This window comes from Anguilla rostrata, chromosome 8 (assembly GCF_018555375.3).
Source record: "Anguilla rostrata isolate EN2019 chromosome 8, ASM1855537v3, whole genome shotgun sequence".
NCBI classification, from domain to species: Eukaryota; Metazoa; Chordata; class Actinopteri; order Anguilliformes; family Anguillidae; genus Anguilla; species Anguilla rostrata.
Genome location: NC_057940.1, coordinates 41,480,583 through 42,030,585, shown reverse-complemented (window position 1 = coordinate 42,030,585; position 550,003 = coordinate 41,480,583). Strand labels below are relative to the sequence as shown.

The 550,003-nt window shown below is 43.1% G+C and overlaps 8 protein-coding genes and 3 long non-coding RNA genes across 25 annotated transcripts; 5 read left to right on the top strand and 6 right to left on the bottom strand.

The window, feature by feature from the left end:
- Positions 1–51,718: 51,718 nt before the first annotated feature.
- Positions 51,719–71,039, bottom strand: LOC135261741 (PHD finger protein 20-like protein 1). 9 transcript variants are annotated; one of them, XM_064348320.1, is made up of 22 exons: positions 70,880–71,039; positions 69,865–69,984; positions 69,293–69,388; positions 68,212–68,296; positions 68,004–68,092; positions 65,624–65,795; positions 64,989–65,123; positions 64,799–64,872; positions 64,218–64,419; positions 62,615–62,791; positions 62,343–62,396; positions 61,715–61,993; positions 61,157–61,375; positions 59,844–59,897; positions 59,624–59,770; positions 58,849–59,016; positions 57,833–58,011; positions 56,138–56,237; positions 55,495–55,690; positions 54,798–55,074; positions 53,843–54,020; positions 51,719–53,346 (listed from the first exon to the last, which is right to left on the bottom strand). In XM_064348320.1, the coding sequence occupies exons 2-22, from the start codon at positions 69,865–69,867 to the stop codon at positions 53,204–53,206; spliced, it is 3,027 nt and encodes a 1,008-aa protein (XP_064204390.1). In that variant the 5' UTR covers positions 69,868–69,984; positions 70,880–71,039; the 3' UTR covers positions 51,719–53,203. The 9 variants fall into 9 exon arrangements, with proteins under 9 accessions (XP_064204390.1, XP_064204386.1, XP_064204392.1 ...); XM_064348316.1 differs by having other exon boundaries at positions 62,343–62,400; positions 62,616–62,791; XM_064348322.1 differs by having other exon boundaries at positions 59,624–59,743; positions 62,343–62,400; positions 62,616–62,791.
- Positions 71,040–71,532: 493 nt separating this feature from the next.
- abitram (actin binding transcription modulator) lies at positions 71,533–75,549 on the top strand. Its single transcript, XM_064348329.1, has 6 exons — positions 71,533–71,789; positions 72,135–72,186; positions 72,616–72,745; positions 74,020–74,096; positions 74,396–74,465; positions 74,901–75,549. Exons 1-6 carry the CDS (start codon positions 71,720–71,722, stop codon positions 75,036–75,038), a joined length of 537 nt encoding a protein of 178 aa, XP_064204399.1. The 5' UTR covers positions 71,533–71,719; the 3' UTR covers positions 75,039–75,549.
- Positions 75,550–75,765: 216 nt separating this feature from the next.
- On the bottom strand, positions 75,766–149,130 carry ctnnal1 (catenin (cadherin-associated protein), alpha-like 1). Of its 2 annotated transcripts, none has more exons than XM_064348328.1 (19): positions 148,989–149,130; positions 112,787–112,976; positions 103,895–104,082; positions 102,157–102,276; positions 100,527–100,616; positions 99,764–99,934; positions 97,445–97,645; positions 91,293–91,379; positions 90,882–91,040; positions 89,975–90,067; positions 85,728–85,878; positions 84,218–84,255; positions 84,051–84,101; positions 82,332–82,486; positions 81,408–81,456; positions 80,345–80,401; positions 79,610–79,729; positions 77,964–78,047; positions 75,766–76,994 (listed from the first exon to the last, which is right to left on the bottom strand). In XM_064348328.1, exons 2-19 carry the CDS (start codon positions 112,818–112,820, stop codon positions 76,830–76,832), a joined length of 2,013 nt encoding a protein of 670 aa, XP_064204398.1. In that variant the 5' UTR covers positions 112,821–112,976; positions 148,989–149,130; the 3' UTR covers positions 75,766–76,829. The 2 variants fall into 2 exon arrangements, with proteins under 2 accessions (XP_064204398.1, XP_064204397.1); XM_064348327.1 differs by lacking the exon at positions 148,989–149,130 and adding an exon at positions 148,291–148,432.
- LOC135261744 (uncharacterized) lies at positions 148,286–153,324 on the top strand. The gene is made up of 3 exons (XR_010332018.1): positions 148,286–148,424; positions 150,430–150,482; positions 150,587–153,324. It is a non-coding gene; the product is annotated as an uncharacterized LOC135261744 (long non-coding RNA).
- A 10,850-nt stretch (positions 153,325–164,174) lies between these two features.
- elp2 (elongator acetyltransferase complex subunit 2) lies at positions 164,175–194,184 on the top strand. 2 transcript variants are annotated; one of them, XM_064348314.1, is made up of 22 exons: positions 164,175–164,348; positions 164,577–164,655; positions 165,138–165,208; positions 165,443–165,593; positions 168,077–168,154; positions 169,460–169,524; positions 169,636–169,702; positions 170,441–170,584; positions 171,188–171,286; positions 171,982–172,073; positions 177,875–178,006; positions 178,503–178,652; positions 179,286–179,477; positions 180,047–180,116; positions 181,244–181,339; positions 183,408–183,465; positions 184,594–184,666; positions 188,044–188,236; positions 189,331–189,455; positions 190,067–190,209; positions 191,624–191,737; positions 193,603–194,184. In XM_064348314.1, the coding sequence occupies exons 1-22, from the start codon at positions 164,217–164,219 to the stop codon at positions 193,766–193,768; spliced, it is 2,490 nt and encodes an 829-aa protein (XP_064204384.1). In that variant the 5' UTR covers positions 164,175–164,216; the 3' UTR covers positions 193,769–194,184. The 2 variants fall into 2 exon arrangements, with proteins under 2 accessions (XP_064204384.1, XP_064204385.1); XM_064348315.1 differs by having other exon boundaries at positions 164,176–164,348; positions 189,334–189,455.
- A 6,017-nt stretch (positions 194,185–200,201) lies between these two features.
- gabbr2 (gamma-aminobutyric acid (GABA) B receptor, 2) lies at positions 200,202–412,448 on the bottom strand. Its single transcript, XM_064348313.1, has 19 exons — positions 411,246–412,448; positions 349,633–349,770; positions 289,853–290,023; positions 276,813–276,914; positions 274,792–274,857; positions 272,529–272,717; positions 271,587–271,829; positions 264,921–264,981; positions 258,596–258,676; positions 256,480–256,630; positions 255,599–255,731; positions 253,314–253,421; positions 248,959–249,081; positions 217,936–218,046; positions 213,932–214,156; positions 212,637–212,819; positions 209,641–209,770; positions 205,061–205,178; positions 200,202–201,964 (listed from the first exon to the last, which is right to left on the bottom strand). The coding sequence occupies exons 1-19, from the start codon at positions 411,555–411,557 to the stop codon at positions 201,799–201,801; spliced, it is 2,811 nt and encodes a 936-aa protein (XP_064204383.1). The 5' UTR covers positions 411,558–412,448; the 3' UTR covers positions 200,202–201,798.
- A 27,932-nt stretch (positions 412,449–440,380) lies between these two features.
- Positions 440,381–467,608, bottom strand: galnt12 (UDP-N-acetyl-alpha-D-galactosamine:polypeptide N-acetylgalactosaminyltransferase 12). Its single transcript, XM_064348311.1, has 10 exons — positions 466,336–467,608; positions 463,875–464,044; positions 462,101–462,290; positions 460,381–460,566; positions 458,874–458,991; positions 457,737–457,913; positions 449,160–449,291; positions 448,914–449,027; positions 446,464–446,619; positions 440,381–443,649 (listed from the first exon to the last, which is right to left on the bottom strand). The coding sequence occupies exons 1-10, from the start codon at positions 466,689–466,691 to the stop codon at positions 443,512–443,514; spliced, it is 1,737 nt and encodes a 578-aa protein (XP_064204381.1). The 5' UTR covers positions 466,692–467,608; the 3' UTR covers positions 440,381–443,511.
- Positions 467,609–471,831: 4,223 nt separating this feature from the next.
- Positions 471,832–494,360, bottom strand: poc1bl (POC1 centriolar protein homolog B (Chlamydomonas), like). Its single transcript, XM_064348310.1, has 11 exons — positions 493,935–494,360; positions 485,370–485,775; positions 481,893–482,062; positions 480,792–480,981; positions 480,448–480,633; positions 479,853–479,970; positions 478,457–478,633; positions 477,495–477,626; positions 477,066–477,176; positions 475,131–475,283; positions 471,832–474,428 (listed from the first exon to the last, which is right to left on the bottom strand). The coding sequence occupies exons 2-11, from the start codon at positions 485,747–485,749 to the stop codon at positions 474,300–474,302; spliced, it is 1,746 nt and encodes a 581-aa protein (XP_064204380.1). The 5' UTR covers positions 485,750–485,775; positions 493,935–494,360; the 3' UTR covers positions 471,832–474,299.
- A 5,640-nt stretch (positions 494,361–500,000) lies between these two features.
- LOC135260369 (uncharacterized) lies at positions 500,001–502,733 on the top strand. The gene is made up of 2 exons (XR_010331554.1): positions 500,001–500,406; positions 502,144–502,733. It is a non-coding gene; the product is annotated as an uncharacterized LOC135260369 (long non-coding RNA).
- A 9,076-nt stretch (positions 502,734–511,809) lies between these two features.
- LOC135261736 (uncharacterized) lies at positions 511,810–514,917 on the bottom strand. Its single transcript, XR_010332017.1, has 2 exons — positions 514,214–514,917; positions 511,810–514,003 (listed from the first exon to the last, which is right to left on the bottom strand). It is a non-coding gene; the product is annotated as an uncharacterized LOC135261736 (long non-coding RNA).
- A 13,987-nt stretch (positions 514,918–528,904) lies between these two features.
- c8h18orf21 (chromosome 8 C18orf21 homolog) lies at positions 528,905–549,695 on the top strand. 5 transcript variants are annotated; one of them, XM_064348307.1, is made up of 6 exons: positions 528,905–529,147; positions 529,327–529,419; positions 534,685–534,707; positions 537,643–537,842; positions 547,826–548,019; positions 548,459–549,695. In XM_064348307.1, the coding sequence occupies exons 1-6, from the start codon at positions 529,095–529,097 to the stop codon at positions 548,607–548,609; spliced, it is 714 nt and encodes a 237-aa protein (XP_064204377.1). In that variant the 5' UTR covers positions 528,905–529,094; the 3' UTR covers positions 548,610–549,695. The 5 variants fall into 5 exon arrangements, with proteins under 5 accessions (XP_064204377.1, XP_064204375.1, XP_064204378.1 ...); XM_064348305.1 differs by having other exon boundaries at positions 529,300–529,419; XM_064348308.1 differs by having other exon boundaries at positions 528,905–529,152.
- The last annotated feature ends 308 nt before the right edge of the window (positions 549,696–550,003 follow it).

The window sequence follows — 550,003 nt, the reverse complement described above, 5'->3', positions numbered from 1 at the left end:
CAATGCATGCCATTTTCCTGACTAAAGAAGTGTTCTGATTACCCACAGATTAGATAATATCTAACACTGTATCAAGCCTAGTCTTGAAAATCCCAAAAGTTTCTGCCTCTACTACCAGACCTGGCAGGCTATTCCACTCACTGACTACTCCCTGCGTGCAAAAGGTTTTCCTAATGTCTATATGGCATTTACCTTTTGCTAATTTTCATTTATGTCCCCTCGTTTTACTAACAGAACTCAACCTGAAGAATCTCTTGTAGTTCACTTTATTTATCACCTTTAGGAATTTTAAAGCCTCAATCAAATCACCCTGAGTCTCATTTTACTAAACTTGAAGAGGTTAAGCATCTTAAGTCTTTCCTCATAGCTTTTATCTTTCATACCAGGTCATAGTGGTCAGACTGTGAAATTTAACAAGTCAGATAATTTTGAGCACAGTCTCCAGGCTAATGTCATCCATGTTAGTTTCACTTAGGATGTAGGGGAAAGTCAGTATAAATGTAACACATCATAAATGTTACACGGTCAATAACTTTTTGTACACTGCTGCTACAGTGGCCATTTGAGGATTGAATATGCTATATGCAATTCAGTCGTATACCAAGTGCTTAATGGAAAAGAAACAGCCACATGCTTACGTGTGTGTATTATAACCACAGCCAGGTTGGTCTGTATAAATGGAAATAATTCAGAAGTGACAATATATTGCATGTAACTTGCTGATAGACTTGTTTGTGTAAGGGGGACCCACAGAACTCAGGGGTTTGTAATCAGGCAAAACACATCTAAATGACAACTGTTCATGAAGTTATATAAACACTTGCAAACCAAACTGCTCTTATTGTTTCAGCAAATGGCACATTTTCCCAAAGCCAATATGAGCTGAATCAGTGAAAAGCGAAAAGATAAAGACTTGGAATAATGGCTAGCTGTCCAATGGCAATATTGCTATTGCAGACGATACACATCCCAGATCGGTGGTTACCTTATATTTAAAAATATGCACGTGAAACGGTTCGAGCCATTTCCAGCCTGCATGACAGTCATGCTTGATGTCAGGTGACTTTTTGCCCTAGATGCTCTATGGCAGGGGTGCTCACACTTTTTCAGCATGCGAGCTACTTATAAAATGACCAAGTCAAAATGATCTACCCACTACAAAAATGCGAAACATATATTTATTTACAAATATATTGAGGATTCTTTATATGTACAATGTATGTTGATGTACCTTGCATAACCGCATGAGCCAATATTACACAACACAACATAATTAACTATGTACATTTTTTTGTCATTACCTGAGTTTACTGTTTAATGTTCATCAGTCATGGTGGAACGGTACTTGGACTTAATGATCTTCATGTGGGAAAAGGCTGACTCACATAAATAAGTGGAGCCGAATAATGCAGTCAAGGAGGTAGCACATTTCCTCATGTTGGGGTACTTTACCTCTGTGAGTAAGTTCCAGAACTGTCCATGAGCTCTGGACTTCAGCTCAATGTCGGCTTGTAGTGTCAAAATCTCATCTTCCACTCCAGAAGAGTTCAGGTGAAACAGTGTTGCAATTTTTGATGCCAGTGAATCAACATCAGCATCTTCCCGAAAAGGATAGCACATGAATGTAGCGACTGGCTCGAGCAAAGAAAAGTCTTGAAAGCGTTTGTCAAACTCTGACAGACAATTGTCAATCTGCTCTGTGTAGCGTGCACTGTCAAGTTGCACACAGGCCTTCCCTTGCATCTCCAGCTCTGACACCAGGTTCTGGAAGTTTGCCAAATCATGGCGCTGCAGCTTTGAGGAGAGATGTTGCATCTTTCGTTTGAAAGCATTAACTGAGCTGATCATATTGACCACTGTTTTGTCTTTTCCTTGCAGCTCTAGATTAAGGTCATTCAACATGTTTGTCAGATCGGTTAAAAATGACAAGTCTAACAGCCACTGACCGTCATTTAGTTGCTTGTATTCTGCATGTCCAGCTACACGGAAAAACTCCTTAATCTCCGGACAGAGCTCTCGAAATCTTTGCAGGAATTTCCCTCGACTAAGCCATCTCACGTCAGTGTGTAGCAACAACTCAGAATGGTCGCAGTCAGCCTTCTCCAGATGTGCACGAAATAACCGTCTTTGAAGAGATCTGGCTCGAATAGAACAGGCGATCTTCGTTGCCACATCCATGATCTCTTTCATGTTGAGCATTTTAGCGCATAACGCTTGTTGGTGGATTATGCAATGGTAATTCAGGAAGTCTGGGAAAGCATCGTCCTGCTTGCACTTGGCAATGAATCCATTCACGCGGCCAACCATCGCGGGTGCTCCATCCGTAGTGATAGACACCAATTTGTACACCGGGAGCTGGGTTTTCTCGATAAAGTTTTTGAACGACTGAAATATGTCCTCTCCTCGCGTCTGTTCTTTCATGGGCAGTACTGTTAATAGCTCCTCTTTTGCAGTGATATCACTAAACACCATACAAATGAAAATGCACATCTGGGCCGTGTCACTCACGTCCGTAGATTCGTCCAACTGCAGTGAGAAACACTCGCAATCTCCGATGTCCTTCCACATTTGCTGGGTTAAATCCTCATCTATGGCTTCACAGCGCCGTGTAACTGTACTTCTTGACAGCTGGAGAGCTTTGATCGAAGATAATATTTCTGCCTTATTTTTAAAGTCCCGGAACAATGAGTCAGCTGCTTCAACGAATGCCTCTTTTACCATCTCTCCGTCTTGGAAGGACTTCTTGTTATTAACGATGATGTGACTCACCCGGAACGATGCTTCGGTGGCGGCTTTCGCTTTTGAAGTATGTTGTGCGAAAAATGACTGCTGTCCGGACAACTGGGATTTTAGTTCCTTCACCTTTCTCTTTCTCAGCTCGCTTTTCGGTGGGAAGTCGGTGTCGTATTTTCCATGAACAGTCCGAAAATGCCGCTCCACATTTCCCTTCTTTGGTATTGCGATGGTAGACTGGCAGATGAGGCAAACGCACTTCGAAAATGTCATCGTGAAAAAAAAGTCCTCCTCCCATTCCGTATGAAAGTGATAAGTTTTTGTCTTCTTACTTGGTCCAGCTCCCCCACTCATTTTTATATGCTTTCTTAAGTGTAAGAGAAAAACCCGAGGGCTAAAAATTGGAGGTAACTTGCTGACTAGCTTGTTAGTTTTGCTGCACTTGGCGCCGTTGTTTGCGCATGCGCAGTGACCTAAGTGTCAGAAAAATTCAGATGTCATCTAACTGGCTGCCCTATATCAATCAAGTGACGGGATATTCATTTAGCTAGCTAGCTAACGTTAGCTAGCTAGGAGGTTTGCTTTCATAAGGCAATGTTATCGATAACGTTAGCTTGCTAGTTTGCTTTTATGAGGACGTTATAGTTGTGCTTTTATCTTAACTTGGCTAGCTAGATAGCAAAAATTATAATCGGATATAAGTCAACGTCCTTACCTTAGCTATCTATCGATACTTGATATACTACTAAGCTAGCTAGCTTGTGAAAATTCAGTCTCCCAAAGAGAGCGCGTAGCATGGGGGTAGCTATGGTAACGGGGCACGGTCTGTCAATCATAGCTAACTGACAGTTCTCATTACCAGACGGTTCGGGTGAATTTTTATAGTGGGAAATTTAGGCTTAGAAAAATATGTTTTAAAGTACATTGAAATGACTGAAGAATAAAAAAATTGCGCACATTTCTTTTGTTGTTGCCTAAAGACAACTGGGAAGAGTCACGTTCAACCACCATGGTACTCCTTTAATGTCATGCGATCTACCAATACTACCTTTGCGATCGACTGGTAGATCGCGATCGACGTATTGAGCACCCCTGCTCTATGGTATTTTAGTTGTCGAACCCCAAAAATCATTTTTAGAGAAGTCCATTGTAAGCTCTTCTACCGGCATCACAGTTTACCTACAAACACAATGTTCAAGAAAGTGGATCTTGTACAAGTAACAAAAAGCAACTGCAGGATCACTTACTGTGGTTTGAATGATTAAAGGACATTGGTAGGCAATATGTCATAGGCCTGACCAGAGAATGTTTTTTCATAATTCAGCAGCTGAAACTACATTTATCCAAGATAATAGGGGGGGAAAAATACTCAGACACTATTTGGATTAGACCAACCAAATTTTAGTATATACAACCTGCATATGGGGGGCGACATAGCTCAGGAGTTAAGACCGATTGTCTGGCAGTCGGAGGGTTGCCGGTTCAAACCCCGCCCTGGGCGTGTTGAAGTGTCCTTGAGCAAGACACCTAACCCCCAACTGCTCTGGTGAATGAGAGGCATCAATTGTAAAGCGCTTTGGATAAACACGCTATATAAATGCAGTCCATTTACATTTACCTGTCTACTAATTACCCATACCATTTAAAGATGATCACATATGACATAGTTCACAATATTTATTTCAATGGAAGAAGTCAGAAGTTGAAACTGACCCTGGGGACAGTTGCAACACGATCCAGGGATAGTTGCAGCATGTTAAAAACACACTCACTTATAACGTTTCCTTTCAGTCTCAATGGGTATTCTGAAACTATGTATTGTTTTACAAAAATATGATAGTATTTCCATGAAAATAACAGTTATTGAGTTTTGTTTGTTTTATGTGTGGAACGTAGGCCAACCTTATGTCAATGTGCAGATGCATGCTAGGTATGCCATTCATTATCTTTCCATATTCCAATGTTAGACAGGAAGAATGGAACATTTTCTAATGTAACAAACATGTTCAAACCGTTACTGAATATTTAATCCAGTACAAAACTACAAGGCTGACCAACAAACCTCATCTAAAATCATCAGATAACTCTTAAAATAATTTAAATTTCATTATAATTTCATTTATAACTTTAGAACTAATTTCTTCTTATTTTGGGAGCTTGTCTGATCCCTCGCCTGCCAGTTTCTCTCATTCTTGCAAAATCTTTACACAGTTGTGTGACAAATGGCAACATCCTTTGCCACCGTCCTGACTGTCTTGCCTTCACCACATTTAATGCCCTTTCCAAAATATTTAGGGGGACCCTTCTGTCAGTTATCCTTTCCCTCACTTGTGGCATACTGAAAACAAACAGAATGCAATTTTTACTTTTAGATGTGTGTTTATTCAGTGTATAATACGGACCATTACACCACTTTCAGTAAAAGAAAACAAAAAACATTGGCTTACACGAGAAGAGAAATTTTAATATTTGAGTGAGCTGTACTTTTTTTTTTTTAAAACTGTGTATTAAGACACTTATACTATTGATTTCTTCATTAGAAAAAGCATGACCTAATGTCCTTTTTGTTGTTGTTGTGCGGTCTGTTTTGATATGGCTGCTTAGCTTGGGGACAGTTGCAACAACATGTTGCAACTGTCCCAAACCCCAACAGCCATGACAAAACCTCATGTGCTAACTAGACATCAAAACCTTGACACACTCCAAAACAAGGTTTTGTCGATAAATAGAGAAGTAGAGTTCTAGCTTGGCTTCTTCCTTTCTGTTGGGGGGAATGACCTCACTCTAGCATGTTTCTGATTGGAGGAATAAGACTTGTTACAACTGTCTCTTGTTTCCCCTATCCCCACTCTCCCATACCAATAAAATATTGTCAGGTTGGAAAGCCATGGAGGAGCAGTGTGTACATTTAAAGAAATACCTTGTTTGTAAATACAGAGGAACCCCATTATGATGTGCCCAGTTATAACATGAATTCTGATATAACATGATCACAGCATGCACCACACAGTTGCCAAATTCTAAGCCTCATAATCCACAGATCTGCTTCTGTGGGACGTGTACTATGATGAGATAATCTCTGGGCTTCAGTTAAAAGAGGGAAATTTGGCTTGTGACTACAGGCACAGCGCTATACCAGTGGTTTATGCCAATGCAATCCAAAGGAATAACGATATGAAGTTGTGCGGCGGTTTTAGTATTGGACACAGTGATTTTTAATGACCCAGATATTCCACATGATGGCAATCCAGGGAACCCAACTATCATGTTAAATCCATACATTTGTCAAAGCGTAAAGTATTTTGCAAAAGAATATATCATTGTGTATGGATCAGTGCAGACACTGGATAGATTTCAATACTTTAAAAGCACGTTAAAACACACATTAAAAGTTATTACATGATGTTAGCCACATACTGTTTTGCAACAATGGAAACACAGTTTCTGCTGTGGGCCTGCCTGTCCTGGTGTTAAACGTGCTCCTAATTTTGATGTCTTTGCAGATGGCCAGCTGAACAGGCAGACCGGAAATGAGTTAGCACACACTGACCTTGCTGTTAGTTTGACCTCATTATGTAGAAGAACAGTTTACTCTGACATATGCTGGCAACCACCTCCGTCACATTTCTCTGCAAAAGCATCTTTGCTCTGGCATTCCCAAATGTGTAACATTGTTCTGGTTAGCTGTGTTTGGCTGCAAAGGGCTGTGTAGTTGATTTTGTTCTCACACAGGGCAGTCACAGTGTCACACACGGTTGTGGCGCAATCCTTATTGACTGTGACGATGATAAAAAAGCAGAACAAGCTGAAGCAGTAGCAAGACTGAGAGGGCCTGAGATATGTTTTTTTGATAAACACTGGACATGAAGTGCACATGTGGCAGTTGTTGCACCCAGACCTCCTGCAGTCTTAGGCCCTGTCCACACGTATACGTTTTTCTGAAAACATTTTGGCCTCCCGTCCACACGAAAACGGCATTTTAGGTCACTGAAAACAAAGCTTTTTGAAAACGCCTTCCAAGGTGGAGATTTTTCAAAACTCCGGTTTCCCTGTCTTCGTGTGGACAAGAAAACCGGAGCTTTGTGAAAACGATGACGTCATGACGTCAACTCGCACATGAGTTACCATGGCAATTGGTATATTGCGCATGCGGCAATCGTTTTAGCGTTTGCCTGTGGACGGAGATATTTTTTTAACACATGTGTGGATAGGATTTTTTTTTTTAACAGAGGGGGAAAAACTACGTTTTCAGAAAAATCCGTATACGCGTGGACAGGGCCTTAGCCACACACCAGTCAGTGATGTTGCACATGTGCGTGCACACAAACACACACACACACACACACACACACACACACATTACATTTATTTGGCAGACGCTTTTATCCAAAATGACATAAAATAAGTGCATACTGAGGGTCATTGGGACAACTACAAAACCCAGGTCCGATAAGGAACAATACTTATTTTGTAACAGTTATTCATAGCCATGAACACATTAACTCTGGTTAACACAGTAAGCATTGGCTAGGTCAGAGAGTAATGTTAAGTCAAACTAGGAGGCATGACAAAAGGCTGCACACGCTCTGTCCCTTCAGCTAAGGGTTCTCGTGTTCTGCTGTTTTGTTTTTCCTGAAACACGTGTTTAGTCTGGAGCTGATGCAGGAGGCACAGGACAGCATATCTCACTCACTGTGCTCATGTCACCATGCTGTTCTGAGAAGCAGAATGGGTCATTAGAGCCTCTCTATACCCGTTTAAGTAATCACACTCTGTCTAGGCTACAGCTGTTCCATTCAGCCGCAGAGTTTTGTTTAAGAGTAGTAAAAGGATGCATATCATATTGCCATAATTTTTTGCCAAACTCCACTGGCTTTGTCAGGGGTTGTAGTGGTAAGACCCAAGCGCAGAGTAAGAACACAGGAGACACAAAAGGTAATTATCAAACAAAGAAAACAAAACAGGGAACCAAAATGACGCAACGGGCAAAACCAAAAAACTCAAAAATCCTTGTAACAGGTAACACGCAGAAGCACTCAAAACACTTCAAAAACACTTGAACAAGGAAACACGCAGAGGACTCGAAATACTCGAAACGTAGGGAACTAGAAAAAATCATGGATACACAAAGAGGGAAGACAACAATAAGATCCAGTACCCGAGTCAGGCAAACAAAGAACTTAAATCCACAGGGGGCTAACAAGAGTCAGGAGAACACAATGCACAATCAACAGAATAACGAGACACAGGTGAAAACAATAAAACAATCAAACACGGGAGAAAGCAATCAGACCAATGAACACGAGAAGTGGTGAAATGCCCCAGAAAGGGCATAACCGTGACAGGCTTCCTGTTATATTGATTTTAAAAAATTATTGAATACTTTTAAAGCTTTGCATGGCCTAGCACCTATCTATATTTCGAGGCATTTAGTGCCATACAGTTGAGGGAGATTGCTCAGATCCTCACAGAGTGATCTTTTTTACTGTCCTGTGCTCCAGACAGTTGAGGCAGCGACTGTTCAAGGCGCCGGAGTGATTTTCAGAGGGTTGAACAGGCGCTGGCCAACTGGAGCCGGCACCGCCATCATGCTTTGTACCATGCAATGGATTATGGGTTATCAGAATGTTGTTCTGAAAGGAAACACTGGCCTGATGCTAGGACCTGTTGATGTGATCTAACAGGAAAAGGCAGTCCCTCACCCCCCTCAATTACAAACAGGGTGACCTCTGAGCCTGGCTTCTATTTAATCACCATGGTAAAGGCTGCGAAGATCTGAAAGACAGGCAGGAAGTGCATTGTTTACCATTTAGAGCACACTTTCCCCTCTTAAATCAAATATGTCCTACAGAGGCATTCCATCAGTTCTTGGGAAAAAAAACCCCAGATTGAGCCAGAACTGATTATGAAAAGGGATGGAAAATACTGTATTTCAAATACATGTATTTCAATTATGTATTTTATATACTTATTTTGTATGTAACATTGATTGATAACCTCCCATTTCTATGGTTTATACATCTGTGCTATCAGCAAACTATACGTCCACCATTTTGATTGTAGTTTATAGAGATGCATGTTTTTTGAGAGGCATTCAAAAAATGTTTATTTTGTTGCGCAACACCTATTCAGTAACATTGTGCAAGAAAGTAACAATGCACCAGTAAATGAGCAGATGTCTTGTGCATAGATAACAGGGTCAAGTCTCATTTGTGAAGGGCCAATCAACATTGGCATGGGCCGATGACACAATTCAATTGTCAATTAAATTTTGTAGTTTGTCCTTTAACTCAACAAGTCATGCTTTATTTCAGCACTTTTCAGTGCATAATATTTAGAGGAAACAGACCATAATCAAAATGTTGTGCTCAACAATGCAAGACAATTTCCAAAGAACTATAGAAATTTTGAAGAAGTACATTTATAGGAACTAACAGAACTAGAAAGTAAGGGAGACAGTGGTGGGAAAGAAATAGATTTTAACTTCCTGTCCAATCTTGCTGGGGAGACAGGTCAATACAGCCATGCATGGCAATAGCCCTCTTCGAGCAGGAGGGGACTGTCCCTGTTGTAGGAGGGGGAACAGTAAAATTCTGGATGCACCTGTGGAGAATGGTCATCAAGGCCAGAGAAAAGACTACCAGATATGGCCCAGAACTGAGCCCTGCATTTTGGTGGGGTGGAGCTAGAGGAGAAGAGAGGGGAGGGGCTAGGGTATGCAAAAGCTGGTGTAACAGGATGAGGAAAGTTTATGTACTTCATTCGCTGGTTAGGACTGGTTGACAGCATGGATAGGAAAATATTTTGTATGCCCAAACATAAGTTATTCAACTTTCATTAAAGAACAAAACAAAAAAAACAAAAAAACACATTTTCCAGCCAAGAGCAAAGGCAAACAAAAACCAAGTGTCAGATAGAATCGTCCAAATTATCCATGGAAAACAATGAGCTGGAGCCGACGTCCACACAGACAGCAGAGGGGAACTTGACACATTGGACAAACATCCAAAAAACCACATAGAAACCCTTGGCAGCTGTTTTACCATTGACATAATCCCTCTGTTATGCACTGTTATGGTTAATGTATCAGTGCCTTTGAGTGCCAGCCATCATGGTTGCCATGTGGAGCACAGTGGTATAGCTTAGTTTGTTCATTTCTAGGTAGTTATTGTGTTTATTAGTGGGGACCGATGCAACAGATGTGCCATGTAATATGGCTTCAGTTTCAAGCAAGCATCCAAATACAACAAACAGCTCCCTGCCGTTTTATATATTTTCTTTTAAGAGTACCAAGAATGGCTCTTTGAGCAAATAAATTGCAGGGAACAGCATTGTAAAAGCTGTTCAAGGAAACAGTTCCCGGGGGGACTTATTTCCCTGAAATATGTAATAAGTTTCAATAGATGCATATTAAATGCTGAACTACCGATCAACCTTAAAATCAGCTTTAGCCCCTTTTTGACACACGGTATAGTTCTGTTACTGCTAAGAGGGGGACATTCAGAGAAGTGACGGTGCTGTTTTGCCTTTGTTTCTGAGTGATGACTAACCATCATGAATCATGGTCTGAGTCCAGATGGAAAGAACCTTGACTGGGGGAGGCTGTTCGGGGGAATATGTTGCAGCAGTCCTTGTTTTAATCCGGTCTGGTCCTGTCATCTACGCAGCCATATCTTTGCTGACGTGGACACAATATGATCTCTTATAGCAATGTGATCACTATTAAAACAATGTTGATGCTGCGTCCCAGAATACCGGTGTGCTTTGGTTGAGACTTTGCCCAGATAAGATGTGGCATACTTCAGTAGAAAGTAGTTTTCAGTGAAAACATGCACAATAAGATCGGTGGATGTCCATGAGTGACTGTGTCATATTTGGAAAGAGCTGTTGCTGTTGAGTTTTTCGAATGTAAATTTTGTGGTTTCAGACCACAAAACACTGGTCCCATTGAGGCCTGTAGTATCAGGGTGAGTTACAGCAGATATTTAGAAAACTTGTTGAAACGCAATTAAACTATCTGGATGGATAAATAGCACTCCAGGTAAGGGTTTGATGACAGCATCTCATTCTGCATGAATGACCCCTGTTGGCTGATTTGGTGCCTGAAATTAAGCCTCCTTCAAAAAACTTCTTCTTAGTGCCGTAAACACATCCTAATAGCGATTTCGACCCATTGTATCTGTTTAGGAATACAACATAGATAGTGCGACCTTGCAGCAGCTGATTTTGCATTGGAAAAGTAGTGGCAATCCTTTAATAAATCTGGCCCTAAGTGTCTGTCTCATGTCCATGCAAGCCTGGCTTGTGAGCTGCGGTGAGATAAAACATCACAGGCTTTCGAGGAGAGAACAGGAGAGTCTGTGCTCTCCTGAACCAATAATGGACCTTGTGGCCATAAGTGCTGATGCATTACTACTGGGCATTCCTAAATTGTGGAAAGCTATACCAGGCATTACAGTTTACAATCTCACATGTATATTACTGGTTAAAAGGGCCTTGGATTCTCATCATTAAAAAATGTGACTGCTTCATGTTAATATTCGGCACATTAACTTCATATCAGCAGGGGGCTTAATGGTTTTAAAGGGAGAAGATTCAGGATTCACAGACTCTTGGGGTTGTAAATTATGTGCTTGAGGGGGGAAATAGTGAGTTTTCAGATCGCGGAAGCTGGCAGGTTTTAGTTGTGCTAACACAGGAAGTGCAGCTGTCCGTTCTGACGCAGAACCCCACTGAACATAATCAGTGATAGGCCAGTAGTCCAGGACATGTCTAAAACAAGATTAATCACTCTCATTTTTACTTTTCAAGCCTTGTTTCATTTCCCACAGAAACTACTATACTGTTTGTTCTGCCAAACACATGTATGGAAGAATTACATGTGTGCGCATAGCACCAATTATATACCAAGAAATGCAAAAAGGGACCTATTATCTCTCCTAATTGTCTAAATTTTCCCATTTTCACTTCTGGGAACCTGTGTCAATGTTGTACTTACACTTAAAATAATGCATTTAATGTTTCTATTTTCAGAATAAACCTTTTGAAATTTGTTTTGGTAACTAAATTAAGACATGCCAAGGAGTAATGGTCTCACACTTGTTCCTCCAAAAAGAAATATTTTATTGGGTAATGTTTCAATCCAAGTGGATATCTAGATCTGTGAAAGAAAAATTGTATACTAAATTGTATACTAATATACAATTGTAGAAATAGAATAGAATTGTAGAGGTTTGTTGTGTAAAGTAAGAAAATCACACGCACAGATTGCATGTGCTATGGGAAATAATTCCAACCAAAAAGAATTCTGAAGAATGATCTGGCAATGTACACACAGAAGGGTTGTTTGTTTCTAGGGCACATTTTCTTTCAAGTGGGCACTTTTCTTGTTTTTTTGTTTTGTTTTTTTGCATAATGAATAGACCAAAAATAGATAACAGCAAATTGCTCATAAATAATATAGTCTTGTAGACAATATCATGACAAAGTTGTCTGAGAATTCAAACCACCGTACAGGATAGAATGACTACATGGTAGGTCAGTAAGACAAAGTTCTGTTTTCTTACATCACCATTTGACAAATACTGGTGTTTTTTGTTTTTTACTCCTGGTTGAAAATAGCTAGAAGGATACTTATGAACCCAACCCAATGTGCTTTCAGTTCTCTCAGCTATGTGAATAAACCTACATACTTTGGCCCTCCATAATAAAAACCCCTTGAATGATTCCAATCCAATGATGCCTTATCTAATAAAAAACACGTTTTCAACGTACAAAAATGCCAAGTTACTCACACATACAAGACATACACCATCTATAACTCATTCATTCAGACTGCCAAAATCCAGGCCTGCCATTAAAAGTATTGATATCAAAATGATGCCAAGTTACGGTACTACAAACAATATAGGCTATCTTGCCTCGCCGAAATTAAATAAAATGTATTCCAAATCAATGCTACCCAATATTTCCTCAATACTTTCAAGTCACTTGGCCCTTGAAGAAGAAGGAGAAAATGCAAAATCCCCTTAGTTTGGGGCTTTATTGTGTGGACATGTGAAGTTGTTTATGAAATCTGTCTGTTGAAATGAGGTCAGAATGTACAGAATTTAATGTTTTTAAAGGCTGAGTGTCTGTGGCTGTTGTGGTTATTTCTGTGGGGAACCCTGAAAAGTGCCAAACTCTTGGTGCTGTATAGGTATGGGGCATGCCCCCGCCAAGGCGTAACTTGGCGGGATGGCATACCTGCCATCCCAATTCCATTTTATTTGTAATAACAAGAAAAATAACAAATAATGCTTCAAAATACTTTTCTTTATGTGAAATCTATTGAGAATATTCACCTAAAAGTTTGTGATTACGCTAACATTTGCCAGTTTTCATCGAGCTATGCAGTGAAAAAAATGTGAATACAGTTTAATTGTAGTATTGAACAGATAAGTGCCACTGGTACACTTAACTAATTATGTTTAGACAAAATGACCTGAAACACGCTTGCAATCACTGGCATACATTTAGCTCTCTTATCAAGTTAGAATACTCACTTCATAAATATTCTGTCATAAAACAAAAATTTTTGAAGAGTGTACCACTAGACAATGGAATCCATCATTCATCACCCTGTCCAGCAGCCATGATCACTGCAGAACTAAATGTTCAGTTACGCAGGAAAGAGTTGAAAAATACCTTTGACATTGCAGATTCAAGCCTAGAGTAAGTTCGCGAATCGAAAGTCATGCTGTAGCTGCTTGGAACAACTAGCTCAGTTGCCACTACATTAACTCCTCTTAATGATGCACTAGTTGCTCAGGGGCTAGAGTTAAGATGGCAGTGAAAGAGAGGCCTGTAGCAGGGCTTGTTATTTCCTGTAGTGCTATGTGGCCTGTGGTGTGTAAAATGTTCTTGGCTGATGGGCGATTTCAGTGATGGACTATACACACCGCAGCTGTGTGAACTGTGAGTGAAAGCAGACACTGGAAGAGCAAATTTGAGGATCTCAAACTGAAAGACCAAAGGAAAAAACCTTTAAAAAAAGAATGATTCTTGGCAGTAAAATACTCATTTCAGAATGATGGCCCTCATGTTACATTGCAGCTTTCTGAACCATCTTAGCAGTTAGAACTTCAATGTCAGTTTGTCTTGGCTTTGCCCTGAAGATATCACAATGGCTTGAACAACCTATGGACAAAAAGGAACAAAAAACACGGACAGTCAGAACAAACATAAATAAATCAATTGAAAGGAGAGTTTATATATAGCAGAGAGGATAGTGTGTGCTAAGGATGTCTCTGGATATGAGTTACCTGTCAACCATCACAGGAGATCAAAAATTTGTCTCTTATCAACAAGTCTGGGCCTGTGGAAATTTACTTGTGGGAAGTTACCCTGAATGACCCCTGGAAGTAATGGATAGCCAGCTGCTTTCTATAACCGATAGCTTGTTTCAGACAGCTCATTCACAACCTACAACTTATGCCTTTTGTGTTACGTTGCTGCTTTACACAGCAGTAAATCTATGTATGTGAACCATGCATTGATACAAACCATATGCTTTCCCAAAAGGATCACCGTTGGTTTCAGGCGGTCCAGCATATGCTGATATACCATAAAGGTCCTTACAATTTTATTCAGTGGCCCTGCTTGAAGCATGCTCACAAGATAACCCTTCCCTGGAAGGCTCAAGGAAGGGACTCCTCCTAATGTGTTAATATTCTTCTATGGCAGTGGTTTCTAACCCTGGTACTGGAGAGCTACAGGGTCTGCTGGTTTTTGTTTTCACCTTAAAATCAGCACCCAATTGAGACCCAAGGCACCAGGTGAGTTGAGTTTACTTTGTAAACAACTGCTCTAATTGATTCATGAAGTGCAGAGTCACTATGAAAACCAGCAGACCCTGTAGCTCTCCAGGACCAGGGTTTGAGACCACTGTTTTAAGGATTCTGAACTTGAATAGATTGTGCACCGCAAAAGGTTCAGTGAAAACAGATTTTGTAAACTATCCGATCAAGTGTTCAATCCAGCAAATTGCAAAACGCCCTTCAAGGTTGAGGACCTTGTTACATGCCGAGTCTGCCAGGTAGGTACCGCTACAGGGATGCACAGTGAGGGTAGAGACTCAATTTATTTTGGCTTCCAACGTTTCCTCCTTCAGCAGCAGATGTCCTGCATGTAAGGCATTATCATTTATTTATTCATATATATTTTGGCTTTATTTTATTGTTTAACTGGCTTACAAAATATATTTACTTTGGCTTTCAAGAACTGAATGTGCACCAAAGTACTGGCAGCTCCTTTAAGAACTCTTTAAAATGTAATGTCTCCAAAATAATTCCAATATTAAATGAGACATGTTCCTGTCCCCTTGAGAAACACTCAACATTTTCACTTTGAATCTGGAGTCAGCCCTGCAGCACAGAGACAGCTGTAAAATATCTCACCCTGGAGCAAGACAGATTTACTTAGGCCTTCTTCCCTAGGCCCAGTTTATTTAAGCTAAGCAAGAGGGCAGTCCGTTCAGATTTTTCATGAACCTTGCAGAACAATGCAAATAAGAGATTATTTTCCTGTTGTTTCAGACCATATAAGTGCTTAAGGCCAGATTATAGTCAAGTGACAGAGTGTCGTTGGCTGTCGCTGGTCGCAACTATAGTTTGTACTCTGGGTGACTGTCATCCTGTGGTGGCTCCGACAGTCACTGAAGGTGTTGCTGGGAGGTAAAATAAATTGAACTTGGACCCTGTTGCTGCCTCTGTTGTTATGGTTAAGTTTGTTTCAGGCAGCAGAGCCTTTGGCTCGAGCTGTCAACCTGATCACTAGCTAGCACATTAGCTACCTGTCAAATGATTCTGCAGAGTATTGTGGAAAAATGTAAGTTCATTCATAGGGTAGCCTACCCATGTCCTATATATGCCCATGGCCACACTGTCTGCAAAGATTCTCTTAAAGAAGAGAATGCCTGGTCACAGATTGCCAATTTAAACACTTCTCAAAAGTACACATATTTATACAGTACAGTATCTGATCAAATAAGCTTGCTGGCATGGTGACATAACAAGAGAAATAGCCTACACCACATCCTTGAACCTCATTTCTCTAACGGTCCAGCCCCACTTTCGTCATTGCCTCCACTCTGCCCACATCTGTCGCTACCTGCTGCTCCCCATCACTGCCACCCGGCCCCACCCATCATCTGAGCCACATCATAAACTCTATAAAACTGACTGACATGTTCGTCACCAGTCAGCACCCTGAGCCGACCAGAGGAGGATGGGTTTCCCCCTTGAGCCTGGTTCCTTCCGAGGTTTCTTCCCATATGCCACAGGGTGTTTTTCCTTGCCACTGTTGCCTTAGGCTTGCTCCTGTGAGGGTATAGGCCAGGGTTGTCTGTAAAGCGTATTGTGACAACTGCTGTAAAATACGCTATACAAATAAAATTTGATTGATAACTGGAGAATTGACCTGCCCCAACGAGTGCCGCCTTGTATTTACATCTCTGACATTCTATCATGAACGTTCTGCGACTGTAGTCGAGTAACACTCTGTCGGCTGACTATAAAATGGGTTTACACTGTTAGAATCAACAGTTATTAGGTTATTTCAGGTTCCCATGTACTCCATTTCATAGCTGCATGAGACCATTAATTTATCTTGAATAGGTTTCAAGACTTTTTCATTACTATGCTTTGCTGCCAGATACTGTTGTTGTTAGTAATTTATTTGCTGAATGTTGTAAATGACAAAAAAATAGTTGAATGGGCTTGTTCAAAATGGATACACCTAACAGCTCCACTTCCAATTACAGGCATTTAGCAGACGCTCTTATCCAGCGCGACTTACACAACTTTTTACATAGCATTGCATCCATTTACACAGCTGGATATATACTGAAGCAACTCAGGCTAAGTACCTTACTCAAGGGTGCAACGGAAGTATCCTATCCAGGAATCAAACCTTGTGGTGAATGAGACCACAATGTGAACTGAATAAAGAGGAAATTACAAAATGAATAAATGGAATCCTTTGGATTAGTTACTGTGTACTTTGTCAGCATGATTCTCTCCTGTTCAGTAGTGTTTGTGCTTTTGCTTACTGTATGTTTAAAAACCTGTTTGCTTGGCTGTTAGCCACTGTCCTATAATGAAATCATTTTTAAAAATATGTTGTAAGCGTGAAGAACAGATGTGGAAATTAAAGCTTTATTGAAGGTTCTCTAAGCATAGATACGTATGTCCATTAACTGGGGACCAGTAGCACTTAAGGAAGGTTTTCGTCTTTGGCCAGAATTATAAGTGGGGTAGTTTGTGAAATAATACCAACAATGTCTGATTTCCTTGGTATTAAATTCATTAATGTCAGTATATTTTGGGCATCAGTGGACAATGATAATTTCAACTGAACAATACAAACATACCAATAAAGAAAGGCAGTAAAAACAGCGACTATAAGGCCTAGCTAAAGTAATTAGCTAGACTCTATATTGTTCATTCTGGATTTCTGACACAAGATTGTCCTGACTACTGTTGATCATACCGTTTTGAGAGTTTACTAGTAGCCTTCAGTACCCTCTGTTGCTGGTGTGTAGGTTATACCGATAATGGTCTGATCTGTGCAGAAATAGCATACCCGGTAATACTTTGCAATGAGATTTCAACTTGAGTGCCATTTTTCATTTTCACTCATCTTGCATGAGTTGCTGTAAAAAGAAGATGCACTGTATGGACTTATCTGTTGTTTTATACACGTGTGCAACCTTTCTTGGTGCTGTTTCAGTGTCTTTCACTATCTGTTGGTGTTGCTTTCGTTGAATGTGTATAACTGAGAATGAGAAGCTTTCAGAAGCAACTTCCTATGTGTGTATTTTTATATACTGTATGTAAATGGCAAAAACAGACTGAACTGAACTGTCATTTACAGTGCCACACTGAAATCAAAAAGTTAGATCCTGGATATGTTTTTAAAAAAAAGTTAGAAGTGCAAGAAATAACTTAAAATAAATGTAAAAGGCCTGACAAACATACGTACTGATAAAGATCAGCTGTTCAGACATTTCCAGAACCAAACATGGAGCAAATACTAACATGGACTAGCAAAGAAGTAATAGCATGTTGCCAACAAAAAGCATGTTGCCAACAAATCATTTTGGTGGCTTGTTATTGGACCTTATACCATTTATTTAGGTGTGTGATTTAGAAAGGTGTACCTAAGGAGGAAGTGAAGTACAGTACTTATTTTAGATCAGCTACATTTGTAATCCCACAAAAACAAATGAACACAGAACACTTTGGTACCAGAGTGGTGTGGAGAGGGAAAGTGTCATGGTTCTGTGCTTTCCTGTCTGTGTTTCCCTTGTTGGGCCGCCAGATGGCGGCACTTCTGTTTTGTGTCCTGCGCCCCCCCGGTTAATTGTATGATTGTTTTCAATTGTCTCGTTATTCCATCATTGTTCCCACCTGTGTCTTGTTATCCCCTCCTTCTGGTTTGATTGTTTTTTGAGTTCACCTGTGTCTTGTTACCCCCTGTCTATTTAAGTTCTTTGTGCCCTTGACTCTGGTGCTGGTTCCTTGTGTTTGTTCCCGTTTGTGCGTTTGTGTCAGACTGTATGTACCTGCCTGTGCTTTTGACCTGTTTGTGTTTGTTTGCCCTTGTACTCTGCCTGTCTGTGTTTTGCCCTGCCTGTGTTTTTGAGTTCCTGTCGTTTTCTGTTTCATTAGATTTTTTTGAGTTTGTGTTTTAGCCCATCGTAGCCTTGTCTGTTCCCTGCTTGTTTGCCTATCATAAGTAAAGTCTTTGTTAATTTTCCCTTGTTGAGTTTGTGTTTTTTTCCCTCTGCGTTTGGGTCCCCCCTACCCGTTTCATGACCGAAAGCTCAATCGTTAGGCCTGCCACTAAAGAAGAACAACAGTTTTTTTTAAACTTGATTAAACTTAAACAAGCCTTCACAAGCAAAATGTGTGGTGTAGTCCTCAGGGAAACCTACTCTCTATGATCCCCCTGTGCTGGTGAGGGTTTGATCCCCTGACACGGCACTTTCCGTGCTGCTATCCAATCTCTCCTTTACCCTCTCTGCTTCCCTCTGTCTGAACTCTGCAGAAACTACAAAAGGAAGATGGCCTGTCTGTTCTCATTTTTATAAGAGCAAATAAGTGTGAAATGAGCAGGACTTCCCTTCCAGAATATTCATGAACAATTTGTCTGCTCTGTGCTACCATATCCAGGTTACAAAAAGGCCAATCCCTGATACTAAAACATATATCCAGCCCTGCGAGTGAATTTTTTATTATTTCTGGGACTGAACGTTTCCATAAATGCTGTTGCTGTAGTTGTCTCTTTTCTGGAATTTTCTTGAAAACATATGGTGCCATAAAATCCTAATAGTGAATGAACCCGGAAATGACTCAAGCCTGGATTCAATCAACAATTGTCCTTAACATTGATGTACAATTAAATACTTTGCTAGTTTCTTTAGTTACAAAAACAGTTTGGTGTGCAAGGACCTAAAGACTTAATGAAAAAATGGATTGCCCTGGAAAAGGCTTGCATTTTCATTGTAAATCAAAATTACAGTCTACAAAAATAAAGGGCCAAGCTCAATTGAATCCAGGCCTCAGTCTTCCAGGAAGCCAGAGGAAAATGGGGGCAGAGGCTGGATGTGTGCGACAGCAAGGACACGACGAGACGAGAATATCTGAGACTCCTGCTCTGTGAGTACGCTGAGGTCATTTGTGCCTGCAGACCATGTGGAAAGCTGCCTGGCTCATTATTTCCCAGAAAGCACCTCTGAGGGGAAAGTGTACCGGCTGTCTCAGCCACTCAGGGCAGGTTTGGACTTCAAAATATACAAGCTGGATTTCTTAGCAGTCAGAAAGCATTGCATTCCATATTATGTACATTCAGTGCAAGACCATCAAAGCCCACTAGATTATGTACTTGCCAATGAACACAAAGCTTTGAGTACAGAAAAGAGGATGAAGATAAATGAGTTAGAAGTATGGAAATAAGGAAACAGATGTGTTCAAATGTAGCAGACTGGATACTCATGTAGGGCACTGTAGATTGCTCTATACAGAAACTTAGATTAGTCATTTGTAGGGGTAAGAAACAGTTACAGAGTAACGTTCCTTTTTTTGGGCTTTAAAATGTTTGAACTGTCTGCTCAGCCAAATGGTTGACCACATTTTATTTAAATACAATCTAGTTGGAAAACTTATGAGAAAGTTAAAGGGTTTTAACTATTTTGTGGAAGCAATGAATTAACATCTCTCTTACATAATTAGAGCACATTAATCTACCTACATCCTCTCTAAAGCCAGCCTTATTATTGTTACAGCCATCTCAGGATTCTGACGAGAACAAGATTGACAATTCCACACAAGGAGCACTTCAAAGAATATGAAAAACAGGACCAAAGTACTAGTGTATACGGATCCAGAGCTAAATCTCAATAAGTACAGAAAAGCTGTTAACTGCAAAGTAAAAGTTTTATAGGTAACACAGGGTATGATGCCTGTGTCAATTCATCACATTGAGCATAAGTTTAAAACATAGCCAGTAACAATTGTATTGGGTAATGGGTTGTCAGAACCAATCCAGATCTAGATTACACAGACATGCAGTTAGCCATTTTTCTTTTATACTGCTTTTAGCAAAACAAAATCCCTTTACTGTACCAAGTTCCTAAAGTGATACAGGTTATTGAGCTGTTTTAGGTTACAGGTTATTGAGCCTAGTTGAAGTAGAGGAATGAGGAGGAGAGCTGAAAATTTTAATGAATATGTTCAGAAGGGAACTGGTTTGGTTATAGTCCCATGGAATTACCCAGCCCATCTTTCACTGAACAAATTAATTAACAATATACAGGCCTCCTCACTAGTTCCATTATAGTTCATGCAGTCAGCATTCTTTGGAGACCTTGAAGAATCCATTATCATCCTTTGGCCTTTTATTTATGTGCCATGATGTAACTTTTCGTCTGAACATTGCAGCTTGATTGACATATCTTTTTATTTTCTTCTTTGATCACACGCCTGTTGGCAGAGATATGAACACTGGATGCCACAGATATTTTGTGGATGCTTTTCAGAACGCTTATCTGCAAACTGGGAAACAGTCCACTCCCAGAAAAGCCAGAAAGCTCTCTTAATTAGATGAACTGTAAGCCAATGTTATGCAACATTCTGAGATAATTCATCAATTTTATGACTAGAGAATGCTAAATTTGTCCTTGTAATTTTAACAAATCACCACATACAGTCTGGTGACTTGGGCTGCATGCAGCATAGTTTGCCTCTCCTTAGACCTTGTTTCTGCCTTCTGATAAGTTGCTAGGAGCAACAGACTCATAACAAACCAGCCATGTTATGCTGAGAAGGATAGAATTCCAAATGGATTCATCCATCATTTTAATGGCATGTGAGGTCAACTATCTGACCTAATGTTTCTGCTTGCAAGCAAATCTTAGTCTAAGCCTCCTTTAGAAATTACTGACTGATTCACAAAGCAGGAGATTGTTTGGAAGACTACTTCATGGTTCACGGATCTAATGAGTCTGATTAAAACATTTTTGTATACGTTCTGTCAAAGCATGTCCGCCATTAAATTATGGCAAAAATATTTGACTCATCTTAAAATGGCATCATGAATAATGAATCATCAGTTTCAAATATGTACAAACTTCACTCTATGACTTCTTTTTGGTCTATGCATTTTCCATTTATCAATGCTAGAATTTTGAATTTTCATTTTTGGTCATGAGGCTTCACATTAGTGATCAACATCCTGATTTCACAGTCCAGCTCACTCACTTTAGATTTTGTTTGTTTTTTAATCATTTCCTGTGCTGACCAGCGGTGGCAGCCAGGAAATGACAGAAAAGCTATAGGCAGAACTGTAGAAACTGAATTATTACATTTCTTCTGTTGGCATTGACATGAAATACAGAAAAGAAACATATGGACAAAAACGCTGAAACATATTAAACGTGAGCTGTGAAACTTGGTAACTGACGAACGCTCACAATTTGTGAATAAATGTGCAATTACTGAATAGCATCACCTGTTAAGTGTGCTGTCTGACCGCGATCAGCCACTTGAAATCACTGGAGCCCTTCCTCCCTTAAAAACAATACACTTCTCGGAACAAAAGTACTTTCAGATGTGAGACCTTCAGTAATGCACTTGTGACACACGGTGGTGCCGAATGAAAACATGGCTCTTGGCTTCTTTGATGTCAAGCTTTGCTCCACCCATTCGGTCCTTAACCTGAGAACAGATTGTTGAAAAAGGCCAAGGGAGCAGCTTATTACCTAAATGTGACTCTCTGTACATTTCAAATGGCCTAGGTTTGAACACATGTGGTGACTGTCTCAGTGTAATCGCAAAGAAGAAAAAAAAATCCCTGAGGTCAAAACTTTCTAAGGACACAGGCAAACAGGGATGGCAAAGCAGGAACTGTAAACCATCAGTTCTTTACTCTGCTGAAGTTCAATATATCTCTTTATTCTGCAGACAGGGAGTCAGTTCACGCAATAAGATTTATGTATCGAGTCCCAAAGAGGAGCATTCCCTCAGGTCATTTACAAAATTCACATCACATCACATGGTGTTTGCTTTCAGTTTAGCAAATCATCATTGGTTAAATTCACTGGCCTCCAAAGTAAGGTTAATGCGGTTAGATTTATTGCTTGAGAGAGAATTTTTGAATTTTAACTATCCTTTATTATTCGGTGCAATGGCGGGCTCAAAACACAATTTTTATGCATCAATGACAATAAATTCACTTAAGTGAACAATGCTATGGACCTATGTGTCTGAAATAAAGTTAAATTGAATTGAACAAAAGCAAAAAAAAAAAACCCTACTCAGTCATCCAATACCCTGAGCAAACAGAAGCTCTCCTTCCTCCACTGAGCATACTGCTCCCCTATAGCCCCATACACTCTGGAAAACTTCTAGTGTCCTCATGGCCTTGTGGTACCTGAACTCTACCATGACTCTGGCCTTAATCATGCCCCTAACCATAGCCACCACATCTTGTACATCCTCCCGATCAACCATGGCTTTACGACTCAGGTAAATTGCCATGTTTGCTTGAGAGAGAGAGAGAGAGAGCAGTTAATAAAATGAATGCATTGCGTGAGATGAAAAGATGAGAATGAAGAAATTCTCTCTGATTTTAGTTTTCAACCAAACACAAATATAATAAAATTAAGTAAAATTAAACTTGATCTGAAGCATTTGATGACTGCCGTGTTAATTGAGGTGATATCAGTTGAACCCCAGTGCCAGTCAATGAGAGGCTAGAGGAAATTCACTGCTGGACATGTTATTCCAATTCAATAAGTAAACTCGACAGGTCTGTCACGTGCTGCTTCATTGTTATATGAGAAGTGGTCTTAGTAATAAAATGTCTCTTCAGAGTACTTTAGCATTCATTAAATAAAATGTATATTCCGGGAATTGTGACGCGAGTTTTTGACCACTGACTGAAGTTAAATATAGTTATATATTTATATATACTTATAGCATATAGTTGCTATGGGGATTTTTTCTTACCTTTGACTCATAGCTATGGCTTGTAGTTCCATTTTCAGCATCGTACATGACTCAATAATTCAATTAACCCTTGAGTCTGCCCATCCAAGAAAACAGAGACAACAGCTTTTACTGGGCAGCAAGGCTAAGGAATATGAATATGAATCTGCCCATTGACTTTGAAATGTTCTTAATTTCTTGCAGAAAAGGCCTTGGAAGAGCATGTACTTCCGCCTTCAGTTTTAATGCCTCATGCAGCGAAACTCCTGCAGCTTTTTTATAGCCTGTGTGGTAAACCTGAGAACCTTAGAAATGTAGGGGGAGAAAGAACAGATTCTCAGACTTTAGCCAAGATACACAGTCACGTCCAAGAACACTGCGGAGGCCAAAAACAACCAGCCACTCGGCAGATTCCAGAGGAGGTCCCTTTCTGCAGAACGGGGTTTAGAGACATGGCTTAATTTTATGTGCTGAGATTGAACAATCTCCCGAGGATCTTTTCCACATTCCCCTCTGCTGTCATCAGGGAAGTGTTGAATATGTGTTTTACTTTGGAGATTATAGATTTATACTGTTTTATAACTGACTGTTTTCTTATAATGACGATGACACTCGTCATATTGGCTTACGCCAGTTCTGGTTTTGTACCATATATTTCATGTATGTTGCTTTGTACTGAATTTTAATTGAATTAATCATATGGAATTTCAGAAATTACTCTCTGAGGAGATCAATGTCTACATCCCAGTTGGTAGAGCAAAGAAAACTAGAAGAGTACACTCAGTAGAGTGCAGATCTCCGCCAGGCGTGTTAGCTTTGCTGATGCAACAATAGAGGCTACACAATCAATGCAACCAGACAAATACAATATTACAAGTTTTTACCATGTGCCACTGAAAATCCCAAAAATGCTGATTCAGTGAAGTAAGGGTAAAGGTGGGGACATGTTAGCTAATTTCATTCATATCATCCACGATGTGTTAGACAGAGCTAACGTTGACATTGTATGATTTTATTTTCGTTTCATTATAAACACACAACATGACATCTTATACATTTATCACACACAAAACATTACTAGACTTACATCAAAACATACGAATCCACATAATTGCTCAGTCCTACATATCTGCTATATTTCCAAATCATACCCCCTATTCATTTTAACAACTTAGCTATCCAATACATTTTCACACAGCCTCTTTTGCAAATCGACACATTATCTGTTTCATTTTTATCACCTCTTTCATTAACTCTTCCAAAAAAAAACCAAACAAAACCCAAACAAAAAAACAACAAAAGCAACCTCCTAAGCATTTACCTACTATAACTATGAATGCCCCTTAACTACTGCCTTCATTATCCCATCCCATACAGAATCAAATTGTGCTGTTCTGTTATTTTCTATGGCTAGTATCTTTTCTATATTTAAATTATCCAACCCCGAGGGTGTCTCACTGTAACATTGTATGTCACGTCATGAAATAAACAAATGGATCAATTAAAATTGAGTTTTACTTACACCTCTGACAACCGTTGTTGTATGTCTAACCATGTTAGACATACAATGTTACATACATACATACATACATACAGACATATGTATGTTACAGACATACATACAACCATGTTGTATGTCTCTTCTGAACTTTAGAGCACTCCCAGAAGGCATTAAGCATAAATGTTCATGAACAGTAATATCATTGGTTATATTCCAGTACTCCCTCCATTTTGAGCCAATGTTTGTTCCTGGACAGGAACAATTCCAAAAGACCAACGATGTAAAATATCAATTTCAACCTGAAAATGCCAACAAAATAATTGCCACAGATTCAAACATTAATGTACCCTGTTAGTTGGCGGATTATTCTGGGGGCATTTTAACGATGACATTGACATTTTACATCGCTGGTCTTTCATTCCGAACAGAAGCAGTTGTTGATCACTTGCGGCCAGTTAGGAGGAGTGAGGAGTTAGAACTCAATGTATTTCAATGGGCAATGATGGAAATTAATTCAAATAACATACTTGTCGTTGACCGATTTGCAAAATATTCGAGAATTTGGGTCCTTGGCCTGCTGCCAGCATGCACAAGAAGTATTAGGCTGATCGGCCCAGTAGTATGCGAGATTAGCTGCGGACAGATACACAAACACACACACACACACACACATGCGACCAAATGCATAACCCCCTCCAGGCTCTCGCCTGGCGGAGATAATGAATAGCAGTTTTATGAGGTACCTGCCCTCCAATGTAATCCCATCCAATCCCATCAGCTGAGGTTTGCTTCTGAGTAGGTGGCAGTCGTATGATGTTCCAAGCTTAATAACTGCAGGATGTGGTCATATATGCTAATACATGTTAATGTAGACCTATAGTAATTATTCGGTATTTGTTATATATTTGAGGATATTTCTTTGTTTTTTTTCATATTCATATATTATAAATTTTAAAGGCGTATGTTTTTTTCACAGAGGCATTTTAATAAAATAATTCAGCTGTTGGAATCCTTCATCACTCATGCAATTTTGTCACGTAGCCTGTGAATGTGTACAATATGTAACTTTATCACATTCAATTAAAAAATATCACTTCTGAGAAAATGTTTGGCGTTCTCAAATGAACGTGTCGGCTTTTCGGAGAAATAGAACCAGCTACTACTATTTGCGTGACAGAGGAAGCCATGTATTAAGTGCGTCAGGTCTTATATTAGGCACACCATCTGTTAAGAGATAAAACCACTGAAAAGAACTGACCGTGGAAAGTATCGGACTGCTATATCACATACATTTCCCGGGCCTAATAAGTTGTCAGATAAAAGCAGCTTCTCCTTCAGCTGTATTGTTTATGGTGCGGAAGACCTTTAACAGTGGCACGCAACATACGTGACACCAACAGAACTAATGCAAGCACATATTGACACACATTTACTTTTTGTACACAAGCTCATAAAGACACAAACACACACACACACACACATGCGTGCACACACACATGCACACACGCACACACACACACCACAGGTTTGTCAAAGGGCAGGCCACACTCATTTCCTGTGTACTTTTAAGGCCCCTGGTGTCCTCTCCAGAACAAGCAGTCACTCATCTTAATCATCCCCATCCAACAGGCCATCTGTTCAAACAGCCCATAGGCAATTCTAGATGGCCCATCAGTGTCATTGCATTAATTAAAAATGAATCTATTACATTTACTATGAAACCCTATGCTTCCAATAGGTATTAAAGATAAACTAAGGAGTCTCTAAAAAGCATTCCAAAGGCCTTGGCCCCTAGCTAAGTGAAAGCAGACTGTGACTGCACATATATGCACTATTTCCTGGTTTCATCTTGGCCCTCGAGGACCTTTGATAACATTTGCAAGACAATGCTGTTTACCACAGGGGGATGTGTACAGGGTTACTAGTGTCTCCCAACCTGGAGCTGTGCTCACACCATCTGTAATGATGAGAGCTCCCAAAGTACTTGTAGCATGAAGATCGCAAATGCACTTATTCAGCACTTTGCTGCGAGACCCACACGATGAGAACCTACAAGGTTATTGCTTATGATATTCTCACCTGCACTTCTCCCGCTTTGGACTATCACAGTTGTAGTTACATTACATTACATTTATTTGGTTTATAACGCTTTTATCCAAAGTGACATACAAAAGTGCATTTCATGGTCATGGACAACTAACACAGGTTCAGTAAGATACAATACTATACGCCCCTGGTAATTGGGATTCGTACAGCTATTTCTAGAACACAGTTTAGTTCACACAGTGAACACTATTCTGACCTAACCTCTGCTGAGCCAACTAGGAAGAAGAAGTCTCGCAGTAAAATGTCAAGTGACCATATTTAGAATCCCTGATGTTGTATGGTTTCAGAATCAGTTGGAGGATGTCCAAATATTTAGATTTCACCATACTTCTTTTGACTGCGCTTTTTTTGTTCCTATCTCCAATTTCCTCCAAATATAGGAAAGTGGTTACCTCGTTTATGCAGTTTTATAGGCAAAAATTCCAAAATATCTGCACTTAACTTTGTGTCTTGTTGATAATTTCAGTGTAAAGAAAACTGCAGAGGAATATCGTGCAAATAAAATCTAACCTGAGCAGGACACTTGGCTGGGCAACATACAATATATCAACTTTCAAAGAAATCTGGAGCGGTCCTCTTTTTTTCTGTGTGGCCAGTAAATTCAATCATCGCTGACATTAAGGTGTGGTTGGAATCATCCCAGACAGCTCGTACAACAGTATGAAAAAGACTTGCTTTAGAGACACTTTTCCTTTCCGATAAGTGAAACTGAACAGATGTTTCCCAGATGTGTTCTGAATGAATTCCATGATGAATAACCACAGAGAAAATATGCATATCTTTAATTTAATTTCTAAAATTTCATTTTCTGTGACAGTACTTTGAGTGCAAACATCCAAGACCTGTCTGACCAGAAGGAGGTTTATTTTCACTTTTCACAAATTAATTTCAATAAATATGACTTCTTAATTATTTCTAGATAGGAAATAAACTCTTCATCTTTGTGCTGAAGTATTTATGCACTTATTGCGCGTCACTTTGGATAAAAGCGTCTGCCAAATAAAGGTAATGTATTGTGTATCAGCAGTATATGTATTGTACAAACTGGGACTAAGCAGTCTTTCAAGGTAGGGGTGGGACATTTAAGGATTTTATCTAAATGATTACAGAATGATTTGTCCCGGTGTTTAGCTGAGTATTCTTTTTGATTTTCATATTTTTTTGTGTTTCATGGCAGCAGACCTGATTAAAGACGTCAGAGAGCACTTTGTCCGGTGTAGGCTAGGTTGCGTAAAAATGCTCTTTGATAAGATAGAAGTTTGTTTTGAACTGTTACTAGGCACAGCTCTAGCCTCTCTGTTGGCTGAGGTGAGATAATGGGGGGTAGAAGCAGTTGTGGACCAGGAGGGTGTTTAAGCACACTGGCTATCTGGCAATTTATTTTAAAAAAGAGAATAATTCAGATTTTCCAATTACACTTTGTTCTAAACATTTGAGACTCTGCTGCTATGTACTCCTTACCCAGTGATGCTCCACAATCTTACTCTTTAGGGGACATGAACAATGCTTAATCTGGAAATTAGCAGGTGCTGGAACAAAAAAGTGCCCTTGTGAGGGAAGTGACTGTTTTTTAAAGCTTAAGGAACACCATAAAAAAGGCAGTACTAAAGCAGAATAAGCGATGACTGGGGGAATAAAGCGATTGCCAAAGGGGGGGAGGGGGTTGTTGAGAAGTGATTGCAGATGGCCACCGACTATCACTGATGCAACCTTTGGATTTTATATATACATTTTCTTTATTTCCCTTTGCGAGGTACTATATCTGTGCAAGTAGGACACATACGCATGTTCTGGTACAAATTAAGCAGTGATCATGTGACTCTGAGAGTCCGAATTCTGGAAAAGTTGCTCTGCCAATTTACCAACTCAAGACCGAGTAACATTTCTAGACTGTTCCATTTTGATTAGGGGGTCGGACATTTTCAAATTTTTCTTAATGATAACAAGCTGACTTGAAACAATGTTGAAACAATGTTGCAAAACAATGTTGACAGTGCACTCCCGAATACTGGCATGCTTTGTTTGAGACTTTACGCAAACAAACACAGTTGGCGTTTTCAATTAAACAGGACAATAGTATAATGCTCGAGATTCTCATTATAAAAAAATGTCTGTTAAGTTCAATATTGTGCTTATCCTGAAATGCCATGAGCCAGATCGGTGAGGCAGTGATACTAGAAATGTCCATTCAGCAATCAGATAGATAGCTGCTAGTAGAATTTACATTTTTGGGAAAACGGCCACTTTAAGTTATGCAGTTTCATACGAGCTACTGAAAAAAATATTAAACGAAGCACACATTCCAAAAAATATAGCCTACCTTATTAACTAGCCACGTAATTCAGGCTATCACTGTTATACATTCATGTTACATATACAGATATAATTACATTTCCAATGTCCTCATAGGTGTTATGCGCACATTAAAATATGACGTATGTTAGCTGTTATTTTCAGGAGTGAAGGGTTTCAGCACAGGAAAGCTGGCATGGTAATTGGCAGTGGCGTCGCTAGGGGTGGGCTTCTGGGGCTGAAGCCCCGGATGTTTTTCGTCCAGCCCCGGACCTTTGAAACCAAAAAAATAAATAAATAAATAAATAAACCTTCTTTTTTTGTCACCCGAAAAAAAGAGATACAGCACCGAATATCATTCCATTTAATTTAGCCCTGACGTAAACAAATCACCCCGTCAAATCGAGCAGTAAGTAACCTAACCGACTAGCCTAGGCGCAGTAGGTTGCAATCAGACGATTTGATGGCTAGCACTGGTACCGTAAAGTTCAGTCACAGAGTTCTGAGTGACAGACTGACAGTCCCGCTTGTCTGACAAACGTACGCAGCTTACGCACTATGCAGAGTCCTGTAGACGAGTCAGAATATTTTTTGTTCAGTAACGTTAGTGTCAGTTAACTGTCTGAAACGATGGATATCCGCGGATTTATAAAGAAAATAATTCGGAGGCAGTGCTGGTTTAGGAGTAGAGATTTCCCGGAGAATAATGGTGAGTAAATTTGGATAATGTAACTAACAATTTCAGCAGTTGGAATTGTTGAGAGCCATTCAGTCAGTATGAATGATAAAAAAGTCATTACATATCATCACTCACAGCTGCATAGGATAAGCAGCTATGTAGTTGGCTAGCTATTTATGGCTAGTATTTTGTTTATTGATTTAGTTACAGTATATCTTATACATATTCTGGTAACTAAGTGTTTGTATAGCCAATTATATTCAATTATATTCTATTCATACTGCTTTGCAATGTAGCCACATACATACATATTACATCCATTCAACATTATATCCCTATACTAGCCAGATTAGTATAGCGCTGTCACTATTATTTTTTGTAATCTACAGTAATGTTTGTATGTGTAATAATATAATAAATGGGCCCCAAAAAAATTGCATGTGCCAAACTGAAGCTCCCCTTGGGGCTAAGCCCCTGATGTCTTTGAATCCTAGAAACGCCTCTGGTAATTGTTTGAGCAGAGTTACGGGGCACGCCTGCAGCCAGTTAGAGGTAATCTACACTGCAGAGGGTTTTAAAAGAAGGGTGCAGCTGCAGTAGATGGAGAGAACTCCTGGGGTGAGGAGTGAGGATGGGCCAGTTCCGAAGTTGGGAGTATGGTTTTGGGACGATATCTTATTTGGGAGGAGTTTGGAGGAAAATTGTGTGTGGCAACGATTCTATTTTACAACTATTTAGATTATGCCATTAAAGTGTGAGGTTAGTACCTTGTCGTACAAAAGCATGTCTATGGAAGAATGAATTTAATGCAAAATCTTCATTTATGGAACCAAATGGCGTATTGTAGTGGGTGTGCGCTCCTTCTTGAGTATACTGCAAAAAAAAAACATTAAAAAATAGGCATTCAGGTGGGATTAGATAACTTACATTGCAAGAGTAAAAATTTTGAGTTAACAACTTTTCAGACTCAGCGTAATTGAACTATCAAACAGAAAATCAGTTGTGGTTGTAATAGGTGACAATTTGAACAGTGCACTGTGTTGACTGAACCTGTATTTGGAATTTTGCTGAGAAGTTCAGTATCCCGGACTAACAGCTGGCTAACTGCCGGTGCCAGGGCATGCTTGAATATCTGGCTCTGCAGATCACTTGCAACTGCTACAGTGCATGCCATGGATACCGGTGCTAATGCCCAAGATTGCCTACGACAGTCTTCCTAATCATGACAGCAACGATTATTGTTAATGACGGACATGTACAATTTCTATGATGTGCTTGGTGGCAGACCTCCGCCGAAGCAGAGGCGCACTAACAGCCTCCAACCAGCTACCAAAGAAACTGTACTGACAGCAGCCTGCACACCCATACTCCACCGAGTGAAAACGACTCCCGTCCGTAGAACCTCCATCGACTGATCCATTGTCCGCCATGGCCTGTGAAGAACCATCTCTTTCAGACAGACCTAGACCAAAGTTCTTAACCTTCTTGATGTCACAACCCACCAACGTTTCAATATGCTCATTCACGCGCACCTGTCTTTAGTAAAATAACTGAGTAAATAAAGATAGCTTCAGAATGTGAACGAGGATGGTTACCTCAGCTGCGCGAGAGCTCCACGAGACCATGAGACGCTCAACCGACACGCCAGGTCTACGACCAACCTAGGTTCTTAATGTCCACTTGACTCTCAGGAACGTCAACCACCACACACTGTTTATATAAAAAAAGCGAAGAACAAAAAAAAAGCCTTTGCCTGTCACTATGTTCATGTTACCATCCTGCACTTCTTGTGTACAGTGTTGTATTTGTCCAATATGAGCTGTATTTGTGCTAGTTGCTTTGTCAATGTTAGCTAATAGTGTTTTGTGTTGATGTGTTTTCTAGCTATTGCTAGACCCAGTTGTCCTGGGCTAGAAATGCCTTACAAAATATGAGGAATTGTAAACTGCCCTTTTTTGCGTACGATGCATTTGTATAGCTCTGCCAAATGAATGAATGATAATGCTATGTAATGTATTGAGCTCTGGTAAGCGTCACCCAACACAAGCTACTGGCAGAGATGGGGCCAGACTGAAGACTCGGAGTTGGAGTAAATATGGAGTAGGAGTGGATATCGCTGGGAGCGGACTGGAGTTTTCTTTTTATTTGGGATGGAGTGTGTGAGAGTGATAATGCACAATTGTCAGCGTTACAGGCATTTAGCAGATACTCTTATCCAGAGTGACTTACACAACTTTTTACATAGCATTTACATTGCATCCATTTATACAGCTGAACCAATGCAGGTTAAGTACCTTGCTCAAGGGTACAATGGCAGTGTCCTACCTGGGAATTGAACCGTTGAATCTTTAGGATGCAAGACCAGCTCCTTACCATTATACTACATTGCCAACCAGTGTTCTTACATGAATACTGTCAAGTGGGTGAATTGTATGTGGGGTAGTGACGACTTACCTTTCTGTTGGTGATTTGGTGGATACTGGCAAAAGTAACAAAATAAATAATTAAAAAATAGGGCAATTCAAGGTGGGGGAGGGGGGGGGGGTCATTGAGCTTAACTTATTCTTTATTTGCAAGATAGTCAATGCAAACACTATCTAGCTTCTGAGTTAGACAGGCTTGTTCAGAACAGTTCAGAGCAGCCAACTGTGAATTCTATCAAACAGGAAAAATACCAGTTAGCCCTTGGTTGTGAGAATAAGCGGCCACTATATTTCCAGAACAGTGCATACAAAATGTTGTGTTCTTTGCATGAAAACGACATGTGAAAGACTTTGAAAGAATTTGATGGCTGAATTCTAGACACGTTCAGTATCTGGTTACTAACCACTGTCTGCTAAACTAGCGCGGTGAACCCACGGTGCCTGCTCTGCCCACCATATCATGGCTACTTCCATGGCAAGCACTCTCACGGTTGCAGAGCTGCTAATGTTGGCCAGCGATTGAGATAAAAAACCAGAGGGGGGTGGGGGAGGAGGGCTAATGGGTGCTACCAAAGATGGGTAGCCTATCGACAGTCTTCCTGTAATGTTTATGAACAGGCGAACAGATATATTTGTTTAATGACGGTACTACTGTTCACAAGCGTTTCATTTGGTATGAGATGTGTTTGGGTGGCGAGACGTGTCTCACGCCGAAAGCATGAGAGCTCACAACACAAGCCTGCAATACTGAGAGCTTACCAAAGAAACCTGTTACTGACCCTCAGCAGGCAGCCGTGGGCACAGCGCCTCAGATACTTCAAACCGAGTGAAAATCTGGAGCTCCTTCGTGCCAGTAGCACACCCCTGATTCGACTGCTCCATTGTCACTGTCACATCGCCTGTTGAATTTGAACACACTGTTCTTTTTCTGTTGGCTCAAAAGAAAACAGAGCAACAACAGAAACTCTTAAAAGTCTTACTACAGGACTTCCTAATGATGTCAATAAACCACAAACCAACGTACTCGCACCAAGCCCAGACTGTGCCTCGTTGAGTGCTCAGCTGCAGCATCCTGTTTGTGACGTCAGTTAACATGGTTTCCATGACCCTGAGTCAAATTCCAAAGATGAGGCTTCAGCAAATGGTTTGAACAGACAATGGTTATTCAAAGCATGCACACAGAGAAAGTGTCCCAGAGGCAGTCAGTGAGAGCTCAACCACACGCCAGTCTACATCCACCTTTGTAGGTCTCTTAATTGTGCTGCCCAGGCGTTTCTGGTGTGCTTCTACAGGTAACAGTTCTGATGTCCTAACCCTGATATGTGCATTCATCTGTTTCTATAACAGCAGTAAGCAGTAAGAACAAATATAAAAAGCCAATAGGCCATAGTAACCACTACATGTGTGTCAGATATGAGTGTGTGTTTGTGTGTACACAGGTGTGTGTGTTTGTGTCAAATGAGTGGTATGTATGAGTGAATGAGTGTGTTTGTTTAAATATGTGTATGTAATTATGTATCTGCATGTGTATGCATGTGTACTGTGAAGTACGATATGAAGGGGGATTGCCGTAGAATCCCAGCTTGTGCCATTGCTAGATTACTCGCTCTCTCCACTCCACAGGGATGGAATTTCTTTATTTGAGGACATCTGGTTTTTAGCAACCTGCCCTCTGTGTTTTGCAGACTGGACCAGATAGCATTTGTTTCCTCTGGAACCCCAATTGGTCAGAAAGACAAACTGCTGCTGAAGGTACTCTGCAGCTCCTGGACTGCGGCCACACCAGAGCAAGCAGCCAAGCCTCACAACTGGCAAGAGGCATGGGGGACATCAGTGACAGCACAGACTGACCCAGGTCACTCTGGATCAGCACAATAAATCAGAACTCTTACCTCGCATGTACCGTGTCTGGAAGCCAAGAAAACCTTTTGATGTCTTCCTTGTCATAAACAAAATAGAGGAACTAAGGCCAAGGCTGAGGGCAGCTCCACAAGCAGCGAGAGCAAAATGGACGTGATTAATGTAGATCATATTCAGGCCCCGATTCAACCTAACCACATCCTACTTTGTGTATACTCAACAATAAAAAAAGAAGTGCAACATAAAGTAATAATCTCAAAGATTTTCATTAAAATAAATGTCTGTTAAGTTACTGTCTATCACCGAATTAGGTAACACAATGGTGATTTAGCCTATTATTATATTAATTTATATTATTATTATTATAATAATTTATGATTAAAGAACTGGGTGTCTGTGGCGACATTCCCGGGAAAAAATCACAAGCGGCGCATAGTTAGTGACGCATTTTCCATCACCCATCAATGGTTGGTCCGCCAGAGAGGGTAGACAGAGCTAACGCAACAGGCTCGCTCTTGAACTCACTTGTGTGTGAGTGGCATACAGTTTCTTCTGGCATCTGCTAGCGTTACAATAACCGAGAAGGGGGGGGGGGGGTTATGGAACCCTAAAAAGTTTTTGTGTAACATGAGAGGTCATTATTTGTTGATGTAGATTTCGTATTACATTTAATGACAATGTAATGTTACTAAATTACATAGCCTAGCTATTTGCACAGCTAACGCTAGCTACCGGACCATGTCAAGAAAGGCAACATTAGTTTAGACAAAGTTGCGCACAGTATCCATCTCTCATATCAGGTAACGTTGCGTTAGCTAGCTAGCTAATGTAATTAACACAATCTAATGTCAGCTAACAATTAGAAAAAACGCTAGCTAACGCTACCGACCGGTACCGACCTCGCAAACTGTCTCTCGAATGCAATGCTACCTTGTTGCAATGTAGCTAACTAAAGGTCGGTTCAGATCAATGATTCGCAACAAGACTGGATGCAACTTGCAAAATTCCAAGACGTCTGATTGTAAACGTTCTAAAACTGCACTTGGCGATTTGACAAGGTGGGTCTTTTGAGACCCCAGGCAACGTCTTCAGACGCTCTGCAACTAACCAGTTCACACCACTGCAATTTTCTCTGCAACATTCTAAAACTGTTTTGTCTTGTTGCGAATCATTGATCTGAACTGGACTTAACTGTTATTTACATTGCCATCAAGTTCATCAATATATTATAAAGATTGGAATAAAGCCGTCTTTACACAAAGCATTAACCCAGGGTATAGGTGGAGCCAGGTCTGATTTCTGTGTAAAGATGTCAAGCCGGGGAAAACTAAATAAAAGAATTACTGCAGTATGAATTAGCGTTGCTATTATTTTATTACACTTCCTCTTATGTTCCTTCAGCCTTGATGCCCTTTTTTGATGAAATATCCTTTGTTTTTGTTTTATTATTCTTGTTCTGATGGCTAATTTAACACCCAACTCAGCTTTATTCTCGAACAGTTTAGCTAGCAAAACCAGAAACACCAGGGGTAACATTTTGCAAGGCAGTTGTTTCAAAAATATCACACAACAATCATTCACGAGGCTGTTTATGTGCACGAGCCACAGCAAATCTCGCAAATTCTTCTCTGCTGTGTAAAAATGTTCATACTGGGCAAAGGGTGGATCAAGAACGTCTGTGGAAATTGATCACTAATTCTACCCCAGGTCTGCTACGGCATTTTAACCCAGCTCGGCAGTGTAAAGACAGCTTAAGTTAGCCTAATGTTAGACAATGAATGAGTATGTACATAACGTTATAACAACCATTTTTTATTCAGTAAATAGTAAGTGTTATAGTTGGCATGGCCCAGGTGCCAACTGACTGACGTCACACAGGCGACACTGGTTGGACCCGGCTGGATCTCTGGGAAGTGAGGTCCAAAAACACACCTGCAATTACTGCTTTTCGCCATTGGTACCGCCAAAGAGAACGAAACGGAAATCTTCGAGATTGTAACTTTACGGCTCTTTTATAGTTATTTGCAAACAATGCGGTCCCATGTGTGCAGTACTGTGCTGGGTAAATTATGCTTCTGCATTGTTTCTGCACAGTGGTTGCATGTACATGTCATTACACTTCTGTAGACTAGGCAGGCAGGTATTGAATGGGGTCTGTAACTATTTTCCTGACAGCGAGGAAGTCGGACCCAGAAATAAACAATCAAGCAAACTGAAAAAAGGATGGAAACTGGATATAGGATTATGGGTAGGCAGGAAGATGAGGAAGGAAGTATGATGCAGTAGTTGATCTGTGAGAAGGGTGCAAAGAAGTGAACAGGAGAGCACCCTCTAAGAACGGGCATTTTCTTTGAACGTCTGAGCTGGGCTTTTCATGTGAAAAAATTATATTAGATTTGGTCAAATCTGTGGAAGGTAAAAGAAATGTCAGAAAAGAAAATACAATTCAATTGGATAAAGAATATACATGAAACCCCAAATAAGCCCAAAGCTAGAGAATGACAAGCACTGTTACATATATGGTGATATGATATGTAGATATGATGAGTACTTCTGACCCTGCATCCCCAGGGCAGGTGGAGGTAGCAGGAATAGGATATGTACCGGACAGGAACTGGACAGGAAAGGAAGCCTATGGAGGTGCCAGTGTTAACAAAGCCACATACTGTAAGACATCTGGGTTGTCAAAGACCAGGCTGCTTGGTGAAAACCAGGAGAACCACCACTTGGGAGTGGAAACAGCCATCTTGCTTTAACGGTCTGTGAGCTGACCCAGTGTTGCTGACATCCGTGAAGCAAAAATATTTTGAGATTTGGGTCAAAATCCTCTGTCCCTGGGTTACCAGGCTAAAAAAAACTGCATGAAAAAAGAGCAAAGGCCTCAAAACCTACAATCGTTTAGGACACACCTTCAGAAAACTATCAGATACAGATATGATCTATATGGCTGAGCCTGCAGATTTTTAATGCTATCAGTTTGTTTTCCTGGGGTAATTTATTAAACCAGAGGTGTCCAATCATATCCAAAAGGGCCAGTGTGGGTCTTTGTTTTAGCCCAGCTCTGAAATACTGTCCATCCATCCATCCATACAGCCATCTATTATCTATACTCACTTAGGGTCACTCACACTTAGGGCCAATTTAGTGTCTTTGGACTGGAGAAGGAAACCAGAGTACCTGGAGAAAATCCATGCAAACACAGAGACAACATGTGAACTCTACGCAGAGAGGATCTGGCCCAGCTGGGAACCACTTTCTTGCGAGGCAACAATGCTAACTAGGACACCGGCTTTAACTAATTTACTGTCATGGTTTTAAGTCAAGACCTTGATCATTAGAATCAGTTGTTTTAGCACTGACCTAGAGCAAAAACCTGCACCCATAACAGCCCAATTTGGAAAAGATTGGACACCCCTGTGTTAATCCTACCACAGCTCAAACATTATTAATTGTGTCTGTGGTGGAACATCCGGGCTGGTATTTTAGGAGTGGAAACTTTAGCTGCATCAGTGACTGGTATTCAAGGATAATTTTAGTGTTTTATATCTTCCAGCTTGACTTCCTGTTGTTATATACTGACTTGATGCGTGGCTAAGCATGCATGCACGTCTTTCTTCAGAGTACTCAGGGTTAGAGAGCCACAGCTGAGTTTCTTCAGTTTCTCTAAGCACCTCTCAGTGAAACATGAAGCAATATTGTGGCCTTTACTGACAACACCCAAAGTACCACACTAAACTGACCAACAGCTTAGAATCTGAGAGCTACAATTACTGATTTGTAATTTGGACAGTTTCCAGCACCTTCCCTCACCTTTCTCTCCTTTGCTGTCCATTTTTCACTGCTTGTAGCCTGTAAGATCTGTAAGTCATATATCTGGCAGGTAAAACATCTCAAAACGACATAAGGTGAGCCAGCTTCCTGGAACTTTGTTGTTTGTCCTGTCTAGCGGTTGTGCGCTCTATGGTTACGCTTGCTAGTAATATGCCACACGACCAGTGCCTATTAATATAACATGCAAAAATGAAGCATATATTATTGTGACAAGTGGTACTATTATACCTTTTAATGTGGTAAAAAGGCAGTTACCCACTTCCATAATGTTCTATTTCTGTTTCTCCTTTGTGGTTCTTTGTCCTGTGGAAGCAGTCACCATTGGAAAAAGCTTTGCTATAATGCTGACTTAATTCAATTTTGAGTCTTACCTGCTCTTACACTTTAGTTTGCTTATTTAGTTTGCGATAGTTGACATTTGAATGTTAAGTTATTGTAAATCATGCCATTGTAGCTAGGTACAGTATAAATGACTAAATAAATAAACCAGAGCTTCTTGAGTGAGAATAAAAAGTTCCTATTGTTGTTGTATTGCAGATAGTTTCACAAGCTTTTGCTTTTATACATAAAACTAAAAAGTTTATTTTTCTTTTTTCGCAAGGTTCATACATGTGTTAACCCATTATTTTATTTCTAATTGAACCATGTTACATGATGGCACCCTTAATCAAGATAAAAATGCATTAAACCACAAAAATCTAAATAAAATGCTGTAAAATTAGATATTACATTTTTAATAGTTTTTTATTATTATAGTTAAACTTGTACTGCAGACTGAAGAATGGTAGAGGAACAATAAACAAAGCTCTGATCTAGAAAATAAACGTTATGTAATGCTAGCATGGTCCAACTCCTAAACCCAGCAGGGCATCATGAAAAATCTAGATTATAAAATCCAGTAAAAACTGAATAACCACAGGGGAGAAGTATTTTCCCGTTGCATTAAAATCTGATTAATTCTTCCGTTTAACTATATGGGACAGTAGTTCGCTGGTCTCCTGATGGGAGTTCCATGGGAGTTCTTCCATATGAAATAATAGGCTGACATCTATATGCATGCCTCATGTGTGATGGACAATAAATAATTCATGAACAGAATATTTTCTCTGGGAGGAATAGCATATGGTATTTCAGGATGGTAAAACCAGAATGTGCATGACTATAAGGAAAGTGGTTCCCTCATATTTGACAAGAAAAACTCCAGAATTGTGTTCAGTCAGCAGATAATAAGCATTTTAATGCTTATCCTTTATGTCCAAATGAAGACTTTTCTTTCTTTCAGTTTCTATGTTTGCACCACTTCATTGCTTCCTGTTTCATGTTGGATGGGATCCCTCTTTTGCAGTAAGTCTGGTTCCTCTGGTTCTTGGGTCCTCAGCAGAAGGGCCTGAGTGTTTCTTTTTTCACCCTAAAAGCATGGCTTAAATTATCTGCATGTGAACATGCATTAGAACAGTGAATACAATGTCATCATGCTTATTGAATCATGAAAATATATTGACGCAACAACCCTGGTCATCACTTCTGACAACAAGGCCTGTCAGCATCAGTACATTACTCCAGTGCAGTCATGGCGTTGACATCACCAATAACCTTTACTTTTACTCAGAAAAAAGAAAAAAGTGAGGATAATTACACAGGCATGTTTGAGTCGATTCAATATAAAACAAAAAAGAGTGAGATGGTAATGAGGTGAAATATCATTTGTAGTATACTGGGAAACGAGTTGGTCTTGTAGCCTAAAAGGTTGCAGGTTCAATTCCCCAGTAGGACACTGCTGTTGTACCCTTGAGTAAAATACTTAACCTGAATTGCTTCAGTATATATCCAGCTGTATAATTGGATACAATGTAAATGCTATGTAAAAGTTGTGTAAGTCGCTCTGGATAAGAGCATCTGCTAAAGGCCTGTGATGTAATGTAAAATAATATTCCCACAATGCCTTGCGTGTAGCTGACCTTGTGATGCTAGGATTCCATTAGCATCACAGGCCTCAAATTCCCACAAGCTCAGTGTGGGCGCTCAGCCAACCTCGTTCCTCCTAGCACTACCAAACACTTGACAAACAGACACCTGATGAGACCTGCAGTGCAAGGCTCATGCTTACACAACCTCCGTCTCACATCTAACAATAACACTGGGAGAGGAAGGAATGAAAACTTGCTCACGGTTTGGGTATTTGAAAAATGTTAAAAGCTTGAGGAAAAATGACTTTCCCAAAGAGAACAGAGGGGTTACTCTAGTTTTAAACCAACAAGCGGACCAAGGACAGCTTGTATAGTTTCAGTGGGATCCACAGCCAGTTAAGAATTGAAGACATTCCAGTGACCGGCCCAGTCCTTCCTGCTTCATGATTAATGTGCTTCACCCATGATTAATGCATGTTTCCAGAGCTTCTGGCTGCTAGCTCGAGTTAAGCCCACTGGAGAGAAGCCAGTGGTAAGACTAGAGTGGGCATGCCATTGAGTCCTCTGCAGATGTTGTCAGATTCACTGAACAGTAATGTGTACAGGCAGGGGTGCCACCAGGGATTGTGGGCCCCATGAAAAGATCTCTCATCGGGTCCCACCACACCAGGCCACCCCTGTTAGACAGGGCCCTTGAAATCCTAACTGCCCCCGCCCCCCCATACAGTGCCCCTGTATACAAGCCTGTACAGAGGACACAGTCTCACTCCTGAAAACACCACAGGTTACTGTTGAGAGTAACGCTGTCTCCTGTTGGGTTGGGCTGGAATTGCTGGGGTAACCAGTGGATTGGGGCATGTGTGAGTGCTGCTGGTTGTTTGTACTGTGTGCTGTTGTTTGTAAAAGTGGACGATTAATTTTCCTGGCGGCAATCCTGCGGCAGATGGAGAGGGACGCCGGGACCTGGAATGCAGAGGGAGAGAGACGGTGAATGGCAACGTTGCCAAAACCCTGGACCAGACTAGGGGCCTGATTTACTAAGACCTTTGGTAAATGCAAAACCTGTTATTTTGTTTTGCACCAATCATTGGCTGTGCTATTAGTTCTGCTTATGCTAAAAGGTTTTGCACGCGCAAAAGGTATTCAAAAATCTGGCTCTATATGTGCTGCGGAAACCTGGTTTCCACTGACATGCAGCTGCTTTCACTCCCCGGCTTATGTTTGTCCTGGTGGCAGCACAAATGTGACTGGATTGAAGGGTGTTGTGGGAGTTAGAGTTCAGCGCTGAGTCTGTGAAGTGGCATGGCAAGGGGCAGGGCTTTGGGGCAAACTGCACGGGTTTTTCCGGAGATGGGCGTTTGTGTTTGTTTTGGTTTTTATTTTTGGGATGTAGGGAGGCCCAGCACCGTGGCCCGGGCCAAACCACATCCCACGGTTCTTTTCTATTTATTGTTGCATGTCTGTCTGGTCTGTGAGTGTGAGTGCAGGCATGGGTGGATGCCTTCCTTGACGTATTTCTCCACAGCTGGCCATGAGGGGGCTCCCCCAGAGCCAGTGTGTGACGTGCAGTGGAGTGAGTGTGCTGCACAAGTGGGTGCGTAGAGTAGAGTAGAGTAAAGCTTCAATGTCCCCGAGGGGCAATTTGTCTTGCAAACAGCAGTCAATAGTAAGTAAAAATGGAATCCATACAATATATGCATACAATATAGACATACATACACGCATAAACACAAATACACAGTACGTATCACATCCACAGATAGTAACAGCCCCATTTTGTTTAAAATGCCAATAGCTGATGGAATGCTGATGGAGTGTGGGCTTACTCTTACCTGCAAGGCATCTTGTCGATGGGCCTGAGTGTCTGTAATGGGAGGAGCAGACAATGACTGAGAAAACGTTATTCACTAGGGGTCACTGTATTATTTTTATTAATTGTACAATAAAGATAACTTTTTTCCTTTAACCTCTTTGCACAAGCCACCTAGTGGCCAGATTGGAAACCCTAGTGTGATTTCTCAACTCAGACATTCAGTGCTCCTGCATCCAAATTATGAATGAAAACAACAAACTCTGTGTTCTTGCTTTATTTGTAAACGATACACGAAAACTACACCAAACAAGTGCCACCATTGTTGTGTAATTTGTCCATTTAACAAGCACCCCCTCCATGCAATCTATACCCCCAAGCATAACACACTGGACAGTAGCATCTATCTGGGAGTTAATAAAAATATTCTTTCACTACCAAAAACTTGTCTTGTGACAAGATAAAACCAACACTAGCCCAAAGGTATGCCAATACAGTGGTCAAAAATGCCGCTCACTGAGTAACAAAATAAACAAGAGAATAATTAAGAGGAATTCTTATGCAATTAAGCAATGTCATTCTACTATCAAAATCACCAAAATAGATTTGGTGTGTGCGCAAAAGGGTTGACTTGTTTTGTTCAGCTTTGTCCCGTGATGGGTGAAATCCTGTAAGAGAAAAAGGACAGATGGGTGATGAGGGGCAAGGCTTCAGACATTCTCTTAGCTTGTTTTACCCTGAGGTAATTAATATCGTATTTATCTGGGACCAGGCCCCTGGCCTCCAATTTACATTGATCCAGCACTGAAAGAATCCAAATATAAAATCAATGGGATTCCTGGATTCCTGAATGGCTCAGTTGGGATAGGTGTTTGCCAGGAGTGCAGACTGGTCCAAACACCTGTTACATTGTATATTTGAGCTTAGACTGGTATAGCTCAGTCCATAACATAGAGAAAGAAATAGCCTGGGCATGAAGTGAGTGTATGTCATCATGGAACTCATGGAGCAAAAGACATCTTCTGCCAAGAATAACAGTGGGGTGAGGCTATACTCCAGGATAATGTCTTTGCATGCATTCAAAGTGCAAGGAAAAACAAGCAAGCTAGTACAGATCAGGGGTCTCATTTATAAAATGGACTTACAATTAAATTGTGTAGTGGCTTATATAGAAAACCATGACTAAGTAGTTATTTATAAAACCCCACTTTGACATAGATATGATTGTATCTTCATGTAAAATTTATATTAGATCAGGAGTAGATAATTCTGGTCCTGGAGGGATGCTGTGTCTGCAAGTTTTTGTTTGTTTCCACCAATTACCCTGGCTAAATGAGCTAACTGGCTATATATTCCAATGCTGGTTCACTTGTAGATTAGATTAGAGGGTAAAACGTGTTGTAGAGGAGGAACACAAGAACAGTCAGCAGCTATCATTCATGCGCTTACAAAAAAATCTAGCTAAAATGTCAGTTGGCATAAATGTCAGGGCTAATTAAGTAATTAAGGCCAGAAATTGGCATGAAAACCAGAAACAGATATGGCCCTTATTTATATCCCACCTTTGCACTAGACGTAAGTTAATTACCTGTTGGTTAAGTGAAATACTACACATTTGAGGACTGCTTTAAATCCCTGAGATGGGCTGTGGGCATGCCTTAAGAATAAAATTGAATTGATAAACTATTTTAGCCACGAAGAGTGTGAGAATCATGATCAATCCCAGGTGTGTTTTATTTAAGACATGATACGATGTTTCATGAACAGCAAGCTAAATGAGAAAACTATTATTCAATCATGGCTACACTCACATTATTCAAAGTCAAATTAAAGTTTATTTGAGATTTATATATCACAGTTGTAGGATGCTGATATGCCACTTTTAACCAGGTTTCGGTCTCATTTATTTTTATAAATTAAATGTAGGCACAGTTTGGGAAAGGATCTCAAAATTACATTTAAGTTTAAATCCCATAACATTTTTATAAATGATGCACCAGTTGTCCTCAATATTTTACTCAGGCCAGTGTGAGGGTGGATGCCCAACACCTTATAAAATGACTGGCTCAGAAACACCATAGCCTCATATGATAGAGAATAATTACACACTGCACTAGCAAAGCTTAAATTTGTGAAAGATTTAACTCCATAGAAGCTGCGATCTAAACCCCAAATGACTGACTATAGTGTTCATAACTTTACATTAAACCTTTAAATTAAAACATACTGGAAGAAAGACTGTGAGATATTAGGAGTTGTTAAATATCAATTTAAGATGTGTTCCTGTTATGCCAATTCAATATTATTTAGTTTATAATGGTCTGGTAGATTGCTTTGTGGAATGGTCACAGGGGAACACTGCAGGTACAGCAAAAGTATGGGTAGGTAATCTGACAAGAATTGTTTAAAAATATGAGCTAACTTGGACCAGTGCAGTGACGCACATTTTCCGACTACAAACTGGGAATGCTTCTGGAAAAAAGCAAATCTGAATAGAGACATAAAATCAAATGGAAATAAATGAACTAAATTTTGTATGACATTTTGACATGTACTACTGGCAGTGATGGTGTAGTCTTCAGGAAAACAAATTAAATGTTTCCCCTCTGCTTGGAATTTAAAGCTGACAACTGCCAGCTAATCAACTAATCTTTGAAAAGTTCCTTCAAAAGCATGTTTCTATGTGATATTAACATGGCTCATTTGACCAAGAAACATTTCATAAATTGTTCCAGGAAGCTTCAGCCTATTCAAGTTCATATTGAAAGATTAATCAGCCACCAACAGGCACCATTAAAAAGGAGGAGTCGTTACAGGCTGCTTATGGGCCAATCTTTTCAGATGCGATCAGTAATCAGATTGACCCGTGGCCCAGCTGGGAAGAGAGAACATTCAAAATGACTTTGGCTGCCATTCAAGTGAAACACTTCCCCTATAGTTATGAGAACATAAGCCAAGATAGAATCCCAAGTGATTTCAGACTGCTTTATGCTGCTTTGGGCGGACTGTGAATTGTAGGCTGTACTTTTGCATACAGAAAGAGAAGTTTATTTTTTTCCAAATGATCCTTTCCATACCAGAAAATAATTGGTATGGAAAGAATAATTTGGAAAAAATAAACTTCTCTTTCTGTATCCACACTTGCTAAGACCCAAGACAATGATCCTAAATCTTAACCTACACGTGCAGCAGATGACAACATGTGACAGATGTCATAATAAGTTTGCAAACCTGCATTCTTATGTTTATATCGAGTCCACAGCTCCATTTATTTAATGAATTATCCAGGCAGTACAAGTCTATTTCCAGTACTGTTGCCAAAAAAGGAGAAGCCAATTTAGACATTTTTGTGAAGAGGTATTTATTGTGACAGGGGTTTTGGTGTAATTCAGATCACGCATAGTCCAAGAGTAACTGTCATGGATTTTCTCCTCTGGCCGTCTCAGCTTGGCAAAGCGTCCGTTATTTATAATGAGTGGGAAGCCTTAAAAACAGAGTAATAGAATAAACAGAGAGAGAGAGGAGGATTCTTTATTACGTGAAACCATTTAGAACCACAGCGGTATTCTCCAAAGAGCTGGCCAGTGGCATTAAGCAATTAACACAGCCTAATGAATTCACAGAAGCAATAAGTGAGGTGTGAACTGACAACTCTCGGGGGACACTGTGTGAAAGAAGCAGTGCATTGTAAACACACTATAGTGCTGGTGGCATTGCAGGCACAGACGTCGACTATGAGTGTCTCACAGATGACTGCAAGTCTGGAAATGAGAAACTTTCCTTCACTGCTGAAATGAGGAGCAAAGGAGGGAGGCCGATCTTCAGAGGTTAAAATCTTTCCTTCCCTCAGAAATGTCACTAATTGGTCTTTGAAGTTATGACTAGACTAGATGTCACGGCTACAGCAGATTTTCATATTTATGCCTTCTTCAGACTTGTGTCTCCTCCTGAGGGTTGCTGAGGGTCAGCCTCTATGCTGAACTGATTCTCATGTTGGCTAGTTTATTCATTTCCTATATTCTCCCTATATGGATCTATAAGTACAATATGGGTTCTTAAGTGGCCATGGATTGATCAAAGGCATCCATCGATCCCACAGGCCCTTAGCTCACATTCACTGCTCTTTTGATATCTCTCTCAATTTTTTTCTCTCTTTTTCTCTTTCTCGCTCACTCACTCACTCACTCACTCACTCACTCCCACCCCACCTCTAGCACTTTAAACCCCGTCACAAGGCTGGATTCCCATTTTGTGCACAAGGCCAGAAGTGTAATAAAGATGTGAATTTCAGAAATGGCAGGTGAGGTTCTCTGAAGAGACTGCTGCAAAAGTTTGCACTGCAAGACCACACAGACAGAGGGAAGCAGAACCTTGTGTTCTCAACCAACTATTTTAAATTTAAAACAGGACCTGCTTCACTGAAATAACATTTTAAACCATAACCTGCCTCACTCTGCTGTATACACAAATAACATTACAAAATACAACCAGTTCAATAATAAGAATATTCTAAAATATAACCTTGAAGTACTTTTTTAATGACAAAATCAAGACTGTTTCTCTCTGGTTCACATCTCACAATATAAAAATATAAACAACAAATATTGTATATAATGTATATACTTTATTAATTTGATCGTTTTTCATATGCTTCATTAAAAAGCAGGTGGTCCTTTTGTAAAAGATAATGTTTACTGTTTACATTGAGCCTAGGGGCTAAATGCTAGGGATTGGGGCTTTTGGAGCACAAGTTGTAAAAGAGAAAATATGACTTCGAACAGAAGTGGCAAGAGGAAAGAGATTTACAGTCAGGATGCACAATGTGAAAGTTCTGGGCCGATATAAAAAAAATATTACTAGAAATATTGTAAATATTTTGCTATGTGCCATTGCTCCATAATGTCTTTTTCTCTGAAATCCATGCGCCAGCACTACACCGGAGCTCAACTCAAATTCTTAACACAGGAGGACACAAACACATATTCTCGTGGAGGGTCAGACACATGACTACACATGATGTGAAGGCATCTATCAAAGTAGATGAAAAATAATTATGAATATGAAAATATGCACACAAATTATATAGTTTCTGGTTACCTAAAGTTATATTTAGGTTAAAGAAGTGAATGCATGTATATTTATGTCATCATCTTTATAAGAACTTATTGATTGTAAAACAGGGCAATGAGGGATTGTGTAAGGATGGAACCCCAGCCCCTCAATCATCTGAATGTGTTGCCGTGCACCTAATCTGGCCACAGCCCCACATAGGCCAGAAAAATATTAATTTCTATGTTATTTTTGTTCAGTTACTGGTTCCATATCAGAGAACACTGAACATCAGCAAATATTTATCTATATCTTCAGAAGTAAATACATTTAATTTCAAATGAGAATTACTGTAAAACCATTGTGTCAGTCTTATAATGGTGTATGTGTCCGCTTTTGGATACAACCCTTTCCATTTAAACAGAGAAAATAGAAAAATAATACATGTATCTTCATGTTAGCAGTTCATATAGGTATACTTGCTCTCAGGAAATGCAGACACAAACAGCAAGATGTTGCACCCTGGGACGAAGGTTGGATTTCATTTCCATTCAGCTCATTTTCATCACAGAGAACTACCATGGTGGAGACTAGTGACGCACATTCATCTCGGCATATAATTTAACACTCATACTAAAGTTCATATTGTCACCCCAAAATGGAGAAATTATTTCTAGCTGAACTTCCTTTTAATTTTTGCTTACCTATCTTTATACTTGGCTTCTGAGAAAAGCCACAGTTTCCGCATTTTAGAAGTCTATAGACTGTTTTACCATCTCTGGATGGTACTCTAGACTGGCAGCAATGCCCAGGGATGGCCATATTAGAGTCACGAAATTCATTTGAGTTGAGTTTGGATTCCTTCCAGGCCAAGAAAAACGCAGAAAGTATTGCTGCAAGCTCTTCTCCTGTGACCAAAACAGTGGAGGTCAAATGTTTATGATCAAACAGACATGTATGCATTACAGTAGAGTGGATAGTTTAAATTTGTTAACACAAAACTACTCAGGAAAATGAAATGGAGCAATACATGCATTACATGACATTAATTTAGCAGACACAGGCACTAAAAGGCCACAGAAAAATGTTCCTTATCACTTTGAGCTTATACTCAAAATATAGGCAAAACCTAACCTTGATTTGAACAAAAAATTGCTCTAAGAAAATCATTTCATCAAGAAATATATATTTTTCTCAAAAAACGTGAGCTGAGAATTCTTGTGAACAAAATCAAAGAGATTTTTTATTTTATTATGATTATTATTTTTTTTTATCAGCAATAGCAAAGTAACTGATACACCATAGAAAACCACTGGAGAGGGTGACTGAAGAATGCTTTCAGTTGTGAAGAAAAACCACTTTCCAAGATGTATGAATAGATGTGTGATAAAGAGAAGACTACACCAACCTAACCTCACTGCAAGATGCAGACTACTGGTGCAAGGCTCTCAACTGTCCAAGTCAACCCCCTGACCTGAATCCAATTGAAAACGCATTTGATTTGCCGAAGACAAGACAGAAGGCAACAAGACCCCAAAACAAACAGGAACTGAACATAGCTAGAGTACTCGCCTGGCAGAGCATCAACATATTCCGTGCCTGGTGATGTCTATCAGTCACAGACTAAAGTTCATATTGTCACCCCAAAATGGAGAAATTATTTCTAGCTGAACTTCCTTTTAATTTTTGCTTACCTATCTTTATACTTGGCGTCTGAGAAAAGCCACAGTTTCCGCATTTTAGAAGTCTATAGACTGTTTTACCATCTCTGGATGGTACTCTAGACTGGCAGCAATGCCCAGGGATGGCCATATTAGAGTCACGAAATTCATTTGAGTTGAGTTTGGATTCCTTCCAGGCCAAGAAAAGCGCAGAAAGTTTTGCTGCAAGCTCTTCTCCTATGACCAAAACAGTGGAGGTCAAATGTTTATGATCAAACAGACATGTATGCATTACAGTAGAGTGGATAGTTTAAATTTGTTAACACAAAACTACTCAGGAAAATGAAATGGAGCAATACATGCATTACATGACATTAATTTAGCAGACTCAGGCACTAAAAGGCCACAGAAAAATGTTCCTTATCACTTTGAGCTTACACTCAAAATATAGGCGAAACCTAACCTTGATTTGAACAAAAAATTGCTCAAAGAAAATCATTTCATCAAGAAATAAATATTTTTCTCAAAAAATGTGAGCTGAGAATTCTTGTGAACAAAATCAAAGAGATTTTTTATTTTATTATGATTATTATTATTTTTTTTTTTTTTTACAATTTATCAGCAATAGCAAAGTAACTGATACACCATAGAAAACCACTGGAGAGGGTGACTAAAGAATGCGTTCAGTTGTGAAGAAAAATCTCTTTTCAACTGTTAAACAGATCAAAACCACTTTCCAAGATGTATGAATAGATGTGTCAAAAACTATCATAAAGAGAAGAATACACCAACCTAACCTCACTGCAAGATGCAGACTACTGGTGCAAGGCTCTCGACTGTCGAAGTCAACCCCCTGACCTGAATCCAATTGAAAACGCATTTGATTTGCTGAAGACAAGACAGAAGGCAACAAGACCCCAAAACAAACAGGAACTGAACATAGCTAGAGTACTGGCAGAGCCTGGCAGAGCATCAACATATTCCGTGTCTGGTGATGTCTATCAGTCACAGACTTAAGATTGTCATCAATTGCAAAGGCATCTATATATGACTTACGATTTATGTTCATTTTTCCATTCACTTTTGAACCCATAAAATGGGATCGTACTGGACATGGATCACTGGATACAGAGGTAAATACCCTTAAATTAAAGCTGGCAGTCTATACTTCAATCTCATTGCTTCATTTCTAATTCAATGTGCTGGAGTACAGAGCCAACACAACAAAATTGTGTCACTGTCCAAATACTTATATATAAACAGTGCCCTTCAAAAGTATGGGAAGAGCAAAGTATCTCGTTTTTTCTTCTTATTTCTTAATATCATAATGGCTTCCATGACTCACATTGACACAACTCTGGTCCTCATGGCAACAAATGCCAGTGACAAAGGCAAAGGCAACCACAAGCCTAGAATCAAGACTAGATACTGAAAGCTCTACCTGTGTCTATATCTTACCTCTTGTTAAACCATTTGTCCCAAACATTATGGCTCCTTGAAATGTGGGGGACTATATAGAAAAAGTGCTGTCGTTTCTATATGGTGAAGCTAAAAGAAGGGGTAATTTACTGTTCATCAGACATGCATACGGTCACACAAGCTATTTTTGTTTAATGTCTGTGTCCAGCTAATAGGTCATCTTATAGACCATACCTTATAGACTACAAGTTATAGTAGCCATAAACCACAATGTATACAGTAGCCGTTTGCACAAAAGTAGAAAGGTAGAAAAATGTAATGCATTAAAAACAAAAATATTCAACATTTTCTTTTAAATCTGTCATAAAGAGATTAGCGTGAATACTAGATCATATTTCTGATAAGGGCATAGTCCTCTGTTGGAAGCTAATGAAAAATTATTGCCACAAGGTGAACAGACCATAACAGTACGTAAGCTGCCACAGTAGACTTGCATAAACCAAAAGTTCATTTTAATGGCGAAAACATCTGCAAACTTAAGTTTTTGGTTGGTAGTTAAAAAAAACACATTCTTAGAATCAATGGCCAAACATATAATTCACACAAATTATTTTTTACTGACAGACATCCAGCTAACATTTTATTTCAAACATCTTTACTGGATCTAGGTTCAGTGTATCCTGCCTGAACTGAGAGTAATAAAGATAAAAATAAAGGAATTAATGAAAAAATGTGCATTGTTTCCGGATCCAAATACTTTCAGAAATGCTTTCAGATCTCTGCCAAATGAAACAGAATCACTGCCATATGAAAAGGCTCGTGACGATACAACGTGGACATAATTGCTGCCAACACAGAAGTTTGGCCGATTTAATGAATGAGACTGTGACAGAAAAGACATTGGCCAACAAAAATCATTCGCAACAGCTGGGCCACACTATCTCACCAGAGCCACCAGTTGAGCCCTGTACCCACTCCAAACTCCGGTCTATACTGCCCTCTACTGGTAGTATCCCTCAGAGCACTCCTCCGACCAGGGAAAGGGAGGCTCGCTGAAGCACAGAGACCGAACGGCACATCAGTCTTGCCGAGGCCAACCGGGGCGATTTAACGCTCTCTGCTTTTGGCGGGGGGGCCAAGCTCTTTAAGTGGGCCTCCCCTGGGCGGATCACTTCGGCGCTGGCGTCACGGCGGTTGTTTCCTGACCCCGCCAACGTGAGAGCGCTGATGATTTACAGGCCACAGAGAAGGCCTGGAATTCACACATTCCCACAGAGAGACTGAGCACCGAGGCCAGGCTGCCGATCGCTGCCCTGTCAGAGCGTGTGGATGCACATGCTGTACCGCACATACGTGTGATTCCAGGACAACACAAAGACCTATAAAACAAGCCCTGTACATACAATACGCATTCAGAACACTCCCATAAGTAATGTCAGGTCCTTTTGTGCCTCCAGGGACATTAGCATAGCCTGTATATAAAGGTAATCCAGCTCTATCGTGTCCTCAGTTTGTCTGTTCAATGCTTTGAGAAATGTTTCAGACCAAGATGTAAGCTTATATATTAATGTTAAAACCTATTTTCACTTAAACACATGACGGACTGGAAAGTTCAAACCCAAATTTATGCTGTTTGTGCAGTATAAACAATCTGGCGACATTGCCACTCATGGAGTATTTTTATATTTCCTGTGAGTTTAATAAACTGTGTTTAATAAATACAAAGTAAATGACCTTCACAATGCTTAGTATTTTCAAACCAAATACTTTCCCTTAGTATATTTAATTCATGGAAAAGCCCTTGATACCCATTGTAGAATCAGTGCTGCACGTTCATGGCCCAGGAAAAGTTCAGAAGAGGTTTATGTATGTCTAGCTGAACCATTTAAATGCCACAAAGAACTGGAGACACATGAAACTGCCTGTTAAATATCCATTTTATTTTACTGAACAATTTCACGTTTAGTAAATTACAGCCTTGTTTGAAATTAAATAAACGTAATAGAGAGCTGGCAGGTGTGAACTGAAGATAACTTCGGGTTCAAGTCCAAAAATGAAACAAATAAAGGATAAGCATCCGTGGCAAGGAATGGCATTTTCAAATACAGCCTCCCATTAGACGACTCTTACAGTCACTCCTGCAGAAACTGTACATACCTTGTGTCTGACTCCATATATCTACACCCAGCTTGCAGGAGGGAGACCAGGCCTCATTTACCATTTAAACTAAACGTGGAGAAGTGGCTCAGTGGCCTGGGATGTGAATCACGAAGGGTTCACAACGTAATGGCCAAGGAAATCTGTACGGTCGTGTGTGGCAGGAAGGGTAAGTTGAAGGGTAAGTTAAAGGGACGTATGCAACAGAAAATCGTATATAAGTTAACTGAAGATGGAAGCTCTCAAAAAACGTGTTGGGGGAGCAAAATCACAAGCATCTGGCAACACTGAAAGAAAACATTCTAGAAGCCTCCAGACCTTGCTGAACAAATGAACACTCCTTTAAGAGGGGTACACTGGGTGATAAACCCTCTCCTCCTGTTGCTGTGCCGGTTTTGTGCACACAAACTTCATTAAAATTGGATATTTTTCGTCGCTTGGCACAAAATGTGAAAAAACAATCATTGCATGAAGGCTAATGATATTATTTTGTTTCTTTGAAAATCCATAAAAAATTCTGATCCCAAATAAAAAAGGAAAAAAAAAAGGGTAATCATTAAAAAAAGACAATTTAAATAGTTTTTTTTTTTGGTCATTTTGAAGAAACAAATGCACAAAATCCCTGGGAAATACTGACCTCAAGAGGCAACCAACTGAAAATGAACTGTGAACAACAAAATCCTCTAAGCTTGAAGCACACTTGAGTGACTTACACTCACAAAAACACATTAGCGTTCGTAGCAGTTAATCTTACCTCAATATTCTCCTGCTGCACTACAGTAGCGATAACACATCTCCTCCATCAGTGCTCTACGGAGCATGCAATACGCGACCTCAGTACAATTATTTTAGCCGTCATACAGATGGACACACGTAGTGTCCTTTCGAGTGAGAGGAACACGTTAGAGTTAGAGTACGCTATAGTGACCTCCTAGAATGAGACAGTCAGAGGCCTTCCACCAGAATCAGTACGATTCTGTAAATAGTCTATACTTTTCCATGTATGGTACCGCACAGTACTCTGTGTTTCAGGAGTTTCCTGTGCCCGTCGCTCATGCCCCTAAGGGGCCCCCTGTATTGAAGTCCCATGCAGCGTCAGCGGGCGTGTCTCCAGCACACCGGAGTGTGAGGCATGTGCCGTAAGCTCCCCGCGCTGCCGGGAGCGAGCCTCAGGGCGGGGTGCCCGAGCGCAACAGGGCGTGGCTCCCGCTGCCGGGGGGGGGGGGCGGAGCCTAGCGAGCGGCGGCTCAGACGGAACAGAGCGTGCTCATCTGCTGCACCTTGGCCAGGTCCGTCAGGAGCCGCTTAATCCTGAGCTTCAGCTGGGGCAGCCGGGCCAAGGGGTCAGGAGGCTCCAGCTCTCCTGTGAAATCCAGCCAGCTCTCCAGCACTGAGGCACAAACACACACACACACACGCACGCACACGCACGCAAGCACATACACGCACACACATCCGCACACATAATCACACGTGCACATGCACAGAAACGCATACACACGCATGCACACACATACACACACATACACACACACGCAGGCACGCAAGCGCATGCGCACACACACACACACAATCACATGTGCACACACACACAAACGCATATACACGAGCATACACACACACACACAATCACATGTGCACGCACACACACGCGCATACACACACACACACAGATACACAGGAACACACACACACACATATGAGTTGGTTTCAAATGGGAAACCTGACAACACAAAACTCATGAGATTCATGACTTTGTTATTTCCATATAACTGTATGTAAGTTTGCTTTAATAGAAGGGATTGGGTTCTATAAGCAGCTGATGCGTATACTGTTAGCAGAGAGCATCCTGAAGATGTAGCACAGATACAGAATAGCCTCCTCACCGTCGAGCTCCCTCTCGATCAGGTCCATCCTCAGCGCCACCTGGTTCTGCACGTCCTCGATGTGGGCCAGCAGGTTGGTCTTCCACTGGAGGCGGTTCCTCGCCTGCTCGGACGAGTCCGAGGGGTTCGCCGCCGCCGCCGCCGCCGCACACCCGGGCACGCCCACCGCAGTCCTCTCCTGCATCAGAGCGCGCTCAGTGAGCCGCTGGCAAATACCTGCGTTCGCCTGACCGCAAACGCACACGATGCAATGCGCCTGATCGGGCTTTACCGATCACCGTGTTCATTCACAGAGAGACTCTGGGTCGCCTCGTAGTGCAGGTTTACTCAGAAAATAAACTTGGGGATCACAATGAGGAGTAGGCATTTGTGAGGGAGATTTCTGAATTACATTTGGCAACCAGTTCACACCTGACACTCCTCATAGTTTCTTCCTTTGCTGAGTTAGTAGAAACGGTAAAGAGAGAACAAAAACCAGCAGACTCCGAGGACTACAGCAAATGGAATCACTCTGCCAAGATCATGCTAAACTGCAGAACTCAAAATGTGACATTTGACCATTTGAAGAGTAGGTTTTCTGGAATGTTTTTTTTCAAAATTCAATTTTTCTGTGTTCTAGAACTCTATCACATACTACATACTAATACTACATACTACACATACTAATCACATATTGACCTTACACCTTAATGGGTTATATTCCAGAGCTCTCTCCGTAGATATTGCCTAGACATTAAAGCAGCAAAGTGTACACCTGTAAGCCCAGCTCAAATGATTTCAGAACACTATTGGGTTAATACTGGAGAAGCACTTATTCGTGGTGCAGTTGTGCACCCTCCTGCCCTGGACAGTATGTGGGCCACACCAGACATGCTGGGAGGGAGGGAGGGAGCAGAAGCTGGGCGTGTGCACAACCGTGGAATCAGCTCCTCCCCCTTTGACGCAAAAACCTCACCGCGCGGGTCGTAGGGGCGTCGGCCTCCGTGTCAGGCACCTCCTCCCCCTCCATGCCCAGCTGGTGGGGGGAGGGCCAGGGGGGCGGGCCCAGGCCGGTGGGCTTCTGGTAGCTGTGCTCGCTGGCGATGTAGGCGTCCGGGTTGGCGTGGTGGCCCGGCTCGTCGGCCAGGCGCTCCTGCCAGAAGACGCGGGCCGGGCGCCCGCCCATCGGCTGGTCCTCGTCCAGGTTCACCCACGACTGCGCCCACAGGTGCAGGTTGGGGTTGTGCTTGTTCCTTTAAATGAGCAAGGAAAACCACAGCCAATTAGCAAGCCTAGACGGCGGCAAGGAAAAACTCCGCGGGAGGAACCGGACATGAGAGAAGAATCTATTTCAATTTCAATTTTATTTGTATAGCGCTCAACGGACGCCAAGACACTTTTCGGACAAACAGAACTAAAACTGGGCTTAACCCTCAAAAAGCAAGCAAGCGAGGTAAAAAAAAGAATCCCATCCTCCTCAGCCCAGCTCGAGTTGTAGGTTCACACTAGTGCCCAGCACGGTCATGTCCGTTTTTCAAATCTGCGCACGGCTGGCTGTATACAGGCAGATAGAGGAGACAGCTCTGAGGAAGGGGGGATCAATGGCCTCTTTCAAATGACTAAAACGCGCCGCGGAGGCGGCTGTGATGTCACAGGAGGGGGGAGGGACTCACTGCAGCACGCCCATCTTGAGCTGCAGCCCGTGGAGCACCTCTTTGACGCTGAAGACGTCGGCGAGCAGCTGGTGGGCCGAGACGATCTTCTTGGCGTTCTGGTGCGAGTAGTTCTCCGGCAGGAAGGACAGGCCGTACAGGTGGCCCCGGTTCAGCCAGTCCTTGTCGTGGCGATACTTGGCGCTCCACCGCTGCCCTGCGGAGAGAGACGAACCGCGGCGGCGGCACACACTCTTCAGCGCTAGCTCTCAAAAACACACAGTCTGTGAACAGGCCTCTGTCACTCAGTAAAACCATAAAAACATCTGCCCTTTACGAAAACAAGTTCATATTCCTATTTCATAAATTACATATCTAACGCACACAATACGTAAATATATTCATATGAAACATACTTAATTATACTAAAATAGCTACTGCAGCTTTCCCTGTGTGATGGATAACGGTGTCAAATTCTCAAAAGTTAAACACTTGATTGCTTTTAGGGACTTCATATAAAAACTGTACCACGAAACACCATAGCAAGGAAATAATGCGAAACACACGCTGTGCGGTATTTAGTGTGAGGGCACTGCTGGTGGCTGTGACAGAAGGGCGTGTGTGGGGCCGTGTGTGGGCCGTGTGCGGGCCGTGTGGGGCTCACCGGGCGGGTCCCTGCAGATGTAGCAGCTGTACTGCTCAGGCAGCCGGTCCTCGGGCAGCCCCATGCAGGCGCTGTGCTGCCAGCACATGCACTCCTCGCACTGCGGACAGAGCAGGGGAGAGGGGGTTCACCACTCCACCCGCAGTCACACCGCCACGGCTTTAAGGTACGGAAAGCCAAAAGGGCCACGCTTCCTCAGGCTTTAACCCGGTGTGTCTCAATTCTTAAAATGTCAACTGCTGTCAATAACCACTGTTCTGTGGGCAAATAAACAGTGTATGGTACTCCTATACACCACCCGCCGAGTGTTTATTTATGCCCAGCAGCGCACGTTCATTCTGAATTAACATATAATGTCCACACAGCCTCTTCCCCTGTCCCATGGTCCCTTTCACTGCTAGCCAGGCCCGCTGTGTAGAAATTCTCTGATATAGCTTACGCATTGCCTGCTCAACTGGCTAACAACACGTAACAAAAATTATCAGGAAATTGGTCAGATTCACTGAAATATACAACTAGCTAGCGGGCTAGCTGTGAACAGAATAAAAGCATCTTGGTCTTCTGATCAAAGTTGCTGAGCTAATGTTAGTCCCAGCATTTGCAAACCTACTCAGCTAAGAAACTGCCAATGTTAGCTTACTCAATAGAGACACGCACATTAAAAGTAGGTAGGTACCTAGCATGAAGGTCTTAGTTAATTCGTAGGTAAATTCAGTTGTAGTAGCCAGTTGAGCAGGTGAAAGGAACCATGGGACAGAGGAGGAGGCTCTATGCGAATGATATCTTCATTCAGAATGGATTTATGCCACCAGATGTAAACAAACACCACTTGACGGGTGGCGTGTAAGAGCACCATACGCCATTTATTTACGCCAGCTGGTGGCAGCACAGCGTTTATTAAGGACAGACGATGTATTTCAAAAGTTGACACTCCGGGGGGAAACTGTGCAAACTGCAAACTGGGACCCTTTTGACTTTTTTGACTTTCAAATTAAGATACCTCTGCACCTGTATGCACTCACCTGACCCATCATTGGCTTAAGATGCTGAGAGAAATGACGTCACCACAAAAATACTGGACTATGACAATGGGCGCATGGTAACCATGGCAACCCCTCAGTGGAGCCTGATATAATGCGGTACACATACTGCAGTTACGGTGAAAGGCAGCACCGCTCACACAAAGTATGGTATGGCACTGGCACCATATGGGAAGTATTGTTTGATAAGGGTCTATTGCCATATAAAGTGTGTCCTCATCAGCACATATATGTATGGCGTTTGTGCAACGGACCATCAGACAGCAGTGCAGTGGTACAGTCAGCCAGCTTCATATGAAGGTGTCGGCAGACAGAATGTCGATAAATGCAAATGGCAGTTTTCTAAGATGTACACACACGCAAGCACGTGGAGACACCCATATGTACATAAACACGCGCATGCGCACGCACACAGACATACACACACGCACACGCACACACACACACGTGCGCGCACACGCACACACACACATGCGCGCGCACACACGCACACACACACGCACGTACGTACGTACGTACACACACGCGCGCACACGCACACACACACACGCACACGCGCACACACACACACACGCGCGCACACACACGCACGCACGCGCGCGCACGCGCACAGACGCACACACACACGCGCGCACGCACACACACACACACGCACCTGGATCATGAAGCCGTTCTCCTCCTGGGTCTGACAGATGCAGCGCACGATCTCTGCGGCGTCGGCCTCCTCCTGGAAGTCCTCCATGGTGAGGGAGTCCAGGTCCTGGCCGTACTCGTCTCCGCTCAGCAGCAGGCTCTCCGTGGACGAGTCCTCCAGGAACTCTGCGTCAGAGAGGTCTGAGACGAGAACGCGCAGCGCCATCAGAGAGAGCCAAACCTGCGCCTCTGCGCTCCAACCACATTTCTGTGGTCCAATCAGGAGCCATTCTACACACCAAAAACCCATAGTGTTAACTCAAAAGCAGCAGTAAGAGTAGCAGTAGGAGCAACAGTAAGAGCAGCAGTAGGAGCAGCAGTAGGAGTAACAGTAGGAGCAGCAGTGAGAGCAGCAGTGAAAGCAGCAGTAGGAGCAACCGTAGGAGCAGCAGTAGGAGCAGCAGTGAGAGCAGCAGTGAAAGCAGCAGTAGAAGCAGCAGTAAGAGCAGCAGTAGGAGCAACAGTAGGAGCAGCAGTAAGAGCAGCAGTAGAAGCAGCAGTAAGAGCAGCAGTAGGAGCAACAGTAGGAGCAGCAGTAGGAGCAGCAGTAAGAGTAACAGTAGGAGCAGCAGTGAGAGCAGCCGTGAAAGCAACCGAAGGAGCAGCAGAAGGAGCAGCAGTGAAAGCAGCAGTAGAAGCAGCAGTAAGAACAGCAGTAGGAGCAACAGTAGGAGCAGCATTAGGAGCAGCAGTGAAAGCAGCAGTGAGAGCAGCAGTAAGAGCAGCAGTGAGAGCAGCAGTAGGAGCAGCAGTAAGAGCAGCAGTAGGAGCAACAGTAGGAGCAACAGTAGGAGCAACAGTAGGAGCAGCAGTAGGAGCAGCAGTGAAAGCAGCAGAAGCAGCAGTGAGAGCAGCAGTAGGAGCAGCAGTGAGAGCAGCAGTAGAGCAGCAGTAGGAGCAGCAGTGAGAGCAGCAGTAGGAGCAGCAGTAAGCAGTTATTGACGGTGGCGGGTTTATCGCCTCGGCCCCTTCACTCACTCTCGCCCGTCAGGTCCACTGACAGGATGGCGCGGGGGTACTGGAAGGGCGTGCGCCTGCAGGGGGCGCCCCCGCTGCGGATGGTGAAGGTGCCGCTGGACGCGCGGCTCAGGGGGGAGGAGCCTCGCTCCAGGAAGGACAGGGGGCCGTCCTGCAAGCCTGCGTAACCTGGGTGGGGCAGAGAGAGGGCTGTCACATGACCGCTGCTGAGGAGACGCAGGAACTTTCTCAGTATTTTACCTAAATTTATTCTGTCAGCCTACAATTGCTGTTACACATTTTGTAATAAAAACAACATGTAAAAAGTTGAATATGTAGAAATGCACCGTTAGTATAGGACAACGCACATGCCAAGCAAAGGGTCATTTGCAAACACTTGATGCATTCGCTCAGTTTTAACAATCCAGATTTAATTTAGGAATTAAATTAATCAATAAAACAATCCAGACTAATTTAGGAAGGACATAAATGAAAGTTTATCAGTTGTGCTGACTGCTACTACTAATACAAGTACTATAACTAATAATCATAGCAATACTACATTTTATTTATACAGCTCCATTACCAACCTCAAAGCACCAGAACAATGAATCCGGTAAATATAGCATTAAAAGGCACTAAACAAAAGAAACATAGATTAAACGGCAGTGTCTTTAGCAGAAACCTGAAGTGGGAGTGGTTTGATGGGAGGGCGTGGCCGGGAGCAGCAGCTGACATGGCCGCTCACCAAACGAACAGCCTGAATGCCACAAGCACTGACCAGCGCTTCACTTACTGTGCTGTTTGCATTTCTTTTTCTTCTTCTTCTTTTTCTTCGGTTTCATTTTGAAGGGGTCCCGCTCTTTCTTCTCCTTCCTTTCCCGATCCTTCTCTTTCTTTTTTCCTGTAAAATAGGCTGAAACCAAAAAGGCATCGATTGGCTCTAAAAGAAGGGTTTTAGATGTGTGCCATCAGCAAGTGGGTAAAATGTAAAAGGAGGCATCTATTAAGGGTACCTGCCGTCTGGCATTTCTCCTCAAGTTTCACTTTCTTCTCTAGTCGAATCAGACCTGGAGAGGAAACCATTTTAATGAATCAAATCAAATCTATTTTATTTTAAAAAGTGCTTTTTACAGAGCATGTCACACAAAGATGCCATACAGACAAACAGGAGGAAAACTGACCAAAAACCAGGCCTGAACCCCCAACGCTGAGAAGAACGTTTTCAAATGTGCTCATCTGTTGTTTGAATTGCTTGACAATCAAGGGATGTAAATATATTTTTTTGTTTGCATAGCAGTTTTGCAACTTATTTTGATTTGTCCATAAACTCTTGTGGTAATGCGCAGCAGTATTCTGAATGCCCTTAAATGAGCTTGCAACCTGCATACAGCAAAATGGCCATAAATGCAGACACTAAACAGTTAGTTTTGGCAATTTTAAAAAGTAAAACACGTGCACTCTTCTTTTAGAAGAGCACTCATTTCTTAATTCAGAAAAGCATCTTAAAAGGTATGGATCAGTGTATTTACTTTGGACGTTATTTTTCAACATCCTATACTTGTGAGGCTCTCACACGCTGGTGCACTGTGATATTTCTCAAAGCTGTCTTAAATTTAGACCCGAGGCATCTTCATATTGATTTTTATTGTTCTGAAATAGAGTGCACATATCTATCCCCATGAGGCATTATTAACATTTCCTTTGCCTCGCTACAGTAACAAGACAACCAATTTCCTTGAATTGCACTTTTATCCACACTACTGCCAGGACAAGAGGGCACTTCAACAAGACTGCCATTTCAGCTTTAAAAAAAAAAAAAAAACAAAGATTCATTTGAGCATTGGTTGCACTCAAAAACTGCAGTTTGGAAGTCTGGATGCAATCTTATTCAGGTGGTTGTGTCAGTACTGACCTCGGACTGGGTGGTTACGTCAGTCCTGACCTCGTGCTGAGTGGTTGTGTCAGTACTGACCTGGGACTCGGTGGTTGTGTCAGCACTGACCTGGGTCTGGTTGGTTGCATCAGTACAGACCTGGGACTGGGTGGTTGCGTCAGTACTAGCCTGGGTCTGGGTGGTTGTGTAGGCCACACTGTTATAGAGTAACTCAACAGTGCGGCCAGTACTGACCTGGGACCAGGGGGTTGCGTAGGCCACACTGTTATACAGTAACTCAGCTGGGTGCTCAGTACTGACCTGGGCCTGGGTGGTTCTATAGACCACACTGTTATACAGTAACTCACCAGGGTACTCAGTACTGACCTGGGTCTGGGTGGTTCTATAGACCACATTGTTATACAATAAGTCAGCAGGGTGCTCAGTACTGACCTGAGTCGGGGAGGTGGTCCTTATCGATGACCTTCTTCAGGATCTTGTCATGGAGGCTCTCAAAGGACTTGTTCCGCGGTGGCAGCGGTGGCAGAAGCGAATCCTCTGTTCCCTCCAAGCTCATCGAGGCCGAAGACCGTTTCATCTTACCGAATTTTGGGGGTTTGAGACGAACCCCGCCACAGTCCGGCGGTAAGAGGTGCTCTGGAGGGGACACAGCTGGGGGGGGAAGAATGAGGAAAAGGCGCATCACTGCACAGGTCAACTGCATAATCCAGAACAATCCAGAACTTTCCTTTCTATCAAATAACGTCACTTCTGCACAGTGAATTCACCTGACCACTCCTACTCCACTCTCTACTTCATTAACCACATTCAAGGTACTGAAAGGTGATATGACAAGCTGCATGAACTTTGAGTAAAAAATTCTTAATCTCAAAAGTACTATTCTGGGAAAAGCTTTTAGCATATTAAATTTTTACCACATCAAAACCCCCATTTTAGCATATAACACACTGAAAAGTTTTAATGTGATGCATGTAATGCTTATTCACGCACAGGCAGAGGTGGAGGCACATCTTCGCCTCTTGTTGCCGGGAGCCTCGAGTTGAGTGGCGCAGGGTGTGGAGGCGGAGGTAGTCCTGGTGCGGGCCGCCCTGCTGGGAGACCCCGCCTCTGGCTCCGCCTCCTTGTCAGCGTTGTGGTAGTACTTGAGGTGGTAGTCCAGCAGCTTGGCTTTGCGGAAGGCCTTCGAGCAACCCAAAACCTGACACTTGAACTTGTTGTGGTCCAGGTCATGGGGAGAGGTAGGGTCCTCCAATTTAATGGTGTTCATTACTAAACATAAAAGAATGGCAATATTAATAATTGCGTTAACATTATCCTGCCAAAGTACTACAACTCCCAAAATGAAAAAGTAACATCTAACCGGTTAAGCATTTTGGACAGAGATCCGAAAGGATAGAGATACATCTACGCTTTTACAAGTCTGTGACAGACCAGACAGACAGGCACAGAGATACCGACAGAAGAATACATCGGATGTAGAAACAGGCATACATACAGACAGACAGACAGACAGACAGATATACAGTATAGCATTTATATGCTACAAAGTAACATCACAGTTTAAGCAATGAAACAACACTTAAGGCAGCAGAAGGAAATGTAAACTTAGTGCACATACTTGGCTCTCTGGAATGCTTGTTCAGCTTTGGAGTTCTAGCAGCACCTTTCAGATCTGCAGTCACAAAAGAAACAGGAGACAATTACCTCAGTGTAGCGCCTCAGGTACAGAGACAGAACACAACCAATGAACCGGCACACCGCCTTAAGAAAAAGCTTTTACACCCTTTATTGCCCTTTTATGGGATACAATGGTCGCAATGTTACTACCCTCACTTCCTTATTCATCGACACCTGTGCGGTTTATTAGCCCACCATTCACCCCTGCCTGACCTGCTGTGGGCGGAGTCACTTTCCCACCAAGTGGCGCCTGACTGGATAAAGCCCACTCAGTCTGCTTTGCTCTCCCTGTGATAGGAGGCTGAGGTGGAGGGGGAGGGAATGCGGTGGACACATGCACTCTGGGGCTCATGGGTGGCTCTGGCTTTTCCACAAAGGGCAGGGCAGAGTCTGAAAAGCAAGGGCCACCGTCAGGCTCCAGAGCTAGAGCTGTGACTGTGGGCAGTGACTGCCGCAGCAGAGGCGATTTGAGTTCCGCCCAACTTTCATGACATTGGACAGTTATTTAGCTGTATAGAAAAAAATCAAGACCAGGTCAAAACCTAGTATATGGCTGGACCTAACACACGTGATCAGGCCGACCAACTTCATAACTAACTCAGTCACTCAGTCACAGACATTCGCGTTTGTAGGGCTGGCCCCGTTGCAGTCCAGCCAAAAATCAGGAGATGACTAATGAATGCAGTGTCTTAAGAACCACAGGCCAGGAGGGAAAAGGTATATCCATCCAGTGATCTTATTAGACACAGAAATGACCTGTAAAACCATTCTTCACGGGCCGTGCGGTGCCCTGTGGAAGTGCACTCCATGGTCTGGAATCAAATCCATAATCATGTTTTTTAGAGAGCGAGCCAAGGCTTCCCTAAAGCGGCTGATTATTACCGCATTAACTCAAGTTCTTCAAGTTATGAAACGGTCTGTGGACTGTGGGACTACAGGCCTTAAGGACAAGCCACCCGTTATGCACATGAACCAATGTATTATATCTACAGAACCGTTTTTGCATAATCGTTTCATAAACAACGGACCCATGGGCACCGTAAGATGAGAACATTACTGTTACGTGCCAGATTTTACAGTGAATAGCCCCCAGCGTCTCCCTGACTGGGTTAATTGTGCACATTTTGTTTGTTTACACAATTTTTCTACTTGCTGTGTTTTATTTTTCCCAACCATTTTCTTTGTGCAATGCTACAGCACAAACAAAAAAAAGCCCCAAAAGGATGAGTTTTGTCGACTGTTTCAAATTAGAGTGAGCCAGAAAAAAAACGAAATGCTCAAGGCTCAAAGCTCTCAGTCACTAATATACAAAACACTCTTTGGCAGTAGATCACCTTGAAGACTCATCCTAAACTGTAGTAACTAAGTGGAGTCGGGCTCGGCAAGTGTTTGAATGGGAGACCTGGAGTGACCACGTAACTGTGGACCAGGACTAGGACTGTACTTCCCTTCCCTTTCCTCCCTCACTATAATAACGGGGACACTGTGCTGTGGGAGGTGCCTTCACTGGCGGAAAGGTTAATGCTAGATGCTGACTCATAGTGGTCATTTAAGTCCATGGTACTTATACAGTAGGTGTTCTGGGTGACTAATAATCACTGCTGCAGTTGACCTGCATTCCCCACCTGCTCCGTTTCCCCAGCAGCTGCTACAATAGAAAAACAAGTCTAGCTGACCTGCCTGGTAAAACACTACGTATATCATTTGATTATAAAGGTCACTGAAGAGGACGAGGACTTGCCAAGGTAACATGCCGGGGAGGGTGTATGTGGAGCAGCCCATGGGTGTAATGAGGAAAGCTCTATACTTCACTCACCAGGCCCGGCGATGGGGGGAGCCGTGTGGCCGGGGGTCGGCCGCGCTGCCTCTGTAGCGGGCGTGGCCGCGGGCTGACGGCGACCGCCGACGGCCTGTGCCCCGCCCTGCTCAGGCTGGCCGCCCGCGCCCGTCCTGGCCGTGGCAGGGGAGCGCTGCAGCACGCCTGCCTTCCTGTGCCCCTCCGTGACCACGCAAGCCCCCTGAGAGAGAGTTCAGAAACACTAGATATAGTCACGTATTCTTCTGACTTCATCTGCATTTAATAAAATGTACTCATTGAAGTGTGAAAATTTAAAGTTGCATTTACAACAGGGCTCCTGCAGTATATCTCACAGAAAATAACACTGAAACCAAGGATGGACAATTCGCAAAGCTGTCAAGGACCTGATTTATAAATAACAAATTAGTTTTAAAATACAGCAGTAAAAACATAATCACTTTTATTGATAATATCATCCTTTTATCGTAACAAATTTATAAGCAATGATTTATTCACACGCATTAACCAACAGAAAATCAATCACAGGCAGTTTCTATATGACTTGTTTATATTGTGCCTGTGGAGTAATATTTGCATACCTCTTCATGGGTCCCTGGAGCATTACCCTTCTCTTCTTTGAACACAGACTCATCTTCTTTCTTTGCTACGGAGACTAAGAACACAGGAAGCAGCGCATTATAGTCACAGTATGCTTCCGTGGCTGACCTTATGAAGGCTTTGTACAGGGAGGGCTTTGCCATGCACTTCAGTTAAGTAAGTAAATGTCACCTCTAAGCTTGGTGAGGAGGGCCCTCCTTGGCGTGAGTGAGCTCCCAAGTTTCGCTCTCTCCCTTTTTGCTTTTGTTTCATCGGGCACATCTGAGGACGACTTCACTTCTCCTTCGCCGACAGACCTCAGCGTGGCTTTGAATAAAAAGGAGTGAAATTTGGGGATTTGTGGCAAACCAAAAGATGCCAAGCTGCCATTATGTCAGGCTAAAAACTGCACACTCAATGTACGCTTAAAGTAATACATATGCGTATTGACACGTACATTTTACTTTGGATCAACGTCAGCTAATAAAGGCACGCTCAGTGTAGGCTCACAGTAATATCAACGTATGGACATTAATGCAAGAATATCACTAGTGCGCAGCTTCAACAAATGTGCCATTCTTTTTGATGCTATTGAATTAAACCTCAACGGACAGCTGTGCATGAAGAAATAATTCAACAAAGTGACATTTTCAAAGAAGTAACTCAGCAATTTTACTCATTTTCCTTTTCTTCAACACTCCTACATGTTGAAACATATTAAAGTCACTGTTAACTAGCAGGATTTAAGGGTATCAGCAAGCACTCTGACATGACATTGGGATTGGCCACGCGGAATGATCGGACGGGCCAGTGAGCTGGACTGCTACCTGATTTCCCGGCAGAGTCCGCCTCTTCGTTGCCTGAGGCCTCGTCGGACGGGGGTGTTTCGGCTTCGTCGCCCGACCTCCCGTCCCTCTTATCCTTGTTTCCCTCAGCCCCGGGGCACTGCTTTCTCTTGGCGGCGGAAGTGGCGGCTCGCACCAGGGCAATCCAATCCTGCTGACCCAGACAAAACTGCTGACTGGCACCCGGTGAGCAACTGGGAAGTACACACCGTGGATTCTCCAGACCAGTGGTAACCAACCCTACTCCTACAGATCTACCGTCCTGTAGGTTTTCACTCTAACCCTAATTTGCCACACCTGCTCTGCTAATTAGAAGCTTATGGATATCTCTCCATGAGAACCCAGTGTGCTTTATTAGGGTCTGAGTGAAAACCTACAGGATGGTAGATCTCCAAGAACAGGGTTGGTTACCCCTGGTCTAACCAGATGGCCAGCTCTGTATTCATTCGGCAGTACGTTTGGGCCCTCTACTGCTGAAGCTGACACACTCTAATTTGATGCATGAATCAAATTAAAAATATTCCTGAAGGAAATGGATGTTCTGTCTTTAGGACCGCCTCCTTATGAATATTCGTAAACGTAATACAACAAACAGTCCTGTCACCAACCAGAACCCCCTGTAGTTAAGAACTAGCGGATGGAAGTAACTCAGGAGCTGACCATCTGTCACTATGGAGTCTCTCGGACTACACCTCAACACATTCTCATTCCTAGCGCCCCAGCCCTGATGCTGTATTCACAACTGAATGCTGTGTATTACAAGTGGATGTGGTATATGTGGGCTAAAAGCTAAAATAATCTCTCTCATTCCACCACAGGAAGAGGCTGAACAGGTATCATAGCTAGGGCCACCAGTTTGTCTCCACTATGTGACCTGCAAGGATTTTGACTTGTATTTCAATGATCCTATTGGGAGTGTCGAGAAGGAAAGTGAACATGGATGGAAGTTTTTGTCTTTGAGCCAGTGTTCCTCATTCCTGGTCCTGGAGAGATGCAGAGGGTGCTGACTTTCATTGTTACTCAGCACTTGAGGAGCACAGATACAGCATTCCCCTGTACAACATTTAAAAAATACTGTAGCATGTTCATGGCAGTAAGTAAACATCGCTGTCAATCCTCGTCTGTGCGGAATAAGTTGCAATTTATCAACTTGGATTACTGAGGTGGTGCAAATGGGATAACTGTCGGAGAAGTGGCTTGAAAAAGAGGCTATCTGGACCTCTAGCTGAAGTACCATGTGAGAAAACAAGGGGAGACAAACTGGAGGTCCTACTCATAGCACAAGCAAACAAAAAAAGTCTGGTAATTAGCCTGAAATTAGCAAGTGTGAATACAACCCCAATGTGCTGACATGAGACTATAAAATTTAGATCACAGCAACTACAATCAACACAAATATTTAAGTAAGTAACATTCACTCATGGCTTATAACAGCATAAGAGAACATACTGCTAAATTATTTTTCAGTTTGATCAGTATGAATTATTTCCATAGTATTTTTAAACTTTCCACCTAGACGCTTAGATGTTTTGAAGTAAACAGAAATCGATGTGTAATGGTGCAGCATAACAATGCGAGCCATTTTCACAAGCCATTTAAATGTGAAAATAGCTTTTGATTCATAATGTTCTACAAAATATCTTGACCTCTATAATTGTCCTTAAGTATGACATGATCAAGCAATTTCATAAAACACAACACGGACAATGCAATTAAAGAAAAAAGAAGAGAGGTTTGGTCACTGTCTCCCTGAATCGCTGATGGAGTACAGAAGAGGCCAGAAATTCTATCTGCCTTGAAGTCCTTTGTCCTTCACAATAAATTCAGCAGCTCCCTGTTGAGTCTTACCTTCTAAAAAAGAGAGGGAAAGATGGCATAACTATACACTATGGAGCTCCACCAAATGAAGACAATGGAAATGGAAAATGATGGCAACAATTAACAACGTATTACCATTTTCACTTCAGAAAATTTGACCTACATTCACCACCAGCAATTTACAATGGCACCAAATGAAAAAAAGAGGATGTCAGCCATTTTAAAATCCAAATGGATGTTATTGGAATGAATTGTGAGGTTTCAAAACATCTCAGGTCCCTGAAATGATCTTTCGATGCCAAGGTGTGCAATCCAAGTTAACACTGCGAGAATTCCAACTGGCCTTTTAATGTGCGACAACGGAAATTAGAATAGTTGTCTAGATCAAAGCCTTGTATGATTTAGGCTAAAATATCTGATGGAAGAATTGCATGAGAGTCCACCATCAAAAAAAAAAAAAAAAAGAGAGAGTTTACAGTGTACGGTGAGGCATATTCAAGTATTGCTGTGAAAATTTCAACGAATTTGCCTCGCTCCAACTTACCTGCCCCTTTACGTCTTCGGGCATAGACTTGATATGCATTCTTTTCATGCACCGAACAACTCCATCATAAAACTGCACGGTGTAGGTACCTGAAAATGTGTAATTTGCAAGATCACAAAGGAGCAATCATAAGCCAAAGCAATCCACTGTTCTGTGCGCCAGGTTCTTGGCTTTAAAAATGCCAGCGATATTGCGGTAGCGTGCCCACCTTCTTTGTGGACGGACTGTATCTTAGCTGGGTAGTAACGGCAGTCCGTCCACCGGGCCAACACCTCCTCGCCTGAGCTCAAATCCTGCATGAGAAACAAAAGGAACAGGACAAACTTATGAACTCTGGAAATTCAAAACCAAAATCCATTATGCGGAACAAGAACCTTGAAAAGAGAATAGACTTACAGAAGAATAAAGACTACATTAAAATAAGAAATTTGTACAAGGATTTAAATTCCAATCATTAACTATTTTGCTATTTTTCTTTACATTATCCTGTAAGCTGCAGAAGCCACTACAAAGGATAGCTGTATCTTACACTGAAAACAGTCGCATTCACCTGATTCTGAAGACCCCTAATCCATTTCAATACTACATCATCTCAGTGACTGGCACTTTCAAAATGGCACAAAACTAATAACTGCTTATCAAGACTTAATATGGGTGGATGTGCTGCCAGTCACCAACTCATCTGAGACTGCGCTCTGAGGCACAGCACCATGATTGGTCAATATCAGCAAGATACTGAAAACACGACAGCTCCACCCCCTTTGAGTATAGTCCCGTCACAGAACTAGTTGGGACTTTGTAATAACAAATGCTAACTATCACACACTGTTTAAGTGAACAACTTGATCAAGAGATGAGAAACAAGGCAGCACAGTGAACTGGAATACAATATGTTATGTGCCTGGGGCATTCACAGGTTTAAACACTTAAAATACAGTTTGGGAATGGTCTGTTTTAAACTAATCATTTAATGTTAGAACAAAAAAAAAAAAACATTAGTATTTGGGTTTCAACATTAGAATATACCACTTTTGTTATTTGCAAAAATTAAAATTTAAAATGAATGTTAATAAATGTGACATGACCCATGGCATAATAAATACATAACTATGTGGCACTACCAATTTCCAGTTCACAGTGACAACTGTCAAGTGAAACAAACAGAAAAACCTCCCACCACCTTTTCACCAGAATTGATTTTTTGCAACTCCCTAATGACCCGTGCGAGCAGACAAATAATTTCAACATGGCTGCAAATCAAGCCAACTGGTGAAACTGGGATATATTACTTGTCTTGACTGCAGTAACTCTGTTTGGTCCTCTGTGCTCTCTGTACATGCAGGATTCTCAACAGGGCAAGATGCACTCATCTCACTCAGTCTCTCCTGGCAGAAATGTTTGTAAAAATACATAATTAATTAGTTCATTTACCACACGTGTTTACAAAAAAGTGCTAGGACAGCATTCAATTAACTCAATTTTTTAAAGGTAATTTAACCCACAAGAAGCATTTCAGTTACTCCAAAGATAGGCACACCTCATCCTTCACCCTGATGAACCCATACATTCCAGCAGAATCCCCTCCTCGTCTTTTAGCCCCACTTTGCAGAATGCGGGCCCCTCTAGAGGACGCAGTCGACTGCTGTCCCAAAAAATCCACTCATCATATCGGTGGTTCCAGCTCTCAAAGTGAACAGGCAACTTCCCCTCCTCAAAGTCAAACTTCTCAATTTGTGAGGGGTACCTAAGCATATCCCATAGACACCACAGGGAAATGGATCAGGAGGCCACTCTAGCACACATAAATACCCAGACAGCTAAGCACTGGGACCCCAATTTTTCCAAGGGAAGGTTCTTGTACCATTTCTGAAGGTAATCTTGAGCTTCAACCCTGGCTCCAATCTCAAAGATGATTCCTGGTCGGTTAGGAGGCTTCGTGCGAATATTAACCTTTCGGACTCTCTAGAGCTCCATGCCACAACTGGAGAAATTGAACAAAGCAATGGTTACATTCATAGCTAAAGGGCAATACATGCTTACATGACATTATATATATTTCAGAGGAAAGTACACACGTAGCTAGATTGACACTCAATTCCATGAATTCTGGTTTGTGTAACACGCAATAGCAACTTATTTTTTCAAATAGAATAACGTGATTGAGCTAGCGACAGCGTTATTTAAATTAGAATGCAAATAAATGTTATAATATTCTCGTAAATGAATTGCTAATGTAACTAACATTAACTGGCTACATGAACAATACTATCTACCACTGCAGGTAACTTAACGTTTAACGACACAAATATTATGCCCTTCTTGTAACATTATCGGGATAGCCAACACCCATTTAGATTTTTATAAATATAAATAGAAGTTGTAGGCGTATTGTGGTTTGCCAACAAAGCCAGTTAGCAAGCTATCTACTCAAACTCAAACAAAAGGACTGGCTCGCTAAGCTAGCTGTCTGAGGTAATATTAACATTATCTAGTTAGCTAGCCAGCTAGTATAGAAAACTAGCCAAACCTGCATTATAGCCAAACGATAACTAGCTTTCACTAAAAACTAATAGCTGGCTAGCGAACAATAAAACAAGCTGGTTTCAAGAATACAGCTCGTGAACGTTCTCATTTGGCTGATTAGCGACACAATATTACAAGATATCTACTTCTCTGTTGATAAGCTTCCAAGCCAGCTAGCTAGGCACTTGGACTAGTAAATCAGCTAGCTAGCTTCCTGGCTAAATTATCTAGCACTTCATTTGAAATATTTGTAGCATTAGCTAACATTAGCTATTTTGTCTTGCTATGTAGTTACATTCGTGCTGTACGTTTAATACTTCCATAGTGTGTAGTTTAGTCACCATGCTAATTACCTTCACATTTCGGAACATATTTTAAGAAGGTTGCTATGTTTAAAACCCAGCCTTCCTTCCATTCGTCAGCTGTGTGTGATTTTAACCCAAACACTCGACGTCACCACGTACGTAACCATTGCGACCCGTAGTCACACTGGCATTTGATAGGTGTTTTGGACCCACTGCGCAACTTTGTGCCCTAGTAGACAGGTTCCTAAATCATGGGATTGACCTACTCATTCAATGTACTAATATTGGATATAGTCGATACAAATGGTATTGGGATCAGTAAAAATGGTATCGAGATTTGCAGACATATCATGCAGTGAAAAAAAAAAAAAATGAACTGACGGAATGCCTATGCTGCTGTAATTTAAAGAACATGTAATTTATTTCAAAATTACACATACATGTTTTGGTCATACTCTCAATCTGCCTAAATTACTTAGCAAGTTTAATCCCAATTAACGTTATAACGTTCAATTAATTAATTAAATTTATGACATAACAGACATGGCAAGGAATTTATTGAATATTGATCACTAGTCTATATTGAATTATACACCTATGATTATACCACAGTCTGTGGATTATACACAATGAATACAGTTCAGTGATTATACATTTGTTGAGTAACCTACACGGAATTATATGAAGATCGGACATTTTTTAGTGTCACAGGCTTTTCCTTCCGGTCTGGGAAACGTCTTGAACACAAGAGCGCAGGATCTTCAAACGTGTGTCCTCAGTTAGTGTTTCGATTTACCATACAGTCAACTGTCTGGCTATCGAGCTAGCAATACTTATATTTCCTTAGGCAATTTAGATAGCTAGTTATCCGTATTTTCCTGTTTTGCAATGGAAAGTGCGGAGTATAGAGGGACTCCTTCTGTAATCGACCGATATTTCACACGTTGGTATAAAACAGGTATGTTTTGCCACTCTGGCTAGCTGGTGACATTGTATTGATTCTAACGGTAGCTTGATTGCAATTCCTTTTCAGGTATCTTGACAGTTGGTATATAGCTTCCTGACTTGGAAGATTTTTAGAACCAATTTTATTGTACAATTGGACAAACAACAGGTTTGGTACCTATTTAGCTAGCTAACTAACGTTGGCAATCCTTTCGTTTTAAATACGGGTGCTCAGTTAAACGCTTTGAATTAAACAGCATACGGTTTCTTAACCAGGCAACTTGCTATTATATATTTGAACTACGATCTGTGTATTAACCAAATTAAACAAGTAAACGAATTTGACATTTTCACTTAGATCTCAAGGGAAAGCCATGCGAGGATCACTGTATTCTGCAACATTCAAACAGGTAGGTACATTGGCGAAATTTTAATTGCTTCATGATTACTGACATATGTTAATTTACGAGGTTTTGTAGATATGGTTGAACGACCTCGGTGTTTATATGCATGGAATGCAGTCTTTTGTGTTGGCTGACATATAACACAGATCTAAGGCTGTAAGGCTTGCTCAATCCATAAATTACTAATGGATATCAAGGGATGCCAAACCACAAACATCCACCGACCATATCATCATGGCATACTCTGAATGTAATTCAAAACTTTAACTTGGAGCACTGAACTGAAGAAAGGCCACACATAGCTGACTGTTGAAAGATGATTGTGAGGCTTTCAACTGGCATTCTCTATTTTATCTGAATTACAGGAAATCAGAATTGTTGATTAACAGCATTGATTTTGCATAATTTAATTCCCTGTCTTTTATTTTTGTGCAGAATCTGTGTGATAACATTGGCAGAATCACACCCCATCCTACAGAAAAAGAAAAGGATTCAAAGTATCAATTACCAGATCAGTGCAGGATGTAGCCGTCTTCAGAACAAGGTGTCTGGGAAATCCAAACGAGTATGTATTCATGGGTCTATACCCATATCTAATACTAAACCCATGAAACAAGAGTATTGAATTGCAAATTATGACATTTTCATCCCCACAAAACCATGAGAAGGGATAATTAAGTTAAATGATGGGTATAGGCTATTCAGACCATCAGAGATGGTCATTTCTAATGTTGTTTGGGGTACATCTAGCACTGTGTCAAGGCTAGTCTTGAACGCTCCAGGAGTCTCTGCTTCGAATGCTAGTCATGGTAAGCGGTTCAGTGCAATAACACAGTGATAAGCAATGCTTTTTTGGTCAGTGTGTGAAATTTACCTTTCCTAGTTTCATTCAGGGCCATCTGGGTCATATAGTTTTAATGAGACAAAGTGAATTAAGTGTGTGTGTACAGGGCAGTCTGTGAGTATTTGACTGTGACACATTTTTTGTGGGATCAGTGGCTTCATAGGTGTTTCTGATTTGTCAGACATGTTCAACTGTTTCCTTAGTGCAGGTATAAGGGAGCTTTTAGTATCTAGTTTTGATTCTAGCCTTTTGACAAGAGAACCGAAGCTGTGCCAGTGAAAGTAAAGAAAGCCATTACGAGGCTGTTCTTTTATTATTTCTCAGTCACAGACATAGGCCAAACCTTAGGCTAACCAAAACCAACTGTCTGGAACAGTATTAAGAAAGAGCTCTGGTGAGCTCAGAAATCACAAAGGGACTGGTAGGCCAAAGAATGCGTCTACTGTCCATGACTGAAGAATTCTCTCCATAATGAAGAAAAACCCCTAAACAGCAGTCCCACAGATCAGAAACACTCTTCAGGAAGCAGGTGTGGATTTGTCAGTGACTACAGAAATACTTAACGATCTTAACTGTCCATGGAAGACTTAACAAACCGAAATGCTGAGGCTATACTGACTGAGATGCTGGAACCTCCACCTGGCTGTTTCACAACTTTCTTGCCTAGACAAATTGTAGAAGTCCCGAAACTCATCCGTGGTCGGCTCCAGTACCCACAGTGTGCATATATATAACGTATACAACAAGCCCGATATCAAGATAAATGTATTTATTTAGCGTCTGCTAAATAAATTTAATGTAATGTAAAGATGTCCTGTGTATCAGTTGTATATCAGTGTTGTATAGCATTTACTCTGTTGGAAATCTTATCTGGTGGTGATGGACTGAATGATGTAACTATGGGGTTGCTGTTCCTGCTGGTTTTAATTATTTTCCCCTTATGTGCTTTCTGAGACATTTATGTAAGGTAGTAAAATGTATGTTCTTATATCCAGGGTGGCCAGTTCCTGACAGAACTTGCTCCCCTGTGTCGAATCACAAGCACAGATGGAGAGGAATATACCATTTTCAGGTGAGACCATTGTGTCTGGACTCTTCCAGAGTGAATGAGCCAAGGGGCACATATAGAAACTCCTCTTGCACCAGTATCTTTTGTTTATGGCCAAATATGCAATGCAAACGAGTCTTGTTAAATTTATATGTTAATGAAGTACCTCTGGCTAGAGAATGGAAACTAATGAATCTTGTTTCCTGTAATCCTATTTCAGGGGCAAAATACCCAAGAAGCACTTTTTTTTTTTTTTTTTTAAGAGAAATGAAATGCTTTTTTTCCCCCCACTGCAAACTAAAGTTTAGTATCTTTCTCCTCAGCTGCATAAGAGGCCGTCTGTTGGAAGTCAATGAGGACATTCTCAAGACGCCAGATCTCTTACTTGAAAAGGTGACCATGTATAAAATGAATCTATATATAAGTAGTGCTGTCCTTTGTACTGCTCGACTTCACTTTCCAATGTGAACGATCTGAACTGGTATTGTACTGGAGGTCCAAAGTTTTTCAAAGTGTTTTAGAAATACAAAGACAAATAATGAGAACTTGTCTTTCTGTTTCAGGGTATCAGTTTGATATTTCTGAATGACACCTAGTCTATAGATTTTGTGAACCCTTTGGAATTATCCGGATTTATGCATTAATTACTCTTAACATAATGACAAGAACAGGCCATTCAGCCCAACAATGCTTGCAATTTTCCTGACTACTCATTGAATCCTGACGTATTTTCATGAATTTTGACTGAAAATAATGTTCCTCACTTTGGCTCCTTCGTTCTGATTGGGCAACTCCGTAAAATGAGCTTTGTACCATTTTCTCTGCCAGCCTTCCACAGAGGGCTACATTGCGGTCATCCTGCCCAAATTTGAGGAGAGCAAGAGCATCACCGAGGGCCTCTTGACCAGAGCAGAATACGAGGACGTGCTGTTAAAAAGGACAGGGGAGAGTAAGGAGCCCTGCTGATGATGAGATTGGAGACAAATGGGAACGTTGTCATGACGGCCAGCATGTGAACACTGGAGGGTGGGTGGGGGTATATCATCTTCCCCCTCCTCCCTGCCATTTCCAGGGAAGGCCAAGAACTTGACTGCACTGAAACTCTTGTGGCACAGCAGCCATAAGCCAGGAGTGTCTCCATCTGTGTGGTTTAAATGTTCTTTTGAAATCAGAGAACCAATACGGATGATCATTTTTAAAGGAACCTGGAGCCCCTTTCACAGAGGCCTTTCATTTTGAGTAGAGAATGAATGATAACGAGAATTATATTTATGTTAGAAAATGTATTTAAAAAGCTTGGGTGACTGTGTTCCTTTTTTCGCATCATCAAAATAAAACTTATTGGAGAGGGGGGGTGGGAAAATAAACAACGCCCCTACATTTTCATGTTGCATTTCCTGTACCCTTCTGTAATGTGCTAAACCATGCAAGCCAACAAGGCAGAATAAATTTATGTTTTCCTGCTCAGATAAAAGTAGCTTTTTGAACATCTATCTTTATTTTTAAGCACAGTAACACACATTAGTCATTTTTTTTCCCCCCCACAAGGCATTTGGCGCTTTTCCATGAGAACATCTTGGGACATCTGTGTGACAATATTCATTACACCCAAGTGTGTAAATTCAGAAAGAACATGATCAGAACAACATTCGTTTTGTGTGCACACAGAAGAAAAGACACATTCAGCCATATGTTCTTTAAGAAAAAATAGTGTATATTTAGCATTTTGTTGGTTTATTAATCATTCAGATGTCAAAACAATTAATGGTCCAAAACTATATTCTGCAGACTAACATCTGCAGTTCCACAGATACAACTCATGGGTCCATTCAGTCAGCTTTTCGAATTCTCTGAATGGTTAGGTCTTCACACTGTCCATTTGAATGTTAGTACCAAAATATCACTTCCATTAATTTATCAATACTTCAAGTACCATAAAATACATTGCAGAGGTCCCACTGCAGCTTATACTATAAGGTCTTTGTTGGAAAGAACATTTCTGAAGGGAATGCTTCTTACAGGAAGAGGGTGTACGGAGGTCTACTTTTGTGTCTCGCAAGTACAATTTGTGCAGGGAAAAGGGGAAATCACAATACATATTTTTGAAATAAAGTCAAATGTGTCGATCAAAGAGCAGTAAAATTCTTCAGGCATTAAAATCGGTTAAAAAGTGCTTCTTAACTCAGTTGTGATGGAGGTATTTAAGACACTGGCCCTAGGCTTTCAATCTAAGCCAGCCAAAATGTGATAAAGAAAAAAAAATTGTAATATTTTTCTTTTTTGGTATTAAAATGTATATGAGCCAAGCCAACAGATGGGTTTCATACCCATTTCCAATCATTATTATCAACAATTTTCAGAAATTGGAAAGAGTGCCAGATTAACCAGGTGCCTCTCATTTGTGGGGAAAGGTCCTTCTGTACCAGCAACATGTCTGGGGCCTATTAAAAAGCTTTCATCAGCTCACAGATTTTTTTATTTTTTTTAGAAAGTAATTTTAAAAACACCCGTGATTGCATGCTTTCTTCTTGGTTGTATTTGCTTGATGCTCAGTGCTCAGCAGCGGTGACTGAAAAACACTACAAAGGTACCACAGATAAATGGATGTGTGAACGGCACTAAATGAGGCTAGGTTGAACGCGACTAAACCTGCGAGTGAGGCTGTATGCCACCCCCTGGTGGAGAAAGGTGGGAGATGCTCTGCAGTGAAGGGTCCAAGTCCATAAAGCCAGGTAGGTCAACTGCGATGATGCTGGGCTACTTGCTCTCCAGGAAGGTGAGGTTAGCCACGTGCTGCTCCAGAGACTTGATTCCGAAGCCATTGGCGTTCTTGTTGTCCAGGGAGTCGTCATGCACTGGGATAGGCAGCTGCTTGTCTGCCCAGCCCTGGGGAGACCCCATACTGCTACGCTCAGACTTGCACTGCAAAGAACAATGAGAAAGTGTACTTAATGACCAGGTGAGGGAGCCAATACTCATTTGTTACTGGTACTGTAACACACTGTAATACAATTTAAGATGAGAATATCGATAAGCAAGAGATAATGATGTACCATTAACATCGCTGGAGGTGTGATTATGTGTACATGTTAAAAATAGAAAAAAAGTACATTTTATTAAGATTACATCATTATATGTCTACATAAATAAATACTGTATCTGTCTGAACAAATCAACTTGCCTAATAACACTATGGAACAAGCAATATTTTGGTTTTGTCCAAGAAGCTTCATTCAGATTCAAATAAACTTCATGCTATAATGTTGGGGTAAATTCTAACCGGAGATCTGCAGAGCTTGTGCCATTTTTTTTTTTTTTACCTTGAGAGCTTGTGTCATTTTAACAGGAGTATAGGAATTCAATTTTGGTAAAAGATTCCATCCAGCATTCAAGGTTAAAAAATAAGTTTTGGTGTATCTGAGTGTATTTTACATGCTGTTGTGGTACCTTCAAGAAAATATATGTATTTATACATAAGACATTAATTTCCCCTGGTGACTGCAGCTAGCTGGGCCTTGGAAAATCAAAGCAAACCATTTACTCACCCTTAGGCTCTGTTCTAGACCAAGTGAATAAAATTATCCCAAGCACTGTAAACATTTATTGCTAGGTATTTTCTAGTGTGATCTTTGCAATTGCAGCCCCCACTGTAACTAATATGATGTCAGTCAGTGTGTGCTCATTAAGGAACTCGTCTTATGATGGAAGAGAGAGGCTTCATTAGCCTCATACTGGGAGGAGCAACAATGAGCAATCAGTAGCTCTCTGTTTCACTGCGGTAAGCAAAATTGATTTGATTGGTTCAAACCAGTCATTATGATCACATGGGACCAACTGCTCATTGTGGAGTTCATAAAGCCTCTTCTCATCCCCATTGCAAGCTGCTCTTACCTTCTTGATGAGCTTGTAGCAAATGGGTAGGAGGTAGACCACAACAGCCATAATGCTTTTGACATTCTGAATGGAGGCATCAACCTGAACGAGGCAAATGACATTAAGTTTCTTAATGGGCTCAGAATTGATTAAGCATCCAGAACAAATAAGATAATTAAATATTGAAAACACTGAATATTGAAAAAACTCCTCTGTTTCAATTACCACATTATACAGACATAAAAATACATTTCATAATCTTGAATTTGACATGGACTCTTAAATTATGAAGCTGCACAATGTTTCTATAATTGAGACAGAAAGTTACATTTAGTCCTTGTAATTCATCCATTTTCCAGTTTGTTCTGTATGTACACATATCGAAAGTAGTTATACTATATTTCTTATAAGGTATACCGATGGTATTTATTTAACTTAAAGTAATTCAAACCAAGCACAGCCCAACCCACTGATTATCAACTACAGCTGAATACATTATAGGTAGAAAAAAGAAGACACAAACAAATATGTGAGCTTGTAAGTAACCCTTCTCTAGAGCATTTGTGGAAACCAAAAGCATGTTGTGAGAGAGACTGACACACTGACACCATTTGAATACGTTCCGGGAATAAATTTCGCACTCAAAAATCTCACACCAGCCAATTACCACCACGGCAACAAACAGAGCTGTGCAGGATGCAAGACAGCCTTCGGCGGAGACCTTTGCTATATCTGAGTGAGGTAATGAACTCTGACAGCCTGCCAGTGTGTCAGGACAAACAACGCTAAGTGAAAAGTCAATGACAATGAACACGGATGCACTGAGCTGGATCACTGCAAGCCAGTGCAGTTTGCCTCCGATCCCCTCCTTCTCTACAGTATTTCCACCTGTCAAATCATGGAATATTTCAGAAAATTCATGAGTCAATTGATCACAAACGGGCAAGTAAGAGCCAGATTAATAACAAAGTACTAGGTGAATCAATATTAAACAGGAATATTGAGATGTGAAGGTAAAACAATGAGTGAAGGACACCAGGAAAGGTAGGCCTTGAAAGGAGACAGTAGAAGAAACAATCTAGATTTATAAAAGTACTTGGAAGACAGACCAAATGAGTTAAGATGGCCCAGAGTTACAGGGAACAAAAAAGTATGTGCATTGGATTTTAATATTTTCCATTACAACATGTCTTTGTGAACTATATATACACAGAAAATAAAAATGAGCAATGAAAGCTGCCTTGGAGGATGTCTGCTTATATAATTTATTACACTTTGTTCAGGTGCGTGCGTGTGTGTGTGTGTGTGTGGTGGGGTATTTTATTTGGCAAGGTGTGTAATTACCATTTATGCAGGCTACATAACGTAATGTCTCACGATAATTACAAACCTGCAATGCATGATTACTCTCACTGCATTGCAATAATCTTTCATGAGTGCTATTTACGAAATGCAAGTTAAATGTTATAGAGCTATTATGTAGGCTACACAGCAGTTTACATCCCAAAAATCCATAGTTCGGGCTTCCATCTCTAGACTGCATGTGCATGGCCATTGACATTAATTATGATGATATGGCATCTAGACTCTAAAATTATGCCATGGAGTCAGCTCCACAAACACTTGTAGAGAAACAGGAGCCAAAGAGCGGGAATATTAGGAACCTTCTGGAAAGTAGAACTCTTCCCCTGCACGACCGTCCTCCCCGTTAGCTGCAGCTGCTGACACAAAGCCACAAGCTTCTCTGTCTCCGCCACGACAGCGGCCTTCTCATCGTCTCCGAGCTGAAAAAAGGAAGGATACACTGAAAAGCAAGTCATCCCAGAGTACGGAGAACGTGGTCAAGTTTGTGCTTGTCGTAAAATAATAAACACATAGTAGTTACGACGCAAGTTAGAATTTTACTCTTAAGGTATATCTCAGATAATCACAGTATTGAATGCAAAGCCCTGGGATGGGGATTACAGCTGGATTTCCAACAGTTCCCTCTGCAAACGTAAACTACTCCCGTGTTGGGGGACCAATTGGAAACCGGCAGAGCCGAACGTTGGAGCAGAGGAAGCGACTCGTCGAACGAGAGCGCCGACATGCAGCCCCGCGCTATCATCTTCCCCTTCGTGCCATCTTTATTTTTCTTCCGTGGCCCTGCAGGAGTGATTTTAGCAAACTGATACCTGCTCCTCTGCTTTCCTTCCAAAGACGGATGGAGGTCATTAGCGGTTGTCAGGGAGAGACGTTTAATTAAATCCTGGGACAACGGCTCGGAGGGGCACGGCCGGGAACACACTTGCTGTTTACCGTGTCAGACTCTCTTAAAGGAGGCATCACGAGAAGGAAGGCAGACACAGCCTGATTTTAATGATTTTAATTTCCCGGGTTACCGTGATTTATTGCCTCACCTGAGAGGAGAAGGCCTGGAGAGACGAAGACAACTGACAACCCTCTTCAGAAAACACCTGCAAAAGACGGGCGAGGCACACCACTGATTACGATGCGATGACACCAGCCACATTCAAGACCGGCTAAACTGATGCAACCAACACACCGGAGTTTTCGCTCAAGTAAATGTCCCCTTAAACTTAATAACTGGTTGCACCACCTTTATCAGCAATAACTGCGACCCAATGTTCATATCATCTAATGTCTGCCTTTCACATGCAACCAGTTATTAAGTTTAAGGGGACATTTACTTTTCCACATGGGTGTTTGACAAGCTCCATCTCTACTCATGAAACTAATTTCCAGCATGACACAGGAGACAAGCGTTCTTATATCAGCCTGGAATGGATTCATTAAGGTTCTCACCTACAATCTTCCTCAGTTAGCTTTTTAAACAGCATTAATGACGTGACAGAGCAAGGCTAGCAGACCTACAGAATAAGCAAAGCCGCAGTCTTCAATTTGCATCACTACAGAAATAAACGTGTAACCATTCACATCATAAAGGAGACTTCTCATGCGGTGTAAGATACAGAGTGGAGCATCATGCAACACATAAAAACCCCTGATGTCTCCTACTGTGCCTCAGACTGCAATCTCTCCCTTCGATTAAAGGACAGGCAGAGTTTGGGGGCTTCACAGAGCGGTCCCCAGAGAGGGTGGCAGAAGCAGGGTGTCGTCCTGTCCCTCTGTAGAGGGCGGGCTAGTCCCTGCTTCCCGATCAGCCCTGATCAGTCAAACGTGTGAAAAGCGCGCTCCGTGACTGCTGATCCCGGATCAGCGGGGCTCTAGTAGGAAGTGCTCTTCACTCTCGGGGGAAGGCGTGCGGGCGTGGCCGCGCGCTCTGTCATCAGCTAAATGACGGTTTGCGCTTCTTTAATAACCTATCGATCCCGCCAGGGACGCCTCGTATGCCATCCCTGAAAGTGGCCATTTTAACAGGGCCCCTGACAGACTGCATTAATAACCCTGATGAGCAGTGCGGCGGTGTTCCGGGGAAGCGGAAGAGGCGGTCGGCTGCACCTCTGCCTGATGGAACAGATCCAGCGTTGTCTTCAGAAGACCCTCCCCTCTAAATTGAAAAGAGAGGAAAAAACATGAATAAATATCCGACATCTAGGAATAATGGCAATCAATAGAGCATGCGGTCAAACACATTAAAGCGATTCGATCCGTTTCCTCTGTCTATTTTCTGTATGACCTCGAACAATGTAATAAATATCAGCCTTCTCTGTAAAATGGAGCGACCACTTCGCTGGTTCATAACACTTCGGATTTATTTGTTAAGGAGATCAGTAAAGCTACGTTATAGCATGCACTTTGCCTACCAAACATAAATTTGGAATCCGCTTTTGGTTCTTGCATTTCTCAAGAGAGAGAATGTGTGCATTGTGAATGTCTCTCTTGGTTAGCGTCTGGTGAACACAGGTATAGTACTATGTGCATGACAGGTGTGAGTCTTGGTCAGTAACCGGGGAAGAGTTACAGTACTACAGTATGTGAATCACAGGTGCAAGTCCTGGTCAGTAATTGCAGAACAGGCAGAGGACTATGTGAATGACAGGTGTGAGTCCTGGTCAGTAATTGCTGATTTGGCACAGTACTATGTGAATAGCAGGTGCGAGTCTTGGTCAGTAATTGGGGAAGAGTTACAGTACTATGTGAATGACAGGTACGAGTCTTGGTCAGTAATTGGGGAAGAGTTACAGTACTATGTGAATGACAGGTGCGAGTCCTGGTCAGTAATTGCGGATTTGGCACAGTACTATGTGAATGACAGGTGTGAGTCCTGGTCAGTAATTGGGGAAGAGTTACAGTACTATGTGAATGACAGGTGCGAGTCTTGGTCAGTAATTGGGGGCACAGGAACCTACTAAGTGACAAGTGACAGTAATTCGTAAAGAGGCACAGTATTGTGTTGAGTCTGACGTGAGGCTGGGTAACTACCTGGTGAAAAGGTACATGGAGTAAGCCATGCTGGACATGCTCTGTGCTTGTCGGATGATCTCGTGCTCCTGGTCCTCCCATTTCTCACTCTCGGAGTCGACATCTGAGGTCAGCAGGCGAAGCTCCAGCCCAAGCTTGGCGATTGTAGTCTGCTCCTGAAAGAGGAAGGCATTAGCTCCTTTTCCACGGCACAAAGCAGTTTGGGAACTATCTGTACCAATAACTATCTGGAACCTGGGTAGTTCCCGGAATGTGTTCTGGTTTCTACAAGAACCATGGTAATGAGAATTTGGGAGGGAATGATGAGAAAAATTGTTTTACATATTTTAACCTTCCCTTTGTAAAAGGTATTTTGATAAATTCTCACTCGAGCGTGAATCCCTTTGTAAAATAGTTACTATTTCCGAACACGAGGGTGAAATAGAAGCCAGCGAGCACAGGCAGGCTTGGCAATATTCAATGCACGTGTGTGGAGGGAGCATAAAATCTGGCTCCGATGACCAGCTAGGGATTTTGGAATAATTATGTGGTAACATTGAACTTCAAGAACTAATATCACAGATTTTACATACATTACAGCTACAGGCTCAAGTTTTATTTCCTGCACTTCTATAGCTGTGGTTATTACTAAAATACCTAATGCACCACTTAAATATGTTTCAAATGTGTTGACGTTAGCTAGCAACGAATAAATCTCCGTAAACTGTGTTCATTCTTGTACTAGCTTAACTGCCAAAACAGCATCCAGTAGTTTCTTTTCTCCGAACTATCATTTATGATTTAGTAGCTATTGGTAACAAAAGGCAACAAAAATACAGGTGTGCTCATGCTATACAGACATGCTTTAACTTCACTGGAATAATATCTTAACCAGCCATAATTTCTGAATAAATGGCATACCTCGCTTTTGAAGCAAAACGTCAACATTATGCTTTAAACTACCGAAGACAGTCTCACTATTAAGCTTTATTTCTTTGGATAAAAAGTTTGTTTTGTGGCAGCACTAACGTTATTGGCTACCATAGTCAATATATGCTGCTGCAAGTAAATGCTTACTTATTGGTGGTCAAGTAATTTTTATAGTTTTGTTTTGGTAAGGACTTCCTAAATTTATTTCTTTTAAATTTGTCAACAAATTTGTAGCTTCTAGAGTATTTAAAAATGGCACTTAGCTGCTCAGATTCATAGTATGTCTGTTAGACCAGTGGTAACCACCCCTGTTCCTACCATCCTGTAGGTTTTCACTCCAACCCTAACAAAGCACAGCTCATTCAACAGCTAGAGATCTTCGTTGAGTTGCTAATTAGTAGTCAGGTGTGCAGGGTTGAAATGAAAACCTCCACCACGGTAGATCTGCACCCCGTAGTTCCTCATACCTTTCATGTTTTGTTTGTCTGGAAGGGTAGCGAAATTTAGTTCCGAGATCGATTAATGGCACACTTCTGCTGGCAATGGAAATGCATCCAGAACACGTGATCACGGTTTCATGGTATGGTATGGTACGGTACAGTACGGTACGGCAGTGGAAAAGGACCAGCGTCTCGGCAGTCTACGAGACCAGACATTAATTTCTTTATGTTACAAATATTTGACCAGTTATGGTATAAAATGTTTTGTGACTTTGAATTACACGCCTCCTTCTCTTGAACATACTCTTTAAAAAAACTCTTTATTTTTTTGTTTTACTCTTTTTCTTTTAAGCATTTTAAAAATATTTACCTCAGCGTCAAGCTTCACCGCCTTTACTGTCTTCAAGTTAGCAGAATGTTTCTGCGGGAAAACAGCATATATCACAGCTCTTCAGGGACACTCTCCACCAAAAAGAAATGCTTGTGCCACTTAATAAAAAGCTCTGTTACAGTATCATATTTCATTCAGACACTTACTCCTGGTCTGGGTAGTGACAAGCATGCTCTCTTATCTCCTGAAATAAAATGGGAAAACGGGAGTTAGTCAGATGGAGGTAAAACATGACAGATGAAGTCATTTTACAACAACCTCGGTTCAAAACAAAAGCACATACAATATGCATCATTTACCGAAACGGTGTCATTTTAGCTAAATCCACATGCGATTAGCAAGTGAGAATGGTGAGAGCTGCTTTTCAGCAGGTCTTTTTAACATGTCTTACTGTAAAAGACTTGCTGCTCTGGTATAGTTTCAAAAGACACCCTGCTGTTTTGTATTTACATTTTTAACATAACATAAGCTTTGGTAGTAAGATTCATACATTTACGGACTTCATTGCAAAATAAACATAAAAAGTTCTGAACGAAGACTGGACATATATCCAGTCTAACAGAAATATAATTACTTCAAATCAAAACATATTTATAAAGTGCATTTTGCAAAGCATTTGTCACAACATATTTCACAGCATACCCTGGCATAAACCCAAACTAAAGCCATCCAGGCGACGTTCTTATAAAATAACATCAGAGTGGAAAGTCATGCCTCTTATCTCATCCTCCATCATGAAGGCGAAGACATTCTGACTAATTTATTAGACAAGTTTCATGGTTCCACTTGAAGCCAACATGCTTTTATGTATTGGCGAAATGAGACTAAAATCTTTCCCCATTGTAGAGAGTTTTTAATGCTCCTGCCCAAATGCAGGGAAATGAGTTTCATTTAGAGAATCACCTCAAAGGCACCGGTAAACTACATCAAAAACCTTCACCGATGAGATTTACTACTCTTCAATACAATGACTTTATAAGATCTGCCTAAGTTACGGTTTCCATCCCATAAACACCATAAAAAAGTGGCATGCTTTGAGGCTAGAAAACCACAAAATTATTTTGGTGGAGTAAAGGACCTATTGAAATCAACTTGAATCACTGCACAGTCCATCGCATACGTATGTCTCTGTAGTTAACAGCACAGTAAATGGAGATTCTGATTACTTTCATCTCACGGTTATTGCCTGCATGAATTACCTGGAAACCCATGACGTAAGGATGACAGAAAGACTGCCAAGGCTTCCATACGGTGCTTTTAATCCACTTAAAACATGCACATTGATCACAGAGAAACTTAAGCATTTGGTAGGCAATCTTAAAAATGGATTATATGCTAAAAGATTATAAAAACATAATCGATCAAAATTCCTGAAAATTACATTAGACACATTCCGCTAAAAACATTAAAATGAGAATCACTTTTTAGCATGAGGACATACCATGAGTCAATGTTAATATGAATTATGATTTTTTTTAAAAGCAGGTGTAATTAAGAAAACCTTGCCAGTGAGCAAGGTCTTGGATCACACAGAATTTATCGCTGTCGATAAATAGTTTTTCCAGTCTTGAGTGATCCGATCCAGTCACAGGACAGAGAATGTAGGGGAAAGATATGGAGATATGGAGTGGAATGGGAGGGGTGAGGGGGGGCTACCTCTTCGTCCTTCAAACACGTCATTGATTTCTCGGAGCAGGACACCCATGTCGTTGAGCTGGGACTCCCAGGCCTCACAGAACACCTCCAGGTTCTCTTTGGCGATTTTACTGGATGGGTGGAGGGCCAGCGTCTGTGCGGCTGAAATGATCTGAGAGCAAGACGGGAACATTGCAGGCCAGGGTTTGGGCAGAATGGATAAAAAAGGAAAATCATACATGTAATCATAATCATAAAATGTATAGCTAAGAACCTTATGAAAATTGTGACACTAAAAGATAGTATGAACAGAGCAAAAACAAGCCTTTTGCTAAAACTGAAAGACCTAATAAAATGCAAAAACAATGTTGACCTGTTGTTAATGAATGTCACATTACAGTAAAAGAACAGAAATTGATTTTCCAATGATACGCAGTTATGACAAAATAACCCATATATGGTTAAATTACATGAGTAACAGTTACTGGTTAATGGTTATACTTTATTGACCCCGTGGGGGAATTTGTCTTCTGCATTTGACCCATCCTAGCTACTTAGGAGCAGTGGGCAGCCACAGTGCAGCACCCCGGGACCAACTCCAATTCTGACAGAGCAGGAGTATACCTAACCTAACATACATGTCTTTTTGTGAGGGAAGAAATGGGGAGAACATGCTAACTCCACGACCTGCAGGGACTACAGGTAGAATCATGGGGTAATGGAAATCATGATAGGCTAAATAGATGATCAGATATGTACTTCTACTCATAGTGAGTCCTCAGAAAAGTATGTATACAAGTAAGAATAATAAGTAAGGAAGTCTGAAAATAAGTAAGTATACAAAAATATGGTTTTTGAAGACAATAGGCAATTGCACATACTTTGCGGTTTGCTCTGCCCACCACAGTACACCCGTTTGAAATCCTACCCTTACTTTTCAAGAGCACCATCAGTGTCTAGGCTGAAAATATGCACGCTCGGAGCAGGCATCATCTGTGTCCGTCCCTGTTCATATTTTAATCACGCTTCATTGCACTGGAAGTGGACATGACTTATACCAGAAGAGGTGCGACAACCACTAAAGAATATATAATACCAAGTTACACCTAAATCCTCTTAAAAAGCCATCTGGACGCACAACCACGGGAATCACAATGCAGTTTTACAAGCATGGGGTACCTACATGATTCACACGTTGTTGGGGATTTAGATATGTTCTTCTTTTACACAAAAAGAGGTTCAGACCACACGTTTAGTTGAGATATACAAAACGCACGATACTGCAGTTTTTGGTAACCACAATTCCGTTCAACACACTATATTATTTGCATCAATCGACTATGAGGAACTTTGAGTACTCTCACATATGTAACTGCATAGCTGGTCATAATTTATTCAGTTGCTGAATTTCCTATAATGAGCCCGTCTAATGTATAAATCATACACCTCTAAATGAATTCCTCTTCACTGCTAAGTAAGGAAAGAAGCACAGCATGTCAGAAAAACTTGTGATCACATGCCACTGCCTATTCAAGTGACACATGAATATGTTTCCCAAAGAGGGTTGACGTTGACCAGCGTAAGTCCAAGTGAAATACTGGAGACCAATATCTCTCCTTACCAAAATTACTTTAATGAGCACAGTGCCATTAGAACCGGATGATATCTTGTTATAACTTGCACACTACATGTTATCTTATCAGTCTCATGTTAGCAGCCGTTCATTTGCAACACTGTAGGGAGCCACAATGTCAAAGCCTGGCTCAGTTCATGTGAAGTGCTTGCACAAGTTATGCCAACGCAAAGTTGAAAAGATTGATCAAGCGTAACATACTCATCCTCCTAAACCTTCTCAGCTGAAGACTTCCCCTGGTAATTATATATAATTACTCGAGATTTAAGTTAACATCCTCATAAGAAGTGTCTCTCTCCCACAGTGACCTTACTGGATTAACTGGATATTTGGAGCAGTCATTTCAGGAAGGCGGAGGTGATGCTCCATGTATGCATGCCGACTACATCTTCCAAGTGATAATTAGCTACAGCGACGGCCCATAAAGTGGAACATAATTACAAATAAGGAGACAAAGGAAAACACTCTGTTCCTCTGGCAGAACACTACAGTCCGGACTGTTATTAAGACTGGGCAAATTGACCGCCTGACTCATAAAAAAAGAAAATAATCTGTCATGTTTGTGTTTTGTAAGAAAAGATTTATCTCCTAAACACAGGAGAAGCCAAGGTCCTTCTCGTGACCAAGACTTTGAGATCATCACACAAAAAGGCTTTGTTCTTGCATTCTTATGTGTCTGTCCCACATTCATGGTTTCTAAGCTCATGATGCCATGTTATATATAGTACCTGGCTGTGAAAACCTTGTTTCATCTTAAACCTTTAATCCAACACAAAATACAAATGTAGGAACACAATCACCCAGACGGAATTTAACTTGAATAAACTTCCACATGCTGTACATTTCGTTCATTTTTGCGAACAGTTTGGAAAAAATGTTCCGACCGACCAAAAGAGAAGCACAAATAAAAATGTGCAATTCCTGACATTTCGTAGGATTCTATTTTTGTATGTTATTTCACTGCCTCTGTCACTCTGCACATTTCACTTTCACTCCAGAAATTCCCCATTACAGCAGTGTCTTTACGTGACCCTTTAGTTCCATACAGGGTGGCACTGCCAAGTAAAATAAAAGTGTAAAGCAGACATGTTTATTTGAGATGTAGATGTTGTTGCAGTAGTGTAACATGGTGAATTTGTTTTTTAAGAGGTTTTGGTGTTTTAGCTATTTTCCCTGTTGAAACGGGCAAATCTGAACAAAGGGGTTTTCTACTTAGAAAACCAACTTAACTTGAGTCAACCAATCATCTTTTACTTGCTAATTTAATATTACCACCTCACTGTAAATTTAAAAACAAATCAGCTCACTTTAGATCTAGCCATCCAAATTCAATGGCCACCATTTATTTTTGTGCAGCATAGCAAAGAAGTACTTTTTCCATGAGAAATATTCTGAATGAGATGGAGCACAACACTGGGTTTGCCTCCAAGCTAGCACTAAAACTGGGCACAGTTCCATCTATTCTAGGCCTATCTGCAAACGTCCAGACGTAAAGGGTAATTACACCCTAGATCACTTAGCTGTAAACGTGTTTGCATGCTGACTTTACAATGAAACATTTTAATCCGTGACGTTGAGTTTCAAGAGCCTACGCTGTACAAATAATTTGCATATAGAATACTTTATGCAAATGAGATGGACACACATACTCCACCCACCCCAGGATGCACTTTTCAGAAGTGCGTAGTAGGCGGAGCCAAGCTGAAACAGTGAGTGCAATTACTCTTTAAGTATATGTGCTTTACCTATAAATGCACTGAATGACTAATGTCATTGATAGCTAATAATTTTTGAGCTGTAACAGTAGCAATGCATTTTATTTTGTGTACTGGGAATCAGTACATATGCAATACAAGCCAGACATAGACACGGATAGCTCGACCACTTTCCTTGGTGCTGAAGTGCTGGGTGAACTGAGCAGGAACCATAAATTATTATGGGAATGTACATTCCAGAATAATTTTCCAGTCGGTGCTGGTATCAACTAAATTCAAAATAGGGAAAAGAAAAGGATGTATTGCGCATAGTGCAACTTCATTGTTTTTGTTTCGCCTCAGGCAGTAGCCTAGACCTGGTACCGTAGTCAGTCGTCACTGCGTTCATCTGTACTCAAATGCAATAGCTTAGTGGAAAAAAAAACATGAAATATCAAGTAGAAAATAAATCAAACTGCCATTCGGACATGTCTTGAAGGGATCTGGGTACAGCCCCTATTGACCCGGGGTGTCCTCACATATCTGACTCCAGCTCGTATGTGTAAGGCATGACAACGTGCTGCTGCCATGCAGCTTTCCTGATGCCTGCTGTTCGTGGGTGGGGTGAGCCAAATCACTGAGAGCCAATCACAGTGACAACTCATTACATATTTAAATGAGTAAGGCAAAACTGTTCATGTCAGTAATAAGCCAGGTTAGGCTCGAGAAAATAATTTATTTTTTAATAAATTACAATGTGAAAAGAAATTAAACAAATGCAATGAAGAAGAGCCAGGGAATCATGCAAAATTGTTCAAAATGCGGTAAAAAATAGGACCCTTTTAATACTGGCATACTTGGTTGCCATGTTGCTTTTAGCACTGTGTGTCCAGTGTGTGGTGTCTGGCGAGGGTTGCCGTTCCCAGCGTCTCCCAGGTTACCTGCGGCCCGATGACCTGGAAGGTCTCTTCGGCGTGTATGCACGTGATCTCCAGGGGCTCCGTTCCCGAGACGTGGCGCAGGAGTCGACAGGTCTGGGCGGGAGCAGAATCAAAAGCAGACCTCTAAGTGTATGTCACCTGGTCTCCTCTATTCTGGGAGGGGAACTACTAATCCAGGAAATAACTGACAGTTTTAATAACAAATCCAAAGAGGGCCTTGGGGGGGGCGCTTCACTTAGCAACATCACAACGTCACCATAGTGACATTTTCAGGGCTCTCGCTGTATAGCTACAGCTGAAAGAACCACAAGCTCCACAGAAAAAGATGATGTAAAAACAGCCAAACATAAACACAAGGTCAATGCTACAGGCCAACTATTCTACGTCATATCCTAAAGAATCTGAGAAAAAGTACATATGTATAATAGATGCCACTAGCAAAGACAATGTTCAAAAAGTTAGCAAGTGATTGAAAGATAATAAAGAGGGAGCAAATCTGAGATTTTTATTTTTTTGCATGCTGGCAAGAGCACTACTAGAGCCAAGGACAGTGATTTTATGGAGTGATTTTACAAAAGATTTAGAGCAGTGAGCAGTAATCATGCCTGCTCAACTCTGCTAACATGATCTGGTTCTTCTGACACCATCATCCAAATTCCACTGATAAATATACTGAATTTAATCATTATTTGTCCCTAACCTAGACACAAACATAACTTTTTTTTTAATGCAAACACATTTTTTGGCTATTAAAACAACCAACATCAAAACAGCTACAGTACAATTAAGAGTCAAACTTAAGGACAAATGTTGTTTGAATCCAGTCCTAAGGGTGAGTAACCAGCATGTGATGCTTTCTGGTTTTGCAGAAGGCAGTGAGACACCTTTCCGGCTCACGTGGTCTCACCTCCACGAGCTGCTCCTTCTGCTCGGTCAGTTTTCGGGAATACTCGGCCCCCGCCTCCAGGTTGCCCTCCTCCCCGGATGCCTTCAAGGCCTTCAGCACGGTTTGATCAGCGTGGTACTTCAGCAGGTCTGCTGCTCGCCCCACCGCTGCTCTGTGGAGCTGAAGGAGGAGGGAGAGAAGCAGGGTCACCTGCATGGCTCTGTTCTCCACACAGATTTCTCTCATCTATGAGAGTCATTCAAACTCAATTTTTTTTAAAATCAGTCAAATAACAAGAACAGTTACAATAGAGGAGTATGTATTTATTTTCATTTTTTTTGTTCATATACAATGCTCAACAGCATTATACCTGGCCTGTCATACCACACCCTGCTTGCTACTGCCCTATCCTTGGTGCGGATGGAAGCTCACCTCTCTTCGGAGTTCGTTTGCACTCTGACAGGTCTTCAAAATGCACACCTCCATCTCCTCTGAGGTTTCTTTGGCTTTGAAAGACTGCTGCTCGCAAAAAAAAAAAGAAGAGAGAAAAGAAATCACCAGATGGTACACAAAGCCAACCTACAAATGTGCAAATATGAAAGGACATCTCTCATACTGAGAAGTCGCTCCATCCTAAACAATGTTTTCCTGCAGTCAGAACAGGAGAAACGGGTCTAACACGTACACACTTCAATCCAACGTCTTCAGCCCTATCATTTATTTACTTTTAAAATCTTTTTTTTCTCTTGCATTTAAAGCATTCATTAAATCACAAGAGAAGGATTTATACTTTTCCCCAAATTTATAAAAGGACAACATATAGAGTAAAATACCCTTCTGATGTGAAATATGCGATTCCTAAACACAGGCGATTTATGTTCACTTCAAGTTTCACTTCATGTTGATTGCTTAGCACACTAAATGGTCACACCATCTCATAAAGAACAATACCAAATCCTCCTATAATAGGCAGTAAAAAGAACTTTGCTGCTTTCGGGACAAAAAGCTCATTAAAAACCTCAACCGAATAAAACAGAATCAGGATCATATCATTTGTTTACTTGGGTTCACTGCGTATAGCATAACTATTAAAACACGATGATTACGGATTGCACAGTGTCTTCAATAATCACCCTGAAACTCAGACATACTGACTTAGGCATTGTTCAAGCTGTTTATGGCACGCCGGCTGGCTTGCACAGGGGACGTAACGCTATTTGTTTTTATATCGCTTTACCGTATTGTGATTGTTGTAATCGTGTAAGGGCACAAGCTGTACTTCCCTGCTGAGACAATAATGGCTTCCCGCGCTCACAAATCTGCGCACCTGCTTTCAGCTACATCTCCGAAGCTCTGCGTGAGGCGTGTAAGACATGGCACAGCCTTTGAAAGGTGCCTTAAAAGCATTAGGAAAGAAGGGGATGCTTATTTGAGAGGGGGATTATAGCATGATGTCAAACGAGGCCAGCTGCCACCGGGACTCTTACTCTGAAATACCTAATGCTGCGGTACGGCACTTTCGGCTAGCGGCTAACCTGAGGCTCAGCACCCGGGGAGAGGAGCGCACCCCAGAGAGCACAGATCACTCGGCTTCTGAGGGCAAGATGGATGAACGCGCTTATCTTTAAGAGACGGAACTGTTAAGGAGAGAAACTGGCCCCAGGTTGCAGGTGTATTAATGATACTAGTACAGACTGAGAACTAAAGCTTGAGGGCTCAGTTTTGATGAGGCAACGGTAGTCGGTAAACTTTTGGGCAAGCCCTGGAGTAGCCAAACACAAACGTGGCCGAATAAGTTTTGGTATTTTAACAACACTGTAGTTTGCTATGAGTTGGAGGCATGGCAAAGTGGAGATTGGGTAATGAGGATGCTTTCTTGCATTCCCTTTCAAGGAGCAGTGGGATGAAGCATCCTTTTCAAACAAAGACAGTAAAATCTGCACACTTCAACCCAGCTACTCAAACAAAGGAGAAAAGACAGCTACCCAAAAAAGCCAGAACTGTGAACTATTATACTCTGAGATAGAGACTGTCCCATTCCTCTATTTGAAATTTCCCTGTGCAATTACAATGCTCCAAATTAAGGAATTAAGAAGACAGTGGACAACAGAAAGTGTTGATTTAGAAGCCGTTATCATCTACAATGACAGTATGGACAACTTTTTTTAATCTCCTGCCACCATCCCCCCTCTTTGCAGGGAAACTATTTTTATTTACAAGTATAATTTACAAAACAATTTGCAGAAGCAAAAAACTAACATCAGAATAAGCAAACTGAGATTAAACAAGACATTAAACTTTACGGCTCATAAAATGACTACAGTGAGCAATGCAATTTGCAAAGTGGCCAATGGTTTTCACTAGCACATTATTTGAGAAACTACTTCTTGAAGGAGGCAGAGTGTATATAGGCTATTCTAAAATGTGCCAATATTTAAAATGTAATGATCATACATTGATTACCCAATTCTTGGAACCCGTTTAATTTAGGCTAATTTACAGTCAACATGTCTTCGCTAGGTCTATTCACAGAGTCAGGGGTTTTTTAAAGTTATGAAATCTTTCGCTCTCACGTTACCAAACTATACATTACAATTTCAGAGTTTCACCTTAACAGACCACACGTTTATGTGAAGTGATACTGCTGTTTGCCTACATACATTTGGTTTCTGCACTTGTATATTCAATCATATGGTCAACGACGACACACCTTTCCACCAACAAGTGCAAAAAGCAGGGATGAAAATACCTTGTGCAGCTGTGCGCTGTTTCCAATTATGAATTAATGTGACACGAAGTTTGAATGACCACATTGTCTTCAGACGATGAGACGAAAAAAAAAAACCACCGGGCAAAGTTATATGAAATTAATTTAGAAAACACTGCGTAGCATTTCGTTTGTTGGCCTCATGTTGATCGCAATACAAGTTTTAATTAATTACTTATACACAGTGCTTTGCATGTGACAAACTTCGTATTTTGGTACGCTGAAAATGTTTTTTCATTGAAACATTTCTTTTTGTACTGTGTTTATTATGATAAGTGACAGTGATGATAATAATGCATATAAATTTATGAATCATAAGATAATTAAATCTAGAGAGACATGCATACACACATACATTCTAGCTCAAAGAAACACATAGGTGTGGATTTAGTCATTTTCCCATTATGATGAATTACAAATGAATGATATTCATCATAATATTTTTAAACTGATTAGGTAAGTATTTTTAACGGATTGTTGGATAAACTGTTTGTATGCCGGTAGATGACCTATAGACCTAGCTAACATTAAGAACTCTATTTTCTGGCCGGTGTGTTGCAAGCTGTTGCACTGGCAAAATGGTAGCTTTGTCATGGATTTTAATGCACCAGATCCATTTGGTAATATTGTGACTCACCGTGTGCCAAAGTAAGGGGGGGAGGGGGGAGCCGCTGCTGGGGGTGTGTCAGTCAATGCTGCAAAGCGCAGTGCAATTTTGGGGCATCTCATCGGAATTCTTGAGTCAGTCAAGCCTGCCATTTGCACATTTCGCTACCCTGCTCAAACCTCAACAGCCTAAAGTGTAGGCCATCGTACAATGAGCAATGAGCATATGATCATGGCTATTCAAAAGTCAATCGATGGTTTTCGTGGATTAAATGCTGTCCAGATTGACATCACTATAAATCCAAAAGCAGGAAAAATGCATACTTCGCATTTGACGTCTTTTTTTCTTTTTATATAATTTTAATTCCCGTAATTATTTCTATTTTTAATTGTTTATAGCTGTTCGTATACTGCATTGTGGTCCCTGGGGTACAATATTTTGATTTTTTTCTTACACCCATCTGCAATGAGAAAAATGACAATAAACGCAACTTTTCATTTTAATTGACAGTAGTTAAAATGATAGCTACAGTACTGGACAAATTATGGATAGACTGCCTTTATAAACAGAGTTTGATGATTATTGCAATATTTTCTCCCTTTCTGATATAATAAATGGAATATGTAATAAACATAATAACAACATTTAAAAAAATGTAGAAATAATAAGCATTTGAGTTAAACAAAAATAATCATCTGATCTGTATTAATTCATACCAATATAATTATACGTATCTTGTTGGTGGATACTCTATGATATAGCTTTACGTGTATTGCTTTGCCCAGTATTTTATTACATAAAATAATAATATTCATGCAAAGAAAAACAAAAAGATTGCATACTTTATTTCAAATTACTGATAGCCACAGAATGTCACTACCACTCGTGGTCAAGAAGATATTTTGAATAGTGACAATTGTAATAATTACTTAGAAGTAATGTGATCAAAAATGGTTGGGCCATGAACAGTTTGTTTACAATTTCAACGAAGGTTAATGCAGCCTAATCTTATATCTGCTAAGTATGTACGGGACAGTTATAAAAAGTGGTGCAATACCATTGTAACAACAAAAACACCAATGGTTCAAAGGACCCTACTGTGCATGGATGTTTAAACCAGCAACCAATTAGAAAGGTTGTTTTGTTTTTTATTTATTGACAAAAACGGTACTTATGCAGGATTGGATAAGTTGTGGGTTTCTCATGTTTTAAATACACTTATTTTGTCTATGTAGTCATGTTAATAGGGAAGAGTAAAGAAACCTTTCTGCCAATCTTGATTTTTTCTTTTGTGTGTGCAAGAAAACTCGACCGCAGGTATTCAATAAAAAAAAACTATTATGAAGATATCAAGAGAAGGTGCTTGAAATTCCAAATTCAGAGATAACAGTAATAATGTGTTAGAGATGACAGAAGTGGTTTTAAACAATTTTTTTGTGTTAAACAGTTTTTAATTGATTCAACCTGTTGACACAGCTGTTACATTGATGTGTGCTTAAAACAGGAAAAAAGGGAAAAATGAAAAAATGTTAACCTTTACACCGAACTCAACGCGCACTGAGGACAGGAACGCAAAGGACAAATAGCAAGAGTGCGCACGCATTTGAACATTGAAGCATAATGCGGCTTGCAGAAAGACATTTCTGCAGCTCCTAGGCTACTGAAAAGAACAGGCCTGCGATGAATGGAACTGGAGTCAGGGCTCAAGGCACTGGGTGACAATGGAGGCTGAAATTCTACGTGGAGGTGGAAGCTGTACGCGTTTTCTTTCGGCTGAACGGAGCGTGTATCCCACGCCTTTGGGTATTGTTTGGAAACCTAGCAACGGCGTGAGGGGATCAGGGACGGGGGCCGCGGAAAAGAGAAGTGGTCAAATTCGGCGTCTGAATAGGAAAACGCTGGTCAAATGCCTGACTTTCTTACGTAAGAGAAGCCCGGAGAAGAGGCTGGATGTATGTAGGCCTGCATAGGTGGCCAGAGTCGCACTCACAGGGGGAAACTAATTGAGGGAGGCAGAGAAGAAGAAAGAAGGGGGAGGAAGGGAGGAAAGGATGGAAAGAGGGATATGAGGAGGGGAAAATGTGGTAGAGGGTAGGAGGCAGGGGTAAGAGAAAGAGGCTATACAGGGTGCGCGAGAGGGCTACAGAGAGTCAAAGGCAAAAGGCGCTCTCTCTCATAGCCACGGGGACAAGTGGTCACAGATCACCTGACCAAAAAGATGACGCTCGTAATGCACACCTAACTGCACACTGCCACGCCCACGTGATGCAGAATGCACAGTAAAGCTTGGACTGAGTCCAGCCTGTGTCAGTGCTGTAGGGCCTGTGCGTCTCTCAGCCACAGTCCTCTGGTTCAGAAGCTTTACGGGCAGCTCAGAAATGGAACAGAATCAGCCGGCTCACTTTAAATGTTTCAGAGGACACGTGGGCAGTCACCGCCTCCTGGAATTGATGTAGAAAAAAAGCCACCATGGGATGGGTCTACAGTTAAAAATGAGAATTTAAAACTGGAGAGAAAATTTTGAAAAATGAACAGTTAGCAGCCTGCTAACAAAATGCATGGGGTGGCACATGTTCATCATGGGGTGGACTAGTCAGGAGGCCAGTCACTGAACCATCGTATCTTATGATTTTACTATTGTTCCATGTTTTTCCAGTTCAGGCAAAACCACTTGGTTGGTTTTTTCGTGAAACACATTAGTCCTCTATATGGTTAACGAATGATGGTGGCTCTATACCAATGAACTGAAACTGTAAACTTTTAACAACCACAACAGCCCCTTTGACCAAAAGTCTCAAAAACAGCCTTGCCAGATCCCTTCCTCACAAAAGACAAATTACAATTTTCAAAGTTTTGAAGAGACCAGTTTTTTCTTGCCACTGCCACCCTTGACATACTCATGGGAGCCAGGGCCCAACACATCTGTAAAGTGGTTTGAGACATCGGTTCTTTGGGCTATACAAATAAAACTGTATTTAACTGTACGGGAAGAAATTCCCAAGGATACGTTGCCACTGTTACAAAACTGTGGCCTCATTTATAACATAATACATAAAAAAACATGCAATATGACATCTCCAATAAAACATGCATAGTGGAAGGACCTTTGAGTGGCACGGTGTGTCACAATGTGATAATTCCTGTTTGCACCAGTGAGGGCGGGTGCGCGGGACTGGTGTGTAAGCGTGAAGTGAGCGGGGACGCACTCACTGCCTGCGTCCAGGCGGCAGTCAGCTGGTCCAGCTCCTGCCTGGTCATGTGACACCGCTGCAGGATGCTCTCCCGGTTCTCGTGGCTGGTGTAGGCCGAGTCGGTGAAGTCCTCCGTCTGCTCCACCACCTCCTCCAGCTGGGCAACCAGATTCTCGGGGGGCGCAGAGTACAGCGCCTCCCGCAGGCCCTCCACTTTGCCCTGTGGGACCAAGAGCTGATCAGGAAAGTCACAGGCGCCAAGCAGGCTACAAACCCTACATCAAATATTGATGATGATGATGATGAGTCACACAAAAAAACAAAAGTTTAAAAGTATATACAACAAGTTAGAAGAAACACTGAAAGAAAAACGTATAAAAAATAAAAAAAATCTCACAACCAATTGTGAGGTCTGGACCTTACCTGACCTGGACCTCTTACTGTACATATAACTAACTTATGGTGGACATACTATACTTTGATCATATCTAAATAAGATCAACACATATATTACAACAAAAGTAAAAACAGAGAGATTAATAAAAAGTATGGAAGATGATGACATCCGGTTTGAAACTGCAGATTATTAAATAGTTTGATTACAGAAGCAGGCAATGCATGATGGGGTGCAACCTTGAAGAGAGACAGAATTTATGGGGTGCAGTGCCCAGAGCTTTCTCTTTACCTTGGCCCTTACTCGGTAAGGTCTGGGTAGAGCTGCTCATGGCCAGAGCTCAATGCAAACGACCCAACGCATAATGAATTCTACCAATCATCAAATTCAGAAGTGGAAATACGTAAGGTTAGTAGAGAGTGTAGGGTGATGTTTTCATCTGGAGAATGCTACATCGAGGAAACCACTGCACCATATTAACCTATTCACGCAGATGCCATCCCTTGGAAAACGGCTTAAATCATGAGTGCCCGATACATCGATCGCAATGTGTTTCATGGTTTGAGCTAGGCCACTTAGTTCCAGGGATATATTATTAATATAATATTATATAATATTTTTATGAACTCCCAGATAGACAATATTGTCCAATGTGGCAAGCTAGCTGCAAATGAGACTGGGCAGGTGGTGCTAAAACGGATAAATTAATAACCTATGTGACGATGGTAGCACTTAGAAACTCTGTATTTGGCATAGTTGTTGTGTACTGCAGACGAATGAAGTCAGAGTTTGTTGGTTGTAGAAGCAATGAATGTCTCAATCGAGCAATCTCAGGATGCTGGAATCCTGGCCACTAGGGGGCTTACACAAAGGGGTTACTGAACCAGGGGATCCACTGACTCTTAAAATCAAGTGGACCTACCCTGTATGCCGACTTTTTGTCCCAACCATGAATGGAACGATCTGTTAACAGCTAACTTTTTAAAAATGATCTGTAAGACAAAGCATCTCTTCACAAGAGTGGACATATTTGTAGTGCAGACCCCTGACACTACAATTTTTCTGTCCTGGACCACCAAACTGTGATGCAAAGCCCATTGGCCCACCTGGCTAAACAGAATTTACAAAATAAAAAGAAAAGATACCATTGGCTGAGGTTCCTCGTTGTTTCCGTTTGGTAGTCTTCACTTGGTTAGATAAGTAAGTGGAAGTTCCCAACAACCAGAAACACTAATTAGTATTTTGACAGGGGAAATTTCAGAAATTCCCCTTCTTAGCTCATGTGCCAGCTATATTAAATTACATTCATTTGGCAGACGCTTTTATCCAAAGCGAAGTGCAGTACAGCTAGTCCATGCTTGTAATGTGACCATCTCTCTGGTCGCTTGAAGTCTACAAAATTACTATTGTAAACAGTGAGGCTGTCTAAACTGCGTAAACTCTCGTCGGAACACCAGATTTGGCTGCTTGCATGCCCAGAGGGCTGTCATATGGATTTGTGAATTTTCATAAATGCACAAATACACTGCCTGGCCAAAAAAAGTTGCACACACACACTAACATTAAGTGCTGACAGTCTGCACTTAAAATTGATCGTTTAATTTCAAATCCAATTTGCTGGAGCAGAGAGGTAAAATAAGTAATATTAATTGCCCAGCACATTAGCTCTTAGCATTAATTTTTATTAAATATCTATTTGTTGGGCAAACACATGAATCCGTGACCACATGAAATACTTACCTTTCTTCATATCACACTTTATTTGTGGCTTTATCTGTATATAACAAAGATGGGCTCATACAGGATTAACCTTGGCCAAAGGGGCCCTTTGTAACCACTGTGCCACTCTTCTGTGTACACTGCGGCTTAAAGATGCGTCTGATTGGCTGGAAGTTCCCTCCCCTGTCAGCCCACCCAATGGGAGGGGCCCTCGGGTCGCCCTACCTTGAAGTCTTTGATCCCCGCGTAGACGCTGGCGGGCAGCAGCTGGGCGTCTCCGCCGGGCCGGGTGTCGGTCACGATCTGGATCACCTGCTCCAGGGCGCAGCGCATGCGCTGGAACACCGCGTCCTTGTTGAGGCGCGCCGACTCACAGTCGGGGTGCCTGAGGCACGTCTGCGGGGGGGACGAGCAGACGCACGCGTATGCGCAGAGCGTTACACTCGAGTGTGCAGACCCGCAGGCAGGCTGCCATGCATGTGAATGCGCCGTACACACTAACCACACGCATACATGCGTACGATAGCATGCACGAACGCACACGCATCCAGGCCTTAGCCACGCTGTTGATATTTGTTTATTTTCAACTGATATTTGTTGATAACACGTTCTGCTCTGATCTTAAGCAAATTTGGCACAAGACTCCAGCAGTGACTACATCAAAATATCGCAAGTGTAATGCACTCTGAAACGTTAGATTTAGACTTGTGGTACTGTTATCACAACGCTATTAACGGTGCCTAAACAGCATCAGCAGGCAGGATTCAGGTTAATTTGAACTTGAAAGAAGACAGGCAATAAAGTTTTGTTCTGAATTAAGTGTCGACTCAAATTCAGAACAAAAAGGGGAGCATGTTTTATATGACAGTATCTTGGTCTAAACATTTAGCTTTGAGACTTCAGAAACGAACTACTCCAGTCTAAGTGTGATAAGCAGACCCTAATTGCTCACTAATTAATTACACCTAATGATTTTGAGCAGAGTCACCTTCGAAGCAGTGAGGAGCATCATGGTACATTTCTCCAGCACGGCTCGAGCAGCTGCCATTCTGGCCTTCTTCTTCTCGTCCTTCAAGTCCTGGGGATGAGGCACAGGCGCTTCTGTGAGACCATCAGAAACTGCAAGAGAGGCTAGGGCAATGCTACCCAAATCTGGCTATCCTGCTAAAAAAAAAACAGCATAGGCCAGAATACGTTGCTGGTCCAGGCTGGGCAGTGCTGGTTTTATGATGGTCAGGGTGGTAGACCTAAAAAAAAATAGCTGTGCTGATGGTGTCTTTCTCCTGCCCAAGCTGGTCTAAGAGACTGGAATGTGTTGACCTGGTTTCACTTTGATCAGTGAGAATAATTTTGGCAACATTCTTATTCAGATGGGAAAAGGTCTCAGAAAGCAATCAGACAGAAAATGGTGTCTTAGCTTTTATGTACTACTTAAAATTTCAGCTATTCCTCTTGTGTAGGTGCTCGACAACAGCAACATTTACTATGACTGTTCACAGAGGCAAACAGGGTAGATAGAGTATGGGCACATCCAATAAAAATTACTTTTCTGAAATCATATCACTGCTAGATCCACTGCGATATCTCCCTCAATAAGAAACTTCCGGAAGGTATTTCAGGGAGCCAGAATCTCTGCAGTGGGAAATGACTGCCTCCTCTTCAGACACAGTGCTGTGGATCACAAGGGAGATGGGATTATCTATTATTATGTTATGCTGCAAGAGCCTCAACAGATATAATCTCTTGATAACCCGGGTTCAGCAGCAAATAGACGATATCACCGACATCTCATGAAGCGAAATATGTGATGTTTGTGAAACTCACTAAATCAGAACCAAAGCACAAACATACACTAGATCATTCCCCTCTGATTGTGGTTTTTTTTTGTGAAACCTCCTTCCTTTCCTAGGTTTAATGCCTTCATCCCGGGGAGGAATAAACATCCTCTTTAAATCTGCTAAGGCAGTCCAACTGCATGACAGCGAGCTCCATTTTAGTCCTAAAGCACTAAGCAGGTTGTTCTTTGAAGGACGGACAATTTTACTCATCAGTATAATACGAAGGACCTGCTATTAAAATGCCAGAGTAGGAGTTAGCATCGCAACCATCTGCTGTTAACCAGACAGGGTTACAGTCTGCATTTAGGCGGGGAGCAACGCGACGACTTCCGCTCATAAATCAGCCAGCAAAACACCAAAAGTGGTCCTGCAAGGTCGCATTACACACACATCCGTGCCCCCGGAACATTCATTAGCCTGCCGTGGTCTAGCTCTACAGCCGGCTGGGTCGCGCTAGGCTGTAAAACTTTCCCTGGCCAAAACCTGCAGAAGGGCACTCTTCATTTTTTATGTGCTTCCCCCACACACTCCTTCACTTGATGCGTTTAGACAGCAAACAAAGCAGAGACCCCTGGGTAAAAAAAAATAAATAAATAAAGGTTCACTTGCACTCCAAATGCCTCCCTTAGTCGGACAGCTTTATTTGAAGCTAAAGCCTAATGGGAGCTGACGCAGAGATGGGGGCGAGGCGGGGCCATTTCGGGAGAACCGGACGTCGTTTCTGAACGACGGGCAGGACGGGCGGAGGTTCGGCGGCGGCGGCGGCGGACGGGCGCCTACGTTTTGGCGGTCTCCGGTCAGGTGCGCGAACTCCACCATCTCGTTGCCGAACTGGCTGAAGATCTGCACAAACTCCTGGAAGCTGACCACGCGCTCCAGCTGCTCCAGGGTGGCCAGTACCTGCGGGGTGGGGGAGAGACAACAGCAGACAGTGGGAGAATATTCTTATCAGGCACCTACTGCTCAGATAAGGCTTTATACAGGAAGCCACTGAGGAGAAACTGCCCTTCTGGACTGTGTCTGCCTGGCTGTCCATCTGTACAAATGAACTCTATCCACGGTTTTGGTTATATGACTCCTAATACATCCTCCTATAAAACTGTGTTCTTCTTTCATATACCTCCATGGGCACAGGACATATCCTGCTTATCACATCATCTGATGAGAGAAGCCAGTAAAGTGAGGCTCAAGCTGTCTTCAGAGCCATTATGGATGCAGACATACTTCCACATCTGAACAAACCCTTGTGGTAGAGTTACACCATACACTCAATATTATCAAAAACAAAAGGTGAATATCACATTCATACAAAATACAAAAATGTTTTTTTTCCTCCAATCAGTTACGTTTATTTTTTCTTGAATCAAATGCTAATTTACTCAATCAGGTCCATGCATTTACAGTGCCTGCAGTAGAAGCAGACATGAACGAAATCTTAAGGCAATAGCTTGTCCAAGTATTCTTTGGGATGTCCAAGCTAACTGTGGACTGTGTTTAGATTGATGCCTTAATCTTTAAGGCGCAGCATAGCCAGAGATCGGCCTTTTGTAAGGATGTGATCTTATTGAGGAAAAGTTCATGAATTCTCCGCTACACAGCTGCTGTCATCCGCTCTCCAGCTCCAGTTGCCTTCTGCAGAGACTGTGTGGAGTGCAGAAAGGACTGTGAGGGGCGATTAATGACGGTGTCCTGCAGCGTGACAGAATTATTACAATGGCCTTGAGGTCGGCCCGCAACCGAGAAACCGATAAAAACCCCGTAACAGGCTGGTAAATTAAACATGCAGAACAAAAAACTCCTGACATATTCAATTAGACCTGAAAAGGGAGGATTTTTCTGAGGGACGTCAACAGTCAGAAAAGCCACAGAAACGGAAACACTGTAAAATGTCTTGTTCAATGGGACAGCCATGGCAGCGAAAGGTCGGGGCATGTTTCTGACAACACTGACAATGAAAATGAACAGCTGAACGGGTGAAGAAAACAAAAGAATGACCATGCCATTTTCTGGCAGTCCAGGTAGGGTGCTTCAACCGGTTAAGCCTACGGTAGTTGCTAAGGTGCTGTGTGCAGCATCATCAACCTAATCACCAGCGCGTGCAGTGGGTTCATGCTGCAACAAAAATAAATGTTGATTTAATGCAGGAAAGGCATCAGGCTGTACATGCAGGTCGCTGATAATGGCTCTGGACAGACAAGCGTGTAAATTGAATTGTGTGAGGTAAAGGTGAGGGCGAAGCAAGCGCTGCTCTCCAACTGTCAGGACGAGTGTAACGAGACTTGATGACCCAGGGCCCCGAAAGCAGATCCCCCCTCCCCCCCCACCCCCCCGACCCACACAAAAAAACCCAGAGTACGCTGCTGGCCTTTTGCATGGTAAATGCCCTGCCCACACTCATTAGTGGGAGAAAAGTGCAATAATTGCAGGAGTGTGACTGCGCTGAATGAAATGCAGAACCAAAAAGGCCTCTGGAAGCAGAAGTAAAGACGGGAAAGGAGGGGGGGGGGATGGCGCCTACCTTGTTGCGCGAGGTGATGATCTGCTTGATGACGATGCGGTCGGCCAGCACCAGCACTTTGGTGACGGAGGAGAGCAGCATCCGGGCAGCCTTCACCATGCTGGTCTTGTCGCTGAAGACGGTGATCCGCCCGTCCGACTCCGGCTGCTCTGGGCTCAGGGCGTCTGTGAGCTGCGCGATGGCGTCTCCTGGGGGAGCGCGGGGAGGGTGTGTGACGACGCTTCGCACGCACGCACACACAAACACAAACACACACACACGCACGCACAAACCCAAACACACACACACACACACACACACACACACACACACAAAACCAAACACACACACGTACACACACAAACACAAAAACCCAAACGCACACACATACACACGTACACGCACACGCACACGCACACACGCACAAACACACAAACACACAAACACACAAGAAAAGCAAGCTTCTCCTTGAAGAGGTCAACTGTAGCCAAGCACCTGTGTTTAAGAGCAGCAGATAGTTTGAGGGGAAGGCTGGGGGTGCTCAAGCTGTACTCGGCTCCAATGCCTCACATGACCGGCTCCCAGTGCCCTGAAGACGCCTCATTCTGTGCTCAGGACACCAGTCAGAGACTCTCAGGCCATGCGACAGAGCAGCACCGGGATGGCCTCAGTTACATTTTGGGATTTTCAGCAGGCACAGAAGATCTTCCCAGCCAGGCCCGGTTGGCACAGACTGTGGGAGAAGCGAGCGGCCCCCATTCTCCGGCTCAGCCGCACCCGTAACGCGCGGGCCCGGGTCCAAGACGCAAGGCTAGGTTGCAAAACTACGCGGGAAAAACAAACAACGCTAAAGAACAGCAACTAGTGAAGCCCAAACTGAAAGGCCGACGTTTTCCAGCTGGGCTCAAACGGTTCCAAAAGAAGAAGAAGAAAAAAAAAAAAAGGCGATGGCATCGGACAGCCTACTCCAAGCCAGATCTGAAAAACGACAGCGGCTGATCAGAGAGCATGACAATTAACAGCGCCCCGCTTCCAGGCAGGCTCTCCTGGCTTCGCTAAGCCCGCTCCCGCTAGTGAGGAAATTGGATTAAAACTGGAACAGATAGGACTCTGAATTATGCAACAGACAAGGAGTTCAAAGAACCTAGATGCATTTCAATCTGATTACCTGCATCTAAAAGCATGGCCATTACTTCACATTATGTTATTTACTTACTCACAGACGCCCGCATTGAAGGAGACTTAAATAGCTTACGTTTTTAATACGATCCACATGTAAGCAGGTGGATCTTGATTTGAGTCATTTGGATCAGAGAGCCAAAGGCACAACAGCAGCGTCCCACATGGGCTGTGAACCCAGAACCCTCTAGTTATGTGCCAGTCAATATTAAAACATCAACAAAGCAACCATGTGTTCTCAGTGTTCTCTATTTTTATGAGGACTCTGTTGCAGTGTTGATGTACCAAATGATCCCTTAAGTGTAACAGGCTGGTAGATTATCTCCAACCACTGTGAATTAGCCACAAACAATGAGATTTCCTCTAACAGAATGTATATATGTGCAGCACGATTACTCACGATTACTTTCCGCTTATTCAACTCGCTAATAGTTATCTTCAGATAGATAATTAGTACCACATGAGCTCTTAATATCACACAGAATTTGCAGGCCTACATCACATTACACACTGACAATTATTATGAGGTTATGTTTGTATTACTAACTGAACGATTGACTGATTGATTGACAGAGTTATTCACAGTGGAGCCCAAAAGGGTTACATCTTTCAAGCACCGGGTCAAAGGAGAGGACTGGGCTATATGCCAGTGGAAAATAAAGAAAAATGTGTAATGAGCCAAACCTGCCCACAGAGGAAATACATTTAAAGAGGCACTTGAATTAATCCTTTAATGGATACAGACTTCCTGGATTAAAAATACGACACAGAGGGGCCATTTTGGTCCGTACAATTGCAGGATTTTTCCTGCATAGAGAATTCCAAGGCTGCCTTGATCATTTTCTCTGGCGCCTCGACAAAAATGTGACTGGGGTCGGCACAAAAAGTCTACTTCAAAAGTGTTGTGCACAGTGGTTTATCATCATTTTAGATTAACATGCAATGGCGGCACTACTACAGTGTAGCAACACTAGCGCACCATGAAGACAAGGTGACGATGTCAAAGAAGAAAACTACTGAGCTGCTGTAGAGCTCCATGAAGCTACCAACGACATGCAACAAGTTCTTATTGAACCTGCAAGTTCTCATAAGTTCTTATTGTGCTGGTTTAGAGATTAGAATTCCAAGCACAGCTGAGGCCTCACAGAATTTAGAATTCTGAGCGTGTGTATTTAAAGTCTGGTGCCATTTACAAAACTGTTCGTAGAACTGTGGACTACAGCTTGTTAAATTAAACAGCTAAATACAACAACTGCAACAGCGATGAAAATGTATGAGTTATCAAAACTATTAAGGAAAAAAAACAATACATATTAGAAAAATTTATATATTATTTTCATATAATACTTGAATTTATATAACGTTTTATAATGAACTATTGAAAAAAGATATTCTGAAATCTTTACAAAATGTTGCAAAGACAGATGCAAACTGGCAGAACCTTTGGTATTAATTCTTGCTACAAGTAGGCCTACATGTGTTATAGAGCCACGGTAGAATAAAATAGGAAATGTAAATGTCAAATGATGTACTTTGAAAAAAAATTCCCAAACTAAGTAAAAAAATCAAGTAGGAATTCAAAATATGAAAAAAACAGATACTAGGCTAAATGAAAAGAAGCATGGTAAATTAGATTCTTGTTGAGTTTCTAAATCAGGTGAATTTCACATCACAATGTTATCATACAAATAGTTTCTAGGATATAATTATTTTTATTAGGCCTACATGGACAGCCAAAATTGGGGTCCTCGAAATATAAGGCATTATAAATCTCCGTGCAAATCTCTTTCCCTTGCAAAAGCAAAGGATTCTAAATCAGTGGAAGAACAGTGGAATGCACTCCTCAGAATCTCTAGAATATAAATCAGATGCGTTCCAGTCAACAAACTTGCCCTAGGATATGTGACTGGGGTTTAACCCCTGCACGTCCACCCTCATTTGCATATCAGGGACACAAATCTTTCTCTGCTGCACAGGCAAATGATTCTAGCTCAGTAAAGGTAGGAGGAAATTGGCTCCTCAGTGTGTCTACAGTAAGAATCAATTAGATTTAGAAAATGCATTCACTCCAGGAATAGTGGCTGGAGTTTAACCCCTGCACGACTTTTGCCAAGACACCACCATTGCCTGATTTTGAGCCAGGAAAAACCCAGTACTCATGAAAATGATTGTAGTTGTAGATGATAAAAAAAAAAAAACGACATGTTCTGGTCCAGTACAAATGTAGATGATGCAGTTTTTTATCTGTGACCGCAACTCTATAGCTCTGTCTGTCGATTGGTCGGTTGGTCCACAAAAATGTCCCACCCCGTAGTGGCCATGGTTTTCGCCCCAGGAGGCTGAAATTTGGCATGGACATTGGTCATGACCAAAGGTAGAGCGGAGTAACCTTCAGGCCAATTGACCAAGAGGGGGGCGTGGCGATGGGCGTGGCGTATCACATAAAGGCGCATAACTCCCAAATGGATTCACAGATTTGCACAAGATTTTGTGGAAAGGTTGGTCATGAGCCTAAGAAGAGGACACATGTTTGTGTGAGGGTGTGTGTGTGGATGCATGCACACATGGATGCATGCGCGTGTGCGGTCGCAGCTATTGCGGATTCGCGCTTGTTTAACATTACATTACATTACATTACAGGCATTTAGCAGACGCTCTTATCCAGAGCGATGTACAACAAGTGCATTGGTTCACGATGTAGAGGTGCAAAAGAAAGACTAGAGTGAAGTAAGGATCGTAGTGCCAGAAGTGACCACATCGATCAGGACTCCAACCCTGTAGAGTAAGAGTAAACATATTATTTGGGTCCAGCATGTGGAGCCTTGATACTGCTGTCGTACTACGTAAGTCTACGGTTCAAAAGTGCTCTCTTTATGAACTTCATAAATACTGTATATATCAACCCTGACTCAAGATCATCCACTTTAAGGCAGCACACAGAGTTCCATCAGGGCCAGTCCAGCTAAACACATTAAATAATTCCCACAAAACTGCTTTGCTTCACCTCCTTGTCTGGCATTGAAGATGACCAGTGGATTAGCACTAATTTAATCAGCTCCTCTATTGAATTAATTACACAAATGTTAACTCTGGCGAGTCCTACCCTATGGCAGTACATAAATGAGCAGACAAGACCCTGAATAATTATTTATTCTGAAAGCAGTTTTTTTTCCCCCCAGCTGCAGACAGGTTTGTTTTGCAGCACCTCACAACTGCAATTCACAACTACAGGCCTAATTCTGAAAATCTTACTGGAAGAGGGCAGAGCCCCGTCTCACTGTGTAGGGCGGGGATTAGATGCATCATCACTCCACCTGAAGCAGAGATCAAATGGAGTGAAGAGATAAGAGCCAATATTTGAGAAGGTAAACAGCGATTTCACAAGAAATTTTTCGTGAAAGATTACGGTCTGACGTAAATAGCCACATAATGGTTGGATGCATGTCAGCTGATTTCATTAAGGGGCCAAACCAGCAATCCTCAGGACTGCCGCCATTTTGTATGAATCTACTTCAGACTTATGCTCATATCCTGAGTCCACACAGAAGCTGCAGATGTTCGGGATAAAAGCTTTGAATCCCTGTGGTAAGTACAGCCAGCAGCAGACATCTTGATTGTATCTGTTCTGCCCTTTTAGCCTCCAGCACAAACAGCACCTTCCAGCCTCCTCTGTCAAGGCTTTGTCAGCCATGTAAGCAACACACTTGGGTCATTCCACGTCAAATTCAGGAAGTCTTGCAGACCTGTGCTGTAGAATCACAAAATTTCACTCATGCAATTCACTCATTTCCTTTCCCTTCCTACTTCCTACACTACAATCAGCTTTAACAGCAAGAGAATTGTTTCAACAGCTGTCTACAAATCCCTCATCGAATCCATGCCCACCTTTAACATAACACCCTTCCCCTCTGTGAAAACTAAAATTTCAAGGATCATAAAGCAAGCAAGCAAATTAAACTGCTTCGCCTAGACAAAGCTACCAGGACTCTGCACGCCGCCCGTCAGAAGGAAGGCCACTCCCACTTTACTGCACTCCTCACGTTCCCTCCACAACTCCTTTCAGCCACTTCCATCTGGACACCGCTTTAAGGTTCTGTGGGCCAAGACAAAACTTTCACCAAAAATGTTTTATTTCCTCTGCAATACCCATCATAAACAAATAATCTACACGGAACAGTGCGGTATTTGCCCTCCTCAGTTGTTTTTAATGATGCATTTATGCATGTGTGCCTGTGGTATATCAAGTGTTGCTTTAATGCCATGCCACGGTCCTGTGTCAAAGAAAATTGAAGTTTTCTAAATCTGAATCCGATCCTGCAAATATGGTATCACTGGCAAATGCAGTCGACTCCTGGAGTAGTGCTTTTCAGTGAATATCACCATGGGATTGATAGCGTGTAGCAATGGCTATGGGACACTTTGTAAATGAATTCCAGCTTCCAGAGTTGAATTATGGGTGTGACAGTTTGAGTTAATCTCACAGATTGACATTCACTAAACGTATAACACGAAAAACATAAGATATAAAGCCCATCCACAATAACACTTGCCCATTTAGCAAATAAATAATGTAAAAAAAGCTTTTGTGAGATACTGGAGACGCAAAGCGATTTGTGTGATTGCTGAAGGTCATTCCGAAGACCCATAAGTGAACATAAACGCAACAGAACGCACTCAGGAGAACGGGTGACCGCACAGCTTGAAGCCACAACGCGTTCCCCGCCGAGACAAAGCGAAGGTTCCTGCGTTACCATTAGCTCATTTATATGACAGCTGGCCTCGCTGAAAGCAACAGCATTTACTCAAGCAAGGCAGTTAGGAGTCTGTGGTCAAAAATGGGCTCATTTAAAGTCCCATGCCTGTTCATTCACCAAGTTTATTCATTTGTCCACAAGAAGCATTCAAACTCAGTTTCAAAATAAACCCAAAACAAAATGGATGCTGGCTGGTGATCTCCAAAACTTGAGCTTCAGACTTTTTTACACAGCACAACTGCATTTCACGTCAAAGGCATCAGCCGGGGACACAGCACTCAAGCGGCTTCAAACCACCACATTTCAAACAGAGTGCTTAAGAAACGAAAAAGGCTGCACTTCGGAGCTAAAACAAGAAACGGCCCCATTTCCATAATTGTCCGAGTAGGCGCATTAAAGCCCTGTTCGCTCGGCGGCGCGGCGGCGGCGGTGGATAGCGCTCCCGCAGCCCGCGCTGAAGAGCAGCGCTGTTTGCAGACGGATACGTAATGCCCTTTTGTGTCGTATTTTTAGCAGAGCTCCGCGCGGGCGAGCCGTGAAGAGAGAGGGGTAAAAAGGAAGAAAAAAAAATCCTGCCGGGAGAGTTCTCTCTCCCAGCCGAACGCAATCCTGCAGACTGATGCAATCTGGCCAAAAGGCTGTTTGGGGGGGGGGGGGGGGGGCAAAGAATACCCACAATGCCGCTCTCCTGCATTATGCCTCCAGCCTAATTTTCCAACGCGCCGGTCGCTCCCCGGAACGATTACGAAGCGCTTTTTTAGCCAGAGCCGCTTCGCACCCCGCGCCACCTCTGCTGCACGGCGGCCCGTCGGCTCCTGAACATGAACCCCAACCCAGGAGGAAAAAGGCTTCGCTAAGCCCTGCGTTATTTAAACGCGCCCGCCGGTCGATTTCCTGCGACACCGCTGCGTTATATTACTCGTTTACATCGTTGACCCCGCTGACCCCCGCTGACCCCCGCAGTCGCCCGCGAGCCCACCCGCTATGCCGCGCACAAACAGTCTTCCTCCGACTCGCGTCGGTGGGAGCCCGTCTCGCGAACCGCGGCGTGACGAGAAGCGGCAGCTGGCGTTACGTCCTCCAGATGAGAGCACGTGATTTTCCGCGCTCTCCCGAACCAGAGGAGAGTTGACGAAAGTCAGAGAGTTGATAAATATGATTAGTCATTCCAAATTGTGAGAGAAAAGGGGGGGAAAAAAAGCATTACACATTTTTTTAAAAAGATCCCGAGCACCACTCAAAATGTCCATTAGCGTGATTCAGCGCTCGTTTTCACGGTAAAAAGACGCAGGAGCAGCGCGCTCACATTTTGACCTACGGCGGCCTGTGTCAAGTATAGCTATGTATGTACCCAAACACCAGAGCTACGCGTGAGGATAACCGCGGGAGGCTGAAACACTGCCGGCACCGTTAAACGCGTTTAGGGAGCGTGCGAAACAAAGCGTGAGCATTCCTTCATTCCCAAGCACTCGGTGCGATCGCAGATTTACCCCGCGGGGCTGTTTTCCGTGCCGAGAGAGAAGCGTTGAGGTGCAAACGCGTCCTGCTCGTTGCCATGGACCCCCGGCGGGCGTGAGAACCACCAGCCACTTCAGACGCGGTATTCAGAGCTTAGAGGAGCGCGCGGTGCTCGGTACTGCCTGATGGAGACGCACTAACGCGTCCCTTTTGCTTCTGCAGAGTGCTGGATCCGGAGGTAAGGTGCAGCCTTGGGCTCGGCCCCGCCCGGTCCAGAGGCACTCTGGGAGACAGCAGGGAGGCTGGAGGGTAAAGGCCCGCCTGCCCCGCCCCCCTCCAACGGGCGTAAACGGGCCGGCTCGGTGCATGAGCTCAGACGCGCGACCTTCGCTCCGCTCCGGTGCCGGCAGCCGCCACGGTCGCCACGCCAGAGGACGACTCTGAGACAGCGATGGGTAGCGGAGGCTCCCGATGGCGACTCGTGATCCAATACGGCGCGGCCGCGACTTGGCCGCAGGATGAGGGCCGTGATGCGCTACGTTTCTGAAACTGAAGCTAATCAGGAACCCGTTTAAAACACGCAGGGGCTACTGGATCTGCACTTCCAGCCTGTTTGCAGGCCATCCTGAAGGATAGATGCATCAAAAACCTCCCACTCACGATTCAGTTCATATTACAGTCCTGGCACTGCATGCATGTGCTATGCATATTGCCAGAGATTATCCGTTAATAACAAAAAGGGAAAATCAATGGTAAAGTATTACAAAAGATGCATTAGCTCTCCCACGCAGACATAAACATGCTCCCTTTCGTATAAACACACACACACACACACACACACATGCTCATTCTCTCCCACACACACTGACGCACACACACAATCTTTATTTGTCCTATAGACTCACAAGTGCATATATAATGCACATATAAACACACTCACACACACACACACACACACATGCTCATTCTCTCCCACATGCACTGAAGCACATGTACAATCTTTCTTTGTCCTATAGACTCACAAGCGCGTATGTAACGCACATATAAACACACACACACACACACACACACATGCTCATTCTCTCCCACACACACTGACGCACACACACAATCTTTCTTTGTCCTATAGACTCACAAGCGCGTATATAACGCACATATAAACACACACACACACACTCGAGGCTGCTTCTCTTCCCCCACCTGACGTGCCCGACACATCATCTCTCTTACTTTGTCCATGACTCGATGCAAGTGTATATAATGCACATATAAACACACACACACACACATGCTCATTCTCTCCCACACACACAATCTTTATTTGTCCTATAGACTCACAAGTGCATATATAACGCACATATAAACACACACACACACACACATGCTCATTCTCTCCCACATGCACTGAAGCACATGTACAATCTTTCTTTGTCCTATAGACTCACAAGCGCGTACATGACGCACATATAAACACACACACACACACACTTGTGAGGGTCACTGCGCGTGTTGTGGGGCCTACCTGCACGCCGTGCCTCGAAGCAGGCCAGGCTCATCTCCTCCTTCAGCTCTTCGTTCTCTGACGCGATGGCCTCGCCCACAGTGACAAACCGGCCCACCGCCACGTTCACAGCCTGGCCTACCCTGTGGATGGCCCGCAGGGTCTTCTCCGACTTCTTTGGCTTTTCTTTGTGATTGATCAGGGTGGTAATCTGAAACGCACAAATAACGACAAACGTTAGCAAGGACAGGCCAACAAAGGTTAGCAAGGAAAAGCCAACAAAGTTTAGCAAAGAAAAGCCAACGAAGGTTAGCAAGGAAAAGCCAACAAAGGTTAGCATATAAAAGCCAACAAAGGTTAGCAAGCAAAAGCCAACAAAGGTTAGCAAATAAAAGCCAACAAAGGTTAGCAAGGAAAAGCCAAGAAAGGTAAGCAAAGAAAAGCCAACAAAGGCTAGCAAAGAAAAGCCAACAAAGGTTAGCAAAGAAAAGCCAACAAAGGTTAGCAAGGAAAAGCCAAACAAAGGTAAGAGCAAAAGAAAAAGCCAACAAAGGTAAGCAAAGAAAAGCCAAACAAAGGCTAGCAAAGAAAAGCCAACAAAGGTTAGCAAAGAAAAGCCAACAAAGGTTAGCAAAGAGGGAAAATGGCCTACATAGTCGCTAATGTACAATAACACTGAACGGTTCGCATTGGGAAAAATTTGACTAGAATCACCTTTCCCCAGAAGAAGCAGAGTACGCAATCAGAAATGGCAGCACACTGGTCCACTCAGCCGAAAGATGTGACCTCTTTACTGGATAAAGCTGTACGCTACGGGTGAAGCCACCAGTTTGTCTCTATTAAAGGACTCACAGGTATTTAAACTTGTATTGTAACTGATATCCTCCAGGGGTCCCTGGAGTCCCAGTACAACCTCCAAACACAAGCTGCTCTGACGTTACTTGAAGTGTTTTCTTGCTTCAGACCCCTGAATGCCCTATACCGTTAAGGCCGTCGAGATGCGACTAGGAGACATCTGGGAGACAGAAAAAGCTTGAGGAGCTGAACAAATGCTTCCTAATTTTACTCAAAAGCACACTTCTCTACAGTAAACAACTCTGTCCAAGCAGAAAGATGGGTCTCTTCATATGCAAATCTTTCCAACAAGCATCCTCATTCAGCGGCAGAGGAAACGATTACACTGCCGGCCTCGATCAAATTTAATCACTTTATTACCGCAAATTGGAACTCGAACTGCATACATGATGTTCACTGCTTTTACGGTGACTGTCATGTCAATTTCACTTTTATGGGTGGCCCTTATTAGCCTATAGGTTAAATGTATAACAACTAGAAATTTAAAAATTTTTTAAAAGTAAATTGTAATCTGTAATAATTCAGTTGAAAATGCACGCCAATGAGTTTTTAACTGGACACACCAGACTAAGAGGTGTGTATGTGTGCGCGCATGCGCGTACGCTGCCGGGGGGGGGGCTCTCAATATTTCTTCCAGCACAAACCATTTCAAGATCAATCCCTGCCCACACACAGACATGCACAGATTCACACACGCGCACCTGCACACAAACGCAAAAAAACAATCGCATGCATGCACCTGCACAGACACCTGCATTTGGGAAGTCGTGATGTAGCATGTATGCTCGCCAGCCTGCCACTGTTCGTAGCGACGTCTCTGTTCGCGCAAATCGGTTGAATGAGTTCACGCTCCCCAACACTGCAAGTGGCTCTGAATGAAGTGAAGAGTAGCCGCTAAATGAATGCAATGTAACGTGCACACACGGAATGTGAAAGGGCAGAATGGCCATTCACACTGCTCTGTGAACACCAGGTCACGTGCGCCCCGCGTAGCAGCGCACGCTTCAAACTTTCCCTGCTCGTTTTAGGGGAGGGGCAGAACGCCGTCCCTATAGAAGGAGGGCAGGACGAGAGATGCACCCCGTTGCCTGAGGACGGCCGTAAGGGTCGATCAGCAGCCTTCAACGGGTTCTGGCCAGCGCTCGGTCCATTACCCAGGCCAGCGCTCCGCGGGGGTGGGGTGGGGGGGGGGGGGGGGGAGGCGCATGAGCAGCCGCATTGAGCCAGCCGAGAGAGAGGCCCGTTGTGAGGCGGTGAAAGAGATCCAGGAAAAACAAACACCACGACGCACCAACGAGCCAGCAGCCAATTAAGCGCTTTGTTTTGCTCGGGGATGAGATATTGATTGCTCTGGACTGAAGTGAAGCCACCATCAGCAAACATAAAAATACAAAAAAAAAAAAAAAAAAAAAAAGCCAGCATACTTTCTTCAGTTACTTCGTGTGTAATTATCATCACCGCCACGACGATGATGAGGATCAGCTGTGGACGGGCAGATGGATAGATAGGCGCTCGTCGTAGGCGGTGACTCTCAGGGTTTCTGCTTTACGTTGGTTCGGTGTGCTAACAGTAGGGCTCAAGCTAACGGTGTCAGAATGAGGAAGATCGGCGCGTCGGGATTCCGCGGAGCGCGGCGGGCGGGGGGGGGTCGGACCCTGCCGCGAGGCGGCTCTCTGGCGGGGCGGCGGTTTATTTACCCGCCCAAATGCCAGCGCTCCCTGCCCAGATGGCCTATTCAGCCCCCAATCACAATCGTCAATAATTTAACGGCTGAGCCAATTACGACACCTGTTCTAATTAGTCCGTCCTCTCCCCGCGGAGAGCTGGGAGAGGGGAAGGAAGGAAGGGGGGGGGGGTCTTTAATTAGCCGGATATGCAGCTGTGGGGCCGACGTGTGGGCTCCCGGCGGGGGGGGCACGCACTGCCTCCCCGCGACCGGGCACGGGCTGGAGCCTCGCGGGACGTTAGCGGAGAACGCGGGAACGTCCTGCTGGGCAGACAGAGAGGCTGATGGGAAGGCTGAATTTAAGCACGGCGGAGGCTAACCCTACAGAGTTTCCACACGGTGACATTCATAGATTATTTTTCCTCCCTTCTGCATTGCTACAGCTCCCTCCTCTAAACACCTCAACTGCAGAAAACCTTGAAATGTGGAGGAAGGCTGCGCACGACGTCACGTCGCGGGTGAAAGCGTTCGCCGTTTCGCGCCGAAAGTTCCTGAAGGGGAGCGGGACGGCGTCGGCGGGAAAGAGATAGCGGAGCCTCAGCGAACGCGCGGCGTGCGTCACGGCTGTCTGGGCAGGCCCCGATAGCTCTGCTGTTTATCAGCCTCTCTGAATGAAGGAGCTCTGTGAGTCAGGAGGAAGAGGCTTCTCGCCGTAAACCGCACGCGGAGCAGGAAGTCGCGTCAGCGTCGCCCGGGGTGTGCTCCTCCTGCGCGAGGCGGCCGCTCTGTGGCACGCAGGGTGGGGTCCAGCACTGCGGCGAAGGGTCCGTCGTCATGGAAACCGCTTCGCCGTTTTTTTTTTTTTTATCGCAGAGTGCTATTGACAGGCATTGATCGGGGTCGGGGGGGGGGGGGGGGGTGGTGTTGGGGTGGTGATATCTGGAAGTTTAGAATACCCTCCTGGCTAGCAACTATCTGAGGGAATTGACAAGGCACTCCACGTGCAGCATGGGACTCTTCCATTTTAGGCATTGTGTCACATGGACTCCCCTAAGTGCTAACAACGCATCCTACTAATGTGCTCAGTCACACTGGTACCTCAGATGAGTGAGTGAATGAGTGAGTGACTGACTGACTGAGTGAGTAACTGAGTGAGTAATTGAGTGTGAGTCAGTGAGCTTGAGAAAGCATGTGTGAAAGCAAGAGGGACTCACGAGTGGGCAAGACCCTGTGATCAACTGGGTGAGGGAAAGCCTGTGTTTGTGAGTGCATTAGGGTACGTACGTACGTGTGAGTGTGGCCACGTATAACAGAGTGCACACACCTAAATATGAGAGATAGAGAGAGCAACAGAGAGATAAAGAGAGAGAGAGAGAGAGAGCTATGTTACTTTGTGTAGGACATCTCTAAATTCCTTCTGGTTGGATTAATGCAATGGCCACTGCGCACAAAAACCGACAAAGCAGAGAGAAACTCAATATAGTGACGGCCATGGGAACCGGAAGAACTTTTTCAAACCCACCCTCACCTAGCCTTGACCATGTAAATCTAGCCCTTCGAACATGCCCTCTCTCCTTTTTGTCCACAGGAGTCTCCAGGGAGGATGTTCCCACCTCCAGCAGAATCCACTCCATTGTTTCTGAGTCGTTATCGTGGCTGGCAAACTACAAGCAAATCGCTTCCTCTCGGGTGCCTCGGCCTGATCATTTCTGTCGAGCCTTCAGAACGGACAGCAGCAGAAAAGCCTCATACGCATTTCAGATAGTCGCGACAACATTTTTGGGGAAACCAGCGACGCTTGGTAGCTGTGTGTCAGTGCAGAAGGGGTACACTCCCCCAAAAAGGGCTGTTTCAGGAAAAAGCAGGCTTGGGGTACCCTGACCTTCTCTTAAAGGGGGGGGGGGGGGGGGTGCTGTGCTGAAGCTCCTCTGTATCCAGGCGTATGCTTCGTGGTTCAGTGCTAAGTCACATGGCTCCAAGTCCCAGAACGCACACGGCGCCTGGCTTACAGCGGTCCGCCAAAGGGAAGTGAAGCTTTGCGAACGTGCTGCGCGAGTCAATAATTTATGCCTTCCTACCTGTGCCTGTGCCAGCCCCCTGCAGCTAATCCAGAACGCAGCCTGGGAATATCCGCAGCCAGGTCAGGCACCGCTACTCACAGAGCTCAGAGGAGTGTCCTCATGTTCTCTTACGCTGTAAAGCTGCTCTGGATAAGAGCGTGAGCTAAATGAACGTAATACAGGGCTACGTACAGGCTATGTAACGTTAACCATGTACACAGCTGGATATTTAATTGTGTTGGCACCAACACAGGGCCGAAATCACTGGATAGCCTGGTGGTGTGGTCACCTTTAGAAACTGAAAGGAGGCTTACAGTATATTGGTTTTTTAAAGAAGGTGAGAAAAGTTAGAAAAACAAATCTTCAAGTAAATATTTCCACAGCAGCCCTGAGGGCACGGCTGGGGCTCGACTTAAAATCCCCAAGGTCAAAAAGAGCGAAAAAAGAAAAACCCAGTGAACACATCCGAGAGGTTGTATTTCACCTGCACAAACGCTTCAGGCAACACAAACAAAGATTCTGAACTGCTCAAAGAGGAATGCTTTCGAATTAACACTCCCCCACCAGACAAAAAAAGGAAGAGCATACTAACAGACCCAGCTGGTTTTAACCTTCCGAAAATGTGAGCTAGCTAAAGCCAATTCGTTCTAAACCAAGTCTACTTCGCCAGGACATGTAAATGAGAAATCTTGAAGCAATTTCGTTAAACTCCGGATGACGCGTGCCAGTTCTGCTGAGAGGGGGATTGAAGCATCGCGTTATCTGCAAACCGGTAGGCCTATGTCTACGAGTTCGCGTCACGTCATTCACTGCGATCAAACAGAATTTCAGAGTCCGCTGGTGCGTTCGGTGCATAATTAGGCCTACGCGCACCACGCTGAGTCCAAGGCTGTCCTCCCATATGCGGAACATTATGGTCGATTAAAAAAAAAAATCATCAAAACCTGTTGCGAAGATAAGGGCGGAGAAGAATGCTTTTTACGCACGTCTATGAGAACCGCGTTCCTGGAGGATGAGTCCGCCTTTCCAATCAACGCATTCCTCAAGCACTTCAAGCACTTTCCCTGTCAAAGCTGCAGTTCATAAAAATGCGCGAAAGACGTTTCTGCCATTATGAATGGCGCCGTTTCCTTACAATAAAATTGCCCAAACGTCGTCATCTTTTTGTGTACAAAGAATTCAAATTACACCCAGATGGTGTTCTCATCCAGTCTTTTCACGCCGAGTACACCCTCGAAAATTCATTAGTTTTTCAGGAGTTTTTGTGAGAAAATAGCACGTTGGCAAGAAAAAACTTTTTCATATCCTGAGAGTCAATAGCATAAACTATTTTAATCATCAGTGCAATATGCTCCTATACTGAACATGGCCCACATCCATCCATCACAAGCAGCTGTGCGTCTGGATAGGTCACTTTTGAGACACTTCATTTGTGCCTCTTATCGTTCTTTGCACAACACACCTCATTTACAATAAGCTCTCCTTTATCGTGAAACAAATTCACACACTTGCTGTGCAAGCCAACAAATAATACGGCTTTTGGACAATTGCATCAAACTGCTTCTGGTGATGATAACGTTTTAGGTTATTACCTAATAATAATGGGTTTATTTAAATCTGTAAATGTATCCAAGCTATAACCCCACAGGCATATGGGGGAGTTGCCACCCGAAGAAGAACAAAAGGGAAGTTGTTATGCAGGAAGAAAAAAAGAAGAAAAAAAAACTTTCAATATAAAACTAAATCTTTCAGGCAAGGATACGTTCCTTTGAAATCTGTGCATAAGAGCTACGGGCAAGGTAATTAGAATACAAGAGGAAGCGATTCAGTCTCAGTCTTAACCTTGCGGGTGCCTGGCTATCTAAGATTAATGGGCTACCATTAAAGGGGCTTTCTTTCCCTCAAGTGACAGCGAACGGATGAGGGAAATGACTAAACGCTGCAATCGTGACTTTAAAACTTTAAAGTGTGCATTCCAGCCTGCTGCAAAAGACCATTTATGCGATTTCCAACAATCGATCTCTATTCCACAGTACAAGTACGGAACATACGTTACAGGTACTAAATGGATTTTTTCGCTTCCTTGAATCATTTCTTATTACAAAAGATAAAGACTAGGAAACCCACTAAAGAGTTATTTTTCAGCCACTATCAATAAGATGAGCTCTTAAATGGTGAACGGGTTCCATTTTTTTGTCATTCCTCAGAGAAATATCCCACATCAATCTCTGGACTATTTTTCTTTCCCAAAACAGTGAATTCCATATGTCAGTACAACATGCCTTATGGGGTACCCATGAAAGCCGTCTTTTGAATTATCATCCTTATTTAATCAAGAGCAGGATGACACAGGTGTAAAAACACTTAGCTAATGTAAGCACCTCACGACCGGCCCACAGAGGGAAGGAAAAGTCGCTAGCTTGGGAATGGGCGCGCAGCAGGAACGCAGATAACCGGAGAAAAGTTTCACTGGGATCAGGCAGCTGAGGCGCAGTGCACGACGACTTCCTCAAATTAGAAAAAGAAAAAAAGGGAAGTCCGTTCACATCCATAATCCTGGTAATCCTGAAACGAGACGTCAAAATAAACTGCACCACACTGATAAAGAGACCGTCCGCCCTTACTTTGAAGATACTGTACATTTACCAAGCAATAGATAGCAAACCTGAGCTTCAAATTCATCGCAAATTCAGTGTGGAGTGTGAAAATAAATAGAACAAGGGTAACTGCCTTGCTTTTTCTAAACCAGTCTTACCTACTTTCTTAAAGTTCATTTTAAGTTGAATCAACTTAAAACTATACTTTTACATAACTTAATTTTAAAAATTACCTTGCAAAAATATGCTTTTTAAAATCTTTTTTCCCCTCAAACTGTTGGCAAGTTCAACTTAAAAACTGACCCTATCTTTTATGCTTTTCAGAAGTCCCCAAAGATGTCCTTGAAATATAGTTTCATTTTAAGAGTTGATAAAAAATTAGACCAATTTAAAAAAAGAAAGGAAGAAAAAGGAAGTTGAATGCAGGATAACAAATCCTCCTGAAATTGGTTGATTCCTAAAAATGTAGGCAAATAGGCAAATGAGCTTTGTGCTCTGGTAGGTGGCCAGTGACCAGAGAGAAAGACAGGCCATCAAGGGCAGAGACGGAAACGAGGCCTAGGTTCTTCACATCTAGAAGAGGAACCAGGTAAGAAGCACCTCACCTGGCCACATTCAGTTGACCGCCAACATTCTTGGTAACACAGCCAATAATTCTGGCCATAATATTCTCTGAGTGGTTGTAATTTCAGTAGTGCGTCTGGGAGAAATGACTAAACAGGCCGTTCCCACTTCCTAAAATTGCACCACAGGCCAAGAATTTCCACTGACTAATTTTGAACTCTAAAATGACAAGTGGCAATGTACGCTACAGGTTTGCTCATACTGGCTGGCCACGTGAGAAGTAATTCATCTTCCGCAGTGACAACCTTATTTGTAAATGAATGGACGGTAGTAAAAAGTCCAAGAGAGATATTTATGACTGAAAATCCTGCCCTGGTGCTGTTGCCAGTTTAACCTCTTCGCACAAAGCCCCCTAGATTACTAAACTTAGACATTCAGTGTTACTGCAAACAAAGTATGCGTTAAAAACAGAAACGCTTTGTTTTGGTTTCATTAGTAGACGATACGCGACAACTATGCCAAATACGGAGTTTCGCAGCACCACCATTGTCGCTCTGGTCGTTCATTTAACAAACACCCCCTCCCTGCAATCTCATCTGCAACTACACCCCCCAACCATGACATAATGGATAATATTGTCTACTGGGCATTCATAAAAAATATTATTTCACCACTCAAAAATCGCACTGTCATAGCAACAAGATAAACCCGAAAATATCCCTAAGATATGCTAATACAGCAGTGAAAATGCTGCTCATTGAATAACGAAATAAACAATTTTAAAAAATTTCAAAAAATGATACCATGTCACTCTACAGTCAATATCTGGGACTAAATATTGAATAAATATACAACCTTATCATTGGTTTTACGCACAGAGATGTCCCTTTTGAGACTGAGTGGTCATATATTGTCTTGGACAATCCGTTTGTGAAATATACGAGCATTTGTGACAAATGAATATAAACTAATCTAAGTTAGTATTGTAAATGGTACAAATGTCTCGCTTCATTTAAGCCATTTTTCAAGTCTCTGTGGTGTTCACATCTGGAGTTATAAAGCTTTAAATAGGGTACCCCCTAAATGGGCAAGGATTGGCCAGATTTGGCATGTGCGCTAAGGGGTTAATGGGGGGAGATTACATGCTTTGGAAAACAGAATGCCAATGTCACCGTTAAATCTATTTGAATTTTTATTTTACACTAATCACGTGAGCATCTTCAAAGTGCTTTATGCAAAAAATGTCCACAAGTCAAGACGTTTCAATGATTCAAGGACCCAGGAACACTGCAGGACTGAAGCCCTGAATGAACCAGGCCTTCATTATTCATACCTGCACAGCAGTTATGAGTGAGTGCACTGTTCCGGAAACATCCGTGTTACTGTAGCAGGCGTTCCAGCCACTGGCGGACCGCTGAGCCTGGTGTGGTGTGGTAAAGGCTTCCTCGCATAGCAGATCAAAGCAACATCTCTTGCTTTCGGAATCGATTTCGGACCAAGAAAAAAAAAATTTCCTTGGAAGGTGGGTTTTTGCTTCTGGGTAGCTTTTCGTGATGAGGATGGCCTCGTCCAAAACAGCAGGTGAATCTCAGGTTGTGCAGTGGACAGCCATTTTGGTGATGGCATTTAAGAGTAATCGGATACCGACAGTAAGAATCTACAGAAAACAGCCCACAAAATATTACAGGCAAACAGCCACCGTTCAAGGCTTAATATGCACTGGCATACTAAACACTAAATAGGTCATTATTTATCACTTAACTCATCACTCACAATATGGCCTCGCCAACCCACCACACCCTGACATTGATGTCTAGATTAGTCCCTGAAAAGTACTTATACTGACAGCTTAAGTGTGCAGTATCTCAATATTAATAACAGCTTCGGAAAGCCATGGCTAATAAATAAGTTAAAAAAAGAAAAAAAAAAAAAGAATCATCGATCTCCATAAGAGTGAATTTTAATTGCACAATAATGGCAGAGGATGGTTAATGGAGAGAGCGTTTTCAAATGGCAGGAGGCCTTTCCTGGCATCACGCCATCAGTTTCACATCTTAGCAGGCGTCCCACCGCACTTCCAAATGCAAGTCTACTAATTCCTTGTTTTGTGAATCTAAAAGCCCTTTGTGTGTAGCCAGTGTTCCACAGGGACTAACCCAGAAATCATGGCCGCTGTGCCAGCAAGCCCACTAGATTCACAGAAACCTGTCGTGCAGTCAAACCATGAGACCTGCCCCGTTACGAAAAACAACCTCAGCAGCTACCGGAATGAGTTCATCAGATCATCACGTTAAGAATACTCCGGAGTAAACCGGTGCTTCCGAAACAAAAACGTCTTCAACATCCCTGACCACAGACGTGCGCTGCCAAACGAAGACTGAGCCTGAGCTTTGCCGGTTAGCGGCCCAGTGAGTGGCAGGCTTTGGCAAGCGCGTGACGGAGACGCGCTGTGACAAATCAACAAATGTGTTTAATCAACAAAGAGGCTTCTGGAGGAATCTCAGTTCATAAATCAGGTCTGACCAATCAGCTCGAGGTACACGTGATTGTAGGCTACTGAATGATGTAGCATGTTACGGATTTAAAACGCTTGCGCTGTTAATGTACCCTGTATACACAAATGTACAGAAGAGGCAACAGCACTGCATACGCTTGAGCGAAACACCCGAGACCGAATGCATAAGCACACCCAAGGTTATCAAGTCAGGAGCGCATTCCCACGGTGGCCATGTACAGCCCCGGCATGTGATGGCAGTCCCCCCCCCCGTTATGTGCCTGTTCATTGTAGCACCAGGCGGTCAGTGCCAAAAAGGTTTTTAAACGGCTGCTTTGCTGACGGTGCAGCGACTCAGTGGGCCTCCCAGATTTAACAGAGGGAAAGGTCTGGTCTGAAAGCTGGCGAGCCTAATCCCATTTCCTGCTCTATCGAACGCGATTCAGAAGAGTCGCACTGAAAGGGCCCGCATTAAGTCACCGCCTCGCATCAGGAATGTGAAAAACTCCACAAGCAAAGGGCTAAATCAGATTCGGTACTCACTCGGAAAGCAATTTAAGAATCTGCTTCTGGAACACCATGCCTTCCCCTAACCAGGACCATGTTGATGGGTATCTGGTGAGCATGTGAGCATCAGCTAATAGCCTAAACCCGGGCGGCCTGTGGAGGATGGGTTCACCCTCTATAGCCTGGTTCTTCCCATCGGAGGGGTTTTTCTCACCAAGTGAGTGCTTTTCTTCCCACTGGGAAGTTTTGCTTTTTTTTCCCCCCTCCCCTCAATAGTTTGGTTTTTTTGGAGTTTCTGCCTTGGTTTCTGCTCAATTTTCCTTTGTATCCTCAGCAAAGGATCTTTGTAACAGTGTCGCTGTAGAAAGCGCTGTACAAAAATTGAATTGAATTGAAAGTGTGACTAGGAGTGGGGATGTTTACTTGAGTAGACAAGTAGCCAGCAGATTCTTAAAACATTTAGAAAAAGTAATCAAAAATCAGATATCTTTTTTTATTTACTTATTTATTTTCAACTTTCAGAAATAATTGAGTGATATGGGAGGTCAGTCTTCTTAATTCTTTTAAGAGTTCAGGAAGCTCTATCTAGTAAAAACACTGTTTCATTATAGATGCTATTCAGGCTGTGCCATGTTGATTAGAATTCTGACAAATGACACCGTTGAATTGTGCAGGACTTAACCTGATCATCGCTGCCTGTGTCCTTGACAATGCCATCAATTATGAAAACTCCACCGCTTTTGACTCACAACCACCGCTGACACACAGATAGCAAAGCACTGATTCTAGAATCTAACCTTGTTATCAATAACTGCTGCAACGTGAAAATAAAACTAATTTTCTAGCATTTTCGCTCCCGCACCCCAAGTACTAGCCTATATGCCGTAGTGCTCAGGCAGTCCTTGTCTTTTCAGTACCTGAGTATTCACGCCCTGATTGCTAGTTACCTCAAAATGAAGGTCACTGTGAAATCTGACCACAGTACCCCGGTCACTTTCACAGTATTTAATGCAGCCTGCATTCTACCCGATGCATGGCAACATACCCTCAGATTTCAACCATTAGGAGTAGTATATTACAATATCACATAGGAGGCTTGGAAAGTGACACGTTTGCCTTGATTCTGACTATGCGGGGGTACAGAGTGAAGACGTTGACTTAATTAAGAATACTACCTTAGAGGGTCACAGAAGGCCAGAAGAAAAAGGACAAATAAAAGATCAAATATTAGAGGCTGAATATTGCAGCGCTTATCAAAAGGACCATTTCTGTGCACAGACATGAGGCTTGATCCAGCATTTTTTGTTGTTTGTTGATTTCCTGCAGATAACCTCAGGAAATTAAATGGATACTTGATACAGAGGGGAAAAACAACCCATAAAATACAGAGAAACAGAAAGGAAAGAAAAAGGAGATCCTGATGCCTTTTCATGCTTAATTTGTAGCTTAGGACGATGCTAAATAGATAGGGATAGACAGCATTAAGCAGCCACTTCTCTCCTGCACATTTCCCACAAGTCTATGTGGACATTACTTTACACAAAAAAGGTCATGTTAAATAGGATTTGGATTACACTGAAGTATGTATAGGGTTAGCATGGTTCAACCACAATTTCCTGTGAAAACCACTGACACTGGCAGTGTGATGAAAGCAAGTTCTAATTTCTAATTATGACTTTTTGACATTTTATACTAGTTTCTTTTTATACTTGTCATAAAGACACACAGGTAATGCATTACTCATTTCCCAATGAGAAGCACTCATAAAAAGCAGCCTCACTCTACAGCACGGCTTCGGGTCCCAAATACTGACCCATAATTGGCAGCCCTGACCCAAACCCAGCCTATTACATTTAAAATATTTAGCTGATCAATTATCAGTGTTGGGGAGCAGCCATTAACCGGAAGCTGTCGTTGGGAAGCAGGGGCTGGAAAGAACACGTCGGCCGACCGTGACTGGCAGGCTTACATAATCCACGGTGATGCGTTTATTCATGCAGCACGTTGCCCTTGACGGCGAGCACATTCAGCAGAATGCAATAAGCCACTTTCATTGTCTGTGTGATGACCGGACCGGGGGCAGGCAGCCCGGCACTTTTCCGCACATGAGCGTTTCCCCCTCAGACAGAGACCCAGCGCCGAGCTCCGCGGGCGTGGCGAACAACGGCCCCAGCCCAAGGAGCAGGGACCTGACTGAAACTCCGGAGAGTAGCCTACCTCTTTCTCCACAAACGACATCAGGGCGTGGCGTGCAGCAGATAAAGAATGGGGCTGCGACACCGAGCTGCGGGTTCAAATCCCAGCCTGGGTATCGCCGCTGTTGTCAGGGCGCGGTACTTCACTTAGCTCTCTTTGAATGAGGATGTCTGATAAGCAAATGAACAGCGTAATGAATGCCTCCTTTCCTGGCAGCGAGGGCTTAAAGGGATTTCATTTAAGTGATGAAGCGCTTTGGTTCCCGGGCGCTGTCTTTTTTTCTTCGTAGTCAGTGCCATAAAGACAGACTCCTCCAACTTTAAGTGACAATATTTTCTCTCAGAAGAGATCAGATGAAACATGCTAACAGTTTCGCAGTGAGTGGCACATGTAAAGTGAGGACAGGCTCTATTCTCTCTGTTGTGTCTTTATTTGACCACTAGAGATAGTGATGATAGCTACACACTTTATTGGAATTATGGGAAATCCTTCTGCTTTAGCCCACAGTCTTCAATTCAGTGAACTCTGTAGTGTCTTATTGGCTCACAGGCATCATAAACTGTTCCAGGAGCCTTGTGCATGTACAGCCATACTTAGCAAGAGTTGACATGCTAGGCATTTATTGGCTAAACCATCTAAAATAAAGATGAAATAAAACTATTCTGTTCAGCTACCTAAATCTATCGCTCATTACAAACACTCAAAACATATCAGTAAAGCAAGACTATACAGCTTAAGGAGCTTTGCCTTGTTCCTCGCCTTCATACATAAACCTGACTTATTTGCACACACTTCAGTTTAGTCTAATGAGTAGCCTACATGGAGCTTAAACTAAATGTAGGAGCTTGGCCAAGACGTAGACCTTATATTTGATTTAAGTTTCTAGCAATATAGACAAGAAAATTATATTACATATTATGGTTCTTAACTGCATTTCAAAACAACTAATGAGAAGTCAACACTGAAATGAATACTGTATAGGCTAGGCCATAACATTAAATCCACACCCATTCACCCATCACTACAACCCTCCAGAATGAATTAAATATTTTGCAACCAAAGTGTAAAAACAATTTTAATTGAGTGGAAATACAAACCTAAAGAATCTTAATGGCCTGGAACTGGAGGCCCTGTCCTCTGCAGCTGTGCACGCATTAAATCTACCAGGCAATCTTGCAGATGCTCCTTCCCATAAGGGTGGCATCCCATGGAGGTCTGGTGGTGCCCTTTAAAGATCACTCATTTCCGGCTTCAAATAACAAACATTATCAGCAGAACAATTTGCCTACAAGAACTGGTGAATCATCCAGTGGAAGAAGCACTGGAATCGTGATTTTTTCAAAAGTAAAACCTTTCCATGTTTTCAACTGATTTTTTTCAGTAAGTTCAACATCAGTTTTAATTCTGATGACGGTGCCAAGCAGGGTCTGGGCGTTACGTCTTGACATCCACCTCTGGCGAGTCCTCAGAAGACGTGGAAACGTTTGCAATGAGAGGGAACACAAGAGCGAGTGGTCTCTGCCTCAGTACAGGTTTGTTAAAACATGTTCATTTTTAATTCAAATCCAGAGGGACAGTCATAAGCCGTACAAAATGTTCCTGTAATCGTGGCTTAGCTCTCTGAGCGGAGTTAAAGGGTCTTTTACTCTTGAGCAGGTCTCCAGTGCAGATTTCAGGACTGCGGCCTGTCATTTCTCCAGTCCAGTGACCCCGGGAAAGAAAACACTGAGGAGATTAATAAATGAAGTTCATGCAAATTTATAGAAATGGGATGAAAAAAAAACACAACACTAGAAAATATTCAAAACGCTTGGTGAATCGCTGGCAGCTCGCCAAGACTCCTCTGCTGATCGGTCCTCACCAATTGAAGACCGGGGTCCCAAATTCAGGAAAAAAAATACAAATATACTTTTTCTCTTTGCAGTGTTATTACAGTAGTCTATTTAATACACTGAAGTTCCCAAAGGTGGCCTGACAAAACAAAGATGTTTGAGAACCATGAAGGGCTGTATGCGGCACCAAAAAATCAAATCAGGCTTTTAATTAATTCATTAATTTCAATTTTATTTTTTGGGCGATATTTGGCTGATAACAAATTTATATTATTGATATGTTCAATATAAGCAAATAATTATAACATGATTAATATAACATTTTTTAAGAACGTGGCATCAATTTTTCAGTTTTTCAGAATATATTGATAAGTCCTCTGCGTGAATCGTTAACAGATTTCTAACATATTCCTTCATAATGTGGAAACACTGGAGCACATGCTTCCAATGGAGAATGTGTAGACATGCTAGTATCGATTAAATCTACTCATTCATAGCATGGATTTTGTTTTACTCGTTGATGCCATGTTTAGAATTTTTCAGGATGGTTATTATGCTGTCTGCTGTGACATCCCTAGCAGGCACCAATCACAGGAGACAATAAAGTAATAAGGGAAACGCTAGGCTACCCTACTGAAAAAAACAGCATAAATCAGTGAAGGTGGTTCTGCTGGTGACCAACATGATGGAACCAGCTGAGTCAGCATTATCATCACATCACCAGCTAGACCAAGATGGTCCAGCACCACAGCTATAGGAATGCAGGTGAAGAGTGCACTCACGTGCACTGCTGTAGAGGGAAATGCATGTGAAAGCCCAATAATCTATTGCTCATTTTTTTTATGCGTACAAGTTTATATGACACTCATATACTGATAGATTTATATTTAATGCATCCTACCAATAATTTACGCAAGCTTGACAACAGGCCGAGTCTGGACTTCGCAGCCATAGCTTGACCTGAATTAAATGACTTCTGTGTAGTGCTTATTGAGAAAATAAACAGAGTTAAATGTGGCAAACATATCACTCCATAACAAAAGCAGATTACCTTGTGTGCCCAGGTCTCCGAGAACCCCAAGAGACTCATTCCCCCCCATTTACATTCTTAGTATCACCTTATTAATATTTTCACTAAATAACGCTGCAGTACATGCCCAACTGAAGCACAAACTAGGCCTACACCAGATTGTTGAGGAAACTCTATATTAAGCCAATAGATCATTGTTTCAAGTAAATTTACTATTATAGGGATGCTGCATTGGTATAGGCTACAGTAAATCCCGTTTCTGTGGAAAAAGCATGTTCCGCAGTACCAGCAAACCCACTAACAAATTCTTGTAAGGGCCTACATATTTCACTGTCCCCCAAATGTGGTCCAAGAAAATCAGAGGTACACATGTAAAAATTTCAGATGCTTACAACAATTCAAGTCAAGGTTTGCTTCAGAGAGCATACAGCTCGAGACTGGCAGGTTTTGTCTGCTTTTTATATTTTCTGCACATTGTATTACATTTCCATGTGTTTAGTGAATCGGTGTGTGCTTTCAGTGAGGCATTAAAATACCATGGTCGCCTTGCTTTCTTAGAACAATTAGGCCACCTGCAGAAAGGATATCAGTACAGTGCACTTCAGAACAATGGAAATTGACACCTACCAAATGAACTGCAGATATACGCTTCCATAAGAACAGCTCACCATGAATACATTATGCATTTTCCAGTTTGTCGGGAACCTGCAGTGTATCTAATCTACTCCTTTTCAAAACAACCAAGACACTGTGGCCTGTGGGTAACATTCTGGCTTGAATCCACATAGTTCTTGTGATTTGATTCACATTTTATGAGAAAACTGATTTTATCTTCCCTTTCTGGGAATCATTTATGGTTCACATTAAATACAAAACTTTGGTTCTGGCATACTTAGCCTGAAAAGGAATAGCTCCCTCCTCCTTTTACAGATTACTGGAAACCGTGAAGCCATATTGCACGTGTTGCAAATCTAAAAGTTAATATGGTAAACGAGGCTGTATTAATAATGAAATATACACTCACCAACCACTTCATTAGGTACACCTGTCCAACTGAATACTGCACCCATTAACGCAAATATCTAATCAGCCAATCACGTGGCAGCAACTCAATGCATTTAGGCATGTAGACATGGTCAAGACGATCTGCTGAAGTTCAAAGCAAGCATCAGAATGGGGAAGAAAGGTGATTTAAGTGACTTTGAACGTGGCATGGTTGTTGGTGCTAGACAGGCTGGTTTGAGTATTTCAGAAACTGCTGATCTACTGGGATTTTCCACGCACAACCATCTCTAGGGTTTACAGAGAATGGTCCGAAAAAGAGCAAATATCCAGTGAGCGGCAGTTCTCTGGGCGAAAATGCCTTGTTGATAGCAGAGGTCAAAGGAGAATGGCCAGACTGGTTCGAGCTGATAGAAAGGCAACAGTAACTCAAATAACCACCCGTTACAACCGAGGTATGCAGAAGAGCATTTCTGAATGCACACCACGTCAAACCTTGAAGCAGATGGGCTATAGCAGCAGACCACCACACCGGGTGCCACTCCTGTCACCTAATGAAGTGGCCAGTGAGTGCATGTATAAAGTTTTACTTTTTCATTGGGACAGTTTATTATTTGCATTTGTACGGGACTTGGGACAACATTTTTAATAGGTAACGGGGTTCAGTCCTCTTGAATGAATATGAAATAAATACGTTAGCGTTTGAGGTGGTCGGTGCACGTTCCCCCTCAAACCCGGTCGACGTGTTCCAGAGCTAGCGGGGTTCGGAGGAGCGCATCAGACTCGCCCGTGCGTCTGAGGTAAACGGTGAGCAGAGGTTCACTGATGACAGCCACGCACACAGGCAACTTAGTATTCTCTAACCTGCGCCGTGCTAACAAGCAGACACAGCTGGGAAACAGACTAAGCATCGCAAACAAAGCTATAAACAGGCTGTTTATTTTCATTTGCTTCATAATATGCTACAGATTTTTTATCACGTTCATTTTTACTTGTCCAATCGGACAACTGCAAAAGCCATTCCACATGTCCGATCATAAAGTTTGCTTGTCCCAGACAAGCCGACAGGCGTTAATGTCGAGCTCTGCCTCCGGTCTCATGTCATTGCTTTACCACTACGAGGTCTGCATTTGTCAGAAGTGGCTCTTGAGATATCACAAGGATGCCATGCGCTCTATATTGGGATGATCCAGAGCATCAGAGGATTCAGTACTGCTCAGTATGATAGGAAATGATGGCAGGGTGTCCTGGACGCTAACAGTGACGCGTCTCAAGTGAAAGTGAGCTAAGGATTCTGTTGTTCTGACAGCTGTAGGTGGCTTATCCCACCGTTGGGCGCGGGGCTGACATTGTTGTGATAACATTAACAGGAAGGCCTGAGTAAAGAGCTGATTCTAGCACTCCGCATCCTTTCATCTTGTGCGGCTTGAAAGCACTGGCTAACCGTGAACGACTTTCGCTCAGTGAACCGATTAGCCATTAAAACTCCCGCGTCCTTCGGCCTGCCAATCCGTCAGAGGGGATGAGGTGTTGGCAGCCCACAGGATGGCACTAATGACAGAGACTGCTTGATCTGGTCATCCAGATCGGCAGCACGGCTGGGCTCATCATCATTAAACCTTTGATTCTGTGCGAGACAGCGGTTCGCACCGACCAACAAATGGCTGAGGGGGATAAATGAAAGACAAATAGTGCGTGGTCACACTTTGCTCAGAATAAGAACACACCCAGCAGAGGCAGGCCCTTCTGCCAGCCGACTTCTCATTCGCTCTGGGGGGGACCCAATCACAAGCTGAACGGCCTGTGGATTGGGTATTAAAAACAAACTGCTTTTTGTTTTTAATACAACGTTTGGAAAAAAACTGCTTGTTTGTGAAGCAAAAAGTAAGCTAAGGTGTGATGTCACTTTCAAGTGAATAGCAGTCGAATTTGTTTTTTTACTCAGCATATTTATTATTCTAACTGCTCTGGCTGCAATTCTATTCAATTATGCCACTTTCGAGAACATATGCCGTCCCAACAGAGGCTGATATTCGGGATTTTCATTCTCATCACAGATCTACTCAAAATGCACATTAACATCACAGCTCATGCCTTGTGAGCAAAACCGAAAATGAAAGAAAGAGGAGAAAGAGGAACGCGTCCCCCGAAAAGCAGCAGCTTTCTTCCCTCCCGGCTTGGGAACCGGACAGACACGAGTTGCATTAAAGCGGATGCGGGTCCTGAGCCCTCCCCCCTCGGGGAGGCTTCTGTAGCCCTGAGCGCTGCTGTGTGCAGTGCAGGGGCCGCCCTGCTGCTGGGCTGCCGAGCGCTCCTCACCGCAACGCTGTGCCCGGTGAGCACACGGCACTGCCCTGGGGAGCGCTACATTAAATCATATTACACCGCAATCACTTAGCGGCCGCCGTTATGCGGAGTGACTAACGGTAATGGAGAACATCAGCGTTAGGCTCAGTAAAAATCCTAAAGGAGGCACAATTCTGATCAATAAGTGCAATGTTAACATAACAAATGACGGTTTATATTGCAAACAAAGAAAGCACCTCTAGACAGATAACCTACAATGAGCTCCACACTGTTAGGAACAGAGATATGTTTTTTATGGATTAGGCTCTGTACAATTTTAGATTTGTAATCAATTCATATATGGGTAACGTGCATATTCTCAGCTTTTACTTAAGGTTATTTTTATACCTTTTGGTTTCAACTTGTAGAATTTACAGCATGGTTTATATATAGCTGCCCCCCATTTCATTTCAGGGCGTCATAAAATTTGGGACAAATGGGTTCACAGGGGTTTCAAATTAGTCAGGTATGTTCAATTTCTTCCTTAGTGCAGGTATAAGAGAACTTTCAGTATCTAACCTTGATTCTAGGCTGCTGATTTCCTTTGGAATCTGTTATTGGTGGACGACTGAAGAGTTCTCATCAAAATGAAGAAAAACCCCCAAACACTTGTCCGACAAATCAGAAACACTCTTCAGGAGGCAGGCGTGGATGTGTCAGTGACTACTGTCTACAGAAGACTTTACAAACAGAACTACAGAGGCTAAACTGCAATATGCAAACCACTAGATAACCACAGAAACAGGGTGCCCAGGTTACAGTTTGCTAAGAAGTAGGAAGTCAGACGCCGAAAGACGATTGGCTCAAACAAACAATGATAATTACTTTGTTGTGGTTCAAGTCTGGGTCATCGGCCATTGTAATCTAAAAAAAGACCTTGGAATACCTGAGTTTATACAACGCAGTGTATTTGTTTCCCTGCACTCTGGTTCTTTTTTTCTGTGTAAAAAAAATGCAGAATTCTGCTTGAACGCAACCAATGCTTTCAAGCAGCAGTCAGACCCAATCACAGTAAAGCACATTCTAAACAAACCAGTATCCAGAGCTTAAAAAAAAAAAAAAAAAAAAACATTTTATGAAATGAAATACTCAATAAAATAAAATTGCCGCATTGCCATCACTCATGATCAAACTGTTACACAGTCAACAAATTCACGGTCAAAAATGTTTTTTTCAGTCAGCAACCCTTTTTCCATCTTCGTAATCGACAGGGTATCCAAAAGATTTCCACACGTCAGACTTAGATTTACATGGTAAGTTTTCCATTTCAACGGGCCTGTTTGCACTAGCTATGATCTTTACATGAAAATTCAGTTTTGTTGAATGAATGAGGGGGTTCAGAGCAGACAGGAGATGTAACCTGGAAGTACAAGCATGCAGGAGGGAGTGGCCAGGTGGTCAGAGGTAGCAGAACATCGAGGAGTCTGGCTGGCATGTCGGGTCGAAGACATAACAGAGCTGTCCCTTTAGCTGCTCGATTTGATGCGATTTTGAATTTGATGCGAGCTGACATAGGTAGCCAGTGGAGGGAAATGAGAAGGGAAGTGATATGGCTGAGCCTGTGGAGGCTGTAGATCAGATGAGCAGCAGCGTTTGATGAGCTGCAGAGGCCAGCGAGGACACAGTTCAGTCCAGACAGGAGATTATCAGCACCTGAACTGGTATGAGCTGGTTTGCGAAGGTGGTGAGGAAGGGATGGATTCTCCAGATGTACAGGAAGAACATGTACACCGGACACACTGGCATGATATTCCCAGAGAGGGACAGTTTGTTGTCCATTGCCACTCCAAGATTCCTAGCAGATGAAAAAGGTTACGCTGTGGTGCCATTCAAGGTAAAGGAAAGGTCAAGCTGGGAGAGAACTTAGCATCTTATTTTTAGCCAAGTTATGCTTGAGGCAGTGTTTGTCATACAGCTTGAGATGTCTTGTAGGAAAGCGGAGATGCGTGCGAAGACTAATACATTGGGGGGTGGGGGGTGGGGGAGGGTGAGTCACATGTCATCAGTGTAGCCTGGCTATGGGAAAAGATGACAGAACCAAGAGACTTGGCATACAGGGAGAAGAGGAGCAGTCCAAGGACTGAACCCTGGAAGACACCAGTTTAGAGCTTCAGAAGTCTCAAAACCGCACCCACCCCCTATGCAACCCGTAAGGTGCAACTATTGAGGTGGGCTTCAAACCAGCAGAGATCTGTGCTGCAAATCCCCAACGTAATCAGGGAATGGCAGGAGGTGGTGGTCCATAGGGTCAAAAGCTCCAGAGAGGTCAAGGAGGATGAGAATGGAGAAGCTTGTCTTTGCTTCTAACTGACCATATTTGTACAAATGACCAGGAGGATAGCAATGTCTGCTTTCATTTTAGCACACACAGACAGGACACCGTGTTTGCATGCATATGCTACGGGCACCTCTGATGCCTGTTATGGCAGATACAGAAACAGCAAAGCATTAAAACTGCTAACAGTGCTCAGCATAATTGCATATTACATACAAGGTTAAATATGTTCTATGCATTCCTGTTAAGCACAACCATTATTAGATACTAAACGCAAAATCCACCAAAATGTAGCCTGTAATACTTTGCAGACTCTATTAATAGTTTCATTATCCAACAAGTTCCAGATATACAAAAGTGCTTGACCAACAAGCATGATATTATTGGAGTGTTTTTTATCCAAATAGGACATTGATCCTCACCTCCAGTCAAATATAGATTTTTTTTCTGGAAATTACCAACCCCGGAGGCCTGGCAGCCACAGACTCCACAGACTGTTAGGATTCGAGACCAGGCCACGGGCCTCGCTGTCTCACTGTAAACCAGTCACTTAGCAGGCTGAATCATTCTGCAGCCAATTTACTTCTGTCTTTACTTACCAAACTTCATTTGATTTGTACACTGTGCAGATGCGGTGCTTCAAAACAAACATAAAAATGTCACATTAGCCCAAATCTAACCACACAGTGATCTGTCCTACAACTTCAAGCGACCCATTTTTATATCATTTGACAGTTGCTAACACAGCATTAAATTTGACGGTCACTGTAAACAGTACAAACAGTTTAAAGTAATGAAAATAAAGCAACGTGCCCCAGCAAGGTCAGTTCGGTAACCTGGTGACACATCGGATCCTTTTTTAAATTACCCCCATAAAACGAAGGAGCACGGGCAGACGTGAAGATGGCCGAAAGCCACATGGCAGTGTCGCTGCAACCTGAGGAGGGCTGGAGATGAAGCTCACGCTGTACTTTCTCCGGCAGGTCTGTCTTCTTCAGTCAGTGCCCTGGGACTGCATATGGGTCGCGCCCGAGCGCTTCCCTCAGCCCAGGCGGCAGGGCTTAGCGAGCTTTGCAGCCGGTTTTCCACCCCCGCACGGGCGGGTCACTCACAGCTGCCTGGGAAGCGGAAGCGGCTCCCGGGCAGCTAAGGCTGTAGTAGCGCGGCCGAGACGTAGCCTACACCGCGCGCGCGCAACCAGCACCAAACTGGGCTCCCATGCGAAGCTGCACTCCACTAGCGCGCTCTCCACACCGCAGTGGTGGGTCTCTGGCGCAGCCCTGATCCACCGAAACTGAAGCAGCGTCTGAAACTGAAGGCAGCTAACTTAAGAAGGCAGAATTTTCTCTGTTTTCACAATTTTGCACACTTGTCCTTCGTAGACATGTGAAAACCAAAATCGTCACAACACGCATCGTTCTAAGGTGCCTTATTTCGGATAAATGTGAAGGCAGTATCGATGTATCCTTTGTCACGCAGGATATCCCACAGATCTTTGCGGTTACCTCTGGCTTCTTACTTCCGTTACAATAATGGCAGCTGAAGCGAAGAGCGAAGCAGCAGTTGCGGTGGGAGTGGAGGAGCTCTTTTGCAAGGGTGAGCATACACTGTACTCGACAATTTGTCGTAGGTATATTTAAAAAACACATTTTAATTATTTAATACCCTGGAATAATGTGGGTAATGTTTTTACGTCTTGGTGAGCTTTGTGCAAATTAGCTAGCTAACTTGCTAGCAAACACGTTAATTTTCTATGATGTCATCCTGCCTTCAAAGTGCATCCCTAAATTCGTAGCCTTTTGAGGTTCCTTGTTAGGACTCTACTTCCGGAGTGATCTGACTCTGTAGGTAGCGAAGTGGCTGCCTTCTGTCTGAGATTGTTTGAGAGTGTTGCGCGATTGATGGAACTAGCCAATTGCTCGAGGACGCTGCTTTTAAATCAAAATACCATGCAGGAGAAATGGTTTCCTTCAAAGCTGCAAGCATCAAAAGATCACGCAGTGTTCCCTTTCTCCCGGCAAACTGAAATTTATCTTTTTTTCTGGCCTTGCACACAACTTCACTCAAGTGAAGAAAGAGAAGGGAATTTTTCTTTCAAGTCTATTACTCCGACATACTCTCACAGTTCTTTGCATTGTAATTTCACTGAAATCCAGCTGCCTCAAGCAGTCTACAAAATGGTTTCTGCAGCACAACTAAACTGATCTACAAGGGAAAAAAGAACAAAGAAAAGATGCTCCCATTGGCTGACTAATACCTAAGGAATGCTTTAGTGTTTATCTCCTTCATATTTCCACATTGTCAACTCTGATCTGAGAGGACCCGTCTCTTGGATTACTCTGTTCATTGCAGGGTTGTCAAGGCAATTGATTGCCAGCAAGGAAAAAATAGATTAGGTTGAACATCTTCTGCCCCCTGGAAGGGAAAGGTTTTTGGATGCCAAAAAAAAACAGAAGAGGCATTGAAGAAAGAACAGTCATCAACATTGAGCATGCTGAACAGAAATACCAGCATGTAAATGTAGCAAAGGCCCTGAGGATCACAATGTCTCTTGACAGGCAGCGGCCCTGTCACAAGTGGAATCCAGAACACTCCAGAAGGCAAGCAAGCTGGGCGAAAAAACTCAGCTGTTTCTTGGCCGACTCTGGAGAACGAGCACCATCCTCACATACACGATGAAGTGTGTATGTGGGAATGTAGAATGTGAATGGGGAGTTGGGGGGGGGTGCAGGAGTTAAAAGCTCTGTTTAAAGAAAATGAGCAGCGGGCTGTCTGGCTAGTTACCTTCACCTTCTGTCTGCTGCCTGTAGCTTCCGGAGACAACGTGCCTCTGAGAGAATAATGAGAAAAACCCAAGTTGCCTAATCAAGCACATGTCGGCTTTTACAGAGTGTGCAGTGATAAGGTCACAGGTACTGGGAACGGGGCCACATGTGCACAGTTAGTGAAGGCTTTTTAATAGATGCAAGTTACACTGCACTGTACTGAAACTTCACACCCACCCTCCCCATGCCTGCACCTCAGCCCGCACCCATTTGGCCTCTGTCCCAGCAGCTTCAGATCACATGCAGAAATTAGCCTTGCAGTGGCTCTGAAGTTTCGCGTGTTGGCTCTACACAATCAAAGGGGAACTGACAATTCAGTCATTTCACCTCAAAATCCATTTTTGATGGCAAATCATTGAAACAATAAAATAGGTAAAAAAATATCTAACTTTTACAATGGTAATCTTCCTTCCATACTGGAGCAGTGTACCCTAGCGACAACATCCAGTCTCGAGAACGAGAAATTCCCAAAATGCAATGTGTGTCCCCTACCTCCCATCCCCACAAAACTAAGGAAACAAAGAAGATACTTTATTCGACAACTCAGTTGGCATATCTAATGCAACCAGCATGTCTGGCGACTTTAAAGAAGAATGGGATGTAAAGTATGGAATGTTTGGTCCCTATCATTTCAATGCAGTGTTTTAGGGCTTTACACTTTACCTTTTTACAAATTAGCTTATCCAGTGGAAGAATGAAAGGGAAGTGAAACCCACACCCAATGGGACAAGGACAGCAGCTATTTTAACAAGTAGGTAATGGGTAAAAAGCATTAAGCGGCTGGCTAGTAGCTCGACTAATAGCTAGTTGGTCAGACTACTGTTCAGAGATGGAAAGTCCAGGGGTCAGAAAGTAAAAGTCCTGCCATGTGTTTCTTCCACCCATGAACCCAGTCAGCTGATTTCACAAATTCTACCAGTTCTACCTCCTGGCTGAAGAATTATGCTAATTAGAAAATCCAGGTGATTTGAACAAAATACTGGGGATGACTTTCTGAACCTGGATTCTCAACCTCTGATAGTGTTTAGATAGTAGCTATAGCTAGCAGGTGTAGATACCTTAACCTTGTTTAAATACCCTGATAAGCAAGCAAACCGGTAATCTGATCAGCTATCAATCAATAAATAAACTTAAATTTTGAAATGATTTGCACAAGTCTCCAGCTCCTTGCCTAATTGTGCAGGTGTCAAACTATTTTTAAAAAGTCTAGCAAGTTAGACTATGTTAGTCTGTGAAAGTTGTCCTTTTTGTCTCAGAGTGATCAGTCTCTTTATTGATGCAATTTTCAAAAGCACATGCCAGCCTCTTCAGGCCAGCCATCAAAGAAGACAAATGCAATGCTGAGGCAAGGCATCAATTACTCTGATGATGAAAAGATTATTTATTTATGCCGACACACCCTCTCATCGCATGCGCTCCACCTACTGAAGTACAATCAGCGCCTGACAAAATGAAAGAATCTGAGGGAAATGTTGTGGTGATGCACAGCGAAGCCAAATTAATGTTTTAGATGCAGGAAGTGGCAAATAAAATATAGAACAGGCTTTTTAAAAATATTCTAACAGTGGAGAGATCGATAAAATACAATATCAGAGATTGATGGTGAAGTTTACAAATGACACAAATCCACTATTGTGATTTAACATGAAGGTTATGCACTGCAACTTCTCCCCCTTTCTTCTTCCAAGAAAACTTAAAAATTGCAACAACAAAAAATGTAGCAGAAGACATTTCGCCACCATCACTCTCAGACATGGGCAACTACCTAAATGTCCAATTCTTTTCCTCTGTGCCAAGAAATGTTTAGCACTTCTTACTAAATTACTTTAATTACAGTTAGGCTAATTCGTTTCACTGAAAAAAAATTATGTTGTATACAAATTTTAACAAATATTTTTTAATAATGATAATTAAACACTCAAAGGTCAAAGGATGACCTGCAGTTACCTTTTGCTTATCCCATTCAATTGGATGTCCAGAAGGCTACCCTCTCGAGTTGCTTTCAACTTTTCGACAAGTTTTCAACGTGTAGCTTGAGCAGAGGGGTCGCTGTCCGAAGGCTCTCACGGTACAGTTATGCAGTTAAGCCCTTTGAGAAGCTCCTGGGCCAAAGCCCTCCAAAGAAAGCAATTAAACACAAAAGTGTGGGGGGGGGATTTTTCTGTGACTCAGACAGCTGTGTGCGAAAGGGGGGGGGGGGGTGGTGTGTGGGGGGGATTATTAAAGTACCAGGAGAGGAATGAGCTCATTAAGGAGGAGTACGCCAGACTGCCACATGCCAGCGATTGAGCTACATTTGTTTGTGGTTGTCCTGGGCAAGGAACTGACAAATTGGCCATTTTATTCGTTTCTTTATGGGCAGGGAAAATGATGGTGCGTGTGTAATTACTCTAAGTGGGGTATTCGTCAGGAGCTCTTTAAATTCCTCAGGCTGAGCAACGGTGTAGTTAAAGGATATCTGATCAGCCTGCACTGGGGAGAGGCTAAAACTGAAGGTGGCTCAGATAACCTGATTTATTCATTTCTTTCTTGTAAACAGCTTACATATTTTAACAAGAATGTCTTGGCATAACTACATTGAGAACAACAGGGCAACATCATCTTAATAATCCACGCAAGGAATTTAATGTTCCATTCCAGACCAAAGAAAGTTCACGGTGTCCCAAAGAGAACAACCCAAAGGGTTACACAAATAGGTAAAGACGTGCAATCAATACAAGGTCCCTTTACAAAGACCTGCTTTGGGAACAATACGTTTCACTCCCCTCCATAATCAGTAAAGGCGTTTATCGCAATAACTTTTTCCTGAATGAAAAATGTATGTGCTCTGATTACAAGGGGAGCAGGCCAATTCATGACAAAACAACAAAAATCTATTATTCACTGACGGGCAGAGGGTATGGGAGTGTTCCGCATTCTTGTTATTGCTTTCTGAATCATATCGTGAAAGTATCAGTAACCCCCCGCCCCGGCGATGTGCACAGAGAAATTACCTCACAGCCCCTGGCAGGGTTTCAGAGCTCATATAATACTCCCCCTTGTGCCACCAGAGAACCGTGTTTCTGGTCGGCGGGCGGCTTATTGGCTGTTCGGTCCCGGATTTCCCCGTACTCCTACGCCGACGGGATAGAACACGCCGTTTTGCAAACAGAGCTCACCTCCCGACCGAGACGATACCGTATCCGTGTGAAACAAACATGACCCGGGACGAGACAAAGGTGCCGTTTGATTCTGAGGGTGAAATTCAAGAGCGCGTCAACTCGTTCGGTCTATTCTGCCACGTCTCCACCGGCCTTCTTGAAGTGTCCTGCGAGGGTCAGTTCCCCATGCCTTCACGCAGGTGCATCGGGGGCCAAAATTGGTTCATCCAATCTTAAAATTAACCTCAACCATGATAGCAGCCGTAGTCTTTGGTAAGAGGACAGCCACCCCCCTCAGGTGACCGCTTCCCATGGTGGCTGCTGTCGCCGAGTCACTGGCTAGCAGGGAATCCCAGCCACTTACTTCATCTGGAGTTTCTCCTCTCCCATTTGGCCCACAAGGGCCCATCCTGCAGTATATTAGCATGAGAAAGGTCAGCACACCAGCATCTGTAACCAGTACTTGTATCTGCTCTCAAAAAGGCACAGGCTGACATGAGTTTTGGTTAACCAGAGCCACGTGTTCCAAGCACATGTTGACGCAAGTATGTCCCATAGCCTATTTCTACTCTTTATTCATTGTTTTCATGCTTTTCAATCATTTTCAACCTCCAATTAGTATAACAGTTAATTACACAATAACCGTACAGGACCACTGAAAGAAATGCTAAGGTGATTTTTTTTCAGGGTGGTAGGTACGCTGTTAAGCGTGAAACCTTCAAACACAGGTTCGAGGGACAGGCACAAGGGTCTGTTTATTTCCCAAACCAAAGCCCTCCTGCTATTTTTTTAAACGACTGCAATTGCCAAGTTGTGTTTCTCTACCAGAGCTAGTCTGTGGGTGGTTTCACTACACATCTGTCTACTGATATGCAAAGCTCCTAGATTCCAAGTTCCAAGTAGGGTATAAATTGGCAAGTGACTCAACAAAATACAAGCCAAGCTGGGCAGTCATGCAGAAGAGAGTCACATTGTGAGAGTGAGAACACAGTGGAAGACCACCCTGTTCTGGGAAGCTGTATTTTTTTAATCCAGTGAAAATTACCCATTTGTGTATGTGATACACTAGCAAGACTCATAAAAACAGTAAAGACCTTGCCAAATACATACAAGAAAAAATAAACACATTCATGTGTGGTTACCATGATTTTTATGCACAAATGCGCCGTATTCTCAAAAATGTCTTCTGCAGTAGGGGGTGGACAATATCAGGTTTTGAGGCGGAACACAATGAAGCACTAAGCAAGACGCCGCGCTATATTGTGAATATATTGTCACGGTCAAAGGGTGTTTTCAGGCACGACACAAAGGTGAACAGGTGTGCCCCGTCATAGCTGTTGCTATATTGTGTTACAGCTCGGCTGGAAAGCTGTATTGACCAACCAGCATTCAGGACCAGAACAATCTAGGCTATTTTATAATATGTTCACATATCACTGTATTTTTGTCAATATGGCTATAAACATGGTCATTATGATTACATGATTAATAAAAAGAATCTGCTAGAAACTGTTAGTTTTACAGCTTCTCTAGACATATTAAGTACTTGGCTTGAATAACATTAATGTATTTTTTTCATAATGAGGAAAGACTGGGGCACATAATTTCAAAGGTAAAGGTATATACAGCCTAATACAGAGTACATACTGTACATGCATAGCATGTATTTATGTTACTCTTTGAAGGTCAATCTCCACAAGTTGCAGAAAAAGGCCTCTTGTGGTTGAAACTGTACTGGTGGCAACATAAAAGCATTATATGGCCCACCCGTACAATGCAGGGAGCACAGCACTAAAACCCCGTCCCAGCGTTTCTTCATAAAAACCGACTGCACCCGAAGGACTGAAGTCAATGAAGGCTGAAGCCAAAAGGGTTGGGGTTCCCTGGTCCCCTCTCGGGTGAAACTTTACTACATCTCCAGCCTGAATAAAGGCATTGTTTTGCTTCAGCGTACCGCAGACACCCTGTCATACTGGACCCTTTTGTTACTTGTGTGCGTCATAAGTTTTGCTTTATGCGAGACCCCATTATGAGGCCATGGAGCCCCAAATAGTTAGGCTGAACTAGACTGTGAAGATTTTATCAGCTACAGTACAGTCAGAGGCTTCTATACCTCTGCTAATACAATGGAAGAAGACACACACACACACCCGTGGGCTTGTGCGCACACACACACGCACACACACACAACACCCATTTTGTCCCACTCTCCTGGAAAGTGTCTGGTCTTGTAATCCTTTGTGGTTTGTGGTGAAGCCACCTAAATCATAATTCTTTCATCACCATTGTCAGAGGGAGTGAAAGCAGTCATGCACCAGCTACGCAGTGGAGGTCCAACACAGTCCAGTGTGACTACTACTGACTAGTTTAACTGTCTTATTGACGATCACATCTTTCTGTCAGGACTAGCTATATTCCACCTCATACTGCAGTTAAATCTGCACATTTCTGGCACACCAGATTTACACTGGACAAATAACTTTGCCTAAAACTAAAGGCACCCCAGTGAGGATGAGATAGTCTTAACACAGGCAATATTTCTATTGGTCTGGAGGAATTCGTAGTGAAATTATAGCCTATATGGTTGTTTCCTGTTCAGATGCTAGCCATTTCTGTGTTACCTAGTGAAATCGTAGCCAACTAACAAGAGACTAAAGTAGGCCGATATATTCAGTACATTTTCAAGAAAAGGACTCATGCTACTTTTGCTTCTCCTAAAGTCTTACAAATTTAACGAAGAAACGGCATTAAGCCATTGTATTTGAAATAACTAGCCAGCCCAGTTGAAATTTTAATATTGACTTATGCTCATTCTATTACCTTTCTGTAATAATCACATTAATGAGAAGAAACCAGGACTACAAGGAAATGTAATGTCTGAACATGCATCTTGATGTTCGTGAGGTAACGATGTATAGTTTTTAAAGGTAAAGTTTTCATTAGCTGATTTCTACCCTCTCAGCTACAGCCAGTGATATCCAAATAGTGTTACCAAAGCCACTTACAAAAACAAAGATCTAGTCCTACTCTCTTTCAAGACTTTAAAGAGTTCATTTTAAAAAGCGAAAGGGGCACCAAACTCAAACAAGCATGAAAACCGGCTGTAATAATCTGAGGCAGAAGAGGGATTTTAGCCCAATTATAGCAGCAAATCTTTTTTTTTTTTATGCTGTGCTTAGTCCTGCGGAAAAAGGACAGAGCCAGCGCAAATATGTAATAACAATCCCAGAATGCCACAGGAGTTTAAAACCACTTAGATTAAACTGTCAGATCAAAGTTTGGCGTGTATTCTTACAAAGTTGCTGCAGACCTTTCCGTGGATTCTGCGATATTAATACATACACATGATTCCCTTTGCCTTATTTCAAATTCAGCATCCGCTTGCAGACAAACAATGCTCGGAAGCCACAACTGTCAATCCAAAGTCGGAAGAGTTAGGAAATTGTCGAGATGTTCCTCAGGGCAGACTCACAAATCATTACCGTGGAGTCTGGCTGTTCCTAATTTCCTTCTGTTTGCCAAGAAGAAATCATCCAGGAGGAAAGTCTTTGCCCACATACTCTGAATAGATACCTTCTGGTGTGAGCCCTCAGCACTTCGGTGAACGCAAATATAGCCTCGCACTCGTCTCTTGATTATTCACTTGTGTCATACCCAACAGTTCCAGTGGCCTGGAGAGATCTAAGCCCTGCGCTTTGTTCAGCAATTGCCTTTTAATGGCATGGGCTCTAAAAACTGCTGCTCAATAACAACCTAAGATACACTCAGCAAGAACGACCTCCTGCTCGCTTATGCAGATGTGCCCCTGAAGCCGTCGTGGTCGCTCCGTAGAGCTGAGAATGGAACCAGCCTCCCTTTAAGGCTGACACAAATCCGCCTGCGCTGTCGATGCTCCAAAGATTAGGAGACGTTTGTAAGAGAGACAAATTCCCCGAACATTCGTCTTCTCTAGGACATCTGTAACGCAATCTGTAAAACAGACAGTGGTTGTGCAGCAAATGAAATATGGCAGCAGCACATTGATTTATGGACACACATTTTTGGAGGGGGGGGGGGCTTTAGGCTACAAAAAAGAAAAAAAAAAAAAGTCTGTCCGACTATCATCGTGTCCTGAGTGAGACTCTCGGGCAGCTACTGACAGAACTGCTGAGGCAGGCTGCCCCTGCCTGCATCAAAGCGTGGTCCTGCTAATTACATGGGAGGAAGAACTGATAAGAGGCCCAAATGATCCTCAGCTGTGTGTGACTTCAGCACCTACACCACCGCAGAGCAGATCAGCCAAGCATTTTTAAGGCATTTTCCATTTGTTCTAGCTCTTATCTGCCACAGAGTGAAGGTGGAAGTGTACAATCTGTGCAGTATCTGAACTCTGAAGTGTGTAGGCTTTCACTTCGGAGTGTTGAGAGGGAGTTTAGCCATCAAGCAGGCTATTGCATATGAACATTACAACTATTAATTTTGCCTGTTTAGACACAGGCTTCAAGTACTTTTCCACAAACGTTTGTGTATGGAAATGGGTACAGTGGGATCTTTTTTATATGTACCATTTATTGGCCCTACTTAACCTGGTTAGATCTGTAATTTGGTTAGAAGTGTTACTGTAGCAGTGTTCCTGCAGCACTTCCATGTGACACATGTACCTCCATCCAACACTTGTATTGCACTTGTATTGTTATTTTGATGTTGCAGCTCGCGGTCTTGCCTCCTAGTTTGACTTAACATGACTATCTAACCTAGCCTATGCTTACTGTGTGAACTGGACTTAATGTGTTCATGGCTATGAATAACTGTTATATAATGAGTACTGTACCTCATCGGACCTGTGTTTTGTAGTTTGGTATGCACTTATTGTATGTCGCTTTGGATAAAAGTGTGTGCCAAATAAATGCAATGTAGCAAGTAGCTTTTATTTAAAAAAGCTTTTACATGCATCTGCTTGAACAATATCTTCAAAATACACAACCTTGTGTTGCGGATTTCAATATGCTTGACATGACAAAACAGCAGGCCCATAAATGACACAGAATCACTTCTGAATACTGCTCAGTTAGCTTTGGGTCAAGGCTTGCTCTGACACCATTCAGCTCTGTACAGCATCTAAACACAATACGGAACGAGGTGAATGCGACAGGCAATAAGGAACAGGATGCAAGGCACAGCCGTGGAAAATATGAAGATGCAGAAACCCAAATTGGCTTGTCAAATAATAAATTGAAAGTTTTCAAACTGGCCTAGTGAATTAAATGATCTGGGAAATGTCCATGCCATCTCCAATGTCTCACAACCCCACTGAATACAATGGACAATGAAAACTTACGCTTGAAGTGATTACTACTAATCCACGTCCCAGGATTGTTAATCTTTCCCAGGGTGATCAGCCGCTTTGGGTACGGTAACCTTTTCCTGGCACCGCAAATGCCCAATAGGACAAGACCACAACAACACTGGCCACTAAACAGCACTAAATTGGTGACACATCTTCAACCTTTTCACCCTCATGCTACGTAGCATCATCGATTCCAAAAACACCAGTCATTCGCTGAGAGGTGCGGCGTGAAGGACTTGCCAGCAGACTGAAGAGGATGCAGAAACAAAGGGGAGCTCAGTCGTGATAAGCGAATCTTGTCATTTCGCAGCTGAGCTTTGAGCCGAGAATAAGTTCACAGCTGCCTCTTTCAGGGAAACACGTGCCGCTCTTGCTCGTAGGTTGCCCCCGAGGGCAGGCTCGCGCAAAGCCTTCGTCTTTACCGATACTGGGGCAGATGATAAACAAATGAACTGTGAATGGCTCCTTCGCTGCATCCTGAGGACAATTTAGTCAAGCTCAATCTACTCACAGCACACAGCAGCACATAAACAGAGTTACATTCTTCCCAGTGCGGCAACATTTTTTTTCTTTGCTTCTCACAGCCAGTAAAAGCTACTGGGAATCCTTATAATAACATGGATTCTTATCAGTCATTGTTGTCATTAGCTCAACTTAGAAGAACTCTCAGAGGCCCAGAGTAGATGGAGTTTTTACAACAGATGGGCAAGGCTACTTTGTGGGGTCTTCAGGAGATGAAAAATGGTTATGCAGGGAAATGACTATTTTCTGTACTGGATTACAGAATTGCATGACTTAAAAATCCCTGCAGTTCATCATGAAGTTGTGATAACACTGAGAACAACAGATTAGAATTAAGAGAAACGGTCTTTAAACGCAGGACACACACAAGACTACAGCCTCAGGTCTTATGTAAAAGTCCTACCAAGTTGCTGCATACTAAAACACTATTAAACTGAATGAATATGTTACACACTAAATTAATTACTTCCATTGAAAGATAAGATCAAGGTCATTTACACTCTGACAAACTGGAAAGTCTCATTCCGTTCATTTTCATTAGCATTCTGTAATGACCATAAACACATTTTAATGAAACTAAGGAAAAAGGCCTTCTTTAGGAACCTGTAGCAAACTAGTTATGTATCATGGTTCTGACAAAGATTTATAATTAGACAGCTTTGAAGGTTTCATAGTCATGTGGTTTACTGTCTCAGAGACCATGAGGAACAATCCTTAATCCTGAGTGCTATCCTCTTTCTTACTGAGAATCCCCCATCTTCTTTGCCCCGAAGAAACCATCACAAATGTATGTGCTACTTGAGACTTCAAACAACTAAATGATAAGCATATCTCCAATATTACCCAATTAAATTATATACGCATCAAACCTCAGTCTGTGCTATAAAAAATACTTCTGGAAACATTTTTGAAGCTCTGAACCAAAGAAAGTTATTTAATAGAATTATCAACAGTGTAATAAATCAAACAGCACGGATTACAAGCTGCATTCTTTTAAGTATACGTACACCCGTTAGGCTATATTCAATAGAAATATTCAGACTGAAATGTAGGTATGTCTGCTGTGATTCGCGGTAGTATACACAGCTCCCACAGTTACTGATAAATGAACGTTGACATTTGTTCAATTAGAAAGACCCGAACCAACTGTCAAGGACAAGAACACTGTCAAATTTAACTTTTTCGAAATGGAAATTAGCCTATATCAGTAGTAGCCTTCACGACTAACTGAAACTTGGTCGCAATAAAACAACCGAAGACTGTGGCTATGATGCATAAATTAGTTCTTAGTAGTGTGTATTGTTTGCTTGAAATTTATCTGACACAGGAGTGATGAGGAAAATACCTAAAACGTCAGGTTGAAAATAGAAAATGTCATTTAGGTTTGGAAAATGACTCTTGCATTACCATCTAAACAGGACATAATCGAAACAATTAAACTATGCAGAGATCACATGGTAAACAATGTTGAACTTTCAATTGGAAGGCCGTGTGCTGCAGGAACAATGCGGGGTTTGTGGCATTTCTTTCAAACAAGTTATTTCGTGGAGTTTGACCCACGTTGGGCCTCAGCCAAAAAAACAAGTGATATCCCAGCAAGAAATCATTAAACGTACGATTTTTAACAAAAACATGCACGAGGATCGAAAGGCTTAAAAGTCCGCCAGAGTTGTAGCCACTTCCCCAACTACGTTTTCCATAACCAATTGTATGCCCTTTTTAGGGTGTTAGTTAGCACTAGCGTTAGCACCAACACATTTCGGCCAGTGTCCATTCTCGCAGAACTACGGTCCGTCATCAATGCATATTGTCCGATTTTAAACTACCCAGCGGCCTTGATGAACCCAAATGAACCACAAAGTGGGCAAATGTAGGTGATCTTCTAGATAATGTGAGGTGCATGTACTTAATGTTAGGTTGAAAGACAGTTGGGTAGCGATCTAGTTCTTACTACATGTAAGTTGACGTTATAGCCTACATTAACGCCATCTAACTACTTTCAAATTATATGGCTAACTATTGCGAACGTTAAGTTTCACCACAACTGAAGTGTGCAGGGGTATTTGCGAAATTTGCTATATGCTCAAGATAGTTAACTGGAAAGCTATTTTGAAAAGGGAGGAAAGACTGCTTAAGCAGCGCACAGTTAAAACCAAGCTCAGTAGGCTAGCTTGTTCCTAGCTATAGGGTTACTTATTTTGCTATCACAATGTAAACGCAGTCTCACTTGGTTGATATAGCCAGTTGGTGTTCGCCAGTTCGTTAACGTTACAGTAGGTTAAACTCACCTGGGAAACCAGTGGGATGAGGGTCTGTTCTACCGACCGAGTTTTGATTTCCAGTCCGGAATCAAAGTTACTATTGCCGCAAGGAGACGAAGCCATTCCCGCCGGTTTCTTTTAATCACTGGTGCGACGTACAGGTGAGCGTGTCTGATAGCGTCCTTATTTGTAGTATGAACGGGAACGATGTTGTTACCGTTACTGATTATTACAGATACTTCTGTTGATTTTTTGTTTTCAGGCGATTCCCTCCAAAGTGTCGCACGCTTGTAATCCAACCGTATTCTGTTGAGTTTCCCTGGCTACGTCCCTCCGGTAATGCTCTTACAGTTCAGCCAACTACAGCAAGCTAGTTGAACGAAAACTGCGCTGTGCCTTCTACTGCAGCAAGACTCGAAACACTAACCGGGAGTCGCCGAGCGGTGACTGACTTTGCCCTGCTAGGAACACATTCAGAGCCCGGTGACGACATACTGCTATTCAATAGTTTTCCGCAGAGCTGGTCTGTTCATATGCACAGTTGCACATTGATATTCATTATACTTTGATGATTCTTATCAATACCACAGTAATTCATCTTGATAATTTACACAATACAGGAATTACGCATGACTGTCCTACGATACGCCTTTATTGATATTATTTCGAGCACAAATATAAGTTTTTATGTAGTTTTCGCGTGCAGATAATTTATCTGAACTTACCCAGATTTCGCTGTAAAATCAAGTTTTTGACATAGGCATTACATTATGTAGCTATAGCTGTAGGATGAGTTTAACATTAATTTTTTTCCCCAAAATTTTGCAAACCAATTGTTTGTGACAATTGTTTGTGAAATGCGCTATGTAAATACAATTTTGACTGATTTATTGATTGGTTGGTTGATTGAAATCACGTATTGACTCGGAATTAGCAGTGTCACATGGCGATGAATAAGAGGTTATCTGTTCGGAGCGTTCACAGGATGCCAATGCTGGGTACTGAAATGTCAGTTTGATTTCAGTTTCCAGAAGCCTAAAAATGATTCTGTGAAGGACTTATACCCATTTACCTCTGCAAAACACAAACGTATATTATGGATGCTGAGTTCCTATGACGAAAGCACAACACGTCATAAAATAGCCTACACTAAACGTAGATTTAGTGCAACTAAATACATTTGTTCATTGCTGCAAGGAGTGAAACCGTAACACTTTTTTAAATTGCTGTGTTCTTCATACATTGCTGTGAAATTAAAAGTGAAAACCTGGATTCATGTATATCTGATTTATACTGCTCAGATTTGCTTTCATAAATACGAACGTGATTTAAATGTTGATAGAAAACCTCTGCGTGAAGAGATCAGTTATGTTCCTGTTAACTGTTCCTATATACTTGTCTACAATTTGCTAAAAAACACATTTAATGGTGCCCAGTACGTCACTGGTTTTCAGTTGTGGTACCAAGCGCATCTCCAATTGAAAATGTTCCATCCCAATGAAGCCTAGTTATGTAAATAATAATAATAATAATATTAACAATAACTTGAAACGAAAAGGACTGATTTGAACATTTTGTCTACTTCACTTTATTCTGAAGAACCACAGAACAGACATCCACTTAGTATTCCTAAGATCAGATGTGACCTGGTACTAGACCAAGGGTGTCAGGCTGGGTTTATACTGAGAGCTTGATTTAATGCATTACACATTAAAGAGGCTTTGGTGCAGTGTGATATGCACATAGAAATGATATGAAAATGAGTTGCTGAGTTGCAGAAATGATGTGTCTGTGACCCAAAACGTGAAGTTGTCTAAAGTGGATTTACATTAAATACTCATCGCCTGTCCATCTCAGTGTGATCTAGGTCAAAATTTCTGTTCACTTGTCCACTGTCCAGCTTTGAAGGTAAGGATTACAAAAGTGTACATATAGCCTAATTAAAGACCAGACTTCTGGTTTGCTGTGAAATGAGTTGCTATCGCCCACAGATTAAATTTATTTTAAGGCCAACATCTTTGAATAATTTAAAAATCAGTATTAAAATGAGTTAACTTAGGACAAGTTTGCTCATGATAATGTTTAAAATATCTCTGCCTAAGGAAACATGCTGTGTATCAGAAACAGCTGAAATACAGGTACGGTCTGTCTCTCTTGAACCAGTAGGTCCTGACCAGATGGCCACTGGTGATGGAGAAGACCTGGATTCCATTGGCCAGGTTACCTTATTTTAAACCTGGGTTTGCAATCATAAACCTATTGGTTTCACACATTTAATATTTGAATATGTCAACATTTGATTAATCATCTGCATCTGGAACAGGCTCACTCGTCTTTATCGATGATGCAATGGAGGATGGCAGCAGTAGGATGAATTTGGAAGTGTACAGACAGATTTTTCCTCGATGTGTGCAAATAAATTCCTCCTACCTCAGTGGCCTGCACTTCATCCAGCAGCAAGACAATGATCCTGAACACTGCCTACGCAACCAAAGCATTCATCAATGGGAAAAAGTGGAAAGTTTTGGGCTAGGTCAGTCACCTGTTTTAAATCCAATCAAGCATGCATTTCACTTGCTGAAGAGGAGACTGAAGACAGAAACCCTCCAAAATAAAGATCAATTGAAAGCGGCGGCACCGAAGGCCAGGAAAGGCATTTCCAAAAACAACACCGAATGATTCATGATGTTAATTTGTCGTAGACTTAGCTAATCTGTGAACTTACGCTTGTACAGTTGAAAATGGGGGAACTCAACACATAAACAGCTGTTTCAGTAAAATGGTAAAACATATACACATGGCAGGTAAATACCATGATATGAAAGCTGGTTGTCTGTGCTTTTGCCTCATATTCATCTTTTGATGTCTAATCAAAATGCCAAAAATGATACATTTCACTCTAATATACTTTTGGAAGGCACTGTATGTGTCCTGGGGCACATGTTAAAGGGAACCCCACCTGTTAAGACTTAGGCATTCATATGGTGTAAATGCCTTCAATAATATAAATATGCCATAAAAACCACATAAAAGATTTTAGTTATTTTAAAATGAGTAAAAATCCTTTTGGCTCACAGGTCACCATTGTTAATACCATCACAATGCACTCTGGGTAGTGATGTAAAATGGTTGTCGGTCCATTGCTCTTGTCCATTGAATGGCATTGAAAATGTTTTCTGTTCAGCCTTTTTGATTCGGGCCAGAGCTGGACATTACTCATCAAATAAATCAAAACGATTAAGATCGGAGTCCAGATAACAACATAACAATTTCTCTATCCTCATGGACCAGGTCAAACTGGGTTTAACACGTTTATGTCTACCTCTATCTTCTGGGGCACATAATTCATTTTAGAAGAATGTGCTACCTAAATTCTTTTAACCTTTTCTCTCCCAAACTGCATAATACTGTTGATTATTATTTCTGCGTACACATAGAAAGGGAAATATATGTCCGTATGTAATTTTTATTTTATTTTTATTTAACCAGGAAAACCCCATTGAGATTGAAATCTCTTTTGCAAGGGGGACCTGACATATAACACAATGTTACCCAACAAGACTTACACCTAACAAAATGTACAAACATCAAATGGGGAATGAGACAGAGTGTAACAATAATTAAAAGTACAGAAGAGGTTAAAAGTAGGAGCATACTTCGGTCACAGAGTCATGTTTAAAGTCCACAATTGAAATTAATTTGTCAAGTTAAAAATTCTTTTGCAGATTGTGTTCCAACTATAAGGTGCAAAATATCTGAAACCTATCTTACCAAATTCAGTAGTGGGACGAGGGACTTTAAAGAGTATCACGTCCCCAGAGCGGAGGTGATAATTATGTGAATTTCTAATTAGCAGACAGCTGCTTTCTTCAGAGACCCGGTTAGTGCCTAACACATGGAATTCACATTATTCAGATTTTTTTTTTAGTATTCATGGTAAAAAGACATTCAGTTTGCCTGCTGTTTGTGTAGAGAGATATGCGAGATATCTTCCATATCTGCTCCAGTAGTTTTACAGATATGTTTTGGGATGCATAGGAGTTTCTTGATGTTCTCTTTGAGAGATTATTTAGCCAAGCATTCCAGCAGGTGTTTAAAACTGACTACATTGTAATAAAAAAAGCATCATGATGTCCCGGTCAACCAGCATTTGCTGTATTTCATATTGGACACGCTTTCATTTATAGGATGCAGGACCTTCACGGATGACGCTGCTCATCCTCTATCTAGACTCGTATGTGGATCATTGCCTCTCTTAGTTCCCAGAACCTGTAATATTCCTGCTGCAAAACGTTCACTAAAATATGGGCTCAATTTAGGAAATTTTCACTTTCAGTCATTCTGCTCTCCCCAGTTGCTGAAAATCATACTTAGATCCCTTGTATCCTTTAATGATTGGTACAGAAAGGGCTTAAAATGTCTGATAGATTTGTTTAACAATTGCTTTGGCTCTTTTAATAGCTATTCCATATTTATAACATTATAAACTCTTAACTTTGTGAGGTTTTTACAGCCAAGATGGTATGAATGCAAATACCCCAATTGCCTGTTACCACCCAACAGTCCCATCAATGCGCTGAATCTGGAATCACAGGTACAGCGTCTAGGCTGGATAATTGTATTTCTAATTTGAATGGTCTGTCCATGTCTACCCAGGGATCTGCAGCGGAGCAATTTAATATGGTGCTTACAGATGACTTATGGCTCACTCCCTGCACCTGCCATGCACTGATTTAATTTAAAGTTCTTCAGTGACTTCATAAGTAAAATATAATTACAAATGCACCCAGAGGATCTAACATCTGGTGGACCTCAGATGTAACAGATGTAGAACAGCCCCAGACTCATTTTCACACATTCTCATTTTCACCAATAGTTCATGCCCTGGATTAATGAGTTCTGTAGTTCTGAGTCTGAACCTCTTTCCTAAATAATGAAAAATGTGTGAAATGTGTTATTTAAAAAAAATCTTTATGAGTGTAGTGCTAATTCTACCAATGTTAATGGGGGAGGTGATGAAGATTAAGGTGACAGCAATGACGAAGATGCAATTGCCTGAATTTCATGATGGCTGATGAAGATAAATTATCTTGATGATGATGATTATGATGACTACAATGGTTGTAACAAAGGTTATTTGGCACAATTTCGAATTTCATTTTCAACAAAAACAAAATAAGCATCACATAGAAGACATAAATAAAGCTGATGCAGGAAATAAAGCTTTGCTAATCACTCTGAACAGCCTTTTTCATTAGTATCTCAATTAAATATAATTTGATGTTTTAAACAATTCCATTGCCAATGATAGTTTTTCATGAAATAACGGGCAATAAATCTTGAGAGAAAGGAATCCAAGAAAGACTTCCAAAGTGGATTGATTCTGAGAAAAGATGAAGTTGGAGCACACATAACTGAATGAATGAATCCACGGAGAACAGGGACCTGACGTTTCAATGTCACCTGACGCCTGATGCCTCAGATACCTGCACATTCCAAAGAGCCCATATGTATAGCCTAGTAGCCAATTGAGAAACCTAAACAGAATCCCAACTAGTGAAAGAAAAAAAGGAGAGAGAACAAACCAAAACTCATAAAAATCATTTTATTGTTTTCATTATTATTTTCATTATGCCCTCCCTATACCCTTTGTTCTCCCACATTTGGAACCAGTAATTGGAATTTTCTCCTAAATTTGGAATTGTCTGTAATCACCATGGTTCGCCCTTCCCGACTGAAAGGTAATACCCCTCCAGTGCACTCCCCTGAAGTCAGCAACACGTTCATATATTACCGGTCATACAGAGTGAATTCACTGCCTATTGGAGTAGAGGAACATTTCTCACTGAAAATTGGTAGTCTTGCAGTCATGTCCACTAATGACTCACCCAGACCTGCGATTTAATGCCTCAGAGCCTCAGACTGAAAGTGGTGAGGGAGCCGCAGAAATTTGCCTCTCAGGAACAAGAATCAAACAGACGGTTTTATTTGCATATTCAATATGAAATATATACAGTAATATGAGTGAGTTCAATTATTGTTTTAACATATTTAAATTACTCCCTGGGACTTGAATATGAATTATTTACTTAAATAAATTATATGCTTTGAATCTTTTTCCTCCAGCAACTGCAATTTTTAATTGGTTGTTTATTTGTATCATGAAAAACATTCATAAATTGTCCAAGAAATTGAAACTGTGAATTTCAGTGTCTAATGGGTCCATCTGCTGTTGATGTTTTCACTCTTTCTGTTCGACTCTTACAGCACTTTAATAGAACCATACTTACATTTAAACAAGCATTCCTGAAACTTAAACTAAAACTAAATAATAGAAAATAGAAAATAAATAGAAATGGCTCTCCAAGGTAAAAACCAACATAAAGGGGAAAAAAGGGAAAAAATTAATCGAAATGCAAACAAATGGAAAAAAGAAACTATAATAACCCTGGTGGTGCACACACATTACTACTTGCTGTTTCTAAACAATGTTTTTTAAGCATTGAGTTTTGAATGACATGTGAATACAAGACACTGGGCATGTCAGATGGGACTAACACAAAGTAAACAGTGTTGCGGTTTCCGAGAGTGACTGCCATTGACTGTGGTTACTTTCCTATGTCAACACTGAGGGTTGCTGTAGATCTACCATGGGTTATTGCTATAGTTGAAAACCAACAAACCTCACTGTTTGCTTTGAGTCATTGAGGTTATTTGCTACTGTTTATTCAACATGCCAGGCTACCATTTCCAGGTTTTATTGAAACCAGCCTTCTGGATATACTGGATATTATCATTTGTCAAGCTGGACTGGATGCTTGTGGTGCTCTTGCTGTATGGTGATAAATGAAGGTGTTGCATTTACAAGTTTAAACTTCTGTTTCAACAGTTTTTGATTTTTGTATGTAAAGAAATATATAACATGTATTGATAGTTATTATATTTGCTGAGTACCATAAGTTAATTCACAGGTAAAAATTATTATTTTTTAAATGAACTTGATCTTGCACAAAAATTATCATTTTATGAGTCTAGTGAATTTCATTGATTTGCAGGTTTGTACTGGAGATGTCAATATAAAAATGGTTGTGGGTTAAGAAAGACAAATATTAAGCAAGATGCCTGGGCAACTTTGCAGAACATTCTGTAACGGTACAGCTATCTCTGTGCTGTCTTCTTTCTCCATATTGGCCCTTCATCAACCTTAGCAGCAACAGCAAATGCTCCAACTCTTATCTGTGTAAAATACTGGGGGGAAACCCACAGAGGCATTGCTACAGTAGTGCTCAAGTTAAGCACTTAAGTTTCAATGAGAATGAAATGGCTGGAAACATTTATTAAGATTTTCTCAGTTATTTTGTGTTTCCCAGATTCTGAAATAAATGAATAAACTTTTCAAATTTACTACATGCATTGTATTATTTATTTTTTCATTAAAGAAAATTTATTTTGAATCATGAAATCTTCTCACTGCCATTTCTTCCCGAGGCTAGCATAGTATTATTCTGTACTAGGCACTGAGATTGCGGTTGCATCGTTAATATCAGGTCAGTGTAGGTCAGCTGGCAGAAGACATTAAGACATTCAGCGATCTACAGTATATTGGTGGGGACAGGATGCACATCTGTTTAATCTTTTGGGCTTTGCAGGTAAGGATAATTGGCTACATCGCTCATTTGCAGGATGCATTTCTGATCTGTTAGCAGTCAACTTTACCTCTTTGACCACATTTTGCTTTGTATACAATGGAGCAATTAGTATTACATTAGTATTTTGCTTGGCAAGCCTCTTCAGCTAATATCTTTCATCCAGAAAAGATTTATGCTTTGTTCAAAAAATGATGTTCTTAGTTTTATTGATACATGAGAGAATATCTTTGTGTCTTATGCAAGATTAGGTAGAATATCTCTTTTTGCCTTTTTGGATATGGACTAGCTTTATCTTTTTGCTTGTAAAGATAGTCCATATCCAGACATGATTAAACAATCTCGCCTACAATTATATTACATGCAAAACATCAGTTTCCATGTCCATTCGTCCATTAGGAACAATGCATGCAGTGCCAGCTTTGCAAAAGTCCCCAGTGGCTCAGGACCAGACAGCCAGTATGCCCTGCTGATTGCAAGGAGCCTACATCTTGTCTGAACACTCAAAACTGCAGACTATTCAATGAGCCTGCTCAATTTCAGACATCAATACATGTCCAGTAGTCTGCATCGTACACCACAGCATTCACATCACAGTGTTCTGTCCATTTACAGGCCGTCGAAGGTTATTCTGTCAAATTGTCTAGTTGTACCAAGCATCCGTTAATAAGCCCTGCATAGGCCGTCTGCTTACTTTTAGCATGTCTTTGGCACATCCACTCAAACGGGTTTCCTAGGCCAAATCTGTACCAGCATTGTATCTTTTCCAGAGAACTTAACAATGATGTCAAGCTCTGATTTAAATTGTAAATCATTATGAGGTAAATCATTGATCATTTTTCAGTGACCATCAAAGGTACTGGTTTGAAATCATATGCATGAATATGCATGCGATGACTAATCAATCATGGGCCCTTTATGAGAGAAATCCGTCCCTTTGGGGTCAACACAGGAAATCCCTTTCATCTGGCTAAAGCAAGTGACTGTAAATAGTGCCAGTTGCCTGTGATGTAAGATATACCTTGTACTCATACAATGCTATACAGGTAGTGAGATCTCTCATGACAATGAAGGGTTAATGTTCACATCACCCACATATACACATTTCATTCATGGTGCCTTTAAAAATTACCCAGGCAGTTTATAAAACTTAAAAACTTTCAATGTAATTTATCATTGTGGGGAATGCTCTTATCATTTCAGGACAAGTATGTATGGTACCTCAATTCTACTAGGTGCTGTTTCATTTATGACATTGTACAAGTAGACCTCTGCAAAACTCTCAGAAGCTTGCTAATAATTCTATTTGAAATAAGATATGCACTGTACTACTGAACTTCAGCTTTAAACAAAAGCATATTTAAATGAGATCTCTTAAGTATTCTATCCACTTTATGTAGATAATGTGGACAAAACTCACAAGGTGATGTATTTGCCTTTGCATCAGCCATTTTGTCCTTACCTGACTTTGCTCATTAATATTTTTCAAATGAACAGTGTCTTCCATGATAGATGCAACTATTCCCTTTTTTGTGAATTGCAATTACTGTTATTGTTGAAGCATTATGTCGCTGCCAAATAAATGTAATGCAATAAAAGCACACAGGAGAAACAAAAGGACATCATGTACACAGTAAAATGTTGATACATGAGAGATCTTAGAATATAAGAGCAGAAAACGCCTTTTGCAGAATGGCAAGAAACATAAAAGTGTTCCCAGTCGGGAAAAGCAATGCACAATAAATACATGTAAATAAAAACATATTTTCCTTTTGCAAAATAGAATAATCAATATATTGTAATATCTGAGAGGCAATAATTTAGGCATTTGCACATATATGGTGATGTGTGTCAAAATCTTTCCTGATCTTGATAACATATTTTATTTCAATATATTTCAGAATATATTTCTGTAAGGGATTATGTGAATAATTTAAAATGAGAGAAAGTTCCTTCTGCACTGAATTTTGCCTTGATTTCATCATAGGAACAGCAATTGTTGATCGCAACATTGCTGGCTTCACTTCTTTCAAATAAAAAAACAAATTGAATTTTCATTTCCTCTAATGATGCAATGGAAAAACCCTCTCCAACAGCTGAGGTGGAAGAAGAATCGATCTCTCTTCAGCCAGGAGGTACTAGCCTGAAGCTGCCGAAAATAGCAGACATCATTTGCGTTGGAGGACCATTAGTTGCCTCTTACAGCTGCTATTAAAATTACTCCTGTGTGCTTGAGCTCAAAGCTTGATGCTTTCAAGTCCACTGAGGCATCCTTCAGCCGATGACATCACTGGGCTTGTTAGGCTCTGAAGGACACAGGTTCCATTATTAGCCAACAGCGAACTGCTCAAGGGAAAACACACCAACATGGAGGACAAGAACAAGAGATAATCTGCCCAATTCATGGTTACTGCAATCAGCTGAGAGCTCCCATTTAATAAAATTTTTTTTAATTTCGTCGCTGGGCCCATCATTGCCTTGCCTGAAGTCTGATCTTGATCATTGCCTGTGTGCCATTATCCAGCATTTCCATTATTTCCAGCTAATGCTGGGAGTGGAGCAAGACTGTGGACTGCTCACATATCAGGGAATGACTGAATCCAAGCCTTAATCCCATTATCTCCTCTCAAGATTTCAGCATTGGTCACTCGTTGCTAAGCAGAATTCAAAGACCTTATGTCTAAACTCCTCAAAAGCCGAATCTGGCGTGCTCTTCTGTATCCTTCTGTGCTGGGATTGGAGAGGGAGGATTTCCGTGAAACTCGAAAGGCTACAGGACAACCAAAGCCAAAGAGGCATGCATGTCTGTTACAGGTCGATATCAGAGAAAGCCTCCATGCTTATTGAGAAGCACGCATATTCAGGAATTGCACACAGACCATCCACCTCCTCAGCCAACCAGGTCAGCGGTTGAAGCTGCTGCTTGTGAGAGATGAAGGGGGGGGGGGGGCTGGTGGAGCTTCCTATCCTGGCCAGTGGGATTCGATCAAAGCCGTAGGGTACACTAGTGCCAGGTTTGCCACTCAGAAGCTCTCTTTTTTCAGTCTGTTATGACACAATCCATTCACCTGACCTAGCATACAGGCAAGATTTTGCAGCAGGTTTTGTTCAGGACTGCTCAGGATTCTTGTCATCTGTCGCATCTGTAGCTTTGCCATGTGACCTCAGTAATTCTGGAGATTAGCTATAACTGCACGCCCATCTGTCCAATTTTTCATGCTAAAGCAGTGAGGCTAGTTTCACTGATGTCTGTCCAAGAGCTGAATTGTAAATCAAGCAAGTAAAACCTTCTGTAAAATGTTTTCCAGCTTGCTGCACCTATTGTATTCCTCCAGTGATTTATTTGTCACTTCTCAATACGGTCACAACTTTTGCCAGTGAATTTTTTCGCTTGAGTGGTATTCATCAGCAGACTGGAACATGTCAGGCAAACAAAAACAAAAACGCTCAACCTGGATGAAGGCCAGTCAAACTTCTGAAGTTTCAACTAATTAAACAAAGCAAACCAGTTCAGTTCTACCCTCAGTCAGCATGTTTAGACAAAGAGCATACATTGTCTTTGAGGCAATGTTGCAGAGAGCCTTTGTAATGTAGTTTTTTCCCTGCTTGTATGTGGTAAAAGCTGTGTACAGGCTGTGATACTCATAAAATTGTGAACATTTTTTACTAGATATACAGATAATGTTGTGTAGTGAGGGGAATACAGCTAAATGCAAACCTCTGTTTTAATGTGAGAGAGAAGCATTCATACCAAAGGGGAAAAAACTAAATTTCACCATTTAAGGTCAATTTTGCCTGTTTCCTTTGGAAAACGATTGCCGTCCAATTTTCCGTAGAAATGACCCTATGTATACAAAGCAGACAACAGTTAGGAAACATTTCATTCTCACACAGCACTCGTTATTATTTCAGTGACTGCCATGCTGCTTCTATTAAGTACTAAAAAATGTTGGTTTGATTATAATTAATGTCACTCAGGTTTCTGGCACTGAAGACTAAGCTGATTATATGTACACACACACACACACACACACACACAGATGAAAAATGTGAGCACTTCTAACTTTGTTGGCTCACAAGCATACACGCTGTGTAAGAATCAAGCAAGTGTTACTAAATTCCCTGCATTATTTCACAATGTTTTGCGGGCTGGGCATTCTTGTTAGAGGTGTCAACGTAGTGATAATTATTTCTGAGTTTTCTGCTTCAGAGAACCGAAGAGTGAACATGACAAAGAGAAGAATAAATACACTTACACACACACACACACACACACACACACACACACACACACGCACGCGCATGTGCACACACAGATGCACGCGCACGCACACACACTCACACGCACGCACGCATACATATTTATTTCTTAAGGCCTGATAGTAATGAACTCAAATACAAACACACAGGGACTACCTTATTTCTCTCTCCTGTTCTGGCCATCATTCTTCTTCTCCATCCATCTGCAGCGCACTCTCATGAATCATCTCGTCTCAAGGGTGCAGAGACGTCGAGAGATTTTTCTTGCGGTTCCATCAAACGTGCCGCTAAAACCTCTTCTGACAAAACCGTCCCCAGACTTACTAAAAATCAATGTCTGCCTGCGCATCGCGCCCTTGCGATGCCAAGTAAGTGGGTGACAGTACAGTCGTGTCACTCAACAGAAAACACAGCGTTACCTCCCAATTGTGTTCCGAAAGCCACCAGAGAAGAACTGATCCATGTCACAGTGCCACAGTCAAGCGGCAAAATGACAAGTTCCCTGATCTCTCGTGCTCAACAGGTGTGTGCTAAGACCTATGATATACTGGATCTTTCAGGGATCATGTCCTGATCATCAGTCACTGTGGCTTAACCTTAATTACATTACAGTGCATCTGGCCAGGGCTGTGCACAATATGACCACTGATCATCATGAACAGCAGTGAGCAGGAACCTGTTTCTTAAATCCCCTCTCTCACCTCCCTGAGGACATTTCGTGCAGCAGCTTCACTTAGAGTAAAGGCCTTGTTCACCATTGTACAATGTAAAAAGCATACAGTAAAGAGGAAGTCTGAATATTTACACTTATTCTGAATACTGATATTCCAATTATATCCATAAAATAAGCAAGGATAAAACGCATAGCAGGAGTGCATCCTGAAATTTCATTTGACTGATGAATTCCTTGAGTACTTGAACTTTACAATTGATTCACCCCCCTCCTTTGCCTTTAAATGATTTAAAAGGTCAGGAAAGTACAGTGTTTTGCACTAGGCCCCCATTCAGTCTAAATGCAGGGAGATACCTTTTTCTATTACATAACTTTATTAGGTTGGAGGTTGCTGAATTGAATGTAAAATATATAAAAAATAATAGCAATTATTCATTTTAATTGGTCCTTGTTTAAAAAAAAAAAAACATTGTTATTTGGCGGATTAGTTAGCCCACTGAAGTGACATTTTATTCCATAATAACACATATTAAATAAAATATTATTTATTTTATAATTTTTTATAAAAAAAAGGTCTTAACTCAAAAATATTTATTTGATTCCCTTCTAGCCTTCTATAATATACAGTATCAGAAATTGTGATTTGTCTGTCAGGAACTACTGAGAAAAAATTAGCTATAATTTGGTCTGGGCCTTAGCTTAGTGTTAGTGTTGGAAAACATATTCACATATTCAATGATGTTTGGATGTTTGTTTCATGTACAGTAACAGAGTTCCTTGACATTACAGATTTTCATGACATTGGTCTACCTTTCAGCCCAATGTGATACTGCACAGATTAAGAATGAATGATGAATAATACACAGTGGGGTTGGACAAAACTATGGAAACATCAAATGATCTATATGAATATCAAGTAATTAATGGAGCAGAGCAGGGCCACTCTTTGCCTTCAGAACAGCTTCAACCCTTCTTGTAATGCTGTCATACAAGCTCTCAACTGTGTGTATTGGGATATTGTATAATTATTAAAATAAAACAAAGTCTTCAGTTCTTTGGGGGATGAAGGAGTTGGACATCTACTTTGTACACTGTGCTTCAAAACTACCAATAAAAATTAAATGATGTTTATACAGTATATCAGGTGATTGTAGAGGCCATGGAAGGCGTTTGGCTTCATCTCGGTATTCATGAAACAACTCATGAATTTGTTTAGCAGCTTGTATGGAGGAATTGGGGGATATGACTCATGATTCATGAGGAACAGGGTTTGCACCATAGGTTGCACCTAGTCTTGTAAGATGCTTTCAAATACCTTTTCCAACATACAACCATATGCAGCAATAATCAGATGATTTATTGTCCGTAACAATTTATTCTCCCTAAAAGTGGTTTAAGCATTAACATTACGCTGAACTGATTCAAACAGGAAATTAACATTGGGTTAAGGGACACATCTTCCCCCATTTCTTCATATAGGTTAATACAACTATACAACATACATTTTAAATTATTGCCCAGGTACAAATGGAACTGGTTCGAAGTCTGTTCAATCAATTTCATTCTCAAGATAAATACCTCCAAATCGCTGTGCTAGGCACAAGGGGCAGTATTTCGAACTACAATGTGAAACTAAATCCAATCACTAAGAGATTATCAGACATTGATTAACCCTTTAAATAATATGATTGTAAATATGTGATTAGAATCTTAGAATCTTAATTGACCATTCGAATGCTGATGTAACAATCACTCGTGCTGGTAATTGAAATTAGTTCTACAGTTCTAGAATACTGAGAACGCTTTGAATGTTGAAGAAAAAAGTTAAAAATACAACAAAAAAAAAACTTACTCTTCAAATTAACTCACGTGTCCACGTGTTGGTGTAGCAAACTCCCATCAAATCAAGAATCAACTGTGTATTTCCCTACAGTTCGGAACATTAACGTATTTTAAAAACATAGTAGTGAAAATTTTGAGAAGTAGCCTTCTCTCCGAGAGATCAACATACTGTACAGCCTAACGTGCTTTGAGAGACAAATGACTGCTGTGCTGCTTGAGGATGTTGCACCATCTACTGGACAATCTTCTTACAAAATAACCTCCATTATTTACCAGAGGCAGGGTCTCAAGTTAGGCCTTTTCTTTTTACATAGGCCTACTTTTTTACATTTTGCTGACTGTGTCATTTGACAAATATATCATGCTAGCACAGAATAACTGCATAATAATTGCATCATTTACAATACATATTAATCTGTCTGAGCCCTAAATTATGACTAACAAATACAGTAGATGCTTGGATTATATCTAAACTGATACACCCATATCTGCTTTCTGGCACGAAGCCTATAAGAAGCTATGCAAATCCAAAAGTTTTATTTATTTATTTATTTATTTATTTATTTATTTATTTTACCATATAAGTACACATATTGAAACTTTGCACAACTCAGTTATGGGAAAGTAAAGCGTGAGCCAGAACACAAAGTTATTTATACTCACCCGCAGAGTAGGCTACTTGTTGCCACCATTACATTTTTTAAAATTATTTTTAAAAGCATTCATATGAGATGCATTAAATAAAAAGCGGTAAAACCAGACGGGCGTTCTTCACACATCTTACTTTTATACATAATAGGATATTTTTGAGATTTCAGTTTATGGCCAAATCCTCTCACCAAATGCCCATAATTTCATGGTTGGCGACCCTTTGAAAAATAAATGTACATCTGGTGAGATTAGAATAAAAATACAGTAGCTATGTTCAATATATTCAGCCCAATGTGTTGAATAATTCACTGCAACATTAAATAGAATCGTGAAATAGCCATCTTATTTGAGAAAATATTGTGTACAGATAGACTAATATGCAAAAAAAAAAAAATAATAATAAAAAAGGTATATTATTCAATAATTAGATTAAAATCCTTTGCACAGTACTCAATTTTGGAACTAACATTTCAATACATTTGAATGTTAACGCTTCAGAATAAGATTGCACTGTAGAAGATGGGGTAAAACCTAAATCACAGTCGTAGATTCAATAAAGTTATTACAGAATCTGGGTTTACTGGAACTGTCAAACTCAACAAAACACAGTCATGCTACTAATTCATTCGTTGCTCCACAACGCAACGTTAAATAACAGAATGTCTCTATTTTCTTCTGCTATTTTCATCTTCAAAAGACAATAGTGCTTTAAAAAGCCAACCAGTCACCAATTTACACTGTTGTTCAAATAAGTAAAATGTGGATTATTACAGTTAAACTTCTGCTAGTAGCTATGATACGCTTGCACCCGGAACCTGATATTACTAGGGTTGTTTTCCGCATTCATTTCTACTTGTGACACACCGAAATAAGCGTCAAACATGGCGGCCCCCTTGAGCGAAACATGCTATGTCGCATGTTGTGCAAACCGTACCCCAAACGTTCTTTCTTGGGGTCGTTCAGGACTTATTGCCTTCGGAACTTGCAACTCAGTCGCTGTGTATGACCCTCAGGTAATAACTGTTGCTAACTGGCTGAATATTTGTGTAAACCTATGTTCAACACCCAGGTAACCAGTTGCGTTAAATTAACCAGCTGGTCAGATAATAAATTATTTCGAAAATGACAATAGAATGTCTTCACATGATGCGCACACCTTAGATTGACAAATGACTAATACCGAAAAATTCAGCGTTCTGACAATGTGTGTGTCATGTTTTCTTAATGATGTTTTGTATTAGGAAATTGTCATCGTCACTGTTCTGAATGGCCACACAGGGAGGGTAAACACTGTGCAGTGGGTGCACAGAGATGACTGTGGTAAGTTAGCTACACTAATTATTTTTTCTTGCTCGAAAAGTTTCTAATTAATTCTGTCAGTTGCCACTTGGTTGCTAGCAAAGTTTCCGAGTAGTACACTTAGCGTTCGCTCTTATTGACGTCCGGCAACCTCAGCTGAACTCCACAGTATCATTACTGAAGAAGAGTAATCTCCTTATAGCTACCTAAACAAGAGTATTGGCGAGCTAAATGGAAACTCTTAAATACAAATCCGTCAAATATGTGAATTGTTCATTAACGCATTCCAGATAATTAGCTATGGCTACTAACTTTTGGGGTGCTTGATGTGCTAATCGATCCCAATTATTACAAAGAAAACTGCTTATAAGGCAGGTAGCACATCAAATTTGGTTATTCAGCGAATTATGCTTTTCCGCTTACGTGAGTTACAGTACAGCAAGCATTATATTGCAGCAAGCCTGCTAGTTTCCTCATGGTAAACGAAGATGCCATTTTGACAGGTCCTGAAACCGAGTTGGTATCTGGGGGATGTGATAATCGCATCATTGTGTGGAAAGCCCGGGATGGAACGGTATGTTGAAACTTACACATTGATTGACTTTGCAGAGAATCTCAGCTAGCCTACGAGTTTTTAATGATATTCCTACCTTTTTAATGCGTGTAGCACCGTATAGGAAAATAAGCTACATACAGTTCAGAGGATGTTTTACTTTCGAAAGAACATGGCTTTTCATATTTCATATTTGGCTTGTAATCTTTGTTCTCTTAGAGCTCCAAGTCTATGGTTGTATTTGTGTTCCCTCAGTTTTCCCAGTCTGTACAGTGTTGTGGCCATAATGGTCCTGTCTGTGCAGTGGACTCCATTCACCTAGACCCTGATGGCTCTTCGGGGTTACTCATCGCCTCGGCTGCCTCAGACTCCACTGTTAAACTGTGGGTGACCAGAGACGATGAGGGTAAGGAGTCTCCAAGGGTACTTAACTATCCAATGAATTATACTCTTAAACTGCAAGCCTTTGGTTTTAAGATATCTAGGAGTGTTTGTGGTTTCACGGCAAGCCAGAAAAATGGTTGAGCTGTGGGTGGTTCCCAAGACCTGGGTTAGGCTAAGTCTCAAGACATTTCAAGAAATTGTGTCAAGAATTTAATTATATTACATTGTGATTTTTTTACTCCTCTTCTAGCCTTGTACAGTTCCCTCCATAATGTTTGGGACAAATGGCTTTGGTACAATTTAGTTTCAGCATGTAGAAATTACAGCACTTTATATACATAGCCCTAAACAGGCCCTATGTGGACAATGGTTGGTGACAGAGGGGAAGGGACAGAGACTTAATTCACTTGTATCAGTGGCAGAACAAAGTTGGAGCCATGCACATATCTGCAACATGTGGTGGGTGCAATGTTTGGCTGTATAGCTGCAACAATACTGGCACTGCCTTCATATGATATACTGCGTAGCAACAGTGAATGAATCGGTACAGAAAATTTTTCTGCAAAGCTCAAAACTCAATGATGGTGCTATGAAAACTGATCCAAACCTAGCTACAGCAATAAGGAGTTTCAAAGCAAAACTGATCGCAATCAGATTCCTAAGGTAACTTGCCCCTGAAACAAGCAGGAAAAAAAGATGGCCGCAGTACAGGCCTGGCAGAGCATCACCATTACATTAAATTTATTTGGCAGACGCTTTTATCCAAAGCGACGTACAAAAAGTGCATTTCATGGTCATAGACAACTACTAAACACAGATTCAGTAAGATACACCAGAGAAGATACTCAGCACCTGGCGATGTCTGTGGATCACAGATGTCCAGCAGTCATTGCATGCAAAGGATATGTGATAAATTACTAAACATGACTACTTTCAATTATGTGAAATGAATATGTCCCAAACATTATGGTGCCCTGAAATGAGGGGCTATGTATAAAAAGTGCTGTAATTTCTACATGCTGAAACCAAGATAATAAAAACTACCCTGAAATAAAAGCTGAGAATCTGAACACATGAATTGTTTTATTACAAATCTAAAATTGTGGAATACAGAGCCAAATCAAGAGAAATATGTGTGTCCCAAGCTTTGTGGAAGGCACTGCAGTTTGTGTACTGTATTTTGAAAGAATTGTTTTATGAAGTGGCATATTCCTTTTTTCCAATTTGTTGGAATCGCAGACACAATGATTTCTGTATATTCAATGGCAAAGTACCTGAGTGTTAGTATTATAATCATCTCATTGTGTAACAGTCACATGGATAGTATATGGTAATGATATTACTGACTTAATAATAAATAGTAACATTATTTATATCATTTTCTTACACTCACTGGATCTGTTAAACTGTCAATTTAGTTTAATAAAACCAAAAAAACAAAAAACAAATATGTTACTCTTCGCTCCATAATTTTTGATAACTAATGAATGTATCGAACATATGACATTGACTGACATTGTCTGTATAGACTGAAATATGTGGTTGCAAGGCCTTTCTTTGTAATTGATTTTTTTTTTACATAGAGTCATACTTGGCCAAAGTAACCTGTTTCAGCTGTTTAATATAAGTTATGTTTTAAGAATATCAAGTGACAGCTTCAAACTCAATTTATTTGTGCCACGTGGTAGTTTCTGAATGTAGATGGCAGAGCCTCATGCAGGTTCACATTACGTTGTATTTGCATTCATGTGAATTGTTTGGTGTGCTCCATCATTTCAGAAATTTATTGGCACACATTATTAATGCATGGAACTTTACTGGGTCAGATACTCGTATGGCTGAAATAAAGCTTATGATACCATGAGGTCTGTGGTGAGAGTTGGGTATTGTGCTCTTTTTGTTATGGTAGCAATATGAATTTGTCATATCCTTTTAGCTTAGCACCGAACACTGTGGGTTGATGCCTGGAGGGTAATGTGACGCAAATCTTGCTTGTTCGATGCCTTATGTAATTCAAGTGAAAAGACTGAGCCAACAACTAAAATAAGGCCCGACCGAGCAGCCGTCATCACTGAACATGCGTTCTGTTTATTTAAAGCCTGTTATTAATTTGCAATGGGGAGCGAGTATATATTGAAAAATGAAGCTAAATCCGGAGGCACATTCTAAACAGGAATTAGAAGAACTTTGCAGTATTTTGTTTGTTTTCAGTGGTTTACCATCTTCAATATGTTTTCAAAAGTTCTTTGTTCGAAGAGGACAGTGTTGTCACAGAACTTAAGCCCTCCAAGAGCCTAAGCTGTTGGGGATTTTTTTTAACCAGATGTCAAGCTGCCTACCTTCAACAGCTCAGTTGCTTTTGCAGAGTATCTATAGCACACCGTTGTCTTAGACAGCTTTAGTAGTGGCTGTAAACAAAATAAAGTACATTTTATGCCAAAATGTGGCCAACTTTCTGATGTCGTTTTTGTATTTATTTGTTTATTATTTCTTTTTTATTGTCAGTTGACTGCCTTCAGACCATATCTTTCGGGAGCGGTTTTATGATGGATGTCTCGTTAACACTGTTGCCAGGCAGCAGAGGTAAGTTGTTTACTCTTGCCCTCTGTCTCTGTTTTCTCCTTCCCTTCCCTTTCTCCTGTTGTGCACCGCTTGTAATGTACATGACAGATAGGCTTTTGATTATGTTTTCGTTTCACTCGAGGTACTTTTTACATTTGTTCATGCTCCCTCCATTTTCTCTCCCAATTTGGAATGACCAATTGAGTGCATCTCAATTTACTACATCTGCTGCAATCTCCACTGCTGATGCAGGAGAGTGTAAACAAGCCCAGACTCTCCTCTGATGTATGTGATGCACCAGCTGCTTCTTTTCAGACCACAGCTCACGAGTCAAGCTCAGACAGACACAAGTCACTTCATGCGCAGCTTTAGTAAGCAGAACAAAGGTGCCCGGTTGACCAGTGGGGTCGCTAGAGAGCGGTTGCCCTCCTTAACCTTGGGCGATGTTACCGCCAGTCATGCGTCACCCTGTGGGGCTACCAGCCGCAGTCGGCACTGGAATGATCAGGATCAGGATTGTGGGGGCCCTCCACGTAGGAGAACAGTGCCTTGACAGCTAGAACCAGCCTTGTTACATTGCTTAGCTTGATGTGTGTAACACAAAGACTTGATGCGATTCCAAATTCTCTGCTTTCCCGGATTATTTCAGTCTCGTATCCTAAATGTTAATATTTTTAATACATTAATTTCATTTATTCGTTTATACAGTTGGGCATATGCTTAAGCTAATCAGGGTTCAACAATAGCGCTTAACCGAGGCAAGTAAAAGAAAGTGACAAGTAAAACTGCTTGTCCGATTTGGCAAGCGACAAATTTGGCTCTAATTCAACATTTCAGTTTGTTAAAATTTCTGATTGGGGCTGCTGAGCTGGTATCTAAGCAGTTTTATGTGAGATAAAAAAAGGGAAGATTTCTATGCTCTTAATTTGGCAGGTTCATTTTTCCCTTATGTGGGCAAGTATAAATAAGTTTGGCAAGTAGAATTCTTTCTCAAAACCTTTAAAAAAATAAAAAATTTACCCGTGGCTATTTCTAATTTACTAATTGACCTTTCTCATGGGTAAAATAGCACTGTAGGATTTGAACCTGCAACCTAGTTTTAAGCCCTGTTCCCTAATGGCTGTACCACACTGCTTCCCCTTTCCATTGCTTTCCCTTTTTTGCTACCCAAAATGGACCCAGTAAGTATTCCCCCCTCTCCATCTTTCCCTCTTCAGCTCTTGCTGCAGCAGCTCCCAGTCTTAAGTCTTTAAAACTGAGCATGCAGTTACTATGAGCAGTGTCGGGCTGCAGGGACGTGGTACTGATGATTTTTTGTGATTGCAGTTCCCATTCTGGCCTGTGGGGGCGATGATAGCAAGGTTTATCTCTACGTGCAGCGCGATGGAAAGGTAATCACCACCAGCCACCTCTGTGTGGGAGTGAAGGCACAAAGAGACGCTTGTTCAAATGGAAAAAGGCCCAAAAGGTTAACCTCATGTTTATCTCTCTCGTTTTTTAAGTTTGAGAAGGTCCACTCGTTACATGGCCATGAGGACTGGGTTCGAGGAGTGGAGTGGGCCACTAGGGGTGAGCTCTCTGTGTGTTTGTCGGTCCATGTATCCTTGTGTCTGTGTGTTTATCTGTCTGTCTGTCCGTTTGTGTCTGTGTTGTCTGTCTGTCGGTGTGTGTCTGTGTTATCTGTCTGTCCGTGTGTGTCTGTGTGTTGTCTGTCTGTCCGTGTATGTCCGTGTTGTCTGTCTGTCCGTGTGTATCTGTGTTGTCTGTCTGTCCGTGTGTATCCGTGTTGTCTGTGTGTCTGTCTGTCCATCTGTGTCCGTATGTCTGTCTGTCTGTGTGTGTCCATGTGTCTGTGTGTTCGTGTGTCTGTCTGTTTGTGTGTGTCTGTGTGTCTGGCCAGCTCTTCCTGGGCTACTGCCTCTTCAGAGGCCTGGACTTTGCAGTCACTTTAAAGTCAAACAAAATGCAGGGGCCCAGGGTTGATCAAAGACGTGCCGAGCTGGTCAGTTGCCATGTCGCCTGGGTTTGCATTCAACAGATTTATTCTCCTACCTTGCGGAGACATTTATATAAAACCCTGTCTGGAAAAAAAACATGCAAAACAATCCTTATTTGTTTTATTTGTTGCAGACTTGGATACTTTGATTCAATTTAATTTTAAGTCTTTACATAATGCACGAAACAGGCTTCTGCTCTTACCCAAGACGCGATTCTCTTTACCGTATGAAATATTGAAGGCAATGTGAAGGATGTGCACCGCTGCAGTCGCTGATCCAGTGCTTATCTTTGGCTTTAAAAACCGTGCAGATGGGGACATTTTATTGGCAAGCTGCGCACAAGACTGCCTGATCCGAATATGGAAGGTCTTCGCAAAGGAAGAAGATGGCGGCGACGCTCAAGATGCAGACGCCATTAAACTGACGGAGGATGTTTTTGAGGTGCAAAGAAATGGTGAGGCTGCTTTAGCGGAATTTTTATTTTTTTATTTTTTGCACTTGCCATTGTGCTGAACTTAATTTTCACAACGTTACATCAAAACCGATGTGTAATGAAATGTAACAGCCATTAATCCAGTTGTTTCAAATGAAAAAAATAAGTCTAGCGTTAGCCAGCGTGATACATTTCTCCTGTTTTATTCTTCATAGCTGTTGGGCATTTCAAAGGCCTCCTCACTGTTTAAAGAATTTGATAATATTGGCGGTTAAACCATATAAACAGTATTCTAAGTAAATGGTAATGTTGGGTTATAAACCTAGGGTTATGTTTTGGAAATGCAATGTAGAGCATTATATGGACTCTACCAGTGAACCCAACAGCAAAGCCCCAAATAAACCCTATCCAACCATACCCGTCTTTCTTTGACTTCATGTGTTGTAGCACAGTGGGGAAACAGTGGGAGCGCAGTTAAGGGTACATTTTTAGGAAGCAGTAACTTTAGAAAACGGGACAAGCTTCTTTTTTACCCGAGGCATCTCCAGCGGTGTAGCGTTTGAGCGCTCAGCGAGCCGGTTGTGCAACAGTGTCTGGACTCTGCTTTTCCCTCTGTGACTGCAGGTTCCTGTACACGCTTTGCCGTAACCCTGGAGACGGTGCTGGCGGGCCATGAGAACTGGGTCTACGGAGTCCACTGGCAGCCTCCCTCCTGCCATGCAGGTAACGCAGCATGCTGTACTTAGCATTCATTATGTCAACTTTTGCCGTTTTTGCTATGTTCTACTTCAAACTTGTGTGTGTCTTTAGTTGAGTTCCTGGCGAGTTCCAATTCAATAATGAAAAAACATGCTGAGGCCGAGTTGTACGCCTGTACAAATTGTACTGAATTGGTCTGACATTAAATTAGTTTAATTTTAGTAAGTAACGTTGATGTTTTTTCATTTTTTATAGCGTCCTACATTAAATATTAGTATCATATGCTTCCCCTCTCTCATTCTCACACACACACATGCACATGTGCACGCACAAATATTTTTTAAATAATTGTATTTCACACAGTATTAATGTTGTAGACAAAGGATTGTCCAGCCCTGGTCCTATAGTGGCAAAACTCTCACAGACAGGCATGCTTGGAAATCAAATATAGCGCAAACATCACTGCTACATCAGTGTAGAAACAGGGCTTTTAGTTCGAAATGAATCTTTCAAAGTTCAGAGTGATACTCCCGGTGCAGTGTCTGGCAGTTACAGAACAACCGCGTTCCAAAAGTTTGTGTGTAGAAAATGGCGGCCGCATTACCGCCGCTTGTTTCTCAGTCGTTGCAGCTGCGGTCGGCGGCGTGCCCACCGTGTGCCCATTTCTCCGCGTGCGGCCCTTGAGCTCAGTCAGCCGCAGTTCTCTTTTTCCCCTGTAGGTGGCAGCGTTGTCGCACTGTTGTCTGCGTCCATGGACAAGACCATGATCCTCTGGGGCCCGGAGGAGGAGTCGGGGGTGTGGCTGGAGCAGGTCAGTAGAGGGGGGGGGGGGGGTTCTCTCCCTCGTCGTCGTCTCCCGGGAGACGGAAAGGACGCACGTCCAACCCCCCACGCGGACGTGGTGTTGCGAGCCGCCGGGGAGCCGCGCGTCCCTCACGTCTTCCCGGCTCGCCGCTCCGCCCCCCGGAGGCTCGACCGCGCGCTCTTCCTCCCCGTCACTCACGGGGAAGGGGTGTAATTTTGCTCCGTGGCAGAAGCTCACGGAACCCGCCACGCTCTTCGCCGGCGCCGTATTTGCAGTCAGGGGTTGGCCGAACGGCTCGACCCGTCTGCTCGGCCTGAGACCCCGAGGCCCTCTCTCCCTTCCCGCAGTGCTCCAGCACTTTGGAGGGCTGATGCCGTTTCTTCCGAGCGTCACACTTTAGTTTTTTTAGCCTCGTCTTTAAACTTTTTTGACGGCAGCTGACTAAACACTGCCTGTCGTTCCTGTCCTCGAATAGCGAGGCAGCTGCTTCTCAGGTTCTCGGGCTGTTGCCGTTTTTGGGGTGCGTGTTGTGACTCGGGTGGGGGGGGGGCGTACGAGACCCCGCTCCTCCAGTAACGTTTTCTCAGTCAGAGCAGAAATCTGCTGTACAGCCAACACTTTGCTAAATTTAACCTGAAGTGTGCGAACTGGGAAACAGGGGCTTGGTGGGGTCCCGTCTAGGTTCAGAGTAAGCAGAGGTCCTTGTATGACCTAAGTAACCCTTTCCTTACAGTCCATTATGCCAATTTACTGTACAATGCATGCAAAGGTATGCTCTCTCACAAAGCATGTTCTGCACATACAGTCAGAAGGCAGACTTGCTGTGTTTTAAAGTGAATTTGACTTCCCTGCTTTTTTGCATTAAAGGTCATCAGTCCAGCTGTGAAAACAGTGGACTGAAGCTCTTTGTGAACGTGATAAAATATAACAGTGGTTTGCATCTATTCTCTATATTGTACCTGATTCTGATCTTGCTGAAATATTCCTCTAAACGTATTGAAAATGCACTCTTAATAGCACAGAATGCACCGTGCGGTTTAGGGCAGAATATCAATAAGATAAAACATAGATATAGCCAGAATCATTAACTTTATAGGCTTCACTGCGCATATCGATTTAGAATCGCTTCCTCTAAAGAGAGCGGTTGGCAGAGTGCTGTTGGAGGACCAGAAAACATCCCGGTCTGATCATGTTGTAGAAAACCATGTTTTTCAGACTGATTCTAGGATTGGCTTGTAGACAAAAGTGATGTAGAGATTTAAGAGATTCTGCTTTTCAAAACACATTTCCCCTTGCATGTTTTTGTTTTCAAGTAGCCTTTCACTAAAAAGTGTGTTTTTTTTACTGGACTAATGGACATTAGTTTCTTGTTAAGACCTGAGAATGAGTGCTTCTGCTAAATAACATTTGTCAAATAACACTCCCAAGATTCAATTGGACTGGAATCTTGAGGCTGCAAATTCAGTTCGCAAACAGTGGGAGCGACGGTTAGCCTAGCCTCATCTTTGTATCTTAAATTTTAATTCAATCTATTGAGCTGGCGAGATAAGAGGCAGAAAGTATAATTCGTAATATCCTTTCATTGCAGGGCTGTGCTGTTTGCAACTCTCACACACAAAAGGCCCATGCAAACCCAGAGAAAATGGCGGCGTATTGAAGGGACCATTAGTGAGGATTTGTGTGGCACTCTTCCTTCATGTGCAGAACACAGAGCCCGCTCCCTTTGATCTCCCTCACAGATCTCTCGTGCTCCTGTCCCTTGCTAGCAACTCCGGGCTGAACAACAAATGACCAGCATTTCTCTGCCTAATGAACAGATTTAAAAGCAATACTCTCGCCACAATAATTAGCCTAATTGGTCAAATTTAGCAGAGAGCTAGTAGCAGTGGGTAGCCAGAAAATTGCTGAGTAAAACGTATCTAATGAGTCACCCTTTCAGCTGGAACACTGGGAAGGACTTTAGGGCCAGCAGCTCTGATTCATCAAACCTGAACAATCGGCCATACATTACAGTGCACCTAGCACGCTTCACTGGGACAGGAAAGACTGGTGGCCGTACTGGGCATTTATAAATCTGTCCAGGAAAGGCCAGTGCGCCTCGTACTTCCAACCCCGTTCATTTTACAATATTTGACTTTTTAACCATGTACCATGTTAAATAAACGAAGCTGCGTGTGGTCACCTGTAATAACTTTGCAAATGAGTTCGCACTCGTGTTTGTAACAGAAGCGCTGACGTCCCGAGGCATAGTTGTTGAATCCTAACTAGGGGGGGAAAAAAATACTTTGCAAATAAATGAAACGGAAACAAACATGCACGCTGTTTTTTCCTGACGTAGAGTAATCTATAAATAAGTAGTATATTAGAAAGCTTGGTTGTCTTTGTCAGTTCTATCAGCCTATTTCCGAGTCCCTTTGTTTTTAGAAGCCTTCATCTGTTAGAATAATATTGTAGTTCTCTCCTCACCGGGCACATATTTGTTCTGAAACGCGCTCCTCTATCTGTCCTGCCTGTCGCAGAGCAGTGAAATATGTCTCCTGTCTCCATGTCTCTTCCTCCCACTTACTGGAAAATGGCGATAACACTTGAATGCATTACAGATCCATATTGTTGGTTCCTCTCGTAAACAAGACGGAAAGCGGGATTTTTTCCCCCCTGTTTGTGCATGCTGCGTGATGCTTTGCTTTCACTGGTGTTCAAAGAATTCCAAATTACTTAATGTGACATCCTGTGCACTTGTGAAAGCAGTGATGAATCTGAGGCAGTCGTCAAGAAAGCTTGTCGTCATTAGTTCTTTTTTTCTCTGTTATTCATAAGACTGCTTTATCTCCAATTATTCTGTGAAATATGCAGAAAAGGAAGCAACAATGCAAACAGCAAAGGATTGTGGGTACACTTAAGTGACCGCTGTTGAAGGTAATGATGCACGGATTTAGAGAATTAATTAACAGCCAATGTAATCCCTGAGGCACTGGGGTAAGCATGAAGTATCTACAGAAAGGAGCTTTGGACACGGTATATTACACTGGTTTTTTGAGGCGTTTGTTACAGGGATTTTGGAAAATGAGGCCTTAACTCTTTAAGGAACCTTTGCGGAATATACTTTTGCTTCTCCTGGGTCCTAATTGGGTTTGCTTGACACTGAAGTGGGTTGTCGTACAGTTCATGAAAGCATAAATAGTGAATAGAGCAAGCAAGCCATCGCCACAGCGCAGTACCCATGATAAATCATAAAGTCAAAGCCATAGAGCATTCTGGGAAATTTAGTTGAGATTAATTGGGGGCTGCTGTTTCAATAAATGAGCGATTGTACTGATGTTTTTGTGCTCCCAGTGATAAACCATGCTTAACCCTTTCAGGTGTAAGATACAACTACGTGATTAGAATGTTCTTAACTTAACATTCTAATGCTGGTGTAACAATGACTACTGGTAATTCAAAGCAATGGAGTTCTAGAACATACTCTTAAAAAGGGTCAAAAGGTTTGATTGGAGACTCGAGTGTTCATGACACATTTTTGAATTACTAGCTTAGTTTAAAATCGATTTTTCATTTAGCGTACATTTTGGATTTTTATCTGTGCAAAAATCATTTTATTTAAAATGCCGGGGAACTATCTTGTGCAAATGGAGATGGCAGCTATTTCTAAAATATGTTTAAAACTTTGGAAGTATTTCAGTTTACTAAACTCAATACGACTAACAGTAATATTTTAAAAAAGCCTTCCCATGAGCTGAGAAATATTAAGCTGGAACTGTCAGTTTTTACCAGAAGTGAACCAATTTTCAGTTGTTTGTTAAAAAGAATTAATTTTCTAAACGGTCTTTCTGGGAAAAAGATTTCTGGGAAATGAATCATTTAAGTAGATGATTTTAATTGTTAATTAGCAGTCGTACATAGTAACAGAGAGAATATGCAAATGAACAAAAAGCCTTGTTCTTTAAAGACTTTATGTCGCTCCACACAAACTTCTTCAACATTCTACCAAATAAAATGGGCTGCCAGGATACAGGAACCCATTTGTTTCACGGCATCTGCAGCAGAGTTATTTTCAGATAGTTAATAATAGTTCAATAATCCTTTTCTTAAGAATATTGTGTCTAAATTGGATTAATGCATTTGTAAATTTTACTGTTTGTATGACTGGTTCATACCAAATTGCGCTAATTTTTAATCGCTTTGTTAATCCAACGTTCTCTGTGGATTTACACTTCCCTTCAATTTTGATTGCAAATCATCTTAATTTAACTATCAGTAATTCGAAGCATCTAATTAACATGTTTCTTTGTACTACTGATGGAAACATAGACAAACCATGGACAAACAAAACTGTAGAAACATTCAGACATTCTTTGGCAGGCGTTTTGCTTCATCTTATCCTATTTTTCACGCTTTCGAGACTGTGAATGACGAGCTTTCAAAGCGTACGGAAGTGTAATCCGGCCCTGGGTAGATTATTTTTTACCCTGGGCGTACTGTATGAATGTCATGCTGCCATTGATACCCCGTGCTATCTTCCAACCTGAGGCAGAATGTCTTATTTTTCTGCACTTGTGCCTCCTGGTTAGCCTGAATATTCATTTGCACACTCGCTTCACTGATCCATGGTAATTTGGTACTGTTTGTTTCTGTCTCACCGGCTTAAATGCAGTACACATTTGAAGCCACGTTAAATAAGACCGAGGGGCCTAAAGTGATGGCAGGTGATCTTGTGCAATGCGAGGGGGAGGTGAATCCTGGGAGGAACTGTCAGCGCCTCATCGTTAGGAGGCTGGACCCCGTGAGCGAGGCGACCGTGCGGGCCAGCCTGAGCGATCTCAGCTCCTTCCTGCCCACGGTGGCAGGTTGGGTCGGTACAGAACTCATATAAATTTCCTCACTCCGTGTGGGAACACGTGGTTCTGTGTGGATTTAGTATAAACTCGTGTAGCTTTATGGGGAGATGTGGGTTTTGTACTACTGTATGGGCAGATCTTTTGGTTGGCATGAATCTGTGTGGGCTTAGTATGCATGGTATAGTCCTAATTTGTGGGGACGTGTGGTTCTAGATGGGCTTCGAATATAACATATAGTCATGCCATAAAGGGACGGTTAGTCTTCCAAATGTTCTCTTACTACAACATGATACAGTACAAAATGATTGCTTTTCTAATAGTTGTGTGTCTACTAAGAGAACACGAACACCCAAATTACTTGATAACTTCCATTTGGTGTTGTTTATTTTTTACTTTTCTTAATTATTTGTCTTTTTCCTCAGAACTTGAAAGCCTTGGTAATTAATGCATAATGACATTGGAGGAAGAAACAGCCGAGTTTTATAGAGGAGACGCCATCCATTAAGATCTATTTAGATTTAAAATTTGTTAATTGGTGCACTAAAGCTAGCACGTTGCATCCTGGGATTTACAAATTGCATCTTCATTGAACGTAAACAACCAGTTTTTTTCCCTAATTAGACCAGTCTTTAATGATCTACCGATCCTCATCTGTGTGCCTATGAATGTTTCCATTGATACAAGGTCAGTAGAAGACAAACCACATTAAAGCACCCAGGAGCTGAAGTGTTAATTAAAGCTTAGAGTTTAAACTTCTTTATTTTTTATTCTTAAAAAGTACCAAAGAATGGCAGTAGTTAACAAAGTTGTACAGAGATGTGATGTAACGCTCAAGTTGCTAGCCCCCTGCATGCTACAGTACCTCTGCTTTAGCTCCCGTCTGCCGTGAGAAGGTCAAAGGTCAGACAGCCCGTGGCGGAATACCGAAACGCCTTTGCGCGAAGAGCTGACGGGGCGCGGTGTGCTCCCCAGGTGCGGGTCGGCGAGGTCGGGGGGAACACTCTGGGCTTCTACGGCTGCCAGATGAGCCCCGACGGGTCGATGATCATGGCCCACGCCTTCCACGGGGCGCTGCACCTCTGGCACCGCGACCCCGACCAGGAGGTGAGGCGCCAACGTCGACCGCCACCGGGACCGGCCGTCTGTCCGTCCGTCCGTCCGTTCAGGGTGTACGTGGAAGAGCGCTGGTTCAGGCACAGTTTGGGGGGGGTCGCAGTGGAACGTAGGCCCGGATGTAATCCAACCTGCTGTATTAGAGCTGTATTTTGTCCAATTTTAGTAGCACTTAAATGCTAATGATATTTTTTTTTGGTTTGTTAATTTCAGCTTCTGCTTAAGTAAAATGCTTGGCAAAGTGCCTTCCTCAAAGTCAAGCCCAGTATCGACGAGCTTGTGCACTGAGGCTTAAGTATTTAGACCTGAACGCAAGCAATCATTTTTGGCTGGACCGCAACAGCGGGGCCAGCCCTGCAAACACGAATGTCTGTGACTGAGTGACTGAGTGATCTGACTGAGTGAGGACGTTACACCATTGGTCGGCTGGATGAAGTGTGTTTTCATCAATTTAAAAAAAAGGTGGTTCCGCCGTTGTGTTTCTCAGAGGGAGTGGAGCCCGGGCGTGGTGATATCGGGGCACTTCAGCAGCGTGCAGGACCTGAGCTGGGACCCGGACGGGGAGTTCGTCCTCAGCGTGGGCTCTGACCAGACCACCCGGCTGTTCACGCCCTGGCGACAGAAAGACCGGGCCAAGGTAACTCCCGACGCCGAAAACCCTGACCCGCGTCCCGGCTCGGCGCAAAACGCTCGACGTTCCCCACTTCCTGTTTTTGTATAGCTGAGAAGAAAACTCGGACTCATACGTTAAATGTTTGGCCAATTCATGACAAAGCCTTGGTGCGTTAGAAGCAGTTTACATGCGCGATGTGGTGGCTGCTGGTGTGGAGAAGTGCTGCTCTCTTATCTTCCCCCCAGTTGAGAGTTATGTAGACACGATGAAATTAGGTGTTGGCAGGCCTTATAGCTCTGATAGCTTATTGCTTTTGTGGAACAAAATTGCCTTTGTAATGTGACTGTGGCCGGCGTGCCTTTTTAACGAGATGAAAAGTTGAAGCCGAATCTCGAGCCATTTCCGCGGTGTGGACGCCCGTTTTCTTTTTTGCGTCTTTTAAGGTAATTGCGCTAATGAGCAGAGTGTTGTAAAACTGAGTTATTTTCCATCGTGCAGTAGCAGTGTTTTGTGAAGGGTTCTGAGTGCGTTTAGCCATGGCACCAGGAGCAGAGCTCGTCCTCTGGGCCTCGTAGCGCGCGGTGGTTTTTTCCGTTCTCGTTTCGGCCGAAAAGCGAAGCGCCCTTGACCTTGGCCTCTCCGGTGGGATGTCCTCAGGTGACCTGGCACGAGGTGTCGCGGCCGCAGATTCACGGCTACGACATGCAGTGCCTGGCCACGGTGGGCCGCTTCCAGTTCGTCTCGGGGGGCGACGAGAAGGTCCTCAGGGTGTTCCGGGCCCCCCGGAACTTCGTGGAGAACTTCAGCAACATCTCCGGGGCGTCCCTGGACCAGCTGCTCGCTTCCAGCGTGAGTCGCCACCGGCCTTCTGTCCCTCCTTCCCTCCCTCTCTCTCTCTCTCTCTCTTCTCTGCTCTCCCTCTCCTCTTTCCCTTCGTCTCTCCCTCTCCTCTCTCCTCTCTCCTTTCTCCCCTCTCTCCTCTTCCTCTCTCCTCTCTCTCTCCCCTCTCCCTCTCTCCCTCTCCCTCTCTCTCTCTCTCTCCCTCCTCTCTCTCTCTCTCCCCTCTCCCTCTCTCTCACTCTCTCTCCTCCTCTCTCTCTCTCCTGCCCTCTCCTCTCCCTCTCCCTCCCTCCCCCCGCCGGCGATCCCAGGAACTTCCTGAAGGTGGAGCCCACACCGTGCTAACAGGAGTAAACAGGTCTTCGGGGTAGCGTTGTGTCATTGTGTGTGCATCCAGACATGACATATCCCTCTGTCTGGATGGACAAAAGTACATAAACATGAGATTTCCCCATTTGTTTTGTTACCCTTCGATATTATGTGAAAAACGCAGATCTCTTCCCCGTGTCACATGGGCGGAAGTGCTGCTGCACTCGCTCACCGCGTATCAGCGTCTGTGCTCCTCTGCCTCTACACAGGACACTGCCGACCTGCCTGAAGGAGCCAGCACTCCAGCTCTGGGGCTCTCCAATAAGGCCGTGTTCCAGGGTAAATCCTAAACACAACTTCCTCTTATTCTGCTGCTTGTTTATGTATGGATGTGCAGTAGGTAGACTGTGTGTCATGTGTCCCTTTGTATGTTTTTGATTGGTCCTTGCATTTTTGTGTGATGAAGGTCATTTTAGATACTTAAAAAAATTTGTGAAAAAAATTATAAATCTAAATAAAACATTTCTTTCCTTCTCAATTCTCAATTGGCACAAGGTCTTCACACACAAGACCAAAGAACCATGGTTTACATGTGGCTGGCCCAGCCAAGTGGTAGCCTACCGCTCAAACAAAGTTAGCTACATTAGCTAAGCTACTTAGAAATTGAACTTGGAGAGATTTTGTTTGACTATGAAGTCTGAATTGTATGTATCCAAGGCTGCATTTAGCCTCGTTTTCAGAAGATCATCTAACGGTACTTGGTGAATGTGACACAAAGACAATGGTACAAGTACACGCCATTTTCAGTCCTTTTGATTTTTGTTGATTTGTTGTTGCTTTGAGGTCTTCTATCCACATGTAGTAAAGTTATAGGAAGCTGTTCCTCTTCTTTCCTTGAGCAGTGCAGTTTCAGCCTGCTTGTGTCATCAAAAATATATACATATACATTTGAACAATCGGGTAATATACACACGCATACAACCTCTGGAGGCATAAAGTCTCTGTATAAGCTGCTTTGGAGTTACTTGAAGCATCGTTTCTTGCTTTAAACCACAAAGCTTCAAAAGTCCTGATAGTCTTCATTGTAAAGCAGGCAGGTCATGAGAAATTTATATAAAGATCTCAAATGTTCTTCATCATACACAAAAACTGTGTGGGCCAATTGAAAACATACCCCAAAACTGGAGGAAAAAAAAACAAAAAAAACACAAGAACTCCCGTGAGTGCAATATCCTGTTAATTAGACACCTGTCTGAATTTAATCCTTTCTTAAATCTGTCTCTCTGAAAGGAGAATGTTTCCATGAACACATTTCATCCTCTTATTACTAAGATTTTTGGAAAAACAAGCATGGAAAATATTTGGAAATGAAAATGAATAATGCCACAACTGGGAGTAGTAACGTTGAGGTCAGTAAGTGGGGTTTTCGTCTTTAGTATTCTAAAGTGTTCTCCTGTGATTGACAGGTGACCTAATGCCCCAGAATAAGGAAGAGGAGGAAGGCTTCGGCAGTGCGTCTGACCAGTACGCCGAGTCCTACTTCCACCCCCTCACCCTCACAGGTAAACTGACCCTGTTCCACCCTTACAACACACACGGCTTGCTGCTCGCACTATTATTATTTTTATATTCTTCTCGGAAAAGGGTGTGGCCGACGGATGGCTGAGTTCTTACATTTACTCAAACTACCAAGGGTTGAAATGGTTACCCTGAGCTCTCTGTTTCTGTGTTTATGCTTATAAATGCATATATTAATATGCTTATAAATATTAGTGCTTCACATTGTAGCAAAGGCGAGAGTCTTTTTTTGCAACAATGTATTATGGTTTAGCTTCACAGAGACGGCAAAGCTAAATGCGAAGTCTTAAGGCTTAGCGTCGTAGTGATGGTGTATCTGCCTTGCCCTTCTCTCCTTTCTCCACTTTCCGCTGAACTCTACGGAAGTGAACAGTAAGCTCAGCCAATATGGTATAAATATTATTCCAAAAAAAAAGAGAAATGTTAGTGCCAGAGTACCAATTTAGCCACCCCTGGTAATTTTATTTATTTATTTTTTAAAATATTGGTGCACAATGTGGGGATGAACATGGTGCGCCTAATGTGGAGCTGTCAAATTCCCACCCCAGTTTAGAATATCCAATTAGCTATTCGCTGCCTCAGCCGGGCTCATGCATGATCCACTTCAGGAGGGTGTAGACATTTGTGGTGTTCCCAGCCTGCTTCTTTTCACACCACAGCCCACAGAAAAGCTTGAATAGGGTGGAGTCAGAGGAAGACTTTCATATGCGACGTACGCAGCAGTCCACGGGCACCCTACCGACCAGCGGCGGGTGCTAGAGCCCGATCAAACACGCGTCCTTCACCTCCCCATACCCAACGCAGTGCAGTCACCAGTTTCTGTGGAACTGTCGTCCACAGTCGGCACTGGCACGGCCCGGGTTCAGTCCGAGACTGAGGCTCGTCCATTCACCGCAACATGGTGCCTCAACCAAATAAGCCACCCAGCAGGCCTCACCCCCTGGTAATTCTAATTGGATGGAATGTAGCCAACCAGCATATGGCTTAAATTGATATGACGCTGTTACCAAGAATAAGTCGTGCGTGGTTTGTGATGACAGTCTTTCGTCAAAAATTATACAAATTCTCCCAGTTCTCCCAGTCTCCATCTGGTCAGATAAGCAATGATAATATTCTGCATTTGTCGTAAGCAGCTATTAGAGGCTGCTTTTGATGCTGAAATCTAGAAGTGGCTCATGAATCATGAATGTTTGAGACTAATGCTGTTAGTGGAATAGCGATGGGTCGGGGTGTGAGCTTTGGGGGGTGGGGGTAGTTGTGGGAACTGTGTGCCTTACCCTCTGGGCTTGCGGTGGTGATTGCCGTCAATGCGATTGAAAAAGTTATTTAATCCGAAATAATAATTAGGACGAAGGCTTATATAATTGCAAAGTTAAAATATTGATGACTTTAGGCTATGGAGAAAGCAATAAAGCGAGCTGAACGTTGTTAACAGAATGATGTGGCTCGGCTGATTTAGGTTGAGGGGGGAAAGGAGGAACTAATTAGGGAAAAATGACAAGAAGGGGATACATAAATCTGGGGAACGTGGGTCCTCTATCAGGTTCCAGAAGCGAGCAGGAAGCCATTACGCGTTTGGTTTTTATGTCCTCTGCAGTGACTAGAGTTGGCAAAGATAGTCAAGGGTGAATCTGATTGGTAGCGTCTCTTAATCACAGACGTTGTAAATTTTAGATGAATGCCCCATTGTTTGAAATGGCTCCCAGGAAAATTTCAGGATATAATTTGAAACTGAACACTGCGGCGCACTGTTTTAATGAGAACTTGGTTGGTTATTTCAGCTTGCGCGTGTCCGTGCTCGCTGTTTCGCTTTTGTGCTGATGTGTGCGTCCGTGTGAGTGTAGCATGTGTACTGTATGCCGGGTTCTGCGTATCATTTTGTGCGTGATTATATTCATGGTTTTTCTGTGTGGATACGTGTGTGTGTGTGTGTGTGTGTGTGTGTGTGCATCATGTGTTGGTGTTTCTCTGTGCACGTTTCGTTTGTATTTTGAGTGCATGCCTGAGTGTGTGCTCACTGCAGAAGCTCTGACAGTCTCTGTGTACTGACAGAGCCTCCCCCTGAGGACCATCTCCTTCAGAACACACTGTGGCCCGAGGTGCAGAAACTGTGAGTCTCCCCCCCCCCCCGTTCTTTTGGCAACTCTGTGTGAATGTGAACAGCAGGGCCGGCTTTGTGTTTGTGCAAGGCCCGGCCACTGGCTGCTGCCAGTGATGAAACGCTTGCTTTAAACGGTTTCAGAGTTTGCAGGAGCCCCACTGCCATAGTGTATAGTGAATGTTTAAGTGATCCCTCTGAGATGGCCATTTTACAAGGACATTATTTAATGAAACAGAATTAGCAATGTAATTGTTTAGAGAAAACTGTGAAATGTTCCTCCCCTAGTACTAATGTGAGTAGCCAAGAGCCAAGCTACTACCCATGCACCCATATTTTTGTTCAGAGTTGTAGTACTGTATAATACTGGAATCTTATTTCTGTATTACTTATGTTACTTATTGCTTTTTTCTCAAAATCATAACCGTGTTAGAAGTGCATCCATATACAGAGAATGGGTTGAAAGACGGACACATTCACTTTCAAAGGTGGGCAGGTGTGTTGTCCATAGCAGTTTAATGCAAATGGATTCAAACCAGCTTCCCAAGCTCAGGGCTTGGCTGGTAAACCACCAGCCTTCTGCAGCTCTAGATGGGTGGAGGGGGGGCGGGGGCAGGACAGGGGGTCCCTCCCCCAGTGTATGAGAGCAGTGAATTACAGGTCCTGTGAAACTACTCTGAATCCCCCGCCCCCTGTGCGTGGAGGTTATCGTATGGGCAGGTCCCGATGGCGGAGGTGCCGCGTAACATGAATGGTAATAGGGCCCTCTGTGAAAGCCGTGCACCTGTGCAGATTTATAGCGACAGTGCAAATAAGCTATGACCTTTCTGTCCTTGCGTCGGGTAAGCAAGCAATCACGCTGCAATCGCGCACTTGTCAACGGGCGCTTCTTCAGTCCATCCAACCGTCTTATGTGATTTCTGCGATCTCGATAATGAGCGTTAAGTCCTTGAAGTACCCCTCCCCCTCCCCTTCCCCAAATGGCGTCTTTTCAGCGGCTTACAGCCGTGACAGGAAATGGTGAGGTGCGGCCCTCCGGGGCTGACGGCCCTCCTGTCACGTCTGAACAGCTCTCGTCAGCGAACGCGTTTCTCGTCTGAGCGCTCGTCCCTCTCCTCCTCCTCCTCCTCCTCCTCGCAGGTACGGACACGGCTTCGAGATGTTCTGTCTGGCCTCGGACAGCCGGAGGACGGTCGTCGCGTCGGCCTGCAAGGTACAGTAGCGCAAGAATGCGTACGACGGCCCATTTTTAATTAAGTGAAATTAAAGTTATATTATATATAGTGAAAATGTCACGCTCAAAAAGTAACCTAATCAGTGATTTGAGCCTCTTATATTTATTCTTTATTTTTGAATTGTAATTGTTTTTGCCAGGTAAACTCACAAGTCATACTCATGCATAAGTCTCTCGGCAGCTCTCTAGAGGCTTGCTCTCTACACAGGAATTTTGCAAGCAAGTTGAAATGCTTTGTTGTCTAAATAATTTTTTGCTTCTTAGGTTGATATCTGTGTTCATCTACTTTCCCCATGAATATAGAAGCTTGGTTGGAGTGCTATAATGTAAAACAGAGAGGCATTGTCAGTATGGACAGTTAGATATCAAGTATTGATACAGACCCCAAAAGTTCCATATTGTCTGCCCAGTTTTTTTGTTTGTTTGTTTGTTTTTTTTTTTTTTTGAATGTGCATCTGTATTTTGAAGGGCATTGTCCTGCCTTTGGCTGTGTGTGGCAAGAGCTACTGATTATACCCTTTTTTCAGATCTCAAAAATAAAGCCTAATTTGAACCCGGTTGATACTGTAATTGAAGTGCTCCAAGAAAATCCAGCCTTCTCCTATCAGCAGGGCGCACAATTATCTGTACACTGAATCTCTTTGCCCCCACGAGGACACTGTCTTGTAGGAGGTGCTGTCTCTTGTAAGATGCAGACTCCGCTGCGGCCATTTGCAAATCTTGTGGTACTTGCAAACGGAGCATGCTGGAGCTAGCCCCCGGTGGCCCCGCTACCTCATCTTGCCCTTCTGCTGGGCTTGGCTGACTAAGGCTTGTGTGGAACATCTCACCGAGACTTAGCAAGGTCATCACTGTAAAAGATGATGAAGATCATGAAAGTGTGCTGGATGGTGGAGGATTACTGTAAATCAGTTGGGGGGGAAAGGGGGAATGTGTGTGATTCAGGCCCAGTCTATTTTAATCCAGCCTCTCACGTCATTGCTCTGTGCGGTGGGGGCTGTCTTATCCTCCCTCTGATCAGGAGATACCCGTAGGCAAACAGTTAAGATCCGACAGGTTTCTCATGGTACTTAATCTGGAACTCAATTAAAACGAGAAATATTGAATTTTAATGAAAACTCATTTGGTATGTTACCGTTCAGCTTGTTAGATCATTAGATAAGCAGGAAATGTGATTCCGTTTTCTCGCAATAAACTTGATGCCGGTCTGTATGAATATGTAAACGTGTGCCAGGATTTGGGAACTTGAAACTCTTGGGACCTTTGGAAAGGGACATGTTTGAGTCAAATTTGAGGAAAATTGAGGCAGGTCGTGTCCCCCTCATTGAGAAACTCTTTCGTGTTGAGGCATCACTAAATAGGTGCCCACCTGACACTAACATCACATTTAGAAAACCAATCAGAAAGCAGTATTTGAGGGACCCGTTCAAACTTCTATCAGTGAAATGGTGTGTTTCCAATGGTGTGTCATTTGCCATAGCTTTCCCGCCTCTGTTCAGTCTGGAGGTAGCATTGTAGGGTCCAGCTTCTATGGGTTTATAGCGTGCAGTGTTAGAGGTGAGTTGTAAAGTCAATGGCCCACCATTCGATACTTTATTTGATTAAAAATGAAAACAAAAACATTAGTTAATGTTTGCCGTCACAGAAGGCCAATCAACTGAACATCCACAGTGCATTTACAAGCTTGCAAACTTTAGCTGGGTAACTGCAAGTCAGCTAATGCCTAACTAGCCTCTTGTGAATGGTGTATATTAGCCTCGTTTGCATGTGAAATGAATTACGTCTGTCAGAAAGCAGCTATCTACAATGCTGCTCTAGAGTCTATGCTGATTTAATTCTCATAACTCACAAAACTGTACAGAAAAGTGCCCCCTCCCCCCACCGCAATATTTTCACCGTGGTTACACCTCTGTGAATATCGGTTGCAAGATCCCTTTAGAAACATAATTGTGCTGCTGAGAATCCACCACATTATTGTCATAATTCAAATAACTGAAAAAGGGAAGTTATTGTACAGTAAATTTACATTACATTACTTTACATTACAGGCATTTGGCAGACGCTCTTATCCAGAGCGACGTACAACAAAGTGTATAACCATAACCAGGAACAAGTATGACGAAACCCCTAGAGAGAAGTACCGTTCCAAGTGCAGGGAACAACCGCATAGTTCAACTTGGACCCTGAAGGTTCAACTAATTAACACTAACAACGAGAACGGCAACAACGCAGTCTATGGAAAAAATACAAGCAGTAGTTAAGACGAAAGGACTTTCATAATTCATAATTTTGTTCCTTTGAGGAAAAACCAGCATTCTTTCCTGTGCAGCCGAACGCCGTGGAAACAGTCATCGCTAATTTGGTTGTCGCCTTGTTTTAACGAACGGTTTGTGTAACCGGCATGTAAATGTTAGTGGCATGCGTTTGTATTTACGCTTATTTCTAGAGACATCATAACTAGGCCCTGTCAAATAGCAGACTGTTGAGAATGGGTGACGAACCTTGTGCCAACTGAACAGATGCTGTGGAGCAATCATCGGTCATTTTATATAAAAGGAGCGCACAATCATTTCGTTCATACGTGTCTAAATCTATAAATCAAACTAACGCTGATTACCGTCGTTCGTAGAGGAAGCATTAAAGTAGTTGACAGCTTACATTAGTTGATACTTTAAACGACTTCAGCGTTGTTGGCATAATGACTTTCAATCACAATAAAATAATTGCGGTGTGCAATTAGCTAACAGTGCTCACTTTTATCGACAGAATAATAACACTTGTTTGATCGTTTCTGGACTGGGCCTTTGTTTTGTTCATCCCTTTTCAGTGGTGAAGTACTGCTTGCAACCAACCCACAAGCAGGTTTTGTTTGTGGAGAAAAATCGTGGTACTGTAGTGGTAGAGTGGAACTCCCAGCATGAGTGAAATCCACAGGATTTGGAATTTAGCGCACATATTGAGCGCTGCTTGGCTTGATCGGTGTTTTGCAAGCCTACGTGTTTGCTTCCAGGTGTCTCATATTGCTAATGACCCCTGCAGGCTCTCTGTGTGGCCCGACTGGGCAGTTTGCCCAAAGCGTTGTTTCGCCACATAAAAACAGCCTTTAAACAGGAACAGATTTTGAGAGTATTTTTTGGGATACCAAAAAAAAATGTTAGTAAAACAGATTTTCACTAGTGGAAATGTATTTTCATTGGGTCGGGCCGAGTTCTGTGTAATCCTTACTGAAGCTTAGCTGCGATGCTGCAGAGATCCACTCTGCAGCGACGGGGGACCCCACAGTGTTCTGTGGGAGGACGCCCTGTGGAACGGGGGTACCGGCCGGGTTTAAACGGGGGTGCGCTCTCCACCCACAGGCCTCGAAGGCGGAGCACGCGGCCATCCTCCTGTGGAGCGCGTCCAGCTGGAGGCAGCTGCAGGCCCTGCCCCTCCACGCCCTCACCGTCACGCAGATGGCCTTCTCTCCCGACTCCAACTTCCTGCTGGCCGTGTCCCGCGACCGCACCTGGTCGCTGTGGAGACGGCAGGGCCCCGCCCACGCCGACTCGGGTAAGCGAGCCGGCCTCCTTCTCCGAAAGGTCAACCTGGAAAGAAATCCAGGTGCAAAAGTGGCTGGAACGTGCCGGAAAGAAGGGGAGGAGCATTGCAGAGGAGAGGTTAACGCACCACAATGTTTATGAGGCGCTGTTGAACCCTTGAGCAAAAGTCCTCAGATGCCAATGTAAACAGATAGTTAGACCCATGGGTTGCCAAATATGGAGGATTTAAAACTTGTTAAGCGAAGTTAAGTTGAGCGTGGTTGTTAAGCATACGTATACATGAGAGTAATGTGTTTGCTGGTGATACGTCATGTGCTTTCGCTCTCTTGGACATGTGTATTACATATCCCTTACCTATTTATGGAAAAGAAATTCACTTGCACACAGCAGCTGCGGTACAGGTCCCCCCCCCTCTGTAATTTTATTCAGGTTGTAAATGGAAGCCTCCATTGCTGTGTGTTCTGTATTGAAAGCCGCAGTCTGTCCCTGTTGAGGTCGGAACCGCTCGAATTGGTTTTGACGTACCCGCGGCCTGGCAGACGAGGCGGGTTTAGGCCGTGTCAAACCCGATCAGGGGTCCCGCGCCGTACCGCCGCCGCTTCGCATCGGCTACGCCGAAATCTTCATCAGACAGCCCCCCCCCCCCCCCGGTGTCCCCCTAACCGGTTGAGACGAGCCAATCGGCGAGAAGGACCTCCGGCTCCGCCAGCTCCGGAATGAAGCCCTTTCGCGGTATTGGCAGGTCGTCCCGGCTCCAGGCCGGCCTTTTAGTGGACGTCGGCTTCCATTAGGGCTCCGAGAAGCAGCCCCGGCAAAGACGACCTCGCCGTTATTAAACCCGGAATGGCCCGGAGACCACAATGCCAGCGCAGCGACACCGACCGAACGCAAACCGCAACGCAGGCTAAACTACGTCGGCTTTCTGCGAACCGGAGACGCTGTCGAGCCAGGCCCTGCTGTTAACAACGCGGCCTCAAGCCCTGACCCTTGTTTCATGTTGAAAGGAGCTTTGGGTGCCGTGACCAATCGCATCAGAGTTTATTTTCAGGCTGTCGTTCGTTCCTCCGCTCACATTGGTCGTATTTTTTTTAATTTTCTTCGAAGCAGAGCCGGCGTTTTCCCTCCACGCGCACACGACCAAGAGCACGTCCGTTCACACCCGCATCATTTGGGCGTGCGACTGGAGCCCAGACAGCAGGTTCTTCGTGACCTCCAGTCGGGATAAAAAGGTAACGTGTGGTAGCGCTTGCTTCATGCATAATGGATGAGAGAGATGAACATTTAGCCGTGTACATTTTCTTTAATATATTCTTCATTTTAATACCATTGTCATAAAAGCCGATAAAATATACATATAAAAGCTAACTCTTTTTTTTGTTAGTTGTGAAAGTGCATTTTATGGCGTGGGGGAATGTAAGAGCATAAGGACACATAATGATGAGAATTGGCCATTCAGCCCAACTCACCATTTACCACTAAACTATCATCAACAACAGCGCATTCATTGTAAATATTTGGCCAATTTGAAGTCTGTTATAACCAGTATAATGGTAAGAGTGTTTGCGTTATTGTGACTGATGACAGAAAATGTGATGGCGAGGCTGTTGTGCAGTGATTGATTGAGCTACTGGCTGCTCTCTGAAGCACACACTCAGTAATGTTCACATATTGGCATTAAGAGTAAATTGTGTGTTCTTGAGCTTTGGTTTTTTTTTTCTTCTCGTTTTAAGAATTGCTGATTCCAGTGGTGTGTGTGTGCTGAGATCACTGAGTGTATATACAGTGTATATAGACACAATTGAGCGTGCTGGTAAGTGTCATTTGATGAATGCTTTGGCAGGTGATCGTGTGGGGCGAGTGTGGCCCTGTGGAGGGCGGTGAGGAAAGCGGCCCAGTGGCTGTCACTCCCTGCTCCTCCATCCTGGATGTGGGCGACTCCGCCACCTCCGTCAGTGTCTGCCCCGTCCTGTGCCCAGACCAAAGGTGCAGTTCTCAATGGCACCGTCCATTTCCTGTCCCTTCTCTAGACTGTCAAAGCTAAACCAAGCAGTGCTAGATTCTCTCAAACCTAAACAAATCAGTGCTACATACTGTCAAACCTAAACCAAGCAGGCTACATACTGTCAAACCTAAACCAAACAGGCTACATACTGTCAAACCTAAACAAATCAGTGCTACATACTGTCAAACCTAAACCAAGCAGGCTACATACTGTCAAACCTAAACCAAACAGGCTACATACTGTCAAATCTAAACCAAGCATGCTACACACTGTCAAACCTAAACCAAGCATGCTACATACTGTCAAACCTAAACCAAGCACGCTACATACTGTCAAACCTAAACCAAGCATGCTACATAGTGTCAAACCTAAACCAAGCATGCTACATACTGTCAAACCTAAACCAAACAGGCTACATACTGTCAAACCTAAATCAAACAGGCTACATACTGTCAAACCTAAACCAAGCAGGCTACACGCTGTCAAACCTAAACCAAGCAGTGCTACATACTGTCAAACCTAAACCAAGCATGCTACACACTGTCAAACCTAAACCAAGCAGTGCTACATACTGTCAAACCTAAACCAAGCACGCTACATACTGTCAAACCTAAACCAAGCATGCTACATACTGTCAAACCTAAACCAAGCATGCTACATACTGTCAAACCTAAACCAAGCAGGCTACATACTGTCAAACCTAAACCAAGCATGCTACACATGTCAACCTAAACCAAGCAGTGCTACATACTTCAAACCTAACAACACATGCTAATCTGTCAACTAAACCAGCAGGTACATAGTCAAACCTAAACCAAGCACGACCTGCAAACTACCAGCAGCTACATACTGTCAAACCTAAACCAAGCATGCTACACACTGTCAAACCTAAACCAAGCATGCTACATACTGTCAAACCTAAACCAAGCATTCTACATAGTGTCAAACCTAAACCAAGTATGCTATGTACTGCACTGTGAAACCTAAACCAAGCATGCTATGTACTGCACTGTCAAACCTAAACCAAGCATACTAGATACAAATGAAAATAATGCCATGATGGCGTACCTCTTTTCTTGAAGTTTGTGAGGTTCCTTGTGTGGAGAAAGCTTTATGAGGAGCACAGGTCACCACTGTGGTCTGCTGCTGCTAAAAACCTGATTGGAACATGATGTAATCTCATTCTGAGCATTGTACAATAAAATTGCCGATAGCAAAAATGATCAGTTTTCACAGTTCAGCAGTAATGGAGCAGGACATTTCATGTTTGTGTGTAATATATAGCATGTATTCGTCTGTGCCTGTGTGTTTGTGCGTGTGTGTGTGTGTGTATCTGCGTGCGTGTGTGTGTTTATCTACGTGCGTGCGTGCGTGAACGTGCTTGTTCCCTTGCAGTTACCTCATGGCAGTGGGGCTGGAGAATGGGAAGATCCTGTTATATAAATGGAGGCGCATGACAGATCCATCCTCAGGAGACGACTGGACCAAATGTGGAGAAACAGACAACTTGTATCCTTATTTTAATCTCAACGTCAAACTAATCTTTCATGTTTTTATATTTATTTTATTTAATTACAAGCATTGAGTGGCCACTTTGTGGGATAAAATTTTGTCCATAAATCCAGGGTCAATCTGTCCTTTTGAGTTTCTCTTTATAAAAATGCTACGTAAGAACATTGTAATATTTCGTATTTCGATAGAACTGTAGAATCTAAATCGGCAGAATGCTTAGATGTAAGTAAAGGATTTCAAATTATATCTAAATGCGGGATGTAACTTAAATACAGGACACTAAATTACACCTATATATGAGATGTTACGTTGGATGTGAAAATGGCATAAATTATAATTAAACTGAGTCGAGAAGTTAAGTGTAGGATAAAAAAAGAATTGAAAATATTAGATTTTTTTCTTATGAAAAAGAATAAGTAGTCATTGCCAACATCTGATCAGCGTGTGATAACTTCATCAAATGAGTAATTCTCCCTGACTTATTTTTAACATCTAAAAATTAGGGTCTTTTTATAATAGTATTACGTACGTAGACCGCAATGAATGGCAAACAGCTGTCATTTCATTGTAATTATAAAAATCACTCTTCCTAATGTTTACTTCTTAAACCTGTTTGAAATTGACTGATTATAGATGATGCTTCTCATAAAAGCCAATGCAATGCGGATGGTCAGCTTCTGTTAATACGTAAAGCATTGCTGAACGTAGTAGCACAAATTTTAAATGGGATAAAGGGTCTTGTTGCGATGTTATTATAGCACACTATAGTATTAATACGCCCTTTTAGAAATGGCCTCTTCGTCTTCACATTGCCTATTTTGAGAAAAACCCAGATAAAAATTCTGAATGGAACATAAATAACTTAAAGCAGCATTTTAGGGCCGCATTAGGGGTGCAGTTTGCGGTCACGCACGAGGAGGCTTCTCCCTCATTATGTAACGAGGACACAGTTTAGGATGAATATTTCATAGCTCCTCTAAAGCTGCTCTTCCTGCTTTTCCCGCGGGTGGCCCAGCGGGCGGGTGGGGAGGGGGGCGTGGGGGGGGTGGAGGGGGGGGCAGCGCAGTCTCTCCCCGCGGTGATAAGGGCTCGCTCCAGCACTTCTTTCACGGGGCCGGCGAAACCCGGCCATCCGGAGGCCCCGGACCCCCGGCCGCGCGCCGCGACATTTCAAACAAACGCTCAGCGGCACGCCCCTTTTTTTACGGGGCTCGCCATTTCGGCCGCGCCCGTTGCTCATCCTCCCGCCCGGCCGGGACCTTCCCCGTGAAAGGAGGTCTGCGCGCGGGACTCCTCCGGCGAGGCGCGCGGCCGACGCCCGCATTAAAAATGGATGGGGAGCCAGCTGCTCGCTGTCACGTCGGATCCCCCTCTGAAAGGTGAAGGGGAACTGACGCTGCGCACGCGACATTCTGCACGGAGACGCCCAGCGCCGCGTTTAACGGGAGCTGGCGTTCGGGCCGGCGGGTTGTTTGTCAGAAACGGTGCCGTAAATGTGTGCTGTCTAAACCCAGGCGCTAAATGCCGCGCGTGCCGATCCCCCCCCACCTTCACTCTAGGGGCCGGCGTCAAAAAGAGGGCTTCTGTTTCGGGTCCGGCGTCTTTCAAACTTGCTGAAAGGAAACGGGTGTTTGGGGTTTTTCGGGTGAAAACACTGTGAAATGACAGAACAAGGCATGGAAATGTTACTCTTCACGAGGTGCGAGTTTAAAGGGTCACAGTCACATGCTTGTTTGTGATGCGGTGTGATGATGTTCTCGTTTTGCGGGAGCTGTGAGCCGCGTGAGGCGTGCGGGGCCCTCTGTGCGTTTCTCTGCCTGATCCCGCTCAGATCGCCGCTTTCCTTAACGTCTCCTCTCCAGCCAGAGCCACGCCCTGACCGTCCGGCGGCTGCGCTGGAGGCCGAGGGGCGGCCGGGCCGGGCACGGGGACGAGGACGGGGACGAGCCGTGCGGCTGGGTCCAGCTGGCCAGCGCCGGGGCCGACCACGCCGTCAAAGTGTTCAACGTGGACAGGCTGGCTCTGTAGCGCCCCCCCCCCCCCTCCTGGCCGTCTGCTCGGCGGGACCGCCTGCGCTCGGAGCCGAGGTTGGGGTGCGGGCCGCCGAGTTTCAGGACTTCACCGCGGACGACGGCAGAAGGCTGCGGCACACAGCTGTCTGAAGACATTTCGATACTTTTGATAGGACTGACGGGAAACACCTCCAATGGAACGCCATTAGATGTTAGTCGTTTTTTATTCGCCGTATCAACGCCCTTAATTTAAGACTCGGGCGACAAGTTGCCCCAAAAGCCGCTTGTTATTTTTCTTTTCAAAGACAAAGGACTCTGAATGGGAGCTCTTCAGGAGCAGGTCCTCCCAGCCCTGTCTGTTGCGTATCTCTCCATCCGTTTTTATATGTCGAATGTAATAAAGTATGTTGTATTTATCTGCAACAGAAATAAGCCTGTTTTTATTTGAGTACAGTGGACCAGCGTCTTACAAGTCTTCTTAAGCCTGGTATCGAATAACTTCAGCTCCACAGAGGGGTATGCAGTTGCCCAAAGGGTTGACCATAGAGGGAGGGGTTTTTATTCTGAAGTGATGGAAAGTTCTGGAATGTGCTTTGATCTCGGCAGATGTTGTCTGTGCTCTTCTACGTTCCAAGGACATTGCAGTGATGGGACTCGCCGGCACACAAATCTAATTAGTTATTACTTTAAGATGCCGCGTGAAAAGCGTTCTAATAAAAGCCGCCTCTCGGCTGCGTACTTTAGACGTGCAATGCTATTTTCAAGTAGAAAGTGTGGTGCAAGCTGAAGGTGTAATGAAAAATGTGGCTGTATGAGGAAGCTGTAACCTTGCATTAAATGTAGATACTTTCATGGAAAAGAATGACATCGACCAAGTCATTACACAATATGGAGTCCCTCAGAACCACAGAACTTCTTCCAGGCATAGTTTAGAGGATTTAAGTAATAAACCTTCCAAGACTTGCTAACAATTGTGTAATTTAACTTTTTTGCTGTCCAAATAGGCCCTTTTACTTCAGGGATGCTCAATGTTTTAGTTTCCTTGTGTATCGTATGCCCATGCAAAATGTCTTTAGAGTTTTTCCCCACTTACTGTACTACACTGAAAGGAAAAGCCTGAACACAAACTAGTCTTGTGAAGGGGAGCAGGTTATTGCTGCATGGCAGGCTCTGGCTCTGTTGGGCTGTTTCGGTTGTTCTGTTTTGGCGGCCCGCGGGTTAGCGCACGTGAGCCAGGCAGGCGCGCGCGCGTGTGGAGAGCAGGCCTCTCGTCTCTCCTCGCGCTCCCCTGTTAGCGTGCTCCCGTGTTAGCGTCTCAAGGACAAGCCTTTCCGTTCGGCTCGCGTTCAGCGGCGCGAGTTATGACCGCGCAGCTGCCGTAAATCAGGGGGGGATTGCGAATGGCTGCCGCGGACGCCTGGCATGTATACGGCCGCGTTTCGCGCGGCTATCGGGTGGGCGTTTGCAGCTGTGCGCCGCGCGAGGGAACGCAGTCCGCATGTCAATTTGGAAACGTCGAGCTCCGGTCGTTTCGGTGCCGCTCGCGAACGTCTCGCGCGCGAGGCCGACGACAGATAAAATGCCTGCGTCCATTTCTGCCGCTCTCTAATTACCTTATCTTAAAAAAGAGGCTTTATGGTCATTCAGACACATGTGGTACCCGTCTGTCAGAAATTATACCAGCGGTGTTGGCCTGCAGCACATTGACCTGAATCATTGACTTGAGCGTCCTGCTCCTCCTCGAGCTGTATGCGTGGGCATGCTTGACCGGCAGCGGCGTCGACTGACGCCGTCTCACCCTCTCAACCTCGTCCCGTTTCCTTCGACCCTGTTCTCTGCACAGTAGCCGTACATCTCCATCAGCACAGGCGTCACATCGGGGTTCTCTAAGATGGCTGGAGATTCCAGCTCCGCTGGATTTGATTAGGGGGAGACACGGCCTTCTCTTCCTGGGCCCGTGTCTTGATTACCCTTCTCCCTCCGAAGGTCAGAGGCTCTTGCCTTGTTTAAACCCAGCTTTCTCCTGGGTGTGATTGGACCAGTGTCCCCGCACTTGTGACCGCAGTGATACCTCAGCTTGATTCTAATGACTTTACATAACTGACGAAATAACATGAGAAATTAGCTGTTCTGTTAGGCGCTACAGCAGGGATGTGACTGTATGACTGTGACTGTCCTGTCGTATCGTGCCTTCTGTCTTGGAGTTGAAGACTGAGCCGTCTATGGAGGGTGCTTACTCTGCTGACTGTCGAAACTCACCTTACTCAGTCAGTGTCACTCATCCCATTCGTGCTTACTCATCTCAGTGATGCGTTTTATAAGCATTGGTCGCTAAATGGATTTGTTTGTTTTTTAAAGTGCACTTCTAATGCACTACTGTTTTCTCATGTTTTAGTGGGTGTCACTGCTTTCTAATTCCGTATTAATGTATGCCAGTAATGTGCATTTGTGCCATCTAATGGTAAAAAAAGCACTACCATTACATCGTGGGGAGCTAGTTTGCATGAGGGCCTAGCTTGTTGTGCAGACGTCTATTACACATGATTTCACGAAGGTACCAGGCAAGGGAGCTTATAATGCATTGAAACAATAAAATTGCTCTGATGTGGTCTTTGCATCAGTGTAAATTAACACACGTGTGCATGCGTGCGTGTGTGTAAATTGGTATTAACATGTGTGCATGCGTGCGTGTGTGTAAATTGGTATTAACACGTGTGCATGTGCGTGTGTGTGTGTAAATTGGTTTTGTGCAATATTAACCTTCTTGTTTTTGAAAACGGGACCATTGATTTTGGGGGAAACTCCGTGGACAGTGAAACCTGTCTGGCAGCTGACAGGATCACTGTGTAGTTCAGCTGATTTCACTAACCCCTCCCCACCAACCCTTACGGACAAGTCTGTAGTCCAAATACCACCTCCTCATTGCAGCCTCTGGCATCGTTCTTCCTCTGTCTCGCAGTCTTGTTAAATATTTGAAAGTGTAAAGAGAGGACTGAGTTTGCCTGCTATGAAGTTTCTTTCCTCAAAAGCCTGTTCCCTCATCTTTCATTATGAATTGTCTTCAGCACATACTGTACAACTGCTCAGTGTGACAGACTTATATACATGTAGACCTTGGATGCAACAATATTTACAACTCACACTAAAGCCCAAATGAGAAGTTCCTTTACTCAGTGACTATCATCTGTTTAAAGCTCAAAATCACAGTAAAAAAAAAAAAAAGAATTACCCCAAAAAAATAAAAACATTGAAACTTTTTCTTCAGTATTTTATTAGTAAAAACATATTTTTCAGGGGTGGGGAGAATTTATTAAAAATCGATCTCATGCAGTTTCAGGGTACAAGAAAATGAAATGTATGCGTTTTTGCTGTTGTGATTTTTTTGAACAATTCCACTCCATTATTGAAAGCTCCCGTGTGTGCACACAAACATTTGGAACACAGGTGGGGCACAGCCTCCTCCAGAATATACATTTCCTTTTATTAAAAAAAAAAAAAGAAAGGAAAAGAAAAAAATGAAAGGAAATATAAAATTAAAATATCCAAACCATCTCTGTGAAGGGCACTCGCTTGCCAAGAGTAAAAAAAAGGAAAGGAGGAAAAATAAAGGGGGGTAAGGGGAGAGAGAAAAAAAAAACTAAGATGGAATAGCAAATAGCTGCATATTATAAATGTATTAAACTGCACACAGTCATAATTCACTGACAGGCAACAGACATACACACTCACCTCCAACAATCCTATCATTTTTAGATTTAATAATTCATATTTTTCTTGCTATATTAGAATAATACTTCTAGAGAGAAATGTGTGTATACATTATATACAGGAATTGTCCATTCTGCGGGGAGATGACATGGCGTTGTTCATTGTTACTGAGTGGAACCAGGCAAAAGAAGGTGGACAGAGCGGACTCGTTTAGGAACTGCAGAAGGCGGTTTTGGATTCTGAATCCGCAACGGCGGGCGCGATTCTCCATCTCCCGTAAGTATCGCGAACGGAGTCCCTCGTGCGAAAACGTTAGCGCGCAACATCCTTCAGCTACGCAGGACAATTACAGTGGAGTTTCAGCTGTCCTCACAGAAAACAAAGCTCTCCTGCCCTTACATCGTACAAGCAACAGGGTTGAATTTTTAGATCTCATTTCTGGTACAACATACACATTCTCAACGTTAAAGGCGAAGTGTCAGCTTCACTGCAATGTTTATTGCCTGTTGAAATACGAACTCCCTCTACACGTGATATGTTGCACGAGTCATGCTGCTTTTAAAAGATTGTCGCTTGTGATAACCGTGACTCACGAAACGGAGCTTGTGTCTTTGTGCCTCACAGTCACAATGTGATATAGTCCTTTAACCCACAGTGTCTCAAATCTCTGAGTAAGATTTCACACAGTCTTTACAATGAAAGAAATAATGCCATATCCCTTATGGTTATACAGCCTCTATAATAATATATATTCTTTAGATATAAGTATTTAGAGTAAGAAGGCAAAGCATGATTTGTTACAATTCACAGTTCTTAATTGTTTGGGGAAAGTTTTCAAAGACCACTGAAGTGGAAATATTTTGAATACAGTAGAATTGTTACGCTGTTTCTTGGTTATAAAAATAGAAGAGAGTGAAAGAAGAAGGGGAATACTGTATGGCTGTCGTTAGGCCGTCATTTCTCTGGGGCAGAAATTATTTCAATATTGAAACCACATAATAGATTTTTTTTTTAGACTTTATAGAAAACACATGTCATATATCCAAATGAACATTGAACTGAATTATAGTAATTTTCACTTTATTTGACCATGATCTGAAAAGTAAAGTAAGTCCATTACAGTGAGACACTTAAAAGTAGCGCATTGTAGTAAAATATAACTCACTGTCAACTGATGTAAATGTAGTTGTGATTCTGTGTGATATTCATATCATAGAACCCCATCACTAGCTCTACTATACATACATAGATACAGATACTGTATATAAGAATGAGTTGCACAGACGGGTTAAGATGTGGGAGCCTTGATGTTTGATCCATGACAAATATAGTGGTCGTTAGTGGTGATAGATGTGTCACCTGACAAATGTATGCATCAAATTTTGTGAAAAAAAAAAGTTTATGAAAAGATCACTAGGTAATGCATCAGATTTACATAGAGCAGTGTATTAGTACTGACAAGCCCTTTAACTGCCTGATACAGAATGAACAACGTTTAGCGATACTGAAAATGAAAAAGAACCAAATAAATTTGAAATGTAAATGTGGTACATCATTTAAGTTTAATTATTTGGCATTTTTATAAAGGGAAAAAGTTTCTACTTTTCCCAAAAATGTATGTTTAGGGGGTTGAATTTGGAAATTCACATTGTGGCTCATAAATAGCTCATAAAATGCTTTCAGTGTGAATTAGCAACTGCATTGTTTATGCTTCATGAGCAGTGGAGGAATTCCATTCAGAATAATTCCACCATCTTGGGTTTGGTTGTTTTCTGCTTATATACACAGCACGCTATTTTCATTTGTTATGTACATGTGTAGAATTCAGAACGACGTTTTCATAATGGTTCGTTGAGAACACGCAGACTGACTTGGTATGATGATTGCCTTAAGACAGCTGTGATTTATCACAATTGCAAAAGCAGAGGTAACTATGCGAACTGAACATTTTATTTCATGCCATGTGGAGAATTCCATTATACCAAAGATTCCATATGTTGTTGCCATCCAAGCGTCCACAAATTGACAAAAAAAACACTTTTTAGAAAGAGTTTTAGAAAGTTTTTCTTTCTGTTTGAAACGGCTGTTGTCTGATTGGTGGAGATGGGGACCCTTTTGCTACGTTCGATGCATGACGAGGCAGACCAGCGGACATGTCCTAAAGCTTTTCCGTCTCCACCTGGACCTCCACTGATGCACCTGCCCTTGGCGACATTGGACTTCATAGGCTTTAAAACAGGCCACTTAAACCTGCGAACGTATGTCCCAATGCTAGAACATTCTAGAAAATTAAGGTAGGCTGTGAACAGATTTACAGATGTGTTGCAGATTAATCTTTTCCTGAAGATAGTATAACCAACGATCACGGGGTAGCTCATTATTGTAGAAGACAACAGGCTTAGCTAGGCTTTTTGAACTTTTTTGAAAATTAAGATTTTCATGTAATGTGTGCTGAGTTACATTACAGTCAGCTAATCATACTAGCTGATCAAGACTGTTTTCACACGTGTTCTGTGGTACAGTTAGTTAACAAGAAAAATGACAAGAGCTATGTCTACATCCCCATGTGCTACGTAACGTTTAAGACCAATGGGAAGCACAATCACTGTTGCCAAGTGCTGAGTGATCATCCTATAAGAACAGGCCTAATTTATCATGTACCTCTTTGGAAGTACATTGATAATTGTAACTTGATGAAGTGTTCCTGGTAGAAGAATGGCGATGAGTACTTGGGCAGTAATTGAAAATGTTCCCTTGAAATGTTTCCTTGGTTTTTTCTATTTTTTTTAAAATCCCATGGTGCTACAATTTTCCATGCTGGAAGCAACCGATTGAACTGATTTTGAAGTCAATCTATAATGGGATATACAGGAACTCCTATGTGAACAACAGAATCCCCAGAGGATGGGCTTTCAACACCTAGATGACTAGTGGACTGGTTCTGAACTTCAGTAATGGTTACAGAACTTGTCACACTAGCAGCTTAAGAATAATTAGTTTAGTCTGTGCATTTCAAAGTCCTCTTTACTGACATCAGTGTTTGTTAGGCCTGAATGTTTCCTGCATGTTGTTTTGTTCTTGAAATTTTACAAAAAAATCATGCTTGTTTGGGAACGGTTGGAGTTTAAGGGTCGTAGTAGTGCTGGCAATTTTCATATCAGGACATTTCCATGGCAGTTTAATAAAGCTGGGGGTCTAGAATTTTCCTGAACTGAGAAATATTTGTTGGGCCCTCTATTTTGAACTGATTAATTTTCAGTGTACATGCAACAAGCATATTGCAGGAAATGTGCTGTATTTGCCTTTCTTCTGGTCTTAAATCTGAAAGACTCTCAACTCGGTTATGTGCTGCCACACTCTTTACATTCTTGGCAAGTACAGCTTTAAAAATAACAAGAATAGTCAGTTCTGGAAAATTTCGATACTTTGCAGGTTTCCAAAAACAGCCAGTAAGTTTTCACCATTTTGCAAACTGATATGTCACATGAGCAAATGATTGTAAAGAAAAAATGACATTTTTTAAGGACGTGAACGGTGCAAATTCAGTGGAGAATATCAGCTGTGCATATTACCCTACCTGTTAAAGAATTGGCCCCTGGAGTCAGTCGACTTTGCTATTTAACGGCAATAATCTAAAATTACACTCACACGCCATGAGCCAACACTTTCCACACCACTGAAGACACTAAAAAATGCAAAGTAATATCACACAAACCAATTTGTTTTACATTTTTTTCATGTCTGCTTTAAGATTTTGAGTGACTTTTACCTCCTCCCAAATGTCCCTTTTGTAGCATACTCAAAGCTTTACTCAAAGCTTACTCGAAAGCTTACCCAAAGTCAAAAAGTATGGTATTTACATGGTTGCCACGGTTACTTCTGTGAATCCTAAGGGTGGTTGCGGAAACTCCTCTGGCGTCCTTAGTGAAAATCCAGCGGTCTTGCAGCGAAACATCCATTTTTGACGAGTTCACAAACGTTCAAGTCTGCGACAAAGAAAAAAAAACCGACAACAAAAAAAAAAACCATTTGAAGCAGATAAGGCTACAGGTCACGTTGGGTCCACTGCTGCCCATCCTCTGCAGTTTGTTTGTGTTGGGGAGAGGTGGTGGTGGTGGGGGGGGGTTTGGGGTTGAAGGGTTGCAAGTGAGCCGGGCCCCCCTCCCCCCCTCACCTGACACGCGGGTCAGTCCCTGTCTGACGGAGGGGCGTGCGATGAGAGCGTTTGGGATTGTCCTGTTGTGCTGCCTACGACCGCAGTCCTTGTTTTTGTTTTTTTTTTTTTGTTTTTTTTTTTAAAAAGGGCTCGGGTGTGTCCTGGGCGTCTTCCTTCCTTCCTCACAGGCCGGAAACCATGACCCGGTAGGACGGGGGCATGTGTCTGTGCCGGGGGCTGGAGCCGGGGCTGGCTGTGGGACTGGCGCAGCTGGCGTCCACCCCCCCTATGGAGGGCAGGTAGGCGTGGTGCAAAATGGGCAGCTGTAAGGACAGTCTGCGCTGTATGCTGCGGACGAGAGCACACACAACAGTATGTGAGCAGGGCCGAGCCGGTCCCACCTGCGATCTCCTCTCATATGTACTCACCTGTACCGATAGCTACTCAACTCTAACTAAACTATAGATCTCATCGCATATGTACTCACCTGTACGGATAGCTACTCAACTCTAACTCTATAACTCTATAGTCTCACCTGTACCGATATTCTAACTCATCTATAACTCGATATGTACTCACCTGTACGGATAGCTACTCAACTCTAACTAAACTATAGATCTCCTCTCATATGTACTCACCTGTACGGATAGCTACTCGACTCTAACTAAACTATAGATCTCCTCTCATATGTAATGACCTGTACCAATAGCTACTCAACTCTAACTAAACTATAGATCTCCTCTCATATGTACTCACCTGTACCAATAGCTACTCAACTCTAAACTATAAATCTCTCTCCTATGTACTCACCTGTACCGATAGCTACTCAACTCTAGCTAAACTAGATCTCTGTAGCTCACATAGCTACTCAACTCTAACTAAACTATACATCTCCTCTCATATGTAATGACCTGTACCAATAGCTACTCAACTCTAACTAAACTATACATCTCCTCTCATATGTAATGACCTGTACCAATAGCTACTCAACTCTAACTAAACTATAGATCTCCTCTCATATGTAATGACCTGTACCAATAGCTACTCAACTCTAACTAAACTATAGATCTCCTCTCATTCATTTCTATTTCGCTCTTTTTTTTGTATCTAACCCAATTATTTTCCTCAGGAATGTACCTTTCTCTGCCCTTGCTGCTGTCAGAGACCCCCCCCCCTTGGAAAAAAGACACTTTACCTAGTACTTTGTGGTAGCTTGACTGTAACAACATAAAACAGCAATTGCATATGAAAACTAAGCCTAGTCCCTTATTTTGTTATATAAACTTTTTTTTTTTTGGTGAAAGTCGACATACACATTTAGGGTGACAGCTTAGCTCGACCAGCCGCAGCTGTCTACATCCAATCAGGGGCTTTATCTCAGGATTTCAGCATCCTGCTCCCTTAGGTCAGGAAGCAGAGACGGTCACACTGCTCACGCTGAGGATTGCAGTCACATGTTCGAGTGCTGGCCAATGAGCTTGCCCTGGGGGCCAATGGCACACGGACACGGGACACTAAGGAACTGTAGTCTACCAGCAGCGTGTGACTTTGGGGGATCCAGCACATTTCACGCTTCCGTCCGGATGTGTGTGTGTGTGTGGGTGTGTCACAGCTCCCGCGGCAGCTACAAGAGCGACAAATTTCAAGCCAATTACACAACCCATTACTTGTAACATGAAAGAGAAAAAAAAAAAACAGAACAGCCTTGATGGGAGAACCTAACTCAAAAGCGACTAGAAGAAAAAAAAAGAAAAATGTCAGGCGCCGTTCGGTTTGTGATAACCTGTGATAACACGTCAAAGCCCTTCCTTGATAGCATTCGCTTTTTTATCAAAATCAGTTCTTTCACTTGCTAGCCTGAACCCCCACCCCCAACACACACACACACACACACACACACCACCGCACGCACCTAAAAACCCACTTACTCACCCTCATGATGAAGTGTCTGCAGAGGGGAGTGGTATAAAAATAGACATTGTGAAAGAATGGCTGTAATAACTAGCAGTCAGCTTCTCCAGCTGGAAATAGCTGTGGAGGGCCGACGGTCCGGGCGACGTGAGCCGCATAGCGACGAGGACGGGCTCAGCCAATCGATCGCCAGCACGCTCTCTCAGCCTGCCTGCGCTCTCGAATGCCGCCGCTCCTCTCCGCGACATCAAATATTCATGCGGCGGGAATGGCTCTGGGTGTTCCTCCACTCGGCCCTGTTTAATCTCAGCCCCCGCTTTCCACGGTTTCCATAGATCACAAGTCACACGAGCCTCCCTCGCCATCGCTGGCCGAACCGGAGCACGTTTCCCGGCGACGTGGGAAACGCCCTTCCGCTAACGCAGGCTTTCCCCCACGCTGGCGGGCAGAAGGCCTGACGCGAGGCCTAGCGTCTCGTCAGACCGTGTCAGAGCTGACCCAAACGCCTTGGCGTTTATGGGTGGGAGTTGTTAAGATGAGAAATGTTCCTTGTGTATATGCACAGAAATTATATGTATTCTGATGGGGAGGCTCCTCTTAAAGGGAAATAACCTACCATATAAATCAGGTCTAACGAGATGGTCCCGTTAATACTCGTAATCAAATCAGCAGTAATCAGTATTTCATTAATTTTCTTTTTTTCCTAGAAAATAGTCGAACAATACATCTCATTTTCTGTGACCCCTATCTTTGGCTTCTTATGCAAATCATTTGATTTTGACCTTTTTTTCTCCGAAACTGTTGATGCTGCTCATTATTTTCATTAACAATAGTGCTAAGACAAGCACTTTTGTGTAATTTGATGGTATTTCAAGTATTTTTTTAACAATGGGAAGTGTGGGTAGTTTTTGTTAGCCACAATAGGAAGCTTGATTAGACATGATTGCTTGCACAGATCTGTTCAATTGACTGGCCAGCCCATAATTACGAGGCTCATATCACTGCAGTTCTACTGTATGTGTTTCTTTTAAATTCCTATATGGTTCCCTCACTCATAGGGGCATGTGATAGCAGGAGGGGAGGGGAGGGCTGCATCTCATTGGCCCGCAGTCAGAGCCCTTCTGCTGTTGTCCAAAGCCTGAGGGCCTTGAGGACCACAGACATGCCATGCACTGCCATGCACAGCTGAGGCTGACTGGTAATTAGCCCAGCTGTTGCTTGTTGCCCTCACCAAGCTTGACTATAAGCACACCGCCAGCTGTGCCTTGAGAGAGACTTTCATGGGCAAAGGTGCCCAGGACTCATGTGTTTTTTTACTGTATTCCCCCCACCCACTTTTTTAAAAATGGTTTTCCAATCTCAGAGACGGTTTCCTCAGTGTCTTGTTCATTATTTTTCCTGGTATTTGTTCCATACCCTGGTACTGTGTGGAAAGGGCTTGGCAAACCTGAAGCTTTACACTGCAGAAAATAAATACAACGGTCCGATCTGGACTTGTGAAAGTGTGAAAGTTGGGCTGTGTGAAGCTCTTACTGTTCTGGTGAGTTAATGTCCTCCAGGGGACCCCTGTTTATCCTGGACGGGTCCACCGAGCCCCACTGCGCCTGGGGTTTCTGCTCCAAGTGGTTTTTCAAGATAGATTTTTCTCCCTCTGCAAATACAAGGCAACGACATTGACAGTAACTTTTTCAACAAATCACTACAATTTCTAGTAACCAATGTCACAGTGAGATGAAAATGTGAAGGATGCATGCAAAACAATGACAGAAAACAGCCTTATCTGCTTCTCAAATAACACCTGGATTGCTTATAGATGATCCCCTTTTCTACAGATACTTCACAGGTTGCCCCAGATTTTAGCCTAAAATCTGTACTCACTTTAGCATAAAATTAAAGATCAGAACAACTTTTGTTTATCGTGGCTCCCTGGAAAACTTCTACAGCAATATCCAAGAGAAGAATGGCCCAGAGGGTTAACACAGAACACAACATTCAAAGCTGTACTGTGAATCTGAAATTAGCTTTTTGAAATACGACAGGATAGATCAATATATTTCCTTAAAACATGGTTGACTCACTCTGCAAATGCTAGGTTAGAGCGGCAGCTGGTCTGGCCATGAAATATTTATATTTACTTCTGCTAATAATCCTATTTGGCAAAGAAAGTCACTAAACCCTGTTTAAATATGGCATCAAGCAAGGCACTAAATCTCACTTTGTTCCTGCTTTTAATATCATACAGCTCAATTTTACTTGTATGTTCATAAACACAATTATATAAAAAGGTAGTATTTTCTTTCAGTAGATAATTGTGATAATTCTCTAAAACTATAATAATAATAATAATTATTATTATATTATTATTATTATTATTATTCATAGTAGTAGTAGTAGTTGTAGTAGTAGGTTGTGATTTTATTCATAAATTGACATTTTTAAAATTTTGGCAGTTGTATCTGAACAGAATCACAATGTAGGTTAATACATTTCCAACACTTAGTAAACATTACAAATTCTAATAAGTGAAGCCCGCCCTCAGAGTCTACTTATTTACATACATTTACATGGCAGGCACAAAATAATGCAGAGCTGCATGTGTGATGGCTTGTATTCATGAATACTGATGAGCGGCGACTCTGCCTCTCGTTTGGGCTCCGATTCGACTTGCCGTAACTGCCTGTGGAATCGCTGTGGCAGCCAATCACTCTTGATTCCTAACGTGAGGCAGGCCTTCCTGTTCATGAATATTCATAGCACAATATATTGAGAGCCATCTTTGTCAGTGCTGTGCAGAGGAGGGAATGCAGATTGCATCTCGTTGAATATAAATAATATTTCTGATCTTGGCTTAATGCCGGCTATATCCTGAAGGGGATTTCAGGCACACTTGTAACTTCAGCAGTGAAACCCCAGTTCATGTCATCCAGCGGGTTCGTACCAATGTTGTTTTCATGTTGGAAGCAATGGGGAGAGCTTCTGGTATTCCAAACGATTGATTCTCCCTGATGCATCCCACTGCTGACACCAGTCAGCGCCACTGGTGAGTCGCTTGACTGTGGCAGGTGTTAATGCCTGGCTTAGCTTCGGTGTGGATCAGTTTATCTCGACAGCTCGTATTGACTGCCGGCTGAGAGGAAGACAAATGGCCGAAGTGCTGGGGATTGATTGTCCCCAGCTTTGCCCAGGCCGCTTTTCATGATGTGACTTTTTTTGGCCTGTCCATCATTTTGCTCCCTACACTGGGGAAGTTCATTTTTAAATAAATGTAAAATAAATAAATAAATAAAATGTCTTTTGTTTTTAACAGAGATCCAAAGATTTATCTAAGCAGCCACCCGTTGGAATAGTTTATTTTATGATTGTATTACAGTAGATCTAAGTGTCATTTACATGTAACACAGCATTTTCAGCCTCATCGATCGCATCAACATTTGATGTAATGTCGTGGCAGCTCACAGTGAGCAGTGAATTGGTCACCCATTTCTGGTCACCCTGATCAGCCAAATACACATACCCACTCATCAGATTGACCTCCTTCAAGCAAGCCAACTTCCTGGTTTCTCAGCTCTGACATTGATCGTCCTTTTGAATCACCCAGCAGTGCTCCAAGCAGTGCTATATATATTATGAGCACAAAACTTTCCAGTGTGTCTCTCAGTCTGAGCTGTGCGTTACATTACATCAAATTAAGCTGTGCTCAACTCCTTCAGTGAGTCTCTCGCTTGGCTACTTAATGCCCGATTTATATCTCCAGAATGCTCTCATATCATGTGAACGCGAGATGACATGACCATGCAACTTAAATAGCACCTGAGGGCCAGAGAAAACATCCAGTACTGAGTGTTCTATTAATTATTATTATTATTATTATTATTATTGATAACAATAATGACAATAATAATAATAATAAATATTATTTTTATATGTATCTGATGTCACAAAGGAAAAAAAATGTTATTAGAATGATGAGCAAGATGAGGGTTTGGTGTCTACTTTTTTCTCATATAACAATACAATATTCACTTTTGTGTTAGCCAGTTAGAGTACTTGCCTGCTATCTGTATACTGTATTATCAGCTTACAATATCAATAAGAAAAATCAGACGCCTCTGATGTTCTACTATAGATGGCTGTGTGAGTACAGCAACCTGACTGTTCTGTTCTGTCTTTCTCTGAGCGAAGATTCCCTGCAAGGGCAATGCTGTACACTGTGCCTTCTCTCTGAAATCTATTATACATGTTACTGTAGGTGTGCCAGTTTGCACTAAAAAGGAAACTTTAAAAAAGACCCAAGCTGTTGCAGCAGTGATGCTGTTGAGTAGGTGCATGCCCAAGGACATCTTTGAAACCTTTTAAAAGAAAATCATCTGGAAATGAATGTACAAACTTGTGGCCAGATCGTCAAATGCAAATACTGGCTCTTTTTTGTTTCTGTGAAGCTATCACTTGCTGCATTTAGAAAATGACTTCCTCGCCTAGGATGGTTTGGCGTCATTATATTACATAACAGTACCAAGTGGCGCTTAGGATGTTATCCTTCACAGTTGTTAAATAATCCAAAAAATATAATAGCTTCTTCCTTGCCCCAAAGCCATTAATTTCACCCAGTTTCATTCCTGTCTGATGATAAAAACTTCAGTTATCCTGTTTGCACAGAGACAGACACATACACACTGAATTATGCACACACACGCACGCACGCACGCACGCACACACACACACATGCAGACACAGTCATAACATAAACATCAGCTTACATTGCACAGGTTACATCACACTCATGATGTAAAACAGGTGCAAACACCATAGTGGTATTTTTTTCCTCAGTATATTAAATGTGACATACACATATTCCAGCAGGCACCAGATACATACTGTATGTATGTCTGCTAACCCATTACTCATATTCTGTCCATATTGTGATGTGTTTCAGTCCATTGTGATGAAGTATCATAACTGCAAGGTGTGAGCTGGGCAGACATACCATTATATATATATATATATATATACAGTCACATATACAAAAAGAGGAACCCTCTAATGCACCCAGGTTGTACAGAATACAGTAAGCAAACTACTCGTAAGTTTAAAAGAGTCAACTTTCTGTACGCTGCTATGTGTTCTGTATGTGTGCTTTATTTGTTATCATAGCCTGCCACTACACTTTGCCTAATTAAAATCCCACCACAAGTTCCAGGTTGCTCTTTATATGTAGAGTCCATCCATCCGTCATTTTCTAACTTACTTATTCCTTGTCAGGGTCACAGGGGGGCTGGAACCTTTCCCAGCATGGCTGCACCCTCTACAATTTACCTAACCTGCATGTCTTCGGACTGTGGGAGGAAACTGGAGTACCTGGAGGAAATTCATGTGAACGTGGGGAGAACATGCAAACTCCACACAGAAAGGTCACTGTCGGAATTTGAACCCGGCACCTTCTGTGAGGTGACAGTGCTATCCACTGCACCGCCATGCTGCCCCAGTGTACACAGAGTAAACTGTCAAAAACAGACATGCTCAGTGGCAGAGGAGGGAAATCCAGGTTTAGAAAGCAAGAGTCCCCTTGGGTATTTTGTTCCAATCGCCCATAGTTTTGCTAATTAGCACAATTCTTCAGCCAGGAGGTAGAACTAATTAGTGAAATGAGCTGGCTGAGTTCATGGGTGGAAGAAACACATGGTAGGACTTTTACTTTCTGACCTCTGGAACCTCAAGCTCTACTAAGTGGGCTGCCCTCTATTGGCCAGGTGGGTGACTCGCAGGAAGGTCCCTTGCTAAGAACTTCCCCAATGTTGACATGGCTACTCTACTCCTCCCTTCTTGGCTCTACCTCCCCAAGTCAACGTGAATCAGAGATGGTGAGCAAATTAATGGCCACGAGGGGGAAGTGAAGGAGGAAAGTCGATTCAAGACACTGAAAAATGAGGGCAAACCGCTCTGCGCAGGAGCGTTACTGAATCAGTCACCAGCGAGCAGCAGCGAGTTACCAGATCAATTACCCCCCTCCCACAGTCACTGGAGAAACTGCAACCACCTCAGCACTCAGACAGCACTCAAATGTAATGTAATGTAATGTAATGTAATGAGTGAGCGCTGTGATGTCAGGGTCTCACCTTTTCCGTCCGTAAAGTTGCGTATGCTGAGGATGTTGTTGAGGTCCTGGTAGTGGTTTTGCTTGATGTAGGGCGTCTTCTCTGGGGTGTCCTGAAGCTGCATGGTTACTTCCTCCAGCTCCTTGTCAAGCTGCGCGTAGACAGGAGGTGAAACGTCAGTGTCAGTCTTAATAAGGCAGAAACCAGGGCAGAGTCAGTGAAGACCCTCTACACCAGTGTTTCTCAACCCTGGTCCTGGGGACCCACTGCCCTGCATGTTTTAGATGTCTCCCTGCTCCAACACACCTGATTCAAATTAATGGGTCGTTATCAGGCTTCTGCAGAGCTTGATGATGACCCATTCATTTGAATCAGGTGTGTTGGAGCAGGGAAACATCTAAAACATGCAGGGCAGTGGGTCCCCAGGACCAGGGTTGAGAAACACTGCTCTACACTAGAACGGGTGAGCCAAAAAGCCAGGCCTCGACCATGCTGTCCGTCACCAACAGTCAACAACAACGGGATGTTTTCGGCCTCCTGTAATGTAATCTCATTGGATGAGCGAGGGTGATCTTGCAAGGGTGCGTTAGCAAGTTGGCCAGAATTCCTGGGGACACTGCTGCACTAGTTCCCCTCAACAAACTGTCAGAGGCCCCCAGGTTACCTGCTGTTGTCAATGACAGTTATGCTTCTCCTCCAGTCAGAACTGTATCTTCTGAGGTTCTGTGTGACTTATATTGGGCAAAATAGCCACTGGGTCTGCATGAGTGAGGGTGTTGGAGGAGTGCACGCGATTCAGCTGCAGTGCTTCTGTACGTTCGCAGGCGTGGGTGGACAGGCGTGACTGGAGAGATACAATGGAAAATTCCATTCCAAATTTCTACATTAGTGAGGCAGGAGGAAGGAAATCAGGGCAGGCCAGACAGGAACATCACCGAATTGCCTCTAAGAAAACAGACTCTGCTCCGCGGCACGGGAGCCACGTCATACCCATCTCCCCCCCTCAAAATGTTCATCATAATGAAGCCTCTATCCAGGCTGTGTGCTGGCCATTTCTTTCCTTCTTCCACAACTTCAATAGCAGATAATGATCTTTTCATACCTGGCAACAAAAAGGCACCTAGAGCGGTTTGATGGAAAAATATCCATCACATTACCAGTCAGAACAAAACAGTAATTTGTGATAAATAAATGTTTGGAAAATGGGCATAAATTAGATAAAAAATATACAGGCATAGAAAAACTGTGTGGCCGAATCATAGTGGCGGGGATGTCCAAAAATCTCTTTTAAAAAGAGAATGTTTCCGGATCCATACCCTGCAATGTCTTTATCCTAATGGTATTAATGAGGAGCGCAAACTGATTATCTTTTTGTAATTGACTAATATCCATGATTGTTAGGATCCATTGTCTGTGGCTATCCATTGAACGACCACAAGCCTGATTTTATGTGGAAAACACTAGGGCTGGATTTTGTTCTTTGATAGTTTTTATGCATTTATATTTTCCAATTGTGTCTTGCCTGCCTTGTGACCCTTATAGCCTATTGATTGCATGGTGCTTACACAGTGATGGCCTCATAATGGAGATTCCCCCTGGCGACCGCGTATACCTGAACTGCATTAAGCTGTGCCAATTTAGAGCGAGCACACCCCAATGCACAGACACTGATGAAGGTTTTAGGCCTGTGCCACACCGCTAACCTCACGTGTGCGTGATGGCTACCTCGCCGAACTGCTGCGGCTCGCACGCATGTGTGTGTCCACACCGCCAGCGTTGCTGCTGCGGTGCTGCTACTGCCAGCCCTTTCTGCATTGAGTTTGCCTTTGATAATGGCCAACGATAATAGAATGTTTGATTTAATTTCATTACAAATTTAATTTATATTTAGTTTAGACAGAAAAAGGTTAAGAAGCGTGTGCTCAATTGTAAAAAAAAAAAAAAATGTAATATTTTTTTAATCTCTGTGACATTAAAACTATAGTGAAAGGTGTCAATTATGTAATGTTGCTGGTATGATGTCAATATGACTATCAACAGTTCTTTTCACTGTCTATTTTTGCTGAGAACCGCGCGCCTCACACGTGAAAAATAGGCTCCACGCCGAAACTCTAGATGACGCGCCTCTGCAGTGAGGCTCAAGCCGCGCCTCAGACGCGCGTCTCACGCAGGCTGTGTGGCTGCTCTAACCTGTTTAACATGGGCGCCGAAATGAAAAGCAAGAGGTTCCGTGACCATCACGCACACGTGAGGTAAGCGGTGTGGCACAGGCTTTAGGCCGAAAAAGGTTTTGTCTGTCTGCAGACGTGGTCATAAATAGTCCATTCCATCAAAAAAAAGCATGATGCATCTTTCCTATGTTGCAAATACACATCAAAAAAGAAAGCCCTTTTCAGGTTGTTAGATGATACTCCAGCGTTGTTTATGGGTTTATGTGATTTTGGGAACTTGGACCTCCTCAGGACTAAAACGCAGGCACACACACACACACACACACACACACACACACACACACACACGCATGGCGACATGGCGATCGCCGGACCCCCTCAGGACTGAAACGCAGGCACACACACACACACAACACACACAGGCGATCGCCGGACCCCCTCAGGACTGAAACGCAGGCACACACACACACACACACACACACGCATGCCGATCGCTGGACCTCCTCAGGACTGAAACGCAGGCACACACACACACACGCGTGCATGGCGATCGATGGACCTCCTCAGGACTGAAACGCAGGCACACACACACACACACACACACACACACACGCGTGCGCGCGCATGGCGATCGATGGACCTCCTCAGGACTGAAACGCAGGCACACACACTCACACACACACACACACACACACACACTCACACACACACACACACACGCATGGCGATCGATGGACCTCCTCAGGACTGAAACGCAGGCACACACACACACACACACACACACTCACACACACACACACACACGCATGGTGATCGCTGGACTGGACGCCGCCGAGCGGATCTCACCTCCGTTATCCGCATCCTCAGTCGATGGTTGTCGGTCTGCAGGCCGTCCAGCCGGGACGTGTTAGTCTGGTTGACGCTGGTCACTGAGGTGGACGTCTTGGAGTCCTCCTTCTTTTGGTTCTGCGTGAACTTTAACCTCCTGTTCTGAGTGGCTGCATCGGGATTTGTCCTCATGGTTATGAACTGTGAACATTAAAATTAGGACTTAACCCACTTGATATTTATTGAGTATATTAGGGGGGCATTTACATCTGCACTGTTTGTTAAAGTAAATCATTTGTGAGACTACCCACAGTGTATAGCAGTGGATGTGTAACAGGTTTTTGGTGAGCAATGCTATCAGTACTAGCCTGAAATAAAATGCATATGAGATTTTTTAAATAAGATTGCAATTACCAAATGTTCCCTGTATGTCAAACCAGCCATTAATGAGAATGAACTCAATGTTACATAAAGCTTAAAATCAGCAACAAATAGCAAATAAAGTATTGTCAAATATTACACATAAAACAAGGAATTCAGTTTGATCATTGTTTATGACCACTGCCACTCAAATTTAAAATATAACCAAACTTTCAAAAATACATCAAATGAAACATGGAAAAATCTGCATAATGTCAATTCAAAATTTCAAACCACATAATGGTACTGCCACTCAAATTCACAATAAAACAAAAACTTCACAAATACACTGAATGTCATACAGAAAACTCTTAATAACATTGAATTTGTAAAGTTTCAAACCTCGTGGACACATATGTCTACTTAACCAGTCAAAATCTGTGAAGAACTAACCAATGACTTAAATCCCTATCACTCTGATATCACTCTGAAGATGTCAATTGAACAGCTAAGACACTTACAGCTAAACGTTGAGCATCAAATCTAAGTATAGTTTTAGGTATTTGTGTATTTGTACATCAGTTTTTTTCAGGGAGTGTACAACTTCTCATTCTTGTTCATAAAGGAAAAAAGTGATGGTTTCTTACAATGTTTAAGGCTACGTAAAAGTATAACTATTACTTAACTGTGTTGCTTTTAGTTAATTATCATTTAACTGTTGTTTAAATGTAATTCTGTCTCCTATGTTTGTTGCTGTCATTTAAATGTGTTGTCCTTTAAAATGAAGTTACTTAAATGTCAGTGACTGTATTTTAAATGTGTTGCTGCTATTTAAATTGGCCACTTGCTGCTACATTCACGCCAGCTTTAAGTAATGACATACCGTGTACCACACATGCACTCATGGGCCCACACACGCAGCATGGTAACGGGAGAGGCAGCGCCCCACTCACTTTTGGCACGAACACCAAGCACAGGGTGATGGTGCTGCAGAAGATGATGACCAGGGCCACGATGCAGAACTGCACGTTGGGCTGGTCCCGGGTGAGGAAGGAGACGGCCGCCCCGATGATGCACATGATCCCCACGTTGTAGACGCTCATCCCGATGTACTTGCTGTCGTTCAGCGCCGGGATGCTAACGTTGCGCGTCTCCCAGGCCAGGAAGCACCCAAACAGCTGCGGGGAAGGAGGAGGAACGTTAGCTCCTGGGCAGGAGGAGAGGATGCAGGTGGGTTGGTATGGGGGGAGTGGGGTAGCAGTTGGGACTCTTTGGACACCCAAACAGCTGCGGGGAAGGAGGAGGAACGTTAGCAACAACTGAAGACTCACCTCTTCAGGCTGCACCTCTCCCCATCCCTCCCTACCTCCCTGTAATCTCCTAATTGGCTGTAAGCTTAGGGTTGTAACTAGGTAGCTGTTTCGTAGTTGACTTAGTTAATGCACTCGTCTTAACCGCTGCTTGTGTTTTTGCATAGACTGCGTTGTTGCCGTTCTTGTTTGTGTTCGCGTTAATCAGTTTAACCTACAGGGTCCAAGTTGAACTATGCGGTTGTTCCCTGCACTTGGAACGGTACTTCTCTCTAGGGTTTTCGACACACGTGTTCCTGGTTATGGTTATACATTTTGTTGTATGTCGCTCTGGCTAAGAGTGTCTGCCAAATGCCTGTAATGTAATGTAATGTAATGTAATGTTAGCTCCTGGGCAGGAGGAGAGGATGCAGTGACACCAGTGTATTTTCACAGCTATTTCAGAAATCCAGTCAGGATGTATTGTATTAACCTGGTGATCTGCCGGGTTTACAATGGTGGGTATTTGGGCATTACAGGATTGCATGGCCATAGGAAATAGATATAACCAGACAGATAAAATGTAATTTTTTGAAGACCAAAATACACACTCACAACCTCTGGAGGCATGATGGTACTGTACGAGCTGCTTTGGAGTTACTAGAAGAGTATCTTCTTGCTTGCTTTTTACAAAGTTTAGAGCGGCCTGATATCCACCTTTGTAAAGCTATCTAGGCAAAAACTGTCTTGGCCAAATGAAGACATAAATTAATCTGAAATAATATTTTAAAATATATCCAGTAAGTGAACTGTCCCATTAAGTCAATGCTGAACAAGAGTTTAAGTTAAGTAGGTGATAAATGTATTGCGTTACAGCTTAAATAATTCCTGGAGTCGATTTTTCGCTCAATATATTGCTGAGAATGCATGTTAAATATAGGATTGTGGCCAATGTACAGATTGAAGTGGGGGGATGGGGGGAATGGGGGGTGGGTATGGGGGGAGCGGGGTAGCAGTTGGGACGCTATGGACTCTATCTAACACTCTGTAGCGTCTTCGCTTGTTTCAGTAACAGCCCCCCCCAGCTGTTAGGGGATAGTGGCTATCCAATAAAGAGATGGCTGATGACAGCTTCTATAATGCCTTACAACATTGGGTGAATCGAAAACTCACAAGAACACGCACTGTAATAGAGAGGAGCGGTGAAAATGCACTTCAGATAATTGGATAAGTCAGGTGGAACATTACAATACAGCCTTCAAAAAACAAAGATTAATTCAAATTCCACCATTTTTTACACTATTTTTTTAACCTTTTATAGACTATTTTTTTTAACCTTTGGGGGACCTTTGAGTCACTCAAAGGTCAGTGTTAAGACCAGTTCTTTTTACCATTTATATGAATGGCACTGGCTCCACTGTGAACCACTGTAAATGACATCTCTATGATGATGACCCTGGTTATTCATGTGCCACCTCGGTAAGCTAGGCTATAAATGGCTGCTTTTGATGCAATACCCAACTCATTTTAAACCTAAAATTGGCCCTGAATGCTAAGAATCCTTGTTCACAAGTAAGGATTTTGTGTAGGTATTTATTGATGTATTATTGATCAGACTAACTCTCAAAACTCGCTTTTTTGGCTCTGTACTCCAGCACATTGGATTTGAAATGAAAAAAATGAATATGACGTTAATGCAGACTGTCAGCTTTAATTTAAGGGCATTTACATTCATATAAACCACATACAGCTGGCCAAGAAACAGCTGAGTGGCTAATTGTCCAGTTATTTATGGTCCCCCAAAAAGGGACTATGTATAAAAAGGGCTGAAATTTCTTCACGGTTTCCCTGATATGGATGTAACTATCCACAAATTAAAGAACAACTTAAAGAAGAAAACCAGTCTGCACTTTACATACATTTGCATCATTTCATTTCAAATCCAATTTCCTGGAGGAAAACTACATACAGACTGCACTGTATATAGACAGTGTTGGTAGCCTATTTTAATCCCTGTTTTAAAATGGAAATATTTGTTGATCGAACTGGTGATCAGAGTCCTTTAAATGTGTTGGGTCTTAAATGTTCCAGAATTGTTTTTTTTTTAATGTTACTTTGTGGAAGTTTATGGAATCATTTTTAATTGCATTATTTTGTACCCACATGCCTGGAGTTGCTTTTTTTGGAGATGACACCAATTGAGAATTTGAAATCAACCCTAAAATTAATTGTGGAGGGCAGGGCAGAGCTTAATAAGTTCTTAACAAAAGGTTATTTACAAAAAAGAATTATCATAAAAAAATTCACATGCTTTAATGCACATTTTCAATTCATCAATATACAGTACAGAGTATCTTTAGTATAGCAGCTCCCACTGTTGTAAATTTTATAGAAATATAATTAAAATATTATTACATATAGGATAAAATACAGACTTATGGCCTTGGCTTTCACAAATGTTTGTTGGTACTCTACTGATTTTTTGTTTACATACTTTGGTATTGGTACACCGATTTTCAAATTTTATAAGAGCAAGGGCAAATGTGCTTGCATAATTCATGTCAAAGAGTTTCATATGATATGACATACACTGGAACATGAATGACAGGATAATGCAGGAATACGGATTACTTAGTGTGATAAATAATTATGAAGTGTGTGTGTGTTAGCGACAAAACTTGTTAATGACATGGGGAAACATTTTAAATGACACATGCTGAATGTGAGAGAACTGGCCTGCATTAATGCACCAATGAGCGGGCGCACCAGAGAGCCCTGGGAAAATGAGTCAGCGCACTCGTGCGGAATGTTCCAGAGAGCGTCGCTTCCAGATGTACGTGTTCCAGGTTATTTTCCACTCAGGCAAATCTCTGGGCTATAACCAGACTCCAGCCCTGAATTATTCACCAGCCCCGGTTAGTTAAGTTAAGGTATTCAAAAGGAGCCAGCCGAGGGAGACAGAGAAAGTTTTAGCGATGTCACATTTCGACGGGAGTTGCGGGAGAAGAACTGGGCGAGGTGGACGGAGGTGTCACAAGCGGGAGGGGAAGCTGATGACGGGACCCAAGTGAACCCCTGGAAGCTTCTGAAAAGGGAGCGGCCTTCGCGTTTTAAAGCGGGAGTTCCGATGGGAGGGGCTATGTAGGTCACCGGCGAATTATGACGCAGATCCTCAACTATGGGGGACACGGGAAGTGGCAGCTATGTAGCTGTATCACCGCTACCATATTGCCCAGGGAAGAGCACGTTTCAGAGGTACTGGAAAAAGCCAAACATGTCACGCGGCATATTTTTCCGGGACGTCATAACCGCTGTTACTAGAGTAGATATTTCGAGGAAGCCACTAGAGAGGTCTGAATTTTTTTCTTTCTGTTTTACTTTCTGATAGCAAGCACCATTTAAGAAGAAGTCTTTTACAAAACCAATGGAATTCTTTAGTTTGTACCCAGGACAATGGTTTAAAGAATGTCATGAAGCAACAGCGATTACAATATTCAAAAATCAAATACGTTATACGCATTTATCTTAATCTTGGCAAAAGGAGAGGCCATTTTGTACATTTTGTAACTCGGTGTTCCCGCTCTCCGCACGACCAAGCGCGGTATTAAATGAAACCAACGTGTGCACTCGGCGGAGCAGATGGCCACCGGGCCTTCGCTCGTGCTCACCATGAGAAGCCCTTTGTAGGCATAGACGATGCCCAGCCAAATGGTCATGTGCGTGTTCTCGCAGTGCTCCAGGAAGGGGCGTATGGCGATGTCCCGTCCTTGCGGATCTGCCTGCGGGAGACACAGAGAGGAAAGATCATACATCACTAGTGAGACTGCACTCTGCCATCCTTCCTGGTCCGGCTGGGGAGATCCTGTCAGGACTTAAAGGGCAGAACTTAGGAGCTGTTCTGACACCAGTTTTTACTGAAGCTTTAGTCTTAGCCTGAAGGAAGTGCTTTATAACAAAATATTCCTTCAGCAATGAACCTTGCAGTGCTGTTATGCTGCACCTTCACATACAGTAATAACTTATTGGCTCAACCCCCCCTCTTCCACATGGCCCTTTTTTATTTTTTTTTCCTTAAAGATCCATTTTTTGTATATTTTTCTCTCGAATTTGGATTCACTAATTATTATCATCAAAAACCTTCAAGCCATAATTAGAGCTTGGCTTGGCTCTTTGTTTCACAACAAAGATTTACCCACTCCACCAAAATACACAATTACAGATTACTGTTCTCCCCAACTTGGATCATGGAAGCATCATTTACAGAGTTCCCTGTAAGGACATCATTCTACCATCACATTTGTAACTTGGGTTACTTATTATACTTATCAATGTACTCCTTCTTCTTTACTTATCTGGCCATCTTTGTAAATAAGACAGCAAATGTAGAGTATTAGCTCTCGTTCATATAGAAATCCCTAGTTTATTCAGTCTGAATTTCCTCTGCCTGAAAAATCTGTGACACACTTCAAATGCACACACCTGAAAGCCAGTAGATATTATATATCCTACAGCCCAAACAGTACTACAGAACTGGTGCAGACTGAATTAATTATTCAAAGAGTGTACTGGATTTATTTAAGGGACGTGACATTCATAAAATGTTGCAAAAACCCGCCTAGAATATGACCCAGCCTTAGACTGGCATGTGTGTAATGTCACAGTCATTTATAAAGGCACACAAATATCTCCCTTCATGGGCCAAGGCTGAGAAACCCAGTAGTCACTCCTCAGTAGGTAACATGCTTTTTTCCCCCCATAATTTACGAGTCAAATGACAGTAAAACAAAATAATGCTATTTACAAGCATTGTTTGAAGATCTACCGAAAAACTGTTTATTTCACCAAACAGAGAAGAGAGAACAGTCTGTCCCCTTTGGGTTTGGTCAGAGTCATTTTCAGCAGCAGTGGGCCCAGCTCATCCGAATGTAGGATGAGCCCACTGCTATCAAACAAATGTGTAATGCTGCAGAGCATACTATGCACCGGTGCTCTCAAATCAGTACTTACGCAGGGGTAAATTACAGAAGAGTTGTTAATATGCAGGTCAGATTTTACAAGAGGATGATTGAAACGATGATTTAAAAGGACACTGGTGCAAGCCGGCTGGGGAGAATGTTCCGGTCTGCAGCGCGGTTTGGGCCGAGGAGCTCGCATTCGGCGAGTGCCCTATGGCCCTGTCTTTCCCAGACCGCTGGCAAAAAGGTACCGGAACCCTTTAGCTCCCTACACTCCAAAAATGTTTTATTCATTGCTAATGTGCAGCCTTGTCCTTTGAGTTCTGGTCGGGGCACATTTGTGTTCACTGTTGTTCACTGGGATGGTACTGCGCCTGTCATGCTGCATGAAGATCATTTGCAACCTATCTGCGCTTGCACCGCGCATGGACCGAGATAACCGGAGGAATGCAGTTCCCCTGTCGGCCTGTAGGGTGGGGCAGCCAGTAACATTTGACCGCCGGGTCTTAAATCTCTGTCACTGTGACTCATTAGCCTCCAGTGGAAGAATTCCAGTGCTCAGCCTCATGAGCGGCTAATTGCTTAAACCGCCCTAAATGGGATTCATCCCAACAATGTTGCTAATGATGCCACAGCCTTGGCTGACAAATAACAAGGTCTTATAAATAGCCTGCTATAGACCCCCTTCCTGTTATACTTCAATGCCAGGGGTGACTTAAGTGACAGCTTCATGGACACAGCCAACACAGCAAACCACTTAGAGCGAAATCAACCGTAATAGAGTTTATACGAGTCCAATACGGACCATGTGCACTCTATTAGAGCGGATTTTACATTGCGCATTTTGCTGTCAACCTTTATATCCAAAGTTAGCCGTGTACCGACAGCGCGGTGCTATTGCTGTATCCAGATACGAGGCTGAAATCAAAGGTCTTCAAATGGAATTTGTTGGAGAGCGAAACCGAGCAGGGCTGCTTCATGGATCTGTTTCAAACGGAAGCCACTTGGCAGTCCGGTTCCTGCCGACCCACTTTCCCAGGGTAAACCCGCCGGGCGCCTCGTTAAACTTTGACGGCTGGCCGGAGGGCCCGTCCCTCGCCAATCCGTCTGCGGCGCGGGCGCGGCTCCCGGCGCCAGGACGGGCTGGCAGCCGCGCTCGGGGCGGCCGCAGATCTGGCGCTCGCGTACGCCTCCGGGAGCCCGGGGGGCGGCGCTAGCTCCCGGAGCGCTAACCGGACCGCTGGCGCCGAGCTCGCGAATGCGGCTCGTTTTAGAATGCGGCTCGGCAAGCGTCATCCCCGTTTCCAAGATGGATGCTGACACTGTGCGTGGAGCATTGGGCCCTGCACACGCACAGGAAATATTTTGTAAAAATGAAATGCTTTTTTTTTTTTTTTTTACCAAACATGTAAATCTGGCGCCAGACAAAGCAAATTGGGACATCTACAGGCACGTGTCCACAGACATTCTGACACACGCAGACCGAACAACAACAAGCACGCAAATAAAAGCAGGAATGGGCGACCGTTGCCGGATTACGAAACGTTAAAGAGTCAAAGCAACAAGGAGAGACTCACTACCACAGTCCATTTAATCCTTGCCTGCGGGCCCTTGGGTACGGAGCACTTTATCTTAAACATCCCACATACAGAGCTCCACTCAATCGAGCGCCGCTTAAACAGCGCGGCAATGAAAGCCCGCTAATGGGCTAGCCCCTCCGCCCCCCTCCCCCTCGCCGACACCCTCCCCTCCCCTCTCCGCGCTCCGCGAGAGAAACCGACGTCGTCGACCTTCCCCGCGTTAATGAGACGGCCGTCGCGCTCGACGACGGCGGGGGGGGTCGCGGGAGGGATGAAAAGGTCGGCGGCATCGCTTCGTCACGGCAGCGCGAAGCGAATCGTCGGGACGACCCGCGCGTTAGCGGGAGGTGGGGCCTCGCCGCGTCGCGGGGTCTCCCGCTGGGGCGTGACGTTATCTCCCGCCACACGCGACGTGACCTGCCCGCTGAGGAAAAGGGACTCCGATTGGGTCCACGCGTCCGTCAGAACCTCGATGCGCGCGTGTTGAGAGCTGGGACCACGGGTGGTCTGGGAACGCTGCTGACGTTGTGTTTGCGATGGCCTCGTGAACCACTGAAGCCCTGAAGAACACCATACAGTGAACCTTGTGGGAATATGTAACATCAGACGCTGCAACAGATACGTAAAAGTAAAACTCTAACAGATATTGACTGAAAAAAAGCAAACGCAACAAGACACCTCTGGGAAATCTCTTCTAAGCATTGGACAATTAACTGCACCGTCAAAGTAAAATATTTATGCATCTCGTACACACACATCCTGTCTGATCTCGCTTTTTGCGGCATCTGTCTCATCAAGGTTATTCTCACTTTCAGGTGCAAATTGAATCTATCACGTCAACAGAGATTCAGAAGCTGATTTTGTAGGCACTGCAGTCAACCTGGACAATAAACAAGGGGAGCCCCGCTTTTACAGAAACCAAGAAAACTGCACGGCAAGAAAGAGTGTGAACAGAGAAGCGATCGAATTCAGTTTCTCTCCCTAGAAATCCTTCATGTCTGAGGACTGCATTAAACTCCAAACACGAATACTGGAAAGCTGCATTGCTTGAGCGCCATACATTTTTTTTCACTTTCTCAGTTCAGAACAATCAGTCATCATTCCACACCAAGAGGAATAAAGCCAACACCAGCCAGCAAGTGCAGAGACGCGTGTTCACTTCATCAATATGTTGCCGTCAGTGGCCTATACATCCATCTTCTTAAAAACGATGAACAAGGGTAGGAAGGAAAAAAGACACGTGCACGTTTGGTGTTTAAAATGTAGGTCGCCGGGCAGCTACCCCCTTCGTATTTGGCAGGCAGGGCTTTTTTTGTTTCTCCTTCTTGGAAAGTGGTCGGCTATTGCCTAGCAACCGTCTCCGGGCCGGGCTAACAAAGCACAGGCCTCCCGTCATTTTTCAGCACATTAGCCTGCTAATGCGATTGTTCATCGCGGGAAAAGGAGGGTCTCGTGGCTCACGGGGTTCCGCAGAGAGACGGTGGGGACGGCTGGGTAAGCTGACGGAGCGGAACAGGTTTGGGGAGGGGAGGCGGGACCGGGAGGGAGGCGTGGCTCGGGGGAATGGCCCGGGTGAGGGGGGGGGGGGGTAGAAAATGGAGCGCTCGTTCACTGTCACGCATGGCCGGCCCACAGGGGAACGCGGAGGACGGGTAAGGCGCGGGAATGAGCCATCAGCCCCCTGACAGAGGCCCTCCATCACCCCCCCCGCTCCCCGCGTTACCGCTCCACTCCGGGAGGATCCACATTTTTCATGCTGTCCTCTCACGTTGTCATTTTTTTAAGGCGCAGGAAAGATGGGGACATTGTTATCGCTAACAGGTGGCTCGCGGCCATCGGATTCCTTTGGGCGTATTTTGAATAAGGGAGAGAAAACCCACAAATAAATCTTTGGAAATTTTACTGCCCATTCCTATAGCTAAGAAGTCATCAGTTAGAAATGGTGCTCATGTGAAATGTAGTCAAAGCACCTCGATGCCAACGGGCTTGGCGTATGGAACGTCTTTCCGGATTAGCATAGCGCTAACACCCCGCCTTTTGTTCCACATCCTGGGATTCAGACGTACTTTACAGCACAGCCATTACAAAATGCACATGTTTCCACGCAGGCTAGGCCTTCGGACCTAACGCTCTGCTGCGCTGTGAGTGTTGGGCCACCGTGGTCATTCACAGAAAGGCCTCCTCCGTGATTCAGGCCAGCTCAGCCCTTTACAGCGTGACGCTTTTGTGTGTGCATAATGATCCAATCAGCCACAGCGTGAAGGACTTCCTCCTCACAGAGGGTGTCGCGATAGTGCCTCCACGAATATCTGGGGCTGCGAACCCTGCTGGTGCGCCCGATACTGCTAAAAAAATAAAATAAACGGTGAAAGAAGATGAAGGAAAGGTTCAGGTTGTGGCTGTGATTGCGGCGTTTGCCACGTGTAGACGGAGCCGGCCCTGGGTTCAGCGTGACCTACATGTGGAGCGGGGAAACTCTGAGTGGAGCCCTGGGGGGGCACCAGAGCGGGGGGAGGGGGGGGGAGAGGAGAGATGGGGGGGGGCACTTATCCGAGCCATTTCAACATCGACCGCGATTAACTCCGCCGTGTTCACGGCTGAGGGATTCCGCTCCGCGCCGCGTTCGGAGAAAAGGGGGGGGGGGCGTGGCGGCTGAGAGACGCACCGCCGGGGGCAGGGTCGTGGCTAATCTCCCGTCTGATTCGCCGAAAACGCCCGGCGTGGAATCCTGAACCGACCGACGCAGGTGGCTGAGCGCGTAGAGCGCAGAGGCCTCCGTCGGGTTTTAAAAAAAAACAAAAAAAAAAAAACATTCGCATTTGAGCTACCTTTAATGAACGTAAATCGCAGCGTAATCGCTTCATCATTCCGGGGAATGCGTTCCCATGGTTACCGTCGCTCGGGGCGGTCCCTTTTCGCGCCCGCACGCCGCGGGCCGTCCGTCGGCATTCACCTTCCCTCAGAAATGACAGCCAATACGCCGAAAGTGCCTCCCTGCCCTTCGCCGCGTGCCCTCGCGACCCCGTATTTCAAGTCAAATTAAAATCAGATGGCGCCTGTTTATCTTTCGACGTGCCCAAAGCTCGCAGATGGCACCCGCCTTGTGGAACACACACGCAGATTAACGGGGCACAAAAAAAACACCGGCACCCTGAGCAGGGCCCATTTGCGGGAACAGACTGTGGTCAAGCTGGTTTTTGCGATAAATTCAGATGCAGAGCCGTAACCTTGGTAACCTACTGCATTTCCTCCTCCCTGTCCCATTGCAGGGAGTCACGGGGGCCAGACGACTATGTTAGATTACATTACATTCAATTAGCAGACCTTTTATGCAGCGCAACTTAAAAAGCAAGCCCGATAAGTGCACACAATCCCACTGCTTTTCTCATTGGAGTAGCGCTGCTTCAAACGGTGTTGCTGTGGCACTGTCTTATTTGAACCGGTACCAGCGCGACAAGAAAAGCTCAACTCACACAAGCTATCGTGTTATTCTAATAAACTCCCATTTCAATCATATTCAAGTACCTCGTAAACATCTGAAGTGTTAAAGTGATGAGCAGTGATGTGAGAGAATCTGAGAAGCGCTTATGAAAGACGCCCAAGGGCACGGAAGCAAAGGCACAGCGTCTGCCGTCCCGACGTCTGCTGGAAGCTCCTTCCGTCACGCGGGAGGTCAAGGCAGACCGGAGATATGGCCAGGCGGCGCGGACATGAGCGGGCGAGGCGAGGGGACGCGGGGCGCTCAGAGGCCGCAGAACGGGGGGCCGAGAGCCGCGACGGCTCTCGGCTCGACTCCGAACGCCGCGCTCCCGAGTTCCCCGGGTCTCCCGCCGTAAACGACGTCGGCGGATTTATCGCCGCTGAACGCGTCATTAAGCCTAGCGTCTGACCCTTCATGTCGTGCCCAATCTAAACACGCGAATGGCGTCCCTCGATACGCATCAGGTGAAAACGCCTTTGTTATTGGAGCCCCGGCGATTTTTTTTATCGTTTTTTCTTCCTTCGGTTTGAGGCGCCGTCATACGCCGGTTTAATGAAAGAGCCCATCTGGCGGGGGTGCTTATGCCCGCTCTGAAGCGCTCTTCGCTCCGTACCCGCTCTCCCAGGCTTGCTGCAGCACTGCAAGGCGGCTCAGCGTCAATGTGACTGTATACGTGGCAGAATTACATTACGCATGCTCGGGGCGTCCAACCAGTCATTCGCTTTTCAGGGGGCACCCAGGTGCCCTTTAAAACAGAGCACAGTTGCATGGCCGCAGCTAAAGATGGATGACCAGTCATCTATCCAGCAAGGAAGGTTGGAACTGGGTGTAAACCAGAGTGTTATATAGCCAAAAAGAAGAGTGTCGCGGTCCAGCTTGGCTGAGGACTCTCGCCTGACTTCCAGCGCGAGATACAGCGAGCCGTTGGGAGAGTCTTCCTCCTTCCTCAAACACAGGGGTGCTTTACACCATGAAGAATGGACAGAGGGTGCACTCCGTCACACCAGGGCACTGCAGCTTTGATGATGACTGCTGCTGCTCCCGCCCAATCTAAAAAATGGACACTGACAGGTGCATTAATATAAACCCCCGGGGGGGCCAGGAGGGCGTGTAAGCCGGAAGACTCTGAGCATGACGCCCCAACAAAATAAGCAACGCTAACATTTCAAATGATTTATAATTAATCAAATGATAAGGTGAAGGCAGCACTATTAGCTGTCAGAGGCTCTTGAGAAAGAGAGATGGTGGTGCTGGGCTACAGATGGAGAGAGAGAATGAGAAGAGAAAAAGAGAGAGAAAAGGCTGGTACTTGTCGCTCCTGTCCCCCCGTCACTGAGCCATTGATCGAGCTGAAGCAGGATTTGTCAAAGCTGTTACGTGTCATACATTTGCCCGAGGTCAACAGACTCCAGCATAATAAAAACAAAAAGTCACTTTAGCATCACAAAAGTTAAAAATAAAAAAGAAATCAAAAACGTTTACTCAATATTTACTCAAATGTCCAGCTTCCACGTTGATCTAGTCAACATTTATCTTCAACTTTGGCTCCCTGTTAAATACAATGCAGCTTCACCCACAGATTACCAAGTTCAGTGATCAGTGATACTACTGAAAAAATAACACTTGCATTTAATTGAGAGTAGAGGGAGTTCAGCCGCTGATTTAAATTTAACTCTTGAACGAGTCTGAGTCTACCGCACTCTCCTGTGTGCTAACGCTGTCACGGAGCTCCATTTTGAAAGACACAGAGCGGGCGTGGTACTCGTTTTCATACTCTACGCTCCAGTAAGCCGCCAAAACATCAAAAAGTGACAACGCCTCACAAAAACCGCTAATGCAGAGCTCTCGTTTTCCTCCGCACTCCCGCGCTCGTGTTCTGTTCTTGTGACTCGTGCTTTGCTGCACGCGGAAGCCAAATCCGCGATAGCTGTGACGTCTCTGGAGGCCGTACGAGGCAAGTCGCGGCTCGGCGCACCGCGACGCGCGGGCCCGGGGAGGGGGAAGCCGACGAAACGGCGTTAGCGCAGGCCCGGCGCGGAGCCGCGAACCGCCTCCCGGGAAACCGCGGCTATTTTCGGATCTTTACAGACGAGCGAGGGAGGCGTGTCGCAGGGCGACGAGGCGCCCGAGTCACGTCAGAACCGGCTGACGGCAAAACCAGGAGCTGCTCTACAGAGACGACCAGTCCAATACGCCTCCTGAAGTTAGAGCACAAAGTCACAGTTAATGGACGGAGTGTAGCACAGTGGGTAAGGAACTGGGCTTGTAACCGAAAGGTCGCAGGTTCGATTCCCGGGTAAGGACACTGCCGTTGTACCCTTGAGCAAGGTACTTAACCGAAATTGCTTCAGTATAAATCCAGCTGTATAAATGGATACAATGTAAAAATGCTATGTAAAAGTTGTGTAAGTCGCTCTGGATAAGAGCATCTGCTAAATGCCTGTAATGTAATGTAATGTAATGTCTCACATTGTGGTGTAGTAAGGGTCTCACTGTGGGGTAGTAAGGGACTCACTGTGGGGTAGTAAGGGTCTCACACTGTGAGTGGTCTCACTGTGGGTAGTAAGGATCGGGTTTCTCACGTGTGGTGTAGTAAGGGTTGTGGTAACTCACTGTGGTGTAGTAAGGGGTCTCACTGTGGTGTAGTAAGGGGTTCTCACCTGAGTGTAGAAGGTCCCTGTGGTGTAGTAAGGGTCTCACACTGTGGTGTAGTAAGGGGGTCTCACTGTGGTGTAGTAAGGGACTCACTGTGGTGTAGTAAGGGGTCACTGTGGTGTAGTAAGGGTCTCACTGTGGTGTAGTAAGGGTGTCACACTGTGGTGTAGTAAGGGGGTCTCACACTGCGGTGTAGTAAGGGTCTCATGTTGACTTGAGTCCACTGAACACTCTGCCTAGCATGATGATGCAGTGACTCAGCTGTAACTGAGTTTTCAAAGAGATGTTTCCATAAACCCTGAACTGTTCTTACTCTGCATAGAGACAGAATAACTGGATTGGTGCTGACCATTAAAAGGGGAGAAACCACATCAGATATAAATGTGTGCATCAAATTCGAGCAATACCTGTATGTTTCTTGTTTGTGTTAAGACGATCAAACCAAAGCAATGCGGTCTAGTGAGTACATGTCTATGCTGTTCCGGTTGTTTGGAGCCAAAATTCAAATCTACCGACTGTAATTATGAGGTCAGCTTTTGCGTGTGTGTATACACGGTTTTCTGGTTGTATAGAGGCTAGCTGTTACAGTCTACTGACTGCACTCTGTCAACCTCGCTGTCCCCGTGTTATGCATTCATGTGCACTGCTGGGTGGAGAGAGGGAAGGGTAATGAGAGCAGACAGAGTGCGAGCTCCAGTGCGGGGACACCTGGTCCTCACTCACGGTCTCAGGTGAGCTCCCTGGACCATGTGACCCCCTCCTCCCCTGCTCCTGTAGTCTGCCACATGAGCCAGGCTCGTCGACTGACCTCAGAGTTAAATGATGCAGAAGCGTACGCGCTGATTCCGAGGGCTCCCCAGCGCTCCGAGGCGCGGTCGCGGTGCGCACCACGAGCGCCTCGTTCCCCTGCAGCGCACGACCGATCGCCCATCGCGGTCAGGCTCGGTCACCAGGAGGGAAATCCGCTTTTCGGTTTCACTCACGGGGCAAATACAACACAAAATCGTCTTGTAATATAACGTTCTCAAATTCATTATAATGTAAAGTAAGTAAGTAAAGTAAGTAAAGTAATGGAAAGTAAGACAAAGTCATTAAATCGCGTGAAAACAAAGAGCAGGAGGTTGGACGATGCCGACGAGAGACAGGATGAGCTGAGGAGAAACATGAACGCCTGCAGCAAACGCAGACCCAGCTGCCCAAAACCCCATCAAGGGCTCCAAACGCTCACCAGATGGAGCGAGAGCAAGAATTGGCTCCATTGGAAAAGATGTCTAATCCCATTCAAATAAGCCTGGGAGACCTTGATCTTTGCATCCCTGACTGGCGAGATGGCACTGATCACCAGCCATCTTGGATCTCATCAAAATCACCAGCCATCTTGGATCCCATCAAAAAGCATTAAAGACTGGGGTGTGGATACGGGCAACTGCAGTCGTGTATAATCCTGAAAGACATTCAGTGGCGATGTCAGGGTATATGCATTATTGCTTTCTAATACCTCAGCGCTCTCGTGACTGACTGCGTTAGAACAATTAAACTTCCCCTGAGGCTCATTTGTCATCACCTAACTTCTAACTGATCTTGCAGTTGAGTTCTGAACAAACCTCAGAGCTATCAGTTGGCATCTATGCTTTCCAGGACTTTCGGTGTTATTCCACCAACCAGCTGCAAACAAAAACAAGGAAGAGGGGACGTATGTCTGTTGAATCCTTCTGATATGCCACTGCACGTTGGAATATATATCTCTAAAAATATTGCCGGGATCTTCCATAAACAAGTTGCAAGGCAAAATATCTGGCAAATTGGAACCCCCTACGCATACAGACTTTGTTGGGACATGTCTACTAGACCTTGATGCAATGCCTGTTCCAAGAACAAAACAATAGAAATTACACTGCTGCCAGATTTGGAGGTTCTCGTCACTTGCGTCTTCTTCGCTGATGTCATGTCCTCTTTTTCCTGGAAACGTGGAGTCTATTTGTGGTGACACAATGAGGACAAGATTCTTCACCTCCAGAACATTTCTAAAAATACTCTCTTCCCTCCCTCTTCTTTCTGTTCTTTGGTCATTTCCTTATCAGACAACTTCTGATTAAAAATATGCAAATGTACTTCCTACAACAGACTTTCAACCTGTCGAATGGTTTTTAGATCAATCGTAGCGCTGTGCTCATTTGTTTCCTTGGAAACAAACGGGGAGCTCTGGTTGCCATAAAGGGAAAAAAAAAACCACCTGGCAGCAACTGGGCCTATCTCACTTTCCAAATGACTGACAATTACTTCCTCCCCTCCCCCAGAGTTTGATGCAATAATCCTATATTAATGCTTTCCGTACGCAATTAAGTCTGGCTGGGTGTCATTTTGTTCATTTGCATCAGTTTGAGAAATTCAGAGTGAGAGATAGAGAGAGACAGGCATGGAAAACCAGCATCGGAGAGAGAGAGAAAGAAAGCGAAGAAAAAAATGTAAAAAGAGTGATATGACGAAATAATAAAACGGAACGGGAGAGAGAATGAGAAAGCGAGCGGGAACTTGTGAGAATGAGAGAGCGAAAGAGACACAGAAAGAGAGTAATAGGGAGACATAGCAGGAGAGAGTGACAGAGGAGGAGGACGGGATGGTGAGACAGAGAGACTGAGCGGTGACATCCGTCACGGGGATTCAAGGTGGGCTCAAAGACACGCTCCCCGGCGGGGTCTGCGCGGTCGGGTTTGCTCTGCCCCCCTCTTGGCAGCGCTGGGCGGGCGCGGGCGCACTGGCACACTGGCTGCCTGATGGCCCGGAGTCAGTTTGTTATCGGGTCTCAGCTGCTGCGGCCGGAACCGGCGGATTACCAGGCGGAGGAGCCGGTGTCTTCCCTTCCCGCAGTAGCGCGGACCGCCTGAAGGTGGTGCCAGAGAGCTGGAGCTGGGCGCTTGCGGCGTGGGGGTGGGGGAGGGGGGGGGGATGTGTGTGGGGGCGGCGTGAGCAGGGGAGGCACAACACGTGAGCGCGTGGCTGTGCCCTACATTGCATTAGACCCTGCGCGCGATGCAGATGGGAAAGGCAGCCGCGGCCCTTCAGTCTTTCACACGGGAGACCCGAACCGAGCAGGGAGGTTTAAAAATGGATACTCTCAACCTGCCCTCAAATCAGACTCAGTCTATTTAAAAAAACCTCCACATTTCTGATCTGCAGTAACCACTCGTTCAAGTAAAGAAAGGAGGTGGTAAATATTTGCAATCTATTTGAAGTTCTCTGAGGCTTCTGTTACTGCTTATTCCTAAATCCAACGTGGGACCCAGTGTGAAAGCATCTTTTGATACCAGCTGGCTACACAGTCCCTCAGTCTTTCACTTAATCTGAGACCTGCACGGTCTATCACGAGGGCTTCCTGTTTTATCCCGTAATTACGATGTATTCTTGGCGGCGTACCCTCAACACCTTGACCGCTCGAGGCCGATCCAGAAACCGAGCCGCGCCGTTCCGCGTCTTTTTCCAGCCGCTCGTTTCTCTTCAGCCCCCGACACGAAACGGCCTGTTTTTTTTTATTTGTGGGTCTGACTCATCCCTGCAGCCTCCTCCGTTCCTATCTGAAGAAAGCTAACGAGCGCGGCCGACCAGCGGCCCGTCCTCTGCGCTCCGCGCTCCGCGCGCTCGGAACTTCACGCGAGGCGGCGGGGTCCGTCGCCGCGCCGACGCCAGGCGCCATAAGCGACCGTGCCTTCCTGCAGCCCCAGACTCTATATCGCACGCCAGCCACATAAAACCATACGTTCCCTTTCAGCGGCGAAACTGCCTTGTTGAATATAATAAAAACGTTCTCCCATCAGCGGCTTAATCGCGCTTAAAAGAGGGCAGTACGGTTGCTTGCCAGCTTATTGATTGAATAATCGAACCGGCAGCTTCAGAATGGATGGCAGCACTCATTGGCTTGGTCAGACAGAGATGTTGTCATATAAGATGGTGCTTGAGGCAAGTTTTTTCTTTTCTGAAAACCTTAATTCTTAATTTTTTTTTCTCAATCGCTCTAAAAGGGTGAAAAAAAGTAGCTGCCCCAGGCAGAGTTTTCTGTGCTGAGGCCACATGCTAACGTGCTAAGGCCGCACGCTAGCATGTTAGCATGCCCCTTTGTAACTGTCCATTGTCGTGCTGATGAGTCTCGCTGTGGGCAACACTGGGGGTGGCGATTCAGGGGATAGATCCCATCCCATCCTTCTGTTTACACCTCCCTTGTTCGAGATACTTCTACTCACATTTGCCCCTCCTTACAGATACTTCTGTGGTCAAAGTGCATTTAAACGGATTAGAAGATGTGAAGTTTAAAGCATGAAATGTAGTCGTTTGAGCACTGGACCTCGGGCTTGATAGTCGCTGGTTCAAACCCCAGGTCTGTCATCGTCGACGTGTCATTGAGCTGCTGGATATTTATCCTGTCTAGAGGCTGCGGAAAAAAAGCCGACGGTATAAAAAAAACGTACAGAGTGTAAACAAGCCGAGCTCCCTAGGCGAGAGCGTCTGGCGAGTAAATAAAAAATAAAAAAAACACGCCACCTTAATTTCATGGCTGAGGGAGCGGCGGTGGGAGAATGTTTGATGATCAGACGGAGAAGCCGGCCGCGTCTCTCACGCAAACGCCCCGGTAACAATGACGGATCCCCGGCGAGCGCGGGGCTCCAAAGGGAGGCCGCCCAATCATTCCACGCCGCTACGCGAACGATACGACAGCCGGGTGAGCGATACGCGCGCGTCTGCGTCTTTCCGTCAGGGGAACCCGGACGAGCCGGCGGGAGCCTGAAACGAAGGGCCCCGATTGGCCCTCGAGATGTCCCCCCGCCGTCAGCCTGCCGGCGGCTGGTAAGAGAGCGGCGGTCGCGCCGTCGCGCTCGCGTTCTCACTGCCGTCTCCCAGGCGCGCTCCGCGAATAAGAATAATGGATTTGGGTAGCAGCTTTCATCTCGCGACATCAAAGAATGATAGAGTGAAGGGGGGAGAAAACACACCTTTATCACCGCCGAACGTGTAGCGCACTCTGGGGTGATTCATAGCAGCCCGTTAGCGCCAGAGAGCTCAGCGCGCGTCGTCTGAGGTGCAGAGGGAAGGAGGCTGAGAATTCGGCCAGGGCCCTTTGCAGCGCGCAGGATGGCCTGTTTAATGACCGAGGTGAGAATGTCTTTTTAATGTGCCGAAGATGGAAATGAGCTACATACACGCACAGAGATAGGTGGCTGCCTCAAACAAGGACACAGGCTACCGGCTTCTAGGCCTGCTGCCCTTCATACCTTTCACAATACCACAGTAGCAACAGCCTTTGTGCAGCCCCTGAATTAGCATCCAAGTGCAATGGATGCATGCAATGACGCTCAATCTACTAGTACCACCCAACGACATGCAATCACAGCCTGCAGTAGACGCAGATTACAGTTGTTGGAGCTCATTCTGATGTGCGATTAATTCAAATGAATTAAGAGGAACATTACGGTAACACAAATGGAAATAAATCACATCTCCATCCATCTACAGTTCTGGAGAGAAGAACACCCCTGCCTCTTAGTATAATTAGTTTACTCCTTCCTGCCCATGTAAAGCAATCACACAAATTGGAGGCTAGCTTCAACAGCTAATATGGGCTAAGGATGAACAAACAACATGCTCTATCATTGATACCAAACCAATATCAGCAAATCAGCAGACATCACAAGACTTTCAGGAGCTGTGTTGAATAGCTGGTTGCTGTGATCTATCTAGGGTTGCCTGATTTAGCACTGGACACCATCCACATGGACACATGCTGGTGGACCTGGTGGGGGAGCGTGCAGATGGAATAAATGCATTATTAACTAGCGGTCAAATTCTAGTAAGTATTAGAGATCGGACATTAATATTGTTAGGTCGGGACCACAAACCAGACTTGTGCAAATAATTTGAAAACCGGACATTCCATCCATAACCAGGAATCTACCTCTGCTTTCCTTGGAGGTTGTCACAATGGCCTGGTACGAAGGGTAAATACAGAATGTAGCTCCTGGGACTGCAGCTGAACATAGCTCATACAAAACATTCATCTGAGCCTATCTCTGGACTTGGCTTGACTGGGGTCTGAAGCTGAAATGCATTACATGCTGAAACCCAAGGGAGTCAAGGGAGTAGCAGGTGTACAGCGCAGAGTGGGGCGGAGACTGGGGCTCCAGCCACAGGAGACCAGCGGTACCGAGGGGTCGCCAGGGAGGTGGCAGCAGCGGGCAGGTGAAGACCCTCACCTGTGTGTGTGTGGATGCCCGGCCACTCAGGGCCCCCAAGGTCATCAAATGAAGCTCATAGTCCTATCTGACCTTTTCTCTGTGAGCGTCGCTCTCGGCCGCCAACAAACACGGAGCAGCACCTCCCCGGTCCTCCAGGAGGCCCCGAGGCCCTGAAGTGACACCGTGCATCAATAAACAAACATGAAACCCCCACAGGTCACAACTGGAGTGCTGGATGCTGCTCGTCTTCCTGAAACCTGCACTTCTCTGAACAGCCAGCAGATGGGGGTAATATGCAAAACCTGTCATCAAGTCTTCATTATCAGGAAATGTTATTGGTAGTAACAAAAAATAGACTTTTCATCGATAAAAAAACTATAAAATGGTGGCTATTAAAATCGCCGTCGTACATATCCGTTTTGTTATTATCATTTTAAGAAGTGTTGTTAGCATGTACAGCGCAGAATAATGTGTTCACCTTGTGTGTTTTCACATCAGACGTTGCTTTGATTTCTTTGAAGCTGGTCTTCAGCCCCAAAGAGTGAATCATCCATAGGGGTCAGGGGACAGACGCAGGTCCTTCTGATGTCTACCCTGCTGCCCTGGCCATTGATGCAACCCCGCTCACCTCCCCTCTGCACTGAACATTATACATGCTGTGCTAGTGACTGAGCTTGAACTCGCAAGCACCCAGTCCCCATGGTACAAATGCACACATACAAACACAAGACAGACACACACATGCACATGTGCGCACACGCACACCACACACACACACACACAAGCATCACACACACACACACACACACATGTACACGCACAAACAGACAAAAACACGTATGCGCGCGCACAAACTTCACAAACAGATAAACATCAAACACTCAAGCATCACACACACACACACACACACACACACAAACATCACACACGCACACACATACACACACACACACACACACACACACAAACATCACACACTCATTTCTGTGGAGGCTTTAAGAAGATATTGAGAATACACTTTCACATTGGCTTAAAAATACCCTGATACAGCACAGCAGTCGTCGCTCACAGGGGCTCTTAATTGTAAGCGGATTTGTATTCACTCCTAACGAAGCACCCAGGGAGATGCACAGATTCTGCTGGGCTGCAACCCACACGCAGCTTGCAATCAGTCTGCAGAACTGGCTGTGCTCCAACAACAAAAAAACACACACACACACACACAAAAAAAAAGAGCAGGTCCTGGCTGAATTTAGACTGCGTTCCACAGTAAACCTGGTACTGGAGGGAGACGCGCGATTGGCGGATCTCGCTCGGGCCCCGCCCCGTTCTGCGTCGCCGCCTGCCACGGAGGTTAATTACTACACAGATGGCTGACAGGAGGGGGCCGAGCTGGCCGCGGGCCTAAAAGATAACGGCGCCAGCGTCCAAGAAGTCATTTCCCTCCCATTCTTCCGTCTGAGACCTCCTCCACGTCCCCCTTTCCCGCTCTCTCCCGCTTTCATTAACGGCATTTATGCGTTTCCTTTCAGTCGCCCGCCGCCATTAGGCCCGCCATTATCGCTGAAAGCCAGCGCGCAGGTTCGGGAAGCAGGTGCTCCGACGCGCCGGGCGGCACTCGTGTTTCAAACGCCGCGTTCGCTGCAGCTGGAGAGTCACTCAGGAAGCGCCGCTACACGACTGGCGTAGGGGTTCGAGAGCTGCGCGGGGGGCGCGTGTCCCATCTCACCCGTCGCCCCGAACCGCGGCGGGCCATCGAACCGCGGCCCCGCGGGCCTTTCGTTTGCTACGGCCGCTTTTCCGCGGCGACGACGGGGAGTCGTACGTCCGCGCACGCGCGCCGCCAAACAACCGCGGGAAAAAATACGAAACGAATCAAGACGTCAAGCGCTCCCCGGAGACATTTCCAACGGAATTCCGGGCGCCTGCTTTTCCGGAAGTGATTCTCGTCATTTCACCCAGACCTACAGTACGTGCTTCTCTGAATTTTTAAGTCAGCTCTGTTTAAGTCCTGAAATCACTCTGTTTAAGCTCATTAAGATCAAAGTTTGGATCAAAGTCGAGTCCGGTTCCCGCCGTATTTCTCAACAGTGTCATCACTTCTGACTCTTTGCGGGCTGCGTTTGAGAATGACTGATAACTTAATCAAGGAAGTAAGTGGGAGATTGGCGGCAAAGCAGCCCGGCACCACCGGAAAGCTTTCTACGCGGCCCATAAATTATAGATGAGAAAACGCAGCATATTTTATTTACAATCCGATGATAAATGAGCGGATAAATAACTCCGTCTGATGTTCCGGAGCAAGCAGAAGGAGCGATGTGGTGGTGCTCTGCAGTTGCTGTGTCCGGGCTCTTGGTTAGACTTGAAGTGCCCAGATCCCTAGCTCTATGTTAGGTGCTCTCTGTGCTAGGGTAGCCCTCTCTCTCTCTCGCCCTGTCCCCTGGTTTAATAGCCCAGCTCCACCACGGCCTGAACGCTGGTTACTTAACCCAGCCGAGGCACCCAGGACCGCCCCTTCCCTCCCACTCTGTGTATGACGGACAGCGGTTTGGAGCGACAGCAAAATGCTAATTAACATTCTGTCACCCTCCCCAGCAAAGGAAACCGGTAGACAAGCCTGGACCTGCCAGAACTGCCAAGCGCTTGTAAAAAATAATGGCCTGATTCACGGCGTCCGAACAATACACCCTGACAGCAACAGGCAATATGGTGTTCGGATAAGGATTCCCCGTAAACGGACACATTGCAGCCATTCGCTGCTCCTGGCGGAGCCGGTGACCGAACCCCAGCGTGTTGGGAAAAGAATGCGCGTCCTCGCCTGCACGGGCGCCTCTCTCTGGCAGCCTGTCGGAGCGGGATGCTTCGGTGCTGACCTCGATCACTTCCACCGCCTCCCTTTTCGCCGAACAAGTCATTAAGCATCATCCCAGGTCCTTCAGCGTCCAGGCTAAATGTGCAGAAAAAGGCACGCGCGACGGTAAGGTTTTGGGGGGCTGTAAACCAGCCCAGCAGCAATGAAAGGCTGTACTGTGACATGCCCTCCTGTTCAGGATCCGCTTCCTTAGTAAGTGAAGCTATTTTATTTCCATGGACGTTGGCAAGTGTCCAGCTGGCTGGAGAGCACCGGGTGACGTGCGTTACGCTACATGCTTCCTAATTACTGTGGATCGCTAGATTAATTTGATTAATGTGGTCTGCCTAACTAACGGGCATATACATACATATATATATATATATATATATATATATATAGTTCAAGAGCCCCCCAAAAAACAATGGATTCAAGTATGTAGAAGAATCCGGCAATATCTATGAGCCTACAGTATACCAGCATTATTATTTGGGTCTAAATGTTAAAAGAAATGCTCGATTTTGGCGAAATATAACAATTTAGCAATTGTCAGCAAATGCAAATCATATTGATGCCAGGCTGCAGCACAGAGAGGAACAGAAGAGTCTTCCTCATGATTAAATGTCTTAATGTTTTTAAATGCACCACAAAGGCAGGTGTATCCGCTGCACTGCTGTTCCATAGCCAGCTCTCGCAGTGATTGGCGGTGGAGAGGATTCCCTGATGCCCTCCGCCACACCCCCCCGCTCTAACTAGCCTCCTCGCGGGCAACGGCGGGAAATCTCAGCACGCCGCTTTTCGCTCGGACCTCCCCTAATTGGTAAATTGCGTCTCCCTCGTGCTCGGTTGGCCGTTGCCTGGCAACCATAGCCCAGGCGACGGCCCGGCCTCGCTCGGCGTCTGCGCCGAGGCGGGCTCGAGCCAGAGAGATCGGGGGGGGGGGGGGGCTCCTTGGGAACGAGGACAAATCCAGGCCGAATCTGGGCCGCCCGCGCGGGTGAACTGGCTCCGTGATTACACGGGTGCGCTCAATCTCACGCTCGATCGTAACCTCCACGCGTACGAACAGGATCTCTCAAAGCCCTCGGCGGCGTCGCTCTCCTGCGGGCGTGCTCAGACCGCGCCGCTCGGCGAGCGCCTAGCAGCCGCCCTCGAGCCCGTGACGCAGATGACAGAGCCTTGAGGGAGGGGCCTGGAGTTCCCGTGCGGGGCCTAGGGGACGCCGCACACCTCCCTGATTAGAGATGCGTGCGTCGGGTCTGCGGGGAGGGTCAAGGTGGGGGTGCTGGGTAAAGATAACTCCCGGCTCACGCTGTCCCGATCTAAATGAGTTTGATTCTCAGGCGGGTCCGCTTATGTCAGCAGAGGCACCCAGACCGAAAATAGCCGGGATCGGACCATTTCCACGCTACGAAATGTGGCAGGCTGCTTTTCATGGGTTCGGTTCTCAAGTGGCTCAGTTGATAAAGGTGCCCGCAAGTACAGACCGGTGTTCACAGTGGTGTGTTCGAGCATCGGCCTCAGCTATAACATCAAGTAACTTTGACCTTGAGTCTGCAGCAACCCAACCGACCTTGTCCCACCACAGTTAGGAAGGATGGGTCATTCAGGGTTCCTTGGTAACTAAGACCGAATGACACTACGGTCACCCAATGACCATTAGCAGTCTTCAGTAAGAGCTGCACCTCTGCTCATCTCTACCTCTCCTGTACATACTGTAGCACACTGTGGATTGTAAAGTGTGAAGCAGTCACTGGATCACAGGCTAATGCATTGAAGAAGTGTACAGGCTTCAACCACGGTACTCCTGATGTGTGGATACAGCTGGCTTAACTCGAGAGAGAAAGAAAAACAGATTTCAAATTCAGAAAAAGGGGAACACATAGCTCTTAAAAGAGGTGATTCACTAATAGCAAGGCCCATTGAATCATTTGAGCAAATTCTGGTGACCACATAACTGAAAAATCTGAAAAACTGGCGTGCGGAGATGGTGTGCTTCTCAGCAGTTTATTATTGTATGAAAAACTGGCTTTTTCCGACAGTTGAGTCAATAAAATGCAAAAACAAAATTCAAGGTGGGTGGTTGTGATTCCTCTGTGGCCTAGCTGGCTTTGTAGAGTGATCGGCGCTGTAGATATTAATTGCCATGTTGTTTACAGGCAACCTTTTTATATCTAATAACTAATCTGCAGACACATGCACCGTTTCCCACAAGGATTCTGAGACTGAGGACAACTGCAACTGTGACTGCTCCTGAAATACTCCAGCAGGGTCTCAGGCAGAGATTGTTTGCACCACGAGCTCCCGTTCCAGACCCTTCAGAACCACCGTGTAAACTGGTATTCAGCTAAACCAATCTCTCGATTTATGTGGGTTCCCTGGTTTTTTCGCTGAAGCGTATTTTAGCACAATGCAGTTTTCACTTGTTGGCACTTGCTTTGTTTTTGAACTCTTCATTTTCGGTGAATGGTTTAGCTTCAATCATCAGGTGACCACGCTTTCAGCGTTCAGGATGATAACTCCAGCTTTAGATGCACCAGTTAATAAATGCAAAATGCAAGCTCTAACCTCTATCATAGCACATTGTTAAAAACAAGAATGAATTGTCCGAATTTTCATATGGAATATTAATTCTTAAGTGTTAAATAAATATAGGTTTGCAAATTCTGCTGCACAAGAAAAGATAGGTAAATAAAATAAGTTACATTCTTCAAAAATAAAAACTAAGCGCCTTTTCGTCATGTTATTTCACCTAAGTGAAATTTAATTGATAATGCAGTCTTTGCAATCCCTAAGGAAAAAAAACGTCATTCTCAGAGTGACCATCAATTCTCCGCTTGAGAACACACAAACACAACCAGTCGCTCCTTCGGCTGTAGGTGCGACGGGCACTTTGCGCCTCCATGTCAACGTGAGAACGCCCTCGAAATGGCGTCCTCAAACGAGACAGCTCACTGCGCTCTGTCTCTGTCCTTACTGCCTACGTCTCCACTCCAGGACACGCTGAGGCAGAGCGAGTCTCAGGACGTGCTAGAGGCCCAGTGCAGATCTGCCCGGTGACATCACACGCTGAACTCATTAGAATTTTATAGTAAGCGCCATGGGGGGAGAAAAGTTATTTTTTTGAAACCAAGGAAGTGGACACAGGTTACCGTGGCAAGGCGCACGGAAGGTTTCTCAACGCCACGCCAGCTGTGTGTTTCCATCTCCCTTAGCTCCCGCGCTCACCGCGGCGGCCGCCCGGAGAGACAGCGAGGCCGACGGGTTTATAACCGGCGGAAGCGAGGCTGTCACGGTTACGGCGCGCGGCCGCAGGCCGACGCGTTCCCGCCGACGCCAACGCCGACGCCGTTTCTGGGAACGAGAACGGAAACCGCGCCCGGAAATAACGGGTCTGCGGGCCCGCTAATAAAGTCACTGGGACCTAATGGTGTTTCTTTCAGTCATTTGGAGGTTTAGAACATTTCAAAGCTGAATCACGGGAAGCAGGGGGGGACCTGCTCCCACATTCCTGTAGCAGATGCCGCTGGGACCAGAATGTCCGCTTTGCTAATTATTTGTGCAGGTCTGGTTTGTGCTCCTGACCGGACAATATAAATGTCCGGTCTAAATAATTGATTCAAATTTGACTGCTAGTTTGTAATGAACTCCAAACTCCATCTTCATTTTGGACAGTTACATTTTTCCTCCTGAAACTAGCCTCCCCCGGTGCATAGTTCCGACAGCCACCTCCCCCCCCACCTCAGCTCAGCTCAGCGATCCAATCAAGCTTTAAGCTGCACTATGCCGCCTGTGCGCATGCTGTCAGGTTTCAGCAAATTCAAAATCTGGCGGGCCTAGTTGGGCAGCCGTTTGCCCCGTGCATGTTGGGGTGAGTCTACACGCACTGTGGCGTGGATCGGGGCATGCCCCCGCAGTGCCCCTCCCAGCCGGATGGTCATCAGCTCAAACCTACCACTAGGCTCGCAGTTCAGGACCCAGGACAGCACCACTCTGCGAAGCCCAGCCACAGGACCCTGGAGAGCGGCAACCGGGAAATTCCCCAACTCCCTCATTGGCATTCATCACACCTGAAGTCAATGAGGCCACACAGCTGCCGCTACTCCAGGGAAACGAGCTGGGAGTTTAAGAGGAGGCCTTTGTCTCCCTTGGGCAGAGGGGGTTTTCGGGCGAGAACAGAGCGGTGAAAATAGCTGTTTGTAAATTTGCACTTGTTTTACAGAGCCAGCGGAGACGCGGGACCACATCCCTCTTCGCGCTTCAAAGAGGGATCCCCTAAGCTGTCTCCGGGTCATCACTACTTTAATTTCAGTTATTTTACTTTACTTTAATTTAATTTAAAGAAGAAGCTTTTGTTGTTAAGTACGGCTGTGAGTTGCGTGCTTAATTTGGTTTGATTAAAGAGCCCTGTTGGGCTATTTTTCCCCAAACCTCCGGTCTGTGTATTTCTGTGCCGCCCCGCCTGCACCGTCACACCCAGTACGGTGCCACAGCACGCAAAGGACGACTCGCCCCCTCAGTCACCTCCCCGCCAGCCAGAGCGATTGCCACAGTTCTCTCTCTCTCAACCTTGCTCCCTACGAACACACAAAAGATATATATGCTAACCTGCTAAGACATTTGGGGAGGGGTACCGTGAGTCCCACAAGGAATTTTCTCGAAGGCACCATCCACGGTCCCACAATAATGACAAAGAAGCAGGGGAGAGAGAGACAGTGAGAATGACTGAGTGAAAGAAAAGGAGAGAGAGAGAGAAAGCGAGAGAGAGAGAAAGAGAGACAGAGAGAGAGAGAGAGAGAGAGAGAAAGAGAGACAGAGAGAGAGAGAAAGAGAGAGACTGGGGGAATTGGCCTGGCTGGGACCCTTGTTCTCTACCCCGCGTATCCGAAACGCTGCCATCGACACCGCAGTGCTCGGCCCTTATCTCCAGACTCCAGCAGCTGCTAATGAGATCTTTCATGTTCAGACCCACCGCCTGAAATATTCACCGTCCTCCTTGCGGAACATTTGCACATCAAAAGCAGACAGTGACTCACGCGGGCCGCGCGGCTTCGCCGGGGCGAATGCCAGCGCTGTGGAGGAAGCGTGACGGAGGGGGCCGGCGCGGAGCCGGGGGGGGCGGGGGCGTCTGCGTGAAGCGGGGCCGGAAAAAAAACTGGGGCAGAGCACCCTCCGCTGCCCCGGCCGCCCCTCCGGTTCGGTTCCCCGGCGTCGACGGTGCGCCGCCGCGCCGTGCCGCGCCGCGCTAGCTCGCTCGCTCGCCGGTGTCAGGATCGCGCCTGTTGCCAAGGCAACGACATACCGCAATATTCCCTGCAGCTTCGATTTGCTGCGGCTCAGAGCAAGCTGACGGGGGTGGGGGTGGTGGGGGGGGTTAGAAATCAGGCAGCCCACTGGAATGCTAATCAGTCTCCTGATGGTTCGCGCGTCGTTACGGGGGAAAGGAAGCAGAAGGCCCGCGCGTTCCCTGAGAGGTAGCCAGGTCGAGCGCGGGGGGGCGGGGGGGGGGGACACCTGCGTCGCTCCGCCGCAGCCCGTGACGCAGACGCCACTTCTTCCTCTCTTCCGGCTCCGCTCCGGAGCTCCAGCCGGCAACACCGCCGCCGCCGCCATTATGGAACGCTGAATTATTCACTAGCGCTAAATTCGTTTAATCGCTCCATTCAAATCCGGGATTCTTCAGCGCGGTTTCAGGCCGATTTGCGCGCGCGTCACGGAGCGAGCCTCGCGCGGTCTTTCAGACGCCTGGAAAAAGAGAAGACACGCTACGGCGCGCGAAGCCTTCCCGCGCTGCCGCGATGACTGATCGCTCTGGCTGATCAATTCCAAGAGCGTGCAAGCCCCCCCGTTGACCTCTGACTGTTGTGTACAATGGAGGTCAGCCATGTCTGTTGAATCAATCAACGCCGGTGAACATGTTGCTCAATAAATTGCACGCAAACACCGCCCCTCGCATTTACAGCGTGTCCATTCGCTCAAAGTGTTGGCCCCGGGCTCTGTTTGACGAGCGGGATTGGTTCTGGTAGCGGTGCCGGGCGGAACCTGTTTCTCCGTGCTGCAGGGCTCCGGCTGCCCAAGCCAGGACGGCCAATCGCCTCACGGCCAACGTCAAATGAATCATGTGAACCTATCCGCGCTATGATAGATTTCTCACGTTTTCCCTGTTAAAATCACTTTAGAGTCCACGGACTAGAGACTAGGCTATTAGATCCCCAAACCCGTGCTTTAACAGACAATGATATTCATCAATCTGTTTCATGAAGCGTTACACATTATCAAAACTATTCCCAGTCATTCGCGCTCCCCTCTTCGCTAATTTTATTTGACTGTGCACTAGAGATGTCCCAGTTTTTTTACGCTCTCTGTAGCTTGCTTGTTGCATTTAGATCACTGGTCACACAGTGGACTGAATCCACTCCAGGAATCGCAGCTGATACGACCAGCCTGTGATCCCATGTTGGATGAGCAGTGCAAATACATCGGCTGTTACCACCCTGCACAATGTATAAGAGCTGGAATTTCACACAGCACCTTGTGTGCTGGTTTTCCCTTGAAAGTGTTGCAGATGTATCTGTGGTTTGCACACTACAGTAACGTGTATTGCAAAGGTCTGTGTCTACACTGAGGCAAATAAAAATAATAACGGTATATTTTGCTGACTATGACCAGAAGTCACCAGGACTGGGGAAAAAAAAGCTGGTTTTGTCTCACCATGAATAGAGTGGGTTTCGGTCTTTAAGGCTTTAAGGACTTCCCCATGCATGAGTTCCTCCAAAAACACCCACAGGCTACATGCTGACATCAACATGAGATAAGCTTCTGCTTGATATCACATTTGCAGAAATACAAAAATGTCAGTTCACACAGGTAGACACCATCACACACTCAGCCCTGGACTATCTCTTCTGTCTCTTTGGCCTTGAGTGTCTTTAAGAGTGCACAATATCCTGAGCATTACTCAGTCAATAAAGACGGAAATATCTGTGTTTCTGCTTGTCAGTCACAAGCTATCATGATGGCTGCCATTGGAGCTAAGGCAAGACTGGAGTTAGTCTGTAAACTACAATAAGGAACAAAGCTGAAAGCATTAAAAAATCTGACATGTTTGGGTCTTTCTGCATACTGTCTTAAATAATAGTGAGCTCTCTTTTAAATGTCAGACATATTGAAAATGGGCACCCAGTCAACAGTTTCACAATCCAAAGGGTGAATTATGAATGCTTAGTGTGGAAACTAAGCATGTAAGCTTTACTTTCTCAGAGGAAAACTTTGCGTGTCGATCGCAGAGCAGTTGATTGCACTGTGGGTCACTGACGAAGCAGGGAGGCTGAGGGAGGAACAGGAAGAGACGGCCTCTTCCTCACACAGCTCAGACACGCTCCCCTGTCTATCCCATGGTAAGGGTATGGGAGGGGGAGCGGGGGGGTGAGAACTCCTTGTTTGTCCTATTGGTGCTCGGCTGCTGCGGGGAGGGCGTCGCCACAGAGAGGGTTACCCCGCACCACCCCCTCCCCCCCCCGGCTGCGACCGGCAAACGAGCGTCGGGGGAGCGGGCGCGCAGCTGTGCCGGGCCCCCCGGGACAGGCCGGTGCTGCGGAGCGGCTTGTTTTTTCCTGCCTGCGCCCGCCGCCCCGCCCGGGCTCACCCCCGCGGCCGCGCGGACCTTATCAGCCCCTGTCACGGCAGCTCCCCCCGCGGCGCTCCAAAACAACACGTATTCCCCCGCTGGGGCGGGCGCCGTCCTCGCTGGTGGCGCTAGCTAGCAGGCGCGCGGGGGACAGAGGACCCTGCTGTTCCTCTGCTTCACTGTCCTAGGCTGCAAAAGACCTGCTGTTTCACTGGAAACTAATGTTCCCACACACACACACACACGTACAGACACACACACACAAACACACACCTACACACACACACACACACACACACACACGCACAAACACACACTTACACACACACATGCACAGACACACACACACAAACACGCACACAAACGCACAGACACACACACACGCACAAACACAAACACCTACACACACACACACACACACACGCACAAACACGAACACTACACACACGCACAAACACGCACACCTACACACACACACACACACGCACAAACACGCACACCTACACACACACACACGCACGCAAACACACGCACACACACACACCACACACATAACAGACACATGCAACACACACGAACTGCAGGGAGATACAGCACAAATCAGCCAGCTTAATTACACTGACATGTCATTTCATCGCTATCAAAAATAGAATTGACAGGGGTTAGCAACTTAGAAGTCTGCAGTGTTTTTCTGACGAGTAATTGTAGTTAGCTTGCTTACTTATTTGCTTGCTTGTTTGCTTGGTAGGCTAGCCAATAGTGATCTGCTGACTGACAACAGCCATTTTTATTTATTTATAACTATTAGCAATGGACTTGAACGATGAATAGTTGAAGTTGGTAGAAATTTGATCGAGCTGGGTGCTTAACACACCTCCAGCTGTGTCTGGTATTGCCAGAGCACAAGCTGGTCAGACACAGACTATTATAATATGTGGTTGTATATGATGGCTAATCATTCAGAATGTTTAGGCTGGTATTGTTTGTAATACTCAGCTTTAAAGAGGAATGATCTGTTATTATACTTCATGATTAATGTGCATCACAGGTTCAGTGCTTTGAACGCGCAAGAGCCTAATCTTCCCGGCTACCACACCGCTGCCTTGTTGATCTCGATGTCCCTGGCCCCCCTCCAACAAATCTCACCCAATCCCAGCCAAGATGGCTTAAATATGCAGCTCCACAGTCACTGTTGGTATTCTGTTCTAAATTGTGCAAAAAAATAGATGCATTGCAACATGTAAAACACTCACAGCCTCCTTCACTCACCTGAGGCCTTTATTTAAATATAGGCATCCCCTCCTCAAAACACAGATCAATGTGTGCTGCTCTCACGAGCAGGGAACTTGCCAACGAGTAAAGGTGGTGGTGTGCAAAGGTCGAGGTGCTAATTCGCAGGTCACTAGGACCGAATAAACTTTCAGAGCGGGGACACAAAGCGTTGTGACCTTCACCTCACTGCAATAATTTTGGATTCCGCTTTACCTCTGCGAGGCAGTTTATCAACCATTCATGATTCCACATCATACCCCTTGCCCTGAAGAACTACAGGAGATGTGCATAGATGCAATAAGCACAATATCAATGAAGTAGGCGTGACATAGCTCAGGAGGTAAGAACGGTTGTCTGGCAGTCGGAGGGTTGCCGGTTCGATCCCCCGCCTTGGGTGTGTCGAAGTGTCCCTGAGCAAGACACCTAACCCCTAATTGCTCCCAATGAGTTGATTGGTACCTTGCATGGCAGCCTTTCACCATTGGCATGTGAGTGTGTGTGTGTGAATGGGTGAATGAGAGGCATCAATTGTAAAGCACTTTGGATAAAAGCGCTATATAAATGCAGTCCATTTACCAAAATAAAAAATGAATGAATAAATATATAAGTTTAGCTTTTTTCATTCTTACCGTTTCCTGACATGGTTATTCATCTGAAAGGGCACCTATGCCACTTTCACAAGACCTACTAATTATATCACCGGTCTTTTTGAAAAAGAAAATTAATACTTGTGTCAAAAAATGTGCCATATGTCCACAGCTTGGAACAATGAATAGATGATTGCAAATGAAAACGTCATCTTTATAATTCCACTGGCTGACATTAAACAAAGAAAAAGCAATTCCAAGCCATTGCTATAGCTGTGCGTTCTTGGTCACGTTCTCCTCACCAGTAGAATGACCGGCAAGTTGAAAAAAGTTGCGCGTTTCAGCGTTTCGGTCTTTGACATGACCTTGCCTTACAAAGACGGCTTAAGTCAAAGGCTTAAAACGTTGACTCCCTTCCCTAGCAAGAGGCCACAAACAAACTGCAGACCAGCAGTTCGATACCATCAGAGACTCCTGAAAGCCCACCTAGAGGGACCTGCCTTTATCATGGTGTCCCACTGACCTCTGGAGTTCAGAGCTGATTTTAATAGGTTCAGAAGAGCCTATCCTGTGCATGGCAAAGACGGTTAAAATCCTCCTGCCCTTCAAGTTGAGAGATGATACGCATGGTCCATATGTTCGCGAGACTGGGAAGAATTCTAATTAATTTGAAATACCTACTTGCCCTTTGAAATGCCTTCAGCTAAAAGAGTAAGAGAAGCTGACACATATCACACAAGGAATTAATGCAGTATACAAGTGTATAGAAGTTTAAAGAGACAATTCACTTTCCAAAGTTTTTGTGGTATTATTTCAGTTTTAGTGTATGTTTAAGATAGGCCCAAACATTTTTGTGTGTGTATGTGTGATGGAGGACATTTTAGATGTTTGGTGAAGTTTCTGATAGCTTTACAATAGCTGGTATAGGGTATGTGAGGTCATGTGGTATAAAGTATAGAAAATAGACTTCAAGAAAAGTCCCAGGCAGCTTGTACAGCAATACTGTGCCTCTGGAGGTAGTATGTGTGTATATTACCCAATTACCCTTGAAAAAATTACATTTAGTCTCATTTTTTTTGTTGGATGTATTTCCTATGGGGCAAGAAATTAATCAAATTGTATTTATGTAGCAGATTTTACAAAGAGCCTTTCAAAGTATGCTTCACACTATACCTGGTCTGCAACCTGAAACTGCTGCATTCAAGGAAAGAAGTAGCAACATAAATAAAAACTGATATTTATAGTAGTGAATAAATGCGATGAAATTGATCTGTCCATACAGTATATACAGCCTCAGGAAATATATCATCACAGCACATGCTGCTATTTGTAAAATTATATGTTGATATAAAGTGCATTATATTGGAAAATATATCATCTTTGCTATTGTGCTATTAGTAAATCGCCAGTTTAGAGCTACTTGAATCAGAATGTAACCAACGTGGGCATCGTGAGGCTGACAAAACAACAGAGTTCCAGATGCTAAGGCTTCTATGCAAAACCTATTGGTTTTCTGTTCTCCTGGTAACTCCCCACCACTTAAACTGAAATGATTGCACTGTCATCATGCGATACACATAATACACTAATCCCATGTGACTAAGAGCTGCTGATGACTGAATCTCAGCATGAAGCACTTCACCTTTACCCTGGAGTCCGTCAAACCTGTCGCCCATTCATAGGGAACATACAGGGTTCTCAATGGACTATTCTATGGTTTTTCAGTATGCCTTCATACGGAACGAGAATGACTCCCGTCGCTATCTGTTTTCAACTGGCTGTCGGACCAGCTAGCAGGACCTTGGTGCGTTTAAAAATAAAAACTGGAATAAGCATAACCGAAGCACTTCGGTAATTGCCTAGCTGCAATAGCGCACACCAAGAAATCTTGGACGGATGAAGCAACCCGCCCACCCCGCAAAAACACCGCCCGCCTTCGCTCGCCGTAGCGCGCTAGTTAAAAGCGGCGTGACTAGCTGCCACGGCACATTAGAGGGAGCCGAGGGCTGCTGGCGAGCTCGAAGGAGCGTGTAAACATTGGTGGCAGCGCTTGTTAACACGCGTCTCCACCTGAGACGAGCCTGTCAGCCGGAGTCAGAGCCGAAGCCACTTACCGAGGCCCGCGTTAGCGATGGGAGCCGCAGACCCGTCTTTCTAGAACGCGCTTCCCATTTCGGCGCTGCCTGCATGAGAGCCTTTAATCCTTCCTCATTAGAAAAAAACTGACTGCCACTCTTAAAGTGACTTCGGCGCAAAAAATGTTTTATTGTTGCTCTCCAAAAATGGATATTTTAAATATTTTCCTTGAAGCTAACAAACTCAGAGGAAATGATCATTATACAATTTTACCATTTTTGCTGAACAAATGGGGGATAAGTTGTCATCTTCTAAAGGCCGGGCTGAGCTGTTTCTCTACGTCTGAATCAGCCAAATGCAGCAATTTGCAACACCTGAAGTACACATTTTGCTTCTAAATTTCTGGGACTTAACTGCAATTCAAAGGGGAAAAAGCCTTCATTCCCATGCTTCTTGTAACAGATTGCAGCATTTGATCTATCTTTACCGCACTTTGTGGCTGTTAATAACCTAGGCCTGGCACATCCGCACATTGCCCCCTGTTGGGCGACGTGGGCAGAAAGCATTCGAGTGTCACTTTCCGAATGCCCCTGCCAAAACCCCCCTCCTGTCTGGCAAGAGGCAATATCCAACTGGAGGAGAGCGTTTCACTTCCTGCTTTTCTTAAACAGGATGGACGAGAGCTGAACTATCTCTTGCAAACACCAAGCTTCTGAACTCCTGAAAGAAGGGGGTTTGTGGTATACCCACTGCCAAGACCTGTTTAAAGTCTCTATATCCAGCCATAAAACCATCTTATCTACAGCAAGCTGTTTGCTTAATAGAGGTTATTTTTTTAAAAACAGAAGGCAGAGCAAAATATATCAAGAGGTTGCTGGTGTGGAAAAAAATTCATTGTGAAACAATTTGATCTCACAAAAACAAACTAAATTTGCTCGCTCGGTTGATTTACTTCCCAGCTCGTGCATCCCTGTGATACAATACCAGTACAGTTCTTGCTCATTTTTTAATTAGAAAAGATAGTCTGATCTTAAAAATATTCAACAAATGAACTGTCTCGTGTGATCTAAACTTCTTCATTAATATCACTTTGACAGTTGCGATATAACAATGGAGCAAAAGCTTCATACATACATCATATACATCAATATTGTACCATTTATGGTAGTACCATATTTTTCTATAGCTTACTAGACCACAGCTTATGATTACATCATATGAACCATTACATAATTATGCTCAGAATTATTAAATTACACCTATCTTAAAGTTTGGTAAAACCATACACCACACATTTTGGTGCATCAGGTGACCCAACACCCAGCTATAGGCCCATCCATGGCTACGGTAGATGACCTGCAGGTGTAAATCATGTGAGCGCTGTACCTCTAGGCTGTACTCCTCCACGGTTCTCTTCAACGGGTCCACGATCTGCCAGCAAATTAGGATGCACAGATCAATCAGCAGCATGCCACCCACAATTATCAGCAGCTTCTGGTCTTTGATAATCTGGACAGAGGGGAGAGAGAGAAGGGAGGATGAGCCCAGGGAACGCGGACACTGAGACGTAACCCACCACTGCCGTCTCCCACATTTTGAACTTTGGCAGATGAAAGCGAGACCCACTGATCTTTTTTTTTAATAGCATTTGACCTGACCGAAGAAAATCAAAGCAAAGGTCAGACAACACAGGAATGAACCGGTTTTAGAAAATCAGATCGGATAAAGCGATGGCTTCTTTCAGGCGAGGCGCTCGGTCCGGCGTGGAACGCGACGGGTTTTGATCCTCTGTTTTTGAACGCACAAACAGAAGCGGACCACCCCTTTTGTGCCCAGGACATTGTAACTACAAAGAGATGGAAGGGTAACATTTTCTCTGAGGTCTCCAAATATTGTCAGCAAAAGATGTTTTAAAATCACCCTTGGGTCATGATTTTTTGGACCACAACTATATCAGTGAAACAACATGATAATTGTGATTAACTTGCATATTTTTAGACTTCTGAGTGGCTCATTTGGTTAAAGCACTGCTGTGGTGCAAGGATGAGCCCAACGGTCTTGGATTGAATCTGGACCATGCCAGTGCTGACTGTAGCTGGTAGCTCCATAGGGTGAAGCGTACTTGGCAATTGTGTCGCCCAGGGTAGCTAAGGTTTCAGTCAGTTAGAGGTCTGTGTTTCATTGCTATCAAGCGGCCACCTGTGGACTGTATGTTAAAGCCGCATATGAAAGGTCTTCCTCCGACTCCACTCTATGAGAGCTTAGCTGTAATCTGCGTGTGAGAAGAATCAGGCTGGTAGCACCACGTTTCGGAGAACTGCGTATGTCTATGCGCTCCCAAATCGGCAAGCGAGGTTCGCACATGTAAACGGCAAATTTATTTAAAACAAAGGAAATAAACAAGTGTATATTTTTAGAAGTTAAAATGAAAGCTACAGTGCATTATCCATCTTGACTTGCACTCTTGACATAGTTAGTTTGGTTGAAAAATCACTCATCTTTAGATGTTGACAGAGCTCAACAAATAAAGCAGCTGCAGCCTTGAGACGTTATCATGAGAAATGTCACTCAATAAAGTAAATGTTACGTACGGCAACTTTTTTTTTACACCGGTTCAAGTCTGGTGCTGTGGCTCGTGTCCTTGCTCTGGCGAGAACTGCGCCGTCGCTCGGCCGCGAGTGTGCGTGGAATTAAACTCAAGGCGGCGTCGCGATCAGGTGCTCTGAAGGGCACCCAATCAAACACGAGCGAGGGCGGGGCCTCATCGCTGATTTCTCAATGAAGGCTTGTCTGAATCATTGCTCCCTTATCTGGATTCATGAGCAAAGCACAAGGAACAGCAGGGCCTACCATGCAGAAATATTGAGGGCGGTTCAAAGAGAATTTATGTTGAATTTATGATATTTAATGGTGGGAATAATGCCTTTGTGACTTTTTTCCTTCTACTATTTGTTATTAAGAAGGCTGATTATGACAGATAAATATGCTATTAGTTACGCTAAAAGTGCCACGCACTGTGAAAACTATTATCTATTTCATAAATGAAATGTTTCCCAGAGAGCATGGAGGATGTACAGTTGGTGTTATTAAATTGATCCCAGTAGACTAATTTGATTGGCGGGTAGATTTCAGTAGACCCATAAATTTCACTCTAATGGCATCACTTCCAACATAATGATCAAATAGTCAAAAAAAAAAACCCCGCTGTTGCCAGTAATGCAAGGCTTATCTGAATAATTGCATTTTTTAAAATTTTGTATGCCTAGCAGCAATAACAGTGAATTATTGTGCTAATTCGTTGATATAATCCCTTGTGTCTTGTGTGTTACATGCTATTGTGAAGAAAAGCTTGCTTTTAAGGGACAGCTGAGTGAAAATCTGTTTGCGTCCGAGTTCTTCCTCTCTCCTCACGAGTGTACGTGCGCTCGACTGAGAGCTAGCAATGCATCCACAGATTCACGCTCAGTTTATCCAAGAAACCGCAGAGCGCTCGAGTAAATCTGACAGCCAGGCGGGCGAGGTGCGGTCTCCTGACTGACAGGGTCTCTGTTTACCCTACTCCGAGCCGCGCTCTTTAAGGAGGGAAGAAGCGTGCTGTAGGTGTTGTGAAGCGGAACCTTTAGCGAGCGGGCATTGATTTGCAGCCTGCTGTCGCGGGGAGCAGCGCGATGGCGGGGCGCGCTTTATGAATGGGTGCACGAGAGCGCCGGAGGTAGTAACCCACGGGAAGGCAGCCATTAGCTCGCCGGACGGCCGCGCCCAGGTCCCTCAGTCAGTTACGGCATGGAAATCAGCGCGCTGAAATCCTGAGGACCGGAGAATTGCTCTTTGATTTAAGATGCAAGGCAGCCCAGCCCAGACAAGCCTCAGCGCTGGAACTGGGCACCTGTTCATGCACTTGTTCGGCAGCACTTCAATAAAAAGGAGTCAACGGTAACCTGATGCTTGTGAAAGACACACGCTGAGACAGCCACACCTTCAGCAGTGTCCACGCTTTCATTTCATGCTTATACCTCTACATACATAATGTAGAGGTATAAGCACTCGCCTACCACCGCAGAGACCCGGGTTCAATCCCCGGCAGCGGTACTTCTGGCTTGGCCAGACGTTCCTACGAACACAATTGGCAGTGTTCCCTGGTGGGAAGCCGGTGAGAGTCCTGATCGTTACATTAGCGACTCCTACTGGTTGGTCGGGGCACCTGTCCAGCAGGGAGGGGATCCGGGGGAGATAGCGTGAACCTCCGCATGCGTTACGCTCTCCCAGTGAAACTCCTCGCTGTCAGGTGAAAAGAAGCAGATGGCAACTCCACATGTATCGGAGGAGGCATGTGGTAGTCTACACCCTCCCCAGGCCAACAGAGGATAGCGCATCGCCCAGGACCCTGACACACACGGGGATTTGGTATAACGACTAAAACAACTGAAAGAAAAGAAAAGTAGACATTGTGACTAGATCTTTGTTATGTGACTGAACATAATAATAATAATAATAATAATAATGCATGAAATAAACATGCATTTGACTCAATAATTTTGTTTCTTTGATCAGAAAGTCACTAGTACTATTGCTACTCATGCTATGCTATATTCCTCCTGACAATACGACAGATAGTAATAGTTAAATTTATAATACTTACCAGACTCAATATCTCATTTAAATTTTTTATAATCCTGGTCAGAAACATTACGCAGAGACCCAACCCAGGTCTCGTTCCCTGTTCCGATCAGGGTCGGACACACAGGCCGAGCTGATGCTGAGGCATGATGCTCCCCCAGGCTTCCGTCCTGGGCACGAGATGGGAGCATGTGGAAAATGGCAGTGACCTCACTGCTACATTAGCAACACGCAGCTTTCGCTGACAGCTCCCACACTTCCTATTATAGCTGTCATCCCACACAATTTCCGTGATGTCTAAAAATACTCGGCGCGAGAAGCCAGAGGAGCAGCGCCGCTAAAGGCTGGCGGTATTTTACATAATCACTCAGAAGGCATGTCTCTCTTTTAGCATGTGTTTCAGTGAACAGCAGAAAGAAAAGAAAAAAAAAACAGCAAACAGTTTAGAGCGGGTCATTTGACATAGCATAAAAATGTGTATATGCATTTGGTCAAGTGTAAAAAAAAAAAAAAAAATGCTTTCAAGATTTTGAGTCAAAACAATTAAATCTACTTCATTTCCATGAACAGTGCATCAATATTTTCAGCTGTATAAATACAATACCATACATAATTGAAATGTGCGCCTTAAAACTACAGTCATGAATTGCCCAGTTTCAAGTATCAAATCTGTGACACTGAGCTTTTGTCCTTCGAGGAACCTCCATCTCCTTGCACTGTACCCAACAGAGCGAAATAAATGGATGTAATGATTTTGTGAGGAGATCGATGGAGAGATGTCAGGACGGTGCGGTAACTGTGTCTGTGCGCTCTGACTGAAGCTGACACCAACACCGCTCAACGGGTGGCCCTCCTCGCTGGGCTCTCCTTCACACACCCCTCTCCTGTACCGCCCCACCATACAGGAGGACATCTTGTGCACGTCTAGTTTCAAATGAACATCTCAAGGTCATTTTTTACAAAAAAAAGCACAGGCTTTTCCAAGAAGAATAACGATTCTGTAATAAAACGCACACACGGCCTTCGAAAAATGACATTTGAGCATCTTGCAATCATTCTGTCCCAGTGGAAGTGTCTCTGAGCCAAGACATTACAAATGCAAGGGATCGTTTCATTTTGCTTACCTTTTTCTTCATCTTGACATTCTTGAAAATGGCGTGCACCCTCCATGTCTTGGCAAACATTGCGCCAAATGCAGTGGTGTATCCGACAATGAGAATCCAAGTGCGAACCTGAACAAGAGAAAGTTTGAATATCCATCTCAAAGTACCACGTACAACATACAGTAGAAGGTTTGCACAACTTAAATTCTATTAAAGTCAAGCTGCTATGCATTTTTCTGATTAGCTTTGATACAACATGTCTTGTTTCATTCTCATACAATATGCGATGAGAACCACTACAGTAAATGAGTTCAGTAAAGTTCAGAAAAATATTTGCTTCCAAAATAAATTTTTTAAAATTTAAAGCAAGTGCTCTGGGGAGACAGGGATATGAATCATATGATTGGCTTAAATCGTTATGAATGGTTATGGTCATGGTTATTACATTCGTAAAATATTAATAAAATAAAAGAACTGCAAGCCTTATATTCTTGTTCAATAAACTTCTGGGAGAATCAAAGAAACATTAGTGCAAACAAAAAGTTAATTGTCCTGTTTTTCGATGAGAACATTGTGATGAGCTATCATTCAGCAGGCACACTCATCAATAGAGAGGCACGGCCATTCTATGTTTTAAGGCAATTCTCGTACCGTACAGGAACAGGTACAACATTTCATCAAAGCCTGGATGTAAACCAGCAACTTTACAGACGCAAGCCAAACCAGCTTGCCAACGCACCACAATACTGCTCGCCAAAACCTTTAATACGAAATTCCCAGCAGTGGCAAAATTTGCACCCACCTCCCTTAAACATGACTAGGACAAATATCAGTAGTGTCAACCCAGTGACAACTGTGCTCAAACAGCTTAATAAATTACTGTAGCATACAAAGGCTTCCTTTGACTTCCATGATAATGTCTAATTAATGCAGATAAATATGACTGAAACTTAATGCCTGTGATCTTCAAGGACAAAAACACTGGTAATTAACCTTGGAAGACCACAATGCTTTGGGATAATCACAGAACATAAAATAACGTCCTGGGATTTTGTTTTCTGTCAGTCTGGGGGAGGGGGGGCGCATTCCGAACAATCAAAATTAATTTCGCTTTCTCCTGGGCGCAGTGTGCGTAGACGACCCGCTAATGGTCCCCAATAACAATCGCGCCATTGATTGGTCGTCCACGGCGCGCGCTGTAACGACGCGACGTGACAGCTGATGGGAGCGGGGGGGCGGGCCTGGCTGTGTGGCCGCATCCTGATTTACACAGGCAGGGAAGCCGCTCGGCGCCTGGCGCATCCGTCAGGCCCCCAGGAGAGCAGGGGGCACAGAGAGGTCAACCGTTCACCGGTCACTGATTTATTTATTTATTTTTTTTCATCGAGCAGCATGCACTCAGTGAGCTGCTCAATGCTGATATGCGCCATCGATGAGCAGTTAGCGGATTCCTACTGTCCACACAGACGGGGGCCTGGGTGAGTGCACTCTCAAAGCTCTATCTATGGATCAGATTTGCACTGGTTTGCCCTGTTCCTGCGCATAAATGTGGTATGTAGTACACAGCACCAGACATTCAATTTATTCATGCACAAAACGCATGTAGTTTTAAGCATCACTGTCAAGGATATTAGCCTATATCTGTAACTAAACACAGGGAACAGTGATATAATGAAGGCAGACTAAATCGGACGTGAGCCATCCAACATCAAAGAAGATAAAACTCATATCCCAGAAGAAGGACTCCTTTGTGATGGTGCAATGATGACAATGGCTGCTGGAAGACTTCAGTCTATTCGTCTCCGTGAGATTTAATGGATAGACACTGGGCAGTGCTTGCCTGCAGTTGGTTTGGTAAATCATGCAAGGCATTATTGAAGCAGCCATTAATGTGACAAACATCTCAACGTCAATAATCAATGCTCCTCAATTTGGAGAAGTCTCAGTTTGTCACATTTAAGAGGTTTATGAGATAATGTACACCACATGCATTAGAAAGTAATGGGAGAATGAGGCTTCTGGAATCTCAAAATGGGTAGACCAGTCACGAGTAATCAATGACACACTGATCTAAATAAAATACAGTGTTCCACTTTGAAGAATAAAGCCTTTTGATTGGTTGAAGCAAGTCAGGGATCTACAGCAGATGGTAAGCCAGGCAGCATGTGAGTGCTTATGAATGGGGCAACACTTACCAAATTACCAAACCTTGGCAGTGCACCAAAATCCAGATTCACATTTTCAGTACAAACAAGTCGACTTAACTTTTATAACAAAAGTGTGTACGTGCTAGCGCGCATACTCACGGTGCAAAGGGTTTCAAACTCTTTGTCCGACACGAAGGACCCGTCAAGGCCGAACAGGAAGATGGAGGCGTAGGACAGCATTCCACCGAGGATAATCAGGTTGTTCATATATGGACTGGACATCTTTATTAACCTGGGCAGATGGAGACAGATGGGGGAGGGGGGAGGAGTCAGTCTGACTGATATTGATCTGGAGCTACCCAGGATGCAACGAGCCACGTTTGCCTTTATGATTAATAAATGGGACGCCTGGCTGACCCATTTACACCAGTCTGTTGGGATCCTCTAAATATCCCCTTCTAAGAAGCCAGCAGCGTAATGACTCCTATATTCCATCTGCAAGCTTGGAGATAAGGGTTTTTTTTCATTGAGACGAGGTCAGGCTAAAAGGGGTTTTTGGTGCACAGGGAGGAAATCTACTATACCCAGGCTATGGGCTTCGTCGCTCGATCAATGGCGTGTTCCACTTCGCTCGTGTCACTGAACGTCGACGCGTTTAGTTGGCTAAACATGTTGGGATAAGAAGCTTACCGAGCGGGGAATGTGAAGAGCTTCAGAAAACGAACCGCTTCTCTGAAATCAAAATTTGCTAAATGGCCGAATGTTCCAGGGCCAAATATCTATTGCCATATGAAACCGAATTCTGAAATCCATGCGACCCTCGATCTATGAGGAGGCATTGGCTGTCATCCCTGTCTTCGATCTACAGACACAGCAGTCAGCCAGGCAGGGGAAACACTCAGAAAGAGAACATTTAAACTCATGTGACCTAATATGGCATACGGCACTGAAACAGGGACCAAAAGTAGATGCGGTCAGCGTGTCTCTTGACCAGAAAGGGCTCGGCTGTACCCCCGGGGTGAACCCGAGAGCGACGTCACCTGTGGTTGCGGTTCTTGATGTTGAAGAAGAGGAAGGCGCCGGCCATGAACATGCCCAGGATGGTAATGGTGGACAGGATGCTGTAGAGGGGCACGTTGATGTGACGCCGCTGCAAGCGCACAAACGTCCGGTCCTTGGGGGGCTCCACTCCTACAGCACAGAGGAACCCGATTGGTCAACTGCCTGCCCGGGACAATCCATAATGCAGCGCTTGTGCATGCGCATACGTGCACACATGCATGCATCGCTGTATGTGCTTGGCTGCATGTGCATGGCAGTGTATGTGCGTGTGTGTGTGTGTGTGTGTGTGTGTGTGGGTGGGTGTGTGCGTGTGTGTGTGTGTGTTAAACAGAGTGAGCTGGATCTACAGAAAGAAATGTATTTTAATTCTCCACAGAATTGAAAGTTGGCATGTAAGCAATCTGTAAGCATTCTGCAGTGCTCTGCTGGTGCTTAGCCCCAGGCTGCTGATAGGGACTTTTGTCAAGTGGGTTGGGACTGATTTATCACATTAAAACCAGCTAATATCCAAAATGTAAGAGTACAGTACTAAACATTAGCATACGGTATTTGTAATTTTAAAAGTATGAAATCCAAAAATTAATAATTACATAATAGTACAGTATACACACACACACACACTCCAGAATGTATTGCTATACTTGTGAGGACTTCCCATTGATTACATTCATTCCATAACCTCTAACCCTAACCCCAACCACTACATGCCTAACCTTAACCCTAAGCTAAGTCCTAACCCTAAAACAGCCTCTTGAACTTGTGGGGACGAGCAAAAGGTCCCCACCTTGCGTAATTTTCCTCATCTTTCTATCTTTGAGGGGACATTGGGTTCTCACAAAGATGGTAATACATGTCCACACACACACACACACACACACACACACACACACTTTCCAGTAAAATCTGGTACCAGATTTTCCCAAACCCAGGCGTGTGTCAGGAGAGCTTGCTGAGTGTGCATGTCCGTATGTACATTGGCACTGATAAATATATAATGTGAGTGTAGTTGTTCTGAATCTGGCCTCAATGGTATTTAATACATATTCCTATTATTTATGAAATATGAAGCCAGTTCCTTCCATCAAAATTAGCCACAGCCGCTAAAATGAAGCCAAGTTGACAGGGAACACGTAGTGTAATCCAGAAAGCATGTATATATCCCCCCAAACTGCAACACACTCATAACAATGTTATATAACAATTGTTACTAATATTGCTTCCTAGGCTTCTTTTCTTAACTGCCTTTTCAGATACTCTCGCTAATAGGCTTGTTAGTCCTCCAATGTCCTCAAACCAAGACTGCAGAAGCACAAAAACTCTGTGATAGTTCCAAAAATTACATTACAAATTACACTGTATCAGACATTACAAAATGCATAATAACAGTGCAAGATGGGTTGTGTTGGATTTTGCTGGGGTAAATTTTCAAGGTCTTGAGTACATTAAATGCTCCTTTTCCAACTGCATTCATTTGGGGATGCTGGCTAATGCTAAAAGAAGGAGGGGAAGAAAGCTAGCTGTATATTAGAATATGCCTTAAAAACTGTTGGTGTTGGTCCACAACTTTGTGAATAAATAAAAAGTAAAAACATTAATAAGTCGGCTGTATTTCTCAAGCACAGTAGAGCAGATATTCTGGAAGATTTTTTTTTCTGACTTTTTTCAAAATTCTCCTGCTGGGAAAAGTTTTGTGCTCTCTGGCAGCAATCTGTTTTGTTTGTCCTTTTTTTGTTTACTTTGTCAGATGTTGCCAGGATGCCAACTAATTTCAATGGCTGAACTTACAGCGTTGCATGTGAACTTGTCTAAAGTGTGTACTTTAGTCGCAACTGACCAACTAAACTGCAGTCTTAGAAACAAAGGTTGCCTAGACATGGAGTAATTAGAGAGAATACCAAGGCATAAATATGTGAAACAAATTCTCTTCTAAAAAAGGACTCTGTAGACTTTTCGTGGTAAGTAAATTAAATTCAGCCTAGATAAAACGGCCATGTTAGCACAGGAGGCTGAATGCCATGAGTCTGTGTGGCAAACGCTGGCATCAGTCCACCCGCCCTGCTCTCACCCTGGCAGTGCCGACTGTGGCTCCCCTACCTTGAAAGCGGATGGTGTTGTTGATGAGATCCAGGGCGTCCTCAATGGCATTGTATTCCCCCACCTTCACTTCCTGGCCCTCTGTGCAAAGGCAGGAAGAGAGCGTGTGTGACAAGCCTGCTGGGTAAAACTGAACGCCATTGGCGTTTTGCGGAGAGTGGGGATAGCCAGGAGCCATAGTAGCCTCAGGCCATCTTTCAACAAGCAGCTGTAGATGATAAGGGCTTGGACTCAAGACTGCACAGAAAAGCAGTGGTGGCAGGAGAATGCACAACATACAGCAAACACACCAGGGACATTATAGTACATAGGCTAAGTATATTCTGACAAGGAAATGAAACTAATCAAACTGGTACATGCCCAGAAATTTTCAAACACAACTATACATACACACACACACAGAGCACTTGAAATTTTTAAACAACCACACACACATAAACACACACGCAATCACACACATACACACACACACATACTGTACACGCACATGCACACACAACACTTGAAACTTTTAAACACAACCACGCACACATACACGCACACACACACACACACACACACACACACAGCAAGATGCCTGACTGAATATTCAAGGCTTCTTCAATCTCAATCCAAAGTTACACCAGCAGTGCATTGAAAACCTGCTCCAATTTCTTGCCTCAGGCAGTCTATCCCACAGGAGTTCTGTTGTACCATGGAATTCGTGTTATTCCCAAGATGGAGTCCTCTTTATGCTGAAGCTCTGTATCTTGCATTTCATTTTCCGCCAACATTCCTATTCCCACATTCTTATCCCTCCAGAACTGTCTGTACAGAGTCACGTCGCTATGACCCCAGACATAGATAACAAATGACTCTGACATTTCACACTGCCATCATGTCTTCAATGACAAATCTTGAAAACACTTGGAACTAAAAGTTAAAATGGCCATCAACTGATTACAGTAACTTGCTATGTACATTTGGAAAAGGCACCTCAGATCAGTGCACTAAAAGCAGCCCCATAGTTCCCTGAGGTTCATGGTGTGTCAGTAGGAATGGAAAGGAAGGGTATTTTAGAATACACTGCGCCCCGACCAAGAGGGTAGTGCCGGACATTTGTGTGGCTTTTGAGAACATTTAACAACATATATTTCACCGTGCCAGGAGCTGGCAGTGTTTCACACAGTGCGCCATCCATGCCGGATATAAAGGCATTTCTGCTAAACATGAGTCACCTACCTAAATCTGTCTAAATAAAGGCATTAAACAGGCCTCTCTGACAGCTGGCGATAATGGAGTCCATTATGGCGGAGTGGAGCGCTGCTTCTGGAATCTGTCGCACGCCTGTCCTGCAGGTGCGTAGTCACAGCCATTAGATTTGTGTCCTTTGCAGTGAGAAAAGGGCCTCCTGTTTCCGTCGCAAATGTCACTAAGCCAATATTTGAGAGTTGCTGGAAAGAACTGGGGTGTTATATGCTAATATTCTGACAGCATGCTAATGCGCGTTAGTATGCTAACAGCATGCTAATGACCGTGTCCAAATGAATCCCCAGTGATGTCCCCCTTTTATTGAGATAATGATGCTGCGTAGAGCTTTGGGGGGAAGAAAACACAATTAGTAATGTTTATATATACGTTATGCGTGTGTGTGTGTGTGTGTGTGTGTGTGCGTGCATGCGTAGGTGTGTGTGTGTGTGTGTGTGTGTGTGTATGCGCGCGTGTGCGTGTATGTGTGTGTGTATGAGGGAGAGAGTGGCTGTCTGCGGTTGGGCAAGCATTAATTACACAATAAATTAATTCCGGCTGTCATACCGCAAAAGTACACAAAAAGTCTTGAGCCGTTCATCATAATTCCTCCCTATTGCTGTGCAAATGCTGATGCAGTCACGGACATCCTGTCATATGTTCGCCTCCGACTGGATATGCGAAGGCAGGTAAAATATAAAGTAATTATGAATTATGCCATAACGACTGCCGATGCTCCTGGTCTCAGACTCCACAGTGAGCACTGGTTTACAATGTTCTGCCAATAATTTATGTTATATAAAAACAGATCACATTTTATACAAGTATCTCTTAGACCAATTATTTAAGCCAGCAACCTATACAAAATATTAACTAGCTAAATTCTACCATTTGCAGCAAGGCCAGAATTTCACTTTAATGCTTTTTCAGACACAGTAAGAATACAAAAATCAGGGTCTCTCCCAGGAGCCCACTTTAAACACCATGCTAATCTTTCAAGAGCTTAAAACCTGTGATTAGTCCCATGTGTATTTTAACAGCAGAACTGTATTGACCGTGTCACTCACTCAACAGCCCTGTCCACAGTCTTGCCCATAAAAAAGAACCCAAGGCTATTCTCTAAAAGCCTACGCGTGGCTTATCTTTACCTAGCACCATCTCACATATAGGCCTATTTTATGTCACTTGCACATTAGCTAGAGCTCTAAACTAATTTCAAGCGTTCTAGACTTTTAACAAGTGTTTTAAAAGGAAACCCAAGACATAGCTAGCGTATGGTTGCGAACAACCACTATTCTCAGGATTTCGGTTTCTCATAAAACCCTCCCGGAACAGGAGGCTGTCTTTTAGCCATATCTACTTACAATAATTTTATAAACTATAAAAAAACACCAGCTTGAAGAAACATTACACATTTCACACACAGAGGAACTAAAATGACTTCTGTCCTGATTCAGTGTTGGAAATGTTTGTGGCTGTGCCAGTCGTGCCACTGATTACTCACTGGTGAAACCTGACTCTGTTTGTGGTGACAAGTGTGACAACAAGGTCAATGGCATTTAACAACACAGAGGCTGATACTACACTCGCTGCAATAAACCGTCGGTGTAATAAAACACCAAGGAGCAAATAAACCATGTGTGGTTAAAGGCCACGAACGAGAAAAGTGTGTCGTCCAATGCAAGGTTTGGAAGTGCACTTGTTTGTCAACAACGCACAACGCAACTACTTCGGCTTTTATGACCACCATCATCAGATATTGAATCATAATTCCTACTTCCTTCCTTGTTCTAAATTATTTTTTTTTTTTAATCAAATTACTATTTTACAAATGTATGTATTATTGGAATAGATATTGAGTTAAGTCTACTCTATATTAATGATGGCTTAACCATGACATACTGTCACAAAGAGAACAGTTTGTGTCTCGGTGTATGAAAACATTAATGAATTTTGCATTGGTTATACTGGTATTTTAATTGCAATGCAAAAAAGCCAACACTGCATTCTCTGATTCTTAAACTTGAATATATTTTGCTTACATTTAAAAAATATATATATTACCATTGGAACCACTTTTTGCTCATGAAAGGCACCTTGACAATTCAAAATGCTTTAAATTACTTTATGAAAAAATATCACAGTATTTCAAAATGCAGATATGATAGGGTCAACGTTTTGAAGACCCCAATATGTTTTGTTCCACATGAACAACTGAAATTTCATCTGGATATAGTCATATTACTTGGCTGGAAATCAGTTGTATCCAGAGAAGTTCCATTGCAGTTATTGATATCACTATAGTATGCTGTGTGAAATGAAACGTAATTTTTGAATAATAACACATTTTAAACACATGCATGCACATGCACTTGCACACTTATATTCCCCTTGCATTAGCCTAATGACATAAAAGAGGTTTACACAAAAAAGTTATTATATTTTTGTCTCTAAATATGCTTCTGGGCCTTCGTATGCTAACTCACTGGCTTCATGAAGCATCTAGTGTCAGCCTGTTCTTCTATGGTCTGCCTAACAGCTGTTCAAAGATTGGATTTTCATGGACGTGCTTGCGATCCATTTAATCGTCGCATTGCACCAACCAGAAAAAAAATTACTTTTATCAAGTAATAATCTCCCCTAAAAGAAAAACATCAATGCCATTCATTTATATTTTATTTTCAACCAAATGTGGTAAGAAAACACCTCTCATTTTCAAGTGTATGTGTTCATTGGTATGGTCACAAATCTTTCATTCAAACTTCATTTTTACCGCAAAGCAACAAACTTGAGAAACTTACACAATATCTACACCTTCCCAGATGAATTAATTCAAGTTTGACAACTGCATTGCTGAGTGTTTGAAGGAATGTTTGACAGCCCAAGTTTCCACGAGCAACAGACACAGGCCTCAGGATATTTCGGCACACAACAAAAGGACAGCAGTGGAGAGAGGATCAGCGCCTCTTTAAATATTCATTCTGGGCAAGCCCTTCACCACTGCTAATGTGAAAAAGAGGTGTCATGTACTTCTTGTCAAGTCAGGACAGGACCCTGAGATAGGACGGACACAAAGAGAGGAGGGAGACAGGGACCGTTACTTTGCCCCGGAGTGGTCATTTTTGACAGACACTTCAGAAAGCTAAAGTAAGCACCCAGAAGCCCACACATTAAAATTTTCAGTGTCAAATTAACTCTTACAGTGTACATGTGGTCCCTATTGGACTGTTAGAGTTGAACTAGCAGTTAACGTTTTACTGTGCACTGTTAATATGTTTTTCTATATATGTAACTTAAGGCTTTTTAACTATATTGTTCTAACATTTTTGAGTTGCCAAGTAGTAAAAAAGCTACTGTACTGAGCTGCCGCAGGATGCAACAGGGTGTGTCCTCATTAGAGATAGGAAGAGTTTAAGGGAGCCAAGATTCCACAGGTTACTCCTGCATTAGGTCCTCCTAACAATGTGCCAGGCTCCCAAAAGTTACCAACTATAAACTGGTAAGGAAGGGCGATGTATATGAACATCAGCAGTTGCACTAATTCTCTTCTGTAAATGTTTAATAATGCACTGTAACCAGCAGCACATCTGGTCATTGCATAATTGGACATAGAGTTGCTCAGTGCTGGATCATAGCAGTTGGCCAAGTTGCCCCTCTCTCATCGTGCAAGAGAGCCCCCTCTGGTAGATTTGGGTACTGCAAGTCTTCCTATACCATGTGTCCTCTGACACAACAACTGCAGTTTCGGTAGTGGGCAGACCAAAGGGTCTGGCAGAAAACTTTCCTCAAACTGATGTTTGACCTTGCATGAACAGAATGCGCTCAAGAGCATTATTGGGCATTTCATATTTGGAGAAATTAAATATTTGGGATCCTATTTTTACAGACAAAAAAATAAATAAATAATCCAAAATATGCATTGTGCAATTATCTTTGAAGCTGTCTAAAGTACTTGCTTTTTTAATCATTTGTCTCCCCAATTCGGAATTAAAAGTTTCAATCTATCACCGCAATCCCTCTAATCTCCTACATAACTAGGGAAGGAGCACACTACTAGTGCACGGTTGCTCAGACCTGCAGCCAGCCAACACCGATTTCCACTCCTCCATTTACCAGAGAGTTGTTGCAGCTACGGGACCACAGGGCTGCACAACCCCCACAGCTGCCATAGGCGGCATATCACAAAGAGCCCGACCGACCAGAGGAGCTGCCGTTTCGGTGGGTGACGTGCCGCCCGTGCGACCCTGCCTTCCTGGGTGGTACTGTGGTAAAGGCGGCATTAGCCAACGACTCCCAGCCTGCCATGACCTAGACTGGATCTAAACCGTGGGGCACATCACTGTGCCAAGAACAAGAGACTCAACAGGAATCAACACGAAGGATAAAGGTTAAAGTATGGCTAATTGAACTTAAGTTTTTAACTTAATCCCTTTTCTGATGTTTTACTACTTTCACTCATTATCTGTTTTTCTCAACTTGTGAAGTCATCTTTATTAACATATTAACATAGCATAGCTTCGATTTTCATTAGAGGAGAACATGCCTCCTATCTCAACCAAAAGCATCCACTGCTGTTCATTAGGCTCAATAGCATGTTCCTCCCTAAATGTATCCTAAATGTGTCCACCACGTTCCCATATACATAATCACTCAGTAGAGTGCATTGCTGTAATTCAACTTCCACTTAAATAATTTTCAAAATAATGCAACATTTCAGTGAAACTGTAATCCAATTTGTCCTTCAATTCAAGTCATTTTCATTGAATGATGCAGTTAGTGCCTGCTGGTTCGATAACAATATGATAAGACTAATGATTGGTATGCAGTACTTGATGAAAATTCTGGTTAAGAGCAAAAATGCCTTTCCCTTGTCACAAGGACAAAGAGACTTTTGGTTGGACTTGTGTTAAGAGGAGTAGACTTATTTTAAACAGACAGGAAAGGCACTGTTTCCTGTGTGTCACAAAACAAAGGAGTACGTCTAAGGATGAAGGAGGATAATAAATAGCCAGCAGGTTAGGTTTAATGGAAGAGGGCACTTTGTCCGACACAAGCTTCATGACTGTGCAGGCTTTATAGGAAGACAATGTTGACTTACCTTGAAACTGTGTGAATTTGATCGTCCCCATTCTCTCTCCATTCCGGAACATAACTTGACCCTTGGAAAAGAGGGAAAACCAAGAACACTGATTAATACAGTTCTCAGCATTACCCCCAATGAAAGCTCAACTATTTATTTCCACTTCAGGTACCTAATCATGGATAACATAAATTTCAAGAGAAGAGCGGACAGAACCTTCCAAACAATCTGCAAATAGCATTTTTATTACCATTAGAAAGCACTGTTTCTCAAAATTTTGGTTTTGCTTAACATGCTCTGCACAGAAAGGGCTAGCATGTGTATCCTTTGCACAGTGAAGATAAGCATGTGCATCCTCTGAACAGAGAGGGTGAGTATGCGTATCCTCTGCACAGACAGGGCTAGCATGTGTATCCTCTGCACAGAGAGGGCTAGCATGTGTATCCTCTGCACAGTGAGGACTAGCATATGCATCCTCTGCTTAAACAGAGCTAGCATGTGTATCCTCTGCACAGACAGGGCTAGCATGTGTATCCTCTGCACAGAGAGGGCTAGCATGTGTATCCTCTGCACAGTGAGGACTAGCATATGCATCCTCTGCTTAAACAGAGCTAGCATGTGTATCCTCTGCACAGACAGGGCTAGCATGTGTACCCTCTGAACAGACAGGGCTAGCATGTGTATCCTCTGCACAGAGAGGGCTAGCATGTGTATCCTCTGAACAGACAGGGCTAGCATGTGTATCCTCTGCACAGACAGAGCTAGAATGTGTATCCTCTGCACAGACAGGGCTAGCATGTGTATCCTCTGCACAGACAGGGCTAGCATGTGTATCCTCTGCACAGACAGAGCTAGCATGTGCATCCTCTGCACAGACAGGGCTAGCATGTGTATCCTCTGCACAGAGAGAGCTAGCATGTGTATTCTCTGCACAGACCGGGCTAGCATGTGTATCCTCTGCACAGACAGGGCTAGCATGTGTATCCTCTGCACAGACAGGGCTAGCATGTGTATCCTCTGCACCGACAGGGCTAGCATGTGTATCCTCTGCACCGACAGGGCTAGCAGTGTATCCTCTGAAACACATGCAGCCATCTTTCCACTCCACGGCCCACCAGCTGAGCCACGCAGCCACTGTGCCAGAGACCTGAACTACTTATACAGCTGATGAAAGTGCAGGCTGCAGTTACAAAATTGAGAACTGGAGACGCTCGTGTTTGACGAGGCGGGGAGTGCCCTCCTGGCTGTGACCCTCTCTCTCAGGGTAAGGCTAAGGACAGTTATGCAGCACCACAGTTGCCGCTAGTATAATGAGATGAGAGGGATTTTGATCATGGGCCACTGGGAATTTCACTAGGCTGAGAACCAGGAAAGTGCTTTACCAGGAAAAGACCCCATCCTCCCCATATAGTATTTCTGCCCACCCACTGTATTTCTGTGTTATAAAGACATAAGATATGGACCATATGGGGTATACTGTGCATATTGTCTTTATGTCCCCCTCAAGGCAAATAAAGCCATTTTCATCAGATGGTGCTGCTCATTACATTGTGCCTGGGTTTACGATGTGAGGCCCTGCTTCTCTTGACAATCTTGAGGAACCCTCTGGAACCTTTCCTTACACGTTATCACAGCTAATTAATTTCAGAGGGAGATAAGAGGCGGACCAGATACAGTAGATGCATTTGGGGTAGATAATGGCCTGAGATTATACTTTTGGATTTTATATTTGTTTATTTTTCATCACTCACTCCTGGCACTGTAACTAGAGCTTACCACAACAACATCTGACAGAGAGCAGTGCCTGGACCATTTGTCATAGTGGAGGCCTGTGAATTGATCGGTCTTTCAGGGTATACATAATTACTTGCTAAACAAATTGATTTGTCAAATAAAAAAGGAGATGAATGAAAGGACCGATAAGAAATCAATCACCCATTTCATGCCTTATCTAAGAAAGTATAACTTGTTGTTTGTAGTGACGGTCGATCTCTTAAAAGAAAAAAGAAATACAAATGTCAGAATCTCTACAAGAGCAAGTTTGGTGGTGTGTTTTGAGTGTGCAGTTGGAGATTAAAGTGGTACTACATAAGCTCTTGAACATCACCCAACAGATTGGTTGTAAAAGCTTTTGGGCCGCAAACTATATCCTTGGAGTTCAACACAGAGCAGGACTTACAATTTAAGTGCATTGACCAATGCGCCATGTTCCTAAATAAACCGTAGCCCATCCTTCACTGTGCTATCTGACTGAGAAAAACATCAAATCAAATCAATTTATTTATATAGCGTATTTCACAGCAATTGTCACAATACGCTTCACGGACAACCCTGGCCTAAACCGCCACAGGAGCAAGTCTACAGCAACAGTGGCAAGGAAAATCTCCCTGTGACAGATGGGAAGAAACCTCAGAAGGAACCAGGCTCAAGGGGGAAACCCATACTCCTCTGGTTGGCTCAGGGTGTACATTAGTTACCAAAATGGTCAGTCAGTCAGTCAATGGTTACATCGTTCATATTGCGGCTCAGATGATGGGCGGGGTTGAGTGGCCTCATCGAATAGATATGAAATGATACAACACGGAATGCTGAACAAAGTGCCACTGACGGATTTGATTTAGAATAACCCAACGCAAAATGATAGAATACCGTGTGATCTGATAGTGTGATATGGAGCCATACAATTCTGAACATCACAATATGGCACTGTCCGATGCTGAACGACTCAAAAATGAACCTTGTGACAGCACAAATTCCAAACATCACTCATAAATTGTAACAAATCAACAGGAGATATTAACTTAATTTGCCTTCTGGATAATCACAATTACAAGAAAAAAAACTGCAAATAACTTAACGGATATGTAAATATTCTTTTGGAAAAAAAAATCAGTCCCTTAAAATATTGTATTTTCCAGCAGCCATCCCAAAAGTTCATTTAATTCATAGTGCCATCCTTCTGCCCTCAGAGAGCTCTCTAATTTGTCATTTAATTGGAGTTTTGGATTATTTGACTACACGAAACAGGTGAAAGAGACAGAGAGCATGAACGATTCAAACAGCATTTAAACCGGGGAGGCCTTGGAAGAGCCAATTTAACATCAAAAGACGCAAAATGCTTTGAAGTTTCAAGCGCGCACGTCCTACCAGTGTGTCTTCATTCGGCTTCTGTGATGATATAAATGTGCTGTATAACAACGAGCTTAAACAGATCGGTGCAAATGAGGGTTTGGATACAGGGCAGGAGAAGGCAGCAGCTGTCAGGGCTCTGCCATTGGGCTTGTGCCTTGTTGCTAGGGTGGGTGCCAGGGCAGGTTGTGCCCCGTTGCTAGGGCGGACGCAGAACCCGCTCTAAATCAGGTGGCAAAAAAAACGGCACTGTGGTTTTTCGTCTGAAGTCTTTATATACACGACAAAAGATTATATTAAGCTATTTATGGATTCTGCTAATCAACACATCACTTCAGCACTTTAGGTTTCTGTTAAAAAACATTTCAATGCTGGAAATGAAGCGGAGCCTTCGTATCACATGCCATCACTGAAACACAACGTCTGCCAGAGCGCGAGTCAAAGATGCATGAAGCTTAGTGTTCTGTCCAAAAGTTTGTTCCTAGGTCTCGTTCAATCGTGACATTTCCCATTGACATTTTATATAACTGAATAAAATTAAAAATGTCCCCACAAGTATAACATTTACATTGGGACAGAACTAACAATCGAAGTACAGCCACTATTCTGTATGCAGTGCTCCATGGAAACACGCAGCATATTAGCACACTATTCCACAAGCAATGCCTTTTCCAGTAATAATTTCACTGCATTGAAAATAAACACTTGGTTGTGCAACAAAAACATGACAAATTGAACTAAAAAATGTATAATGAATAAACCCACAAAGATGTTACTGTAATACAGGGACTAAGAATGGACTGGAAGAGCCTTAGCAGGCATTACGCTAACCTGCAACCTGTCCGCCCTTATTACTCCTGTGAATGGGCGTCATACTAACTCCCTGCAGTTGGGGGCCTGAGGTCCCCAACCCAACAGAACAGCCCCGCCAGATCCCAATGCCAACCGGGCCTATCTGCTGAGTACCTGCAGGGGGCGTACTGATGGCCCCCCTGGCGTACGGCAAACTCTGGCCCATCCCCAAATGGAAGCGTTGCAGCTGTTTAACTATACAGGAAATGACTTTTAGAATTATTCACTGCGCTGGAACCAGCGGTACTGAATGCCAAGATGAAAAAAGTCATGCTCAATGTGTGCTCAATGGGCGGCAAGCTACGCAATGAGCCAAAAAATTACTAATAGTCTGTGGCACCATTGGGAGGAGCCAGTGCTGTAGTTACCCAAGGAGAGCTTGCCAACTTAAAGTCACACTACACCTAGTGTAAAAACGCACTCTACATGCACTTGCCACTGCATACTCTCGGTCACATCTGGCTTGGTCATAAGCCTTAACTATCTTGTTTATTGCGGCCAGCCTATGCCCATTTACTGGCTGAGCCCAAACGTGGCTCCCGAACTGGATGGATTCACTGGGGAGTGTTTGGTACATCCACCCCAAAACATTTCCCCTGTGCTTGTGTATGGGAAGGTAGCGCTGTTGCTCTTAGCGCTGTGACTTGACCGCACCAAGACCCTGTGTGTCAGGGGACAGCGGGGTGTCGTCCGTGTAAAAGGGACAGTGTGAGACGGCGGCGACGGCAGGAGCACCTCTCCCCGCGCCCTGCAACGTGCTGTTGAGCAGAGCTACAGGATTAGCATTTCCTATTAAATTCCAGCTCTCTTATTCACCTGTTCTGATGACTTGCTGCCATGGGGCTGTGACACCAGCCAGTGAACGCGTGATGCCCCTCCAGATATGCTGCCCTCAAAAAAAATCACACCGCTTGAAGAACTTTGGATAGAGGTTATTTGAAGTCAATCTATAGTACTGTACTCTACAATAGCAAAAAAATCTAGTATTTGATAAGAGACAGAATTGGAACATCTAAAGTGCTTTTTTTCTGCAAAGTAACAATGGTAACCCTATAATGGAATGCAGTATAATGAACGTTAAACTGCGCAGAGATGTCTGAGAGTGTAGCAGTGTAGTGTGTACAATGACTGGAAAGCAATAACCGTTGAGCACAAGGCATTGCTTCAGCCCTCTGCCCTGTTATTTGCTCAGTGTCCCAGTGCTTTCACTGGGGCATGCCTCGAAACTAATGTTTCAGTTCCTGCATTACTGCGTTACTGTCCAATCAATAACAGGAGTGTTGATGACTGCCCGGCAGGTCATCCGCGAAGAACAGTAGAGTGCAGGAAGCAGCGGAGGCAGCATTTGGCGTCGTGGCCCAGGATTCATAGCGTGGAACCGGGGAGAAGACCTCAACAAACTGGGCCAGGCGACTAGGCCAGACTGTTCCACGAGTGACCTGTCTTTATTGGGCAAACTCAGAGATCCGTCACCTGAATCAGCTGCAGATATAGCCACGGTGCACTGCTGATTCCAATGATGCATATCTCTCTCTCTCTCTCTCTCTCTCTATCACTTCCTCTCTCTCTTTCTCTCTCTCTCCTTCATTCTCACTCTGCATGTGTTTGTGTGTGTGTGTGTGTGTGTGTGTTTAAAGAAGTGTGTTGGGGAGAGTTTATGCTTTGCATAAAATATGGTATACCAACACAGAAACATAATCATCTGCAAAGCCTGGATTTAAAAGGCCATCATCACATTTTTTGATGATGCAAACAGGCAAAAATGGATTTACACCCAGAGGTCGAAACACGATAACGCTCTCACGGTCTTCTGCTAAAATATTTACAAATGCACTCAAGAAATAGCATTTATCTTCATATTCCTGTTTTCCTCTTCTGCTCACAGATGTGTGACTTTGGACTGGCAATGTGAATAAATTGTTTTGACAGGTAATCTTCCCAACAGGGTTGGCATTTGAAATATTTTCTGTCGGTTTTGAGCTTGTGTACCTCCCCCCATTCAAAACTTTCTTTCTGCAATTTTCCACAACTTTTCTGTACATAAAATATACAATTCAGCTATCACTGAACAAATACTGAGAGGTGGACCATGGTTGGCTCCAACAAATAACAGTATTTTATTTCAATGTATATATGCAGTTACATCAGAATTCTATTTTCTATTGCAAAAGGATGATAATGACTTGCACAATATATTGTACCATAATGCCTCTACACTATTTTGGGCTTCAGGAAAAGTCAAGTGATCAATGAAAAATTATGCATGCTCTGCACTCCCAAAAATAAACCTGTTCCATTACAAGGAACAGTACTGTATATTGACACCCCATGGCTCTTGAAGTAGCAGTAGTTGAGCCTTGTATTACATTAATATTCGGTATTACCGAGCACTGACCATATATTTTATGAGATATTTCATGCTCTAATGTGCAGAGACCTTCTTCTATACAGTGGTGTGAGGTACCATTCCTTTCTGGAAGGGTTTGTACATTTTGGCGCATCACAGGAATAAACAAAATAAACATGGTGGCAATAGTCTTTAGCAGAGACTTTTTAAACAATCTGGTTGTTTGGGTCTGAACTGGTTATTGATACTCCAGACCATTCAGTTCTCCTGGTCGGGGAACCCTTTCCTCCAAGCAAGAAGAGTGCAAGGCACAGACTTCTTTTTCTGGCGTGTGTCTCGGCTAAGAAAACACTTACCGTCACTCCGAAAAAGTTGGTCTCATTCATGGCGTCCAAGACCATCTTCCCCACCTCCTTGTCGTCGACGGTAAAGTTCCGGAAGACGTTTTCTCTCTCTTTCTCTCGCAGTTTCTCCCTGACCCCGGTCAGTGTCTTTGCTATGACCCAAATGCCATCGTAAGCGAATCCGTGGAACTTGCTGGATTCCACTCCTTTCTGCTGCCTCTGTCTGTTATACTCCCGCTCATACTCCTGTGGTGTCTACATACAGAGGCAGAAGAGGTTGTTTAGAAAAGGCCTGTTTATGACTACTTTATTGGTGTCCTGAGGGTACAGGAAAATTAGCATTTTCTCAACAACAAAAAAACAAAAAAAGAGCTTGGCGTACACCACATGATAAAGTAAGACATTGAGAACTGGATTTAATCACCTGTTATTGATCAAACTGCTAATCATAATGAACATACAATCTAGCTGTTGATATTTTGCATGGAGTGACTAATCCATGATGATCAAACTGCCCCTAACTGTGCTGTATTGTACTGTATTTGGTGACTAAGAAGAAAATTCATTTTGGCTGAATTCCTTCTTCTGTCTGTAGCAGTAATGTAAGATTGGAAGAGAAGAAAAGCCGAAATAAACAGAATAAAATTAATGATGGATAATAAGATTCACTGTTGGTCACTGTTGCAGTGACTATCAAAAGCATGTTGTAATTGTGGTAATATCGATGGTACTTCAGCTAGACATATTAAGGTTATGATGAGTAAAATTTTTGGAGAGTAATCTAAGATGGCTGCCTTGCATCACCCATGTTGGTGCAACTTATTGTTGGCGAGTTTACCCTGTCTCCTGTGATAACCATTCATGGTCAGCTCACTCAGTGGTGTGCACTGCGATGAGACGTTTCATGCCTTTGGGTTGATAAGATGGTGTGGGGTACAGGGAAGGCACACCTACCCTCCCAGAGATGCCCTTGGTCTGCTTGGCACTGAGTGGTTCAAAGTCCACACTGATGTAGCCCTCCATAGCCGTCAGCAGCTTCCTTGTGGTGCAGTTTGTGGAGTTAGCCTGCTCCCACCAGTTCCCCTGGTACCAGCCTGGGATAATCCACTGGTACTTACTGCCAAACATGTTCAGGTTGTAGGCCTGGGATAAAATAGGAAGTGACATCAAGGTTTTACGGGAAGTCACACCGCCAATGTTAAATATCACCAGATGGCAAGCTTGAGAACTCCTTCCTTCTCCTAATTTTCTACTTTTCAAAGAGGCGTAACATTTCTTAGAGGGATATTCCACCTAAAAATCAAAACACATGATGTTTACATTGAGTGTTAGCGATCCATAAATACATTTTTACAAATATGTCCAAAGTTAAGTATCAACATGATGTATGAGATTGGGCCAGGCAAATACAATTGATTTCAAAGGGGGTAAAATGGCATCTCAAAACCAAACATTTAAATGAACCTTTATTTTTGTTTAAAAGTTCATGCAGGAAACATGTAAATGGAATGTTCTTGTTTGTCTTGATAGTCTCACTGAGCTACTGATAGACACACACTGGTGGTAAAACTGATTGTTGCTTATTTCAGAACATTGCATTGTATTCTGGCACTGATAAACTCAGGTAACTTGCTAAACAGGAGGATCCCCATTGTTTCTACTCATGACAAATGCCTGAACCAACTAAACATGAATAAATATCTATGCTGTAAATGTAGAGGGCAAAATATCTCCTGGGATACATAAAGAGGATAGTTTATTATAATATAATCGAAATAACATCATTAATGATATAGTTCAACAGTTGCGATTTGTTACAGCGAAAGAAAGACGTTGCATTATTACATATCATTACAGAATAAGAGGAATTTTCACAGAACTGTTCTGGGGCTCTCCCACTGAGCATAGGCACAGTATGATACTAGCTGGCTAGCTGTAGTGATAAACTAAAGTGTTTCAAGCTCTTCTGGAGACACACATGCCTAATTTCAATCTGCCCTGCAGTAGAACATTGTCTTGGCAGTGAGTGTTATTTAAAAAGAGGCAATTAAATTGTGTAACCTGCTGTCACTGGCAAGCGAAGAGCCAGTTATGAATTAATAAGGGCTTCCGGAATCTGGTCACTGCACAAGTTCTGTGCCCACACACAAAATGACAGGCCATCATTGCATTTGCAAAAAGACCTGCGAGAACCCATAATGCTATCATCTTAAACCAGATGGGAGACGAAGCACCCATTGTGCCTCTTGACCTGGTCAATGTCGTCTGCAGAAATGCACGGAGCGATGCAGTCAAAATAGATACACTTCTGATGCATTCACATGCACATCTGACTATTTTCCATGTTGGGGTTTAGACAGTACTACAGGAGAACTGGCCCCTATCGCAGGGGGTCATATATCTCACTGACGACAGCTGGAAGGCTAAGTGCATCTGACATATTGTTGGGAGACAGTAGCACGAGGAATCCTGGCCAGTTTAAAACCACCCTCGTATAACAGAACAGCCAGCGCCAAATGAGAGGAGTTCTGTCAGCAACTATAGGGCCCAGCTCGCTTTTCCAACTGAACCACTTGGGAGCCATTTTCTAATTATGACATGCAAATCAAGAAAGAGTCAGCAAGCAAGCTAATAGCAAAAATGTCTATTTTTCTCCTCTTTCTTTTGAAAGGCCCAGTTTATTGACTTTTAGAGGATTGTCTAATCTATAAAGGTCTATATCCTGCTCTCACTTAGAACTTTTATCACTTGATTTCTTAGGTTTTCAGTCCGACCAACATATTTTTGTTATATAGGACAGGGATGAAAACAATGAAACATTGGTTATTGGGTTATCCCCCCTCCCCCACCCACCACCCCTCCAAACATTGCAGCATATCTGACAGGTTCCCATGCACATTGTAATTTTCCTTGATCAGAATGGATTAGATATAAAACTTAGCAAAACTCCTTTGGCAGTGAGCCCATACACTGTGACTCATCACGATGCTGCAGTGACTCTCAAATGTGTTTAAGTGAAAGCTTCCACCTCCATCTACATTTCCCAGGAAGGCAGAAGGGAACTGGACACTGATGATTTACATAATCTCGCCAAATGCCTAATAATCTTTATCATTGTGTGTACTTGAGCCATGGTGTTCCCTTTCAACACTTTCCCTAGTCAACCTGTGCCTCTGGTCTCCAACGGCGGTGATGAGAAAACGCATCACATACTTACACAGCAGAAGACTTTTGAGGCCAGGTTCTCATCAAACTGCCCGATAATTATCCTCACGTCGTTATCCTGTGAATGACACACAAAAAATTGAAATAGGGTAATGCCTAGGCCAATAATATCACAGCTGTTTGTCTGGAAAATGAAATGAAATCATCCGCTCTGAAAACTGTTCCACATTTAAAGGACAGAAGACAACTGTACTCTGAATGAAATCTATTTCTACTTAGATTTATCCCATCCTTATAGCTAAAAAAAGAAAATGTGATTTCATACAGATTCATTGCAAAAGACTTCACCATGCCATCATCAACACAGTGTATAATTGTATATTGCAAATATTAGTTACATCTAAATTCAATCCAAATTCAAATGGTGTACTGCTTGAGCTCTCAATGTACCCGCTTTCACACAAAAAAGAAATCAAACATTTAATTATTGCCTCCAACCACTGATGGGAAATCATCAATGTTTAATATCTAATCAAGAGGCAGTGTATTTCCTCTTAACAAGCATAGGTAAAGACAAAAATTGAGTATTGATTGTTATTTTTCTCACTCAGTTTAATGTACAGCCTTTAGCTTCTAGGATGTGTGGAAACACTACCTCTGCATTGATTGAGCAAATGGATTGAAATGCTTTCCGTAATGAGAGCTGGATGGTTTTCTTGGCTGTATCTCAGTCAATATTTGCTTTCTCACCCATTCTTCAGAAGGCCAAGTAAGTTAGAACTATTGCACTTATGTTTGTTTTTTCAGCTACTGTTTCCAAAATAATATCATGTTTAAAGATATATTTAATATCTTCCGTAAAGGTATTTAAATGTCAGCCCTTTCTTGTGGTGTCACCATCGATGGTATACCTCCTGGTGGTTGCTAATCAAACATAATGATATGCATGGTCTTTTTTTTTTTAAATAACCTGTGAAACATCCATATCTGGAGGTCAGAGGTCATTAGCAATGTAATTAAACAAATAATATGCATTTTTTGGCCTTGAGATAATTGATTTCTATATGATGCACATGCATTTACATGGGCATGGGTTATTCCAAGAAAATACATACATCTATTTTTTTCATCTATACTGCCAGTAATGGAGAACTTCAAATGGAGCGGCTGAAATTCTGCTTCAATGGAGCCTAGTGTGTGGGCCCAGAACCTTCCCACAGAATCCATCAAAACAGTCATCTCCTCAGAGCTGCAGTGGCCTTTTCCTGGAGCCAAGATCACGTTGGAAGACGTGGACCTTTGTCAGAGAGCTAAACTCGCTTTCAAAGCCTTTTGTTCGGATGCAGCATTCTCATCAGTACAGTGAGTTGTCTCCCTGCTTCTGCTCAGACCTGGACAAACCTTTATTGTATGACTGGGCTGGTGGCGGTTTGGGGGGTGGGGGGGTGAGTTCTTTGGAAGACAGCACTGAAACCCTCAGCAAGTAACAGAACCTCCCACTGAGAGACACCTCACTTTTAAACCTGAAAACCACAAAGTCTGGCATGGCTGAATCGGCCACCCACAAGCCGTCAAGATAACAAAGCCCGCCTGTTCGGTGGAAATTGAAAAAGTTGTTTAAGACAATAGCTACTGAAGTGAAGTCTTTCTCAAAAAAGTCCTTCTCAGACACGTGTGGTCTGTGGCAGGTAGTAAAGACAAAATTATACTCTTAGTTGGTGCTTAAAAGCTGAAACAACTAGGAGAAAACAAATTCTCTAAAGGAATCTTGGTGTTTCAGGGTCTTCAGTTACCTGCAGTGCTGCAACAGCCTTCTCACAAAGTACATGATTGTGCTCTGTAACATGGAGCACTACATCTGAACAATTGGCTCAGTTTCATAACTGCAATAGGGAGTTCATTGACAAGACTAACTTAAGTTGTATGAGGGCCTTGCAGGATTTATGATGCCACATCGGGACCTTGGACACTGCGATGCCTATTCCACAGGAGCAATGGAGACTGAAGGAGCGCAGAATTCTGCTTGCGACTGAGCAGATGCAAACACAAAGGCCACGTGATGTCATAACTCACCTTCAGCTTCTTCACATTGATGCAGGGGTCGTTGGAGAAGCTCTCCGTGTCGGCGATTTGAATGTCTGCTTTCTCCAGCTCGTTGGTCAGGTCGTTCCTCACCTGTCAGACGGGGGGAGAAAGATGGCAGCTCAGAGATGCTGGCACAGGAGTGGAAGGTATGATACTACAGAGTGAACCTAGGCCTTGATTAACGTCCTCCTTTCAGCTGAACACCCGCTGCCTGAATCCAAAATGCCCTGACTGCTGTGATTCTGGGGGACAGCCACTAATGTGTGCGAACCCCTGTTGAGCGTGGGACGGAGACATGTGTGGCCTCCATTAATTTACCCCCAATTATCCTGTAGAAACCATTAGTAGATGTCAATTAATGCACTTAAAGGAAATTAGGCTTTCCAAACAGGAAATTACTTCTGGGTTCCCAGTGTGTATTTGAGGCTCATGCTGAAATGAAAGCATTTATACACATTTTTTAAATGCACTCATCCAGCTATCTGAGGGCAAAAAATACATTTTGTCAGAACTGCCAAGGTGGCAAGCGCCTTTTCTAATATGGTAGCTCGGGGTGTCAAGGTCAAGTCTTGGAGGGGACCAGGGTCCGCAGGTTTTTGTGGTTTCCTTTTCGGTGACCTTTGAAACAAGGAGTGTGAATTGTTTAGGCCAGCATTCCCCAACCTTTTTCCTTCCACGGCACACTTTCCAAATTTACAGAATCTCATGGCACACCACGCCGACAGAAAAAAACCACGAGCGTCGTATTGACGTTGATGTGACGTGCCAACAGTAGGCCTAAATGTTCTTTTGGGGTTATGCGATATGCATTTTAATTACATTTATTTTGGCCTTTGTGAATGTGATTTGTTCATTTAAGTTTTTTTAATTCATTTGAACATTACATTTTTTCACACGGCACACCTGACCTCGTCTGACGGCACACCAGAGTGCACAGTTGGGGAACACTGGTTTAGACAGCCAATGACTTAAATTAAGCAGTTAGGTACTCTGATACACCCAGAAACCCACAGACAGTGTCTGTCCTCCAGGCCTGGGGTTTGGCTGCCATATGGCAGTTAGAGCCTGCACATGGCAACCAAAATGGCAACAAAAGGAAATGTGGTTGAGCAGGTTGTCCAAGCACATTATGTCCAAAAGCGAGAGGCGAATGTGACAGAACACTATCGGCCGAAGACAGAAAAATGAACTGACAACTCACAATGCAATTCACCCAATTTGCTTGGGTAAATATCCAGGCTGTGTGCAAACACCTTAGGCAAAATGTAAACTCTGCTTGAGTATGGCAACTCTTTTACTGCAGATGTATCCTAAGTTATGTTTTTAAAGCAACTTTACACAAAAATGACAATGGCACACATGGCATTACACAGTTATTGTACTATGATTGACATCAACTGGATTCTTTAACTTTGGCTTTGTAATAAATTCAGGTGTAGTTTATTATAATTCGTTTTTCTTCATAAACACAGTTTAGCAAGGTAATTTTGTCAATCACAGAATATTCTGTAAAAGACTTTTGTCGGATTTTCAGAAAAAAAATGAACCTATATTTTTGGCCAAATTGTGATAATACTATGTGATAATACTATGATGCTGTGGACTGAACCAGTGGACTAAACAGCTAAATATGTATGTCTTAAGCAGGTCCATGATACACTTCAATTTACTAGCGTGTTAATTGCATAACACAATGCAGTACTGGAATTGAATGCAGCGTTCCAAAGTAAACCGTAATTAAGGAGCGAGCGCTCTGCCGCAGTAAGGTGCTCATTTCAGTTGCTTTGAGAAGACAAAAGTTTGGGAAACCCCGTGACTGTAATACACTGCACTAGCACCCAAACATCTATTCAGGAGGCGGAACGTTTAAAAGCCTGAGGTTTGGAACCTGCTGTGACACTGTGGCGTTGTACCCTTGAGCAAGGTAATCGACATGACTTGCTTCAGTAAGCATCCAGCTGGATAACAGGAAAACCATAAGCTGGATGAGGGGGTCTGCAAAGCTAATGAATTATGTAATACAGGATGGGGCAAATGTGGGAAAAACGTGAAGACACACACACGCACGCACGCATGCACAAACACGCACACGCACGCACAAATACACACGCACGTACCCACGCACAAACACACACGTACACGCACGCGCACGCACACACTTCCCAGCACTAAACTGTATTTTCCCAACCCAGGTGTGTGTTGGGGGAGGTCGTTGAGCAGGACCTTTCGACGGACAGATTTAACTGGAGAGGACAGCGGGAGCGGCGAGAGATCGAGAGGATTAAGGGATTTAAAACCAAACCTGAACTGTCAGAAGATGAGCATGATGTGATGAAATACATCATGCATTTACATGCTGACCCATCAAGTGAACCCGCACTAAAAATGATAAACAAAAGACAGAATGAGTCAGGTGTGTGCAAATGCTGCTTTGTGTGTGCTTTGCAGGGTTACTGGAGCAAGGCCTCTTTTGCTTGTGTGATTGTGTGCAAACTATTGTGACAAACTGTTTGATGAGAAAGTGGAGTACGCAGGTCATACTTAACGACAAATGGTCATTATCGTGATTACCACATATTTATTTTTGTTCACTAATTTCACCATGGTTGTTTGAGCTATTGTCAGAACAGTCAGACGCACAGCCCACGCAGAGGGCAAATAGCTTGACCAATCCAAGAGCCTCTTCAACAACGCTATCATGTGCTGCTGTTATAATACAGCAGATAAGCGCTCAGCAACATTTCTCTATCTGCATCAGGCATGGCTCAGCTTGGCAAAGTAGCCAGTGAAACAATCGTCAGGGCAACCAGAGAGGGAGATAACCCCGAGGACGAAGCCCGTGCGGGGAACCTCAAGCACGTCTTCCCAGAGTCCAAACACCTCGTTCCAGTCCACTGCCATTTTCAGGGGAAGAAATCATTTGTAAGAGCCTGTGCAGGTTTCTGCATTGGGGGAACAGAACGAAACACCTCACAAAAAATACTGCTGGCCTCTGTTCAAGGCAAAGTTTTCTGCTCCGTGGCTGAAATTCTTATTTAAGGCCGATGTCAAGCAATTATCCAAGTGCTGTCCTAACATTTTTTCGTCTGCTGGCAGCAATGTTGTTGAAGTTTGTGGTTAAATAAACTTCTGCTGTTGAAGAATAAATGCTAACGTATGTGATATAAAAAATAAAAAAAAAGGTGTCAAAGAACTGATGAGGTTGTTCTGCTGTCTGCTATTCTGCCATTTCCTGTTATTGTCTACCTATGTTCATATTTACCCTGTTAAATTTGTTGGACTGAGATACTGGATTTAAAACAGAAGCAATAGAAAAATAAAAGTAAATTAAGCAAATAGTTTGCCATGGCCATAAACCATAGATAGATATTTCAAATCAAAAGAAATCACAAGTATTACATGTGGTGGTCATTCAGTTCATTCACACACTGATAATTTTCGCCTCTGAGCAAAGTCTCTTACTCTGCCTGGGTTGCGTTTACACACATGTAATGTCTTTCATCCCTTTGCTGAGAACTCAACGGCAGGGGCTGTTATCTCTGAATCAATAACACCCGGCCTTCCTCTCCAGAAACAATGACTGGGACGGGTTCGACACACCGACGCGGTCTGTTCCGCCGCTTGCTGATAAAAGGCCGACGTTCAATCTCCCGAACAGTAAGACGCTTTGCAGCTGCGCGAATTTCCGGCTGTCTGCTCGCTTACAAGCGCCTCTTCCTGGAAAATAAAACGGTTTTTTGTTTGTGCGGGTAATCCCCGTCCCTCTGTCCTGGGACGGATTCCCTCCGCACGTCTCCAGCTTTTCGGGACGGTGCCGGTTGGCCAGCAGGGGTGAACAATGGCCGCATCTGCCCTCGTCCGAGCCCGGGACGGGATTCCCTCTGCAGTAAACGAGGGCAGCGAGGGGAGGGTGGGTAATCCATGTATGGATGCACTGTTTGGGATAGCGCTGAGGGGAAATCTGTATCAGATAACAGTCTTGCTCGCATTACGTTAAATGTATTCCCATTTACTGCGGCTGCGGAAGAACGCTGCGGCAGCGGGGTTCTATTTATAGGCGGGCTTTACGGCCGGATCGGTCCGGGCACAGACCAATCAGGTGAATAACACGAGCAGGAGGAGAATAAAGATGCAGTGGCCGACATCTGCGATCAGGGAAACACCAGCACATGCCGGAAGGGTCCGCGATGACTTCACTGTCTGTAGTGTAAGTCTCAGAGACTCTTGCTTTTGTTTGTGAGTACGTGTGCAATCATGTGGCCACAAGACACACGAGGCTCGCTCTTTTTTCCCATTTGCTAGATTAATTGGGAACATTTAAGTTAAATATTACATTTGAATTTATTTATTTAGCATTCTTCCCTTTTGTTCTCTCTATATGGAATGCCCAGGTTGTATATCAGCATTCATTGACGGATCCACTGCTTTGAAATGACATATCTTATATGCAGGTCTGTGCAATTCCTGTCATGATTTCCATCAGTTTGGGTGAGTGCAGGTTTCAGCACCCCTCCTCTGAGGTCTTTTCAGCCAATCACCACTTCCCCCCACCCTGCAGTCCGTCAGCTGAGCTGTGCAGAAGTTGTGCCAGAGGAGTGTAATTCATGCACAGCCAGTGCAGGCAGATAGCAGGCGTCCAATCAGCGCACGTTTAGGGGGGACCCCCTCTGGACTAAAACCCTCCCACTCTCAGTGATGCAATTATGCATCACTCCTAAGGACTGCTTTCCACAGTACCGGCATGATACGAATTCAATACTGAACTGTGGAGCTCGTCAAATATATTACAGTCTTTGCATGAGCAAGAAGCTCTGTCTCAAACCCTAAAAAGCGCGGCTCTCGCATTAATTCTGAAAGCATTATCTTTCAGTGTGGCCTTTGCCGTGCTTTCTAATTTCATTAATGCCCATCGGTGAACGGAGGACAGGCCGGAGCACACCGCTGGCTACAGGGCCCATTTCATCAGTCACAACATCGACGCGCGACATCGCCGACAGCCCGAAATGTCGGATAATCCCTCCTTATCCGTGTTGTGAAACGCTCCCGAAGCGTAAGTCACCATCTGAAAATCTTATGAATCCAATGATGTCCTGTTATCTGAAGGGCTGCAGTCTGGTCCACCTATTAAAATCAGCCAGGGACATTGGCTCTCAGACAAGGGATTATGCATTATTAAGCACGTTGCAGTGAAATCCCGCCCCGATGGTCAGTGGGGTGGGCGGGGCTGGGGTTCTCCTAGCGCTGGCCACAGATGCTGCTCATTGTTAGGCTGGGGAGACGAGACTTGGGCTGACACAGTCAAAAAATTTCAAAGAGCACCCTTGATGAAAATATTAAATTTATCAACAGGGCTCCAATCATTCTTTAAGGTTTAATGCCAAAAAAAGAGAAATTCAGACTTAATCTGCAAGACAGCGTTCCACGCTGTGATTCAAGACCTTAATCCACTTATTTGATAGACACTTGCAGGACGGGGGAGGGGGGGCGGGTGGGGGATGGGGGGGGTGTGCCAAAAATTCTCATCGCTCTCTGCCAGATTTTCACAGATGAAAAAAGGCTTACGTTTGAGCTGGGAGAGCAATCCTTCAAATTAAAAAGTCAAATAAATTCCACACTCCAAAATAACAATTACTCTTGAGAACAGTTGCTGTTGGTGCAGGGAATTGCTAAACTTGATTTTCTGCTCCTTCAAAACTGTGAAACGGCTATATACTTCCACATTAACAGGAGAACCCAAACATTTCAGGGAAAGTTTTATATCTGAAATGGGTATAAAAGTTTCCAACTAAATATCCACATCTCTATATTTTACATTACTAAAGGCAGTGCTACACTATGGAGAACAGTCACTGTAGACCATATGGATTCTTGGTCTAAGATACAGGAATGTTACTACTTCAAGGTGATTCTCTGTTCGGCTAACACAGTGGTCACAATTAGTAGCTTAATATTCACTTTCACAAATGTCGAGATGGATTGATATTCAATGATAATTCCTTCAGGATGCATGTCAGTTAGACTGATAGTAAAACGGCATGGCATTTTGGAGAGAAAAGTCGCGTGCGTACAGGAACATGCAAGTGAAATGTCTCGACGTTTCGTGTGTGTGCAGGAGGGTAAAGGACTTGGTGTCGGCTGTCGGCAGACTGAGGCCGCGCACGTGCCTCTCCGCAGGTCTCTTCCGGCTCCGGCAGTGCCCTAGAGGAGCCCCCCCCCCCCCCCAAACCGGAGGTCTCTGGCTGAGTGAAGCCACGCCCCCAACCCCCCCTCCCCGTGCTGCCTGTTGTGATGCAGGGGCGGGGGGAAGGTTTGTTCCAGTTTGGCCCAGCCCTGTTCCACTGCGCCCTCCTCCCGCTTCACCGATTTATAACGCCGCGTGAAAAGGTGCGTTCAGGGGGCAGGCGCCAGTCCGAGACGAATACGTTTCCCGCCGTGTGCGGCATGCGTCAATGTCGGCAGCCGCGGTTCTGTGCTGGAAACGGAGGTCATTTCCTGCACGGAGGTGTTCTTGTCCAGACACTTGGCATACCAGACATGGCCGTCCACATCTCAGGACACACCGTGAAATTTCAGCGCTTGCAGACTACATTAATTGATCGGGAGTCTAGAAATTCCCAATCGCTTACGCGGCACAGGAGTGTGCAGAAGTTTCTGGAAATACACTGGGAAACTACCGCTCATGGTTGACACACCCCGAATTTCACGACAATTTAACAGGTCAGGTATCTTCCAGAAACTCAGTTCTTCATGCAGCGTAACCATCTTGTGATTAAATGGCATCTGCCTCATTAGGGGGGCATTACCTTCTTCCAAACCCAGGGGGTTTCCTCAGATAAACCGACCCCTACCGTGAAGCAGCGATGGTGGGGAAGAGGCAGGACTCCTCCTGAGAGGAGAAGCTACTGAAGACTGCATATGCTAAGGGGGGAGTACCATCAGACAGTACATGTTCTTAGCCTGGTGGAAGTAATGCACAGTGACAGAAAATGAACAGCCACGGTGGATAGACATTGACACTAACATACACAATGATCAGCGTCGACTGAATGATCGATGATTTAATGATAGACACTCAGATGGTTCTTTAAAAAAAAAAAAAGAAAGGTGCATAAAGGTGCTGCACTAGTGCAGGATCAGCCTTGTGCCTTAGCCCTCGGGTGTCAGGATTCAGATCTGGAGGGCCGCAGTGTCTGCTGACTCTCTCTGCGTGTTTCAGCGCCAGTAATTCATTTAAGTCACTGATTGGCTGAACCTTCTGCACACCTAATTTCCAAGGTCTTAATTAGCTGCCAAGAAAACCTGCAGACATTGCAGCCCCCTAGGACACTAGTTTGACACTGCAGGCCTGGACCTTGCAGGGCTGCGGGCTTTGTCATTAGATAAAACTGGGAACCCACAAGACCCTGCAGACACTTCCCTGGGAGGAGTTAAAGTAGCATTAACCCGAGCAGCACTGGGGTTTCACCAGCTGAGCTGCTGACAGGTAAATATGCGCTTTTTATACTGGGCCCCTGTGCAGCAAGCCTACATTTAGCTATCCTCTCATTTTTAAGCAGCAAACAGACAGCAGCTTCACACCAAGTTTCTGCTGAGGAGAATGTGCTGACCTGTGGCCAGGTCAGACAGAGGCATCCCCCCACTGACTTTTTTTTTACAGGTCTGTCAGATCTATTCTCAGTCTTTCTGACTAGAGTGGCAGCCTTGGCATAAGAGGGTCACCAGACCGGATTGATAGCATTGAGAAGGTGCAGCACACATTCTGGAACATGAGGGGATGGGTGTTTAACGTTCAGACACAAGCATACAAATCTTGACAAAAATTAACTTTAATATGGTAGATTAAATATTATATATCAAAGACCAAAATTGGGGACAAACGATGATGAGATGAAGTCAACTGTTCTCAAACAAGTACTTTTATATATTTCTTCAATGCTTACATTTTGTTTCCCTTGGAAACCACCATGAAAAAAATGCTTTGTTTTCCTGAGAAATCTCTGTCAAAGGACGGTCAAAATCCTAGGCAATCCAATTGTCATTTGATTAGTATTCTCTGTATAGTGAAGTCTTTTTTTAAATTTTTACCTTCATTATCTACACTGGCTAAATTTGGCTCAAAACCTTTATACATTTATATTTGACCAAAAAATGCATCATTCCAGCTATTCCATAATTAAATAGATGTGGAAACATACTGCAATTAAAATGAAGACAAAGTTGTACCATGTAATTAGAAATACATAATTACATGGTAGATGTCATCTTAATATTAATTTCAGGATGCTCTCCGCTTTTTAATGAGTTTTAAACTCAAGGAAGGACCCTCTTCATGATGCCACAGACAAACAGATCAGGAAAACACCTGATTTGGACGGTTCAGGATTTTTTTTATTCCATTTTGAAATGGCTAATTAACCATGTTTATACTCAACACCGCAACCTGTTCCGTTAATTTTGAAGAGCACTGACAGGCACCAAGTCTCCGGCTTTTGCAATGGCAAGCCACTGCTCCTTCTCTGTAGTAAACTCACAGGCTTGTGCAGTTGTGCAGTTGACCAGAGTGTTTCACTGGTATATGATAATCTGTTTTTCTGTTTTGCCTTGCATCACAATCCAATGCACAGACATCATGGTTGAGGAGCATGTGCTTTCGAACACAGTTGCCCCTAGCTGAGGATGCCTTTACCTTTAAGAGTTCCATGCCAACACCACCTTAGGCACTGCTCCTTGAGAAAAGAAGTTCAGCAATCTCAGTCAATTAAACTTCTGCTAAATGTGTCCCAACTGTCACCTCTCTTTCAAGATCAAGGTCAGTGAGATCTCTTCTTCCAAGCATGGTTAATCAAAATGGGGAACTGGGTCTGCCCAGCATTTTTATACACAACTGAGCATCTACAGATGTTAAATGAACCACACCTGTGTGGAAGCACTTGCTTTCAACATACTTTTCAAAATGAAGCCCTCATTCACTCAGGTGTTTCCTGTATTTTTGGCAGTTACCTATAGGCAACACTGGCATGATCCAGGTTTGATATCAAGCCATGGGACCATGGGACCCACTCACGCTCTAGGACAGAGCCTGGACAGGATCAAACACCCAGAAGCCTCAACATCCATTTATGTCGTTTTTTTCCCTCTTTCATACAAACAGTACTATATATGCAACTTGGCCATCCTCGCAAAACTATCCTTTTAGTTTGTAAACATGTTTGTCTCTGAATTTCAGCTTTGTCCCATAGCCAAAGCAGTTCCTTAGGTGATGCTCGTTCAGTTAAGAGCATAGCCAAGCCGTATCACCACAATCCACAATCTATTCTGCTTGAATATTATATAACTGCATTGTCAAATAGACCCATGCAGCAAATGCATAATTGCATAATGCATGAAGGTTTATTTTATCGTCAGGACAACCTCTTCCTCACTGGATAATATTTTCCTCTAGTAATAAATCAGCTGCATGACATGCAGTCCTCTGGGGAGCTCAAGGCCCAATGGTAGTGTTTCCTCTGCAAACTGGTTCATAGGGACAATGATGTGTGGAGAGAAATGTCTGTGTGAAATATATGGCTGTGCTGTTTTCAGTGTCACACTCAACATTGTTTTTTCTTTCTCAGAAATAACCATGTGACACGCTAATGCGCATTAGGTGATAATGGCAAATATGGGATGGACTCCCTCAGTCACTCCAGGACACGTAATGGGGAACTATTTATGACGCAGAGAAAAACACAAAACATTTACAGCCACACCAAGTCATTATATTGATCAAAACTAAGCCCCCTGCTATCAAAACTGAGCTCCCAGCTACGTGTAGCTATTGCTTATTTTCCCCTGGGAGAGCGGCGGACCAGTACAGCATAAGCCGACTCGAACAGGGACGGAAACCCATTTCAAATGCAGGTACGGATCCCGCCTTTCAACTTTTTAGCGTCGGGACTGCGGTTACCACGGCAAATATTTCTTGCGGCGGCTGACGCCTCGCCCCTTCTCGTGCAGTCCAGATTCAGCGGCGCTGACGGGCGGCTGTGACGGATGGAGGATTATGATTTTATGTGGGCATCTAGCGCTGTAATTACTTTTACAGCCGGGCGTGTGCGTCGCGGTGGAGCGCGCTCCATCAACGTCTCCGGCCCCTTCCGCTGCCTTCTTTTCCGCTCACGTAACCGTGGAGAGTCTCCGCTTGTTACAGCTAATGCGTACCCTCACCACCCCACCCCCCATCCCCCAACCACCCTCCTAAAGCAGTCTTGTTTTCTGCTACGGGGAGTTCTCGTTAATTTCCCTATTTATATAATATGCACACACACATAAACGCACAAAGCATATATAGGTTAAAGTGCAGAGGGCCAGCTTTAATTTGAGGGTATTTACATCTATGTCAGGTGATCTGTGTAGGAATTATAGTCCTTCTATACATAGACCTCCCATTTCAGGGGAGCAAAATTAATGGTCAAATTAGCATAATCTGAAATAAAGTCATCACATTTAGTACTTGGTTGCAAATCCTTTACGTTCAATGAAGTCTGTGACCCTATAGACATCACCAGACGCTGGATATCTTCCTGGGTAATACTTTGCCAGGCCTGTACTGCAGCCATATTCAGTTTCTGATTGTTTCTTGGGCGTCTTGCCTTCGTTCTTGTCTTTAGCAAGTGAAACTGATGTTTATTTGGATTCAGGATGGGTGAGTGCCTTGGCCAGTCAACGACATTCCACTTTTTGGCCCTGCGAAACTCCCTGGTTGCTTTAGCAACGTGGTTGGAGTCATTGGGGTCCTGCTGCTAGGTCAAGCACCACTGTCCAGTGAGCTTTGAGGCATTTGGTTAGATCAGAGCAGATAAGATGCTTCTGTACACTTCAGAATTCTTAATTTATCAATGAAGAAAAGTGAGATAGTTCCAGGTACAGATAAGGGAGTGCTTTGGATTATAAGCAGTTCCTTTCTTTCATCACACTTTCCTCTTAACACTTTCACTTTAACTTATTAAAAAGCCTGTAATTCCAACACGGATGACTCGATATGGATGTAATTACTCAAATTAAAGCTGACAGTCTGCGCTTTAACTTAATATTCATTGTTTTATTTCAAATCCAAATGCGCTGGAGTACAGAGCCAAAACAACAAAAATAGCGTCACTGTCCTAAATGCTTTTTCATTTAACTGTATTATGTAAATGCGCTGCCTCAGAGGAATGGGGGAAGTCACCAGGCTAGGCACAGCACCTGCACACCCTGTCTAGAGCACTGTCATGGCTGCAGAGCCCAAGAGCATCACACGAGTCATATGAGCCTATGTGCCCTCTCTGCTCGTGCCAGAGAAGCTTACTGCTGCCTTTTAGGGGGGAAAACCTGGCTGTCCTCAGCTGGCTGCTAAGCTTAGCAGGGTAGGAATGATGAATTCACCCCTTGCAGCTCTGGTAGCACTTTCTCCCTCCCCATAGCCTGGAGGTCTGGTTATCAGCATTCTGCAGATTCGGAACGTTGACGCGGCAGCATCTGCTGCAACAGCTTTTGGGAACGGGTGCTTCAGAAGCTGGTTGTTCGGATTCCTGCTCTTATAGTTCACCTCGGACAGTTCTTTCAACCTGCTCTGCCCATCCTATATTGTTATAGCCTATCAGACACTCTCTGCACATACTAGCCAAGCTAGAGGACCCACGCCACATTTCACCAGTGGTGTCATAATCTCATATACATGGGATATGTATCCAGGCTGAGAACCAGAGCATGTCTAACCAGAACACAAACAAAGGGCACACAGCTGAATGAACAGCTTATTAATTTACTATACGTTTTTTTGTTCATGGGTTCAACAACAAGAATATAGTACTCATGTATTCAAAACTGGGGGGGGGGGGTATTGGTCCAGCCTTGACAAAAAAAGCAATGAAAGACCACAACACCACAGGGGTGGCGAGTGGAAACACCTGAAATAAAAAATAAAAAGTTTATTGAAATATCGCAAAAAAAAGGTTTTTTTACGCTTGGCCACGCTGGAAAACTTGGGGTATTGATAAAGAGAATATGCAATAAAAAGAGCGATGGAAACAGATTTTTTAAATTAATGATGAAATACTGGGGACCTAAGTCACATGGTTTTGCTCAAAAAAATGGTGCCACATGTCTGACTGGCACTCTTTTGATTATGTAATTCTGTTGCGCCTAACAGTAGTTGATGGAAACACGCGCTGATTCACGTTTTCTTTTGCTGACTTTTCTGAAGTTCGCTTAGCATTTGCGAAACATTTGGATTTAAACTACAGGTGCGGGCCGGGAGCAGACCTGTGACATTCACGCCTCTCGGCTGGGACTCTCGCCGAAGGCGCGTCACGTCCGCCTGCTCGCTCGGACGAGGCTGCTCAGAGCGGGAACTCAGACAGTCGGGCGCATTATCAGACTGCCTGCCGGTCGTGCGCAGCGTTTGAAAAGGTCAGCGGAGCAGAGTGCACGCTCAGCATTGTGCGGGACTGTAAGATGTCAATCTGACCAAATGAGGTGTCAGACCTATTCTCTGTCGCATCTTTAGGGGACCGTGTTGGACACGGAGAGAGAACTGGTCTGATTCGGTTATTAACCGGCTAGCTTAAAATGGCTTCCACGCTTCAAACTTTTTACAATACAGAGGAATACAGAGGAAGTGTTTGAACTGTGCAATTCTATTCCAGCAGAATATATGTCTATCTATTTATAATATATATCTTTGATACGTTTTGAATTCTGAATATCTGAAAATCTGCGCTACATACGCGTCATTTGACTTTGTAAAGATGTGTTAAGACCACACTCATCACCACCCACCGCATTTTCGCACATTCATATTATAATGATATAGTTAGTCCAAAAATTTAAACAGTTGAAAAGTTGAAAGTTCAGAGACTTTGATCGACCTATTGAAAGATGAGGAGGGGGATTCCCAGCCAACTGAAACCTTTCCTTCTGGGAGACGCTAGCAATCAAAAAAAACACGTTGAAGTAGGATCCCAATCAGTCAGTCCATGGTCGTGTTGACAGCCGTGGCTGAAACTCACCTCAGAGAACCTCTGCACGTCCTGGGTCAGCGTCCCCACTCGGCTCCAGTTGTAGTAGCTGAGGAACTTCACTACCGCCGGGTTGACGGCGTTGTCTGACGGGACTGTTCGGAAGAAGTTGGGATACTTTTTTTTGTCCGCCAGAACAGGGGTTGTTGCCGCAAAGGACAGCTGAAAGAAGAATACAGATGAAACAATCACTGGATGTCCTCAACGGGAACAGCACACATTGTGCTAATCCCATCTCCAGTCAACCATATAAAGCAACATAAACATTTTCAAGCATTTGGTTTTGCAACCCAAATTCCCTCTTGCAGTAAACACAGGGCTTATTTTATTACTTTTCTGAAACTGAAAACATATTGAATCTCTCATTGCATTTATTATCGCTGAATTCTTTGTTTTGAAAACTGTTGGATCTACCAAACATCATTTGCATGCAATGTTCAAAGCAATTTGTTTTTTTTATTATTCTCTAGACCTTTCCCCACATCACCACAGGGTCTGTGCATGATATCAAACAATGCATAAGACATGAGACATGCTTTTATAGTGTGTGGATGGCATTAAATACCAAAATTCAGTTATCAGGTAAATTCAGAAAATATGACATTGGATTCAGTCTTAATAAAAACAAGTCAATAAATTGATTGCATTATTCATATTATCCAAATTGTGCCACGTTGCTTTGCCAGTGCTTCCCAAAATAACCTGTCCCCAAGATGCATGGTTGGATATACAAAGCATTTATCAAAAAATTTTAAGCAAGCATGTTTTTGTTTATTCGAATAAATTCAGAATTTGCTGAAAATAGCTGAAAAAACCTGTGTTTACTTACAACTAGAAACAAATGTATGGTAATGAGACTGATCAGAGTAGAGACCTCTAGAGGTTTCTCAACTCTTATCTCACGCCCAGTTGTCCTATCCTGGCACCCACACGTTGAGTAATACGTTCACAACACCAAGACATGGGACTGCAGTCAATGGGGTGTGAGCAAACAGCAACCTTGCACCTTCAGACTTAAGGCTGGGTGAAGAGATGGGTGAAGGTAATCGATCGCCAGGTTGCCCTTAAGAGCATCCATTGCTCATGTTAAAAAAAGGACTGTGGCACATAAGCCAGCATGAGTGACATGAATACAGATATTCATTTACTATGCATTTTTTGTGGAGCAGTCCAGTTGAAGTATGTTTGCTGACACAAGTATTTTATTTCGCCTTCAAAAGGCCACCCCCTACAATAATTCCACAATGAAACGAGTGTGCTTTGAATACTGAAACACTGACATTGAAATAGATCACTTTGCAGTTGTAGGTTATGATTTAGTAACCTTCATGGTGTAGTAAAGTCAATGATGTTCTTATTGCCGTGAAGTGAAATAAACTATAATATGTAAATATATTGACAACAAATGTATAAAGGACATTTAGCTTTTTCACTCTTTTCATTTTGAGAGTGGGACATTGCAACATCTTTTCAGGCAGTGATGTATACATTGTATACAGCAGCAATGCAAAAATTACTTCCTAGCATATTTACACAAATACTTTGTATGAGCAGTCATGACCATTACATGTTAAATGTTGTTCACTTACTTGGAAAGTAGTATTACAGTACATCTACGCACATATCCAAATATCTCAACATTCACAAATCAATGCGCTACAAGGCAACAATACATAGTAGTCTTAAGTATCACGCAATGACTCGTGGATGTACTTTTAACTTCATTGAAACATAGCAACAACTGACTGGCTAGTGTATTGTTAATAATGTTCAGAATGTTTAAAAAAAAAAAAATGTATGGCTCATTTCATCTGGTTTTGTTTGTCTGGTTTCTATTTATGTAATCAAGCCCTGAAATAACCCTTTAGCCATACACCCTCATCCGTGGTGTGATTGGTCATATTTTTCAGATCCAGAGTAGATTGCTTTCATCGGCTGACTGACGCAATAGACTAAGTGCATATCTGCATGCTTTTGTGAGTTCAAAAGCATTTTGGCACAGATATCTTTAGTGTGCATTCATCTCTGTTTGTTTTCCTTTCTATGAGAACTAAAAATCTTACAAACCTTAAAAGTTAACAGAATGTATTTCAACTACATCTCATTACATGAGTAAGACGATTGAAATGTATTTTCTCTCAAGAAGGCGGGTTGTGCTTTCCTAAATACACTTGTAAAGATCTTTTCCTAGTTTCAGAAAGGTCTCAGTTCAATTGCTTAGCTAAATTAAAATGCATAAAGATAAATAAATATATGTGGTAAATAAATAAATAAATAAATAAATGTATAAATAAATAAAATGTGTGACATCCAGCACTCATATGTAGATATACATATTTTTATACATTTTACAGCAACCGCCAGATATTATTGGCACTCAATTATTATGAACAAAAATGCTGTAAAGGAGTTTATTAATAATAAAATGCATTCCATGTATATGTCCAACAATATGATCTTATTGTAATAAAATTGCTCAGAGAAAAAAATGTAAATAATTTTTATTCAGAAAAGTACAATTATTAATCACGTTACATTTCTGCACCCTCCCCTTGCCAAGATAACAACATTAAATCATCTTCATTAATGTCATTAATGTTTGGTCTGTTGGGAGAACACATAGCAAGAGATGTGGAACCATTCTTCCATTCAAAAGATGCATCCCAGGCCTTGATTCTCATCTTTAGCTCACGACAAAGGTTTTCAATGGGGTTCAGGTCAGAGGACTGGGAAGGCCATTTCAAAGCTCTGATTCTATAGTCAGCTGCTTGATGGAGTCCGTGATACCATGTAGCCTAACAACGTTCCCTGGGCCTTTGGAGGTAGGACAGCCCTACAACAACACACATACACCACCATGCTTCACAACGAGGATTAGGCTCTTCGCATCAAACCCACCTCTGTTGTTTGTGGCCAAAAAGCCAATCAAAGTTCCCAGGGCAAACTCCAGGCACTTATAGTTTTTGGTTCGATGACAGAAGAGGCTTTCTTCTGGTAAGCCTTCCAAATAGCTTGCTGGCATGGGGGTGGTGTCTAATTTTAGTTTTGGAGACTCAGTGACCCCAGGGTGTAACCTCCTTCTGCAATTCTCCAACTGTGGTCCTTGGAGACTCTTTTGGCTCTCAGCGCACCCTCCTCACAGTGTATGGAGGCACAAGGCACGCGCATCCAGGCAGGACCATCACCGCTCCAGCCGTTTTAACTTCTTCATTACAGCCATAATAGCATGGGTAAACTGGGCACTTTCAATTTTGTCATTTTCGTATAGCCGCTGCCTGATTTACGAATGTGAGCAACCAGTCCGTGGTCACACTTCATTTGTGTGTTCTCTGATCATGTTAACGGACGCCTTAGGGAGTCTGGCAAATGTATCGTCTCATACAGTACATAACACCGTGGAACAGGAAGTCCTGGATGCCTGCTTAAGACTCAGATGTGCTCAAAAAACTTCTGCATCTGTTTGATTATGTTCTCCAGAATGCCACATATTTTTCTGAGAAAAATTCTTTGTTCTTTAATGAATAGTTTTTCTCACCACAATTAAAAGTTAGATTTTGATTGCAAGAGGAGATTGAAAGACAATGATTATTCACTCCCATTTTAGGGTATATATTGATAAAATACATGATATATTTCAATAATATGTGTTTTGCTTAGTTTACATATAAAAACATTTAATTGCCTGATTTAGTCATGCACTGTATGTCCTGAGTATTAACTGAGTATTGACTGCTTTTGAGTATTAACATCAAGTTCAATTAGCTTTTTAGGGAAGGATGGAGTGTTTTGTAGAGCGACTCAATGAGCAGGTTTCAGGTGACTGACCCAGTGCAGTTGGGTGGCTCCAGAATCTCTGTGAGGAAACTAATTTTCACTCCGCGGTTTATGTTAGTAAATGGGCTGCAGGAAAAAATCTGATTCAATCTCAGGCACATTCTGCAGATTTCTAACTGCGCCTTTTCACAGTCCTGACAGATTTAGGTACTGCCCTGAGGCACTGAGCCATTGAGCATGCAGCATGAATCAGGCTGTGAGGGGTGCTGTGGTCACCAAGTTAAAATGGACGCAACAGAGACACGCTCCTACTAATTTGTAATTTGGTGATAGAAATCCAGCTCTCCAGCTTGCTGACCAACTCTATACCCAACATACTGTGCGGTAAGGTTCATGAGTGAGAAAAATTATTAACAGGGCGATAGCTGCATTTTGTCCTGTGGAGGTACAAAAGAAATGCAGCGTATGTAATTGGAAAGTAAGCAATTTGGCCCGTGGCATATACTGGTTCCGCATTAAGCAAATCTCCCGTGGCCTGTAATTCCACACGACGCATCGTTCATCATTGCAGAAAGACAACTGTTGTTGTTTCGCTGTTCAAATCAGCTGGGATAGATAGAACAATGTGCAGATTAGTGCTTTGAACAGAACTTACTTTCATTATCTTAGGGCTGCTGAATCCACTTTTGCCCAAGAGACAGTGTCCATGTTTACACGCGCATCATTATTCCTACCACACTGGAAAACTCCAGTATTCCGGTTACAATACAGCCCATATAAACACCTTATTCTGAATCGCAAAACCGGATTAAGCCCTTATTCCAAATTTGTGAAATCCTAATAAGGTAGGTTGCATATGCCTCTAATAATCCACAAATGAAAAGCACGTGAACGTTATTCCTTATTCCATTTACAACTTTCCAACATGGTCTGTGCGTGCACAGATTCGCAAGGTGTCTTCAGTGTTGAAGTCAACCAACTCGCTTGCTGCAAAAATGTCATGGAAAGAACAAAGCCCTCACATCTGGACCTACAAGGACACAGACATGTTCATCTATGTATTGTAAGTATACTAATGTAATAATTGTGCATAAGAATTAAACATTGTGCAATGCATGGACAGCAGAAAACGTCACTTGTTTAAAGCTCTTGCAAACAAAATGAAAGACCCTGAGTTCAGTCCACAGAACAAATTAGACGCAGGTGAAAGACACAGAAGTATTTTAAGCGGGGCTGTCAATGCTAATGTGTTAACTCATGCAATTGATTTTAATTATTGTATTACCATACTGTATTAATTTTGTATTCGATTCATGATGAATGCAAATGCACGTAATTGGAATAATTCGAAAAATGACCCCAACCAGAATAAAGATTGTTACTTTGAATATGGAGAGCATGTAAATGTGGTCAGTGAGGTGGGCAGGTTTTTGTTAAGGTTATAGTCTGTGGTCAGCTGGGGCTCTGTATCTATCTCTCTCTCTCTCTCTCTCTCTCTCTCTCTCTCTCTCCCAATCTCAGAGCGAGCGAATCACAGATGGGAACATCTGTCTTACGGGCAGTTGTTGCTGTGGGAACATTCAATGGCTAATGCAGACAAATAATCTTTATGTTTTCCCCACATTTTGTCCGGGATCAATGCAATGAATCAGTCAGATGCATAACTAAGGACAGAATACATCAATCAGCTATCTGCTCCCAGGTGGCTCTGGAGGAGGGGCATGATAATTCATTTTGATCCCGAGGGGACCAATCATTGTTAAGCACACAGATACCGCCACCACTAGCTAAACTGTCAATCACCTGAATGGAAATTTTACTCGCTCACCCTTGATTGGGTCAAACATAACGAATGAAGCTTCCTTCCCCCTCAGGTGCATTATACTGTATAAGGTTAATTGTATATTGCTGGTGCAGACATTTTGTTCCATCACTAGTATCACTTTTATGCTGCTAGCTGTCCCCATCTTCTTTCTCACCTACTTGATTTCAGTAAACCTCAAATAGGTTGACAATGCTCCATTAGTGGGAAATAACACAGACAGCATCACAAGGCATTAGGCTTTTGAATTCTCCAAAGAAAAAAATACTCACAGCATTGGAGTGCCAACTCACAGAAAAAAAAACCTTATAAACTTTGGTTATGAACTCAAAGTATATTTATATAATATTCCAAGGATGGATTTATTTAAACTTCAGGCCCAAGCCTAGCACCATGGTCACTGATAAAACTCGTATGACTCAGTCTTTTTTGTAGTCACTGTTGGCAACAACACAGTGGGAAACAAACCCTATATAACTTTAAGCCTAGTTTATTTAAATAAATAAATAAATAAATAAATAAATAAATAAATAAATAAAACAGGCACAAATTACACCCCACCACTAGCAGCTGCAGTTCACAAGTTAAATATGAATTGTGCGAAATGTATTAAGGCCCAGGTAGGTGAGAAAGTTCTCTGAAAGATTTATTTGGTCGGCGCACATCTTCGCTGGCGAGGCTTGAATAGTTCATGAGGCAGAGGAAGCAGGAGAATCAGGCCGGCGGGTACCTCTGCAGCTCTCGCCTAATCTATGGCTCACCCAGTCCACTCCTCGGTCTGCCCTAATCTCCGACTCACCCAGTCCACCCCTGGGCCTGCCCTAATCTTCGACTCACCCAGTCCACCCCTGGGCCTGCCCTAATCTCCAGCTCACCCACTCCACCCCTGGGCCTGCCCTAATCTTCAACTCACCCACTCCACTCCTGGTCCTGCCCTAATCTTTGGCTCACCCAGTCCACCCCTGGGCCTGCCCTAATCTCCAGCTCACCCAGTCCACCCCTGGGCCTGCCCTAATCTCCAGCTCACCCACTCCACTCCTCGGCCTGCCCCATTGACCAACGCCTCGAGTAGAATCGACGACTCTCCAGCAAGGCCACATGGACAAACAGTTTCTTCCCTTTCTATTTTCAATCTCCTGGAGCCTGTGATAATTAAAGCAGCAAGGAGGGGTAGCTGCTTTTGACAAGTTTTTTTTTTTTTTTGGAAGTGATGTGGATGGAAGGTGTTTTTATGACTATGTGCGAGAAATAAAACTTTGAAAAACTAAAGAAAAGTGCTTGAAGTGGTAGTTCTCTCAGGTGCACCGCTGTCAGAGTAGCCAGACAGATCTGGGTCGCCGTACAAGTTTGAATTATACAGCTGTCCAATACTAGGCCCTGCAGAGGTTGTACGTGTTTCTTACAGTGCTTGCTGTTGTTTTGCTCCACATCAAGTCTGACTGATTCCATATGATATGGCTTCCATATACAGGTGCATGAACATGCATGTGCACATATATACTGAGACTCTCTCTCTCTCTCTCTCTGTGTTTCTCTTTAACACAAACAAACACACATGCACTTGCATGTATGCACACACATACACACGCACACACATTTTTTATTGGATTTTCAAGGTAATTATGAAAGCCTTCTAAACACAAACACCAATCAGCTCTTATCTTATTTAAGTGTTGACACCAGTTTCAGGTAAGCTTATTAAGTCTCTGTGCGAGGCAGCCACAGAGCTTGACAAACTCTCTGATGAACGATGCAGGCACCTTAAAAGATTGTTTAATTTCTTTAACATCTCCGAGGGTATGGATGAGACGTCTGTGGCGATGTGACAGCTTATCCTTCACACAGATTGCTGCTCTAACAATCTGATTATACAAATGAAGCATTCCAGTCAGGTGCAAAAACTTTACCAAAGCACTGACTGAAAGGTTGCACCTCTACACCATGAACAATAACCAGGGTGGTTCACAGCAGAAAGTGAAATTAAGGAAAATGTACACCTGGATATTATTTGCCATAAAATTGCAAAAATACTGCAGGAACATCTACCCAAGCACCCATTGGTACGTGTAACTGAGCATCCACCACAATGTACTGTACCTTTCAAATACTCAATTCAAATGTAATACTTTGATTTAGCCCTACCTCACAGATAATTGTTATGTATGACATGCATAGATCTACCACCATTTTACACTGAGAAGCTTGGAAATTTCTACTGCTGAACGAATACAGCACTTGCAATTCTAGATTAAATCCGCCATACTTCCACAAATCTTTCAGCTGGAGTGTACATTCAGCATTCCCTTACGTAAAGAGATCTGGTTAAGCTGGACTACTCTGGCATAAACTGGACAAACTGATCTTGTCAGCTGCAGTCAATAGACCACGTCTCATTCTCATTAGTCTTTCACCCAGTTCCATTCATTAAGGCTTCCCAGGCTGATATATTGATGGCAATGCAGTGTTTAATTTCTGGGTAAACAAATATCGTTCAGAAAAAAATACTGTACCGTGGTCACATATGCAAATAAATAAAAACGGAATACTATAACATACTTTACTGGGTATTTCACATTTTGGTTTCACCATGTAGAAATTACAGCACTTTATATAGGCTACATAAAGTTTGTAATTAATTTATGCATTTATTTATAATAAATCAGTCTATTTATTTGTTACATCATAGACATTTTGCCTGAATCACTGTCAACAGAGCTCAACACTTTATCCATTCCCCGGAATGACAATAAATTTGTGAATGTTTTTAGTCTAAAATCTTTTAAGACTAGCCCAAAGTCCATCTCTTTCTTTAAAAAACCCAGCATCAGTTTGATATGTGCCATTCCTGTTTAGCAAGGTCAAGCGAGATATTCAGTGCTATATCATTTTAGCTTACGGACATTCTACTAGCAGGATAAATGTGAAATTCCAGAGAATGCATGAAAAGCAGGCATTTGCCAGCAGCAATCTTGCTAGCTGTTTCGCTGTTTTGCAAATATAAACCAACCATAACTACTTTTCTGTTCACATCACATGGTCCAATATCTATAATGAAAAAAATAAAACATTCAGATTTTACTCCCAAAATGAGCTAAACTGGAAAGCAGTTAACAGCTGAAAATATCAACACATACATATCATTATTTTGCACATTAATGAATTCTGACATCTATATTTTTTGTCACTCTGTGATGCTCCCGAAGAATGAATCTGTATAATCTCGTATTGAAACTATTTTCAGTGGCTGATTCATGGCAGCAGCATGTGCTGTGTAATTGAGGTGTTCTGACAGACACAGAGAGCAGCTTTTCACAGTTCGGGAGAAGGTTTATCAACCTGGCAAAAAAAAAAAAAAAAAAAAACAGAAGCGAAATGCTTCCCTAGCAATCTCGTCTCGCTGAACCGGTTAGCAAGTGAAAAAGATCACGAAAGCTAATTGGCGCGACATGTTTGTTTGTCACCCTCTCACGCTAGCGCCTCACCTTGCTAAGGTAATTATAGGGAACGTGTCCTCGCGTTACCTGCTCGCCAACCAGGCTGATGCATTGCGCGCTGATAGCATGCATTGTTTACCACACTTGAGTCTATGTCAGATGTGCTCAGGTGCAGCGGCTTGCGAAGCGATTGAATGAGAGCTGCTTATAATTGCTTCCTGGGTTGGTGTTGGAGGAGCAGGGATTATGGAATATCAATAGAGGATAATTAATGGATCAGGTATATGTCACAGCAGGAATGACAGACGACCTGTTCGGATTCACTGTCGAGCTCCGGATAGAAAGCAAACATTCAGCGTAGCCCTCGGGCGCGAAGGAGAAGACGACGCCTGAACTCCGTTAGCGGGTCAAGAGAGACGCCGGCCCGGTGATTATTCACGTCTCCTCGGAGCGCTCGCGCATTCATCACGAGGGGCCGCGGTCGGGCCGAAGACGACGGAGGCGAATCGCGGAAATCGCGGAGCGCGTCGTCAGGCAAGCTTAATCAGGCGCTCTCGTTATCGGCGCCCTGCACCGGTGCGCGGTGCGGCGGGGGACAAGATCGCTCAGTATTCATGAGAGGCGTTCGCCACCGTGCGATTCCTCAACCTGCCCGGCCGGAGAGGCAGAATGCTGTCCGAACGGAAAGCTCGCAGCTGATTAGACCTGCTCTGCTGTCGTGAGCTGGGAGAGCGGGCCAAGGGATCCCCAGACAGCCTATTCAACAAAATGTATTTTTTTTTTAATCATAAAAACTGGCACATGGAGCCTTCTTTATGGCTGCAGCTGGGTTTGTAGCTGTGTCCTTCACAGACGTGAAATGGAGAAGTATTTACAGACAGACCACATGTTTCTTTGTTGCATGTGAATTCTTCCTAAAAGAGCATATTCTGTCCCGTGCCATATATGGTCGATCACAGGAAAATTTTAGCACTGCAGTGGTTTAGCTTCCCACATATATAACACATAGCATAGTATAGACTGTTTTATTTAATTTCCTCTTCAGTATATTTTATTGTTGGCCTTTATTGTATATATCGGTCTATTAGCTGTCCTCTGATTTTGCACGAATGAGCTGTTGAGAAGTCTCACGCTTCCAACTATCATTTAGACTCGCTGAAGCTTTGTGTGCGCGTGTGTGTGTGTGTGTGCGAGCGCATGCACGTGTGTGTGTGTATGTACATATGCAAAATGCTCTTTTGAGTAACATAAAAAGAGGCGGAATAAAAGTGGCATCCATTTTAATCCTTGTTTGTACACAAGACAGATTCAAGGCAGACCTCTAACTCAATTTTAAATTTGCCCGGGAGAATTGTACGAAATATGCTCCCATATCAAATGTGTGTGGGACAGAAATCAGATTGTGTTATAGAATAGCAAGATTACGTCGGCCATTGACTGCGGTGAATAACCTGAAAGGCTTTTCTCTGCAGCAAAAGGGCTGCTGAACAGTCAAGAACCCATTGTGAGGCATCGCACAGAAAGGAACAGCGCTGCTCCTCACCGAGCGCGCATCCGTATCTTCAGACGTCATTTGCGAAGAACTGAAAATTGATTTTCCTGCCGGCGCTGCACTCCATTTGGCCGCGTAGCCGGGAGTATCAAGAACAACATTACCGACGGGGCCCGCGGCTTTTCTGAAGGCTAACCCGCGCGCGCAGGTCAGAGCGCAGACGAAACGGCGGTGCAGGAGCGCAGCGGCATCCAGAAGGCGCATTTTACTGAAGAGCGTTTAACCCGCGACCCAACCCTACAGCCCATCCATCACCGTGCGTCGGCCCAGCACTGCGCGCGTACAGCTCGCCGTCCAGCGCAAACGGGGCAGCGCCCCTCCCTCCCCCGCCCGGCTTCGCTTACCATAAATTTATGTTATGCACGTGTGATGGTGCTGCATGCAGTTTTCTGATGGGGGGGTAGGGGGTAGGGGGTTGTGCTTGAGCGATGGGTGTTTATGAAAGGTGTCCTTGCAGAACGCCCCCATTAGTTCTGCCCCTGCACACAACACAACTCAGGCCTCCATAACTCAAGCGCAGGCTCCGCTGCTTGCCCTTTCAGGACTGTCACCTTGCATGAGGGAAGGAGAGCTCGGGCCAATCATCATTAAACGGGAAGGATGGCCGGCCTCATCATAGGAACCATGCATTATTACAATAATTGCATTTACCGCAGGGACGGAGCGAGGCTGAAGTGGTAGGGCTCTGCCTAAGGGTGGTCTCTGATGTCAGTGGGAAGTTAGACATTGATGAGTGCTCTGCCGGCTGGCTCTGTGGCATGGGCACATTACTGAGGGAATCCACAGAAAGGCCCGCTCGATTCGCCAGGCCCTGCTGCAATTTCCGTGCCATTTTGCATTTCGAACGTTTCCCCAAAATCATTTTGTGGACAATGGATCATTCTCCCCTCACACCTCAAGTTTTGACTTTCTACAGAGCAGCAAAAATTATGTTTTTAAAGTTGGTCTGTGTGTGCAGAACAACCACCTTTATCTCAGTTCAGTTGGGTTTTGAGTCTTAATGATTTTTCAATATATTTACTATGGTACTATCAGACATCAAATGTCTACTGAATGAATTAGAGGCTAACTTAGTTGAATCGCTTAGGTATTCATCACATACTTCCTGGATCTCTCAGATTTTTTTCTTTAAGGTGAGAATGACATAATTCGCCTGCATACTTCTGTCTGGTTTTCTTTGTTTCAGACATGGTGATGCATTGCAGCCTATCCTCATTTGTTTATACATAGCACAGTCGAGTTAGTACATTAGTTCATTAGCTGAATATTTCCTGAGGTTCCTTACAGAAAGTTATCACCCTTTTGACTGCTTGAGGCTCAATAGTACATCTGCACTGCAGTCATGTTCAGAGGGACATGAAGTAAATTTCTCCGCACTAGTGGTTTATTCTCTTCGTTAGATGTTTATTTCACACTGATCCCGAGGGGTATGTGGGTTATGTGCAGACAGACAAAAGTCTGAAACATGAATGCTAATGAACCACACGCGTATTTGAACTTAAGGCTGGTGAGGACTTTCTAGGGGCCGGAAATCACGTTGCAAAATAGAACAAGAGAATCCTCAATAAAAATGATCAATTGAAATTGAAAACCAGAAAATTAGAAGTCATCAAAAAGTTTATTGGCAGGGCACAGTTTCCACATATGAATCCTCAGGCCCTTCTATTTTGCCACGGAATTGTAACATATCCCAAATGCATGCGTGTATGCATTAGGCTACTCCATTATGGACCCTGATTGTAATTTTATTTTTGAAAGTTACAGTAACCTATTTCAACATGCTGACAGTTTCACCTAAGCGCTGGAACTGTTGCAGTGCGTTGTCCAAGCTAAACACCACATTGCATTCAACTTATATTAAATTATGGCTAGAGCTTATACTGGGCCACTTTGAGCACTCAGCTATCTAATACACACATTAGTCCAAACCTTCATAGCCTTCACTAATCCTATAGGGCACAGGGCCATTGCTAATCCAGAAGCTAAAGATGACTATTATACTTTTAAAACTAGAGAAACCAGAGATATACGCATGTATTCAACTGTAAAAGAACAGGAAACTATGCTGTCTAGCCTCAATGCATTGGTCATCTGCAAATCTTGTGTTCTTGCCCATAAAATAAAGGTCTTTTAATTCATGTGAATGCCTTGGGATTTTTCTTTTTTCAAACATTACTATATTGTTTTTATTGCTAGAAGGCCCTTCATTGAAATAGAAATTTTGAAATTTGTACACAACCAAAATATATTTCATCAGTTGAAAATTAAATATTGCAGAATATGACTTAACAGGAACATGTTCACAATAATATCCTGCAATAGTCTATATATAGATAATACATACATAATGTGCCCATATACTCTATGATCTACCCTATAAAATAATAGGCTACATACATGTTTGAACAGTGCCCATTTACACACATAAGATTTTGTGTGGTTTCAATATCAGATGGCAAGATACTGCCCGGGTTAGCATCTGAGATTTCTCTCTTTGACACTTTGCTAGTTTTTTCTTTGAACTCATTTTTATCCTTGTTTGGTGTTACATTCGAGCACATTCAAATTGCTTAGCAGCTTATAAATATAAATTCTCACATGCGTTGCTGATTCCGTTTGCAATATGCAAAGAGGACTGTTTGTTCACTTTAATGCAAACCAATCTAGTCACATATGAGAAGACAGACCATGAATGGGAATGCTATTAGCACTCATGACATGTAGAGTAAGCAACACTCACAATAAATACAACATTTACAGGAGAGCACTTAACAATGCTCTTGAGACTAGATACTTATGCATGTAAGTACTCAGCTCATGATTTATTTGCCAATACATTGAATTCACCTTCACTTTTGACCACACCCCTGATTCATATGTCATTGACAGGGTATAGCGATCCTTCCCACACTGACCATGAAAAGCAGTCTTTGGCTATCCAAGAGTGGTCTTTATTGCATTTAGTGCTCATGCCTAAAGATTTGGCAGCATCACTTGGGTATCACACGTACCTGGCATCTTTTTGGTATGCTGTCTCATTCTTAATGATGATTGGCCACAGCTGCTTCTAAATTATTTTCAATGTTTATTTTTGATGTAGCAGCCGATGCTGAATTTCAGTAGCTCTAGCATCACCCAGGGTTGGGAGGGTTTCAGTTGGCTGAGAGGACAGTGTTTTATCATGTCACAGTGATCCCTGCTGGCCAATCAGGTGCCCACAAGTTTGATTTGTTTTTTGTTTTACAGGCATTTAGCAGACACTCTTATCCAGAGCGACTTACATCGTATCCAAGTATACAGCTGGATATATACTGGAGCAATGCAGGTTAAGTACCTTGCTCAAGCGTACAAGGGCAGTGTCCTACCGGGGAATCGAACCTGTGACCTGTAGGTTACAAGACCAACTCCTTAGCCATTATACTACACCCCGCCAGTTTGTTTGTTGAGCTGCACTGGAAGCCTCTGACTCATGTCTGTGTGAGCCGAGCTTGTGAACTGCAGTGTGATCAGAAGCTGTGGTGTGACATCATGTGCTTCAGAGGAAAGCACGTGCTTGTCTGCCATCTCCCAAATTGACAGAGGAGGTCACCTTGACCATTGAGCATGATTGGATGTTCCAAATTGGGGGAAAAGGGGAAAAGGAGAGACTAATCCTAATAAGACCAGTTCCTAAAAGTGACTACAAATGGATAGTTAAAGCAAAAGCTTTTCATTTTTGTTGGTTGGCCTATTTAATTAGCATTTCCCTGAGCAAGCGAGAGCTCTTGTTCTATTCTATTTTCAGTGCCCCAGCATTCCAGTGCTCAGTTCTACCCTTATTATGAAACATCGGTTTCACCACTGAGATCCCTTTGTGGGCGACTGTCAATGAAAGCAGTAATAACTGCACAAATATACCGAATACAGGGTTTGCTTACTAAGGAAGGCATTTTGCAATATCCAGACGCATAATTCAAATTTCTGACTTTCAGACATTATACCTTGTAGAATGTGAGAAAATAATGGCCCAATATGTCTTCAGTGTTGAGTCATCTTTTTTCTCAGATAACACATGCAGTGTTTGATTTGTAAATACGACCAACTGCCCAAAACTCCCTCTGATGTGGTATGGGGACAGAACGAATAACAGAAATCAAAGTGATGTCTGAGAAGTACAGATCACCGCGATTCCTGCACACAGCCGGTTCCCCTGCGCCTTGACCCTCGACCTCAATTTCTCCATCTCAACTAATAACCTCCTTTGTGTTGCACATCCTGCTCTCATTCCTTCAAACAGAAGGGTTTTTCAGCGATCCACAGGGAGTAAGGGCTCTTCAGCAAACAATGTAGTATTACAGTACAGCCAAAAGAGAAACCCTCCATTCGCAACCAATGGGTGTACACGCACTACATAATACCTATGAGGACATACAGAGCAGGCTCATATATAGTATCAAACTCATAGTTCATGTTTGTTTGTAAAGTTTCTTATTGTGTCTTTTAACCTCACATTGATCAACTTTGCTTTTAATGTATTGCACATGATACTATTTATTCTTCTGGTACGATTCAATTTTTAGTATTAATGCATTTTGGTGCATTTCTCTATGTATTGTATTTTAGTCTATGAACAATGTCAAGACGGGCTGGTCACAGGACCCTCGCTGAGAAAAGGATCTTGCTCTCTATATATAAATTGATATTTGATATTGCCGTCTGCCGTCTCATTGAGTTTCTGCAGCAGTCAGATCGACAGGGATAAAAGTTTAATGAGGAAACACTGAACTGCAGATGGCGAGGCTGTTCCTTTCTTTTCCTTCAGGGAGGGTACAGATTACTTTGCCCAACCTTCAATTTCTTCATATTTTGCTGCCTTTTTTTTCTTCTTCTTCTTCTTCTGAACGGCGTTCTCATGTCACTGTAATCAAAAATTGATGCTCGAGCCAATAAAATGTGCTGTTGGAGAGATCTTGTGCATATGCAGGAGCCTGTCACACCAGGTGGGTTCTCTGTGGGAGCCGGGGTACTGAGGAAGGCTACAGAGTTAATCATGCATTAGATGCTGTATCTCAGTGTTCATTTATGAAGTGATACATAACCAAAACTCAGAGCATTAAAAGGCAAGCATTCTTTCCCAATGAACTGATGTGATAATTAGCACTCTCACTTCCTTATATAGAACCTTAACAATTCATGTTAATATGCCATTGGCATTTACATTTCCCTATGTATTATTATTATTATTATTATTATTATTATTATTATTATTATTATAAATGATGCTATTTGCACTCTCATAAATAATTCGGTGCATGTCTTCATCCATAAATACTCCATGTTAATAGAAATATGTTGCAAGTGGACTGTGTACATTACATATGCTTTTGAACAAAGCACATATGCATATGTTATACTTGATTAGCTGAAAGGAATCTAGCCACATCGCAATGACAGAGATATGTCATATCCTCACTGTTCAGGCATGCCAAGCACCCAATAAGAGTGGATCAGGGTCCATTTCATGTCCTGTATGTGGGAGGAATTACTACAGTGTCAGATGGCATCTTAGGCAGGGCAGTACTCAAGAGAAACCAGGTATGGATTGGTGTACTGTTACATATGATAAAGACGTGTTTTTTTTTCCAGCTGACCAAATAAACAGAACCTGTACCCTTTTTTTATCCCATTGACCATTGCTTCAATCATTTGCTCCCAGATGCCCTTGTTCTGACAGCATACATATTTTACAGGGATATTTACTTTACAGGGGTAAAGTACCTTGCTCAAGGATAAGACAGCATCAGTGTTCCACCACTGATTTACAACTTGTAACTTCTGCTATACAAATCCAGCTCTGAAAAACTGTTCAACTGACCTAAACTCTATCATACTGCTGCTTTACTGGCCTGTTTCTACCGTACTGTTTCTAAACCAATCTGAACTTTACAACAGAGCTGTCCAACTGGACCCGAACTACAAATTCGCCCTGCTAAGCTGAACCCTAACTCTTCCACACAGCTGCCCTATTGACCCTAACTCTACCACACAGCTGCCCTATTGACCCTAACTTTACCGCCCAGCTGCCCTACTGACCCTAACTCTACCACACAGCTGCCCTATTGACCATAACTCTACCACACAGCTGCCCAATTGACCCTAACTCTACCACATGGCTGTCCTGAACTCTACCATGATGATTCCCTGTCGACTTGGACTCCCTACATAGAAGGCTTCCTTTCAGAGGTCTGTCTTGTAAGTTAGCTTGACTTAAAAGTGTACATTTTATATTTAACGGAACTGTTGAGGAGGTCAGAATGACTAAGCTGGGTTCTGCCTGGTGGCCCACACCAGGAGAACAGAAAGTACAATGCTGGGAAACGTTACGCTATTTTATATTGAGAGTAATGGGAACCATTAAAGGGAGACCATGATCATTTCCAAACACAACATTCCCATATGCACTGCTAGGTACAAACAATTTAAAACAGCCCAAGAAAATACCTCAGAAAATATGGAGGAAAAACGCTTTTTATCTGGGGACAGAGCATAATGCTTAACATTATTATTTATTGAATCTGCCTTTGTGGGATGGAATATGTTGGCTATTGAAGCAATACAGACAGCCTTTTCCATTACTACGAAACCGGAATGTAGGCTACAGAACTTGCAATGACTTGCAAAAGTCTTAAAGCTCAGACTCTAATTGGCCATATATCTGTGAAAACGCTCCCTAGAAATCTATATTACTGGCGGCCCCATTTCCTCTCTCTGTTCGCAAACCTAATCCTCCATTCTCATTTATAATGTCCTGAAGATTGCAACAGCTCTTTCTAGACGTTACACATTCTCTCAATGTAAGTAATTCAATTTCTACCCATCAGACCCCTCCACAAGCAACGCATGGAAATCTCAATCTCAATATCGTGCTGGGGAAAATAAAACAGCAGCCACTGCTTTCTGACACCCCATATTCATTTCTTGTCTGTAAATTGCAATATACCCACTCGCTTCCACTTGCCGCACAAATCACGTAAATTGCACAAAGCTGATATAAAATGACAAACGGAAAGCGCCATTAAAGGCAATTGCAGTCAAATATCCCTAAGAACAACAAAGAAGTCCTTTCTGTAGGAGAAGGGTAGAGTTTCAGTAGAGTTTAGCATTCATACAATCATACAGTTAAGAGAGGTCCTAACAAAACTAGATGCAATGCTATGATCGGCAGTCTAGTACAGTACAGAAATGAGAAGTAAAGCATAAACATGTCAATATTCAGAGAAGTATTTATAGAATATCCCAAGTGGATCTCGATATAGGTGTAATACATTCAACAGTATTGATCCAATCTGGAGGATCAGGTTACAAACAGAAAATTGCAGCCTCATTCTTTTTTTAACCTTGAACAGAAGGATAAATTTCATTATTACAGAATATTAGAATGTGCTGAGAGGCGTATATAGGATAATTCATGTATGGAAACCTTGTTTTTGTGGGTTATCAAGTAGTGTGTCCTATTGAAGCAGCAATGTTTTCCAGTATAGCGACATGGCTGATGGTCTTTTACTGAACCCTGAAGATGTCAGTAATGACTATGGCCCGCAGCACATAGTTAATAAATAAAAATAAATTAAAAAGTCATAAATGTCAGTGCCCAGCTGGGTTACAAAACTGCTCCTGGTTCTCGAGCAAATTGCGAGATGTCTAAATTAATTCTTGCGCTTGATGCTTTTATGCTTTCAGGCTCGCACGCCAGCATAATCCACACTTATGACCAAAGTGACGCTGTTTACTGAGTCCATTTGTCAGAAGGAAGAAGGTGACGGACCTAAATGATCCTATTTAAAGCTTTATTTAGTGGAACATTTATAAGTCCCTGTCACATAATGATGTAGGGCCACAAGAAAGCACGACAAGGAGTCCTGCTGAATAACTGCATAAACTGGGACTTCAGAATGTTTAGCTGAGGTAGAAAAGATCCTAGATCATCTACCACAGTACAAAGCCTCCCACCACATACTGTGAAGAGAAATTGAGTGTGAATTGTAGCTCGGTATAATAAAGTACCAATTCTTTGTATTTGGACACGTTGCAATCGGAGATCAAAGCATGCAGACATTCTGATTGTTTGTCCACTCGCTTTCATGTAATTTAAGAAACAAAGCCAAATGCCGAAGACAGCAAGCCTAACAGACAGTTAAAAAAATTGACAAAGCATGGGTTTTAATCTGCTTTGGAAAATGGTTTAGAAAGCCGTATGTGCTGTATGCAGAACAGCAAAATCCCTTTGAACAGCCGCTTCCAAATGAATAATGCATGAATTTAAAATCCAACCTTGGTTCTTACTCAGCTTTAATTTCCATCCATGTGAACGGTCCCCAGAGCTGTGGATTACTATCAGTGGATTATTTTTAACCAGATGTAAAATTTATGTTTCATGCCGTGCGCCCACCCAAATTCCACCGCAAAGTAATGACCTCCAGTCAGGTTTTGGGAACATTTGAGTACATTCAAAGTCAAATGAATGGCAATCAGGCATTGCACTAGTTTGGGAGGAGATATCATTCTCATAAAAATACACCAACATATTTTGAGGAGAAATAATCAAAAAGACAGCTTCATAAAGCCTTGCTCATGTCCCCAGATACGTGGTAAATGCAGAGGAAAACCAATCTAGAGAGAAGAAGCCACTCCCAGGCCTTGCACGGATGGCTTTGAGAAAGCCTATCTGCATGCATTGGGAGAGCAACCATGGATAATATGCAATGGTTTTGCAGTACATTTGGATCGGTTCTTTCATAAGGCCAGCTGCCATACTAAATGGAATGGTACCCCATGATGTTTCTGGGAAAGAACCTGGATTGTGATGTGCAGGCCAGGTCAAATACACAACAAAACTGGGGCAGCGGGAAGGGAACGTATTTGGTTCCAATAACCTGGAGTTGCTAATCAGCGCAATTCTTCAGCCAAGATGGTAGAAGCCATTAGTGCAATCAGCTGGCTGGGTTCCTGGTTGGAGGGAACACACGGCAGGACTTTTACTTTCTGACCCCTGGACTCTCCACCTCTGCTGCTGCCCGCGGGCAGGCCAGATTGATGAAGTCACCTCGGCCGGGACAAAAACTGGACAGGGACCAAGGCTGCGGTCTGTGACTCACACCGCCTAATAGTGTCAACCCGGGTCCCAGAGATCATTTAGGAGAGAGTCCGCGATAACTGTCGCTCGTCATAACCGCCAGGCCAACGGGTGACATTAAATCATTTTGAAACACGCACCAGCCCTCCCGGGATACGCCAAACCCCCTCCGATTAGCATTGAGCCTCAGCTGCGCGAGCACACTTGTGGAAAGGAAAGTATAGCAGTGGAAAGCAAGGCCAGAGGAAGTCTGCGGTTGGAGGAAAATCTACCCCGGGCACAGATCCTCCTTGGAATATATGGTTTCATTTTCACCGGCTTCATCCTCACCGGCGGCACAGACATTGAACCGGCTGTGCCGAGGCGAACCGGCGGCTGCCTCCTGATTGTGCTTCGCGACGCCATGACTGTGCTAAATCCGCCTCTGTGCTAGCCTCCCGGCTAAATCCCCCAGCTCCCTGAACGCAGCCAGAGCGGTGGCCTGCTGCATATAGGCGGAGCTCTCGCACGTGCTGCCGCCAGTCACGTAGAGCCAGGCCTGCATCCTTGCACCCGTGTGATCAGGTGATGGGACGACCCAGACAGAAATGACTGGGAGAATTTACGGGACAATAAGCGGGGGGAGGAGAGTACCTTGGCAGACGGAGATAAGTATTAAATCTTTCAGATGTTTCAACACGCCCCTTCAACAACAGGGGGGGAAACGACTGATTCTGATAGCACACTCACGAAGATTACTGACCAGACGGGACATATATTTATCTATATGAAGAACTCCATGATTTTATATTTTACACACACACACACACACACACACACATATATATCTATATATATATATATATATAATATCCAAAATATATATATACATATATATTCGGGAATTATATATATTGGGCCACTCAAATGTTTTTTTTTCAACCAAACATCTTATTTCTTTTCTTATACTCTCTCATTTATTTAACTTACAAAAATAAAAATATTTTTCATGTTCAATAGTCAGCTGTCTTGCAGTGACTCAATGCTTTTTGTTGCCATGGTAAAAATACAGTCAATCAGCGTTTCACAGATTTCTGCTGAGGACAAACTCATGCCCTTTCAGCAGTTAAAGCATTCTGTACATTTTGGCTACTTCAGGTGGAGCTATCAGAAAAGTATTTCAATGGTAATTTAGCTTCCCTTTGCTTTGATTTATGATGTGTCCAAATTCACCTGAAAGAATAAAGTACAGTCTTAAATAATGCTTTTGAAAGAAAGTTGACTATACACTTTTGGCTATAGATTAATCTCTGTGCAAAATGAAGCCCTTTTAGGAGTTGAATCAATCCCAGCTATTCCCAAGAGTTACTGTCTACTGTATCAGAAGCATTCAGTGGTTTAAATGGAAATCAAGTGATATGTGTAATGTATGTGAAAGATCCACAACTGATAATGCTGAGGTGGTTGTCATTTTCAATTAAGAAAAATATAATGCAAAAATATAACCATACTGCCATATGTAAATATGTCATGTTTAATTATATTTATCATAGCCAGCTAAACTAAGCCAAAAGTAAATGAAGTTTCAGTCCAGTACCAGTTGTTCAGGTCGATCTTATCACTTGTCACTTTACGAAATCAGACCACACGCCTCGTTTGGCTTTGGGAAAGAGGAGAGGCCCCCTCATTGAGCCAGTGTTAACCCTCACCAATACAAAAAACTCGCAAGTTGCACAACAAGGGTAATTATTCTATGAACATTCAGAATCAGGCTGACAGTGATGGTGTACATGAAAGTATTTGAGGACTTCAATACTCTTAAAACAGCAAAAAAAAAAAAGAAGTATATCAGTCTATCTAAGAATTACTTAACTGTACAGTGGAGGACCAATTTAGAGCATAATGATTAGAACAGCATAGAATTCCGTTTGATAATCTTTATCTGAGTCAGTAAGTTCCCCTTAATAAGCAGGCGTTTCAAATATTTGATTTAAACAGAACTATCGTTTCTCTCACTTTGTTGTTAAAGTGCATGTGAGGAATGACTGCATAGATGAGCACAGTCTTCCAAAGACATATTTTCACAGTTGCATTTGCCCATTGCCAAACCAAAAGCTTCAAAAGCTTCAAGAGCTTGGATTTCTACTTTGACACTCTGACATTCTCATAATACATGCAGTTACAGAATCCATCATAGTGACTGCAGTTATTTCTTATGAACACATCTGTATGCTCACATCTGTATACGGACTTTCACACAAAGTAATTCACTGTTTTTCCTTCAGTAGACTCAATCCAGCTGGCCAAGTAAACCTCAGCTAGGGACCTGCAATACCTGCACTTTTGGACTCTACAATGGGGAAATGATCGCCACAGCTCAGTTAGAATAAAGCCTGTGAATATGTAGACACCACCAACAGTTTTAAGGAAAAACTGCCTGGTGGTCATGATAAAGGTTAAGCAACATCTTGCTATGGAGGTAGTCCATAACAATTCAACAGTAAAGCCTGGTGAATGCATTGGTTACTAAAGCATAAACAATAAATGCATTCTCTAACACTGCTATTGGGCCACTTCAGATTATACAGTTAGTTTCATAGGTGTACTAAGGCATTATTAGTCTAACTGCATAAGTGCTGGCTCCACAATCCAAATATTGGCAGTGCAAACACACAGATAGGTGCACAGGAAGTAAATCATTGCAGACTTTGTGTCTCTAAACTGTGTCAGGGGAAGGCCACTCTAGTTGTTGGACAGGCTTTTCTCAACATCATCTATTTCTCAGTCACTGTGTGGCAGATGTCTCTTGGCACATGTAGATAATGAAGGGCACAAAAGGCTTATTCTGAAAAGCAATAATATGCCCTCCCCATGCCCATATTTGGAATAAAACATTAAATGGTCATGGTGAATGTTACATACCATCACTTGCAACCACATTGAGTCTTGAATATAACAGCTGCCAAAGCAATAAAACGTTTTTTTTTAAAACGGAAATCCATTCTTAGGAGCTGACTCTGAATATTTACATTGTTTCTTTTGCTTGGGTGAGCATAGCGTTATGTGTAGCGGTCACCATGGTGCCCGCGCAGTAGGCGATCATCTTGAAGAGTAAAGGCTCATCCCTTGTTTGCATCCCAGCAATTACTTTGGAAGCGATTTGTGTCCTCATTTTCAATTCTGTCCAAACTCAAATTTGGGCCGCTCAATCATTTTTGTAAATCTGTCCCATCAGCTCAATGACCTACATCAATTCAGGGACTCACAGGGGATTCACTACAGTCCACCGGCTGAGCTGAGCAGTTATTGCATTGGAGGAGTATGCTTCATAGTCCAGTTGACTTGACTGAATTTGGTAGGGGAAATGTTAACTAACAAGACAAAAGTCATTTTTAACAGGGACAAGACAAAAAGGAATTCATAATAATGATGAGCAAACCAGGCAAGGCAATGTATGTGACGGGTGACAACTGTGGGACTGTGGACTGCAAATACCCAGGAAATAGCACCTGAGAATGAAGTGAAGAAAAACTTATGAACTTAACCCTCCTGTTATGTTGCAGGTCAAATTGACCCTTTTTAAAGTTTGAAAATCTAGGAAAAATACTTAAAATTATTTTTTCAGTATGAAACTTCTTCTACTGGCCTTAATTAGTGTAATCAACATTTTAAATGAAAATGGTTCATTTCATGTATTTGCAAACCCCCCCGTATGGGGATTGACCCGGGAACATTTTTGCTGTACCTAAAAAATGAACAGAACAGGAGGGTTAAGATGTAAGCTGAATGGTCATACATTTAATAGTAAGTAAGCAATCCAGTACCTTGAGTAATATATATTCTTTTTTTTTTTTGGAGACAGGTTTGGTTTTGATAGAATAGAGCAAGGTGCTGTAATGACCCAGGTTGGTTGACTCAGTAAATAATAAAAAAAGGATCCCATAATGAGTGCCAATACAGTCAGAAAGAATGCAAAGCTAGTGTTGCATGAACACTGAATCAAAGCGTCTTCCTTAATATTCCTTCAGTGCAGTGTGACAAAATATCCCTATCTAACCTTTTCAAAATACAGTGTACAAGCAAAACTCGCCTTTGGCTATCCTTTGATGAAACACATTTTGTTAACGTCACAGAGACATCAGGGGCACATCAGTCATGATAGGCTTCATAACTCAGCTTGGCAGTTTTTTTTTCTTTAAGCATTTCGATGGGCGAAATGAATATTTACATGTACTTCCTGTATACTGCTTGCAGATTCAAATCCTTCTCCTCTGGATGTTTGGATGTGAACTGACAGTTTTTGAATTGTATCCGCGGTCCGCTCGTACTGTAAAGCCTGAGCGTTCGCCATCTTCAAAAGCTGAGGCTGCACTAAAATAATTGCCACTGAAACGTACCTCATTCGGCAATAAACCTTTGTGGCTTTTCGATTGAATCACCCCTAACCTCCTCCCCCCCCCCCCACCACACACACACACACACACACACACACCCCATCCCCCCATCCCAATCTACCCCCAGCGGTGCGAGTAAGGCAGGAGACAGCCCGCAAAATGTACCACCTGGGCTACGCCGGAGCCTAAATGAAGCCGTTATATTCACGCCGCAGTTCGGTCGGGGCGGAGTGGCGCATGGACGTGCCGCGGCTCGGGGTCTGATTGGCCGGGGATCGATGCGGCCTCAGGAGCCCAGAAGAGGAGCCGGCGGGGGAACGGGCGGGGCGAGGGAAGCGATCGCGCGGGGATCTCAGCCTCCCTCAGGGCCCCGCTGAGCCAGGCGAGAGGGATGTCCCAGCAGCCCCGGTGCGCCCGGCTCTGATTGGGCACGCGGGCAGCCCTGGCAGGGTAGAGGACATCTCATCGGGTATCTCTCTGCTAGCTCAGCCGCCGAGAGTGCCAGTCTGTGCTCTCCTGTCCCTGTGTCATTGTCCTCCCCCATGCTGAGTTGGGTTTGCCTATGCCCTCCCCTCACTTTAAATCTTATCTTTTTGGGTTTTCCTATGGTTAGATATTGGGGGAAAAACCATAATGATTAATAGCATGGAATCCCCCATTGTGTGCGGTCATGAAAAATATGGGGAAATCATCATATAAAAGATCCTCTTTGATTGTGTGGGCCAATTATAATAGAGGATTCTAGAGTAAGATCAGCACTATTATTTTTTGCATACTGGGAACTGTAACAGGATACAGAAACTGAACATATTCCTCAATGGCAGAAAATAGATCAATGAGAAACAAAAACTTTCCTAACCTGGTATTCACTGCAGTGAAAACCCAGGATGTCAAATTTCATGTGTGAAAGCACTCAGGTGTAAAAGCACTGTTTCTTTCCAGCTCCAAATACAAATCGCAAAGTATGAATCAGCGGTTCCCAACACTGGCCATGGGGGACCACAGGGTGTGCTGGTTTTCACTGTAACTTAACTGATTTCATAGTTATCCCATCTCACCTGGTTTCTTGGCTTTGATTGGCTTTGGTTGGTTACGAAATTGGCAACTAAAACATTGGTAACTGTAGCAAATCCAGGAACAGGCTAGAAAATCCCCAGTGTTAATGCATGGTAAGATGGCTGACACTGGGTTTAAAAAAAAAAAAACCTAAGTGCAGTAAGTATCCGTACATAAATGAATAATGAACAATGGGAGTGTCAGGAGAACCCTGAGAGATGGCAGCTCTTGATTAAGACTGGAGAGACGCCGGCCAATGTGAGCAGGATTATGGGACTGGGACAGTTATCAAGCAATCACATGCCTGCACAGGCCCGTGTAGGGGAAGCTTCTGCTCCTAGAGTTTTTATTTATTAATCCCCTCCGCTGCGGGCTGAATTCTCATGTTTATTTTAGGGTCGCCCTCCACTGCTGCCCTCTTTACCCAACGCAGCTGCCTGGAATTTCAATTCTGGGACTGGGATGCACTTTTGAGGACCTTGCAGATATCTACGATCCAGTGTAGAGCACACGCAGCACCTCCCCAGGATAAGGGAACCCATCGACCACAAAATGAACGCTTCCTGCGCATGACGGAACAGCTCAGAACATCGATGTCACACGCTAACAAGGTTTGCCAGGGATGTGCCAAAACTTGAGTCGTTTTTGTCTTTCTTAACAAGTGTTTATTCTCTAGTTTAAAAAAAAAAAATCAATTATCCAATTGATAATTCGGTCAGATTTTTATGCCTGACAAACGGGTGCAGCGCTAGCTCTCACACCTCCTGAGGCTCATGCAGCTCAAGCACTCCGTTCAGCCCGCAATCCGCCAGCTGGGGTGTGTAGTCACTTCCCCCCGAGGGAAGCCACAAATGATGCGGGCTCAACGCAGGCACCCAATCGCGTAGGGGCGTCACCGTCGAGTGATGCGGGAGAGAAAGCCTCGATCTCAGGAGGCGACTGTGGACTCTCAGCACTGTCAGACCCTGGTGATGCCATAATTCGATCTGGGCCGTAAGATGCATCGCTAGAGTAGGACTGAGTGCTTCGGTTGCGCACGCTACCTGGGAGTCCTGATAACACTGCAGCTCAGGAGGGAGGAAATCCGTACTGAAGGGTCACCATACAAGCGCTGATGTGCAACCCTTCAGTCCAAACACAATGCGCTTATAAATCTAAAAAAAGTAAAACCATCTAAAAGAGTATCAATAAATAAACAAACAGTGCCATTAATTAAGGTATGGTGAAATTACATTTTCTATTATCATAGGATTGCTTTTTCCCCAATTTTGATATTTTAATGAATAAATTGTGATACTTATTTTTAAATTCAGTTTTAGAAACCTCTTCTATGGAGCCACTTAGCTTCTCAGTGCTGTGGCAAACCCAACTCAGATTATAAGCTGGACCACCACAGTGCCAGCTCTGGCCAGGATTCCGCATAACTGGCATAGCATCACTCAGATAGGAAGTGTTTCAGTTGGAAAGGTACCCCCAAACTAAACGCTCAACACCAACTGTTCTCTCCAATCGGGCATCTGCCTGCCATCTCCTGTGCTAGTTATGCAGTTCTCAGTGCAGTGACTGCACACCTGTGCTGATGGACTGCAGAGTGATAACTGTGGAGGCTACCTGCAGGCATGAGACGGTATGATACTGTCACACAAATGTGGGTCTTTGCAATAGCTAAATGATTAAATACTTACATAACTGCAGCATTCTATAGCATGCTTATTAAATTTGCTACATTGTGTTTGCTGTTGAATTGCACTGCAGGGCTGTAGTATCTTCGGTCAATACCAGGGTTAAAAGGACAGTCAGAGATTGCTGAGGCAGCCATGACTGATTCTCAGGGAGGGCGAGGAGTCCAGTAGAGTGCACGTATGAATCAACCCAGAGCCCTTCCTGTCACACTGCTCAAACTCCTCAACGGGCCTTTAGATCCTCTACCATCTATACAAGCGCTAGTACGTAAGATCATGTGCTGAGTGTGGCGTGTGTGGATGTGTGCATGAGTGTGTGTGCGTGTATGCATGTGTGTGTGTGTGTGTGTGTGTGTGTGTTGGTGTGTGCATGTTAGTGTGTGTGTGTGTGTGTGTGCGTGGAGGGGGGTGAGTGCATGTGTGTGTGTGTGTGTGGAGGGTGAGTGCTGTGTGTGTATGTTGTGTGTGGTGTGTGGGGTAGTGTGGTGGGATAGTGTGTGTATGTGTGTGTGTGTGGGGGTGAGTGCCTGTGTGTGTATCGTGTGTGGTGGGGGTGAGTGCCTGTCTGTGTGTATTTGTGTGTGTGTGGGGTGAGTGCTGTGTGTGTATGTGTGTGTGTGGAGGGGGGTGAGTGCCTGTGTGTGTATGTGTGTGTGTGGGGGGTGAGTGCCTGTGTGTGTTGTGTGTGTGTGGAGGGGGTGAGTGCCTGTGTGTGTAGTGTGTGGTGTGTGTGGAGGGGGGTGAGTGCCTGTGTGTGTATGCATGTGTGTGGAGGGGGGTGAGTGCATGTGTGTGTATGTGTGTGTATGTATGTGTGTGTTGGGGGGTATCTGTGGCACTGCATAACAGAAGAAGAGTATGCCAGAAAGACTCCTGTGTCTGTCAGCAGGAGGGTGATGTTCACCCTTGGCAGCACATTAGCGACTCCAGCGCTCTCCCAGATGAACACCCCGCCTGCTCTTTCCACCAGACATTCTGAGACAGATGCCAGCTCCCGAGGCTTTGGCTGTCTCTGGACCAGAAGAAGCCAAATGCGCACCTCTATCTTTAAATCTTCAGATAGGACCAAAGCGGAGTGATGGTAATTATCGCCAGTCTCCGACCCGTCCTCTGGAAAAGCGACATCAAGGCTAAGGAGAGAACGCAATTCCTTCACGTGCGATTTTTTCCCCCCCCCTGCCTTTTCCTCCTGCCATTTATCACCAGTACAGCGCTGCTTGTGAAAGCAGAAAATTTCACGAGGACGAAAAACAACGTCCTTATTTTCCGGCAGCTGTCCTGACGCAGCCTTATCAACGGCGCGTTTTGTCTCGAAATGATGACACCCTCCCGCCCGACGATCGGTGAAAAATCTGAGTCCGAGAACGGGCTCTCTTCTTCTCTCCGCGCGGGACGAGCGCTAGATGACGCACTAAGGCAGAGCTGCTTGAGAGAGGCTGAGGACGATGCAGGATGCACCTCCGTGCGACTCTTCCGCAGAGACGAGCACCTCTTCGTTCGGCATCCAGCCAAGGCGAAATAAAAGGAATGGAAAATGCCCGCTCGATCGCAGGCTGTGTTAGAGACGGACCTTCGTCAGGTTAATGTCGCCGACGCGAACGGATTCCTCCAGACAACAAACAACCCGGCGCTCCGCGGACGACGCGCAGCCGAGGCAGGGCGCCCGCTAATGAACAGCTGCCGTGCCATTAATTCCACAAATGAGTTTAGGGTCGTTAACAAGCGAGCACAACCATGTATGACACATTAGTGAGGCTCCACCAACCAGGGAGGAGCGTGCGACATATTAATCGAGCCGGCCCGGCCGTTAGCGCCGCCAAATGCGCCGCGGCCGACATTGGGGGGGGGAAGAAAAACAGGACCCGGCGGGCCGGTCGCGCTCGCCTCCGGAGAGCGACTGCGGGGGCCTCGCCTTCGCGAGATGTTTTTATTTTTTGCGGCGCGGGGCGTGCGTGTGAAAGTCAAAGCGTTCACCTCGAATTACGACGTCGGGGTCGAGACGAGGAAGGAAAAGCGCAGCTGCAAAAAGCACTTAAGTAAATTACAGTGCGTGTGGGAGCGCGAGGCAGGGCGAGGGGAGGCCCCTCCTCCCGCCCGCTCCGGGCTGCTTCTCATTCTGCCAGGGTTTCTCTCCCTGCCAGCGAAGACGCCGCAGCGAAGAATCTTGAAATATCTCCTCACCAGGGAAAAAACCTCCACTTGTCAGCCTGAGAGACTGATTTTTCCCCCTAAGCCCAGACAGGCGCTAGAAATAGTTTCCATTTCTACCGGAGAAAAGAAAAAAAACTAAACAAAGAAATAAATAATAAAATGAAATGTTCGTGACTCTTCCGCAAGAAACACCTACAAAAAAAAGAAGCCTTTGTTAGGAGAAGTGGATTTGAGCGCGCGGGAGCTGCGTCTGCTCATGGGAGCCGCAACGGCTGCGGCTTGGTGGGTTTTAATCATTTAGGTTTAAGTGGCTGGCCTCACCCGGCGACGACAAAGCTTTCCTCTTTTTTTTTTGTGTGGGTGTGTGTTCTGGAGGGTGAGTTCACGCACGCTGACCCAGGCTTACAGCCGCACGCCTGAGAGATTGTGTTACCTTCGAGCCGCCGTAAAATCTGCACGTGCGCGCCCGCGTGTGCGCTTTCTGTGCGCACGCTTTAAAACATACATGCGCTCGAGGGCGTGCGTGCACGTGAGCGTGCACGTACAGCACTCGCATGCGTGACATTGATTAGCTCACGTCCATTGTAAACCTTTGCGCCATTAGCTGACTGATGGCATGATTCATGCATGCTGAAAACCCCAACAGAAAAGTCAAAGACCTAAGCTATGAATGGCTGCTGGCCAGTCACGTTTATTTAACTGCAATCAGACCGTTGAATTATGCAAAACAAATGTTTCCAGAGCACCACGTCACACACACTCTACTGTACTGTATGTCCCCTGTATCTCAAACCAACAGGCTCGCAGCTTCTGCGGTACATGAGCAGGTCTTGATGTTGTATTATTGCATTCTCCTCTGTCTGCAAGCACAGCTACATTCTGTTGCTATTGAATGTTGTTTTATATTGGGTCTTTGAAAAGGCAAAACTGAGCAGCTCCAGCTTAGGAATACAAAATGACCGTAACCGCATGAATTCCTCTGTGAATATGAACAATACAATTTGCTTGAGGATATCCATATCCATTTGTTACTTCCATTTTTGTGGCGCATGTTCCTGCTTGACAAGTGCCACAGTTCCAGAGAAACGCTGGGTTTTGCAACATTACATTCTTGCAGGTAATAAATACAAACTGGGCCAATGCAGAACGCTTATATAACTTCATAGCACACGAATGCTTTCCGCAGGTTTGCTCCCCACATTTGAATGCCCAATCCCTGCTGCTGGTGTGTGCCTTCACTGCAGTCTCCATGATCAGGAAAAAAACATCCCCATACTTCCAAATAAGAGCTTTTACAGGGAACGTCACTGCACTCCTATGCCTGCACCTGTACTCCTATGCAAACTACATTACATGACAGGCATTTAGCATTTTATCCAGAGCGTCTTACACAACATTTTACATTGCATCCATTTATATAGCTGGATATACACTGAAGCAATGCAGGTTAAGTATCTTGCTTAAGGGTACAACAGCACTGTCCTATCTGGGAGTTGAACCTGTGACCTTTAGGTTACAAGACCAGTTCCTTAGCCATTATTCTACACTGCTACCCAACTCTTGTAGTAATGTACTCTTCATAGGTTTACATCGCACAACATGTAACGATTCAATTGGGCAGGTCACATAAAAGGTCACTAGTTATTTCATATGTTTCCTCAAAGAATCTTAATAGGTATTCATCAATGGAGTTCAGGATACTGAAATGACCACAGCATGTCCCATGGTGCTTTGCACTGACAGATCTACATTTGGACAACCCTGCTTTATTTCTTGCTTTGATGTCCGCAGATCCAATCAAAAGCAAAAATACTCCAGCTGAATGCAGATGGTCTGCATTACAAACTCAATGCTAGTTTGTTAAAGTTAACCCAAGAGCCTAGGTTTTCACAGCCCTTTAACATGGAACCTCTTCAAATATATACATTGCATTTTGGCTCTTTATTACCCAATTCTATAACATATTGCACTAATGATAGTTGTTGTTCTAAATAAATAGATTTATATATATATAGCTGTGTTGTCTTTATAATAGTTAGTAATTAAATATTCTATCTCTGTGGGACATAACATATGTTTAGGTGTCAAATACATTTTGCCATTGTATTACATTAGGTACATATGGGGAAAACAGCTCACGTAAAATGTTTGAGTAGATCTAAGGAAGTTTGTACACAGTTGCCTGTGTGGCTCCAGGATAGTATGTACTGAATATATCAACTAACCACTCAGGTACAGTATTTTTTGAAAGTGTTTGTCAACTATTAAGTGGGGAGTTGAGCACTGCTCATAACTTATATTTCTCTGTAAATAATATTTACACGTACCTTGGAACAAAGACAGTAAGAACAATACTGTGCCCACGTCAACAGATACCACCACCGTAGCAGACAGAGAGCTAATATAGACTAGTTGGCAAGCAAGCTAATAAATCTCTTTATGTGAAAGCAAATGGGAGCCACTGAATCACACATTCTGCAGACCTCTGAGCTTCTGGACAGCCACACTGATCTCTTTCAGTCACAGTTAGCGGCCTGAGCGTCAATTAAACAAAATGAAATACAGGTGCTTGGCAGCACATTATTGTGTCATCCAAAAATGTAATAATTCAGCTTGTATGTCTCATTCTCATAATGAACATCGAAAAGAATGAGTTCGTACCAAATCACAAATGCACTTGCATACTGTTTGCGATCTCTGCCTGGTAAAGCACGATAACAATGAATAATGTGCCCTAACACTGACCGTGACAGCAGGAATGAAAGCCTTTGACACTAACCTTCAAATGACCTTTACAAATCATGTGATTTTGCTTTTGTTCCTGCACATCTGTTGTTAAACTACACACTCTACATACCATGTCAATAATAATATTAAACAAATGAATATATGTATTTATACATATGTTTAACTATACTGGTACTTCCCCTTCACTGCAATTTTATGGCAACATCATTACCTGTAATATATATCAAATCATATATAAAATGCTTCAATTTTAATAATATATGCATAGCTAATTCATAGCTCCTCAGCGACAGAGCACCAGGGGTGGATGAGAGCCATGTTGAAGGCTCTGGATGTTGATAGGAGTGTCATAGCTGGTACAAATCCTCAATCTCGCATGGAGGTCGGGCACAGTGCCTTTGGAATGGCAAACCAGGGTGGTGGTCCCCATCTTTAAGAAAGGAGATCAGAGAGTGTGTTCCAATTATCAGGGAATCGCGTTCCTCAACCTCCCAGCCAAGACTCTGGTTACGACCGAGAGTGGAACCTTATTCAGAAGGAACAATGTGGGTTCTGCCTATTCCACAGCGGACTGAGTTTTTATCCTCTCGCAGATATATATATATATATTTTGGGGGTGGGGGTGAGTGGGGCTCATGGGAATTTGCCTCTCCAGTCTACTTGTGTTTTCAGAAGACATATGACTGTGTTCGCCAGGGTATCTTGTGGGAGGTTTCTCCGCAGGGTGGCAGGGGTTACTCTCCTTGATAGGGTGAGGAGCTCAGCCATCTTTGAGGACCTCACAGTAGAGCTCCTGCTCCCCTGCATTGACAGGAGTCAGTTGAGGTGGTTCAGGTATCTGATATGGATACCCCCTGGGTGCCTCCCTTTGGAAGTGTTCCGGGTACATCCACCTGGGAGGAGAACCAGGTGAAGACCCAGAACAATCTGGGGAGATTATATCTCCCAGTTGACCTTGGATTGCCTTGGGATCTCCGGGGTGAGTCGGAGGAAGTCACTGGGGAGAGGGGTGCCTGGGCTGCTCTGCTTGCCTTATTGCCACCCCGATCCTGACCTGGACTAAGAGGTTAGAAAATGGATGGATGGATGGATGTATTAGAATGTATTAATAACATCTTTACAATTCACATAAATTCTTATGAATTACATATATTCTCTATCTGCTGGTCTGATACACAAGACACAGTATCCTTCAGCATCCAGGTAAGTGCCTGTGAAATTTGAGTCATTTTAGTTATACTGTTAGAATGACAGTCAAGTTACAAATGCGCGTCAACACACTTGACTGTTCTGAAATGTGAATGAGCCACTCTGGTTCCATTAGGGGACATAATACATTTAGGGGCCGGGCGTGTGGCAGCGCTGAGCAGACACCTGCAGTTTCTCATCTCTGGAGCTCATCGGCTGGCCTTGATTACGGCGCGTTAGCCTAGTTTGGGCCGAACGTGCTCGGCGTGCCGATGGCTCTGCGGGTGACGGACACCGAAGACGTCCCCGCCTAAAAAGGCGGTCGGCAGGGATGCTCAGCGCCCGAGCCACCGAAGAAGGCTGACTGCACACTTTTCTAATTGTCTCTAATCCCCTTAAATGTTCTGCAGGAATATTAAAATGGCAAGATACTTAGGCTAAATATTAGAAAAGAGTAGGGATCGACGAGAGGGAAATGGACCGTTTTCTCCTGAATCTAAAAAAGAAAATCTTCACTGTGCAGTTAATTCTGGTCTGTTGTTGCTTGGTACATTTGCCACGCTTTTAAAATATGATTTTTTAAATGCAATTTTGCAGCGGCTAGCACCTGCTCCTGTCTAAACACGTCGATGAGCCGAGGGGGGAAAAGCCGGACTGAATGGCACTCCGAGGTGCTAAATGCTGTTTGTCCCTCTGGCGAAAGGCAGAGGGGGGGAGCTGGGGCTGAGGTCCGGGAGTGCCCCGTGTGCTTCAATAAGCCAAAGACTTCCTCCTCTATTTAAAGCGCTTTAATGCACTGCCTCCATCGCAGTCCACAGGGCATTCGGTTGCACGATCACGCCCACATTCTCGCTCAGTTCATTTATTAAGCATTCCACCCCATACAAAATGCAGAATAGTTTATGGAAGAATATTGAATTAATCTTTTTTTTTTTCCCTGTCTTGCTAAAACAATAAGAAGATGGGCATGCAAAAGGAAGCTGCTTCAGTAATATTTCCCCACGAGCTAAGTTGTGAGTGGAAATGTAATTCAAGCAATTACCTCAGAGAGAGTCAATTGCTGATGGATTTTCCATTATTTTCCAATGCCCATAAATGGAACTGGGTTGTGAGATATAAGGTCTGACATGCAAGTTCTTTCTAGATTGACAGACATGTTGTAATGGATTCATTTAATATGAAGGATACTCTTTTGTTTGCTTACTGCATGGCATTACATACAAATGTAGATTGTCTACAAGGCCAAATTTTAAATTCCTTCCTGTTCACTCACGTAAATATATCACTGCACGGCAAAACTGGTTTCAGAGAAGACCCCATTAAAAGTCACAATTTTATTTAAAAAAAACACTTTGTTTGACAGTCATAGGCACCTTTTAAATTATCTGACAACGTTCAAACATTGAAGGGATACTTACCATTTCCAGGGTGTCTGATGCTTTCAATTTATAGAAGCTGTTCCCGGGTAAGCCCGTTGAGAAATCCTTTAATTTTTAAAATTCCATCATCTTCGCTCAGAGGGAAACATGGCCGGGGTCGGATGTTTCTCCATAGCGACACGTTAGCAACATAAGGGCTCTGAGCTCGGTCAAGGGAGGTGGAATTCATTTAGCCTCAAAAGCATTGTGAAAAAGCAGCGTTGGTGGGGACGGCCCGGCTTAACGCGTACGCGCATCTGTGACTGGCTCTGGGCCTGCTCATCCAGAGGTGATCATTCCGAGCCGGACACACAGAATATCAATATGGAGTCGTCCATATTGAAGGCCCCAGGAATGGAAACCGGACATCATGGCTAAATGCTAAGTGTCCAGGGTGCTTGCTTATTGTGTTTTAAAACCTGGAGCAGAGAACATTTCATACTCTGAATTACAATCTACGTCCATGTGAAGGTTAGGGAAACCAAATCCCTCTATCATCATTTGCCAAAATTGAGAAAACAGCTCATCTCAATTCCTTTACATAAGCTACAGTGTCTTTGCTAATGCACAGAGGACATTTTTGCAGCGCAAGATAAGTTACAAAATATAACTTCATTTTTTTTCTATTAAATAGCTATGTGGGTCTGCTGAACATGGCCATAGTGGTATTTTTAGTTTAATGATCACTTTAGGTTTGTGTGTGTTGACATGTCAGTTTCAGATGGTGAACACAGAAGCTGCCTTTGAGTTCACAGCAGGCACAGTGGTGTTCGGAAGCATCAATTGGTTGCGAGCTTCCATTTCATAAAGTGCCATTGTGGCAGTGCAATTAGTGCCCTTTGCTAGGGTGATCTTGGCCTAATTTGGTATCTCCTTTCTGTCTTTTTCCTGAATGTGACAAACACGGGCCGTGGGTCACATGCGCAAGCACACGGGGATGGGCATGACCCAAACCCATCTGAAATTGCTCAGTGCCAAACAGGGTAGCAATAGCAATACAGACCTCTTTCAAAACTTCAGTACGACTCATGGGAGAGCTGAACCCATAACCTTCTGGTTTCAAGGCGGATGCCTGACCCACCGAGCTCCTGTAATGACTCCTTCAATTTATCCAAACCCAGTGTGGAGCAGGCCAGTCTTTCTTTCAATAATCCAACAATAAATCTAAAATAATGTTTGGAGAAATGTTCAACCATACTCATAGTAAGGGCAGATAGAAATGAATAGCTAGTAATTATAGCTGGCTGTACTGCTAAGTTGTGTGTGTTGGCACCAGACCCCAGTGCATATGATTGTGTCTATCCCAGATAAATGAGGGGTTGAGTCCCAGTCGTTGCCTTCAAGGGTAATGATCTCACTAAGATGCAGTTTAATGCGGGACGGGGGCAGGGTGGGAGATTTACTGCCACAGATTAGGCAGAGTTCCACTGAGAAGATCAATAGGTAAAATTTACATTTTTTTAATAAAGTTGTGTCACCATTCCGAGTAACAATCTGATGAGCCTTGTGAGTTGACCTTAAAGGAACAAAAATAATAAAGTTGCGATCACAAACAGACATCAACTCCTGAATAGGTTAACTGAATCTCAATATCCATCCTTCCCTTGCAAAAATGTACATCATCTGCACCAGTTCTGAATCTGTGGACGTGGCTCACATTAACGGAAATTGAAATGTCACACGTGCCATTGCAGTTATAGTTCATCCCTCTGTTTGTTCATTCAGTTCTGATCTTCAAAACAACTGTTGCTTACTTTCAATTATTTTCTTATTCATATTTAATAGTTGTTTGCTGGGAAAGGTCACAGCCAGGGATCCATCCATCCATTTCCCAATATAAATTCGGGCTTCTTGCTGGCAAACCAGCACGGCTCTTTAAAAATGCAGAGGCTACACCGTGGGAAGCGGTGACAAGGGAGAGGTAACCTACAGATTGACAAATATCAGGTATCCGTTCCTTATCGGATGAACTTTCCATGTTTACGTGCTTCTTAAAACACACAATGCAGGCGTCGTATCACAGATACATATCTACAGGTACCCAGCTACAGCACTGGTTCTCAATGCAGTGGCACAGTCTCATGATCCGGTATGGAATCCCATTGTACAGCAACAGAACTCCTGTTTAACGAATGAGCCAGGGAGCATTTTTCAGTGTCCTCAACTACTTGTTAAAAGGGGAATGTCCATAAATGATGGATTCACATGAGTCAGTAGGGTCTGCAGTCGCTGATTGCAAATTTCTTACAGGATCCATCACTGAAACTCCCCTTTCTACTTGCCAGTGATCAATAATGCAGCACTGCAATAATGCAGCATCACAACTCAAGATCAAGTTTATCATCCAAAAGGGTAATTCAATTGTCTGTCCCAGCAAACCGGCCGGTGAGTTAGGAAACCCACTTGATAAAAGGACTGCTTTATCTGAAAGCATACCAGGTCAGCTGTGCCCGTGATTAATGCTATAAGAGCTAGCTGAAACATATTCTAACTGTTTTAAAGCTTAAAGTTTCAGCCATTTAAACTACTGTGGCTTATACCTCAAAAAGCTCAAAATAACATACACATGCAAAGGTTATCTTTCCAGAGATGCTGTTGTGTATTTTAAAAACTGCTAATAAAAATGGAGTCTACTGGTAATAAAAAAAATCTGTCCTCAGAACTGCTTTAATTTTGACAGGGTCAACCGCTACTTTAACTGCTTTAACAGGGTTTTTTAAACTAGCTAACATGGTCAGTTGCAGATGCATTCTGTAGACTTATTCAACTATACTGTATCTTTACTGAAATGTGAAAAATATTGCTGATATTTCTACGTTTATTGCAATTGTGGTGGCCAGTGAAAAAAGAAGCACAGAATTTGCAAATGTTGAGGTTTTTTTTTTCAGTGACATCTGCCAATATCACTGTAAAATTATTTTTGTGTTATCTGATTTCACCAACTAACAAGTTAGTGAAAGATAGCCACACAGGTTCACTATATACAGTACCTAAAAGCATTTTACATGGGATTCAAAGCAGTTTCACGTGTTCTGCAAAAACTCTCAAGGGCAATGACGGATCGCAGGTTTATGGTGCATTAATCCAATGAACTAAATGAATCAGAGGACAAACACACTGAATATGGGTCTGTCAGATACTGGTAGAAATGAATGAGTAGCACAGTTAAGTTGGTAGCTTCACAAATGTTTACAATGTTTTACAGTACAATTGTTCTATGTATGTATGTCCCTTGTGGCACACTTTTCATTTTTTAAAAATTTGTGAAGGAGACTGTCTTACTGATAATCAACAACCATTGGATAATCAAATTACAGTGCAGTCTGTAAGTATTTGGACAGTGACACACTTTTTGTTGCTTAGACTCTGTACTCCAGCACTTCGAATTTGAAGCGAAACAATGGTTAAAGCAATCAGGTTAAAGCGCAGACTAAGACACACCTTCAACTGAGGGACAAATCTTAGTCTCTGAGAGCACTTAATCTGTCTCCTCTTTCCTCTTTGACACGCCTTCGATTGAGAGACAAATCTTAGTCTCTGAGAGCACTTAATCTGTCTCCTCTTTGCCACTGACGGCTGAAGAATTTTTATTAAAGTTTAACAGGGCCGGGTCTGCTGTGTCTTCAGCCTCTCGTATTCAGTTGAGGGTGCAGAACATGTGACGCTCCAGCAGGCCATTTGCTTCCGTGTGTGAGGTGTTTACAAATTCCCCAAACTAAAAGTGACAATTACCTTTAGGTTCTGAGCCAGTTTTTCTTTATCAGGTTTGACCCGCTGGGAAATGCAGCCCGCTATAGAAAGCGCACACAGAGGTCTGATTGTGTGCGATGGGAGGGAGAAGGCCTTGGCAGTAATAGCTTTGCGGCCTGTAGGAGAGTGTTTACATCACACGATTCATCAAAATATGGAAAAGGAGAGTCACAAAGGAGGCTTGTGTTGGAAAATCACTGTCGCAGATTAAGCATGGCTTCTGAATGCCCGTATCTGGTGCAATTGTGTTTCTCACGCCTGAAATTTCGAGCCTGGAACCAGACAGATTGTTCGCGCCATTCTGCAGCAACTTTGTAGTCTGCTGTCGGTCCCATTGAAAGCAATTCAAAACAGGAACATTCACCTGAAATCTCAGCGTGCATGCTGATTGGTTCAGTATGCTACCCTTTCCCAGAGGACAAGGCCTCTGATTATGACCAACATCAACATTATGGCTGAGAGGCTCCAATTAATCTCTGCATTGAACTGAGGCTAGAAATATAATGGGTGGACAAAGCTATCAAGCTAACCAGCAGTACAGTACTACAGTTGGCCAGCTAACTTATTTGCTGGCTACCTAGTGTTCGGTTTTAAAACATATTTAATAATATGTATATGTCCAGCCTAGTTATTACTGGAACTAATGTGTTGCAGCTGGTTAGTCAGCTTAAACCCATATGTTTAAATCAATTATAATATCATAGGAAATATATTGTATAGGAGGGCACACTGAAAATAACTGAAGCCAGTATGGTAGGCTTATTTTGAGCATTATTAAAAGACATATAATGTACATTCATATACATATAATCTATAAGCTACAACAGGAACAAACATGGCCCCCTGAAATCAGTTCTAAAAGTATAATATCTCTCAGATGTGCTACTAACAAGCTTCGGGAAGAGATTAATATACTTCATATGATTTTACGTGGCATTTATAAAACGTTATTGCATGCCTTCATTATGCCCCATTGGATGTATTATTGTCATGGTCCCTTTGAAAGATGCCTTTACTGGGACCAGACTCACTCAAAAAGCAAACTCACACAAAAAAAAAAATTAAAATAATTAGAATAGAAAATGAAGTGAAAGTATATGGGATAAAGTGAATAGTCTGACATCAGATTATATAGATTCAGCAACAGAATGATGTTTAACAGGTCCCTGGTTATGAGCTTGCAATCCCTGCCTGACAAAACTTAATGAAATATCAAGGTGCCTTTCAATGTAAAGTATAAAACTCATGTATCAAAACTATAACTGGATTTTTGAGAACTATTTTGTTTTCTATCTTACTTCACACAAATATGTCATTGGAGTCTTTTTTCTGCAACTTTTTCTGTTTAAAATCCATAAAACACTAAACATTGTATTTTTATGAATAAAAACACAGAAGAGTTTTGTATCATTTGACTTCTATTTGCCTTTAGCCATGCATCCTCAAATCCAGCTGTCCATCATCCCATATATCTGCTTAGGCTCCGATAGTGCAGCAATCACTCGTAAGAGAAATGTACAAGTATTTCTTTATTTATTTGTCTGCACAGCCGTGTACACTTACTTGCAGAAGGGGGAATATTCAAAATTGGGAAAATAATGATTTTGGAAGGTAAACAATCATTTTGTTGGCAAAATTCTTCCCACTGCCTTTAAAAAATAATAATAATAATAATGCTTTCCAAATGTGCAACTTTTTCCATAATTTTTTTCACACAGTCTCTCGTTTGCTTAATTCAAGGCATAAAATTGTTTGCTCTGAGCTCTTTACCTGGTGGTATATACCTAACTCAAAACCATCTCAGATCCAAGCTAATCAGATCCATTTACTTCAGGTAAGCCCATTAAGAAATTCAATTAAAAATAACTGAATGAAGTTTGTCATATCCCCACCGCCCTCCCAGTCTCTTTTTTATGTGTTGCAAAAGCTCCCTTTTACATTTAAACACAATCACACATAAGATATTTTTTTTTTGTCCTTTGTCATTTCTTCTTTCTTTTGTTAGTTTCAATAATTCAGGCTGAACCATGTCAACCCATGTCTGACACCATCGCTTTGGTGTTGCTGTCACATCTTTAGCCAAGTCAGCAAGTTCAGCAGTTCACTAGCATTAGTAACCGTATGCTCCCCCCTTTGCATTCGTGTTCCCACGGCAGCCAAGCTACAGTGACTCGTTTTCTAAACCGGACAAAAAATGGACGGTCTTAGGCAAGACACTGATCATTTCTAGCTCAAAAACAGGACCTCCTTCGGACCCACGCCTACCATGACACCGCCGTACTGGTCCACAAAAGCACTCATCTGTCCTTGTGCTTGCTTCTCATTTCTAAATAACCAGTGACAGGAGCACGGGGGAACTCTGAAAGAGGGAGAAAGGGCAGCCAGGGCTGTTCATTTCAGAAAAGGGAGAAGTCATTTTGCTGGAGAGGGGACCTCGGCCGGCACTTACACCCTTGTTGTGGCAGTTTTTTGCTTGACTGATTACCATTCCGTAAGTGAATTATTTACAGTCCTGCGGCTCAAAGTGCTGCTTTCGGCCTTCGCCAGGGATAATTCTCCCCTGCCATTCAGATTCACGACGCCGGGGAAAGCGCTTGAGCAGCGTGGTGAAAACAGACATTTTGAAACAGCAAAGCTCAGTAATTAAACTGATCGCCTGGATTTTGCCGTACGGAACAGGAGCCCATATGTCAGGTACAGGCTATTGTGCTTGTGTCAGTTTTTAATGGCTCCAAAAACACCCGTGACTTTTTACACTTGTTAATTTTATATTAATATTTAGCAATTATCCATTTTATGTATTTGCGTGGATGACTGTATACAGTATACAACAGCAACTGCCTGGTGAGAACCAAACCTGCAAATTCCTGGTTGCTATGCAAATTTGTATAAGTAAAATTTGCAAAGCAAATATGCAGCATGCACCCACCTGTTCCATGCTTAGCATACAAGATTAGCATATGCGCAAAAACAAAACAAACAAAAAAAAATGACTGCTATTTATTTCAGTATAGAATATGAATTAAAATTATTTACTTATTTATTTTCATTTGTGTATATGCACATACTGTAAATCCCAAATGGCCTAATTCATTAAGGAAATGTGTGACACAACATTAGGTGTTTTCTGATATTAAACAGAACCATCCATGTCACAGACTAGGGATATCAAAGATTTTTTTTTTTTTTTTTTTAAAGCCAGGAATATGTGATTAAAAGAGAAAGAACAGGGAAAAGCATTGCAGGAATTCTTGCATCAGCCATACAGCTGAGAGGACGACTAAATTGGCTGCACTAATGGACCTCATGCACAGCATAAATGGGAAATTATTGCATATTTAAAATTATTGCATATTTAAACTGATTGCTCCTGAAGTTTCTTTTTTGTTGTTGCAGAGGTTCTGCTGTACAAGACCAAGGCTGCTCCCCTCAACTGCTGCAATACAGCTACATGTGAGCTGAAAAAAATGAAACGGACTAGCTCAGTCCTCAACTCTGAACTCCAGACCAAGCTCCAGTCTCTACAAAGCCTCATCATTCACTGGACCATTTGGGTAACGAGTACGGCATTCACTGCAAAGGAAGGATGCTTATTCACAGATCGCTCATCTACCATGCCCTGTGGCCATATCCTGTCCAGTTCAGGAACATCTATGTTAAACGCAGAACTGTGCATGGACACTCATTTCCTGCGCTTTTAATATTCAGGAAGCCGACATCCAGGCACAAAAGATTTTTCTGTGTCTCTGCAAAAAAAAAAAAAAAAAAAAAAAGACAAAAGACAAAAGAAAAGAAAAAACTATAGGGGTCAGAGCCCCCATTAAGTAGAATTACAGTAGCCGCATCCTCGCGTTCGATAAATTGGAGCGTAAGATGCCGTGAAAAAAAAAACGGAGGCGGGAGAAGCAGGAGCTCCGCTAATGGCGAATGAAACCGCAGAGCTAAAGTGTGCCGCTCGTCCGTAATTGCCCGCTTTATCAATGCATCCCCTTTGTCGATTCCCTGAGGGGGTAAGGGAAGGGTTTGCGGGAATTCGTTTAGGCCCTGTTGCCATGGGTGCCCGGTCAGATAATTGCTCGCATGCATCGAGAGGAAGTGGTGAAAGTTTTGTTTTCTTTATTAATGCGAGTGAGTTTTTTTTGTTTTGTTTTTTTTTTTTGTTTTTTGTTAACGCAAATTTGCTTTCCAGATATCAGTTCACCACCTCATTACAGCCTTACCAACCTGGAGCGTCAGCAAGGATTGGTGTTTTTTTTTTCTAATGAAAGAATACTGGAGTGGTATCTCCAGGCCAAAGGCAATACAAATCCCCCTAATTTTCTTTGTTTTTAAAAAAGAAATGGAAAATTTAAACTGCCAAAATGAGAGGCAAAGGCTATATGTCGTCGGCTCTGATTTTATCAATAAATACTCTTCCTAAATTCTCTTTCTTCAATCCCATAAACAATTTTAGACCTTTCCCGATACATTGTTCTACTATATAGCCTGGACACCTACAGTATTCATGTTTATTTTGCTACTAACCTTGGATTTGAATGCTCCATGAAGGTGAATGACATATGTTCTCATCACCATAAACAATTTTAGACCTTTCCCGATACATTGTTCTACTATATAGCCTTGACACCTACAGTATTCATGTTTATTTTGCTACTAACCTTGGATTTGAATGCTCCATGCAGGTGAATGACATATGTTCTCATCACCTGCAGTAACATCATACAGACTGAATGTCCACAGTGTTGATTTTGGTGTAAGCATGAAAGCTGAGGGATGACAAGAGGCTGCTTTCAAGGGGTTTTAGGAATGGTACAAAAGTCAGGGAGGCAGTACCTGCCTGTTTATCACAGCACTGCTCCAGTTTGCTTTCACACACAAGGACCTCTGTCGTTCAGACGGACAAGCAAACTAAATTAGTTTGGCAAACTGCCCGTACTGCTTTTGTGAAAGCAAAAACAGTCGAGCCTGTTTCGAGCACAGCTGAGGGTGATTAGCGTGAGGCTGCCGTGTACGGTGACTGTCTGGATGGAGGTCATCCTTTACGCCTGTCACCGTAAGGCAGTGGAGTGGCTGCTTTATGAATTCAGCCAGGTCTGCAGTCATGAACCAACCAGCAATCTGGGCACAGGCATATGCTGGGCCCAGCATCCATTTCAATGCAATTCCTGTTCTCCGAAACATGTATCGCCATGCTGATAAACCACAAAATCATTTTTAAGAGTGGATCTTCATAAAATGGAGAATCTGTAAGAATGCTTTTCAGGGGGTGCACAGATCATGTAAATCAATGGAAATCAATTAGCTTCAAGGTTATGAAAGCTAACGCCGTTCTCCTTGTTCCCTAACCAGTGCAAGTAGCGAACTCCTATTTTCGTCCGCGTTCATGTGCGACCCCCACTACTGATGGAGAGTTCTCCTCCGAAACGTGGTGGGATCAGCCTGTTTCTTTTCACACCACAGCCCTCAGCCAAGCTTGGGTAGAGTTGAGTCAGAGGAAGACATCTCATACGGAACTTTTGGCACGCAGCCAACAGGTTCCTAGTGATGGGCATTGCTAGAGAGCAATGAAATGCGGATCCCAAACCCACTATACACTCTCGTACCCTGAGTGACCCAATTGCTAATTACACGTTGATCTGAGCAAAGGAAAAATACTTCTTTAAAGGAATCATTTTTCATGCTAATTTCTCATATCCACATAAAACAAAACAAAAATACATACTCAGTAAGTAATAATGATGGCCAATTGGTGAATTACTACTAGAATATGTCACACAGGCCATTAGAATTCAGTGTGAGTAACTGCTGTCCACTTGATAAAAACAGGCTGCTTGATTTATCACATAGGACAAGGTAAGACAAGGTTGGCAGCCAGCTTCACTCAGCTCAGACTGTACATGGGCAGAGAGCATTCAGCTGCAGGTGAATGAGAGAGGCTCTCATCGTCCGCCGTGACATCATACATTCCGCAAAGAGGTCCGGCTTCTTGCATCATCTTTAGACGCGTCGCATTTCAAATGCAAACGCAGGAAGAGATGAATGAGAGGGCAGCGCGAAAATATTATGTAACGTTTCACACTGCGGCGTATGAAAATCTATTTCCTTCCAATAGCCTCTTTTTCACGCATGTAATGTAGAGCATAGCAAGTTCTCATGTAAATCAGCTATTAGGCAAGATCCACAGAGTTGAGTGCAGAGAGCCCCTAATTTGTGCAACAGTGTGGAATTAATTGTATCTGTGACATCTCACAGTGTTGAATGTTAATGTGCTGCCTAAAACACAGGATTGCTAATGTGTTTTAGAAACACTAGTAATTTGAAACTGCTCAGGGTTCTTTTTATCTCTGGTGCTGATGCTGGAGAAAATAAAGCTGTCTCTCTTCCCCTTGAGTCACAGCAGGTCATCCCCGGGAAAAAATGGCTCGCACCCTAAAATAAGAATTCCTTCACATTTTATTTCTTAACTTTCGCATCCCTATCCTTCTCATCTTTGCATGGTTCACTGACATGCCAATCAGGAAGAGCACAGCTCACACAGGTCCATGTCATGGTAATATTGGACATATAGAACACTTCAAAAGCATTTACAATGTACAGGTGAGCCCATCCTAAAGTACAGATGTCCCCCTCACCTGATGTTCCAGTACCCTTATCTTCCTTGCTAGATGCCATAGGTTTGGAAAAATAGGTTTGTAAAGTTCACTAACAATACGAAACCCAGGGAACTCTTTGGATGGGCTTTCAAGAACGTAAAAATCATCCTTTAGGGGCTAGTGAGTAGGTAAGGGATAATCCCTGATGAGGCGGTCAGCTATCAGGAAATAATGACTGCTGCCGTCACTTTTCACCTAGCCAACATTAAAATTCAGCTGGGTTTTAGGCCAAAAAGGTCTCACGGCATGCTTGTTATCTCAGCTAACTAGCTAGCTAACTACTGAATTATATTTGAAACAGCGGTTAATATAAACACAATCGTTCACAAAGATACTGAAATAGCCAGATGTTAAATACAAAACGCCTATTCTACTGTCTAAATAATGGACGATTACGTATTTTTCAGGATGGTTGGAAACCCTAAATTAAGCTAGCTACAGTAACTAGAACTGTGATTCAACATTGCCATCAGTTGTAAAATTGGACATTGAAAAGGGGAGGGGGTGTAACAATAATTCAAAATTGAAAGAATGAAATTGTTATTTAACAGCTTTAGTGCATTGATTTTTAGAACTGTTAAAAGGCTGAGGTTTCCGGTTATTGAAAATTAATGCACACCCTTGGACCAATCAGATTTGAGTATGAAGATTTTTGAGTATGAGCTGAATTACTGATCATTTTTCAGGATAAATAGCTAAGTAGTAAGGTCTGCCATAATGTCTTAATGTTAACAAGATAAAAGATCCCTTTACAGCTGCATTTTTGTTAGAATGAAGGTATTGTATATCTATTATAGCCACTCGCTACTCTGCTCAAATACATAATTAGTAAAAGGGGTGTGATGATATTGCAATTCATGGTCATATCATGGAGGTAGTTTGTGACAGATATTTTTATCATAAAACATCAAATAATATGACATAATTATTATGGACGTGAACATTCTATACAAGGTCCAGAGACATCTCTTATAAGCAAGATGGATGAGTAAACTACATTATGTGACCAAAAGTAACTGGACATCCTTTGGTCTGTGGCTGTTTTTCATGGTTTTGGCTAGGTCCCTTAGTTCCAGTGAAGGCAAATCTTAATGCTACAGCACACAATCGCATTCTAGACAATTCTGTCTAGAAGGGGAAGGTCCTTTCCAGTTTTAGCATGACAATGCCACTGGGCCCACAGTGAGGCCCATACAGAAATGGTTTTGTCCAGAGCGGTGTGGGAGAACCTGACCCCAACCCCATCCAACACCTTTGGGATCGGTTGAAAAGCCAACTGTGAGCCAGGCCTAATCGCCTCACTAATGTTCTTCTGGCTGAATGCTCAACCTCCATAATGTTCTTCTGGCTGAATGGAAGCAAATCCCTGTAGGTTTTTATAGAAGCAGAGGTTGTTATATGAGAATATCAACCAACTGCATATTAACGCCCATAATTTTGGATGAGATGTTGGATGTCAGGTGTCCACATGCGTTTGGCCATGTAGTGTATGAAGGGATGACTGCAAGAGGGAGGAAAAGATTTTACCCAAATGCTTATGATGGTGTTTGGTAAAATATTTGATAACCATTGTTGTAGTTAGATAATTTGTCACATCTGTACCATTTAGCCACCACCGTGAATGTGTCAGTGACTATTTTCTTTATCAGACATCTAACCTGTCATTTTTAAACTTATTTTAAATACCAATTTTGTATAAATCAGCTTCACTACAAACGTTAGGCTCATTCATAAGCAGTGAGTAACATATGATCAATGCAAGACTGCAAGTGTACAGAATCTTTCATTGTTTAATAGTTTAAAACTAATTAATACATGAAATGTACAATGTGTACATAAAGCTATTTTACACAAATCTATATGAAAACAATGAGCTCAGTATACATAACAACCTTTAAATTCATTTATACAAGAAATGGCACATCATATAAACACAACAAGGTTTCCATACATTAAAGTGTTTATTTGTATTTCAGTGACTTAAGTGTACAATTGCTGTAAATGTGTATCAAGTATTTTTTACTTCTTCATAATAATAGCTTTGAGTCCTTGTCAGTCCGAAATGTAAATTAATGGACTAACATATGCTCTATAAACAAAGGGTTTAAAAAAAAAATGTTTCTGGTTATGTCTACAAACATTAGCAGTGTTTTAAATTAACTAATGGTTATGGGAATATTCATACTGGTCTTGAATATAAACCCTAGGAAGTTTGTAAATGCATATGATTTTTATTAATTCAACTAAATGAATTTTGGATAGTACTTAATTATGTATGCCATTTATTCTCAGATTTCCTTGTTCAAAGCTCCCTCTCGTAGTAAATAATTCATACTCCTGGTCTTCAAAGTGCCCTGGAACATGTGCCCTAAATAAGAACCATCAAAGAACAAAAATACACAAAAATAAGCTACCACCTTTTCCAGAAAACAAGAAGCGCACACATATGCACATACGCGTAACATCACTGCAAGTTCCAATTTTGAGCATTTAACTTTTTATAATTCTGTGGTGTATGGTTCATATATGGAGCTCCCACATGTATGATTTTTTTTCCCCCTTTTGTGAAAACAAGAATACGTTATTACAGCTCTAACCCATGTGGAATAAAAAGTTAATTCATCTAGAATTCCTTTTAAGTAAGACTCCCTGAACACCGTACTGTATTTCATGGGGATATGCCAGAGTAGGCAATAGATATTCTTCTGTTGTGAACATCCGGCCCACGCACACAAAAAATGAAGGAGAATTTAAAAAGCTACTGGATCTCTGGACAGCAATATATTTTCTCATCGGCTATCCATACTATTAAACAAAAACCTACCCATGCAATTAAACAAAAAATGTATTATCTGCATTCATATAAATTGGATAGGTATTGTGATAGATATTAAGCACCATGATTAGAGTATAATGTACTATTTGTCAATGCACAGTTCAAGATATTGGGCATGACTGTTTTTGTTTGTGGGAATCAGTACATTTTACATACAGTCAATAGCTTTCCTGGGCAGTCAGTGTTTCATGTGATTTCTCTCCTTGCGATTTTGCCTTGAGCAGGAACGTTTCCTTCTGAAAGGAGAGAAAAACCTTTTCTCACGGAACTATGCTGAGTTAATAGCTGAATTCAGAGAAAACTACAAAACTGAAAATGAATTCATATGAAATTCTGCATATCAGGGGTGGAAAAGGGATAAAGGTAAACTAAAGGTTGCGAAAATTCTCAAGATTATTCTACAATCCTTTTATATAATTTTATGTGTTTATATATTTGTACATCAATTTGACTCATGTATAAATGGCGCAAGGAAAAAAGCTGTAGCTAGCTTCATTTAGGGTTGCCAACCATCCCGCAAAATACGGAATCGTCCACTATTTGCACAGTAGCACTTTGCATGAATATTTGAAATACTTGAAACCACATCTTGTTATCAAGGGGTTCCTTAAGCACAATAAAAATGCATCAAACCAAAAACACACATGATATGCACACACGCAAAGGAACACTCAGCCACTTCTAAGACGTGTAATGTACCATCCAACAACACAGTGGTCTAGTTTGAACAAAATCAGACATTGCATTGAGGAGATATGGCTGATACAAGGGTCACAGCTGGCATTGACCTTTTGTGAAATGTATATGTGGCCTTATCAAAATGTTTTAGTGATAAGCAGTGTCCAAATAGTCAGACACATTACATTTAGTTCAAATAGGACAAATGGTCTGAAAGGAGTTTTAAAAAATATCCACATACTTTTCATTGCTTTTCATTGCTTCTTACAGATCTTACAAATTCTTACAGATGATTCAAACATGACCTTTGGCCTCTGGAAGCCATTTTGTTTGCAGTTCATAACATTGAGGGTATATTGCGTATAATCTTAGCATTGTATCAAAGTATCATGTGTAAATCATGATGGCACCCAGTAAAAGTATTTCGTAAATCAAGAGAGTAAAGCAAATTAGTGTGGCTTGAGTGTGGAGCTTGCATCTCACACTCAAGCCACCACAGCCATCTTGAAAAAGAGAGATTCGAGTCATATATTGCATGACTTCTCATCTAACCAATAAAAGTTGATTGCAGTGTTCAGCCATTTGAAACTTTATGGTATCTAGGGGAAGTAAGGGAGGCAGTTGCATGCAGAAAGTATCGTAATGTCGTTGTCAAGTTGATAGTTTACTCAGATTCTTTTAGAACTATTTTGAGATGTCTCTGAAGACCACCTATGACTGAAAAAGTCAGATAAGGAAATAAATATGTATCAAAATATGGCACCGTTGTGGCTAGTAATAACACAGGTGAAGTAAACCTTTTTTCTTTTTTGGCTGATAGCAGTAATAAAGAAAGAAGGAAGTGACCATTAAATGAGAATGATGTTCAGCCATGGATAACTGCCAGGGACAGAGAATGAGGCTGACGTTTAGCCAGAGACAGTCAGACAGGGGTGGCAGACATGCTCTGCAAACAAGGCACGGGCAATCAAGTGAAACTTAGTCTACCCAGCTGTGGGGAGCTCGGCAACGAAAGAGGACGTCAGTTTCACATCCAGAATTTTGGAATTATGGGATGGCCGACTGGTCTTACTATGCAGACAAGCAAGGATGGTGCAAGAAAGAAGACTGCACTGCTCTGGTAAGAGTAACGTGCCAAAAAATGGGAAGGTGCTTGGCTAATTTCTTAAATATTCAGATGCCCATGAGCTGTTTATTGTTAAGAGAATGATACTCGGTTGCTTGAAACGCAAGTGAAATGAACTAAAACCGCAGAAAACAAAAGTTTTAGCATAAAAGATATGAATGTTTAATGATGTTTAATAATGCATTCACTTTAAATTTCTATTTTAAGTTGTCAGATGAGAAGTGTTAAAACAAATCATACTGTTATAAAAACAAATAAAACATTTTATGTGCCATTTTATTACTTAAAGGCAATAAAGGCACTTATATAAGGCTTTTGGGGGAAAATGTATTCATAATGAGCCAAAGTCATTTATAAATGATGTTCATCCAAAATGCAAGTCAAAGGTGAAAATTATTTTATTTTATTTTTTCTGGTAATTGTTTCTGGGTCCAAATAGGACTTCAGTAATTAGTCAGTGATTTTTGTGCTATTTCCTAATTACTCCCTTAGTGGGTTAAGGATGTTGAACTACTTTCGGTTTCATTTTTCCACTCTACCCCACACAGCGTAGCCCCGCCCATCAGGCTGAAGGAGGACTCTGAGCATGCTCAGCTGAGAGTGTTCATTGCAGAAAGGCAGTGTGTGAATCACCACTAAATCCATTACATTTACATTACATTACATTTATTTGGCAGACGCCTTTATCCAAAGCGACGTACAAAAAGTGCATTTCATGGTCATAGACAACTGCTAAACACAGGTTCAGTAAGGTACAATACTTATTTTGTACAGATATTTCTAGCCAAGAACACAGTTTAGTTCACGCAGTGAACACTATTCAGACCTAACCTCTGCAAAGCCAACTAGGCAGAAGAATAAGCTACAGTATTAGGACAAATACAAATTACCAAAAAGTGCTGGCATGGGGCAACATGTAACAAGTGTCATGAAAAAGGGGGGGAATTTAGAGTGAAGTATACAGCGTGGTGGTGGTTAGTCTAGGTATAGTCTGAAGAGATGAGTCTTCAGGCCACGGCGGAAGATGGGTAGTGAAGGGGAGGTTCGGAGAGGGACGGGGAGTACGTTCCACCACTGGGGAGCTAAGGTGGAGAAGCTCTGTTATCCCTTTGGGCGGGTGGGAGGGGTTACAAGGCGCCCTGCTGCCGCAGAGCGGAGTGGTCGAGCAGGCACATAGGATCGAATCATGTCCTGCAAGTAGATGGGGGCTGTCCTGTTGGCAGCAGATCCCTCAGTGAACTGCACCACTGCTCTGCCTGTGGTCAGACCCTGACTCCGTCCAAGGGATCCCTTTACCCACCTTCGGCAACAGGGCAATCGGTCACCATTTTGAATTGCCTTGATTCGTCTGCCCTGAGAAATTGTGCCACATGTTGCACCATAGATATGCCATACCATAGAAGACATAGATATGCGTCAATTCAGCCGTTTTGTGTAAATATGTGTCTTCCGGTACATACATCCTCAGCAGATACCTATTACACTCACACGCACACATGCACTCACACGCACACACACACACACACACACACACGCACACACACTATGCAGTGTTTGTTAGGTAATGCTGAAGCACAAACCGCTTCCTCCACTCTATCCCGCGCTGTGACTTCACCTTAAACTTGAAAAACATGAAATATGGATACGGTAGGAGAACAGATTTGACGTCAGCCATGCAGCACAATACAGCAGCCTGCATGTTTTATTGAGTAGTGCAGCACAGCACTCTGTGCCATTGCATCAAGAAAAAAAAACTTGCTTTCCAAAAAGAAAAGAATATCAAGCTTACACTGTTAGAGCAATGGGAGGGACATTTATCTATTTATCTACAAATTCTGTGGCTAAACGGAATCAATGAAAACTATCAATTCAGAGGGCTTGAAGGGATGATGAGTTTATGCACATTTTTGAGATATGGTGGAATGAAGTGTGTGGGAATTGAGTGTGGAATGAATTGGGTGGGAACTGTGTGTGGAATGAAGTGGATGGGAACTGAGTGTGGAATGAAGTGGGTGGGAAATGAGCGTGGAATGAAGTGGGTGAGAACTGAGTGTGGAATGACGTGGGTGGGAACTGAGTGCGGAATGAAGTGGGTGAGACCTTAGTGTGGAATGAAGTGGGTGGGAACTGAGTGTGGAATGAAGTGGGTGGGAACTGAGTGTGGAATGAAGTGGGTGGGAATTGAGTGTGGAATGAAGTGGGTGAGAACTGAGTGTGGAATGAAACCAGTGCACACATATTGAAGCTTATTTTTTTGCAGCCCAAAGTACTTGAGAGTATTTGCATTTACAATAAATGTGTTTATTATCCCATATAAAATCTATAACAAAAATGTGTTAATTATAAGCCATCCTAAATAAATATGTTTTTAGCAATGTGTTAAAATGGCCAGATCTGTATATTGTGTCATTTTTGTCCTGGTCAGTATTTTTGAACAAGCTGGAGTCTATCAATTGACTTTTTGCAAGACCAGCAAAAAGGCCATTGCGATAAACAAGCCTGTTTGCATGTATCAACCTCCCAGAATCTGACTGTAAAAAAAAAATGTTTCTGAAATGAATAAATGCAGTAATAGTGACTGGATTAATGTGTACATTTAAACTCAGATGAGAGTCCAACATAACCCCTAAGGTTTACATTCTAAAAGAGGCCCCAGTTTGTTTACAAGTCTTTTCTTGAGCCTTTGGACCAATATGAAGAACATATATCTTTTCCTCATTCAATTTTAGGAAGCGCCTTGATGAGATGTCTTTTAAAATAAGTAGAGTTACTTATGTTGTAGTCTATTGGCCCATATATGTCTGTTTTGCTTGAATATAAACAAACATCATTGTGAGCCATTACATTGATAGCTGTTCAGTTTCATGTTGAAACTGTAGCTGATTATAGGCCTATAGCTAGGTAAGATTGTGTAAGCAAAAAGTAGCAGTTTGTCGCGTGTGTGTGTGTGTGTGTGTGTGTGTGTGTGACTGTGTGTGTGTGTGTGTGTGTGTGAGTGCGTGCATGCGTATGGGTGGAAGGGGTCTGTTGGAAGGCAGGGAGGCCCCAGAAATTTGTGAAAATATTGTGACTGCGAATGTCACAACATGGTTTTAGTCTAGGCCTGCCTCCCACTAGTGTGGTGAGGCGAGGAACAGCTAGCAGAGGGTCTAGTTGCAAAAAGAAAGTTGACTGTGTTTAAAATTCCGGGTGGACCACAGAGAAGACACACTTTGGGAAATCAGCCGAAGAGAAGTGTGAGTAGTAAACTCGAAAGCATCCATTACAGGGTCTGTTTTTTTCAGTGGTGGACATAACTGCAGTACTTTGCAGAAACTTTGAAAATTGCGCCATAAACAGAGGAGATCTATTGCAGTTTCTTGCAGTTACTCAGCTTGTTTTTGGTGGATCTGAATGTACCAAAGACCTTTATCTTTTATAACTGGAACATCATACCAAAGTACTCTCCAATGTACAGTGTGGCAGGATAATGGAAATCCTATACAATGTGCCTTTAGTTGAGAATCAATCCCAGGTTTACTGAAACAAACAATGCCATGAACGTGCAAATCCAACAAGGACACTGGTGTGGGAATTGCAGTTCGCTGTTTGCTGTCTTAATTACTGGGGAAAAACATCAAACTGGATTACCACCATCTATCTCATCATGGTTTTGGCAACAAATGATTTTTGAAAAAGTAATTTTTGTCTCATTGCAGAACATTTGAGCCAAATGGGAAAGTTTCAGCCTGACAATGGACCATTTCCTAGATGCAGAATCGATTGTTCTAATAAGCAAACAAGGTCATTTTGGGATTGCATCAACAGCGTGATTTTTTTATTTCTTTTTTGCGACACTTGAAGAAGAAAGGCAGTTCTTGCATTATGTAACATACCAGAGAGTACATTGTGTCCAACCTGTGTCTCCTTGTTAATAATGTAACATGGCAGCTGGGAATAGGCATAACACTGATATCAAAGTATACAGACTGTTTTAATGGTAAGATAGTATATATTTTGAGCCAACAGACTATGAGGAATTCGATTTAAGGCCTTTTTTAAAGATGGGTTTCTTTTTTTATTTTAATCAAAGCACCTTCGTACAGTGGTAAGTGTCCATTGTGAAAATCTAGAAGATTTGAAGGCTGTGCATATTGTGCAAATGTTAACAAAGAATTTACAAAGAATGCACAAATGTTTACAAAGAATGGCTTTACTTTACTGAGGGTGCTTTTTGTTCCCCACTTCACCTGATGAAGACCACAGTGATCTACATGAGTGAAAACGGCCCATATAACTGCCCATCTGAGTGCGTGTGTGTGTGTGCGTGTGTGGGGGGTTACCCTAATTAATCTCAGTTGTTCTTTACCTAGCACCTAGGTAGGACGGAGTGTGGCACAGTGGGTAAGGAACTGCGCTTGTAACCGCAGGTTCAATTCCCGGGTAAGGACGCTGCCGTTGTACCCTTGAGCAAGGTACTTAACCTGCATTGCTTCAGTATATATCCAGCTGTATAAATGGATACAATGTAAAGTGCTATGTAAAAAGTTGTGTAAGTCGCTCTGGATAAGAGCGTCTGCTAAATGCCTGTAATGTAATGTAATGTAATGTAAAAGCACCTGAGACACAGCCAAATTTCCTTTGAATTACATTGACAGTGTCTCTGTTAAATAACCCCAATGCATTTTAACCCACTGAGATAAAAAAAAATGTTAACTCCTACACTACATGTTATTTACTTTACAGCTTCCTGCCAGACCCTCTCTTCTTCCCTCGTTCAGTCAATTTCTTTGCAGTCATTTTAACACATTTCTTGTGCTACTTCTCCATTGGAAATGCTCAGCACAGATGAGGGAAATGGCTGTGGATCCGACGCTCCACTACAGCACCAGAGGGGGTGAGTCACAATCCCAATGTAAAAGAGCTGGATGGGGATCAGTTGTTACGTAAATCTGCAGGCAGATGGTGCCTGCAAACTGATCACTTAGCAATGCCCAGGGCAAGATGCTGTGCACTGACTTTGAAAGCCTCAAAGCGTCAGTCATGAAAGAATACCATTTCCCCAGTGTACAGTAGCACCATTTAAATTGATATGTTATTAGAGTACTCCCCTGGTTTTTTTATGAATATGCTTTACAAAAATTGTATGAATTGCTCTTTGGAGGGAATTGGCTTTTTAAAGTCCTTTGTGCGCAGCCAACAGAGAATTCACGGATTATTTCTACTGTCAGCAAAAGGGTCGAAAAGTAAAAATGTCATTTTAAAAAAACTGATTCGTGCTGCTCTGCTTTTATGGTCAAAGTTTATCAGAATGAAGGCGGGATCTTGAGTTGAAATTAAGGATGCGGTCAAATATAAATCAATCAGCAAAGCACACATTAATATTAATAATAAACTGTAAAAAATGTAAATTGCAAGGCTGTAATGAGTGGGAGTTTTAACAATGCTGTTGACATTCTCCCCTTATGCTTGTTTGCAATATAGTTAAATAATAATTTGGGATATTTGCACCCCTCTCCAGTTGTGGGGGAAAATGTCGATGTCAAAGGCACTGTTTGCAGAGCAAATTGAGTTTCTGCCAGGCAAATATAATAACAATGCAAACTTATTTTGAAGGCAGGTACAGTCTGGCAGGAAGTACCGCTGGGAGCTGAGGACAAACATTGCCACTGCAGGGGGAAGGAGAACATACATGCGGTGACTCACTGACAACTCCTGATAAACGAACATGGTGTGAACAGTGATGGTGAAGCAAGCCTTTGTAAGCCCCAAGATTTGCTACATATTCTGAGCTACATGCACTCTTAATAACTCACTGTTTTGAACCAATCACGGTGTGTCGCTGTGGGGAGCGGTGACTTTTGACAGCCTTTGACAGCACATGGTAAGCAAAACTATGACTCGGTTCATAAAATCAATAACTTTTACATGCAATTTTATATGTTATACAAATGCATTGAAATAAATTGCAACGAATATTAAATACAATTGAAACGGGAAAAAAAGACAAATACTAGTAAATCTACTAGTATATTATATTACTATTAAATAAGTTACTCTTTGAATTGTATGAATACAAAAATGATTACAAAAACATGGTTCCTATGCTGGTTTCACCACAAAATTACAGTCAAACATATTAAATATTGTGCAGACATTTTAAAAAGAAAGGGCATCTTGCCCGTTGCTTTCGCAAAAACACACCACACATTCTAAGGATGTTAAGAGTACACTCCAGGCAGCTGTCTTAGGCCCTGTCCACACGTGTACGGATTTTTCTGAAAATGTAGTTTTTTCCCCCTCCGTTAAAAAAAAAATCCTATCCACACGACCGGCGTTTTAAAAAATATCTCCGTCCACAGGAGAACGCTAAAGCGATTGCCGCATGCGCAATACACCAATTGCCATGGTAACTGATGCGCGAGTTGACGTCATGGCGTCAGCGTTTTCATAAAGCTCCGTTTTTCTTGTCCACACGAAGACAGAGAAACCAGAGTTTTGAAAAATCTCCACCTTGGAGGGTGTTTTCAAAAAGCTTTGTTTTCAGTGACCTAAAACGTCGTTTGCGTGTGGACGGGAGGCCAAAACGGAGGGAAAAAACTACTGTGGTGTGGGGATGGCTGGTTTAAGCAGCCACACCTGCCCTGGGTCAAGCTAATTAGACCTGGCCAATTAGATAATTGGCCAGGCTAATTGGACCCGGGAACAGGAGTGGCTGCACCTGTGCGTAGTGAGGTAATCAGTGCGCACAGGTTAAATCTTCCATCCCCACTCACAGAAGGGAGCCTCTGTCATGACTGTTTTACATCTGCTCATTTGGCTGTACCATCTTGCCACCCTTGTAAATAAATGTGGACTGCTTGAACATCGTCTCCCTGTGTCTCTGTGCTGGAGGGCCCCGTGGAAAGCCACTTCGGTGGCCTGTGGCAGGCTTGTTTGCCACAACTACGTTTTCAGAAATACCCGTATACGTGTGGACAGGGCCTTAGTCTGTCACTTTCAGAAGATCAACCCACTAAGAACAATACTATCCATATGAAAATAATTATGTGGTTGACACATTTTGACCAGTTGAAATACATTTTGTGTGCATTTATCATTGTATCACTTCATATGGGTACAAATATCAAAAATATATATATATATATATATAGATAGATAGATAGATAGATAGGCACAGTTGTAAAGTTATTTCTGTACCACTTGGAAATTATTATATCACTTAGAAAGTCAATTTCTTTGTAGAAAACTTAGATTTATTGAATGCTTATTATTGGTTCATTAAGATCATGCAAGGGTTGTCCCCGTTATCATATGCTGAGTTACACAGTCATGGCACGTACATATGACTTGAATATCAAGAATTGCAGTAACACCCGAACTACAGAAAAACTGAACTGACTTCCAGAGCACTTCTCGGCAGACTGTTTTCCACTTATCGATGCCAGATACCAATAACACGACCCATTAAGTGGACACGCCCAATGCTTTGTGAGAGGACATGACAGTCGATTGTATCTGAGAAGATCACGTTGGTCAGGAGTCAGGAAGTATAACCCACAGCAGCTATCATTTGCTCATACTTTATTTATTCAAGATGCTTCCTCACAGATCCCATAAACCCTTGCATAAGAGCCACCGTTTACCACACCGCGGTTCGCTTTCATTCCCAGCAAGCTTCCGTTGACAAAATGGCCGCCCTGCTCTCCATTAGCTGCACACCATTACATGAAATTAAATCACATATGAGCACACGCTGTAATACATCTGGCAATTATGGCTTGAAAATGGCCGATTGTTATCCGGTTAAGATGGGATTGCAAAGATCTGTTTTAGCTTAGTGGCATTAATAGTTAATGTTACATCAGCGCGTAATTAGCAAAAGGCCCTCTCACTCTCGCTGGCTTACTATCAAAGGAGGCTCTTGGTTGCTCCTGGCAACAGTTCTGTAATGGCTAATGTGCTGTGTGCCATTTTACAGCATAGTGTGTGACTGCACATTGCAGCCACTTCTAGATCTGAATGTACTATATACTAATACTGCCTCTTCTGTTGTCCACCATTGACTTCATTAAAAGGGCAGTTATGGCTACTGTTTGGAGGTGAAGAACCTGTATACATTTTTATTATTTTCTGCAGAAATTGAGACCACTGGTTTCTAAACTAGTCATGTCTATTGGAGACATATGAATATTGCCACTTAATTGGCAAATGACCAGAGCTGTAGATGAAAGGATTAAAAGGTTCTATTGAAAGCCTTCAACATAAATGGCACATCTACCAGAGCTCTTCTCAGCCATCATCACCAACAATATACTGTAGTCAAGCATCTGGAAACTTGGTAAGAATACTGGGTAACATTTACAGGCATTATCTCATAATACAGTATATCATAAGCAGACAGCGTTTTAGGCTAAGTACATCATACTAGCACGAAGCCTCCTGCAGAAAAATGTAACTATTGCCTCTGTCTTAATAATGTCTGGAGTAATTAATGTTGTAATGACACCTTCTCAGTGTTTGTGTAATTTTCTTATTTGTTATGACAAAAAATAATATAATCCAACTGAATGTACACAGAATACAGAATGTGTATAATTATTATGATTGCAATCATTAAATTGCAATTAAAATTATTGAATTAATAATAAACTAATTTAAAGTAATAAATGAACCACTCTCTGGGCTTTGAAGTGTCAACTTGTAATAGGCCCATAATAGTAATTGAATTCAAATTCCATCATTTGTACATGATGCTGGGCATTCGTCCTTGCTTCTCTTCTTTTCTTTCAGGTTACTTTTAGGTAAGACAGTAAATTGAAATCGATAATTTGATACACGTAGTCTCCTTTTTATTATTCAATAGAATATGAATACCCTGCAGATTGAATATGACAGACAAAGGCTCAAGAGGTCAATGCATAATATCATTCTCCGCTTTGTTCCAACACAAAGTACTGCACTGCACTGCTGCTTGAGAGAGTCAAATGACAACTGTAATGCATGTATGTAATTTCCGGACAAGTCTCGGAAAGAAGATATCCAGCAGGGCAAAGTGCCTCTTTCCTTGTCAGCCAAAGCCACATGTAAAAAAAGAAGAATAATAACCCATCTGAATCATATTTCTATGCAAGTGAAATTCAGGATGGTTTGAGGATTTCATTCAATGCAATTGTTTCATCTATCAACAACAAAAAAAACAGTTTATCTCACACGTTCTGTTGTTAAAAATGTACCAATGTCGCATAATGGAACACTTACTGTTTTGGAAGGAGGCCTTATTTTCTCTCATTTCTTCACAACGGACAGAAGACATTAGTCTCCATGTCAGGCTCCTCCCGGGTCGCGGAACGGGCACGGATTTGGGGAATGTTGGCACACGGCCGGGATATCATTATGACCGAGGTTAACGAGAGACGCGTCCACAGGTCAGGACTTCTGGCGCTCACGCGGCGTGAGCGATTCATCTCAAATGAAGATAATTAGTTAATAAACCGCGGGGCGATCTGATCTCTCTGGAGCGCACGCGTCCACCCCTGACCGCGTAACGAGCTTCCGGAACGCCGTTCCCGGCACGGGCCGCGGCGGCGGTGGAGGCCGTAATGCGAAGCAACAGCGCTTCCGACCCGCGCGCCGGGGCCTGTCCGAACGGTTCAGGAAGCAGCCCGCTTCCGCGCGGGGAAATGTCAGCCTTCCGCCCGCCCCTGACCCGGAGGTTCCCTCGCTGACGCGCCCTCCCGTCTGACCGCATCGCGTCCCGCAGGCGATGCGTGGCGGCGGCTCTGCGTACGCGAAGCGTCGCGGGAACGATGCGGGACGGCGGGCGACGGGAGACCGCGCGCGGCCCTCGGGCTGGATCGGGAGAGTGGGAGAGTGGGAGGATCTGACGCGGACGCAGGGGGGGGGAATGAGAGGAAACCTGGATCTCTCCCCGGATCTCAGCCGTTCCCCAAGCAGGTTTCGGCAAACGCGTCGTCTCACGGCTCCGAGCTGCCAGCTACCCGCGGCGCTGTCACTACACCCGCCGTGACATCTCCAGAGGAGGCGCTAGTGCTGGAGGGAGAGGAGAGGGGGCGTGGCTTGGGCGGTGCTGTCACTACACCCGCGGTAACATCTCCAGAGGAGGCTCTGGTGCTGGAGGGAGAGGAGAGGGGGCGTGGCTTGGGCAGTGCTGTCACTACACCCGCCGTAACATGTCCAGAGGAGGCTCTGGTGCTGGAGGGAGAGGAGAGGGGGCGTGGCTTGGGCAGTGCTGTCACTACACCCGCGGTAACATCTCCAGAGGAGGCTCTGGTGCTGGAGGGAGAGGAGAGGGGGCGTGGCTAGGGCGGTGCTGTCACTACACCCGCGGTAACATCTCCAGAGGAGGCTCTGGTGCTGGAGGGAGAGGAGAGGGGGCGTGGCTAGGGCGACGCAGGCCCAATGCTAGCACTCCTTACCTGCACGAGGTTCCACCCTTCCAGTGACTCGGCGATGATGGAAGTTACGGACGGGCACACTCCTCCAAAGATCATTAAGTGCTTTGGACCAAAGCATATGGCATCAAAGAAGGCCCTCAGTCCTTTGGCATTGTCACACTGTAGAGAGAGAGAGAGAGAGAGAGAGAGAGTGAGAGAGAGAGAGGATAAGAATGATCAAAACCCATGGATATTGTTGTTATTCTCATTATGACATCCATATAATCAATACTGTATATACATCAATGCTCACTGTGAATATACCTTGGCATGAACCATGTACTTCACTCTAAATATACCTTAAAGTTATTTTGTACATACACATTTCTTCGGGTCAGTCTACTTAGATCAGTGGTGTCCAGTCTTTTCTGAAAAGGGTTCGAGTAGGTTCATGTCTTTTGGCCCAGCACTAGATGCCTGATTCTACTTATTATGGTCTTGATTGAAGACCATTATTAGTTGATTAGTTGAACTAGGTGTTATAGTGCTGAGCTAAAACAAAGACCTGCATCTACAGTGGCCTTTTTCAGACACGACTGGACACCCCTGCTCAAAATATACCTTCAGTTCAACATTCTGTATATCTACCTGTAAATACACCTAAAGGTTATCCAACATCCATACAAGTTCATCATCCACATATGACATCTATGGAAGTACACAAAGGACTGATACATTTGATTTTTTTAAAACTGTTTTCTCCTCCTGGCCTCCTTTATTTGAATATACAAATCACGAGAAGCTCTCTCTGGCAACGTCTGACAAGAGGGCCTTTCCGCCATTGCAGCAGAGTCGAGACATCAGATTGCTATGGTAACGCTCTGGGCTCCTGAAACTGCAGGAGAAAATGTGGAACAGGTCTATTGATTTCCATATGAGCTGATAACTCATTTTGCCCAGATTTTCGGAGTTGGTAGGGATATTCTTTTCCAGTAAACACTTTCCCTCACATTATTTGCGCTCCATTTCAGGGCGGCTGTTCGGGTCAGCCCCTGAGTGGTCTTGGCATCCACATTAATGAAATTCCACTTGTGATCTGACCTTGTTAACTTTGTTGGGGTTTGAATTAGTTCTCCATATGACAGTTCTACATGTGACTGTGCACTAAGGACAGTACATTTTTCAATCAGCTGCAGAAATTTTACAGCTGTATCATATGAATAAATACACTACATGGCCAAGAGTATGTGGGCACCTGACATCCAATATCTCATCCAAAACTATGGGCATTAATATAGAGTTGGTCCATCCTTTGCTGCTATTACGACCTCCACTCTTCTGGGAAAGCTTTATACTTGGAGCATTGCTGCAGGGATATATGCTTCCATTCAGCCAGAGGTGCTTTAGTGAGGTCAGGCACTGATTGGACGATTATGCCTGGCTTGCAGTTGGCTTTCCAATTGTTGGATGAGGTTGACGTCAGGTCTCTGTGCAGGCCGGTCAAGGTGTTCCACACGATTCTCAACAAAACCATTTCTATATGGACCTCGCTGTGTGCCAGGGGGCACTGTCATGCTGAAACAGGAAAGGGCCTTCTCCAAACTGTTGGGGAAACATATTGTCTAGAATGTCCCTGTATGCTCTAACATTAAGATTTGCCTTCAATTGAACTAAGGGGCCTAGCCCAAACCATGTAAAACAGCCCCAGACCAAGGGGTGTCCAGATACTTTTGGTCATACAGTGTATGTTTGAGGCATGTGGGTGAGGGGGTGGAGGGCACAAAAAGACTGCCACAGAAACTTTAGGGTAATATTAGCATGCCTTATTCACATGCTGGGCAGAGGTATATAGCACAGGCTAATGGGAGCTTACACATCATATAGTAGTGAAGGGCTAGCCTCAACCGAAAGACACCACATTGGTCTCCATGCTAGTACACATTGTTTATGCTTTGATGTCTATAGTAGTACTGCTATATTCTAACAGAGGGATGCAATCAACAATTTTCTTCAGAAGACACAAATGGCAAGAATCATAAATGGCAAAAATGTCCACGGTAAGCTCTAGTTCCGATGACACGACTAAAAAAACCACCATATGTTCGCTCATCTTTTTCAATGGAAGCTGAATATCAGGCTTGTGTCGCCCAGATACAGTATATATTCCTCATTTCAAAGACACACCACGCTGCCAGTCCTGCCAATCAATAGTTGTACTGTCCGACACATGCAGCCGCTTCTCTCTGTGATGAGTGCGTTCGCAGTGTCTTGTAAGCCTTGGCCGAGTTGCCATGGGAACCTGCTTGACACTTTGAACAATAAATGAGGGAAGAAGCCAGACTGCCATTGACAGCTATATTTAGCGGTGACTAGGCTTTGCGTTCACAGAACTATTAATCAAAATCTATTCAGAAGCAATGGGAGGGTTAATGCAAGTCCAACTGGAGATGGATCAAAGGGGAGCAGTGTAGGAAAGAGCCGTTTGAAAAGACAGCCGTCCGTTTCATTCTGCTTAGATTTCCAGTATGTTCTGAGGGTCAAACAACGAAAAGTTTTCAGAATGCCTTCAGAGCTTAAGTGTGCTTGACAGTTTGAAACAGATCAAACAGTATACCTAATTTTGGTCGTTCATTGCAAACTTGTGTTGTATTCTCATATAATCTATTTACAGAAGCAATTAATTTAAAATTTTTTATTAAGAGAACAAGTTGTGTCCCAATCGAAATTCAAGCCAGCAACTTTCTGGTTTCCTGTACATTCATTAAGGGAAGGGTGAACATGTTAGATTAACATTCAATGGCCCATTAGGATCACTGAAAAAAGGAAGAAATAATATCTTCCTTATCATTAAGTTCTTGTTTTGTTTTGTCCATAATAAGAAAGCAAGATGATTTTGTATGGGCGGTAGCTTTATCTTAAAAGGAATCAGTGGAACAGTCTACTATAAGACAAGGGCAGGAAGTATCTACATTATGACTATTTAAGCCTGCATATAAATAGATTTTTCCAGATCTATCAGTAGAAGCTTTGCTGACATATTATCTGACGGGTTATGCATTCTGTCCATTTTCCAGTCAGTGCAAAATGCCTGGCTGTATATACTTGTCTGTATATTAAAATGTATTGATAGAAGTAAATCCCAGAAATGTAATGTGGCCATAGAAGTTTAGTTAAAAGATGAATGAGCTGGCACATTCATCTAAAGGAGCCTCCCAATATGCATTTTAGAAATTATCTGATGTAGCTGGCATTCAAAAAAACTATTACACTCAACAGTTTTCATCAAGCATGAAAGTTTCAAGCATTCATTTCGATCCATATAACTGATTGTGTTTATATAACACCATGGATTTTAAGGTGCTTTAGGGAGGTGAGTGGGGTTTGTGCTGTGGCCAATGTCACACTGCAGCCCATGTTTTCAATAGAAAATAATACCCAAGACGCCGTGTTATAGCATTGCTACTGGCAATTCACAGTATGTTTGACTACATTTCCCCAACTTTGATCTGTTCAGCTGTTCGGAGGGTATAATCTCATCGCTTCTGACTCCTGGCGCTTCAAAGAAGGCTACGGTACCTGAACACTTCCCGAGCATCAGCGCCGTCAAAGAACTTGTCAGCCGATCACAGCAGCTAAACACATCCCGGCCCAGCACGTGTGAAGCAAGGTCTGGAAAACGTCTACTGAACCAATGCTGCGCAAAAATAACACGAGAATGCAGTACTAAATGCCCTGAGCAATTTTTTTTCCCGCCCAATCAAATCTGAGGAATCGGGGAGGCGTTTCGGACCGATTAGCTCAGAGCGCAGGTCAATCCGATCGCTGTCCGCAGCTTGAGAGCGGGCCAAAACGAGAGGCCGGCCGGCGCGTGGCGCATGGGTTTTTATCGCCCGCTCCGCTCCTGGCGAGAGCCCAGGTCCCCTCGGTGGAAAAGCAGCTGGAGGGAACGCACAGACCGCGCGAGACCTCGGTGCTGACCCAAGGCTGATAAGCGCTTGATGTTGCTGACGAAAACAGCAGAATCAGACCCTGTTTGATGGAGTGCCCGACTGATTCCGTTCACCTGACTTTACCATTTTAATATTAGCAACGTGTTTCTGCTGTATTTTTTAAGTAAAATGTTAAAAAATGTAAATAGAATGTTAAAATGTTTCTAAGGCACACACTCTCAAACACACATGCAGGCACAGGCACATATGCGCACTCACACACACACACACACATAATTAATCTGGTGCCTATGGCCTACATCTTTGCTGTATTTCCGATTTCTATTTACCTTTATGCAAATGAAACCATTGAGCGTAGCGCTCGAGTGCAGAACTGTGCATTGGATCAACTGCAACAATACAAATATGCTAATTTTCAGAAGCGGGAGTCCTTAGCGGTTTAAGCACCATGTGATACAACTCCTGCTCCCCTCCTTAACCCCCGGTGAGGACGCGTGAGCCCTGAAGGCCTGGCCTTCCTGAGGAACGGCCTGTGACTCAAAGGCTGTCATATACACGAGAGACGAGCGCACGCTCACAGTCTGAACACTCCGAAAACGAGACGGAGGGCGGAAAGGAAATATTGAAATCGCTCGCACAGCTTCAGCTAGTTAACGTCTTTACCGTAGTTTCCGAGAATGGCTGTACCTGTCAAGTCCTATTTCGGTGAAGTGAGACTCCTTCACCCCCATTGTCTGCAGAGGAGTCGCCAGTTTTGTCAGCTATTACAGACGTTTTACAGCAAATTCATTTGCCGCGCACGTTGAGACACTCGAGACTTCCGCGTCTCTGCTGAGAAAATGCACATGGAAAAGAACGAGCCATTATCAAGACATTTTCCAAGGGCATATTGCCAGTGTGATGGCCAGAAATGACATTGTGACAAAACAGAAGATAATCGGGGAAAGCTATCTGTGATCAAACGTCTCTGCAGAGATGCCGGCATCGGTGGGGGACGCCTGAAGGAAATGTGAAATTACTGCACTCAAACAAGCAACCTGGGGCCTCCAGTGCTGTGGTGTGGGCCCCTGAAAAAAACATTAAAAACAAGAAAGCCTCTTATAATAGGCAGTCAACTCGATTAAAAAAAAAATCTGATTGGCAAAGCTTCAAAAAGATATGTGGAAAGGTAATCGGTGGAAAAGGTAGGCCATACCATTGCCTGCAATTACTTAAGTGCCACAGTGATGCATTGCTTAACATAGCCATTATCTTTGCAGACCCAAGATATAATGCTCGAAAAATCACAGGGGCATTTCTCTCAGGGTTCGTTGTCCTGAAATTGCTCGTATTCCACACAGGGATACGGGCAGATAGCTGAAGGCAGGACAACAGGATGGTGTAAACACTCAACCCCCTGGGCATGCCACTGTTTGTCACGTCTCTGAATTGAAGGATTAGTTTGGTGCAGCGACAGCCTCGAAAGATCGCATTTCTACATGCACATACACAGCTCAGCCAAGTGGAAAACACACACACACAACGGTGCCTGGCCTTCTGTTAGCATGGCAACAGTAACCGCTCAGGGAGGCTCACGCGGCCTCGCCGTGGCAAAGCTGCACAGATGACTGCAAAGCCCCAGTGGCCTCTTTTGTCAGCCAATGCCCCGTTAATATTATGGCCTTTAAATGTCCGCCTCTGGGACTCCATGGGTTCCCCGCCATACTGGCTACACGGCATAAAGTGGAGGATCACTCAGGGCACAGTCAGGGTTACTCCACCCGGATCGTCCGCACCGCTACTGCGAAACTCAGACGGAGCAACAGCAGATCAGGATTGTAAACACGCAGCTGCAGAGGAAGGAGCAAGGAAGAGACACGGCCATTCTCATCTGCCCATTTGAAAGCCCACTGAGGTGGAGGAGCTTTGGAAGTTTTAGAAAACAAGAAACGTAGATTTGGTGCACTGAAGCATATAAAAGGCACATGCATGCAAGTAGGATTCATTCTTGGTATGGAATAAACAATTCGCCAGAAGCTACACATTGTTAGCAAACTGTTTTTTTCCCCATATTTTTTTCTCCTCTATGAGTGATTACCAGTCCAGTGCCCCTCAATGCATGTGCTCCTCTAGACTCCTTGCTCAAACGCCAGTGTGTTTTTTTACACACGGCGCGCCACACTGTACAGCACGAGAGCCAGCAGCAGAAGGACAGGCACACCTATCACTGACTGCGGTTGTCAGGAGGAACTAATGCTGCCTAACACCCTGCCCCTGGGGGAAGAAAACAAACTGCGTCCCACACCGCAAGCTCCCAGTTTTGAGTCATTTACTGCCTGCGTCACTGGTGACATCACTGGGGGGTCCGTATTTTACTGGTTATTTCAGACGGTTGGCATGCGTAGTTAGGAAGGCTACAAATGCAACCCAACGTGAGATCTACACTACAGCAACTAGATCTGGGGTTCCCTACCCTGCTCCTGGGGCCATCCAGTATGCGGGTTTCCGTTCCAAACATAATTGCAATTCTTGAAGTGTAACCGGTTGTTAATTGCTTTTAATTAGACACTTTCGGTGTCTAATGAGGGATTACTTACCCCCTTAATGCCACATTATGTCAGAAACAGCTATTAATGTAACAAAGAGCGAATATTCCACATTCATTGGAAGATTTTAATCAGATCAGTTCAGAGACAATGCTTTTATTTTCTGCAGTGTGCTGCGACAGATGGTTGCTTTTGAAAGAGGTTGCATCTTTAATTGATTAATCGGCAAGCCCACAGCTGAAATCAGAAAAATTGAGAAAAAAAAAAAAGCTGACAGTGTGGAGAATTGGTCACTGAAACAAACCATTAGTGGAAAATGAAGAGTTCACAAAGAATGGAGATGATTAATATCAGCATTGTGTCAAAATCTGTTTCAGTACAACTGTACGGCTTCACCTACACATATTTCCAGTAACCTTTTAACCCTCCTGTTATGTTGCGGGTCAAATTGACCCTTTTTAAAGTTTGAAAATCTAGGAAAAATACTTAAAATTATTTTTTCAGTATGAAACTTCTTCTACTGGCCTTAATTAGTGTAATCAACATTTTAAATGAAAATGGTTCATTTCATGTATTTGCAAACCCCCCCTGTATGGGGATTGATCCGGGAACATTTTTGCTGTACCTAAAAAATGAACAGAACAGGAGGGTTAACTGATCGAGGGTTTGACTGCATTGAAAGCCTAGTCATCATGTTACCTGTCACTACAGCATGAGGTCCAAACTCACAATTGTTCCTCTGCCCAGCATATAAAAAGTTGGCTATACTAATTTAATCCTAGGATTTCTTACATTAGTAACACACAGAGGGCAGGGAACATGATTAGGAACACATGAACTAAATGAAGATAATGTTCTTTATTATGTGCAATCAAAGTCGAGGGTCTTTTAAGTAATAGCAGTGTACCATAATGCAATTTTGTACACTTGAGCAAAATTACTTAACATGAGTAGCTTAAATATCAACCTGTATGAATGGATGACGTAAAAATGTATGCTGTACAAGTCATTCTGGGTAAGACAATCTACTGAATGCCTAAATGTAAATGTAGTAGCGTTCTGTGATTAGGGAATCAATTAGGGAGCTGAGAATCCACACTGCCAACTGCCAACACGATGAACAAGCGAGTGTGGTGCTGTTTCACCAGGAGCCAGTGATCCTCCCGGCAGATAACACAGATGGACTTTTCTGGACATGAATTCCTCATTCTGGATCATTTTCTTTTGCTCAAACTTCAAAATTGCACAGGCATCTGATATGCTCTCATAAATAGCGAGCATAGGAAAAGGGTACTGTCTGTCTCTCAACCACTTAACTGTTTATCAACCACTTAGCTCTCTCTCTCTCTCTCTCTCTCTCTCTCTCTCATCTCTCTCTCTCTCTCTCTCTCTCTCTCTCTCTCTCTCTCCCTCTCTAGCAAGCAGCTGCATGAACTTAGAAGACTGTACCAGAGAAGACTGCACCAGAGAAGACTGTACCATAGAAGACAGTACCAGAGAAGACTGCACCAGAGAAGACTGTACCATAGAAGACTGCACCATAGAGGACTGCACCAGAGAAGACTGCAGGGCTGGCCCAAGGAGAGGTGGGGATATGCTGCCGACTGACGCCCTCACTACAGCCAATTATTCACCACCCTGCCCTGTTTCCGGCCACCGTCGGCCCTGGAGTAATCCGGATCCAATTCCAGACCGCACGACTGCACTCTGAACAAGTGCTTCATCTGGAAATGCCGCCAGACATCCTTGTTTAGACTGATTTTAGTTTTTTTAACCGTACACAGTCCACAGTTTTTAGTACTGCCCCATAAAACAAACCTGTGCAGACCCAGGATGATTTGGCTCTACTCTCTGCCAGCTGTTTGCCCCAACCTGATTGCCCAGATGTTATATAATCTGGGAGCAAGCACCAATGGGCTGTCCAGCCTCTGGTGACCTTGGTATGATATCAGTGTCGGTCCACAGCTCAGGCCTCACAAAATGGGATAACCCAAACTGGCTAAACATATTGCTGTTATTAGCTGTATGTGATGAGCGGAAGGCCAGACAAGGCTTAGCGCGTAAAGCCTATTACGGGTTGTGTTCTTTACAACCCTACAAATGGGAACACACCACAACAGATACAAAAGACGACGAGAGGGAAGAAAAAAAAAAAAAATCTGACTCATCACATTCCTGCCTGTGGTGAAAATGCAGGTAAATATTATTCACAGCTTCAATGTCTGCTGTAAGCCTTACTACCTGAAGCAATGTGCAGTCTAGACAGGGTTTTGACGTAATGGCTTCTGGCTCAAGATGAAAATACACATGAATCCATTAACTTTTAATGACAAAAAAAAGGCTATTAGAAAACTGGTATTAAAAGCAGCCTGAATAATATATCCAGTTAATTGGTGGAAAACTGAAAACAGAGTGAAAGAGATAGATGGCGAAAGGGTAGCCCATTATCCAGTTAATTATTTCTTGGCCAGAGGTCTCCAAGCCTCCCCAAGACGCTTTCTCCTCGGTGCTCGGAGCAGAGACCTGCTACTCCTGTTTTTCACCGGGGAATTGCTGTACCTAATGTATGGGGATATACTTAAACGCTCTGCCTGCAGCTCTTGGAGGCAAGCATTGGAAAAGGGGACTGTTTGTCCTTCAACCACTTTCCTGATGAGGTGTATATCTTTCTCTCCCTCTCACTCTTCCTCCTCTTTTTCTCACTCTCCCTCTCCCTCCCTCCCTTTCTCTCTCCACCCTCTGTCTCTCTCTCTCTCTCTCTCTCTCCACGCACACATGCACACACACCCTCTTGTCTGCCACATACCCTGCTGCCCTTCGCTCAGGTGTCTTGGCAGTCCTTCATAAACCTTCCCCACATCTTGTATGCTGGACAGCACTTTACTGCAGCACGGTGCCAGGACAACAAACCATCCTATCAGCTTTCAGCAATCCTCATACCTCATACCCCTCCCCCCCCCCCCAACCACAGGATACAACAGCAGTCATCACTCCTTGTCACTCAATACATATCAAGCTTTAAAGAAAATATATAAACCAATGTATTTATCAATAAGTGTATTTCACTTTCTAAAAAGGTCAAACCAATGTATTTACCAATAAGTGCATTTCACCTTCTAAAAAGGTCAAAGGTAATATATATGGTAACATCAATTTTTGACACCCCACAGCCTCAGTGTTTGCATTTAATATGAGAATTCTGAGCAACACAAAATTGCACCCTTGCAGCAAAAGCGCATGACTTGATGCATGGCTCTGGGCAGGACAGATTATTAGTTAAAACGCACCTCAGCCTCCTGCTGGGAAAGCCCATTTCCAGTATTTGTGCATTTTAAATGATCAGTATACAGCCGTTTATGTCTTGTAACGCCACCTCCTATGATTGAGAACATTCAGCTGTCTGAGTGAACATGCATTGCAAGCACAGAGGTAAAGAAGTGTGTGCGGGTGGATGTGTGTCATGGTGTCATGCAGCCTCATCACAAAAATGAATCAAATTTCTATACATTAAGTCTCTGTCTTTTCCTGGCAAAACTGAGATTTTTTCTGTATACTGTACCAGATAACTACCAAGTAACTACCACAGACTATAAACTACAGGCAGAATGGGAAATATTGGTATAATTTAGTCAAATTGTATGTACTTCAGAAGACCTAGCTGCAAATCTCACACCGATGACAACTGGTAACCTGTAGCAACCCGGTGTGGTGCTTATGCAGTTATAACTCATCTGACTGTGCCCAACTCCAAGCCTAGCTCACTCCAACAGGACTAGATTAGCTGTTTTCCCATAACTGAAGACTGATCCTGAACTCTGTTATTTTCAGCAAATGACACGACCCAGACCTGTTCTGGTGATGTCCATGCTATTGTGCTCATCCTGCACTAAGCTAATATACAATGTGAACCACCTGGTAGCCAACAGTTGTAACTGTTCAATATGAATGAATTAGGAGCAGGAAAAATTTGAAGTTGGAGTCGAATGTAAAGTATACAATAGTTGACATGTGGCTGTTTATTGTGTGACTGTATAAAGTGGAACGAGCCCAAATGATGGAATCAGTGTGAATGCCTGAATGTCACTACAGGGCTATTCCACACAAAGGGCTAAACTCTCAGTGCTTCACAGACAAGGCATCTGTGCCACTTTTGTACTAGTTTTCAAATGAATGTGCATGTTCACGAGTACTGTATGCGTGTGCTTGTCTGTAAAGAAATGTGAAATTACCATCTTGGAAAAAAGCAATATCTTTAAATCACATTTGTTTCTCGTTTTCATGAAAACAATATTTATGACAGCCAAACTACATTAAAATGTGCATTTAAGTGCAATGATTAAGCTTTTTGATTGAATCCAAGTCCTAGAATATTCCACAGTCTGTCTGGAAGTAGCATCCCTGTTTTATCGATACCATACGTAGCTGATATCCCTGCATGAACTGGACCCGCCTTAACAGTCCAGAGGTAGCCTCAGCCTATCACTCAGCACCTGTGCTGTGCTCCGCCCCCATATCACGACACTGCCCAATCAGCTGCGGGCTGGAGCAATAAGTACTGCAGTAACAAACGTCATTCATCAAGCTGCTTCTTTGTGAAAGACACAGCTCTACTGAGGCAGAAAGCTCAGCTGTACAGCTATATTGCACCATGACACTTGCTGCCCTGAGTCCAGCCTGACCATCAGTCTTGAATCCTCTGTTAACCCCTTATGGTCCAGTGTGGTTGCTGAATTCTGAACTTGCTGCAATCAAAGCTGTTCTCGTTCCACCTTAAAAGTTGTTCCCAAGAGAACACTGAGTGAGGTCTGTTTTAGAAAAGGAAGTGCTGACATATTCATAGTACGTGTCCTGTGCTGCCTGAAGCTGCATACTACCAATCCTCAGTTCCTCCGATAAGGACACAGGACAGTGCCGTTGATAGCAGAGGCACTGCTGAAATTTATGAAATGTATGTCTAGACCACATAAACCCTGTAAGATGTGACGTCCTTACAGAAAACACGCAGCTCTATTTTTTGTTTCGTCTTTTCTCGGAAGCAAACACCTTAGAGTGGTGCCAGTCACTGTGAAGAGAGAGAGAGACAGACAGACAGAGAGTGAAATAGAGAGACAGAGAGAGAGAGAGAGAGAGATGAGCAAGCTGAAGTAACATGGGGCCAGGGATGAAGGGCAGTAGAGAAGTGCATAAGCAAATTACCAGCAATACCCTTGTGGAGAGGTGGAGGGACACCCTGCAGCACATTAGCCTGTGGAGGGGTGTGGGTGCTGCCTTAGGACATGCTCACTGTGATAGGGGTGCTGGAGCCTATCCCAGCATACATTTGGTAAGAGGCAAGAATACACCCTGGACAGTTCACCAGTCCATTGCAGGGCACACACATACCATTCACTCACACACTCATAACTATGGGCAATTTAGCATCTCCAGTTAGCCCATCTGCATGTCTTTGGACTGTGAGAAGAAACCAGAGTACCCGGAGGAAACCCATGCGGACACAGGGAGAACATGCTAACTTCACACAGAAAACAGAAAGGCCCCGGCCAGGACCTTCTTGCTGTGAGGCGACAGTGCTACCCACTGCACCACCAAGCTGCCCCAAATTTTGCTTCCTGATTTTTGTAATTTCTGAACTTCATGTGCCGTGTTAGTGAAGGAAAACAAGTATAGTACTTATATTTAACTAAGTCAAAGGTAAAAACATAATTAATGGTTTCATATTTCAGTACATTTTGGTACCATATATTAAGATATACCTGTCTACGTCTCCTTTGTAAAAATTGGACAACATGCATGAAATGGTGCGAAAAGACAGTAACGGCTATTTTTGGAGACAATCATCCCACGTTCAATGTCACTGAGGTCTTATTCTTAGAGCCAAGATAGCATCAATTGGCAACAAAGCCAGAATTTTTGTGCATGACCCTATGCATTCTGGGAAGTTATTTACTTAAATTTATTGGTCCCATTTTTGTCTGCTATTTTTATGTATCACTTTTTGTAAGGAGCAAACCCTTAATGCAGCTGGGTCCTCTCACACCACTGGCGAAAACATGGAACATGATAGCGGGAATATTGAATCTCTGAGTTCAGTGTTCAGTGCTATCTTTTGGATCCAGGATCAAATATGGAACCCTTCATCAGTCCCAGCACAGAAGCATCTACCATACTGTCATTGTCTCCGATACTGCATTAACACTGGTGGTTTTGTGATTACCTGCTCTAAACAAACTTTTGTGCCTCCTTTGTTCCAGTTGTTTCTGGCAAATAATGCTAAATTAAACAATGGCTAACAGGTGCAAAGAATGCAAGATTATGCAAAACAATCTGCAATTTATATGACTAGGGTAGCAGGGCTGTGTAGACGGAGTTTTGGAGAGCCATTGTCCATCTGTGATTGGGAAGAACACAATGATTGATGCCAATGGCAGCAAATCCGCCAGGGCAGACAAAAGGCTTGTACGGCAGAGCAACGTGGTCTAAGTTCGGGAATGCTGTAATGTTTTCTCTGAAAAACAACGTTTTACATGGTATTAAAGCATGTTGCTTCTAACTGGTATTCAGTGAAGGCCTTTTAGAGTTGCTTCTCTTTAAAAAAAGAAAAGGAAAGTGCTTCAAGTGCCAGAAAATGTGTCTCCGCATCTCCACTGCGCAACAGGAATGATTAGAGGAATGCTGCAGCAGAGGCCGGCAATTGGACAATTCCGTCTAGTTTGAAGAGATGATGTCTGAAATGGTGTTGCCATAGCTACACAGAGAGTGGTGGCAGCGAAAGGAAAATTAATTTGGATATGAGGCCAAGGCACAAAGAAAACACAATTTCTTAAAAGGAGGAGGAATCAGTAGCATCATTTACATGTTTTCTTAGGTGTGCCCCACCTGGACATGTATTGAATTTGCCTAATTCTGTAGATCAACTTCAGATTGATTGAAAATCCATGAAAATAAAGAGGTCTAATTATCAAGGAAACCCCTGTTTCAGGTTCAGTCAGTTTCATTGGGAGCAACAACCTTCCTAGAAAATGTTTAAGTATATCATCTAGAACAAAGTATAACAGGACACTACAGACAGGTTTCCGGAAGGCCTTTTTGTGCTGTTTCAAACAGTATTATTCTTGGTAGCGTTACCTCCGGAATAAAAATGGAGCTGGCTGACGTGTGTACTGTCCCATCTTGCAATCAAATATTTAATTCACATACTGTTTCCCTGACATCATCGGTTGAGGGAACTACTAAAGTAGGTCATAAAGCCTTTTAGCCAAACTCCTCCTATACGTCATCAAAAATGCATAAAACACAACTCACTGGGCTATTTAAAAAGTATTAAAAGGAGAAAGTACAGTTTGTTGCATTTTTTTTCTCATTTTTGTTTTTCAACATTTTCTCATTTTTGTTTTTTTTGCAATGAAGTTGTTTCCCTTTCAGACACACAATATTCTACAAATTAATGTTTGAATGTGACAGGTAATGGACCTTAATTACACCACAACTAAAGCTCAGATCCTACAGCCAAATGATATTAGACTATTGTCCACGTTGTGTCTGTTCCAATGATGTGAAATTCCCCAAAACAACAGTGGGGATTGTTTCTCTTCCTGCTCGTAGGGATGGTGCCGAATACAAACGCCATATTTGGCAGCGCTTGAGTAATGCGTTCTCTCCGAATGCTCCCTCCTCCCGAATTTGGCCAATATTATTCTGATTCGGCTCTTTTTTCTTTTTTTCACACCTCTTTAATGCGATTCGCTCAGAGGTCAGCACCATGCTTCTCAGTTCGACACACACAGACCTGCAGGAAGACAGCGAGTGAGAGTTTCCCTTAATACTAGATAGGCCAGAGTGACGCCATGGGGCTTCAGGGGGCTTTAAAATTAAAATTAATCCAATGCCGTAAATGCTTTATTCTTCTCCTTCCACAAACTTTTCCTAAACATTTGGGATTAAAATAATGATGTTTTTTTTTTTTTTTTTTTTTTTTAAATCAACTTACAAGAAATGCAGGCAGTTTGTGCCATTTTGTTCACTAAACCCCCCGGCCAGACAATAGAGAGGTGCTTTTACCCAGGTGCTCATGTGTTGCCGTCTACTCCACTATTCAGCAAATGCATGACCGGCACTTTGATTAGAATTTCCCAATCAAGAGCAATCAAAACTAATTTTGCACACACGATCACACACAATTCATTCACTGCAATCGTGTGATGAAGTTGATACAGCCTGTAGGGTGGGAATGAATAATTGTGGACGCTATAGAAATGATAGGCTTACTCCACAAAGCTAAATCCATTTGCATATTTTTGAGTTTTCACTGAAACTCTGAGACTCGGAATAAACGGAATGGTGCAGCTACATGACAACTGTGTTAAATATAACCAATTTGTGTGCATCCGGTCCCAGCCTCCAAAGCGTACATTCTCTGTGGAATCGATAAGAGAAGAGCAACGGTACATAGGCTATGCAAAGGCGCACTTCAAGGAGGAGGGAGAAATGTGCTGAATTCATTATGACTGAAGAAATTACGTTTGGAAAAATATTGCACTTTCTATTTAACTACTATGTCCATTTTATGTTTCAGCACTTTTTCTTCCTATAGCCTAATATGCCTTGATACAATTTCCCTTAGCCTAAATAACAAAGCCGCTATAATTTAGAAATACAAACACTGAAATTGATTCAGTTGTGTGAACTGAATCGTGCATTTCAAGAAAATAGTTTAGCAAAGGGAAGCATTTTTGATTTTTTAAATTTATCCAAGCTTATGCAAATCAAACATACTGGTAAACTGGGGCTTCAAAAAGGAGCAAAGAAAAAGTATTAAACAAAAAACAACTAAACATGTTAGCCTTACATTCCATTTTTTATTTCATTAGGAGTTCATAGCATACAGTACTTCATAATGAAAATCGAGAACTATTTTTTGAATTAAAAAAGCATTTTTACAGTTTATAATTGACTCCAGTGTCCCTCGGGTAGGGGTGGTGGTGGGGTTCATGCAGTTTTGATTTATAAAAACATTTTGCCTGTGTTTGAAAATTGATATGACTGTTAGTTTACCTCAGTGTTACAAAAGCCTGTTTTGGCTATTGAACATAGAGGTCATTGTTTGTTAAATACAGCTTTAAAAAAGCAAATTACCGGTTGTTAAACTGGATTATAATTGATGTCATTGTAAAACTGTGTCTTTAATGATTTAATATCTCAACAAAAGCAGTGCCAGTGATTATAATGGCATTTTATACAGCTTCTGTTTTATTGTGTACATGCTAAACTCCACCAATTCCAGTTTACGCCATGCCCATTTCTGGTTTTATCCAAATACAAGCACAAAAACGAATAATTTTGTTGTTTGAACAAATACAGACACAAGAATAGTGGCATCTCTCTCCGCACCTACCTGCTCCTATTTTCATCTCTTCCTGAATGATACATAACCAAACTCACGATATTGATTTTCTTCTCAAACTTCGAGGGCTGGCGAAGCATTTGTCAAGGCATGGAGCTTAATACTCTAAATGCCTAGAATCTGGCTCACATTATCAAACGGCGCAAATCAAATATGAGCTCTGAGTCAGACCTTGGAATCTGTCTTGCACCCACTCTGAATCTTTCAGCTGGTGCGTTCCAGAGCTATAAAGTTCCCACTCAAGTAGATGCAGAAATTTAAGAAATGGCTGACTCCTTTGCCTTGTAGCATGATGCTCCTCTGGGGCATCGAATAGTTGCACTTCAATGCTTTTGTTGCACCCAGTGAAGGACCCACATTAATACACTGATACAGTCCTACATTCACACACACAATGCAGTCCTCCAGCTTTGACTTTTGTCACAGTCTAATGGCTTATTTTCACATTGTGATTGTGACTGTTGTCATTACTCTTGCAAATGGGGTCGCAATAATTGTGACCAAAAATACAGCCAGGGATATTATAGCATTATTAAAACAGTATTACTAAGATAAACTGTTTGGCTGTTCTTTTGCAGGACGATTGCATTGTACTTTGATTTTACTTTGATTTACTGCTCTGTATAAAGACTAGATAATATCAATGTGCACTCATTTATCCTGATTTTTTCACATCATTCATCTGTATACCTTAATTTCTGTATTTAATTTTTTTCATGCTATTTCATGCTTGTGAAGGTAAACTGAGAGAACAGTTTTTCTACTTATTTGGCTTTGAGGTGTGTATTGGGTTTGTATGGAATTCTAATAGCTTTTGTTGTCCTATGACGTTTTTAATCAAGATTACTGACTTGTATTACCTCTGGCTTCAAGACAGATTTTTCATTATTATATGACTTTTCATTTCATTTCATGTATTTCAATATTTTGACAACAAAAACTAAACTGCGTATGCCCTCCGTATCCCTTACTAATTCTAAAAATAACCTTTGTCAGAATCTCTTAGCAGCATTTCTCTTGCTCCCTCATCAATCAAATGGTAAATGGACTGCATTTATATAGTGCTTTTATCCAAAGCGCTTTACAATTGATGCCTCTCATTCACACACACACACTCACACACCGACGGTGAAAGGCTGCCGTGCAAGGTACCAATCAGCTCGTTGGGAGCAATTAGGGGTTAGGTGTCTTGCTCAGGGACACTTTGACACGCACAGGGTGGGGGGATCGAACCGGCAACCCTCCGACTGCCAGACAACCGCTCTTACCTCCTGAGCTATGTCGCCCCATAAAGAAATGCCAAGGATAGAAAAGCACGCTAATGACGAGTCTGAGACAGTGAGGTTTAGCAAGCTGGGCTTTAGCAGGGTTACTGCGAAAAGCCACCTGTAGCCGAGGTCACGGCGGCCCGCGGGCAGTCACGCACACACACGCGCGTCGCGGGCTTTCTGTGCGCAGCGCACCGCCTGTGCCGTCTGCGTACGGTACACAGAGGAAATGAGCTTTCCGGCGGGGTTTCCCTGGGGACGGGGCGAAATGGAGCTCGGCGCAGCACGCACCGCCGCCGCCGCCGAAGAGCGCCCCGCTGTCTTCATCGCACCACATTTGCACCGTCATCGCCTAGCGCGCATGTGATCACACCATGTCACGAGCGGCAGCGGTGATGCGCAACTTGGGGAAGGGTTCAAACATGTGGTTGAAAAGATAGTGGCATCATATTTGGTACCGTTGAAACACCCTCACTTTCCAAGGAATTCTACCACATTTAAAAAGGCAGCACTAGGTCTCACCATTTAGAATGACTGGAAACAAAGACATATTTTTGCTTGATCTGACTCTGCACGCCACAAATTTTAGATTTGTCATCAGACAGTTCGCATGTGGTCAAAGTGCACATTCTCTGCTTTTACACTTAGGTTTCACCATGTAGGACAGGGGTCCTCAATCCTATCTAGAAAGGGCCGGTGTGGGTGCAGGCTTTCATTCCAACCAAGCAGTTACACGCCTGATTCCACTAATCAAGGCCCTTAGCAAAGAGAAGAATCAGGTGTGCAACTGCTTGGTTGGAATGAAAGCCAGCACCCACACCGGCTCTTTCTGGATAAGACTGAGGACCCCTGATGTAGGAATTTTAGCCCTTTTTATATATAGCCACCTCCCCAACCCCCCCATTTCAGGGCCCATTCTGTTATAAAATGCAGTGAGGAAATTCTAATTTGCAAATACACAGTGTAATTCAGTTTTATTATGCATGCTTCATTCAATGATATCCCAAGATGTCTGGAGCATTGTTCACTTATAGACTCATTTCAGGGACCTGAGAATAGTTTTAAAAGAACATGATGCTATCTGGATTACTCCAGCAGAATTGGTACACCTAGTTCAGCAATATCCACGAGAAAACCATGAGCGTGCTTTTGGAAAACAGACTATGAAGTGTACAGCTTAATTCATTTCACTGGGGTGGTTAGTGGGCAGACAAGCTGGATTTATGGTGTAGAATGCAGTATATTTGGAGGCTCTTTCATTGGCACATCTTCAGCACGCAGATGTAGCCTCTCACAGGAACTGCCCCTCAACTGACAATGAGGCAGCTTCCGGAGTGAACACAGGCACATTTAGGATCTTTCCCTCGTAAGAATTCTCAAAGTTACGCATTGCACGGTACCGCCTGCGCCAAAAAGCAAATTCAAACCAAAACCTCAGCTGTTGCAGCTGATGATTTTCGTATGGCACAGCTCGTGAGGGACAAGTACAAATTCTGTTGACTGAGAACCTGCCTGCAGAAAACTCGACATCAATCATACCGAGACTGTACACACCTGCCTCAAGTCAATGTTCCCTGGTCGAAGTGTACTGACTTACCACATGCTACGCTTGTGAATGCCACAGGAGAGCGATATCGCTTCCTTAAAATACACTTCAAGTTTTTTGCTGTTTTACTCTCGCTTCAGTATGGATTTTTTTTTTCCAGTGCACTGATTTCCTCCCATTTTATTAATTGTAGAGAGGACTTCAATATTGCAAATTTGTTGGATGGTACCTTTGGTACAAAATGATAGTCAAGCTCTTTCTTACATATATTTATTTTTGAGAAAAAGGTGTCTGGTTGATGTAAATGGGGAACAACATTTTGTTCTGTCCATTTGGGGAACCATCTTTCAATAGATTTGTTATTCATCACTGTGGAATTCCAGATCATAATTGTTGGCCTTCTTTTCATTGAAAAATAAACAGAGCTATACAATGCTGTACCTATACTGGAGAATTGTACTTTGAAGCCGATTGTTAAAGGCAAACCTGCAGCCATAAAATGGGCAGAAGTTGTTATTGCCCAGTGCCAATCAAAACCCTCCGTCCCTCCCTGGGCAAAGCAATGATCAATTAAGAGCTGCCAATTGGGATGGGCTATGCCAGGATTCAGTTCCAGGCTGTGTAGTGCACCATCGCTCTGAGGGTTAGCATTGCAGGTAGACACACCACTCCATAGCTCCCAGGCCTGTTCTGACTTTGGCTTTATAGGTTTTGGCTTGATGGGTGGCAGTGTAGTATAATGGTTAAGGAGTTGGTCTTGTAACCTAACGGTCGCATGTTCGATTCCCCGGTAGGACCCTGCCGTTGTACCCTTGAGCAAGGTACTTAACCTGCATTGCTCCATACTGTATCCAGCTACATAAATGGATGAAAATGTAAGTCGCTCTGGATAAGAGTGTCTGCTAAATGCCTGTAATGTAATGTAATGTAATGCTGTCACTAGCACACATCCCTTGAATGCCATTCGTGAAGGGCCCTCCCTTGGTTCTGGTAAGAACCTGTAGAGATCCTGTAGTATTTAGTAGGGCCTATGCAGAGATTCATTTAAAACAGATAATAAAGAGACACTAGACAGAAAGCTAAAATATGATGAAGGTCAATACAATCCTAGTATTTATTAATTTATCTATTCATTCATTCATTCATTTACTTGCTGATTTAGTTGAATGGGACAGTGCACACCAGTCATCACATCAGCAGTTGGATAAAAGTATAGAGTGCCATTGTTAGCTAAACAGCTAATTTCTACTGGGAGATAGTGTCAGTAGTTAAGCCAAGGTAGATGTAAGTAAGCATTACTAATTTGCGTGGAAAGACAGTAATTTATCATGTGTATACAGGGTTAATTGCATTTTAATCATCAGCATTGGAGCTGAGGCAACGACTTCCTAATCTACTAATTGCAAGGGAAAAGGTCTAATTAGCACCAAAGCTCAATTAAGAAGTTGTGATATCAGAGATCTCCGGTCTGACTTTTGCAAAAAAAAAAAAAAAACTTTACTTTGATTCAAGCTACACTGATCTATGTTGCAGAACCTAAACACATGCATTAAAAAAAAATCCTAATTGAGAAAGATGTTCTTTTAAACTAGCCGTAAGATTGAGCAACATTTGGTGATTTCGATGGAACAGCTTAAAATCTTTGCTCAAAGGTTCCCTTGTAACATTCTATTTAAACTCGCAGATACAATCTGGCTAGTGTCTGTGTTTCATTCCATTTCAGCTGCGGTGCTAATATGCCTAAGTATCAGTGAAAACAGTGTCTGCAGTCATTCCATAGCAGACCCATATGTTTGCGTAGATACTTTTTCCAGCAACAGTAATTCAACGGTTAGGGTCAACCTCATATATCATCCAGTCCAACAGATCTACAAACGGCTGATGGTAAAGGCTGCTCTGAAATCCAATATGGACCGACTCTTAAGCATCATAGCTTTGAGTACGGAATAGCAGATAATTCATTTTGTTGATTGAATAGCCGGTCCTTGATTGAATTCAAAATTGATTTTTTATCACGCTCTCTCCAGTGTTGGAGTGCCACCGTCCAGGGCGGATACACGGAATGCCCTGCTTCTCTCGACCGGGAGGTCAACGTCAGCACTGTTCGCTCTGCTCCTGGTTTTTTTATTTCTCCCCCGAATCGATGGGAATGCTTTCTTTCCTGTCAGTACATATGCCAAGGCGACGCTAGCATACATTACAGAAGACTCTGAAGTGAAATCTGCGTGTTGCCAAGGGAGTTGATTCGAGCTGGGAGAGGGGGGGGAGGGGGGGGGGGGACGTTACATTAGCGGTGTGGAAGGAGGAGGTGCGTGGGCACAGACACAGATTGGCGGGAGAGCACAGAGAACTCCTGCTTCTCTCTCTCTCTCTCTCTCTCTCTCTCTCTCTCTCTCTCTCTCTCTCCCTCTCTCTCTCCCTCTCTCTCTCTCTCTCTCTCTCCTCTCTCTCTCTCTCTCTCTCTCACTCTCCCTCTCTCTCTCCCTCTCTCTCTCTCTCCTCTCTTCTCTCTCTCTCTCTCTCCTCTCTCTCTCTCTCTCTCTCTCTCTCTCCTCCCGCTTCCTCGTCTCCGCGGCTCAGGAGCAGGACCCACAAAGGGGCGAAGCCGGCTAGCTTTCATCTCCCGGCTCTATCGCTGGCAGGCGCCTGTGTTTAATAAGGCCCGTAATCATTAAAGCGGGAAGGTAGCGCCGCCGCGCGCAGGGCAGCTCGAGGGCCCGTCTCGCAGCGGAACAAAGCGGGACGCCGATCCTTTCAGGGCGTCCGCGCCGATGTACGGACGCGCCTCACCGTTAGAGGAGCGAGACGAGGCGCGCCGCGGCGCACGTCAGGGAGTTTTGAGGTTTTCGTGACAGGCAGGAGCTGTGAAGTTACACGGAGTCTCCGTATGATGCCACATCATTTACAGCCACAGAGAAACTGTAATGGGGCTAACTCCATTTTGCTCGTCAGGAAATAAACTGATCATTTTCACTGAATAACGTTACAGATCGGCCGTCGTCCACCAATGAGCACGAGCGCACTCGCCTTTTCTTTTGAATTCAGAAAAAAAAAAGTCTACGGAGCCTCGATATGGCTGCTACAGTTGTTTCCATGACGACAGCATTTGCTATTTCACAAATGGACCTTATAAAAAAAAAAAAAAATCTCAAATTTAATTTGCATACTTCCAGAATGTCTGATTTCTCTCAGGACGAGCCCTCCCCCCCCCCCCCCCGTGCAATTACATGCCTGTGGTGCTGAGGCGAATTGAAACCATGAGGTGCACTGAAATTGCTGTTTTTTTTTCTTTTCTTTTTTTTTGTTTTGTTATGTTTTGTTTTCTTCCAGGGATAGCTGCAGACACAGTTCTTTCGAACACCCCTCCTACCCCCCCGCCCCGCAGGAAGCATGCTGCCTATTTTGAATCATGCACAGCCCATTTGAACAGCTAATTTGAGCTGTCTAAACACGGTGCGAGGCATGCGTGATTTACCTAAGCTCCTGTTTTTTTCCCATGGGTTTTACGCACAGCCATTATTTATATTTCCTGACATGTAGGTCAAATCCACATAATTTAATTCTCTGCGCAAGACAGCGGGGGTTTCGCGCCATTAATAACCTTACGTAACGAGACGTGCAAAAAAGTGAACAATCTATCTCTCCGCCGGTCGCACGGCTCTGTGGGAAACACCCACGGGTTATGCTAATGCGCTCGTGAGGGGATATCTGCTGCAGGGAGAAAAACGCACCGGAATCTCCGTCCTGGAAGAAAAAGACGAAGCCGAAGACGCGAAACCCTAGCGTCTCCGCTAGCACGCGCACGGGGGCGCGTTCCCTCCTCGCGGGGAGCCGGGCAAAGGCGCGTTCTCCGCAGGGCCGCTCGCGGACCCCGCGCGCTGCACTTAGCGTCTGCGCAGCCGGGCGGAAGCGGTAATACTGCGCGAAATTAAAAACCGTCCCTGCGATTAACCTGGAGCTTTCAGGGAAACGCGCCTGGTTAAAAATACATCCAGTGTGCCGCCCTAAGCCTCCGTAGCAGTCCCATGTATAAGTAATGAAGGTTCTCAGCAACGGCATTTTTCTAAATAAAAAAAAGAAAGCACTTTGAATGCCACGGCACTCCAGAACTTACGCTCCTAAAACGGCCTCTATTTTTTTTCCGTACGCGGCTTATTCATCCGCTGAATCATAGCGCTGAGGGTCCCTTCACATCCCCTGCACACAACCCACACCGACTGATCTCACCACATTAAAGCCCCTACTTATCGTTCGCGATTCGCCGGTTACCCTGGTCCGGTTCGGTTTTTAAATCCCATTGGTTGCGCCACGAGGGGGGTCATGATGCGCCGGGTCAGAGACCGCCAGCCCTGGGCGTGACCGCAGCGCCACACGCAAAAGCCGGGGGTATGGCGAGGGTAACGGGGGATTCCCCCGAATCGAGTGACCAGACACATACAGACGCGTTCTGTGGGAGGAGCACGTATTCAAAAGCAAACTACCAATGATCTACTTCAAACCAATTCAAAATGATCACGTGTCTTTTCGTCACGTATTCATTCTACTCATCTGCTCCTTGCACAACTTCCCAAATGGCATCTTCGATTCGGCCGCCGCGCGCCCGCAGTTTATGGACGGTGATTCGAATGGGAAAATGAACTCGGACGCCCAGGCGTGCCCGCTAATGGACGTCTGGGTGAACATTAGGAGTCTGAAACGTAATGTGTTCTGTTCCCCAGTGGTAAGAGGCAGAGTCCTGTCTGCAACATTTAAATCAACGCAGAGCGATTCGCAGTGCCAGTGTTTCCACGGAGATCAGCTTACTGTTGACACGCTGCATTATCCCGTTCTCATTCGACCTGCCTCGTACGTATTGCCCAACCTTACGGGTTCATGAATGCCAAGCCTCAAACGCATTCTTTCACATCACGGTTCTGAACAACACTGAATATGTGCTGTACCCAAAAAGAAAAGAAAGAATCTAAGAACCTTATGATTTTATAAATAAATCAGTAAATGAGACATAGAGGGTGAGATGACGCATTAACGTTTCTATATGAAATGTTGAAGTCTCGAAGCAAGAGAGAGTGAGCTCAGAAACTGCTCTGGGTGTATTTTTCTCGACAGAGGTGTCATTAGAGCTTGAGGTCTTCTTGCTCACTGGTCTGGAATCTGCATAGGAGCAGGGACCTCTGTCATCTGCCAAGGCAGCAAGGCAGAGTCTATCCGGTCCAGCTGACTTACAGCCACAAGCCAACCTTTCACTTTCACAGGACCGTGTAGCCTTGTTGAGAAGGTCCAGCGCAAACCGGGCCGCCCCACCCTGCTCTGCACTCCACCCTTCTTCCCTCACACAAGCCTTCTGCGACACAAGGCAAATACATTATACCCACGGCACAGAGCTTTCTGGCACATGCATGCACTACCCTCACTCTGCATATTGCACCATTGCACCGGGTGAAATCCTGCCTCGGTTTGCGTACGCTCTCCTTGCTTTGGCTCCTATTAAATTAATGTTGAAACATTAAGCGATAGGCAAATGGCATAGCATGTTGGGGAACTATGGAAGCCATGCTGCTATTTCCTGCCGTGGGGGGGGTGGGGGGGTGGTTGGAGAGAGGAGGTGCCTAGTGCTGTGTTTGCACAGCGCACATAAGGAAGTGAAGTGAAGCAGAAGCATTGGGTTGAATTGAACTGAGCTAAAAATAAACATGCTATAGACCACAGGAACAAAATGAGTGGACTCCCATTTCAGTGGGCGGATTTCATGTGAGACAACTATCAGTCCCTTGATTCAAGCCGAGGCTTCTTATGTTACTGGACTCGGTTGGAGAAGTCCTCAAAATGCACAATGTTAGGGGGAGCCCCTCAGTGTTCTGTCAGTAAAGCTCACACTGTGAATATAATAATAATAATAATAATAATATAATTATATAGCACCTTTCATACATAAAATGCAGCTCAAAGTGCTTCACATAAAATGAGAATAATAAAAATATTTAATAAAAAACAAGAACACAAATAAGATAGTGAAGAAATGAAAAGTTAACTAAAGGTATAAAAACACAAACACAAATAAGATAGTGAGATCATTAAGAGCAAACTAAGGATAGGCTAGGGTAAGGATAGGCTAGGGTATCCTTACCCTAGTTATTAAATTGTTAAAATGTCTTGTAATAGCCCAATGCCTCTATTATCTTTATATTGAGTTCCTGTCCCTGTCCCCGTTATTTGGTTCCTGTCCCTTATTTTGTTTATGGCATAATATTCCTTGAGAAAACATACATACATATATACATATATAATACATCTGCCCTCACATAAAATTCATTTGAGCTCTTAAATGAACCCTTTGTAGGCCCCCATGGGTTTTCATGATGGGAAGAATTGGCCCAAATTGCAGAATTTAGTACTTAATGTAGAATCCAGTAATTGATAGGTAATGCAGCGAATGTTGAAAATAGGAGCGTGCTTCATTGAAACGCATTTAATTTCATGCACTGCGTGAAACTGTGAATTATGATGGCCTGCAACACAAAACGTAATGACGCAATAGGCAGTGGAAAGCTAAGTGCCCTCTGCTGGTGAATCTGAGAATCTGCCCCCAAGCCTGCTGCAAAGGCTTCAAAGCCCTTGAAAAAGCTTAACGCTATCATACCCATATGTACACTATCATAGAGCGTACATAGGAACTGGAGAGGGTAGGAGGGGCCAGGCGGTGAAGCCTAGGAAGTAACAGGAAACAGCCTCTACTGTGCATGCTTGAGGGCAAAAGTGCTTTCTGCCCATTGAATTCAATGTAGAAACCCAAGGTGATTTAACAACCAAAGAAAAAACCCCATCCCATCCACTTTAATGGGAGCTCCAATGTTTTGCCCTCAACACACGCAGTACAGGCTCACTTCCAGGACTTCACAAGCGTAGGTTAGCTGAAGGCGTGCCTGCCTGTCTAGTTAATATGAATGTCTATGATCATACCACACCAAGCTCATTCATTTTACTGTAAATAACTGCCAACTGCCATCACACATTCAAAAGACACACTGCTGTTAATGAGGGGCCCCTCCCACTCCCCCTCCCTTTTCTTCCCTCCAGCTCCATTTAGATTTTTTTTCAATTTCAGTTTCATGTCATGCACGTCAGCACTAAGTGTTTTTAATTTCAAAATAAAAGTTTGACACAACTGATTTAATAGAATGAATACAGTACAAAAATAAATAAATATATGTCAAATAAGATAATCAAGGAAGAAAAAATCTGGGAAAATAAAGGTAAGAAATTCAACATCAGGAAGGAAAATAAAATACATTTTACAGGGTGCCATTTTTGTGACTGCACAGGGTGTGGTTACTAGCATAAGCAGAGGAGAATCAACGTATTGCACCTCCCTCCTCATTAATTGTGAGCATTTGACCCTGTAAATCAATGCATATTTGACCACTCGCGTCACCAGCGGTTAAGAGTGTAGGGGCTTTGCTAAATGAGAACACATGACACTTTGACCCCCAAATGCCAGTCAATCCCACACCAGTAATGAAATCCCACCTTCTCTGTGGGAACCATGGCCTCATCTCTCCTGTCATAAGTATATGGAGACAACGCTCTGATTGCCCCAAGTCCTCCCCCACCCCCCACACCCCCAAGCAGGAACACATAATCTGACCAAGAGCCAAATCTTCAGATTAGATACAGAGACACAGTACTGAGAGAAAGTTAGAAGGCACTAAGCCCTCACTTCTAATTCTTATCAGTGCCAGCTCTCCATTTCTGAACTGAATATTTCTTACATCTAATGCAGATTTTTTTTTTCTCTTTGTCTACTGTCAATTGTAAAGGTTAGTCACTAATATTGCGAACAGAAATGATGTTCTGTGCGTTCGGAAACCCCTTCGCAAGACGTGAATATTTCAGCATTCTTGAAAAGGTCATGGCTGCTACAGTCTATTATTTTGCCATTTAGCCAGCAGCAGCCATGCTATTTCACATGCTAGACATAAACCCCTCTGTGTATTCCTTTAATGTGTAAAATAACAAAGCTGTCACGCGCTATTTGCCTTGGGCAGTTTTTTTTTTTTCAGATGCTACAAAGTGCTTCGTGTTTTCTGAAGGGAGCCAAATGTTGCTGCGAAGGAAATTTACCGTACAGAACATTTAATGCAAAACAACTGCGTCACAAAAATTCAGTAAGTTTCGAAGGCAGGACTATAACTAATCATTCAGATGTGTAAAATATACACGCATTTATGTAAACATTTTTTGCTCATCTTGAAAAGCTGGCTCAGAATTATCAGACATAAATTTAAAACGTATAATTCCACAACTTTCTTTATTGAACTTCATCAACTTAGCTCAATTTGCCTAAAAATAACAATGCTGTATTTCTAGAGTGCATAGTTTAGCCTACAGTTTAGTGTTTGGCACGAAGACTTTTTCTTCACTGCCAATATTTTTTATCAGTTACGCTGGCTTTCCAATGTCGATATCTTCTTTTGTCACTCCCAAAAGATTTTTTTTTTTTCGCAATGGAGAGCGAAACCTGTTTTCTTTTCCTTTTGTGTACTGCACCTCCAATCACGTTAGTAATTATTGCAGTATCTCTCTTTGATTGTTTTCACAGCATGAACACCTTATTGCAAAGCTTGGCTGAATAATTCAGACATATTCCAGTATGGGCCCTGAGAAATTGTAGACACATTTCTGTAATTTGAAAGCATTTTTTTTTTAAGGAGTCTGTGTCATTCTTGTAGTAAGGAGAACATATCGACAACCAATCAACACTGGCTAATGCACTTTATCAGATATATCTGATGTATGGTAGTTTTAGTATGGCAAATGATACTGTATAATGATAATTATTCACACCATCATGACAGCAGTTGTGCCTGCATTGTAAGAATGAATTGTTCATTAATTATTACTGTTAATTTTCCGTTTTGTGAAATGGACATCGGTGGACAGTTAGTTAACAGCATCGCGGTGGCAGAACTTACAGCCACATAGAAGTAGCCAGAAGTATTTTCTTAATCTTTTGTATACCTCCACACACACACACACACACACACACACACACGCACACATACATAAACGCACACACACACAAACACACATGCATGCACACTCACACACACACACACACACACGTGGGCATAGAGAGAGACAGAGAGAGAGTCATCACTGTGGCCTTTCTTTTTTCCTACTTATTTAAACCCTCCTCTCCAGAGCACACTGTGTTTATCCTTAGCTGCGCTATAGCAGATTAGCTGCTGCCAAGGTTCCTCCGTGTCATCACGATGTGGGCTGAACTATGGTAACCGTGACGTTATCACTCCCCTACTATCAACCTCTTAAGGTGTGGGGCCCTCAGGCCCCCATTCTGTGCATTTATTATACATGCTGGCTATTGCTACATGTAGCCCACTGCTGGGTGCTTTACATCCACTTCCACTCTAACACCTGCTTTACAGCAGGTCTCTGTAAAGATATTCAGCAGCTGAGAGGCACAGAGGCTTGTTCATCTCTGGGGCTGGACTCCTGCTTCACTCTGGTTTTGGGTGGTTTGTGTGCATCTGGTACCACTCAGTTTGTTTACAGGTCATTGTAATTTTCCGATCTCCTAAAAAAGACCAAGCAGTGACAAAGGGGCCCAAATGGAAATAGTGTGAGTATCTGGTGATCTCAAGAGGTACTTACAATGTGCAACGGCTCGCTGATCTGTCCATTGCCAGCTGATCTGTTCAAAAACCCATACCATCACATGAAGTCAAATATTCAGTGTTGCCAATATGTCATACTACTTTTCAACACACCTAATATTATATGTTCCAATACGTATTGGATTATATGTACTATTTTAAGCCATGCCCACTGTATGGTACCCTGTGATGATTCTTAATGCACTATTTTAAACAAAAACTGATGGATGCCAGTTATCATACAGCACAAACTCTCATGTCACCTCGGTTTGGTACAACACTTTCTTTTTTATAAATACAAGGGCAAAATTACAGCATTGCAAAGTGAGCTATTTTTGATGTGTCCACAAATAAAAAGCTTTTTTTTACCTAGTTAACTGTTAACTAAGGTCTGTCTCTTTTGCTTTACAATACTATGTTGACCTCAATGCCAGTGTACATTTTCTTTTCCATAAATAAAAAATAAAAAAATAGATTAAAGGATTCATTTTCTATCCCGTTAACCCTTGTATTCAGTTTGGGTCAAATTGACCAGTTTTAAATTTGTAGTAAAAGAGGAATGTCACTTTTGAGAGATGTATTTGGTTCTTGCTTTGTGTTTCTATTTCTTGTGCATCCTCTGTATTTGCTTTATGCCTTTTTGCCTATAAGGTTTCTTTGAATATAAGATAAAAATGACAAATAATTGAGAATGTCAGTTCAAAACAATAATCTACTGCATGAAAGCCTTGTTTCGTTTTAACGTTTCGCAGATAAAGATGATTTATGCTCCCAACCATGTTTTCATTATAGTAGATATATATACATAAATCATACCTTTATCACAAAAGATGAATGACACTTCATTGACACTGTTAAATTTGAGCCAGCAGAGGTAAATGGTAACCATTAACCATTAATAGTGTTTATATTGTTTGTAATTGAGATAAGGATAATACATATTTAGTATTTTTGAAAGCATTTAATTTCTGTATTAATTAAAATCCCATTAATGTCTCGGGTATATTTCACCCAGGCCAACAGCTTCACTAAGTACACAAGGACACAGAACACGAGGGTTGAGGAACTTCTCTTGGGGAGCAGGGCACACATACTTGGTGCAAACATAGAGTGGAACACAATACTGCAGGAGAAAATACACAGAGAGTCAGATACACTGCGATATTACAGTTCACAGTTGAGAGAATTCAATGCCAACCTCTTCATGAAGTCAGACACTGTTAGTCTGTGAAAGCACGTATTCAAGCATTGACTAGAGATGCCTCCACCTCCACTTTTTCATTTTAGGACCAACACGCCCTAGTCATTATATAGGCAGTCAAAATGACAGCCTCAGCTAGTGAAAGGGCACTGCCTTGTTGAAAAAGTCAAATAATCTAATGGTCAATGGTCACAATCTTTTGAAAGGCTAAGGTAACATACAATCAAACATATTGAAGAAACTGGCATAGCCACAAAATATGTTTCATATTTTAAAATATGTAAAAAAGAATTGCGACATTCTCGCTGCAAAGTTCTTGCTATATTCGAAAGGCTGTCATATTGCATCAGACAGAAGATTGTTTGCACAGCATGGAACCTGTTTTTCTTCCTTAAAATAGACTCCCATCGCTGTACTTCAGAAAGCGACAACGTGTAAATCAGGCGAGAATATATATACTGTACATGTTCTCGCACTTAACTTATTATGAGCAAGAACCAATAGGAGTCTTTAATGGCCGATGAGTCAGAGACATATAAATGCCTTGGCATAACACGTGGAGAGGGAGGCAGGTTCCTTTGATTCTTCTCTCCAAACCATATTAGATTGTATTCTAACATAGTCAGGGTCACAAGACCATTTGGTCTTCTGCTAAATGCCTACATTACATTACATTACAATACATTACATTACAGGCATTTAGCAGACGCTCTTATCCAGAGCGACTTACACAACTTTTTACATAGCACTTTACATTGTATCCATTTATACAGCTGGTATATATTGAAGCAATTCAGGTGAAGTCCTTTGCTCAAGGTAGGCAGTGTCCTACGGGAATTAACCTGCACCTTTCGGTTACAAGCGCAGTTCCTTACCCACTGTGCCACACTCCGGCCTATAATGTAATGTAATGGTCTGAAAGCTACTGAACTGCCACTGAACTATATCACATCCCAAAAAGAAAACTTGATCATTAGCAGCAGGCTCTAAGATTGGCCACAATAATGGTGGAGTGCTTCCTTGTGAGTTAATTTATTAAAAACAAAGGGATGTGGTTGATGTATTGATTCATTCAAAATAGAATCTTTAAAAGTTTTTTTTTTGTTGTTCACTGCACACACAAACAATGTCTGTTTAAAAGGGAAAGGCTTTTCTTCACCAATCAATCGACACTGAACTGCATGATGACATTTGGTATGGCACATTGTATATTACTCAAATAACTAGCTCAGGAGGTAAGACCGATTGTCTGGCAGTCGGAGGGTTGCCGGTTCAAACGCCGAACTGGGCATGTCGAAGTGTCCTTGAGCAAGACACCTAACCCCTAACTGCTCTGGCGAATGAGAGGCATCAATTGTAAAGTGCTTTGGATAAAAGCGCTATATAAATGCAGTCCATTTACCATTTACCAAAGATGTGCTATTGCTATGCCATGAATGAACAGGGATAGGCTTGGCAGGAACAGCGGTTCTGATGAATATAGAAATGAATAGTGAACATGAAAAAATAAAATAAAATATCATTGGGATCTGATCTTTAACATAAAGAAGTCCCGGACAGATTATTGATATATTGGCCCTATTTTTTTCTGGCAGTATTAGGGAAAGCGTTCCGGGGCCCCAGGGAAACTGTTCATTCCACACTTCGGTTCCACCCAGTTTGGTCATTTTGTGGCCTGCGATGACGCTGTTTGCATTAAAACGGGCTGGGCGCAGAGACGGGGGGTATGTCAGTAAAAGCATTCTGCACCGCACACGTCTGGGGGCTAATAATGTAATGAACATGTGGGGCAGAAAAGTGGTCACACAAGACTGTTTGATGAATGCTGAATGAAAAAAAAAATCTCTTCATTTCAAATTGTATCTATTAAATAAATATATTGATGTACAGTAGAACCTCTAAGATATTAGTACTATTTTTGCTTTACTGTGTGGGGTGCACATGATGTCTCTGCATCTCCTGGACAATAATATCAGACTTGGCGTTTTTGCAATGGTGTTAAAGGGAAAGAATCAGCTAGTCTGATTGGCCAAAATGAAACTAACCTCTTTTACAACTGTGCCATCAGTATGCTACAGTCTGTAGTTATGAAATTAATGAAAGTCAGTAGGACTCACGTTAATTGGCACTGTGACTTAAGTCACTGTGATTTGAAGTGTGACTCTTAGCATTCAACAATTCAGCCTTTGACTGCAAAAATGGGGCCAACAATCTCTACTGAGTAGTGCTCTAAGATGATCTGCACTATCTGAGAGAAAGAACCAGAAAAGAGAGAGAGAGAGAAAGAGAGAGAGAGAGGGAGGGAGAGAGAGAGAGAGAGGGTGGAAGAGAGAGAGAGAGAGAGAGCAGCTCGCATGGTATGTGAACTTCACTTATAAATGCAGAGCAGTGTGGGCATTGTGAGATGCCGAGAGTGTGACAGGACTTCATGGGCCACGGGCCCAGCAAACAAGCAGAGCCCCGCTCCAGAAAGCCCCCCCCAACCCCCCACCCCCCCATTCACTGTGCAGCCAGCGCCACAGCCCTGCTCTGATCATCCATGGCAGCTCCGTCTCCCGTTTCTCTCTCTCTCGCTCTCTCTCTCTCTCTCTCTCTCTCTCTTTACTAAGCCGAGGGAGCGAGAGAGGCTGGCAACCGACGTCAGGCTCGGCATCCCAGTGGGCGGCGCCTCCTCGCTGCTGGCATGGCGACGGCACGTGACAGCAGCGCACGTGTGCCGTCGTCTTTCCGCAACCCCCCCCCCCCCCTTCCTCCTTCCGCCCCGCCTTCGATACAAGGGCCCCCGTCGCAGAAGTAGACCGTGTTCAGCCCGTAGATTTCATGCCTAGTTAGCTGCCTCCCTGTCACATAGACGCCTGTTCTCTTCTGGTCCGGGGTGGGATGGCTTCTTTAGAAGTCTCCTGAACACTCTGACTGCTGCAGCCCCTGGCAAGCCGCCACACGTGTACTGTACACCCACAGCAGCGTCAATGCTGAAACCAGTATGGGTGGCATGGATTCACGGAACGTCAAAGCAACTTCCAATGCTACGTATAGTTATCGTCATAAAACTGCGGTAGTCCCAACGATTTGATCACTGGTTTTCCACAGTTGGTTCAATGAGATTAGTTTGACCTAATTTCACATTATAGGTGGACTGAGGAAAAATAATTTGATACTATCCATTTTATCCACACACATACACATGTATGTATGTGCATGTAGGTGTATATGTATGTAATAACATACATAATATAATATATGTATATAATGTTTGGAACAACATATTTTTTTTAATTTTTCTCTGTATTCTGTAGATTGCTGACTGTAGGTCACTGCCTTACTGTAGGTGGAAGTGCCCAAACCATAACACCACCATGTTTCACAGATGAGGGTAGGTCCTTTGTATCTTGCGTTGTTCCTTTCGGCCTCCACTTTTCTCTTGCCGTCACTCTGAGACAAGTGAATATTGGCCTCATCTGTCCACAAGACCTAGTGGTTTGTATCTTGTAGTGTGGCCTTTGTAGTTCTGTTTGTGAAGTCTTCTGTGGCAGTAGTCAATGACAGATCCACACCTGCCTCCTGAAGAGTGTTTCTGATCTGACAGGTATTTTAGGGTTTTTCTTCATTATGGGTAGAATTCTTTGGTCATTAACAGTATAGGTCATCCTTGGCCTACCAGGCACTTTGCAATTACTGAGCTGACCAGTACTCTCTTTCTTCCTAATGGTGTTCCAAACAGTTGACTATGGTAAGCCTAAAGTTTGGTCTATATCTCTGACAGTTTTTTCTTATTTTTCAGCCTCATAATGGCTTCCTTGACTTTCACTGGCACAGCTCTGGCCCTCATACTGACAATCACCAATAACAGACTCCAAAGGTAATCAGATTCCTAGAAGCAAGACTAGATACTGAAAGCTCCCTTAAACCTGCAATAAGGAAGCAATTGAACACACCTGACTAATCAGAACACCTGTGAAGTCATTTGTCCCAAACATTGTGGTGCCCTGAAATGGGGGACTATGTATAGAAAAATCTAAAACTGTGCAGTACATAGCCAAATCAAGAAATGAATATGTCTTCCTTGAGCTCCATTATGGCTTCCTGTATTCCCTCAATCTGCCTCAGCAAAGGTTTGCTCTAACCTAGTGTGTTTCTACAACCAAAAATAGTGATTTGAGCTGAAGCTGATGATGAGCTGCTGATTTTTAAAATGTCAGCAAAGAAGTGTTGTCTAGCACCTCTTTATAGAACATTTTTCTTTGTCTTTAAGTGGTTATGCTAATCGTGAATGGTTGTTTTGGATTAAAAGAGAACTTGAAAGCAATGCTGCAGCGAATGTACGTTTATTTAAATGTAGTCGCTTCCTCTAATCCACTGGAGAGGCAGAATGTGGGATTCCACAAAAAAAAGAGTTCCTGTCTCATGTTTTTATAGTGTAGTAATATAGTAACAGTACTATTTGCATGCTGCATGTTGTTAGTCCAAGAATAATTGAGATTTTCAGTTTGATGTCACTGTCACAAGCACATAGACTTTCAGTTAAAATTCTCAGCGAAATGTGCAGCTGAAGTAAAGAGAGTGAGTTGTGTTTACTCTGATGGGCTTTCCTAACCCTTGCTGTCCCTGAAGTGTTGACAGCCATTTTTCAAGCTGTGCGATGCGTTAATGAGAGCAGTCGACTGAACGCGCAGTCACCCTGCCGCATAGCATACGTGTGCAAATTCAATCATTTTTCTGGTCCTTCTTTTCCAAAGGAAAACAGCCCATCACCTATGTCTGGAACTGGCCCTTGGCCCCTGTGAAAGCTGGTAACAACTCAGTCTGGATTCAGACAACACAGAAAAACCGAGAATTGTAACTGACAAAAATTGACAGGAAGTCTGAGGGTCGTACCTGCAGAGCAATGTAAAAATTCAGATACTGTGGCTGAATTTGGCTGAATATCCATCCACCGGCACACAGTATGTGTAGCCCGCTGTTGATTTCATCCAGGCAATTTACAGATTGCGTGCAATCCAAGCACGAGGAAGACATTATGTGCATTTCACTTTATGCATTTCATTTTCATCCGCCTTATTTTGAGACAAGTGCCATTGAAGATTCAAAACCAGCAGCCTTGTACAATTGTGAGCATATTGGTTCTCTGCTTCGCTGCTGGGAATGCTGCCGCACTGTTTCATAGATCTGACAAGTGAAATCAAAACAATCCTGCTTCAGCTTATCTAACACTGTGCCATTTACGTTTGAGATAAAGAGTTAGCTGTATGTGACCAGAATGGCACTGCTTTTTCGCTCCGCAAATATAGCCTGCCAACTGAATGTTTTTCTCTTGGCACAAACTAAGTTTGAGAGAGTTTTAAGATTGGGGAAAGTATCCCCATAACATAACTTTTAACTTTGGAGATTGGTTGGGGATTGAAGACTTCCTCTGTGCCAGTTCCTCAGTGATTTGCGAACCTCCACTAACTACAGGAGAGCTTGCGTGACCAGATGACATCAAAATATAAATTACCATTTTCGTAACTTTCCTCTGGGAATGGTACTGGCTACATTCAATGTGAGCAAAAGACTGGATTTCTAAATATTGACACAGAAGTAATCAAACATACAGTAAGCTTTTACATTACATGCAAGTCACTCACTGCAGGAATCATTTCAAAGTTTCCCATCCTTTCAGACCAAAGGGATTTGTACTTTTTCAACACTAAAAGTGAACAAAAAAGTTTCACGCAAAATAGGTAACAAAGCAACACCCAGCCATGCCTTCATTCTCCTTGCTTTCAAAATGGACGCCAGTTTCTAACATACACCTGATTTTAACCTGCTTCTAACGAACCACAACACAACACTTATTATTGATAACATGACAAAGAAATCACCTGCTTAAGTTGCAAATTTAGCAAATATGGTGACTCTTCATACATAGTTTAACAGCAATATTTGACAGAATTTAATCTTAGGAAAGAAAAGGCTACCATTTGCACACAACTCTCCCATTCTCCTTGCTCTGCAAACAGGGAGCTGCCAAATAGGCCTTCTCCTTAAAGGCCTCTGGAATCTAACCCCAGCGAAAGCGCCCTCTGTGTGACAACCAAGACAAGACCATTTCAACTCAAAGCACTGCATTGACAATAAGGTATATATTTCTGTCACTAAGTAATTAAAGTTCAATTTCTGCTAGCATTCACACAGAAAGTTATTCATTTTGGCCTTGATTGCAGTTTTTGTATTAAAAAACTACTTTTTTCTCCACATACCACTAAGCGAATCACCTGATATTCCCTCTGGACATTGAGTTGAGGAGGCAAAATAATATGTCAAATTCAGCCCAGATATATTTACAATATTCCTGAATCAAACCCACATGAACAAAAAAACATATGATGAACATCAACAAGATGGCAGGTGTTAATTATTTTGTCCCAAACCTAGTGTAACATTTACCTTAAAATGTCATGTCTACTCAACACTAAAATATTAACCAATATCAATGTTCTCAGGAGAGTACAGTCATCGAAGCAAATTCATAAATTAGAAATATCATAAAGGTTATGGGAAAAAGTTGGAGAGACATATGTAATGAAATATTCTACATTTGTGCAAATGAAGAGATTCTGAGCCCACAGCTTAGTCTCCAATGTCTGTCAAGGGTGTTAATATTTCAATTACATTCATGAATAAATGAATTAAGCAGGTACTAACGATATCACTGGCTCCTTTGTGTCATAATTATAGCATTCTATAAGACATTCCAACAGATTCCTAACTCCATATTGTTCTGAATCCACTGCTATGTTGTATTCAGATTGCCACCCCCCCCCCCCCAATCCCCATTCCCAATCCCTGTTATCAGATCGTGGCCTTGCTTATCCAACAACATTATTCTTAATTATGAATTTATAAGGTAAAATGCACTGCCTCAAGTATTTCTGGACCATCATGCTCTTTGGCAAGTCATAATGAGGGGTGAATTCTGCATTTGCACTCTGTATTCTTAAGTGTGCGAGCCCAATTTGTTGAACTAAACCCATGACAAGCAATCTGCATCTACAAATGAGCTCGGCAAACAAGGAAAATACAAATGCAAGACACGAAGCTGGCTTTAATTAATCGGTATCGTTGCGTTTAATTTGGACCGCATCCAAAATACGGCGGGGGCTGCAGCGTTCAGGTGAGCAATGTAAAACGTGCGCGCCTCCGCTGAGATCTGTTCGCAGAATGCGTAATGAGGTCTGCGTATTGTGGATAATAATGACGGTTCGAAACGAGCTTCGTCAAGCTCCTCTCCTCCTCATCTCCTCACAGGCCAAAGCGTGTAATCATAAGGGACCGTCTCACTTTCCCGGGCTTCCCCGTCGGCAAGGATTTTTAGCGAACGTTCATTGTAATTCTGCCCTTTCTGAATCTGCTTCTGAATCCCATCAGCTTTTCCGCCACTCCTCGTAATGGTAAGAGTCGATTTTCAGCGACCTTAGGGGGGAGGCCCTGACAGACCCTCTCACGTTACCAGCGCACACGCGAAAAAACAGCAACCGCGCTCAGCCGGCTTGTCGAACCCCCAGGCCCCCCCCCCCCCGAGACAGCGGGGAAAGCAGGCGAGGGACAGGACCGACGCGAGTCAGCGCGAAGCGGTCGCCGCGGTGTCATTCGCCTTCGCGCTTTCAAACGGCGAGCGCCAGGAACAGGGAACGCCGAGTCCGTCTGCGGCGGTGAGGCCGCAGGGGCCGAAGTCAGAGCCGTGGTGAATCACTCTCTCGCACGCTGCGCACACCTTCTCACCCCACCATTTGATGGATGGCGACGCACGGCGCCGTGTTTCCAGAGCGACGGCGCCAAAAACCCTGGATCCACTTAGTTCGGCGGCAAAGGCAGGGCTCTGGGAATATTTTCTGTGAAATGACTCATCAGGAATCTCCAAATTGATCTTTCACTTGACAGGTTTGTGAAATCAGAGTCTATTTCAAGGTGCCGCATACATTTTGCGGTGTTTGCTGTGAAATATACATTTCACACTAAACGCAACACTTTTCTGTCCGAAGCCAAACATTGTAATTCAGATCACTCCAGCAAAAGTAGAAGGTATAACATTCTTTGCAACTGGAAACAATGTAAAGGCCCACTCAGTAATTTTGGTTGCTAATAAAATGGTGATGGTTTACAATGAGAAAAATGATGAAGATAAGGTACAGTAGTATGTAATTATTCTCCCAATAAAATAATAGTAAAGATCCTCATGAAAAGCACTTCAAAAGGAAAAATAAGTATTTGAAATGTGTCAGATTGACACTACTTCCTTGTTCATCTTCCATCTGCTGCGTTTCATTCTTCTTTGTTTTTGATAACTGAGTGTTTTTGGAGTCCTTGAACAACTCATCACCATGGAAACAAACTCATCGCTCACTTGTCAGATAATATATTGAAAGAAATAGTTAGCTAATGTTCTGGCAAATAAACCATGCCTAACTTCCTCAGATGCATGCGACACTGCCACAGTAGCCTTATGCAAACTGCAACAGTCTGAAAGGCTAGGCAAGTTGTTGCCCAGGTTACCAAGACGCCGGTGCAAGACTTTAAAAACTACCAGTACCATAATCCACAGAGGTATTTAGTTGCCATCCACATCATTTTTGTTGATTAGCAACCAAAATGACTGACTGGGTCTTTAAGTGATATTGTATTACACTAATCCCCATGGTATATATTAAAGAATGGCCTTTGGTGATTCTATACAGTAGCATTCCTCATGGAAGGTATTTCTCATGGGGGATAGGATCAGACTGGTGTTTCTTTTCTGAACCACTTTTATCACCTCTCTTTCTTTCTTTCTACCCCTCTGAAATGCCCAATCGTTCATTTAGTTCCATCTTAGCCCTGCAGTGTTTGTCATAAGCCCATGCTGTTTCTTCTCATTTTGCACACCACTACCTGTGCCGCACAGTCACTGTATCGGAGGGGTACACTCACTGGCACAGACTACTGGCCCCTAATCGAACAGAAGAGTTGCCCTGGAGTGATTAGGTGGGGAGTACCCTGCTAATTGAAACCCTCATTCCCTGGGCAATGTTATTACACGGTCAGGAGTTTTTGTTGCTTTGAAGATGTTCTGACGTTCGCTGACATTGTGCTTCATCAAACGTAGTCGCCTTTCACGGTTTCCACACTGACGCAGAGCTTGGCGTCAAACACAGAGACTGAGAACATGCTAATTTATACGGCTGATAGCAGAACGGCCACAGACCGTATCCATAAAGGACACAGAAAATCATCATGGTTCCCCTGTGGGCAAGAATTAACAAATGTGAGGAGCCCTTTGCTCGAACACATAAATAATATTTATGCAGATGAGAATGCCAGCAACTAGAGGAGACCATGTAAAAGTCTGATTAATCCATCTGAAAGCAATCATCTGGGGGAATTTCACATTCTCTCATTTAATCAGTTATAATATGTAAGCCAGTAAGTTATTTATTAGACTATTGAGTTCACAAAACATTTATTTCAGAAAATTTGTCAATGTGTACACACCCTTCAGTGATATATTCACAAGGTTCCTGTGTGAAAGTTGACATTAAGTGAATCCGAGATCACGGTCATGCATTCATGTATCAAACATTATGATGCATATGTAAACATATTTTGTAGAACCCGATGATGTTAACCTTACCATACTTACAGTGCTTTCAGGATGCATAATATTATCACACAAAAAATCATGCTGTTACTCTGCAAAAAAAGGTGAAAGCAAGTGCAAAACTTTTAACCTAGAAATGTTCCACCAGTATTTTCTGTGTCCTATTTAAGCTTAATGACTATGTTAATTATTGAGGCTTCACTAATATGTTAATGATGACTGCAATTAGTGCTACAATGAGCATCTGGATATGTAAAGGATGATTTTAGCTTCAGATCAGGAGAGGGAAACACAGAAGGCAAACACTTTTGAAAACGAGAGATCTATAAATAAAGACAAGAAGATGGAATTCCCAGATACTCCATTTGTCATATAAAGGACAATTAAGAGAATTCAGAAGATTCTTATACTCATAAATCTATTTACTGTATGAGATGTTGATCCAAATATACGGTCCTTTTGTTATGCAAAAGCATGCAAATATGAGCTGTCAAAAGTATGTGCTTACGAAACAGATGCAGATGTGCTTCACAGGTTAAAGCCATAATCCACTATCCCTTTAAGAGGAAAAAAAGGGACTACAAATGGCCTGCAATATCATGTGGCCAATCGGGGATGTGGGTCTGCTCTATAAATCACTTCTACCAGGACGCAAACAAAATACATCCGCAGTCACTGCTCAGTGTACCCTTTGCATTTGAAGCCACATGTCTTGGTACACAGAGGACTCCAACCTGCTGTAATTGGAGACCACAAGTCATGTAGGGCAGCCAACAGCTGGAGATGAAATAACTGCACTCCTCAGGAATTTTAAGTTCATCCTCACAGAGCAGTTATTCAAAAAAAAGGAACCCAAAGTGAAATTCAGACATTAGGCAATATGCACTGCAATGACAGAGGGGTGACCTTCTATCGGCTTTTCCTGGAAACTGGACTAAAGTCCAACTAAATTTAAAGGGGTGAGAGGGAAACAGGACTTGTCACTGTACTGTGTTGGGGGGAGTCATTCTGATCGATGCTGAAATGTCATCTTTTTCTCCTCTGGTGGAAATATAAATCTATCATCCATCCAAGGATAATGAAGTAGAATTTACTTACCAGCAACGTTCTATTGGATTAGAGAATTTAATCAGTCAGATTAAATCATTAAAATTATAAGATGCCAATGGCGATGACTGTAAGAATATGAATGATGTATGGTAGAGGATTTAAAATAAGGATCATTGCCAGCATTATGCAAGAAATGCATTAAAATTGATTCTGCAATTTAACGGTAAAAAGAACAGGCTGCCCTCTCCATTTGCCAGTCTGTTAATTCTGTGCTTGCAATGAAATATATGTTCACGGTGCTCTGAAAGCTGACCTCTCAGTTTCAAGCACTGCTGTTCAAGGTTTGACTGGTGCATGTTTCTTTCACAGTTTGTGGAGATCTGTAGCACTCAACAGTAAATGCAGTCTAGGATTGTCTTTAAACTGCTAATTGTCCTGAACCATGCTATTTGTTTTCATTTGCTATTTATTTGCATGATTAATGAGCGTTTTAGTTAAAACAGGCATGACCTACCTGCAGTTGATCACATTTCTAAAGTAGTTGCATCTTTATACATAAATTTAAAATATATGCAGCTACATCAAAGACTATATCAGAGACGGGGCACATTACATCATTATTGTTCCAAAACAACTTTAAAGCAATCTAATTATATTTTTTATAATTACATGCGAAGTGCTCAAAGATCATGCAATCACATTGGAGGCAATTAAAGTAATGCAAGTGGGTGATCCGTATTTAAACTGACATGTTCAAAAACAGGCTCTGCGCAATTAACAGTTTAAAGCTTAGTTTTCCGGTTCAATCCCCGGCAGCGGTACTTCCGGCTTGGTCAGACATTCCTACGAACACAATTGGCAGTGTTCGCGGGTGGGAAGCCGGTGAGGGTATGAGGCCTGATCGTTGCATTAGCGACTCCTACTGGTTGGTCGGGGCGCCTGTCCAGCGGGGAGGGGATCCGGGGGAGATAGCGTGAACCTCATGCGCATGTGTTACGCTCTCCCGCTGAAAAGAAGCGGCTGGCGACTCCACATGTATCGGAGGAGGCATGTGGCAGTCTACACCCTCCCCAGACCGACAGAGGATAGCACATCGACTAGGACTGTGGCTGGTCCACACGGGGAATTGGTATCATGACTAAATTGGGGAGAAATTGGGAGAAAGATGGCAAAAAAAAAAAAAGCTTAGTTTTCAGCCTCCCCCTTGTCAACCACACAGGCATCCTCAGTAAATGTTTTTAAAACACTAAACAATATCAGTTTCAATCGGAAAAAGGCATCTGCCAGAGGCACAGGCTGGACCCTAAAGTCTCGATGTAGCAGGTTTCATTCTGGGCTATGTGTTCAGCAGGATACCCCCAATGAGACCGCAGCAGTGGGATTGCATTAGTCCACTGCTGGGTGCATTTAACCCAGCCGGTGTTCCTTAAGTTAGCCCCGCATCAGTCACTCCCGATGATGTGACAGTCAGTCGCTATCAGTGAGGAATGTGGCTCGCTCGGTTTTATGCTAGCGGTTCTGTGGCACTGTCTGTACTGTGTGTACTATTAGAAACTGTGTCCTTGACTTGTGCTTGAGAGCATTAGAGGAGCACACATTTCAGTTGCATAGCACAATTCCCAATTGGGGAGTTAAAAAAAAATAGGAACCGAAGAAAACATCTAAATATAAAGCATAGCATGAGTAGCCAGAAGGCAATATCATCCTGTTCAGGGCAGAAAATGAAAGGGGCATCATCCATACATCCATCCATTATCTAACCTGCTTATTCCTGGTCAGGGCTGCAGGGGGGCTTGAGCCTATCCCAGCATGCATTGGAGAGAGGCAGGAATACACCCTGAACTGGCTGCCAATCCATCGCAGGGCACACACACACCATTCACCCAACGGCTCATACCTACAGCCAAGTCTCTGCATGTCTTTGAACCGTGGGAGGAAACCCACATGGACACAGGGAGAACATGCAAACTCCACACAGAAAGACCCTGGCTGGGATTCGAACCAGAGGCCTTCTGGCTGGCTGTGAGGCGGCAATGCTAAAGGGACATCATAAAATGCACAAAATGAACATAAAGACGAACAGAAAAGGCTTTTTGAATGCCAGACATATTCAAAAGCCTCATTATCCTGTCCTCCTCCCACGCATTACCCAACACCTTCTCGTTGTAGTCATTATATTGGGTTGTAAATCAGCTTTTAAAATGACAGGAGTAGTTAGATTGCAATAAAGATTTGCACTTTCTGCAAATTAAATTTTTTTTTTTTCATTTTAGTGCATTTCTTCGATTGGCCAAGACAATCTTTTGGCCCAATGAAGGATACTTTAGACACAGAAATGTCTGACAACCTGCTGGCATCTCTGTGGGATCCGGGTTAATCAGTATTTAATGTGTGGTCTAAAGTGAAACTATACACTTCCAGTAACTATAGAGCGGTTTGTACATGTACAGGTATCAATTGAACAAACAATAAACCTGAAACAATATTTTTTTACTCCAGAAAATAAAGTATACCTTTAAGGATAAGCTGAATCTACAGTACCTTTATGTGCACTATATGCCCATGATTTGCAGCTCTGTATATATCTGCACCTCAGGGCATTTCCCATAGGTACACAGAGGAAATGCGGAATTTGAAAATAGCACCAATCTTTTTCAGAAAAGTTAAAACTCCAGAAAATTGATTTCTCTGCGTTAGATGAGAGAGAAGTTGTGTACACAATAAATCATTTACAACCCCGGCTGGGAACAGATTGAGATATTAGATCACTCATTTTTTTTAAAGTACAGAACATTTCCCTTAAAATATTGATTGAGTGCTTTCTTACTGCCCAAACATTCCAGGGAGAGGATCAAGATGTTGAGAACATCATTGACAGGGCTGAATTATTTAAGTAAACCATCAGTTAATCTGACATTTCCTATCCGGTGTGTGTTACAATAAATGACTTGCCACCCACGGCTTCAAACAGCAGAATCTCTCTGTCACAGCTTTGAACTGGGCACACAGACAGTTGACACATCAGGGGTGCACAGGTTCAAGCCCCGTCTTTCATGGCTGTTTGTCAAAAAGCATTATCATGCAGAAAACTGTCGTCTAAAAATGTACCTTCTTTGAAGAAGAAGAGCTACACAAAATGATTTTCCCTATTTGAAAAATAACATCACAGGTGCTTCAAAAACATATTTTGAGCTGCTTATTCACACATTTCATTGGTGGTTAATCACCACAAGGTCACAAGTAATTTACATAAATCAAATTACAGTGCTTGCTATATTCGGTGCACACTTATTGAGAAAATACTATATCGTTCTGATTCAGGATGAAACAGGGGCCATTGCCTTCAATGTTACTGCTGTCATGCATGTTGGCAATGGGCAAAAATAAATCCTTAATAAAAATTATAAGCTAAGTTTAAAAATGTTTTTGGGGCACAGAGCAAGGTACTGGTTAATCAAAAACTCCAAATTAACCCCTTTGGAGTAACCCATTGGTATTTTCAATATTGTGATTAGGAGAGTGTTAAGAGCATGTTGTTTCCATAAAGTTATAAATACTGTATTTTAATATAACTGTGCACAGCCAGAAGCAAATTTTAGGCACACGCTATGGACACAAGATTTCCATAGGCTGATGTCGAAAATCAATCGGCATCTAGGATGCTTGTGTCTGACCAGAAAAATTAGTATCGTGTGAGCATGTGAGTTAAGCGGTTCACCAAAGGTTGGCCACTATCCAAAACATTACGGATGGCCAAATTAGCCATGGATGATTTCATGTTGCATTGAGCTTGGAAATGGAGTGTTACAGGAGAATGTGGTCACACGGAACATGGTTTGAAATCCAAAAGCTATTCCAAAAATTGTAGCACACCGCTTTTGTAACACACCAATTCACTCCACTATTGGACACTTATTTCACACAAACCTGACTCTGCAGCCACAGGAACTCCCTCCTGAGTGCCCCAGTAATGTCCCTTACACTTGTGCCTGAGTCTGAGCCAGGTCATTCTGTGCCCTCTACGAGCGCGAGGACTGCCAGAGCGTTTCATGGCCGTCCCCGCCTTTACGCGGCGAGTGGGTTTTACGAGCGCGCTCAGGGCTGCGCTCAGGGCAGCGCTGTCCAGGCGCAGACGCGCGCGCTGGCACGTTTACGAGGGTTCCAGGGCCACGCCACATTAGCTTCGGCGCTTCCCTGAACCGCCCGGCATTAAGGCAGACGAGCGCCGCCGCCGACTCTCTGCGCCGGGGTTGCGAAATTAAATGCAGAAGCGCTTAACAGATCCCCCCCATCGCTCACGGCTGAGCGGCTTGGGCTCCGGGACGGGGGGTTGGGAGGCGGTGTGAACCGAGGTAAGCGGCTGACCCGTTAGGTCAGGGCACCGCGACCGCATTTAGGGAGGCGTTTTCACTGGGTCGCAAAATACCTACGGGACACAGAGCTGTAAATTCCAAACACCGCATGCGCGGACGGCGTATTTGACTATCTATTGATAATAGAAGAAAAATAAAACCAGAAATGAACAGCAAAGTATGGTGTGCAGCAAGAATTTTCAGAGTTTGAATGGCTGTTAGCAAATGCCATATGCAGTGGGTGAGTTTATGAAAATGGCTGTTGCGTAAAGGAACATGTTTCTTCATAGACGCACCAGGGATGGCTGGACATTAAAGTCTGGGCTGAGCAAGAGTCCTGTGGTTGTTAAGTAAGGATAGCACTTAGCGCTTCTATGCAGAAAATACATTATTATAACTACATATGTCCACAATTATTCATTCCCACTCCAAAGTCTCTATTACCTTCATCACACAATTGCAAAGGATGAATTTTATTTCATTATATGTGCCAAATTAGTTTCCATAGTGCTTGATTGACCAATTTGTTTCAAAGTGTCGGTCATTCAATTGTTGACTAGTATGCCAGAGGACAGAAAGGCAGATTCAAACCTTGGGTACCAGCACCTGCTGCGTATTGTCTGGGGGCTTTGTGATGAAAATGTCACAAACTGCCTGTATTAGATTCTATTTTTTTTTAAATTCAGAAACGCAGTAATTTCAAGGCCTAATATTTAGGAGAAGCCATGGGAAGGAGAAGGGTACTGCATTGTAATAAAGTGTCAGAGTAATTATAATTTTAAAGTCTAAACGCCTGATGGCATTGCCTCCAGCATTAATAATATTCATTTGGATATTCTTGTTAGATTTTATAATTGACTCTGACATTGCTTATATGGCCTTGTGGATAGTGTGACTGCCAATAAGCGTTGGGATTTCAAGGCCAACCACATGAGGTCAAAAATCTGGAAAACAGCACTTGTGCATTTCTGTCTGTCATTCAGGAGGGCTGGGCCAGGGACTAGGATAATAGCTCTGGGACACACTGCTGCCCAGTCTCGGGCATGTACATTTGTAACAGCCTGAACCCTGGCCCTGACATTTCCATAGGCAATGCATGGCTTTAATCTCCTTCCCCTACCGAGAGAAGATTAAGGCCAAGATTAAGGCACTAGTCAGACCCCGAATGGCTCCCCAGCACAGCTTCGTCGTACCATTTCACTTCGATAACATGGAAAACCAGTACCTGCAGACTGTAACTGCTGTAGAGCATGGACATATGGATGCTGTACCAATGTCCAGAAAAGCTGCCTTTTTGAAGCTCACTTCTTTGTCGTGTTGAGAGATGTCGCTCAATGGCACCACTGCGGTTGGCTCCAGTATAAGTGTTTCAGCCACCCGTTTTTCAATGGCAATAATACGGTCAAAATACGAAGTCAATAACTTCTTTCCACAAGAAAAAGTAGCTGCAATAGGTGTTTTTTTCTTTGTCTAATGTCTCCCCATATGCAGATTTGTTAAGTTATTGTGTTATTTGGACAAGCCGGTAATATTTTGTGGACGAATTGGGGACAGTTTGCATCACTACCAAGTCACTGTATCCCGCACACCTAGTGGATGACTGGAGTTCAAGTCCCTACTGTGCAATCTCTGGCTCCAATTTGTACAACATGGCGGCACCCACGAACTACACTTCCTGGACTTTTTTTTTTTTGCGTGAGCCAAAAATGAAGCTGGTATACTGTCGACCTCACTCTACACATACAAATTACAGCTCTGTTTACGTTAGAATCCATTTACATATGAAACACACGCACACTCTGGAAATGATCAATTTCCTTTTGAAACGAGATTCAGCCTTCCATCGTGAAACATCGCTGTACCAGCCTGAGCCTCCAAGGTGAACCAAATAACCGCGTGTGGAAAGAGACCAGTGTGTTGACTAGCATTTATATGTGGCTTAAACATGTCAGCTGTTGACACACACGCGTAATTACAGTCCAGCGGACAGTGGAACTAACGGCGACTGTTAAACCGGCACATCTTGAATCCTGCCTCATCACCAGAGAATATATCCGGCCCGTTTTTAAAGATCCCCTGTGTATAAAACTAATCATGGTTCTACAGAAATTCCCCTGATTCTCCTGAGCAAATGATGTTATTATGGAACTGCACTCCACTAAATACCTCTATTCTTCTCATGTTAGACTGCCACAAATGTGCCAGATTGAATTTCTCAGACATCCAACCAAGCATAGGATTATTTTGCACAGGGGTACACTAAAAACAAGATTATAAATTGGCAAAGGACTCAATGTCCATAAATGTTCACTCATGATTAAATGCAAGTTCAGCTTTTTTATGCATAAACCTCAGTACATGCTGTACAAGTGCTACTTTATCTACATAACCATAGGCTCACTGAAATTAAAGAAATTGTTTTTATTTAAAACGGTTACACTTGTATCTCTAGGAGAGTTTCAGGGGTTGCTCTGGAATAAATTTTCATAGCAAAGTTATTTTTTGCCAACAATCCAAGAGGCTTTTTCAAAAGAAATACTGACATCCAGGCACACTAATTGATCACCATGTTGCAGCTGAAGTTAGTCACAGAGCTTTTGCTATCAAGAGGAAATTTAAGTCAAGATTGTCAAACGGCCACTACATTACCGAAATTAACAATGCATATGAAAGTCGAACTGTCCTTTTTTGAGAAAAAGGCATCCTCAATTATGCTGTTCCGCAACATCCCTGTTACTCACCTTTCAAAACCGCCCATAAACCCTACATGCATGTCTGTGGTCGTCCGTGCATACACCTGCGAATGCAAGCATGTGCTCATGGCTGCAGTACTGCATACAGTTCTAATCAGGCTCTCCTGCAGTGTTTCTATTGAGACCATGAGGTTGCCCTTCCACTGTCACAGAAAAAAAGACACAATTGTCTGAGCTGCTAGACCTCTCGCCTACAGACTGCTCAGAACCAGCTGTGACCCAGACAGCCCTGTCACCGCCATCTCCCTTGGAGCCCCCCCCAACTCCCCCTTTCAGCTGCACAGCTTCTCTTCTGTCCAGGAAGCCAATTTGATTCGACTTAATTAGTGGACCGAGGAGGGCGGGCGGACAGCACATTAGCGCGTGGTCGCTAGGTGGTACAGACGAGCGCGAGGAGGATGTTGCACGCCTCGTACATTTGGGCACGCTGCCGAGTGGACCTCTGCAGCCGCAGCGGGAAGGCCGCTGGTCAGTGCTGCAGGTGTCAGATAAGCGATGGGCAGTGCAGCCCGTCCCCGGTGGGGTAAGGGAGCCCGTCTGAGTCACGCCACGTCAACACGGCTTCCACGGGACGGCTCACGAGACGCTCTTTTCTGCCTGTCCTTCGGCTGGCGGAAACTACTAGATAAATAGGAAGCGCGGTCAGCTGCCGCTCTGACGAGAGGCCGACAGGGGGGAGGGTAGCGTTAAAAAACTAGATGGCTGAACGGGGAGACCAGGCATGGCCGTTCAGGGCTGTCACCCTCCGGTTTATTTACATCAGGGTTATCCGTAGCTTGAGCCAAATATACAAGTGGGTGGTGTCACGTGTGGATGTGCGTGCATGTGTGTGCATGTGTGTGCGTGTGTGTGTGTGTGCATGTGTGCATGCGTGTTGAATAACCATTTGTCAAAAACTTGTCACTGCTATTTCAGAATGTCTACAAGCAACACCCTATTAATATATAATTCCTGCTGCTGAAAATATTGCACTTCACAGATATATAGGGATATGCAGTACTAAGTTTCTCAGTTCTTAAAATTCAATATTTCTGTATTTTATGTCTCATTTTCAGAATGGATTGTCGAGAGCCAATGTACAACTGAGGTAATGCTTATGCTAGCTGGATTCGAAATGAAATTCGTTCCTCTCATTTACAGGAACTGGATGAAAGATGCAACCGAAGGCCTGTAAAGTCAGACAGAATCTAGTCCCATAGTTCAAATGCAACTACACATTTTATTTCATTTATAACGGTTTCCTAACTTTTTTTTTTAACTTCTCCAACTATAAAGCTTACTGAAACATTATACCATAAAACATGAACTCCATTACACAGCTTAGAATGGCTGTTGCGGTGGAAGGAACCCATGGTTATAGCATCACTGTTATTATAATGCTCCACTCCATTTAGAAGCAGGCACAGCTGCAAAGACAGTCGTCAAAGTCTAGCTCACTGCTCCGGGCGCTTGCAAGCATCTCACAACCAGAACGCAACACACATTTGCTTGTCAAAGCAACTTATTATCATTATTTTAACTGCAGGCGACACATACTCTCTCTCGCTCAGCAGCTGTTAAGCCTGTGTCAAAATAAACAATGCATGTGCTATAGTTGGTCACTGTGCAATATCACATTACTGTAACTTTACTGTGTTACTGTAACTTTCCCTGGGACGGCAGAAGAAGCTATTAAATGTCTGACACAATTTAGAAAATGGCGCCATTTATGTGAAATAGATATGAAAAATATTAACTAGTAAACAAATAATTTATTACATATATACACAACGAAGATGGCTTGATTGCATTAAAGAATTAAAACCCTTTCCTGTGGCAAACCAAATATGCCAAATTCTCATATATTATCAATGTAATGCCTCCACCAAAGGACTGTTGTGGACCTGTGCTCTGTTGGAAACTATGGCCTGCACATGACACAGTCTTTAAATATCAGACTAACTGGCTGCTGCATCCAGTCACCTGATATTTCATGGATGGCAAAAGAAGCAATGCAAATAAAAGAGAGGATTGAGAGACTAGCTGTGGTCAAAGTACGCATCATGAAAACATGTTTGCATTTCATTTGATATTGGTGGAACATACAGGGCACGAAGGAGAGCTCTCGGGCTCATCTTGGACACGGCAAATGACATCACCACTGTAGACTTAATAAATAAGCCAAGAAACAAAAATGGAACCTATATCTGCATAAGCCCAAGCTATAATACATAACACATGTTTTCATTGTGACATTCATTTCTCCAAAACTCGGCATAAAATGAGTATTACAAACAAAGCTGTTTTCTTAAAAAATTAAAACAACTCAGATAACAGAACATCCGAATAGGTAGGCATTAAAATCTGTTTTGTTTCTCCTGTCCTTTGAGTTCAAAATGAGAGTAATGTCTCCTCTTTCTTCTGTCTCTCTCTTTTTTTATTTTATTTTGCTATTGATAAACCCTTTTGTAAAATCGTTTTGGAAACTGAAAATAGTGCACCATGTCAAATCAAGAAATAGAATGCGGGTGTTTCTGACATTTTATCTGAATTCAAATTTAAACATATAAAACTTTTTTGTGATTTCTGGATCCAAATCTGTAGTTTTTATTTCCAAATAAATAACAATAGTTTTGGGTGTATTGCCATGATCACATTGACACAGCATGACTATGATATTATTACCATGTAATATTTTGCCACAGAATCTGATGTCATGCGTGGGGGCAGTGATGGCAAGTTACAACTAAACATCCACCAATATGTTTCTGAAACAAAAACTGAAACTACACAAGCCATATCCCAAAGCAATACTGCCCATATTTCCCATACAATTTGTTCAACTAACTTGGCCCTGCAAGTAATTCAGACTACAGAATATAATATTATAATTTAGCCTACTTCCTATTTAAAATTAAAATTATGTTAAATTCAGCACCTGAGAACAGAGATGTAGCCTGTGGGAAAGGGGGGAGGTTGCCTTCATTAAAATGTGTCTGTACAGTACAAGCAGTATTAATCTTTTGGTTATTAGTTGGCGAGGAAGAGAAGGAAATAGCTGAAGAAGAGGAAAAGAAAAAATGTAAAATAAGTTTGGAACTTCATGTGGTTGTGTGAACTAGTATCTGAATTCTGTGTCTTCATAGTCTTTATATGAGGCTAGATAGTATAGTTAATGTTTGTTAGGAGTGAGAGTCTGTGTTCATTACAGTTGTTTCTGTGTGAAACTATGAAGAGTGCCAAATTGTGAGTGCCAAACTCTGGCTTCTGTACAATGTTCTTCACAATTTCTGTTCATATTTTTCCCCAGATTGCCATTTCAGATTATGCACTTCTCTTCTCTTATTGTTGAATGGCACTTCTCATATGCTACCAATTTTCTCAAACAAATCAGATAGTATTTCCTAAGTTAATGTTCCTAGTTCTGTTGTATAATGTTCCAGTAACTGTTCTGCTCCAGATTGAATGACTGAGACAATATGAGCTTTGAATGGGACTTCACGCGGTATTCGAGAGAAACAAGACATTTCACTCGGTGGTGAATTCTTCCTTTGGGTTCTGAAATTGTCTCTCAGTTGTATCTAGACATATCTTGGCACCATTGTCACTTCGGTAGGTCCTTCCACTACACAATAGGATCTTCTGCATTCCCTCTCAAGTGCGCCACCATCCATGATGAGGCAACACACACCACTTTTACTCAGGCATATGCCTGGGCAGCTCATTGGTAATGCAGTTGGGAAAGCACTGCTGGTCCAGTTGAGTAAGTGCTCTCTGCTCAAAGCACTAATGAAGAGCACTGTGTCTGGTGCAGTGAGTGGAAGAACAGGAAACAGTCTGAGGTCTCTTCTTTGAAGGAAAAAACAGACACGCCTTAAAAAAATGTAAAAAAAATCACCGCAAGCTTGAGTTTGCATCAATAGCTGGTGCATTCTTCCTATAGCAATCCATTCTGAAATCCTGTATAGCAGGCTCAACATTCGAGATTTTGCTACTTTTTACTAGCAATAGCCGACTGCGTTGTCCATTTTCCCCCGTTATTTTGCCCACCCGATTCAGATATCTCTGAGAAATTGTTTTCAACGTGGATGCACAAAAACGTTCACAGCAATATAAATTTCAGATGTGGCTAACCTATCGCCCATAAATCAACCAACAGGCCCTCTTTGTACCAAAAAAAGAAACCTTTAATTAATGGACTGAAGAATAGACACTCTTATAATTGCTTAACAGCTCTGGCCCTTTGCTTTTAACTGTACCAGAAGAGATACCACCAAAAAAGCCCCCCTGTGAAATAGCAGCATCATACATTAGTACATTAGGTCACATCCTTGAGGCATGAGGGCAAACGTAAGTATCAGTGTTTGTGTTCCCTGCTTCAGGCAATTGGTATGATACAGTAAAAGGTCACCAATTACCGTTCCACTTCTGTATAAACTTACAAACATTTATATAGCCTTTGGGAAACTAACAGGGATATTTAAGAAAATTGGGACAAAGAGTAAATATTACATATATGAAACCTAATTAGCCAAAGCATGTTCATGCTCACACACATCAGCACACTCAGGCTCTCTCACACACACATTCAAACACACACACTCACTCACACACACACACACACACAGTCCCGTATTGCTATCCTTGTGGGGACTTCCCATTGACTACATTCATTCCCTAACCCTAACCTCAACTACTACATACCTAACCTTAACCCTAACCTTAACCTAATTGTAACCCCAACCCTAATCCTAAGTCCTAAGTCTAAAACAACCTCTTGACCTTGTGGGGACCAGCAAAAGGTCCCCACAACGCATAATGTTCCTCAACTTTTTTATCCAATGTTTTGCACATTTGTATGATGTACATAATACAGTCAGTAAGTTAAGTACTTATTAGTTGTGATAAACTACAGTTAAAGAGTTGAAGCCAAAATGGCTTGATCTGCGGTTCCAGTTTTTCCAGCTGCATACAAAAGATGATTGTCTTTTGTTTTCATTAGCAATCATAAGCCATGGAGCACAAAACTGTTCAGCACACTTTAGATGGTATGTAGTTTCTTAATTAACTTATCTGCACACCTACAACTTAATCACTGGCGTAGCACAGTTGGAATGGGACCCCCTACAGGTTTGGGCAAGGGAGTCCTACCTACAAGTTGGGGCTTTGTTCATGATTTGGGCCACCCTACAAGTCTGAGCAAGGGAGGCCCTCTTACAAGTTCAGGCATGGCTTATGATTCAGAAAACATAAATTGTGGAACACAAAAGTGTTCAGCACACTTTATTGGTAGAGGGCATGTAGTTTGTCAGTTAGCTTATCTACTAACTTACCACTTGAAGCACTGGCGTAGCTCAGTTAGAATGGTCCCCTCTACAAGGGTCAAGGGAGGTCGTATACACGTTCAGACAAGGGATGCTTTTTAAAAAGGTTGGATGTAATGGTATGATTATTTTTAGCAGGAAATAGCAAGGTGGATTTCCTGAGATGCTAGATGGCGTCCGAGGACAGGTCGAAGCAGGATGAGTGAATTTTGCTCCAAGTAGCTTAAGTAGCTTACTCTCTGAAAGAGGAAAGTCGTAAAAAGATGACCCCTCCATACCATGCAACAGCACATAGCACCAACTGACAGCAGCGCAGGTTAATGATAGCCTTATCAAAGTGGAGACTGTCCACCTCAGTAACCGCCCGCTAGCTAGCTAATGTCACAATGACTGTTGAGTGTCTCATTGTTTCGAGCCCATCTGTTTTTAACCAGATAGGCTCGGAAAAATGAGACACTAATCAGTTAAACGTAAATGTAAACACAGCATAGCTTGCATCTAGAAATTTTACGGGTTCACCGAGGTAGGTCACTTGCCCAGTCTAGACACTCAAATACATAAGAGCAAATCTATTGTTTCGTGTGGTTGACTTATTAAAACAATGTTCAGGGAATGTTTAGCCTTAATCTTTAATCCAGGCATGTATGGCATGTATAACATAAAATATTAAAATAAACTGAAGTGTACTTTAATTTTAAAAAATTGAAAAATGAATAGGGTAAATGTGTATTGTAATTGTTTCATATTATTCAGGAAAAAGCCATATTAGAGTCAACTGCAGTATGGTCATCAGATCCAGATTTTTTGGTTATTAGTTTTTAATTTTATATAAAAAGATATTTATAGCAAAGGATGACAGCCAGATGATTCAAATGAAAATTATATTTTGTGTAAGTCAACTTTACAAAGCTTTTTGAAGATTAGAAATACTTTTCGTAATTTTGTATCATTCGACTTGAACACAACAGTCAACCTGCACAAATTCTGCCGGTTTAGTTACACAGACATGTTTTTGACCAATTTCAGTCAATGAATGCAACCAAAAACACAGGAGGCAGAGGATAGCTACTCTAAGGTTAATAGAGTTTTGCTGTTCACTTTCAGTTATCTACACTCCTGTCTTGAACCATCCACATGCATCAAGAATATCGCTTGACAAACTAGCCAGCCAGCTAGCAACAGTACGATATATTTTATTCTGACTGTTAACAAAAAAAGAGGACATAGTTGAAGATGGGGGAGATTCAGCAGAGCTACCTACACCTACAGTACCTGTAGTGTTTGGTGTGGGTAGAACAAGCACTAGAGTAGCTCACTCAGACTATTATAATGTGACGGCATTTCATCGGCCTGGAAATTCATTTAGAACATCTAGTTTGGTGTAGTTTTAAAAATACAACTTAAAAAGAAATGGTGTTTTATTATACTTCATGATTAATGATATGTCAGTGATCGGTGCTTTGAAAGGGCGACAACTGCAAAGCTGTAGAACTGCAATTTCGCTGGTGAATGTAGCTTCCTGTTTAAGACGCACCCGTTTGCAGCTTTCTGTCCAAATACAGATACATATAATTTTGTTGGTTGAGCAAATACAGATGTCATCTCTGCGCACTCCAAATTGAGCGTGAGAGAGGAACACAATTTGAATGCGCTTGGTTCCTTTTTTTGCACATGGTTCCAATAATATGTAGTGATCATGAGCCAGAAATTGAACTTGAGCAGAAGACTAAGACGATCTGAAAGTGAACACAAAAAATATTGGAGGGGGGAAAAATGCGAAGAACTATCATATACTCAGGAGAAGAACCATTAATCTTTCTTTTTTTTAACACTGTTTCAAGGGCTTCCCGTTTCCGGAAGGGTGGAAAATGTTGTAGCAGATCATTACGTGTGATGTGTATTTTTCCTTGTATATTTAATTGTGTGGCCTAACACAGCCTGAGGGAATTACCTTCTCAATATTGCCTTAAAATGATTCAAAATGCACGCCTGCGTGTGGCTTCAGCGTCAAACATCCATCTTCAGATTTCATCTTTCCACGAGAGCACATACGTGCCGCTGAATTATGGCAGCGGACATGAGAAATAAATCACGTCCTATCATTTTTCTGGGCTAATAAAGGGGTGGAAATCCCCCCTCTCCTCTATCAGCGACATCTCACTCTTGTCTTATTTCATAATTCCCTCAGAGCAGCACTACAGAAAAATAGGGCGCCGAGGCGAGTCATGAGTTTATGGTATGGATTTCACATCAATGACTATTATTTATGCTGTGGGTAGAAACCAGCCCAGAATTTCACAGAGAATGAGCCACACATAAATCCAGCGCTAACAAGTGTCCTCCTTAACACATATTTACAATGCCCTGAATGGCATCTTAGAAAGAGATGCTATTGGGCTATAGCCATTGTATTTCAGTGCACGACGCTAACTGCACGTGGGAGGCCGCGCATTACAAGCTGCATGACTCAATCTCGTTATTTCTAGTTTGACATACGGGGATTGCGCATATGCACGTCACCTATCAGAATGAAAATGCTGTACCATACATGTATGTCAGAATTCAGGGAAATGCAATCTCTTAGCTACTTCCAGTAAGGTCCAATTCAGGTTTGGGGCAGCCAATTAATTTATTAATTAATTATATGAAATGTCATACCTTTTGTTTTTCAGACCAAAAAACTATTTTTGCTTCTGCTTTGCGGCTATGCTTCTGTACTTTTACAAAAGCCTGTATATAGTGCGGTTCCCCAACCTGCACAAAATACTCTGTGGTCTGACAAAGACATTGTACATCATGTAACATCAACATAACCTCCTTTGATTTGTCCTCAGAACTTTTTGCCCCATATCACATGCATCTTTTCGGATTTTTTGCACTGAAAAATAGTTCAATTTTTAGCATCAAATTCATTTGTGCGAATAAGAAAAAGCAGATACTTTAGTGACCCGTCTTCCCATGAGACCTTGCCTGAACAAAAGTGTCCTGCGCTTACCCCCTGTGCTTTATTTCGCACCAATTTCAAACCCACTTTGAATGAACTCCTCCAATTCCTACTGATTCAGTTTTTACAATGAGGCTCATGTGGTAGTTATCCAATGTCTTTGGGAAGTCTAAATAGGCCTATATGATATCATAGGCCTGGTTCACACCAAACCAAAGACGTCCAGGAGGCATGTGTCCTCTCACATCAAAAGCATGTTAGCTATCTTATCTTATCTTGCATTATGTTATCTCATCATTTGTAGTTCCATGAATCAGCATTGTCCAGTTTAAGATATTGCATGAAAATACCTGTCAGTTTATTAATTATCTATTATTTTGGTACAAATGTATGCTGGTGGTACCTAATGCTAAGGTTTTTTTAATACACATTTTTGTACTTCTTCATCCCTTATCTCAATATACTGCAAGATGTGCAGTGAGAAATCAATACTGTTAGAATAATTTAAACTCCTGAGTAGAGTACATAGAATAGAGTAAGGATAATCTCCCTGGTAAATCTTGCAACAAAGTGGTTATTTAGGGCTGTGCAATAAACCCATTATCATATGCTTCTTTATTTTTATTATTTTTATTATCTATTCAATTTATTATCTTGAATTTTTTCCATTTCAACTTTTTTCTAATTGACTTTTTGCATCCTTGGCAAGAGCATTTTGGCTGTCCTTCTTTCTTTTTTAACCTTTATGTACTTCATATGTACTGTGGACATGGACCTCCACATGTGTTTTTTCAGACCCTAGAGGACTGCAGTGTATGCTGGTCTGTGTTTCATCTCCGCATGTAAAAGCCTCAGATGAAAGGTCTTCCTCTGACGCCACTCTGTGCTAGCTTAGCTAAGGTCTGCGTTGGAAAACGTAGCAGCTGTTGGGCAGCATATGTTTCAGAAGATGCCCCAGTTCTTCTGAATTGGCAGGGTGGACAATTCAGACTGTTCAAACTGCCCCCAGTTGGGCAGCAAATAAAAAACTACTTCAGAGCAGCAATTCCCAGAGGTTTGTTTCTGTCAGAGCACAAATTACTGAGATGTGCTACTTTCATCTAACAGAGGTACTAGACATGTTCCTGTTGTTCATCAACCCAGTGTCCAAATATATCACCATATATATTAGGCCCTCTCCTTTGTGTAGAAGCGCATTTATTAGCTTTACAAGATGATGCCTCTCATTCAACATGTAGGGTACTGAGGACATGACACCCAGTGTTAAGCAACCCTCACAACAATCGTCACCTCTGACTATGTGCCCCTCACTTTGTCAAGTGATACACAACATGTAGGCTGACATGATAATGCCCACAACTTGACTTCCAGTAGTGTACTCGCTACAATATTTCAGTATTTTCTTTTTTATAAATACATAATCATGGAACAGACACACATTTTGGCAGCCGCCCTCAGCATTTTATTGACCATGTCAAAACATGTGGCATATCTATTTATAATGAAAGGAACAGGACTGTGCGTTTTCTGTCCCCCAACCTGAAAATGGAAGCCATCCATACTGAGCCCTGTATGTGTGGATCATTACAATATCAATGAGGAGCCCAGTGAAGCTTGGTTCTCAATTTCAGGACAGTTTGAATCAAATCACATGGACACTCTAGACATGCCCCAATGCTTAATCTCTGGTCTTTCCATTGAGCAAACTGAAAAACAGCCTTTCACAACACACGGAAGTCAAAGAAACAGGAAATGGGAAACCTGAATGCCTTCCAGGTAAAATTTGGTCTCAGAGACCTCAAAGTTGCTCAGTCAGGGGGCGCAGATTTAACTGGACAACAAGCAGGACATCAGCGGTGAGGTTTCTGCAGCCAGAACTGCCACCAAGGGAGTACCCGAAGGGAACCCAGCGGACGTGGCACAAACAGACGGCCTCCAGCATCACCTTCACGGGCCAGCATCCTGCCCTCCATCGCTCCAGTAACCCGCCCGACTCGAGAGAGAGAGAGAGAGAGAGAGAGAGAGACAGAGAGACCCCCCACATCTCTCAACCACACAGGCACGCTCTCTTCTGGACCACGCTGCCCCCTCCAGGCATCTTCCCACGCCTGATCTGGTCACACCCAGCCCATCTCACGAAGGGGGGAGGGGGGGGGGGGTGCAGGGGGTTGGGGGGAGGCCTTTCCCTCCGGGGGAATCCACTGAGAGGGATAAAGGGATAAAGAGCCGCTTCGGGCTGATTACTTACATCTGCCGCGGTAAATCCCGGCACGCACGTCCCCACCGCCGCGCATTGTTTACCGTGTGTGAGGCGGAGGTAACTTTTTAAGTAACCCAGCAGGTTCGCACCCGTGCCTGCTCAGCTACCGTGCGCTCGGACACGGATGCACGCTGGGGCTCCCGTCAGTCCCAACAGCGCTAATTGACTAAATGACAGGGAGAGTAGCTCGGGGGAAGGCCCGGAACTGAGGAGAGGCATGTATCTCGTATGTGAATTGATTTTGGGAGAGGTCATCCCTGACCAGAGGACTCATCGTTTTTGTTATAAGACCAAGGAAGCTAATTGGAATAATCCTTTAATGTCACATTGATCCATTTCATCCGTGAGAAACTGCTTGCAAGTACTGAATGTTTACACTTAACAAAATGTAAATTCTGTATAAATTATTTATCATCATCAAAATTAATCTGTCATCATCATAATGTTCATTTACATTGTGCATCTACTGCTGTCTACGTTTTAGTATTAGGGACCCAATATGTTTAAGTAACATTACAAACAAATATTTTCCATTCGTTCAACAATTCATTTGTTTGTATTTAAAATTTTCCTCATGATTCAAATGCAATCCCGTTAAAATTGTTAAATCGTATTGTATCCATATGTCCTTTAATGATCATGCTATTCATTTAGGGGCAAAAAAAAAAATAGAAATATGTTTATCTATGTGATACGTTAAACATTGAATCCGCTATCAGTTACATTGATAATCTTCAATATACTAAAACAATTAGTGTGGTCGTTTTAGAAGAGGAGTACTTAAAAATAAACCCCAAACAGAGAAACCCGTTAGCATTTCATCTGCTTTTATGACAGGACAGGAGTACCCCCTGTCAACATTTTAGAGTTAGTTAGAAAAACAAGTGAATATATATAAGTGTGGGGAAGTGTATTTAGTCAAAACTGTCTTAATGTCTCAAAAATGTTACTTCGTGTAGCCAATGGGAATATTAATGCATGTTCTGCCACAAAATAAATGCTATATTTGAGAAGCAATGTGTTGTACAGACAATTTCAGTACTGTAGTCTTGTTTGATTATGGTACATGATTCATTTTATCTCTTAATTAACATTTATTTCTCATAAAGTCTTATGCTTTTGTTCTTAGTCAAGTTCAGCTCCACTATTATTGCTATATTTGCTATAATTTGTTAACTGATGAATGTGTAGCCACCAAGAACGCACATTCATCAAGCAACAAATTAAATTACAGTTACAAAACAGTAATCCGTGGAGCGTAGCCACATATTTCACCTCAAAAATGTATTTATTGCAATTTCAGTAGACTTAGTCCTACTTTCAGAGTGAAAAAGCAGTTCAACACACAACTCTTAAAATCAATTTTTATTTTTAATTGCTTAATGTCTTTCTCGTTTAATAACTTAAACATGCTAAATTCTTGATTACAGGCCTTATATATCCTAAATAAACAGATTAAAACAACTGAATGAAGGAATGTTTTAAAAAGTCTATTAAGATGACATTTTAGCTTCTGGAGAAAGTAAAAACAACCAAGTGAACAGGTTGAGTAAATGTGCATATAATTATTTGTCAAATTAGTCCTCTGAGTTTGTGTAAAGATGGTAGCTGTAGCCTATTTAAGTTATTAAATTACAAATAATTTAGCCACAGAAAGTTGACATTTAACCCGTTGGCAATGTTCAGTTTATTTGCCCACTGCTATCAGGAAAGTTACCAGGGCACCAAAGACGTTTATTTTTTCAAATGAGCTATGGAGCTCCCATTCTGATATTGGTGAAGCGTGTGTGATTTCAATTTTGCCACATTAAAGTTTGTATTGCAAATACTGACATAACATTATCGCTTAACTGCAATATCATGTACACTGTGGGGTAGGCCTAATTCATTCAGTGCCAAATATTCAGTTCATGTGTGAATGCCACATAGCGATGCTGCAGCACGATAACTAGTTGATATCGTATCAAGGCCGCTACAGCAAAGGATATTTGTTAACGCGCGTATTATATATCATTTGTGTATCAGTTGGTCAAGACTTGGACGAATATAGTGGTGATATGGTGACCTGAATGTAACATTTTGACTCCAAATCAATTATCTCGTCCCTCACGTTTTTAGACGTTTTAAACTGTATACGACTTAATCCCCAGATATTAACGTGCACGAGGATTGCGTTTGTGTTACCAAGTAACGCCTGGGATAAACGTCTATATAGTAACGGAAACCAGAACACGATGTAGAAATGCTAGCATAAATTCGAATAGACCGACGTGCATCACATGTAGGCCTACAAAATGAATGTATTACGCAACAGCGATCAGAAACTATGAAACTTAACAAACGCACATATTGTGTGATATTCAGCACCGATTGAAGTAGTGCATCTCCATATTTGCGCTCTGAACTAAAATAACCAAAATGAATGAAATTTTTCGTTTAGCTTTTTTTTTTTTTCTGCGACGAAATGTGATGTTTACGAAACAAACAGGTGACGCTGTTTTCTTTCCGCAACAGTAGCCCTATATGGTGTATCGAACCAGACCAACAAAGACAATTTAATTTTGAAGTCATTATGGCATTTACATTTAATTAAATGTAGCTACTTCACTTAGTTACACAGTTAACAGTATTAGGCTACACAGTGAAAATATGTAGCCAACAGGCAAAATAATGATGTGGGAATTATAATTCAAAATCCAAATATTGCCATTTTCTAAGAAGAAGAAAACATACAATTAGCTCACAGAAGGACGGAATTCTGTCCGTGATCATTTTGCTGTGGTGAAAAATGAATCAGGGTTCAGGAAGTTTAAAGACCCACAGCCAGTCACAGTTATCCTTACTAATGCTGAAGAATTTACAGAACGACATACACTGTCGAACCCTTATTGCGGTGCCCTTCACATCACTTGCTGGTCAGCCAAATCCTATGACAACAAATTACTGCCATCTTCAGGTATACAGAAAACCAACATCCTTCGTGTTACGAAATAGCCAAGGAGAATCGTGACTGACATATATTATTTGTCTGTTTCGAAAACAGTCTTTTTTATGTATCTCTCGAACCATGCCATTAGCAGGGCAATAATGATTAAAATTCGGTAGACCGTAAAGATCTATGAGACATGATATAGGCTGTATAATACGTTGCTGTGACACACCATCAGCATCTAATTTAAAACTTGCTTTAGAAGATTTATCCGCTTAATGGATATGGATAAATTAACCCGATAAAACTGGCTATTCGATTGCGCCCTCCTGCACCACAGGAATGTAGCTTTCAACAACAATAATGCAGGCAATATGCAACTGACATAGGCTACAGATTATAGGCTATGAAAATGACATACTATAACTCCAGATTTTTAGAAGGACCTGCATACAGTGGGTTAAATTACAAACAGTAGACAACGGCCGTAGTAGCCTACTGGCCGTGAAGTCAGCTTACAGTAACTGATAGGACACTCACTTTCTCAGCAAGTCCCTAATAATGTCATAGATTGCTACGGTGTACATTCTGCGTCGCCTAATTGAAAGCTACTCTGCGAAAACGGGGGTGTCAAGGTCCATGCAGCTGAAATAATTTCCAAAAAGATACCATTACTGGCTTTGTGTGTTATTCTTGGCCAAAGTATATAACGAAGTTAAATAACGTTGTGCTAACTACGTAAGACCGAGGTTTCCACATGAATGCCGCTGTACTTGCACCGCGGGCGATGCGCTCAAACACGCACACCATTCCTGCACTCTGTACGTCACGTTGACATGACCACAAACCATAGTGGTGGCGCGTTAATGAGCGGGGACTTAGCGAGTTACCTCAGTGTCGTAGATTTTTGGGATCAAGGAGAAGGGGTAGAGCCTGGATTCTCGTATGTGTTGAATGGCAAGGTTGACTGCGGGGTCGATCCCTTGACTGATGCTGCTCATAAGCGCTGATTCATTCATGGGCATCAGGACCATAATGGGCAAATCTTCGCCGTCTTTCGAATACCAGGCGTTGTCCAGGTTGTGCCCGGCGTTGTAATTGCATCCCCTTGACAACACAGGTTGAAATCCCCAGATAAACAAGAGCAGACATCCCGACACCACGAGCATCTCCGATCTGCATTTCCACTGAGATGGAGCCATGCTATCAGTACAGGACAAGGAAATAGATCCACCCTTTCACTGCCCTGGCATGGCAAATCGTTTGTTTCAGATGGACAGCCGGTCCAAGGAAATTGTATACAAAGTATATGAAAGATAAAGCGGCAGGTCCGCGAAAGATCAATCGCAGCGTCTTTCTATGCAGGTACCAGTGTTTTCGTTCAATGGCGCGTCCCTACGGTTTTCCACGGGCACCCTCCAGAATTAAGAAAATAACACCGATGTATTGAAGAAGGAGGTTGTGTCACAGATGTAGTTATGCGATTGAGCTGCTTTCTCCCGGTTTTTTGATCCACAGAACACTGCGTGCTAATGTCCCTCAAACTCAATCCATCGTTTCACCCCCCAGAGCGTACCAGCACAGTCACAGCAGTACATTACAATCCAAAGTCAACGAGGGATCCGCAGATAAATTTTGAAAGACTATCTCGACGATGATTTAAAAAAAGTCAGCCACTTGGGGAGGCGGTTGTTATAGGTGCAAATCCACCATCCGATTGTATTCCCATCAAACGAAAACCAGAACAAATATTGTTCATTCCTGCCAGCGCCCCGTTCTTTTTGATGTATTGGAGAAACAGAGAGCAACGAATGGCTATTATTGAACAGCGAACAAAACAGCAAAACCGCTATTTGGCAGTGAAGCTCCTTGCCGATTTTTTTTATCGAGGCCGTATCTTCCAAGAATGACGCTGATGCTGCTGTTGCTGCTGATGCGGATGCCGAAGTGCTTCAGCGCAAGGTCTCACTTTACTCAGTGCCGTTGCTGATCAGAGCGCGCGCGAGAGGGAGCTGTGCAGGGCATAAAAACTCAGGGGACTGGTGTTACCCGCTCTAGTGCAAGCGCGAGCCACCGACATGCAAAGGTTATTTTATTGTCGTCCCCTGTTTTCAGACAAGACTTTTCGTATTCGTATTCGATGGGAAACAAATCAAACAATATAAATGTAAAATTACAGCCATGATGTAACATTGCTGTTACACAGGCTCTAATTTACTAATGCGTCGTGACATCATATGATGTCTGTCGACACTGCATTCTGATCCTTTGTATCAGTTTTTTTTCACCCATACATTAAATTATTAAAACGTGTGGAAATCACGCTTGCTTTTGACTGGTTTCAGTATTTTTCATGATTAATCAAAAGAAAGGTAGCTGAATCTAGAGCACATCAGAATAGGCTATATGCTCGAACATTTTAGAAAATTCATCTGATAAAACCGAATGCATCAACAGAACATAGGCGCTTCGTTTAAAGAGTAAAAACGCTATCTAAAGGGATGTTTTATTCGACTAACAGCAATGTGGGCGTTCTTATAAAATCGCTTTTCTAATAAACAGTGCCACCTAGCAATACCATACCAACTAGATTATGAAGAGCAGTCTACCGAGGCACACACAAACCTATTTATTTGCAAGCTGTGTACTTGGCTAATATTTAAATTATCTGTAGACTATTTGGCGTTGTAACTGTTTCGTGTCCATTCATGCAATGGATCAAATTCTTTTGATTTCTATTTTATACGGATCGTTGTTGATGAAGTTCCGCAAGCGACAAAAACAGCCGTGCAAGGTTTGCGCCTCCATGCTATCCGTGGTGCTGAATTAACGTAAACAGACTTCGATCTTACTGTTAGTATTTCCGGAATTATGTAGACTCACTCAGAAGTTTCCAATTCATGGGAGTTTGACCACCATTTTAAATAACACCTATCACTGTTTTTATGGGGAACTGTAGCATCATAAACAATACAAATATATATTTTTTTCCTATCAGAAAATAAGACCTTGCGAACTGATCAGATGTGATGTTATTAGTGGATCATCGATCGTTCATTGAATTTGCAAATGCACTTGTAAGGAAATGCATAAATAAATAAAATTACATTAATCACAAAAATACTTTTTGACTGCAGTACTATAACTTACAGACCGTCTGACTACCATGCAGTAGACAGGCAGTAAACAACCGCATTTTCGGTTTTTAAAAATCGCGACTAGCCCAGTCTACATATATTTTACGGTGAGAGTTTCCTCCAGAGAGGGTAATTATGGTTATACTGGAATGTTATAATGGATGTTTTCATTAATATTCAAACATAGAATGGCGAAACATGAATTGGGTTTTTTTTTTCCTTTCTACAAATCATTAAATGTTGAAAAAGGACCATGAAGCCATTTTCCAGAGAGAACTACACTGACTACTTTTTAATATTTATTTATTTTATTTTATTTTTTTGAGGCTGTCATGAAACAATCTGCAGGTGAAGGATATCCGGGGAATGCATCAAGGTAAACACTGTGGAGGCACAGCACTCAAATGCTGTACAGCGCTGACCTTCACTAACAATAAAATGTTAAAAAAGTGTTCCTTACAGGGACAAAGGAGGTCAATATGATGAAAGAGTTCACCCAGACGTTGCTTCTGAGACGTGGACCCATTACAGTATAGTGCAGCATCTGGGGATTGAACTCAGATTTAAGAGTTGCAAGCCCTGTTATTATTTTGTACTGTAATCCCAATTTGGGAAATAGCAGTTGTTTGTTATTATATATTCATTGAACACATTGGCGGTAAGGTAGATCTATCTGCTTCACTGCTGAAGACTGTCAGTTGTTTTTTTAAACATAATGTTCAGCTTATTCACTACATTATGATGCATGTATTTGTCTAAGCGTATTTTTTGTCACTACTGTGCAGACAGGTTATCTCTTTCTCTGGATTGTCAGTACATGTGTTCCAGTTCATGATAGTATGGGGAAATATCGATTAAACAAAAAGGTTTAGTAGTCACATAAAACTGGAACTGGGGGTTAGATCTCTATTCAGATAAATATAAACTACTCACACTCAAATAGTATTATGAAGTTTTACAAATTCCTAATTAGGGAAACTGTGTATTAGATTAAACGTCTTCAATGAAAGGTTCATTCCATGTAATGAAGCAATCTTGATGAGACCCAAATCCCATAGCTAAACTCATGTATATTATCATGAGACAGTCTGAGCAGTCCACTCTTGCTTCTAGCATATTCCACAAATACTTTATTGTACATGTTTATCTGTACAACTGAATTGTTTCCCCACAAATGCAAAGCAGCCCTTAAATCTACTGAAAATGTCTAATGTATTATTAGAATACTGGCAGACCTTTGAGTCAGCTCTAAGAATGACAGATTTGAAAATAGGTCAAGCTTTCATACCATCTGTTTTCCATATTGAAAAAACCAAAAGGTATCTTCACATTACTTTCACTGCACTAATCAAAAGAGGAAAACAACTTGAATAATCTGTGTGACAGATTATCAGGGAATAGATTAATTGTGTCAATTCATCATATCATGCATGCGTACAGCTATTCCTAATTGGACAGATACTCATATTCAGAGCAGTTTGCTGGGTATTTTTATATACTGCAGAATTTTTATTGATGCAGTCCAGGTTTCAACTAAGGATCAACTAACAGCGGTTATTCATATTCTTGTAAAGGCGGGAATTACAACTGCTACAGTACATCTACATTGATATTCCATAATAACAATACCATAACAAATGCCCGATTGAACACATTTTGTATCAGGCACAGTTTCAGGGTACATATAGCCTTTTATCCAACTGATCTGATCACTTCATAATGGGAACAGTATATATTTTTGGGCTCAGTGGAAAATGTAGAACTGCGTCCCAGGCCTCTGAGCTCCAGTGAATTGGCGCAGTTAAATAAAAGCTGTGACCAGGTATCAGGATCAAATGTGTCGTGACTTCGTACATCATTTGCGTGGCTGCGCTACAAGTCTTTTTGATCGTGACATTTGAGGGGGTTTTCTAGACAGATAAAGCCAGTCGCGCGTTCTATTACTGTTTGTCCCGCTATCGTAAAGAGCAAGTGAAGCATAATTGGCCGCAATATCACTCTGAATAAAATAAATAATTCACCGTTTCCTCTGAGCTCGCCTCGCTGTGCGTATAATTGTGCAGAGCAACCCTCTTTGACCCACAGCTCAACAGGAAATTGCTCAGGCAGTCTTGGCGAGTTCTCCACAGAGAAATGCAGATGAGCTCTCTCTATTAGCGGGCATGCCTATACCGCACAGCGTCACTTGCTGGCAAAGGTGTCAGACGTTGTGGTGGTCAATAGATATGCACAGCAGCATGTTCATTTAAACCTGATCATGCATGCCATTTCGGGCATGATTTGTAATTATACTGCAAGTCTTTCGCAATGCATTAACACGCCTGATAATAATGTGTACTGTAAAATGCACATAACCTCTGTAGTAATATCATATCGTTCCCATTTTTTAAAAATGGGAACAATATCATATTTAAAAACGATATCATATTTAAAAATGATACCATAAATAAACCATATTTAAAAATGATACTCTTGAAGGGTCCTGTCATTGCTGTTTGAGCCACATAACTCCATTTAATCTATGTATGCATGGTGGAAAGAAAGGACTGATAACACACGCTCTGCAGAATGCCATGTTTTTGTGCTTGGTAAGAGTGGACGGATCTTTAGCAAGGACTAATGGGGTCAATAACCCACACTATCTCCTCTTTGTGTATATGTTGGCGGTGTACAATATCAGCATGTTGACATTCCCCTGAAGAATGAAGATAAGGGACTGAGAAGAAAATGAGCATTTCCACTTAAAACTGTTTTTATTCCTCTTCTCAACAGTGTAATGCCCTGCACTGATATAGCAGACAACATCCATCCATCCATCCATTATCTGTACCCGCTTATCCTGAGCAGGGTCACGGGGGGTGCTGGAGCCTATCCCAGCATGCATTGGGAAAGAGGCAGGACCCTGTACTCTGGACAGTCTGGTAATCTATTCACTCACACGCTCGTACCTATGGGCAATCGGCCTTTTGCATGTCTTTGGACTGTGGAAACTGGAGTACCCGGAGAAAACCCACGCGGACATGGGGAGAACATGCAAACTCCACACAGAAAGGCCCCAAGCCGAGATTTGAACCCACAACCTTCTTGCTGTGAGGCGACAGTGCTACCCACTACACCACCGTGCCGCCTCAGCAGAATATTTGATGTGGAATGACATCAAAAGAATGCTCTATTTATTTCTTATATGTTATTTTGAAAATTGAAAATTATTGTGTTATCGTCTAAAACTGACAGACATAATTTACATGGGACTTCTTCATGCATTCTTACAAAGTGGGTTTGGCATTGTTTTGGGGGAGTGTGAATTTAGTACATTGAATAACACATTTTTTCACGCTATCACACTCCATTACACAATTAACTGGTTGGCTAACTATTTATATGGCTTTATAGCCAGTTCTCAAGGACATTCTTTAGCTTAACACCTGTGTTGTCGTTCATACTAATGCACAGGCTTTTTGCAGTGTCACAGGAGTCAGTTCTACCTTTACAACACTAGCAGGGCTGCACCAGAAGTGGATCACAATGGTACATATGTCTCTTCTAACATCCTGTGCGCTGGGATACCGTCCTAGCAGTGCATGTGTCTGACAGCACCTTTTTGCCTGTCTACCCTGAAATGCCAGCACAAGATGATACCCAGATTCTGGGACAGAAGCATCACGACATTGGGATTTCAAACACAGGCCCTAGGCTTTGCAAATCACATGTAACCGTTACCAAGTAGGGCATATCCAGAATAACGTGCTGGCTGCTTGCAGTTGAAAGGGTTACCATGTCCATCATCCCAGGCGCCAGGTGACATCTTTGTGCCAAGGCCTGACAGTTATGTGAGTCCATTCCCAGTTATCTCATCAGTCTTTCTCCCTTTTAGAGAAAAAAGTCTGATGGACCCACCAAGAAAGAGTTTCCCCAAGAAACCAGTTCCACAGAACCACATAGTCCATGCTATTAGAATTCCAGGCATAGCCTGACCCATGAAATACAGTCACAGGAACTTGGGCCCAGACACATCCAGAAACTTTAAATGGGCTGGGAGAAGCAATTGTATAATAAAATCATTAAGGATCTTTAAGTACCCTTTTAAAAACTGGATAGCTAGACGCTGGGGCTTTCATCAAATTAATAAAGGATATAGTTATGGCTTAATTAACATACTATTCTAAGACGCAGTGCTTCAAGTAGCTCCCAAATAGGCTAAACAACAACAGACCCGTTTGCAATGGCACTTTTGCTGACGAAAAACATCCATGAGAATACAGCAGATGTGGCTTAATTACTGGCACACGGTGTACTGTATATGTGTGCGAAGGAGTTTTAGACACACACCCCAGAGATTTAAAGAGCAAGAGAGGACGTGGGGCATTGTGTTTAAATACCAGAACTGTATTTGCATCGACTGAGGAGACGGGTATGACGTATGCACTGTAAACTCACTTCTAGATTAAGGAAGGGATATTTCATTCTGTAAAAAAATGTATGTGCAGTAGGAAAAAATCCTGTTCATATTTTTATTTTTATTTTTTAAAGAAAATAGAAATAATTTAAGCTCAGCTCTTAGTTTGCGTATTCTGGTTGAAAGAAATATGGGCAGCCATCAAAGTGAAGAGACTCAACAACATGCGTGTAATAGATTTATGAATAATAAACCATTGCAACAGGTTTAGAATTTAGATTTTCCACATTATCTTACCAAGGTGAGTCACACACCACTGTAAACAGTACATTTTCATGCACGTGGAATAGTGTAAATATGGTCAGTCAATTCTTGAAATTGAATAATTTAAATTTTTTAAAATGTGTTATCCTTTAAGATGCATCCCGTAATTAAATGAATTCACTTAGACATTGAATCTATTTGCAATATATTTGTTCGAATAACCAGGGAAGGGACTCATCGAGTGTGAGCCTAAACTAAACAATATACAGTTTATTCACACACACACAATGTAACATTTTAGGTTTATTTAATGCTTTATTATTCCTCACACTGAAAATATGAAAGCCATTCATTTCAAAAGAAAATGAGGACTCCACCAAAATAATAACTGTCCAACAATTTAAATGATAGTAAAATGACTTTTTGGTGAAGCACGATGCAAGATAAGAGACAAAGTCTTAAGTTTGTCCAAAGCTACTGAGATATGAAAAGATACATAGTGAAATATTCATAACCTGAAGCGTTGCCTTGTTTACATTGTCGATTTGAAGGTACATTAAACAAACTTTCCTGATTTTAAAATATGAAAACCACAATTTTGACAACTTTCCCTTGCTACATCTCATTAGTTTTGTACTTATAACAGTTTCCTTTTATTTAGGCTATATTACAACCAAAATATCAGTTGTCATGGATTTGTTTTGTGTCGGTGTGTTTTGATCTCAGTATGGCATGAGACATAGAATTCTGCAAATTTATTTTTTTGTTTTTTTTGCGTAAGAAATGTCTGTTAATTGTCATTGTATAGAAATGTTTTTGCAATTGCATTTTAGGATGTAAAATATCCAGGGGTTGTTTTTCTTCACTGGTAAACTTCTCTAGTATTTTAACTAGATTGCATTCATTTAAAACCATTGGCCATATCAGGATACATTTTTATGTGTGTTATTCAATCAGAGCACAAGAGTGGCACATTTCATTTGAGACAATGCTATGGAAAAGATGATGGAAAAAATGTCATTGGCACTTACCATTTCTGCAGTCAAGATAGTTATCTGATAAAAAGCTACATTTCAGGCTAGTGGCCTCCTTCCCACCTAAGCCTATAACTAGATTCCTAACAGCACGCAAGGTTGTATTTGGATCAGAGAGGAAGATTATGGTTTGCATACTTAGATAAAGTCTCATTTTACCTCTTTCTTATCACTGCATAGCATGTTGCTCCCGAATATCATAACCGCATGTAGCACAACGGAGAGGGGAAAGAGATATCTCTTTTATTGTCTTTCTCCAAAGGACAAGTAGCGATAACATCAATGTTTGACCTCTTTTGACAGTTCAATCTAGCTCTACCTTATCTTTTATTTGCTCGAAGATTAAGGCTGGAAGATTATTCTGTAAATAAGAATGAAGTCTCTGTGTGGAAATAGGTCAGAGGCGAGAAAGAGAGGGAGTGAAGGAGAGCTGGGGAGGATAGAGAATGACGTGTGTCGTTTGCTATTTCTTTCAGGCACTTACAGAGAGCGCACAAATAATGTGGAAATAACCAGAGGTTTGCACATATACGCACGTTGTTTATGCTGTTATCATGTTGACGCTTGAATGTTGCACACAAAAAATGAGAGTTTATCAGATATTAATTGTAAACATTTATATTATTGTAAGTATAATATCATAATTATTCTTTAGCTTGTGTACATTACTCAGAATTCTGTTTTTGAAAATATTTGCTTATGACCTCTGACTAATTTTGACACTGGGGTGTGTAAAACTGGTTTCATAGTATTTGCTGTATCGTATTCAAGATGGGCCATGATTCATTTGTCCCTTAATGTGATTGGTGATTAAGTTAAAGGATTAATTTTTTCATCATAAACACAGTTTTGGCAAGCTTTATGATAAAAATTGACTTTCCATATCTTATTTGTGAAATTAAAAAAAAAAAATACCTGCATTTTTTTTTGTAAGTGAAAATGCGGGACGCGTGGTGTTGGATCCTGGCCATGGTGTTGTTCGCGTCCCGGGCTGCAGCACCTCCGCGTAACGGCGCCGTCATCTCAAAACCCTCTTAGAGCCGCGGGACTCCGGCTCCGCCATTCTCACCTCGCCGCACGCCTTCCTTCCTCCGCTGCGCCGCAATAATGCGCCGATCGAGTAGATAATCAGCGCGTTTAGCCGAGCGCTTTGGGGAAATGCCAGCGCGTTGAATGGAGCTTTAAGTGCCGTCGGCCTGCCAATCGTTCCCGACGCGAACAAAAGCGCAACCTGAATTACCATTCTGCCCCGAGCAGGTGCGGATGTGAGCTGTGCCGCGCCAGTCTGGAAAATACCAATCCATCCAAAAAGCACAGGCGATATGACATTACATTACATTACATTACATTACAGGCATTTAGCAGACGCTCTTATCCAGAGCGACGTACAACAAGTGCATAGGTTTCAAGATGTAGAGGCGCAAAAGAAACACTAGAGTGAAGTAAGGATCGTAGTGCCAGAAGTGACCACATCGATCAGGACTCCAACCCTGTAGAGTAAGCTTGTTCAGCAGCAAGAATCCTACCAAGTACAAAGTACAAACTAGCACTGGAATCACACCTAATCATACAAAAACAATCCTTCCAGATACACTAACATAATCAAATTATCCTAGCTAGGTACAATGAGCTGAACTATAGGCTAGGGAGGGGTGGGGAGAGGTGCAGCCTGAAGAGATGAGTCTTCAGTCTGCGTTTGAAAGTGGTGAGATTCTCTGCTGTTCTGACCATCACGGGGAGGTCATTCCACCAGCGAGGCCAGGACAGACAGCAGACGGAGCGGGAAGTGCAGACGCGAAGAGGGGGAGGTGCCAAGCGTCCAGAGGTGGCAGAACGGAGAGGTCTGGCTGGTGTGTAGGGTCTGATGATCCTCTGAATGTACCCTGGTGCTGACCCCTTAGCTGCCTGGTATGCAAGCACCAAGGACTTAAATTTGATGCGAGCCATAACAGGCAGACATGATGTAATTATTATAAAGGCCAGTGAAGAATAATAATACCCGTTCTGATTGAGATTTAACATGTATAGCTTCCACTTTTTCTCTGTGTTCTCAAAATGCTCCTTCCAGGTGAGGTGTACATCTCTTACACAGTGGACAGTGGAGAAGTGAGGGTGTAGATAGTAGAGGGGGCATCACATTCTAAAGAGCTACACCTATTGTAGTTTATAGCTTACAGTACCAATGTAGCTTACACACCATTACTGAAGTCTTTACTGTTTTCCAACCATTTTCCAATAACCAATAACCAATAAATAATGTCTTGATCATTAATCATTCCTCATTAATAAAAATGCCATTTAATGAAATGTTTTGATTAAAAAACAATAGAGCTGTACCAGTAAACTGGCCTTAATCTCAAGGCCTTTGTTGAGAGGTTGCTGTTGTGGTGTTGGTGTGGGTTTCTGTTTTTGTTCAGCCAGCAGTCTCAACATCTGTCTGTGATTTGTTTTCCTACCATTATCAATATTGCTTCAGAAACTTAACAAACAAGATATGATTGCTCCCAAAATGTAACTCATTGGACGACTCGCAATTCAGAATCCCTTTGAAAGAACGAAAGCAATTTTGAATATACACCGGGCTAAGGGTCGTAATGGTATAATAGAATAATTTACTCCAAAGAAAAGCACTGTGTCTTTCACGTAATGTCTGCCAAGGCTACAAGGTTTCCTGTTCTAAGCTTGATTTTATGATAACTCTCAAACAGGGAAGTTTCTTTGAGCAGGTAGAAATCCTGAATCTGAATGGCTATTGTTCTGCATACGGTGGCATGTGCTCACTACTGCTCCATCTTCTATACAGTAAGGATTGATGTTTGTTAGCACAATGACTGTCAATTTTGAAAAATAATATACAATGTTATTACTTGCCTGACAGTTTATACAGCAAACCCCTTTCAGTTTCCTGTCATCTGTTACAAAATTAACTGAATTAAACGACCAAAAATATCAAATGTATAGTTTATGTTGTGGCACATTAGAATGTGTTGTTGGAATGGCCACTGTGTCATGTGGCAAATGGACAAACATGGGGAAAATGTTGGCTTACTGCATTATTCACTCTTTGAACTCAAAAGAAGAGCCAAGTAAGAACCTGGAAACAAGAAATATACACCCCTGGAAAACTATGAAGACAAAAGGCCTCTCTTAGGCCTTTTATAGAGCACAACAATTAATGGGTCGCAGCTGCGATGACTGGCAGTGAGTCTCAGTTGCCATGCCTGGTGAGTGGGGCTGACGCTGTCCAGGGTCCTGCATCTGTCCCAGGTCACTGGAAAACCTGAGGTGCTGAAGGGACAGCGCACTACAAGAGCCGGAAAGGGACAGGGAGTGGGCTGTGGTGGGGTGGTGGGGGTGGTGGGGGGCAGAGGTGGGGGGAGGGGATTGGGTGCTCCTGTATCACCCTTCCTGGCACCGCAATGTATGGTATCTGCGTTTGCTACTGTATCTCTTCTAAAAACATTGTTTATAAGTAGGCCACACTGTTTACCAAACCAAATCAGTACCCTTGCAAAAGTAGTCACCCACTGCCATACATGCATTTGTCCCATAATTAAGGGAAGTAGATATGAACACATAGGGTTCAAGAAGCTTGCATAATTAAGTACTGTAATTTCCTCTGTTGATCGATATTTGTCATGTAGTGTATCCTTGGAGAAAGCCAGCAGATTAATTTTGTCTCTAAATAATCTCAGCCTTGCAAAGAGAGCCCATCGGCTCTACAGGATCCTCTAGGAACGTAGATGCCTTTTTCCAAGGAGTTGATTGGTCAAAGGCCGGTGCTTTTATATGTTTAAATCCGTTAGCCTGAGCATAACCTGCCCTGGACCAGGTTAGCCCTGCAGCATAAGTTATCGTGGCGATATACCCCAATTAAAAAGTGAGCTAGCTTCATGATGTAGAACAGCCTTAAGTTAGCTTGCTGACCCTGTACACTCACCTGATAGTACATCCCCCAGGTCATTTTCTTTCGAAGAATGGAATAATGAAAGAATCTGAGTGTATCAGGTGCTTACAAGATTCACCACCCATTAGGTTAAGGGCTAGACATACATATCCCATATCTACACACATAAATAAATACAATGACCATAGTCACAGCTGAATCCCTTTGACCTTGTGTAAATAAACACGTTTCAAAAACGCAGCAAAGCTTAATTCTTATTGATTATTTTTATTCCCTTTCATCATCCGATTCTCCTTAATTTCCCTGCTAAATACATCATAAGAAATGGCCCAGTGATGCGGTCATTAAATCTCCCCAAAAACAGAATTTTTCAGACCTAATTCAAGCAATTAAATATCTGCTTATTATTATTTTTGCATGTGGACGTGCACACTAATGCCATTTTTCACCCAGCAGAACATTTTCAAAAAATCTGATCATTATGAAGCGCAGGGTAAAGTCACTTGAATGAAAGTAGGGGGAAATGAGGCAGCATTACTATGGAATATGGCTTGTTGAGTCTGTGTAAAGCATCCTGGTATGCGGACAGATTATTAATAATTCTGTTTTTTACAGATGTATAGACAGTGTGTGTTTTGTCTATGGGAGTAATTTTTTACATTGAAAATGTTTTTTGTTGAGATGTTACATTTTCAATTACAAGAAACAATATGCAGTGAGTTTCATGTTGGAAAAATTAATCTCATGAGTATTGGGTTTTGTGAGGAAACTGAACTATTAAACAAAGTAATATTCCGTGTACAAGCACTGGGGAGCTTATAGGGCAATGAAAAGGTCATTTGATATAAATAGCAAAACCCTGCATTCGTTGGTACCATGACAAACTACTCAGGCAGATATAGCCAAAACAGTTTTAAGCGCGGGACATAATTGTGCTTTTTCTGTTAAATATTTGCTGGCAAAACCCCCAAAAATGACAAGATAAAAGCAAGATTTGTTTCATCGAATGTGTTGTTTTTGTTGTTTCTGGAGTGCTGTCATGGCAAATAGAAAGATTCATTTATGTTTGTAGTTCTGTATGGCTGAGAAGCCCAAAAGACCAAAGCAGTTTTATTAGCCTACAAATTTCACTGAAAACCTCTTTGTTCCAGAATATTTAAAATGGGAGTTTCCTGAGCAATATATTGTTGGACGGCACTTTCTTTACTGCAGTGCGTGCATTATTAAGACATGATCTAAAGGGAAGATAAGGAAAGCTTGAGAGCTGAGAGGTGATAACTCGCTGATGTTTCACCTTACCTGGGATCTGTGAATTTGGTATTTGGGAAGGACAACAGGACAAGATGTATGATTTATGTATTTATAAGTAACATACACGATTATGTGAACATTGTTCCTGGCTTTTGGCAAGAGACGTCACAGAAACCAGTTATTAATTAGCGCCAGAGGCAAAGTGTGACAGGCAAAATAGCTTGTCATTATTACCCATGATACTATTATTAAAAACTGTCACTGTCATTAAAGATTTCAAAGACACAGGCCAGAAAGCCAGAGATGAGTTTGTATTATTAACAATGCTTTTATATCATGCAGGTATATGAAGTGGAATTACATCTGCAGTATTGTAACAAAAAGAGAGATGTAAGTCCATTGTATTAATATAAAAATACAGGTATATCAGGTATATTATATATCAGATATACAAAAATAATGTCTCACAAATGCTGATATTATTGACTGACAATAAGCATTCAGTACTGTCATACTCTGCAGAGCATACAGTTGGTGTCTCCCCAGAGTTTCATGTGAACATGGTTGACACTGCTGCTTTGTGAAGCATCGATCACAGAACGAAGCTCTTGGGAGTGAACTGATACTGTGAGAATGGCACGTTTCCCTTCCCTCACAACCCACAGCCTTCAAATCTTAACATAAAAAGACTGTTATCCATGTTAGGATGCGCTTATCTGTTGACCCAACATCCAAGAGCCTGTTAGCATTCACTCAAGGACCATTTAATCACTTAAACATAAAGCCAATGACTCGGGTAAAGACTCAGATAACCCTCCAGAATGAGATGGGTTATAGCCAAAGGGCATGCAAATAATGTTCCTATTGTTGCCCAAAACTTTTGAACTACTGCAAGTCATATGTCTACTACCACCACCAGCAACAACAGCAACAACAACGCTAATTGAAAACAAGACCAGGTCAAAGCCTATTATATGGCTGGACCTAACACACATCATCCAGCCGACCAGTGGTGTAACTTCACCACTCAGTCACAGACATTCGCGTTTGTAGGGCTAGCATATGTATATATACACTGTATATATTTACCGTCATTGTTTTATTGCAGAGAAACTGAAATACTATCAATAAAAATGGTTAAAGCTATTTCTCAGCATAATGACGGATTCAAAGACTAAACGAACTCACCCGATATTGTCTTCAAATGGATCAAAAGAAAAGTAATTACTCATCCTCTAAAAAGCTTTTACTAACAAACTTTTAGTAGCAAAAAACAAAATATCAACTTGCCATCCCTGCTGCCTGCGTGCTGCGCGCAGAGTACCATATTATTTATTTAGATATTGGCAGACTACAGCATAAATTGTGTCTTTTGTTTATATTCAACATTAGTAATGGCAGCGAGAAACTGCAGCTGAAGACACAAGAAAGTTTGTTATATTATGGTAGCAACGGAACGAAGCGGTTATATATGTGACAGGTGCTGGTGTTTTGGTCCGCAAGTAGGGCAAGGTCATTTTTCAGTTTTTTACAGATTACGAAAGTGCAGATTATAAGATTTCAAATGATGTGTCAACATTGAAATCTGAAAATAGTTGAAGAAGATATGCTTATTTGAATGTTGGTACTCCTAAAATCAAGTAGCAGAGAAAATCCCCTTGAAAGATCTTGAACTTTTCACACTTCTCACAAGGAGATAATGGGTGGGAACAATAGCTAGTTAACTCCACTCCAACCACTCCCCCACTAGAGTACCTGTAAATCCTTGCCCATTTAGGGGTTACCCTATTTAAAGCTTTATAACTCCAGATGTGAATACCACAGAGACTAGAAAAATGTCTTAAATGAAGCAATACATTTGTACCATTTATAATACTAGCTTAGATTACTTTATATTCATAATTTTGTAAGAAATAAAGTGCCACAAATGCAATGGTCAAGGCAAAAAATCTAAATTGAATTTCCTCCTTTTTTAGTTCGCAATGAAATACTGGGAGATTGCGGGTTAAAGTATACATGTCCTGGATCAAAAACTTCTTGACCACAAGTTCATAAAATCTAAGGGTGGATATGTAGAACTACTAAAGATCTATGAAGCAAAAACTAAGCAGTGTACCCAGCATCTCCAAATCTACCCACAATGTCTAAATTATTAACACTGGTCTAAAATAGCTAAGGGTCCAGAAACAAATCCAAAACCTCTCCAAAAAGGAATATAATGATTTTCGTCCATTGTAAAGCATATGAGCCCCTTATGAAGGTTTAAGATGAAACATAGATATAATTTAAACATAATGCAAACATATAGTCACACAATGCTGCACAGTACCTAAATGTGTAATAATTAACTCTTGTATGTAGTCTATTTCTATACTCTGTACACTCCTATGTTTTCTTGTATGGGAATGGGACGATATAAAAACATTTTTCAGCCGTCCACCACGTTTTGGCAATGTTTCAACACTCTCCTCATCACTGTTGTATGCGTCACAAAAACCATTACACTACTAACTAACGCTTAGATTACAGTGTGAAATATCCACATTACATAATACCACTAACCTATTTAAAGACACTCAATTTCTAAAATAACGTAATAACCGAAATATTTTGCGCAGTAATACTTACATAGCAATGATGAAATCTTATCTATGTTCAGTAGATGGAGACAGAGACAGTAAATCAATGACAGTTATATCCGCTTCTGTTTTGCTCCAGAAAACGATGTCAGATAGGTCTATCAGCAAACATATGGCTTAGCTATGCCCAGAAGTCCTCAATAATAATGGTATTTTCCAAGGAATTATGAAAAATCGTTGACAACGTTTCGTTAGGTGTAACGTATTTTAATGCTACCATATAGAGCGAATGCCATGGTAAGAAAATGTTCGGTTACGCTAACCTATAAAACGCTATTCCAAAAGCAAAATTAGACAAGGTGTACATCGTTAGAAAGCTTATACTCTCACCTACTGATTGAGCATCCGCCATTTTAGCAACCTCACACAGTAAACAAACATAGGCTACTACCACACGGCTTTATTTACGGGCGGTGGCTTGACCGAAACAAAGTAACAATAGCCAACGAAATCAAACATGCTAATTAAACTGCACCCCCATCACGCCTCCAAAACCCGGCTGTAAGAATCACTAAAACAAGCCGACTTTGCTGACAAATTATAAATATTTAGTGACCCTAAAAATGTTGTTTATTCTATTGAGTGACGTCTTCAACACTTTAACTTTCGTAATATAAAAAAAAGGAAAACAGTAAAAAAAAATTTAAAAAACCTTTTTTTCCTCCTAGCGCGATTTCAAGATTTGCGACTTGCGGACCTTTTCTCCAGCACCCGTCACATATATATATATTTATTTATTTATTTACTGTCATTGTTTTATTATACCAGCGTGTTTTCACGCATTTGCAGAGAAACTCAAATACTATCAATAAAAATGGTTTAGCTATTTCTCAGCGTAATGACGGATTCAAAGACTAAAGACACTCACCTGATGTTGGATTCATGCCAAAGAAAAGTAATAATTCATCCTCTCAAAAAGCTTTTACTAACAAACTTTTAGTAGCATGCAGTGTCTTCCATTGCTTCCCCGACCCTTCTTCTTCTTCTTTGGTTTTAATGGCGGTTGACAGTCTAAAATTAGTGCATTACCGCCACCTACTGTATGAATTGCTATCTGGTTTGGTTCTCTCAAAAAATAAATAAAACAACAGCCCAACCCTCCAATATCTGATTCATGATTCTTTACTATTTCCCTATATCCCTGGCGTCTGACTCCCTCCAAACCCTTTCGCCAAAATTCCTTGTATTTCGTCCCCCTTCACATCCGTTATTCCCAAAATCTATTTTGCTGTGTCCACCACCATCTTGATCCTCTCTGATTTTGTTTCTATTTCACTAGCACAATTGATCACCATCGCCATAAATGTCAGGAACCTTCTTCTATCCATATACATCATTTCTCTGTCACATCTCACTTGGTCTTTTTCCTCTGTTTCAGTTCTATTCTGTTCCTTCCTCACAGTTCCCGTTTATGCCCTCACTCTCTTTGTTGCTTCTGCATGTTATTTTGTTCTGCACTCGTGTTCTTCCTGTCTCACTTTCCCTCTTCCTTCTTTCACACTGCTTTGCCGCCACTTCATGATTTCCCCCACAGTGAAAACATATTGCCTGGTTTTTAGACATTGTACAGTCCTCATCTGAACACCCATCTTTCCCACACCTTCTACACCTGTGATCCCTTTTCCTGCAAACTGCTGCCATGTCTCCATAGTCCTGACACCAATAACACCTCAATGGAACCCTCTCATATGCCCTCACCCTGTAACTAACGTAATCTAAATAAATCCTCTCCTGTAGTTCTCTCTCAAATTCTAGCAGTACTGAACCACTTTCTTGTTCATTCCCCTCCCTATAACTTTTCATTCGCTTCGCCCCGAAAACTCCCTCCCTCAATCTTTTAGACTGACACTCCATGATTATGATTCCCCCCCAGTTACCCTCACAGCTCTGACTTCCCCAATCTCCTTCTTCACTAATTTCCCCATTTCATGGACGTCATTAAAAACGCCATTTGCTTCCCATCCAGACCTGGCCTTCACATCCACCTTCATTCCTGTTACGTATTTCTCCTTATTTTTCCTTATTTTCATTTTCAATTCCTTTTTTTCCTTTTCTTATTTCCTCCTTCTACCACTTCACACTCCATTTCATCCCTCCAATAAAGAGCGACCGAGTCTCGTTATCGACTCACCAACTTTGCAGTGATTATCAAAAAGTAGATTCTAAAGCACACCGACAGACAAGCTGCAAAGTACACCCAACTCGCTCGCCGCCGATGTCTGAATCCTGTTGGAGCGAATGGGCATCGTCCCTTCCCCGACCCTCCCCTAAAACCTAATATATGGCTGGACTACCGGCCGACATCACAGACATGCGCGGTGTAACTTTACCACTCACTCAGTCACTCAGTCAGTCAGTCACAGACATTCGCATTTGTAGGGCTGGCCCTGCTGTTGCGGTCCAGCCAAAAATAATAATATGAATAATAATAATAATAATAGTAATAATAATAATAACAATAATGAAAATAAAAAAATAATAATTCTTCATATTATTATTTTTTTTCAATTAGCGTTGTTGTTGTTGTTGTCATTGTTGTTGGTGGTAGTAGATGTAGGACTCGCAGTAGTACCTCATTCTAATTCAATATCATGTGTGGTTGAAACAGCAGTAGCCATGTACCTGGTGTGCTCATATTAAAAGCCTGAGGACAGTGAATGTTTGTGATGCTGCTGACTGGCTTTCTCTCTTGGCCAGGATGGCACTCTGCCGGGGCCCACATGGATGGCTGGCTTAACATGCTGTACTTCATGCGTGCCAATGGAGAGGCACCGAATAAAGCTGTCAGCACAGGAGCACAATGCGCAGCCCACACCACCAATCCCCACAGCAAGAACCCAGCAGCCCACCCCAAACTCAACCACCCAAACTCACCAGCACAGAACCCGAGCCAGCCCACCCCAAAACTCACCAACACACCCCCAAAACTCACCAGCACAGAACCCGCCAGCCACCCCAAAACTCACACACCCCACAACCACCACCCCCCAAACTCACCAACACACCAAACCCCAGCAGCCCAGCCCCACACCCCAAAACTCACCAACACACCCCCAAAACTCACCAGCACAGAACCCCGAGCCAGCCCACCCCCAAAACTCACCAACACACCCCAAACTACCAGCACAGAACCCCGAGCAAGCCCACCCCCAAAACTCACCAACACACCCCCAAAACTCACCAACAAAGCCCCAAAACTCTCCAGCCCACCCCCAAAACTCACCAACACACCTCCAAAACTCACCAGCCCACCCCCAAAACTCACCAACACAGAACCCCGAGCCAGCCCGCCCCCAAAGCTCTCCAGCACACTCCCAAAAATCCCCTCTTCATGCATTTTCACATACGCGCCCAAAATTCTGCATATTCAATAAAGATGAAAACAATAAAAACCTCTTTTAATTTTATTTTTCATCAAATTCTATTTTCAACAAAGAACAGAAATTAATTTCTTCTAATGCTTTAAAACATCATTCAGTTTTAATGACTGCTTTAGGTAGAACTATGAAGGGTGAAGTGTTAGATGTGCATTCTGGCATCACTAATTCTGCCAGCCTGGTGCAATCAGCATGACAGGGATCAGCAGTTTGACCGTACACACAGCTGATCTCTGCCATGCTGTGACCCACATTCCACCCCACATAAAAGCCACATCTCAGAGCTCTCAGTTCTCCTGGTGCTTCACTCCAACACCGAGAGAGCAAATTAAGCGTGAGACGCATAAAGATTGCACGTGGATGCTTATCCACCGATAAGGATATGATTTACTCTGTTCTATCTGAAAATATCTTCAGTTCCACATACAGTAATCACCCATCTGTCCCACAAGTCCCCAGTGTGCCAGTTCTGGGATCTGGAAGGAATCTTGTTCATTTGGGACACCTGGCTTTACTGCTGGCACTTGTGTGCGTCATGTTGTTGGCGAAGATTGCGCATTTGCAACTGCTTGCATTTGTTTGCATTTGCATTTTTTTGTTTTGTTTTGTTTTGTTTTTTAGCTTTCATTCTTTCGGGAATCATTAATGCTTCCCAGAGTATGGGCAGGGAACTGGTCTTTTATCCTGTAGGTTGCGTGTGCATGCCGATGCGTATGAGCAAATGTCCATGTGTGCGAATTAATGCACACATACGTGTGCCTGTTTTACAGGAATGCACAAGCCAAGGATAAGTGTGTTTGCAGTAAGCAGTAATCACTCTGGTGAAAATAATTCATTTTACAGTCCCTCTCCTTAACAGGGATTCTATTTTATGTGCACAGATCTGCTCACAAGGCCTTCTTTTGAAGCTGTGCACTACTGCCTTGACATACAATTGTCTCACAGATATAACCTTTGCATATGCATCTGTGCAGGTAGTGAACCAAATAAATTAACACCTGGGAACCCGATGTGACTCATTAGTAATTTAATAGAATGTAATAGGGTCATAGGGTAGGGTCATGGGTAAAAACATTGGACAGGTCTGGTTGCACATAATCCTGACTAACAGCAAGAGGAGACATCAGGAATTTGGAAAAAAGGTCATGGTTGGGGAACATTGAGTTCCTGGAACTTTAGTGACCGAGGCGGTTCTTCTTCCTGCTCCAGAAGCAGCGGTGTGCAAGGTGATGGAACTCATTAGGAAAAGGACACAGTGGGCTGAACTCTATGACTGTGAGGTCCATGCACCAATGCGCAAATCCTGAAGAGTGATTGACCTTTCAACCTGGGACAAGAGCAGCTAGTTTCATAAAAGAAAAGCTTTCAATACTCTCCAGAACATGATATCACAATCAGGGTGCAGTAAATTTACAATGGTGCTTCCTCTACCTGTATATGTGCATCTATTATCAATAAGATTCAGTGCATAATGGGTTTGAACTAAACCATGAGCATATATAATGTAAAAGGCATCCCATACCCAACTGAGAAATTTGTTCTTAATGCAGTAACCCAACCTTTGACCCAGCTGCTGAAATGACATCTATTTCGGTGCCAACTGTGGCTGAACATTTGCTAAGATGGCTCATGACTGCCCATAGTGTCACCCGGCTCATCACTCATCGGTGCCTGTTCTGGCCAATCAGGTATCTACAATCTGCCAGCTCCATCTGAGCGATTTCTGCAGTCCTCTGGCACAGCAGCTACAGCTGAGCTGGTGAACTTCACAAGGAGAAGAATCGGAGTCTGGCTCTATGTGTGTAGGAGAATGCTTGTGTAACCAAATGAGCCTGCAGTGACAGGACTAGCCTGCAATTATTAGGCAGTCCCAGTCAGGATGAAATTTAAACATGGCAAACATAAAGTAAGAAAAACAGTGGAAGGACACTGTTTCATTGTCTGCACCATTCACCAGCTTCTCTTTGTGTTCCCACGGCAGATACCGTACTATAACTACACATCAGTGAATCACATCGCTTACACATCAATACAAGTCTGCCACCAAAGAATTCAGCAGGCTTCTTTGCTGAGGAGGTTTGGATTGGCAATCGCGCGTGAGCAATCTCCCATCTTACAAAACTCTTGCTCCAGGACACAAAACCCGGCAACATTTATTAGGGAGCGAGATGGACCTGCGGAGACGGACCTGCGGAGATGGACCTGCGGAGACAGACCTGCGGAGACGGACCTGCGGAGACAGACCTGCGGAGACAGACCTGCGGAGACAGACCTGTGGAGACAGACCTGCGGAGACGGACCTGCGGAGACAGACCTGCGGAGACGGACCTGTGGAGACGGACCTGCGGAGACAGACCTGCGGAGACAGACCTGCGGAAACAGAGCAGCGGAGACGGGCCTGCGGAGACAGACCTGCAGAGACGGGCCTGCGGAGACAGACCTGCGGAGACAGACCAGCGGAGACGGGCCTGCGGAGACAGACCTGCGGAGACAGACCTGCAGAGACAGACCTGCGGAGACGGACCTGCAGAGACAGACCAGCGGAGACGGAGCAGTGTTTACTTCCAAAAGGTTAAAGGCCCGGCTATGATTTACGCACAGGAGAGTGTTCCAGCGCGGTGCAGCGGGTTTGATGGAGTCGCGGAGCCGGCGGGCCGCTCTCCCACCCGCCGATCAGGCTAATGGGAGCCGCCCGCTCGTCTCTCCCTCGCAGATATCATCAGCATTGATTTCCGTTGCTCTCGCTTGTCTTCGGCGTCCCTAATGAGCGCCCTTTCGCCGAGCCCTGCCGGCACCCTCAAGGCCGGACTCATTCAAGGGAGAGCTTACCACTCCCCCAAACCCCCCCCCCCCCGCCCCAGGGCCAAGACGATACCGATGCAGATTCTCTCAGGTGCTGCGGCTCGCAGGAAATGTAGGACGACATAGGAGGCCTCCGGCGGACAGCGATGGGAAGACCTGCGTGTTGCGCGGGACGAGCACACGTGTGACGCTGACCAGACACGCACGCCACGCCGCGCTGACCGCCGTGTCGCACAAACGTGAAGAGACAGCCGTGCTGCAGCGCGCCGCAACACGTTACGCTGACTGAACACAGGACACGTCAAGGCTGCCTGGGCGGATGCATGTCGCGCTCAACGGGCTTAGCGAGCACATGTCGAATCGGTCACACGTCCCGCGGCGCGGAAGCGCGAGTTACGCTGACTCTACCTGGAGTCACACTGCGGAGACGCTGAGTTAGACTTCACCTAATGAACAGAAAGGAGTCTGCCCATATATCGTCTCTTTAGACAATGATTACAATCAACAAACGCAAGACGTTGAAAGATGTACGTGCGTTTCTTCAACAGAACGAAGGCCACACCAAGATGCACTGGATTTATTGTGTTTTGCACGGAGTGTTTATTTTATTCACAGGGATTTTGTTTATAACTATTATCCATTCTTTACGTGCATCATGATGTGGGTGGTGATGTGTGAAAGCACAGGCTTTTAAGATACTCTGTTCATTTATGTTACATAAAAAAGACTGAGCTACAATGGGCAACTCTTTTTATGAATGTTTGTCTCTAGTTTGTTTTACTGGTAGAATCTTCTGTTCTCTCAGAGTAACAGAAAATTACTTTTAAATATGGACATGCATTAACTGTTTTTAAGACCTTTTCTGTTCCCGGTGTTTATATTTTCCCCAAGTAGCCTGTGACATTTGTAAACTGGTCACATTTCAGTAAGATCCTCCATTAACATTAAGAGGGCACAAAATAGCATCCCTTCAACATCCCTTCCAAGTGTGTCTGACCAGCTGCCACATCCCTTCACCTCTGCCGTCTGCCTGCAGAGTCACACAGCCACTGTACCAGGACAGCTCATCTGACACAGCTGACAGGGGCAGACCTGCCGGCATGGTAGGGAAAACACTCAACCCAAAGGTGGTCACTGCTGCATGATGGGAAGAGAAACGCTGCACCTGGACCCCACCCCCCTCCATTGGTGACACAATAACGCGCCACCCCACCGTTGCTGGGAATGGAATGTCAGCATTTGATTCCAGGCCATGAAGCACATTAGCAGCTGGGCGTGCTGACCATGCCATAGCAGTGCTGTAATATGATTAAGAGATGTTGGGGGGGGAAATATATTTTTTGTTTTGTTTCGTTTTGTTTCTATAGTCTGTAGTCATGTTTCATAAATTTGCCCTGGTTTTCAGAATGCAGATGGACACTCATTCCCAATGGGAAATGATTACCGAAAAGGCAGAATACCAGAAATGATTATAGGAACATAGCTTCACTCCTGACATGTAAGTATAAGTCAACAACATCATCACATTCTGCAAGGGTCAATCTAATTTAGCAATATCACAGTACATCTGCTATTTTTGAGAAAGATGACTTCACATAATGAGAGTTATGAATGATAGATGAGCAAATCAGGAGTTCATTCATATTTAATGGTCAGACAGGAAAAGTGTTACCCATCAAAGACAAATAACTGAAAAGAAGCAATAATTACTCTTCACTCCTCATTCTACTTTCTATTCGTCTGCGACAGTCTTTTTTAGTCTGTTTCCTTTCTCTTCTCACCCTCTTTCACTCTCATATTTGTGATTTCCTTCTCTTCTCAGCATGCTATCCCATCATCCCACGCAGAGCCCGAGCCACACAGCAGGTGACCAGGTCAATCAATAACCTGGCAAACACACTTCATTAAGTGAGACGCCCCACAGCTTGGCAACTTACCACCCTCTCCTCAGCCTGGCTGAGCTCCACGCATGGAGGATGACAGCGACGTATCCGCACCGCAAACAATAAAGATAGACTAAACAGATGGGTTAGCATGCACGGAAAAGATACAAGAACAGATAGTTGAATATAGCACGCTAAAATTTACTACTTTGGCAATAACAGTAAAGCATGCTAAATGACTGACCTGATGTAATCAGCAGTGTCAATTACTCAATAAAAACCCTTTTTTTTAGCTGAGCAAAGCACACTATATTGAGATATGAAGCCGGATTTATCAGACAGTGCTCATTTTGGAAGCAATAAAAAGCATCTAGAACCCATTATATTACAAAGTTAAATGACCAGTTTGAAATCAATCAAATTTCGATCCTTTTTTATTGCACAATATTTATCCAAATCTGGAAAAGAAATAACATAAAACAATCATATTAGTCGGCCGTTCCATCATTTTCATGTCCTTCAACAATTCAGGAAAACGAACAGTAAAATGTCCAGCGTCAATGCAACTCTAACAGTGTTATTTTAACTCTTAACAGATAACATTTAGTCCCACTCTGGAATGCGAGACCAAATGTAATCTGTTAAGAGGTGAATTATCACTGTTGGAGATTAATTAACACTGGACATTTCACTGTGCTTTGAAACACATCACCGCCAGGTGCTGCTTCTCTCGCGGTCCACTGGCTGAGCTGGCGTCATCGGCCCCAAATGAGAGCGCCGCTCACACAGCTGAGGCAGGCAGACGTCAGACGGAGGAGAGGCCGCTCCTGGACCAGCAGGGCTGCCTGCAGTCACCACTGGGACAGGATCTGGGACAGAAGCCATTCCCTGAGGACTTCAGCTCAACAGGCAGCTTAACGGTCATTGCGTTGTGTCACACGCTGGGCGATGCCTCTGGGAGGAGCAGAAGAGCTGGACACCGGGAAATGCGAGGACGCCAGTTCTCACCAGCATTTTAATTAGCGAGCAAGGTTTTTAACATATACTGTACACTAAACGTAACAAACGCAAATGTGCTCCCTTCACCCTCACAAGGTTCCCAGTGGAAATAATAGACGAAAATAAGAAAGAGGCAGCAAAAAGGTACTGGGTTCGAATCCCGGCCTGGGCCTTTCTGCGTGGCCTTTTTTTCTGTATATTTTCTGCATGTTCTCCCCGTGTCTGCACGGATGTTCTCTGGGGACTCCGTTTTCCTCCCACTGTCTAAACACATGCACATAAGCTAATTGAAGAGCCTAAATTGCCCATTGGTATGAGTGTGTGAGTGAATGGTGTGTGTGCCCTGTGATGGATTGGTAGTCCAGGGTGTATTCTTGCCTCTCACCCAATGCAAGCTGGAATAGGATATTTTTCATATATAAATATGATTCATTTATTCCCCCATTCCTTAATTATAGTGGATTTTTATATAAATCACATCCTTATCACAAATGAATGGCACTTTCAATGTTAAAGTTGAACTGGCGAAGGTAAATGGCAACCATTAACCAAATTTTTTGTTTGAAATTGAGATAAGGATAATTCATTTGGCTATTTTTGCATACATTTTATTTCTGTATTGCTTTAGAATCCCAATAATGTTATGTGCACATTTGACCCAGGCTAACAGTTACACAGTCACTAATAACTAATACAAGGGTTAATTAAGAGGAAACAGATATTATGGAAACTCCACGAGGAGAGCGAACAGGCAGTTTGGATGTCACAGAGGAGCCGCGAAGAGGAATGTGTCCTCATCTGCCCCAGGAATGGCGCTGGGAACAGCCCCGGGCGCAGGTCGGCGGCAGGAGGTTCCCAGAAGGCCGGCGGGTTGCCGGGGCGCACCCCCGGCTGAAGCGGCGGGCGACCGGCAACTTAAAGCAATTAGAGCCGCCTCTGGCCGCTAAGCTTCCCGCTGCCCGCCTCCCGCTAAGCTTCCCGCTTCCCCCTCTCTGCAACTGAGCGTGCTCCGGAGCTCCCGGCCACGCGGGGCATCGATCATCTTCAAAAAGGTCAGAGTCTCAGTCCGCCGCAGTTCCCACCCCCTACCCCCCCGCCATGCCCCACCTCTCATCAGAGCTCCCGCCAGCCGCAGCCAACAAAAACCCACGGCCGGATTTGGAGCTGCTGTTAAAATGACAGACGCGCACAAACGATGACGCACGCACAGGGCTTCCTTCTGGAGAAGTAGCTCAGAAGGCAGGTGGTTCATCTGACAATGGGGAAAAACGAATGCCATCAAAGTCAAGGGGATTGTGTTGATCTGGGAACAATGTTCGCTATCACAGTAACGATCGCCAAAGAATAACCAATGACTAACTATTATTCAGTTCTAGCAAATTACAGCCAATATCAAATCAGAGATTGACATGAAATAAGTTAATCACCTACCTAAAAAAAAGTCTTGCTTAAAAGGGAAACTCCAGTTTCAACAATGTCTAGTTTTTTCATTACTCAAATTTATAAAGGGGAGGCCTTTACCAACACAATTGAGCAAGTCACTTTGGGGCAGTTGGCTCTTGGGTCAGCTGAGTGCAGTATCCAGTGGTGTGGCTGTAATGGTGTCAATTAGTATATACGCACATTCATCTAACTACCACTGTTTAAAATGGAGGGTGCATCTATACTGAGCTAGTGTTAGTTAGTGTTGGGGTTAGGGGTCATGCAGGTTAGGCTAAATCTTCCCTTAGCAAGCTTCCCCCAGTGCGAGCCATCTTTTTATATGCGTGGTGAGGACCTGCCCTACTGCGATCCTCCCTGCCCTTTAGGTCCCCGGTGGCTTTGCCGGGGGGGGGGGACGCGGCAAAGGGAGTCCCAGCTGCCCGTTGCTACGGCGACCCGGTTGCCAGGAAATGGCTCGGTCTCCCACGGGGCCCCGACGCCACGGGCAGGCGGCAGAGCGCACAGCCCCGCCCCCTGGGGCGCCAGGTGCTAAGGGCGGCGCGGGCGTACCCGGAGCTCCCCCACCCCAGCAGGCGGGGCCCCCACGCTGGTGCCGGCGCGGGTGAACCCGGCCCAGGCTGCAGTGGGGTCCCCCGGGGACGCGGAACAGAAGTACAGTCTGAGCACTGTAATTGCACAGGCATGTCATGCTATTTTCCTCAAAGATCTTCATTAGGACGGCGTGACCCAACCCACTCAACCCCCACATTCAGGGGGCAGAATGCCATGGCTACAGCAGGAGACTCCGGTAATACAGAGCGTGTGCAGTGTGTAGTCAGAGTAAACCCAGAAGTGTAGGGGCCAGGCAGCTCCACAACGCTACACAGGGACCATAGTAATCTCATCACTCATTCCTCGTCTGTTGGAAAAGAAATCCTTGCTCTACGGCCAGCCCAGCCCTGTGCGAGTGTGAATTAAATTGCAGACTTCATTTTCCTCTTCATATCATATTTGGTACTGCACTTACTAAAGATATGGTTGTGCGTATGAATAATTATTTTATTTTCCCCAGGGGATACCTCAGGGTGTGATGGAAGAGAGTTTTTGGAGCATGATGCAGCGGAGCACCTCTGGAAGATTATAGAGACTGTCACAGACCAGCAGACTTGAGATGAAACTCACATCTAATTTCATTGCTTGATAAAGTCCCTCATTGAATGAATATATGACTATATAATATAATATAAGACCCCAGCTAGAGTACGACTTTCAAGGTAATTGATCGAAAAGAAATGTACCGTTTGTAATGCATTTATGTTGCAACCACTGTAATCTGCTCCAGTACTGCACTTCCAAATTTGTGGCAACAGTTTGGGAAAGACCGTTTCCTGTTTCAGCATGACAATGCCCACGGGCACACAGCAAGGTCCATATAGAAGTGGTTTTGTCGAGAACGGTGTAGAAGAAATTGACTGGCCTGCACAGAACCCTGACCTCAACCCCATCCAACACCTTTGGGATCAATTGGAAAGCCAACTGCAAGCCAGTCCTAATCGCCCGATCACTGTTCAACCTCACAAATGTTCTTCTGGCTGAATGGAAACAAATCCCTGAAACAAATAAAGCCTTCTCAGAAGAGTGGAGGTCGTAATAGCAGCAAAGGATGGACCAACTGCATATTAATGCCCATAGTTTTGGATGATATGTTAGATGTAGTGTATTAACAGTTGAAGTATTACATTATTCATCAAAAAAGTTCTAACCCTTGCTTAATGTACTGTAATGTAAGTTATGACTTTAACCAGCAGTTATTACATTAACCATTTCTTTTACATTAACCACCTTTAAATTAAGAGGTTTTCATTTTTGCTCAATAGTGCCATTTGGTCAATTGCCACTAGTTTCATGTAACTTACTAACAATATTTCCCAACTTGCCAAGTTTTCACCATGCTGTCCAAGAGAAGAAGAAAAAAACATAAAAAAACAAAACAAAACCAATAGGATTCCAGCAGTTCAGCTGCTTGGATCCCTAATAATAATGTGCACCCACTGCCTTGCACCAACAACACCTTTCTTATCACAAACCCTCTTATATCATTTCTTATACTGAACTGTGAACGGCCAGTCGTCTGAAGAGTCCGGGGCTTGGCTGTCCAATCAGCAGCGCGCTCGTCTGAAAGCGAGGCGAATGACGAGGAGGCGCCCACGCATGACAGCACCAAACGGAGAGGTGTCGGGGAGCGCGTAATTAAAAACCACCCCCCCCCCCCGGGCGGCTTGGGAACCGCCGGAACAAGAGGGATTCGTCACGCGCTATGAACTTTGCCTGTTTGTTTGCATTTAACACCAATCAGACGTGGTTCTGAATTATGCCTTCCCCCGACGATGGCCTCTCGGAAGCAGGGTGGAAGCACGTGACCGGGAGAGGGTGGGGCCCCCGCAGCCAGGCGTTCGCTGGGTCGCTGAGGTCTTGTGCCACCGCCGCACGGGAAGCGTGGTGTCGCGGTTTTCACGGGCTCGTAACCGAAAGGCTACAGGTCAAATCCCTGGGTGGAAAATGACCGTACTTAGCCTAAATTGCTTCAGCTAACATGCACTGTGTAAATGGAGAATGAAAGAAATGCCAGTGCTAGTTAGAGGCTTGTATAAAACAAATAGACAATACCATCCATAATTCGTAATCAATAATTATTTAGCATTAGTTTTTTTAAATGATCTATTCTATTAAAAAGCAAAATCAGCTGTGGTGTCATCTTTACAAACAGCTATCACACAACGTGTATTCAGAGACTACAAGACCATGCCAAAATTGAGGTAGACATGTACAAAGTTGAATTTTTTAAATTATAAATGTAAGCACTCTCAAGCTTTGCGGAAACACAGCATATAAAATAAAGCACACACGTCCAGAATTTAATTTGAGATTTGAATTTTATTCATGTTAAATTCAAAATGTCGAGAGAAGGTACATTAGAAGAAGAGAGTCTTTCCATGTTCAAGAGTTACAAAATGGTGCACACGGTGGTGCACGAAATGGTGAAAATCTTCAGCAACACTCTAAACCTCTTCATTTGGGGAAAAAAAAATCCCAAATCCTTCATTTTCTTGATGTTGATTAAGGCAACTTGAATAACAACTATAAATAAAAGCGAATACAAAATCCGCCGTGGGTTGGATTCCAGCGTACACATCAAGTTTTTTATCATCCATTACATTTGTATGGGCATAGGGTTGCCAGTACAACCTTAAAAACAACTAAAGGATGGACAATCAAGTCCACAGCTTTAATTTAAAAAAAACATTGCATTGCATAGAGAAAGGTCAAACTTGCTTACATTCCTCGCTTCAAGCAAAAAAAGCACTGTAGCTAGATTGAATCAGGATCCAGGTACATAATGCGGTTGTGCGCAAAGTGCCGCTTTACATTAGAATGTGTATTCATGCCACTGTACGGGATACTGTGGCTTGCTCAGTCTGAATAGCACCATTCAATAAGGGCCACGCAGACACATCGTGCACACAGATTTACAACCAATCACATGTCAGCAGAGGCTCTGGAAGTGGTGATGCAAAGGACCATGGGAGAGGAGAGGACAGAAGGGGAAATTGGGGGGGGGGGGGGCACCTGGGTTATGGAATTATTTTCAGCGATAACCATGAGGCGGGTCATTCAATCTCCTCAGCTCCACAAGGTACATATGGTCGCAGAACCAACAGGGAATCCCATGTGCAACACTAGATGCATTACATATGACGAGCAAAGCCTTTTAAAAAAGTGTGCAAATATGTCCCAACGATACACAAGTCCACGTGGTGCATGGAATCCTAACAGTTGTCGAGCAAGATATAATATTTCAATGGACATATCAATTGTTAGCAACGCAATTCCTTCAGGAAATTTAATTTTGCGCCCAATATTCTGCATATTCAATGGTTCTTATTTATTGTATTGTGCAATGCAAAACTGCGAACTTCATATAAATGGGGGCGATTAAACATAAGGACTATGTAGCTACACCCATAAAGATTAGGCACTTCATTTTCAGTGTGATTGCAGTAAAGCACAACAGCAATTTGGGATCGGCATGGAAAGTATGCTCATAAATCTAAATAACAGACAATAACTAATTGTTATCTAAATTATTGATCTATTGATTAGGACAAGCAGTTGATCAAGTATGTTAGTTTTCACTGAAGCCTCCAAAAAAGACAAATTGCAAACATTCAATAATTAGTCAAACAAAATTAACAGATTCTGCCAGTGAAACATAGCCTTGACCAAACCTGAAATCTGTGCATTTTCCATCCAACTTCTCTTCTGAGAATTTTAAGCAATATTTAACTTCATTGTACAGATTGCAAAGTACTTGTGACTTTATCCCACAGCATCAAAACAATTTTCATAATCTGCATGTAAATCTTGACATGCATCATAACTGACTACATCACAATAATTAAGACTCAAGTTTCTCCTCAGTACCAAGGTCTGGGGTGTACGTGTGTACTTCCAAGTGCATTCTGTTTGTTGAGTCTTAAAGATAGTTCAGTAGTACACTAATAAGCAGGTTTACTTAGTAGTTAGCACTTCTGTAAAAAATTAAAAAGAAGAAAGGAAAAAAACTGGGTCACTCAAGAGATGTCATGAAGATGTCGGGTCATACAGACCTGAAGCAGAACCCCTAACAACAGCTGTGATTTATATCCAGTAAATTAACATGGAGGGCACAGGCAAAACCAGAGACATTGGCTCCACCTAGAGGCATGCACAGGAAATGCATTCAGTGATTAGATGCTTCTACACAGGCCAATATCACACTGTAGGCCAGGGATACTGAAATCTGGCCCTCGGGTCAGTAGTGCTGCTGGTTTTCAGTCCTCCCCACTAATCAGGGGTAGACCCTAACACACCGGGAGAGTGTAATCTGTGGCCAAGCAGTGATATTACTGGACTGAGGACTATCAGGCAGAAGAGAAAGGCAGCAGCACTGCTGACCTTGAGGGCCAGATTGGAGTATTCCCGCTGCAGGCCAAAAATACCAATGAAAGGGCTAGAGAGAAAACCGACCTTCATAAAAATAAGCGGTTTCAAATGGAAGCACGGAGCAGCTAAGTAGGGTATCCACAGGCAAGCTGAGTGACTGAAGGACAGCATGAGCTCCATTCAGAGCTGCAACACGATAGCTCATGGTGTGTTACCCAGGGGCAATGCTGTTACCCACGGACATAGCAGTTACCCAGGGGCAATGGAGTTACCCACGGGCATAGCAGTTACCCAGGGGCAATGGAGTTACACAGGGGTAATGCAGTTACCCAGGGGCAATGAAGTTACACAGGGTCAATTTTGTTACCCAGGGCCAATGCAGGTACCCAGGGGCAGTGCAGTTACACAGGGGCAATGCAGGTACCCAGGGCCAATGCAGGTGCCCAGGGGCATAGCAGTTACCCAGGGGTAATGCAGTTACACAGGGGCAATGCTGGTACCCAGGGGCAATGAAGTTACACAGGGGCAATTTTGTTACCCAGGGCCAATGCAGGTGCCCAGGGGCATAGCAGTTACCCAGGGGCAATGCAGTTACACAGGGGCAATGGTGTTACCCAGGGGCAATGCAGGTACCCAGGGGCAATGCAGGTACCCAGGGGCAATGCAGGTACCCAGGGGCAATGCAGGTACCCAGGGGCAATGCAGTTACCCAGGGGCAACGCTGTCACCCAGGTAATTAATCCCTAAAGAAAAACCCTGCACCGCACCTCTTTACAAAAGTCACTGTCCAATCGTGGATGAATGAGTCTGTGAAAAACGAGTGCGAGCCTGAAGGCTGACAGGCCGGAGGCCGACACCCTCCGCAGGGCCCTTCGGTAAGCTGCAGAGCTGCAGCGGTCCGGTGCTCAGGACACAGCGGGAGCGGGGACAGTAGCACACAGTGATGCGCGTGGGTCTCGGAGCTGCCGTTTCAACATCAGTCTTAAAGGGGAGGGGTTTGCTGGGAGGCGGGACGGGGCCGCCCGTACGCTCCATCGCACAGTTCAGCCGCACCCCGCTGGGTTACGACCGCTCCTCGAAGAACCACATTTGGTGGGCGGAGCCGGAGCAGGGTCGGAGGGCCGGGGCGGGGCTGCCGTTGTCAGACTTCACCACCGCCTCTACGCACTGCTTCGTCTGCGCGTTGAAGAAGGACCCATCCTAAAGAGAGAGAGAAAGACGCCAAAGGTCACATGACATGAGATTTGAACCAGGCCTCTCACTCGTCCAAAGGTGTTCTTAGGCAAACACGTTACCAGTCAGCTAAAGGTGAAATCGCCCCTAGCGAAGAGCAGTAGTTATTTTTGAATTTGAGTGCTGCTGCTACGAGACTTTTTGCTTTACCACACCTTTACTGTGCTTCACTAGCAAATTAGCCAAGCTACACCTGCTACATAAGGAAAAGACATCTTAAATCAGAGACGGAAATCAGTGCTGAAATCAGTCACAGAAATCAGGGCTGAAATCAGTAACAGAAATCCGGGCTGAAATCAGAAACTGCCTGATCCATATTTTATTATTCTTTTTTAAAGCTGAACCTTTATTTTACCAGGCGAGCCCATTAAGATCAGAATCTCATTGACAAAGACAGCCTGGCAACAGGCAAAAGAGTTCTTGTGGAGGCATGAGGAGGGGATGGGGGTAAGGTTAAAAAAGGGGTAAAATCAAAATGAGGTCAATTAAAATAAGTACAAACAGAACAACAACAAACAATAGAGACAGATGAAAGGCAAGCATCAGCCAGACAACACCAAACGAGCAGCATGCAAGCACAAAATGCAACAGCAAAAGCACAAAAATAACGACAGGTGAACATACACAGTGCATGGCGAAATGAGCAGCAACAGGCATTTGCCATTATCAGGATATTATAAGAGATCATTTAATTATTTAATTATGCTGCTTAAAACAGCAGCATAATTAAAACAGCAGCATGTTTCTGAGACAGAGTCCATAAAGGGAGTAAAACGATCACTTTTTTCTGAAAGGCATCCCAGCCCCCAGCAGCTGAGAAACTGAAAGGACGTCATTGAAAGGATTGTTGACAAATGACACGGATAAGAAGGGGTTAAACCAAGCAGAGTCTTGTAAGTGTGAGGCGGTGGATCTTGCCCTGTGTGTGTAAGGATGGCCAGTTAACAGACGCATTAAGGGGGCAGTGCTGTGTTCTGTAAGGGGCTCTAACAGCAAATCTGATGGCCGAGTGGAAGAGCACATCAAGATGCTCAAGTGCACTTCAGCAAAGAGGTATAAGAAGCTGATAAACCAGGGGGTTACACACATGCTCACACACATATGCACATACACACACCTACACACTCACACCAATACATGCACTCATGCAGCAACGCACGCTGACAGACATCTAGCCAGCCACCCACCCGCAGACGCAAACACACACACACACACACACGCACACCCACACAGGTATATCCCGATTCACATCTATATCCCATGCTTACCTTCAGACACCCGTAACGCAGGCAATGTAACACACACCATGAAGAACAGCCACAAAGTCTCACAGAGATAACAGCCGAAGGATAAACACCCTCGCCATCTTCCCGTTGCTCCCTCTACGGCAAACCCCATCTCTTCCGTGTCGACCACCCTTAACCAACCGAACTGTGCGGTGTTCCCCATCTCGTTGTAACCGTGCGGATATATTTTTTTTAATATATATTTTTTATGGGCTTTTTCAGCTTTATTGGAAAACACAGCGTAGAGAGACAGGAAGAATGGGGAAAGAGAGAGGGAGAGACGTGCGACAGAGGTTGTGCAGTCGGACTCGAACCTCCGACGTCGCGGCTCGTAACGAGTGTGCGGACAGCGCTCTACAGGCTGCGCCACGAGACGCCCCCCCCCGACCGCGCAGATATTAAAACCCTATGAAGTCATCCCAGAGCAGCGCTTTGTCTCGGAGAGCTGAGGGTTCCCCCGAGGCCACACCCCGCGGACGCGGGGAGCGCTGCGAAGCGATGCCTTTTCAGACGGAAGGCCGCTCGCCGCCGCGCGTCGCCATTTCTGACACGCTCCGGCAGTTTGCCCCAGGGCCTTACGGTTTAGCACAGGAACTCTTAAAGGAACTCTTCAGGAACTCTTAAAGGGCACTGTGAATATCAATAACGTCTGCCATCGATTCTTTGCATTTAATTTGCGATCTGTGAAATACTGCTAATAATCGAGGATTTGCCATCACATATTTTTACATCTGAGTGGCTTTGTTGGTGCTATAGTGCAGACTGCCCAAATAACCCAGTACCAATGCTCTTGACAAAATAATACAAATACTTTGACAGCCCACCTTCAAGTCTGATCAGTTTTTCAGTTCTTTAAAGACTCTTCACACAACAGCTGTACATATTTGACAAATAACCACAAGCTTACAAATGCCCACAAAAGTTATTCACGCCTTGCACATACATGTAAATTAAATGTATAGTTTCCCCAGTATAGTATTGTATAGTAAATGTATAGTATTGTTGTCTGAAAGTCAAAGGCCTTAACATCAGATGTTGCTCTCAGGTTTAAAAAAAAATGTATTTACTCTCAGGAGCTGGCTAAGAAGAACGTTTAGTCGACTTTCATCAGCAAACCTTCAGCAGATTTCCTATTGGGGTCTAATGCCCTCGCACGGGTTGAACAGAAAACTTTACATCCATTATGTAGCAAAACACAACAAAAGGAATAGATGCAGCAATTATAACTAAGGCAGATACAAAAGCCCTCCCCCCTTACATGCGCAAGAAACGCGTTCGCCGAAATGTCTGTCGATCCTCACGAGCGCCTCGTAAAAAGCAGGGCGTTTTCCGCGGGCCGGTATCGAGCGGCTGCGCGGGCTCTGATCACTCACAGGCCGTTAACCCTTCCCGAGGGCCCTCGCCGCACGGGCGGGGCCGTTAAACGCACGAGCGGCCCGCGGGACACGCGTAGCACCGGCGCAGAAACGGCGGGAGAAAAAGGCGGGGTCAGTACCTCTCTGAGGACGAACTTCTGGTCCTCCGGCACGGCCTGCTGGGGCACCCGGCACGGGCGCAGGGTGAGGTACCCGGAGCCGGGCTCCGCCGCCGCGCAGCCCCCCGGCTGCCGCGTGTTGAAGCGCACCTCGTGGTCCGAGGAGTACTCGAAGAACTGCGGGGGGGGGGCGGGGGGAGAGAGACAGAGAGAGAGAGCGAGAGAGAGACGGGGCGTTAGCCGACAGCGACGCCCGGAGATGACCCGTCGCCAGGCCGCTACGCTCTCTACCTGGGACCGAGAGAGCGTTAGGCCTTATCCCTTTCCGTTTATCACCTTCAGCCACAAACGTGTTAATAACGCGCCATCAAAGATGCAACTGGCGCCAAGATCTTTTTCACGTGATGTCATGCTGATGTATCAGTGCGCAGGCTGTTCCCGGATGGAAAGGGCTACTCCTATCTGCAGTAAAAGGGCATTGCCACTGCTACGATGCTAGAGACATTTCTGCAGTTCACTACCATCCAAGTGAACTAGTTATGTAATTCATATTTTATTTAGAAGTCATTTTTACAGGTAGTCTCCTTTTCAAGAAAAAAGCTGGTCCAGACAGCAAAACCACATACAGTTTCAGACGGTACACAACAACAACAGCACAGAAACGGGAGCACAGCGACAATGACAATCAGTGTTTAAAACTACAGGCACACAACAATTTACAATTAATCTTGGTGACTGTGCCCAAGGTGCCCCAGAGTATTAAACTGGAACATCATTTAGAATGTATGTCACAGTTTCTGAAGTGGTTGGCCCATATGCCTGTCAGCATCTGATGTGTATGAGACGTACAAAATAAAGTCTCTAGACACTTGCAGACCTCTACTGAACTTCTTTACATTTTCTTGTTCTTTTAGATAACTGCAGAAGCGGTACTCCCATGAAAAAATGGTAGATTTTGTTACTGAGTAAAGTGCAAAGCGCACTGTGGTTGTATTGAAAATAGCCCTAAATCAGTGTAAAATCGTAAAACTCCGCAGATGGCGAAACGGCTCATTTGCTCCTCCTGCTTCAGATAATGAAGTGATCTCTTCTCCAGGAGAAATGCACGTTTTTGCATTACCTGGCAGAAATGCAAATGGTGTCTCTGGAAATTAAACATAATAGGCTGGAAAAAATGCAGAGTGTGGCATTTCTCGTTAAAGAGGGAAACACGAATAAGGTGCAGAATCACACGACCTGGCACCCCAAGCCTTTTTTAAATAAAATCCTTCAGAAAACCTCACCTCCTCCTTGAAATCCCATGAATTACAACTCATATTTTTGTTACCTGCTCCTCAAGGGAGCTCCAAAAAAAGTTTTGGTTACTGTAATTATGCTTGTACTCTTTAAAGTTAAAGATTGCACACAGTGTTTTCAGAAGAATAGCTTAATTGTCTCCACTAAGGTAGCGCATTACCTCATATTTCAGCTGAGCTGGATCTCCCAAAGCCTGTTAAATGGGCCCTGCTTTCCTACTCACCGCACATTAGCTTGCCATGCAGCTGCTGCAGTGGGTCCTGCGCTAGCCCTCATCCGCGGGAGTCGCTAATGCGCAACAAGGCAGGGAAACCCCTGTCGACTGAAACCCTGGTTACCGTGGCGACACTGTGGCCAATCACGGATGCACTGTCCTTCAGAACTCACAGCCATGGTTTCCGCAGCCACTGTCAGCATGTGATTCCACACTACCAACGTTTACCAAACCCTACAGGCCACAGTTATGCGATGCTATCCTCTGGTCCTGGATGGGCTCCTGGAGTTTTTGCTGTTATTCAGAACTTAAATAATCAATTAATGCTTCTCTGCGCAGCATTCACTGTGGCCCCCGCATAAGACCTGAGCGAAGGACCTCTTATTCGCCTTCTTTTCACTGTATCATGGCTACAGTATCATGCAGAAGCCGAAGGTCATACATGGCAACAGAAGGAGATTTAATGGTTAAATTATTTTAAATTAAAGTTACATTTACAAATATGTCAGTTTTTTTGGTTGAAAAGTAGGCCAACATGTTTACATTTATCTCTGAATAAGCTGTAAAGTTACTGTTTTGTTTAAAAGCAGACAAAAATGTTTACATTTCCTTAAAAATCTGCATGTTATTTTGTTGTAAAAAAAAAATGCTGATACTTCTGAATTCCATTATTTTGTTAAAATGTGTTATTGGCATAGCCAATGTTTTTCAATATCTTTTTTTTTACAATGTTTTACAGTAAAACATTCTGATCAGTATAAATTAGTATTTCTAAGTCACTTAAATGTTTTAATACCATTTTAAGACTATCAACTCACTTCAATAATTATCAAGATAATATAGTGAAAATGATGGTGAAGATAATCGTACTCTAAAATCTTTGTATCAGCACACGCCTGGCTGCAGGTCACCCCTATAGCGCCTGCACATACAGATTCAAAAGAAGGTGCCGAGCGCTCACCTGGTTCTGTCCCATGCCATGGCACGGGTACAGAATGATCCGGTGACCCACTACTTTGTTCTCATCTGGCGGGTTGTAGTCGAAGCAGTAGTTTTCCATCCCTCTGTTCTTTAGCTGAGGGGAATGCAACATATATTTTTATGAACAGTGATAATAAGAGTACTGGTACAGATGGTCGTAGATGGCACAACTTCCTCAGTCACAGTTAATTTGGGGTCTTCCTGCGGGTGGGGGGGGGGGACTCACCATCCCAAACATCCCAGGCCGGTCCTCGGGGACCTGAATGTCGGGATAGACGTTCTCCAGGAACCACTTGAAGTCCTTGCAGCCCAACTTCTCTCTGAGTTTCCGCCGGTCCTTCACGTCTCCGTAGGCCTCCTAATAAGACACGCCCACACCCTGTTAACACCTGAGGACACGGCCACACCCTGTTAACACCTGAGGACACGGCCACACCCTGTTACACACTAGGACACACCCACACCCTTTACACACATAGGACACGCCCACACCCTTTACACACATAAGGACACACCCACACCCTTTACACACATAAGGACACGCCCACACCCTTTACACACATAAGGACACGCCCACACCCTTTACACACATAAGGACACCCCACACCCTTTACACCTCACGATGGACCGGATTCACAGTTCCTCTTTCAACACACACACACACACACACACACACACAGCACAGCAAATTTCAAAGGCCTGGATTCGTATTCTTTTATCTTATCTCATTGAGTGTCAGCACTTACCAAAGGCATTCACACTTACCATAATCACACACTGCACTGATACCAGCACTACACTACCACACATTTACACCACTTATAATTATAACAGGTTGTCGGGCCTGTTCCTCAGAGTCCCTATATTTTTAATCTGTAAAGGCTAGAACTGAAGCTAGAGCTCCAAATAGTTACTGAGAAATAAATGATCTTCCAAAATGGCCACCTTTTACTGAGGCATCATTTCCAGAAGTCTGTATCTCCGGGAAAAATATGGATAGAAATGTAATTAATTTTGTAAGATTACTGGGGTAACCAAAATATTTATACATGGGTACTACTGGGAGGCCCAGCTAATGGTTTGGAAGCTACTAAAGTAATCCAAGATCTAAAAAATAAAAATTGCATAGAAGTAGAGTAGAAATAGGAGAATGACTATGGCAAATGTTATTAAATTTAGTAGTCAAACTGTAAAGTTTGGCATGTTAAAAAAATAAAAATCCAGGAGTAATTACTTTCATGAGGCAACAAAACTGGAATGTGGGCTCAGCACCTTGACAAAAGATTTAGGAGTAGGTAATGAGGTTTTGATCAAAGACTAGTTTTGGTTTTGTAGACGGACATAATTGAAAATGAAGTAAAGGACCATACAGATTTATAAGATGTCATGTGAAACGCAGTATGAGTAGAGGCAGAAACTCTCCAGGAAAATGGTAAGCATTGTTGGGCTGAATGGCCTGTATTCGTCATTAGGTTATGTTTTGTTATATTATGTTACCTTTAAAACAAGTCAACTATATGCAAAATAATGGTTATAATGTATACCGGTGAAAATCACATGTGAGAGTATGTTTTCAGGCTCATTCTTCCACCTTTTCAAAGGAAATATGTACACAGCTAATTTGTGGAAATGGATATCATCCTTACGTAACTCCTGCAAGTTAAAATGACACATTTTCATACTGTTATAACGTCTGCTTGAATGCAATACAGTCTTTGGCCACCAGAGTTTGCTATTCTGGTACAGGGTTGCAACCACAGAACTTGCAACAGAGAAACCACACTGTTGCAAACGACCGCCCTGTTTAAAAAACAAAACAAAAACAAAACAACGCTTTTTTATAACTGTTTGTGGATATGCAAGACCATATTTCTTATGGTTTATAGTTGTGACAAGGCCGCCCACCCCCTTGCCTGTGTCCAAAAATGGTATTGCATCAAGATATGGTCTTATAATCAGGATTAAGAATAAACAGATTTTAACCATGAAGGAATTTCATGAGGATTATGACCTGGTGCACATATCAAAATGATATCCCTATGCTTTATTTGTGAATGTGTCATGAATGTACAGTTATGCCCAGATATGACTTTTCCGTCTTAGACGTTTCTGTTGATCTCATTTTCATTCATTTACATTCATATTTGGAGAAAAAACTACTCATTTTGTGTTCTTTTCATTCTGCATAGTTCTATAAATTAACTCATTTTTATTGCCTCATATCCTACATACAATCAGATGAGTGATAACCCACCAAACCGGTTGCCATTTAGGAATGTCTTTTGACCCCTCTGTCTGTTAAATTATGCTGACACCTTGTCTAAAATTTGGTTTCATTCATTTTAATACACAGAGACTGCTTGAAGGAAGTATGAGGAAAATTGGAAACACAGGTCTAACTCCTAGTTGAGTTCTGATGGACTGACCCAGCTCTGTGTATTAATGTTGACAGAAATGACGCTGGAACATCTAATCAATGATACAAGGCTGCGTGCTCAGCTCAGCCTGGAGGCCGGGTGCCATCGCAGCCACAGGGAACTGGGCCAGGTTTTCATCCCCCTTAAAGGGGGAGTTTCTCCTGGCCTCAGAACTCCACGTGGACCACCTGGGATGGACACAGGTCCAGAACTGGGCTTGGTGAATGAAGAAGTATTTGGTGAACTGGAAGTGATTAAGTGAAAAATTGTGTTTTGGAAGGGCATATGTAGAGGGCCACATAAATATGGTGTATATGTAGAGGGCCACATAAATATGGTGAAATATAAATATAAATTTATATATGCAACTCGCTGCTGGCTGGTCTGCCAGCATCCGCCATCAGACCCCTGCAGCTCATCCAGAATGCTGCAGCGCGTCTGGTCTACAACCTCCCCAGACATTCCCATGTCACCCCCCTGCTCACTGACCTCCACTGGCTGCCTGTTATGGCTCGCATCAAATTTAAGACCTTGGTGCTTGCATACCAGGCAGTTAAGGGGTCAGCACCAGGATACATCCAGAGGATCATCAGACCCTACACACCAGCCAGACCTCTCCGTTCTGCCACCTCTGGACGCTTGGCACCTCCCCCCCTTCGTGTCTGTACTTCCCGCTCCCGTCTGCTGTCTGTCCTGGCCCCTCGCTGGTGGAATGACCTCCCCGTGGCGGTCAGAACAGCAGAGAATCTGACTACCTTCAAATGCAGACTAAAGACTCATCTCTTCAGGCTGCACCTCTCCCCACCCCTCCCTAGCCTATAGTTTAGCTCAATGTACCTAGTTAGGCTAATACGATCACGTTAGTTTTTATTTGGCAGGATTGTTTTTGTCTGATTCTGATTAGGCAAATGTGATTTCAGTGCTAGTTTGTACTTCTTTTGCACCTCTGCACCTTGAACTAATGCACTTGTTGTACGTCGCTCTGGATAAGAGCGTCTGCTAAATGCATGTAATGTAATGTAATAAATATATGTAAATATAAATATGGTGCATCGGACTGGCTACTTCAGAGCCATCGCGAACTGCCCCATGCTGCTCTCCCAGCATACACTGAAGAATGAAGGTCATTGTTTGTCATTTTTTAATCTCTCAAAGAGTTTGATTTCCAGTTTCACCACCATTTCAATTGCAATAAAGCACCCCACACGCTCTTTTAATGTGCTATTAGACAAGCAAGAGACGAATAATCCCAAAAGGGAGTATTCTACCAAAGGGTACAATGTGTATCCCCACTGCTAGACTGCAATCAGCTGGCATATCCTCTCCAGCCAGCGAACAAACAGCGCCATCTACTGGCCAGATGCACAAAATAATGCAGATGCATTATCACAGCAATACATGCAGCGATTTAAAGAGGATCGCTCTGCACACACCGGGCATTTTTAGCCCTCCGTGTGTTTTCGTAAGAAGCGGGGCTCATCGTGGGGCGATTTGCATGGGGGCTCACGCGCGGGGGAGAGCTCGCTTCGGTCCGCGGCCGCCGAGCGCGACGCCGGATTCGGAGCTCATTACCCGTGAGTTACGGCCCTGCCGAGCCGCGCTTCCGCGGAGAAACATCTGCGGAGCGCGGCGGCCCGACCGCAGCTTCGCGGCGCTGAGGGATGATGGATGGCGCCGGTGCGAGCCAGCCCGTCTTTAATTGGCCGTTCATCAACTCGTCCCGTTTGCGGGGAACCACCTGCCCCACCCCCCCCCCTCCCCCCCCCCGCCGGAGGAGGTGATCCATCACGGGCGGATGGCGGCCCGGTCCGCGCCGGCCCCGCTCCCCCCTGGGCATTTCGGGGCTCAATGACAGTTGTGAATTCATAAAAACAAGGCAGGGCAGGGAACATTCTAGACCACAATTTCCTTGTGCACGTAAAGAATTCCTCCTCAACTGCGCAACTAACCCCACAATTAACAGCCAACAAACAGCATCCCATTCTGAAACTGTTCATTTAAATCTAATTATCCCACTCTTAGGTTTAAATATATTACCAAAGATAAAGAAACATACAGTATATGCAGTAGTATACTGAGAGCAGAGCATCAGTAATTAGTACTTATGCTACTGCATGCACCTGCTGCAGAACACACTGTAACATTAAAGAAAGCAGATGTCATTACATGTCACCTACAATATACAAAAAATAGCATACACTATACTAACCCCTTCCTTAAACACAAGGCTGAAAATAACATACCCAAACTAAATTGGTTATTACTCTTGAACCCTTTTGACTACTGGCATAATTCTGGTCTCTTCTGAAAGGCAACCCTGGGCAGTTTGTTTTCCAAGTAACCGAAGCTCAAACACAGTGGAAGTGGATACAGATGCTTGTGGCTGTGTCTGGTGGGTTTAGAAACCCAATGGAGCCACAGCCACAACACTGGACAAGTCCTGGTTCGAATTTGATGACGATACACCAAAAATGAGCATTCTGCATTTTTTTCCCCCCAGCTTTGTCTAGGCGGGTTTCCAAAAAGGCCATTTGCAGACTCCAAAAGGACACTTGGTAACCAAACGATATTATGGATGTTCAGAGGCGTAAAATACTATATAGTGTATACTACACGCTAGTTGAAGACGTTTGTGGAAATTAGCTCGCCTTCCCCCTGCCTGTCACCCTACCCCTCAGTCTTAATCCCCCGCCGCCCTCCACCTCCCCCTTCCTCCCCCACACCTCCTCTTGCCACCTCTGGCAGCAGCAGGTCTGGAAAATAACTATATTAGCTAACTAGTTTATTAATCCATTGATTGAGGTCCACTGATAGAAGTTTTCGTCAAACACCCCACCCCCATAAACATGTCAAATGTCCCACAATTGCAACATTTATTATTTAAAATCTGGCCTACTCATTATTTATAAGCATACTGAATAATAATACATTTATTCTGAGAACATATTTTTGATGCTCACCAACATAAAATCACAACAAGATCACAACCTGTGCTGTGGTGTCAAAGCTGTTTTCACCGTCCTCCTCAGAAATATTCACTCAGACGAGCGATTTCTTCCAAGGACTCTTCGAGTCTTCTGTTTAAATTTAGCATTGCAAAATCATTTTGTGGTAAGACAACAACCTTTTTAGGCATAAAGCCTCAAGAACTTTTTTTTGCCAGTGCATAACATTTTCAGTTTGTGTACTCAAAAACATATGGTTTGTTTATGCAGGAGAAACAATACGTGTCCGTTCATGCAAGCCTAGCAGGCTATACACATTAGAAACGTAATTTAATCAGCTAAAACACTGGCTGTGTACTGGGCAGAGCTCAAGTCATTGCTGGTGCACACTGGCTCCCATCAGCTATACTGAGGGACTGCTTGGCCAGCACTTGTCATAGAAGCCAGTAGGCGGACTCATTTTGTTTCAGAGTCTATCCAAACTGGAGAAAGCATTCATACGTACGCAATACTTTGGCATATTTATAACAGCAAAATGGACAACGATGAAAATTTCTCAGGATAATGTAAATAATTGACCTTTTTTTCGCTTCTTCTCCAAGTTATCACGTTTTTATTACCGTGGATTTTGCTCGCTAGATCCTTGCCGTGATAAAAACACACAGAGTGGTTCATGTTATCAGTGGATTTCCAAACTGCATAGAAGGTGAGGACCCCCAAGTTTTTTTTGCCACCCCACGTTACAAAATAAGAAAGGGGTTAAAAGTGGTAATAACATGTATTCAAAAATACAGTGTCCCCCAAAAGTATGGGAACGGTAGAGTGAAAATTGTTGTGGATTGTGGATTGTTTTCTGTAAAATGGTAAAACATATACTGCATGTAAATTCCGTTAAATAAAACTTAAAATAAGACTAGCTGTCTGTACTTTCAAATATAGATTTTTTGCTCTAAAATTCAAATGCCTTAAGTATCTAGCAAAAATAAATTTCACTCTACCGTTATACCATACTTTTTGGAAGGGCACTGTATCCGTTTAATAGTTACCATTTTGAATGAAAAAACGCAAATAACATTTATTATATGGTTGTACGCTAACAGCACCTTTTCCTACAGCGCACTCCAGCGAGAGGAGCCCATCGCACTGAGTTCATCGCTCGGTGCGGACACCCGGGGGCCGGGAGGGCCGTGTTTCACTCCAGATGAAGTGCGCCGCGAGCGGCTCTGAATAAAAGATGCGGTGCAGCGGAGCTCTGCTTACAGGCCGGGGCAGGTTCAGCCCGCACGAGAGCGCGAGCGCCGGGCGGCGCCGCGGCGCGAGGCTACGCTAACCCAGCCGCCGAAACAGAATAGGCCCGGTGCAGGGCTGGCGTGGCTCGCCTGAAACGGCGATCTTCAGCAAAGCGCAGCGCTAGCGCACCGACCTAGCGGCGCGCTCTCGGAGCGCTGCGACAGGCCGCGGACGCAGGTCGCGGCCACTGGTGTCATGCCACGCGCGCTTCCTGCCTCGCCCGTGTCACATGGCCGGGGGAGCGGCAGAGAGCCTTCGCCCGCGAGGAGCCTGCGTTCGGGCGCCACGGCGACGGAGCGACTCAGGCTCTCAAGGCAGTTCCGTACAGGTCACGCGCAGGCTTTTTCGGATTTTAGCACGATGTCATCGTGCTTCAGACCACCTTCACTACAAGAGGGCATTAAACCCACGTTCTACATATGGTCCGTTCTGACTACGGAGAGACACTCCACTCATATCAATAAAACACTAAGAAATGTTTGTTTACTTCTGTTTTTATAGCATTGTCTTTTGGTCATGTGCAGCACATTGGGCTACAGCCACTGTATGAAATGTGCTATATAAATATTAAATGCGCTATCTAAATATTGATTGATTGATTGAGTGATTGAAATGTAGCCTTCCTTCACACTGAGAAAGTGTGGTTTCATCTGTCACATTTCTTTCCTTTTTTCCCTGACTCAAACAAACACATCGGTTCGAGCTTGTGGCCTTCAGATTCCAAACCAGAATCCAACACTTGCTCTAGCCTAAACTGAGAGACTTGGTCAGTGTTCTTTATTCATTTAGAACCTTATTAAAAGAAGAGCACGTAACATGACCACATGGTGTGAGCTGACTCACGCTCGGCCAACAGACTCTTGTGATTAAGATCTGCGCACTTGAGGGCCATCTCAAAGTGCTCTTCAGTTTCCCCACACCCCCGTCAACACTGATCTCGCTTCAGTTCAGGAACTAAGCAACTTTTGGGGATGAGAATGGAGGGAAGTGACATATTAAACAGCTGATCAAAAAAAAACAACTAAATTACCAAGCGATGAAGTCCTTATATACGGATACTACATTAACCAATTTATAAGCACTGGGGTTTTCAGTCAATTCACTTATATTTGGTGTTTCATCCACCAGTTTTTATTATTTAAAAAATTATTGCATAATAAATTAAGGTTTTATACAGATACATCTGCCTAAACCTTGACCCGACCGCAAAAATAAGTATTTTACCATACAGAAATAAAATACGGACTGACTGAACCATGAGGTCCGAGTTTCCATTACACTATCAACGAATGAAATCTATCTGTTTAAAAATAAAGAGTGGAAAAAGCAGGTTCATGAAGAACAGGTTTGATTCACTAGATAAACGGTGCATACCTAATGACGTACAGAAAAGAACAGAACAGTATGTGAAAGGCTTTTGGGTGTCTGCTCACTCACATGCACACATGCACACCCAGGCAAACACAAACAGGGACATACAGTGCGACATAGCTCAGGAGGTAAGACCGATTGTCTGGCAGTCGGAGGGTTGCCGGTTCAAACCCCGCCCTGGGCATGTCGAAGTGTCCTTGAGCAAGACACCTAACCCCTAACCCCTAACTGCTCTGGCGAATGAGAGGCATCAATTGTAAAGCGCTTTGGATAAAAGCGCTATATAAATGCAGTCCATTTACCATTACCATTTACAGTGGTCACAGGCAGGGGTGCCCCCAGGGATTTTGGGCCCCATGAAAAGATCTGTTATTGGGCCCCACCACCCCAGAAAATCCTACGATCTAATATTTTTTGGGTCAGTCAAGGCCCTTGGAATCGTTCTAAACCCACCCCCACCACCACCCCACCCGTCATGGTGTCCCTTGTCACAGATGGGTAGTAATGAAGAGCAGTTAAGTTAAGTAGGATGAATGTGCGTAAATGTTTAAAGTTGTGTAATTAAGACTGTGCTTATTAGAATGTCAAGATTTTCAATAGCTGATCATAAAACTCAACCAAGCAGAACCACCAAACAATCTGTATTGGTATAGGAATCAGCCAACAGTTTCCCTGAATAATCTGGAACTGGCATCGGTCAGAGATTTTCATATGGGTGCATCTCTAGAGCAGACGTGTCTGGGGTGTGAGGGGTGTGCGGGGTGTTGGGCGGGGGCCTACCAGGCGGGCGTGGGGGTTGCGATGGTAGTACAGCTCCTTGTAGCCGTCCATCCAGACCTCGGCGGCACGCACGCTGTTGGCCAGGGCCTTGCTGCGGGAGTAGGGGGCCTTTTTCGGGAAGACGTGCCCCACGTGGGAGCAGGGGTGGATCTCCAGGCTGCCCCCGCACTGCCAGATCTGGGTAACACGCCGCAAAGACACGGTCATAATCACACACTTAAAATTCAGTCAGGACATCAAAGGCCACCTACTTAAGACATCAAAGGCCACCTAGGCCTGTTCTCAAAGTGTTATCGCTATCTTCTTTGCTTTTATTGTGTTCTCCCTATTTGGAATGGCAAGTCACACGCGGGGGCCTGCATTAATTGCATGCGCAGGGCCGTCGTTAATTTGAGAGAGTGCAGATTAGCACGCGCATGCACTGCAGCGCACCAGCTGCGCGTTACGATAATGCCTCCTGCGCAGATGGCACTGCCAAGGTCAGGATTCAAGTCAATGGGGCACATGGGGGACCGGCGCTCCAGCTGAACAAAGCAGCTGAACCCGTGAACGCCCATAAATGGCCTTTCCATAGACGTATGCGCTATAATTTACGCATCGCGTATATCTGACATGAGTCTGATCCATTCATTTCAGTTCCACGGGTTTCAGGAAAATCTCCTGAAACCATTTGGCCAGTAAAAATCCTGTAAAAATACATTTATACCTAAACGGGGCCCCTTGGATAAATTAAACTATACAACTAAAAAATGATAAATTTTAAATAATCCCAGCTAAAGTGGATGGCTGCAATAAGTGCAGGCTAAGCCAATGGCTGACTAGAGACTATAAAGGCTTAGTAGCTCCATGCTCGGGATAAATAGGAATATACCATCAAACTGCTAATTCTGTATGAAAACTTTCTCAGTGAAATGCTCTGTGAAAACAGCATCGGCGATGGCTCTGATGTCACATTCTCTGTTGGCAAATCGCAAATTGTAGTTCACTGCGAAAACGTCTGAATATTTCACGCGGACTTGGCGACCTCCGATAAAATATTTCCACTGGGGTTTCCCCTCGCCGCGTAACACGTCAGGGAACGGGACAATAATGACGTCAGCGGCGACCGGCGAGCGGCTCTGCCGGAGAGTGACTCACCCTGAAAGAGAACTCCAGGTTCTCTCCGCCCCACACCTCCATCCCCGTGTCGTAGGTGCCCAGGTACTGGAAGTAGGTCTTGCTGACCGCGAACAGACCTCCGGCCATGGTGGGAGACCTGGCCAACGGGAGAAGGGGGAGATGAAATGTATCTGGAAGACACGCGCAGCACGTACTTCCACACTTAAAATCACCTCGCCCTGTTCTCTACAATGTCTGTTCGAACACAACAACATTACCACAACTACATTACATTTAAGTGTTTAGCAGATGCTCTTATTCAGGGCTGTCCAACCCAGCTCCTGAACCATCCTGCAGGTTTTCATTCCAACTCACAAAGCATGTGAGTTGGAATGATCTCATTGAGCTGATAATTAGCAGAATCAGGTGTGCCAAATTAGGGTTGGAATGAAAACCTAAAGAATGGCAGATTTCTAGGAACAGGGTTGGGCAGCACTTCTCGTATCCATAGTGACTTCAACGGCTTTCATTTTCAAATAGCATTCATGAAAACGGAAAAACAAACCCTTCACTTCTTTCACTTCACAGGTTTTTGGTATGCGTCTTCACGGCGGCAGTCACATGACTGAAAGTGAAAGCTCTTGTGGTGTTTGGACACCATGTGAAATTGACTTTTACTTTTGCTAATGACAAAGTTGTATTTGTAAATTGTACAGCTGAATATGACCAACCAGAGGAGTCGTGGTCAGAGGTTACCTATCTAATTCATGCAATGGTATAGAGTTTTGCAATCGTCAAAGGTATTATATTGTTTTTCATCCAATTAACATTAAAAATTGCACACTGCCACATTGTGAGAAAGAATTTGTAACGTAACCTTAAGGGGAATTTTTTGTCTTGAATGAAACTTGCACCATTTCATTAAACAATATGATAATCATAGATATGGTTTACCACTCAGTCCTACCTAGAAGTATATTACCTAGATGCTTAAATATTTTGTGTAGTAGCTCAACATGCACATTTAGCTATTTTTTTTGTTTACCATCAAGTTTTTGAATGTTTTCAATATTTCACACAGTTCAGTGTTAACAAAATTAGATAAATGTATTACTGCATTTTGATTGATCCTTATTTTTCTACAGTTACGGTATATTTAAGTTTACTCTTGTGCAATCTGCATTGAAAATCCAAATATCATAAAATAGGGCCTGTCATGCTGTTAATAATATGAAAAACATCAGGATAAGATATTCTGGCCATATCGCACAGGCCAAGTTACATCACCACACCACTACACTCAGATCACCCAATCAGTACTATCCCTAATTTCTATGTTTTAAGGATGGTGTAGAGACTTGCACTTGTGGTTGCACACAAAGTATTGTCTCTTTCTTGGTTCTGAACTCCTGTAAATGACAAGGACCTTACAAAAGGCTGCATATGGGATTTAAGATCATATTAGAGGGGCTGAGGAGAGTACTTGAGTTATTTCGTAAATCCTTCCATCTCCTGCCTCTCATTGGTCTGCACCTGCCCCGCCCACCTGATGACATCGGTGGGAGACTTCCGCCTCTTCTGCTCGTACTCCGGAACGCTGTGCCAGGTGAAGACCAGCCTCCAGTCGAACCCCCCGATCTGGGGCTCCCCAGGGTTCCCCAGGTACTGGAAGGTGTTCCAGTCGATGACGTCGATGACGGGACACACCACCGCCGTCTCCTCTTCCTTAATTCTGGGGACAAAACTGACCATCAGGTCTCCACGGAGAATTGCAGTCTGTGCACGTTACAGTACATTACATTACATTACAGGCATTTGGCAGACGCTCTTATCCAGAGCGACGTACAACAAAGTGTATACAGTAGACTGCAGTCTGTACACGTTACAGTAGACTGCAGTCTGTGCATATTACTGCAGACTGCAATCTGTGCATGTTACAGTAGACTGCAGTCTGTACACGTTACAGTAGACTGCAGTCTGTGCACGTTACAGTAGACTGCAGTCTGTGCACGTTACTGTAGACTGAAGTCTGTGCACGTTACAGTAGACTGCAGTTTGTACACGTTACAGTAGACTGCAGTCTGTGCATATTACTGTAGACTGCAATCTGTGCATGTTACAATGGACAACAGTTTCTGCATGTTACAACTGACAGAAGTTTGTGCACATTACAACAGACTGCAGTTTGTGCACGTTACAACAGAGTGGAGTTTGTGCACATTACAACAGACTGCAGTTTGTGCACGTTACAACAGAGTGGAGTTTGTGCACATTACAGTCTGATGTGAATGGTGTGTGTGCCCTGTGATACATTGGCGGCCTGTCCAGGGCTTATTGGGCTCTCGCCCAATGCACGTTGGGATGGGCTCCAGCACCCCCCGCGACCATGACCAGGAATAAGCGGGTATAGATAATGGACGGACGGAAGGCTGGCTAACACATTGACAAAATAACAGAATGCGTTTCAACTGCCCATCTTAAATATACAGACTGTATAAAATATGATGAGTGCCTTTTTATGGCAAAAGCTGATTTTACATGATAATCTTATACAAGTCCCCATGTTCTTTGTTGTTATATATTCATTAACAGGAAGCTTTTACAGTACAGGCATTTAGCAGATACTGATATTCAAAGTGACTTACACAGCTTTTGCATTTTAACTTTGCATCCATTTACACAGCCGTAAACACAGTAAAACAAATTCACTTACAGAGCCCTATACCTCCACCACATTCAGACCATCTTCCACAATATTGCATGTATCTACATGAGAAAAGGTGGATTCCAGGTTTGTGTTATATTTTGGCCTCTGATTTACAGTCTTCTCAATCTTCTCTTGTGATCCACAGGACCTGCTTAGTATCATATATACACACTATTAAATATCTCACTAACTTTATAATGGTTTTGATTGTCCTAAAACAGCTGTGCAAAAACTAGATCTACAGTCCAGAGACGGAACCTACGGTACGTGAGGCTTCAGGACCAAGAGCGAGCCTATCAATCACAGAAGCAGTCATGAGACTTGGCACTCCACAGCAAACCGCTGCGATTGGTGCAAAGCAGCAGCGTCACCGCATCACACGCGACGGCGCCGTTCGAGGGCTGGCGGCTCGTCACCCGCCCGTCGCTGCCCGTCGCAGAGGCCCGGCGTTAGCCCCGAGGGTCGCGACCTCCTGAAAGAGCGAGCAAGCGGGCGCTCATATCCCGCGGCACCCGACGAGGTCACGGAGGAGGAGGAGGAGGACGGAAGCGGCGCTCACCTGTGCAGCAGCGGCTCCAGCCAGCCCTCGTGGCACTCGCAGTGGCAGTCCAGGAAGGTGAGCACGTCGCCGGTGGCGATGGACGCCCCGAGGAGCCGCGCGCGCACCAGGCCCTCCCGCTTGCGCGCACGGATCAGGCGCACCTTCCGCAGGCCCGAGACGTAGTCCTCCAGCCGCTGCTTCAGGTGATCTGCGGGGGGATCCACGGTCGGGTTTTACTTTACGACGAGTTTCATTCATTTACCCCCTGCCCACAACAGTGACGTCATCAACTGTGCCACACAATTTTCAGCTGTGCCCGTATAGCACAAAGTACACCTTAGTTTTAATCTTTTATTTCATTTTCTGATTTACCACAGTCCAAAATGTATTTTAGTAACGTCATTTATTTATGTATGGCAATTCTTACTAGAAATTCCTTAATAGAATTATTCATTTCTAATTTGTAACAAGAGTCGTGTAATTTAGGAATTCCTAAATGCTGCTTATTTCTTAATGTAATTTATGTAAATTTGTTTAATTGTAAGTTTACATTTAAAATTGCAGTATAAATGGAAGTTTATTTAATTACTTGGATGCCAGCCACTTCACCTGAAGTCCCCTCTGGGAAAAATAAGGTTTTCATATTCTATTATATCCTACTCTACTCTACTCAAATAAACTCTAGTCTATTCTATTATTTAGTTGCTAGGAGGGCTGTAGCTGAAGTGCATGCGCTCCTTCAACAAATTTTCCCACAAGCCATTGCTCACATTACCAGGTCACACAGTGCTGCAGGAGAGATAAACCTGAGCACTAAAGAGGATATTTCTCCTCTGATGACATCTGTTAATTTTTTAAACCACGTTTTGCCAACAACAACCGGCCATGGTGTGGCCATCAAACTGGACATCAGTGAGAATGCAATAATGTCAAATCTCAGATGGAGAATTTGACTTTTACTCAATCTTAAGTATGTCTCTAGTCATACAAACTGAAAGTATTGTAAGACCTATTGAATAAAAATAAAATAAAAATGAAAATAATAAGGAAAATAATAAACAAGGAAAAAAGTAGTTTATATTGTGCATGTTTACCACAGGGTGGCGTTAAAGAGTCTTATAGCAGCTAATCTTTTTTGAATCTTTGCCAGCATACTATTCATTTTAATAATGCCCTTAAGCATTCCTTTCTGATGATTATTATTATAATAACAATTAATATTATTATTATTATTATTATTATTATATAATAATAATAATAAACAGAGGCTATTGGTCCATGGTACAGATGCATTTTCCAATCTTGGAGTAGTTCCAGAGATTATCGGATTTGCCTCAGTTGACCTGACACCTAAATTAGCCTACATATCCAAGGTCCACCTGAGAAAGCACTGCTAAAGATGCACACTAAATAGTACTCAAGAGACTGACAATACAGAGAGGTCACATTCTCACACACAGACCAGCCCCACACCGATTTCAGCTAAACGCTGGTCTACAGGTCCATATGTACAGAGTTCTGAGGCTTCACAGCAAACACTCTTATGTGGCTGTCCCTGGCCACATAAGAACTCCTAGTGGAAACTGCAAGACTGCACATGACACCGTGGGGTGATCAAACACAACGATCACAATCATTGCATCAATGAGGGAGACAGAAGAGTGCAGGCTCTCGGTCAGCAAACAGCGATACATCCTGTAAGATTCACTATTATCATCCCTTTTTTATACGCATTTATTACAGTAATTTGCGGAAACTGCGCAGCCTTCGGTGCAGGGTTGTCCCCGGTTACCTCTGTCGCTGTAGTCGTCGACGAGGATGACCTCCCGGAGCAGGACGTCGGGCGAGGTCTCCAGGACGCTGTGAACGGTCCGCAGCAGTGTGGACCACGCCTCGTTGTAGAAGGCGATCACCACCGAAGTAGACGGGAGGCTCGCGTAGCTGTACTTCAGGTCTCGGCAGCTGCGGGGAGAAGACATTTTGTGAACCGTCAGCATCCACAGTGTAAGGCACGGCTGTCACTGTTCATAGCCGAAACTCACAGGCACCCTCCTCTCCCTCAAATTGGTCCTTCTCCACAGTGCTGCTGAAGTAATAGGCCTATCAGTTTATCTGATTTTAAAAAAGTTTATGTGTAACGTGAGAGTTAAAGAATATGAAACCTCAAAAATGACGGGAAGCCAGTTTCATTAAACTGACCAAATACAAGTCAAAGAGAAGCCCTTTAAAATGAGATAAACGGTAAGTTCAATCAGACTTTTTTTTTTTGTCATTGAGATTCGCATAGAATAGAACTCAAACAGTATTGTAACGAGTTTCACACTGCACACAGTGGTGCCAGATTGGGCAGATTCCCGCCCAACCGAGCTATTTTTCATCTTATTGTGCTGGGGAAAATGGCCTTGGGCGGCATGTTAAAGTTTGGGCTATTTTTATGTTGGCCGTCTTTCAGATAATCATTCACATTCGCACTGGCACTGGTGCAGTTTGCGGCTCCTCTGGTGTCACCGCACCTGAAACCAGCCAATCAGCAGCAGTGCTTGTTTGCATCAAGTTGGTGGCTCTCTCTATGTTGGATTAATGAAAGGCGCCACCCCATTGGTGGTTACGCCGAAATCCTCATACCGGCCTTGCAAGCAGCAATATCCTCTACGCCCTGAGGCCGTACAAGGCATAGCCCCTGCGTTCCAATCATTGTTAGATAAGGGCATTATTGTACCCTGTCCTGATTCATCTTGTAATCCTCCAATCATACCAGTCAAGAAACCGGACGGAACGTGGCGTTTCGTCCAAGACTTGCGCGCTGTTAATGATGCTGTGCATCACCGTTCACCTGTTGTGCCCAACCCTGTTACTATTTTCTCTTTACTTATGAATGGAAACTGCTTGTATGCTCACCGGATGCAGATTCCTGTTTAACTGATTCAGTTGCGCTCCTTCAGTATTTAGCCACCCAAGGCCATAAATGCAGTTTAAAGAAGCTGCAGCTGGTACAACAAACTGTGCAGTATTTAGGCCACACTATTTCTCCTGAAGGCCGCTCATTGGGTGCTGACCGAGTGGCAGCTATTGTAACAATTCCTAAGCCAATCACTAAGAAACAAGTTATGTCTTTCCTAGGAATGACGGGCTACTGCAGACAGTGGATACCTGATTATGCGCATATAGCTCAACCCCTGCAGCAAGACAGCTCATGGCCATGGTTTAACATCACATTACAAAGTGCAACGGACAGAAGAAGCCCTTAAAAGTTTTGAACAACTTAAAACGCCTACCTGGCATGTCCCAGCCTTTCCCAGAGATGACAACAAGCCTTAAGAGCTGTTAAGTAAGAATGGATATTCAGTTGCATTCTCTTTTAAAAAGGAACACCTTTTTGGGTGTTCCTCAATTGGGTTAAGTGGTAATCCATGCCAAGTTACAACAAAGAAAAAGAAGTCTATTCAAACTATTAACACCTGATATGCAACTACCGCAAACATCAATACCAGTGTATCTACCATATAACTTGAGATGCCCTTTAGCACTAAACAGGAGCTTAGAAACAGCTCTCTGCCGGTGACAGCCACATTCATGTATGGCATAGTAACTGCATATGGCAGTAGTGTAACCTAATAGAAAATTAAGGCTACCTTCTGTCACTCAGAAAAGCTTTCGATGGAAGCTTTCGATAACATATAGTTGATGTCACTGAATATCAAGCACGTTTTTTTTCAGTCCAAATCAACAGTTGCCTACATATCTACATATGTAGGCTATAGGTGTATATAGGTCTATATTAAGCTGTGCCAAGTCTATACTACCCAGACTGAAAGTTGTAGCCTACTGTAAATCGCGGCGATAACTGCAACAGTTGTATGATGCGAGTCATGTAGTTAGTGGAGGATGATTCGCATTAAAAATTAGTTAAAGGATCCTGTAGGCTAGTGTTTGCGCAAACATTTAAAATTACGTCAGGTAAACCGAATTACAGCAGCGTAGCCTCTAGTTTCCTTGTGACGCCGAGTAGCCAACACTTTTTTTTTTGTTTGTTTTTTGACAGCTTGCACACAGTATTTTTGAACAGTAGAAAGACGGGTCAATGCTGCATGAGATTTTATTATTGCAAAGGTCTATAAACTGCTCTTGTGCAAAGCCTTCTTAAAGTTAACAGTGAATTAAGTCTCACTTCGCAGCTAAGACCAAACCAACGTGAAGGCAGAACTGCATATAATGGTTAGGCTACATCACACTGGAGTTCGTGTTTAACTTACAGTGGATTCCATCTTTCAGATAACCTGCGGTGAAGGGATATCTTATCGCTCACATAGGTATTAATTTGATGCTTCGCTATGCTTTCCTCTTCTTTTCTTTTCTCGTCCCCGTTCAAGTTGAGTTTTACAGCTCTTCCCATCTCACCCAGAGCACTCATATCCAACGGTGGTTTTTCATAAACCGGTCTTTTTAACAGTTCATTGTCCTCTGGATATCCAACAGTTGGCACTCTTCGTCTACTCGCCACTCCGACTTCTTTTGCATTGTTTCTGTGAAAGATTAAGTAGCCGACAAGAAAAGCGGCAAGAATACAAAGTATCAACTTTGACCGGTTCCGTCGCCCAAATAGTGCCATAGTGTCCCACTTTTCCCTTCTTCACTTCATAGACTTGTCGTAAAGGCCAGCTCCGAATATTCCACTTTCATAGAAATTACAGCAACAGTGTGAATGAACACAAGCTTGTTCATTTCCAAACTGGAAGCGTATTTGACTAAAACAGAACGATTGAAAACTAGTGGGCTACTTCACTAAGTCAGATAAAACTAACAGTGCAAGTAACCGCAGGAAAACTCGAATATCGTTTCAGCAAACAGGGCGCGACAGCTTTTCCTCGTTCCTGCTGAATTTAAATATTTGCAAGTCGACACTGCATTATGCTACCGCGAAACGGGAAGGTACCACAAAAAATAGGTGTGGAGAGAGACAGAGAGGGATTTGTCCGATTAAATTAGCTAGCTGGCTAGCTATTTTAGCACCGATTGAGAAAATCCAGGTCAAATCACAGCGACTTCTCTTCTAGGTTACACAGCAACTTCTCAAGATAATCCACTTTGTGCTCTATGAACTCCCCTCCTTACAGTCGCCATGGCAGAGAAGCAAATACAGTCTTAAACATGCTGTGAATTAAATGATGAGTGTAATTCAACACCTTCTTCCTTTGGACAGAGTCTGCAAGTTTCGTGCGTCCAGGAAGTCTGTATTGTAGAGGGGAGGAGGTTTGAGCTAACGACATATCTTTCATTTTGCAGCAGATAAAACTTCCTCCAAGTTCAGCGGTGTTCTCTTGTTTCCTTCTCGAAGAAGAGGACAACGAGAAACAGTGTCTCAGCATGGGGAGGTGTGGCAACGGACAGTACTTCCATGCATTTCCACTCCTGCAATGCACACTTGCACCGCAGATTAGTTATTTCATTATGACTTTTTCAGTTAAGTACCGTTACACAAACTACCATTTAGCTTCGCGATATTGACTGCTTCCGGGTACGCAACAGGTAGCCTACTAGATTGACGTGTGACGTACTTTATTGTATGTTTTCATGTTTTGGAGTCCAGGGGGGTATTTCACGAAGTAGGATTACTGAGTTAGCTGGATAACTACGCTGAGCAAAAACCTGATTTTGCTTCAGTCTATGTTCGAGATACGGTAGGGTTCCGGTATTTTCTCAGTGCAGTTATCCAGTTAAATCAGTAATCCTGCTTCGTGAAACAGGGCCCAGTTGGCCAAGAACTAGATTCGCTTAAAAACGCCATTTTTTTGGAATCGTTGGTTTAATACATTTTCTGTTTAGTAGGATCATTCATCTTTATTCTCTGTCAAACTTTCCAAAACAGTAACGGCACAGATCGGCATGTGTCAAATAAAGTGACAAATGCGGAAAAATAGCACTCTGGGCTGACAAATAAAGCAATTGTTTTCCACGTGCAAAGGAAATTGAAAATTAATCACCTATACAATTTGCTCTTATTTAAATCACTAGTTGTAGCTGCGATATTACTCTTGTGTGAGCGGGCTATCACCTGTCCTATTCACAACTGGGATAAAGACGAGACTGTCAAATTTAATCTTGGTGAACGTATCAGATTATACACACGTTTTGCAACCCTTTATTACCGAGGCAAAGGTCATGCAGTTGAATGTGTTGGGACTCTTACCAGCTGTTTGTTTCAGCGAATGGGGAAATGAATACAGGGTACTTAAAGCTTAAATAAATATTAGTAAAAGCAACGTGTTCATATACGAATTCATACAATCAAGTGTAAAAAAAAAAATGTTTACTAAAATTAAGATTATTAATAATTGAACTTGCTATCCAATGTAAAATGGTAATATGAGCGACACGCCGTTTGAACGAGTACCCTTATTGTCAAAACTACAAAGAAACAAGGCTACTCAAGTGTTGTGATATGTTCTGGTACGGTACCCCTAGTGTATGGCAGTCCTTCATTAAGTCGCACAGCTGAAAAGTTAACACCTAAATCATAATGCATGAAACCATCAAATGTTAATGCGGGAGATTAATTTTATAGTTGGAGCAGTTTGTGTGGAGAGAGAGGGAGAGAGATGCACTTTCCTTGGAACAGTCCATCTGATATCTTCATTCTCACATCTTTATTCCAAATTTCAGCCACCATTCAAACATTTTACAAAATATGCACTGACAGTGACTGAAATTGTTTAGCAATTTTTGTTTTTACTCTCATATTGGCATTCTTCTCATGCTCAGTTGAATTCATTGGCCTGTTCTATTTCCCAAGTGCTTGTAAGCAGTGCCACTTTCAAAAGACAAAACAGCAGTCTCTGACACCACGAATAGTGTCAGATTGTCCAAACATGTTAACCTGTGAACATGAGAAGCAACCAAACAGAAATACCAAATATGAATATTCTGGAAAACGTGTCACAAAAGTCAGTACTGTGGAACATTCAATATCTCAGACACTAAATATCATGTTCACTAATGTTTGCACGATATCAATTTCCTTTTGTTTCGCGGAAAGGGTGTATATGGATTTTGTTTATTGAGAAATGCTTGATTAAAGCTTTATGCTTTATCTTTACTATACTTAATTTGCTACTTTGTGGGATTCACTGAGGGTATCTGCCACTGTGACAGCAGCACTGAAAACAGAAGGAAACTGAACTAACATTATCATTGTGCAATTCACTACGTGTTCATAATTATCTCACAGAGCTTATAATGCCAAACAAGCAGATCTATTGTGAGGGAAAAATGGAACAACTAAACAACCTCTGGGAAGTAATGTGATTTACTAGCGAAAGAGGTTATTACATAAGGTTTATTAGTCAGGCCATCAATATTTTACAGATCACGCCTGAATTACAAACCAGAAATTTCCGCAAAGTGCAAACCTGTGCACACTGAAGCATGGTCTTCGCTGACGATATGCTGTAGAAAATTGCTCCAACCACAAGATGGCACTGCAATAGCCATTTTGGGATAAAAAGCCAATCACGACCTTGCAATGTTACAGTATGTGCTTCAAGGCCACATTTGTCTATGCTTCTTGTTTACTTTCTTTGTCATCATTTTTTGCTGTTGATAGTTTTGGAAATTAAATACAAGTAGCTCAACAGATGTTTAACTTTACTTTCCTAAGGGGACTTAGTAAATTAACAGGTTTAATAGATGCATTTTGTAACATGGAACAGAAGTTAATCGTCATAACAGTATGGGGCTTGTTTTTATTTTTTTGGTTCAATTTTGCACAGATTCCTTACTCTACCTTGTACAGTTACGTGCAAAACGTATTGGCACAGTGGCGCAACTTTCATTATTTTGGCTGTGTACTCCAGCACATTCAATTTGAAATAAAATATTGATTATGAGGTTAAAGTTCATACTGTCAGGTTTGAGGGTATTTACATCCATATCGGGTGATCAGTGTAGGAAGTACAGCCGTTTTATACGTAATCCCCCATTTTAGGGGGACAAACATAATTGGACAGTTGGCTGCTCAGCTGTTTTTTTTTTTTTTGGCCAGCTGTGCATAATTTCATCATTAGTTAATGTACAAGAAAGCTAACAAAAGGTACAGAGTTGATTCTAGGTGCGAAATTTGCATTTGGAGTCCATTACTGTTGTCTCTGAACATGAGGACCAAATAAGTACCAGAGTCAGTAAAGCACACCATCATGAGGCCGAAATATCTGAATAAATTGATCAGAGCCGGGACATTTGGTGTGTCAAAATCAGCTTTTTGGTACTGTACTTTGAGAAGCCAGAATGTCCCGGTCAGCTTGGCTATAGCAAACAATCTGAAGACCACTCTAGTGGATAATCAAAGAATACTTTCAATTGTGAAAAAAAAAAATTTCAACTGTTGAACAGATCAAGAACACTCTCCAGGATGTAGGCATAGATTTGTCAAAGACAAAGCATAAAAGCATAAAAAGAAGACTACACCAGCATAACCTCAGGGGGTTCACCACAAGGTGCAAACCACTAGTAAGCCTCAAGAACAGAATGACCAAGTTAGTTTGCTAAAGAAAAAATGCATTAAATAAGCTCTAGAGTTCTGGAACAAAATCTTATGTATAGATGAGTATTGCTCTGTCTCAAAGTGGCAGAACTAGGAAAGTGTGAAGAAAGAAAGGAACTACTCATGATCCAAAGCACCCCCTCATCTTTAAAACATGGTGGAGGTAGTGTTATGGCTTGGGCATGTATGGCTGCCACTGGAACTGGCTCACTCGTCTTTATTGATGTGACTGCTGACTGCTGACAGCAGCAGGATGCAATTCTGAAGGGCACAGAATTTGCTCAGATCCAACCAAATGTCTCAAAACCCATTGGATGGTGCCTCACCTGGCAGCAGGACAATGACCCCAAACATACTGCTAAAGCAACCAATGATTATTCAGGGCCATAAAGTGGAATTTTCTTGACTAACCAAGTCAATCACCCATCCTGAATCAACTGAAAATGCATTTCACTTGTTGAAGACAAGACTGAAGGCAAAATGCCCAAGAAAAAAACAGGAACTGAAGATGGCTCCAGTACAGGCCTAGCAGAGCATCACCAGGGAAGATGCCCAGCATCCAATGATGTCTATAGGCCTCAGGCAGTCATTGAATGCAAAGTACTAGATATGACAATTTCAGATTATGTTAATTTGTCTAATTAATTTTTCACCCCTAAAATGGGCGGTGTTTAAAAGGCCAATAATTCCTACAAGGAGCACCCAATATAGATGTAAATACCCTCAGATTAGAGCTGACAGTCTGTACTTTAACCTCACATCCGTTCAGTCATTTCAAATCCAATGTGCTGCAGTACAGAGCCAAAACAACGTTAGTATTTATGGTATATTTCAGATTTTTAAACTACTACTCAAACCCAGAGTAAAGGTCCCTTTTTATGTACCTGTGTTGGCTACTTTCCATACTTTCTATACACACCTGGGGCCAAGTAGCCTTTGTCAGCTAACTTCAGGCCTATGTCTACAAATGCACTTAATGAACATACAGGACATACATCTGCATAGCACATTTTGTGACTACTGTAAACAGTGCACCTGAGGTTTAAACATTGCGCAACCAACTACAGGGCCTGAGTACAACGGCCATTTTCAAAAGTATGAGGGTTCTACACCTTTGTTACTTGGCCTCTTTCACAGTTCCTCAAAATACTTTGTCGCAAAATATGATCAGTGTGATGTGAAAAGTTTGACGTAGCACAAGTCAAAAAATGTGGACGGTCTTTCAATCAGCTTTTATTTCTCCTGGCAAACAGAAGTCATTTGTACTTAATCAGTAGTTTAAATACACACAATCTCCATTTGCACCTTCCCTTTAGGCTCCCTATGCACACACGTGCCACTTAGACACGAGGAAGCGACTCGCCCCACAGGAGTCATTCTCAATGATCCACCAGTTTCCAAGTACAAGTTGACATTTCAAATGCCTTAGTGCAAATAATCACAAAATAAATGCAATTATGTCATTCATTAACGAACTAGTTAAACAGCAGGTTACGTATGCACATAATTGGCACAGCACGTAAGGACATGTAAAGCTTCTGTCATGGTCCTACAGCCTGAACTCACCAATGAAGGCTAAACGAAGGCGTACAGTACGAAGAATGGACAACTCTCACAAAAATAAGCACAACTGGGCATGTGCACGAGCAGCAGAGTAGCTGGTGGAAAACGGTGATGCTGTCGACAGACAAACTGACAGGCTTACCAAACGATCGCGCATGTGCTCATTCATCAACAATCCTCGCAAAGCGATTCACAGGATGTTCCATCTGTAAATCTCAGTGAGTGTCGATAAATCTCCCCAGCCTGTAAAATTAAGAGCGCGCACGCGTTTTTACATTAACATTTTTTTTTTTTAAAACGCCTCCACACTGCCATGTTTACCAATGTGATAACATCACCATTCAGTTTGACAGAAAATAGATTTTTCTTCACACCGTTATTGTACTCTTTGTAAAAGAAAAAAAATGTGCTTCCTATAGGGCATGGATACTCAAATCTGGCCCTCAAATCCAAATCCGACCCGTGTTTTCTTTTCTCCCAGGTAATTAACTGAACAATTAGTGCCACTGATTGGCCAGACTGTATTCACACCCGACTTCCTGTAAAGGAGGGGGGGGGTGGGGGGGCAACCAGCAGTTGTTGCACCTTGAGGACCGTGATTTGAGTAACAGGGCTTTAGGGTTTGCTTACTCAACCCTTTTAAGCCCACATGGAGGCTTCTGTCACGTGGCACCCCGTCAGAACACCAAACGTCAAGCAGTGGTGGATTTCTGCCGCAAGAAAATGTGCATGTGCATGATCAGCACCCGATACGTCATTTGAGCATGCTTATACAATCAAACTGTGTTTTTTTTTTTGACAAACCAAGGCCCTAGAGTTTATATAAAATACAAGGAATGTGCTTTTCGAAAGTAAAATGTTGCCCTAAGTTACAGCTGGATCAGATCCCATCAAATGCAGTGGTTTTCTGGTGAGACACACGGTGACACTGGTGAGACAAAAGCAGGGCTAGCATAGTTCCTTTTGTGTAGTGCACGGGTTGCCATGGCTGAATAACATGGGTTTTACAAAATATATTTCTCTAAAATGTAAAAAATGGAAGCCAGTTTGTTGTCAGTCTCATGGCCAGAGGAACAGTACAGGGAATGCATTCTGGAGAACTGCAATGCGTCTAAAATCAGGTTCAGTCGCAGGCACCATAGATACCTGTGCTCTCTGGCACTTTGGTTAAGGCATTCTTTTAATGAAGTGTCATTTCTGTAAGTACTTTGAATTAGCCCTTACTTACCCCCAACATCATCACGATTTATTGCTTTTATTCCTGTCAAAGAAAACAACATGCTGAAGAAACTACGTCAGACTCGTCTACTCAATCCTCCCGTCGGCCACAGGGTAAAGCAATTCTGATTTTGGTAATCGACTTCCCGAAGAAGTATTTCATATGAACACCGCCCTCGAACCCAGCTCCCCTCTTCTACAATCCATTTTTACCCCCCAGTGGAGACACTGAAAAAATGTAATAATAAAATGTTAAAAACCTTATTTAAACAGAATTTCTCTAAGTGACTGACATCATTTCAAAGAAAAGGGAGGCAAAATTAGCGAAGAGAAGATAGAGATGAAAACTATTCACCATTCCCTGAAACCGACCTCCCAAGCATAATTCAAATAAAACCACAATCTCAACTCTTATATAAAAAAAAAACCAAACAAAGAAGAATCACTGAGGCACTGCGATATCCATATAAAGATACCCGTAGTGCAATAACATTGGAGTACATGCCCATTTCTGATGAAATGAAAGTGGCTCTGCTGATTGGACAGCCTTTTTCCCCTAATCCCCAGTCCTGCTGACATAGTGGCCCACGACGCTGGGCGACCCACATCACACCTGGAGAAATAAATAGAAACGAAAAGACTGATGGAAAGCACTTGGCACTACCGGAGTCGAGACCCCCTTTCGTTATTGCGTTTGCAGGCACTTGGGTGAATTCAGTTCTGTCGCAGAAAGCCCGGAGGCAGGGGGCGCGGGGGCCGATGTGCTTCGAGAGTTCCCTCTCCTCCGTCTTTCTGTCACTCCGTCTTTTCCCTCCCTCCCTCCCTCCCTCCCTCCCTCCTCCGTCGGCCAGGACGGTAATTGCACTTGGGTCCGGGTCTCTCGGCTCCTCCCCCCCTCCGTCACTCGAACGCCCACTTCTGGTTCTTGTCCTCCGGGGAGCACTTGTCCATCCGCACGTCTGTGCGCCCGTCGCCGTGGCGGAAGGCGGTCACGCAGGAGTCCGAGCGCGGGTGGTAGATGCTCCCGTCCTGCGGGGGGAGGGGGGGAAAAAAAACGTCACGCGCGCCATTCCCGAAGGGAGGCGAGACGCTTGCCCCAACTGCTCACAGGGCCAAAATAACCGGGCAGCACCACACTATAAGCAACATGTTTTCTTTCATTTTATTTTACATTTAGACCAGTGGAGTAACAGACAATTAGATTTGGCAGGGATGACCCAGGGAATCAAAGTAGGTTGGGAATGCAGGGAATAGGGTAGCCAATCAGATGCAGGGGAGGTGGGCTGTAGGGATGTTTTTGTTGCGGGAATTTGGCCAGGACACCAGGGTTAGCGGTTACTACTCTCTCTAAAGGTGCACTGGGATCTTTAACCACCGCAGTCGGGCCCCGAGTTTAATGTCTCACACGAAGAAAGGCTCCTTCATCATCGTTACTCTGCCAGGTCACTGGGTTTTCTGTTGAGTCCAGAGGTCAGATTGCTCCCAACTGGATCCGCCAACATCTCTTCCAGCGGCAACTTCGTTTTCCCAGGTCGTCTCTTACCCAAGCGCTAAACAAGCCCACAGGATCAGCCACCCGGGAGCCCTCTTACCTCTAAATATCCACTGAACCTATCTTTGAGAACCCGACGAGAGGGTGATATCTGTAAATCGCAGTTCATTTGTAACGCCGTGCGTATCCCTAACGCTCTTATAGAGCGCGTGTCACCCTGTGATGAGCGGCGCACTCACCGACTGGAACATCCAGATGAGTCCGGAAGGCACCGGAACTCCGTCGTGCGGGCAGTACTTCATGCCAATGTAGGTCTGGCCCTCCTCCACTTCCGCACAGATCTCAGTGACCGAATTAAAGCGGATTTCCTTCTTCGATGTGTACTCGAAATACTGTGCGGGGGGGAAAAAAAAAGGGTCGGTGCACTTTAAAGACTGCAGCATTAAAATATTTTGTATTAGGCGTTAATTGGAACAACATACCGCGCTACAAACCTTTAGATTAAACCTTCAAATTGCATTCATGAAAGGCAATGGTGACTACGCTAAAATAAAGGACCCCATAAAGCAATACATTCTTAATACGTGCAGACGTGCAAGTCAAACTCAGAAATGGCCCATTTCATTTGTAATTGCTGCATGTATAAACAACATCAAAAAGGAAGACATATTTTGTACGTACTGTTCTTCAGTACTGTAATAATACATATCACACCCTTTATGACGCAATCATGTTCCAGTCCAAAGAAGATGCGGGGGGAATTTAAAACAGCTGAGAAATGAACATAAACCTACATACACGTGTTTACCCTTGGGTAGTGCTGCCGGCGTTTCAGCCAATTTTGAAATCCCCATTGATAACTAGCAAATGTCAAGGCCTATCAACCAGCAGCAACCATTTTGGGTCGATGGGCTCCCGAAGGAGCGGTAAACCAAAAGAAAAACACAGATGGATGTGTGTGTGTGACAAAAAAAAGCATTTGTATTGTGTCGTTCGCTCCATTTACTCATTAATATTGCTGAATTTGAGCTGAGTTGGTTAGCCAGAAGCCTCCACTGTGCTGGCAGAGCAACTGCTCCCCTTCCATTGTTCCCATTATTAATGCCGTCTTTTATGACATCACAAGAGCCATCCTTCGCTTGCTTTAAAGAGTGAGTCAACACAAGGCAGAAGCCTCCCTATGGGTTGAGGACTGCCACACCTAAATCAGTGATGTCAAAGTAGGTCTTTTTCCACTGACAGCTGACACAAATACCGGTAATGATTTACCGGTATTTGCTGATTGGGTGAGCCACACGTTGGCAATGCTTTTTAATGACTGGAAAATTATCATTGCACTATATCGCCCAGCCCTAATTCAAAGCCGTATCTCTGATCTGTAAAAAAGGGCTAAAACAGGACCTTAAAAATAACCATTAAATTTCAGAGTGTGTGAATAGAATTTTACTGTTTTTACGCTTTTCCGATCCAGTATGATGAGTAGTTCTGTGTGATATCAAATGTGACCGATATCTTTGGATGTGTTAGCTGGATTTTTAGGGATTTTTCCACCCAGCTGAACGGCCCCCCAAACCTCTGTGTGGAGGAGTAGCCCGGGCCAAAGCTGCCCCCACCATTCGCTCTCTTTAAGTCTCATGTATCTTTAAAAGGGCTAATAGGGTCTATAAAGAGGCTCGGCCCGATTCTCACTGATCCAGGCAGTACAGATCATTCACTCCATTCAGGCCTCATGTATCTTTTAAACGGATCTAAGTTCTATAAAGAGGTGACGGGGGGTTCCTGTTACACCCAGGATGTGGACACGCTGTTTCTTTCATCAATGAGTAAACCGTAACACAGGCCAAGAGGTACACGTGCGTCATACACTTGTCATCAGAGCTGCCATTAAATATACATTCAAAGGCCACTGAATTCATCTTGGGCAAACACGCTCCTGATCTAAAAGATGACAAACTACCTGGCGCTGTGTGGCGGAAACGGCATTGCTCAGACACTGGCAGCCGTAACCCCGGACAGACAGACGGAAGTCTTAAGCGCTCGTGCTTGTCACTTCCTGAGTAACCGGGAACACATCACGCCTGTGTAACCAGATACCACCGCGTGACCCTCCGAGAAACTTCTCAATCCCTCAGAGCCGCACGGTCGCGAACGCATCGTATGGAAATTTGAGTCACCTGGTTGCCGCCCTGGCCGTGGCAGCCGAAGAGAGACAGGTGAGCCCCCGTGGGGTTGTGCTCCGGGGCGTTGTAGTCCAGGCACTCCGAGTGGACCCCAGAGCTGCGCACCTGGGGGGAGGAGGGGGAGAGGGGCGGTCACACAGAGCGCTGGGGAGGCGTGGCACTGCAGGACGGGGGCGTGGCACTGCAGGACGGGGAGGGGGAGGGGCGTGGCACTGCAGGACGGGGGGAGAGGGAGGGGGCAGGTGTGGCCCTGCAGGAGGGGCGTGGCACTGCAGGGATCGGGGAGGCGTGGCACTGCAGGACGGGGGAGGGGAGAGGGCGGGCCTGAGGCAGGGGCAGCCCTGCAGGAGGGGGGAGGCGTGGCACTGCAGGAGGGGGGGGTGGGAGGCGTGGCACTGCAGGACGGGGGGAGGGGCCACTCACAGCTCCGTGCCAGCCGGGCCGGTCCTCGGGGACGTGCAGGCCCGGGTAGATGTTTTTCAGGTACCACTCGAAGTTCTGGCATTTCAGCTTCTCCCTGAGGGCGAGCCTCTCTGAGATGTCCCCGTACGATTCCTGCAGGGGAGGAGGGTGGAGAACATCTTTATTAGGCCTAAAAGCATGTACTGCACCAGGGCATCTGGCTCCAGGCACAAAATGTCCCAAGGACAACGAGTCAATAATATTGCATGTACGTGCGTGTTTTCTTTCTCTCTCTCTTACACATTTAGGCGAGCTAGGCCTTTCCCCTTATCCTCCCCCCTGCCAATCATACCAGGGAGGAACTGTCTCTGACATCATGCTTCCTGAGACTCTCTGAGCATATGCCAGATAAAGACTCAATGATTATTTCTGATTTAGAGCTTGTTTTTGTGACATTGAGGGTTAGAGGTCGACGTGTGCTACTTTCAATATTCACAATTATACGATTAAACAATACCAATACTTTGTTAAATTTTACATCAATAAAATTGAAATATATGCTCAAGTTCCACGGTTCAAATTCTACTGCTGTAAAATCATGCTCTGACCCTTTAGGAGTGGACCACACTCCTGATTGACACGCGCTATTTGGTTGTGTCTGATGCACTAATTTATAGTTTGATCAAAGATCCCCAGCATTAATAATGAAATTTTCAGGCAGAGGACACGGCGACACACGAAACTCCCACACGGCCGGCCAACAGAATGAACCTGAGAACCTCGGCACATCCTGATCCCCTTACATCACCCACACCGACGGTGGCTTCTCGGATCCAGCCACAGAGACCCGTTACCAGAGTGACACTGTCCTCGGGATCCCCACTGGAAACCAACACGTATGTGTGAGAGCGGGACAGAGCTCTGATGTCACGCTCCGTTTCGGCTGGACCGGTCTGCAGGGACTCTGGGGGGCGGCCCGTTACCTTTCGGGCCGGGGGGTTCCGGTTGTAGAAGTGCTGCTTGTAGGTGTCCATCCACACCTCGGCGGCCCGGACCGTGTTCTGGAGGAAGTTGGGCCGGGCGTAGGGGGCTTTCTTCGGGAAGACGTGACCCACGTGGGAGCAGGGGTGGACTTCCAGGGATCCGCCGCACTGCCACACCTGGGAGGTGGGGACCAATCGCGAACGAGCGTTCGTCAGATCTGGAGAGCGGCAGTCTCAGCCTGTTTTTAGCTCGACACTCCCGAGTATTGGACTGGCTCTTCCTACCTGACGGGAGTGGTCCTCAACATACTACACGCTATGTGAAGCACACAGCCATCAAGGTGCTACATATAACAAAAACCAGACAGCTGAATTTCCAAAAATGATTTAGCCCCTATGTTAGCGAATTATTCTTCCAGAACACCTCTTTTATCTCTTGTTGAATTTATACACTGCAAAAACATCTTCACAATTGTTTCAGTCTTGTACTGAGACTTAAGATATTTTCTCTCAAGTAGAAAATATTTGCGTGCTTAAGTTAGTCTCTTTACAAGTGATATCTTCTTAACCCATTGACAAATCGTGAAATTAGTCGCCTCATTGGCAATATTTTTTGTCTTATATAGCAAAATATTTATAGAGATAAGTCTAAATATAAGACTGAAAAATCCTTGTTGAGATTGACTTATTTTTTGGTTTTTGCATTGTAGGATTAGCTTTGCAGGTTTATTTCCAAATATTTTCAGAGGTGTGTATGCCCAGAATTACTGCTTTATCATATAGTCATCTTGACAGGTTTTTATTACTCCAAGATCATGATTTTCATACATTCAACAATTCTGCCGATTTTACAGAAATTCACCGTCCTTACACATCCTCCATTAAGGGCAAGCCTCCAAGGAGTGATGCTATCATTATAAATAAGTGATAAGGCCATATTAGTACCGATCATCGTGTATCCAGACAATTTTGAGAACACAGGATTCTGTAGCTTGCATTTTACAATTCTTGCCATTTTTGTTCTTATCTCGGATGCCCTTGGTGGATTGGTGGTAAACCAATCCACACAGCATTAAAAATGAATGTAAGTTTAAAGTCTCCAAAAAAAGTATTTCATTTCCTCATCTATAAAACATCAGTCCAACACTCCAGAGGACACCCTATCTTTCCTCGGTGTTCACAAAAAAGGATACAGAAATAAATATATAAAAATCTATACCGGGCTGAATGGCAGGGTCAGCTGGTAAAATGCCACCAATGAGACACTTGTGCAGTACTATCAAAAGGTTCACTTGTGACGGCACTCTTGAACTCGCACCAGGCCAGCTCACAGGGAAAATGTGTGGCAGACCAAGTGAACACTAGTGAACACGAGTTCCAGGGGGTCACAACTCACCCTAAAGGAGAGCTCCAGATTCTCTCCGCCCCACACCTCCATGCCCATGTCATAGGTTCCCAGGAATTCAAAGTAGGACTTGCTCACAGCAAACAGGCCTCCTGCCATGGTGGGAGACCTGAAGGTAGAGCACAGGATCGTGATGTCATGAGAGCACTGGATCATGATGTCATGAGAGCACGAGTTTGTGATGTCATGACAGCACGGGATCATAATGTCATGAGAGCACGAGATCATGATGCCACAAGAGCACTGGATCGTGATGTCATGGGAGCACGAGATTGTGATGCCACGAGAGCACGGGATCGTGTTGTAATGAGAGCATGTGATTGTGATGTCATGAGAGCACGGGATCGTGATGTCACGAGAGCACGGGATCGTGTTGTAATGAGAGCATGTGATTGTGATGTCATGAGAGCACGGAATCGTGATGTCATGAGAGCACTGGATCATGATGTCATGAGAGCACGGGATCATGATGTCATGAGAGCACTGGATCATAATGTCATGAGAGCACGGGATCGTGATGTCACGTGAGCACGGGATCATGATGTCATGATCATGATCACGGATTCTCTGGCGGTGCCGTACCCACCTGATGGGGTCAATGCGTGAAGTTCGCCTCTGCCGGTCCACCTCGGGCACCGCGTGCCACTGGAACGTCAGCCTCCAGTCGAACCCGCCAACCATCGGCTCGTCCGTCTGCATGTAGTACTCGAAGGTGTTCCAGTCGATGGTGTCTATCACGGGGCACACTATGGTGCTTTCGTCTTCATTAATCCTGCCAGGGAAAGACCCAAATCTCCGTTACGAGAGACTTCAGTTTGAGTTATCGGAGGCACTGCTCTCCATCGGCCGTGTGACCTGTACTGTGCTCGCAGTGGAAGTGAGCGGATCGAAGAACTGGGAGGAGCCCGGTGAGAGAAAACGGCGGCCCACCTCTGTAGCAGCGGCTCGATCCAGCCGGGGACGCACTCGCAGTGGCAGTCCAGGAAGGTGAGGACGTCCCCGGTGGCGAAGGTGGCGCCGATGAGCCGCGCCCGGACCAGCCCTTCCCTCTTCTTGGTGCGGACGAGGCGAACCCGCTCCAGACCGCTGATGTACTGCGCCAGCTGGGACTTCAGATAGGCTGCAATTCACACGGTTGCCGTGAGCGACGGCTTTTGCATTGGCATACCTCCGCGGTCGTCCCCCCTGCCGCCCCCCTCCCAGCGGCGCCATTACGGCCAGGCCCTGAAAGCTTGTTCCTGAGCCCCCGTCTGGGGCACCCCCTGGCTTCACTGAGGAGCAGCTCACAGAGTCACGCCGACTGTGTGAGCCGCTCGTCTAGGTGTGTCCGAAATCCCAGCAGCTGCACGAGGCCGCGGACGAGGAAACAGTTTCCTATGAGGTCACTGGGCGCCGGGGCAGCGAGCATCAGGGTGTAACGTCTGGGATAGAGGACTGGGACAGAGACCAAAACCCTGCGCGAAGATGATTAATAGTCCAGAGATGCATAAACAGGGAGAGGAAAGCTTGAGTGCTTTTCTCCTTCGCCCTCAATAGGGCAATCGGAAAACAAGGCAGGATGAAACGCTGCCGTCGCGTCGTTCTGCGAAGCCTGGCGTTTAGGTTATCGATGAGGTCACGCCGTTATCATAGCCTGAGGACGGTGAAATTAAAGTTCAGTCTGGAACGCTACGAGGGATTTGCAGCGCAGGGAGACGAAGGGTTAAAACGGGGGCGGGGGACGTGCAAACGAGGCACGGACAACGGTGCCACAGATGCTCTACGTGCCAACCAGATGGTCAGCTCCTGTGAATGCATTTCACTTCTATCTTCTCAATTCAGAATAAAAACGTACACTGAACTCTACTAAAATGTGAGGCACTTTAGTAGAGTTATCAGGCCAATGTTAGGAATGCAGAGTTGACCATCTGGTTAGCGTAGACAAGCTTCCCCACCATGAGTCCCTTTCAGCCTCTTTCAAAACAGCAGTCACAGAAATCAAAGCGGTGCTCCACACAGAACGCCGGGCTGCGGGTGCAGAGAGCGGCCCACCTTTCTCGCTGAAGTCGTCGATCAGGATGATCTCCTTCAGCAGAACAGCGGGCGTGGCCTCCAGCACGCTGTGGATGGTCCTCAGCAGCGTGGACCACGCCTCGTTGTAAAACGCAATCACCACCGACGTCGTGGGCAGACTGCGGTAGTTAAATTTTTTCGCTCTACATCTGTGGCGGAACAAATGGGGGAAAAAAATCATGAAGACTTCAACCGGTATCTGAAGTACAAACTAAAATAACTTATGCGATTGTATTCAAAAGTAACCATTTAGGGGGTCGGCCACCAAACTGGAACTCTCTTGGTGTTGTCAGTATTCTTCTTCTTCACTAGCATCCACTGCTATCTCCAATTCACCCAAAATTCTGAAAATATGACTGGCTGGTAGAGACTCATACCAAACCTTCCCTCAGTAGCAGTTCCCAAACACATATGGCAGTGCAATAAGAAATCAATTGAAAATAATTTTTCAAAAATAAATATAAAAATTACACATAAACATTACCATTGGCTTTGGCTTCTGAAATTTTGTAAATCTATTCCTCTGCTTACTGACAGTTTAAACTGTATTAATTCAGCTGAAAAGATTATTCTCTCTCAATGATCCCCTCTTTGAAAAACACAAAAAAATGATCCAATTCTCCAAACAATTATTTTGAATTGCCCCAAACATGGTCTTAGGCCTACATTAGGTTTGTTCATTTCTGAATATTAAGTGAAACAACATGGCAGCCGCAAGAAAATAAAATGGCACTAATTACCATGCCATATGCAAATGTCCACTTTATTCACTGTTGTCAAGTCTGTGTCAGGCTTACTGCCACAAGCAGAACAATACACACATATTTCATTCAGCTCCCCAAGAACCTCACCAAGAACCACCACACACACACACACACAAACTGGAATGAAGGATCCCTGAGGCGTTCTTTCTCCGGTTTGCTCATTCAAAGTTCAGCAACATTGCAACTATAATCACTTCAACTTGAAGGTATGCCTGAAGGATAATAAATCCTCAATAAAGCATAGAGATAATTATTTTTTTACTTTTTGAAATCATTAGAACTATTCAGGTCATTATAGTAAGCCATCGGTATGTCTCTTAATGGTAAACTGAGAGCTCAGAATTACATTAAATTACATAATTCTACTTTAATTATAATTCAACTTTGAGATAAGAACATTTCCAAGTCATTAACAAAATCCCTGTCAGTTTCAACAAAAGTAATTTCAGGTATTTAATGTAAGTTTGAATTTCCCCTTGGCAATGCACTACTATTGCCAAGTATCCCATTACAAAACAAAAATGGTTCAAATTGCCTCAGTGAATCACCTAATTAACAGAAATATAGCTTATAAGCATGTGGTCTGCAACACCAAGCCAAGTTTCTAAGCACAGACTTAGAAACTTGGACAAAAAGACAAAAGAAGATGCATCAAATTAAAGAGAACAAAAATATGAACCCTATGCTTTTAATAGTTTGGAGAGCTGACATTCATATCTATTGCCTTTTGGGTGTAGTCTAATGACAAGATGCACATAACAAACTGCATCCAATGGGTGTACCAAGTAGCTGGTGGATACTGGTATATTGTGTCCCTAATAGTCATTGTTCGAGATGCCATTGCTGTCTCAGTTTCACTTTGTTTAACTTGACTTTGGGTGCATCATAATATTATTTGTGCTGACAAACTTTCTCTAATGAGTTCCTGGTATAACTGCATGTGCCCCGGTGCCGTTTATACAAAGTCTTCGAGTGAAAAGATTCGAGTGACTACAGTGATTCCTTGAGGAGTGAAACGTTTTCTCAGAATTCAAGGACGAATCAAACAATGTTGGCAGGTTTCACTGTGGCCGATTTGCATGAAAGTACACTAGAAATTCAACTAAATGGCGATCAGTCACCGTTAAAACCACACGTCACTGAGAACAGCCAACATCCCTGATTCTGAGCGATTCTGAAGCCCGAGAGCCAACAATCCCATAATATATTTTCACACTGTTTATAAACAAAGGCCTCTCCCTTTGAACCAAATCAATGATACTCTTAAATGACCCTTTTAAAGTATAGGAGCAAATAACACTGGTCAGAGTGGAACTGCCTTCTGGGAAATGGTTGGCACTGGGCTTACACAACCTCAGGAAGGATGCAGAGGACTCTGGGATCTAGATAGTCAGCGTGACGTGAAAGGAGGCGGACGCCACGTCATTTTAATTGACACTGGTCCCATTCTTCGCACACCGCAGTTCAAGACAATATTTACTGCAAGCCTCTGGGGCTTAACTACAAAGGCTTTCTTTGTGGAAAACAGGGGAACCAAACCCTGAGGGCTGACAACAGGCTGTAAACATCTTGCCAAACCAGACACTTCGCTTCCCGTAACAAAAAAGGACCTCTAATCCTATTAACCAAAGGCCACATCAGGAGTTGCTTGACTTGGTTCATAAACTGTGTATGAAATCCCCTGGAACGTTTTTATCAGGCTTCTCACTGATGCAGGGCCTGCCAAAAATTCTTGTGTTTGTCAAAAAGGTTTTGCTGCCCGTTATAATAGTCTGTGGAATGAAAGTTTCAGCGTAGAACAATAGGCACCTGCGGTTTACTCTTGGATTGGATGAACAACTTCGGACCACTGGTAAGCTTTCAGACAAGCACAGCAGTCTCCACTAGGCAAGTGATGAACATGTTTCCATTTATGTGGGTACACTCTTAACTGTCTTATCAGTTAAGTGTTGGAAACATAAAACACACATTTTTCAGCCTGTTATTGGTAGTATGTTTATACTGACCACTGGATGGATGGATGTATGGATGGAGGGAAGGAGGGACAGAGATCAAAGTGGTCTTATTGCAAACAAATGAGTGATGTGTCAGTGATACGTATCAGCACAGATCAGAGTAGATGATCTGGGTGTGGCATCGACTTAAATGAGATGTTTTCGCAAGCCCTTCCTACTTGAGACACTGATAGTTCATCTCAAATAAATCATATGAACATATAGTATGCCACATGCACACCTGTGGTACACACAAAATGTAGAAAATGTCATGCATATGACAAATGCAAAATGTCACATGTATGTTACACTGATGCAATTAAAAATAGGAAGACAATTTCTGGGGCGACATAGCTCAGGAGGTAAGACCGATTGTCTGGCAGTCGGAGGGTTGCCGGTTCAAACCCCGCCCTGGGCGTGTCGAAGTGTCCTTGAGCAAGACACCTAACCCCTAACTGCTCCGGAGAATGAGAGGCAGCAATTGTAAAGCGCTTTGGATAAAAGCGCTATATAAATGCAGTCCATTTACCATTTACCAATTTCACATTTCAAAGTTTCTTTAATGCTCCCAGCTAGGGCTGGGCGATGTAATGAATATTAATATAATATTGGATATAATTTTTAAGGTGGTACAAAATTAAGCTACACAGATTATTGCACTGAGCTGACACTGTGTGATTTAACGCCGGTGTACTCACTCCTGCATCCTGTTGTCCAGGATGTGGCGGTGCAGGGAGATCCGGTCGCTGACGTAGATGTTGATGGCGTAGCGCTCGACCGACTCGTCCTCCAGCTTCTTCTGCTCGGGGTCGAGGGTCAGGTGGGTGGCCTTGCCCCACTCCCCCGGCGCGTTGGAATCGGCAGGGGGCTTGAGGTAGACGGGCCTGGCCAGCTGCTCCCGGCTCTCCTCCGCGTCGGAGAACTGCCTCTCCCGGAGGCTCCGCCCGCCGCCGTCCTCCTCCGAGCCCGGGGAGGACGTCCCCGAGCGCTCCAGCAGGAAGTACGCCAGCAACATGACCGACAGGAGCAGGCAGGCCTTCGCCAGGAGGCCCAGCCTCCGAGACAAGCGCACCCTCATCGCCGCGGCAACGTCTCACGCGCCCCCTACAGGACGGGAGCAAAAGAGACGGGCTTGTGGACAAGGAGCAAAAAGCACCAGGACAAACCTCAACTGAGAGGAGATCCAAGATGTGACTTTCACTACCATACTGCCTAACTATCAACACCAAACATGGTCAGCACTAGTGCTTACAGTAAATTAGCATGTACTGAAGGCAGCTGAATGCTGGAGATATTAATCACCATGAGAGTAATCACATTAGGGTACCGCCCTGCCACATATCTGTCTTATGATGTGTTAGTAAACATCCAAATGTCAGAGGCTATGTGACATACTCCCAGGAGAAAACATCATCACTGATATCTGTTGGATGTTCATAAGACAGCCAATCAGGAGCAAGATAGTACAGCTTCTGTGTGATCACGTGATGCGTTTTCTTCTGACGGACTTGACCGCCTGCTTCTTCTGCTCGGGCTCGAGGGTCAGCTGGGTGGCCTTCCCCAACTCTCCTGGGGCGGCAATGACAGTTAGCAAAGCTTCCATTCAATGCGAATGGACGCGCTATGGATTGTGGGTAGTTTTTCTACAAAGGAGTACTCAGCCTGTTACCGGCTGAATGGAAGTGAACTGCGTAAACCCCGAAAATGGTTAAGACGTCTTTCATTCACATTTTTTTTCTTTATGCATAAAAAAATCCTGTCGGCCTAAATGTATGGTGAATCGAGAGGCGTGACAACTAACATTTATCTAGCTAAAAAAGTGGTTTTGACATGCTGTTACACTTTCGGCACCGAGACGTTTCCACAACAATAGACCGCAGCACACAGCACCTCGTTTTATCAAGTCAGGACCTGAGCTGCAAAACGCAACAAATGTACTAAAACGCTAAGCTAGCGCTGCTGAATGGTGTTACGCAATCACGCATCGCATCTGCTCCTGTCGACATATCTCCTCATTTCATCACGGTATCTGATATCGGTGATGTTTTCGTTTTCCCCCCCAGAAGCACTGCACATGGGTTGTTTACTACCGCATCAGGTATGATTAAAGAAAAGAAGCTGAAAGGTTGCCAAATTGCATAGGCTAGTCTTATGCTTAAAAAAACAGGATTAGATATATTGTGCAATCCTATTCACCATGAATGTTGTTTATAAATACAATAGTAAATTATTTAAGTCTTTATTTAAGTTTTTAATTAGCTAATTCAATCATAGCATTTCTTATGTACTCCTAAAAACCACTAAGCTGCCAAATCCCAACACAGACAGCAGCCTATTCATTTCAACAGCTAAAGCCTTAGAAGTAAACAAACAGGGACTTCAGTGCAAATATCTAGGGCATGGCAGCTGACTAATCATACCTTCCATACACCCAAGACAGACACAAATCCTCAAATATCCTCACAGAAATTGGCCACGAAAAATTATTCATTAGTCTGAGCAAATGTTCCATTTATAAAATTCAACATATTCCAACAACTGTCATTTTAATTATCTTCTTGGCTAACATTTCTCATAATCCACTGTGAATGATGGATACAATTGGTTTACTTGGCTTGAAACTGTAGGCTTACATTTTTAAGTGGCAAAGAAATACATTTGTGTCCCTGAGAATCTCTAAAATATAACAAAACTAAATAAATGTCAAAATGTAACAAAACTAATTTCAGATTAACATTGTCTTGTCACATTGAGACAGCAACACACTCCTGGTCCTCAAAAATCAGTTAAAAAACAGCATAAGCCAAAGTTTCACCACTCTGTGCCAGGGGTTCACAAGCACTTTGTTAGACCGGGTGCACATTCTCCTCCTCACAGTATCACATTACCAACAATTAATTATAGCAGGTTATAAATATTTACATCCCTTTTCTTTCTGAAAGCAGTCACGGTTGATCTAAAATGGCAAACTATGATATGGACACCGTGACACCCTTGCATTTGTTCTTCCTCTTTTCAATTACACACAGAAGTTGGGGGCAGAGTCTCTGGTGTGTTTTGCTGTGCTGTACGTCTACAGGCATGAGATTCTTTTTCAGCTTTGAGAGTACAGCCAGCCCTTTCAAAGCCCTGGGCACATGCCAAGATCTAGAAGTCCTGATGTATCGAGTGAAAGGCCGACAGACAAAAAGTCTATTTATTATGAATCAATCACACCTTCCACTCTCAGCTAAACAGCCTGCAGAAACGCTTTAGCACTACTGGACCGAGCAAGAATCCAGAAATGAAGCCCAGGCCTGTTAGAGCAGACCGTGTGTTCTAGCCTATGTCTTGTGGCAGGTGTCAGAGGGGGTTGGCTCTGACATATTTGTTGTCGTACCAATAGGACCATCCATAATGGAAACAACAAAAGATGTAAGATTTAATGGCATTGTGATCTGTGAGAGGACTGAAGCAGGGTTATCTAGATCTAGCTGTTTTGTTTTTTTTTTTTTTTTTTTGAAAAGGTAACTGTAGCGAAGATGATGCAGGCAGCTTTGATGCCAAGTAAATCATACTGTGGAATTTTCTTCAACTTGTTTCTCTCACTGACAAAATCTTTAGTGACCAGAGACTGCATGGAATTCCTTAATCCCTCCTTTAATCAGGGTATTTTCACAGAATTGTATTCTGAAGCAGGCTGAACGTCATCTTCAGGAGGAGAAAAGCTTTCACGGTGGCTATCGTAATAAACACAACACCTGACAGAACAAATCACAGTCCTTCACGTCAAGGGAGGAAAGAATCACCCCATGTTAGAAATGTTTCTTTTGCAATAAGCTGTCAAATTATAACAGAGCATGTATCATATGCGTCTGGTAACACGTCAAAGCGCCACAGTAAGCTCTTAGGCTCAGACCGTACAGGCCTACAGCCAATGAGCAAGACCTGCATTCAGTGTGTGCAGCCGGGGGACTTCAGGCTACAAATGAAATCATCTCTGTTAAGCAGCAACGCCAGGAACATGAACACAGGCGATTATCTGCTTCTGACGCTGCCTGGCGACTGAATCACGGACAATGGCTCACGGTTTAAAAGCTCAACGCTCTCAGACGGAGAACGTTCTCCTGAGTCAAACGGCACGACGGGGGAGGACCGCCCGCGCGTTCGCGAGGCGTGACGTAACCCTCCTGCAACCTCTCTCCAACCCCGGAGGGGAGGATCGCTCCTCTGTCGCCCGCTCGACCCGCTGGCGCTTTCTCTTCGGCTCTCCTAGGTCCAACGCGGAAAAATGTCTTCCCTGCCCGTGCTTGCAAAGTTTCAGCAGTTCAGCGACTGTTTATCTGCATCATTATTTTGCCGCAGCACACTCAAAAAAAAATCCTGGACGACACCCAACTGGTGAAATAACATCGCACAGCCAGACAATTTGATAACAACGCTTTGTTGTGAGCTACTGGGGAAAATAAAATATGCCCCTAAATTCAAACAAATAAATAGTAAAGTAGGCCTAACTGTATGCACTCAAAAAACTCTTAGTGACATATGCTGCTGACAAACTTTAATAAGGATATAACTTTGCTTACAAGCTCGTTTGCTGCAATACTTAGCAAGCGAAGTAGCATGCAACTAAATAATGTTGTACGTGCAACAATACACAGGTTTCCGGACAGTACTACCCTCTCCTTCAATTCAATACAAAACAAGCAGAGGTGAAGAAGCAATGGTTAACCAGACTAACGCTAGGCCTATGTCACAGATGAAGACACCAAATTATTTATGATGGCTGTGTATCTTTGCGCGGTTTGTGGGTGGCCGATGTGCACGGCGCTTTTGTGGCTCTGAAATAATTATTTTGCCCACAGTTTCCTGCTTTGTGTAGGAGGGAGGTTTGACTAAGGGCCTAATTACACTTCAGAAGCGCACTTTAAAACAACCGTCAGTCATTGTTAGCATTCCACTGATATTACCATACAGGCTACAAAATATGAACTTCAAGACCTAGTTCTTGGCTGTAGTATTCCTTCCCATTTAACAAAAAATTATACCAAATATTCAGCCAAGGTATCCAAAAATAATGTTCATTTAATAGACTTAATAACTTGCATTACAGAATTTATATTTTTCTCTCAGTGTAGAAAGTTGTTATTTTTGGTGAACTGTATCTTGTTAAATGACAAACTGGCAGTATCTTTCGCAGTAGCTTCATAAGAGGCAACTTCACCCTTTGAGAGCTCCTTTATTGTTTCCCAATTAAGAATTCCCAATCGTATTCAAGGGACCATTCTCATCAGTGCGATGTCCTCCAAAGATTCGGGGAAGCACGATCTAGAATGTTCTCCAGAAACTGTGTAGTCTCCTGCCTCTGCTTTTCTGACTCCGTAGGTCAGCTGGGAAGTCGTTTCCCTGGAGGGGAAGACTAGCAATGCAGCTTGAGCAGGACGATGCCTAACTGACCAGAGGAGTCCAGAATACACCATGAGGCAAGGAACACCTTGTTGATTGAGCCCCTCCCTCCACAGACGGCACTATGGGCAACTCCAGACAACTGTGCCCAGGGTTGCTGGCCAATCAGCGCTCATACGGTTAGGATCTGATTCCAGACCTTGGGGCAAGTCGGGGCAGAGAATGAGTACTATAGTTACTTGCCACCGCTAAGTTTAACTGAAGTTAGGTTTCTTTCAAAACAAAATCACAAAATCACATTCACATTCCAATACATCAAGGTTATACAAGTGCCCAATCTTTGTTTCAAACAAAACCAATTAAACATAAATAAATAAATAAATAAATAAATAAATAAATAAATAAATAAATACAATTGCGCCTACTCAGTTGTATAGAAGGAGGTGGCATTACTAGGACATGCACTTTTAGATTATGCAGACCACCAAGTGCTGCAGAGTACATGGAGCAATCATGAAGGAAAACAATTACCAGAAGCAACACTATAATACATCACTACCTAAGAGTAGCCTTACCCTGGGTCATGTTTAGCTTTGCACTAAATATAAACTACACAAATGCAAAGAAGGGGAAAAAAAAACAGATGGAGAACCAGCCATTACGCCAGCACTCGGCTGTGTTTTGAGTTCCCGTAGGCCAGTTCCTTCTTTATCCTTACAGGAAGGTAAACAAAGCCAGAAATAGGCCTACCATTTCCATATCTGTTTACTAACTTTATAATCCAGGTTTCTCCTGTCATTTAAGGCATGAACTTTGCAGCAGAAATCACCAAAGAAAATCAACAACAATGTGAGAGAAAATGAGGAATTATTGCCCTCTCTGAAAGTAGGCTGCCCTCCCCATACTGTTAAAAACAGCAGCTGCCTTTTCTAACTTATTAAAAGAAAGGGGGCAGACGATATCCTGCGTGTGAATTGTGCTGTCGACTGCGAAGCGCAAAGCTAGCAGCCTGCAACTAGATATCAATCTTCACTGCAAAATCTTTAAGATAGGAAAAGATAGCAGTCTAAAATACTGTAATCCAACTCCTGCTGTCACAGAATTATCTTCATAATAGGTTTACATCTATTGTTTTTCCTAAAAGGCCTGGATGAGTATCATTGTAAGCAAAGCCTGCAAGAAAGACTCCCACACTAACTGCATAGCTCAACAGAGAAACAACAGACTCCATCCTGAACAGGCCATTCACACATGCAAACAGACCTCCCCCAACAACTTTCCATTACTCACTTGGATAGAAGTAAGCTACATTTTTCATTCTGTTAGAACCACAGCAAGTTACAAAAATGCATAACACACACTGCTTCCATCTAGGGTTGGATGATAAAGAAAACTTGAAATTACTACAATACATTTGCCAGCCCTAACTCCATCTTGATAAAACTCAAATTAAGCCAACAAATAGGTAAGAATTCAATCGAAAGGAACTCCCAGTCAAAAACACTTCCAAAACAACAAATCAAAAAAATTTCAAATAGCTAGGCTACTTCCAGTACTTTGATAACAAGAGAACATTATTTTAAAATCTGTGTCAAGCAAATAATTTCCCCTATTTAATCAATTATATTTCTATTACATTTTTGACATTTCCATTAGCATGACAATAATATCAAATCTATTAAGCAAATTCATTTAATATAAAAGGTGCACTATTACTCAGTCTATTCAAGTAGTTGATGATACAAGCTATTTCTGTTGAACGTCTTGTGCAAAGCTCAAAAGGTACATCAACTTGCTTGCACATATCCTGTTGCTATATTTTAGATACAATGGCCACATGCACTTTGTGTGCCCTAACTGCGTGCATCTAATATGCAACATATTCCTGCAAGCAGTGGGGGTGTTCGTTTTCATGCGGGTCCCAGTAGTTTCTGAAAAGAGGCAAGTGTCGGTGTCATGTTCTCAGTTTCTGTCTTTGAAAAGATACGCCTTAAAGTGAGAGGGATGGAGGTAGGGAAGACCTTGAAAGGGAACTGAAAAAGCAGATGGAATAAATAGTGGAGACTTACTCCAAATGTGAATTACAGCAGTCAGCTGATAAAAAGTGGCTACATTCAGCTGTCCTGGTGAACTACTTTAAATCGGTATGCATAGCTCAGGGTGAAGGTCAGTTGAGGTGAAATTCTGATTTACTCAATAAAACATTTACATTGGCAGTGCAGCACACTGTGTAATACTACATACGCGCTTATATCTGGAAAGGATTCAGGATTATCAAACAAGTCTACACTAGACCAGTGTTTCGCTCTTGGCGTTCCCTGGCAACATTTTCAAATTGTTTTTTTTTTTTAAACTATACCCAAGATAATACACTATATATGATGTGATTGTTCAGACACTTTGGCCCTAGAAAAGGTCATGCTAATAATAATCATTACAATAATTTGTGGCGGTTTGACTCAATTAGGCTATATAAAGGTCAACAAGAAAACAAGTCCTCAAAGCCACATTTTCAGAGATCACATTTAAGACACTTCATTGCACTCCGATATCAATGCACAAGATTGAGAATATCCATTTGATTATTCTAGCTAACCTGAGACCTCATGACTCAAAGACGTGAGGCAAACATTGCACAGAAACAGACTTCCGACAACAAATATGAATTTACAAAGAGGGATTCTCAGGCCTTTAAATACAACGTTTGCAACCACAGGGATCCAAGAGGGCTCTTGTCCCTCTGTGTGCATAAAGATATTCCAAGCATTAGCTAAGATACATACACTAAGAGACAATATTCTTTCGTGACATTTCACGTACTTATACTACGATGTGTACCAGAACCAATATAAGCGAGTGTAGAGCAGTGGTTCTCAAACTCAGTTGTGGAGAACCCATGTATGCTGGTTTCGGTTTCCAACCAAAATTCCAATACAGAAATTTAAAGAGCTGTTCATGTTTCTTAAAGTGCTTTTCATGTTTAGAGGGAGTATTTACCCTCTTAAGACACATTACGTCAGAAATTGCTATGCATGCTTTTTGCGCTAAATTGCAAAGGAGTACATAAAGAGGTTTAAGAAAATGAACTGATCAAATAAAAGACTCGGGTTAATCAACTGGCTCGTAACTGATGAAAGTGTAGACGCCTGGACAATAAACGAACCTTTTTCCCAGTTGGGAGTCTGACCGTGTTAAACGACACGTGGGCTAGTAGGGCTACACCAGTAACAGGTGGCTACCGCTTAACTGACGTGGGGACAATAAAACATGCATTTTGCCACAGTAACTCAAACGAGATGGACTTGACTAACCTGTTATGGATTCACACATTCACTTATTCTTCAGACATGACAAATGACATTATCTATTATTACAAGTGTATCCCCCAAAGTGTAATTTTCATTAAGAAAACTGATAACCACCGAGCTACTTAGTTTAACTTGAAATAACATTTCAGCTTGGTAAACAAGAACTACTATGACAAGTTAGATAATGCTGGTAGCTAGTACATTACAGGCAGTCTATAAAGCTAACATTAGATTTGAAGCCAATTCGCAAGTATGTTGACAGATAAAGTTAATCATTTAAATACGTATTAACTAGCTAGATAATTTGCGATTAAACCACCACATACAGTAGCGAGTTCGTTAACCTAAGAAAAGAGCAGTTTCCTTAGCTATCTTCAGTTAACTAATGCTACTTCCCTGAAAATCTACTCACAATAGTCGCTAATGCTAACGTTAGATAAATTCTCAAATTAACCACGTTAGCAATATAGGCTAGCTACCCAACTCGTTTCAGCACTGAGTTGCTAGTGAGCCAATAATTTCTGTAACAGAATAACATCGTCTAAATAATTTCGTCGGGATTGTTCTTACCTAGCTACGAGCTACATTCCGCAAATCCACGTAAAATTTCGATTTCAGTTATCTGTGAAATCGCACGATACCAGACTGGATTTGTGGCTTGCTAGCTCCAAATATCAGCATAACCACATCATCCTCCACGTTGACTGGAAATGTTTAGCTAGCTAGACAGCTAGTGCAGCTAACGTTATTGTTCTTCTGCTGCCCGGCGAGGGTCTGTTTGTTCAGGCTCAACTTGGTGAATTGTATGCGCTGTTCCGGGTCTGTCGTTGCAGCAAACGTTACTAGGTACGTACGCGACGTAAGGGATTAATAGACTGCGAATGTGGTGTTTTTGTTCTTGCAAACCAATTTGGGTGCGTCTTCTAATGTACCCCGCTATATCTTTTTTGTCCCCTTGGTCCCTAAAAAGTTTTGACTCGCTAGTTCCCTATAAATTAGCCACGTGACCAGAGTATGGTGGGATACGTCGGACATTGGACACGGTTCACGTTTGATATAATAAGCATTACAGTAATGACGTCTCAAATTTTTGGTTCATTCAGGGGGCCTTCACTTTCTCATAGTACAATGTTCAGTGTTCATTAACTCTAATATCGATTATCATGGACCTAATCAGTGTAAAATGTACTCTATCAGAGTTGATTTCACGCTGAGTAGCCTACTTGCTGTGTAGGATACATGCAATATCCAGCTTACTGGGTGCTTTCAGTGTTGTTCACAGATGAAATTGAACTGAAAAAGATGACAGTTGACTAAAATTTAGTTTTATTCATGCATAGGTCTATAACATAAGGGTATGTATAATTTCCTTTCCTGTCGCTTATGCCCTAACAGGAGCTCCTGTGTCAACATATTAATACATGTGCTGTAGGAATGCAAACATATTCATACATGCATCCTAGCAATGCCTCCTGCACACACATATTCATACATGGACCCTTAGAATGTCTCCTGTATGCATGTATTTATACACAGACCCTTAGAATACCTCCTGCACAGACATATTTATGCACAGACCCCAAGAATGCCTCCTGCACAGACATATTCATGCACAAACCCTAAGAATGCCTCCTGCACACACACATGATACATCCAGAGGATCATTAGACCCCACACACCAGCATATTCATGCACAGACCCCAAGAATGCCTCCTGCACAGACATATTCATGCACAAACCCTAAAAATGCCTCCTGCACACACACGATACATCCAGAGGATCATCAGACCCCACACGCCAGCCAGACCTCTCCGTTCTGCCACGGACGCTTGGCACCTCCCCCTCTTTGTGTCTGTACTTCCAGTTCGCGTCTGCTGTCTGTCCTGGCCCCTCGCTGGTGGAATGACCTTCCCGTGGCGGTCAGAACAGCAGAGAATCTGACTACCTTCAAGCGCAGACTAAAGACTCATCTCTTCAGGCTGCACCTCTCCCCACCCCTCCCTAGCCTCTAGTTTAGCTCAATGTACCTAGTTAGGTACATTGTGTTTTCGTGCTAGTTTTGTACTTGGCAGGATTGTTTTGTTTATTTGCTGAACAGGTTACCGTACAGGGTTGGAGTCCTGATCTATGTGGTCACTTCTGGCACTATGATCTTTACTTCACTCCAGTGTGTTTTTCTGCACCTCTGCACCTTGAACTGATGCACTTGTTGTACGTCACTCTGGATAAGAGCGTCTGCTAAATGCCTGTAATGTAATGTAATGTAATATTCATAAACAGACCCTAAGAATGCCTCCTGCACACGCATGTTCATACACAGACCCTAAGAATGCCTCCTGCACACACATATTCATACACAGACCCTAAGAATGCCTCCTGCACAGACATATTCATGCACAGACCCTAAGAATGCCTCCTGCACACACATATTCATACACAGACCCTGAGAATGCCTCATGCACACACATATTCATACACAGACCCAAAGAATGCCTCCCGCACAGACATATTCATGCACAGACCCTAAGAATGCTTCCTGCACAGACATACTCATGCACAAACCCTAAGAATGCCTCCTGCACGCACATATTCATACACAGACCCTAAGAATGCCTCGTGTGTGCACATTTTCGTACACAGACCTTGAGAATGCCTCCTACACAGACATATTCATGCACAGACCCTAAGAATGCCTCCTGCACACACATATTCATACACAGACCCTATGAATGCCTCCTGCACAGACATATTCATGCACAGACCCTAAGAATGCCTCCAGCATACACATATTCATACACAGACTCCTGGGAAGATTCAAGTTTGTTTGGTGATAATGGCTTTTATTGTAGTTCGGTGGAGTACCAGAGCCTTAGAAATGGCTTTGTAACCCTTTCCAGACTGATATATTGGAACAACCTTTTTCTCATCTCTTCCTGAATTTCTTTTGATTATGGCATAGTGTGCTTGCAGAAACAATCTGATGATAAGGTTCAGTGTAAATTAGGTTTAAATTCAACAGGGCTGGCTGCAATTATTCCTGGTTGTGTTCAGTCAGCTGAATCTAAATATCAAATAAATTTGTTTAATTAGTTGATTGAGTAATTAACCTGTTTACTCAGTGTCATGGTTCTGTGGTGTGTCTGCGTTTCCCTTTTGGGGCCGCCAGATGCGGCACTTCAGTTTTTAGTTCTGTTCATTTACCCTGTTTAATTGTATTATTGTTTTCAATTATTCAATTATTGTTTTTTGGTTGTCTCGTTTTCCCTTCCCTCTCTGTGGCCTGATTGTGCATTGTGCCCTCCTGTGTCTCGTCAGTGTCTTGTCTATTTAAGTTCCTTTCTTACCTGACTCAGGTGCTGCATCCTAGTGTCTGCTTTTCTGATTGTGTTTCGGTATGTGCTCCCACGTGCACGTTTGATTGTGTTTTCCGCTGAGTGTTTTCTACCCTGCTCGTGCTCTGTTTTTGCATGGTTTTGGATTTCTGGATTTCCTTTGTTTTTGCATTTTAAGAACTTTGCTTTGACTTTGAGACTTGCCCTGCGTGTTCTCCTTAGTTTTTGTACTTATTAACAGTTCATTTCTCGGTTGTATTTACCCCTTTTTGGATTTTTAGTATTTTTGACTCCGCGTTTGGGTCCATTCCCTCGCCTGACCTGACACTCAGGGTTCCTTTGTCTAATATTTTGTCTAAAGATCTGAAGTCATTCAGTGTTACAAATATGCAATGACAGAAAAAATCAGGAAAGGGGCAAATACTTTTTCAGGACGCTGTAAACACTGTCTGCTTTTTGGAAAAATTCTATTTAAAATGAGAAACAAATTGGTTATAAAACAGATCTGACTTAACCTGATTTGACTTGACATTATGGAGCCTTACTGCAGTTAGGAAAATGTTAAGTAACTTTCTTGGTCCTTGTGGGGACTGCATTTATGTTCTGATGGCAATGGTTGTGGGTTGATTACTTGGGTCTGGCAGTATGTCCAGGTTGTCCACATCCTTTGTGTTTACAGTTCCTGCCAACCTCTTGCAGGTTGCACAGCTACATTCTCCAAAACGTAATATTCAGTCTGTCATGGTAAATGAACAAAAACCACGGTATGACACTGAAGGTCAGGACTTGCTCAAAGTATGCAGGATGAAATGTGTTTTTTTTTTTTTTTTGTATTTTGCTTGTTGAGCCTGCTAACGGTCATTGTGCAGTGCATTCATTCATAACACCATCTGCTTTGTTAATGTCCCAGGTGAGAGTCACTACACAAATATTACAATGTTTAGATGTTTATAGTCTATAGTTAGGTTGCATTTTTTTTTTTTCTGGCAAACAATACTTTCTTGCATGAAAATTTTAAACATGCTGCTGCCACAGCACTGGCATTTCATTCACAGAATATGCATTTTCCACACGATGCTGCATAATTGTGCTTGACACAACATCTCTATCTGTTTAGCAAACTGGTTTTTTTTTTTTTTTCTGGCTTAAATACAGCTGAGATTTGATTCATGATTGCAAATACCTAACAGTAACACATGCTATCCCAGTGTTTCAGGAGCAGCTTGAATTATGCGCTAGGTGCTAGTTACCATTTATGGTAAATTATAATGACATGCTCATTTACAGAAGCACCTCAGTTAAATTTTTTTACCTCAGTTCAAACTGATGCTGTTCATAAAATTTCTCTTCAAATACATATTTGTCTCTTTGGATTAAATCATTTTTAGGAGTACATACAATGAAAATGTTAGCTGCTTCTGTCCGAATCCACGGAATTATAGAATATACAGTCCCCTCAAAGTATTGGAACAGCAAGGTCAATTCCTTTGTTTTTGCAATACACTGAATACATTTGGGGTTGAGAAAGATGAACATGAGACAAGAGTTCAGAATTTCAGCTTTTATTTCCTGGTATTTACACCTGGATGTGTTAAACTACTTAGAACATAGCACCTTTGGTATCAGACCACCCAATTTTTAGGTGAGCAAAAGTATTGGAACAGAGAGTATTTAAGTAAATGAAAGCAAATAACACTTAATATTTGGTAGCATATCTTGGCCAGTCTAAAACCTTCCACTTTTTCTCCCTAATTAAATCCTTTGTTGTGTTGGCAGTGTGTTTTGGGTCATTGTCTTGCTGCAAGTTCCTCCCAATTAGTTTGGACGCATTTCTCCGTAAATTGGCAGACAGACTGTTTTTGTAGACTTCTGAATTCATCCTGCTGCTACCATTATGAGTTACATCATCAATAAAGATTAGTGAGCCCACTCCAGAAGCAGCCATGCAAGCCCAAGCCATGACGCTTCCTCCACCGTGCTTCACAGATGAGCTTATGTTTTGGATCATGAGCAGATCCCTTTCTCCACACTTTGGCTTTTCCATCACTTTGGTAGAGGTTAATCTTGGTCTCATCAGTCCATAAAACTTTGTTCCAGAACTTTTGTGGCTCATTTCTTTACTTCTTTGCAAATTGTAATCTCGTCTTCCAATTCTTACTACTGATGAGTGGTTTGCATCTTGTGGTATAGCCTCTATATTGCTGCTCTCTAAGTCTTCTTCGAAGAGTTGATTGAGATACCTTCACCCCTGTCCTGTGGAGATTGTGTTTGTCACTGACTGATGTTTTGAGGTTTTTCTTCACAGCTTTCACAATGTTTCTGTCATCAACTGCTGTTTTCCTTGGTCGACCTGTTCGATATCTATTTCTCAGTACGCCAGCGGTTTCTTTCTTTTTCTGGACATTCCAGGTTGTCGTACAAGCTATCCCCCAGCTCTCTGGTCTTCATGTTAGTTTATCTTTTATAACACAAATGCAGTTTTCACAGGCAAAACCAAGAGTAGACATTCAGAACTATTTGTTTAACCAATCAATCTAACAGGACACATCTGGGCAACAAGAAACGCATGTCAGTCACATGTTCCAATCCTTTTGCTCACCTGAAAATTGGGTTGTCTGATACAAAAGGTGATATGTTCTAAGTTGTTTAACAAATCTAGATAAAAATACCAGGAAATAAAAGCTGAAATTCGGATCTGTCATCTCATGTATATCTTTTGACCTCAAACTCAATTGTCTTCAGTGTATAGCAAAAACAAAAGAATTGACCTTGCTGTTCCAATACTTGTGGAGGGGACTGTATATCTGTTCTTGACTCTGTTTAGACTGAAATCACCCTGCCTTGGATTAATCTAAATGGTACAGAAACTTCCACTGCAGGAAAGCAAGGGGTAGCCCGCAATGACCAACTTTCCTCCTGTTCCCATATACTGTAGCAGTGGTGAGTTCAATGTGCAGATTCTTTATATGAAACATCCAACGGATCTACCCCTACCTCACCACCTATAGCATTCTATTTGACAAATAGTTTTGTATTGATTGAAAATCTGCACATTTTTTTCAATTACCATTAAGTAGTAACTATGCCCAACCCAACTACCTGAGAGATAGATATGAAGGTCTGAAGTTGTTCTGGCTATTTGATCATACATAAATGTGTCCTGTCTGGTGCATGTTAATGCAATAACTCTGATTGCCCTGTTAATCCTCTTTACCTCAAGGAAGCGTTTTGTGGAGTAGATATTTTTTTTTTAACGAGAATGTACATGTATTTGAGAAGTCAAGAGCTTCGGGTCCTACCTGACATTACTGTAAAGAAATTATTAACATGGGAGATTTCTGTCATTTCTTTTTGCTGCAAACGTTGATGTCTTTTTTGCTATTAAGACAACACCTCAGCTGGACTTCCTTAAGCCCAGCACTCGCTGCACTGCCTTCAGTTATAATGAAGGTGTACATGTGTTGGGAATGCAGGAAGGGTGTGACTATACAGCTTCTCAATGGTACATTTAAATGAATGCAGACAATTGTGTTTCATGATTCAACGTCTGGTGCGACAGCTTGCTCTGACCCAATGAGCAAGAAGACGCTGCTACCCAGACCAGTGATTTGCCGGCACAACCTCTTGCTGAATGAATTAGTGGAGATACCGCAGGGATTAACTGAAGGACCTCGCATACCAGCCCCCCAGCTGGCCTGCCCAAGGAGCAGGTACTGTTCACATTAATCCCTCATCTGTGGTAGAAAATAGGACCAGCCAACTGTGCTGACCTGGTGAGGGATTAGCTCGCCCTGGCCCTCGCCTTAAGAATAAGACACACCGGCGCCATGGGTTTGTACTAGTACCTTCTAGCTTAGGGTCAAACTGCCATCTATCCACTTAATGACTGACCGTGATCAAAGGAGTAGTCTGTCACATAACCCCTATGTTAACCCGTACCTTCCTACAGTTTTATCCCCAAGCTGTTTTGAAAGGAGTTTCATTATTAAATTCATAGAGGGAGCTTCCAATGACAGATGCATTAAATGTTACTATTCAGAGATCATGTGACCCACTGTTACAGCATACAGAGAGAGGCTGTTATAATAATGTGTGAATTATTTATTTATTTATTTTTTGCACCTGAACTAAGTTGAGTTTGTCAAACTAAGTCTGAATACTTCTGGAACTTAAAATATATATATATATATTTACTAAGTTTATATTTAAATATTATTTTCTATGACAGTAGTGAGTTGTGTAGATCAGAAACATGAATTCTTAGTATCGTGATTTCAAAATTCAGTATTCGATACTTCTGAAAACCATACTGACTGGTTTCCCGTTTCTCTAAACACAATTAATAATAAAGGTTTTTAAAATAGCCAAGAATTGAAGCAGGCATTTAAAATATCTTTACCACTTCTACATGTTAAGATAAAATGCTTGGAACCCCCTGGTGGCAACTGACCTGGGATCAGCTCAGAGGATTTGGGAAAGGTGGTTTTACACTCTTGAAACATACTGCTTCTGGGTCAGTTGCAGTACCTTCATCATCAAGAATGCAGCTTCGAATTAAGGTGGTTTTCAAAAGTGTTACATTATTTTATTATTATTATTATTATTATTATTATTATTATTATTAATAAACCCTTATTTGATGAAGTCAGATTTGTTAATCCCTTTAACAAGTGAGACCTAGCCAATACAGGGCCAAAGAAGTAAGAGACATACAGAAAACAACGACAGCATAGATAATCAATAATAAACAACATATAATAATATATTAATGCAGTTTTAGCTGTGTATCAAGGTAAGAGAAACATGATTGTATTGTAGCCTACAATTTGACTGCAGTCCAATCTGTAAAATGATGTACGCATGCAGAATTGCACTCACCACTTCCACTTGGGGAATCCCTTTACTATCTGGAAGTTGTTTGTTCACTCAAATTGAGCACAGTCCAGTCTGGTAATTCAAAGGGGAGGACACGTATGCTAAATAACTTCTTCATCCTCCATTTTGTTTGAGGACATGATTCTGCAAAACAGCATACTTCGGGCAATGAAATTATTAAAATCCTTAACTCCTCATTTTTTGCTCCCAATTTTTTGTTGAAGTTGAAGCACTGTATAAGAATAATTTTGAATTGTGAAATATAAAGTTGAATGAATTAAAATACAGTATAATATTGATTTTGTGATTTACATTGTTTACATCTTATGGCTGAATATATGTACTTTAAAAGTGATCTCCAGCTAATATTTTGACGTTATGCTCAGAGTGCTGTTTTAGTTTGACATTATGCTTAGAATGTTGTTTTAGAATGACTATTTCAAACAAGCTGCAAAACCAGCTCATTCCAGTTAAGCTGATGTAAACAGCAACTGAGTGCACAGTCTTTTCTGAGTGAGTGGTTCATTTCAAATAACTATTTTTTTCTCCTATTCTCCTCCCCTTGATTAAAGGGTTCATTCTTTGGTGCTGCATCATATCCTCCTGAGTGAGGTTTCTACTGTAAGCGAAGTTTCCAGGGAAGAACTTTTTGTGGATTGGACTGCAGCCTAGTTTTATAATCAGAACTTCTCTTTCACGTGGTCTCTCTTGATCTTGCTCACATGCCCTTGCCAAATTATATGACTGGTAAAGAGAGTTGAAATGATAATCATATAGAAAAAACAAATTTAGAGTGGGACTACATGTACTGTGAAGATGAAGTCATCTAACACGTCAGTAATACACTATAGTAACTAAAATTTCTGAAATAAAATAACCATGCTTTAAAAACCCCCTACGATTTTTTAAAACCCCCACCACATTTAATTGGTGGCACTTTTGAACTTATTTTACCACTGTATAATTAATATTAAATATTACATTTTAATTTATTTATGCATCAATTTGCAAATATCTGAGAATGTGTTGTATTTGAACTTTTATCAGGAGTAGGCTACATTGCTTTGCAAATCTAGTGTGTCAAACATTCTATCCTTTTGCACTGCACAAATTCCTTCAGAATAAATTATGTTAGTGCTTTTTAGCTACTTTTTTCATTTCAGCTTAGTTGCTTTTTTTCAGTCTCTTAATCTATACAATAGCGACACACACACACACACACACACACACACATATATATATATATATATATAGTCAATGACTGGAGGCATAGCTCCCAGGATACATTCGAATTCCCAACAGCTTTACTTCAGAACCCATATCCAGGATATGGCCTGGTTGGAGCAGGAAATCAGTGTTTGTAAAAGGCTGCCCTGACACCAGAGCAAATAGACTTGTTAATCCAAGCTTGGGGCCTTGCTGCATGGTGATAAATGGCTTTTATTATTACTGGGCCCTGATTGGATAGGCTGTAAAATGCAAAGTGGACTTTTAACTTTGCTATATATTTAACTGGGTTGGTCTACTAAGGATGATAACAGAGCAAGTTGAGAGCAGGCTTGGGGCCTAAATAAATTAAAGAAAAATGTCGAGCACATTTGTGCTTTTTGCAGTTTGATACATGAAGGAAGAAAAGTCAGAAAAGTATCGGGGGGATTTCCACCCCTCTAGATGTCTAGATTCTGGCAGTGGCACTATGAACATTGTGCTACTTGACCCAGATCAGTTATTGTTAATCCATGTACCAATGTGGACCAAAGTAACAGCCCAGAACACAACCCTCCTTTAATTCAACTCTGTCCACACCTTCTAACCTACGTTGCAATGCAGCACAAACGGTTGTGAGTAAAACTGGTAAGGTAACTGAATGCTGGGAGTAGCATTGCCTGATAGCAATCACCATCGCTGACCTTTCAGTTTAAAAGCGTAGGACACGGGTTCCACTGGATATGCTAGCTTAGGAACCCCTCCCTTTCAGTTGAAGTCAAGCACATGGTATGAGAAAAATGCTGCAGTCAAGGAGAATCTATCCTTTACAAGATAGTCAAAAGGTATAATTATACCTTAAGAAATATCTCAAGCTCTTCCACAGGCAACAGAATGCAAACATTCAGCCAGACCAGGCAGGGCCAGCCCTAGAATTTTGGGGGGGGGGGGAGTGTTGGATTCCGTCGATCGGGGGAGGGGTGGGGTGGGGGGGTTCGCTTGGTAAAATCCTTCTTACATTATATTGTTATGAAATGTTCAGTTGCCATTCCGTTTAAAATTAATACCGCTAGTTCCGCGATAGAGGATGAATAACTGGATTGTGTGGCCCCCCTTCGTGTGGCCCCCCCAGCGGTGGTGGTCCTAAACAACCACATAGACTGTTTATGCCACGGGCTGGCCCTGAGACCAGGCCTTATCTATCTCGTACTCAGAATTGTACTGGCGAAATTCTCAATCCAACACCAAAGAAAAATCATTGGTGAATATAAGTAGGGTGGGGGGGGGGGGGGTCAGTAAAATCTGTAAGGTGCAATGTGTAATGAGAATTGAATAATGTTTAATTCCATGAACACATGATTTGGATGATTCTCCTGCCAAAAAAATAAATGCTTATTCCATAGGGTTACATTACTTGATGAGTGGACGCTTATCTGAACAGCTGCGTGCATAACATAGATTATTGATTCATACAACTGGGCATCAAATGTTTTCATGTTGAGCAAAGTTTGGTACACACCAGCTCTTCTCCAGGGAACAAAACTCATTATATTCCAGATTTAAGTTGAGCTGTTTTCCAATGATACTCAGGTTTGCTTTTGCTTCAGAAGGATTAACTTTTCATGATAGTTCATTCTGTGATTACGAAGCTTGGCTTCTCTGAGGAAAAAAACATTTGTCTTTCTTATAAATTAAACAGAAACCTCTTGGCTTTAGACAGGGTATTATTTATTTATAAATAAGTCAAAAAATGTATGAAATCCCTGTTTGCACACTGTAGCTGTAAATAATTGACCTCATGAGTTATGCATCATGTGTCCAGATCTCTTAAATGAAGTTAATGTACTGTACATGACAGCATTGCCTTACATGTTTTAGAAATGCGACACAATGGAACATTTTCAAGCTTGGCGATACACAGCACTAATTAAATCACGCTGTGCTAATGGACATCCCATGATCTGTTAAGCCATTGCCAGACTTCTACATATTTTGTTCAAGCACAAACAATCTAAATGCTTTTTAGATTTGGGATTTTCACTTTTGGGGTATTTGGTCTTTTTTGTGTGAAAGTGGGGGTGGGGGGGTTGAGCTTGTATAAATATTCTACAAACTCTTCTTGAGGATTAAAGTAAACATCTATGCAAATAAAGCATTCAGTCAAGCAGCACTTGCACAGCCTTTCAGTCCCATGCTTCACAGTAGCATAGCGTGCACTTAGCTGCAGTTGCCGTGGGTAACAGCTGCCTGCGGGGATGTCATTACTGGGGTAAATTAGCACGCTTGTTCTGTACTGTTTACTGTACAAGTGCCTGCATGCCGCACAGAAATGCAGGAAGGAACAAACAGAAGTGTAGTAGTGCGTAGTACAAACCAGGATCATGATCACCATCATTTCAGTTGGAACGCAATTAGTAGAAATCTTAAGAAGATATTTTCTCAAATTTAAATACTTTATAAACTGCTCTGTTTAGAATTCATGGATGGCAACTTGGTTTGTTGTGAATATTATTGTCTATAGACAAAAGATAGAAAAAAACATTGTACGATACAAAACTTAAAGAGATGGGCAAACGTGCATTATGAAATGTGCTTGTTAATAAAGGATTTAAAACTGTTATAATGGAAATTTCTGAAGCCATAGTTATATCTTCTTCGTTTTAAAGATTTATTCAAGTAATATCTTTCTCAATATATTTATCAATTAATATGTCTCATTAATATGTATCAAAGTTGTATCAATTATCAAAAATTACAAATAAGAATTATATGTTTGTATGTTTGTATGTATAGTGTGCACGCATTATTTAATATCACATGCAAAAATATGTTTTACCATATTTGCACTTTTCTGAATATGGTGGAACAAAACTCCACCTGTGAAAGTGGCAGTTACCCCACATATATCCAAAAATACATACAACTGACATTCCATATTTACATGTGGTTCAGAATATTTGCTTTCCTTGGGAATCGGGGGAGCATTATCTTAACACTGTTGACTTTTCAGGGTGGAGCACACAATTGCCACGTCCACCATGTCATTCATTTCAAACACATCTTGCATTTTCAATTCCTGTAAGGAATTCCAAACGTAAGGAATGGTTGATCCTGTGTTAATACATTTAACACTGAACTTTATTTATATAATTTATATCAGCCAGAACGTAACTTTATATAAACATACCCTTGAAACTTTAATAGAAACTTTGAGCCTGTATCTAAGTAGGTCTTTGTCTTCAACTGCCAACTGAAGTCTTTTACATCAGCTGACAAACAGCCTGAGAAGGTTCCTCTCAGTAAGCAAATGACTGAGATCTTAATTAAATTGAGGCTACTGAATTAAATTACCAAATAAACATTAAATAATTACAACCTAGTAACATCAGTTGTCAAGCAAATATCCGGGTGCCAAGTTGTCAGCAAATATCCGGGTCTCGAAATGTGACAGCGAGAAGCTTCTACTTTAGCAACGGGTACAGTGCCCCCTAGAGGATATTGTTCATAGGTTACAAGCTAAAACATTATTTTTCTTTTTCAAACTTGTGTATGCATTCATATTCTGAACCTATTTTAAAAAATGATGGCAGAAAGTGTCAGGAGTGTTTTTGGATAGTTCGTTTCATTCGCTTCAGTTGTTGTGATGTTGTTAGGATACCCATAAGCCCTTGGAGTTGAAAGCATTTTTACAGCACCATTCTAGTGCCTGCAGGAGCAGTTTTTCACAGTGAAACGTTAGAGCGTTCATTGTTTCTGAACAAAGCATGTCATTCCTTAACACAGAGATAAGCACTCACATCTCAGCCCAGGTAAGGTGGGATATCTGTGTCATGTGAAGGCCTTTGAGGGTATTTAACGCACCAGTGCATTGAAGGTTGCTGCGGCAAAACTGTGTGTTATGTTTCCATGATTTTCCCTCTGGCCCTGTTTGATACACTTTTTTTTTTTTTTCATTCGGTGTATAGTGAGTTCCTACATCGTCCTTACTTTGACTCCATGGTTGTTCTGATAATTTGAAAGTACACTTTTCCAATTACCAATGAGGGCATGGACCGTAATCTGACCCAACACTTTTAATCTGACAGTTTCACCGTAACTGCTTTACTTTACAATGCAGTCCTTCATTTTCCAATTGAGTGTCCTGAAGTTCTGATTGCCAGCCTTTGGCTACACACCCACGTGATCCACCCACAGTCACGTGACTTCCCAGGATATAGCCATTTCCATATAGGCAAGGCCAGTTGGTTAGACTGCCAGTCCATACAAAAACAAGTGTCCAGTCTCTGTTAAATATGAAACATGCTCTCTGCTTGCGAGCTTTGAAACACACCTTAGTGACTGAGTCTTTGAAAATCATGCATTAACATTTAAACTATTTCCATGTTTTATTCATGCACTGCACCAACTGGAAAACATTGTTCAACAACACTGAGGAGAGACATTTTCAGCAGAGACATTACAGCTGTAGTGTAACTGTACGAGAGCAATTGCTTCCTTCTCAAAGTATTCTCAGGCGCAGGTCACCCCTCAGGAGCTTCAGAGAGGAACGAGGTCACAGGAAACTGGTAAACACTTGACATGGAGCCGCACTGTTGCCGGTTGCCACGGGAGCACCGCCGGCGTCGGGGAGCAGGCTGTGAGGGGCACTCGTCCAGATCGTCCCTGGGCTGGAGTGTCCTCCGCGCTGCACTCGGATCCCGTCGCTCTCCCGGCACCAGTTCGGTTGTCCCGGCAACTCATTCAAGGGCAAGAAGCTCAGTGAGCTATGTACATTCCTCACGAGACAAAGGTAGCTGGAGAGCTCATCGTAAAGCTTTAAATTTGTGTGTGTGTGTGTGTGTGTGTGTTTGTACGTGTGTGTGTACATTTGGTTTCCAGGACACAATCCCTTGAGATGTAACATCTAATTTTCAAGGGGTCCTGTGGGGGTCAGTTGAAGAGGAGCCAATTGAACAGCAGCTACTAAATGGCCAGAGGTAGATTGGGAATGCTAAAAGCAAACTGTATATTTTAAGGGGGAATTATTTTTCAACAGCAACCTGGTTTTCCCAGGAGGTCTCCCACCCAATTTGTAACCTATGCAGGGTGCCAAATCTTATCCGAAAAAGGGCCAGTGTGGGTGCAGGTGTTTGTTTCAGCCCAGCACTATAATACTCGATTCAACTAGTTAACCAATCATGGTCTTCAATCAAGACCTTGGTAAGGAGATTCAGGTGTTTTAGTACTGGGCTAATGTAGCGCCCTTTTCGGATAAGATAGCAGACCCCTGCTGTATAGATTTAGCACATGGAAGGAAAAGGCTATACATGCTGATTTGCTGCTGGCCTGCTCTGGCACTTGGCACCAAGGTAAAGGTGTGGTTGTTGGGATAACAGCCCCTGTGTATGGGTAAAAGGCCCCAACGCCCAGAGGAAATGTTAAAAAATGTTTTGTCATTACCTACAAGATGAAGGCCACAGTCATTTTTGTGATTTTTGTTTTTCATTTACAATCTGTCATTTACAATCTGTTATTTTGACAGCCTGTCTGCTTTTCCCAAAATACTAAATGTGCAAAATAGAACAACGGAAACTTTTGCTAAGTAATGCAGACATAAATTACAAACAGAAAATTAATTTTGACGCAAGAAAAAAAATTCTCCAGCTAACCGGCTCAAAAATGAAAGGGGTTTGGCTCCTGCTGGGCTGGAAGAGTAAACACCGTCCGCGCCAGCCGCTCGCAGTCACAGCTCGTTAGCAGAGCGCGAGACGCAGAAGACGCCCCGCGGCGTTCTCTGCTCGCGGCAACGCCGCCGGAATCATTCGATACCTTAACCGGAGGAGGGACCCGGAGCTCGCTCAACGCAGCTCCTGTGAACACAGTCGGTGCGCTCTTAAAAAATCAGTCTCAACGGGCTGCTATAAAAGCCCTTGACAGCCACCTTACCTCCCTGGCCATCAAAGCGGCTCAAATGTTATGGGGAACTGCAGACAGAGTGCAGTGTTCTCCATTTTAAGAATAACGTAGGCCAAACTGAAAATGTGTTGCTGACCTATATTGAAATAGTTACCCATATAAAAATTATTTTAATAAAAAATAACGTAAGCTCATTCTAATTTGCATATACTATTCATGCAAGTCCCAATGCCTATAGAGCAAATGCACTGAATCGATTGAATTGCTACCTTAATTATTGCAAATTCAACTGTAAAAGTACTGATTCATAAATATTGTTTCCAAAGGCTCAGCTGATAAATAGTCAGCGTAGCTAAATTGCTGTTTAGCTGATTTAGTCTGACAGTGTGGGCTCTGGATTGGTTTCTGCATTCTGACAGACATGAGAGAAGTAACAAACCACAGAGAGCATTCTGGGAACTGGAGTCAGGTGTACACACGTGTCACCTGAAGTTTTTGAGAAGTAACAAAACATTTTTTTTTAATTACATAGCTTTAAAAAAAATATGATCCAGTACACATGCGCATGCGCACCCAGCCACATGCGCATGCTTCAAAGGCTCATGTGAAGACTGCAAAAACACAAAAACCAAATATGCCGTCATAGCTCATGCATTAGAGGGAGAAATTTCCATGTTGGCATCAGTCACATATTAAACGCATACCTATTAAACTGATAAACACAAAAGCAAAATGTGTTTGATAGCCTAAAAATGAAGTCTTCTTCATTAATTTTGTCTTTCAAGTTAACATCCTTGCAGTTTATTTAATAATTCCTTTTCACACAGTAACTAGAGGGTTTTATAAAACAGCGAATGCCTAATGAGGTGAATTCTGATGTGGTAACAGAGTGTCAGTGACTGACCTATGCTGCTGGCAAAGTTTTGACTGCACAGTGACCCTGAAGGGGGGCTGCCCTGGGCATGGATGGGATGGACAAACGGACAGACAAACGGACAAGCATACGGGTGGACAGGGCAGAGGCAGAGACGTAGTGGGAGATTAAAGCGCACAGATATTCACAGCAGCATGGTTAAAGGCACAGGAGTTCAGCACCAGAGTTTGAATACAGACTACAGTCAGTAGCAAATGCAGAGATTACAGGGGAAGCCACAGTTAGTGTGTAAGAGGTGAGCTACAAGGGCCATATCTTTTTTGGTTTTCATGACAGCCTTCTGGCCTTAACTACTAAATTAGCCCTAACTTTTTCATGCTATCTGACATTTTAGCTACATTTCTTGATATAAGTATAAGTGCTTGAAAGACAGCCAAAGTCTGCTCTTGTGTCCCTACATAAAACGTTTTACTGTGATGTAATCTACGAGTCAACCAGCGTTAGTGTATACAGCCAGTTAGTTAATTAGCCAGAGATATTGGTGATAAAAAGGCCCTTCATACACACCAGTCTTCCAGGGCTGGAGTTGCACAGGCCCTGCATACACACCAGCCCATCAGGGCTGGAATAAGGAGAGGATCACAGGGACTGCAGGGTTCAGGAAAGGGGTTACATAGTGGTGGCCTGGAAGCCTGCCAGGGTGAGTTGCAATAATACAGGTAGAAGACGCCAGGGCCAGTGGCTGTGTCTCAAGTAGAAATAGCAAAGGAATGCCCTGGAATGCACTGGGTAGGTGATTGCACCTATATGCGGTGCGATGATAAGCATTTTCTGCAGTCACTCTGAGGCTCCTGATGGGGGCGAGGGACGAGTTCAGTAAGACAGTTGCCAGGGAGATGGAGCGGTCCTGAACCAGTGAAAGCTTGTTTTAAAGATCCAGCCATGCAGGCTGCCGGAGAGGTTGCCCTTGTAGAAGTTTGACAGACACAGGGCACTGTTCCCGAAACATCTTCCTACGGCACAGAGACAGGTCATTAATAAAAAAAAGAACTTTCCATTTCGTTCTTCACAGACGAGTGAGAGCACTCTCAAGAAAAAAGGCGAGAGCAAAACCAAAATGACATTTTGACAATAAATACAAGCAGAATTTTAGTTATTTGCCCTTGTTTTTGCCTCGAGGAAGCACTACATTCATTTCACAAGTCGCTGATCCACTTCAAGGCGTTCACCGCCCCGTTCGTGTTGTAAATACAGATAGCGCTTAATGTAACATCTCTATCTGGGCTTTGCTTTCGAGGCGCCTGTCGGCTTTTCGGCAGAAATGAACGAAGGCGTGATTAAAGCCGGAGCTTTGAATCGATGGCCGTTGGCGGCTTGCGGCAAGGCGTCGGAGCGGAAACTGGCTCTCACCTTGTCGGGACTCTCCGTCCTATAAGTCACCTCAAAAGCCCCACGCAGCAGCCGCTGACGGGTTCATTTTAAAACCTGAAACCCCCAGGAGCCATCTTGGAGAAGGCAGCTCTGATTAATTGTGCAGCGTGTAAGTTTGGAGAAATGAGCAAGAGAGAGAGCTAGATTTAGAAGACAAAAAAAAACATTCCACCAACTCGCCTCAGCTCTCCCTCCAAAGCCCCTCCCTCCAAACACATGCACATGTGCTGCCTGACATGTGAGTACTAGAGAAAAAAGACATATAAAAGTAGGAAGAGGAGTAGAAAACATATAACGTCATCATAATGAACATAAACAACGAGTATAGTTTTTATTGGCAGCCATGGGCTATAGCAAGCATTATATTACTGGCAAAAAATGATTGATGTTATTGCTGGCTAGGTAGTGGTAGAGTTTGTTTCAGCTGGCTGTGGTAACAAAGCAAAAAAAAAAAAGCAAGTTAACAATACTGCACAGTCAGACTTTATTTGAATTGAATATTATTTTTTACTACAGCACATTTCACACATAACGTTTGTCAATGAAGCAGCTGCAAGGAGCTTTCCTAGCCAGTAGCTGCCTTGCTACTTGACAATTTATTTCTACTCGCATAAGATGAATCTCATCCTATCATTTTCAATTTGCTAACTAGCTTTAGTACTATTTCTGCAGTATCTCTGCTCTGCTCTTATCTGTGTAGCCCACCCTGCTTGCTCTGGCAGTGAATGCGCAACAGGATTGACAGGCAGGCTGGGAGCCCTCCTTGCAGAGAGCTGTCCTGATTCAGGTGGGGTGAAATTTGAAGTGGCTGATTTCAGAGCGCCCAGATTTATTTATTTTTTTTAACTTTTAATTTATTGATATCGGTCAGGATATGTAGGAAATTTAACCAAATATGAACAGAAGTGTTCTAAAACAAACATACATACAGCACTTTAAAAGTGACTTTGCGAGCTGATTGGTGGTGAGCATTAGCACACCGGCTATAACGAATTATGCAAAAACTTGGTAAAAATATTACACACTGCTTTATGTAAAAATATAAAGAATGTTTTAAAATGTCGTGAATAATATGTTTTTGTAATTATGTTGTAATTATTATGTAATTATTTTTTTGTTAAATGTTCATAATGTACATGTATACAAAAGACATACATAATTTTAATGTCATTTTCTGCAGTAGAGTAGGATGCGTGATGCAATATTATGCCATTTTCCAAGAAACAGATAACAATATATTGCAAAGAAGTACTGACTTCAAAAAGAAAATTTGTTTGGACTTTTTGATAGTGTTTTGTATGGTCCAGACTTAACTTTTGTGCGTGAAAATGATTATTGCTCGTGATTACAAACCCTTTCTGTTTCAAAAGAGCTTATTATAAATATTTAATTTGCAACTGAATGCATTTCACTTAGTAAAAGTAATGAAGTAATTTGGATAACCTGTGCGTCTCTAGCTGCATTTAAAGAGAATTAGCATGGATGGGGTTTTGTATCTTTACTCGGTAAAAGCTAATGAAGCATTTTTAAAACAAACTTCTTCATATTTCAAAATATATTAGTTTCCACTCCTGCAAAAACCCTTACAAAACTTACAATCTTACTTGGACTTGATCACATACTTTCACAAATACTTTTTTCATAAAGGTGACATTGTGCAGCTTTCTGTACCTTCTCAATTTTCCGCGCACTCCCGAACGCCGCTGCCGCGGGCCGCTCATAGCAGAGTGAGCGCAGCGCCGAAGTCGCCGAGGCAGGAGAGTCGGCCCCGCCCCGCCAGGATCGTTTCCAGGGCGACCCACAAAACCCACAGCTGTGCATTTTTCAGGACCGAGGGCTGAGCAGCTTAACACCGGAGTGCCAGAGTGCTGCTGCGCTTTTAAAATATGAACGAGGGGGTCTTTTCAAGGGTGTGGATGATTAGGCGGAACGCGCTCCCTATGTGAGCGTGTCTTTTTCAGTCTTTTCTACAAAGATCTGTTGGTGGCAGGCGACAGTCACAGCTGGTGCAGGAGAGCTGCCTGACACCATTTTAATAAATTACTCCTCGGAGCCAAACCCTCCCTCCCTCCCTCCCTCCCTCCCTATTCTCTCCTTTTTCAAATCTTTCCCTGCTCTCATACTGAAGCATTTTCACCCCCCACCCCACCCCCCCCCAGGGAGAAGGGGGTATTTCACGCCTGGTTTCGTGGGTGAGGCCTAAACCCTGAGAGGTTTTTACAGCTACTAAAGAATCGTTCAGACTAACTGAACTTTATTTATTTACTTTAATGAGGTGCTGAAGGGAAACTACCCTCTGATATGCATAAACACCACCATCTTAATATGCCTGCGTGCATAACTTCAATTAACTAGCACTGATAAAATCTCCATTAGTCAGCAAATGAATACTTTAAAGCATAAGAATGGTGCTTTAAATGCATGCATGTGCATGTTTCTCTTTCCAATTACACAAAGAGTCACATTTAATAATGAGTGTTTTTGCAAGGCAATGAAAAGGGGAGATAAGTAGACAAACAGACATGTGCGAGAGTCTGAAGACAGTTTTTTGGCACAATACTCTCTCCTAAAACAACCGCGAAACATTTCCAGAATGGTGAACCATTTTATTTATGCTGGCAGCGCGACAGGAGGTTATACGGGGCAACAGAAGGTCTAGCTGCAAACGGCAGCTCCAGTGAAGGAAGCAGGTATTCTTCTGTCGTGTTAACATGTCAAATTCTGTGCACATACCCTGCAGATCCCACCGACACAACCCCACACTCCCAGTCCAACCTGCGCTGCTCGCATCACAAACCGCTACGGCTGAACTCAGAGCTACATTCTAGATCTGAAAGAAAACAACTTCGCTCTTCTCAGAAAAATGCAATTTACACTATGCCCCAACGGCTTGGACAAATCTTTAACTGCAGAACGCTTTATGAATATTAATAGCACAGAGCAGATGGTCTGTCAGAGTTGTCTTCTTTTGTATGTATGGAGAAAACCAATCTTGAGCTTTTCATGAGTGCCATTCATCCGACAACCTTGAAAGAGAAATAACAGATCATTAATACAGAGTGAGATGGCAGCGGCTGCCCCTGGGCCCGGCCTTGTCTCGGCTGCATCAGATCCCCGTGTGCTTAAGAGTACAAAGCGCTGCATCCTGCTCAGGTGTGCGCCATAAATCACCTTCCCCCTCCCGTCACTGTTTACCATCAAAGGTTCTCATTTCTTTTGTCTCAGGGGCTACTTACTCTTTCGGGTATTATTGTGAGGACGCGGTCGCGAGCCGGCCTTTGGAGCACCAGTGGTAACGGCGTGGAGTTTGCCGCTGGGGCTCCCGCTGGCGCCGCCCCCCCCCGAGCCCGATTCCGTGCCACGCCCCGTGCCGTCCCGGTCGCCGAAGTTAATTGGCGGTCGTTCCACTGGCTGCAACACAAGACACGAGGGGGAGAGAAAGCTCCCATGTCCTGTGTTGCAGCCCATGGCCCCCCGCCACAAGTCACCTTCAGGCTCAGTGGCCCACATTCCTGCGGAAAAAAAAAGAGAAACGAGTCCCGTTGTTCCGAAAAAGAGCCCCTCATTCATCACCACGTCTCAGATAACCTCTGTTTCACCCCACGTCCAAAGCGGTAGGCTCATCCATGCATGTTCTGTCACTTGGAAAAGGTCACTGCACTAGGGTTTCAGCTTCTGAAATCCATCCCTCTTTGCACCAAATGAGCAGAGCAGAACGCATCTTGCATCATTACTGTATTACAGTACGAGGTGTCAGAACATGTTATGTCATTTTACCTGAAAGGTCTCAATTGTGTTTCTTTGCTGCTTCAAAGCTAACAGTAGCTTTTGCCCTTTTCATCAGTTCTCGGTGTGAAAGATTGTTTCTGTTCCAATTTACATCAGAGGCCAATTAATTTCTTAAAGTTGTTTGACTGATTTCTTTCTGCCATTCCCAGAAGGCTTACAGTGACATTCTTGGGATGGCTTCTAAAATAATATAAAACAGAACTGGCAGAGATAATTCATCAAAGGCAGATTTCATCTAGTTGCCAAGAACATCAAGGTGATTTCTCTCATCAGTCCAGAGATTTCCCTCCATGTAGAATTCGTTTTTTTTTTTCCATTGGTTATATGCAGCTACCCCGGTGGGTATTTCACGAGGCAGGATTACTGAGTTAGCTGGATAACTGCATTGAATAAAACCTGCAGCAGCTCTTTTTACTTCAGTCCATGTTCCAGATTTGGGAGGGTTCCAGGTTTTACTAAGCGCAGTTAACCAGCTAAATCAGTAATCCTGTTTCGTGAAGCGGGGCCCAGATCACAGAAGAAAAGTAGGATCAAAACATTTATGTTTTGAAGTTGCTCTGTTTTTTAAAAAGAAAAAACAACAACGGGAGCTAGCCTGTCATACGAGGCATGGATACGAGGCATTAAGAAAAATAGAGCACCACGCTTAGAAAAATGTTAAGGAAAAGCGAATCCATTTTAACAATACGAATACATTTCATTAAAAAAAAATTTTTTTAATTCATTTCAGATTCAAAAATATATGTTTTTTAATGCAAACAATACACAACGTTACTTGTCAACATTCATTAAACAATGTTTACCATGAAATAGGCCTAAGTTAGTGCCTATGCTTAGGGGCACCCCTGATAATTCTGCTTTCGTCTTCCCCCTTCTTTTTCTCTTCAGTATGGAATTTAAGTGTGAGTGTGCCCCTCAAAATCACCACGGTAACAGTTACCGCCATGCAGGGAGACAGGGCGGGTGGATGCAGGGACGTGGTGGGAGACAGAAGCTCACAGATATGCAGGGCAGCATGGTTAAAGGCACAGGAGTTTGGACATGAATACTGACCACAGTGGAGAGCACTGGGAGCTCTGAAGCAGAAGCACACACACATGCCTTTGATGCACTTCCCTAGGAGCCGATAAGCGTGTCACATCTTATAGGGCACACAGTACTGCCTGAGAGCTAGCACTGATAAGAGGAGAGCTACTTCTCTCCCTGATGACAACTACTAGCTTGTGGACACCTGGTGTGTGGTGGGGAGGAACAATTGGCATGATATTGTAAACTTACGTTTAGAAATATTTGACTAGGACTACAACCTCAAGTGTCTTGTTTTAAGTTTAAGATACATAAACCAGGATCTGAAATGACCAAATACAAGGTGATGATGCATACAATTCTGGTGGAGAAATTCTTATGATTTATGGCATAAATAGGTTTTTAAAAAAAGGAAATGAGTCATTTCCTGTGTCAATATTTTAGTTATGTATTATTTAATTAATTCAGTGTTGCGCACATTTTATATCTTTAAGGAAATCTGCAGATAAAATGGCAGAAAACCGTTCATTGACCATGCTGACAGCATTGCTTAGTGGCATCGGGGGAGATAAATAATCAGAAAATTGATTGTCCATGTCTGCTGTAACCTTGTATTTATCCAGTTCAAAGTGTAGGCCTGAATGACAGAAAATCAAAACCCCCTCTGTTCTGCTTGCCTCATTGACATTGCTCAAGTACTGGGACACGGTCAGCCTGTGACCAGCTTTCAATATAATTTGGTAAGCTGTTTCTGACATTGGCCCGGATAAAGAAGGAGAGGAAAATGCATCTCACACTCAGAAAGTGAATGGAAAAGCATGCGTATGCTTGCTCTACTGAATCTTTATCATTCATATGTTAAATGTGAAACCTACTAGCATCTCAGTGACTACTACAGACCGAGTAAACATCTTTCCTCTGTTATGATTACACAAAAGCTATTTTAAGAACTGTGACATACTTGCTGTGTAAGTTCCTCAGTTGTGTGGAAGAATTTTCCACACCCCCGAAAAAATTCTTCCAAAATTTTTTTTTTAAGATTTCCAGGTTTCATCTCCCTCCTTGAGAGAGGAATCTATTTCACCATCATTGTGATGCAATGTAATTACCCAAGCCTGTTTCAGCCAGCTTATGAAGCACCAGAAACGTGCGCTGTGAGATGGGAGCTGCCAAGGACAACCAGACAAGGTGACAGAAAAAATGAGAGGTGAGAACAGCAAGGGGGAGAGAGAGAGAGAAAGAGAGAGAGGGAGAGAGAGAGAGAGAGAGAGAGATTTAATTCTACTATAAAAATGACTTTTATTACTAAATATTTGCCATTTAACAGACACTCTTATCCAGAGTATCTTAAACAGATTCATTTTTAAATGTGCAATCCAGTGATACAGCTGCATATTTACTGAAGCAATTCAGCTTAAGTACCTTGCTAACAGGCACACTGGCAACACCCCAGCTCAGAATAAAACCAACAGCCTTAATTATTTAATTGTTAATACTTTTTTCTATTGATATATGAGGCCGGTTTACATTTCCCCAGGCATACTTGTTCCAACTGAAAAAGCCTAATGTCTGTACCAAAGGTTGTTCCCTATCCCTTTAACTTGAGAACCTACAGTTGCTATATGTAGCAGACAAAAAACAAGACCAGGTCAAAACCTAGTATATGGCTGGACCTCTCCGGCCAACCAATGGTGTAACTTCATAACTCGCACCAATGGTACTTCACCTCGTCACTAGCGTCCAACATGTGTAGCGGCGCTGTCAGTCAAGCCAAAAAGGAAAAATACTGTGCTCCAATAGTGAATGGCTCTAGCGGCTCCACAAGGAACTATACATATTTCCCTGGCATGGTTTGAGTGCACTCATACCCTCAGAAAGAAAGGTTGATGTCATTCCCTACTTCATGTTTCTGGGTAATCATCTTAACCTCATGTTAAATCGTTTCTTCCCAACAGAAAGGGCTGTCTCTCAAGATAACCATCCCCCTATCCACAGAGTACCCAAGCGGTTCTGACAGTGATGCGCTTTTTATAGCTTTTTTCAGTCACCAGATGTGAACCAAGCATTTATGGGATATTTTGAAACATCCGAGACAGTGATTTCCAGTCCCACCTACAAAGCATGAGTTGACTGACAATTCTGGGGAAGAGCGGTGTTGTAATGTCACAGGATATGCTGTGGTACAGCACCTTAATACGTGACTCTGCATTGTTGTTTCTATTATTAGCTGGTTTCCTGACAAAAAGATAAAACCAAAAGACAAAAATATCACATACATATACAGTAGTTTACAGATATGTTCAACGACAGTACACCTTGTTCCCACCCTTAATAATATAAACCAAAAAGCTTTTCATTTATGATGCACATTTGATTGCATCAATTTAGAGAGCATTATCTATGGATACAATGATGTTTTTACACCTTTCATATTGCGTTAGCACCTGGTCTCAAGCCTCATAATCAATAAAGCTGATCGTATAACCATACACTCAAAATCAAGAAACCAATGAGGTGGCACCACTGCAATGACTTTGAAAAACATTCAATGTTCAGTTCTCGGATCTTTATAAAATATTCAAACATCAACCCAGGTCTGCACAGTGGAGCAGTGCAGCACTGTCACCTCACAGCAAGATGATACCGGTTTCAAATCCCAGCCTGGGCCTTTCTGTGTGAAGTTTGCAAGTTCTCTCCCGTGTCCAAGTGTGTTTCCTCCAGGTGCTCCAGTTTCCTCCCACAGTCCACAGACATGTAGGTAGGCTAATTGGAGACTGTAGATTGGCGTCATGTCCAGAATGTATTCCTGCCTCTCGCCCAATGCATGCTGGGATAGGCTCCAGCACCCCACAACCCTGACCGGGAATATTACATTACATTACATTTATTTGGCAGATGCTTTTATCCAAAGCGATGTCTAATAAGTGGATACTAAAGGTCATTGGAACAACTACAAAACACAGGTCCGAATAAGCAAGTATAGATAATGGACGGATGGAAACATCAACCTTGTTTATAAATATCTACATCGCTATGCCGCTCCTGAATGAGTTTGTGAAAAGAAGGAAGGTGACTGTCAAGTTGCAATGTGTTGAACTGCCTTTGAACAGAGTGTCCAGGGCTGATAAATCATGAATAAAATAAAATAAAAAATGTTCACATAACTGAACCATTCATGTACCAAATGTTTTCTCGCTCTCACTCTCTCTCGCTCGTTCTCTAGCTCTATTAGCGCATGTTTTATTTTCTTTCTATTTTCTATAAACCTTAATACACTTTTGAAATGCCTTCTGAGGACAAGTGTTATGAACTAAGATCTCGCTACAAACACTTGACACTATTGCCCATTGTACTGATGTTACTGTGATGTCCACATTTAGTAAATGAACAAATAAAAAATAACATCTATGCTCTCTGAAACATACTCAGTAAGCATACTACTACTCTATTCTGTAATTGTCAACCAGAGTTTCTCCAGCTATTGCCCCAAACTGTGGCAGCTAATTCAGGCAACCAATCAACCAATCAACTAGGTTAACGAATACCCTACTGACTGAAACCATCCTTCCTCAAAGAGTGATATGGCCTCTTGTTTATCACCACACCAGAGATTCACAGCCAGCACTGGCACAGTTCATACGTAAGCACATCTGCTAGATTCACAAATATGAAACCTCAAGATGTGTTTGAAACTTGGAATTTTCACTTAAATTTTATTCACTGAAGATTAATTTAGTCTTTTCCCCCCAAATATGAACCTGAGAAGTGAATACTCAAAGCATGTTAGGGATAAAAATATTCTCAATCGCAACAGCCCTTGTAAACGCATTTGAATTATCTAAGTGCTGCTTAAAAAGTAAAATGTTCAGTTTTAAGCTGTGATAGAGTACAGTTTGTTCTGATACAGTGCTGACACATCTTGAACCCACAGGATACCTATGGGAGAAATATTAATCCAAAAGGAAATTATGTCATTTGTCAATAAAACCTCAATCTCCTAGTGGGGAGTTCTATTGCAGGCTGATAGTTTCCTGGACAATAACAGGGAAACGTTATTATAAGTCATTATAAGTGAACAGTTCATTGTGTGTTATATGTGCAGGCAGTGAACAAAAAGTGAAATGCCAGGTCAGTCACTAAAAAGAGTGTGGGGCCACCATATTTACCAGTACTTCCTGCATCTACCAAGCTATAAAGTTTACCACTGTATGCAGGAGGAATACAGCACCACTCCACCACAAAAATCAGTTCCATTTAAAGTTTTAAGGGAAATAAAAAACTCTGCTTTGGGCATTCTTCCGGAATATTCCATAAATGCACACTTTGGTTAATATTTATTCAATGAGGAGGCCATGGCATGGGGATATTGGGAGACAGACCCCATTGGTGACTATATGTGCTCTGTGCACAGGGGCATTATCACCTCGAAAGTCACCCCTCTCAAAGAGTCTCTTTAACATGGTGAAGATCACTCAGTAACATTAAGTAACAACTGAGATAAATCAACCTCACCTCCTAGAGCCTTTAGCATCGACGTGAGTGTAGCCACATCATGCCAGGATATTGTGCGAGACACCATTACAGTACCATCAGAAACATGCTGTATTCCCATTTTTTTGGTTCAAAGCCTGTACATCACCATGCTGCTTAAGCTTCATGAACCTGCTCAAAGCCATTCTTTCTGGTTTCTTTCTGCCCCCCCTTCCCCTTCGTCTTCCCCTCCTCCTCAATGACAAAATCCAGCAGAGACTTGTATAACTTGTGGAAGATGAACACATTTAATGTGTCTGGATTCAAAGAGAGGCAATTGATGCCAAAGAGAGGTAAAGAGAGGCCTTCCTGCCATTTAACCAAAGGCAAGACAGCATAAACATGCCATTACTGTCAAAAAGAATTTCGGGTATCTTTTTCCTTTGAGGCGCACACAGTCTAAAATCTAACATGAAAGCCATTACTCAAGATCAGTCACAGGCAGGTCTCTCTGGGACAACTTAAATTTGTGTTCGCATCAACAGTTTTACAAGTGTATGATGAGGGCCATAGAGAGGAGGGGAAAGACTTTACCATTCCAGAAACGCAGGCACAGGAGAGAGACAGAAAAAAGCAGAGTCAGTCCAATGTCGGGCCTTCGCTGGAATCGCACTGAAGGGTGTTGACCCCTCTGCCCTCCATGCCTCAGCACGCAGGAAAGTGTCACAGGTGCAGTCTGGGTGATGGAAACCCGTGCATGGCGGGAGGTGAACGGGCAGGGACAGACTGCACCCATCTGTCTTAACAATTCAAGGTGGAGTCATTGGAACGCATTGAAGTATAAGACACAGACACCGAAGGAAATGAAACTTTCTTCTAGTTACGGCACTGCTTTGTGTTCCTTTCATAGAGGCAAATAGGGTGTTAGTAAGTTTATATTTATAGAAACATAAATCTTCCGTTTCAGACCTCTTTAATGAAATATAATTGAAAAAACTTATTCCTCCCCCTTTGCTAATTGCCTTAGTTGATAAATAAATAAAACAGGCATAAAAAACATGACTCACAAACACTGTGGTTAAACTGTCAGCCCATCCATTGGTTTCATTTCAAGGTTAATTGTTTTCTCATAGACTATCTTAAATGTTTAATGGCCCACAATTTTTTTTGCAAAGCTGAAGCCATCAAGCCATTGATGATACCGGTATATAATAACAACTCTGTCACAGTTTGTCATCTTCCATAATAGCGACATAAACATTAATGAACATTCTGAAATAATTATGATAATTCTTGTAACATATTAAAACTGGCAAAGCAGTATGGTGACATTCAAGAACACTGAAAAGCGGAAAAAAAATCATCTGTACAAAATGATCCATAAGAAACCTTTTTGAACAAAATACCATGACTATGAATCATTGGATGGTTTATTTATGCTATTACTGCTCTCAAATACTTTAACTTGTCTTGATCCATCAAGCCCATAGATGGCTTCACCTTGCCTACACAAATAATCTGCTTGGGTGTCAGGAGACAGCCAATCTTCCATTGTACTGTATAATGTAAATACACAATATGTAGACTATATAATAGGACAATATTTTCCTTCAGCGTGAAAGCTGTTGTCGCTGACTGCCACCGTACTGAGCGCAGGAAGCCCGGAGCTCTGAAGCGGCGTGGGCCAAGACCCGGATCAGAATGGCTCGCTTGTCTCCTGGCCTTGTGGCTTTCGCACAGATGGAGAACATCTGCCCCCAGTTCCACGGTCACGCAACAATGCAGCCACAGTGCCAGCGAGGCCGACAATGCGCCCTCATTCATCCAGCGCCGGTCGCACCACCGGGGAAAGGCATTCACCACGTCCCACGACCGTACCAGGAACGTCCATCTCGCCCGCGATCGCGCTTCTGCTCCGACCCCTTTCAGCCCAGAAGAGCACACAAGCAAATAAAACGTATCTGTTTGTCACATTTCACAATAACTGTACACGCTGTTACGCGTTTCGTAAATCGTCATGCAATCCATACGGAAATATAAAAAATGCCTTCTCTGTCGACGGTTGTGACAAGACCAGTAAAACGAGAGGATACGTGTTCTGGCAGCTTAGGAGTGATATATTTGAAATAAATGATTCTACCATGTGAATGATGGTGAGACAAATTCAATCAATGCCCCATCACGCAGATGGGACTCTGGACCATAGAAGGGGCTACCCATAGAACGACATGTTAAACTGAGTTCCAGACTCATTGTGGTCATGAAAGATCCCACAGGATTTTTCAGAATTGAGGGGGAGAGGTAACCCTATTTTCTTGGTCATAGTCCTATAAAACTGGCTATACCTGACCACCTAATCATCCTCCTATATCTAATTTGCTACACAATCCCCAACCATGTGATTCCCCAGGTTGTCACTGCAGATGAAAACAGAGTTCATGGTTGCCATATCTGGTTAAACGGAGGCAGAGGTGGAAAATCTGGGTTCAGAAAGTAAGTCCTCCCCAGTATTTTGTTCCAAAATTGTTTGTTATGTCATTGGAAAGCCTGTTCATTTCCCTTTACAATGACGTCCCATTTGTAAGGATCATGCATTTGTGGGATGAGCAACACAGCTGATTATGTGGGTGGGGTCCCAAGTGAAATGTGCCAAATTTCCCTGTCAATGTCAAAAAGTGTATTCTCCTGTTGGTATTGACTCTATTGTTTTGAGTTGTTTTGGGGGATTGTATGATTGAACTCTCTATCAGTAACAAGGAAAAAACAAGATATATTGGTAATTTTACACTTTATTCATTGAACAAACAGTCAGGAGCCTCAGTAGCGGGTGGAAGAACCATACGCAGCCACAACAGCCTGGTACCTCCTCCTCATGCTGGTCACCAGCCTGGTCACGCGTTGCTGTGGGATGGCATTCCATTCCTCAACCAGGATTCGTCGCAGGTCAGCCAACGTGGTTGCACGCCCGAGCTGATCCCACAAGTGTTCAATTGGGTTGAGGTCTGGGCTGTTGGCAGGCCATTCCATTCAACCACGTTGACTGACCTGCGAAATTTACAAACTTTTTTTGAGGTGTTTAGCACTACTAAGTGAACTCAGCTGGCTGAGTTCATGGGTTGAAGAAACAAATGGCAGGATTTTTACTTTCTGACCCCTGGACTTTCCACCTCTGAACAGAGCTAAAATGACCTTTAAAAAACAGCTGAACAGAAAACATTTTCATTCACCGTGTGACCATTGATTGGCTAGGTATGTCCACTCACTTTGTTTCTGGATTATGATTCCTCATCATGAAAATATAAAAATAATAATTCTATTTATAAACATTATAGAGAACACCAGGTCATTCTCTTCCAGGGGAGCTGTCCTCGGGAAGGACAGAATGGCTCCTCAAAGATAAGTTCCCTCTAACCCACATTAAGGCTGAAGCCTTGGACAGGTCCGGCATCACCAGTTCATTAACTCTAAAGTTGGCACCCTCGTTCTTTCATACCCTCTCAACCGAATTATGCAAGAAGCTTTTCTCAAATGGATATGGCATCAGGGGAGACACTGAGTTAAATTTTAATATTATATTTTCCAGGGCTCAGTAAATACATTAGCCTGAACCAACCACAATGTCAAAGAGGAGACATCATATTTTGCATTCACTGCAGCCGGAAAACATGTGCCTTATGACCAGCCTTAAGTACATTTCAAAATATAACTTATAAATAAATTTTAAAAAACTACATATAGAAAGATGAAGTGTCCTTACAAAGTGGAGAACATGGAGGGAATCTTCTGATTCTCTGGCAGACGTGCTCAGCTGCAGTATGAGCTTCATTGCTTGTGATTGGTAGTATATTTCCATTCTCTCAGGCTGTATGCATAATGCGACTCTCCCTAGGGACCTATTTCAAATAACCCCCCGGGGCAGGCGAGGCTAAAAATTAAAGTACTGTGATATATATTGTGAACATCTTAGGTGTAACAATGACATTGTGATGAATAACAAAGCAAATGAAAGTCATTCTGAAAAACTTTGTGAGTCTGTTTAGAAAAAGAAACCAAAAAATGAAGCTTTGCTTAAACAAACAAAAAAGATCCTCCACAGACAGCCTCCACTTAAATGAAACATGGCAACTCTTTCTAGGCATTAATGATTAAGAGTAATTCATGACAGAAAGCTGCCAATTTTTATCTTTGCTTGTGGGATAGAACATATTATTTTCATTTCAGCTTTGTATGAATTAAAACGAGTACATATTCTCTCACTACATTTTCATTCACATAAAATTCCTTTAAATTCAAAAGATAAACTGAACAGTAACAGCTTGTGGTCAAAATTTGGGTTTATTCAACGTTAGTCCTTTCTGTTGACCAACCTTTTTTGTAATAAGTTTTTACAGTTCAGTTTTTACATCACAAATGTTCTTGAAGTAAAATGATTCCATTGAAAAAAAACAACACTTGCATTCATTGGTGAGTCACAGTTGACAATTGTTAATTGTATCCAGGCTCAAATGATCTTCTCAGTGCACCAGTCTACAGGGTAATGCATTGAGCAGATTAAGTATTCCATAACCTTGAAGCAATCAAGAGAGAAATCAGATACCCACTCTGAATGAAAATAAAATCAATGACAAAGTCTACTAAATTGACTTTGTATCACTGTGCACACAATACTAAGAGAACTGCAGTTAAAGGGGTACTCTACTAACTCTACTAAGCGAGACCCCCATCATCCACCTATCTCTCTACCACCCCACCCCACCCCACCCCCACCCCCCCGGCTCTCCCACCACCCCTTACCCCCTATCCCCTGTCTCCCTTGCACATGAACACACACACACAATATTATTCTTGTTTGTTACCTCTGATATATTTCCAACATCATCAGATATCCAATAAAACCCCGATTGTGTAGAAGAGAAGCACGTCCCCCGTGCACGTGTATCTGTGCCACCCCGAGATAAAGCCTTTATCCCTTTTCAGTAGGGATACAGACGTGCCCTGGCGACAGCGCTCCAGATTTGTGGCACGGACCTGAAAGGCGTGCGCCTTCAAACATACCCTTGTTGAATAATGCAGGCAAACATCCCCTTTGGTCCAGAATCAACCTGTCAAACGCGACGTCCTCAAACGACCTCGAGCGATGCCGGTTCTGAGTGCCGCCCGTCCCCTCGGCAAGCTTCCCTCTCAAACTCCCGTTTTCCTTTTCTCGTCTCAGCACAATGAGTTCGGTGTTATGTTACGGTCCCTACCAGCCCCACGGCTTAAACCCCAACCCCCCAGTCCACCCCCCCCCCCCCCACCCCACACCCCAAACACACACACACACACACACACACACACACACACACACACACATGCTGAATGGACACTTTCTGTGGCTCGCAGGTTTTTGGGTTTGTCTTGGTCTCCAACAGCATGACACATGGCTTTGCTTCCCTGACTGCCAGAACGCGGGAGCAACATTAATTCCCAGTCCACGGAAGAGATGAGCTCACGTCATTCTCAGATCCCACTCCTCACTTCAGATACACGGCCTGTCTGCCTTCTAATAAAAATACAAGTGTGGCATGTTTTCCATTATCATTTTTTAAATGAAATGTTTGTAATAATGAAGGAATGAAAAAAGTCAGTTTCCTATATTTTGATCACTGCCATCAGCATTATGTTTTTGGCATCTCTATCATTGTTACCCCATAATAATAGTGATAATAATAACCACAACCTATGACCACCATCTTCATCATCATAAGCACCATTTTTGTTGTTTGCTTCTATGGTGACCTCAGCTTCAACTACTAATCACCACACTTACTCTTATTTTTTCCCACAACCACATCACAGAATCACCATCATCTTCCTAATCATCATTTGTAGCATCAGGTTCAAGAAACAGATTAATCTGGCCTGAAAGAATTAAATTCATTCCAGATACTCTCACACAAAATGTATGTTTTTTCACATTATTGGATTATTTTGTTCTTAAAGTCTCAGCTCATGTGCTCAAAGTACTGTTGGAGAAACAAGGTACCTGGGAATCTGCAAGCTATGTAAATGGACAGATTTCTGTCTCCTAGAAGACTCATAAAAGTGACCTCTACAGCAGTATGAGGTCAAGAGAAGTGAGTGATTCAAGCGTCTGTTACTCAAGCAAGTAACATTTTAAAAGCCAAGTGTAATTTAAAATTGATGAATACAAAACGTGTTTTGCACATGTTTGGTTGAGTTACATTGATTTGATGTGGACTGCCGTGTAGGAAGAGTTTTAAAACATTACTTAAAACGTTGGCCCAATATATGCTAGGTACGACTGAATAGAATACTTTGCCTAACAAAGGTAACCGTAGTGCCCACGATGTCCAGCACAACAGGGCGTGAATTAATATTATTATTCGTAATGCATGTCTATACCCCGATTTCGTATCCACCTTATTAGTTTGCCTTTCGTTATTGAATAATCAACAAATTACTTCCATATTCATTGACCAACAAGTTTGGGTGTATTGATAAGCAATATTCAAACAACACCTAAACATTCGACTCTTAGAATATCCGGCAGATATGCCCTTGAAATGGGTTAAATAGAGAACAGAGATGTAGCCTGATCAATGGTTATGCTAACAAAACAACCGATAGGACTGAACTTTGAAATCTGGTTCTATAGACTTTCTTTAAACCATAGGCATTGTTGTACGATGTTTTCAAATTTTTTATAGACTTCACGGAAATAGTGGGGTACGTATCCCACTTCCCGCACTAGGTATAACCCTATAGGACATTTATTTGACAGACGCGTGTCACTCAACGCACAAGGTTTTCATTAATAACAAATGTATTATTTATTGTTTGAAAATATTTTATATGGGAGGTCAAAACCTTAAGTTACATTAAAACTAAATGAACTATTCCTTGATTTATTTTAAATAATAGATAAAGCCATTTAGCATAACTAAAATACAGCCTGTATATAGCAGCAAGGCATAAAACATATCAGTAAAAATGCTAATCAGTCTGAGACAAAAATAAAAGCCTACCTGATGGGTCCAGACAAGGAATCAACTGAGAATAAATCGCAGCCGTCCCCGAGCTTCCCTAACTCCGAGATCAGATGCGCTCGCATCACACCCGCTCAGCAGGGCTACACTGTTCTGGGTGGAGCTACCGCAGGTGGTCCTCTCTGATGTGTCTCATCGCCAATCGCCACCAGAATCTCATCTACACGTAATATTACATCTGAGTTATTTGTCTTCTGTCCAGTCACGTCTCCGCGCCCCAAGTGCAGAAGGAATTTCGGGGTCCATTTCAGACCGGATTGCCTCATTTGATTTCTATCCGCTCCACGAGTATAAGGGAAGTTAAAGTGAACCTTCTCCCCCTTTCGTTTAATATCCAATTTCATCGACGCAGCGCTGCGGGGCATTTTATATGAGCCAAGTGACTCCGTGAAGAGCGAAAACACAAAAGTCCTGGGTAGGCTATGTCCAGTCCATGGTGGATTACTAAAACAGTGGAGACGGCTTATTTTCGGCTCAACGCCATTTGTAATTGGAAAGAAAACACATTTCCCCAAACAATCAATCTCAATTTCCCCTGCGACTATTGAACTTTAACCGCCGGCTTTATATACTCCGCCAGAATTTCAATCCACCTCTTTCTTTTCGATTTGGGATAAACAAATCAAATCATCAGTGAGCACTGATTTGCAGTTCAGTATTGACAGTTCATGATAAATCTGATCATCTTTTATCATCAAATTTTAATCTTTTCATTTTAACGTCACATATAGCCTAATATTTAATTAGTATAATTCTATAGGCCTGATTATAATAGACCTTAAAATTATTGCAACAAGTCATAACAGAAAATGTCAAAAATAAAAGTATCCTTAATACTTAAAAAACAACTTATTGAAAGAGTAACTATTTGTAATATAGGCTAATGGATTAACCGTACAATATTGTGAACAATATAAAATTGTAAACTATAGATTAAAACAAAACAAACAAGGATCCCTTTTAATTTAACTGTTCATAGGAAAAAAAATCTGTCTGACGTGACTCGGTTGGGTTGAAAAAATTCGAGCTCTCTGTCACATCTGTAAACATATATTCTGATTTGATATGTAACGTTATTCGAAATACATAAGACTTACGTGTGCTTTCGTCATTTATGCATAATGTGTGATTTTCACACCAACAAATTGTATACATTTCTATAATTTTCAAAGAAGTGTTTTAAAACATACTCATAAAACAAAATTAGTGTGTCAGGTAAAGGTATGCAAAAAGTCAATTTGTCCTTAAATACATTTGTAGGTCCTATGATTAATATGCTCCGTTCATTGTCGAAATGCATTATCGTGTTACTTATAATAAGAAAAGATTGGGTGTAAATTTTATTTTTTCTTCTCAGTATTTTATTAAGCGCATGAATTAAACATTTCAGCATTTATTATGACAGTAGAAGTCGAAGGCGTCATGCGGCGTACAGGAACTGCACTGAGCATGTGTATCAGCAGCACGCGGTCAAAGTGTAAAGTGTAATTATGTGGATCGGCTTGTGTAGCATGAACAGTCAAAAGGCTGATTTATCCATCCCGTTTTACATTGTATAGAATCTGCGCAGAATCCTGATCACATGACGTACTTACTGATAGCCTACAAGTATCCTGAAAAATAGTCGGGGCATTTTGGTTACATTTCGTTTCCAAATGAAATGTTCTTATTATGTAAATCGTTGATCATAGGCTCGTTAAATAATAGCCTGCACTCCTTCCGTATTACCATGTTTCTGTAAGTTGCTGTACCATGTGCCTCGGTTTCCCATGGTGTCTTGTTCATGAGTGAAGCATGCTGGGAAAATATAACAAAGTCGTGTGTGAAGGGTCTGCGGTAAGGTTAGTTGAGTTACTTTGAATATATTCAGCGCGTTCAGTAATTGAGCAGTAATCTTAAATTGGCTACATAGCTAGTTATGTTCAAGTTATAATTAGATAAAGAATTTGTATAACAACGCAGACTATCGTTCTGTCTCTGTTGCTTAGTCCCACACGAACATCTCCTTTTACAAGCATGTCTGCTGAAGCCGATGGCACCGTCGACTTTTTAAAGAAGGCCTCCATTTATTACAAAGACATCTGTCCGGAGCAGTCCCGCTTTCTGATGTAAGTCTGTAGAGAATAAACTGAAACACAGCGCATTGTTTCACTTTTATTTGAAGAAAAATGTTTTTCAGGACACGACACTACTGGTGCAATGGCCCGTTGTTTCCTCTGGTAGGCAGCATAAACACAGCCAGTTTTCGTTAGGCACACTGGGGCTGCAATTTAACTTTTTATCAAACGTCATTGTATATTTGCTCATTTATAACATGTAAATTCAGAATTGAACCTCATATATTTAACACATTGAGAACAAATATATTGGCGTTTTTGGTTTTTAACACGTTTCCTTAGTGAGAGTGTTTGGGTTTGTATGGTACTTAATATCTTATAGGCCTAATCAATTCATGACTGATCACTGTAACTGGTCCAGTTTAAATGAGATTTTATTTATTTATATATATATATATATATATAAATATATATATATATATATCTATCTATCACCGGAGCAGTCTACCCCCTAGGCTAATTGCAGGATGTAGCCTATTTGTTTGAAAACTGCCTTGTGAAGAATGGTTATAGTTACAGGAATATGGTTTTCAGGCTGTATTTAGCTGCTACGGTGTTTTAATGAGATGTACGTGTGGACTAATTGACTAACCTTTGTCGTGCATTCATAATTAGCGAATAGATTGGTAGAAATAATATGAAAACACTGTAGTGCAATTGGGCAGAAATAATAAATCTTTGGGAAGAAATAAGAATAGCAATATAGTGAAGAATGCAGTATCTCTGTTGGCATAATATACTACGCCAGTACAGTAATAAGATGAAGTCTTGTTACTAATTACATGGCCTAACTATATTGTTAACACAAAGACAGGCATGGAAAGTAGTAATCCATCTTCCGCAACATGCATGTTTACACTTTTGTGGAGATATTAATGGATTCCACTCTGTTAAGCATATACTGTCCTTCGTCTCAAATGAAAATAGTCTAATTTTGCCCTTGATGGGTTCCCATTTTGAAATGGTGGAATCCTTCATATTGAGCCGCTCGTATTTATAGCCTTTCCCTCCACCTCCTGAAGAAAAAAAACATCAATACATCAGGCCCGAGTACAGGAGGAAGTTTGATGTCACCATCATTGCTGTAGCTGTGCCAGGGTAATATAAAATAAATGGCCAGAACATTGTCTGACTACAGCGTCTGTGGGGGGAAATGGTGACTACCGTTGCATGGGAAAATTTTTGTTAAATGTCTTGGAACGACTCATTCCTAACTGTGTTGCGAGTGCCGAGTGTGTGCTCGGCAAATTCAAACGGGCGTGGACATTTTCATTACGCGTACAGGAAGCTTTTAACTATATTGTCGTCCGGACAACAGAGATTAACGACTTCGGTGCTCTCTGCGGAGAAGGGAGAGAGGATGCCTCAGATGCTCCTTCCGCTCCTCACAGGCCGAGCGAGGAGTCGATGGAAATGCTGATCTGGTTAAACAGTGCGTTTTTCATGATATTGATTCTTGGAGCCCCCGTATAAATCCTCACATCATAAGCTTAATTGCACAAATAAGCCTTAGGCATAGTTTTTTTTGTCACTTTGAATCCATGTGCAATGAATCATGTGTTTTAATCCCTGAGTAGCCAGTACTTATAGACTTTTTCAGTGGAACAATGTTAAGGTGAAAGTAAAGTTTGGCCTGCCAACATTATATTCACAAGAATGCATAAGAAACATGCATTGATAGTGATACATTGTGACTGTAGTGATGTGCAGAAAGATGTCCCAGTTTTGATACTATTTTTTATGAAGGACAGCATTAGTGTACTATGCTAATACAGTCATGTGATGTTTTTTAGTATTATAAGATATTATGGTAAGGCTTCCATCAGCATACAGCTTAACTCAATATCATTGGTTAAGGTTGTATCCCAAAAAGTTTGAATCTTTGGCTTCATCATTAATGAAAAACACAGAGTCCAGATATGTACAGATGTCTCTGTAAGCCCTCTGCTTATTTGAATGGATGTGAGGCAGGTCCTGAATTCTGACCAGATGTGTCCTTTGCAGGTGGAAGTTTGTGGCAAATGAAGTAGACATATGTCCCTGAAAATGAATGCTGTGTGTAATAGCCTATGTTTTACATGATGACAATTCTGACTTTGAATTTTCTGTAAGTGCACTGTGCATAGCTGGCTTATGCCATGTGCCCTTTGTTGGTGTTGGTTTATTCAGCTTACGTATTTTGACTAAAAATTATTTATTTTAAAAATACCACATTTAATTTCTGGAGATATTACCATGTAATTTGACCTGGGATCGTTAATATTTGCATTCCTCATACATGAGAGGGACAGGAAAACTAATTTAATATTTAAAATACTGAAAAAGTGTCTGAGGTACTTTCATGCTTTTGATTGAAAGGAAATATTAGCTCATATGATATTGTTTATCGCAGGTCTGTGAATGCCAGTCATCAGTCTTTGGTTCATAATGCTGGAAAAATTTTAGGGGAAACCTGACACCCTTAAATAGATAACTGCCAGTTGAAATTTGATTGTCAAACAGTATCATTCAGTGCAGCTGGCTAAACATTAGCAAATGTGAGTGCAGTGTGTGGGATTAGTTTTGATGTAGTTGAATGTTGCTGACGGGCTGGACGTTGTAGCACTCCAGGCAGGAGAGGGTTAATGGCCGGATGTGTAATTTTGTGTAAATGAGGATGTGCACTGTGAAACAGGCACTGGTGCTTTTCAGTGCTGCAGAAGTCCCAAAGAGAGTAAATTAGCCTAACTGACTGTGATAATTTTCCAAGTTCGTTTGTAATTATGGAAGATGACCAAGTGATTTTTTTCCCTCTCGGGAAGATATTGAGCTTATGGCCTCGAGAGACATCATTCTGGATGCTCAGCATGTCTTTTAAAAGAAAATTCTCCCTGTCCTCCTTTTGCCCGTTGTACAGACTGAGCCACTTGGAGAACGCTGCGGTACTGATCTGGAGGTTCAATGTGGCAAGAGGACTTCCAGGAGTAGATGTTGGCAAAACAGGATTAATGAAGTGTGGATAAACCTGTATGTCAGAAATAGGCGTAGGCTGAACGATTCAGTCACTCCCTGCGTAGGGTGGCTAGGCACCGAGGTCTGTAGCGCCATGGATGCCGTCAGAATTGTCCTGCTGGAGAGTTGACATTTAGAAAAGAAATTGACTTGTGTTAAAATGAATTGGCCTTTTGCGCGGTGCTATAATTGAACAAGCAGTGAAAAATCTACATGTCCGTCAGATGCAGGACGTCCAGGCAGGAATCCAGCCTGCCAGACCGTGCCTGCGGCTGAGGCGTCGTTATGAATGAGGGCGCTGTGTGTGCAGGTGCTTGCGTCCTTCCTGGTGTGTTGGCGTTCCTCGTGCGTGGTTTAGGGCAAGCGTGGCGTTCTGAATGTGCTCTATGCAGAAGACAGCCTGTACCTCTGACAAATTCAGGCGATTGGACTGCCGGGGGCGACTCACCCACCCCCGATGCGACCCCGACCCCCCTCCCCCCTGCTCTCATTCCGAACGGTCCGCGTCAGCGGGAATGTCAGACCCAGCTGTCGGGAAGCGCAGCGTCACCGTGGGGACATCGGGACCGCCGCCCACAGCAACGTCATCACCGGCCCCCGCCGCCGCAGGGGTGGCCACTCCCTTCAGGGCCCGAACTGGCCTGACTGGTCTGAGCTGGCATAGCCTCCTAAAACCCGCCAATTAATTTCTGTCCCCTGTAGAGGACATGGTGTTAATCTATATATTCCACTGTGCTGAAACCTACACTCCAAGGGGCATTCAGTAAAAACAAAATGGAAAATATTTGAAATTGCGACATGTTTTTGTCATCCAAGTCACTTGTATTGTCCAAAAATACTAACCCTTTTTTTCTGCTGTGCTGGGTCTCGTGAGAATAAATGGGTCTTGAATCGTTCCTCGGTTGTATGTGACGGACAGAGTTTTCTTCCAGTTAAAAGTCCAAGAAGGCGGGCTGTTAATTGATGTTATTGCTGCAGCATCACAGTCTGTGCTTGATTTAAAAAGGAATGCATGAAGGGCGTTTTAATTGGAATGCTACATTTGAGGCACATGACAGTATCGCTTCTTCAAAAGCCAGCCTTTGAAGCACAGTTGGCCAACAGTAAATCCTCTTTCAACCTTACGTCCCTGCAAAAAGGGAAATATATATATAAACATATATATATATATATATATATATATGCATAGTTGATATTTATATATTTTTCTCCTGGTTTGAATTTATAATCTTGCCAACTAAGATTATGATCCTTACTAGTGAACAGGATATTTTTGCAGCTTTCTGGAGCCCATTGTACATGATCAACAGATGTGGGAAGCGGTTTCATCTTATGCCAAGTTAGATCCTGAAACCAAACAAAAAAATGAAAGATAGACAGGAAGCGTGTGTTTGCTCTGGTCGAGCTCATTTCCTTCCTCCCGTACTTCCTGTAAATGCGCATTACTGCTCGTCTGCAGTGGCTAGGCTCTGCGCTATTCGACCGCACTCGGTCACGGTTCACAAATGCACGGGGGGGGGGTGGGGGGTGGGAATACCCAGGTCACGGGCCGGGCAGGCGGGCAGCTCCACTGGGCAGGCACGGACGGGCGCGGTCTCTGGCAGCAGTCCCCCCTGTTGTCATGTGCGTGTAACGTTGCCCTCCAGATGTCCAAACCCTGGATGGCAGAGGAGCCGTAACATGATGGGAGTAAAAATGGCTCTGACAGAGCAGCGCGTGGCCATTTATTAAATGCACTTTTCACCCTTGCCTTTACCGTGTTTCGGGTGTCATTTTTCACAGCCAGCCTTAGTTCCGTCGGCTAATTATAGACGTCTGGCAAACCGGGACTTGTGAAGCCTTAAACCTTGCGCACGTGTACCTAAAAAAAGACCTGCAACTGAAGCCAGACTTTCTGAATTTAATTTTAATACTCGAAGCAGGAGGAGATTTCTCTGTGGGCTGCTGTCCTTCGTTGGCTAATTGTTTTATCCTGGTCACGGAAAATGAAAACAGTAACTCTTCCCTCTCAAGGGTCTTGCCTTGAAATATTTCCAAAGAGCACAATAAGTAATAATTTAGGTGTTTGGTGTCCGTAGGGACTACCGGTGTAGTGATGGCAGTGGATTACTGTCAGTATGATGCCCATTGAACAGGCTTTGGCCAAACAGTGCTGCAATCCCCCTGCTAACATCATCCAGCCTGTTACCAGGGCTGCAACTGCTTTTGATTGTGTTAATATTAACTGATGAAATTCTAACATTTTCTCCTTCTCTCTGTTTTCAGGCTACGACAGCAACGTATGAAAGGTAAACTAAATTACTTAATTTGTACACTCAGTAATGTCAATAATGCTGAGCTGTGTGGCTCCTTTATTGAAACAGAGATGTTTTGAAATTAAAACTTCAAGTTTTATGCATAATAGTGCTCCATATTCATCCATCTAAATTTTGTACCAATTAAGTGTGATTGATGTAATATTGATGTGGATTTTTTTTATTTTTTATAACGATAAAAATCATTTTGTGAGATTTTGTCCTGGTGGAAACTGTTGATATTATTTTAGGTCCAGTTCCCTTGGACGTTGGAATGCAATTTGCTTTGTATGTCTAAAGGGCGATATGGTCTCGACCAGCCAAGAACTGGCTGCTCATTTCTTCAGGGAATCTTGCATTCAATTGCTTCAGTTTCGGCATCATAGTAAAACTCGCATACGGCATATATAGCGATACACCTTTGTGAATGAAATTAACTTTTTATTCATCCCCTGATTTATCCGCGAACCCGTTTCCCCTGCATTTATCCGTGTGTTCGGAGAAGGCGGCATTGTATCCATTGTAATATGCATACCGCTCAAGGCTTTTCCATCCAGCGTGTAACAGCAGTCAGCGGTCCCCGCTAACCTTGAGCGTCTTTGTGCTTGTTTGTAGCCCGCTTTCAATTAGGCTCTGAAAAGCGTCTCGCGCGGAGCCCGTACGAATGGAAATGCTGAGTGACAGGCAGAGACCCGGCATCTCGGGAGTCAACATCCGCACTTCGCCCAGCTGTCAGGCGGCTGGCCTAAATGCGGAGCGACACTGTGGATGTTTAAAGATAACCGCACGCTGATTTCATTACCGAGAGACGGGACTTAAAAAAAGTTTTGAACCTTTGGGAGTTTAAAAAAAGAAACCACTTTTGGAAGTTGTTGATTTAGTGGGGTGTTTATTAAGAGTAATTGAGTATATAGCCTATGCGCTGTCGCTAAATGTGTGCGAAACGGCCTACATCCGCTGTGAACGTGACTGAGCTGTGAGCCTGTAAGTGGGATGGCACTTCTGTGGTGTAGCAATGGCATGTTTTTTCACATTCCATTTCATAATTTAACTCTGTGAAAATCCGTAATGTTGCATAACATGGGAATCCATTGGATTTTGATCCCCCCAACCCCCATAAAAAATGTTTGTGTAGAATATACTCTACACATTTTTATAGCAGCCAAGTCAATGTTGCCAAGTGCCACTGAATGTTACGCCTGCTTTTCAAGGGTGGTGAAAAATGCAGTCATCAATAAGCAGTTGTACCCACCATGGTACAAGACCACAGTGCAATTACTTGTTTATGTTCTTATGCTTAAGCAGTTGTGTCAAGCAGTTACTTTGCTATTAATGTGTTCTTAATGGCTTAATGGAAACATCATACACAAGGTCACTAATATGTTATTATTATTAACTGCCTCTCAAATTATCATGAATGGATGTCAATCAACTATCAGATTGCTGCCAGCTTTCACATTCCTCCCCACCTGTGCCAGCTGTGCTGATATGGTGATTCATAGTTACTGAGGTACCAGTTATCTTTAGCCTCCAGGCTCTTATAGAGGAAATGGTGCCTTGGGGTGGATGTGCTCCTACATTATTTTGCACATCGGTTTACAGGAGCAAATGCTCCTAAAATGGGAGTATGTAGTAATGAAATAATATGCATTATTTTTTCATTACTACAGCTGGCACTGTGCAGTCAGGATTTAGGGATTGCCACTGCACTAACCACAAGTACCTCCGCTATGAGTGATTTGTCATTCTGGAAGTACAATGTTAATTATTTACTATTAACAGTTATGCATTTGTTTAGTCACAATGTTACATTTTAATGCCATTTGAAGTCCATGTTGAGTCCTCGCGGCTCTTAAAATAGAGTGTTGTTGAAGCAGTTTATATCTGATCGTGTTGTCAGGTGGCTGACGGGCTGTGTGGGGCTCTGGGAAGCTGATTAACGGCGAGCGTTGAGTTTGAGGGCCGGGTCAGGGTGTCCGTGCGCGCGGGCCGGCTGCGGTCTGCAGCGTGTGGCGCTCGGCCAGCGCGTGCAGTGTGAAAGGCGAACGGGTCTCAGGTTGCAGCCCGCAGCCGACTCTGCCTTTGATTTCCCCCCCCCGCCCCCAAACCCCCGGGCCTTAACACCGATAGGACCACTGCACAGTGGAGGAGGTGGCCGCATTGATTAGGGTAACCCAAACACTGTTGTTGCCGTGGATCAGAGGGCCGCACGGAAGTTCATACCCCAAGGGGAGGGGTGTGGTGTCCCGTCGCTTGGAAGTTGCGATCTGGTCTGGGACGCTTTTAAGCATTGCAGAAACATAGAGGATTACTCATAGATTTTTTTTACTGTTCCTTTCTCTGTTCTGTAACATTAGTTGTTATAATGAGAACAGGCCATTTGCCTGTCTTGGCTTGACTTTTGAGTCTATCCCAAGTTTGGAGGATCGACGGGTTCCAAATGCCAGTGTGGTTCCTTGCATTTCATTCCTTAGTTTAATACATTCCGTTGTCACTACTATCGTCTGTTCTGGGACATTAAATAAGCACTGCTGTCCATCCCATTAATTCCTTACCACCATCTCAAGTGAACAATCAAATGAACTGAGATGTAGGACTTTCCATTGCTTTAAGTCTCTCCTCACGTAGGCCATCTCCGGCCAGATCAGTTTTCTTTTCTGTTTTCTGCTTGTTCAGGAGTTTCCGCAGTAAGGATTTTAATCTTTATCACTTCGTGTGGAGACCAGAACTTTTTAATCCCATTTTAAATATGCTATATATTTAAATAAGGTGTTATTCTAGCTGGTGAACAGATCAAGGTTGGCAAAAATGACAAATTATAATAAAAATCACTCTAGAATACACATGCGGGTGGGTGCATGCATTTAATTAGTTCGTATTTGACTACAGCCGGGCTTAAGGGGTTCATCTCGTCCGTTGTTTGTTCCAGGCGGGAAGGAGCCGGACGGAACGCTCTGCCCGTTCTGTTTCCAGTGGCGACACGCCGTCGAGCAGCGAGTCCGGATCAGGCCGAAGCGCAGGGCCTCCGGCCGCGTCCAGAAGCTTCTGCGGCGGGAGGCGGCCCGGAAGCGCCTCGGCCCGGAGCAGCTGAAGGCCCTGAGAAGGTTCCGGAACTCCTGCAGCACTCGGGTGAGTCCCGCCCGGCGTCGGCGGGAATGGGGCGGGATGACCCGCCGCGGGTTTGGAGTAACGTGCCCTCCCGCGTCCTGGTCTGCTGACCCGGGCGGGTGTCTTGGCTTTCCACACAACAACAGTTCTTGTGGTCCTCCAACTGCTTAAGCCGTGCCTAATGTTCACAATGCAGCTGATTTGAGCATAGGTCAGGGGTGCACAACAGGAGCTAAACGGTTTTAGGGTTTCTATGAATTTATAAATTTACGATCAGTGAGTGTAAAGTTAACCAAACAGTCCAACAGTTTGCGTTGTAAACAAAAGCAAATAGCACTTTAAAGATAACCTTCTTCACACGGCTGTACCGGTCACATTATCTCAGAAGGAGATCCAAAAATAAAGAAAGAGGATAGCTAAAGAGGGTGAGCGGAGGTGCAGTGTGGAGAGAGGTGGCGTTCAGTCTGCATTGGATAACGGGTAGGGTTTCTGCTGTCCTGACCACAGTGGGGTGGGGGGGTGTGTGGGGGGGAGTGAGGGGGTGTCAGGCTCCCAGACATAGCAGGGCGGAGAGGTCTGGCTGGCGTGTAGGATTCGATGAGCGTGCGAATACCTAGCGGACCTGTCCCTTTAGCTGCCCGATTTGGCTAGCGCTGATATTTTAATGCATTTGATCCAGGCGGTCAGTGGGGGGAGATGAGAAGGGGAGTGACGTGGCTGAGCGTGTGGAGGCTGTTGATCAGACGAGGAGCAGCAGTGTCTGGAGGAGCTGCAGAGGTCTGAGGGTGGAGGAGGGGAGGCCAGTGAGGAGGGAGGGTCAGCGCCTGGACTAAAAGCTGGGTGGAGTAGGTGGGGAGGGATGGGCGGATTCTCTGGTACAGGGAGAATCGACACACTCAGCACACTGTTGTGATGTTCCCAGAGAGAGATGTTTTGCTGTCCAGTACCACTGTTGGATTCCTAGCAGATGAAGAGTAGTTTTTAATTAAATTGCTTTCAATACCAATTATTGCCCTTCTGTTGTCTTATTTAGTGTGGTGTACCTTGCTAAGAATGTTCCATTATCCTATGCGACATCACACACTCAGTCTCACCCATTACTCTTCCCCTTTGGTCATGCAGTAGTTATACAGCACATTTTTGCAGTTAAGAGTTTTTGTGACAGTCTGATGTGTGTTCTGCTGAGTTAGTTTCTTTTTTTTGCTTGATGTGTCTATTTATTCATAAATTGTCCCGCAGGGACGGGGGCGTTGAACTGTGGCACTCTGAAGGCCATTCGTCAGACTGCTTCAGAATCTGTCCGCTTCTGACAAGCACAGTCAGAGTAGAGAATAACACCGAGCAGCACCTTCGTGCCCTTGACGTGCGATAGTGACATGGCATTCATCACAAGAGCCTTCCCAGCCCTTGAGGAAGTCGAGGTGTAACTTCAGTAGTGCAAATTGCTTCCATAAATAAGAATAACATTGAATATTTGAATATTACCCAATGCAGTGCGAAATAATAGATTACACTAATGTAGCATATTCATTTGTGTGTTCAAAAAGGCAAATACCTGGCAAACATTAACGTGCTAATAGCGACGTATTAGCAGGCTGATGATAACAAGCGTTAACTTACTAGCATGCTCATGCTAGCAAGTGTTAACTTATAATCGCCTGTTGTTAAACAGTCTGAAATCATGTGGATAAAATACAAGCCAGCATTGCCTCGAGCCTTTACTTTGAAATGCATTGGTAGCTTGCCATTATTTAGCTAGCACTGCAGTAATTCATAACACGAGCTAGCTGCCTAGCTTGTCCCCTCCCAGTCTCCCCATAGGAGACTGTGGAGTTGACGGAGCAGCTGCGTGGCGGTTGGGCATAAGAATGTGTGGCATTGTGTTCCTGGTTTGTGTATGTCAACACCTGCGAGCCAGGACCCCGCAGAGAGGAGCAGGGGCTGTCATTAGAATGCGTCTCCTCCCGTTCCCTGCCAAATTTTCCACTGTGGAAAGTGATAAGCGCAAGGACAGAAACAAACAGCAGGACGTGCTTTATCTCTGCGGAAGTGAATAGATAGAGGGGTCAGCAAAGGATTTAGGTCCCACCATTCTGGTAGAGCAGTCACTGAGGTGTTTCTGGGGGGTAATCATAAAATATATCATTGCTTTTCTTTTTATCTGTCTCTCGCAATGGTTCCAGACGTGTTGTTTTTCCCCTAGTGATTAACTGTATTTGTTGAACTGTCTGTATATAAAGTGCAACTTTGTGCACAATTCCAAAAGTTTTCAGCATCCAGGACCCTATTTACCGGATGGTTATTTCCAGCAGTTAACCTCAAAATGTCTGCCATTTTCTGCCAACCCATGCTACGTTTTTAATTGTATTCTTAAATGTCCACGTAAGTCGGACTTTGGCGTTTCTTGAATTTGTATGTCTGTCTTTTTTATTGTATATGTTTCCTGGAGAATTCATCCCTATCAGATATGAAACCCCTGAACCGGAGTGGAGATCATTTGCAGGTGCTAGATCCACTAGGCTTTATTTTCTTGAGAGGTATCCATTACTTCATATACAGTGTGTGACTCCAGTTGACAGGGCATTCTGGCTATCTGCACGTAATGTACCATGCATGTAATGGGCTGATGTTTGACACTTACGGTGTGACAGATCGATAAACACAGGTATGAAATACAACGGATAGAGCAAATGGGGGGCGTATCTGAAATTTCAGTTGACCTTTTGCGAGTTTCTGTCTTTGCAGCCGACCTTGCAGGAGCGTGTTTATTTCTCTCTGGGGTAAATCCCGTTACACTCGGCTCACATACCCAATGAGACAGACGCCAGTCAGAGACAGGATCACATCAGGTGAATCAGGTGAAAACTGTCGCACCTTCCCATCAGGCAGACCCTGCGTACAGCCATACGGTTATCAGCCAAAAATAAGAGGGCATTATTTTGTAGAAAAATTGTAATTCTGATTTAGTTGTGTCGTATTATTTACTTCACATCTTATCTAGCTAAATTTTTTACCCTCTGAGTCTTGAAACTCCCTCCTAATGTCCTGTGCTCTGTTGGCCCCAGTCTGCACCAGCTCAGCGAGGATTCAAATGCAGACCTCGGAGTGTGTGACTGCAATGATTCTGAATAATAAAGTTTTTTTTTCCCCCCCCATTCCATTTCAAGAATAAAGGATAGCCCTGTCCAAAATGTCAGCTCTGGGCATTCAAACCGTGGGTGAAAAAAAGCAGGGACCTCCAGTATAAACGTGTTTCTAACTGGAGCATGAAATGAAGTTATGGAAAAGGTAAATGAATTCAAATCGACCCCGGGGAAAATGCTTCGTCGAGCGGACCCGGCACGTGGGTTTCTCGTTCCTCAAGGAAGAACCGGGGCCGAGGGTTACCGACTGAAATCCATAAATCACACGGCACGATTCGGTAAGATTTATACAACTTACCGTTCAGGCCTATCCAAAGGTTTCCCAGCCTAAATTAATATCCATATTTCACCCTTGTGTCACATATAAAAATAAATCTTAGGTGTTTTCATCTACCCTTCCATATGGGGTGTTTGTGGTTTTACGTCTGACCGCTCGGTTTCTTGTGAAGGGAACCGGTCTTTCGCTAGAAGTCTCTGACGCATGATTCCAAGGTATTATCGCGTTTGTCATTGGCGCTTGTTTGGAGTGTCTTGCTCGGGCCAATGCTGTGAGGCTCATACAAACACTAGACACCAGACACTCTGTCTGGCTTCGGGCTCCTCCTCATGCTGCGATCTTTGCATTCCCGTTCACTTCGTGCTTTGAGCGCGCGCTGGACCCACGGCCCCAAACGTGAGGTGCGGCGCTCACGTTCCTGTAGCAGTTGCCCCACCGCGGAAAGCCAGGGGGCTTAACTCCGGGCAGCGGGCTTTTTGGTGAGATAACGAGAGGCTCTGCTGGGTCTGAGCGGGGGGGGACGGAACCTTCCGGAGGAAAGGAGAGCCCGCACGTGTAGGGATTTCTCCGGCCTTTGCAGAATTATTTTAGGTGCCCGCTCCACATTCTGCCCCGCCATCTGGCTCAATGGTCGTTTCAGCTGCTGGAACTTCCACACGTCGCCGGCAACATTTTCAGCACCGGGTTCAGTCTCTCAAAGCTGCAAATTTGGTGAGGTGAACTCGATTTGGTGAGGTGAACTCGATTTGGTGAGGTAAGATCGATCTGGCAGAGTAAACTCAATTTGGACTTCCTCCCACCGGTGCGTCATCCAGCTGTTGCAACTCTGAGCTCGGTCTCCACCGGTGATGTCAATGTTATTCTGTCCCCAGAGATAATGCAGGAAATTAAAAAATTGAGAAATTCACGTTTTTAATAGATTCTGAGAACTGCAAAATTCTGACCTCATTGCAAGATCCTGCTGGACCAGTAAACAATGTCACGCTTGTTTACCACGCTTGTATGTTCCCTAACATGTAACGGATACTTGTCCTGCTGCATCAACACTGAGGGTCAGGTTTAGTAAGGATTTAAATAGCGATTACTGCACCCGGTGATTTCTGACTGCATCCCTGAGCGCAAACAGACTTGTACATCCCTCCATGTCCTAGAGAGAATATATGATCTCTACATGAACATATATATCTCCCTGCTGCCTCTTGTCACAATAGTTGCTCAATGGACAAAGGCCTACTTCCTATACATACCACTGACACGTGCACACGAGAGACACCAACATGTGCCGAAGCGCTTGCCCCACTTGACCTGACACCTCTGAAGTTCCCTATTCGTATACAGTCTCACAGCTTACCACTGGCACCCTTTCTATTGTTAGCACGTCCCTAAACAAGTCTGTGCTCGGCCCTGGTGTCTAACAGTCACAGCTGCCATTGCAGAACTAGGGCGTCTAGCGAGCCTGAAAGCATGAGCCATGTGACGGGAAATTGTGTATCAATGCATGCTGCCCGCCCCCCCCATTACCGCAGTGAGTCAAGGACAGGGGCACGGGCGCTCGTGAGAGCTTCAAGGTCGTACCGGCTGCCGCCTGGTCTTTCCTCACGGCACACGGCAGCTGGTTGTAGTTCTCACGCGCCGACATGTATATGGGAAACAAAGAGCACGTTTCTCTTTGTTTGGATTTGCACTGAGCCCTTTGTGTCTCGGAGAGGAGGGAACCACGCGTGGGCTAGCTAAAAGGCTAAACCGGTGCTTCTGAGATAATGGACGATACTGTGGAAAAGGTCTGGAGCGCACTGCTGCAATAGGAGGCCTGTGATGGTGTGAATTGGGACCGATGCTTTTCGACGCTGCTGCTTGGTCTTCGGTGTGTCTCAGTCTGTCAGTGTGGAGGTTCAGCGTGACCTTGGGTAGATGCACTGGTTCAGTCCGCTTTCAGCAGCGGGATGCGCAGGGGGTATTCTTTTCCCGGACATATTCTGAATCACTCCTCTGTTGAAAGAGCCCCTCTCTTCCTCTTGAGTGCTTACGTTTGATCCCCCTTGCCAAAGAGATTTCAATCTCAGTGGGCAAATAAAGGCTAAATTTAAAATATATATATATATACATTTCAGAATTGGTGAAAAAGAGGTGGGCCTAGTCTCGTGTCGTCTTGTTATCGTTTATTGAAAACCACCTTGGTAATGCATTCTGTTTTTGAGCAGAATATCAGTGTGGAGTTGCCAATCGTATTTATAGACCCATCTCATGACTGCACCGTTCTCTGTCCATTAGTTGGGGTGAATTGTAGAATTTTAGGAGTGCATTCTAGCATCGGAGCATTTTCCTACTGCTCACCTTCGCATTTCCCATGCACAATGACATAGGCAGACTGCAGTCAACAAGTCGACCAGATTCGTCATTTGGAAAGACCCAGGGGATACCCTCCCAACTGAAGCACTCCATTTCAGTTTTATGCCACCCTGCGGAACTTCTGACTCCTGTCGTTGCAAAAGGGGCCCCTGCTTTAGCAGGACACTCGCCTCCAAAGGCCCCCCTCAAAGCCCGAAACACAAAGGGACAATAATAAGATTGTTGTCCAGATAGTAGTGTGAGGCACACTGAGCATGTAGGTTCCAGCAATGTTTACTTGGAGGAATGTTTGTTGTTCTCTACCTGTTCCATGACCGTTTTGCCTGAAGACCATTCAGGCAAAGCGATGCAGACGCACAGGGCATGAGTGGCAAAGACTACTACATTTCAATATGGTTTTTTGTGGTTTTGTTCTACAGTTTGAGTGCCACGATGCTCTTTTGAATAACCAGATTCAACTGTACTGAGGAGCCTTTATTCATTTATTGCATGATAGGTGCAGATATGACTGTTCTGACACCGTATTCTTCAGTTGTACTGGATCTTCACTGAAGGTGCCGTTTGTTCGTGCCGTGGTGTCGGCAGGCCAGGTGGATCGTGAGACCCTAGCATCACTCGTGATTTCTTTCTCTTTGTCAATAGCGTCTGTCCGTGGGTATGGAAGCCTGGTTCATTCCTTGGTAGATTGGAAGCTGGGGAGCGAGCAGCGCTCTGCGCTTGAATAAGACACCTGCCTCGCCTGTTATTCCGTTGTTCTTGGCGAGTGACTTAATCCTTCCAGCTGCTTGTAATGTACTCATGCATTATGCGATGGTATCCAAACAGGGGTCTCCCTTTAGGAGGTCTTCTCTGTTTGCGGCACGGACGACGCGTTAGCGATGTTTTGAAACGGTCTCCTGCTAACGTGCGCGGCGTGGCCGCCTGTCTCCAGGATTTACGGGCGGCGCTTGCGTCAGGAGTGATGTTCTCCTCCAGCGGCTCGGCCGTCTCCGGGGAACTCTGCTCTGCATTGTCTGATCCAGAGGTGAGCGAAACGTTTCAAAGCGTCTATCGCCACAGCTGTTTGGCCGAGAGAGGGTGGCTGTGTTTGCTCAGTAAACGCCATTAATCCGGTATTCAGACTCGGCACGACTCCAGGGGCTTCTGGGTAGCTCGTCCTGCTGAAGGGCTGGTCCTGGGTGAAGTGACGTGTTCCACTGTCTGGTGTCAAGTCATGTGGCAGTGCCCACTGTGGCTGGCAGGATGGCAAGTGATTGGGGATGGGGTACCCCAGGAAGTAGGCTTTCATTCCACAGGGCTGTGCCCATCTGTCTGTCTGTGTGCCTGCTCTCCCAAATACCGTAATTCATTTAGAAATTCATTTGAAATCAAAACCACTTTTGCCTTTTCTTGAATATGCTATGGTGTGTAGTGTCTGATGGGAAAAGTAGTTGTCACACACGTGGGGGGGGGGGATGCAGCAGTTCCTGGAAACACCGTTGGTTGCCGCATGGAGAGAGAGAGAGCACATCCACACACCAAACATGAAATGAAATAAACAGACACCTTCACCCTTCCCCGTTGCGAGTCCCGGGCGAAAAACAATAAACTAGAACAACAAACTAAACTAACAAAGACAAATAAGGCGGCAACTGTTTAGCAGACCAGCCAACCTCCTTTTTAGTGGCGGGTCACTTTCTCTGTCATTTATTGTGGACAAACAAAACCAAATGAAACAAAACTCAAAAACTCGCTCTCTCAGTGTGCACTCCTGGTCTCAGCCCCGAACTGTAGAGAGGAACACACCTTTTAGTGCCCGGGGTGATTAGCTAACGCAGCCCAGGTGCGTGTGCTCTCTCCACCAGCCAGCGGACCGAATAGTGTAGTCAGTATTGTAGTATCATCCCACAGTAGTCATGTGGGATGATACTACAGAGCACTGCAGTATGCATCGTTCCGTATGGCCAGTCAGTTGTGTCCCAGGGAACTAAGTTAGCATGTCACTCAAAGGCGCAGTGACAGTTGGGTCACTTCCCAGTATGAGCTTATCTAGCAGGACGAATGGAACACAGACGCTTCCGCTGTGTCTGTGTAGAAACAGGTGGAAATGAGCAACAGTTCATTCAGTTCAGTCATGTCTGATAAGGCATGTTTCAGCCTGGCCCTTCTTCAGTGCTGCATTGAGTAAAACCAACTTCTTATACAGATGGACAGTAGTCATTCAGGCTTTGAGTAGCAACCTTCAACCTTATTTGAGTCTATGGAAATATACAGTAATGTGCAATCTGTCAGTATTTTGCCAGTGGCACAATTCCTGTACGGTTCACCCGATATGGATGCAAATACTCTCAAATTAGAGCTGACAGTCTGCACTTTAACCTGACTTTAACCACATGTTCATTGTTTTTATTTCATGTTCAGATATATACAGAGCTAAAACAACAATTATGTCACTGCCCAAATATTTACTGCCCAGTATCTTATTAATGTCTGTATACATATACAAACGCACATGTATACGCATATGTTTATTTATTGGGTGGGGGGGGGGGGTGTGTGGCGGATGTGGATGCGTTTGCTGAGACGCTTTGTCCTTTTAATGCAGCAGCACTGCGGGCATAATGTAGTCAGAAACCTTCCTGGAATACAGCCAGGGAACACGGGGCAGCCCCATTGTAAAACTTATTGGCACCGCCTGCTGTGGCTTTTTCCCCGCAGCACTTAATCTGCATTCCTCCATTTGTTTATAGATCGTAACTCCGGGCGGGAAAACTTGTGCCAGTGACATCAGAGGCGGAGGGAGGGAGGGAGGGAGGGGGAGGGAGGGGGGGGAGCGAGCGAGAAGAGGCAGGATTAATGTTCCGTAGCCCCGCCCCCTCGGTGACTGATTGGTCGACCGGCCGAGCCGATGTGCTGTATAAATAGGGGCACTTTGAGGGCGGTAGTAAACACCAGGTCCAGCCAGGTCGTCTTAAATCCCCTGATTTTGCTCTGCCTCTCGACCACTTGTTCCGCCATGGCAACCTTCGTCTCGGTGAGTTCTCGCGAAAAAGAAGCTGTCTCGTTTCGCCTTGATTCTGTGATGCTTGCCTTGGTCATTTTTCTGAAATGTATCATAATTCTCTTAATGTTTCGGAAACTTTTTGGGACGTAGTTGCCACCTGTCTGTTGGATGGACAGAATCGGGCTGTCACATTGGGCTGTGTGGCTCTGCACTGTGTCTGCAGTGGCAGTGACCAGCACTTTAACTTGAACATGCAGGGCTCGCTTGCAGGGAAAACGTGTGCTGTGGTTCAGCGGAACCTGAGATGGGAACCTAAACGCCGTTTATAGACGTCCCCCCAAAGACCCGCATACCCGTTTCACTTTTTTTCGACACGCTAACAGCACCGCCGGATTTGGTTCCGTTATGACAGCGGTCTTATCCAAACATGTGGAAATCCAGTCGTTAGCCTGCGCAGGCCACAGGCCACGTAGAGCCTGCTGGCAGCCAGCAGTTGACAAAGGCTATGATTTACGGGCCCCCGTTAGATTATTATAACAGAGTGCGCTTGGAATTATTCTGGGTTTCAAAATATTTTTTACATATGGCGTACTGCGTAGCTTTATATATGGGCCGCATGCCTTTCAGAGTTGGCTCGCGCATATTTCACATTCGAGCGATGAGTAAAGTAGCGGGCGGGAGATTTATGATTACTGCGTAGCCACCGCGGTATATTTACGAGGAATTGGTTTGTGATGTTGTGGCATGCCTGTCCCCCCCCTGAGATTTATGGGGAAATTCCGCTCGTCCGAGGACGTCGCTGAATTCATTGGGGCGGACACGCCAGCTCAGGGCGGCTGGTGCAGCCGCCGGCCCCTGGTGCCCTCTGGGAAGGCGGCAGGGAGGTCACAGAGTGGCACGCCTCGTGCCGCGTGCCGATTGAACCACCAAAACTCACCGTAATGCCATCGGTTGGGTGCACCTTGTGCTGATGCCTGAGAAACTGTCAGAAGTTTAGATCAAGTGCAAATACCATTTACCACACACTTTTGATCTGAAACGTTAGAGCTCTTAATTCACATTCACGGTTGTCTAAGGCAGGTGTGGGGTACTTGGTAATTAGAGAAGTAAACAGCCCTCCGTAAACAGCTTTGCTTTCCTTGAGTTTTTTCTCCCCAGTCCCCTCCGTCAGAGTTCATTGTCAGGTACAGGGCTGCGTCACCTGGGTGTTTGGATAGTAGGAGTGACGTTTCTTTCCCCTTTTTTTCGTCAGATGGCCACTTGCCACACCTGCAACAGGACTTCAAAGAGCCGCGGCGTGAGCAGGGACACTGTGGCAGCCCTCTCCAAGACCCACAACACCCCCAGGAATTCTGGAAAACCGAAAACAGCCGGTCGGACCCCCCACTCTGGGGGTGGAAAAGTTCTCCTGAAATCCACAGAGAAGACACCCTATGGAACACCCAGGTAAACAAGAGAGCATTTCAGTCTTTTTCCCTCATACTTTAAATACTTTTTAATATGCATACATATTAATAAAAAATATATAATATATACAATACATTATATACTGCTGGCAAGTGCTAGGTAAAATTGTTGTTTCAATTACAGTCATTTATTACATTTATTCCATTGGGGCTTTGCATAATTTGTTGTCTGTCAGTACTACTGTGATTGTGAACAAACCTCGAGGAGTGTTTGCTGTCATCATGCATGATAAACAGACCCCAACTAAATGACCCTTGATAGATAAGTTTATTAATGACTTGTATGCTTTGCACTAGAGTTTTACCCGCCCATAGCCCATGGCTGAATTTCCCCCAGTTTGTGCCCTTGTGTGGTAGCAGCCTCAGTGCTGCGGTTGGTGGGCGAGGCTCAGTCGCGTGCGTTTCCTCCGTTCCCCCAGGTCCGCTTCCTCGGAGTCGGCCGGCACCCCTCCCTCGACGCTGGGCAGCGCCAAGAAGTCGGCCTTCTCGCGGCTCAGGAAGATCCTGACGTTGTCGGAGACCCCGACGAAGGAGAAGGGAGGCCTGAAGGCCTTCCTCTCTTCCCTCTGAGCCGCCCGGGCCGCGCCCGCCCCTCCCCTCCGGCCCGCTGCCAGCGCGGCTGGCGATCCGCGCGGAGAACGGCTTCGCCTGGGATTCCGAGCGACGCGCGGGGCGGCCCCCCCCACCGCCCACCGGCTTAGCGCCCACTTCACTGCTAAATTCACGGCGCGGTTCTGACATCCCGCCACTGGGCTGTCCCGCAGGAAGAAACCCCAGAAGCGCTTCTCTGGAACTTTTCTGTCCTCGTTGTCTAATGTAGGTGCCAAAAGAATCAGTCTTGCACCGAGACAAGGAATTTCCACAGGGCGTTATAAAGTATATATGCTCACAAAGTGGATATTGATAATATATGCTTTGCATTGTATTGAGTACCGCTCTCTAAAAGAGGTGGTCTTCAACCTTTTTGTAAATAAAAAAAAAATGAATGTTCTATACTGCTGTCTTATGTATTTCTCATGCACAGTTTTCAGTTAATTTCATTTTGTATCAATTTTGTTGACTCACTTGGTGGTACATTAAAAATGTTTATGTAGCATATTGGCTTTGGACCACGACAGTATTGTGGTACGCCAAGTTTCAAAAGACATTTTTTTATGCATAAAGTGTTCATGTGCATTGGTCCAGACAAAGACTGTTTGCAGGACAACGGACTTGTGTGGACTGCCGTGTTTACATTAAAGTTATCCTGCCTTACACTTTTAAGGATTTTTTTTTTCTTTTTACAAAAAAAAGACCAAATAAATCAAAGGCGCGGTGGCCATGCTATTACATTTATATTTTGTAGTGCTGTACAATACAGTTTATATTCAACATTTTTCTTTTTTTATACATGTTAGTGTGTTGAATATGTGTAGATTCACAAGGCCTTTCAGACAGTATTTTTTACACTTACTGGGTTGTATATTGTACAAAGTAAGTAAGCAAAGTAAGGTATGTTTTGGGTTAAATGTTTCATTTAAGAAGCTCGGTATAATTGGATGGCAAGTACAATGTACCCTTTTATCAATGTAATAACTTGTGAATAACTAATGTAATTCTCTGTACGTGATTGAAGTCAGCTCAGCCTTTGTGCGAAAATAAAACTTTTCTCATCCACTTGCCCTGTCGACAGTTTCTCTGTTCTGCTCATTTATTCTGTGGTCCTGCAAGAGGAAGCACGATGTAGATTACACTGGTCAGTAAATACAATCAGGCGAGTTTAAAATGAAATGTTACTTGTTACATCGTCTGAACAGACGACCTCAAACGCAGACATAAAATGACCTCCGCTGCTCCTTGTTTAGTTTCTGTATTGATTGTTTCAGGTATAAAAGCTAAAAGTGCAAGGTTCTCTAAAGACTGACCGGTGAAGCCCAAGTGAATTTACTGAATGCTGCGTACAGATGTAACAGCTGGCTGAATGG

Coding starts and splice junctions, on each gene's coding strand:
- LOC135261741 (XM_064348316.1), bottom strand. Junction 59,771..59,843: donor GGAGAAATGCCAGACGGCAG/GTACCCTTAATA, acceptor CCCTTCTTTTAG/AGCCAATCGATGCCTTTTTG. Junction 54,021..54,797: donor ACGCCCCTACGACCCGCGCG/GTGAGGTTTTTG, acceptor GCTCTGATGCAG/GAGAGGACTGCGGTGGGCGT.
- ctnnal1 (XM_064348327.1), bottom strand. CDS start 148,386: ATGGCTTCGTCTCCTTGCGGCAATAGTAACTTTGATTCCGGACTGGAA. Junction 91,380..97,444: donor CTGCCGCCTGGACGCAGGCA/GTGAGTGCGTCC, acceptor TTTTGCGAGCAG/CAGTCTTTCAAAGCCAAAGA. Junction 79,730..80,344: donor TCCAGGCCTTCTCCTCTCAG/GTGAGGCAATAA, acceptor TCCTTTTTTCAG/CTCGGAGACGATGAGAAGGC.
- galnt12 (XM_064348311.1), bottom strand. CDS start 466,691: ATGGCACTATTTGGGCGACGGAACCGGTCAAAGTTGATACTTTGTATT. Junction 449,028..449,159: donor GGCCTGGGATGTTTGGGATG/GTGAGTCCCCCC, acceptor CATTCCCCTCAG/CTAAAGAACAGAGGGATGGA. Junction 443,650..446,463: donor AGAAGTTCGTCCTCAGAGAG/GTACTGACCCCG, acceptor CTCTCTCTTTAG/GATGGGTCCTTCTTCAACGC.
- c8h18orf21 (XM_064348305.1), top strand. CDS start 529,095: ATGAGTGAAGCATGCTGGGAAAATATAACAAAGTCGTGTGTGAAGGGT. Junction 529,420..534,684: donor GAGCAGTCCCGCTTTCTGAT/GTAAGTCTGTAG, acceptor CTCTGTTTTCAG/GCTACGACAGCAACGTATGA. Junction 548,020..548,458: donor ACACCCTATGGAACACCCAG/GTAAACAAGAGA, acceptor CCGTTCCCCCAG/GTCCGCTTCCTCGGAGTCGG.
- poc1bl (XM_064348310.1), bottom strand. CDS start 485,749: ATGAGGGTGCGCTTGTCTCGGAGGCTGGGCCTCCTGGCGAAGGCCTGC. Junction 477,177..477,494: donor GGCCCGGCTGGCACGGAGCT/GTGAGTGGCCCC, acceptor TCCTCCCCCCAG/GTGCGCAGCTCTGGGGTCCA. Junction 474,429..475,130: donor TCATCTGGATGTTCCAGTCG/GTGAGTGCGCCG, acceptor CTCCCCCCGCAG/GACGGGAGCATCTACCACCC.
- abitram (XM_064348329.1), top strand. CDS start 71,720: ATGGAAAGTGCGGAGTATAGAGGGACTCCTTCTGTAATCGACCGATAT. Junction 71,790..72,134: donor CACACGTTGGTATAAAACAG/GTATGTTTTGCC, acceptor ATTTTCACTTAG/ATCTCAAGGGAAAGCCATGC. Junction 74,466..74,900: donor CAGATCTCTTACTTGAAAAG/GTGACCATGTAT, acceptor TTTCTCTGCCAG/CCTTCCACAGAGGGCTACAT.
- gabbr2 (XM_064348313.1), bottom strand. CDS start 411,557: ATGGCTCCATCTCAGTGGAAATGCAGATCGGAGATGCTCGTGGTGTCG. Junction 218,047..248,958: donor TGGAGGAGTACAGCCTAGAG/GTACAGCGCTCA, acceptor TGTCTCCCGCAG/GCAGATCCGCAAGGACGGGA. Junction 209,771..212,636: donor TGAGGATGCGGATAACGGAG/GTGAGATCCGCT, acceptor GTCTACGCGCAG/CTTGACAAGGAGCTGGAGGA.
- elp2 (XM_064348314.1), top strand. CDS start 164,217: ATGGCGGCCCCCTTGAGCGAAACATGCTATGTCGCATGTTGTGCAAAC. Junction 188,237..189,330: donor CCCCGCCCACGCCGACTCGG/GTAAGCGAGCCG, acceptor TTTTCTTCGAAG/CAGAGCCGGCGTTTTCCCTC. Junction 189,456..190,066: donor CCTCCAGTCGGGATAAAAAG/GTAACGTGTGGT, acceptor ATGCTTTGGCAG/GTGATCGTGTGGGGCGAGTG.